The sequence below is a fragment of the Anopheles arabiensis genome, chromosome 2, assembly GCF_016920715.1.
Source record: "Anopheles arabiensis isolate DONGOLA chromosome 2, AaraD3, whole genome shotgun sequence".
Classification (NCBI taxonomy): Eukaryota; Metazoa; Arthropoda; class Insecta; order Diptera; family Culicidae; genus Anopheles; species Anopheles arabiensis.
The window spans coordinates 95,347,402-95,924,117 of NC_053517.1; the positions used below are offsets into that span (position 1 = coordinate 95,347,402).

Sequence of the window (576,716 nt, forward strand, 5' to 3'; positions counted from 1 at the left end):
CACACACCTGTGTACCTGTGGTGCGCCTTTCACTCTTCGCTGCATGTAAGGAGTGTGGCAGTGTGTGTGCGTGTGTGTGCGCCGGGTGGAAAGGAGTTCCCCCCTCCGGGATTTGATGTGGTTTTTGCTGGAACCGTAATGAAATGGGCCGGCCAAGCACGTGTGTGAAGGTGTTTGCCTGTGTAAGCAGTGTGCCAACATTTACCTTCGAGAGAAGTGGACGAAACATCCGGCACGGAAAAGAAAACGAAGTTTCCTCTCCTTCGTTGTGTAACGTGTCAATTTTCTATTGTGCCATTGGGCAAGCTATTTTATTCCTTTTCTTTTTGCAGATTAAAAAGGGACCGATCGGTTTGCTTGAGGAAGGAAGATTTTGTGTTTTGAAAAGCGCAATGGCGCATCACGGCTAGCGGCAGCCCAAAATTAACACGCACCTCTTCTAAACAACAGCCCGAATGATGGGTCGATTGATTAATGAGGTCAAAAGAGTCCCTCGTTTTGTGATTATCATCACACACACACACACACCCGCGAGACGAGCCTCCGGGGGAAATGAAAGTGGTGGAACGGACTTGCTTCGGGCACAGAGTTCAGCTGATAAGAGCGGGACGGTTTTGTCTTGTCGGCTCGGTAGCAGGTGTTTGAGGGGCGAGAGCCATGGGCTCGATTGTTTAATGCACGCCCTTTCATCTCCTATCAAAACACATTCGAGCACACATGGGGGGAAAAGGGGGGCCTGTTGCGCTGTGAACCTGGTACGGGCTCTGCCGGCTCAAACCGGATCGGTGAGCACATAACAATGTTAAGGGCGAGTGGGAAACCAACCCCCTCCGAGCAGCGGAGAAGATTGACTGGTGGCTCGTCAAGGTGTTAATTTTATAAGGACGATCATTGATCTTCGCACACCAGCAAGAAGAAAAAAAACATATGTGCAGCTTGGCTGAACGCACGACACAACAATACATGATAATTGGAATACAGCGCGGTCAGTCAGCCGTATGTCGTGTGACCGTGTGGTCAGTACACAAGGGGGCGAAAAAGTGTCACACCAGCGATGAGCGTGCATTATCACCTTCCGTTCTGGATGAATCTGGTTTAAGTGACACGCGCGCCCGAACCCGTAGTGTACTACTACGCAGTTGGTCCACTGTTATGTGGAACCACGGTGGAATTGAAACGTCCAACGATTGTTCCAAAGGTGGTGTCACACGACGATGATGATAAGCTCCTCAGCGTGGATGGTACAAGGATCATCTTGTTCGTAAAACATTCATCACCGCACAAATCCACCGTCCGAATCCATCTTCCCAGTAAAGCCACGTCGGTTTTGTCTCCAATCCCTCACTCTCTAATTCCTCAATTACTTCAACACGTGCCCGGTTTGGTTAGGGAAATTTGAATTGGCGATACACGTCCTTCAGATCCGTTTCGCGGCTCCACTTGACCGTGACACACATACACGCTGCGAGAACACAACCCTTCGTGGAGCTTCGGTTGATTGTTCTGCGAGCTTGTCGATTCGCACAGTTTCAAATTATGCAAACGTAGGCATGCAGTGGTAGTAAGTACGGTCCCGTTGCCGTAAACAAACTAAGCCAATGTGATCTTTTTGCTATCGTGTCGCTGTACAAACGTTTGTTTGGTGGGATACGATTTGAACGCTATTATTAGCGATTGATAAAACGAAGACGGGAAGAGCAAAGCGGGAGGGAAAACACGGGACTGCTGTCGCCTGTTGCTAATGCCCTTACTTTGTTGCCTCCCGAGGCGTGGTGTGTATCGGGGAGAAGTAAAACAAACACTCAGTGACACCCTTTTGTGCCAAGACATTCGACGACGGGCTGTTTGGTGTCATAGACACAAGCACACGTGTTTTAAATTAGAAAAATAAGTTAATTGGCTGTTTATATTCCGTTTTTTGCACGCGACTTAACAAATCTTATTAGTTTCTCATTATTCCAGCTGATTGATATAGGTCAGTTTCCTATTAGAATCCATGATCGCCGTCATCAAAGGCTCGTTGCGATGGATCACGTTGCAAATCACGTTCGCGATCATCGCACACATCAGCGAAAAAAACAAAATGTGCAACGTTTGCACATTCTTGAATATTGCCGCGTCGCGTTTTAGAGCCATCGCTTTCTACCGACAAGCAAAACAGAGAGCAAAATCGTTACGGAACCACACATTGTCCCCCTGAAACGGAATCGCGTTCAGGTGCAATTTCCAAAATGAGAAGAGTCACTTTATTGCTTTATAGATTTTCTTACATCAAAACCTTCCATCGGTGATTGACTCGAAAGCGCTCAAACGGGGCCAGTTTACCTAGTCTAGGTGGACGTATACACCCCCCTTCCACCAGCCGTATCATATCGATGATTTGTACGGACGAGCCCCAAACACACACACACACACACTCATCCCACTCATACCGTGACCGTGTGTATTAGTACATTGTTTGCCACCCTTTACGGTCATCCCCCTATCATCCGGCCTTTGCGGCGGTGACGGCGGCGTCGTGGCGTAAGTATCGCGCACACACTCTTTCAGCCAGTCGCTCGCGAGCTGTCGTTGCGCGAACATTCGAACAAGTCCGCGCCACAATCAGGGCAAGAAGATCCGTTCTTCGGTGTGTGCTGCACTAACCGAGAAAGGTACGTCTGGTGTGTGTGTTTGTGTGTGTGTGTGTATATATTGTGTCCTTCAAGGCGCAAAAAGAGGACTGTAAGGACTAGAAAAGCTCCCAAAGTGTACCCAGCCTACTGGAATGATCTCAGCATAAACACAGTGTGAGACGATCGTCTATTTTTTTTTCGCGAATGATCTCAGCGTGCGTAACCGTTTGCGATGTGCGCTATAGAGCTCTGTGCGGTGTACGAACCGAGAGATAAATGGCCTACGATGATGATGAGTTTTTGCGCCGACTTTTCACGCGTTATGTAACGGAAAAACGGAACATCGGTAGTGTTGCGAGCGAACGATTCGCTAGTCAGAATGTTGCGCGGTGTGAAATTACGGAATGAAACACCGTACCAGACGGTGTCGGTGTGCTATGGAGAATCGTAGCGAGCAAAGCTTTGCGCTAACCACACGGAGAGTGGCCCATGTGACTAGGTTTCTGACCGCAAAAGAGTTACGCCGCACGAAACGGAACGAATTGGCATTTCTTTTAGCCCGTTTGAGGAATACGATGGGGCTTTTTCTTTTGACTTTGTTTTAAAGATACAATTGACAACCGTATGTACCGGTCGAACTTGATCTCCCACTCCCCCGGTTTAGATAACCCCCCGTGAATGTGAAGGTTTTTATTCCGTTTGCCGATCATCGTTTGCCCATCTCCAACCGGACCCAAAACACATCCCCCCCCCCCCCCTCACACAAGTCGTAGGGATCATCCTCTGCCTCTTGCATCTCTAGCCCCACGCCCCACCCGGGTTGATCGGTGCTCTCGTTCGTTCGCTATGAAAATCGTTTCAAAAATAGAAATTGTATTTTAGCAGCCTTTAAGCAGAAGCGTGGTGTTGCCGCGATGGCCCGGTTTGAATTTGCGGAAGAAGGGGCACTATGGGGGGCAACGGGCGGACATTTGGTGACCGCAGATGTTTTGTTTTTAGCGCAAGGTTCAGTGGTTGTTATGCAAAACACCTTTTTGCACCAGAGCATATTCGCATTCTTGTTGGACAACGGTTTGCGGGTTGGGCAGTTTTTTTTTTTTTAATGTTTGTTTATTATTGTTTTGACCTAAAACATTTATTGCGATCTTATCTAATCGTAGGTTATGCTTACACCGTGCAATAGGCAATCTTCTTCCAACCGAGCTTTGACAGTATCGTCAGCAAAAATGCCCAGCTGGGCGGGTGGTATAGTCTCGTATCAATCAGAGGAACACCCCCTTAAGTGCAATTGTTGGAAGCACATTATCAATCCAGATTGAGATAGAGAAAGTCTGGGCTGGCAATTGGGCTGGCCGCGTCTCCGGGCTTCCATGTGACACGTTTTACGTACGCTGATAGCAATTACGACCGTTGATAATAAGCCATGGACAACCCCTTTCTTGTTCGGATTCGGTACTAAAGCGAAAGTCATTTTGCCCGGCTCAATTTCGATTGGTTTCGCCTTTGCCAAATTGGCAGTCAACAGCCGAGATCACTTCGATCCTGCAAAAGAGCGCAGCACACATTCGCCAAAAGTTTACGGGGACAAGGCCAAAAAAGCCATTCAAAAGACACGCGAGAACCGGTAGTAAGGGAAGATCGTTGGTTCCGTAGGAAGTTACATTACAAAAAAACAACGTCGGAAGGCCACCGCACCCGAAACCGGTTCGAGTTTGCGAATGTCTTGGCTACTCGCGGCGCGATACTTCCCCATGAGTCAATGATCGCGGTTCCCCTCGGGGCGTTTATCGCCTGGAATTTTAGCGCGCTTGGGGAAGTACCAAAAAATGCTGTACCCAGAGTGGGGGTAGCCATCAATTATTATTTTGCCGAAACAGGTTTTCAAAATGATTTCCAGTTCAATCCAGATACCCAATTCTCCTTCGCTCGTTCTTAACGATCAGTTTTTCAGCGCAACTCAACTTAATTATGCTGCGCAAAATCGTGCCCGGTGTAGGACCGGTCGCGAGTGCGTATTCTTTTTGGTAGTTTCTGTTTGCACTCTCATTGCTGATACTGCCGAAACATTCCACCGAAGCGAACGTCCCGTCTCTGGTACGTCAAAAAAAAAAAGAAAATAAGAAAAAGAACGGCACGAGAAGCGGTGATGATGCGAGTGAATCACGTGCCTCGTGCTGATTAGCGCATATGCGCGAGCGCGCGCACGCTCGTCGCGCCTCCGCAGTGCGCGAGTGACGCATGGTTCCGTGCTCTCCGCGTTGCGTTTTGCGATATACGCACACACACACACACATACCAGCAGGAGTGAGAAACGTGTGTGTGCGTCATCTGACCGGGAGGGACAATGTCGCCGCCGCTGCCGCCGTCTCGCCGGCACATGATGTCATCGAAGGCGGGCTGATTGGTGGGTAAGGTAGCAGATGTTATGACGAAATTGCACCGGATTTGAGCGTGCTGCTGATTGGTTTCGATTGATACGGACATCCGGCGGGAATGTTTCTGGCTACTGATAATGAATATCTTTTTTTATTGCAGATGTTTTTTCCTTTTTTTTTGGGAACGAATTTTCGATTATTTGGTGTTTGGTAACTTCCAGAAAATGGTTGCACTTGAAAAGCAATAATAATGCGCAATACCGAAACACGAACGTGTCCGTCCGGAGAAGAGAACAGTAGCTCAAGGATAGAATCCCGGTCTTAGCGAAATGGCGATAATTATGTAAACCCGATCTGGGTGTAGAAACCAGGCAAACGGTGGTTTGGTTGGTGTCATTTGTGGCCGTTCCGTCGTGACAGCTCTATTTCGTCTCCATTGCCAATTGACGCACGTTTTTAAATGCGTTGTTTTTCCATCGGTCACCTTTTCGTTTCTTATCTTCCGTTGTAGTGATCTTCTTAGATGAAGCTAAAAATTGTACTTCAAAATTATTTGGAGGAAAGTGAAGCTTCTTGCAATGTGGAATCGGTTAAGAACCTTCGAAACTGTAGATTAATTACTTCTACTTGAAAACTAGCATTTTACGTGAAACAAGTGCTCTTTTGTAATAGCAAAAGTAATCGAAGTTTGAATATTTTTAGAAAAGGCTTTAAATATTTAAACGTTGACCAGATTATGAGCACATAAAATATGGAGCATAACCCCAGCAGGTCGTTAACAGTAGCAGAAACCCGGTACTGTTTGAGCCACCTAGCGACTATAACAATCAATAAATATAGTCCTCTAATACAGCCGGGAGCGGTAGGAACGGGAGTGTCGTCGCCCAGTACTACCGCGGTTCAATGTCAAGGTCGCACACGATAGTCTCGCAAACCGGCACACCACACCCTACAATGCTTCTTCTGTGCCCTGTTTCGTTGCTAGTGATACCTTGCTTCCCTCCCCTTTCGAGGCGGTTCTTTTTGCGCTACTAACGTCACGCGATAAGTGTACAGTCTCTCTCTCTCTCTCACACACCTGTCGACGGGTAAAGACAGAAGGCTATTGACCACCACCAGCATCAGCACACCATATACCCACCCTACACTGCTCTGCTCGGTGGTAGTGGATGTTGTGGATGGTGTATTTATAGCAAAGCGAACGGAAACCCGTGCTCTACGAGAAGGAAAATGCTCATGTGATGGGAAAAATCGTGCCGAAGTGGCCGAACCGTGTGTATTCGTTCGTATTGTGAGAAAAGATGTGTTCTGTTTAGCCATATGTTTTTTTCGCAGACATAAACGGGCCATTTTTTGGACCGGATTTGCATAATTGTTATGTAAGCTTTTGTGCAAAGGTGTTGTTCAAATGCACAATAACCTATTGCGACCTCATGCATTGATGGAGAACTGTACCACTACTACTCATTTAGAACAGTCAAGATGTATTGTTTCGTTATACTCATCTTGAACCTTTCAATGAAGAACTTAATTTGAGATTGGTGTAGACATGCTTTTGCAGAAATAATGAGGTTTAAAATGCTAGACAAGTGCCTAGAGATCCAGGTTCGTTTAACAATCAACGAACGTGTTGCAAAGTTGTTTTCCATCCTAAGCCAACGACAGCTCGCGTGCAAATGTCCTGTTGTTTAGTACTTGGAGCTCGTAAATAAGCTCAGAATAATAGCCTCATAAACAGTGAGCACAGTAATAAGATTGTGATCTGATTTTATGCATGTTTTGTTTGGCACGTGGAACCTTATCATTAAGTTCGTTCGTTCCTTGTAGAATGGCAAAAATCTATATTGAGCATTTTAAAGTAATGACAAATGCTTTATTTTGCAATCTTAATTGTAATTCGAATAAGTTGCAAGATAGATAACCATTAAGCATTAATTGCAATTACAGCCTTACATCATCAACATGTTCTATCGAGTGCACGATAAGCGCCACTGGCCGTGGCCAAGTTTTGTTTTACAACGCACTTTGCAATTGACAGAAAGAAGCTAATAACCTTCACATTTCTACTTGTGGAGCGTTTAAATTTTAAAATAATGCATTAATCTCATGCTGCGTAAACGATTCTATGAGCCATGAAGAAGGGGAACAATCGAATGTATTCTAGATGCTTCCCCCTTGCGTAGAAAATGTAAACTGTCGCGAGAATGGTCCATTTATTTACGTGCATCTGTGTAAGCGTTTAACTCGGTTAATTTACACTACGATACAGATAAGCGTAATCAAAACCTCATGCCTCGTACGTAGCCCTCGCCGTTTAGTGCGACATTTTGATAAGGGCTTAGTAATTGTCCAGCATTAACCGCAGCAGCGACTTCCTCGCCCGCATCGCATCTTGGTAGCAACTGACAAATGTGTATCTTTTTCATCATCATCCTAGTAGCCCCAGAAAAAAATGGGCTTTTCCCACTACATAAGCTATAAGTTTTCGTGTTTTGCACACTTCCATCACCTTTTTTTTAAATTTTAGAGTGTTGTTACTTATCGATCGTTTCGAATTTCCCCCTTCAACAGAATCTGATCCAAATCGTCGTCCACCGGCGCACCGTTTCCTCGGGTCACACGGGTCACAGGGAATCCGTCGTTTCATTATTTGGACCTAGTGCCGCTCTCGCTCACTCTACCATCTTCGCCTAGCGGTCGTTGGACAAAACCACCGTCAAAATGCATCGCGCAAGAACGGCTCTCCATATGGTGAACCCGATGGGTCAGCAGAACTTTGGCTCGTTTCTGCTAAAGAAACAAGCCTCCAAGGTAATATTGCAGTTGCAAAAATCGGTGAAAATCCTCTAAGCAGTGCATTTGTTTAAACTCGCTTTTCTCGCTTTTTTTTGCAGCTGACCACGGAACTGGTTGCCGCCTCGTCCGTAAAGCTGTACAACTCCGCCGCAGCAGAACCATTCCTGAATGGTTCGTCGTCAAACTACATCGACGATATGTACAATGCGTGGCTGCGGGATCCGGCCTCCGTGCATGCGGTAAGGGAGAGCCCGAGGACATTTTGTTTTTGACCTGTATTTAACCTGCCCGGTTTCCCATTTTAGTCCTGGGATGCATATTTCCGCAACAATTCCTACGCAGCACCACCGAGCCTAGCGCCGGTGCCGAAGAATCATGTCCCCGCCGCACAGTATCTCGGCAGCTCGCTGCCAGCCGTGGCCGGCGCTGGCGCCGCCGTCGGTGGACGTATCGACGATAAGCTCATTGATGATCATCTTGCAGTGCAAGCCATCATTCGTAGCTATCAGGTAATTTTCACCCAACGGATTGGCCTCCTCATACTATCGTCCTCCTTCGTCCTCATTCCGATCGCCGAGGATGTTTCATAGTTTTCAGATTATTATCTGAATATTATGGCATCAAATTATCAAAACCCCCGAACCCTCCGTTCTCTCATACACACGTCATGTGTCTTTCCCCAGACCCGTCCAACTGTTTTTGTTCCCGTTTTTTCCTGAGGCCAATTAAAACCCTTCCAATAATAGTATTCTTTTAGTATTCCTTCAGACGACGGCGGTTATTCGCATAACCTGAACGCCCGATACCTCCCTATCTATACCTGTTTGTTTTCCTTTTTATTTGGGCTAATTTATAGCAGAGCTTACTTTCCGGTCTTTGGAAGGCTTGATTTGGTTGTTTTTTTTTCTGTTACGTATAATCATAGCGTCGAAGTACCGTTTATATCATCTCAAACTGATTAATTATTGTTTATTTGGGACATTTTATGCGTCTCCATTAATTGGTATGTCTCTCAGTTGAACCGTCTTGCATGACTGTGTGGACGTCTAGTTTTTTTCTGTCGAACTACTTTAATGATAGGCAAAGATAGTAAAAATCAGCAGTAGTTAAGGATGCAAAACTCGGAGGATTTTTTCCAGTTTTCTTATTGAAATAAGTTGATTTCGGCGCATTTTCTTTACAAAACATAACAACACACATAGTGAATGCTACAGTTCCGCAATGCTCCAACCATTTGGGAGTAAAACATCGCATAAAGTTGGCGGGAATCGTAACCAACGTCATCCTCCTCCTCTGCCTGTAGTATTTGGTGTAACCGTTGCAATCTCGCATATCGCCTGGCACGTAGGAAAATGACACCCCAACACGTATCTTGCCATTACTTAAACTACCAACAACAACAAAAACAACAAACATCAAACCAAACGCATTAACATTATTCTATATTTAATCACCCCAACAAAAAAAAAAACTACTTCATCGAAACCTACTTACCCCCCTACCGCCTGCAGTCCCGTGGGCATCTGGTTGCGGACATTGATCCGCTGGGCATTCTCAATGCCGAAATCAACCCGGAGCGAGCGAATCTGCGTGCGAATGAAAAAGTTACCCGCAGTTATATGAACTTCGGTAAATGAACAACGCCTTACTTACTTTTCTGCCTATTTTACCTACCTACCTGCTCTTCTAATACTTACTCTTATAGTACATATATATATACATATATAAAGCTTCGCCTTCTAATACATTCAACTTGCATTCTTAGCGTTTAAGCTCTGATTGAGATTCGGATGATGATGTTACCAGAGAGGAAAACATATATAGTAGCTATTCTAAATTAAGGTGCAAATTATACTGCATCGATGTGGAAAAAGATGCTGTAATGTTGTAGCATTTAAATGGGGTCACGAATTAACAACTTACAATAATAGAAAGTTCAAAAGAAATCAAAACTTTAGAAAATCAACGTTTATATGGGTATCAACTACTAACAACCAGCTATGTTTTTTTTGTTCGAGTGGTGTGTTTTGTTTGTTTGTATAGTTTTGTGAGTGTATTACAACAATCTACATGGGAATTATTTTACTCTAGGACATAATATAACATAGAATTGGTGATGTTTGAGATAATCTAACAAAATTGATTTTAAAATCCCTCTAACAAAATCTAAAGTGATAAGACAAGAGCTCTAGCAGCTTCCCTTGCGTCCTAGCTAAATAATTCTCAGTGGAAATTTCAGTTAAATTATTTTTACGTTTATTGCTGCTGTGTTATGTGCTCTTTGTGCTGTTTCGTTTGTCCCTTGTGATTGTATGTTGTACGTGTGCCGTGTTTCCTGTTAATAGTTTTGTTTATTTTGACCCGCTTCTACCCTGCAAATAGTGTTGTGCTCTATTATCCTCTCGTGTGTAAAACATTCCCCTCTCCTTCCCTCCGTGATTGTATCCTTCCTTTCAACAGCCTTATGGATGAAATCGTCCCAACCGGGGGGAGAACAAAAATTTTCTTCAATTATCGCCTCAAATGAAAATCCGTGTTTTTTTTCCCTTCAATTATAATCTTTTTTAGCACTGAAGCAAATATGACTGATTTTTGCCAATTTTTTCTTCATTCCATTCCTTTTCTCTTTCTCTCTTTCTCTCTCTCTTTTCTAAATGTGCGCGATCATTTTATGCTGTGCGTGTGTGTGCGCTCAATATTGTGTGTAACACAATGAACCGGATGATTTCACGCTCTAAACATTTCCACAAATTCAATTCGTATCCTTCGTGTGTTTGATTATAACTATCTTACAAAACTTGCTCACGCAAACACACCTCTTAACACCAACGCTCTCCGCGACGATTTTTGAAACATTACCCGTACTTTGTAAAAATTACGTACCACCCCACCACCACCACCAAATATCCGCGCACACTGCAACGTTTGTGCGTGTTTTTTTGTACAAATCGATCGATCCACGGAATTGTCGCACCTAAACCTTAACTTCGTGGGCATATTATTTACACATTGGTGTGTGTGTTTGTGTGTGCGCGTTTCTCTATTGTATTGTGGTTCGGGCTGTGTGCGTGTGTAATGTAATCATGTATAGATCAGAGGGCATAATGTGGCCCGTCTTGACCCGCTCGGCATCAATAGTGCAGACCTGGACGATAAAACTCCACCGGAGTTGCTGTACTCGTCCTACCGTTTCGGTGAGTATCGATCGCGGCACGACAAAGGGGGAACAACGTGTGTTGTGTATTGTGTAAAATGTGTGTAGAATCCCGTAAGCCACCAAGATGCCACCACCACCTACCTACCTACCTACTATTCTCTCACTGTCTCTGCTACTTCTCACGCGTTTTAGGGCGTAAATACATTCTATCACACCTATCAACAGGCACCATTTACCCATCATTACGCATCTTAATTTTCAAATTGGCCGGATTTTGTGTTTCCTCATTTGCCGTTGATCTAATGCTAGTGATCTTCTACATCACAAGGAAGCCATTAGATTCATGTTCATTCTATCAATTGATGTAGTTGATGATCGTTTTTCAGTTTGAAAAGTGCAATTTTCACAACAGCTCATGCTCTCTCCCCCATCGCAAGCACGATCACACGTATCGATTCTTCCACGCATTTCCTTTAGTTTGAGGCAAGACGCATGTGTGCGGCGCCTTTGCTTGTACTGTGAGTCCTGCTCTAGTGTAAATTCAATCAGAATCTCTCTTACGGGTGCGTCGGATTATATTTTGTTTCTGATTCTGTTTCCTTTTTCTTCTTTGAAATGCGTTTTCTTTCTCTCTTTCTCTCTCTCTCTCTCTCCCTTTTTCTCACACCACAACACCAAACTCATAATTCTTGCGTTGTTTTCCGTTTGAGCATTTGTTTGTGCACTTTTCATTTACTCGAATCGCATAGTACACCAACGGATCTTGGAGTGTGTAAGCAATGAAGATCGGCAGCTGCTGCTGGGGATGAGTAAGGAAGAAACCACCGAAAACGCACAGTAGTAGTTGGAGAGTGCGGCTAATTGTGTGCTCTAGACAATTTGTTTGAAAATCAATTTTACATAATGCGCAAACACGCTATGCAAGCACGCACTGTGTGGAGAATCGTTTTACTCTTTTGTTTCTCTTTTCAAGTGATCTATTTGGCTCGATTTTTTCCTTGTTTTGTTTTGTTTCTTTGTATGCTTTGTTTCCTTTTCTGACTTTATTTTCTTTTTGTAAAACAAGCACCCGCTTTCTTTGTATATTTGCTTCTATAAACAACAACTAACAAAATAATCTAACAACGCTGCTACTACACTTTACTCTACGAAGTACACAAAAATACGCTCGTGTGTTGGTAGAATACATACTCAACTTGTATGATATGCACTTGGATTTTGCTCATTTCCTTGGTCTCCTTTCTCTTCTCTACTCTTCTCTATCGAACTTTCCGTTTTATGCACCGCTTGGGAATGTAAGAATGTTTGTTTTTATTTTTCAACTCACCGTATAGTTGGTAATCTCGTTTGGCACACGATGCAAGGTTTTTTCTTGTTGAATGCCTTCTTAATAAAAAAAAACTAAATCCATTCACAGAAATAAGAACCGCCACTTCCTCATGGTAATCACCCACTCTCTTTCTTTACTTTTTTGCATTACGCCAACGTTTTGATTTTTCTAAACTTTTATCAGTTTTCATCTCGCAAACAAATAGGGCGCTAAAAAAGTTGTTATCCGAATTTCAATCCTCTCTTACTATAATGTTTTTTCTTTTCTGTAACAATTTAAAGCGATGAGTTGTAAGTTAAAGTTTTGCAAATGAACAGACATACAAAAACATACAGAAATATGTACAACAGTGTGTATTGGTTAACACAAGGTTCTTGCAATATTTTAATTATACTCATCATAAAAGTAGAATAGCAAAAGCAAGAAAAAAAATTACAAAATAAAAAGCTCAAACAGACCGAAAAATGCAACAAAATATGAAAATGTTCTATTCAATTATTTCGATCTTCTTCGCCTCTGAGATGTTGCGTTGTTCGGTCTGTTTACATAATTGGTGTGTGGTATTCGTGTGACAGTTGATAGAATAGCAACGAACCAAATATGAACGATTGTCTAACATGTCCCTTTTTTATTTACTTCAATAATTCACGCCATCCGCGCGCTCTCGGCTGGCGCATTTCTACCAAACAGAGGAAGCCGACATGGAGCGCGTCTTCAAGCTGCCGAGCACGACGTTCATCGGTGGCAAGGAAAAGTTCCTGCCGCTGCGCGAAATTCTCGGCCGGCTGGAGAAGGCGTACTGCAACAAAATCGGCGTCGAGTTCATGTTCATCAACTCGCTCGAGCAGTGCAACTGGATCCGCGAGCGCTTCGAAACGCCCAACATCATGACGTACACGAACGAGGAGAAGCGTCTCATCCTGGCCCGTCTGACGCGTGCGACCGGGTTCGAGGCGTTCCTGGCGAAGAAGTTCTCGTCCGAGAAGCGGTTCGGTCTGGAGGGCTGCGAGATCATGATTCCCGCGATGAAGGAGGTGATCGACGTGTCGACCCGGCTCGGCGTCGAGTCGATCATCATGGGCATGCCGCATCGTGGCCGCCTGAACGTGCTGGCCAACGTGTGCCGCAAGCCGCTGCACCAGATCTTTACGCAGTTCGCTGGTCTGGAGGCGGCCGATGATGTAAGTGGCGAGTCGACGGCGGACTGGCACGGCTTAACAACTTACTAATGGTGTCCTTCTTCTTCCCTAACGCTTCACCAGGGCTCCGGTGATGTGAAGTACCATCTCGGCACGTACATCGAGCGTCTGAACCGTGTGACGAACAAGAACATTCGGCTGGCGGTCGTCGCCAACCCGTCCCATCTGGAGGCGGTCGATCCGGTGGTGCAGGGCAAGACGCGGGCGGAGCAGTTCTACCGCGGCGACGGCGAGGGCAAGAAGGTGATGTCGATCCTGCTGCACGGTGACGCTGCGTTCTGCGGCCAGGGTGTGGTGTTCGAGACGATGCACTTGTCCGACCTGCCCGACTACACCACGCACGGTACGATCCACATCGTGGTGAACAACCAGATCGGCTTCACGACCGATCCGCGCCACTCGCGCTCGTCGCCGTACTGTACGGATGTGGCGCGCGTCGTCAATGCGCCCATCTTCCACGTGAACGGTGACGATCCGGAGGCGGTGATGCACGTGTGCAAGGTGGCGGCCGAATGGCGTGCCACCTTCCACAAGGACGTGATCATCGACATCGTGAGCTACCGGCGCAACGGGCACAACGAGATCGACGAGCCGATGTTCACGCAGCCGCTGATGTACAAGAAGATCCGCGGCACCAAGCCGGCGCTGGACATCTACGCCAACCAGCTGATCACGGAGGGTGTCGTGACGGCCGAGGAGGTGAAGAGCGTGAAGGACAAGTACGAGAAGATCTGCGAGGAGGCGTTCGAGCAGGCCAAGATCGAAACGCACATCAAGTACAAGGATTGGATCGATTCGCCGTGGTCGGGCTTCTTCGAGGGTAAGGACCCGCTGAAGGTGGCCCCGACCGGCGTGATCGAGGAGACGCTGGTGCACATTGGCAACCGGTTCTCGTCGCCACCGCCGAACGCGGCCGAATTCGTCATCCACAAGGGTTTGCTGCGCGTGCTGGCCGCCCGCAAGGAGATGCTGGAGAACAAGACGATCGACTGGGCGCTGGCGGAAGCGATGGCGTTCGGCTCGCTGCTGAAGGAGGGCATCCACGTGCGCCTGTCCGGCCAGGACGTGGAGCGTGGCACCTTCTCGCACCGGCACCACGTGCTGCACCATCAGACGGTGGACAAGGCGACGTACCGGCCGCTGTGCCACCTGTACCCGGACCAGGCACCGTACACGGTCTGCAACAGCTCGCTGTCCGAGTTCGGTGTGCTCGGTTTCGAGCTCGGCTACTCGATGACCAACCCGAACGCGCTCGTCTGCTGGGAGGCGCAGTTCGGCGACTTCAACAACACCGCACAGTGCATTATCGACCAGTTCGTGTCGTCCGGCCAGGCGAAATGGGTGCGCCAGAGCGGTCTGGTGATGCTGCTGCCCCACGGCATGGAGGGCATGGGTCCGGAGCATTCGTCGGCCCGCGTCGAGCGGTTCCTGCAGATGTGCTCGGACGATCCCGACTACTTCCCGCCCGAGTCGGAGGAGTTTGCCATCCGGCAGCTGCACGACATCAACTGGATCGTGGCGAACTGCTCCACCCCCGGCAACTACTTCCATCTGCTGCGGCGCCAGATTGCGCTGCCGTTCCGCAAGCCGCTGATCGTGCTGACGCCCAAGTCGCTGCTGCGTCATCCGGAGTGCAGGAGCAACTTCAGCGAGATGACCGATGGAACTGAGTTCAAGCGGTAAGCTTTTTATTTTATTTTATTGGTGCGAATTATGGACAGAATGGTGTGGATCCTCATCGATGAACTCCTCTCTATCTTGCAGATTGATTCCGGATGCACTGACCGCCGAAAACCCGAACCAGGTGAAGCGTGTCATCTTCTGTACCGGCCGTGTGTACTACGACCTGCTGAAGGCGCGCCGTGACCGCAAGCTGGATCACGACATTGCTATCAGCCGCATCGAACAGGTTCATATCTGCAGCTCTGTTTTTTTCTTCAGAATTAGTGTTTGTGACAAATGTTTTCTTTTTGTCGATTTCAGATTTCGCCCTTCCCGTACGATCTGGTGAAGGCCGAGTGCGCCAAATACCCGAACGCTGAGCTGGTCTGGGCCCAGGAGGAACACAAGAACCAGGGCTGCTGGACGTACGTGCAGCCGCGCTTCGACACCGCGATCAACTCGACCCGTGATTTCAGGTAAGCATTCTACTGCGATGTGTGCGAATCGTGTCCCATTTCGTTTTGTGTTCGTTGTTCCATCCGGTTCCGTTCATCCACACACACACAAACACATATACAAAACAAATCCTCCTTCAGTTCGGAATTGGCAGTTGCAAAAAACGTCTGCTCTGGTTGTTTTTGACGAAATCAAGACAACATTATTCGTTGTTATGCGACTTAAACTAGTTTTTTATGTTGATTTTGTATCATCTCCGTATATATCTTTCTCCCCGATTTGGTATGGTTATAGACCGTTTCTAATTACAGTGGAGTGCCATTTATCCGGTTATCCGTTTATCCGTGCTGTTGAGAAATGACAGGTGACCTTGCTTTCTGAGAAGGATATTTAAAAAAACGGTTATCAGAGCACATTGTGATAACAAAATACACTATAATTCATGGCAAATTTCAAACATTCTTATTGGAAAACATAAAGCTAAAAACCATTTGCTGATTTGTATAAAAAAAGATAAATTTCAAACAAAAATCAAGATTTTCTGCTTAAATATATTCTTTGATTCGTGTTATTCACATATCCGGGCAAGGTTAAGTCCCGATGAGCCCGGATGAACGGCGCTCCACTGTATTTCAAATCTAAAATACTTACACTATACAGACACCATGCACACAACACCAATCCCCATCGTCATACCGTTGTCTCTCCACACACGTTCATTCACTATTTTAAATGTTTAGCCAAACACGTATCGAAAACCTTCCTACTTGAACATAGGTAAAAGGCATATCGTTTCCTTCTGCGCTGCAACCCACCTAGTACCTGAACCTGTGCTGTGCCACTGTTTATTCTCCCTTTCTTGTTTTTTACTATCTCCTCTACTCACCTTTTACCACCAGCTGTATTTCTTTAGATGAAAGCGCGCACCTCACCAATAATCCTTACTATCTATCTATCTATCTATCTGCACACCTTTCACACCGGTTTTGCTCTGTTGCGGTGCTCTCTTTTCTACTATTTCACTTTACAATTTCACCTCGATTTTCCTATAATTACCTTTTCTTCACCTCTAATTTACCCGATCTTTCTCTCTCGCTCTATCTCTCTGGTATGCTAGTAGAGTAATGCATATATAAATATTTGTAGACGGTATCTCCGTATGTGTAGTACAACAATTGGCTTTGCAAAGGGAGCGGCGTACGTAAAATGAACGAATGTCTCTTCTCATTCGAATCGTAAATTAGTGGCGCTCGGGTTGTGGGAATATGCAAAATTGAGTGACACGGATGCACTGATAAGGACTCGGATAAGTAGAGGGAGGAGAAAGGAACACGGTTCCGTGCTAATTGTGTTGGGCCGCAGTGTAAAAATCTCTCTAAATTAAGCTCTCGGTGATGGGTTTCTCGATAAGTCAAAATTAGCCGCAAAATTTGTCCCGCTTCCCCCCCACTTGTAGCGCTAAGACGTAGGGCCGTGTAAATCTTGTGGCACACCGATCCCTTTATTCCACACATTCTCCGCAACAACTTCCCCTCAATTTTCTCTCACTGCTAATTTCCTTTGAATTTAAGCTAACGCGTAGCGAGTTTTAGAGTATGTTTCCCATTATGTGTTGCTAGTAGTTAACAGTTGTCTCTTCTTTGTTTTGATTAGTTTTTTTAGTTCCTGTGTATGTTATTTTATTATGTTTGATTTATGTTTATGTTTGGTTTTGAAAAGCAGTGATAATTTCGTTTTATTTCTTGTGTTTTATCAGTTTCTTACCCCGTTCGTAAGAGATAGCGTAATGCCCAGTACTGTTCCACTTTGTGATAAGTTACATTTTTTTAGATTTATTTAATTTTTTCGCGCCTTAATTCATCACAATGTAGAACTTATTTTGAATTCGCTTACGTACTACAATTACTTAAATTTAGCATAAACGCGAAAGCAAATGCTCCCTTTTTAATTTCTTCGCCCCCCCACACCTCATTACATTTAGTTAAAAAAAACCCACTTTACGATTTAAAACCAATTTGCGACCTCTAAACACACAAACACACCCAAAAGCAAAGAATATGCAAACCGACCAACACGAGGCCCTCCTCTCCTCCCTCTCGTTCTTCATTTTGCAGCGTCGTGGGCGACGAAGGAGCAAATGAAGGTTACAAAGATGTGTTTGAGGCATACAAACCTAAAGACCGGCCGTCGACCGCTGGCAGCGATACGCGACAGGACCCGCCGCCCGCCGGGGCATCAGTGCATTCGCCGCCCGGTGCCACTGCTAGCAATAGTAGTAGTAGTACCTCCGCCGACGGAACAGTCCCGCCTAAAACAGAACGCTCCTCTTGGTTTAGTCGTTTGTTCGGGTTTGGCGGCTCGCCAGCAGTCCAAACACCACCACACTCACAGTCGTCCCCCCAGAATACACCATCATCCCCCATGCACCACACGACCACCACCACCAACCCTCCCTCCACTAACGATAGCCGTAGCGAAAGTGCCAATACTACTCATAACCACAACCCTCCTCCTCATGCCCGTATTGACAGCGCGCAAGAAGAAAAGCTTGTGCAGCAGAAAACCAGCCAAGGATTCAATATCCCGCAGGGTACCTTTAACTCTCCGACGAGCGGTTCCGCGGCCAGCAAGGGTCGCAAAGTGCGAATCTCATCGCGACCACTTAGGTGAGGGGCCTCAAAATCCAAACCAACCAAACCAAACCAACAACCCTAAAAAAAAAAACCTCATACACAAACCCTAGCTTTTCCTCTCTAGCTTCTACTACTATAGAATATTTTTATAGTAATTCGCTAAGTACATGCGGTAGTCGCCGGTGGCTTGTGTGATAGAGGCTGGCGGCTACAACGGCTGCTGCATTGCTTGCTTTTTTTACTCTCTTGCCGTGTGAACACGTTGCGCGCAGTAGCTTTGAAAATTGGCCAGTCAACGCATTTGCATCGCAGTCAACAGTTTTGGGCACTTTGCTTTTGTTACGCTTTCGTTTTGTTGTTTGTTTGTTCATTGATTTATTGTTATCTATTTTTGTTTTGTTTCTTAGCATCTTCTTTTGTTTCATATTTATTACTTAATTGAAGTTATATTTTTGGAAATTATTTTTTTATTTTTTAAACCCAAAACAATTGACTGATGCTTCTGTTTGTTGTTATCGTATTGTTTGCGCGTTGTTAGCACATGTACTGTTTGTGTATTGGCTTGTACTTGTTTTTCTTTATTTAAAAAAAATCTTATCTTTAGTTTTCTGTTCACTAAAGATTGATTGGCTCTTCACATTTTTTTTTACAAATTTGCACTTTTTTAATTTGTTTTTTTTCTCTCTTTTTTCAATTTTGTGTTATGTTGTTATTCATTCTTTCTTTTTATTTGTTCTTGTCTTCTTTATCGTTATCTATTTTTGTTTATTTATACATTTATTTATATTCATTTATGTTTACATCATAAGTATTACGATTTAAAATTTAAATGGTTGTATGCTTTTCAATAATCGTTTTGTTTCATTAACTAATTTACTGTCATTTATGTTGGCTTGTTTCAAAATGACAATGTTTATTTAGATGTTAGAAAACTTTCATAAGAAGTACTAATATTGGAACATAGTATTGTTCTTTATTAAACTAATTATCTAATGCCTTTGCATTTCGTGCAACAATTGGCTTTTAAGTGTGTGCATAGTAGTTAGCTCAATCCCACCTTCTGTTGGCTTTCTGTATGGCTTGGGTCACCTCAACACGTTTGCCGTTAAAATTTATCGTTTTAATGTTGTATCTATTGCATCGAAACAAACATTTCTTCTGTTACATACTCTCTCCCTCTCAATTACACCGCCGTGAATCATACTGTCATCTCATATTGTTCAGTTTCAGTATGGTTTATTCATTCTACTACAACACCACAGTTATTGTACAATCTTCTTTTTCAGTACACATTTTTTGTAACCCCTTATCATATTTCCTACATACTTTTTTGTGTTTTGTATCGTATATTATTAACCCAACCACAACTGATTTGAACAAAAAAACGATGCATTGTTGCTAAATTGTGCTACCTAGAAAATTAAAGTCCTCAACTTTACCCTCTCACCAGACCTCTCTCAACCCCAACACGAACGATAAACATTTACTGATGATTACCTTTTATTCTATTTTCGACTATTTTTATCTACGACAACCTGCTGCTCCCGCTGCTACTACCCTACTGCTACTCGACATTCCACACCCAGCTATGTCGGACGTCCGTGTGGTGCATCTACTGCAACGGGCTCGAAGGCCCAACACTTGAAGGAATTGAAAAATCTGCTGGACGACGCGATGGCCTTGTAAATTACACGTTCGTGCTGTAAACGCGGGGAAGAAGGACGGGGTTGTTTAATGTTTACATGCTGGTACCGGATGGAGCATCCTCTGGAGCAAAAACCACCACCACGCACTACACCCCAACGGACGACTAACGCCGGCCGAAACCCGCCGCCAGAACGTGGACCTTTTTAATGTTGTTCCCTCCCCTTGGTTTGATCATCAACCCCATTTTTGATCAATAACGATAACGAATGGTACACACACACAGGGATCATCTCTATCACGATCGGCAGCAACATTATGCGTGTGCGTGTGTGTGTGTAGCGCGCTGGACTCTCCTATACATATATTATTACGATATTACGAAGTGAAACACACACACACAGGATAATACACCCTTCGACATCCTAACGAGAGGCGGCAGCAGCAGTAATTGGCGACACATGCGTGCGCTCCCCCTTTTATTGCTTACGCTCGGTTATTTATGAAGTTTTCGCTAGTTTTTAGTAGTTCTATTTAAAACACGAAGGCAGATAGTGTACGGGGGTTTGCGAAAGTGAAAGTGAACACAAAACTAGTAGAGAAATTCATTTAAATCCATTATTACACGCTCGCTCTGCAAGGTGAATAAAAGCTGCGTGTTCAGTAGGAGGATTTTTTGTTCTTTTGCTTCTTGCGTAACACATAGCCCTATCAACACTACTACTAGTACTACTACTGCTACCCTACACCCCTAATTGTAATAGTTTTCTCTAGGAAGAAACAAAAGGAAAATCAAAAATGTAAAGCTCATCTCTGAAAAGAGGATAGTAATTTACCTTCAATACATAGAGACACCAATCGCGTTCCGTTTGATCACATAGCATAGCCTTTATTTTGTTTGGTTTGGTTTTATGTTGCATGTTTTCTTCAGATCGTTTTCGTTGATGCTTTATTGTTAGTGTATCGTTTTCATTTATGTTTTTTTGTTTTTGTTTTTTCATAGAATGCGTTACTAAAGCAGCTTAAACAAAGCATAATTTAAATGTTTAATATCGATCTTCAAAGGCAGTTAGGAAAATAGTGCAAATACTCAGCCACAATGCGTCAACGATTTCAATCTTAACATGATGTGTTGAAGGGTGGGCAGCATTGCAGCTTTATAAACAACACCGCATAGATATATACCGGGTTTTTCCAGGAGTTCTCATAGGGCCATTTTATTGACTTTTTCTTACGTGAAATGAGCATAATGTAATGGAAATTGGACTCTATAGCACCCTTGTTGGACACATCTGTCTTAAAAGGATGCCATAGAGTCCAATTTCCATCATATGAAATTCACTTCCAATAGGAATGAGTCAAGGAAGTATCTCACAACTTTGACAACCCTTGGAAATCCTGTAATGGGATGGACAGACTTTTATCATGATGAAATCGATTGGTGCTTTCGTTTTTAAAAAAAAGAAAAGACACACTTCTGACCTGTACCGTGTACATCGTTGAGAAACGTTTAACAAACAACATTGGGACGCAAGGCGTATTAACAGAGGCGCATACATACTCACTACTTAAATGATAGAAATATGATACAAGTGAAAATGTGAAAATGTTACAAAAGAGTTCTTACAACTTGGTCTACTGAATCCCGTTTTATTCCTTATACCGTGCTGTTCTCTTAATGAAGCTCACGACACGTGCTCCCTCTTTTGCCTGTTGCTGCGTGCCATAGGAAACTCGCGTGCGAGGGCAAAAACTCAGTGTTTAATCGCGATTTAAGCTCTCTTATGCACACACAAAAACAAACCAATATATAAATATTCACACGCACAAAGTGCTTTAAGTGGCTGTAAATACACTTGTTGTTTAGGGAGAGCGAGAAAGGGCGCTGCGCTCTACCATTACTGATCAAACGGAACGCGATTGGTGTCTGCGCATTAAGCATGTTAATGGTTCGGACAATTGGAGCAAATGTAAGGATATATTTTGGAAGCACTTTTTAGCACTCTAACCCGCGCACACAAAACGCGCATCCCCTAGCACCCGGTTCTTGGCACTGATACTTAAGTGAAACTAATCTGTAACTCTAATGAAATGATACATGGATGATACAACAACACATATGATAATTCGGAGGAGGCTCTTAACGCAGCTGAGCTGAGCGGAGTGATGCGGATTAAAAAAAATAAAAAATAAAGCGATCGCTAGTAGTCGATACAGTTACAAAATATTAACTAAATTAGAGCAAATGGACCAGAAAGAGCGAGTGCATTCGGAAGACTTTTATGTGTTGGATGACATGTAATTAACGTTGCTTTTGCTTTGCTTCCACGTGCCCTGTTTTCAGTTACGTTGGACGAGCGGTGTCTGCCTCGACTGCCACCGGGACGAAAGCGACCAACATACGCGAGTTCGACGTGCTCCTGAAGGATGCGATGAGCATCGGAAAGCCGCCCCGACGGATGCCCCCGACGAATGGTGGCGGTTCGCTGCTGCCCGGTCGCAGCAGTTCGAATGAAAAGCGGGAAACGAGAAAAATCAAGCGTGTCGGGTTTGCTTCGTTTCTGTTTTAGTGTGAAATGCGTTGCTGCCGGCTGTTTCGGAATATAAAATTGGATTGAATCACCCGTTTGTAGAAGGTACGTGTTTTGTGTACGTGAGTTTGGACAGTGTCCCGTCCGATATTAGATGATTAATTTATTTTGCATTCAAATTTTACATTTCCGTTTTCTACACAAAAAGAGAAAACGTGTGTGTGTGTGTGATCCTCCCCTTCTTCCTGAATGTGCAGCACGTACTCGTGCTCGCGTTGTGTCCTCCTCTCTCCCTTTTGCATATTAATGTGTTTGTTACCTACTTATGCGATAGCGCGGATAAATTCCTAGATTTATCGCCGGCGACGGTCGGACGATTTCTTCAGCTTCTTTGGCCCCTTGACGAAGCACCAGTCGACGGCAATCGTCTGGCCGAGCACCTCCGACCCGTTCAGCGCTTCCTTCGCCGCCAGCGCCTGCTTGTACGTTTCGTACTCGACCAGCGCGTACCCCTTGAGGAAGCCGGTCCGGCGGTCCAGATTCAGGTGGATGTTCTTGATGTCGCCGAACTCGCAGAACTTCTCCTGTATGTCGTCCTCCTGGGCCTCCTCGTGGATCGCCGTCACGAACAGGATCCAGCCCTCGACCGAACGCTGGGGGCCCGGTTCCGCCTCCTCCTCGTCGTCCTGCAGCCGCTCGTAGTCGATCGTTTCGCGGGGAATGCTTTCGTTGCCGAACCCGCGTCCCTTGCGCTTGCGGGCCTTCTCCTTCAGCCGCGCGATGCCCTGGTCGCCATCCTCGTCCACCTCGAACTCCTCGTGGTTGTAGATATCGAGCACGTCCGCCATATTATGGTGCTGGGGGTGTGTAAGTTTGGAGGGGGGGAAAGTGTGTTTTTCCCTTGAGATTTTCACTAAATTTTCACCGTCGTGGTTTTTGGTGTTTGCAAACTTTCTACGATTTTTTTTCTGCCTTCCGTACGGTCTGACAGCTGTCAAACGGAACTCACAGCATACTGTCACGCGGCCTAGGGGAATGCTGTCAGTCGAGGCTGTCAGTTGCCAGATTCAGTTTTCAAAAATATCGGTAGAGCAGTAAGTAAAAATTTATTTCATTTTGGATTAATATTCTATACTTTCTTCTAAATAATGCTCAGAGGTCAGACCAGTTAAGGGAAGATTTTTGTTCGTTTTATTTTCACTGTACACAGCACATTCAATTTTCCTAATTTAACTCGATTTCAATCGAAAATTATAAACGGATCAAATTATACACAATTCTCATCTATCTTTTCCTTCTTCCGCCAATGGACTCGAGGCTTGATGGGCATTATTATTGGTAGGGGTAAGGGTTTTTAAAAATAGTCAACAATAGTGTTTCGTCTCCCGCAGCTGTTCCGCCTTCAAAATCACCGGTATTCGTCCTACTAAGCCTACTTTACTTCTTCTCTTCCCCCTCCGGTTTGGTCGGTTTTTTGCTGCCAATGTTGTACAGCCGGTTCTGTGTGTCCCACAGCTTCGTGTAGAGGCCGCCGCTCCGGAGCAGCTGATCGTGCGTACCGCGCTGACCGACGCGCCCATTCTCCAGCACCAGTATCTCGTCCGCGTCCATCACGGTGGACAGACGGTGAGCAATGCAGATGCTGGTACGATTGTCCGTCGCCCTTGCCAGCGCTTGCAGAATGTTCTAAAAGCAAAAATACACACCGTTTCCATGAGAAAACACATTATTTTACTGTCTCCCCCCATGTTAAACTCACCTGTTCGGTGATGGAGTCCAAGCTGCTGGTAGCCTCGTCAAAGATCAGAATCGGTGAGTTCTTCAGGATGGCGCGCGCAATCGCTACCCGTTGCTTTTCTCCCCCGGACAGCTTCAGGCCCCGTTCGCCGACCTGCGTTTCGTACTGCTTCGGCCACTGCAGGATCGAATCATGCAGATCCGCCATGCGGGCCGCGTTTTCCAGCTCCGTCTGCGACTTGGACAGATCACCGTAGTGGATGTTGTGCCGGATCGTGTCGTGAAACAGGACGGAATCCTGCGGCACCACCGCAATCGCTTTCCGCAGGCTCTGCAAATCCACCTCCCGTATGTTCTGCCCATTGATCAGAATCTCGCCCGTGCTCGGTTCGAAAAAGCGGAACAGCAGTCGCACCATCGACGACTTGCCCGACCCGGATCCACCCACGATCGCTATCTTCTTTCCCGCCGGGATGGTAAAGGAAAGGTCCTTAAAAATTTCGTTGCTCTGCGCGTACCGGAAGCCCACGTTGCGGAACTCGATCGAGGCCGTCTCGCGCCGCACATCGAGCGGTGGCGCATTCGCCCGGCTCTGGATGGCGCTCTGCACGCCCATCAGCGTGAACATGGTGCGCATGTCGAGCAGGGCCTGCCGCACCTCGCGATAAACGCTACCGAGGAATCCGAGCGGGATGGACAACTGAAATAGCAGCCCGTTCACCATCACCAGATCGCCCACCGTCATGCGGCCCTGGGCGATTTCGTTCGCCGCCATCACCATAATCGTGCTGAGCGCCACGCTGAAGATGGCATTCTGGCCAAAGTTCAGCAGGGCCAGGCTGGTGCTCGTCTTCAGGCTCGCATCCTCGTACTTCTTCAGCACCTGGTCGTACCGGTTCGCTTCGTACTGTTCGTTGTTGAAGTACTTTACCGTTTCGTAGTTGATCAGCGAATCGACCGCCTTATTGCCCGCCTCGTTCTCGGCCTGGTTCATGTAGATGCGGAACTTGGTGCGCCACTGGGTCACCGCGAGCGTGTACGCACTATACACGCCGACGCAGCCCATCGACAGGGCGGCATACGCCATGCCGCATTTCATACCGAGAATGCTGGACACGAGCGCCAGCTCGAACATGGTCGGCACGACGTTGAACACCATCGCCGTCAGCACAAAGTTAATGCCACGCGATCCGCGGTCTATTGTCTGTGTGGAAGGAGAACATTATTGGCAAAGAATTCGAGCAAATTACGGGTCCCATTTACTCGAAAAATACCTTAGAAAGTGCACCCGTTTGTTTGCTGAGATGAAACTGTAGATCGAGATTATGCAGATGCAGGAACACATTGGTGGCAATTTTACGAATCGAGTGCTGTGCCACGCGGGCAAACACGGCGTTCCGAAGCTCGTTGAAACCGGCTGCACCGGCGCGGGCAATGCCATCTGCAAGAAAGCATCCATTAAGCGTCTGAAATCGCTTTGGTTTCATTCTTTCTCCTTACATCCCAACAGCACGGAAATGGTTAATGCGGACGCCGCCTGTGGTACCGTGTCCATGCTCAGCACGTTCAAATTATCAACTCCCATTTTGAACAGGAACGGGACGCACACATTCAGCACCTTTGCGCCGCCCAGTAGGCCCAGCGAAATTAGGACCCTTAAAAGAACACAAAATGGCGATTATTTAAAGAAAAAACGGTTACGGAAATTACTTTCATTTCCACGTCTCGCACTTACCGCTTCCGCACCATCGCATCGTCCTTGGGCCAGATGTAGGTCGCCATCGCTTTGATCATATCCGTCGCGGTAATCTCCGGCCCATCGTACGTCCCGATCGATTCGCCCGAGGCCGGATGGTGCCCTAGATGGAAACAATGACGAATGGGTGGTGGTTGTTTCGTGAATGGAGCTTGCAGTGAGGGTTGAGTTGCAGGGAGAAGGAAGGACGACCCGTTCGATGTAATGGCGGATGTTGGTTTCGCTAGCGGTGGCCCCCTGAGCATTGACGATGAGAAGGAGGAAGGATGCAATCGGTTCGTCATGCTACTATCGCCACTGCGGCGGTAGTACCGTTCTTGCTGTGCTTGCGGTCGTTGTCGTGTCGCACTATGGGACGAATCGGTGGTTCGGAGTTCCCATGGCGCTAAAGGTAGGTTTCGGTTCCGTTCGTAGCGATTCGTTATGTTCAAATTCCATTTTTTTTTCAGTCGCCCGTATTCACAAACGACAAAATATTCATCGATTTCAACGTTTATTGTGGAGAGACAGGAGAAAAGGGAAAGAGAAAGAAAGAGAAATACCAGAAAATAACGTCACCCCCGGTGTAGCTGACTGAATTCGGTATAAAGCAAACAGAAAAACAAACAAACAAATAGGGATATGTTACCAACCGATGATATTCAGAGAAAAGGTCTGTACAGAAACAATTTTGAATTTTGTGTGCATAAAATATATTTCTTGTTGCAATCAATGACCCGTACACCATTTACAATGTGTGCACGAATGGCAAAACGGAAACAACTTGGTGCCAGGAGATGCCAAAATATTGGTAAAGTGAACGGAATATGAACAAAAACCGATAAGCAAAACTCAAGCAGCAACACACAGCTTAACAAACACGCCTTATTTACGCGCAAGCCTTGGAGTTATTCATGAGATGAGATTTTTTTGTCACTTGGGTTAGTAATTTCAGACTGCTTTTCGTCGTATGGAAAAAATGCAGTTACGTTTATGATATGCTGTGCAATGTTTAATTTATTTGTGTAAAAATGAAAAACAAAATGTCTCATGCCGTTCTTTCTAGTGATGGGGAAAATAAAGTTTTGGTCGGAATCGATTCCGGCTAGCTCTGAAGATTCCTGAAATCGATTCCGGAAAGTAGGTCCGGAATCAATTTCCGGAATCGTTTCCGGAATTGGTACCGGAATTAGCTCCGCAATCAGAATCGGCTCGGAAATTGGCTCCGGAACCGGTTCCGGAATCAGAATTAGTTCCGAAATTAGAATTGGCTTTGAAACGGAGTCGTTTCGGTATCTCAATAAGAATAGGTGTTAGGGTCCAATGATGCTACGTACTGATAGCTGCAAATAATCAAAGATTACTTGTAAACGATCTATTCTCATGGAGATTCCGAGTCATATCGCTTCCGAAACTTCTTATTTCAATTCAAGAACTGATTCTCATCCCGAAGCTAATTCCAATTCTGGAATCAATCTTGATTTCGTTACCGTTAAGTTGCGATTCCCAGATCGAAGCCCATTCCGGACCCGATTCCGATCACATAATCAATTCCGAAACCGACTCCGGCTCCAGAGTCAATTCCGGAATTTGCTGCAGAATTGATTCCGAGTACGGAATCGGAATCGGGCAGGTCCGATTCCAAGCTCCCATCACTAATTCGTTCACAACTCTCTTACCTTTCCGCTTCTTTTGAAAGATGTTCAGCAGAGCGTTCTCGGTCGCTTGCTGATTCTTCTCCGGCAGCGCTCCCTGGGTGGCATAGCTTCGCCGCTGCCCCCATGGTTCCGAGTGTTTCCTTTTCCGGTTATCATGGTACCAGTTCGCGACGGCGACCGCACTTACATGCAGTTGCTGAAGGAGCGTGGAGCAGGAAATAAAACATACAGTAAAATCAATGTAAAATGAAACCATTGCCAAACATTGGTTTGTGTGTGTGAGTGGGGCATTTTAAAAGCTGTTTTTGATTTTATTCAAAAAGACTTCACACTCGCGACGGTACTCTCGGTAAGCGGTTCCGGCCGTGCTTAGGCCCGCCAGCTTGTTAAGCCCCTCGATGCTTTGCCTGCATTCTAGCAGCAAAAAGTCCACCAACCGCAGTGCAATCGCTCGGATCGGTTCGAGCGGTGGCGTGGCGGCGAACGCGACCGCCTTCATGTGGTGAATGTTGCGCTCCACGAACAGCACCGTCAGACAGACGGCCAGATTGTGGCTGAGCAGATCGTCCCCGACGAAGAACAGCTGCTCATCGAGCCGGTGGTCGGCGAGAAAGCGATACTTTTCCCGCGGCAAACGCAAACAGCGCAGCTCCGGATCGTGTTTCATAAACGCATTGATCGTGCCGATGGTAAGCTCCACAAAGTCGTCCGGATTCGACGGGATGGAAAAGCCGTACTCGAGCAGCAGTTTGGTGTTGTTGTGCGTACCGTAGCTAATGAAGATTTGCTCCCCGGCCCGGTACGCTGTGTCGGTGTGTAGGTTGTAGTACAGCTCCAGGGGCCGTTCCTTGAGCAAGCAGTCGCGAATTTGGGACGTGGAGAGTGATAATCCGTTGACGGTTTTGGCACCACATCGGTGGTTGAAAAAGTCCAAAAACGGTGCCAGCGCCATGGACGGCTCGTCGGCAAGGAAGTCTTCAAACAGTGACCCGGATGGTAGGAAGCTGTTGATCATTTTGACCGCCATCGGGTCTAGGAAAACGCTGCGCGTGTTAACAACGAAGTAAGCCCATTTAAACCTCTCCAGCTCGACCGTATCCTTCCATTCGTCCCGGAGGACGGAATTGATTCGCTCTAAACCGCTTTTAATGAGCCCGTTCTGCTCTACCATTCTTTGCAGCAGCACCTCGGACAGATAGACCAGCTCCTGCTTGGTACAGAAGTATGGATTCGAGAATGTCTGCGGCAGCGATTGAAGGTAAGGATCGAAGTGGGCCGATTTCGCCACGCACAGGTAAAACGCAAGCAGCGCCTGAAAGGGAAGCTTCTCCAGCGACTGTGCTCGCTCCTGGACGGCCGACTCGTCGAACATGCTGCGGAAGTGTTCATCGCGCTCCAGCACGTTCAGGCCGATCAGGGCCTCAAAGGGTAGCGCTATTAGACAGTCCGCCTCGGCGAGCGGTTTGCGTGAGTACAATCCTTTGCCGGTGCACTCAAACCGGCCAATCCGGAGGCCCGTTTCATTCCGCCAGCCCAATCCTTTCAGCCAGCGGAAGAGTGGAACGTGGTCCACACACTCGGACGGATATTTTGCGCCTTTTGTTCGTTTTGCCTCCCTGCGTATCGAGGTCATTCCGTCAGCTGTCATAGCGCGTCGGGATTATGTAAGCCAGCCAGGCAGGCTTGTTTGGATTGCCTTCAAAACACGCACGTAATATCCCTTGACCTTGGCCTTGTTGCGGATGGGGTGGGTTCTGTGGCCCACCTTTCCTTTGTGATAACAGGTGCTTCGTGCGGGAGTTTTCGGTCTCCCGATCTCGACAATCTCCACTCCTCGCGGATACGTGCGGTGCGCAAGCGGAGGAAGGAGAGCGAAAAGATGATTCACGGCTGAAATTGAACACACAGATCTGCTATCAGTCAATACGTGAGCGGGTTGGGGGGGGGGGATTTCTTTTTGTGGGAATGCAAACAACGGGGGAAGCATGTAGCCCATATTGGCAAAGCATCTGTTCACTCTCCACCTTCCGCCGCACGCCACACGCACCAAACCGCACACAATCCGTGGAGCACTTTCGTGATTTAGTTACGCACTTCGCGAGAGCACCGCCGCCGGTGGTTCCTTTGAACGCGTGTGTGTGTGTGTGTAAAGGGTGCAATTGAGCGCGTTAAAACTAAGATGCACTTACCCGAGACTGTAGCCGGCAGTGAGTTTCGCTCAGCGGGTGATGATTTTTAAACGAAAGTCGTACACCTTCGAGAAGATTGCGATTCAATTGCGGAGCTTGTTTTGATACGACGTGCAGCAGCGCGGCCATTTTTCAGCTGACAGCAGCAGCAGCAGCCGCAGCCAGAGTGACCAGAAATACCGATTTATCTGTATTCCTACCGATTTTTTATATGCCTACCGATTCACATATGACCACCCTAAAACTACCGATTTTCCATTTATCCTACCGAAAATCACAGATATTTGATTATTCAGTCGTTCAAGCTTAATCTGTGGCGCTTGGGTTGCTGTTTCAAGGATCGCTATCCTCATTTGTTACTTATCGCGCTGTTGCACGTTTGTTTGCCTGGCACTTTTTAGTTTTATCCGTTAAAATTTAATGTTCCTAATAAGTAGAACATGTCAGTTGTGGGGATTCCGAGAATTGCTCGTCAAAGAAAATTATTTAAATTTGAATTTGAATCTCGCTGTCCGCGGTTTAAGCTCACCTGACAGACAAAGAGAATTAAATTTTCAGTCGAGGGGTAGGTACAAACACACGGTGGGGGTCCGGTGGGCTGAAAAATAAAAATGGCGGATGGAGCGCTTTCACGGAGAGAATGCGCTCTATTGCATGCCTTTAAAATGCACGAGGCAAAGCGCCAGTGAGTGCCACTGAAAAGAACGCTTGCTCGCGCTGTTTCATTGTATTTTCCTCAGAAATTGAAGAAAATGAAGAAGAAATTGATCGTTAAAATAATTGATTAAATTTAAATGGTTGCGTTCTCAACAATGCTCCTGCCGAAATCTGCCAATATAATCTGGCCACGCTGGTCCGCAGGTCAGGCGAGCTTTTTGGCGGCCACCGTCGCAAAACCGTCGCAAAACGTCAAAACCGGCGTCGCATGTACTGCAAACCGACGTCGCTAGCGAGCGAAACTCGCAACGATTTCGAGGCGCTGGCGACGGTCGTTTTTGACGTTTTGCGACGGTTATTGACCTTTCGAGTGAGCTTTTGCCCTGCGGGCCAGTGTGGCCAGATTATATTGGCAGATTTCGGTAGGAGCACTGTTGAGAACGCAACCATTTAACCAAAGTGAGTGCCCAAGTAGCACAATCCTGTTAAGAAACCGTTAAAAGTATGCCTAAAAGTATTACTTTTAGCTTTCCATACAGCAGTAATTTCAGGGCTTAAAACACTGCGTAACGCTTTCCTGGCTTCGTCAATGCTTCGTTAAAAATTAAAATTTTGCCGGTATTTTTAACGAAAAATGTCAAACTCAACGAACAAATCGACAGAGATGGCTGTATTGCTCTGTCTCATTCTATATGTATTTTCTAGATCTTCGTTAAGTTACAACAGAAGGTGTTAATATTTCATGGAATAAATGCATAAATTCACCACAAATACTTTTATTCGACATTTCATCGTTTTGTCACTGCATATTGTCACTGTATCACATAAGTTTCTTTCATTCCATGGGTTTCTTCCATTATATCAGCATGGAGGTCAGCTGCAGCCGTGGACGAAAAACATGATGTCCAAACGCTATCCAAATCAAATATGCTGCAGAATATAAAACTTATGTAGCTCATGTAAAGATATTGGTAATATCGATACACTGACCTGTTATAAAATCATGATGACACACAAATTAGACAATAGCTGATAGAAATTGTCGCAGACGCTTGGTTTTGTTGCCATCTACACACAAGCTACACACACGAAGCTGGACGAACTTTTTGACATAAGAAATGGAGGCGCCATGTACGTGACCTTGTACAGTATGTCTCAAAAATTATCGTCATCAAGAGCATATTATTTTGCCCAAGAAAATATACATTTTATTGAAAAATTTTCTCATTTGCAAATATTGCATACCCTTTATCAAACTCTTCACATGTATTATTTGAAAATATCAAAATTTTTTTATTATTTTTAAATTATTTTTTTATTATCACCGCAGATACAAATAGAGGAATAAAAGAAAACACATAGTTTTCAAACAGTTAATAAAAAAAATAGTTTGGTGTAAAAATAAATACGCATTATTACATAAATAAGAATGAAAAATGATTTTCCGAATATTGAATAAATTGGAAATGGTGTAGATAAAATTTGAAAAACACTGTGCGTTATATTAACCCGAATCGAAAAAAACGAGTGTAACGGAATACGTCGTTATGATGTAACGCTTGGAAATGTCATATTCTCTTAAGAAACTCTATTTGATTATTAAAGGCTTTAAAAAACTGTTAATAATCAAATAGAGTTTCTTAAGGCTACTTGGGTGTATACAGGCGTCCCCCGAGTTACGACCCCCTCGAGTTACGACTATTCGCAGATACGACGATTTCGATTTTGACAGTTGAAAGATGTCATTGAGACGAAATTGATATATTTTTTTGAATTTCTGTGCAGATAACCGTTACAAACATATTTCCTCAGATTCCACAACACCCCGATCTTGAATATCTATGTCGTGTAAACGGCTTTTGGAGAGAAATTAATACTTCATAGATTTCGACTCTTCAATTTCGGTTATAAACTTTATAGTCACAGATATTCTATATACGACTATTTCAACTTACGCCTTGCTTTAGGACATTTTTTCGGTCCCAAATACAGTCGTATCTCGGGGGACACCTGTATATCAGTTGGGCTTATGGTGTTCTTTCTCACCAATACATCGACACACAATTTGACGGTTTGCTCCATAACAAAATCTAGTATGCCTTGAAGTTTAAACAAAATCTCGCAGAAATTGTATGTGGTTTTGCTCAGGCGTAGCATGAAGAAAGAAACCAAAAAAACCTACGCGACGGCCAGTTCTTGGATTAAAATGATGATCTGAAGATTACTGGATAACAACCCAAGTGCAACAAATCCACTAAACGACCACCAAACGGCTCCTAAACGACTCAAGTTCTCTACCTAAACGGAATATAGAAAGACTTCGATTAGTAGACGGCAAACGACTCATGCATTCTAAAAATAGCAAAAAAGCTGGTGGCGCTATCTGTTGGTGGGATACCCCAACCAGTTGAGCTTCATCGCTTGCAGGAGAGCTTTCTCATTTCCTCTATACTGTTGTATGGTTTCGCATTGAAGTTATGCATCGCTAGAACTAGAACGGCGATACGATTGTTTAAATACTAAACTCCTACCGAAACCACCAGCACTGAGCAAGTGAGATTTGAGTAATGGTCGTTGGTGTTGATATCCACGTATCTGACCACACGACCATTCATATAGATTTTTGCTCAGAAAGTTAGAAGGCTAAATAGGTCATGATAAGATGAAACTTGTCGAAACACATTGCAAGAAAAGGATAGCAATATAATGATGAGTTGTAATACGCCATCTATTGATCAAACCAATGAAGCTGTGGAGCTTTCATTTTTTTTTTCTATGAATATTCAATTTTCCAGTCGTTTAAGCTTAATCTGTGGCGCTTGGGAACAACACAGTTCCCTAGCAAAATCTGATATATAGGAAACGGTTATTGAATCCGTTCAGTCAGCGAGCAAGGAGAAGTGTACCAAGCGAACCAAATATGAATTTATACTGAAAGAGAGGAATTTATCAGAGTGCCACTGCATATGTACTTTGCTCCTGTTCAACAGACCATCGAAATATCTCAAATATCGAGTAAAATTGTGAAAATTTTGGATAAAGTTAGCAGTGAATCCATAGAAAAATCATCAAAGCATCCAGTTTGTTATGGATCTAACTGTCAAACCAGGGTTTCTTCCTATTTTCGGTTTTAGACGTCAAATTGCACTGGATAATCCCACCTGGTACATCAACTCATTTTGCATTTAACCTTTGTTTCTATGACCAAAAATCCACCCCCATCTTTATGATCACCTACCCGGATAGGTCATACATTTTGTAGGAGAAATTGCTCTTTTGCGTGGTAAATTGATCTGTTGGGAGCACCCTGTGTCGCGATTGCCGATCGGTTGACGGATAAGCCGATCACTCCCGATGATACGCGCTATCAGCGAGAGAGTGACAAGTTTCGGCCTCTTTGCTCCCGACCGCCCCGTACGACGGACGTATTTCAATCCCGTTTGTTATTGTTGTATAAGTGTACTTATTTATATATTATATTATATTGTAGATAATAAATCCATACCATTTTAAAAGTACAAAATGATCATATCTTCTGTTTTAGTTATTGAAATAACTTCAAATTTTCAGGAAAGCTTGAAGTCGGGTGTATCTTGGGGACCGCCTGTATGTGAAAAATAATTAGGAAAATTCCTATTGTTTATACTGGAAAGAACAAAGTTTTATGCACTTACTTACTTACTTTGAATTTCTATGTATACTGTAAACATGCACGTATAAACCTAGCTTAAGTTTAGATTATAACAGATAACCGTCATTCGAAGATTGACGCATAAGCGGGAAAGACGTGTTTAATTGCTTTGTGTAAATTTATTTCTTTGTGAACCCTTTTTACAATACATTTATTTGAATTATATTATGGCATGAATTATGGGATTATGGTAACGGGATTAGAAACAGACAACATTTGAAGGCTACAATATAAACAAGGAACTAGATGAGGATGAACTGAACTATGCAATGAATTATAGCATGTACAAATGAACTCAAACAGACAAGTGAATAAAAATTGCTATGACTAAACATTGCATTGATTCACTTTGCTATGACAGTTCAACCGTCTACACGTTATTTTCTTATTCCCAAAATATCACAAGTTTTCCTCCAATTTCACACGAGGTGTAATTTTCTACATGCAGCTTTCTTGAAAATTTGAAGTTATTTCAATAATTAAAACAGAAGATATGATCAATTAACCATCCAGAAATGCAAACTCCCGTACAAAATGTATGACCTACCTGGGTAGTTGGTCATAAAGATGAGGGTGTATTTTTGGTCTTAGAAACGAAGGTTAAATGGTTGCGTTCTCAACAGTGCTCCTGCCGAAATCTGCCAATATAATCTGGCCACACTGGCTCGCAGGGCAAAAGCTCGCTCGAAAGGTCAACAACCGTCGCCAAACGTCAAAAACGACCGTCGCCAGCGCCTCGAAATCGTTGCGAGTTTCGCTCGCTAGCGACGTCGGTTTGCAGTACATGCGACGCCGGTTTTGACGTTTTGCGACGGTTTTGCGACGGTGGCCGCCAAAAAGCTCGCCTGCCCTGTGGGCAAAGTGACCAGAAATACCGATGTATATATATTTGGGTTTGAAGGAAAAAAATTAAATTTTTTTAATCATTGAACTATAAAACTCAGCCAAACAATCAAATCAATCTAAATAATCCCGCGAAAATCAAATGACAGCACGTACGATAAAGTTGTATCCAATGGAGCACTGCTGCGGCCCTAAGCGATCGGGTGGAGCCCCGAGAAAAAGAACTTGCCACCACTGAGAAAAAAATGTGCATCTTAGCTTCTTTGGATTAGAATTCCCAGTACAATTTTCACATCGACACTTCAGAAAGACCTTCATTTGTGTAACCGCTGAACCAAATCTTATCTATATCTTAGATAAAGGATGCATATTCTCGTGAGATGGAAGATTCATTTTGCGCATTAGGTCCCCCCCGCCACCCATCCCACTTAACACTTCTTTCGCTTTTACTTTTTTTAACTCAGTTAAGTTTTGAGTTTTAACCGTCTTGTGTACAACCTACCCGTGTAAGTTTCGCATCTTTATTCCAAAATAACTTTGGATTAAAGAATCGTATCGACTTCAAATTTTTAAAATGCCTCAGAAAAGATTTTTTCTACCCATGTGCAAAAAATCAAAAATATCAAAAATGTTTAGATATTTTTTTAAAATTATTTAAGATTATATACCCTTCACATGTACAACCGCATACCCAGGTAGGTCATACATTTTGTATGGAAGAATGATGTTTTTCGAGGTTAAAAGCGTATATCTTTTGATTTACTTGTTAGAATGGAATGAAAATTGTCTTATAGGATCACAATAATGTTTTATAACATACCGTAGTAAAATTAGAATTTTAAAAAATCCTATTGATATTTTTAGCAATCAAAAACGTGCTGTAACTCCAACACCTTAACCGGCCTTACCGCATGTTTTGCTTATGTATTTTTCTTTTCTTTCAAATGGTGTATTACCGTGCGGCTACACGAGGTGAAATATACAGCGAAATGAACTATTTGACAGGTGAAATATCTGACAGATACAGCTAAAGAGTTGGGGGAGATACAATATCCGTTTTCGAAATTCCCTTAAAAAGAATATCTTTCTAAGCAGAACATTCCCTAGTTGCAAGAAATGATGAATTGTTGACTGAAAATTGACGAAATACTTGATATTAAAGTTATTTTAAGGATTTAATTGCGATTGTGTACACGTTATTTATTTACATTGCACATCAGCTGGTTGCTGTGATACTTTATCCGTCAGATATTTCACCTATAGTCAAATAGTTCATTTCGTTGTATATTTCACCTCATGTAGCCGCGTGGTTACAGTTGTGTACAGTTAAATTTTATTGCTTGTCATGTAGCAATATATTGAAATTAACACTGAAATCACCTCTTTTAAAATGATATCAACCACTACAAGCAAATTAAATAAAATTGGCTGAAAGTTAACACACACATTCATACTTTTGTGTTACTTATAGTGTCATAGTGCTACTGCCGAATAGGGATGGGTGTTTTGGAGCGCATCTATGGCTCCGGAGCCGGATCCGCACCAATAGCTCCGGAGCCGTACCTCCGTACCAACAGCCCCGGAGCCGGCGACGAATTAATGGCTCCAACCAACGGCTCTGGACTAATGTTTCAATAGAGACGGCATTGTATGATAGCCTAAAAAAGAATCTATCATCTCGCAAGTGTAGAAACTAACACCCGATGTGATAGTGTGATTGTTAAACAATGTTCAAAACTTATCGATTTTTTATAGATTCCTTTCAACATTATTTACTCAGCTAATTATGGATCTTCCATTATCTAAAATGATTTTATGGTGCAATCTGTAAAAACCAGCTCCGGAGCAGCCGTGAGCGTGGAGTCGTTGGTGCGGAACCGGCTCCGGAGCAGCTGGAGCGGAGTCAGCTTCGGAGCCGGATCCGTTAGGTTGGAGTGGAGGCCCAAGCGCCACAGATTAAGCTGAAACGACTGGAAAATTGAATATCCATAGAAAAAAATGAAAGCTCCACAGCTTCATTGGTTTGATCAATAGATGGCGTACTACAACTCATCATTATATTGCTATCCTTTTCTTGCAATGTGTTTCGACATGTTTCATCTTATCATGACCTATTTAGCCTTCTAACTTTCTGAGCAAAAATCTATATGAATGGTCGCGTGGTCAGATACGTGGGTATCAACACCAACGACCATTACTCAAATCTCACTTGCTCAGTGCTGGTGGTTTCCGTTGGAGTTTAGTATTTAAACAATCGTATCGCCGTTCTAGTTCTAGCGATGCATAACTTCAATGCGAAACCATACTGTTATATTTTCGTTTTCTTTCGAAAGAACGCTAAGAAACGTTAACGCGTTACTTCCTTCAAAACGATGGGATTGGAAAGTCCTTGTTTATTATTAATAACTCGTAAACGATTTGCTACCACTTTGTTCCACGACTTTTCTCAAGCGCGCGCCATATCTTTCTCCTCGATCGGCATCGTGCCGAGCGCGCGTTCGCTGACCTCCCGATAGATCGCACACACACTTCGATCTACGCCCGATGAGTGTCCTCGGTAGCGATCTACGGGATCATCAGGTTGGCCCATAACATCTCCCCCTTTTTATTGCAGCAGGTACCCATCAAGCCTACGCGGGAATCGTCTGGACCTGTTGGACCGGCGTGGCGATTGTACCGGCTGCTGACGTCTTCTTCGTTGGACAGGTACTGGTCGTGGAGATGGTAACGGCGGTGAGGAGGTCATACCACGGACCCCGTCGGATGATGATGGTAGCAGCGGTGAGGATATCACTGTAGGGTGCTCAACTGGCACGACATCTCTTGGTCCTTCGATGAGCAGATCTAGCGGCAATTGCGTACGAGCCGCGAGATTAGTTGATTGCTCTGAACTGCCGATGTCCCGTTTCCGCAGCTGGTTTACGTGACGGCGATGCATACGGCCGTCATCCGTCTTAACCTCATATATCACATTCCCTATAATGCGAACAACCTGCGCGGGAACCCATTTCCAAGAGTTGCGCGAATACCACTTCGCGTAAACGCAATCACCACTCTTGAAGCCCCGACCATGTTCCTCAGGCAGCGTTTCAGTGGTCGGCGGAGGCTTTAACAGTTCCATCGCTGTTCTTATTTTTCGATTAAACATTGCCTCTGCAGGCGAGCGATGGTTTTCGAGAGTGGCGTTGGGCGTTGATCGGTACGCTTGGAGGAAAATATCGAGAGCTTCTCCGTGGGACGCTCCACCTTCTTCTATCTTTTTGACCGACCGTTTAAAGGTGTCGACGAAACGTTCTGCTTGCCCATTCGACTGTGGATGAAACGGTGGGCTTGTAACATGTTGTATGCCTTTGCTACAACAGTAATCGGTAAATGCAGTACTCGAAAACTGCGGCCCGTTATCGCTCACAAGTGTAATGGGGAAACCAAAACGAGCAAATACGCCTCTTAATATAGCAATTGTTCCAGCGGTCGATGTTGAATTTGCCTTTATAACCTCTGGCCATTTAGTATTTGCGTCGACTATCACCAAATAAAACTCGCCGTTAATGGGCCCTGCATAATCGATGTGAATTCTTTCCCAAGGCTGTTTAGTGGCTGGCCAGGATAATGGTTTCGTATGAGGAGGCGATTTTGCGGCTACCGCACATGCATGGCAAGTCTTAACGCACTCGGAAATGTCCTCATCCAAGCTAGGCCAGTATACATAACTCCGGGCAAGTGCCTTCATTCTTTGCTTCCCGGGATGGCCTTCGTGTAGCTGCTTCAGACATTTCTCGCGTAATCTGGTAGGGATCACTACCCTCTCCCCGAGCAAAATGCATCCTCGAACCGAAGAAAGGGCTTCGCTTCGATTGAAAAAGCGTGCCAGGTCTGCACCGTAGCTCAGGTTTCGAGGCCACCCTTCCATGACGTACTGGTGAACCTTCTTCAAGACTGCGTCAGTATTTGTAGCTCTGGCAACGTCTCTAAAATTAAGAGGAAATGCGTTAATGGAATTTGTTGCTACAAAACTTACATCCTCCTCGAGTTCGGCGCTGGCTATGATGTACTCCGGTTCCGGTTTGGCATGTTCCCTTATCAGTCTCGATAGTATGTCGGCGTTACCGAACTTAGTAGTGGGAACATACTCGATGCTGAAGTCATACAGCTGCAAGGTCAGTGCGAATCGTTGCAGTCTGTTTGCCGTGTAAACCGGAATACCTTTTTTACTGCCGAAGATTCTTACTAGTGGACGGTGGTCTGTCTGCAGGCAAAAATGACGACCATACAGCATCTTGTGGAACTTAGTGACCGCAAAAATAATGGCAAGACCTTCGCGGTCTATTTGGCTGTACCTTGTTTCGGCTTGCGTTAGCGCCCTTGATGCATGTTGTACAACCTTTATCGAGCCATCGGCGTATTTATGGCTAATTGTTGCACCAAGTCCAACTGCTGATGCATCTGCAGATACCACAATTTCGGCGTTCGGGTCATAATGTGTCAGCAGTAAATCGGACGAGAGAATTTCCTTAAATTTGCTGAAGGCTCGATCACATTCCCGAGTCCATAAAAATTTGCTCTCGTCTTTCAATAGCATATCTAGCGGGTATCGTAGGTCGCGCATTTTCGAAACGAACTTTCCATAGTAGTTGATCGCGCCTAGGAATGAACGTACCTCGCTGATATTTGTTGGTGTTGGCAGCTTTTGAATTATGTCGATTTTTGCTGGGTTTGGTCTAAGGCCACGACTATCGACGATGAAACCCAGATACTCTATCTGCTGCATTTTGAACGCACATTTGTCTGCACGGATAGTGAATCCGAATTCCTGTATTCGGCGGAATAGATTCAGCAGATTTTCATCGTGCTCGCGTTCCGTTTTGCCACCAACGATTACGTCATCCATATATCCGGATGTTCCTTTTAGTCCAGCAAGCATGGTGTCTATTAGCTGCTGGAATGCTGCAGGAGCTATTTTGATGCCGGGCGGCAGGCGATTGTAATAATATAAGCCGCGATGTGTATTTATGGTTAGCAAAGGTCGGTATCTGGCATCAATTTCGACCTGTAAAAAGGCGTCTGAAAGGTCGATTTTGCTAAAGAATCTGCATTGGGCCAGCTTAGCGAAAATATCGTCTGGGAGCGGTAATGGGTATTCATATGACCGAAGAGCCGAATTCAGTCCGGTGGAGTAGTCCCCACAAATGCGAATACTACCGTTCCCCTTTCTAACGACGACAATCGGCGCGGCCCACTCGGAATAATCAACTGGCGTAATGACTTTGAGTGCTTGTAGCCTATCTAGCTCCTTCTCGACTGTTGCCTGCATAGCGTAAGCTACGGGACGCTTCGGACAGAAAATAGGACGGACATTTTCCTTCAATTGCAGCTTTATATTGGCCTTTGTGCATAAACCTGTACCGTGGAAAACAGCTGGAAATCGCTTCTCCCATTTTGCAGAATCGCTCTCTATTCTGTTGCAAAACTGGTTCATCGGCATGGCTGCAAGCGAAAAGATATCAATTAGATCGGCTCCTAATAGCTGCAAATCTGACGGAATGACTCTTATTATCGCCGTTTCAGTCCTTCCGTTAATCGTGATATCCGCTTCAAATTCGCCATCCAGCTGAATGTGTGCACCAGTTGCCGTTTTCGCGTGCACTTGCGCTGGAGATAGAGTTGGCATGCCGAGCTGTTTCCAGGTCTTTCGTCCTATGATCGTAATGTCCGAGCCAGTGTCGAGCTGTAACCTGGCCGATTTCTGCCCAATGTGGATAGTCACATATTTCCGGTTTTGTTGTACGCTAAAAATATTAACGGAAACTACCCTTGTCGCTACTGAAGAGCGCTTGTAGAAATTATTTTTTCTTTTCTTTCGCCCTGCAGTGTTACAATGCCCTTCGCGGTGCCCATACTTGCCACAATCCTCGCACTTATGCGACCGGTACGAACAATCTCGTATCCAATGATGATCGCCGCATAACCAGCATGGACCCGGTGGTTTCGCTGCTAGTGCGCTTCGGTCTGCTTGCTGAGGATGCTGCTGTTTGCTGAAGCTGCGTTGTGTCTGCTGCGCGTACCGCTGCTTGTAGTCACCGCGCATAGCGAAAACTCGCTCGTTTCCCTCGGTGGCTATCATCGCGCTGTCCACCTTCAAGCTTGTGATGCGCTGAGCTTCGGCAGAAAGCTGCTCCAGCGTGAGGTCTGCCTTGTCCTCGATGCGAGCAAGAAGCCGTGTGCGGATTTCAGCATCGCCTTCCTCTCTCAACCCACAAACAAGCATTAAGCATTTGAACTGCTCCTCGGTCATAGCGCTGAATTGGAAATCAACACAAGCGCGATTAACCCGACATGCGAATGTCATCAGGTCTTCGTTATGAGCTTTCACAATTTGCAAACACTTGTATCGCTTGCTAAGTAGGGACTCCGCGCTTCCAAATAGGGCCTTCAGTTTGCTAACTGTATCGTCGAACGTGAGGTCGCGGGGAACACGGGGAAGGATGAAGTTGCAGTACCGCGCGTGTTCCGCTGTGCCCAATTTGCGAATGAGCAGCCGCACTTTCGCTGAATCCTCTAGTCGGGAGGCGTCTTGCACGAACAAATCCTCGTAACGCGCATACCATGCAGGGAACGTCACGCCGGATTCTGCCTCGAACCGAAACTCGTTGATGCTTCCTGCCAAAGCATCCATAATCAACTCTGGATTCCTTGGTGCTGCGGGCTGCTGTGCATACTGTTGAGCCTGCTGGGCTTGTTGTTGGGGCTGCGCTGTCGTGTGTGGTGTTTGTTGCATCATGTGTGCCATCATTTGTTGCTGCTGAGATAGCTGTTGCTGCTGCTGCTGCATTTGCTGCTGCATAAGATTCAGCATTTGCAAAAACATTCCCGTTTCAGAACCGTTCATGGCCAGTCCTGCTTGTGCCGATGAAGCAACGGGATTTTGCGATGGCGGTTGTGCTGGTTGCATCGGTGCACTTTGCGTTGGCTGAACAAAGCCCGGGTTCAGAGCCCTTGCACCGTTCAGAGACAAACGTCGCTGCTCATCCATCTCGGCATCGCCTTCGGGATTAAACATTTTAATGCCGCTTCGATGAAATTGCCTCTCTTTTCCGGTAAAGGATGCACTTCACACGCGAACACTTTAACAATGCCTTTCGTACTAAACTTCACTGCACTGAAAAAGTCTTTTTTTTTTTTCAACTCGTCGCCACTGTTATATTTTTCGTTTTCTTTCGAAAGAACGCTAAGAAACGTTAACGCGTTACTTCCTTCAAAACGATGGGATTGGAAAGTCCTTGTTTATTATTAATAACTCGTAAACGATTTGCTACCACTTTGTTCCACGACTTTTCTCAAGCGCGCGCCATATCTTTCTCCTCGATCGGCATCGTGCCGAGCGCGCGTTCGCTGACCTCCCGATAGATCGCACACACACTTCGATCTACGCCCGATGAGTGTCCTCGGTAGCGATCTACGGGATCATCAGGTTGGCCCATAACACATACAACAGTACAGAGGAAATGAGAAAGCTCTCCTCCAAGCGATGAAGGCTCAACTGGTTGGGGTATCCCACCAACAGAGAGCGCCACCAGCTTTTTCGCTATTTTTAGAATGCTTGAGTCGTTTGCCTTCTGCTAAACGAAGTCTTTCTATATTCCGTTTAGGTAGAGAACTTGAGTCGTTTAGAAGCCGTTTAGTGGTCGTTTAGTGGATTTGTGGCACTTGGGGGAGGTTCCGAAATTGTCTGGAGCCGCTCGTAGCCGGTTTTTAATAAAACATGATGAGCATAGATCGTCAACATATGTTTTTATACAACAAGCAAAACAATTGAAAAATGTATATAACTTTTGAGAGGAATGTAATTAAAACTTAGAAAAAGACTAATCATCCACGTAAAACATGTGGCCTGGCCAGTTATGGTGGTAAAGTTAGAACATATTTTCGAATGAAAAAAATATTCATAGGATTTTTAAAATTCTAATCTTACTAAAATTCTAATCTTACATTATTATGAACCTTTTAAGACAGTTTTCATTCAAATCTTACAAGAAATTCAAAAGATATACTCTTTTAACAACGAAAAACATCATTCTTCCATACAAAATGTATGGAATACCCGAGTAGGCGGTTGTACGATTACGTGATGTTTTTTGGTCGTACACAAGACGGTTTACCTAGCGAAAACTAGGGTAACTGTACCAGTTTTCGGCAGGCTAGTGCAGCAGTTTCACAAAAATTGCTCACATATCAATATTTTTCATTATTTTTCTTGAAAGTGTTGTTATTCTGGTTGATAAACTATCATAGTATGTTACAATATTTTTTATTTGCCGGTTCAAAGCGCCTACCGAAAAGCGCCAAAATAATCTGGCCACACTGGCAGCAGCCGCATTGACAGTTTGTTTTGAAAGCGAGCGTGCAACGAGCTGTTTTGACAGGAAAACGATAAGTGTGCAGGCAAGCGGTGGAAAAATACGGCTGAAAAAAGGCTGGTTTTTAAGTGGTTTATTATTCTGGAAAGATTTTCATCATTCTACAATTTGTTGAATCTTGTTCGCCAAAAAGGTGCCTATTCATCTCTCAGAATGCGCCCCATTACTTTAAGCCGTATTTGCGGCTTGTGTTTATCCTCTTCACAGATGCTGCGAAGAGACCCGTTTCAGATCCGGAATAGGTACCGGGTCAGTTCTCAGTGCAAGGACAGACTCAGATTCAATTCCTGCTCTATTGAAGTAATGTCTGAAGGTCTTTTTAGTATTACTACAAAAACAATATGACCAGGACATATTTTAATATTTTCTTGCTAAGAATTCTACATTAGTGCCAGGGCCAGCAATGGTTCAGGTTCAGTGTTTCTCCTGGCAACGCGCATTAGCTATTGTTACTTCCTAGCTACTTGGATCATCCTAATTTTTTAAGCTGAATGTTTCCTGCGGCCGGAAAAGGTTCATCGACCATTATGGTTACAGCATCAGTTTCTGGATACGTATTGTATGATTTGCTAAATCGTGATCGGTTCCCTGTTCAGACAGGTCCAGTTATGGTTCTTGAATTGGAATAACTTCAGAATCAGTTCCAGGAACGCTATGGGTTCGGTATCAGTTTTAGGGACGGTATGGATTCGGTATCAGTTCAAAGACAGGATCAGTTTGGGACCAAGATATATGGTCCAGGATCTGTAAGCATTTAGGATACGTACAAGAACAGTATGGATTCTGAATACGTTCTGACCAGTTCTATGTTTGATATCGATCCAGGATAAGTTCCAAGACCAAGAAGGGTTCAGGATCTATTCCAGGACTGAAATTGTTTCAGGGTCTGATATAGGAGTTTTGAGGACAAGAGTTGAACATCAGTTAGTTCTTCTACCGGTATGAGATCAGAGCCGTTCCAGGACCGTTATTGTTTTGAGATCAGTTCCAGGATCAATATAAGTTTAAGATCAGTTCTAAGTCCTGTATGAGTTTGAGATCATTTCCAGGACCGAAATGGATTTAGTAAAAGTTCCAAGACTAACATGGGTTTTGAATCAGTTCTAGAACTCAATAACAAATACGATAGCGATTTTTGCCTATTTATTCATTGTATGTATCGTACCAATTGTGTCGTTTTTTTTTTTAAACATATTATAAAACAAAAAGTCTCTCGTTATCTCGTTCCACAGTTTCACAACACTTAACACACAATATCTTCTTAATCTTAATGCTTTTGTTTTCTCTAGCCATTTTAATCCATCTCAATCATCCGCGACGAGCTCTTTTAGGCGTCTGGGCATCGGAACACCGTACAGCTCGTAAAGCAACGAGTTGCCAACGTGCTGCCCAAATCGTACAAAGTTTTCCCAACGATGTAAAAACTCCTCCGCAAGCGGAAGCATGGCAGGTTGCTGTTTCACTTCCTCCCCGTTCCTGGTAGCTTCTAGTTCCTTAGTACGGTTAACGTACGTGTACATGTAGCACGATGGTTCGGGTCCGATCGTTTCAACTGCATGAAAGATGCCGGCCGGAAGGGATGTGCTTTGTCCGGTTTGCAGTATGACTGAAGCACTTTTCGTTCCATCCTCATCCGAGGACGCTTCATAGCGTACAGTTCCCTGCAACACGGTAAGCGAAACATTGTATAGATCTTCTCCGACGTAGTTGCGCAGCGTTAGTCCCGGGAAATCCGCAATAAACAGTACGTCCGAATGGTTACTCCAGCCAAGAACTTCATCCGTTTTGCGGCGAATTAACGTATCGCGCAAGCCACTGAACTGATGCAGCAGCGGAAGTACCCATTGAACTGGTTCGACCGGTGACCAGGGAGCTTTTAGAATGTCCACATTGGGGTCGAAGATACGTTGCTGAAACCGGCCATTCATACTGCACCAGATATCGAAGTAGATGGACACATTAGGGCGGTGTGTTACTAGGGCCTCTCGTTGAATGTTTCGCTCTATGCAACGTGCAAACTGAACAGCCATGTCGGCATGCTTGGTCCACCGATCGTTGTCAGTGAAAGCGAACGGTTCAACATAGTGCACCCGGTCGGGATTCTCCCGGTCCACCACCCGAATCCCGATCATAATTGTGTCCCAGGCGTGTACCATCATGTCCCAGGAGTAGCCGTACAAGCCGTTCGTCCAGTTGTTGTATCCTTGGGTGAGAAAATGCGAATAGGGAAGGAAGAGCTGTAGTAAACAGTACGCGAGCATGGCACACATGGACCACTTGCGACGGCGACGGTTGCGGGAACTTTTGTTTCTCTCTTTCACTTCTTGCGAACAGTCATCGCCTTCTTGGATATGTTCATTGTTTAAAACTGTCTTTGAAACGCCCCTGGCCAAGAGCTTCCGTGGCCAGCTAAAACTGTAGTACAGTGGCAGCTGGGAAAGACAGACCCACGGAAACATCCCGATGTAGAAGAGTCGCGAGTTCATCAGATGAAATGCACTGGCGAAGAGTGTGGCCAGTCGGCGCGTTGTACCGTAAATAAGGAAAAACACCACCGTCGTATCGAATAGGCATCCAAACCAGTGGACAATCAGTAAATCGGTAAGCTTCGCTCCGAGCACGGCACGGAACGGGAAGAACACCCAGTGATAGCCCAGGTTTGTCATCGCATATCCAGACAGCCACTCGCGGCAAAGCTTTTTCAACCCGGCCACAAAGTACAGCACGAAGAACTGAAACTTTAGTATGAAGTAATTCCAAAAGGGAACCGTCTGATCCGGGGGAGGATCTCGCCACGCATCAATTGACCTGTGGAGTTAGATTTTTAGTTGTTTTTAATACAGTATTTCGCACTTCTATCATTTCCGTCCCGTTCCTTACCAACATCGGTGCGCATCGGTAAACAGGAAGATGGTGCCGAGCAACCCGTACAGATAGCTGTGATTGTTCCAGGCACTTTTATCCAGCAGAAACACGTACCAATACGTCGCGGCGAACAGTGCAGCCGACAGGCGAAACCGATAACCGAGCATTATCCCTGCCGCACCTGTCCACATCAGCCCGTAAGTGATGCCCATCCGCGGCAGGGATAGTGGTTCCATCGAATGGATTAGCGGAAACCGACAGTCCCGCGGTTCACCCCAGCGTAGATCCAAATCACCACCACCCCGCTCCTCCGGTATGTCGATGAGCATGGCCAATCCGAACAGTGCTCTGGCCACGGCGAGTGCTGCTCCATCGACGGGCCGGTACATACATCGCTGAACGAACGCATCGAAGGAGGCAAAGCAACGCACATCGTGGCCGGTGGTGTTGCGTAGGAACGAATTTACCCGGGACAGGACACTAGGAGTTGGAGTTACATCCTGCTCGGTGGTGTTGACCGGTTTGTTGTAGGATGTTTCATCGGAGCAATCGTGTGTCGGTTCTTCGGAGATGGCCATTTGGGAAGGGATTGTTTTTCGATGTCAACTACATCTCCAGTGTGTACTGTAAGGAGTAGGATTTGAGTGGTGTTAACACTGCTAGCGATGTATTCGTTGGGTGGCACTTACGAGTTTTATGGAAAATTGTGTAGTTCTTATCGAAGGACAACCGATTGGGACAACCTTACCCGCACTAGTGAAGCGAGCAATCCGCTGGAATCGCTCTTTTTATATTGTTCTCAAAGCTTTTGCTCCCAAACTTTGAACGCTCTTCCTTGTCTTCGGGATGCCAGGGCATCCCATCCGATGTAATGCTCAGTGGGCATGCGCAATGAGACCTCTCTTTTGTACGATGAATGCTCCAGAATCATCACTTAATATTTATGGACTTGTTTTCGTACGGATGTTTTCAAACAATCTACTTCTTTTTCTTCTTCTTCTTCTTCTTCTTCTTCTTGGCACTTTAGCGGTCACGCCGGATTCATTTGCAAGCTTCTTTTTATTAGAGAAAAAACCTGTTCTAAGGACATTCAAGTTCTACCGTCTTTAGACGTGAACATGTCATAATATCCGCTAGGACATATGTGTCATTTAGTAACATCACTTAAAATCCTCTCCAAAGCAAATTGTGGCAACTTGGAACTGTGAGAACCAAGGTGGATTAATAAGATAATAATAAGAACCCAAAAAGATGATGTTCTCTATGATGTCTACTGACTTACATAAAGAACCACTCTAGCCAGCTCTTAGTAAAAGCCTTCCGAACATTTTATAGTCATCCTAGCCAACTCAAGGCAAGCATAGATACCGTGTAGAGAGCCTTCTGTTGCCTATTCTATCGTTCAATGACACAAGATGTCCTCTAGGATCATGTCATACGCAAAGTCTCCCAGTACAGGCTCGTTAGTTTACTTCCAGGCCTATGCAAACCTGTTGTATTTCAATGCTTTGGACACTCATCAGCTTTGGCTTTTTATTCTTATTCTACAGTTTGTTAGCTGCATATTGAGGTTGAAAGCGACCGAAATATTCCGGAGATCGGATGCTTGGTATTGTATACATTACTCTTGCCCATCAATAATTAAGACGAAGTATGTTAAGATAATTTCTATTGCTTGTTTAATTTCTCTTCGTTTTAGATCCTTTCGCACGCCAACATCTTTCATCCACCATCTAACTGACCTGTTTCAAAAGGTAATTCCGCGTAACAGTCATGCTGGTGCGGAGAAGATCAGTTTATAACTTCCTTCTTCAAACAACAGCCACAGTGTTTCCGTTGCCCGACATTTCCCTGTTCGTATGGTGGTCGAAGCACCGCCGCGACGGGCAGGGTGTCTTGTAATTGATGTTTATTATCTTCCATGTTTGCGCTCGGGCTCACCTGTTGCACACATCATACAGACAGAGGAGGGAGAAATACAACGCCACCTAATAAGCGAGCCTAACCTACCCGTCTAACCCAATGGCCAGTATGTGGTGGCAATATCGCAATAACAGGCAACAAACCATCCCTTCCCTCCTGTGGTGCGGACGCACTGATTGGTACGGATAATAGTACACACACACACATTATCATTATCGTCCTTTTGGCACCTTTCCACCGGTTGGAAACCTTTGCTAGCAACACGCAATTGTACATACACACACACAGGCACAAAGTGTGCCACAACCGCAGGGAAAAATCATGCGGAAACGCCAACTCCGCAGCATCTAGCAGACGTTGTACCGATAAGCCTTTGGCCAAGCGCGCAAATCGGAAGAGCACATGTACGATATTACGTCCGCTTGCGATTGAATAACTACACCGGGGAAGGTGGCAATAAAACGAGGCAAGCGGCTCGGCTTTGGACAGGCGTTGAAGCGGAGGAGAGATGCGTCATCGGGGACCGACGAAACCCGTAAAACCGAAATTGGTAGATCCGTGTGTTGTCTTTGAAGGTGCTTATGGTGCGCGGTCGTGTTCGGCGCTAAGATGAGGTCGATGAAAGTAAACAACAACTCTGTGGATTGTACTCCTACGCGCACAGGTGTGTTTGAATGGGATTTTGCTGTCGGGGACACCCGAAAAGGTAGGTTGAACTTTCGTTGCGAAAGTCCAACCCCAGGGTCGTTCGGCGCAAACATATGCATACGCGGTGTTTAAATTGAGCAACAGATTTGCGAAAATAATTCACAGTACGATATTAAGTGTTTTTTTACTTAAATTTATTAAACAACCATTTGTTACAATTGCTATCGTCTTTGCTGTTGAACATCGTTCAATTAAATAGCTTTAAAAATGTACACACACACACACACAAACACGCTTGTTAATGCAAGTTTACGCAAATCATGCGCCAACGGTGTGTTGTGTGTAGTTGGTATTATTTGCGCCATCAAGCCACGCTTTGGCTACGGTTAAATGTGGCGTGTGATAAAGACAACATCGAGGGAGTAACTTTCTCACAGCCCATCCCGAAAAAAGAAACATCGCCCCGTCATGGCCATGGCGGTGTGCATCAAATTCTGTTCCACGCAAATCACTTTCCCACGGACAGCGAGCAATATTAGTTACGCACAACCGCGCTCTCTAAAAAGGGCGGCCACTTGCTTGGATGGGCTTCCGGGACACGCATATATACGCACACACACACGCGAGAGAGAGAGAGAGACACACAGGTATACGTTTGTGTCACATAATAAATAACAAGTTAGGAAAGGGCTGTCCTATTGTCTCCTCTATCCATTCAGATTGGCACATTTCGTCGTCTTCTTTAGGTTCGATTTGACTCCGATCACTGTTGATTCCGTTGCAGGTTTCTCTACCCGTACTGCTGCTGCTGATACTGTTGCTGCTGCTGCTGCTGCTGCGGTTGCTCACCATTGCTGAAGAAGCGGAAAAACCCACCCCGATGGTTGTTCAGGTAGTACAGGATCTGCATCTCATCCTTCGGACATTTGGGATAGTACGCGTCGCAGCTGTTCGCCCCAATGCCGTACCCTAGCAGGGCGGCCCGGGAAAACTTGAGCCACGGTGAGCTGTCCGGCACGGCGGTCAGGATGCTGTGAAGTATGGAAAATCAATAAGAAGTTCGCCGCTGTGTGCCGCCATGACGCAACTTACGTCGACAGTAGACCCCGGTTGACGTAGCTGCTAAAGCCCTGGCCGGTCGAGCTGCGCGACATCATGCAGATCAGCTTCGGCACGCACTGCAGCTCGTCGTTTTCGGAAATGTTATCCAACGCTTGGCGCAGCTGACCACCCACACCACCACCAACGCCACCAAAACCGGCTCCAGGGCTGGCGAATGTACTACCCGGACGTTGTGGCGTCGTTGCCGCTCCGAACGATCCGAACGTGCCGGGGGCAAAGTTGAAGATGCTCTGAAGCACCCCCAGAATGCTCTGCGCGTTTGGCGGTTGCGCTAGACCGCTGGAAGTAGGCAGTGACTGTTGCGGTGGATAGTATCCTTGCGGTTGCTGTTGGTACGGATTGGTGGCGTACGGTGACTCTGAAGCGTACGGGTACGGCGACTCCGAAGGATACTGGTACGGATTGTACGAACTGTACGGATTGTAAGCACCGGTCTGTGGCGCAATGCTGAACGGATACTGTTGCTTCTGCAGCTCGGGATAGTTCAGCATCGAACTACCGTCGTACTGTCCAACGTGCTGTTGCTGCTGCGGACGGGCTCCATTCACCGTCAAATAGTTGCCCTGCAATGGGGCCGAAAATCGTTGCGGTGGCGCACCGGTGTAGGTAGAATACGCCCCATACTGCCCAGGCTGCTCGAACCCACCGTCCGCATTGTAGATCTTATCGTTTGCCACGTACTTGTACTTGTTCTTTTTCCTTTTCGGTTTCTGCTGACTGCCTGCTGGCGGTGGCGGTGGTGGAGTGATCGTGTCTCCTCCCGCATTTCCTCCGGCAAACTGTATCGATGCACCGACGGTGTAAAATTGATCACCTTCACGCTGCCCGAACGGCGATCCAGCCGGTGAGACGTCGGCAACGGATCCTTTGCCGAAGAAATTGCTCCCACTAACAGCTCCATTCACCGTGGTGGTGGACGGTGACGCATCGGAATCGTCCACGAAACGGATCCTTCCGGCTCGCTTCACCGGCGAATCGGCACTGTAGTGGGGGGTGTACATCGGTGTAAACTGTCCATGATCCACGGGAGAAGGTTCTCTTGCCACTGCCGTCACACCCGGCTCCCGGAACACGAACTGATCCTTCCCGTCCGTGGAAAATCTAACCGACGACGATTGAGTTATGCGGTGTTATGCGGCGTTACATCACTGGCGTGGTAACCGGTTCCCATCGCTTTACTTACCCCGTATCCTTCCGGTAGCTGATGGCACGCACGCTCCGCCCGGACACGATCGCCGCCAGCACCAATGTCACCCAAAAGCTCATCTTAACCCACTTTTCGACCTGCGCAACTTACACCCGCAAGCACCAAGCACCAGCGCACGTTGATACCGTGCCGTTCCCGAGCAGTGACTGCGCGCGCTCGAGCCAATTCCGGTACGAGCACGAGTGTGGTGTAATACGCGCGGCTTCTCCCCACCCTCAAAGCGATGACTTCACGCGGTGCGCGCAAATGGCGCTTCGTCGTGGGTCGTCGTCGTCGTCGGTCGTACACACATTTCACTTTTCACTTTTGCAACAACCGCGGTCGATCGTGGTTTCGCGTTTTCGGCGGTGGTAGCCACCACTGGAGATCTGTTTGAATGATGGTGGTGGGGGCGACCCGACGGAACAGCGGAAACCGATCTGAAGCGGTGGTGGTGGTGGTTTGTTTTTGTTATGCTTTGCTTTCTCGGTCAGTCTTTTCGGGCGGCTTTTCGGTCCGCGCGTTATTGGACTGCATGTGGAGGCTGTGTAAATGAGTAGGAGGGAAGTCGAAGTTTTTAGTTTTTTTCTTTATGCAATACTTACGCTAATATTCAAAGATCAGGTTTTTGGTCGTACTCGTGCGAAGGCTGCAGCAGCACTGGAAACCCACTTTTGCAAAGCTTGCTGCACGCCAAGGGGGAAACCCCATTCGAATGCTTTTTCTCAATTGGTTTTGTTAGTGGAAAATTGGTAAGTTGTTGACTTCGGGATGCATGTGTTTTTCTTATTAGAAATTCAAAACAAATGTGAATAACGAACGTTTTATCTTGTTGGAGTTTAAATTGCGCTACGTGCGTGAAACAGTTTCTCACAAGTAGAATAAAATTTTAGATATTTGATATGATGAATCTTCTCACCAAAAGTGCATTTAAAATCGCAATAAAAGGCTCTAACCTGTGCGATGTTACTACTACTGCCCCGAACATTGTCGTTTGCAGAATATAATGGGCGCTAAACGTAGGGCCAACCAACGCTTAAGATTACCCCCCGTCCTGTATGCCCACAGCTGTGTTCGATTAGTGAAAGTGGAAAAAATTGACTCACCCCAATCACGTAGGAAGGGACGACGACGACGACGACGACGACGATGCCGCCAACGTGCACTGCACGTGATCGGAAGCATTCCAGCGATCCAGCGAGATGGTTGGCACGATCATAAGGAAGCTAATCCGCGCATGCTGCCAACGGACAAACACATTGCAGCGCATACAATTACAGAGCTGCTGGGGAGCCTGGGGAGTGGGCCCTTGTTGATTGATGATACCTATTATTAAACCCTTTTTCATCCTAGCAAATGCGGAAGTGGTGCTTGCACACACAGAAGAGGGTTTCAATAGCCCAATCTAAGTAGCTGCAGCATTGGTAACGTCACGAATTGTCTTTTCCAATAAGCACAGCTCAATACATCCCAATTATGAGGAGGAAACAAACAAACCCATAAATATTTGGCACGAAAAAAGGCCCTTTTCTCGTAAAGAATGCTGACTCGCGCATTCCGCCAGCGCTTTTTTACTTTCTTCCATGCGGGGTGCCCCAACCTTCCCCTTGCCCTTTTGCCCATCCACCCGACTTTGGAGATTTTGCGGTTCGATGCGCTTTCGGTTTCGACTCTTTCATCGCCTACTACCACACTTCAATCTGATCTGGGAAGCTTTTCTCCAAGTCTTGAAGCGTTGTTGTGCCAAGCACCGAAAAATCGGTATGAATATGCATTTAAAGTGCCGCGTGTGTGCATGTGTGTGGTATAGTGATGTGCTCTCTGAAGCGTACGCACGACTCCGATCCGACTCCAATTCCGACTCTAGAAAAATGGAACCACTAGATCAGCCCGGAGCCGTAGTCGTTCGGAGTCGTCCGGAGCCTGATCACAAGCACAAGAAGCACAACAGGAGCACATGGCTCCTGTTGACTCCGACCGATTCCAATTCCGGTCGACTCCGATCGACTCTAGACGACTCCGAATGACTCCGACTCCGATCGACTCCGGATGACTTCGGACTACTCCGACTCCGAATGTCTCCGGACGATTCCGAACGACTCTGAACTACTCCGGACGACTCCGAATGACTACGGACGACTCCGACTCCGAATGTCTCCGAACGACTCTAGACGACTCCGACTCCGAATGACTACTGACGACTCCGGACAATTCCGAATCATTCCGAACCACTCCGGACGACTCTAATCGACTCTAATCGACTCTAGACGACTCCGGGCGACTCTGGACGACTCCGAGCGACTCCGGACGACTCCGGACTACCCCGGATGACTCCGATCTACGAAAGACTCTGACTCCCAATGACCCCGACTCCAACCGACTCCGACTCCGAATGTCTCCAAGCGACTCCGAATGTCTCCAAGCGACTCCGGACGACTCCAGACTACTCCGGACGACTCCGATGGACTCCGAATGACTACGATCGACTCTGACTCCCAGTGACCCCCGACTCCGATCGAATCCGAACGACTCCGACTCCGAATGTCTCCGAGCGACTCTAGACGACTCTGAACGACTCCAGACGACTCCAAACGACTCCGGATAATGCAGGGCGGACCTACTTTCCGGAATTGATTCCGATTTTATCGGTGTCGGATCGAAGTCGACTCCGGATTGGTGCCATCTTTACCCATCACTAGTGTGGTATGGTGCGTAACGGCACGATAAAGCGGATAATGATGAAAATGCGACTTGCGCGAGGCGGGGAGGAGAAAATTGAAGATGTTTAAATAAATCACAATCACACGTGTGTTACAAGACGCTTCCGTACGGCCTCTGCCTGGGTGCACTTCCCATTTGGATGAAACAGGTGAAACCTCATGCTCATGTAAGTGGCCTCTTCCTCTCAGTGTGTGCACGGTTCGGTGGATGGATTGTTGTTTAAGGAAATGCGCACACTCAGCCTGCACCTTGAACCACACTGCGACACAATCATAATTTGCTAAACATTCGAGGTTGCCAATTTCACCCACTTTCGGACGTATTCGAGCAGCCATTGTCAAAAAAAACGCTGGTGAAACTGAACTTGAAACAGAAAGCGAATTCGAAGGGGGGTAGTGGGTATTTTTCCGGACACTAATGTTCATTTTTAATGTGAATCAATGAAAACAGCACAGGCTCACAGCAATTTCACGCACAAGGATGATGGTACTTTTACCCGGCGCAGTTTACTTTCGCACGACGTTTCGCCACTTCGCGACAATTCCGCACAATTGAAAACAAACCACAGCCATCTTCGATCCTACCCTAGCAGTCGTGAAAGAGGTTCGCGAACGCGTCATACTTCACCCGCCCATTCTCGGGCACCAGCCGGCAGAAGATTTCGTCCACCTGCTCGTCCGTCAGCCGCTGATCGCCCTTCGTCGTAAGCCACAGGCGCAGCTCCTCCGCATCGACCGTCCCGTCCCCGTTGCTGTCGAAGCAGCGGAACGCGTTCTGGAGCACTTCCGGCGGATCGGTATCGCGCAGCTTCTGCGCAAACAGCGTCAGGAAGAGGGTAAAGTTGAGCGGCAAACCTCGTGCCTCGGCCATCAGCTCGTCCAGCAGCTGGTCGGTCGGGGCCCGCTCGTACCACACGGTCAGCATGTCGCGCAGCTCCTCCCGGCCGACCACTCCCGCGTGGCTCGTGTCGAGCAGGTTGAACAGCTCGCGCAACTCCGCCACCTGGTGCTGCTCCAGCACGCTGAACACGTTCGATGTGGGGCGCTTCTTCGCGCTGACCGGTTTGTTGGTGGGTTTCTTGGTCTGCCCAGTGGACCGATTCGGGCGTATGGAAGCCATCACGCGCACGAGCACCGTCCGTAGCGCTCGATGGTATGAAGAATGCTGGGCTAGATGCGATCGATGCGCTGTCGCCGACATTGGGAAGGCGCTTGCTTTGATGAAAAAAACTCGAACACACCCTAGGTAACGCTGGAGAACAGAAGGAAGCTCAATTCTTGTGATAAAACTGGGAAGGTGATCTCTCTGCTCTTGTGTCATGTCATGCGATGACACTTCGGGAGCGATTCTTGGAATTTCGAAGCACAATCAATCTGTGCTGAGCACAGCACAAATTTGCTAACCGAGGGAAGGCGCAACTAGCACCTAGCACTAGCCGGAAGCAAAAGCGTGTTCATGTTTCTACCATTTATTGAACAGACGTTTTAAGTTGCATTACATGGCGTCGCGGGGGTGGTGGGTGTACATATTTGCGGGATAAGGGTATGTAATTTATAGCCGCTGCAAGTGTTTTTGGTTCACCAAACAATTTTTAAAGCGCGTTTAAATTTTTTAGAACAATTTAACAACGGTGTGCGGGTGAGAAGGGTTTAAAGCGACCTTTCGCACCTTTTCTTCATATTTTAACACATACACCCTTTGAGAGATCATCTTATGTTGCGATATTCTGTAGCTGTTCTGGTGGTGGAAGCATTGTTTCATTGAAAACTCCTTCTTTTTTGGCGCATTTGAATGTTTGAACGGTTCCCAGTTACAGTTCCGGCATGGAAGTGATACTTTCGTGCAATTAAACTTCAAATCGTTCCACCACCACACGGGAATCAATGTAAACTCAATATGCTTTTATGCTTAATATGTTGTTTTTTTCTTCTTCTTCTTCTTGTAAATATGATAAGCGCAATACAATAATTGTAAAAGCATTTTGATACGCGAGATTATGCATGTATGTGTGTGTATATCATAAGCGCAGTTTGGACTGCAGGTTTCGCACTACCGCAACAAGAAGTACCTAACAACGATGTAAACGTTTCAGTATGTGTGTGTGTGTGTATATATATATAGTAGTATATGTATATAAGTATAACACCACGTGGCTCGCCCTGCGCCTACTGCCATCATTCGATTATGATTGTGTTGCCCTTGTGCAATAAATGGGTTTTTGTTCTGAGTTGTTTTTGTTTTACTTGTTCGATTATTTGCTTTCTTCAACATGGTTTATATGGTTTTGTCTTTTGTTTTCATTTTTTGCATTTTTCTGTTGTTGATTTCCCTATCATATAACACGAGTTTGCATTTTAACTTCTTTCTTCACTCCTATTTGTTCTGCATCTTTCATTTTCATACTGCAATGATAAAACACTGATATATTTAGGGCTGGTTTGTATTCATTGTTTTCGCCTTTGGAACATGTGATGAGTTTTGCATACAGATAGTTATGTTGCTCATGTGCTATTGCCTTTTTTATATGCTCAGTAGATCCAGTAGATGCAGCAGTATGTAAATAGACACATCGAGTTAAACGAGTTTGCTGTGCAATGTTGTTGTCTTTCCGTAAACATGAAAGATTTAACAATTACCACAGTAGTATCAGTAGTATCAGTAGTGTTTGGCTTTGCGCACACGTGTTTTCGATAAACCGACGGAACATGTCGTTTCTTTATAGTTGATTATACAGTTTCCTTTTGCAATTTGTTTGTAATAAGTTCAGCTTTCTTCCCAAATTCCCTTTAATATTATACCCTCGAAACATTTAGTCATGCTAATTCAATCTTATACTTTTCCACGCTAATTATTGTCATAACACGTTCCCTCTCTCCCTTCATCTCCTCCTGCCATTTCCATATTCAAATAGGACAGTACTACAGTCATGTTGAACCGTCTCACCCCCCCCAAACACTGCCCTGTGGAAGATTTGCATTCCATTGTGTGATTTTTCTTCTTCGGCTGCATCGATTTGTGTAAATGCGTATCGTAGTAAAACGAAACGAGTGAGTTGCAATCAGAATGGACGTGTGCGTGGTTGGTGGTTGGTTACTGGTGCTGCTGCGGCTCGTGTCTAATTGACTTCTCAAAAGGCCAAATATAATGCTGCCCCGCCACCGTGCCTAATCCGGGGTGTGTTTGTTTGTTTTTTCATGCGTTTTTTATGCACGCTTGGGTAAAGTGGAGGTGCTGAAACTGAGTGTAATTGATATAGTTTTGCATTTCCGTTACTATAGACGGCTGGTGGTTTCAAAGGTGACTCTGATTACACAGGTGTGTGTGCTTGAGGTAAGAGTTTGGTGGATACATTGTAACGGTCCATTGGATAGTCGTTTCAAAAACCTGAATATTCAAAATAATGGAAAATTCCTAATAACAAAAGAAAACAAAATAAAAACGTGCAAAATTCAGTAATGGTATATTTAAGGGCAATTCAAAAACAAAACGAAAATCTTCCTTTAGAATGAAATAAAAATAAACAATAATCTTTCTAATGGCATTAATTTTCTTTCCCTCTACCGCACTGCCGCGGAACCTATAACACAGATCTCAGGGGATGGAGGGGGAGGAGTACACAAATACGGCACACATGCGATTCTCACTAGCACTAGTAGTAGTAGTTGTAGTAGTAAACAGCATAGCATTTGTAACACTTAGACGTCCACAGTGTCTCGTCTCTTACAAGTAAAATTAAATGTAAAAACAAAGAAAACAAAACACAGAGACTTGCCCTGAACATTTCCAATTTTAAACGTAAAAAGTGGACGCAAAGACTTCATCTAGCTCTTAACACGATAATGCACAAAAATAACTCTGAAAAGGAGAAGAACCATTTCGCTGCTATGGCTAGCCACTCTATTGGGCGCACTCATCACATATCCTCTCCTCAAAGCTACCACGCTCCACGCTCGTATCGAAATGTGTTTTAGCCAAAAAAAAAAAAAACGATAATATAAATTATTCTGAATTATACTCTTAGCCTATAACCATATTGTGCTCCGTTCTCCCCTTTCCGTTACTTTCAGCGTTTTTGCTATTTTAGACCCGTCCTGCTTTGCTAAAACCTAAACAACAAATCAAAACAAAAAACGCTACTATCAAAGCATCTAACACCATCATATGGTGACCACCAGTGTATGTGGTTGACATGGGTGGATTACGATTTCCTTCTATGATTATGTGCTTTTTTGTTGTTGTTTAAATGTGTAATTTACCTTAAAATGCATTTCTTAACTCGACGCGGACGGTGACGGACGAATTATACGATGTTGAAGAAAATGGACAAAAAAATAAAACTACTATGCTGTAATATTTATAATGAGGCGGAGTGGGTGTTGCAAATAGTGCAATAATCACGAATTATTGCATTTTTCTGCAACATACTCCTATGTAGAAGAGGGGTGCGAATTCTGCTACTGCACAGGAATGACGAAATCGGAAAGCAATTTGCATTGTTTTCGCAGTTTCTTTTATACAATAATTTGTGTTCGATAAACGCGTCACCGTTCGCCGTCACCGCCACTAACGCACTAACTTTGCTAGTGTGACCCCACCCCCTGTTCGTTCCCTGCTTAACAAACAGCCTGTAGTACTTCTTGTTTCCCTCTGTCACACATTGATGTGCAAACTGCTGGTGTGTGTGTGTAATAAAAGATACCTGGTACCTAAACTAAGCTCACTAACGTATAAGATGTTTCATATGCTTTTACTATTACAATAAATCGATTGTGCGCGATACATCATAATATATCTCAGAACGTTGTTTTTGTTTTTGGATTGGCTTGGCCGCTTTACACCACCTTTTTGTTTGTTTGTTTGTCTGCTGTGTGTGTGTATGCTTTGATATGGCGCAAAACAAAAACCGAGAACAGGTGGTGGCGTTTGCCATCAAGGCACAGCCCTTTCGCAGCACAATTAATGAAACACAATTATTTACTCTTTTTACGAAATAAATATGCCACTTAGCTTTCCCATTCGCCTCTCCAAGTTGTCACGCTTCATCGATCGAAGCAAAATATGTTCCCAATTCAAAGTTCCTTGGCCACCATATATTCGATCACACATCAACGCGATCAACGCGATTTGAAAGCTTCCGAAGGATGAAACCTCCTCGACTGTCCGGACCACCAGCGCTTTACGCATTCACAGCGATCGGCGAGCGGGTGGTATCGATGACACCGCCCGGTCCGGGCAGGGCGCTCGGTTTGCCCATCAGATACGTGTCGATCTGGCGTGCGGCCTGCCGTCCTTCGGAGATTGCCCACACGACCAGCGACTGGCCGCGGCGACAGTCGCCCGCGGCGAAGACCTTTGGATTTGCCGTACCGTACATGCCGACCGTCGTCTTAATGTTGCCCCGACCGTCCAGTTCCAGATCTAACCAGGGAAGAAAACGAAGCCAATTAATAAAAGAAATGATATACTTTCGCGATCAACAACGTACTCATTTCATTCGGTGCCTGTTTCTCCGGACCTAGGAAGCCCATCGCCAGCAGGATCAGGTCCGCCGGGTAGTACTTCTCCGAGCCGGGCACCTCCTTCATGCTCCACTGGCCGGTGGGCGTTTTCGTCCACTCGACCTGCACCGTGTTGACACCCTTGATGCTTCCGTTGCCATCGCTAACAAACTCCTTCGTGGTGGTAGAATACTGGCGTGGATCCTTGCCCCACTTCACGCGCACCTCCTCGTGGCCGTAGTCGACGCTGTAAAGGAGTGAACAATATGGTCGTAAAATATGGTTAGAGTTAGCTTGGCTTCACTTCCGACTGTCCACAACTGTTGCACCTACCGGAAGATGCGCGGCCACTGTGGCCACGGATTGTCCTGGGCGCGCTTTTCCGACGGAATGGGCAAAATCTCGAACGTGGTAATCGATTTCGCGCCCTGGCGCAGCGACGTCGCGATACAATCGCACCCGGTGTCGCCACCACCGATCACGATCACGTCCTTACCCTCGGCCGAGATCCAGTCCGGCCGGGAGCCGTTCAGCTTCTGCTGGCTCGCCTGCAGGAACTCCATCGCAAAGTGGATGCCCTTCAGGTCGCGGTTCGGCAGGTTCAGATCGCGCGGCCAGGTCGCACCGGTCGTGAACAGTACCGCGTCGTACTCCTGCTCCAGCTGCGAGCCCATCACGTCGCGCCCAATGTGCACGTTGCACCGGAACTCAATGCCCTCCGCCACCATCAGATCGAGCCGGCGCTGGACCACCTCCTTCGACAGCTTCATGGTCGGAATGCCGTACTGCAGCAGCCCGCCCGGCCGGTCGTTGCGCTCGAACACCGTCACCAGATGGCCCGCCTTGTTCAGCTGCTGGGCGGCGGCCAGCCCGGCCGGGCCCGATCCCACGACCGCGACCCGCTTGCCCGTGCGCACGCGCGGCACCTGCGGCGTAATCCAGCCCTGCTCGAACGCATGATCGATGATCGCACACTCGATGTTTTTGATCGTTACGGCCGGCTCGGAGATGCCGAGCACGCAGGCGCCCTCGCACGGTGCCGGACAGACGCGCCCCGTAAACTCGGGGAAGTTGTTCGTCTGCAGCAGCTGGTTGATGGCCTCGCGCCAGTTGCCGTTAAACACCAGATCGTTCCACTTCGGGATGATGTTGCCGAGCGGGCAGCCGTGCGAGTTCGACTGGCAGAACGGGACGCCACACTCCATGCAGCGGGCCGCCTGCACCTTCAGGTTGGAGCGCACGTGCGGGAAGTTGAACACCTCCTTCCAGTCCTGCTGCCGGTCGGCCGCGTTCCGGTACACGGACGTTTCGCGCTTGTACTTGATGAAGCCGCGCGTCTTGTCCAGCACCTGGTCGAGCTTCTTCTTCGCCAGCTGCCCGTCCTGGATCGACTCCTCGATGTCCTTCACCTGCGGCTCCTTCGGGTGCCCGTTCGCCGTGATGGCCTTCGCGACCGTCTTCTCCTTCAGCGCCGCCAGCGCCTTTTGGTACTCGTACGGGAACACCTTCACGAACTGCTGGCACGGTTCCGGCCACTTGGACAGCAGCTCCTTCGCCACCTCCGAGCCGGTTTCGTTGACAAACTCCTGCAGCAGATCCTTCACCGTCTGCCGGTCCTCGTCCAGCTCCAGCCCGAGCAGCTCCACCATGCCCGGGTTTACCTTCGAGCGGAACGTGCCGTCCACGTCGAGCACGTACGCGATGCCGCCCGACATGCCGGCGGCAAAGTTGCGCCCGGTCAGCCCCAGAATGACGACCATACCGCCGGTCATGTACTCGCAGCCATGGTCGCCGACGCCCTCCACCACGGCGGTGACGCCCGAGTTGCGCACGCAGAACCGCTCGGCCGCGATGCCCCGGAAGAAGGCCCGCCCGGAGGTGGCACCGTATAGGCACACGTTGCCCACGATCACGTTCAGGTGCGACTCGAACGTGGTGCCCTCCGGCGGACGGATCACGATCGTGCCGCCCGAAAGGCTTTTGCCCACGTAATCGTTCGCGTCACCGTGCAGCGTCATCTTGACGCCCTTCACCAGGAACGCACCGAAGCTCTGACCCGCCGATCCGGTCAGATTGACGTTGATCGTGCGCCCGTTCGGCAGGCCCGCATCACCGTAGCGCCGAGCGATCTCGTAGCTGAGCGTGCTCGAGAACGCACGCTCCTCGTTGTTGATCCGCATCGTGATCGTTTTGTGCTGCTCGCTGCCCTCGATCACACCCATCGACTGCTTGATCAGCTCGTTATCGGCACGCTTCTCCAGCACAAAGTCCTGCCGCAGCGAACCACCGACAATGTTGGTGCCGGGGCGCAGGTCCAGCGCGCTCTTGAGCAGCATCTGCAGGTCCAGCAGGGACGCCTTGTACGACGCCTTTTCGCGCACCTTCAGCAGATCGGTGCGGCCGATCAGCTCCTGGAACCGGCGCAGCCCCAGCTCGGCCATGATCTCGCGGATCTCCTCCGCCAGCATGAAGAAGTAGTTGATCACGTGCTCGGGCTTGCCGGCAAACTTGGCTCGCAGCACCGGATCCTGCGTGGCAATGCCGACCGGGCACGTGTTCAGATGGCACTTGCGCATCATCGTGCAGCCCATCACGATCAGCGGCGCGGTACTGAAGCCAAACTCGTCCGCGCCGAGCAGTGCCGCCACCACGACGTCGAAGCCCGTGCGCAGCTGTCCGTCAGCCTGCACGACCACTCTGAAAATGCAACAAAAAATAGGACAACCATTAGCACGAGACGACATCTCGGACAGTGTGCTTTATTCATCTTACCTCGAGCGGAGATCGTTCAGCACGAGCACCTGGTGCGTTTCAGCAATTCCAAGCTCCCACGGCAGTCCGGCCGATTTGATGCCGGTCCAGCTGCTAGCGCCAGTGCCGCCATCATGCCCCGAGATGACGATGTGCTCCGCCTTACCCTTCGCCACGCCGGACGCCACCACACCCACACCCACCTCCGACACGAGCTTCACGCTGATGCGCGCCTTCGGATTCGCACACTTCAGGTCGTAAATCAGCTCGGCCAAATCCTCGATCGAGTAGATGTCGTGATGGGGCGGCGGTGAAATCAAGCCCACCCCCGGCACCGAGTGGCGCGTGTCCGCAATGTCCTGCGACACCTTGTACCCGGGCAGCTCACCACCCTCACCCGGCTTGGCGCCCTGCGCCATCTTGATCTGCAGATCGTCCGCATTCGCGACGTACGCGGCCGTCACACCGAACCGCCCCGAAGCAACCTGCTTAATCGCCGACCGACGGTTATGCTGCGGGTCCTGGTTCATGTACCGGTCCGCATTCTCGCCACCCTCGCCCGTGTTGCTCTTGCCGCCGATACGATTCATCGAAATGGCCAGCGTGCTGTGCGCTTCGAGCGAAATGCTGCCAAAGCTCATCGCACCCGTCGCGAACCGCTTCACAATCTCGCTCGCCGGCTCCACCTCGGACAGCTCAACCCGCGGACGGCCCTTCACAAACTCCAGCTGGCCGCGCAGCGTGCACAGCTGCACACTGCGCATCGTCGTGTCGCGGAACGTAGCGTACGCACCCTTGCTCTCGTTCACGGCCGCCTCCTGCAGGGCCGCAATCGCGCCCGGCTCGTTGATGTGGCCCTCCCCGCCGGCGCGCCAATGGAACTGTCCCGGATTGCGCAGAATCTTCGCGTCCGCGTGGTTCGTACCGTGCACCAGCTCGTGCCGCTCCAGGCCCTCCCTTGCGAGCACCTCCAGCGTGACGCCGCCAATGCGCGACTGCGTGCCGCGGAAGCACAAATCAATCACGTCCGCGCCCATACCGACCGCCTCGAAGATCTGCGCCCCCTTGTACGACTGCAGCGTCGAGATGCCCATCTTGGCCATCACCTTCAGGATGCCCGTCTCGACCGCGGTTGCGTACGCCCGGTAGATGGCATCGTCCGTCAGGGCCGGATCCAGCACGCACTCGTCGCGCAGCGCGCCGGCCATCTCGAACACCAGATACGGACAGATGGCATCCGCACCGTACCCGAGCAGCACGCAAATATGGTGCACCTCACGCGCCTCCGCCGTCTCCACGATCAGGCCGACCTTCATGCGCTGGCGCGTCTCGATCAGATGATGATGGACTGCACCGAGCGCAAGCAGCGACGAGATCGGTGCCCGCTCCGCGCTCGCACTACGATCCGACAGCACCAGCAGCTGGTACCCGCCCTGGGCGGCCGCTTGCGCCTCGGCGCAGACGCGTCGCAGCCCGCCTATGTAGCCCGGTGGGCCCTCGTTCGCAGGGAATGTAATGTCGAGCACCTTCGTTTTCCAACCGCGGTGCTGGTTGCGCTTCAGCACTTCCGCGTCCGGAATGCTTAGGATCGGATTGTCCAACCAGATGCGGTGCACTTGCGACGGGGAGGCCACCAGCAGGTTTGCCTCCGGCCCGATCGGGCACTGGAGCGACATGATGATTTTCTCACTGAGATTAAGCAGAAAACGGGGAAAGAGCGTTAGTTGGGAGTAATTTAATGCACGTAATTTAATTTAATTTAATTTAAGGCACGGAATGCCTACCGGAATGGATCGATCGGTGGGTTGGTGACCTGCGCAAACAGCTGCTTGAAGTACTCGTACGGCAACGGTTGGAACGCGGACAGGCAGGCAAGCGGCGCATCGTTACCCATGGAACCGAGCGCTTCCTTCTTGTTCTTGATCATCGGCAGCAGCAGCATGTGGATCGTTTCCGTCGTGTAGCCGTACAGCTGCAGCCGCGGATCCAAAATGCCCTTCTTTTCGGCCAGCTGACTGTCACCGTTGGTGAAGGCCAACTCGGTCGAACCGTTCGTGATAGCGCCTGCCTCGCGACGAATGTCATCCATTGTGATCTGCAAGTGTTGATGTACGATATCGTTAGAAAAATACGTGTTTTTAGTTGATTAGGGAGCCGCCACACAAAAATCAAATTAATACAACGGAAGCATCACACTAAAACACAGCAGGAATTAGGTAGAACCTAGAAAAAAGTAGTCATTGAGAAACGGGTAACATGTGTTGAACATAAAAAAGAACCCACCAGTCTAAAACAATAAATTGCTACACTATTTTAAGCGGAAAAGATACAATTTCACCGAAGGCATCAACTCCTTGCTACTACTACTAGCGTAGCACTATTGATTTTAATGTCTTTTACATGCATTATTGGCAGGCCAAATGTACCCAAGCCATAACCAAAAGCATCCGATCCCAAAAAAAAAAACCTTAACTTGATATGTAAAAACAAAAAACCTCTTAAAAAAGCGATAAAGCATGAAATTATGCAACCAGCGAAGCACACGCAAAAGTAACACGACGAAGAGCCGTTACGAATTAACTTGAGTCCACTTACCATCTGCGCAGTGTCATGATGTTGGGTTGGAAGAAGGTGATGATGACGTGTGTTTAATTTTTCATAGTTGAAGTGTTGAATTTTCAAACAAACGTGGTTGAAGTGTTGTTGGGGGAGTTGGTGGAGCATTCATTAACGTGTTGCAGTACGCAAATTGTGTGTGTGTATGCGTGTTATGGATGTGGTTGTTCCAACGTTTGGATGGAATGAATGGAATATTAGGTGTTAATGTACCAGATATCACATGAACAAATGAGACGCCACAACAAACACAAGATACAGTACGAAGTAAGTCACCAGAGGCAGTTATGGTCGTTCGAGATATGGATGGACAAGTACAGGTTTGTTGAGGGATGAAGAAGAAGATAATTTCATGTCGCCGGAGCGAACGGCGAACGAGGCAGAGAGAAAGAGAGAAAAGAGAAAAGAAAATAAGGGTTTTAAAGATTAGTAATAGTGCCGGATTTTTTCGAAACCATTCTATAAAACATTCGATAACTACTCAATGATTATGTTCGACGAAACAGTTCCAATTGCTTAGTAATACTGACAATGCGTTAGTTGATGGTCCTAAGGGACTACATGTGTTTTTGGATATTACATCGCTAATACTATAAGCATTAGATGTACAATCGATACGAAATGTTTGGGAAAATGAATGTAAACAATAAACTGTATCTGACAGGAACTCTTTGCTTCTGGTTGGAATTTTCAATCTAATCAGTAGGACGTTTCACAGCAACAAACTTATACTGCAACTCCTTAACGTTTTTCGGCATCCTAGACTATCTTGGTCCATATTGGCGCTGAAAAAACCAAAAGTACGAGAAAAACACACGAATTATCGGGTATATCCTTACCTGCTCCTTCAGCCATTCGCTGTGCGGACGGGATTTGGCAATTTCCGACTTCAGCTCGATGTCCTGGATCAGCGACTTTTGCTCCGTGTCCACCAGCAGCATACGGCCCGGCTTCAAACGGCTCTGCATTTGTTGAAGACGATGAGTGCGCATTTTCACACCGCGAGAGACACGACAAGTACAAGGTTTCGTCCCCAGAATTTACACAACCCATCCAGGTAAGGGTTGGTTGTTCGAAAGTGTTTTGCAAACGTGTTGTCACACAATTTTCGTTCAATTAGTTTCCATTATTAAAGGACAGTAATGTGTGTATGTGTGCGTTGCGTTAGATTCGAACCACCGTTTACCGTCAGTCAGCCGCCGTCGGGACCATTCGATGTGCAATGCGCGTGGAATTGAGCAGTAAGTAGGAGATATAGAGAGAGGTCGGTTTGCGGTGCGAGTTTACAGGGAAAAGAATAGGGAAACATTGGTATGATTAGAATAGTTGTTGACTAGTTTGGTTTTTTTTTTGTTTTTGGTTCGTATCGAAACATAAGCGCAAAGTTTTGCCTTTTTGCATGATGATGATCCTGACTAGAGTGTGGTTTTTGGGTTGGAAATGAAGTGGCTGTCTAGGAGCGGACACGCGCCACTAGGGGCACGTGCCATTACGTTTTCGTTTGTGAGTGATTCTTTTTCACAAATTTGTGATCTCTTTTTTATTTCCTACAGCGCTACTAGGTATGTGTGCTTGCGTGTGTTTGTATGCGATTGTATGCGCGCAACAGACGGTACAGAACGAAGAGGATGAAGGACGAAAACGCGATCGTGAGATTCCGATTGACGGACGAAACACTTGGTTAACTTGAATAATAAGAAGAAGAGAAAAAACATACAAGACTAGAAATGAAAATGCCTTAAGTGCTACGGGTGAGAAGCATTACCGCTCACTTGTCCCGGGATACATTCCCCACGACTAACGGGAAGGCAGAGGACTTGGCATCCAACCGGTACCACCAGGGACCACAGAGACGTGCGCGAGCCCATCCACCCATACATCCACCCCGTGATTCCACACACACAGACACACACCATAGGACATAAGCCTTGGTTGTTTTTTTGGCACATTTTTGCTGCAGTATTTTGTCGATTAGTCGCACTTATTCGTCTTTGTCGTCTTGTGAATGCTCTTTTTTGTCTTTCGAGCTGTCTTCCAGCGTGCGCCAAACGTCCTCTCTCTTTGTTTTAGACAACTAAAGTGTCAAAGGTACGTTGCGTTTTTGTTTTGGCATTTTCTTTTTTCCATTCTTTTTGTTTCAATTTTTAACGCCAATTGCCACTTTCTAACTCTCTATCGACCACTTGCCCATGCAATTCTTGCACTCTGGTTGTGCTCTCTCGTGCTCAACACATGATCGAAGATCAGCCGTGTGTATGTATGTGTGGGTGTGGAGAGATCGACAACAATCGATGAATGAATGATTCGATGGCTTCTAACTATCCCCGCCCGCCAGCCGAGGGGGGAATCAGACGATGCATCCTTCGTGTGAACAAAAACGAGCTGACCATCATCAATCATCAACCGGGTCCCCTTCGCACAATTTCGCTCGTGTCAATCGGGATGGCGGTGGTGGTGGTGGTGGTGGTGGCGGTACGACAGTTGCGCGTGTGTGTGGTGGTGGTGGTGGTGAAGATGGTGGTGGAGGCATTAATCGATTGAGTTTTTATGAGAGCATGTTTTAAACGAATCTACAAAAAGAAAAACCGCATAAGTACACCCAATGATTCTACCTTTAGCGTAACGTCTTTGGGATCTACGTCGTAAACGCCGACTTCCGAGGCCATGATCAGCAGATTGTCCCGGGTCACGTAGAAGCGGGACGGGCGCAACCCGTTACGATCGAGGATGGCACCGATGTAGCGCCCGTCGGTGAAAGAAATCAGTGCAGGGCCGTCCCATGGCTCCATTACGCACGCGGACCAGTGGTAGAAGTCGCGCTTTTCCTGCGACATCGTACGGTCGTTCTGCCACGCTTCCGGTACCATCGTCATGACGGCCTGTTGAGGGAAGCAGAATGGATATCGCATTTCATCAGTAATCTCGCCTTCACCTTCACACTCTATCCGGTGTTAATTTACCTCCGGAAGGGAACGATTTCCGACTGCGGTCAAAAACTCGAGCACACAATCGCACGAACCGGAATCGGACAGGTTCGGTTCGACGACCGGATAGAGCTTCTTCAGCTCGTCCCCGAACTGCTCGCTCTTCATGACACCTTCGCGAGCCTTCATCAGGTTGACGTTGCCGCGCAGCGTATTGATTTCACCATTGTGCGCCAACACGCGCAGCGGATGGGCCCGCTCCCAGGACGGGAACGTGTTGGTGCTGAAGCGCGTGTGCACCAGCGCCAGGTAGGTGAGAAAGTCGGGATTCTTCAGGTCCAGATAGTACTCCCACAGCTGGTCGGACGTGAACAAGCCCTTGTAGACGATCGTTTTCGGTGTCAGCGAGCAGATGTAGAACCGGCGACCCGGGCGCTGCAGCTCGTGCGTGGCACGCTTGCGCAAAATGAATACCTGCGTGATAATCCACGAAAGGGGAATATTAGGAACAAACGTTGAATAAAGACAATTTTAATTGATTTAACATCACATACCTGTCGCTTAAATGTTTCCTCATCAACGTCAGCAGTTACAAAGACCTGCCGGGACAGGGGCTCGCTCTTGCGGGCGACGGCACCGACCGCCTCCTGGTTGGTTGGAACGCTGCGCCAGTAGAGCACCTGAACGCCGAGGCTTTCAGCCAGAGTGTTAAACTCCTTTTCCGCTTCCTCGTGCGAGTTCTTGTCCAGATAGAAGATACCCGTGGCATAGCGGCCGAATGCTGGAAGGTCAATGCCATGAGAAGCCCTAGAAAATGGGGAAAATGTAACGTTATACCTTCAGCAAACATTGACCAACTGTACAAGTAAGTATATGTCGGACTTTTGACAAACTGTTATACGTATAACAGAATCATTTTATGAATGAATCAATCATTTACTAAATCCTTTATCATCAAAAACGAGAACCAAAACGACCTGTTCATTCATACTTTGTTCCCTAGTACCATTAGTACCTCTCTCATCTCTATTTTCCTAGGGAAAGATCAATAAAAGCGCGCTATTGACGTCGTAAACTTTACTACCGATTAGAGGTCTGGATCAAGTGCAAGTCTCTCCTCTCGTAAGCTTGCATCATACTTATCATCTGGCTCGGGTAGATGTTTGTTATTGATCTGTTGTATTTACAGCGGGGAGCATCTTTACACATTCGCCAGGGCAGAAGGAAAGGGGGCGCATAACAATTGACGCAAATGGTTCGTTCCGTTCGTGTCATCCCATCTTCTACGTAGCAGCAGTAGCAGTTAGTACGTTAGTGTACTGTAAAGTATTGCACCATCTGACGACCGATTGGAGCAGCACACGTCGTGAAAGTAAGCAAAATGCCTCCCTACCTTAATCTCTGATGTCACAAGCGAAATGCAATACAGATTAACGTAAGCCTTTGTGTTCTACAGCACGTCCAAAACGACTCACTCTCGTAGAGTCGCTGAGCTGTTGTCGTTGTTTCAACAAAAAATGTCCATTACTTTATCTTTTCTTGGTTTGCGCATGATATCACGAGGCAGAGACAGTTGGTATATAGGTTTGTTGTTACTCATACAAGAGAGTTTTTAAACCACGAAAAGAAATATTGTACAATTCCAGGGTAGAGGTCTAGTAGTTTGCCCTAGTGATCTACTACGTCTCAAAAAAAAAAATGACCGGAATCGCCGGAATTCCATTCCCTGCAGTTCCATGAATCACAAACGGACACGTTTGACCATTTTTCACCTGTTGCTGATAATCTTTCCCCTCCGCTGGGTTCAACATGTTTGAAATTTATCAAAATAATTAGCCACCAATAAACGCGTACCCTCCCTATCGAGCCGGCGAGGTGGACACCGTTACTCACCAGTTCTAGGCGGTTACACTGGGGCAAGCGGCATTATTTCATTCAATTCCTGCGCCCGTGCCTTCCCTTATCATAATCACTTCTTACAACACACTGTGGGGCGTTGCTTTTTTCTTTTTTTGTTACACATTCTCTCGCCCTCCCCGGGAAACCGCTTGAGCCTTCCTCTTCTTTCTTTCACGCCTCGAGCGCGTGAACTTGAATTTGGAAACGTTGAGAGAAAGATTCGAGGTTAAGAAGTTCAATGTTTATTTGTCTTCATCCCACAGCGTGATCATCTTCCTCGTGATCATAGTCCACCGTATGATTCACTAGCGTTCTGTACGATTACCGCCTAGGAATCTGTGTGTATCAAGGTTGTATGCCTCTTCTGTGGCAAACAAAAAAAAAACTGTCCTGATCTGTGTAGTGGAAGATCAGCAGGATTATTGAGCATACATAGGCACGTGAAGAAGGATCGAGGCGGCTTCCGCCGCTCTGGCTCTCGTGATCGATTCGTTATCGAGTGCAGATCATTATCACCCATTATCAAGAGGCGGCTACCGTCCAGTTGCTCAAACACGACACACCAACAAGTAGCTTGCTTGCCTTCGCTATCGATAGTCTGGGCGACATTGAAATGACCTTGCGCCATATGCCCCTGGCCGTACTAGCCTGAGCTAAGTGTATAACAACTCCAAAGAGTGTCCGGGGAGCAAGCACTGCTCCATGGTACCACCGGGTACTCTTTTGATGGAAAAAATAGGCTACATTTTGCCCGTCTCCTCTTCTTGTAGGAAAGTGCGGTGCGATGCTAATGAATGGCAAGCAAAAGCAGCGCGTTGTTTCAAGTAATTGTCACCTTACTGTTAGCGCGTAGTAAAGCCGCGCACGAGTTCAGGATGTGTGTAGTAAAGCCAACGCACGAGACGACGTCCCGCTGTCCCATTAACGATCAGTTGTGAAATAGCATTCGTCGGAAAATAAGACACGACAAGTCCAAAAAGTGGTTAACGGTTTAACTTTTGTTCAAACTGGTCATTGTTCCGGAAAAGATGACTGGAGGTTATTATTCTGCTCTGTCCAAGAGTTTGCGCATCGCGTTACCTGATGATTGCAAAACGTAATGCAACGCTAGAAAAAGCAAAGAGACCTGCACATTTTGTGTCACCCGCGTCATACAAATTGTTTTCATTTTCTTTACACTACAAACGCTCGAGAAAGAGTTGGTGTCAAACCATTCCCAGTTGGCCCAAAATTCGAAATGTTGTGACATGTCGCGGCTGACACGCTGTCAGCGTGCTAACGACCTCCAATACCCTCGACGATGGACGAAAGAGCACACTTATCTACGTCGAAGTGCTAAAAACATGCAACAAATAATTACGTACATCTTGTAGTAATAAACAAAGTTGTTTTGCATATCAACCGCCGACAGTATATTAAAGTGTTATCGTAGATGTTTATTCTTGTCGTTCATTGCAGCACTCCGCACTATAAACTGCATCTGTGACAAGGCAATAATAAAGAGTCATTTAGATACGCCAGGTATGCACAAACTCCACCACGTAAATACCCGGGGGATCGCTCCTTTACCGCGCAAAAACGCATATTACTGCACGGCACAGCACAACACATACACACGAAGAAACGAAGCAAGTAAGCGCGATCATCATTTGCATTCTTGATATGCTGTAGAGTTTGCCAACTGCCGAGAACTGGTGCCGAACGAACGATAAGAAATTAGCCTCCACCTTCCTCTCCTCTCCTCACCGGCGGCGTTCGTAATAGAGATTCGGAGCTTTTGAGCGACACCGAGAGCAATAACAATAAAAAAAGAACCGCGACATCGGGAAGACGCAAATGCGCGATCACGCGCTACGTGCGTGATTCTGATTGCCGCGGTCCGCGGCGGCCTGTTGCGCCTGCCGCCCGTGCATTCGTAAACCGTGGTGGGTGGATGGGAGGGCATCATTCCCGCACGGGACCACATACCGGGCGGTTCTCTGTGTCGGGTCTCGCGGTGTGGTAGAACAAACGTTCGTGGACGCTTTTAATATGTTTGTTGTGTAGGTATATTATTGGTTTATTCACTTCACACAACGGCCAAAAGCGTCATCGAAAAGTTCTAAACATTTTGTGTATGCGTGGATTACGGTATAGTCACGTTCAAGGGAAAGATGCTTATTAGGAGTTTCTCTATGAAGTTTGAGAGAACATTATTTTATTATGCATATTTTATAACTTCTTTCTGTCAAGCATTGCAATAGCGGAATTAACGGCTACAGATGAGATTTGATACCTATCCGACAATGTCATAACCCAAGTTCCTATCCATTAGACCAAAGGGACATCCCATGTACAACAGTGAAACAAGGAGTACATATTTTTCTTTGCACATTTTCGTAGTTTGGCCTTTTCCTATGAAATGTTTCCTCGCAACATTATGTCAACATTCTTCCAAACCAATCTCCTAGTGCAGGTGCTGCTCGGTTTTGTAAATAACCTCGCGTTCGAGGCTAAAAAATAAATAATACTCAAAAAGACGTACATATACACAGCAAAATGTTTGCAAGAAAGCGTGTGGGTGAGCCAGATGGCAGCAGCAGCACTCTGGCGGCAGTGTTTTTATTGAAAACACACGAGCAAAAAGTTTAGAATAACAACAACACTACATTAAATCCATGATGTAGAAATCTTTAAATGAAAAAAATATATACAACTCTTGCGATGTATTAGGGGTTTGAAAAGCAAATGCTTGAAAAAGCACGAATGTACCCCTCTTTCTCCCCCGAGGATGTTTGATGCTTCTGGATGGCACAAAACACCATGATCTCGCACACATACTTGAGGGAGAGGAATGAAAAGGTAATTAAAATTAAAAATATTTTTCCTACAACCGCGCAAACTCAGCTGAACGTGATCATGTTGTGTGATCTGCGAAAAAACGTGTGGCACCCACCCAGCGCATCACACTATACCGCGCTCCCCGATAAGTTGTTTTGTGTTTTTGCCTATGAAAATCTTTCTATATAGATTGCTATAGCCATTGCTTGATCGTCTGCTGATGCTTTTTGGGGGGGTTAATTTAATTCCCAGACAACAACCTACACTGCCGGTGTGGCAGGCAAAATAAAAGTCAACTGCCAGTTGGTGGTGCGTCTAGCTGGCTATTTCCGACATTGCGTTGCCAATTGAACGAAGCTGTGCACGAGCCGCCGCCACGGCTTGGCACGTGCTATAACACCGAGCGAGAGAGAGAGAGAGAGAGCAAAGTGCAATTAAAAACATTTCAGCCTAATTAATAGCACCGTTTTGGCTGTAACAAGTGGTTTCCATTTTTGGCAGTGTTCTGTGTTGGCATAAACATCACACACACACTATCAGAAGCGGTAAAGGGTAAATAACAGTCTTCTACGCATTTTGCAAAGAATTTCTGGAATTGTTGGACAAGAAGCACTGTTCAATGCGAATGATGCAACATTTCGAGCAATATGTTAATACTTCCCACTAGATGATTCAAAGCATCTACCTTTGAACGTTCATATTACGTTGTTTTCTTCCGTCTACACATTAAATAAACATACACAAGAGGAAAACATTCCCCAGGCGCTTGTGTTTGGAGCAAGACCACTAGCGCACGACGCTCTTATCAATCAATCATCGTCACAGCATCGGTTTGACCAGCTAAGTGGTACCGACAAGCTTACATCTATCGAAGAAATTCATCTTATAAGACACAATCTGTCAAACCAGAGTAAAAAGGCTTAATGCACACGTCTTACTATGTCACTATGCTTACTAATGATGAGTGATTGGGATGAGTACTCGTATCTTCTTGTATGAAGGGTTGTTTCGAAAGCTTTTGGATTAAATAAAATATTTTAAGTAAAATCCAATAGCTAAAAAACTCACACTAACGGCACCGCCAAATCACATCACTCGCAGAGCGCACGTTCTTGCTAACGAGTAAACAAGTTAATCTACCGAAATTGAAACGTTTCGACGGGCACGTGCTTTTTACATCCCTTAGTCGTAAAAAAAAAACAGTATAGCTGAACGAGTTGAAAATAGAATGAGTTGGTGTGTTTCCTATGACATCTTTCTGCTGTTGTCTTTTCGACCCTTCTTTTTAAACAATTAGCAAACCCAGATCCTTGATCCTAAGAGTGGAAGGCTCTATTTGAATGGTTTAATTTTAGCGACCCACACACACACACACACACACACAGTTCAACCCACACAAATTACTGGTGCGAGAAAATGGCAAATGTGCAAAACAATCAGAAACGAAAAAATAAAAATCTTATCAAAACAAAGGACCAGTCAAAACGAAGCGCCGAACTTTGCTTTACCATCCATTCTGCGCTGTACCACCCACGGCATATGCGTACATCGGTTCAACTTTTTTGTGCAGGTCATTTAAAGTTAAAAATAAAATATAAAAAAGATACTCCTCCTCCCACATTATAGGCAGAGCACAGCGCACGAGAGTGAAAAATTCTGACCTTCAGCCGGAAGCAAACAGAAGCATAACACAATTTTTTTTTCAGCCAGCGAGATATCCATCAATGTCACGCGCAGGAAAAAGTACACAAAAGTTCGCTTCCACCCACCCCAGGGATGCAAAGTGAACCACACATCGCGTCACTTGACACGGAATGTAATTTTGCCTTTGCATCACTGTTGTACAGAAACTTAACCATCCTATTGGAATCCTATATGAGCAAAAGGCAGCAACGAATAACAACCTGCAACTACACGCCATCAGTGCGACACTATGGTGTGATAATAATTTGCGAGCTTAAATCATTATGGGCCTTGACCGCGGCCAAGGAGCAGCCGTCGGGGTGTCATATTAACATTTAATTGAGTTAAATCATATCGAATGACCTACCGGGCGCCAAGCGATTAGAGCAGGAGTAGAGTGGGTAATCGAAAGGAGATTTTGTCACTGCTGGAAAAGGGTTAGACGACAACAGCACGGCTGCTGATTAAATCCGAAACCATGGATAAAATTAATTACATCACTGAATGGTGACCGGATGATGGTTTTGATGCTAAATAATCAGTAGTGTCACCAGAAGGCGAGCTGGCGGCTCCGAATTAGTGACTTGCGGTCTATTCCCTAATAGCTTCAGCATAGGTTTGGGCTAGCTGTTGTATAATAGTGAGTATAACACTATTAGTGACAGTAGAAAAGTTACTGTTTGCTTTGGATTATTTATCCTATTTTAATGATCTTATTGTTTAAATATGGAGTAAACGAAACATTGTTTCGTTGTAGACGACCTGATATTACACAATTTGTAGATAAGGCGGTCTTTAGTTGCTTCGAGTCATTAAAGAGTCATAATGGCATTGCAGTAAAAAATACATTGGTTAGTGGAAAAATCAAAGAAATACTTAAGCTGCCCAACACATCAACTCGACAGTAAACTCAATTAACGTACGATGTAATGATTTAATTGTCCCGCACAAGGACAATCAAACGTTTTGGGGTCAGTCATGAAATAATCACTATCAAAGTGATCTCCACAACTCAAAGCAGAAGATAAAAATGTCTCTCCACACAGGTAAAAAAAACTCCCAACGCAAGCCTATAAAAATTCCTCATCAAGGCGATCGCTCATTCTAAAATCCCACTGCAACCGGTATGGTTGGAACGTGAACGAGGAGGGTGTGCTTTGCGCAAGAGGCAAATGAATTCCGCATCCAATGAGTGCACGGACGTGTCGTGTGGTCAGAAATTCCAGCCCAGAGCAGAGCAACACGACGCAATAAGCGTCTCGACGGAGAAGCAACGATCAGAAGACGACGGAAGGTGATTTAGTCCCTCTGCGAACTAACAAAAAACTGTACTACATGCGACAGAAATACTTACAGCTCCTTGGCATACAGGTCATGCGGGATCGAGGTGCAAACACCTGCACCATCGCCGGTATCGTTATCACAGGCGCACGCACCTCGATGGTTCATGCGTATGGCAAGCGTTTGAGCATCGCGCAGGATCTACAAATGGGGGTATTAGTGAAAGAAATGTGTGAGTTATGGTGTGTATCTACAAAAGCTCATACGCTCATCGATCATACCTTATGGTTCGGTTTGCCTTCGATCGACACGATGAAACCGACGCCGCAGGCCTCATGCTCGTTCTGTGGATCGTACAATCCCTGAGCGCCCGGAGTCTCCCAGTCCATCTGCGTCTTGGAAGCATCGTTCTCGGTCGATCGTTGTTGGGCCAGCTCCTCCGTCGCGGTGGCCACATTGTTAATTACCTCGTACGAACACTCATTGTTGGGTGGGGCCATTCTAAACGGCTTGGTTTAAGGAGATACTTCTCAAGCGGTGCTTTTAAAAGGGTTTCTGCACTATTCAATGACTTTCACTCAAACTATCGACGCACCAAAACTGCACAACTGGCACAACGTATTTTTCAGATCACTTATAAAGAAACCGCACTGAGATAATGTAGGGATATAATAATGTTTTTTTAAACAGTTTAATTGTAGCTTTCTAACACTATCAACGACTAAATAGCAACTTCACAACACTGGCACGCACTGAGGACCGTTCAGCAATAATCACTCGTTGTACTTGGTACAGCAATATGTATGTAACACACGATCGATGCACAATTGTTGTACAGATCTTCTAGCACGCCACTAACGTAACACTCTGCAGTCCAAGAGCAACAAGGGTAAGAGACTACAGCGTTGTAGCAGCGCTCACGGAAGACTTGGGATGTTGAAGTAGCGAGAGGAGTACGAGATTAACGTGTTGAATGCTGAAACGAGGGAAGAAAAAGGAACAAAATATTACTCTTCAAAGATTCAAAATTCAAGGTTAGGTTAGTATCTGATCACTAATTAAACTATTATTTGACCCAAACTGGCATCGCGCGGCCGGATGATTACGGTTGACAGTTTATTTAAGCCGTATAATTACTGAAGATCAAGTAAGTGAAATTAATAGCCTCATTAGCAGGATTGTTTAGAGCGTTCACTGACAGTTTGGACCAGCCATGATCAGGAGTAGACATGAATAAGCGACCCGGTAGCGATAGAACTGTTCTTTCCCTCAGATTGCATCCTGCTATTCTTGGACGAAAGCATGATTTGCTACTTGCGGGTAGGGCAGCAGGTAGCAGGCAGGTTATCATCGACACCGAAGTGTAATTATTCCCTTCTTTTACGGATCAGCTGTAACAGCGCCTAGTTGGTGGCATTGAGAGAAGCACTTGCCGATAAGAAGTGGAGCAACGTCGTCTTCTTCCTGCCGGCTCAACTTTGGCGCAGTTCCACCCCATGGCCCTTCAGACTCAAGACGGAACTGCGACGGAACTGCGAGAGGAACAACTGGGAGAAGGAACGGGCACCGGAGCAAAGGGCTGATACGAATGATTGCGGTAAACATGGTTGTTTGCAGCATTTGATAATGCTGCTGCGGACCTCACGTGAAGGCATCAAAACAAGTTAAGATGAAAATAAAATTCAAATGTATTTCAATCATCAAGTGGGAGCATTACTTATGAAAAATATTAAAATAAGTATCTATTAATAAATCTACTAAAAGTTAAAATAAATTACTAACTACTGGACAGCATTTATTTCTGTTTGAGAGGTATTTATCTATCGTTAGCGAGGACCTAAGAAACCATTTAGTAGCCTCCATCTAGGTGGATTTTATTTAAACAACACTCCAGGTCCCTGCCACGAACTACACATGCGAAAGAAAGTTTAAACGGTAAGCAATTATTTACATTTCTACACGGCAGTGCTCAACAACACGCGCGTTGCCCATTATAGGAGCCGGCACACAATACATACGACGCCATTCCTTTGCGCGGCGTGACACGCTTGAACAAACTGCATATAACTGCACTCTCGCCCCGTTAGAGAAAACTGTGCCTGCAAGAAGCTAACGGGGCAATTTGGCATTTGCGCAAAAACAACAAAAAATAGAAGTAACATATTTCGCAACGGATCTTCCGGACCCCAAAAATAAGATGACCTATTGGGTGTTACGTGAATGATCAATCTCCCGCGAACGAGTAGTGTAATGTTGTGAAATGGCAATCTTCCCGGAATATAGGGTTACATTTGTGGAATTGTTTTTGATTTAAAAATATATATATATACCGCACACAATCGCAATGGAAAATTCCAAATATACTTTCAACACTCAAACGCTACCCTCTAACGATACGCAAACAGCGCGCAGCACAAGTAGAAATGGGAGGAGAGGGGGGTTTGATGAAGGCTAACGAATGGCGTAATAAAAGTATTAAATTTATCGCAATGATATCGTGTTTCGACTGTGTGTGTGTGTGGGGGCCCCAACCCCTCCATCGACGAAATGTGGTAGGAAATGCGATTAATAAACACACAATCGCTTGAACACACATACGTCGTCTGCTCTAAGTTAGCATTGTATGTGCAGCAAGCAGCGCCCCGGGTCTGTTTCATTAAGCCCTTTCAACGCACCCACACACACACATACACAAAACGAATTACGAAAAAAAGAAACGAATCTGAAACGATAAATGGAGCACACGCTGCAGTCAGCATTTTTTGATAAGAACCTAACGCGACAACGCATCCTCTCGTGCGCAACGGGGTGGTCTTTCGCGCACGCTGAGTCAACGAGTCAACCGGCAGGGAGTGCAAAGTCTGATTGCATTATTTGCTTGCAACGGTGATGGAATTGGAACGAAGAGTACTGTACAGCTTTATTTGACACATTTCACACACATTTCTTCTCTAACAGTAAACATTCCCACCTATGTATGGTTTCTTCAGAGTATCGAGTTTAAATAGCAAACAAAGTGTGAAATAAAACGCCAACAGTTGGATCGGAAATATTACTTCCTTTCTTCTGTGGAATCTGCATTTTCTATGAATGCGCTGACACATTTCCTTCGTCCGTCATCATCTTCGGTCGTGCGAAGTGGAACCAGAAGACGAGCAACCTCCAATAAGCCGGCCGGCTGCCTTATTTACGCGCACAGAGCGTTGAAAACGTGCGAAACGTGTGGCACTGCTCTTAACGGAGCATCTAAAAAGTACATACACATATCGTCTCTATATCGCACAACTTCCACCAGAGCGGCCTGCTGATGGGAAGGGCAACTCATGGTCGGTCGTCAGCGAAGACACCACACCATCGTAGCTTGCTTCTTCCCTTACGCTCCCCACACGACAAGTCTCGTGACGAAGAACGCGGTGGCGGTGGAGCACTGGCTGCCTGTACTCTTCGAAACACGCCTCACACGCCTCGAACTACTCTACAGAGGCGGTATAGAATTCTATTTCCGTCCACGAAACGCTCACCACCACGGAGACTGACGCCGGCTGGCTCTCTTCTTTCAGCGGCCCACAAGACGGCACTGCCCGCTTCTGAAGGTCTTCTCCAATTAGCGTAGGTCTTGGTGAATGTACGCTCCGAAAACGAAACCCGGGAAAGAGGAGAATCGAGCCGGAGAAAAGCAGTGCTGCTCTTTGCGAGTGAGTACAACTTCGAAAGAAAAAACTTCTAGATCTCTCTATGGACCACAATTTCACCACACACCGGAAATTAACAAATCTCTGCTCTACACTGTTCGGCTTTTATCAGAGCACTTACTTGCGAAATGTAAAACAGAACTTGTGAACACTAGGCACCTATAACACCTATAGGACACTGTGAGAACACTGGGTGTCCACGTATAGAATCTCACACACGTGTGTATAGATCGCGATCGCAAGAGCGCAAGAGCAGCGACGACAACACAACCGTCAAGTTCGAGCGTTGCCAGTGAACAATGAAGCCGAATGCGTGCTACATCTCGAACGACCCCCTTCTAATTCCGGCCTACAGCCGCGAGCGATAGAGGGCTTCCACTATCTCTGCGGCTTCTTTATCTGCCACGCTCACATACACTCTCTCTCTCTCTCTTGCTCTCTTTGCCGAGAGCGACGAGCTCGAGGGCGAAGTACCAACCCGTCAGAGACCGGTTCGGCAGTGCAGTGACGGCACTGAGCAGCCGCTAAGGAGCGACAGCGCCAGGCAAACAGGTCGGTCAGTCGGTCGGTCGGCGGCGCCAATGCGATCGTGAGCAGCACGAGACTTTAGCCCGAGAAGGTTGATGGGAGCTCGCCTTGCCGGTCGATAGGCGCAGTGAAGGAAGGTTGGCTATGGCTTATCGAACACTTCTAGATATTGAAAGCCAATTAACAGCACACGATAGCTAAAAAGAACAGCCTGTAATATCGCCTATACTAATAACCTTAGGGAATGGATTTTACAAATCGTTCCTCCTTTTTCCATTTCCGCTTTTCCTCAATCTTGCCCACAGGGAATTAATGAACCTGTTCGGGCAGCCTTCTTCTCATCCCCGTGCCATTGAACCCGTTTTTGCAAAGATGAACTTCAGAGCAATCAGAATGAAGCCGTTCAATGGGCGTAATTGACAGACAGTAGAAATGTTGTTTGGAAGATAACCACCACCTGAGGAAAAGAAAAACCGGTCTATTGCTCGAAGGCGAATCCGCAATTGGACGCCGCGCGCTAAGATGATGAAAATCAACGCTCAACACAGCAGCCACGCAATGACGTGTGCAATAATTGAACTGGGTGCTTTTAATTCTCTATTTTAAGCCATACCCAACGGTAACATCCCCTGCAGAAGTGCGGCAGAAGGCCACCATGACCACGGGCGTCTCCGTTGCATCCCCTCTACGGCTGTCTAGACAGATCGTTCCTGGCACGGGGGCGGCGAAGTGAGAGCGAATAATGCCGGCCGGCCGGCGAAGCAGCCGGTTCTACACCGATCAGCGCCACACGCTCGTGCGACTTTCGCACCTTGCGCTAAAGCGATGCATCGAAACGGTTAAATCGACGGTTAATATTTTTCATTCTATCCCATATTATATTAAAATGTGTTACAACATGTAGCTAGATAATTGCTTTAAATTGAGAAATATTAAATCTACCCTGCCAAAAAATTAACACTGTAAACGACTAGGTCAAAGTCGATCCCCATCAAATTGGCAAATATCTGCTAATTGCCTGTCTTAACATCACTTTAACCACATTTACACCTTAAAAAATCAGAAAGTAATATTTCATAATCATGCGAAAGTATCGAGCACGTGAAGTAAACAAGCTCCCGGAATCTCCTGCACGGAATCCAATTGCACCATCTGTCGCGATCATCTCCTTCGTTTGCATTACTCTGATTTTAATGCATTTACTACTCTCCCGCCCCACGCTCTGTGTACCAACCCCTTCAATGATACTTCTACGTGATGTAACATTCAATTGCGCATCTACTACCATCATCGTGTCACGCTTGATGGAATCGAGTTTAATCAATTGCGCTACTACACAGCCACGCGTACACGGGAAAGGAATGTCGTGTCGTCGCCGCGTTGCTGCAGAAAAGAGCTCGTAGCTGCTCCGTTTACGGATTACGGGTTGTAAATTGAACCCGCACGTATAACTCAATCAAAATGTGTCGAGCGACCAAACAGCGTGGATTCCCGTAGTATAACAAGATTTGTTTGTACGCTTCTATTATTTGCACAAACTTATGCAATTTTCATTCTGTTTCGGCCGGGATGAAAACCGACACATCGAGTGCAGTTGCAAATGGCACAAATGCGCACGTTTTAGTGTGGTCGATAGAGCGCATCGAATGTGGTTTCGTGTGTACAGTTCCGGCACTGCGTAGTAGATCTTCAGTAAAGTGGAATAATTTGCTGGGATCAAATTTACATCATCTACATGGCGACAGCACGGGAAGAACCTAAAAGCATACTAAAACAATTCATGAGTTAGGGCAGTTATAGAGCAGTTTGCCAATATCTTACCATTAAAAGTTAAAAATTTACCATTTTAAAAATCAATCTTCTTTCCTTTTTTGTAATTCAATGATTAATACTATTCCGCACTCAATGAAATATGATTTAATGCAATGAAAAAGTCAGCCAGCATCGCACCCTCCTTCCCTTTTAAAAGAATTCGTTAATTTATGACAAGGATCTAAATTTGTGCCAATTTTCTTTACCCACTTATTCCCACGACAGCAACAAGTTGTTTTTACTGGCAATAAAATTATCAATTCTGCCTCACACATTGGGGTACTACTTCCGTCGGGTTGACTTTTGGGATAATTGAAATGACATTGAGACGCCTCTCTGCATTTGACCGTCATCGACATAGCAGCCACAGATTGAACACGTTTTGCATAACGCTATCGGGTGTCTTCCAAAAACGAAGGAAAAGTACTCGATAGTTGCCAAGAATGTAGCGTGCTTTTTAGACATTTACTGCTTTTTGCTCCAAAGATGAGGGACACCTGGTTTCACCTGTGTGCGTGTGTGTGTGTTTCTTTGTGTCAATAAATCGCAACGTATCGTCGATGCAGACGACACGCTCTTGAATAATTTATATCGCTCCTCCAGACACAGGAGGAGACGACAGCGACGACTCTTCGACGGCAATGCAACAGCATACAACCCGACCCGACCGCTCGCTCTCCCATTGGCTTCTGCCGTTCGTTGAACTCTGGCGGTGGCAACAGATCGGCCCACATCCTTTCGCGATTGGCCATACGCCAGCTGAAGTCACTTTCGTTCGCGAAATGTAGCGAAATGGGGACGGTCGCTTATTGACATAACTAAAAAGAAAGATTATATATTGATTGTATAATATCTTGAGCCAGTTCATCTGTAATTTGATCTTTTGCAAGCATTTTTCCAACATCGTTTTAAGCCAATCGGTTACAAGCAAAGTACACGACCGGCAGTTCCTCCTCCTGCTGCTGTTGCTACACTGTACCGTAGCGAGATTCTGTTCACGTTTTTGCAACGTGCACACGCAGGCAGACCATTCTTCTTTGCGAAGATGTTGCCCTCGGGTACGATGTCAAGGGGATTAATGGTGTCCTGTAGCCGGCAATGGCCGGCCACTCAAGGTTAGCGCTCGGGAACACATTAACCGCTTAGGAACGTGTCCGCTCTGGTGCCACTCAAGGCATATACACACAAAAAAACTGTTTGTTAGATTTTGCCTATGCCATTTTCGCGTAGATTTGACGATCCAATACTTGCGGCGGTTGTGCTGTGTTTTTGCTCGTAATTTTGTTTATTTCTTCAACGCTATCGAAACAGTACGAGGTCGACAATCTTTTGAAGACTCTGAGGAAGAAGATGATGGGCGGTAAAAGATTTATAGTGTCTTCGAAGCAACCGGACACACACTCCTTACACAAAGCGAACGGTCGTAAAACGGGACCACATCGAACAGAAGCTTTCGGTATATGATGAGGGTATATTGCCTTTTTTTTCTTTACTTGCGCCTTCTGCAGGTCATGGTTACACTAAAACAAACCCGCATAGCTTTTCAATGTACGCTGTCAGTATGAATTTTCTTCCGTTTGCTGCTACTGTGTAAGGTGACCTTTTTCTGTTTTAGTGTATTTTCTTCACAAATAACACAAACCAAAGGAATGTCTGCGATCTGGAAGGAAGGGACGGAATGTCACAACCAATTAATATCCTCTCTCTCTCACTGATCCTGACAATACGCCTGCGGGAAACCTTTCTCAGAGAACTCCAATCAGAATCTGAGGAGTTTTTTTTTCTAACTCGATGTATGACGCAAATCTCTTCCTCGTCTAGCCCGAACACTATCGTGTTAATCGATCATAGCAGAGGAAAACCCCCTGCTAAGGAAAACCTGCTACACATGTCTATCACACATGATTATTAATTATTTTCCTATCTTATCGAAGAGGGGCACTTTGGGGTTATCTATATTTCATGTTTTTTTATGCATCATTAAGGCCCCCCATGGGATGTTCAATCTTTGTACGATGCTAATTTTTTTACCTCTTATCTTAAGTGCCATAAAAATGGCTGGCCAAAATTGAACATCACGAGACGAGGTACGTACAATATCGTTTACAAAATTTTATAGAAGTAGTAAATCTTGTAGAAAGGAAGATTGTAAAAACATAAACTGACATACAGTAAATAATGTAATAAAAAAATCCATTCAAATTGAATTATGTTGTCACGTTTTTGCTCAATATCTATAACATTGAGGTTGATAAGATTCAAACATTACTAAAAACAGCTGATTATTGCACGTCCACGGTAGCAGTCACGTATCCTTTTGTTGACCTTCTCCGGATATCCTGGGATATGGCAACGTGCAGTGGAGTATCGTTCGCAGGGAGGTGGGGGATTGCAAAACAGTAAAAGGCAATCTCGGAGTTGCGAATTTCACAACTCGACCAAACCAACGACCAACGGTTTTCTCTCTCGCAGAAGTTTGGATATAAAAGCAAGAGAACGAGAGAGAGAGGAAGCTAATAGCAACTTAAACACGCGACCAAAACGTGAACATTTCATCACGCTAACGCATATTACAGTGATAAATCTTTTAGATAGTTTGTTGGTATACTTTTCTCAAGTTTGCATGTTTGAAGCCAATCTAAAAGCTTAAAAGTGACCTCAATCAATCCCCTAAACGCTGAATAAAACATTAACGGGCACACAAGACTTCTAGAACATTCCTTGGCTTCTTGGATCGAGATCCTCTCTTTGGCCGCGTGCTCTCCAGACAGAGAGAGAGAGAGAGCTTGGTATTACTTTGCTTCCCCCTTTTTTTAGGGGCAGCCCTTCATACACCATTCGGCGGTTCGTATGACGTATGCATCACGCTAATACTCGCGCAAAAAAAAAACTCCCCAATAAACCTTTCACTGGTCTCTTGCATCTCCCACAGTCCGATACTCCAATAGCCCTACAATACAGAGCATCACATTTCGCGCTTCCCGCTCGTATTACCCTAATTATCGATCGGTTTGAACATTGTATGCCCTTTCTCTGTCGCTCTCTCTCTCTCTCTCTCTCTCTCTCTTCGCGGGAGTCCCCTTCTTCAAGGGCAAACCACGGCTCGGGATAGGAAAACAACTACCGGCTGGAACACAGAGTGGTGGCGGCGTTTCCTGCGTCACCACTCCGCAACAACGTTTGAATGCGGTTCCCGAGTGCTCTTGGTACACTGGTTTGGCAGGAGTCGGCATGCTAGGGGGGGGGGACGGAAGGCGCAGGAAAATCGATTGTTTCGTCAATGGTCTGTGAGGGGGGTGTTGGTGCGGGGACTTTGCAGACGTCACAGGAGCACAAACACAAACATCCACGCATACACACTGAGAGATACGCCGTGTTGTGCAGGAAAAGTTGGTCTCGTGACTGGAAAATTGGCAACGACGACGACGACTTGCAGGAAAACTCCGTCGTGCAGTTGTAATGATTCGTCAGGAGTAATGATGTAAAAAGGACAAACAAAACAACAAAACCTCAAGTTTTCTGTTCGTTGCTCTAGGGGAGTTGTAAATTTCCCGCTTTCCCAGGCCACGATTTCCACCGCCGCCGCTTATGTAATACATGCGTCTGACGCATTTGTAACGCACATCACCATATATCAACCCGGCCAACGGTGCGCTTTGTGCACTGAACAACTAGATGCAAAAAAAAACAAATCCTTCAACATCCTTCTTCCGCATCCTTCGCATCAAACATCAGAGTGTGCCATGCATAGTAGCAACAAAGGCAAAAGCGAGGTTAGGGTTTGCAACTCTTTTCACACACACGCACATTTCACGCCAAAAGGACACACAGCAAACCAACACTCCACACGTCAGGGACTGAGGCACTTGTTTTCGGTAGGCGAAAAAAAGGGGCAAAACCCAGCTCCTGCCAAACACTTTCACTCCTCACAAACTGCCGTTCGTACGAAAATGCAGGAAAATTTGGTCACACGCACACGATTAACTCAGGTTCACTCAGGTTTTCATACACAGCCAGAGCCAGAGCGCGCGGCGAGTGTGGTGCTCGCACAACAGGCTACAAGAAATCTAAAAATACGGAAAATTCATCGTGAAAAGTATAACTGAGGAAAGATCTGCTTTCCACCGCCCGAAAAATCCCCCCGCTGATGAAGATGATGGTGTAGAAAACGAAAGTTGCATTTTATTTTTCGTCTGCGTCTGTGACGTACACTACGAGAGACAGCGGAAAAAAGACGAAACTAGGTAACGTGACCTCCCACCAGGGCAGGACAATATCGCAGGATCACAACTACACTATACAATACCAATGAAATGCATTTCAACTAACCGAGATAAGCGAACTCCGGTTTCCAAACTCGCGCGACGACCGGAAGAACCTGTTTATGCACACACACACACGGTGTTTCTCACATTTGCCCAACTGCTGCCGAACGATACCGCACCACACACACGCACAGGATCACCACGGGGAATAATCGTCCTTTCGAGAAGAAAACGTTTTTTTCCTTTTGCTTCAAACGGCTGTTATAGGTGTGAGTGTGTGTTACACTGTGTGGACGGCGAGGCACACAAAACGGTGGAAAATGTTCGCTTCCACGAGGTGGGTTTTTATGCTTCGAGCCGATATACCGGATATTAGAGCACACGGCACTGGAGAAATTCACTCACGGTAATTCGCACACACACACACACGAACACACGGATACACGAGAAACCTTTTCAATTGGAAACACGATGGGAAAAATCAGCTTGGCTGCACGAGTGCGTCCTTCTTGCTCAACTGACGGTACAAGAATGTATGTGCGTTCGGTTGAATTTGCTCAGCATGTGCTGCATGAAGCAGTGTCTACACGTGCACGCTTTGTGGAAGGTGATGAGGCCGTTGCTGGATGGAATTATTCTCGAAATATGAAGAAAAAACGTAAATAATTATGAACGAATATCAATTTAACATAGTGGTTTGCTCAAATTGCCTTTATTATCTGTTCTAAATTATTTAAAAATCCTCGCACCGTGGAGCGAGTTTATGCGCTTTGGAGTGCTCCCACGACTCCGATCCGACTCCACCTATTATTAGTCCGATTCCAAAATTCAAGAAAATCTGAACCAATAGTTCCGCCCGGAGTCGGAGTCATCCGAAGTGTGTAAAAACTCTTGTTGTGAGTACTTACCTTACCACATGGCGACCGTGACAGTCTCCGAATCTACCACATGGCGACCGTGACAGCGTAGCAAAAACAAAGCTACAAGAACAATCCATTTCGTTGTGTTTTTAGTCTTTAACTTAATGTGTGAACTTCTTATACAGGCCATTGTTTCGAAGGTCAACTCGGGCTAACCCCGAAAGTCTCCGACTCCAACCGATTCCGGACGAATTCGAATGACACCGGACAACTCCAACTTCAACCGATTCCGAACGATTCCAAACAACTCCCAACGACTCCGAATGACTGTGACTCCACGCATTTCTAGCCGATTCCGGACAAATCCGGACGATTCCGGACGACTCCGTATAATGCTGGACGGACCTACCTTCCCGAATCGGTTCCGAAATGATCCGAGTCGGATTGGAGCCGACTCCAGATTGTTGCCAACTTTACCCATCACTAGTGTACACCCTCCTTACGAATGTCTGTGATGTTGACCAGTTAGCGCCCACTGTGCTGTTGGTACCGTTCAAACGCGTGAGTTTATTTACAAACATCCTAGCAACGACGGTTACCGGCAGCAGCAGCAGCACTCTGCGCTTTTGCGTTTTTTTCCCCTTACCAATACATTTCATCGCCATTTCTAGATCGTTCTTAACAATCGAAGCATGAGCTACGCTGTACCACCGCTACAATGGACTCCGTACAGATGATATCGCACATCGAACAATCGCTCAACTATTCCGTGTACGACGTCAAATGGATACCCTGCAAGGCAAAGTTTGTATCGCTCGGGTCGAAACCGAAAGGCACGGGCGTGGTGCAAATATACCAGCTGAACCGGGGCACGCTCGAGCTGGTGAAGGAGACGGAGCGGGAAAAGTCGCTGAAATGCTGCTCGTTCGGTGCCTCCAAGCTGCGCACCGAGCACCTGGCGGTGGGTGATTTTGCCGGCAAGCTGGCCGTGTACGATCTGGAACGAATGGACGCACCGCCGGTGTACGAGGTGGCCGCTCACGATGGGATCATCAACACGCTCGACGCAACCGGTGGCTCGACGGTGAACTGTGGTGCGCCGGAAATTGTGACCGGAGGGCGGGACGGTGCGGTGAAGGTGTGGGACCCGCGGCAACCGAACGATCCGGTCGCAAACATTTGCCCGGCTGGTAAGGACAATCGGCGTGACTGTTGGGCGGTCGGATTTGGTGATTCGCACAACGCGGTAGAGCGTGTCGTTTGCTCCGGGTACGATAATGGCGATCTGAAGCTGATCGATCTGCGGAATCTGAAGCTGCGCTGGGAGACGAACGTGAAGAACGGCATCTGTGCGGTCGAGTTCGATCGGAAGGATATACGGATGAACAAGCTGGCGGTCAGCACGCTGGAGGGAGGGCTGTTTGTGTACGACATGCGCACGCAGCATTCGCAGAAAGGGTTCGCCTCGGTGCGGGAGAAGACGGTCGGACAATCGCTGGGCACGAACGGTGTGATCGGCGGGGCCAAATCGACCGTCTGGACGGTGAAGCATCTGCCGCAGAACAGGGACATCTTTCTGACCGGCGGTGGGTCGGGCAATGTGCGCATATGGCTTTAGTAAGTAGCGAAAATCCGTTGGATTACACCGTGGTTTTGAATTTAAATTTAATAATTTTCTATTACTGCAGCCACTATCCGGAAAAACGGGTCACAACGCCGTCGGACGGGGAAGAGCAGGGCGTTGCAGGGACGCTGGAAATGTTGCACGCTACCACACTGTCCACGCAACCCGTGCACACCTTCGACTGGAGCCCGGACCGCCAGGGACTGGCCGTGTGCGGATCGTTCGATCAAACCGTGCGTGTGCTAATAACAACCAATTTGAATTTGCATTAAATTTAAAAGTAGATAATAAATGCTTTATTTGAAGGGAAGTGTGTGTGAGTGTCTGCGTTCGCTTAGCGAAAGAAAAACATGCTCCCCTATTGGGCCATCGCTTCCTTCAATTGGGTCGTCATTTGTTCCACCAAACGTTCCAGCGCCGCCAACGGTTCGGCACACTCTGGCCACGCTTCCTTGCTAGCGGAGCGTAAGCACGCCTGCCCACTGAGCCGGGCCGAAGAGAGCTGCGATCGTAGCGGCACTAACCGGTCCGTCTCCTGCTTTCCGTCCACAAATGCCTTCAGCGAGCGTTCGCAAAGCTCAACGCTTAGGTTCACCACCGTCAGAGCGCTCTCCGGCGCTTTAGACCACTGACTGTTCGACTGCGTGTAGCCGCGGTACGCGTTCTGCAGCTTCTGGCAGCGCTTCAGCTGGTCCGCATCCTCCAGCTCGGCCGCCAGCTCGTACAGATACCCATTGTTGGGCTGCTGGGCACAGGCATGACCGAGCAGCTTGATCGCTTTCTGCTTCAACCGACCACACGACACCCCATCGGCGTCCTTTTCCCCCAGCACGATCGCGCGCACGACCAGTTCCAGCACCTCCTTGTCGTAGTGGCGCTCCTTCAGCTCGAGCAGCCGCTCGTACGCGTTCAGCGCATCGCCAACGTTGCGCGTATCGACACAAACGAGCAGATAGTTTTCCCACACCTTCCAGTTGCTGAAGTTGCACTTGAGCGCCTCCTGCAGCACCTTGTGCGCGCGCGCCTTTTCCCCCAGCATGATGTACGCCTTGGCGAGATTGTTCCACGGCTCGAACCCGTGGCTCTCGAGCGAGGTGTACAGCCGGTAGGCGTAAGCGGCCTCCTCCCACCGCTCCAGCTGCAGGGCGGAGTACCCAAGCCGCAGCAGGATCCGCTCCTGCAGGCAGTTTATCTCGATCGAACGGCGCAGATGCTCGATCGCGGCCGCGTAGTCCTTGCGCGCGAAGTAATAGTTGCCCCAGTGCCGTTGCGCTTTCGCACTCTTTTCGCTGGACAGCTCCCAGGCACGCCGGTAGCAGTCCACGTCGTCCGTAGCGTCACCGAGCATGCAGTACAGCCGGACCGAGGGGCCGTTCCGTTCGATCAGCTGATTGATGACGGTGGCGGCGAGATGGCGCATCTCGAGCACCGTGTAGCAGTCGATCACGTTCTCCCAGCTCTGCACCTGCTGGTAAATGTCGAGCGCACCCTTCACCATGCCCAGGCTGACCATCACGTCGGCCAGCTTTTCCTTCATCTGCCAGCTGGCGATGGGCCACGAGCTGAACGCCATCGACAGCCGGTCCGCTATCGGGATGGCGGCCGTTTCACCCGAAGGTGTGTCAAGCTGCTGCTGCAAGTCCTCGATCTGGCGCAACGATCGGTCGACCGTGCGCTTGTGCGTTGCCTCGGTGGTGGCGTTGAGGAAAAGGGTGGCGACACGGGTTGCCCACGGTCCGTGCTGCTGGTAAACGAGCGACGTGATGTAGGGTTGTATCTCTTCCAGCGTCAATTGCTCCTTCGGCTGCGACACGTACAGAAAGTATCTAGAAAAGGAAAAGCAAACGGGATTACAATTTACCTGTTTGTGGAAGAAAGAAGACAATTCCCACTTCACTTACACCTTCCCGAGCACCATGTTCTGTACCAGCGCGGGCAGCTGCACGTCCTCGTTCTCCTGCTCGCTCATAAACTTAACCTTTTCCAGCCGCACCTCATCCTCGAGCTTCAGTATCGCCGGCAGCTTCAGATGGCCGTGCGTTTCCACCGCACCGGGCAGTCCCAGCTCGCTGACGCCCTGCAGCCGAAGGGTGAGCTGGGGCAGTGGGTTCTGCTGGAACTTGGTGCGCACTCCCAGCACACCCTCCACCGACAGGGTAACGGACGAGACGGCTTCCAGCTTCTCGAGCCACTGTTCCGACTTTGTAATGCGCTTAAACTGCACAAATCCGAACAGTATCTCTAGAAAGGTTTCCAATTTCGTTGCTTTGTCCGCATCGGCTACGGCTGCCTCCAGTGCGGCCACATTCGTGTTGAACCGTTCGTACAGACTGTGGGTAAGATCGTCCATGCAGCGCTGATGGATGAGCAAATAGCGCTGATACCAGAGTCGCAAGCAGTACTGCTCGGAGGGCGCTTCGTTCGGCTCCGTGGCGAGATTAACGAGATGCTCGAATATCTTCTTACAGACAAGCAAACAGTCCGCTCGCGCTACATTTACGTTTAGCTCCTCTCCATCGGAACCAAGCTGGGCTAGAAGGTCGAATTGTTGCTGCTGCTGTCCTTCGGTGTGTTTTTCCCGCGGGCCAAGGAAGTTGTACTGGACAAAGGCCAGCAAGCTGCCGATGGCCAGGTGAAGCAGTTCCTCACTGGAAGCATCGGTTTGAAGCGTTTCATGCTCGAGCACTTCGGCGAACGTGCTGGAGTTGAGCAGCGTGCCCCAGTCGGCTTGCAGCAGAGCCGCATAGTACCGGCCGGAAGGTTCGGGAGCTGGAGCGAAAACAATCAGAAGCAATTGATGGTTAACCAAAAAAGGAAAAGAAATACGTTCTAATGTACCTACCGTTGCGTTGTTTTAAGCTCGCCAGCAAGGAATCCATCGTGGCAGGCGATTGAGCGGGGAATCGTATTTCCAACTCTCGTGCACGCATGGAAAGCAGTTCACATGTGTTTACCGCTGTTGACAGATGGAGGTTTTCAAAACAATCCTTGCACAATGGTAATATTCTGAATAATTTATTTTCCTTGGAAAATATTTTACAATGTACAACTGATCTAAAAATGATCTCGAATATGATGTCGAAAATTAATGATGTGCTCTTTGTGTCGGAGTCGTCCGAAGTCGTCCAAAGTTGCCCGGAGTCGTTCGGTCGAGTCGGTCGAAGTCGTTTGGAGTCGGAATCGTTCGGAGTCGTTCGCAGTCGTTCGGAGTCTCCCAGAGTCGTTCGGAGTCGTCCGGAGTGGTTCAGAGTCATCCAGAGTCGCCTGAAGTCTCCCAGAGTAACCCCGAGTCTCCCGGAGTCAAACTCGTCCGGAGTCGAACTCGTCAGGAGTCGGAGTCATTCGGAGTCGTCTAGAGTCGATCGCAGTCGACCGCAATCGGAATTGGTCGGAGTCAACAGGAGCCGTGCGGCCGATGTGCTTGTAATTAGGCATTCAATTTCGTTGTGTTTTTTTTATCTTTCACTTTGCGCGTGCACTTCTTACACAGGCCGACACAGAGAAACTTTGACTCCTACCGATTCCGGGCGAATTTGACGACTTCTAACGACTCCGAACGACTCCGGATGACGACTCCAACTCCCATAAACTCCGGCTGATTCCGGATGACTCCGGATAATGCTGGGCGGACCTACCTTCCGGATCCGATTCCGTATTTATCGGCGTCGGGTCGGAGGTGACTTCGAATTTTTGCCAACTTTACCCATCACTAGTCGAAATGATCTAGGAAGAAATTTGGAATCTAGCATATTCAAGCCAACTAGTAGGAACTAATGTCGAATCCATCTTGATCGAGGAACTGTTTCGGAGCGTCTCATCCAACTTTGAAGCTGCATTCGAACCTATGCCAGTCTAGGAACTGGGAAGGAAGGTACACTTTCTAAATGGTTGGAAAGGAAGCAAATCCAGTTCCTGACACAGATTCTGCCCCAAAATTACCCCAACTTAGCAAAACCCACCGGCGATTTCCAGTTCGATAGAGGAGCAACCCTGCCCAATCCGGCCTGTCAGTTTCGCCCAAGGTGTCAATTGTTGGCGATCGAATCAACAACACTTGCTGTGCGTAATTTTCTTCTTCTGCAAACAAATTTTTACAGTGCAAAAAAGAGAGCTTTTATTACAATTTAGCTTATAACAGTTATAAGGGAAGTGTGTTTAGAAAAGGCGAACGAATTCATACAGGTTGGTGTCGGTTTTAGGGGCTATCATCCCCCTTGCCTTGAGTTGCTCCAGCACCAACAAAAGCAATAAAACACAATCCAAGCAGGCTGTCATCTTGCATGTAAAAAGAAAACAACAACAGCTTGGGAGAATTTTCCTGCCATACGACGCAGATTTTCTTCTTTTGCGTTAAACGAAGCACCTTTTCTTTTCTGTAGCCCTTTTAGTGTGAGACTTCCCCATCCCTGTGCGTGAAACGATGGACGAAAGCGGCTCGAAAGGCGGCGGCGGTGATAAGGAGACCGACGAAAAGAGTCCACCGAAGAAGGCGAAAACCGTCCATCATCCGCAACCCTCAACATCGTCGTCGTCATCATCATCGCTGTCCGGCAGGGCAGCTTCTTCGTCCAATATGGCGTCCACTTCCAGCGCCTGTGGCTGTGGCGCCACAGCCACAGAAAGCAAAAGTGCTTCAGCAAGGTAAGCAGCACGGGATACAGTAAGAATCCGATTTGATACGCGAGTTCGGGGGTCTGTCTGTACAGTGCACCGGAAGACCGGCAAAGTGAGTCCAACGCCAACGATCCGCCACCGGCGCCACGGAACCGGCGCCCGGCGAGTGCTGCTCCTGCTGCCGCTGCTAATGTCCGGAGCCGTACCCCTTCCCGGGATCGCAACGCCGCCGAAAGGAACGCCTCGTCCTCGAGCGATGAAGACGCAGCGGTCGACGATGCCTACTTTCATCATCTGGAGCAGTCGGTGCGCCGGTTGGTGCATCGCAACGTGCGCAATCTAGGTAGCCTGCGCTCCCGGCAACGTAACGATGGCGACGAGGGGGGAGACGGTGCAGCGAATGCGGCGGCCGACGATAATGAAGCGGGCTCGGGCAGCGATGGCGGTGATCACCGGGAGGAAATTCGCATTCGGAATCAGGTTAGAGACACAAAAAGGCGCACGTGGCTTTTGTTTTGGGGCGTGCTTTCTAATCCACGCTTTTTTCCTTTGTCTCCCGCTCGCAACAGCTGGCCGATAATATCGCGGAACTGTTGGCGCCGGGCTTTTTGCCCAACGAGTTAGAGTACGAAACTCCCTCGGAGGTGGACAGCGCCGAGGCGGACCTGTACGACGACGAGGATAACAACTGGCCGGCCGGTGGGTTGCAGCGCAGGCGGCGATTGTTTGGGATGGAGGAGGTAAACCATCTGTCATCTGACTCTTCCCGCTCAAGCCTTTCGTCCGCTTCCACCGCATCGTCCAGCACGGACGGTTCCGAATCGTACATACAGTAAGTGGGGATTGTGACCGTGTGTGGGTGTCGACCGGGTGGAAGGATACTAAATTCCGTTTCTTTTCGCAGGTCCAGTGAATCGGATTTCGTTTCGATCCAGGAACCGTCCGACCAGTGTGACGAGAATGTGCATAATCTAGAATGTCTGCAGACGAGCTCCGTGAAGTGCGTTTGTATGGGTTTCGCTGTGCTAACTCAAACATAAACCTAACGAATTTTCCCCACCCCTCCCCTTTAGGTGCAAATGGAACATAGTGCGCGAGATAAGCCAGCGGCAGCACGGTATAGCGTTCCATCGACCACCCGCCACCGTCGGACGGTACAATCCGATCCAGTTCCAGACGCGCGCCTACGGTTCGGTGCACCTCGTCCAGCGGCTAGGGCTGCTGCACAAGCTGGCCCACCATACCGGGTGCGTCAACTCGCTCAACTTCCACCCGTCCGGCAAGCTGCTGGCGAGCGGGTCGGACGATTTGCGCATCAACCTGTGGCACTGGGAGTCGAAGAAGCTGCTGAAATCGATCCGCAGCGGCCACAAGAACAACGTCTTCCAGACCAAGTTCATGACGTGCGACGGGTACGGGAGCGAGATCGAGATCATCTCGACCGGGCGCGACGGGCACGTGCGCCACACGACGGTGAAATCTTGCGGGCAGGCGGTCACCAAGGTGATCTTCCGGTCGCAGCACCCGATCCACAAGGTGGCCATACCGGCACGGAACGATCTGACCTTCCTGATGGCGGGCGAGGACGAGAAGGTGCGCCTGTGCGACATGCGCCAGGCGAAGATGCAGACGGTGGTGGACGTCGGGTTGCGGCTGTACAGCATTGCCACCCATCCGTACGATACGGAGTTTTGCGTGTCCGGCAGTGGCAGCGCGGTGCGCGTGTACGATCTACGGCGGGCGCAGAAACCGCTCCGGATGCTGTTTGTTGGCGAGCAAGGCGAAGGGGTACGCTCGAAAACCCGAAGAGGGAAATGGAAAGAAGCGCCCCAAAAACAATAAAAGCTAATTCATGTTTTCTCTTCCGCCAGCTACGAAGCTATTCCAGCATCACGTGCGCAGTGTACAACCACGACGGGACGGAGATTCTTGCCAGCTACAGTGACGATGATATCTATCTGTTTAAACTGGCCGAAGCGGAGGCGGAAATGGTGATTCCTACCGAACGATTCAGGGGCCACTGGTAATTTTCGTTAGGATTAGGACAGGGAGAAGGGTTTGCGCGTTTTTAACAGCCCTTTTTTTTTTTTTTTTGCTTTTGCCTCCCGCCCACAGCAACGTGCAAACCATCAAGGGCGTCAGCTTCTTCGGACCGCGCTCGGAGTTCGTGGTGAGTGGCAGCGACTGTGGGTACGTGTACATCTGGGAGAAGAGCAGCCGGCGGATCGTCAACTGGCTGCGCAGCAATCCGGGCGAGGTGGTCAACTGTCTCGAGCCGCACCCGGCCTTCCCGATACTGGCGACCTCCGGCGTGGACAACGACATCAAGGTGTGGGTGCCGAAGGGGCTGCGCGACGAGCAGACTGCGCCCGTGTTCGAGTGGAACGATCTGAAGCGGTACGTGCGGCGTAACGTGCACAGCCGCACGCAGCACCGGAACGACTTTTCGATCCGCTCGGCCTCGAACCTGTCCCGCATCTTTCCGGCGTTTGCGTACGGTCCGCGCGCGTCCCTTTTCGATACGCTCGATGACGACGATGAACCGGTCCGGCCGCGGTTAGACTGTAATCCTTCGTAAGGGCCCTCCAGGCGTGGTCGTTATTATGGCGAAGGGGCGGGAAGGACTTTTGCCGGGCAATTTGCCACAGTGCAGTAGTGACAAGCGAACATTCGGCGTGGAAGAACTATGTGAGAGGAAAGCGATTGCGCGACAGCCCCAGGGGAGGGAAGAAATTATCCTTTTGTTCTGAATTTACACGCAAAACCGTGCGTAACACCGTTGCGGTGATTACGGGGCCCGGAACTATTAAAGTTATATGTATTTAATAACGGTTTTGTGCAATCGTTTTGTGAGATACGGTGACATTTTAATTTATTTAAACACTTCTCAATCAGCAGCCTAACGCTACGAGCACAACTACCCCTCCAGGGACACTCAAAACCCGTACTTGCTCTGCGTTTGGCGCCGGGACTGCCGGTTCGCGGCCCACATTGCCTCGAGCTCCTGCGCGTTGGCCTGCGCCTTGCTCGCCAGCTGGGTGATGTGTGATTTCCGCTTACTGGTGCAGGTCCAGTCGCCCACGAGATGGCCAGTCGGCACGTAGCCCGTCTCGTCCTGCAGCTGCCGGCGCAGAAAGTCCTCCTTCGACGGGACGATGTCCGCGGACGTGATTTCGATCAGATCGACCTCCTCCAGCCGGGCACGCTTGGCCCGATTACCACCGATCAGGGCGGCCAGTGCAGTTTCACTCGCCAAATCCTCCTCCGCTGGCTGGTGCGGCTGGGCCGTATCGTACGCGCTGCTAGCGGCGCCGCTCGTCTCCCCACCATCCGACTGCTCTTCCGGCTCGGTGTACTTCCGCACGTTTTCTGCAATTTTCGCTGCCTTTTTCGCCACCATCGCGCTGATTTCGTTCGTGCTGACGGTGGGCAGCTCATCGACTTTGTTGAACGAGAAGAAATCCACCATTTGTTCGTCCTCTTCCTCCTCGTCACTGTTGTCCGGCGGTTGCGCGGATGATCCGGCTCCCGGTTTGGCTGGTTTTGCCCCGGTTGGTCGGCTGTTGGACTGGGTTTGAGCACTCATTGGCACATTGCGGGGCCGATTGGCAACGGAATCCGGTACGAGTCGCTTGCTGAAGGTGGCACTAGCTGGAGCGCTTCCGGATGATGCGGGTGACGGTTTCGGGTCAAACAGTGCCGTTCTGGGCTTCGGCAGCATGCTTAGCAGGCTGGTCGTTTTTTTGGGCATTGCAGCACCGATGATGGGCTTTTCCTTTTTCGCATCGCGTGTTTCGACGTCGTCGAAGTCCTTCATCGAGGGGATGGTGATCTGTACCTTGCCGTTGCGAACCTTGGGCTTGGCGGGCGGCGGCTTCGGTACGGGAATGTTGGCCGGGATTGCCTTCTTGTGCAGGAACTCGTCATCCTCCTCCTCGATGCTTAGGTCGTTCAGGAGCTTGGGAGCTGGAAGGTGTAAGCTATGCTTCGGCAGTTCATCGACATCCGGCTCCTGATCTTCCAGTGTCGCGCTTTGTGCGCTACTGGATGGAACGTTCGGAGTGCCGTTCTGTTTAACGGGAGCACTGGCCACTGGTTGTTTAGTTTCTTCCGGTTCCTCTTGATCTGAGCCATCATCACTGCTGTATTCGTAGGCCACAAGGGACATGGTGTGTAATTTTGTGTATTTTTACCGCTTTTTAATTGCTTTTCCGAGAGAGTGTAATACGTAAACAAACTTTGCAGGACAAATAAACCTGTTGGCTGCGTACTTTACGACGCTTTGACATTAGAAACGTCAAATCAGACGTCTTTCTCAGAAAAAGCAAACAGCGCCTTCCAACTGGCGGGAAATGGAGCAGAAAACGAGCAAATAATTTGTGGCGCGAGATTGTTCTTCCCACGCTCAGCTCCAAATTTAACATTTATTTCTCTGATGATTCTAATTGTTTTTTTGTTAATCGTAAATGTGACTGAAATGGTCCTGGTACACCTGGATGTAGGTTTCCTTTTCCTGCGGCGTCATGTCCGCTATCAGCGTGTCATTGATCTCATCCAGCGGGTATGGCTTGCCGGCGACCGTTACCGTCGGCATGTCATCGTCGGACGCCGAGTCCATGATCTCCACGCTCGGTATCTCCGCACTCTCGATGTCCCGGTCGTCGTCGCTCGTATCACTCGAGTTACCGCCGTCGTTGCTCTGGCCGAGACCGCGCACCGCGTCATTCGCCGCACTGCTCGCGCTCTGCTTCTCGTGCTGCAACAGCACCGACATAATGTCGTCCGCATCCTTCCGGCTGCGGCTCGATATCACGTTCGTGGCGGTGCTGCTGTTCGTACCCGCCGCGCCCGAACCGCCACCCGAGGGCGGCTGCGTTGAGGTAAAGGCAGCCTTCTCCAGTATTGCGTCGACCGAGTTGTCGTCCATGTCGTTCGAGATGACGGTCGATTCGGTCATCCAGACTGGCCGGTCCTTGCGCTGCGTCGCCGTGTCGATCGTATCGCTATCCCCGATCGTAATGTCTACCCGCGTCTCCTCCACGACAAACCCGCTGGACCGGGTGGCTTCGCCGGACCATTGCTCCGTCGGTGCTTTGGTGGAGGGTTTGGCAATCCTACGTAAAAAAAGAAGAGATGAAAGGAAACAATTATTTTCACTGTACAATGAAGAGTTTTGCCGGTCTTGCTGAACGTACCCCCGTATGGTGTCTATATCTACTGGTTCTGGTTCTAGTATTTCGGGCGCCAACTTAATACCCTCGACCTGCCGCAGCAGATCGTACAGCGGCTGCAGCTGCTCGTTAAACTTGGCTAGTAGCAGTCTTGAGTCTTTTTTCGGCAGCGCGGAACTGTCCTCGTCCACTGTGTTGCCACAGTACGTGCAGCGGAACTCGCTCGTCGCAAAGTCGAACAGCTGATCCGCCTCGAGATCGGTGAACGTCTTTTTGCAGTTGGAGCACTTGAAGCTCGCCCGGCTCGTCGCGTCCCGCTCCTCCGTCTCCATCCGCTTGCGCATATGGTCCAGCTTGTACTTGACCACGTTCACGAACGTTTTGTAGTTGATGAAGTAGTAGTTCACCTTCTGCGCCTTCCCGTCCGGCCCGGTCTCCATCTTGAGCCGCACCTGGAGAAATTTGTCATTGCGCAGTATCGCTATCCGGGCGCGCAGCATCTTGCGCTCGAACTTGAGCAGCTCGCAGATGTCGTCCTCCTTCATGCAGGGATTCCGCACCAGCATATCGACGACGAGGGCGTCCTCGATCGTGTAGAACCCGCGGACCACGAACCGGGCCAGCTGTTTCAGGCTGCTCGGTATCTCCGTCACGTACCGTTGGTCACCCATTTTTTGCTATTTTTATTGTTGGTTTTTTTTGGCGTATGATGAACCTAGAAAATGAGAAAAAACAAATCTGCTTGAAAGGTGTTTAAAGATTTGTTAATTGAATTAAAGGGCAAACATGTGAAGAATGCGCTGTAGAAGAAGGACGCTAAATCTGCTAAATTTTAAATTTGTACGTTTAGACATTTTTGTAATATTGAAAATAAATCAACAGACTTAATACAAATAACTCAATCAAATTGCAATTTTTAAAAATGAATTATTTCCGTTCAAAAATTGCAAAAAAACAATTATCACCAACATCGCATCAGAATGTAAACAAACGGTTTCTCTCAAATTGCAATCTCTTTCACGCATGCTCTCTTCCTTTCGCTCGCACTGTTCCGTTCTCTTTTGCGCGGCTCAAACAATACACCACCAATACCAATCACCGCAGCCAAACCCGTCCACACGCACACACACTCGAACGCACCTGTCAAGCACGCGGAGGGCTATATAGCGCGTCCCGATGACTGTGTGTGCTGCCCAGCTCAGTTTGCTGTGCGTTTTCACGAAGGCCAGGTTCGGTGCAGGCACGTTTTTTCACTTCACTGTATGGCGGCTATCGACAAAGTTCGCGTGCTGGTAGTGGGTGATTCCGGTAACGGGTTACATTGCGCGTCTATTGTAGCGTGTCTGGTGACCGGCGGCAGCGTGCAACCGGGAACAAAAGCGCACTTTCTCGCTAGCCGAACTGGGGCCGTGCCGCGGCACGGTGCGCCATATTGAAAATTGGCATTTCGATGGTGGCAGTGCTGCCAGCCACCGCGTGCGAGAGTGAGAGATGTGTGTGTGTTTTTGTTGCTGTTGCTGTTGCTGCTGCCGCTGGTTGCTACGAATTGCCGGTTTTGTCTAGCATCACTGGTTTTTGTTATTGTACTTTGACAGCTGTGCGCTGCGGGCGTACGAAAATATGCGAACGCGAAATGAACGCAATATGTTTTTGTTTTGCTTATTTGCTATGCTAAAAAGATGTGACTTTAATTGCAATTAACTAATTTCCTACTTTGTGCCATTTACTTTTCCTCTCCCAGGGGTTGGCAAAACGTCGCTCACGCATCTGATCGCCAACAATGAGCCGCTCACATCGCCCGGCTGGACGGTCGGTTGCTCGGTGGAGGTGAAGCTGCACGAGTACAGGGAAGGTACGCCGGCCCAGAACACGTTCTTCGTCGAGCTGTGGGACGTTGGCGGCTCGATCAGCCACAAAAACACGCGCGGCGTCTTTTACAACCCCACGCACGGCATCATCCTCGTGCACGATCTGACCAACCGGAAGAGCCAGGAGAATCTGCAACGTTGGCTGGCGGAAATACTGAACAAGGATGGCAAGGATGCGCTCAAGGGCGGCGACGCGATCGATATGGATCCGGAACAGTTTCTCGGCTCGACGCAGGTATGGGGTCGGAGCGGATGGCACGTTGTCCACCATTCGAAGGGCGACTTAAACGATTGATTAGTTTAAACTTTCTCAGATCCCGATACTGGTGATCGGCACGAAGCTGGACATGCTGGACGAAGGGCACAAGCAGAAAATTCAAACCCGCACGTCCGCCGGCAGCATTGCGGAACAGTGTGGAGCGGACGAGATCTGTCTGAACTGTCACGAATCCCGCTCGCTGGCCGCGGGAACGACCGATGCCGTGAAGTTGGCCCGATTTTTCGACAAAGTGATTGAGCGGAAGTATCACAACCGCGACACGGGCAGGAAGTACGCCACCAGCTACAGTTCCACCATGGCGGGACCGTTCGGATCATTCCCACTGGCGCAGCAAACGGCAGGGCAGCAAAGCTCCACGTTTAGTTATCTCAACGCTAATCCAGTGACTGAAAGCTTATCGTGATATAGTAAATAAATGTTAAGCCTTATTTCCATAACATTTCCGTTCCCTGTTGTCTTTTTATTCGATATTTGCAAAAAAAAAACAAACATTCTTATCTCAGCGTACGTGCAGCAGCACATCGCTTTAGCCCGGCGGCCACTTCATCTGCCGTCCGCCGAGGAAGTGCAGATGCAGATGGTAAACCGACTGGGCACCGTTCTTGCCGTCGTTGATGACGACACGGAACCCTTCCTCCATGCCTTGCTCGGCGGCCACCTTCTTGCCAACGAGCATCAAATGTCCGAGCAGCGCTTCATCCTCTTCCGTCGCTTTCGATAGCTGCGGAATGGTCTTGCGCGGAATCACGAGGAAGTGTACCGGTGCTTGCGGAGCGACGTCGTTAAATGCAACACACTGCAGCAAAGAGCCGGGGGAAAATGGAAAGTCAGAACAGGTTCTCTAATCTGGCAATTTCGAGCAAAACAAAAACATCACTTACCTTATCATCCTCGTAGATGAACGTGCAGGGAATTTCTTTGCGTAGAATCTTCCCAAAAATGGTATCGTTTGCTGAGGCATCTGCTGCCTGCGCTTTCGCTACTTCATCCGACATTTTTTCCGGGTGAAATAAAACAACATGCACCGGGCGGAGCAAGGGATCAGGTTGAGTGCAGATATGCTTACACGTGTGTGAAGGAATTGTATTGTCATATTGATTTTTATGAGATCAGCGGTAAGAAACTTTGTTTGAATTATGCAATAAACATTTTGTTAAGAATGAATAAATTTTTAGATGTTTTCAATTTAAGTTTTTCAAGGAAATTAGAATTTTTCCCCCAATTTTATGCAGTGCACAGTGGTGAAACGTGTAAACTTAGCTAAATCATTTTGAAAGACAATTTGACACGCGCGTGTCAAATACCCCCTACGCTTAACCGGGGAAGAATGCGAGCATTATCGGTTTATCCGTGCATAAGCAAAATTTTAAATTTAAATTTTTGAAACCGACCGTTATGATATAAAACATGGGTCGATTTAAACTTTTTTTTCTAGTTTTATAGAAAAGTTGAGCCTTTTTACTTAATTTGTTACTTAAAATTCACAATTTAAATCTGATTTAATGATCTAAAATTCTTCTCTGAAACATTTATTCACGCCACAAGCCTCTTTTGCTAAACATTTTGAAATATTAATTTAAATAAATTTCATACATATACTGCTTCCAGTTTTTAAGAGCATATCGAGTGTGTGATGTGAATAAATGTGAACTGGTTTCGACAGATTTTCTTTTGCACTTTTACTGCCACGTGGCTCGCTAGTGAAGGAGACGGTTGAAGGTAGTGTGGTTGAAGATCTGCTATCCTGATGAGGATCACCAGAGGATTACAAAAGCCTTTCTGAAATAAAATACTATCTTTTGAAACTAAGCTACTAATTCATGCAAAAATTTTATATTTTCAGTACAAAAACTAATGATACGATTTCATTTCCGAATGTGTTAGTAATAATAACCATAGAGTGTGATTGGAGGAAACAACCCCATAGGCATAGTTTTAATTAAATATTTTACACCATTTTTCACTTGATGAGACAGTCAAAAAGATTGTGCAGCCATTTTCGTCCAATAATTGTACAAATGTGCCTTTCAATAAAGAAACATTATATGGGAAAATAATCTCTCTTTTCTTATTAAACAGTGCAACATAGCAAGGGTCTTCAAACTTTTCACTGCGTGGACCGCATTGCTTCACAAATATCGTTTTTGAGGACCATTTTGACGCCACCTTTAACTAATAGCCGAGCGTTTATTTCTCCTTTTAATGAGAAAAACAAAATGATGTATCAAAATTGTACAACATACTATTATTGGAGCTACATTTTGCAATCATGCTATATCTTCCCAACTTTTATGAACTAGTAGACAATATACTGCTTATACAGCTTATATAGCAAATATCCTTAGTGTCAAATACGTTCTGTTTTTGAATAGTTTACTATAAAAGACGGTATTATTACTAAAATTTTCTCAACCATATTACTTAAAAACATATACTTGAGGTAGACATTTATAAACACCCAAAATTAATCAATAATAACCATCGCACCTGCATTGTTTCGTGGAGAGTTTGTTCGTTTGTTGTTATTTATTTACATTATGTACAAAATGGTTCTCCTTCTCCCACCCAAACATCAACTCCCAAATGGTCTTCCAATCACCATTCGCATCGTACTAACTCATCCGGTCGCGATGATTGTACAGCACACTCAGCGGCACCAGCGTACCGTACAGCAGCTTCGTCAGCGCGCTAAGCCACGGTCCCCGGTTGGAGCTGCTCAGCTCTTGCGCTTCCTCACCTGCAAACGCAACGAGAAGAGCGGGTAAAGAGCGAGCAACGGCGAGCGCATTAAAAATAGCCCCAACGCACTGGCGCCAGCGAACGTCGCGGCCCCCGTCCCACCTACCGTCTAGTATGTGGACAATCGTGCTGGCGCTCGGGTACAGCTCCGGGGCGCAGGTGTAGTTGCCAGCGTCATCGAACTCGGCGCTCCGTATCAGATGGTACGAGGTGATGCTGTTCAGGGAGGATCGGCCACGCTTTCGCAGCGACTCGTATGCAACGATCTGCAAAATCAAAAGGGATGGGGCATGGGGAAGCTTTAGCAAGGGTTTGGGGGATTGGACAGCTAGGTTTGCCCGGAGGCAGATAGAAGGCGGGACAGCGGTATACGCACATCCTTTTGATGGTACCACACGATGTGGCTCGGCCGCCGGTCGTAGTTGTGGTTAACGATGCAGGTGAGATTGACGTTCTGTCCCTTGTAGCCGTACACGATCGTTCCCTCGAGGATTTGGGTGGTTGTCGTTAGAAAGTGATAGTCTACAACAGTGCAGTTATTATTGATTAATAATTGATTAATGTAGCTTTTCTTCATGCCGGCCAAAGCATCATACCGTTCACTCGATCTGCGTACATCCGATTGTAGGCATCTCCCGCCGCTTTGCCCTCCAACTGTTCACCGGAGGATGGCGGAATGTCGTAAAGTATGTCGTCCTGCCGTCGAACAAGCTGCGACTCATCTGTTAAAGCAGGGACCGAAATAAATGAAATAAGAAAAAGAGTCAGATTTATGATAATGATTATGTTTTTTTTCCATCCCAAGCATGTTCTAAAATGATCGATCGGTTCACGGTTTGCTCCAGTCACGGGGCCAAACTCAATGTTTGCGAAACCCATTTGTCATCCCGCCAGGTCGTTAGTTGTCCAAATTAAAGAAATTAAAAATAAATTAAGTACGAAGCGGAACGTGGCACACTTTCTGCGTCGGTTTTTGGAATGAAAAGCGTAGTGAGATGGTCACAATCTTGTCCCATCTCCCCGGGGAGCAGGCGGATGGCGCAGCGAAACGCTGACAGACTCAATTGGTCTGGTGAAACATTAAATGAGGCATAATTTATTGGAGTGACGATTTTTAGAAGGTGATTTAATGCTTCCGATGCACAACCAACACAGTGTGTGAGCAGAGCAAAATGTTAGAATCTTTCTCACTGCCATCATCATCATTTGTGTGGGTGGTTTCCGCTAAAACATATCAACGGTTTTCCTTTTTTGTTTTGTTTATTTGATTGCCCCTAACCTTACGTACCGGAGGAGAGCGTGCGGTTTTATCCGCATGTGTCAACGGCGATGTAAATTAACCGTTTAATAAGCCCGAACAGCACATTTATAAAGCTGCGTGTGTCAAAATAAAGTGTCTCGAGACCTAACAGGGGGGGGGGGGGGGGGGGCGGGATTGCATTATAAATGACTCGGCACTGTTAGGTGTTTGAGGTTGAGTGGTTTTGTTTGTCCAACAGTGTTGACGGCGCACTCCGCATAGTAGTCGCTGCCAGTCCCTTCTAGTTCCTTTTAGCACTCGCAAACAACTACACGCCGAATAGGATCATTCCAAGTTAAACACCTTGTTGCCGTGCTGCCTCGTGGGAGATTCTAACTTTGTGATTGATAAATTTAACAGAGAAAAGGGCGGCTAATTCCACCCCCGGCGTCGGCACGTCACGCTTATTGTGCCGAAATGTCCTATTCCGGATCCGCATTGACGTCAATTAGCACGTGTAATCGTTGTAAGTTTGTACGACTAGCTAGAATTTACAACCGTTTCGAAACGAATGGTTCTTAAAATAATCATGATTGGAATTTCGGAACGCATTTTGTTACATTTGCACCATCACTTTTGGGGGGGTGGGGAAATCTGTTACCTTTGCTGAGGTATTTGTACTTAATTAGAATTGATTTAAGGTTTAAGGTGAATTGATTGGAATTTGTATACACTTCTAGGATTCCGGTTTATCTTTCGACCATGCAAGATATTCAAGAAGTCGGAAGGCATTTTATAATTGTAGTCTCGTTATTTTATTCATAGGATCTAACGATTCCAGTAAACGCAGAATGAGTGCTTTGGATCGATTAATAAAGACAAACCTTTGCTAATTAGGGGCGGTTTTAGTCACTTTATGAATTATTTGATATGATTATGACTGAATATAACAGTTTGAAATCTTTTGAAATAGTTTTTAATATTCAATCAAAACGGAAATTATTTGGCAATTTACAATTGTACAGCAAATCGCTACAATTTGCTAACAGAATTGTGAAATTTAGAAAACCGCGTATCTCCGAATCCGCGTATAAGAGGTATCGTGTATCTCGGGGACTGCCTGTACCGTATTTGAGCGTGTGATACACCGTATGTATTGAACATGTTTGGAACAAAGTTTAGTCTTTACTTTCTTCTTCTTCTTCTTCTTCTTTGGCTCAACAACCGATGTCGGTCAAGGCCTGCCTGTACCCACTTGTGGGCTTTGGCTTTCAGTGACTTTACTTTAATGTTACAAAATTCAATAATAACAAACCACACATTGTTCATTTACACCAATTTCATTGACATTTTTCTTTCTTCTATTACCTGTGAATGGAAGGCCTTCATACCTTCGTATTCTTTTGGTATTTTAAGAGCAATTTTGTGTTTATTCTCGTGCTTAAGTGATTCCTTTGCATGGATTTGACCTAATAGAAGAATTTTCGACCTAAAAGGGCGTCGTTATGCACGCTAAAACACGGTATTATACGATGCATGGGCCTGATTGGATGCAAGGTTCGCTTCCAATACGAGATGCGCCTTTTTCAAACGACAATATCACATGGTTGGTCATTCTATTGAACAGCTTATGTAGTGTTAATTCCGTCACATGTACATCAAACAGTTTTCAAGTGGAAAATAGTAAACGAACCATGTTTTTTATACCTTAAGGAGAAGATTTGCGCGCAAATGGAAGTTTTCAAAAACACACAAATCCAACTCGTCCGACAGGTTAGACAGGTCAAGAATAAAACTGCCATCAGTTCGTAAAGGTATTCGCTGCAGGATCTTAGTATTTATCAACCTATTCTTTGTTTCGTTTCTTATCTTGCTTACCGCCGGGGCCACGTGCAACAGTAGTCTTGAAATGTATTCCGCTTGTCTAAAATACACACTGCTGGCGCAACAGACCTGTATCTGTTGCGTACTTCTCAAGACCGATCGCGAAATCGAATGTCAACAGCACTTGAATGATTACTATTTGACGTTGACAAATAGGCTTGCTGTCAGTGGTCGTCAAGCTTGCAAATGTATGCAAAATTATGTACAAAAAAAAAATAGCATAGCATAAAAAAACTGCCTGAAAGATTAATAATTTGCAAGGGCATTTATGCAACATTAATTCAATTTTTATTAAAAAATTGTAAAAAAAAACAAAAACTTTTTGTAACCCCTTGCCGACCACTGATCGCGCGTCAAGCGTCTTTGTAAAGTCTAACCGTGCCTGTTGATGCAGTGAATATAGTGAGCAGCAGTAGTTTGCCTTTCTTCCGTGCATTTAATCATTTAAAAATACGTTCCGTTTTACATTTACCCCAGTTTCGCTAGCAATTGCCTTCCTGAAATGCATTAAGATGCAACGTTTCCCCGGGGAAGCGGTTAAACGCATGCCATTGCGTTGCTGTTTGTTTACAAACTTCTACGGCTTGCGTCCATTTGCTCGGGCCAGTTCCAAGCTCCGGAGGCCTGTTTATTGATGATCTCGCAAACCTCCAAGGGCCGTCTGTTGACGGCGTAATGTGCAAATGTGTCCGTTTGTTAGGTGAAAACGTTAAACCAAATAGCGCGCCCGATTGTGTTTGCAATAAGTGTAGGGGAAGGTAGGTAAAGACGGACACTGCGGGTAAGATGGACACTTCTCATAAATGCATGAAAAAGGTAATTTTCGAGTAAATCAACAATGTAGAATCCAAACTGAAGGTAAAACAACACATTTGAGAACATTTTTGGCATAATATATGTAAAATTCGTTAAAACCACGAACAAAACAAATTTTCAATCATGTACACCCTTGTGGATCTAATTTGACTACTGCGGATCTTAAGCTCTACAACTTGTATTGTTTATATTTCCGGAAGTTTTATTTCATGAATGGGTTGTCGTGATCATTAATGAAAAAACTGGCGAAAGAACGAGGATAAAAGCAATACAAAATATTGTTTTCTGGTGGTTTAAACATTCTGACACCAAAGCGGGAAAGACGGACACTTTGTTGTAGGGAAAGATGGACACCGAATTTATTGATTTATTTTACTTCTTATATCAATTGGTGATGAATATATTTCTTCAAATACCTTAAATAAGGGTATTCTGCTGCTATAAATCAATCCGTAACTAGACAAATTAGTGAAATAAGCGAGAAATGAAACATCGGTCAAAATAGTAGCCATTCGTTATGCTATTACTCGCTCGACGCTGATGAGGCGCTTCACGAAATCCAATATCTTCTCACGACTTGGACAACTTTAAGCAATAAAAAGATGAGGCATTTATACGACATTGTTAAGGAATAGATGAAAAATTCTATGGGATTACAAAAATCAAATGTTGAATTTTGACATGGTGGAAAATGGATTGAACTATTAACTATTAAGTCCCTCATAAATACTGGGGTCGTGGACTTTTTGCGGAGTAATTTCCTAGAAGGAAGTTCTAGACTGTTGTTCTGTAAGCTGGAGCAACGTCAGCTGTAAGTGCGCGATATGTCAATAATGCTTTAGATGCTGCATTCTACGATATATTACAAGCGCCGTTTACAATTCCTAAATTCATGGCTGAATGAATTGCCGTTGCAATAGACCAAGAATTGGTTTATAAACGTACCAGGACGTGGAAAGCGATAGAATTTGTTATAATATTGTAAAACTCTTCACTTTCTAACCTTTTCTACAGGTGTCCATCTTACCCTTCTTGGTGTCCATCTTTCCCATATCAGGTGTCCGTCTTACCCGAACATTTCAAAACTGCACGAAAAAAAACATGTTTTTCATTCATAAAAAAAACGCAAAAATCGATGGAAACTTAAAAGTTTCAACAAATTTTCTGATAAAACATGAGTGTAAGATAATGTATGCACATTTTCATGGTCGTTGCACTTATATATCCCTAGATTTTTACCATTTCCCTTAACGTGTCCGTCTTTACCTACCTTCCCCTACAGTTTATGGCTGGCAGAGAGGAGAATGATCAGGGCAGGCCGGGTCGAGTGTGATGGATGATGTTCGCATCAGTTGCAAGTGTACCGTGGAGTTTCGTGCAGTTTCGAAGGAGTTTTCCTACTCGCTGACGGACGAGAGTACGCACACAACACATTTCAATCTAATTTGAGTCTGTTTTTTTTTTTGCAGAAAATTGTAGCGAATCTACAGGCACGTTTCTGTGGCTTTTGTGCCAGCGGAAGTTTGGCGCCCGGCAATGTTTCTTCTAGTTGTGTCTGTGTGTGGCCCTGCCAGTGTCTAACGATTTGCAATGATCATGTCTAGTGTGTGTCCAATCGCTGTAATTTAGTGTCGAGTGTCAAGTGTTTATTTATGAATCCCACACGCACACACATGAACCCGTTGGCCCTTTTTAGCGCCAGTGTGCATCCGGAAAGCGTCACGAATCGATTCCCTCCCGGCAGCATCCTTCTCCCCCCGCCCCATTTCCCCTGTGTACCGCAGGAATGGTGGCCCCAATTTACAAAGGTAATTGAATAAAAACAAATAGCTGAAAACGGGGAGGGGTAGCAATTACGATAAATTATACGGCCGATTGATGCTTTACGCAACAGTTCATGCCTAACTGGCTAGACAGTACGCGGCATGATCTATGTTTGCGTGTTGGCTAACCGACAGGGGGACCCAACCCAACCTACCGAGCACAATCAGGTAGAGCTGCAGGCTCTTCACCGGCATGGTCGATATCTGGCACTCGTAGATGCCGGTGTCCTTCCGGCGCGTCCGTCTCAGCTTCAGCGTCCACTCGGCCGTCTGGTCGTTGTACAGCGCCTGAAACCGCTCGTCCGACGTGAACGTGTCCGCGTTGATGGCCAGTATGTGCAGATCATGATGGCGCACCCAGGAGATGCTGTACTTGGCCAGATTTTCCACCCGGCACGTAAGGAATGCGGTTTCGCCTTCCCGCACCGTCACGTTGCGGGAAACGCTCAGATCGAACTGCGGTTCGGCCCACTGGTGGTCCGGCGTGGCGTAGTAGCGCCGGGTGGACGTGCTCCAGGGGCCCGTTTCGTACCAGGCATTGGTGGTGCCTGCGGAGGGGGAGGAGAGAGGTAGAATTTTGACAATTATATTTCTTGCTATTGTTTGCAAATAGATTATTGATGCGAGATTGTTAGTGGTTTCTGAGCAGCTAGAGTTTGGGATGGGGTTTTTATGGGTGATTAAAGATTGTGATCCTTTTCAATGTCTTTCAAATAATGCTGTAAAGTAAAACAGTAAATACTCCTTACTGTTGATTTCTTGTAAGCATAGATGAGTCTTATTTATTGAGATAAAGCGAGATTATCCAGGCAACTGCTAATCTGCTCCTTACATTTGCATGTAATTCGTTTTAAATGAAACAGCAAACCATCATCAATCTTGGTAAATTTTCATTCAAACACCGTCTATTATCGTCAAAAATTCAAATTCTATTCATTTATTTGATATTTTGGACGATAATAAACGGTGTTCCATCATCTAATTTTAAGCAATACGGCCTTTTTGGACCATTCCTCCTGCATAATGCTTCATAAATTTACAATGTTCTACTTCTAAGAACGGAAGATAACGCATTAGTCTGTAAATCTGCTCTTCTTACAGAGTTGCTCTAGCCAGCTCAACATCATAAGCAAACAATTTTATCCCGTAAAATACATTTCATCAATAACGATGGATTGTCGAATGATCCATGATTGGATGCTTTGTGTTCGGCAAACATTTGAAAATGTTGAATTGGGATTTTAAGAATTGGAAATGAAGCTTACAGTGTTGAGTTTGGCTAGAGAAACCCTGTAATGTAAGCTTGGTAACAAACTAGTTTCCAAGAATTCAATAATACCAATTAATTTGCTGCTATGGGTATAGGTCTGCATGGTAAAGTCATTAACCCATACAACCTTATAACGTGTTGCGTATGGGTTCGAATCGCTTCTGGATTGACCTGCCAACCTACTGTTTTAGTTATACAAATTGGGCACAGAAAACAAATTACAAATTGACTTAGGCAGGTCTTATCAGACTATAATTGTTGTGCAATATAAGAAGAATAAATATAACAAGATTGATTCATAATGTGCTTAGCATATTCTTCTGTATCTTCCATGGCATTTAAGCCCACGAAATACAATATTTATAAATATTTAAAAAAAGTAATTTTAACCAAATGTATTTTGAGATATTGCAACATATGCTGTATCTCAATGTCTTTGAACCTAACCGAAAAATATCTTTGATGTACTCTTCATCAACCGGTGTCTAATGTCCTCCAATAGAGAAGAGATGCTACTTGATTACTGCGCTACTTGAAATCACAATTGTAATGCAGATCCTTTCTTGAGTTGCCTTAGCAACGCATGCTGCTGCTCCGTCTAACTAGTTTCAATTACTAACTCTTCTCTTAAGATTGCATCCACTCATCAAACTCGCAGCAGAGCAGACAGACGTAGCGCGATCAAGGTTGCTGTGAAGCATCCGCTACGGCGAAGAATAATGGGGTGCCGGTAACTAGAGATTAAACATTTGACTTTTAACACTCACACTGCACACTCAGCACAGAGAGTGAGAATGGGAACAGAAACCTTCGAAATTGCACTCAGGTGTAAAAAACCTGAGCACACGAAGGTGGGAAGATGGGCAAAGGCGTGAAGCACGCAGAGGGAGTTGTTTAATTTGACGGTCCCGTGCAGTTTAATGGTGTGTTAACTCGCGCTCCCGACACTGTGTGTGTGTGTGTCTGTGCCGTGCCTTAAAAAGTAAGACGGCATAGTTCACAAGAGTTGCGTCTTGCTGCGTCCCATCCATCTTGGTATGTCGGTCGGTCGGTCCCGGTTCCCGGTCATCGGATAGAACCAATTACCGAAACATCTTCGCGGTGTGGCGCACCTCTGGCGGAGGAGATTGGAGTGGTCCGAATGGAGACAAAAGGCAGACAGACGCATATTTTACGCACATTAAGCAGTTCGGGTTGTTTGTTGTGGTCTTTCTCCGTTTAGTGTGTGTGTGTGTTTGTTGGCCTTTTGTTGTTGGCGTTGTTGTTGTTGTAACCGATGTCTTAAACCATCAAGTTTGCCGTTTGATCGCCGTGGCACGGCAGGTCTAATGGGTGTCTATTTTAAGCCCGAACCCCGCCGCTCCGTCTAATCAGTCTGTATGAAACATTTATTTCATACCCGCCGTGTCGTCGCATCGCTGCTTGTGCAGCTGGTACAGAAATATGCTACAGCAAAGAGAGAAAGTAACCATCTCCAACTACAAAAAAAAGGCAGACATCGTATCGTAATGTTCTATTTTTAACGCAAATTTATTAGCGTGAAATTTCTTGCATTGTTTTATCACATCCTCCGCGTGATTGTACATTTGCGGTGACACGCTTTTTCTTCCTGTTTTCTAATAAGCATTATCAAACGAATACGAATCGTGAACCAGTTTGAGCTTAGTATGGGTGTCTCGCCACCATGTGCTCGAAGTGATTGTTCGCAGCTCGTTAGCTTTAACGGTAATGCGGCCCTGGTGCGAAATATAATATCTACGCAGCGTTTCACCCGCTGTCACCACCGCCCGGTGGTGGAATTTTCTTTGCAAACTGGGTTGTTGGTTTGTGTTGTTTGGTTTGCTTAATTTTTGGTTGAGTGCGTGTAATATGACGAGGTGACGGAATTTTATCTCGTTGTGGGTTTTTATAATACCCTGCTTGGTTGACTTGATCCTTTCAGTAAGCGACTGCAGGTCTTAATGTCGAGAAATAGATTCGAATGTATGTATTTTGTTTCAAGAGAAATTATATTCAACCGATCGACCAAGAAGATACAAGTATTTGTTGCAATAAAGAGTGATCATTCTTCATTTTGATAGTGTTTTTGTGTCTTTTTTAAATGTTTAAATTTACACTGTAATTGACAACTAATAGTCTCTATTCGTCTCTGCCAACTGTCTGTCAACAGTCGTCTACGCAAATTTTGGTGCTAATTGTTGGCTTAGATTAGGCATTTGAAACATTTATCTTATTTGTGTTGGGTCGATCGTGCTTGCTTTCTACAATCACGATAATTAATGTTTTAAATTGATCTATCTCAAGTTATGAGAAAACGAGAGGAAATACCAATAAATCAGTTTCAGACAATCAGAACACTTTTAATTGTTTTGCGAAAACTAGTTAATTTTGCCAGGTTACAGGGCTGTGCAATTTACTTTCTGACATCCTTGTTGCACTACGTAGTACGTCGAAATTAATGACAAATGAGGTACTTATGACGATCCCACAAGAGGCCTAAAACCAAAACCAAAGCTATCAGGACCAGTATAGCACCAATACATCACCAAACCAAATGCAGGTTCAAAACTACACATGACCGAATGCCGGTCTAGGACTTGACACTGTACCTGTTGGCACGATATAGACCACATGCGTTCTAGACAGAAGTAATGTTTGTAAACATCGATCTGTCAACAGCAGATCGACCTAACTCCCACTTTACCCGTCAGATGGCGTACTAAATACATAGAAAGGGACGACAGGGTTAGCTTGTGCGACAACTAGTTCTCCCAGAATAGGACCAATCAGGAAGCGGTTCAACTAGGGTCAAGTTCGCACAGCTGATCGAGAACAGGGCGCTATCGCAAAACGCAAAATTAGTTGCAAATTAGATCACGGAAAGAAAGCACCAATTTTAAAACTGCTTGAAATTTGCTTGAAATCTGCGTGAATAAACAACAGTTTGTAAAATTATCTTTACCGTTTGCTACTCACTTAATCGAGTGCTATACACGTAGCAACAGCACCTATACCGGTTTCGGAACCGATCATGAACCCATACTAGTTCATGAAGAAACCATTCCTGGTTTGGAACCGACCATAAACCCATACCGGTACTGGAACTAATACTGAACACATACCTTGAACCTATCAGGAATCCAAATCGATCTTGGAACATATCATGAACTCATACCGAAACTGAAAGCTTTCATGAACCCATACCGGTCCTGGGGCGTATCATGATCGCATACTGTTCCTGGCACCGATCATAAACCCATATCGACCCTGGAACCGATCATGAAGCCATACCGGTACTGGAACTAATACTAAACGTATACCAGTCCTGGAACTGCTCATGAATCCCTGGAACCCATCATGAGCCTCTACCGATCTAGAAATAGCTCCCGATTTTATTTATTTTCTGAATCAGTATCTGGAACTGTTCCGGAATAGGATACGGAACGATAGTTGAACCCAATACTCGGTTTGTCTTTGAAATTCGGTCCGGGTTTGGAAACGATACAATTACAGTTACAGTCGACAAACCATACCGGGGAGTAAATGTGCAGCGTAGGAAAATTGTAGAAATTAGCGTAAGAAATAGCATAGGAATTAGCGTAGGATATAGTGTAGGAACTAGCGTAGCAAATTTAGTAGGATTCTTCTACAAGAAGTGGAAATTTAGCAGAATTGATGCTTTTTAAAAGAAAACTCAGACCGGTTGGCAATTACAGTTATTAATAATTTATAAATATGAAGAAGGCCCGTTAATGTGTTTGTATATCATAAAAAAGGTTATTTCCAGGCATGTCAGATACGTTGTAAGTGTCCCATTAAGCATTGAAATTACTATATTTGATTAGTTAACAAGAATTGTAAAAGTAAGATCTTTTTAACAAGAATTGTAAAAGTTAGAATGAAAAAAAAATCCATGAGTTCTGAAGGATTGGGAAAATATTGCCGCTTTTGTAAAGACCTCACAAGCTTTCCCATCGCACAATTCTTAAAGCCTTTTGGATCCTTTAAAGCTTACAAAAAATTGGCTTACTGTATACAACCTGTGACAAATCTCACCTCTTTTGTTTCTACCTACCAATAAAGTCGGGCACCTAGCAAAGCTCAACGCGTATTGCGAATCCGATCCGCAAAACAAAATCCTCCCAAGGATTGCCAAGGTGTAAAGCAAACTCACGTCCGCAACCAACAGACGAAATGCACACTCAAAGACATCCTGATTTCCAGCTTGCGCGTTTTATTGATATGGGTCGATGGGGTTAAACACATACTGGCACAAACGCACGCACGTTCGCACGCACGCAAACACCCACTGCGGGAAGTTTAAACGCTTGTTTGCCCACGTCTCGGAGGCACAGGTCTGCGTGCGGCAATAGTCATGAAACTGTCACCGACCGTCGCGGTGCGTGCGGTTTTTGGCTGCTGCTGCTGCGTGTGTTTCGGAAAATTTATGGCGATCCATTTTCTTCCACGCGTAGCCCGGCGCTACGGGTACGGAATCCTCCACAAGCGATAGGGATTTGTGTTCCAGCGGCGCCACGGCACCACGTTGCTGCTGAGCGAGATAGGCGCGCGTGGTTACCGGGGTTAAAGTAAATTAATTAAAGGCATTGTTGTGCTTTGTAACGAAACAATGGCATGTTTTCACGGTGTCTGGATGTACCCCTGGTGAGGTGAAATTCGGGGCTTCGGTTCGGTCTCTTGTACGTGACATTGGATGCTGAGGTCGATTAATTGAGGTTAAATGCGTACCGTTAAAGGCGACGCTTGTACTTTTGCACAAATGGTTGAAGTGTTGCAGATAAAAAAAATGTAACCCTGTAATGTATTTCTGCGGCACCAGGTTGAAGCTGGCTATAATTCCCATCAATTTACCTTATATCAGCCCCATCGTAAGTGATGAATTTCACAGCAGAGCCTATTTACCATTCTTGTGGTTTATTCAAATTGAATTAATCAATCACCATGAAAACTACTTAGCGAACTTTAGACCTTGAGTAGTGTCAAAAGTAGCACAATACCTATTATGAATGGGAAAATTTTGATTGAAGCCTGAGGTTATAATTATAAGGTTAATCACTTAGCAAGAATTGTGCAGGCAATCAGCATTTAAAATTTTTTTTTTGAGAATTTTATTTTCCAATGTAATTCATAGTGTAGTTTGATTCTAGAATTGTGTGTATGTATTAGAAGATATCACAATTCATATAACTAACCGTGTAATTTTTACCTCGTTATCTCTTGGATGTAATTTGGGACGAATAAACGAACAAAATATAATTTTACATCCAGAAAACACTTATGACTGATAGTCACAGTAGCCGATGCCGTGACCAGGATTCGAACCTGGGTTACTACGGCCACAACGTAGGGTCCTAACCACTAGACGATCACGGCTGTAGATGTTTTGTGCAACTGTTAGCAATTCAATGTTATTTTGTGTGCTCAACCGCATCAAAAATGGGTCGAAATTGAGCCAAACGATCACATTTTGAGGTGAAAGTACAGCGAACGATGCACAGCAAAAAGCGCATTCGCCGCTTCCAAAAGCAAAACGCGATAAAGTGAATGCACCAAAGGGGTCTTTGCTACTGTGGAGTGTTCATTTAACGTGTAGTAGGTTTGGAGATAGCTATGGTCGCCATATAGTATGTTCGGTTTTTGATACGGTCGCCATGTAATCTGATGAGCGTACAACGGTACAACTGATCAACGCGTACCATCGCGGTAGGTCAGTGTTTCGCTGACAAGTATCGAGGTTGAATAACACTTTGTTCGAAGCGGACTTTTCGACACTTGATCGTCCAGGCGATCATAGAAACCTTTAGGAGGTTTCCCTTACTGGAAACGTTGGAGTTTAGAAGCCTTACCTTGGGTAGGGGGACATAACTAAACTCTTTAAATGAGAAGTCGATAGATGTTGGATGGGCATAGTCCTATCCTGACAGTCCGAACGAATCTGACCTGCCATGGTCGGAATTGGTTTCATTTATACTCAATGGGTTTCATACATTTTGGTTTTGGAATGTGTTTTTGTCCTAATTTAAGGTTATTGATATGAGGTGCAATTTATACATTGTATCGGAGTGAGGTGTCTATCAATTTGAGCCTATGTTGCGCTTTTAGTGTTTTTACAAAGGTTCTGGAAAGTTTCAACTGTTCTAGCCAAGGAACGGGTGCGTTGGTCGATCTTTGCCTACACTGCGCTTTTTAGCAATAAGTTGCTATGCGTTCTCTGTTTGTCCACTTTGCCGCAGTAACGCTTGAATTGCTTATGTTGCGCGTTTCGGTTGTTTTCGATAAATGTGTCTCAATTGTTTTTTCTATGAACGGTATGGTCTGGATGTGTTGCTATGGTGTGGATTGATTTGCTGATGTGTTATAATGAATGTGTTGCAATGGTGTGATTTGGCTTTCCGAAGTGTGTTACAGTGTGTCTATAGCTGATAGTGTGTATTATAATAAGTTCTGTATAGCAGATATGCTACAAACGTTTGTTGGTTTGATGTACGAAGTACACATCTGTTAAAAGCGAGTGTTAAAATTATTTACAAAAATTTCACATTTAAATTAGACTTTAAAATCATTTCATTTGTGTAAGAAGGTTATTTTTATCTCATCAAAAAAGAGCTCAGAATTCATCAAACTCTGTACTTGGATAAATATTTTTTTTGTTTTTGCAAAGCGACATAAGAAGACGTAACATAAAATCGACTGAGCTATGAAGAAGTGGAAATTGATACACAATCGCTAACACTCCATCATAGTTGAGATTCTTTTGTTTGTTTCCGCCCGGGATCGAACCGGGGGCCTTCCGCGTGTTAGGCGGATGTGATAACCACTACACCACGGAAACGGTTGAAATGTGGCTTTAAGATTCGGTGGTTGAACTACATATGTTTGAAAGCAAATGAATAATATGATTCAGGAAAATGACAAAATTGTTGATAGGAGTAAAACAATCAATTTCCTATCACTTGAGTACACTTTTAAGTTCAAATAAGCTTAAACCATGCAGAAAATTGTTGTTTTTGGTTCAAAACTCGCTGCTTTCGAATGGTGAAACTTCATAAATCGTGCCAATGCACTCCTAGTACTGCTTAGTACACAGTGCAAGGTGTGTTAATTTTGAGCGTCAAATCACCACCGACACCTAGTACTATTCCCGTACGTACAAAATACCATACAGCAGGGTGTTGTATTGTCATGCACGAACTGCATTTGCCAACAGCAGCGCGTTTGTTTGTTTTTGCGTAAGCCAATCGTACTGCTTGCCACCACCAAGGGTCACATGCAGCTGGGTAGCGCCAACGCGTCAATCAACCAAACCCAGAACCTGCACCTGGCCCTGATTGTACCTACCCTCGCTGCCTGGTCGATCCGATGTATATGCGTCATACACGGTTAGTTTGCGTCTGAAACGCTGATAGAGCGCAACGTTCACTAGCACTGTCACTCTAGCAAGGAAAGGAACACTTGTTTCTAGTCGGGTTTGATATACACTTTTATAGAAGCATAAATAGCGCCCGTATGATTTACGGGTAAGTTAAAGTGGGTGATCATCGGTACACACCGACCAACACGACGTTTAGGGTGTTTTGTGCGCTCACTCGCGCACGGATGGTTAGTAATGATATATGAATTTTTTATCTACCTTTTTTACGCTCGCTCCCGGCGACGTTCGCTAACACGCACTTACACGATCGCCATCATTGGTTTTTGGGTATTGTGGGGTGTCCCTTGCACGGTGTCCCAACAACGCCGCATTCGTACGCGAGCATCATTAATCTTCACTAGGCGGTGACTTTTTGCCTGACCGCGTGATGGCGTAATTGTATTGGATCGAACTGCGTTGCTTCCTTTCATCGCGTGGTGGGGTGGTAGGTGTGTACGTTGCCACAAAATTCGTGCGAAATCACGCGAAAATTCGTCAAGGTTTGGGAACGCACGGTGGAAGACTATTTTGGTGGGGTTTCGTCAAAACAACAAGTCGAGCTGACCACAGCACGGCAACACGTTCGGCAAGGAGCACTAGAAACAATGCGCAGCCCTGCCCCATGCGCTGGCCGGTGGTGTTCGAAACAACCCCTCGTCCCCCCCCCCAAATCCTTGCACCCACATAGACCGGTGTGTTTGAGGGAACTGAATTAAATGGTTGTTTTACGTTTTGCGCTTGTTATTTTTGCATTCAATTTCTACCGTAAGGTATCGTTGGGTGTGTTTTTTCGTTTGAAAAATACCAACACTTCAGGTTGATTGAAAGTGTTTTTACTGACGGTGGTGACGGTGTGGCGGCTTGTTTTGTGAAATAACTAAGATTTTTTGGTTGCCCCTTTTTCCCGCTGTAGCGTCACGCCGCTACATGTTTTCTATGGCAAAGGAAGACCTTAAAGGAGGAAAAACAACCTGTTTGCTTTTTTGCAAAGTTGTGTATAATGTTGTGAAGGTTTCTTCTCCTTTTTTAAATGTATATCTTGTTTCAAAACTCTAGAAAAAAGCCTTATTTACACTTCAATCTCTCCTGTGACGCAATAAGCCAAAAGTCATTTTCCCCGTTTTTTTTCTGTTGCCTTGTTATATGATTACGAGAACAAAAGCAACAAACATGGCCACTTTAATTTGGTGAGATTGTATTGTTCAATTCTCAACCGATGGGGCACACTGAGGGAAGTGGACAGTCGAAAGGAAATAGCATCAAAATGGGACAACATCATGAAAGGCAATTGAGGTCCGTGTGATCGCACCCTTTCGGAATGCGATCACGAATACCTTCTCTTACGCTTTCCCCGCATGTGCCGTTGTTCTTGTGCGTGGTGTGAAAAGCATCAGCGCTGGCAGCTGATGATTAAGTCACGTTTTTGTAAAATCACAATCGAAAATAGCTTCCCCTTAGGGAATTTCGCTCCTTACCCGCTGCTGCACCCAATCCCAGGCGGTGCTGCGGTTTCGGTGTTGAAATTTCATTTTTATTGCGCTCGAGTGTTTTGGGCGCCTGGGAACGGGGGGGGATTGGTGATATTGGGTTGCAACGAGGGAGGTAAAAGAGGGGGTGGGAGGGGGGGGGCACCATGTTAAGAGCCAAAATTGCACCCCGTAATGGAAACGCGTGCTCCGGTGCTCGACCACGTGATGGGATTAAACGCATCGCAGTCGCAAAACTGTGTGGCGCTTGCCTGTTCGTTGGTTGGCGCACTCCGGAGGACACTTTTCCAGACCCTTCCCCGGGAGGGTGTGAACAGATTTATGTGGCTTCATGTTGCCTGTACATAAATTTGCTTTCAAAACCACATACAGCGCGCGGGTGGGCCGGTGGGCTGCCGCTCGGTTGTATTACATTTATGTGCTTTTCCGTTCCGTTGCTGAGGTTCGTGGTGTTGTGTGGGCTGGGAGATAGTAGATGACTGATTGATTTAATGAGCTGGTTTCGGCGTCAGGAGGGCCGTACCGGCAGTCGGTGGGGTTTCCAGTTTTTGTAGGTGCGTTGTTATGTATAAATTTGGTGTGCCCTGTGCGGTGTCGTGTCAATTGCACTGTCCGGGGGTGTGTGTGTCGTGAGCGGGGAAAGTGAAATTGGGATGTAATTCGACTAATTAAAAAGTGTGATATTTGGTGCATGCGAGGTCAAAATTGGTCGCGAAACGGTAAATAATGGTGCATTATGATTCGGTTTAACGTTGCACTAGAAGGGATGGGTTTGAATTTCCAATTAGATTTTGTTGTTAATTTGAGTTAGATGAAGGTACTTAACAAATCAGTGCGAAATAGATTGTTAAAAGATATTAAATTAGCCCAGCGGTAGGCAAAAGAGCTAACCTCCTTAATAATACTGCTAGGTTTTCATATCAAATGATGTGATGGCTCTAAGAAATGTATGTAGGGAAATGATTCACCATCTAGACAACAACAAGCCGCTCATGCGGGGTTTGAATCATATAATGGACTACTTGATCCACTCGGTGGAATGTTTCAAATGGTAAGGGGATGTTTGCAACGTTGCTATGAAGGTTTGCAAGCATATAGGGGAATATGTCAAATGCTTAGGAGAAGTTTGCAAAACCCTAACCATTTGAAACATTCCTCCTAGTGGATCAAGTAGACCATTATATGATTCGAAATCCTGTAAGCTGTAGTTTGATGATCACTGAGATAGTCTAACGGACAATGTCTCCTTAAAATCTATTAAAATCTGTCTGTTATGTGAGATGTGTATTCGATTCTTTCGATTGATGAACTTGGGATCACATTAAGCAGGGCCCAGATGTTGTTTAGTCATACAATCTACCAACATGTCCATAATGAGTTCAAATCTCGTTCCAAGTTTAGTCAGATAGGGTGTAACACAGTGTTAACAAATATGAAGAAGGAAAGTTACCCATTTAAAGATGATAGATGTCAAGTACCGTAGAAGAATTGCATATTAGATGTATTCAAGAATGAATTAGATATATTCAAGAATGAATTAGATATATTCAATAATGAATTAGATCTATTCAAGGCGTGTAATTCTAGATGGAGATTGTAATAATTTAGGGGCCGGTCTGGTGGTACAGTTGTCAACTCGTACGACTTAACAACATGCTCGTCATGGGTTCAAGTCCTGAATAGACCGTGCTCTCCCATACGTAGGACTGACTATCCTGCTATGGTAACAATAAGTCACTGAAAGCCAAGCAAGCTCACTTCACTAGTGGGTACAGGGCAGGCCTTGACCGACAGCGGTTGTTGTGCCAAAGAAGAAGAAGAAGAAGAAGAAGAAGAAGAAGAAATAATTCTCAGTAATTTGTAATTTTTAGCATTTCAGAAAGATATTGCTGAAATCCTTTTTTATAGAATAAAACATTAACAATCAATCATCTTGAACAGGAACTTAGGTTAATTTGTATCACTTAAGTTTGACTGTTTTACGTGCACGAAGTGTTTCTTTAAAAAATAATAATACTGGTAATGATTATTACGATCCGAAACTCCTCACTTAGCGGTGGACGCATTGCTTTATCATGTGAAGTTTTGACCGACAGATAGGTGAAAATTAGCTTTAAATGCGTTAGCGACTAGACAATTGACGCAATATTGTCCCTGTTGACGAAGACCGGTGTAAACATCTGTAAAACAAATCGCCTCTCCCCCCCCCTCACATTCAAGATAAGGAATGATTCAAAACGATTGAACCGGTCAAACGAGTGGAAAAATTTAAATGTTCCATCCATCATATATACTGCACTCTCTGATTAGTGATTGTACTTGATTGATCATTTCGCCCGCACACCATTAACATTGAGCGCAACACTCGGTCAGTGCCGCTATCATTACAACCTGATACTTGAGCTTGATCACCGTTTTGGTTCAGTCAATTATAGCGTTTATTGAGTTGTTGCTGCGTTGAGTGATGTGGCATGCAGTTGTGACGGCGATGACGCCATCCATAAGGAAACAGTGAACGATATGTCAAGCCAGCTTAGAGCATTCTAGCTTTGATATGGACCCTTTTCCTACTTGCTGTGAGAAATAGGGCGAAGTTTACTGGAACACGATGCTTATCAAGCAAAACGAAATCATTGAAAACAACAAAACCCGATCACTTTGCTATCTTGTGGTGAAATCATTGTGTTTTTATGCTGCAATCAATGGTACTGCGCGTTTACCTAGCTTAATTTGGGTAAGTCTATTTTAATCTCACTCCCCATCATACTTCACTAAAAACCAAAAAAAGCGTCCCTTTTTTTTGCTAGGTCGTCGTAAACTCACCGAAAATGCAGAGCAGTATAATCAGCATCACGTGCTCATTTAGTGCGGCAGGTGTTAAATATAATAAAACGAGAAGCTTCCTAGGTCTCTTTCGGTCCCGTACACATACAGCACTCCCACAGTCGCCACAGATCATATGAAAGAGTGGTTGCGTCAACGTACGATCCGCTTTGGTGATTATCGTTGATCCCGTGGCACTGGCCCGTGAGCAATTATTTCACATGGTCACATAATTTTCACGTTGAATTTCCATCCAAAAGCACAGATACACGCACACACACACGCTTACACACGCTTACACACGTAAAATTGGTATTAAATGCTGTGAAAATTGCCCACTCTCTTGACGCTACTGTCGCGGCTTCACCGAAAATGCTCTCGTGTTTTGAACTAATGGTTGCTGGGGCTCCTCTTGGGACGATCCCGTATACAACTTGACCGTAAGTCACGCGGCCTATGCGGGTGTAGTACGATACGGCACGACACTTTTGCACAAATTGCAGTTACACTAGCACTAGCACGATAGGGAGCCTGTATGCACCCTGGTATATGCACTGCACTGACCAGCCAAACCCCTTGGGACTGGCCTTTGCACCGAAGCAACACACGTTTCACACGTTGTTTTTGTTTACTGGCTAAGTGTGGGGTAATTAATTAATTGACACATAATTAGATAGACGGTGCACTGGCACGAACAAACGATGCAGCGGAAAACACGAAACTCTAGAACATTCTCACTCTCTAGGCTTATCAGCAGAGAGGCGTAGTGTAAGTAAGCGTGTCGGCGAGTCAATTTTCTCTGTCGGCGGCAATCAACGGCACGTTAAACTTTTGCCACACGTCCTTGCACTTGGACTCCTTTTAGAGGCACGCTGGGAAAGGAGTAGTTATGTAAGGAGGTAAAACTAGGTTGCGAGCCATATCGACTTTCCGTTAAGGTTGATAACTAGTTGGATGAACTGCCGAACAGCTGTCTAAACGGGAAGTGTAAGGTTTGCAAGTGGAACACAAATTTACGCGCACAAACTTTGCATCGGGGCACTTAATTGAAGACAAACATGGCGATTGAACACGATGTTCCTTTGGGCGATGAAAGGTAACGGGAGGATGCTCATTAAAACACAGTAACGGTCGAACGATGTGTAACGTGTTGAGCTGCAAACCTTCACCACTTCTTTGCACAGACTTCGTTCCACTTGTTGTTGCGCTCGTGTCCTTACACTGTGCCCCTTTTTTCTCTTGCTATCTCGGGCGTGTTTGTCTTACCGCTGACGATGAACTGACACCGTCGAGCTCGTTCTCGATACTGGACCCGGCCTATGATCGCGCCCGTACGATCCCGTGATCCTGCCAAGCTGATTTGGCGCTGGCGAATAAAGAAAAAAAAAAACTCGCTCTCTTTAGCTCTCTTCAGCTCTCTCTCTCTCTCTGGTACGCTCGTTTTTTGACGTTTGTGCACTAAATATAGCTTGGCATGCGGTGCTCGAGTACCGTCCCGAAGACTGATGTGCGCTTAAATATGCCGCGCATTTGGCCAAGAACATTCTAACCTGTTGTCGGCGGCGTGGACGCGTCTTCGTCGCTTTGTTACGCACCATCGCGTGCTCTTTGCCGTTTTGCGATTATGACAAGACGCTAAGATTGAGTGCTCGAGCGGGTTGGGTTCGAGTGGCGAATCGGGCGACAGGCCATCTCAGGATGGGGCACTGGGCCATCCCAGGGTTTGCGTGTACCTCTCTTTCTCAGGGTAAAATTTTAAAAACAAAACATTCATAACGTTTGTTGATCCATCGGAATGACAGGAGCGCATCGGGGGTGACAGCGTACGCTAAACCGGTCCGCTGGTGAGCTAGGTCGCTTTGCTCGCGCCGCACCCGTGTGAAGATCAATGTCATGCGAGTTATTCTTAAGCGGGGCAGAAAATAGTTTCCCACACCACAAAGAATTTAATTGTCGTGTATCAACCTGATCGTGCTGTTGCTTTCTAAATCATCACTCACGTGTGTGTGTTGCTGGTTCGGCTGATTGGTGACAAATAAAGATTGCTTGGTACGGTTTGTTTACACTGCGTTTGTTTTATTAAGGTTGAAACGACAAGAATAAAACGAAGATAAGTCAGAAAGAAGAAGAAGAAGAAGAAGAAGAAAATAATAACAACGAGAAGAATAAGAGTTACGATTCCAATAAAATGGAATTAAGTCGTGAAGAATTTTCAACAAATAGAATATTGTGCTCTAAAAGATCTTTGAAAAAACATTTTACGTTTTAAACGGTTTTGGCAGTTTACAGCAGAGATTTGTGATGTTATAATACATCCTCTCATTTTTCTAGAGACTTTGAGTTAATACAAGTAAGGAAAATTACTATACATGATCCCTGTACGTATACACTTATGTACTTTTGTTATGGTACTATGGTACTAGTCTATCGGAATTGTGCGGAACGACTGTCAGTTTTAATTTACATTCTGTTCCGTGGAGATACCTGGTTTATGCGTTCCCGAAGGTTTCGCGCAACTCGAATATCCGTGTAAGTCGAATATTACTTTTTTATTACCAAATATTCCAAAAATTCGTTTGATAAATCGGTATTCTTGATTAAATTTAAGATCGTCCTGAAAATTAGGACATTTAGGTTTTTGGACTGATTAAACATTTTTTCAAATCGTATGTTTATGCATTCTTGCCATTCTTTGAGCACATTGTATTGATTTCACACATAAACTATTAAAGAAGTGTCGAGAAACGCGTAGCTCGGGAACAGGCTGTACAGGGCAAAGATTGTGGTTTGCCATGATTTTGGAAACAAAACAAATACTCCTCGGTTAATGCTAGTTCCAAATACTATAAATAGACAATTAATGGTGAATTGTAACAGCTGTAATTCAATGAGATGGATGTTTTTTTTTGTTCATACGGCTCATACGGGGTTTAATTAAATGTTCATACGGCTTTCAGTAACAGCTTCATAATAGAATCAGCCCTTATATGAGCCGGCGTATTTGTAAATTGAATCAATAGGGCGGTCTGAATCAGCATTTGTTCTTAAGTACAGGTATCCCCCGAGATACGACTGAATTTGGGACCGAAAAAATGTCCCAAAGCAAGGCGTAAGTCGAAAAAGTCGTATGCCGAATATCTGTGTATATACAGTGTATAAACGAAGTTGAATAGTTGAAACCTACGATATTGTGTATTTTATTCAAAATAATGTTCGATAATGTATAAATTACAGTAGAGCGTCGATTATCCGGGCAGCTCGGGACCGGACGGTTGCCGGTTAATCGATTTGCACGGATAATAGTCCATGAAATGTCAAACACATATTAAACATATCAAATTCACTAGTTTTATTATTAATTCACCTAGAATCAATCGACTAATCGTTAGTAGAATATTATTTTAATCAATAACTTTAGGTTTAACAACTGTTCATGAACAAACATGAATTTCGAAAATACCCCTAGACACTACAGAGTAGTGATGGGTAAAGTTGGCAAAAATCCGGAGTCGACTCCGATCCGACTCCGATAAATCCGGAATCGACTCCGGAAGGTAGGTCTGCGCTGCAATATCCAGAGTCGTTCGGAATCGTCCGGAGTCGTCCGGAGTCGCCCGGAGTCGGAGTCGTCCGGAGTCACCCGGAGTCGTTCGGAGTCGTTCGGAGTCGTTCGGAGTCGTCCGGAGTCGCCCGAAATCGGAGTCGTTCGGAGTCGTTCGGAGTCGTTCGGAGTCGTCAGGAGTCTTCCGGAGTCACCCGGAGTCGTTCGGAGTCGTTCTTGTTTCTTGTGCAGCTCTGTAGTAGTGATGTGCTGTTTGGAGCGCACCCACGACTCCGAACGACTCCGGCTCCGGGCGGATCTAGTGGTCCCATTTTCCCGGAGTCGGAATCGAACTAACATTAGTCGGAGTTGGATGGGAGTCGTGGGTGCGCTCCAAACAGCACATCACTACTACAGAGCTGCACAAGAAACTGGTTACCCAATTGACTATCGCTGAAAACTTTCGCCGTACCTATGAACAGATGTCAGATTTATGCGCACGGTTAAACCGCCCGCCGGTTAATCCGTCCCCGGATAATCGACGTTCTACTGTATATTCCAAAAGCCGTATACACTATAGATATAGATATTCAAGATCATGTAGTTGTGGAATCTTTGGAAACGTGAGTGTAACGGTTATCAGCCCAGAAATTCAAAAAAAAATCAATTACTTCTTAATGACAACTTAAAACTGTCAAAATCAAAATCGTCGTATCTGTGAATCGTCGTAACTCGAGGGGGTCGTAACTCGGGGTATGCCTGTATTACGATCAGATATCGGCAAATTTTAACACCATAATTTCTAGTAACCATAAACATTCTGTCCGATGATACAAATTATAAAAAATGATAATAATCATGAAAGTCAAAAGGTAAAAAATGACAAAGCATTGCCAAAAACTTAGTTAATAACTAAGACCTTTGATTAGTGGCACTACCATGTCATGATCGATTAAACTCTAGTTGATTATTCCGTTAGTCAACTTAGATTAACTTAGTAATCTTAAATATTTTAAACGACTGTGCTTCTTAGACTTCTTAGACTACTGTGCTTCTTAGACTACTCATGCAAATTAATTTCCTACACTTGATTAATAATTACCATTCTGTCTGTTATTTTTCTTCTTCGACCCTACTGTCAACAGACACAACGCACCGGTTCCGAGGAAAAGTTAAACGGTTGCCCCGCAGTAAACAACCCACTGTTGCCAGTGTACACACACACACACACACACTTTCGCAGGGCAAATTCAAACAAAAGCACCCGTACATGGCATGAGTTCAGTTTACCGCGGTAGCCACACCGGTTCCCGTGTATGCCGCCAGCCCCCAGCGGTGCATTGTCATCGCTAGAGATAAGATAAATAGAAGCAGATAATCAGAATCAACAGGTCGGGAGGAAAGGAACGGGCGGGTAGATGCGGGCGTAGTAAAAGACCGGCCTTCGCCAAAGCCAGCTGAGCCGAGCCGAACCGGTACTTCGTGCGATGCGTGCGACCACCGTGAGTGACCGGGAGCGTTCATTCGCTGTTCTGGGGAACTCACGGCATGAACGTACCCCGTTGTGTGTGTGAATCAGGACGAATCAGAACAGAAGTGGAATTCTTGATTGTCGTGGAAGGAGATGAGGGGTTGTGTCACCTGCCAAACCATTGCTTCTGGAGCATCCACAAGCCCTACGAAACGATCGATCGTACCTACGCCCTTCCCCCGGTGCCGAGTGCCTCCGTTATCAAGCCGGCAAGCTTGCAAGACGTTGAATGGGATGACTCTCAGCTGGAAGTTTGTAGTGGCAGCGGCGACAGCAGCACGTTCAGTACTCGTCGGGACGTCAATCGCATCGGATCTCGGTGGTGTACTCGGTGCGCGCGTGCTTGTGTGTGTGTGGTATTGTGCGTGCGTGTGTGTGTGCTGACGAAATTGTGGCCCTTCCTGCGCCCTAGGGGGTTCGCACTGTCCGTGCACGATTGTGCACGCGCTTGCCGCGCCACGCTACAGAGCGAGACGTGCATTCGACGCGTGTACGCGAAGGTTAGGAAAGGTCCCGTCCAGTGTGTGTTTTTCCACCCGAAAAGTGTGTGTGTGTGTCTGTTTTATTGTGTTTTTGGTTTGGTTCCCTGTTTTTTTTTGTTAAAGTGATTCCGATTTGCCGGCAGCGTGAGCATGATACGCACGTTGTGACCGATGTCGACTAAACGTGACAAAACACGGGAGTTTTTGGGGAGCGCAGAGCGAAGAATTAACAAAGCCGTACCGTGTGGACTACGGCAGCTTCGTGGAGGCGCCTGGTGCCTCACGTAGAGTGAGCCCATTTTTTTCTGGAAGTAAAGTAGCCTCCGGGAAAACACGGCTGTAGGTTGAAAGCAAGGGAATGCGATGCTGGTTGGTGGGTTGCGGTCAAGATGTGGGTTGTTAACTTTGTTAACAGTAAGGCTGGACATGGCTCCGGGTCTACCCCGGGACTGAGTGCGGGAACGGAAGCATTGTCTGTGAAATGGGCATGATGGGCAGGAAGCAGAAAGGTAGAAGTACAGCGAGGAAGTACCCTTCCCTTTCCCTCCGACTCTTCTGTTGTGGATCGTGTAGCGTAGTGCTCGGTTGCGTTTAAATTATTCAAAAGGATAATAATCGTTAGATGAAGAGAAAGCTTTCGGCGTTGACAAAGTGTAGTTCCAAGGGGGGGAGGGTTAGTTGTTTGCTGGTAGGACCTGTGCTGACGCAGAACGTGCACTACATGCCGGCAGCAGTAGCAGTAGCAACTTATGTACTAGCCTCATGCTCTGGTGGTTTTTCCTTGGTGGTTTCCTCTCTCTCTCCTTAAGCTCCCGGCATGAGATTTTTGGGAAGAATTTCGTAAAGATTTGATGAGGAAATGGTTGTGCCGTGGGCCCGTTGCTGAAAAGGGGCGTCATGAGAAAAGGAAGAGGAGGGAGCAGGGGGGGATATATTTGCCTTCTAGATTACATCGCCGTCCCCCAGCCGATCGCCACGACCAGTGCGCGCACACTGTTCGATACTGGGCGATTTTAATGAAGCAGTGAATGTATAAATAATGCCCTCACTAAAATGCAAATCGTGGTGATCGTTCGTGCTCTGGTGGGGGAGTTTTAGTTTCGTTGCGCTGGGGTGCGCCGTGCTCGATTGTAAATGTGTTTTTCCTCTCCTTCATTTCCAACCAGTGTGTCTGTGTGTGTGTACTGGAAGTAGTGTGTACCCATTAGTCATCTTGCTGGATGTGGAGGGAAAGATTTCATCGAGTTGTGCGTTAGTGCGCACGATGTGTGATTGATGTGCAAGTGTCCAAGGGTGTTTGCCAGGTTTGTGAAAGCTTTCGGGGTTAAACGTCTGCAGTGTGAGAAAGCGAAAAAGATCTACTGATTGCAGACGAAGTTTGCTCCAACGGGAAAGAAGTGAAGAGAATAAATCATAGTTCAATGTACACAGTGTATGGGTGGCTGGTGTGTGGTGAGGGATGTGAAGTGATTAGCGCATAATGTAGCATCATATCCGGTCGCCCATCATTGGTGCCCATTCTGGTGGGCGCTTTGGTAGAAAAAGAAAGAGAGGGAAAGAGTATTAATGAAAAAGTGTACATTAACACGAAAAAATCATCTGCATACGGATTTGCCTGATCGATGTTGTTGTTCTTGCTGTTTGGGCGTGAGTGTTTTCGGAAGTGATTTTCGGTGGAAAGTTTTTCGACGGCGCCTGTGAAGAGCGAAGGAAAGCATCGCATGCTTTGTGCTTAGGGAAAGCTTTAAGTGCGCCGGTGTGTGTGCTGCGGTACATTGAAAATCACTCGTTGGATAATGCAGCATCGATGTTAATGTAACGAGGAGTGAAGTGGAGCCGACTTTCATCATAGCTGGCAACTTTGGTTTGGTTTGCGGCTGGTAACGACAGTTTCAACCCTCGACCCCACAGGTTTCGGCAGATTAATTCGTGGAAAAAGGTTAGTTTCGAAAGGTTAAAGCACGCTTTAATAGTATCGATCTGTTTCCGATTGTTCTTGTTTCCGCTGGCAAATCCGTTCACCTGTGATTAATAACACCTTAAAAAAGAGGGTGCAAAGAATAGCACATGATCGTTTGAATTCGGAATTGAATTTTGCCACGGCACACAAGTGAGCAATTTCGCCCTGCCACGGCAACAAACGAGCAGTTAGAAGTGCCTGATGTGCTGCACCCTCACTACAATTTACCCAGTGAATTATTACCATCGTGGAAAAGCGAAAAAAAAGAAACAATAATCAAGGGAATACGGGAATAAGAAAAAGGCTCTCGGTTCCTTTCGCTCGAAATGCGGAGGGTCTTAAGACCATTTTCCCACCCGAGATGTCTTAACTCCCGGGAAGGTTTAAGCCGAAAAGGGATCCGTTACTTTCTTGCTATTATTTACTCGGCCTTGGTGCACTTTTTTGTTTGCTGCTGTGTGCCTGCCCGCGTTGCACAGTGTAGCTCGAGGCATGACATTAACATTCCTCCGTATTGTCTTCGGTTAAATATTTTTGCTCGTTCTTGTTGCCGTTGCTGCTGCTGCTGCTGCTAGAGGCTGCTAGAGGGATGTAAGTGCTCCGGACAAAGGTAGCGCATCTTGTTCCTGTATATGTTTTTCCCTCGCTTTTTTTGCTTTTTTACTGTTTCTGCTGCGTTTCTGCTGCCAAACCGGGCCTTGACGCTCGACATTTACCGGGACCTCCGCTGCTGGGCTGTATTTATTTTACAACAACGACGCGGGGATGCGTCTTACGTCAAGCGTTAAGTACTGCTGCGTAGCATCATCATCATTTGTACGGGTTTTGGTTGGGCGTGAGGGTTCTCCCCGTGCCGCGATCGCCTGAAGATATCGCGAGTAAATCTGGATACGAAAGGCTGAAGATGATTTCTAATTTATATCCCGTGTCGAGCCGTAAGAAAGGGTTGTAGGAGAGGCATGGACAATGTGTTCGAGTTTTCCTGGCTGCTGTTTTGCTTGTCGGACGATTTATTTTAACAGCCTCAACTGTATTGCTGGCTGACGTGCTAATAAATCAGTTTTACAGCGTACCTTGTTGTGGATTATTTTCCGGGAAATTTATGGAAGCAGCAGGGACACTTTATTAAGCTCCTTGTCGAAGAAGGGATTTCTTTTTTGGAAGTAAGGTTTTATTTCTAATATTTGCATGGGATTTTAGATTTGGGATTTTTATTTTAGGGATTTTTGATATCATTTGATATTAGTTTCGTTTTTAGGTTCTTTAGGATGAACGTTTCGCTTTGCTGTAGCTCTATAGGAAGACTACCTTTGAGGGATTAAGGTTTAATTTATATGTCATTTGGAAAAGTTATGTTTTTAATATGCTGGAATTTATTCATTTTAGCTTACTTAGAGGATGATTATTCGTGTTTTTTTGGTTGGTTTTAGTTGATTTACTCGATTTAACTTGGGACTTCAATATTCGGGACTTCAATATTTGAGGTTTTATGCCAACCAAGGGGATTGACACAAAACAAGATTGGCATGCAAAGGATTTTAAGGTCTTGGAGTTATTAAGTATATCCTTTCGATGTGTTTCAGTTAGGATCGCATGATTTATCACAGTATTTAAAAGGGAAGTCGGTGTAGTGGTTACTAAGTATGCAATAGAAGCAGTCGAAATGGATTCAAATCTCATATACAGTCTGTTCTCGAATTACGTGGTTCTCGACGTACGGAGATTCGGAGATACGCGGTTTTCTAAATTTGAGAGTTTATGTGACTAATCAGTACCATTTGCTGCAAGAATTGCTGACTTTATTCCTAAGGATACATCAGTTAGTCTTAGTGAACCAAATTCATCGCTAGATTAAAACCAAAAACAATCATTCTCAAAATTGTTAAAGTAAGCTCATGTGAGATAAAATTTGTAGTACAAGATCTCAACTATTAGCTGATTAATTCTCCCTTGCTAACGTGTTAAGTTACGCTTCTTGAATCGAAGTAAACTTTTGAATGCTCTTTAAACAAACACAAAACTATGTTCCGTTGCTAAAATCCAATTAGCGAACGACGTTTTAAGCCAATTTTGCACTCTTTTCAAAATTCAAAGGAAAATTAACTCAAAACTCGAATGTCGGTTCGCGTTCAAAACACTGGAACTGGAACCCGGTAGCGTTCACCAGGCCTGCTTATCTTGCGGTTCCAGCGGACCGGTTCGCAATGCCCTGCCTGCAACCAGCAACGCTCGAAACGACACTCCAATCTTTTACAGCGAAAGACGGAAACGGGAAGGGCAAACTTTCCACTACATTAGATCATATCGTCATCGATCTCGCTGTTGGAACGCTAAATTAGGCCATTGTTCAAACAGTCGCTATCTGTCGGCGCGCACTTTTGTGCGGGAGCAAAGCTTCGACTCCCCGTTTTGCCCGAATTTTCACCGCTGCTGATCGAACCGCTCAGCGCAGCACGTTCCATCCTTGGCATTCACCGAAACTAAACCTCGACATGTCTGTGTGTGTGTGTTGTGTGTGTGTCATACGGGTGCGCACAAACTTTCGCAAGTGTATGTGTGTGTGTTTCTCATCATCATTAGTCCTTACGGGTGTCAACACCTGTCAGAGCTGAGCCGAACAGGGATGTATTAGCGGTACCTGTGCCCGCAAGTTCACACGCCGCCAGTGGGACTTATATGCTGGAGTTTTGAGTGAATTTCCGAACTATTCCACCACGTCACGGATGACTCTTGTACGGTGTGCGCACCTGTGCACCCAGTTTGCTGCACACAACGAATCGAATTTAATTTTAAAATCCCAAAGGTGCCACTGCATGTGTGGCTGTGTGTGTGCGTGGCGTGCAAAATCACCCGAAACCCGAAACCGGGAATCTAAAGTTCTTCCCGGTGCTTATTAGTTCCCTTTTGGGAGGGGCGCTGTTTCGGAAAAGGGGAATTGAAACTGGAGCACTAGCGGAAGGAGCTGGAAATAAAAGAAAAGTAGTATCCCGATCCAGATTGAAAGTTTCTTCCCGCCTTTCCTCCCCCAGTTATGCCGCCAAAAGTGAAGCACCGAAGCACCAGGTGCAGAAGTTTTGCCAGGCGGGGCATGCATTCAACGGCACGGCAAAAGTTTAATTCGATCGCGCTTAAGACACCCACAGGCTTGCTGGGATGGGAAGCGATAAGGGCGAACTTTTTGCGCCGGCACGGCGAAAGACGATCAAGATCGAAGTAATGACAGGGTGGGAACGTTTGCAAGTTTGCCTTGGAGTTAGCGGGTACGGTTGCGGACTGAGCGCTTCCCCGATGCCTGGTTGTTCCGTTTACACAGAATTAATTATACCTTGGAAATGGTGGAAAAAAAACCCAAAGAGCAAAGAACAGTTATCCTCTACACCTGGTCGCGGCTTGCAAGAGGAACGTGCCGAGCACACAATTGTAATCATTCGATTCAATTTCACCGATGCATCGATGGTTTCGGTGCAAATTAACAAGAACGAAGCGGTGCAAATTAACAAGACAGTTGAGGATGTGCGATAATGATTCGAAGAGCAATTGGGCTCTTCCTTTCCCTTTTATGTGCAGGTGTTTGAGGTTGCTCGCCTTCCCCTTCCCCGGGAGACGACGCTAATTGATGGATGTATTTGTTCGGATTCGAGATTTGACTTTTATCGGGAGAAATTTTATCAGCCATTCCGTGCTACACAAAAACAAGTCCCTTGGTGAATTTCCCTCCAGCTAGCACGAGCATCACTTTCATGCCATTAGCGTGAAGCAATGATGGCAGCGAAATTCGCCTTCGCTCACACTTTTCGGTGGTTTATTAGCCGGCCTTGTTGGGCCTGGGCTCCAGTAGCTTCTTATCGTGCTGGCCGGTTCACTTGGTATGTTTATTTGTTTTTCTCCGCCAACGTATTGGAATGGTCCTCGCTTGCACCGTTTCCTTCCCCTTGAGCGCTCTGCTCTGTGTTTTGCTCGTGATTGTGTCTTTTGCTAATAAATAAATATCGATAAGGGGCGGGAAGATTGTTTGCGAACGGAGCGAGCGTTTCGGCTAGCTTGTGCTTGCTGTTGTTCTTGCATTTGTTTCATTCCGAAAGCGACATTTGGCTTCCGAATCCTTGGCGATGCTGAGGGAAAATAGAGGCTCGTGCTCGTGAAATCGGAGCGAGGCAAGTGTGCTCTTGTTTACTTAAAGCGTACATTCCCCCCCCAAAAGCTCGGCCGCTGGAGCTAGATTTTTCCATCACTGCAGCGCGAAGTGATTTGATTTGTCGCTTGCTGTTGGAGGGCCTTATCTTTTACTGTAAATAAATGTGAAAGTTTGTTGTGGACGTGTGTTAAACCGGGTGGAGAACAAAGAGCGAGAAGTTTATATAGTTGTTTCTTCTAAACTTTTTATTGCTTTTGTACTGGCTTTGCTGTTGGAAAGGAATGGTTCGAAGGTTGTTCGATTGACGATAATGCAGTGAAACAATGGCTTATCACATGTTCACGTTTTCAGAAGTTTTAGTGTGTGTCTTAAGCTGAAATCGTTCAGCTGTGTTTGATTGCATGGACACGTGTAGCCAGTTAAAGGCTAGTGTATATTTTACAACATTTCTTAGGGACGTAGGGACGTTCAACGTAGGGACAAATCTAAGCAGAAATGCCAAAGTTCTTGGTAATTAAACTAACATTGGGGCCCTTCATGATACTAGTCAGTTTTTTTGTATGGAGTTTGACAGTTGGGGGCTGAAACCATGTAAACACTCCATACAAAACCACACACAAAACTAGCCTGCAATTTTCAGTTTAGATTATTCTAACCTCGAAGCTAGAATTAGATTCGAGTACCTGCTCAAAAATGGCAAAGCAAGGTGGTGTTTACATTTATCGCAAGGTGCATTCAAGAGATCTGGTGATGAAATCCAGAATCAAAGTGCATGTAGTCCAGGTGGTCTCATAGCATGTTTTTTATAAACAAATTTGAATATTTTTGACTTTTTGACAGGATGGGTGAAATTTTTTGTTCAAACAAGCTTTCTGGAGGCTTGACGAATACACAAAACACTCTTAAAATCTGCTACTGAACACATACCGGTGCCGGTATTGATCTTGAACATATACTATATGTGTTCGGTTTTTGGATCCAATTTTGCTCTAGACTTGGAATTATACCTTGGAAACGGAGCGAATCGTGCATCTGTTCCTGTCCGGGAACCGATACTTTCAGTGTCTATTCTGAATCAGTAACTGATTTCGCTACTGTATTGATCAACAAACCATTCCGTATATAGGCAGCATTTAAAATAACTTTAGAAAATAAACGTAGCAATTCAGTTCAATTTATATAGCGATTAAGTATGTTTTTTAATTGGTGTAACAATTATACCCTCGCAACCATATGCGCCTTTATAGACTCGCTAGATTTGTCATATTAGCTATTAATCATTCGCAATTACTTGATCCGGTATCGAACGGAGCATATGTATGTTAAACTTTGTACGTTTTTTATTAGAATTTAATGATATTTGCTGAGCTGGCCTGTTGGCCTAATTCACCTCTTTAAATCAAGCGTTAAATTTAAGCATAAAGTGTAGCATTTTCCTTTGCATGTCAATTACTGCATTGCAATTATAAAATAGAATAATAGCATAATAACTGCACACTTTATTATCAAATTGTATTTTTTTATTTAGTTTGTCTTATGTATGGGTTTATTTGATACAACTTGAATATATTAAAAATATAAATAAAAATTGCAGACAGGTTCCAATATTTCTTCACACGCAAAAAAAAATCTTTCCGAACAACACAGCCGTCAAAGCAAAACAAACACTTTTGCAGTCGCTATGAACAAATTTCGGCCCTACATTTTTAATACCAAGCGTTCCGGTCCACCACAGTTCGTTGGATCCGTTTCCGGATTGATTTGATTTCCTTGTCTGTGTGTGTGTGTGTGTGTTGTTTAGTTTTTGTTATACTTTCTTTCGAACGTGTTTTTTCGGTTATACTGATTCACTTCACACGGTGCTGCACAGTGCTGCCACTTTGCCAGTGCTGATCCGATCGCAGCTTTTGGTGAGAGTTTGTGGGTGGACGGCAGTATGTGTGTGTGTGTGGCTGTGGTCGATAATTGAATTTAAAATAACTTTGACGCTTTCAATAGGAAGCTTTGCACGGTCGAGTGCGTTAGAGTGAGATTGTGCGCTGCGTGTGAGTGCTGCAGGAAGAGAGAGAGAGACAGGATAGCAAATAATAAAATGGAAAACAAAACAAAAAAGAGCAGGAAGGAATCTAACTCCCATTTTGCAGAAGTTGATCGGTGATAAATTGTAACGATTATGGGTTTGCTTTTGTTGCCGGTCGGTCTGGTTTGCCGTTGGATTATTTACGTCGACGATGCGCCCACCCGCGATAAGGGTCAGCCGTGGCTGGACCGGTTCGGACAATGCCAAGCTTTGGTGGGGATGATGTTTTACGTTGCGTTGTTTTCGTTGTTTTTTTTAATCCATCGCGATAATGGCAGCAGATAAAGAATGGAGTTTGAATTAATGCTCCCGACTTTGAATGTTTCGGCTGATGGATTACATTTTAAAGTTTAAATGATTGTGCCGATTGTTGGGTAGGTCAGTTCACGTTTTATGAGTAAATGATAGAGTGAGAGAGAGAGAGAGAAAGAGAGGGGGGGGGGGAGCAAAAAATTGATTTGCATAAATGCACATAAAAGCTTGGACAGAGGGTAGTTTCATCACGACTGCTCTCGAGATTTGCTGATTAAATTAAAATTCCGAAAATTGTTTCGGTTCTATTTTCATTCGTTTTTCACGTGCAAAGGTCCTATCGCTGCATGCGGAACATGAGGAATTTTGAAAAGAGAGAAAAAAGAACTTGTGCATATGCTTAATGCAATCATGCCGATTTGGATGCACTTCCGCTTCTCTCGGTGGCTGTACAATTTCAACTACTTGACATAGAAAATTGGTGCAATGCATCATGATATTGACCCACTAGCGAAATATGTTCGTTCGTGGTGTATGTGTGTGTGTTTTTAAGTATTTTTTTGCTACTTCGTCTTCCGTTTCGCCGAAGGATGCCAATTGCATAAGAACATCTATGCAGATTTTATTGCCCCAGCTGGAGATGTGCTTCCGGCATGACGTCAGACAGCTTTGGGGTTGGAGAAACGAGTGATGCTAGAAAGCCAAGCGGTATGCCCTTCGATGTGGGGTTTAAATTATGCAAAGACATTGCTTGCGTTGGGAGAAGCGCAAACGGTTTAGACGATTTGACCCTTTTTAGTGAAAACATGAGATTACATACAAGTAAACGTCCTGTTCAAATATATATAATTGAAGTATAATATAGAGTGAGCTAAAGTTTACGATTTTTCATTCATTTTCTTCGTAATTTTGCTTATGGAAAAACTTGCAGCTTATCAACACAAGCAGTACAACATTTACAACAACAGATGCAATACCAATCAACCAATACCAGTAAACCTGCTTGCACTTAACTAACAGAAACCGAAAATACATACACACACTCCACTCAATTATCAAGTGTGAAAAGGAAAAGGAAATACTGTTGAACCTAATTGGAACCATAATTGTCAGACAAACACGAACGCGGAAACATCGCGTGGGGGATTTAAATTGAAATCTTACCAAAAAGAAGGCACGAGAGAGAAAAAAAATCGCTCCTTCATCTTATCATTTTTATAGCCTCCTAATATACTGGGCCGGAATAGCTTTTCGGCGAATCATTGCACGAACACACCACAGACGCGGCTCCTTTGTGTGCGGGTCGGCTCAAGATTTACTTCCATGCCATAGAGATCGCACTCACAATGGCGAAGCACTTCCGTGGCAGAGCCTTTAGGCATGAACGGTAAGCTCCGTGAGAGTGAAGTGTGGGGGGGGGCGCGAGAGAAAAAAAACATGTTTAAACGAAGTGCAGAAATGAAGAGAATCTTTTCACTTGGCACACTTGGCTGTTATCTGTTACCTGGGAAAAGGTTGAGTTGGTTTTTCAACCACTCTAGCACGGGCCAATGCGGATGAATACCGTCTTCATTGCAGTTGTTGTGCCACTGCAAAAAGCGGGGAAGAGCGAGAGAGAGAGACAGAGCGGGGTAGATGGTGTTCTTTAGGTTTTCGGTTACCAGAGTACCGCATACCGGCCCCTAGTGGAATAAGGGAAGGGAAAACAAGGGAGAACATACCACCATTTAATTGTGCGGTGTGTGCGGTTGACTCCGCATAACGTATTATCACATTAACTTCTCTTCTCCGCCAGAGCATAAGCACGTCGTGGTCGTGGTATTTTCGTAGGCGATACGGCAAAGTGCAGTTTTTGCGTCCCCATTTTTTCAATGCTTTCTAGGCACACTTAGAAGAGACACAAAGGGACAAAGAGAATAACGAGAGAACACACAAGTTTTGTACCGACAAAGTACCGACATGATTCCCGTTAAACATTAGCACTATGTGTGTGTGTGTTGTGTTGTGCATTAAGTCGGTGGGAAAGCGCGTACATAATTGGGAAACATGTGAACATGCTGTAGATTGAGGACTTCCGGCGAGTCTTCTTTTTTTGTTGTACTATAGCCCTCACTGTGCAAGCCTCTTCCGTTCGTGGTTTAGTTCACAGGGAACACTTTGCTGACGAACTCGGGCCTGCAATTGAAGGTAATATGCGTTGGAGAGGAATTGAAAGAAACTCCTGAAAGAAGTATCACCAAGTGTGTGTGTGTGTGCGCGCGCGACACAGCAACGGCGCGTTCTCGGTTGGTCTGTCTTGCAGAAAGTTCTCGCAAGCGAAAGTATTAACGTTAAAAGCATTCGACTCGTACTACACGGAACACGTCGAACAATGTTTAATGCTTTTTGGCTGCTGCTGCTGCTGCTTACACTCCTTCCGTACGGTGTACGAGGCGCGATGCCACATTACTTCCTGAAGGGGTTTCACACTCTGCTGCTTTAATCCGGTGAGGCGACCCGCATTAGGCCACACGCGCGCACCACTAGATAAGAAAGCGACAAAAGGGAGCTGAAGTGGACTGCGGGCTGTGAAGAGCTTTCTTTCAGATTGTGTGTGTGTGTGTGTGTGTGTGTTTGTGGGGTTGTTTTTCTTTCTTTTTTGCGTCAAAGGACTCACCAACAACCGCGTTATTTATCTTTTGCTCTACACCTCCGTAGTGAAAGGCAAAGAAAAGAAGGAGAAAATATGAAATCCTCAAACAAGTCCTTTCATCGCGCATGTGATATCTCGGTACCGAGATGGAACATAATGGCTGTGTAGCTATGAGGCGTGAAAAGAACGTTGCCATATCAAGTGAGCTATTGAAAATGGTGTCGAATAGCGCCAATGGAAGTGCGCGTTTTACCAACAACAAATGGAATTACTATTTGCCGCGTCTCAACTGTTTCCTCGCTAGGGATGAAAAATTGACAATCAAAGCACCGTGTTGGTTGATTAGGCATGTTGTTTTGTGTGTGTGCGTGTGGAATAATGGGGAATTATGGCCGTGCGTGATTGAGTAAAACATCAACGTTTCTGCTTGAGTGTGTCGATTTTGCGAGGCGGTAAAACAATCAGGCACCATGAAAGATGTTGGTAAAATAATTGTGTTGGTATGCTTTGAGGCTTTCGTTTTATGTTTTAATGTACAGCAACGGGCTGATAGGACGTGAATGAACGTTGTTCATCATGCATTCTTGTTTAATTTTCCATTTTTCTTGTTCGACTTACGATAATTCACAAGTATATTTTAGATTGTTTTATAAAATGGTCATCTACGCAATTTACATCTGAAAGTTAACTGTCCTCTTTATGTTAGATTTATTGTGATTATCTCTCGGTTGACTCTTTCATTATATTTTGACGGTGATAACATGGGCCAAACAAATCTCAACTGCTATTATTTCATTATCTGACTCAATAAATGAATAATCAACAATTGACAAAAAGAGTATGAAAATGAATATATTCTAGGCACGTTCGGGCTATCGTTTACAGTATCAATGTTAAATGAAGTAAATAACACTTCATTGGTATTGATTTTCCTGTCACGCACAAAGCACAAAGGTAAATGAGAAAAATGTCCGGACCACACATGGGACAAATCAATACAAAAGTGTTTGGCGCGCGTGAAACTCAACCTTGTTCATTCCTTGGCACCATTGGAAACTATCCATAAATAAAACAGTACTTGTTTCACAATATTTTTACTAATCACCATGCGCCTCCATCAAAATATGGAATGGCAGTAAAATGTGAAAGTAAACTATTTGAATTTATTTTCTATTTATCAAGCATTCTTCTAAAGTTTTTGCATGCGATATTGTTTCTACTAGACATTGTAGCTCAAACGCCATCTTACTATCCTTAATGAAATATCGCTCCCTCAAAATCTTCCCTGAGACAACAAAGCCCAGCAGGTCTTCAATCAGCACCGCGTTGAGTGCCGCTTCGCCAGCATAAAGGCTCAAAATTGGTGAGTTACAATTTAATGCGCTCTTTCGTATTGTGTCAAAGCTCAGCGTGCCAATTTTTAATGACCGTTTCGATTCATTTCCGCTCCAGCTTGCCCTACAGGCAGAAGTAATGTAGCGTAAGCTCCGGTAATCGGTGCGACCAAAGCGCACGCCAGTTAAGCACTGTCCACCGTTTACAAAGGACAAGGAGAGAGGGTGGGATAAGAAGAACGGAAAATAAAAAAAAATCTATCAGTCAACGGTAGGAGGCTCACAGATTTAATAGCCACGCTGAAGAGCACGCTACTAGTGGCGTTGTGACAAGAAAAGCAAAGCGGATATCTGTTGCTACAATCCATGTTGGTTGGGTTGGTAAGAATATTCCCAGGTTGTTCCGTGATGCGGTTGGAACAGGAATGGGCTGTTGGGAGGGACAGTTGGAGCTACGAAACAAGACAGCGATAAAAAGCAAAAAAACGTAGAAGTACGAACAAAAAGGTCTTATAACACTGGAAGTGCTTTCCAGGGTTTGGGGGGAGTACGGAATGGGTTGATGGTGGTGGTGCCGGTGGTGAGGATAATCTGTGTCATAATGTGTTTTATGGTGCCATTAAATTCATATTACAGCAAATGTGCTTTTAGTATTTGGCCTTACGGGCAGAACGCGCGCGTGGACAGCCGCTGGGAATATCGTAAGCATTCTTCAAACGGTTAATTACATCAGTGCAAAGATCGTACCAGACAGCTTGTCCATACCGTTTCGCCCCCCGTTTTCCCAAAACGGTGCCTCGCCACCTTTCCTGCTGTATGTCAAGTGGGTGGAAAGAAACATAAAACGGTTCCCTTCGTTCTGGAGTTGATATAATGGTCCCCGACCACACGGGTTGGGAAAGTACGCTCCCGGTTCGAAAACCTTTTATACGTCATCATTAATGACAGCGGCAGACTGGAGCTGATGGAAATATGTCCTCACGTGGAAATGTGGTGCCCTCCCCCCGGACATAACCCTGTCGAGGCAGAACAGAGATCAATTATTTGTTCAATTGTAGCGGAAAAAAGCATCACCAGAACCAGAACCAGACCGAACCACAAATACGAAAGAAGTATATTCTAAGAAAAAACGCACAGAAGGCATGAGCAAAACGAAAGGCACACAGATGGATGGACTCCGAAAGGTAGCAACGCAACGAAGATGAGGAAAATTTATTTTCCCATCTTGCTCGCAGCAACTCGCCTGCCAGTCATTGCTGAGCACCGGTTTGACGGGTTCCGCAGGGTGAAAAAGAGCGGTGAAACTTCGGGAGAAAAGTTGAGAATGGCAATAATTTCTGGCCGACTGACTGCATGCGAGCGGAAGGTTTAATTTGTGCCTCGATACACTTGCCACAGTTCGATCGGCTCGGGTGCGTCGTGTTGCGAAGTTGATAATTTATCACGAACATGCTCCGGTCTTTGGTGGACTTTAGCAGTGCAAACTTTCGCCCGGCAGAACCATCTCAACCGGAACCGGGCGAAGGTGGTGCCCCGTGGTCCTGTGGCGAAGGGGGGGTTGGTTGCTGTGATTTTGCTCTGGATTTTTGATCGCGACCAGCAGTGGTGTACTGTGCACTGCGAATGGAGAGCGGGTATGACATTTAAGGTTTTATTTATGTTGACCGTTCGTGCCGTTCGGTTAGGTTAAATTGAAGCTACTTTATGACGATGCGAAAGTGTACATGGAAATGCAAAGCAAATGAGGTTAACGTTGAACGTTTCGTTGAAATAATGTGATTCATCGGAACAAGGGACAAAGAGCGGGTGCAGAAGAGATTGCAGATGACTGGAGTGGAAAACTGTGGAAAAGGATGGTATAGTGGGAACAGTAAATATTCATTTTTTGCCTGTTCTTTCTTTTAAGTGAAGGATTGATGAAAGATTTCATGAAACTTTATGTTAATAGATGAGTTTGTTTTTATTTATTTGGATGTGTTAGTTTTGTTGCTAAATAATGTTTGCTTTATAAATTTATAATGATTGTGGTGAATATATTTTTGTTCAATCAGCCAATGTTTTTATATATTGATATATATTTAAAAAATAGATAACATCTTAAGCTTGAAAATCTAAATGATAAAGCAAAAATCTTTGAATTATATCTGAAAAACGCTGCGTTTACAATATTTAAAAAAATGCAAAAATGTTAAAATATTTTCTTTATTCAGGAAGGACGGTTTTGCCATATTGCTTAAATATTGAGATGTTTTTATTGAATAAAAGCTTTGATTCCCTAGAGTACATCAAGCTGTTTTGGAATTTCGTAACTTTTTTTTGCAAAACTCGGTTGTGATGACCTTCTGTAATCAGTTGTTCAGTGCGTTTAGCTTGGGTAAAGCTTGTGTGCTACAAAACCTATCATTATCAATTTATTATTATGTTTTTACACTTAGAGAGCTAAGAGAGATATTCATGTTAGGGAAACCCAATGAAAGGGTGGCTATAAAGTATTCAAGTAATCACCGGAAAAACCTGCATTCTTTTGGGTAATATTTTTGTAGATTCTCATTTGAAAGTTATTATTTCAAAATTTTGGCTGCCAAATCGCATTTGCTTACACATTTGTCTAAATCACTTGATTTTCCTTTTTGTGCATGCTTTTCAACATCGCGACAAAGTACCAGGCGCATCCATCAATAAGAAAAGCTCGCTAGAATTATTTGCTTGTGACATAGAATTCATATAGAATATATATAGAATTATAGAATTTATTGGTCAATCAGATAGTTGTACACGATTTTTAGTTACAGTACCCTTAAAACAAGGCTCCTTAATTACCACAATAAATCAAATTTCCACATGCACTAAAGATGCCATATACGCCATTCAATATGTTTATTCATTTTAACACACAAATAGCAACACATTTGTCAGTTTCCTATTCCTCGCACGCGCCTTCATGCAAGACAAATACACATCGATTACTAGCTATTTAATATTAAAAAAAGGAAGGGCCACATTGCGTCTAATTGTTTTTCGAACTTGTGTCCGGTTAAATATTTATCAGTATCATCTAGACAGCACATAACATACGGTCGACGGTTCCAATGCAAAACCGGTTGGTACAAATAGAGTGATGTGTATACGTGTGTATGCAGGTGTGTGTGTGTATGTATACATAATTTATACAAAGCGCTATGGCACACGGTACAGCTTGATGCATTTTTCGTAGGCGTAGGCGTTGCTTGTACCTGATTGTGACTGGTGCGGTAACACCGGGCAAACGTTATGCAGTGGACATCTGTCGAAGCCAGCCAGCAAGCTCCTTCACCACCCGCTACGGGCAAAAACGGTTTCACTTCAGCCCTGCGCTTTGCATTCCTGTTGAATCGTTAAGCTATACAGCGATTGGATTTGCCAGCAGCAATAAGCCGCTTCGTTGCTTTTGTCTCTCCGAAATGGTGAAATGTTTAGAGCAGAAAACACCTCCACTATCCACATTTTGAAGGGAGTGTTTGAGTGAGTGTGTGTGTGTGTGTGTGTTTCATAAGTTAGAAATAATTTGTTCACTATAGGAGTAGCATTCGCCCACGCAGTGGCGTAGGATGATTGCAAAAAGCTTTTATATGTCACTTAATTTGCAGTGAGATAATTTACATCCATCAATGCGTGGATGGATGGGGATTTTCCAAAACATCAAACCGTCGCAGTACGCAGCTGGCAGTGTGTTTTCTGTGTGTGTGTGCAGGGAAAAAAAACCAAAAACCAAACCCGAAGCAAACTCAGGCTTGATGAAAATTTAATTCCCCAAACACGAGAGCTTTACGAGTCATTACGCAAATGGGACCAAAAAGCACATGGAACTCAAACACGTTGGAAAAGAAGGTAAAAAGAAAAGAATGAAAAAGTAGCCAATGTGTAACAGAGAAGAAGGGAAGAAGGAGCAGTGTCGTTATATTTTCACCATTTTCCGACACTAGCGGCTGTGGTTAGAATCGATTCGATCTTCCCATCAAACCACCCGTGGAAGGAGAAAGCGTGTGCGTGTGTGTGTGTGTGTGCATCAGTGTGTATGCTAATGCCAACGATACGTTGATGTACGATTATTTAAACAAACGCAAACGTGACCGACGTTCCGGTACGGTGAGTGTAATTGCCCACCCGCTCGCGGTGGAAAATGGGTGGTAAATTGGGCGTGAAAATTGTACTGCTCCCATTTTGCTGTGTGCACTTTAAAAGGGGGCTGCTGCTGCTGCTGAGGAGTGTGGAGTGTGTGTGTGTGTGTGGTAAGGACAGCATCCATTTCATCACTTTCAGCGCTTAAAAACAACATGCCAATGCGTACGCGCTACAGCTGCCAAATTATAGCAAAATCGTTTCGCTTCTCTCATACTGTGACAGGCTGCTGTGGCTGCTGGTGTGGGCAGGAAATGCCAACGCTCCTGCTTAGCCGACAGGCCGGAAGCGGGTATGATACGGACGTTGAAAGTCGTTTCATTTCGTACGAACTGGGTAAAGAGCGTGTGCAGTTGCGGCAGTACGGTTGCTGTGCTGTATGTAGTTTTGCTATTTTCCAGCCCATCATACTGCGAGCACCGAATCGATCGGATAATAGCTTTTGTTTTAAATTTCGTCCCAGGTTTACTTTGTCCCAGGTTTATCCCAAATCGGAAAGAAATACATTAAGCGGATGGTGTCTTTGTTATTCCTGTCTATCAAAACACTCGTGCAGGAGTGTAGGAAATGAAGGTCTGCTAAAGGAGTTCGGACAACACCGAACTGCCATGTGGGGGAAAGAGTACTGTACACTTCCGAATCTTATTGCGATTTTATCGAGCGGTTTTGAATTTCCAATCAAAACTGAAATAAAAACTCTCATTTGGTGTGCTACAGACGTACAGTCCACACTTGCGTTACGATGTAGGTCACATACTCGACAGTATGATGCTCCAGTTTGGAGGACACTTCTGGTATCGGGTTTTGCAGTGTACAGTGTGTTCGTTGCTGGATTTAAACCAACCCGCAAGCCATTGCTATTACCGGCTGGAACAACCTTACTAACGACAGAGAATTTAAATATCTCCAAACCATCATTACTAGCATCATCGCAATCAGTGGTCTCATCGTCATCAAACAAATCACAGACATAGAAGTGTACCAGTTTTTTGCATGTTGTCCCGTCCTGCTGTCCCGTCCACAGATTGTTTTGTGCTTCTTTCCCATCACACGCACCACCTACGGCCGGGTCCTAACAACTTCAAAAAAGCTAAACACGTGACGCCATCTGCAAATGAGACTTGCTGCTGTTGCTTTTAGTTGCTACCAAAACTTATCCTTCTGCTTTTTGTTTTCTTTTCTGCAACCGACGGTTCGGTGAGTGGGCACACTTTCACTGTGTTTCTTCTTTATTGCACAAATTAGACGCTGAATTTAGTCACCGCCGCCCCGCGACGCAAGGGGAGCCGAGTAGGGCAGACAAAGACAAACACACGGTCCAGGCTTTATGGTTGATTTGAAATGTAAATAATTTTTCTCCCGTCACCCGTTGCTGTTGCTTGGGGTTTTCCTTCTTTTGCGCATGGAAATGTGTTGTAGCAAGAAAAAAGGGGATACGAAAAAACGAAACCCATGGAAAAGAAGCAATTTCAGTGCTATGTTTTGCCTGAAGGCATGAGGATTTTGTTTGACTCAACTTTTGTGTTTTGTTTAACGAATGTAAATCATTTGATTTGGTTTCGAGTGTAAGCTTGAGGATATATTGTGTAATGCGAGTTTTACGGCTCTGAAACCGATAAATGTCTATTATGAATTTGGGATTGGCGACATAATTCTGTAAAAGAACGATGTATCATATATCTGACCCATTCGTATGATGTTCTACTTTGCAATATTGTTATATTATAGTATTATTTATAAGCTATATTTGTGTAGAACCGGTTCTTATCATCATTTTTACTTTTCGGGACAAAATTAGCATGGAGTTTATGGTTAGAAATCGACCTATACTTATAAACTTATCGGTTGATCCAAACGCTTCAACTTAACGAAAAATTTTCGTGTTTCGTTAAGCACGATCAAGTTTCAGGGATGAGTATGAACTGACTATGATTCATAGAATCTATCATATATGATTTACGATCGAATGAAAAAGGAACTTTATAAAACAATCAATAATCTGGTTTTAGCTACTGATAAGCGATAATGATTTTAAAGCTATCTTTTCTTTTTAAACCACATAAAAAAGATCTCCGATTTGCGATAGCAAAAAGGAAGGCAAACTCCGTTTATGTTAATAGTTTACATACCAATGCGTAATTATTCTGCTGCAACCGAGCCGCTTACATCGTTTTCCCTTTACCCTTTACCAGCTCACACTGGATTGCACGTGTGGCCGGTCGATGGTTTTGCTGCCGGTGGTCTTCCTGAGCCATACCTAAGCTACACACTTTCCCATCACGAGCAAGACGATAATCGTGTCCTGGTACCTGGCTGGATCTCGTTTGTAGATGTAGGTGTCTCTTCGTCCTTTCGGTTGAATGGCCGTATGCCGTCTATCTGGAATATGCAACACTTAATCATTCCGGTCTGACTGGCGGCCTGGCGGCTACTTCCTCGCCGTGATTTAGCTACGTTGTTTACGGTGTTGCCTTTTTGCCACCGCCATGTACTGGTGCAGTGTTCTGCAGGACCAAGGAAAATGGCCGGAACGGGAAGAACTCTCGAGAGCGAACTATGTTTAGAGTAGAGTGTATAAAACATGCGCCGCATATTGGCCGTGGCTCGGAGGGTCGTGCTCATCGTTATCGAGCGCCGTTCGAAAGCGAAATATACAGTGAGGGGGTTGTCGCGTTGAGCGAGGACTTCTAATCCACCGGTTTTGGGGTCGAGTGGTGAAGCAGTGGCGAACAATTAATCATTATTCAGGCTCTGCCGCTCTTCGTACATCGTGCCAATGATGATTGGTTTTAGCGATAGCGAAGCATGATGACACACTTAAGGCGCTGCTGAGCCACTGGCAAATAAGTCCTTGTTTTGAATTGAGGTTGGCATCTTGTGGCACCGTCGGTTGATATGCATTAAGATGGTGGTGTGCTGTGCCTGCACTCAAGCCCGTACACGTTATTAGTCTGACTGTGGAGGAACTGAGGCAGCCTGCTTGGTAAATATCGAACGTACTGGGAGATGACAGCTTTATGTGCTAGCAGATGATGTTCAATTAGCTGTGAAATATTGATCTTTAGTCTAGATTCTATACTTTAAATTTAAGATGCTGATATCGGAATAGAGATGCCGGAAGTATATGCATGTAATCTTATTTCGTAATCTATCATGGTACAAGTTCTTAAGTATTGGCTAAAAAGACAAATCATTTTAATCTATACGACGAGGTGTCATCGAAAAATATAACAATTGAGATATGTCATGTTCATATCGATCTTTCGGTGGAAAAGATAGCTTCAAACTGTGAAAAATCCTCATAAACCTTTTTTTAAAACAGCATGAGATTCATAGAAGTGATTGCTATTTTGATCCTTTGTTTTTTTGTTTAGACCTGTCTTTTTGGAAACGAACTGTTACAATTCTTGGAACATATAAGCGACAGATCATACACCATTAGCCACCAAGACGCTTCGTGGCCTTAGTCAGAATATTAATATGTTTTTATTATAGCTCATTTTTATTGTAACTATTATTTATTGTAATTATGTTTAAAAAACAGAGTGATTTACCTTTCTTTGGGGATTTTGCTCTAATCGAATATTTAAATTTTTATTAAAAGTTTGCACCTTTTTCAAAGAAATATTTAATCCAAGCTATTATTTTATGTGCAAAACTTTAACCATATTGCTCTGCTATGAGTTAAACTAAAACTTACAATTACACTTCAATTTATATGCAAAACACCGAATATATTGTATTCATATCACAGGGCGGTGGCGATAGTGCTCCAACAATACATATATTTACATTTAATGAATGGTCTGTCGGACACATTAAGGTAATGATGGTTGGAAAGATAGCCGTTACGGTATAAAAATTATAGCTCTCGTAAACATGGCCTTGGGCTGTACGGGAAAGGAAGCCAAGGAAGTTCCAAGAGCTTGGGCAAAGTAAATCGAGGGAAGTAAAAAAACTTCTCATGCTATAGCTTACAATCTTACTGACTGTTGAGCTGACGTCGTGTTGATGTAAAGAGAAAAACCCGCCAACTTTTACCGAAATGGGCTGGACAGGATGTCAGCAAGACATGGAAAATAGAGCAAGGGAGAGAGCAAATCTGTGTGGTAGAGTGAGAGAAAGGAAAGCGAGTTAAAATAGTAATTCCAACGATTGCCGCCTTTTCCGAAAGGCAAAAAGCTCAGAAGAAAGCAATCCGTCACTGCGCTTCAATGTTCCCGCGGGGCCACATGGAGCCCCAATCCGTTGGGAATGTTCCGAAACCTAGCTCTCTTTCACCGTTGGTCCCTTTGGGAAACGCGCACCGCGCTCATGTGGCACGTTTGCGCGCCACGTTAGCGTCATCGTGTGATGTGTGCGTATTTTTTGTTTGCCTCATTCATTCGCTCCGCATTCACTTTCCGTTTCGGTTCAGTGGGACTGTTTTTTTGTTTGCTTGTTTGGCTGCTCGGTAACGCATCCTACCACACCCGGATGGACAGCAGGAGTAGCAAAAAGAATGCCTTCAACTTCCTTTCGCTTGCTGACGCCTCGCCGCCTGGGGAATGTGGGCGGGAGAATGTGCTTTGTCGAAATTGCTTTCAGTCCACTGTGGTTCACTTTAATGTCACAAATGTAGCCGGGGGAAAAATAGACGTCAAGCTTTCGAGGAAGGGTTTGCCGCGTGCGTGCGTGGGAAATGTTATACCCTGCAATTGCGGAAGCGGAACGAGAAAGGGTGAAAAATTAAATCGGAAGCCGAAGTGATGCAAAGTCATACGTATTTCAATTCGCTTCGGGTGATTTGCTGTTTTCTCTGCTGACGGCCCACTACGGGCGCGGGTTTCCTCGGGATCCCGGGACGTTCGGGCAGATTATTGGATTTATGTGGAGAGTCGACCGAAAAAAGATGTGTTGAAAAATGTTGGGACATTCTTGAACGAGCGGTGGTAAAAAAATGGGGACATTTTTTCTCTGTGTTAGGGGGTTTGGCTGTTTGCTTCGAATTTTTGTCATGATGTTTGATCGTGCCGTAAAGAGCATGAATGAAACGAATTGAAATCGCTCTATTGTGAGTGAACCAGTATTAAATTTAATTTAAATAAAAAAAGCTAATTAACGTTCGATTCTGACAGTCACTGGCTGTTCTTGGGCAATGATTTGAATCCCATCTGCACAGAAATGTCACCGAAAGGTAACAGTAATCTGATTATGAAATATTAATACATCAAAGTGAAGATTGTTCCTGCGCCGAGGTTACCATGCTCGATGCTGCAGGGTGGGTGAACACATTTTTTGTTTCCTCAAATTGCTTTATTCCCTTTTGTTCAGCAAAGCTCATTAGCGACTGATGGTTTCTGATGGCGAAGATCTGCCGTGAGCTGGTTTGTTGTGCGAACGATGATTGCGGTGCGAAGGATAAACCGCTCGAAGCGAAGTATTCTTTTTCATCTCGCTCCTTGATTTGTGTGACTGTACATTTATTCAATTAGCGTGATGAAGGTTATGTCCACGACGGTTACGGTGCGGCACGGTTAGGGTGGCAATTGCCGGTGCGGGATGGCCATGCTCGTTGTCAGTGGTCACTTATGGATAGAAGTAGAAAGCAAACTTAATCGGCTGCTTAATAGAGTGAATTAACATTTCAACACGTCCGGATGGGCTGATAGATCTGTGTTGAGTTAGTAAATGCAGTTTGAACTGTAGAAAGTAAAGCAAAGTGCAGTATAATAGCATTGAAAAGGATTTTTGAGAGAACGAGTCAATTTAATGAACTTATTAATTAATAAGCTAATGTTTACTAGTGGTTCTATTTTATTTTATGTTATGCTTAAATGCATAAATTTAACGAAATTAAATCGACATCGGTGTCTAAACTTCTACAGCCAGTCGGGAGCGTGCCAAAATTCAAGTTTAATTCGTCACAAAATGTTAACTTACATTTTTATAATTTTCCTCGTATTCTTATATTTGCCTAGTTTTTATTCTTCCCCTCTTAAAATGTGTTATGATGTGATATCAACGGTGTAATTAAAAAAAGAATCTCAAAATATCCCTTTAAATGAACATTACCCCTCCAGCTGAGGGAAGATAAAACAAAGAGATAACTTAAAGTAACTCAAACTGTTTTTTAATTTAGCTCCCGTTGCTCAAACTTTCTCTGTTAGTTTATATTTTTACTCCTTCTTTACAGCTGCTTGTTAAAAACATTGTCCCAAATACAACAACACTCATGTTTGCAGCCGTTTTTTGTTCGCTTCGTTTGCTGTCAACGATCCTCTATACCGACGAAAAACAAAAAAAGCGGAATGAAACCCCATTCTAACCATTCACCCACCAGCAGTGGCAAATAGAGAATTTATGCGACCGTTCCAGCGGTTCGCAAAGTGATAATAAATCCCGCCCTTATAAATTCGCTATGAATTGCGCTTTCGGGATTATACTGGACCGAGTGACGCCAGCCAGCCAGCCAGCCAGCCGGTCCGCCGTGGGAAGACAGTGGCCAATGAGCAAACTGTCGTTTCTTTGCTTTCTTTTCCCCTTCAGCCAGCCCCAGGAATGGTGGTGGAGTATGTTGGCAAAATTCCTTGCTTACATTTTACCGCCACGGTCCGTCCCACCACGGTCGGGATGTTTTCTTTGTTTCCGCCTCATCACCAAACGCTACACCCGCTTGACACTGTGGGGCGACGGTTGGTGGGTTGCAAGAGGGGCTGGGCAACTCCAAGAACAGGAGCAACTGCCGGTGCCCCTTTTTTGCGGTTGTTTGCTTGCTCTAGTGTTTGGTGCCACTAGCGAACCGGAACAGTTGTACATCGTCGTAATCCCCGGCCATGGTACAGCGGAAACGTATCGTATCGGCGGAATAAGTTGGGTCTATTGCGGGACGGGAAAGCAAGCAGTACTGTAGCGATCGCCCCATATAACATGGCATTATTGTGAAGGGAAGATCGGGGGGCAGAACATGAGATCGTGAGTAAGTGTAGGCGGTGGGCAAAATTGAGTTCCATAAAAGAAAAGTATCACCACAAATAAATGCGTAACGTTTTTGGCGTCGAGAGAAACCCGTGCATGGAAGGGGAAGGTGAACTAGGCTCTATCGGCTTGGTGGTTTGGCGTTAGCGTTGGCTTGCTGGTGCTGCGAGCACACAGCAGTTAAAGATAAACCGAGTATAATTGAGACGTTAGTTCGGTCTGAAAATGATTGCATATTCAGCAGTGGCTTGAGTCTGCGAAGGGACAAGACAGAAGAAAAAGAAACCCGCCCCAAAACAACGTAAAGGCGACAGCGAAATTGAGTGAAGAAATGAAGACGGAAGTGTCCTTTGTGTTTGTTTAGCTGATGTGGTCGAAGCGATGAGGCCAGCGGATTCACCCCATTGAATACCCTGTTTTGCATACGATGGACCGTGAATAGAACCGTTTCGTTTCAGGATATCTGATTTGATTAGCCGAAGAAGATAGAGCCACTTGGGCGACGTGGACCGTGTGGGTTGGGATTAGCCACAAGACGGTATCAGTCACTGCCAATTAAAGTGACGCTGGTAAAGTGAGGAAAGTTGCTGCGTCTTTCGGTTGCTGGCAACCGAAGAAGAGCGTATAGGAGATTTTTTGGGTGGTGTTATTAAGTCGTTTTGGGTTTGAATATCTTCCTGGATGATTTGTTTTGCTTTCTGCATGCGGTCATTAGGGACTGCGTGTGTGTCTGTTGAACAGATTGTTCTCATTTTTAACGCAACTACAGATATTATGTTTTATCATGAGAGTTGTGATACTTTCTTTTTATCTGTATTAAGCCTATTGATACATGCTCTGAAACAACTGCTTGGAATTTTAATACACGATTCGCTTTGATTGAAGCACAGTGATTATGTTTTAGTTATAGTTGCCTCTTCTTCTTCTTCTTCTTCTTCTTCTTCTTCTTCTTCTTCTTCTTCTTCTTATTATTATATTTGTTCTTCTTCTTCTTTGGTATTAGACAACCGTTGTCGGTAAAGTCCTGTCTGTATACTAGTGGGGTTTGGCTTTCAGTGAATTATTGTTTACCCATAGCATAATATTCAGAAAGCAGCAGTTTTTAAGTCGTACATGTTGATGACTGTACCACGAGACCGGTCAATTTCAGTCGCTAGTCGAGGCAGTTGCCTCTAAAATGTGAATATAAGTCATTAATTTCAGTCGCTACCTTATTGACATTTCCTAGCACAAATTATTGAGGATTATCGAGCAAAATCCCTTAAACTTCCCTTCAACTGCATTAGATTAGAATTGTTTAAAAAGTATGTTATGACGTTGGCAACAGGTGACTCTTTCTTTCGCCCATAGTTACTGAAAATCAAACTGTTACAAATGTTTTTTTAAGCAGACGGTTTTATTATTTTTATGACGCAAAAAAAAATCCGTCACTTTTCGTGGGCTTTTGTTGAAGAATGACCTTTCATCTTTCACTTAGCCTCGATCGGGATCCTTCGGGAATGCAGTGGTAGATGCTGACCACACTAAACCTTTTCTGTGTCGCCCGCTTTTGGGAATTACAGCAATAAACGCGCTGCCAGCGAATCGACCGTTAATAATTATTAACAAAGTCCTTTAACATTGATAGTGATGCTTCTTATCTTGCTGATTTTGTTTTTGGTTTCTCAGGGAAATAATGCAAACCAAAGCAAATGAGCGAGCACCAGTCGAGTAGAGATATTAAATAATAATTTACAACAAATGTCACTCGGGTAAGGCATCCAGTTTTTGGGTGTAGAAGAAACGGGAGCATCATTAAGTAGCAACGACTGTGTATATCTATAATTTGTAAGAAGGTTGATCTGTGGTGCATTCTCTTTAACATAAACCAGTGCTAATTCCTCTATGTATTAAAGTCTGCCTGACGACTTTGACAACTCAGTTTCAAAATTATATTTATCTGTAAATTTGTTGAATGTTTTCTCGATAAAAAACAACCATGACTGTTATCACTTTGTTATGGCTGTGGCATTCAAACCGTCTCATTGAATTATAATGTAAGAACGGTACTGACGTGTAAGATGACAAAAGAAGCACATAAAATAATGTGTTACTAGCGTTAAGCTGTGTTACGTGAGTCTCATAACCCTTTTGCCGGTTCGCTGTGCATCGTTAACCAAACAGCAACCCCCATTTCGGTGCTTTGTTTGATCAGCGATGGTCGCAAGACGGACCAGAAATGCAAAACTCTGTCACAGAGACACGCACACACTCACATACACATCTTTGGGTGCGTTTTCTAACATGAAAAGAATGAGAAAGCACCCATTTCATCTTATCTCACCGCCAACGGCACTGCGGTCGTATCGCGAATGATCAGCGTGTATTCATTCTTTTTGCACACAATTCTTGCTATCTTTCTTGTTTCTTGTTATGCCAAAGGGCATGTTACATGAACAATTGTAGACAAAAAAACACACACACACATACACACACACAAACATACACATACTCATAAACAAGTAACATGTAAGGCAAGAACGGAGAACAAAAAGCGTAACAAAAACGAACTCTACTCAACTTCACGAATGGATACACCGACCGACCGACCGCGGTCATCATGTCGCGTCCTTCCGATCCCATTCCGACCCCATTGCCATTGTTTACGGAGCTGCACGTGGAAACGGATTACACATGCTCGCACCGGATGAATCCTGCCCTGCGGGGACAAGCGCAGAAAGTGTCCTCCCGAAACACGGTCGATTTTTTTGGTTTTTGGTTGTTACCACGCTTGGCGATGAAGTTTTGAAGGAACGGCGAAGCTAGTAGAACCCCCAGCTGCACTGCAAACGTCAGCAGGTTTTGTGGTGCAGTTGGTCGGAAATTGTGTATGTGTTTGTGTGTGGGTTGAATTGGGTGGAATAAAGGGTTGTAACGACGTTTATGTGAATATTTTCAGCAAGTTTAGCACGGGATGGGTCGTGGAACGCGCACACTGGTCGAGGCGGTCGGTACCAATAGCAATCATTTTCACAAAAGCCGGTACAATGGGGTCGAGAGGCTAGGACGAGCGCACCCCAGCCATGCGTTCCGAGCACACCAAATGATGCTTACGGATTACGCTTCCTGAATGCATTTCCTGTGCGGTCGTCGGTTCGTTACGCGTTACGAGTGAGCATGTGGCGGTCGTGGGAAGGGGATATGCAATGTTTAGATACTTGGCGGTCAACCCGAAATACGGAAGTAATCTGTGGAACGTTTCCGCTCGTCGCTTGTGTTTTGGGGCACGGAATGCACGGTACGGTACGAATGGTCAGTGAATGGGAGGGGTTGACCTTTTTTCGGGACAGTTTCGGGCTGATGGTTCGACATTTTTGGGCAGCTGGGTGTGTTTATGTGAGAAGGGAAAACTTTCTTACGCGCGCTGTGCCGGATGTTGTTCGGGACCGATTGGGGCCAACTCAATTAAAGTGACTGATTCACAACGCTACGAGGTTGTGCAGCAGCGAGATGGAGTTGGTGTGCTTGGGTTGTAGTGACAGCCACTACAGGGAGTTGGTGGAGCTGTTGTTTTCATTTTGGCATTGGTTTTATTGCTTGCATGGGGATGGATTGTGCATTCAATTTTGTTTTGTGTAAACACAGCTTAGTGCAATATGGTTTCAAAACTGCATTGCTCATGCTACTGCAAATTCCAAATTCAAATGAATATTGAAGTTTATGTTATTTTAGACTGTAGAATAAAAAAAACGTTGTACGATTCCTATCCGGATAGTTTATCCAAAGTAAGGTATGAAAAAACGATTATAGGGTACAATTAGCGTAGCTTAGTCTTGTAAGCTGGGATAATTCACATCTTGTTGTTGTTTGATCATACATTGATTCTGGTATCGTGGAGTGAATGGAGTTAGATAGAGTAAATATCAATCAATTTGCATTAAATTATACTTATAATTTCTTCTTTTTTTTGTTCATAACTTTTGTCTATCTAATGAGTTACTTTATGCATCCTTTCCCTATTCCATTTTGGACCATTATTTTTATACCCATAATGTTCTTTTCATTCATCGCAAAGATGTATGATAGTATAGGAGCCTCACAACGAAGAACGTACTACTGGGTGGTTCGCAGATTCATTCTAGACAACTTAAGCTTTAGATGAGTTGCAAATTAGATCGGTTTCACAAGCTAGTTCATTTTCAATACAAGACTATGAAAAATACTAAGAACTATTTGTTGGAATAAGAAGAATTGTTTTCGAAAATCAATTTGAATTGTTATGCGTAAAACATTAGGAAACTAAGATTACTGGTCAACATCATGAACTACTCGAACTGCATGAATTATTAAAACTGCATGAATTTTTGGATAAAAAAGGACAAGCGAATATACAGTTGCAAACCGACCAGCGATAAAGGTGTACACGTTCTTATTAAAATTTCCTACAAATATTACCACCAGTCTCGTAGTTCGTAGTACAAATATCACCAGTTTGATTCGTCTACTCGTACGACTTAACAACATGCCCGTCATGGGTTCAATCCCCAAATAGACCGCGTCGCCATACGTAGGACTGACTATCCTGCTATGGGGGGGGGGGGAATCAATTAGTCACTGAAAGCCAAGTCCACAAGTGGGTACAGGCAGGCCTTGACCGACATCGGTTGTTGAGCCAAAGAAGAAGAAGAAGAAGAAGAAGAAGAAGAAGAAGAAGAATCACCACCAGTCCCTTTATATGAATATATTTCACATTATTATAACTTCAGCTGCATTAAACAAATATACGAAGAACCGATCACCTGTTAACAAACGGTTTACCTATAGAACGCACTAATGCTATGAAGGATCTCGGAGTCATACTTGTTTCAAAGCTGTCATTTGACCAGCAAACGGAGGAGGTGATTACCCGAGGTAATCAATTGCTTGGCATGTTGTTTCGAATAACAAGAGATTTCAAAGACCCAGTCTGCATCAAAGCGTTATACTGCGGTATTATCCGCCCGTTACTCGAATACGCCTGTGTTGTCTGGAAGCCCTCAACCCAAAGACTTTCTGAAAGAATGGAATCGATACAGCGTTGCTTATCCCCATACGCAACACGCTTGTTGCTTTGGCAACCTGGCAGACAGTTACCACCTTATGAAACGCGACTTCAGCTTCTCGGACTGCAACCGCTCCACATCAGGCCCCGTACCGCGCAACAACTGTTTGTGGCTGGTTTACTGCAAAGTAACATCGACTGTTCATCCCTGCTCCAGCAGTTAAACTTTTACGCGCCTGCTGTTCAGCTTCGTTCTCGTCCGCTACTTGCCCTGAACCGTAGTCGAACTAGATATGGATCTAGAGACCCCGTCAACTCCATGATTAGGGTGTTCAATGAAGTTCGTCATTTGTTTGATTTTGGAACCTCAGTGCAATCCTTTAAACATTGCCTGAGAAACGAATTATTAAGATGATCTTTCTACTTATCTTAAACTAATATTAGACTTAAGAACATTCACACGGATCCATTGTTATCCATTGAACGAGTAATAAACAATTGAAACATGTGATTCCATAACAGAATGCTGTAAAAGCTGACAATTTATGATAGTTGTATTACCTTTCTATGCAATAGCAGGCAATTTTCAGCACTACGTGTGCGTTTAATGCATTCAACTATTTGTTGATCTCAAACACTAGCACAAGTACGTAAAAAGGATGAGATGCAACTTATCAACAGACTGTTCCTTCGTATTACCAACCTCTTGTTAGTCTGTCCGAACGTCAGCATGTTTCGACACATCTCTCGAACGTCACCCTAGGGCCACAACAAAACATCCCAAAAATGATAGCGATAACAATGTTCCCTATGCATTCTCGCCCACAGTCCAATTTGATTTGTACACGATTTTCTCCATTTTTCTTGCTCAATCGAAGAACCCCGAAACGTGACTCGAATGCAACCGGAAGCTGTGTACTGCTTGATTCCAAACCCCCGCCGGATTGTTTGCTATCGCCTTCACCCCAAAACTGGCTGCGAATTCTTTAGAACCGGCAACACCGTGATCGTGATGAATCAACAAGCTGAAGCGGGGTGCTAATGCATAATAGATGGTCAGTTTGTAAATAATTGGATATACTTCGGTGGAAGCGGTCCTGACCGGTTCCAGATTACACGGGGAGGGTGATTCACGGCTGATCATTACGCTACATTGCGGCACGTTTTCTACTGATGAATGGCAACCGGGCACGTGATTGATAAACGTGACCCTCTTGCGTCGGTGCCACGCAGCAAATGGCCAGTGTTTGCCGATGGACAAAAAGACATAAATATAAAAAATAAACAGGAAGCAGTAGGCGTTTACAAGCGCAAGCGGTTTATTACAGCTTGTCGCTTTCCTCCCTTTCCCGGGGAATTTGGAGCGATGCGGGTTTGTTTCGCAATTTGAATACGATTTGTTTCGGTCCTACGGCTACGGTCGGCAGGTGGCATGTGCCATTTGGAAAGGTTAATAATAATCCGATCGCATCCGGGCCTGGTCGCAGCCAACGCAAATGGTAGTGAAAATTATCTGTTTTAAGCTGCTGCTGCTTCTGCTACTGAGCAGGCTGGTGGGTGGTGGTTAGTTTGCTTGTGCGTCATAATGGGTATGCAAATGGAGGACATAAAATCGAACACAAACAATAAATGTTCCGCTCAATTGTTTGTCCAGGAAGCGGAGGCACTGAATGATCTGCTTAAGTTGAATAGCAGTAACCCAACATGCTCAGGGGTTTTTAGTGCTTTCTTTCTTCGCTGCCAATGCTTAAGGAGGGGAGTGATAGAGTCAATATTTTAACTCACTATTGATGTAAAGTTCAAGGAGCAGCTATTCACTTTTGAACTTGAAGTGAACCATCGATTTCAATCTTAGTAAAGAAAATTGCTATTAATTGATTGAATTTTATGTATATTTTTTTGTGATTTCTTTATATTGTTTGAAAACCATGCTCCTAGTTCAGTAAAATATTACACAAAGCTATACAAACACGTTTATCACCATCACTAGATCTGCATACAAAAGTTCCTGAGCGCCACTAATCCTTATACTCTTGCCCCAAGCTCCACAATTGCCATCTCGAAAAGACTGAAGCAAAACTGACGGAATGATGCACAAACTAAATTACTACCGTCAATATTGTCACAGAAGGAGACCAAAAATGGAAACCCATTATAAGCGCACGGTGAGCCCGGCACGTTGAGCCGCCGTCGATCGCCGGTTTATTATTGACATTACATGTAAGAGCACTCATATTACTAGCTACCGAAGGAAATCAACAAAAGGATTAGTGCCGCTTGAACCGGGCCTCACCGGGGTTCAGAGACCGGCGCAACGAGAGGAGAAGCAGGAAAGCAAGTCGACCAAAATGCACGATGTGTCCTGCTGAGGGCTGCAGCTTCACTTAGACTTCATGTTTTCCGTTACGTCGCGCTTTTTCTCCGGTTCCCATGTCCGTATGCCCTCCTCTGTGTCTCTGTGATGGGAATAACCAAACAACCGAAAAGTGAAGTACGTTTGCACGACAGCTTTCTTTTGCCTGGTACGCGCGTTGGTGAAGGTTTTTTGCTGGTCGGTTGTCGATAGTATTTCTGGTCTTCATATTTCCTCCTCGTCAGGTTAAAGGAGCGCATCGAGCTGGCAAACATGGTAGAGCAAGGAAGTTGTGACGGATACGAAGGTACAAAAGGGATATAAATTGAAAAGCAAAATAAAGTCGATAAGGGTGTATTGATCTTGGTATTGTTTTTTTTTTATAGATGTGGTATTAACAGTTGACTTTAAACATGTCCGAAGAGACGAGAAACTATTTGAACGATTTGGAAATTTGACTGGATGCTGCTCCAATCTTGTCATGACTTCAGGTTTTAAGAATTTTCTTTAGAATATTTGAAGATGACTAACTAATCAACTTGATACATACACTATTTAATTATTCTATTATTATTATTCCAAATTATTCTATTCCTTATATTTCCTATACTATTTTACACATGTATTGTTCTCATCCGTTTTTCAATTCATCCTACTCTGTTAAATATGATTTGTGAACAAAAACACTTCAACACGCTCCATCAAACAAAATGATGATTTTATTCTTATAATTTTATTTCCAGCTTCTACGACAACTTCCTGAACAACGTGCCCTCGAAGCTCCTTGGCATAATTACTGCAACTTCATTACATACGGCCGAGCGTACCTCGGTGCCATTGCAATGCGAGCGGGCGGCAGTAAGTAATCATAAAATATCATTAACACAGAAGCCTCCCTCTGTTTTGTATGATCAATCATATTAGTGCAAACGAGCAAATGAGATTTGTGTGATAAATAGTGCCTCGTGCTGAAATCATTAATGCGCCCCCGTTCCCGGTAACGACAGCTCTCGAAAGGCTTAGGTCTTGGGCGTATAGTCGTTGTTCTTTGCTGTGTACATTCTGCTCACGTCTCACGGCCCAGTGTGGCGTGGTGCTTTGAGCGCAAGAATCACACCCTTTGAAGGTTTGTGGAAACAAAAACCCTTCCCCTTAGGGAGGTGTCGACACCGGGTGTTGTTCATCAAGAGATGAAAAAAGCGATGTTTTTCGCTATCGCTGCGGAACTTATCGGGGGAGATGGGGAGAGCTCTCCAAGAATCTTGCAGCCGTTGCAGGTGAATGGAGGACATCATTTAGCGGGATTTATTTATGTGTGGCCTACATTTTCTGCGCGTACACACAAAACAACTTCCGTGATGAATTGATTCCATCGGGAAATGGGTATAATCATTTGAATGAAAGGTTTAAGCTCCATATCGGAGAGCTTTTGCGTTTCCAGGTTATTTTCAGGAAACATTAAAGTACTGTTTTAGAGTGCCGAATTCGAAACCAAAGCTATTTATCTGATGAGCTTTGTTTCATATACGTGCCAAAGGACATACAAATGCTTTTTTTAAAAGAATTGCCATTGTAACTTTTCTTCGAAACCCTCTCCATCCGACGCCAGCTCAACTCAATTCCAGGAAAGTAAGCCTCGTGTACGATGATGATAGGGTCATGAGTATAATGTCGAAACAAAACAAAAAAATACGCAAAGAAGATACGGGACTGGTGTGCTTTCAAAAGATGCGAAAAGAATCCTTTACGTCAATGTTGCTCAATGTTGGAAGGGCTGCACACGCGTTGTGTTCTTGATGTTCTATTAGGGCCGCCGAACCAACTGATCTTTGAGCCGGGTTGTTGATGTCTATTCTGAGAATACGAAAGAATCTGTGTTTTGTTTTTGTTGTTTGTTTGGGTACAAAAATCGATTTCACCCAGAGCATTTGCTGAGAAATGGCAGTGAAAGCAATACAACAAATGATGCTTAAATTAATGTCACCATAAAAGCTATGGTAAGGGAGCTTTAAAACCGTGCGGTACCGCATTGAATTCTTAAAGAGAAGTTGCAACATGGAGTTGGAATATTTCCATTACATTTCGGAGAAAGTCTCAATTTAAAAGTAAGAACTCAAACCAAACAAAGCATCTGAGTTATTGTGGAAAACAAACACGATCTGCTGCGCTGTGCACGGTTACACCACAACCGAACTTTGTAATTAAAATAGCGAATTTCGTCAACCACCGTTCGAACAATTTGTCTCCCCAGGCTTACCGATAGAGGAGTTTTAGGGGAAGAGACCACAGGTTCCGATGGTTCCAATATTTGCCCGAAAGCCTAGCCGGTGTGACACAGTGGGGGCTGGTTGTGGTTTTGGGTCGGTGTTCCCGTGCTAATCGAGCAGCCGAAATTCATCACCGAGGCCGAGCGCCCTATCGCTCACCTCCATCGCTCACTCTGGTTGCGGTTGTGGATTCGGTATCGATTTTTGTTACGACAGCTCTCACGGTGATCGGTTCGCCGGTTTCGTGCGGGCTTATGTGTCGAGGATGTGTTCGCTGGTTTATTAAATTTTAAGCATAATATCAAATTGCAGTCTCGAATCGACACCCGGTTGGCAGGTGTCCGGGGTTTGCAGGTGATTTAGAGCATCGATGTTGGTGGAATAATTTCATTTACAGGTTGTGCGGCGTTTACTGCAACGTATCGAGTACATTTAGTAAGGCTCAAATGTTGAATGTTAGTATTAGTCATGAAAACACACATCCGACGGTGAATTAAATGCACACCGGGCTACCATTCCATCAATACCGTCGTTTCATTACTACTGGTGCCCGAAACAATAACACATTTTAGTGCAAAATGCCTACCAGAATTCGAGCCGCTTGGAGCACCACCATAAACACTACCCGCCGACTGCGCTAAACCGGCAGCAGGGGTCTCATGTGTCTTGGCAAAGCGTAAACATACACCTGGCCCGAGGTTCATTTATCTCGTGATGCCGGCATCCGCGCGTGGCACATGGACTATTTGCTGAGCGGTGTGCGAATAGTGAAACTGTGAGGTATGATATTATTTATGTAGAAGCCGTTGGGTAAGACAATCGAGCACTTTGGGGCATGATGTACGGGTTTGTTTTCCTCCACAAGAGTCGCAGAAAAACATCACGCGAAAAGGGTTGAAATGATTTACATTCAGCATGAAATATGTAACGTCTTTTAAGATAATCGTTTGCTATTGTGGAAGTTTGTATTACTTGTAAAATAGTTAAATTTGGGATATAGTTATGGTAATATATTTCAGATGTAGGGTAAAGAAATTTGACATGTTTTGATTTAGATATTACTTATACTTAATCATCTAATAAGAAACAATTTTGATTCTTTAAATGAAAGGTGTTAATGTTTGCAAAACTAGTTTGAATGTTCGCATGCTTTCATAATGGAAACACCATATAGCAATATCGATATTTGATGAATCGATAGTCTACTAAAAGATTATCTCCAAAGGATTAGCCATTTTAGTGTTTTGTGACGTCGTAAGGTAACGCCTTTGCTGTCTAGGTTCGTTTTTATCACACGTCCCATACTAATTATGTATCTAGACTCAATCAGACAAACTCCTTCGAGATTGTTGGTAATGATTAAAGCTCAGGATTGAGATGATAGGATCACGACCTTCCAACCACTTGACCTCAACCAATCGCCGGCCAGTTGGGCCTTGTTTGGTAGACCGTTACACGTCCAGTACCTGCCTAGTAGAGGCTTTTTCGTCTGCCCAATATCAACTGCCGGCAGCAGGATGAGCACGTCTCATATTACTGCAGCGGTTTTTTATTGCCCTCGGGTTCCCGGGATGGTTAATTTTCTCACCAAACTCTCCGCCCTCTCCCCGCTGGAAAAAGGTATTCAAGTTACAAAGGAGCTAATAATGAATGCTGAAATAATTTAGGGTGGCATAATTAAATAGACAGCATTTTAATTATAAATTCCTTTTATTAGTGCATAAGATCGGCACCACCGAAAGCTCCCCCGATGGTAGTGTGGGAAGCGGCAGGGGCCGGGCTGGGCATGTGAAAGTTTGTCGTTAGTCTGTACACAGCGCCATACACACGCTGTGTGGCAAGCGTTAGTATCGATCTGCGGCAAACGGGGTCTGCCTGCCGAAAACTGCGTGCGTGGCGAGGATAAGCTGTACATAATGTAAATCCACTGAAAACCTTCCGTGATACGGTTTATGGCGTGACGGCGATTGCTGGCACTTTGGTCAGCGCAACGTGTGCGGCTGGTGTTGCGGTTTCGATTCCCGAGGCCGAAATGCCCGCTGGTACGGCTTATCGGAGTTCGTCGCCGGTTGTTGTTCTTAATTTTCTGCTCCCAAAACATAGGCTGTCCGTTTCGGATTGAGATGGGGAGTTTGGTCCTGCGGTTCGATAATCACTTTTCAGTGCCTCCGACCGATCCGAGGATTGAATCGTTCTCGTAGCGTTGCCGTTACTTCCACGATCATGGTCAAAGGTATGCGGCTTCTCTGCTCTGGAGAAGTTGGGTTGATTGGGGATGGGGGAAAAGAATGGGCCGCAGAAAGTTTCACTCGCTTTGAACGTTGAACGCGCGTTGCCATGACGCGGAAGTGTTAAGAAATTGATTTTTAATGAGAAAACGGCTCTGGGATGTACCAGATGATGATTTCCAGCTTTGCTAACTGGAGTTTTCTTTGTTGTGGTTAAGGTATTAGGAATGCGACTTGGGCTGAAGAAGGGGTCGAAAAGCGTGGCGTGGACTATAGGACAATTTCCGGCTTTTTGGGGCGGCTTGTGAGATAAATGACAGGATGGAAAGATTTGGTAGCTTACAAATTGTTAGAACAACGTTATAATCGGTTTTGATTCTTATTCCTCCAATTTTTAGAGTTCTTGATGTTTTATAAGATTATGGTGAACAAATGCTGTATAGAATAATATATGATGTCATCTTAAACTAGAAATTACACATTTGAATATTCAAGATCATAAATTTTGCAAAAAAAAAATTGTTTACCACGATTTCAAAACTTCTACAAGCTGTTGAAGTTTCAATGGTTTGTGGTCTTAAATTCTATAATTTTAACATCTTCTCGACTGTTTAAAGATATTTTTCCGTCAAACTGTTTCTTCAAAAATTGATCCGATTATGATGGTTTCACATTTCCATATCATTCAGATCACGTTTAAAGTCCAATCAGTCGAACCGTTTTTACAACACTTTTTCCATCGAGTTGTTGTGACCCACCGGTTACATAATTTGATTAGTCGCTGCTTCCTTGCTTCAATGTGACCATCTGCTTTTGTGACGCTCATCTTGCACAGCTCGCTTTGCCCGGTCTGTATGTATGTATCATTGCCTTACAAACTGATTGCTGAGGTGGAAAATCTTCTTACGCAAAGGTACGAACAAAAGAGCGCCATCCGCATACACCTGTATCTGTACGAAGTTAACGTATGCATGATGAATTTCCCACATCTATCTCCCTACCCGTTGGGGTAGGTGGCGATTTAAATCTGCAAAGAGTAGCAAAGAAAAAAAGGGGGAAACCAGCAGAACCACAGTGTGTATCCTGGTGGCAAACAAAAACCTCACCGGAACAATCCAGCACACAGTAGTGCAGTCCGGTGGAACACTATCGTTTTTTTCCGGCTGGCTTACGCTTGGTTCAGTTTGCGCACGATGGCACTACGTAATAGCTGCTGGGAAGTGAAAGCCCTGCGCGTGTTTCCGATACGAGATGCGTTGTTCGGATCATGTTCGTTGACACTGGCAGGCAGAGCTGTCAGGAGCAGCATGTAAGTGTATGACCCGCAGTGGTTTTGCATGGTGGATTTGGTGATGGTGCTGGTGACGGTGGAACCAATATCGCTGTATATCCGGTTGCATTCGTTATCGGGTTGCCAATTTGCTCGTGCTCGAGAAATGGAGATAAATGTGTGACCGTATCGAGTCTGTGTTGTACCCGTCCGTACTTGTTAAGGATTTGATTTCATGCTCTGCAACATCGCGGAATGGTTGAGCATCCATTGTTCCTTTGTAGCATATACTTTTAACGTTAAAGATTGTCTTTTTACGCTTGAATATGAATCAGTTCAAATGGAAGTAATGGGAACTGAAATTGGTTGTGAACGTTTGCCATAACTGGGAAATCTTGTTATGTTAGAAAATGTATTTTTATGTACCATTCCAACCCTCAGCGCATACCCGTTAAAGGAAATCTGTAAAGACAAAAAATATATTTGACAAAGGAAGCGATTTCTATCCATCAACTACTGTGTGTTATTTAACGACTTGCTAGTGTTCAATGTCTGTTTGTAATACAGTAGGTGACCGCTAACTGGATGTGTTTTAACTGGAGTGCTTTTTAACTGGAGGTTCGCTAACTGGAGTGATTCTCAGTTAACGAACACTTAAACGTCAAAACATGAAACATCCGGAATCTCATGAAGAGAAATTTGTCGCAAATGTGCATTTTTCAAACAAATTTAGGGTCTCTTGCCTACGTTTGCTATTAATTTATGTTATTACACGAATTACTATACTTTATATCAACATAAATGAAAAAAAAGTTTGGTATGTTTATTCCAGTCAACGTCAATCAAAACAATCAATCCATAGAAACGTCACTCCAGTTAGCGAACATTGTTAAGTTAGCGAACGTTAACTGGAGCTTGTTTACCTCTCAGTTAGCGGTCACCTACTGTAGTTATAATAGCTGTTAACTCCCACAATCTCCCTTTTTGCATGTACCAACTTCAAACTACTGTCGGTATTCTATGACCCTTTACAAGGTCTAATCTTTATCTTGAAATGACCTTGAAGGTTATATCTTACATTCTAAGACATAAGGTATAAAAGGCATAACAGACATTTTTAAAGGTTACAGTGTAACGACTTCTTATCAATAAATGTTCCTAGAACAGCACGGCAATGATTTTCTTCACACGCGCAGAGTTTTCTTCTAGAAACGCTGTATTTTACAGGCAATTTTCACTAGAAAAACGCTCAACCATCACCTCCACGCCGTTGAGCTTCTTCGGCGAAGGAAGGGTATTGACTTTAACCCTGCTCTAAGTGAACACTCCACCGCCTAAGTGCCAAAAGGCTTGACTCCACACCTTTGTCTTTGCTTTCTTACCTTCATCTTGATTGAATTCCAAACAGCGCACACTTTCCCGGAACGGGTTTGTGCATAAGATGACACCCAATACCTTTCCCCTTACACTCTGAAAAAGGGCCACAGTAGTACAGAAGTCAGATTCACTTTCCTTCCATCACGCTGACGGCAAAAGATCAAAGCAGCGTCCTGCGCTTACTGGCGCGCAAATGGAAAGCAATTGAGTGAATGGATTGTGTTACTTCGGTCTGGGGTATGCCAATAAAACAGCGTTCCGTGGCCAGCTTCATTGGCGCCAATTGTTGGCGGGTGTGTGTGTGTGAGCGGGAGTTTCGCTAGTGCTGTATCATCGATGAGTTCCGGTGCCGGGGTGGCGGAGAGATCCTTCTTCCTGAATGTTTGTTGCTTGAGTTGTAGCCTTACTGCCACCGGGTTGGATAATAAATGATCCAAGGCGAATGATCAGTGTTCGCAGAGAAAGGGTCGCTTTCGAACAAGCTGCTCCTGCTGTCGCTTCTTCTGCTCAAACCGGGAACGGGGGAGGAACGCTATTGTTTTCCAATGCAAGCTAACGATGATTCATTGCACTAATCATTATCGTTGTTGCTTGTTTTGTGTGTGTTTGTAAGTGTGTGTGTGCACGTGTATTGGGTGTTGAAATGCGATCGTTTTGCGAACTATACAACACAGTTCGGGCGCTCTGCTTCCACGGTGAACGCAAAAGGATGTCTCGAGAATGGACAGCACAACGTAAGGGGCCGTGAGAGGGAGCGGGGCCAACGAAAAAGCTTTTAGAAGCGAATGAAATATCATTAATATAGCTGACATTTATTTAACCTAATTTCTTTCCCAATCCATGCTGTCCCGTTCACACTGGCCCGGCTGCTCCTGCCCAGGAAGGGTTGCCTTTACACCCAACATCCCTCCGATCTCTTTCTCTCTCAAATGGGTTCTGCAACAACTACATCAAACCAAGCTGATGATAGCCCGTTCTTAAGTGAGAAATGAGCACAGAATGGGATGGGCGTACGGGGAGCAGTGAACTTGCAAAAGAGATGAGAACAAAATTGCTGCCCGAAATAGGGGAAGCAACAAAAGCGCAGAAGAAGTAGCGCAAGGAGCGGGGAATACAAAATAGACGATGGATTCTTGGGATATGGTGCAAGGGAAGTGCAATGCAATTGCCATTTTCGTCCATCGGTTGGAACATTGTGTGGCCGCTCCGGTGCATTGTGTGATGCAGCGCAAAACTTTCAACAACAAAAGCCCGCTTCGCTTGTTTGGGTGTGCATGAAAGCGGGATATGGTGGTGGTGGTTCGCGATGAAGGCGCAGCAGTCCAAGCGACGGCAAGATGGATGCCTTTGAACAAGGAGATATAGCCGGTGTTGGTGGCAGGGACTGGCAGGGAAACCCGACGCTGACTTTTAGATGGGACGATGCGATGAAAAATAATGTTTTGTATATGATGGTTTAGCAGCTTTGGCGGGGAAGGGTAGAAGAGGAGGCTTGGGAAAACACCCACCCGGAAGGTCGATGATAAATGCCCGAACCCGAAAGCTATACGTTGCCATCCGTTTTTTTTTTTTGGGGCGACGCTTGGTGCTTTCCTTTGCAAGTGAGGTTGTGTGTGCGTTAGCGCCGGATGCTGGAGGACATCTCTGGCGTCAGTTTTCGTCCTGGAGATGGGGGTTGAGGAGAAGGATAGAAGGATGTGTTTTTTTGTTCTGTTCAACCTCAAACCGGATTGGTAGCTAGTTCGCCTTTGCTGAGAAGTTGAGTGGAGTGTTCTACTTTCTGCTGTTATCTTATATATCTACAGTGGGGGAGAGTGTTGTAAGTGTGATTCATTTTTCAAATCGAATCTTGCTTTCATTTCATCATTTTTGTGATGATTTTCAATCAATGATAACGACTGTTAAATGCTACACAAAGATCGGAATACAGAATTTCCTGGTAAAGAATGTTCAGGTTCTTCTCCTTGTGTTTGAAGCAGATGGGATACAATATCCTCTTATTTTAATATTGTGAAAGAATTGAACACTTTCTTTCTTGTACTAAGTGGTGAATCGATTTAGACGATTATTTAAACAGCTTTTTAGTTTGATATTTTCCGAAATGGAAACATTTTAGTTAATTTTTATTCATATAGTGGAGAGCCGTTTATCCGGGAGTTTGTTTACCCGTATTGTTGTGAAATGACAGTTCAATACAAAAGTAAAATTATGGGCTGAGGAGGATATTTGAAAAAAAAAAAAACGGTTTTCAGATCACATTGTCATAACCAAAAATGCTATAATTCAAGACATATTTCAAATATTCTTGTTAAAAAACATGAAGTTAATAAAAACTAGCTAGATTTTACCAAAACAAAATATAAATTTCAAAAATAAATCACACATTAGTGATAAAATATATACTTTTACTCATCATCCGTGATATTCCGTGTTATCCGAGTATCCGGGCAAGGTCGAGTCCCGATGAGCCCGGATAAACGGCGCTCCGCTGTATTTGGCAATTGGTGTAACGACCATAGTCGGTAAAGAGCTGCTCACATTAAGTTACTTAAGGTTTCAACTAACAACGATTGTTCGGATGATTAATACGTAGGCAAGTCAGTCATGTCGTAGTCAGTTTGATAGTTAAAATCATAGGTCAAAATTATGTATAGACATGTTACGAGATCGAACAACTTGACGTCTATGCTCCAGGACTGACCCGAGAGGTCCTTTTCAAAAACCTTCAAAACTTCAAAAACCATTTCAATGCCGCTAGCGAAAGCATCAAATTCACTGCTCAAACTAGAATAACTCTCACTGTAGCTTCTCCCGAAAACATTTCCTACCCACCGGATGCAACGGCTTCAAAACTATCCGACGTTCCGAAAACGCCAACCCCCTCTCCACAACTAGCCTCATGAGGCTGGAGGAAGTTTGCCGAGGGAACCAAAACGATTGACCGAAGTGTTTCCGGTGTGTTTTGCCGCTGAGTGGATTCAGTTTCAATCGGCCGAGGGGCGTATATGTGTGTGTGTGTATGCATTTTGTGTATGACTTTCCATCTTTTTCGATCATTCGAACAACGGTTGACAGACGACGTCGCCGCTGGGAAGCAATGGCAAAGGAGCGAAGGAATCGTCAGACGGCAGACCGAAGCATCTCTCTCAATGACGAAGTTGTGTTTGAAGCGTTTCTATGTCGGTTTGTTTTTTTTTTATTCCATTCAACCACTTACGGTCGCCGGTTCGCATCGTTCCGCTGTTGCAACTGACCTTTCCACACCGGCATTGACGGTGGCGGCTCGCGCTTCCCTTCGCAATTGCCACACACGGGCCACGCTGGCGGCGATGGCGGCAATTAGGTAGATTATCGAGAGCACCAAAAAGTAGCCACCGTACACCTTGAACTGGTCCCGCGGGTCAAGCATCAGGCCGCGCTCCGAGATCGTCGCCAGGGTTAGCAGTGCCTGCACACCGACCGCCACGAACATGTTGATGCCAAAGATCAGCCCGAAGCTGTCCTCTTCGAGATATTTCGCCACGATCGCACTGGGAGAGAAAACGAAAGAGAAAAAAAATAACAAAAAACCTGCACACAAATATCATACAGTTTGCTTTCAATGAATGGCGAGGTTTTGGAGTTTGGCAAACGCCTGGTGTGCAGCAGCAAAATATGGTATCGTGTTGCCGCTTGCTGATCGAGTTATGTCGCTACAAGGTGTGTTTAATTGATTTCAAACGGTGCTCTGTGTTTTGCTTCCTTCGAACCGTGGGGAATTGCAGGTGGAAGCTATTTTTGGACGTGAATGGGAAGTTTATTTGATTGTGCTTTTTCTCGGTGTGTGTATGTTCTTTGTATCGCATACGAACAAGCGTTTTGTTAATTTTGAATGCCAGTGTTGATTGATTGGAATTGTTTCAGGGTGTATGTTTTTGAATGGAAAGTTTAATTGACGTCTATGGGATCGAGGGGCGATAGGGGAACGCCGTGCTATGTCGAACTTTGAGATCAATTATCTGTTATAAATTGAGTAAAATGATAAGGTCTTACAGTTTCGTTACACGTTTGTCATTTAGAGTTTAGAGACTGGAGATTTTTTGAACCTTTTGTTTTACAAATTTTGGCAGTTAATTAAGCTCTTATTCTTAATCAGAGTTCCTCTGTAATGCTTAGATGTGTTAGGCTTTTAATAGGATTTCCTTAAATTACAATTTTGATATAAGAAATATCATAATCATTGAATTAATCGCAGAGTTTTTCGTTTTAAAATTTAATAGAAACTGAAAAGCACATTAATTATTACGGAGCATTTCCACGACTTCTTTGTATCATTTTCTTTTGTCTTCTTTAGAATCAATATGTATAATCTTTAATCTTTTAATTTTTTTATAGTTAAAAATATTAGCCCGACAAAATAAATGGCATCCTTTTAAATAGCATGAAAAATTGGCAAATTAAACAAAATCGTTTAAATCGCCTCGTTGCCCGAAACGCGCCACAAGTGCTTCCCTGTATTATTTCGCCCGACTGTTCTTTACCACTCTTCCCCAGACTCGCTTTGCGAAAGCTTTTTATTACTGTTTTCAATTAAGATTTCGAAAACAGAACCTTGTCCCCTTGTTCCTTCCGTATGCTATAAGCTCTCGGCGCGGAGCTCGTTTTGCCGTCTGCACTGGCAAAAAGAAGGGACTGGACAGACTCACGGCGGTGGCAGCAAATCCGAGCGCCTTATAATTTACAACGTTCCACAATGTTTTTGCGAACGGATGGCGACTTTGGTTTGTTTCAACGTGTACTTTTTTTGCGTCGTTTTCCATTCCCATTTTGCCAACCGCAACCAACCATTCCTCACGAACCGTTTTTTCCCATAGAGCGGGGACGATTCAATTAGGAAAGAACCGCGAACGAAATATGAACGGTAAAGGCGAAGGCAAAGGGACGATAAAACGAAAGTGACCCGCACGAAAGGAGGGATTGAGGGAAGGGCAAAGCAATTTGCATATTGCTTATTGCTATGAATTAAAGCGTTCGTAGCTCGTGAATCATTGGTCAGCTAGGGAGGGTGTACTTTTACGTTTCTGGATGGTATTTTGGGTGTGTTTGTGCATATGTCTCGAACAAAGTATTTGTGCAGAGCTTGACGTGATCTTGCCAGATGTGTGGGAAACTGTGAGAAAAACAATGTGTTATGCTTTAACGTTTGACTTTCCCGATCTGGGCACAAAAAGTGGACGGTAAGTAAGAAAGCAATCAACATGTTTGACCGAAGGCAACGTTTGATATGTGTAGGAGAGAACTGAACTGAAAGCTTTGGATACATGAAAATACTCTGCTCAAGTTTCAGCTTCAGTTAAACAGTGAATGCACTTACCTTGCCATCGTGACCATAAACAGGTACAGCGTGCCGAACAGAATGTAAAGCACGTACGCCACCCAAATGTTGGTGGCAAAGCCGGAGTAAAAGATGAGCCCACCCTGCAGCCCGGAGCAAACCGTCAGTATCCAGAGGGCCCACTGTTCGAAGATACGATTGGCGATGTAACCTGCCGCCAGCGCACTCATCGCACCGAGCAGGGTGAGCAGTGCCTCGGCACCCCCGTTGAACAGAGTGCCCTGCTGCTGATCGATCTCGTGCCACAGCAGCTGCACGTACACCTGCACCTGGATGAAGCCGGCCATCGCTAGCGCCCACCAGAGGCTCCACTGGACGACGGGCAGCTGCCTGTAGGCGGAGATGAGATGCTTCCAGAGCAGGCGAACAGCGCGGGAGGCAGAGAAACGTGCCTTCGGTTGGGCGTCGATGGTTTTTGCGGTTGCGGTGCCGTTTTCGACGGATTCGTTGGGTTCATTATTTGGGGTGGTGTGGTCTATTGTGGGAGCGAAATGAATAAATAAAATGAGTTTTTACGTAGGACATTGTGAGCATACTACATATTAGAATCTAATTTGAAAAGAACTTGGTAAACAAGATAAACAACTGCCTATTCCATTAAAAATAGAAATTTTCCGAAAATTTTTTTAATTTATTTAACCTTTTTTCTGTGAAATTCGAATTAGAAAATATCCAAGATATATCCTATTTAATTTTTGCATAACTTCACTGTCCAATTTGCTTCACTTTTTACGTTTAATATAAAAGACTTCTTGATTATGAACATGAAACAACCTGCTCTCGGAGGATTTTGAACTTCCGTTTTTTGGGAATTTAGACCGATATTTTTGGAACTGTATGTATTTTTAAATTTCATAATTTTATCTTTTTCCACCTAGGATTATCCCTCCAGTTCTCGTTTACTGGTGTTTGGATATTGTGTTCATAGTCACTGCTTGTATCACTTCTCTCATCTGTTGAATTTTGCAACCACTGTTTTCCCAAAACGCGCCATGTTCGGGTGAATCTAATATTTTACTCACCCATTGACAGAATTAATGTTCTAGCAGGAAACTCACCCGGGGAAACCTTCTGGGAAGCATCCAATCTATTGTCACCGTGGAGCTCCAACTGATCCTGCTGTTTTTGCTCCTGTTCCTTCTGCTGTGGTGTTGGTACAGGATCACAGGCCACCATTCCATCGGTCGGCTTAGTGTTCTCATCGCGAGCATAGAAGTAAACACTGGTTTTTACCGGTGGCAGCAAAAATGACCAAAGCAGAGAAACGGCTTGCGCTGCGAAAATACGAAATGCATGTAGCGCGGTTCTCAGATTCACGGACCCGGGGTATGTAGCTTCGGTTTGTAGCGTAGTAGCGTGTGGAAAAGTGATTCAAAAGAAGCAGTAGCTGCAGCACAATAGACCACCACTGCGCTCAATGGGAAGGACTTTGCCGATCATGGCATCACGGGAAGGAAGTGGAAATAAAATGTAGCCCTCCGGTGGGCCTTCGTTCGCCCCGATGCAACAAGCGAAAGGAGGCAGTACTTCGGATGCGGAAGCACATACCGGAAACACACTTTATCACGTTCATCACCGGCAGGCTTTCGGTATGGTGATTTGTTGGTGGGATGCTTCCACGTTATGTTTTTTTTTTCACCCTACAACCATCATTACACAGGTGTTGACCTGGCTCTTATTGCATTTCCTTTAGTGGGGTTTTTTTTTCTGTTCTGTACTTGCACTGATTATAGCATTGTTCTGATACGGGAAAAGAGAAGCAAACAGCAACAGAAAGCAGCTTGGTTCTTCGTGCTTTACCATGGAAGTAAATTAAAATCGAACAAGAGTGGGTTGTCCGTTTTGGGAACTGGAATTGGTTGCCGTTTTTAATTATTACTCGTAGTTGATCGGTTTACGAGCTCTTTTTAGGATGAAACATTGAGTAAAGAGAAACATGACAGAGTGGGCAAGAAACGGTATCCGCAGGAATGTATGCTGCTATTGGAATGGGACAATGTTTTAATTATCAACGATGTCATCGACTGTCGTTTTAAATGTTGACGAGGTAAAATTATTAAAATGCTTGATTACTGTCAAAATATGATAATGACAGAGAAAACAAGGTTGCAGATGATACGGAGACATTTTGTAATGGTTTGATAGCCAGCAGGGTTTTGGGGGCTTATTAATAATAATTATGGTAATTGACGTAAATAATTGTCTGAATTCTCCTTCTTCTTCTTTGGCACAACAACCGCTGTCGGTCAAGGCCTGCCTGTACCCACTAGTGAAATGAGCTTGGCTTTCAGTGACTTACAGGGTTTCCCACGATTTATTGGTTGGTTCCCATCAATTTTTGGTGGGTTCCCATATTTTTTTGGTGCGTTCCCACGATTTTTTGGTCGTTTCCCAGAATTTGTTGGTCCAATTGTATTGATATCCAATTGGAAAATACCAATAAAATATGGGAACGAACCAAAAATCTATAGGATACGACCAAAAAATCGTGGGAACGCACCAATAAATCATGGGAACTGACCAATAAATCGTGGGAAACCCTGTATTGTTACCTTAGCAGGATAGTCAGTCCTACGTATGGGGGCACGATCTATTCGGGACTTGAACCCATGATGGGCATGTTGTTACGTCGTACGAGTTGACGACTGTATCACCAGACTGGCCCTAATTGTCTGAATTATACTTGAAGAACTATTAATGTAGTTGACAAAATATATGAATACAGTATTTCATATCTATTCGTTTATAATTTCAAAATCATGCTTGTTATTCTACATTCTAAGCGTATTAGAACATCGATATTGTCAGAACGACCCATCCTCGTTGTCCATTACTAACCCATGGGATAAAAAAAGATATTGATTTTCTACATCCATCCCGAACCGCAGACGAAATTCCCGACCCGAGTGGAGTAACCTTAATCTTTGATGAACACATCAAAGTGACACTGGCCGGAATGGTAGCTGTCGAACAAACTTAAAGTTGATTGATGGCCAATGGTTGAAGCTAAACCCCCCTCGGAGACGATAAGGGACGCTCCAGATGCAACGGACGAGATATAGCGGTGGCTGAGAAACAGAAGGCGAATCAAGTATCGATCAATCAAGAAAAGATTGGAATAATTGTGAAGTGCCCTGTTGGTGCGGCACGGTGATGCATGTGTGATGAGGATGGAAATGGGACTGGATTGTGGCCGAAGTAAGAAAAGCTTTAATGGATATAAATGAGTGGTCGATCAGCAGAGATATTACGAAGGCTACAAGGATGGAAAGAAGAATACTGGAGCAATTTCAAACTAGCCGATGGCTCATGGGCATGTTTATAAAATAGGACCCTTGTGGAATTCGATTGCACAACAACAAGGAAGTGTAAGTCTTTAGAGTGAGTCATAAAGGCCGGAACGTGGAACAAGGCAAAGAAATAAAATTGATTGGCATAAATGAGGCTAGGAGGAGGAATCAGGGATCAGCACGGGACAGTGGTGCGTTTTACAGGACGCTTGATTGAATATTTGACCCGGTCAGATCAAACTGGTTATGTTTCTTGCTAGAAAATTCAGAATCCGGAATGAATTTTGATTGGAATGAATAATAAAACATGCATTTTTTGTAAATTGATAAATTAACCCTAAAATCCATCAGTATCCTCGAATACGGAGCGATAAATTATTGATCTATTTGCAATTGTTTACAATGTCAGCTCGTAGCTAGCATTAAAATGAGCGTAAGTTGATGTAGGATAACCATAGGTATTTGTTTACCTTTTTAATAGATGATCCTTAGGACTTATCCGCTATTTGTCAACTTCAGTTTGTTGCATATCTAGGGTTCAAAACGAAACTAAAGTTCAAAAATTCACAAAGATGCAAGTTGTTAGCTAACATATCAAACCATTTGAGCTTGCTGTATATGAAGAATAACAATGTAAGTTACAGTAAACACAAGAATTGTATAATACATTCCGTCAATATTTTTTTGTAGTTACGTCACTAAATCTAGGTATGGGGCCTTTCACGAAAGTAGTCAGTTTTTTGTATGGAGTTTGACAGTTGGAGGCTGAAATCATGTAAACACTCCATACAAAACCACACTAAAAACTAGCCTGCAATTTTCAGTCTAGATTATTCTAGCCTTAAAGCTAGAATTAGATTCGAGTACCTGCTCGAAAACACGGTGTTGTTTACATTCACCCTAAGGTGCATTACATAGATCACGTGGTAGAATCTAGAATCAAAGTGTATGTAGTCCAGGTGGTCTCATCTTCTTCTTCTTTGGCTCAACAACCGATGTCGGTCAAGGCCTGCCTGTACCCACTTGTGGGCTTGGCTTTCAGTGACTAATTGATTCCCCCCCATAGCAGGATAGTCAGTCCTACGTATGGCGGCGCGGTCTTTTTGGGGATTGAACCCATGACGGGCATGTTTTTTAGTCGTACGAGTTGACGACTGTACTACGAGACCGGCACTAGGTGGTCTCATAGTATGTTTTTTTAACCCAAATTTGAATATCACTTTTTGACAGGATGCGTGAACACTTTTTTTCAAACAAGCCTTCTTGAGGTTTGACGAATACTCAAAACACTCTTAAAATCTTCATTCAAAAACAGAAGCGATAAAAAACAGCCTTCTAAATTCATACACCTTGGGATAAGCACACCTGTATATTCTACTCACTTAGATAGCTGCTCGAAAACCGCTATACAATGCAAACAGCTGACAGGCTGAAATTTCAGCCTGCGAACTTACAACGGAAAGGGATCTTAGTTTTTGTTACTTTGTTAGCTTTTCATCTATTAAAACAGCATATTGCTCAAAGTATTTGCTATATTCCTTGTGCTACTTAATGTTTTTTTTCTATTAATTAGTACTGTATCAAAACACACACTGGTCCATTTAATTACGGCTTGGCTGGAAAATGGTAGAAAATTACGAAACCCAAACATAAATATTTACCCAAGTTTTAATGTTTACAGTGTCTACATTCCCACGCCCGTTGGTTTTCCTAGAGCAATGCCATTTGGATACATTTTAATATCACCCTCTGCCATGACATTGCATGGAAGCTATTTCTCTTTCGAACAATGCCGATCGAACGAACCATTCCAATTTAATTTACTGCTTGAAATAGCCAATAAAGACTGCTTCACAATGTATTCTGAATGCTTGAATGGTTCATGTATCTACCCTTGAAAGAAATGTTCATGCCGAGGCTACTAAATTCTGAGGAAACTTTCTTCCCATTACGATTCGCTAGAAAATTGTAAACCAAGCATTCCAGTACCAAGCAATCTGCCCTGTGAATGGCTTCCATTTCTTGGCATCAACTAAGCGCTACGGGGTTCCACACACAGCCATTCATGAAACCGTCCAATTTGGAACACAGTTCGCTTCCTTGTACCATCCAACCCTCGCTGCTGGAAGCGCAAGCAAAAGCGGACCGTCGTCGAAACAAACAGCGTACTTACTGCCGAGTGTAATATAATTCAGGTCGCGTACGTTCATCGCACCGGTGGAAACGAGTACCTGCGAGATAACGCCGGACAGGAAGCGGCCGAGCAGGATGGCGGCCCGCGTGTTGCCAGTCACCTGTTGATACTTTTCCCGGCTAATCTTGGCGTAGATGTACGTGTAGTAGGCCACTTCCGAGGCCATGTAGGCACCGTACAGCACTTGCACGACCTGTTGAAGGGAAGGAGAGCAGTTTAGTGAGCGAAGCGAAGCGGGCGGCAGCGGATAACGAATGCAATTCAGCTGGCATGGCAGGCATCGCGGCCGTTGTGGTTGAGGGTTTAATGTACCGGCAGCGAACGAGTTCGATAGCCGCACACAGCCGTACTTCTTGGCAAGTGTTGCGTTTGGGAAAGTGCTGCTCGAGTACACTCCGGCAGCCACGCATATGAGGATATGAGATGTGTTTTTTTTTCTCTTCTCTTTCGCTACGTTCCGATTAACTACGGTGATGGATATGGTTATGGTTCGCGGTTTGCGTGCCACGGGCTGCCTCGGTGGCATCAGCTGCATCACTTGTTGCCGATGGTAGGGGGGAATATATTGTAGCACACAATTTATGTGCTGCGCGCATATTTAACCCCACCCGTGGTGTACGAGTTGCAGCAAGGATACTACTACTAACCTGCAGTGCGGCTAACGATTCCGTCCACAGCAGCAGCGACCAGATTACGATGCCCAAGCAGGCGGAAAACACAATTATCGATTTGTATCTGATGACGTACCGGTAGGGGTTGTAGCAAGTGCGAGGGTTGGTCAGGAGCCGGTGCAAGCAAGTCGGTACAGCCGAGGGACGGTGTTGAATCGTTAACGGAGATGTAAGGAAAAATAAAAGAGAATTGTGGCATCAAACCCAAGGGAAAAGGGCAAATTAGCGGACGAAAATGAGGTTCGGGAGAGTGGTGCTGGTGTCCGTAAGTAGATGCAATGGGCAACAGGGAGGTGTAGAAAAAGCTATTACGCATCGTCGGAGCGTGTGCGGATGGGACAAGGACCGTTAATGAAACGTTAATGTGATAAAATGTGGGCTTGTTGCGATCCGTGCCCGGTTCGTGGGGTGTTTCGCGTGGTTGTGGGCTTTGTGTGCGGGTTTGTTCTAGAACGTAGATGGTACACAGGCCATCTGGATAGACATTTCTTGTGATAAAAAAGTATGAAAAAAAGGAAAGTGAGTTTGGGTATCCTTTAGGTAAAAGGAAGTTGGTCTTTGATACTTTCTTATCTACGTCGACAAAACGACGGCAATGTTGAGCAAAGTGGAGAGATATTGGACATTTTGTGTGTGAATTGGGATAGTTATATTTGTTGCAATAAACAGTATGGTGTTAGTTGTACCAACAGCCAGTAACATGACTTCTATGTCTATGGCCATGTCTATGAGTTGATTGTGCAAAATTTTCGACATTCTTGTTGATGAGGAGCAAATAAGGCGCAATAGGGGGATTTTCAGATTTTCACAGTAATTTACTTTCAGAATTATGCTCGATTCAGCAATATCGACTCGACAATTGCATAATTAGTGGCTACTCTTTGTTAACAAACATTTACGGGAGTTGTTAAACTGACTATCAGCATAACAACATGTTAGATGCTAAGAATACTAAATACTAAATTTCAGCTTTCAAATGTATTACCCTATTATTTGAACGTTTCATATTTAAAGCATCTTCTTTTTCCTCCAACTTATCTGTAATAAAGCAACGACTCTGTTCAAACAACAACGTTTGCTTTTCACGACCAATTACAAAACCTTTGCTTTTAAATGCACCTTAACGAAACAGTTTATCTCACTTGTTTCACTCGCCGGCTGAACCTGTTACCTGATCCTGTTTAAAATGTGTTTACATACACAACTGCTAGCGAAGCAACTGGTGCATCCATGAAAGTGTAATCATGCTCGTGCTGTTGCACGAACCCCTCGCATTAACCGTGCCCGTCCGAAAAGTTGCTGCTGCTGCAGCAACATCCTTGCGGTTTTTGGAGCGGCGTGGAACCTTGTGTACCAACGTCCGGCACAGCGCAACGGTGGCATCGGGACTTTAGTGGTGGTTAAATTTTTAATTTTTCGTCAGCGCACCATAAGGGAAAAGGGTGTTAAACAATGGTAGGAAAGGAAAAACCACCGTACTGAGTTGTTTGAGCTTGTACCGGGTAGAAGGAAGCGTGTTTTGTACTGCATTATTTGCTGTAGAAGTAAGTTTGAGGTGATGTAAGTTAATGTTTGGAAATGGCAGTTGCTGATAAAATGATTTAAAAATATATTTTTATGAATCGTGTTTTATTGAATACGTTGAAAGTAGCTTTAAACAAACGAAATAAGGATTTATTTAAAGATCATAAAAACTGTAAGATGTGAAACTGAAAGCATTTCATAGAATCGTTGAACCATGAAGATACATTCCTGTCCTCATATTCCGTTCTGTCGAAAGACACATATGACAAGCATTTGCTGCTTGAAGTCACAGTTTAAGGGTTTCATTTTATTGTGTGACATGCGTTACCATTCCTCTTCCATTTGCCGGACACAAATTGCATTAACATTCCACCGGTGAAATTGAATGTGTTTCCCAGTACGCCAACCGTGCTCAAAAACGTGTCGCATGGGTGAAGTTTTGCTGCATCTACCTCGAACGTCCTGCCGAGCAGCTGACAATCCGGGGTCTGCGCTGTACGTACTGGACTCGACTCTGGGGTACCAGTTTCGTGGAAAAATGCCCCATTTGCTAACCCCTATGCTCGCAACAATGTCATTCTTGTCCAATCCAAAGGACCTCTCGGGCAGCGTTTGTGCTCTTCAACTGTCAGTAGGCCACCGGGGCAGTCAGCCTACAGTAATGGAAACGGTTTCGTGTCAAGTATTTCCAAGAAATGGGACCCTTTCTTGCCAGCATTGCGATTGTGTGCCGTCCAGTGCTTATCTTAAATATCATAGCTAATCATTATCAAAAGCTCTTTCTGAAGAGTCGTCTCGTTCGTCGTCTGCAAGTGCTCTCAATCTGACCCGTTCCCCAGGAACGTTCGGCGGAAAGTTCGGTGAGTGTAATTAAATAACTGAATAAATTCGACTCCATTTGCCCCGTTTGGCTATCGTTTGGCGCGGCCAAATTAAGATGTCCCCTTTGCTCGGCTTCAAGCACTCTCTGTGTACATTTGCCATCCCTTCCTCCCCCGTTTTCTGTCCGCTGTCCTGGAATGGATGTGTGAATTGGACGGGAATAAACGATACTGCTGTCACCGGAAGGGAAAATCAATTTATTCTAGCTTCTCAAGTGCTGCTGCTACTGCTACTACCCATCAACATGGACACGGATGGCTCCATTTTTTTTCTTCCTTCCTTCTCGGGAAGAGGAACAGTATAGTTCCGAGAATGAAAATAACTGTTCCACTACTAGCAGGACTATTCGTCTTCGCGTACGGATGGCAGCGGTACGAGGGGTTGATTTCGAAAGAAGTCGAAGAATGGCAAGAAAAAGCTGCTGGCCCATTGCTGCAGCTCAACGAGATAAGTGTTGGAAGCGATTTACACCACCTCCCAGCCATGCGGCGCGTGGCCCTTCGCTGGTAATGTTTTGCCCGCATGAACCGCCGGGGTCGCTTAGAACCAGAACTTTGTTTACGTTGTGGAGGTTCGTGAAATTATTTAAAGAGTTTATGGCTTGAAGTGTGTTCCCCGGATTCCACCGTCCGTTCTGTGACCCTCTTCGCTCCCAGCCTGGTGAGGGAAAGAGCGATAAAATTGAAGTTTTCAGTCGGATGTGACTGTATGTGAGGGAAGGTTTTCTTTTTTTTCTTTCGTTGGCGTAGCTGTCGCTGTTGTTGTTGGGTTGTTGCCCCAAGACGAGAGTTTGTTTTGACTTTTTCGCCCTACAATCTTGAAGAAGCCTGAAAAGATTTCCTGCTTGAGTTTTGTGGACTTTTTACTGTTTTTTCCATTCCCTTCCAACACACACACACATACACTCACACTACTCACTAAGATTCCTTCGAGTTCAGTTTATGACATTTGCAAAAGCGTTGGAAAAATGACGCCCGCCTTGCCGTGGGAAGGCGAAGGAGATGGGGAAACGTTGTCAGTTTAATTTGGCAGTTTAAGTGCTGTTTTGGAAAGTGTTTCCAGCACGAGGAATGGATGCTTTTGGCACAGTTTCACATCTCGGCAAGCAACACACTGCCACATATATAGATGCATGGGTATGGTAATGGAGATTGAACATGGGCAAGTTTTGTGCGTATGGGAGTGCTGGTTGTGTATAGTTTCACCCTTCCGTATTGCCTATTCGTTTTAGAGTTGACCACATAAATGGTAGTGCGCGGTTGTGCATTGGCTGAAATTGTAGCAACAATTTAAGCCCCTTTGGCCTGGTTTTGCAGGCTCAGCGTTAAAGAAATGAAAACATTGCGAGAAATGCAAAACTGGGGGAAATCACTTCATTCACTTAGTGAAATTGCAACTGCGTTGGAATTTTTGAATCAAATACACTTTGATGCACAGTAGCTTAGAGGCACGATAAGGGTGAAGTTTGTTGAAGAAAATTCCTGGGCGCTGCTAGAGGGAAGTTTGTTTTGTAAAGTATTCATTTGCAGTTGTATCAGAGGTTTGGCGATTTTTCAACAGTCTTAGCAATCTTTTGTTTTGTTTAAGCCCGTGAAAGTGTTATTTCATTTCGGTGACTTAATTCGATGAATTCGCCGCTTTCTAAAGACACTTCAACAAGAAGTAGTTCATGCACAAGTAAACCATCGTGAAAGTATCAGTTTGTTTATGTTCATTGAGCTAGCAAATTATTATTAATTATATACTAAAAGATTCCAAACATCATCATTGATCCTACAATATAACGTAGGATCAAAAAAGAATTTGATTAAATCGTTTAAGACATGAATTTAATATATTCAAGCACACAATTTTACTCAAAAAAGGCCTTTACGTTCTTTCATTTCCACATCAAGTCACATACAACCTCACAATCAGTATCGGTAAGATTCCACCACACAGAAATGCAGGTCACTGTTTGGTTGGTCTCAATTTCCACACGAGTACATTCCCTCGCCTTTATTGCGTTAGCTAGCACCCTCCATACCTGAGGACATCCGTGAGCAGAAACATAAACACGAGCAGCGCGACCTGGCTGTACGTGCCGATCGGGTAGACGTCGCGGTTCAGCTGCTCCGGCTCGATGTCCCGCCACTCGCCCGACAGGAACTCCGTGACGAACGGTTCGGAAACGCGCAGCTCCCGGAAGAACCCGAAGACACACAGCAGCAGCGACACCCGCAGCCATGGTTGCATCCTCGCGGCACGGTGATAAACTCACCACGCGCCACCCCAGCGTTTCGGGTCGGAATGTGATCACCCCACGAGAATGATTGCTAACCTTCACGGTGTGGATGCGAATCGGTTTTGCATACGGCGGCGTGCTTTGTTCATTTACGCGTACGAAAACGCGGCGCACAGTGGTGGAGCGGGATGTTAGCGCGTGGAAAATAAATGGCACATGGTCGGCTTTGCTCGGACGCGGTAGGAACGTTCGTTTTCCCGCACAGACACTGACACTAGAAGTGGCTACATTCCAACCAGCAGCAGCGCCGGTTTGTGACTGAGCGGTGGGTTCGGTTGGGTTCTTTTGCACAATGGTGTCTGTCTTATCTGATAGCCGGTTAGATTTCACTGGGTGCGGGGTGATGGGAACTGGAAGGTAGCTGCATTTGAAACTGACGGAATATTATTTGATGGTGGTGGATTTATTTCACCTTGTGTAAGACCACCAACAAATGTTTCTTCCACTACCGTCCACCCGCTCGCTAATTGTGGGCCGTGCATCTACAGTGTTGTTATCTTGAAAAATGATGTGTGCTGCTTGTTCTCTCCCATTAGCGTGATTACTTTAGTGGCGGGGCTCTCGCCTCAAGTCAAGGTAACAAACAGAGCTTTCCCACGATGAAGCATCATGATGGTCGCATGTGCGTTCAATATAAACGAGCATCTGTACATCAAAGGAAAGAGTTTAGATTATTTGTTAGATCAAAAATGGATCTCACTGTTGACCCCTAGGAGACCAAACATTGAATCTGAAACTGGTACATTTTATTCAATAACTGTTATCATCAACGATTTTTATCGCACTTTTTTTCTAAAGCTATAGAAGCACCGGATAATTAGGGAATAAATCGTAAAGTCCAACCACTTATCCATTCAACTTATCGCGATTACAAACGATGGGTACGGGGAACGTGTGACTTAACGTAAATGAGCATTCTCACAGCAGCGTACCGATAACGAACTGCATTGGGCGATGATCTTATGCCAAGTGCGATAAGGCAAATTCATTTCCTGCATAGAGATTGGGAAAGGAAGGCACGTTAAATTTGTTCGTCACATGGTGGTATGATCTGTATGACTTTTGGTTTAAATAAAAATTAGCTTCTTTGGGGCTTACAGTAGTAGTTGTTTAGAAGAGATTTTTAAAATTATCTGAATTAAGAAAAAATGTGATGATGCACAATAACGATGCTCTTCTGCAATATCACGTTGTGTAGAGTTCATTTCCAAAGCTTCAGGTTCATTTGGTTCATTCGTTGAATTAAAGCGTAAGCTTTCGCCAAACTCACCACGGCTAAGCTCACCACTTGAAAGCTTGACTTTCGTCGAATGTTGCATGCATGTGCCGAGTTTATTGCATACAACTGAGGCAAAGTTTCAATTGCAATTCGCAAATTTTACAATATGAATATGGTTTAAATTATTCTTATAATTGGTTTTCAGATTTTTGTATTTTAAATTATTTCTTCAGTTTTATATAAGTCACAATAAAAGAAATATACAGCTGAAGTAGACATTTTTTGCTGGTTTTGTTTTTTGCAGGATCTGTTTTGCTACGAAGACCGGCACATCAACATATTAAATCGATCCCTCCCGGTGAGACTTAACCTGGCAGGGAGCCGATTAACGAAATATTCCACAACCATCCAGTCGTCCCGAGGCGCCATGCGCCGTAAACGGCAAATGACTGGACGAAACGAAACGATCAATTCGATTGAAGCAAAAAAAAAACATACTTCTATACACCGGGCAACAGGGGAAAGGAAGTTGCGCTTGGCTGCAGCGTTTCGATTTATGAATTTTAATTAATCATTTGCGGTGGGAGACGGGCGAGTGCCTCTTAATCCATGGCGATGATTACTGATCGTGCTAAGAAGGGGAAGAAGAGTGCGCAGAAGCAAAATCGATCGCGAAACAAGTTCCCAGCTAGCGCTCGCTTCGAGAAATTACTCTCGCAAAGAAAGACTTGCATAGTGGTGGTGGCGCTGTTGGCGGGCGGAAGGGCCGCGATGAGGAATGAGGTGGCTTGCAAAATGATAAATTTTGTGATATTGGTTCGCGTGGTCAACGTTCAGCATTCGGGTTTTTATGAATTTATGCGCGGCCTTTGCCGCGACGGATGTTGATGGAAGCGGACCGTGTGTCTACGCTTGACGATGATGATTGGTACAACGTTTGGCGACGACGTCGGCAGCTGACAGACATGGCAGCCGATCGAGGAAACCGAACGGTTAATTGATTTCAATTTACCTCGTCGGTTAACTCGATTGCATGCAAATTGATCGCTGCCCGACCGTGTGTGTGCGTGCGTGCGTGTGCTTGAGTTAGGGGGAGTGTTGATCGTGCGGTTGTGTTTTCCTTTCTAATTACTGGTGTTGGTTGTTTTTCTTCCCACGCTAACGCTGATAACGACCGGTGCAGGCATGGGCATGGGTTGATTTCAACGCTCATTCGTGCCTATTAACATGTGAAGCTGATAAATGATAAGATCATGTGTCATAATTTAATTCTGACATGTTCAAATGACAGCGTCTGTCTGCTACTGGATCGTTGGATCGTTGGACTAGTAAGCGATAGAAAAACCCGTTTTGAGAAGGCCATGCTGAAACTATGTAAATAAAGAAATAGTAAGCTTGTAGTCGGGCCATAAGCCCCTATAAGCCCTGATCATGTGACAGAATGGCACAATAGGTTGACAATGGGAACAAACTATCGGGTGAAAAACTAATCTCTAACAAAGGAGCAATAATTACAGGACTCTGAAAATGATATGAAAAAACCTAGCGATGTCAGCATTTAAATGTTGCCTAAGATCTATTTCTAATGCATTGGACTAAATTAATCAAATATCATAAATTATTTACCTTTCTTATGAATCTTTACTCATAATATTTAAAAAACCTTTTATTTTATTTTATTTGCAGCAAAATCTCATCAAGAATAATAAAACACCAAACTTCTAGCAGATCAAACGCTAAAAATGGATAACATTGGTATGCCATTACAATTGAAAGTCTATTTTAATCACCAAAGATCGCTCCTGCACGCGAACCACCTGTTGACTGCTATGAGGGAAGTTGTCTCCGTGCCACGCCTCTAGGTGTCTTGCGGTGTAATAAGCGATCGACCAACACCCACACCTAAAGTCCTTATTTTGCACCACGGCCATTCAAAAAGCTTACCATTCGTGCCGGTGCATTACACAGCCCGATGCGAAGCACCGCAATGGAGGACGTGTACGAGAACGAACCACACGCTCCGGATCCGGCCGAGCAGCCGAAACCCTTTAACGGCAGCAGCGGCAAAAACGTATCGCTACGTATCCTGTCGATGCCTTCGTCTCCACTTCCACCGGTCGCCGGTGCTGTACCGTCCTCCCCGTCAGCCGTTTCGCTGTCTTCGACGAACGCGAGAGACACGCGCCACCGCTCGTCCAAGGATCGTGTGTCACGAAAGGCTCGTGTTAGCACCATCACCAGTCCCGGGGGAAGCGGTAGAACAGACCTGACCCCGGGGGTAGCCACCATCGATGAGGGCGGTGCTAGCGACGGTGGCAATACGCCGTCGAGCCTTGCGCCGTGCAGTAGCGCCGTGAAGAAATCGAAGGTGGACTTTGTGCGGTTCGATTCGACCGAGATCCACTACACCGAAAATGAGGAAGTGCACAAGAAGATATCGGACGAGATCAAGAGGTAAGTGAGTGAGGGGGCAAAACCACTCGAAACCGGCAAGTACAATTTCTTGGACAATATTTGCATTGTACCGGGGCAAACATGAGCGCGCTAAAACTAAATGGATCGTCCGGATATGGTCGGTTGTGTGGCATAACGGCTAATGATGATCGGTCTTCGTGAGTGAGTCGTGAGCAAACGTTGCCATCCCCTTCTCCCCCCCGGCTCAAGACACGGTTAAATGAGTGTGGTGCTAATTATGAGTGTAATGGTAGTAATGTGCGTAACGTTCGCGTTACCAGTTGAAGTCCAATTGTCCCGCGGAGGTAGCATATTGCTTGGGGAAAAGGGATTGAACGAGTCGCAGCCGCTAATTTGCATGGCAAACATTTGGCATCTCGAGCGGTTTTGGATTTGTTTTGTGGAATTTAAACGACACATCACGCGACAGGCATTTGTTTGACGCGATCCAAAAGGTACTCGGCCGGGGGCTAAATGGTTATGACCGGTGTAAGATGGTTAGTGAATAACCCTTTTGGACGCTGGCAAGGAGTATAAACGCTTGTCGTCGATTGTATCGCTGTAAGATGTGGTGGGCGCTACGTGTTTACAGAAAGGGTTTTGATAATTAATTTTTACGAGTAATTTGAGCGTAATTTGCATGGAATTACTTCTTTCAATGAAATTTAACTAGTGTTTAAACAAGCTTTACAAATGTTTGTTGATTAAATGATCCGTTTTACAAAATTTCGTAACAGTCTAAGTGTGTTATGCTCTGTAATGAATGTTGACCACTATGCGAAGGCAAACTCTATTTACAATGCAAATGGGGATTTTTTAAATTTATTTGTATAAACAAACCTGACGGACAGACTGACCATAAATATACCACAGAATAACTTTAACTTTCTTGTTGTGAATTTTCTAAAGAATTCATTTCAATATGTACTAGGAGAACATGGTCAAGGAGTAAAAGTTGCTTATTTGCTTCCATTTGCCTAACTTCAGGCGTTTGACGTTGCCCTTGTTTTTAATTCCATTATTCATTCCATTTGCAAGGGAGTGTCGCAATACATATTATTCGAGCAAACACTGGTCAGACCAAACAAATATTTTTCCCGCTCCCCGCCACAGATCTTCGGGTTGCGTGAAAATGCAGAGCGAAAGTACGGAGTCAGCGAAGAAAACAACGCAACCCCATTTACTGGCTAGAAGAAAGCGGAGGTTGCCTGCGACAAAAATACCGTTCCAAATTTAGGTTCTCCCATTGAAGCCGCCCCTCTCTAGTGTGTATTTTTACTTCTCGTTGTTACGATGCATGTCCATTTTCGTTTTGCATACGAATCAGACACGGTACACGGGGTTTGAAGTTCGGTGGTACCGCTCCTGCTCCTGGTGCCAGGCTTGCGCTTTCCAAAACAAACCGTGAACTTTTCAATTGCTGCTCCCGGGGGGAAGTGTGTGGTGCGGTAACGAGGGCGGGGATTATGGAAAAGGTTTGAAAAATAAACAAACAGAAATGCATTCTTGTATGTTTTTGTTGTTGTTGTTGTTGTGGATGCCAGGGAGAAGAGATGGCTGGGGCTGAGCTGCTGAGAAGTTCCAAGTTTAGCGGGTGACCTTTGGCTGTGAATGTCTTGTGGGAGGGTGGGAGTGAGAGACGGCACGGTTACACTTCACCAACCAGCTCTCGTCACCGGGCGAACTGCTGCATCCATAAAACATTCCACAAAATTACGAGCACTGGAGCTGGAGGTTAGCGGCGCCGGAAAAGTCAGTCCAACACCAACCGCCATGCTTAGGATGGGATGGCCATATTTTGCTTCACTCTCGAGCACCTGCAAGCGTAAAAAACGTACTTGGACAAACGCCCATTCGGCCCCGGTCAGGTGGTTCAAAACGCGCTTGCACACTCCACGGGTGCTGTATGAATGACGTCACTCGGGAAAACACATTCAACGCTGCAAGCGGACGGCGGCCTGTCTGCCACATGTGGTTGGTACCTTATTTTCCTACAGTGTATTGCACGTGTGTTTCTTTGTGTGTGGATGTACGATGGTGTGAGGGTTTTGCCGGTACCTTTTGTAGCACATGGCGGTACCGGGTTTTAAAAATAACTCCGGGAATGCCGGTTACCATAAAGAGCCGCGAAGAATGGAAAGCGTGAGAAGAGTTGCTATTGATGATGATGATGCACGGAGCAGTGAACAGAATCATGGATGCAGGCGAATGGAAAAGCAAACCAGCGTGGAAACTCATACAGCGTGACGGTATAGTTTTTGAACAAGAAAATGCATTCGAGAGGGGAAATAGATTCGACCAACGCGAAGATGTGTCTGCCGGCTGGAGCACACACACACGCACACACGCACACAAGAGCGCGAATGGCCAGATGCTCAGCGGCATGAGAGTAGACTCTCGTTTTCTTTGCGTGAAATGAACGCAAACAGGCATGAGATGGTGTGAATGATTACTGCAAATGAACCGAACGTTCATTGCTTTCGGTTTCTTGTGCAAGATGTAAATATTTTGCTTTATTTGAAGGAAATCTATGTCTTATTTTAAGGGACTAATTTGAATGCTTTAAAAACTGAACATCCTCTGAAATGAAAGCGTCAAGGGAAATAATAAGTGAAATAGAAAAGCGATAATGTTATTCCAAAACTTTTTGTCATGCAATTTTGATAATTGACTTTAAAGATAGTTTCTTGACAGTAATACAAATGAATCCATTACAATCTTTCGCTTCAATCAGGCATATTGTTTAGCGTGCTATCGTGCGAAGAGTAACCCTGCCCGTTCATTCAAATTTGAAGTGAGACGTGAGAAGGTTAGCACTCAGTATCCTTAGTTTCCCAAATCGGTTCGTAGTGTAAGATGATATAAAGCGGTTGTGGGTTATACCATTATTAAGAAATAATTTAAAAAAAAAGCAAAACAAAGTTATAATGTTGTATGTGGCAAAGGTTTGCATTAGCTAGAAACATAATGTTTGCTTGAAATACTGTTGCAACGGAACAAAATATTTTACATTGATGTACATGAAAACGATTGTCATAGGTGTAGAGCATCTTGATGTACTTATATCTTTCAAATTGATTCTATAGTTTGTTTGACAAGCATGAAAAGAGTGTTGCTTTAACAAAAAAAATACAAAAAAGATAACAAGAATTGATAATGAATGGAAAAAGCACAAACTTAGCGATTTTTGAAAACTTCTATGCCTAAAATCTTTTCATGATTGATAAGTGTCAACTATGCTGTGAGTAGAACAAGTTTCAGGTGTTATTTTTGTTTCGATGTTTAAAGAGGTTTTGGACCTCTTAGAACATCTTTCACCTATATAGAACGATTTTAAGTAAGTTTTGTGTTTCCATAGGACTAAAAACTACTAAATGATTTTCATGTTGATATTAGCCAAAAAACTATCTCCAGAGTGGTGCGTACTTCGTCAATTTCTATCATTTTATGGTTGGCTAGTACAAGACCTTGGAACAAACGTTTCAGAACCTCTCCAAGAATTATTCTAAACTTCAAAGCAAAAGTGGTTAACAGTTCTGGCTAAAAACAAAACATATTTGATGTTGTGTTTAAACTTCATTATGAGTTGGGGGTGTTAACTTTCCTTACGGGTAATACTCCAGTAATTTTGTGTCCCAAAACGGAGTGACAACTAGTGATCAAGGTCCATAACAGTGAACTCAATTGCATGTTTTGAATTCAATTGCAACTTGAAAATGTTTTCAAACTAACAAGACTGATATACCATAAGCCATTCGTAGTTTCACGCAAATCTAATAAGCATGAGTACCATTTGATGATACTTTTTAATGTGTTGTATTCACATTCAGACACATAGTTATACAACTGTGTTTTTTAAGAGTATGTGCTACCTGTCCGGTGGATAAACTACAAGTTAAAATGCTTCTTTATTAAATGCAACGTTTAAGAATAAGCTACAGAATAACATGTATTGTCATTTGATTATTTTTAAACAATTGACAACATGGACTGATTTTTTTGTTAGTTTTGATCTCTTATCACTGTTCACCTACTTTTCCTGTCGCCTTTCATCATTAGAAAGCGATTTAAGGATACAGGAATGATACAGAACCTTCGCGTGTTCACCCCAGGTGAGAAAGCGTCGTCATCGGGCTCGGATGAACCCAAACCGGCGAGCAGCAGCAGCAGCAGTGGCCGCATGCGCCCCGACTTCGCAGCTCCGGTTGTAAGCGGGCGCTCAGCGTACGTTCATTTCAAAATTTCCTCTCGAAGCGTGCGGATGTGTGGCCGTCCCGTGCTCGATGTCGCGGTGGTGTTAGGATCGGCTCCCTAGTGTTGTACCCGCGATAGAAGTGCCCGCTGCGCGCCCTCCCGCGAGTGTGTGTGTGTGTGTATATGTGTGTGTAAGTGTGGAATTGTGCGATGCATCCTAGTGCATCCTGGTCGCTGCGCAGGGAATAATAGTACAGAGAGGGTGTCCTACCGTCTTACCCGGCGTGCGCGCGATCGGAGCGCGGGTCCGTTCTTCTGCTGCTGCTGTTGCGGCCGTCCGTTGATGTCGCTGTGCATGTGTTTGAGCTGTTGAGTGGGGTTGCCCCTAAGGTGTTTGTGTGTGTGTGTGTGCTGTATGTATGTGCGTAAATGTTAGTGGCCCTACGGCAGTGAAGTGTGCCGCAGTTGTGCGTATATTAGAGGTCCTGCAGAAGAGCTCCAAGAAGTTAAAGATGGCTCACTGAAAAATAAAATAAAAAGTCGAAAGTGCGTGCGTTTCGTAGCGGGAAGGAAAAATTGGAATGAAAATATTCGGCCAACGATCCATTCCTACTATCATTGCTATTACTACTGCTACTACTGCTACTACTGCTACAGCTACTTCTGCTACTAAATCTATAATTGCTGCTATCACTATCACGATCGTCCCCGTCGCTGCTGCCAACCGTGCTCGATACGGCACGATCGTACCGCGGCATCCTGCGTCATCCCGGGCCACCGGTACCTTGGCTGCATCGGCAGCGTGTGTAGGCGGGCTTGTTCGCTGCTCGGTGGTGGCACCACATGTGTGCCGAAGGATTCTGGTGCACCGGCAGTGGGCAGCAGTGGCCAACGCGCTAAGCAACGGCATCATCATCATCATCACCGTCGTCGCTGCTGGCTCGTGTGTCACCGTTTGATCGTCACTGTAAATCACAACCGCGCACAAAGCAAAGAAAACGTAAGTGAATAATGGCTCGCCCGGGCCGTCGAGTTTTGAGCAGCAAGTGCGACACGGTGCGAGTCAACGGTGTGTCAACGGATTTGTTGTCGTACGCGGGGGGGGGGCAAATTAATCATCGCGAAGAAACGGGCATGACCCACTGGCGTGGGGCTGATGTACTTTTTGCCTTGCTGTGCAATTTCGCACTCATTCGACGCACTGCACATGATCTTGCATAATGCTTCAAGGGGGTAAAGACGATACAGCAGCAGCAACAACAACATCAAAACTTAATGTCTCAAGCAGCGTCATCAACTCGATCGAACCGACGTTCGTCCCGAAGTTGCCACCGTGTGTATGTGTGGAAGAGCGTTAACAGTGCCCCAGCCCGGCATTGTATTTGTACCGCTCATATTGCATTCCACCCGGTCAGCAGTTCCCGGGTTTCCCGGGTACACACATGATAATGAGAAACCGGTCCCAGCCCAATGTTTACAGGAACGGGCAACATTACGCAGAAATGGTGCGGTGTAAGAAGTTGCTTTTACCCAGAACCTACCAGATCCAGCGTTCGGTTACAGTACTCGTTGAACTTGATCTCGCTCGCGATCGACAAGTGGTACGGTTTCGTGTGCGATTGGCGCATGCCAATCCCCGTTCATTCCCTGCCACACCGGGCCTAACCTTCAACTTCAACGCGACCAATTTCGCCCAGCGATGCGAAACGGGTCTGCTGCTGTTGTCCCCCCCCCCCTCCCCAGGCATTGTTGGCTCAGCTGGCTGCTAATGCTGGCCGATCGCGCACAACAACGATCGCTTTCACACATTGCAGTAAAAAGAGGGGGTGAGTTTATCACACTCCCCGTTTCCTTTCCGATAGAGGGTGTGTGTGTGTGTTGTTTCGCGATGCGCTGTTCTGCTGGCTGTGGGTTTCATTTTTCATGAACACAACGCAAGAACGGGAACGTGCAGCGATACAGCGGGAGCAGCTGAACTCGATCACAGTGCAGGGTGCGGGAACGCTCAAGGGGACGCATCCGTTTGGCTGGAGTGTTGTCTTTTTTTTTCTTTCAAGTTGCAATTTTGTATGTTGTAAACATTGCCGGTACGCAGGCTGAAACTCGGTAACAAGCGCTGCGCTCAGGGTTCAGGTATGTTGAGCAAAAAAAAAAAAACATGCAGATGATGTGTGTCTGTTGAGGATCGACGTCAGGGGAGCGTTATGCAATTTTACGCGAACAGGGCAAGGCAGAGGGCAGACAGCGCTCAAGCGAAACGCCGTAAACGCCAGACAGAAAGAAACAGAAAGGAAAAGAAATGGGCTGTCTGCTGCTGCTGCTGCTGCACCAGACAATAATGTGTGGCAGCGGATCTGGTTCTGGGGACCAGCTGACCTACATCCTACCTCGGGCCGGTCTCGCGTGTATAAAGTACGAGTGAAAAGTGCATATATGAGAAATGCAATGTCGGAGCGTTGAGTTGAGAGCTGCGACGGACGGGTTTATGCAGAAGTTTTGTGATTAAATATTAAAGTGCACGTTTGGAGGGGAGATTAGAATTGTGCTAGAAGTAAGTTTCGTTGCTGCTGCCGATTGTCTACACGCAGAAGGGGAAAGCGGGCAATTCGCTCAAACAGTTGTGCGTAACAAATGTTTACTATCATCACAGCTAAACGTTTGGTGCCGAATGGAAGCTCGTGCTAATTAGTCTTTCTGAAATGACTACTGTGTGTGTGTGCTTGTGTTTGTGGATAGAAACGAGTTTTTTGTATTAATTACAGCCATAGCGTTTATTTTTAGAAGGGGGACAAGTGATAGACGGCAAATTTTTTATCACCTTCTTACCATTCTGTCGTTAAACGGGCACGCTCAACAGTGCACAAGAAGCAATGAAAATTAATTTCCATTGAAAGACGTGCTGTTTATTTTTTTTTTATAATGGCGGTTGATTGAACCCGAACAAAACTTGACTTTGTGCTTTTGTACGTAAGCTGCAAGGTTGATGATGTGGTTGGTGGTGATAAAAAGACCAAAATCTCCGATGCCAGTGATAGTTTCGCTTCGAATGGGTTAGATTCTGTGAACACATGTGAGGAAATGGTTGTTCAATTTTTTTTAATGACATCTTGGCTGTAACGTTCTCCAGCTGCTGGTATGAGACGCGAACAATTGGTTTGCTTGTTCGGCGCACCCATTACACATCTGGCTGTGTGAACCGCACATGTGGTATCATTAAGTGGCGATGACTGTGAAATTGTGAATGAGCTGATAGTGACAAAAAAAATCAATCCAACAGTTTAATAGTTTCTTCTCGATTTGATCGTAAAATAACAAAAAAAAAAAAAAATCCCAACTGCTGACTGTGCCCATTAGTGTCGTGCTTACTGTGGAGAAAAAAAAAGCGAACGCCAAGCACAACGCAGTCATTGTCTCGGTCCCTGTGGTCTTAAATTGATTTTTATTTGTTTTTGGGACGTACGGAAGTGTGTTGTGAACGGCGTGAAGTATTTATTGTCGCGGTCGGTATGGCAGGCCAACGCACCAAACAACAAGACACCCGCACACATTGACGTTAATATTTATGTTTGTTCATAAAATTATTAACCGATCGTTACCCCTACCGGGCAGGGTGCTGGTTCGAAGTGGGTTCGAAGCGTTCAAACCAACGATTTTGACTGTCTTGGTCGAAAACGTGCTAGCGCCAGCATGGTCACCGTACACAGAAATCGGTGCGTTTCGCGTTTTTGTTGACCTGGATTTGGTCTTATTTTTGTCACTTTGTTAACTGCGAGCAGTGACCGCGGTTGTACGACACGGTCAACAGCGTGGTCGGATGCAGTAGCAGCATCACCAATACACCCGTACCGTAAACACGCGAGCACAAACATTGCTATCGTGCTGAACGTTTGATGTTAAAACGCGTGTGACAGCAGAAGAATTGTTCGTTGTGTCCGCGGCTGCCGGCGATCGTGCCACAATCGACCGTAAAGTGCATCGTGCAGCTAATTAGTGTTTGAAGTCACAGCACAGGTTCGAATGGCACAGCTTCAGGTTTGACACCTCTGGTTTGCGAATGAAATTATCAGAAGGAAATTGCCAGCTTGTGTTAGTGTTACATGAATCATGTGGTTCATATTTCCATGACTAATTGACAAGGTAGTATTCCACCGTGTTTGATTCTATTCATCTGCCTGAAACGGGTCGTTATACTTTTAAAATATGTATATTATTAAAACATAATTTTACACTTCATTTTTAAGGTAAAGTTCATGTTCTAGAGTATAAACATTGGACCATAATTAAGTTTTTTTTTCCATTTTAAGAAAAATATCGTGTTAGATCGCAAGATATCACTCAAATGATATTGCATTCTAATCGAAGTATTTTAATGTAATAATTATTAGAAATATTAGAAGAAATTAGAATTTCTTCATTACTAGAAGAAAAATAAAATGCCATAATGTTGGTAACTGTTACTCTGTCTTTTATATCAAACAATCTCCAAGGAAAATGTATAAACTTTTGCCTATATGCTCACATTCTTGTATTGAGTTATTTTAAATATTAGCACAAGAAAATCATTAATTAATCGGTGCAATTATTTTTACATTTCTGTAAGAAAAGTATTTCGACCCAATCGCCAGCTTCCGTTAAGAAACGTTTGAAGCTCTAGGGGATTGCATCCGAAGTCAACCAAAACATGACCCCGCCGGTACCGCTTATCAGGAGGAAATCCCCGGCGGGCGAAGCTAATCATTGGCGAGGCATGGCATCTGCACCATCGCTGTCAGTAGTGAGTGAAGCGCGATCGAGTAAGAACGCGAAACGAAAGATGATGTCGTTACAGGCGTGCCAAGTCGTCCTATTGCTCGTATGGTAAGCGATCCGTGCGGTAGTGCGCTGAAGTGTGAAGGATTTTTTAGGAAGTTCAATATCCCAATTTTTGCAGTGTAACAGCAACGGTGCACGGTGCAATACACGAGATAAAGCAGAATGGAAACAGGTACAAGATCGAGAAGGTAACGGACAGCAGCCTAAAGCAAGCGCTTGCAAGCCTTCGCCAGTCGGCGTGGAACGTAAAGGAGCTTGATCTGAGCGGCAATCCCCTGAGCCAGATAAGCGCAGCTGATTTGGCGCCGTTCACAAAGCTGGAGCTGTTGAATCTCTCTTCGAACGTGTTGTACGAAACGCTGGATCTGGAGTCGCTCTCCACGCTGCGCACCCTCGATCTGAATAACAACTACGTCCAGGAGCTGCTGGTTGGACCTTCGATCGAAACGCTGCACGCAGCGAACAACAATATCTCGCGTGTGAGTTGCTCGCGGGGTCAGGGAAAGAAGAATATCTATCTCGCGAACAATAAGATCACCGTGCTGCGTGACCTCGACGAGGGATGCCGCAGTCGGGTGCAGTATCTGGATCTGAAGCTAAACGAAATCGATACGGTGAACTTGGCGGAGCTTGCCGCTTCCAGTGACACGCTCGAGCACCTTAACATGCAGTACAACTTCATCTACGACGTTAAGGGACAGGTCGTGTTTGCGAAGCTCAAAACGCTGGATCTGTCGTCGAACAAGCTTGCCTTTATGGGTCTGGAGTTTCAGTCAGCGGCCGGCGTGACCTGGATCAGTCTGCGCAACAACAAGCTGGTACTGATCGAGAAAGCGCTAAGGTTTTCGCAAAACCTCGAGCACTTTGACCTGCGCGGCAACGGGTTTCACTGTGGAACGTTGCGTGATTTCTTCAGCAAAAATCAACGCGTACAAACGGTCGCCAAACAAACCGTCAAAAAGTTGACCGGCCAGAATGAGGAAGAGTGTACCGTGCCAATGCACAACCACTATGGGCCGTACTGCTGCGAGGATCTGCCGGCACCGTTTGCCGACCGGCTGATCGCTCTGAAGCGCAAAGAGCACGCGCTACTCTCTGGCCAGGGCTCGGAAACGGAGCGACTCGAGTGTGAGCGGGAAAACCAGGCCCGCCAGCGGGAGATCAATGCGCTCAAGGAGCAGTACCGGACGGTGATCGATCAGGTGACGCTCCGAAAGCAGGCAAAGATTACGCTAGAGCAGAAGAAGAAGGCGCTCGACGAGCAGGTGTCCAACGGTCGCCGGGCACATGCCGAGCTGGACGGAACGCTCAAGCAGGCGGTAGGACAGATCGAGCTGCAGCACGCGACCGAGGAGCAGAGTCCGTTGCAGCTGCTGCGCGCGATCGTCAAGCGGTACGAGGAGATGTACGTCGAGCAGCAGAGCGCGCAAAATAATGCCATCCGCGATTGGGATATGTACCAGCATAAGGAGACACAGCTGGCAGAGGAAAATGCACGGCTTAAGAAGCTGAACGGGGAGGCTGACCTGGCGGTGGCCAGTGCGAACGCCACGCTGCAGGAGCTCTTAGTGCGGGAGCAGAATTTAGCAACCCAGCTGGGCTAAGACGAGAGCGGGCCCAGCAGGAAGGATAAGCGTGAAATGATGGAATTAACAACCGTTTGTCCTTTTGTCACTGCTATGTTGGGATTTTTTTGCAAATAAACAAACATTTCAATTTTGGTGAAGATTGAGCTTTTCAAGACTTTTTTATGTCACCACAACACTCCAAACCAACGAGAGTCATTGGAAATGGGAGGATGAAGCCTCCAAATCATTCATTTATTAGACTCCAATACCGTAGCTAAATGTGTTTCCTACCCAGAACGAGAAGCCGCCCAACATCTCCTCAGTCCGGTGCCGGTTGAATTAGGTACGGCTTCCACCGGTTATCGCTGCTTCGGGAATTCCCCCCGGGAGCGGTGCAAAGTAAACAACGAGCCCGAGAGATACGAAAAAGTACACGCAATCGAAATGACCTTTGTGGTTTGCGGGGTCATTCTGGGGAATCGCCAGCGCGATGAAAGACAGCGAGCAGGGCACGTAAGAGACGTGCGGTAGACAATCTTTTTTTTTTTTTGTTGCCAAATTTAATGTTGTAAGTGAGTGAGATTTTGGCTCTCTCCCACTGCTGTTATGATCAGAACATGTGTTCCCAGTGGGTGGTTGAAATGGGCTTCTAACGATGTGTGGTTGTGTCTGCTGCGATTGTTGCTGTTGGGCATTGGGTTTTGGGGCTATCGGCTATCGATCGATAGTGACCGCCTCTGAGGTCATAGAGTTGGCCTGCCGACTTGGTAAAGCAGAAGCACCATCGAACGCTGCTCAGTGTCGTGTGCTGTGTGCCAAATGTGTAACGGAACGTCGTAAAAGCGCTTGGCATATGTTTTGAAAGTGTAATGCGTTTTTGAATTAGAAATTCTAATGAAACTATTCTGGGGTTGTATGCGATTATTTTACGTGCGTTTAACACCGTACGTAGTAATGTTTAGGTAGATGATGCTAAGATCCCAACACATTGTAAGCGTTGCAATATCGATACGTTGCATGCGTTCATGGAAACATGGTTATTGAATCTTTTGTTATGGTACACTTCAGTCAATTCCGGCAACACCTGCAAGTCTTAAGAGATTTTCAGTTTCACAGAATTCTCTTAAAATTGTCAGACAACTGATGATAGAAAATCTTTATTAGCGTTTCTTATACATTCTCCTTAGGCATGTACAAGAAATTCCAAAATCGTTTGTTTTGTTAAAAATGAGCCTTCAAAAAGACCTTGTTTATGTTTAGAAAATCGTTTAAAAATTGTTGCAAATTCAACTTAGACCTATTTTGAAACAATCGCAATAAATAAAATTCTTAAAAAAGTATATTAGTTAAACAATTTCATAAAGAAACAACTGGTGTTTTATCTTAAAAGGCATACAAAATCGTTAGAGTCCGAAATTAACTAACACAAATTGTAGGTACGTAAAAAAACATTTGTTTGGTTTCATCTTGCCATGCATTTTGAGTTCAATTGGTTATCGTAAGGCATGACCGGTGGGTTTTTACGTCCCCCAATGTGATGTAATATCGTAATACAAGCTTTATCACTAACGAGAGTTAATTATAAGACCCTTCATTATTTTTCAACAATTCGTTTCCATAAATTTTGTTTTGAGTTCTGTGTAAGTACATCTCTTTTTTAAACTTTCATATGTCCAATCCCTACTAATTGTTAATATTACTCCAAGCTGTTGTAGGAACACGCATATAAGCAAAACAATCAGTAATACCTGTGCTGCTACGATTGTAATAACAACAAGAAAAAAATCAATTTTATTCTGAAAATGTTGCTTGTTATATTCAACTTATTCTCAAAACTGCACCCAACACACACACACATACTTGCTCGGAGGTAAACAAATGCAGCAGCGCACACTGTTTGTTCATCGCAGAGAGATATGACCACCAATGTGAGTTGCATTATTAATCGAGATGCACCAGCACCGCATACATACCAACGCGAATCGATAGAACAATGTAGCTGTGTGTATGAGAACATATCACAGCTGCTGCACTGGGTTGCACTCTACACAGGGCGATTTACGTGTAGAATCAATCGTGGAAAGTGAATGCATATTTCCCCCCGTCACTGCAGCCTACTGCGTTAGGCAGGGGGGGGGGGCGGCACACCGTGGCACCGTGTGCTTGACCAAAGTCCTTCACCTTAAACTTCTTCGCCTGCTTACAACAGGTTTGTAATTGCGGTGCCGTTCTTCTGCAATCACAATAATTGATTTCGAACGGTTTGCGAGGGGGCATTTGGTGTTTGGGTGTGTGTGAGAGTGGAACGATAGCTGTGTCTGATGTTTCATTTTGAACGGGAAGTGAACGGTTGTCATACTGGATGTATGACAATCGGTTTTGCGGTTTTCTGTTGCCTTTATTATCCTTCGCCGCTGTTCCGTTGTATTCGATTGGCAGAGAAAGTTGTTTGCTGGTGACTGAAAGTTGGCACGGCAGTGGGCATTGTGGGCCAGTGTAATCGATATCCTTGCCGATCGTTTCAACATTACTCACTGCCAGTTGATTCTTCGTCCCTGTTAAGAGAGGGATTTTAATTTTGAAAATGCTCCGATTGTTGAGCGTAAGCTTTCTGCATCTTGATTTATTTAGGTAATGAAATTAAAAAAAAGTCCTGTCATGAGTAATAGGAGGTGTTCGTTATAACTATTTTGCATCCTGAAATAATGCAAGCAATCGTTCTGATTGCATTCATCCAATAAGTGTTGTCTGAAAAATCACAAGCACAGCCCAAACAAAGAACTATCTTATACAGTTTACCCTTACTTACCACCCAAAAAGACATATGATACGATCAATTTAGTACGCGTAAGATAGTGCCAGCATGCATTAAAATGCAGCAGATAGATTGATTTTTTTGGTATTTTGTTTTTTTCTACTTCGTATGGTACCTTTATGGTATGAGAACGTGCCAATAAACACTATTTATAAGCGAAGCATTCGTTTCATTTTAACTGTGTTGCATTACTGTTGGACACTCTGATTTAGTGCACAATAAATATCGTTAACAATAGTGGAAGCAAACGATGAAAATCGATCATATCTTGCCTAATTTTTAACGCAATGAAACAATCAAACTAATACAGTGTTCCGAGTGTATCGGTTCGTTTATCTTTCTGTCCTTTTGATATCCAAATTCTTTCATGGTGATGTAGTCTATTCTAGAAATCACAACAACGCAAAACAAAAGCACACAAAGCAAAAATAACAACATCGTTTGATAGATTTTGGCCCGTGACCAGAGTGCTTCGATTCCAAACGTCCAAAGGAGGTATATTGGGATGACATATCGTCTGTAGCCAAGGGAGGAGATTTGAAGCAACAACAACACTGAAACGACACGAAACGACATGACCCCGTCATCGGTGGACGCGTGGCGCCAGTGCTAAAAGGAGAAAGTGAAAAACAGGGAAACAGATTATTTGCATCCTTCCGTTGCCAATGCTAACGAGGGGGAAAGGGGACGAGGGGTAAAGGGAGAGGAAAACTCGGCAGAGCCAAGAGGACAACCGGCGCTCGAGCGGTTGATTGATGACGAGTCGTTGGATAAATTAATGCACGATGGCTGAAACGGCAGTAGAGGTCGAGAGGATCGCGGCCTGACAGGTGAATCGCTCGATCGGGAAGTGTCTGATGAGGTGTCATCGAAGCTTAACACGTTTATACAAACTTCCTGTGTGCGTGTGTGATATAGCGGGACGGGGCTCTGTTTTGGACCAATGACGCTTATTGATTAGTTAGTCCAAAGGAGGAGGCTCGTCGAAAATCGATCGATGAGAAGTGATTTATTTGCGGTGCTAGCTGTCGGAACTGCATTCAAACAGCTCATCGATAATGTCTGCATGGAGGAAGCGGGATTGTCTGCCCATTATTTGACTCTAATTATGTGCGAAATCGAAAGATAATGACATTTTTATAAGGTGCAAATAATAGGGTTGGGCTTTGAAGATACCATTCATTTCACAACATTATGTTTACTGCGTCATTTCTCTCAAGAAATTTGGCATGCCAAAACGGTAAAACGGAAATTGAATATGACCTTCATAATACTGCCCAACCCGCGATTTTCGCGGAATTCATCCAGCATGGTGGCATGAAATGTGTCGCTTAATAAATTTGCTGCTCCAATTGAATGTCATTTTCTTTTCCGAAATAAAATATTCAAATCAATTTGCACCATTCTGAGCGCCCTGCTGTTGGTTCCCACTTTCTCGCCAGTAGTTCATTAGATGGCTGCTTTGTAATCTCGACCCCACTCCCCCATACCTCCGGCGGGTGTGACACACCGCCCCACCGCGCCCGAGCGATACTAACGAAAATGTGGATTTATGGTAATGCATTCATTAATCCTGCGTAATAATGCGCACCATCGTTACGTTGTAAATTCCGTTAGCCACTCCGCGGAGTGGACCCAAGATATGGGTCCTTGGAGAGAAATTCTTCTTTTGGGCCGGTAGGAAACGGGCGGCCAAGCGCTGCGTCGCTTGCGTTTGAATGCGGGTCGGAGATTTTGAACGGCTCCACTTTGTCCTCATGATCGGCATAGGGATACACAACCACACCACACCAAACGACGGTCAACGATCTGAACAGGGCGAAAAAAAAAATATAGCCCGTGCGGTGTAAGGTGGCTTAAAACCTCAGCTAAACATTAGCCTGCATCCATTTCTGCGCGAGAGAGTGTCGCGTGCATGAACATCCACCGACACCAGAAACCAATCGTTAGAGGGATAAATGACACATAAATTAGCTCCGCAAGCTCCGTATCTCGAAAGCACTTAGCAGCGCTGCCGGTAAGAGTTTACACAGCTTTGATGCTGTGTAAGGACCGAATCATCCGTTGACTTGGCACTTGGTTTTTGGGAACGCAGCGGTTGGCGAATGGGGTTTGGATGCGTATCGCTAGCAGAACGGGGGAGAGAGAAAGAGAGAGTTGTGGATTTAAATTTATTTATGCAACATATTGAACACGGGTCACGGGTGGAGACCACCGTCTTTACTCTCGCTTGAACGTCCCATTTCACGGCTGAAATCCCCTTTGAATGATACTGGTACGCGGTGCCGTTTGCGTTTGCTGAAACCGTTGTCGTTGAAGATGATGGTATCTGTGGTGGTTGTGCTTGCAGGACGACTTGCAAATCTCTTTGCATCTTACCCATTTGGTTTTGCTCGGGTTTTGTACCGTACCGGGGCTATTAGCATCTCGGTAGCTTTGACTTTGTAATGGATTGGGCAAGAAAATCGAATGTTGATGACCGCGATGCTGTAGAGCTGGAGCCGAAAGATTGGGCAGAAAAGATATAGGAAAGAATGGCAGTGATTAGTGCGCTGGTGTTTTGGTGAGCTGTAACTGTAAATTGCTAAACGTTTGTGGTAGCTATAATTTCGAGCGATGTACAGTAGATATTTTGAGAGATTTGTATTACTTGTGATTATTGTATATGTCGCTAAATTTTGGCTCTAAGGCATCAATGGTGCACTCTAACGCACCTATTTTTGTCTGTAAGGCTGTCTTTTACTTTTGTAGGAATCATGATAATATTTAAAAGTTATTTGATCAGATGTAGTTTGAGTTAAATTAAATAAATTCTTAACGCATTGTTTACACCAGAAAATATAAGCAAACATGTTTCACTCTATTAAATCATACAATATTGGAATAACAATCATTGTATTTTACGTTACATCAATTGCATTAATACTTACTATGCTTAATTTGAATAATTTTGCAGCAGACTGTTGCAGACATAATGTTCAATTTTGTAAACAAAATTGCGACACGCTATCAAAAATTTGGTGCCTTAGGGACACTAAATAGGTAATTTTGAGCCAAATCTAACAGGAACGAATGTATCTTTTTCTTGTAAAATATATTCGATATTTGAAATTTGATTCCATTAAACACCTTTCTTCGCCAACTCCTCGAATAGTCATGTATATGCTCGGAGGTTCAAACTATAAGGCTTCAAAGTTTCGGCAAATTATTAGACATTTGTGATTGGTATTAAAACTTGTCAATTTTGATATCAATCACACAAGCAATCAAGCAAGCAGTTCTTTAAAATTAAAACTTGTTTTTGTTTGTGGTCTTTTCTGATCGATGTACGACGTCTAGTTTTGAGTTTATATTCAAATTTGATTGCTACGGTGCTTCGATGGTAAAACCTGTTATTGTGAAATTTTTCTTGTATGGTTTCTCAAAGCTGTTGTCGTGTGTGTGGTTTTCGCCAAAAGAAATTATTTTCTTGTTTTATTGAAATGTGTATTCTTATCGGACGATAACCATCGCTTCAAACAGCTCGACTAGGATATAAGTTAGTTATAATGAAGTTTGAAATCGGTTGACTAATGTTGTTCTTTGTTTTCTTTCCAGGTATGTCATCATAGCTTTGTCAGAGTATCAGGTGAGATAACGGTGCGATTAAACATTCTTCTGCTTAAAATGACAATCGGTTAGGGGCTGAGATTGATGTTCGCTGAAACAAGATGAATGTTGTTATTGTTTTGGGTAAATTCCTTTTCCTACCAAAAAACGAATTCTACACGGACAAAAACAAGCGAATAATACAACAAGACCAATTGAAGCGTATGAAGATTTTATACCAGCCCTAAATAGCCATGTCCAATCGCCAATCATCTTAGAACGCTTCGGTTATGATAGCATCCCCTAGCATCTACCCACGAAGCTTGGGTCACCATTACCATTTTCATGCTCAGTTGCTCGTTTTTATTTTCAATTTACTGCAAAATCAATCGTTCGGCATCGCCGATTTTAATGCCGCCGCCTTAATGCTGGTGCCTGGCAGTGATGCTCGAACGATGGATCGTGTAGTCGGTGGAGGAAAAAATAAGGAATCGCAACGCTGTATTCCCCAGTTTTCACGTTCACTTGAACATTAAATTTGCGTTTAATTTAATATTCCATTCGTCAGTCAGACCACCAGGGCTGAAGACCATTTTGCACCCGCAACCCGAGGAAATAGGCAAAAACGGAAAGAAAAGCCAGATTCGTTTTTTGCGTCGGTTTTCCGGGCAGTGAAGGCGATTTCCATTCGCCGGGATCGATGAGCCGTATCATTCGGCGGAAGGAAAACATTGTTCCGGCGAGCATAGCACGGGGCGAGGAGGTAGGAGTAGGAAAGAAGAAGCCGGGAAAAGGCATTTTGATGAGATTCGCAATTCTTCTTAGGGCTGGGTGTACTGTGGGCGTAATGTGACCAATCAATATGGTTTTATTATTCCGCAGGCGGTATTTGAGCGCAAACGGCAGGGAAATCATTGCTAATGTCATTGAATTCATTATGGATTTGAAATTCAAAGGTTTAGCATTTATGCTGTTGGTATGATGTATGTCTCAACAGTAGTTAACTATTTAGATGCAAAGAGAGATGTAATGAAACCCTCCACGATATGTTCCCATGTCTGTCGCAACCACAGAGAGTTGACAAAACAACATATTTCGCGCTCGAATGTGCAAAGACAACCGCAAAACCGGCTTTGGCAGAGCCCGGGATGCACGGGATTTCATTGTGGTTAATGGTCTTACCTTTCGAAAGCTTGTCTGCCGGCTGCCGTTTCACGCGAAGTCACCCATGCCACCAGAAAGGATTATTAAGCCTTTGGTCCAGAGAAGCATGTGTGTGGGCTGTGGCTGTACGTACAGCACGTGCACACTTTTCAAAAACCCAACCCGATTCATAGAAAGAAGCGCACTTTCCAGCAAAGGCTTTTAGCTGGCGGAGCTGATATCGTGGTGTATCGTGCCACCGCTGGGATTAAGTGTGTCGGGTACGTGCTTGCGGTACCGCGGCACCATAGTTACCGCTGGTGGTGCAAAGATGAAGAAATATTATTGCCCCAGTAGAAGGGGCCGGGATGGAGGCCCCCGGTAGGACCTGTTTCGGGTGGAGTCGCACACAATGCCGGCCACAGATAGGAGCAACCAGTTTCCCTGCTTCGCATTTAACGTTCGTTTTGTGTTTTAAGATGGGAGCATGGGTTTTAAGGATGAGGTAAAAAATAGTTGGAGGTTGAGGGGACACATCCGGCTAGGATGATGATAATCCGCTTCTCGAGATATATAGCCATAGTCCTTGGGACAGCTCGAGTGTTGTGAGAGCAAGGGAGAGGAGCAGGAGCTTAAAGGATGGCTTGAAAATGGGAGGCAATGTTATCATTTTCTCTTGCTCATTGTCTTGCGGTGAGATGAGCTGTTCCATCTTTTTCCACCCTGCCATCACAAAACAGTGCCAAGCGGAATCTCGTTTCAAAGAGTAAATCCTAATGGAAAAACTCAATGCTCGCAGGAAAGTGTTTTGCAACGGCATACGAATGAGTGTGTGTGTAAGCAAACCTTTTTTTCATCTATGCTTCGTCCTCGCCGGCCAGCCAGTGTGGCAAAAGATTAGGAAAATATTTCATCACGTTCGATGCTTTTTGCTGCCCGACGGTTTCGTGCCTGGCAATCGGAGAAGAGGAAACTTTCTTCGCCGCCAGCTTGTTGCATGCACGCTTTGGATGAAGGCGAAAAAAAAACAATCATCCCGTACTTCTTTACGGTGAAAGCCCTAAGAACGTTTTTCGATTATCTTTTTCACCCTTAAACGGCACGCACAAACGGGAGCGGGGCATGAAGCATGAAGATAAAACTGGGAAGCAACAGCTTTCCACTATCATGACCGGAGATGATTCATGCAAAACTGCAACAGCATGACTTGTTGCATCGTGATGCTGATGATTCAGCAGCCAGCCAGCCAGCCTGCCAGCCAAAAGGAGAGAACGTTCAAAGTTGAAATCAAAACCGGAAAAAAGCTTCTCTTGTGTGCTGCTGGTTATCGTTTGGTTTCGGTTTTTATTTCTATACAGCAGCTTTGGGGCATTCCACCGAGCGATACTAGTTTTGGTAGTTGGTCTTTTAGTTTATTAATGGTGCCCCATTGCCTGCAGTTGCAAAATGTTTTAATTTCACTTGTACAAAGCATTGGTATGTGGTATGAGTTACTGGAAGTATTTTTAAATGGTGTTTGTCTCACATGAGATAGGAACATTATGCGCCTGAGCTTATGCTATTTCACACATACAATAACAGAGCGAGAGCGATATAAAAAAAAATTTTTTTGTTGTTGTGGTAGCTGTTTTTTCGGGACATCGACTTTATGGCGCCATTCGTCGCCTGTGGCAATGTGGCAAGCTCGTGCACCACTTTAGATGGTCATTACCGATAGCCGGAGCCATCGTGTCTCCATCGTTCGGGGCCGGGTTCATCGTGGAAAGTCGTCTGGCCCAATCAATAAAAGCTGTAAATCACACCAGCTGAAATTCCACTACACCTTTCGGTCGAACGCGGAGCAATTGACCGGCGGCTGGCGCTGGAATCAATAATTCAGCAAAGAAAAATAAAATAAAATACTCCAAAGAGTAAACAAAAGCTTCTTGCGCTTCTGGGCCAGTTTCGATAACAGCAGACAAGGTGGGAACTGGAGCTTTTCGGGCAGGTACTTACCCGGGCCGGTTCGTTTCCATCGCCTAAAAGACGGCTTGCGGTACGCCCGGTCAACCGTTTCCCAAACACGGCACGATGCCAGTGCTGGGTACGACGCTGGGATGGGCCTAGCCACTTCAGGAAAGTCAGGCTCTGAGCAGCTAGACTTGGGTAGTATTGGTGAAGCGTTGGCTCGAGCTTTAGCGGACGAACAAAAACATTGATCACTATCTTTTATTCATGATCCTTGGCCCTCATTCAATTTCCGTCAACAGCGAGTGCGTCGGGCGGGAAGGAGTGGTATCTTCCGTAGATATTACGGCATCGAGCAGCGATAGCACGCAACTCACGGAATGAACTCGAGCATCCTGCAGGAGCAAGAGCCTCGCGTGGCCAAGAGTCAATGATTTAGGAATATTAGACGGAGCGGAGTGTGCGCCATGGCGGATATTGCTATGATGAATCACGCCACTTTGCTGTGCAGGCTGGAGGCTTTCAGTGCTGCTGACGAGCACCGGCGGACACCATTTGCGTGGAGGATGGCTTTGCTGTTTGTTGACCGTGCTGACCATGCGGCAGACGGCTTGATGGCCTGCGCCGCGCGGAAAACAAATCGATGCCGCCAACTATTTTGAACGCTAGTGGGTGTTATTAATGGTGTGGTATGATTTTGTGACTTGATTAGTGTTTGAGGGGAATGGGAAAAGTTTTGTCATACCTCCAGACAGATAGCATACTTTGAGTTGCTTTGTATTGCACGCTTTTTTAGTCTTTAGTCCATTGTGAGTTCGTTTTTATTTCACAAAGTGTTGGATAAAGCGTTTAGCAGGTTGTCTAGGAAGTCTGGTCTTTTATTTGGAGACGCAATGTTTGGCGAACATTTATCAATTTTCGTCAATTCCAACCCTGCCGCTAGATTTAAATGCATTTAATGACATATCTTGAAAGACAACATAGAAATTCTAATACTTCTTTCTCCATTCAAATCCTGTTTTTGAACATTTGTTTGGACCAGACTCGTGATAGAGTCATACAATTGTACGACCTAACAACATATTTGCGATGGATTCAAACTTCATATGGAGCCATCTTTTTTAGTTAATCCTTCATAAGCTTTTTCTGCCGCTTTATATCCTGCCAGTCTAGACAGAGTGAGGATTAAGCAAATGAGAATGAATTAACCATCGACTTGGAAAGAAAACCCTATGACAATGGTGTTGTGTCACCAGTAATTATCCCAATTTTAGACCAAGCAAAAGGGATAACACATCCATGATTAATTGCTCTTCCCGCACCGCAAGCGTAATGGCATTGGACGGCCGGACTAAAGTCTTTTGTAATTTTGGACACTGTTGCATGACAATCTATCGTCTGCTGGCATCACGGAAAGAAGAACATCAATGTATGTTGCTGAAGTTTTGAAAATAAAAGATATCAAAGATGTTTCATTAAAGTTATCTTATGCCAACGCAATATTATGTCAGACAATTGAAATAATTTTTCAGCTATTTAGAGGTATAGTAATGTAATTTAAACAACACGGTAAACATTATAACGTACACGCTCACTTCGTCCTACATATTTTCTAACCCATCTCACAAAACTTATTTGTGATAAGCCTCATCGTTGGCAAACTTTTTTAATTGCAACCAGCAAACGCGAAACTAAAGCCCTGATTGGAAATCGGTTTCGCGGGCCACAGCCTGGGCACGAGATTGAGGGAAAAAAGTCATAATTAAACAATAAGTTTTTGAAACTTTCCCCTTTCCCCAGAACTAACGGGCACCACCGCGCCACCCTGCCCGGCAACGGGTGCCAGTAAAGTTGATCCATTCGAAGCGCGAAGGAAACAATTTCAATTTGCTACGGAGCAAGTTAGAGCACCGGGGTCAGATGATTAATTTTTCGTTACCCATTCAAAATGGGTTCGAAAAGTTTCCGCGTGGCACAAAAAGAATGGATGAAAAGGCATGACTTTAAATCATGGTGCAGTTGCGCGTGCTTGATGCACAGAACTTGAGAAGCGGCATTTGAGGTACAAAAAAGGGGAAATTGAAGTGTTAAATCTTTAATCAGTTAAAGTGGAGAAAATCTATCATCACACCACACCGGGCACATTTGGGGCCTGGAATATTTATATCACGGTGTAAAGTGTCTATTAATGTAAGATTTTTCGAGACCAGTAATGGAATGTAAGAAAGTTGAATGATCGCGATAAGTTCTGGTGCTCCTTTTAAGCGACACACAGCACGTGAGATCAAGAATTTGTCGCTGCTTCGCGTTCAACAAGTTTTGCTGTACGAATGATTTAATATGCGCGACACACAACTGCGCCCAGCTCGGTATGAAGACGTATTCCATTCCATTAGCTCTGTGGATGGTGTTTCTTGTTGTGCCTTTTTTGTGATGCTTCACTTCTTTCGTTTATCCACGCACGCATTCGGCTTATTTCTTTCGGTCCTTATCCTCGGACGCTTCCAAAAAGCAAAGAAGGAAAAGCCCAACAAAATAAAACCGAATCCGTACAAGGTCGCTGGAATCGCGATGGATGCGTGCTCGGTATCTTAAAATTTAAGAGCATATGCGACGGATCTCCGTCGTCCGTCCATAGCGCTTCACTTAATATTCCGTGCACAGGGACCGTGGCCGATGAAAGCCTTTCAGAAATTGAAAATAATGCTTCAGCGAGCGACTGTCGAGCGCGAGCGTGCAGTGAGAGTCAGTGAAGACGTACGCCACGCCAAACAGAGGCAGAAGAAGAGGCAGAAGCAAAAACACAAACACCAAAAAACCAGAATTCATCTGGGGCATGAAACGAAATTGTGTTTTTATTCAAAGCGTGTCGCACGCCCGCTTGTTGCATCCTTACGCAGGGCGGCCAACGCCGAACATGTTGTTATGCTACAGATGGTTATGCTGTGACGTCAGTAGTCTGGTAAGAGGAGGTAGGGAGCTGTAAGGCATACGCGCACGACCGTACGGCAGACCCAGAATGTGTCGTTTCACTCGCGTTGAACGGTTGCCAAAAAAATGCAAATCGCGCGTACAGCAGGCATACATCAAACCCTGCATCCGGGAGTTGGGCCCCAGTGTGTGTGCGCGAGCTGCCGCGGTCCTGTGAGCTAACCCCGGTTCGGTGCCGTTCGATGTACCCCGGCCTGCATACATATGTACGATGTCGGACAAATCAACAAGCGCTAACTCGCCGGGTCTGCTTCTCCGGTGCAACTGACACCAGCGTGGGTTTAGTGTGGGGGGTTTGGGACATCGGGGTGATAGATTTTGGCCCGTGTCCAGAGTGCTCCAATTTCGACGTCAAAGGGTATATTAGGACGACACTTTTACCCGCACACGAACGTTGTCTGTAGCCAGGAGGGGGGTGTTGATGTGGAGCAATGACAGAAAGAAGAAAAAATGCTACACGTCCCCGTCATCGGTGGACGCGTGGCGCCAGTTCTAAAAGGAGAAAGTGAAAAACAGGGAAACAGATTATTTGCATCCTTCCGTTGCCAATGCTAACAAGGGGGAAAGGAGAGGAGGGGTATAGGAGGGATAGGAAAACTCGGCAGAGCCAAGAGGACAACCGGCGCTCGAGCGGTTGATTGATGGCGAGTCGTTGGATAAATTAATGCACGTTTAGCAGGCAGGAATGGTGGCCGCGGTATAAGAGGTCGCGAGAATCGCGGCCTGACAGGTGAATCGCTCGATCGGGAAGTGTCTGATGAGGTGTCATCGAAGCTTAACACGATGGATAAACTGTGTGTCGGTAGGTCCGTGAGTGGGGCGGCCCTTACGTATCAATGACGCTTATTGATTAGGCAGTCGATGTGAAGCCGGTTCGTCGAAAATCGATGGGAAGTGATTTATTTACGCTGCGTGCTGTCGGAAGTGCATTGCGAAAGCTTTTTGATGTTTTCTTGCTGGATAGAGTCAAAACTGTTTGTAGATTGATTGATTTTGATTACTGCTAGAGATCTACAGAGATGGGAGTTTAAGCTAGAAGGATATCAGAAGAATTGATTTGCAGTTTTAAATATTTAATTTTTAATTATATTAAATTATATTAAATCCTCCAACATTTTATAATAATGGGCCCTAAAACAATATAAAACGATAAAGAGAAACTCCAATAAATATTGAGTTATCTACAAGTGTTCAAACTGTTATTTTGCAATTATAAGGCTGAAATAAGAATTTTATCTACCATTTTACCGAACCTATTTGCTTAAGATAGGCAATAAATGTTCAAAAGACAACCAGGAATAGAAATTATCAATTGCTCATTGCAAGCAAAACTGTTCCATTGCTATTGATTTTAAATAGAAGCTGCTCTGCAAATCCCAACTCAACCCGAATGATATTTCAGGACGCAGCCCATTTTTAACAGCACAAAAATAGAACGGCTATTTTCACGCGGGCTGTTTACTGAGCAGCAGGATTGCCACTGAAGTTAGGTTCATGCCCGACAAAAGTGCATCGTTTTCACATCACAATGAGCGTTCAGGCCAGCGTGGCTTTCAGTGCTGGAGGCAGCAAGTAGTTTGCCAGCGTTATGTGGGATTAAGTGGGCCGTGGGACGTGCTCGTGGCCGTGGCCATTGCTACCGCTGTTACCGAGCGAAAGATGAAGAAATATTATTGCAACCAACGTCGGTAAGTTGCAGACGTCCTACAGTAGGGTGGGGTGAGTTTATCAGGGTATACATTGTTGGCAGAAGGCAGAAGCAACCAGTTTCCAACTTCTGGTCGTAGCGTTCTTGTGTGTGTAGGACAAAGTTAGGGGGGGTTGCGCAATGGAAAGTCGAGGAAACCAAGTGCCCAGCGTGCTCTGGCTGATGATAATCCGCTTCTCGAGATATATAGCCTTTCTTGGGACGGCTCGAGAGTGCTCAGTGTGTGGGTTTTAAAGGATGACTTGAAAGCGGGAGGCAATGTTTGCGCGGCTCATTGTCTTGCGGCGAGATGATACGTACTTTCGTTTTAAAAAAGACGCACCTGAGTGGTAGACAAAGATTGAAGTATGAGTAAGCAAGATGAAAATAAAAATTTCCAGTAGCCTGTTGATGGTGATGAATTTCAGCAGAGTTTGTATTCGTTTACCGAGCAGATGGTAATTTAATTATTTAATTCGTGCTTTTTTAACATCCTGGTAAACAGATGCTTATATCTTAGTCTCAATTGTTTAAAAGCACATTTCTGTATGTTCTACTTACTCCGAATAACATATTTTACATGTGGTAAGTATAAGTAAACATGATATGAATTAAGGGTACGATGCATCTGGGTAATTTCAAGTACTGTTTGATTTCATTGCGAATCTTGAAATTCAAAGTTTTAATCACGGTCACGGTTCATGGTTCATGGTCACTTTTCAGATCATTGTCTAATAGTTGCATTGTCGTTCAGATTCACACACACACATACTGGAATCATTGATTTAGTGCATGAAATACCCACAAAGAGTAAATAAAAGTTTCCTCTTCTGAGGCTCCGATAACGACCCAAGGTATTTGCAGCAGAGGTTTGTCGCAGGTACTTCAAGATACTCAAAGAGTCGTTCCGTTCGCCCACTTAAATACAGTGTGCTGGTTATCCCGGTCAACTGTTTTCCAAACACGATCCAGGAAACTCCCCAGGAAAGTCAGGACTGATGGAAAACTTGGTCGTATCGGTAGCGTTCGCTCGAGCTTTAGCGGACGAACAAAAACATTGATCACTATCTTTTATTCATGATCCTTGGCCCTCATTCAATTTCCGTCAACAGTGAGTGCGTCGGGCGGGGAGGAGTGGTATCTTCCGTAGATATTACGGAATCGAGCAGCGATAGCACGCAACTCACGGAATGAACGTTCAAGTTGGAGAGTGTTGGAAGGTATCCCAAGTAGCGAAAACTCGCGTGGCTAAGAGTCAATGATTTGGGTGTATTACGTAGGGTGAGTTACTATGATGAATCACACCTTCCATTTTTTTGTGCAGGCTGCCATGTAAGCAGCGGACATTGCGTGGAGAGTATGGTTTTGTTGCTGTCGAGCTGACCACCAGGATACGGTTTGCGTCCTTCACCGGACAGAAAACAAATCGATGAGGAAAGCTTTACCGCACCAGGGTATGGGTCGAGTAGGTATTATTAATGGAGTAGTGTGATTTTGGAGACAGCGAGTAAAATAGCCAGCGAGATTAATAGTTCGTTTGCTGCAGTGAAGGTTAACTTCAGGTCCAATTGGTCACTCGAACTAATAGCGCAGACACTGGAGTGTGTAAAAACAGGAGGAAAAACGAATAGAGACATTCGGCATACGGCGTACAATTGCAGATCGTAAATTGGAACTTGTTTGGAAGTGGTTAGAACAATTATCTACTAACCCCACACGACGGTACCGAACGACACAAAGGTTGGGCGGTTTTTGTTTGCCATACATTTGCATAACAAAACGGGTTTGTGGCGCAAGGTGCACTTATCTAATTGAACCGTTTTGTAGTGTCTAATTACCAGTGAACCGAGCACCGTGGGGGCACACGTGTGGATAGCTTGACTCGCCGAAGGTACTGGAAGATATGTGTTTGTGTGCACTGGGTGTGTGTGCTAGGTTGCAAATGACCCAAACCGAACGAGACCGCAGTGTCAACAGGCAAGCGCTCGTTAGGTTCACTTTGCAACGGAGGACAACATTATTATAATTAACAACAGCTAAATTGTCGAATTTGCTATTGACCTGGTAAAGCTACACGCGGTCAGCCGGTTGGATTAGTGATTGTGAAACAACACAGTGGACACTATGATGCTACATTGTGTCCGTCATCTGTCTGGCCTGGTTGAGGCAGGTGTTTATTTTGCCATGGTTGACTTGTTGAAAATCAAATCACTTTGACATTTCAGGCTAAACATACACACACACTTTTGAGCTTTATGTGATCAAACGCTAATAAATCATGAGACGTCAGCTTACGGAGGCGTATAGTCGTCCTACTGTCTATTGGAAAATGATAAACGTCAGATTGCACTAACCTTCTCGAGGCTGTCCTTCTTCTTAATCCTATAACACATCCAACGTTTCCCTATCAATAGCAATCAGGCTCATAAAGAAAGCCTCCTAGGGTTCGATTAGGGCGTCGTCGCATTGTTGCCGCAGGACGATAACTGGTCGCGTGCTACGCCTCATCAAGCACTTTTTTTTCGGGGAAGGATGGTTCAAGGCTCGAATCGTTCGGGAGCTTCGAAGAGGACCGAGGGAATTAAGTAAATGGAAATGAATTAACGTAGCGTGAAGAAGGACGGGAGGACGTCCCCTCGCGCAGGAAGGAAGCTCGGTGACAATGGTCGTGTCACCGTTAATTATCCGAATTTAGGGACAGAAAAAGGTATAAAGAACGCCATGATTAATTGCTCTTACGCTCGAAGGGACGGCTTAAGTGACCGGTCTAAAGGCTTGGATCAAATGGTGGTGGACCCTCTGCAGTAACGCTGCGGGCTAGAGATACTGCGGCCACAGAGAAGCCATAAACGCACCGAATGGTGTATGGAGAGCAAAAAAAAGAAGAAGAAAAAGCTAGCTATGACAGACCTACGAAAGTGGGACAAATTTGTGTAGGAATTGATAGTATTTTCTACGTTGCATAATTTATACCATTTAATGGATTGAAGTGAATATCCTTTTGGGGGAAGTTTTATGTCGGCAGGTTAGCTTGGGAAGCGTTAACCTGCATTGGTTTATTGGCAAGGTTTTATTTCTACGAACGCCTTGATGATGATAAAGCTTCTAGTTACGAACGTATAGCTGAGCATGGCTCCGGCAGATAAATCGCTTTGATGTTGACGGCATAACATTTACGTGAATCATGCAAATGAGATCACACAAACAAATTGTTTGCCTTGCAATCAGGTAGATCATGCTCTGCAGGTGCTGAAATGTGCTAGAAATAGCGATAGACAAGACTGTTTTCTGGTTTTCTTTTTTAAGTTAAAAAGGATGCTCGAAGAGAGGCATATGATGTGAATATTTAAGCTTACTCTGGTATCTTTGTTAGTGTGTTGCCTGCCGGAACAATCGTTTGATATTTGACTCCAATTGAACGTTAAATACCATCAGTGCCATTTACCTGGAAACAAATCGTTGTAAAGAACTCGTATATATTTCACTGATTCTTCGAATGATCCTTTGCCTTTGCTTTTAAATCCTTTTCTTCATTCTCGGAACAGCCTTCTCCAACTTTGCACCGATGTTGTGAATCTTTGTGTTACAACAAAAAAACCAAACATTTGCATTTTCATTCAAGCGCACCGATGCGTGTGAAGGCATCGTTCCGAAAGAAATCATTTGCGGATCGGCGGTGGTGGCGGCGGAAAGTTTGAAGAAAATTCCTTTATCGACTTTCCATCGATTTGCCCACACTGAATAAAACGGTCGAACGAGCAGGCTTAGTGTGCTCTGCCCTGCCTGCCAGCTTAACAAAGGCAGGGGTGGCAGAGCATAAATCTTTCACGCCTCCCCCCATCCCCTCCCGTGGGGGTACTGTGTTCTGGGAAAAGCTCAACACCACACCTCAACCACGCTTTGCACCGTGAACAATGGGCTAAAGTTAGCAAATTTTCGTCAGCTTAAGATCGACCCGTTAGCAGCGCGTTTGAGCTACCCATAAATACTTGTGGAGCTCGGTGGCTATACCGCCTGGTTGGCAGGCCACTCACGGCTTAGCTCTCATTTTCCAGGTGCAATTAATTGGGGGAAAATCCGACCGGAGTGATCGGATTGCGGGAATAGGCCGACGTGACGGGCATTTGTAAGTGAGGAGGGCCTTTTTGCTATCGGTCGGAATTGTTTGCTCCAGCTTGCCTAGGAATGCTGCTTAAAAGGCGCCCCAAAACTTCTCGCAGCGGTAGCACTGTGAAGAGAGATGCAAATTAGCGTCAATGGGTGTTTTTAATAGGACTCACGAAAGCGTATATAAATACGGTTGTAAAACTCCGTTTTCGTAAAGCTTTGCCTTGACATTGGTGGCTTTAATCGTTGTACTATTGGAAGAACGATTTGCCGCCGATTTGTTTAGTGATTTATTGCTTTTTAAACAAATATCTACAACAAATTTTGATAATCTTTCCTACGTTAATGTTTTGATGCTAGGTTTATAAAGTTTTAAAGATGCTGTTTAATTTTTATGATGATTTATGGGCATTAATGTTTTATGGTTTCTTCCAGGATGAAACGAAATGTGCATTGAAGGAAATCCTAGTGGACTAAAGGATTAAGCATTGCTTTGTTTCTAACGATTTGTATCTTTTACTTAATAACTTGTTGAAAATTAAAACATTATCAATGCTATTTCCCAAAAAGAAACACTTTTTATTACAAGTACGTTCAATGTACATCCTGCAAATCCTTTCAACTCATAAATTTTTCCCTTATTTACCCAACCCAAGTGCATGCTAGCGTAGCCCCAACGGCAATTGTCACACGTTTTATTTGCTGTCAATACGTAAAACCTCACGAACGCAAACGTTTCCAATCAAAGGGAAAATACATCAATCCTATTTACCTGCTCTCAATTCCCGCCCGTCACTGGTGCATGGGAGGGAAGGAAATTGTCAATTTCAATTCCATTTCGCGCGAGCTAGAGCACCAACGACACCGGAAAAGGTATGATTTGTAACGGCAGCAGCAGCAGCAGCAGCTTGACTCTTTTCACTCGCTGGATGTCGATGATTGAGACATAAATATCGTTTTCCAACTTTTGGCACACTGTACACCTTTTTTACAGTTGCCACGAATTCGCCACCTATACAACAGACGATACGACGATCCGTTTGCAGTGCTGCCAGCGAGCGGTACAAAATAGGAGCAAAATTTATTAGGCAACCGGCAACACCGGGGCACCTTTTCCAACTGTTCCCCGGACGTGTCGGGAAGGTTCGGGAGGGTGTTGGATTCGGTTTCACTTTCGATTGATCGGTACGGAACGGCGGATCACCGAGCGGAATGTCGACCGTACTTTGACCGAGTAGCTAAAGTGGTTTTTCGGGAGAAGGAAAGGAAAAAAAAGGAACGCTCACCAGGCCACACACCAAAACGATTGAGCTTCAGAACACGGCGGCGCTGGCTCGGCCGAACCGTGTGCTCGATTGATTCGATACACATTTTAACTCTTTGCTGCTGCTGCTGCGAGGACCTAGGGCACCCTACCTGGCAGCAGTTGGATGGCACCTCGACCATTGGAGTAGTTTTACCCTCAGCCGGAAAAATGGCAATAAATGATGGTGTGGAAAATTTATGATGTCAACGGTGTCGTACATCAACAGACACCGTGGAAACTCTTTTGCCCCGTTCCCCCGGCGTGTGGAAGTTTTGTAACCAAAGGGAGAAAGAGTGGGGTTTTGTGCGCGGAAGTGAAACGGAGCTAGGTGCCAATTTGTGGCGGAAAACACGTTCCATCAACATTGTAAAAACGCGGGCGAAAGCTTGCCTGCACGCGTGGTAAAAGTGTCACCGCGGGGTTAGGAAGGAGTCGTAACGTAAACTGAAGGGCTGAAGCGTGTGCTGTTGGCTGGTCTCGATCGTACTCAGTACCTCGATTCAATTATTAGGGGTGAGAGGTGGTGGAAAAGGGGTCACGAGCAGATGAAAAGCTTCAACCGGGGTACACATTCGTTTGATGAGGTTTTTACATCGTCGGTTGGCGGTTGTCAAGTTGTGCGACCCCGCGACCGCGCAAGCATGATGAATGCGATAGGAGTGCGTGCAGAAAGCATTAAAATTCGACGACCGCGACTGCTACCGGGTCGCTCCCTTGGTGACGGTGGAAACTCATTTGCCTAAATTGTGCTTTTACTTACACGTAGATGCTACAACAGCCCCTCCATCCACGGCGGTGCGGTTGTGCGATGGAAGGAAAAGTTATTCCATTAAAATTTTCATTTCGATCAGTTGCTAGTGGATCCTGATGAACGTGTTTGTAATAGTCAAATTTGCGCTCTCTGTTACTTAAATGGCTCACACCGTGCTGGAAGTGGTAAACGAGGAATTCATATTCTAGCTGCTTCTACATTGAGAATTTTAAATCGTTCTTTCTAGTTGAAAAATTCAGTAAAAAGTGAATTTCTCCATTGAAAATTGAACGCTTTTCCCCATAACGTTGAAAGTGAATTTCTCAATAACAGTTTAATTTCAAAATTCTTCAGCCCCCCCTCCTCATCAGACAGGGGGCTAAACTTCTAACTCTCGCCTGCGTGCAAAAAGCGGAACTTAATGCGGGCTCACCTCACAGGACGACTCTTCTTCGTGCCAGGCGCCGGGTGCGCTGTAAATTCTATTTACCGTCCGGTCTGCCACCAGGCAAATGAAGCTAATATACATAAATAAGTAATTAATCAACCGTCCTTCGCGTTTCTGCATTAAAATAATTTATTATTCCATTATCAGTGAGAGGGCATTTGCATTTCCACGGGCAGGGTGCGGGAAATAAAGCGCGTACAGACGTCTGTCGGGAGGGGGACGCTAGTGTAGTTTTGTTACTATATATGAGTGGCAAACGGAGCGGACAGCTTGAGAAAGAAATCGAGGGAATGCGAAGAAACTGAAACGCTCCTATTGTATCGTTGTATTTTGCTTTGATTATTGGCATACGCTGGTCGGTGTGTGGAGTCTAGTACTGGTACCAGGCAGTAGGTTGTGATTTTTCCTTTTTCCTTTTTTTGGTTTGTCAATTAGAGGAAAAGATTTATTATCATTCGGGTTTTGGCTGCAAAACCGCTGGGGCGGTTGGTTGGTTGTTGTTTGGGAAAATATTTCCCAACCCTATCCGATACCGATAAATCATACCGATACGTTAAGCTTTTCGAGCGCGTTTTCGTTTTGAGTTGGGTTTGGCTTATTTGTTTGCAACAGTGATTAGAAACGGTGTGTTTTTATTTTTGTTTTATTCATTTGATTGTTTTCAATTGATAAGTTTGACCTTGTTTTTTTATTATTCGAGCTGACCAAATATCAGCCTGAAAGTATGCAAACATAAGTATTTTAGTGTTAGACCAATTATTGTTCAGGCTTACATTCAAATGATTTTTTTTACGTTAATATTCTACCATATAATTTTGTGAAATTTTTCAAACTTTTGCAAACAAAAATTAATTGTTTTGTTATCGAGATAGACTGTTTCATATTTTTGTCTATAAAACCGCTTCAAAATGTAGGTGTAGTCCTCGCAGAAAGGTACTAATTTCCCATTAACTCGTATCGCATAGCGTAGCCAAGCAGGAGTGCAAACATTCCATCCACTTAATTCCCACCAAAGCTAACATTTCGACCCAAAATTCTATTCACTCAAGCACACCTAATTTCCGGAAGTTGGCCCCATCGTGTTGCCAATGTGTTGCGCCCGTTCAACCTACCCAACCCGTCACAGCTCTGATTGGAAACAATTTATCACGTGTCCGCTGCTCCAAAAATCTTGCCATATCATTCCTTCCCCCCCCCCTACCCCCCTTCCATACCTCTTTCATCCTTTTGGTGCTGTAGTGTGGAACCCTGCGTAGCGAGTCGCTCATCGATATCCGGTTCCGGTGAGTCGCAACAACTCAACAGGAAAGCTTTCATATGTAGCAAAGTACGTACGTACATAATCGGAACCCCCTGGGCAGGATCCGAGTGACCGTGTACGAGGCTCTCTAGCGTTGATGAATGGCCGCCACATTGGACAGGAGTGGTGCGTCATGGTAGCGAAGGAAAAGAAGAAAAATGATAGAGCAACTGTACCTACACTCAACGGCGAGAATCAACAATCCGCTCCCAGCAGCTCGGTTGCCATGAAAAGCGTAGCGCTCTCGAGTAAGGCCGTTAACGAGTAGTGGATCCACCGTTTGGAATGATAATCATTGAACTCGGTTGGGCTTTTTTTGTTGTTAGCAAACGACATATTCCACACACGTGTGCATGAGTAATACAATTCAACACCCACACACACACACACTTTCACATGCTCTACTATATCGGAAGTGTAGAAGAATAAAAAGAAGTGAAATAATCTCTAGAGGCCATCCATCATTTTGCAATTTTTGGCTCATCACTATCATTATCTGGCCGGTTCAGTTTAATCATCACCGTTTCGTCATCACCGCTTTTGCACAGCGGCAGCGGAGAGCGTCGTCATAATCTTCGCACGAATTATCAGGCCCGGTCATATCCGTCCGCCACATCGTCATCATATGTGAAAAGCCCGAGCCACGACCTTCTTCTCCTACGCCTGTTGTGCACGTGTTTGTCAGCTGCGTGGCTGGTGAAAGATGGATGTGAAGCACGGCTACGCGACGGTGAACTGATAAGTGCATCGGTTGAAGTAGATGACGAATGTGCTCGGCGCTGCGCTCTGGCTGGTGCCTCATACTTGCGTCGATGGTGTCGATTTTCTATCCGCGCATCCATCACTCTCGAGAGCGATTGATGAAGTTTAGAGAAAAAAGGATGATGCAATTCTGGCGTACAAATTTAATGACATGGTAAAAACTGTGCCAAATGGAACTGTGGAAACGGTTCACGCTTTAGTCTTAAATGAATCTCAACAAGATTTGTAGAAAATTAATGACAAACCGTATACAATGTAAGGAAGCGTTAGTCATTTTTAGGGTTCACTTTAAACTCAAATTGCGGAATAGATCACACAATGGATCTACTGTGGTAATGGCATCTTTAAAAGTTATAAAGCTGAACGTTCAGCATGTCAGTATAAACAACATATATTATCCGAGAAGTATTTTTCCAAGGTGGTTAGGAACTTGTTATTGATTGAGTTGTTGATAGTTGTCTTTTCGAACTTCGAAGTTGAACTTTTCGTCATTTTAAAACCGTTAACCATTGGTTTCCGAACATAACGCATAGCAAATAAAACAGATTTTTTTGCTACTCCTTGCATTTTTATATATTTATTGATTTTATCGAAAAAAATTATATATATTAACAAAAGAGTTGATTACTTGTTTAGTCACAAAATTTCAATAAATATGAGTAAAAGTTCTAATCTCACTAAGAAAATAAGCCTCTGAGTATGGTAATTCAAAATTAAGATCCAAGAAACATGGAGAGATACACCTTTTCTCGCAATGTGATAGTGAACTATTGTGTCATGTTTTGTCATTACATCGTTACAAGAACTTACCAATCCGTACATTAGCAACCTCAATTCATAAACAACCAACATTAGCCTTCGGGGCGCATAAGGATACAGAAGTGGATGCACTGCTCGAAGCACTGCTCCCCCCCCCCTTCCTTCCAATTGCTTATCGTCGCTGTCGATGACGTTGCAATGGCAAAGGTCGAACGACAATCACAACAGCGTATACATGGTTAAACCCGTTGGTTTTTGCCTCTTCCCCAGCACGCTCGACACATTAGTTCCCGATTTCGCTCCCTCGCATTCCTCCCAGCGAGGCCATCCCCCGATGGTATCATTCTTCAGAGCGAGTTCACGGAAAGTACAACAACAAAAAGCAGGAGTGGGAAAAAAGCAAACGAAACTATGGTTCCCACATCACGAAGAGATAAGTGCGCTCGTGTCGATAATGATGTATGGCTGTTGTTCATTTTCAGCTCAGCGCCGCCACGCTGCTCGTTTTTCCTTCGGCTGTGAGCCATTTCGAACGATGGAAAAGAAAGTCCGCGTCCGCGCCCGAAACATCTCCCAGCGCTCGGATCGATAATCTCGGGCGGCACTTGGGTGCTCGCGTAGGTGCTTCATGCTCCCTTTTTGAGTTTCGAATTTTCGCGGGAAAAACTACGAGTGGGAGTGTGGATGGGTGGTGGGCGGTCGTGAATAGGAGAAAGAAATGCCAGGTTCTAAATTTATCATACACCGGTACACGGGCCCTCGCATTCTTCTCGTTTGCTCACCCCGCTCCCCGGGAAAGGCATTCCGTGAAGCGCAAAGGTAAAAATAAAGCCAAGAACATTACAACAACCTACTTGCCGCTAATGTTTTCCGGTATGTGTCTCAACCTACGCGCGCACACCTACACAGCAGCACAACGACACCTGGCATGGAACACCAGAGTCACAGAGACCCCTAGTACGGATCCCACGTGACGTACCTTTTTTGCCGCTGCGCCATATGGCGGGCCAGAAATGGGTGGAAAACTCAGCCTGGCCGATCGTCCCGGTCACTGACAAAAGTAGAACAATGTCAGCAAAACGGCTGCAAAACGGCTTTCTCCACCCTCGCCCGCACGGCAGGAGGTGTGAGTCAATGGTCCTCTGTCGGACTCAGCAGAAACCTAGAGACTGGTGCGGTGTGGCGTGTGTTTTGTGCGGTAGCGTCGTATAAAAAAGGATCGTCGTCAGGATTAATTAGGTTAACCTGTTTTTTTTTTGTTTTTTTTTTGTTTTTTGGAGACATCCACTGAACGGGGTGAAAACGCTGGCGCTAAACTCACCCACCGGGAAAGGTTTACCGGCCTTCCGGGTAGGCGATTTGTTTGAACCATTCAACGTCCATTACGGTGCGCGCCCGCAACGTTGCGTGGCGCCTAGCCGCAGGGTCGGGTGCTACGGTTGACACGGTTGTGCTGTGCTGCTTCTACCCCTTGTTTTTGGCGGGAGGGTTGAGTTTTTAAAGCCCTCTGCTGGTGGTGGTTGACCGCAGTGAGTCAAAACCAAATGAGAAAAACAAAAGGTCCAGACCCTTCTGCTGACTTTAACCCCAGTGAAACCGCGACTGGTTGCGTGGGGAATTTAATTTTACTCTCTGGTGGCTAGGTTCGGTTTCGGTGGTGAACTGTTCTGCAATTGAACTTTTGCAATTATATGTGCCGATAAACTGTTTTATGATGGCGTGTGTTTGATTTGGCAAATCAAATTGTTTGGCCGTACGAATTAATTGTATGTGCATACATATTAAGAAATCATAGCGGTGTGGTTCAGTGCGCTTGACCATTATTTGATGCATTAATTTTGGGTGGTTTTTATGCTTAATTACATTCATTTGGCAGGGTAAACTACGGTTGCTTATTGATCGCTTGATCAACCGCATTTGGAATGACGCATTGATATACAATGATGATAAGCCGGTTTTATCGGTAATCATTTGATTAATTTTGCTGATGCTTCAGATAGCCAGCGAACAACTGCAGGTCAAGTTCAATTAATATGAAAGGGAAACAATGAAACTCATAATGTGAGTTCATTGGATTAAAGTAGCAGGATATGATTTTTCCGATCGCTTTCCGTGAACAATACTTAATTTCATGGTTGCATATCCTGTAGTTGTTGGCAGGACATGAAATAAACTGTGACAGGTTAAACATGAAGTTTTTGGGTATGTACTTTATGCGAATGGCTTCAGTAATGATAAAAGATTAATTTATACACCGAAAAAGTAACGGTTTGTTGCAGTCACCTTCTCGAGCGCCTGAAAGTATGCAAAGGATCAACTTATGATTTTTAGGAGCGTGGCCACAGCAAAAAAAAGCTGTTTTACTAATTTACAGGCTGTAAAAAAGCTATATTTTAGATTTTACTAATTTACTTATCAACTGCAAAAGTGCTTTGGAAAGACTTTTTTTACGATTTTTTACGATAAAAACGATCCGGTTAATGAACGACAACATGACTTAATAAACTTAAATAAAAGAAGGGTTTTTTTCCATTTCAAAATCAACAACGACAGTTGAAAAACAAAATCAAATAGCTGTTTGCCTTTTGCAAGATGCATCAGGGATTGTCAACATAATTTTGTTTCAGTTCCTGTGATTTTAGCTAACGGTGACGTTAGCAAACAAAAAGTAACAAATGTTTTTAGCAAATACAATTTAGCTTTAATAATTGTTATGTAAATATTTATTAAAAATACATGTTTATGGCAAACGAAGGTTTTTGTTTTGATATGACTTGCAGATATGACGTTACAGAACCCATTTTCAATGTCTTAATCCAAGTCATAGTTGATCCTAACAGGATAATGTAAACAAAGTAACTTGAACTCAACAAACCATAACTTTGATGAGTTTTGAATGATAATTTGCCCTCGTTTCAAAATGTCAGCAGCATCTGGCACTGTAAATCGCTTCCGAAATGCCATCATTTTCTTAACCCAGTGCTTAGTTTTGCGAATTTTGAACGTAATACCATAAAGATCCATAAAATATTCATAACCATTAGCAGCGGCTTGCACAACCCCCTCTTATCTGTGTGCCCCCTTGACAAGTGCCATATTGTAAATTTAACGTTACCGTACATTATCAACTCGCAAAGATATAAGTGGGAAAGTTGTTCGAGCAAGCTGGTTTTTTCGCTCTCTCCTATGTCTCGCTCTTTCCTGGATTTGCTCCATTCGTTACGGATGATGAAATTGAAGGAAATTTTTGCGGAAAATAATTTACATACTAACGGGCAGATGTTTTACACGCCGTGTGGTCCCGATATGGCGTTCGCCTGTATTTTGGTTGAGTTTGCCCTGGTTGGCTTGGTTCGTCCTACGGGTTGCTAAAGGAAGCGGAACAGCAACGCGATATGCTGGTTGCGATACGCTTCACAAACTTCCCATTGGCAAACTTTACTTTTTACCGCGTGTTTGTGTACGCGCGGCCGGGTGTGCGTATGTTTCGCGCGTCCCACAATTAAGACGTTAAATGCGTAAAGAACGAGACAATCTTCTACCGCCGAGTGGATTGGATTGAACCTGGTCTACCGCCGTATCCGAGTTGCTGCTGGTTGTTGTTACTCCTTTCTTTACTTTTCTGTGTTGTACCACGAGCGGCGTAACCACACGAAGCAGCCAACCGGTTAGCTGAATACATAAAGCTTTGAAAAGTTGAAAAAAATTGTCTTTTTCTTTCTTTTGATGGCATTTCGGTACACACAGAATGGTGGTAGTATTTATCTCTGTCGTTTTCTTTCTCTCTCTCTCTCACACACACATATACACCATCTCTCTTGCCGTTTAAGCGGGTGAAAGTAATTTCCACATTTAAGTACACTCCGTTCGATTTCAATACTCCAGCAGCAAACTTCTTCTTTCGCCGCTTCCATAGACATTTCTGTGCAGATTTGTACGGTGCGTTGGTTCGGCGTTTTTACGTGATTCTGTGATACTTTTGATTACATCTGCTTCATTCGAGCTCACACACAGACACAGGCACTGGTCCACAGAATACGCGTCGTGCAGCGCGGGTTTTGCTTAACGTCTTCAAGAGCATCACTTCACCATCGCCTCCGGAAGCTGCTGGATGTAGCGCGAGCGTCTGTATGGATGGGTGTGTCCGCATGTGTGTGTGTGTATGCACGTTTTGTTGTGTTTTTATTTGCACACACCAACATGTGAGGCAACAATTTTTCTTTCTTTCTTTTCTTGCCTGCTCTCCCCGCCCAAGGGGGACTCCGGTTGCTCCGCTGGGGGTAGATGGGCGTTTGTTTGCCACTCAAACCGTAATCCCCCAAAGCTGCCTGGGAAGGTGTGCGTGAATATGCTGCGTACGGTAATTTGAATTTGGAAATGTGAATTAATCTTTTATTTCATCACTTGCTGCGGTGCTGCAGGAGGGAAAAGCGTTTTTTTCCCCGCGATGGGGCCGGAGGGCGCAAAATCGATGCCATTACTTCGCCAAACAACGGCGAAGATGAGTTACTGTTGGTGTGGCGATGAGAATGGGGAAAAGTATTGCTAAAAAAATGGATTCTGGCGTGGAGAAGGCCCTGGTGTGTGATGTGTTTTGAGTAGAAAAGATTGAGCAGAAGAAAAGGTGCAAAATTGTAAATTTGATGCGTGAGGATGAGAAATGAGAAAGTGATTGAATCTCGGCAACTAATTTGAATCGGGAATCATTTCAAGGAAATGTTTGCTAAATTCTAAGGAGGGCATATAAATAAGTAAAAGCAGTAACAATGTTTGCCTAAAACTTTAATGGCATTTCAAAGCATAGATATTTCTACTACTTTACTTGCGTATGACTATTTCTAGTTATAGAAACAATTTGATCAACACAAAAACTCTCCACATTACATTTCGTCTTAGGCGTGTTTTATTCCAAAACATAAAAATGCTAAAATTCTGTAATTCTTGTCTCAGTTTCTTGTTTCAAAGAGCTTCTGGGTTGTCTCGATCATCATATTTGTTCTGGAATTTTGCATCTCGTCTTCGTAGGAAGATGCTACCTATTGTCTTTTATTTGCCTCCAGCTAAAAGAGCTCAATTTACGATGAATTTATTAGTATAGGAGTTCAAGAAGTTTCCTAAAATAAAGCAGCAATAGTTATATCAAAACAGAAGATAATCGCACTGCATGCAATAAGCAACAAAGCTACAGCAAGTGAATTGCTATTGCAAGTGAATTCGTCTTTAAAAGCATTCTAACATTAAAACCTTTGAATTCTGGAATTAGTAATTAAATTCAATTTGTGCTGCTACTGAATATGGCAATCCTTTCCCATATTTCCACTCTGCATCCTCCCATTCTCCCATCAAGAACATCAACCCACATCATTCTGACGGATAGGTTTCAGCGCAATCGGGGTTTTGCAAACCATACCCTTTCATCCGTCGATGCCCTTTTTTGTTGTTGTTGCGGGGCATCTCGAGCTGCCTCGATCCGGTTAATTATTCAAAAATGAAACAGAGTAGCTCCACTTACACACCTGATCTACCCTTTTTATATTGTTTCGTCAATAATTCGAAGCACCGGTGTGTGCACAATCTGTTGAACCCGCGCGGTAAGGACAGAAAGCAGAAGGGTAGAAGCACAAGCTTGTGTGATGTGACGAAATGGAGAAAACATCGCTTTTATCAGGCTGCCGTGAATAATTCATCCACAGCACGTCACAAAACTTCACCGTGCCTCGTTTCACGAACGAAGGTACTACCGCCGGTTTGCCTCACAGTCGGAAGTTCCGCCCACTGTCCTGGGCTTTTCACGCTCCGCTGGGACCGCAGAGGAGAGGGAGAGTGAGAGTGGTCCAACAACCAAGCACCCTCTCCCACCGGGACAGGTCGACAGAAAGTCGTTTGGTGTTCGGTTGAATTTTTAAAGCAAAAGCAATGTGACAAACGCCCCTTTTGTCGGTGTGTCGGTGTCTCGGTGGAATACCATCGGCGCCATGCATCAGCGCCCACGAATTCCTGTGCGAAAAGGATGCCGACTGTGGTAGTGCCTCGTTGGATGCCTTGAACCCTCTCTAGACGATTCCGTAACGCTCCCCGTGGGCTCACCAAAAACCAAGGCGGCACACCACTGCGGCCCAAGGTTCGTAAATGTTTCAGATGGAAAGAACAAAGCAAGAATTGGTAAAGATACGGAACCGAAAAAAAAACCGGCAACGGTAGAAGAAAAGAAGCCTAACACACACACACACACGATGCGTGAAGGGAAAGCAAAAACTGTTCAAAGAAAAACTTTACGAATGAAATGGATCAATTCACCCCACCCGATAACGACCACCGGGAGACACCGGGACTGTGATGCAATGGGTTGTGGGTGTTGGGAGAAGTTTTCCACGCCGAAACAAAAAAGCAAACCAACACATATAAGCAAAAACTTTCCCCCAAAACGGGCTGATAACATTCGGGCCAGCCCAACCAGTTTCCACCCTTCTTTGGAGCCGCGATTTTGGCGGCAAAATGGGTTGCCCTTTGCTGTGAGTGAAATTAGTACCATTTGGTGAGCGATTCAATCGGAGAATCGGTGCGCTTTAGTACCGCGTTGACTCACACACAATGTTTTCTCACCTCCCGCAAGGCGATGGGGGATGGGTGCGAATGGTAGAAAACTCTCGACTTGACGTCGTTTCCGGCCGGGGGTCTTTTGGGTGGAAAGTTGTCAGGCCCACCATCAGGAGGCGTGCGCTTTCCCCAGGGGTGTGCTATGCAGGGTGGATAGAGAGAAGGTAGTTGTCAGAAGCTATTAGGTTTGGTGCTCGGTGTCGATATGTGTGTGCTCTCCGATAAGCATCGTAGGCTGGTTAAGCAAGTCTTTGTTTTGATTGGTACAGTGTCTTTGGAAGTGTTTCGCTTCCAGGCGCGCGTGTGTGTGTGTCTGTTTGTTGTAATGTGTCAATTATTTTTAATGGTAGGCAGCGCATCGAAGCAGCACATATCAATGATGACTGTTTTGGGTTGTTGTTGGGTAGTTGTTATTGTCACACGTTTCGATTGTGGTTTCGATACCACAACAAAGAAACGAGGAACGAGCCGTTTCATCTGGAGCGATATGGGAATTTTAATGGGCTTTGGACTTGAAGATCGTCTTTGGACTTTCCCAGAGGTGATTAAAGTTATCAAACTTGTTATTGTTTGGTTAAACTATGTTATTCGATCCTTGGGTTATTTGGAAATTGGAAATAACATCACTAAGTTGCACAACCACGTGGTGATTGTAGTGCGTAGTAGTGTGCTGATTGTAAATCGATTCTTCTTGAGATGAAATGTAAACACTTTATGTAGAGTGGCACATTGGTCAATCATTTCAACCAGTACCAACATAGAGCCTTTGGGAGTAGATCGATCGCCATAAGCCCTACGAATGGGTCATTGAAACAAGAGCATTGAGGTCTGAATTACGAGGATAATCATCTTAACTAGTGACTTCTTAAAGGCCAAGAGTTGAAATATCGTTATCATACAAGAGCTATCGTTGAATATTTCCCTTCAGTGCTCCAACTTTTGACAGTTTGTATTAATTTGTTACCTTCAAACCACTTGTTTCTGCAAGTCTGTAATCCATGTTTTGCATCGAGAAGATAGCAATTGATGGCAACGAGGCAAAGATGGCAATGAAAGATTAAAGACGGTGAGATGACGAGCTGTACGGGCTGCTAGGTGATCCCCCGATTGGAATCCTGGTGAAAATCGGGAGACTGAGATGGCTGGGGCATTGAGCGGGGAGGAGCTATCCAGCCAGAAAGGTCATCAAAAGGAGAATCCGGCTGCGCCCCTCTAACAGCGAGTACTGGTGGCTTGACCAGGTCGGGGTAGACTTGCGGAGGATCGGTGTCCCGAGTTGGAGATCTGCAGCATAGGACCGGACGTTATGGCAAAGAGGCAAAGATGTGTAATTTGGGGGAAATCATTGACATACACATAAAAACTGGCAATTAAGAGCAAAAGTGAAATAGCTACGACTGTAATTTTTATAATTTGATTTACAGTTTGTTTTGCCAAATCGTTCAAAAAATGCTGAAGTAGCATCTTGGAAAAATTTAAACAGAACAAAAACAGTAAAATTGCTTTTAATGTCAGTTCTAGATATGTGTAATTGGAACTATAAACATATTTCAGATTACTTCATGGCTCTAAAGAGATTATGTTTAACTATTTTCCCTAAACATTATCCAATGTAACTTTGGAACGGTTGGGTAACTTCAGAAACTTAGCTTCTCGCATGTCCTTCTGGAAGTCATTCCCTAGGGTCATTCCGCTGAGCAGAAAAAAGTGATTGATTTATACCACGGGATGGCACCGCTTGTTTCGGCCGGTAGGGTTGGGATGTGGTGTCCACTTTCGCCCTCCAAAACTTTCACTCCAATCGCTGTTTGTTTATCCGCTCCAACAGAACCACCAAACATGCCACGCGCTTTGGGTGATGAACGACTTCTGGGGCGCGACGACGGTGTATCTACAACGGCAATCACCAATTCCGTTCCATTACGCGCACCCGGTTGAGAGCATCTTACATTGACCTTCTTCAGATTCGCGTTTGCTTCTTCCTCTTCGTGCTAGGTGCGGAAAATTAAACGCTTATCGAAATCGCATTTCGAGTGATTCTTTCCGAATGCGCACTCTGGATTTGGCTCTAGATGGGGTGGAAATCCAAACCGCCTACCGAACCGAAATCACATCCTCTCCAAACCTAGCGAGCAAAAGGCAAAAGTGATCAAGCGTGTGTGTGTGTGTGTGTCTGTGCGCGTTCGCTCGGTGTGGAAAACATCCGGCCAACATCCAACAGGGGTGGCCTGTGTGCCGAATCTGCCTCGATCTCGAGTAGTTTGTTTGGGTGGATTACATCTCGCAAAGCAAACGCCGCCCTGCTCACGCAATCCCTCCCCGTCCCTTCCCGACGGGCGTCTGGCGATACAATCGCACGAAAAACGGGGCCCCCGGTCGAGGCAAAACCAAGCAATTTCGGTTGACCCGTGCGAGGGAAAAAGTATAATGAATCAGTTGTGGTCCGATACTCCGACGGAACGCTCGGTCTCGGTTCGCGGTTGGTAGCGTCGGGCAAGATATTCTTGGTGTACTCGCTGGTGTTCCAGGGAGGAGGCAGACGTTGCAAAGCTGGGGCGGGGGATGGGTGCCGGGTTGGAGGCTAACCGACGTTAATTGATCAGTACAAGCGAGTGAGTGAACACCCATCATCGCACGTTCCATCTTTATTTAGCTCCCGGACCAGAAGAAGGCGAAAAGAAGTGGAGGAACAAAATGAAAGTGCCATCACCAAGTGCCACGCAAGAAGAAAAACCACAGGATTCTCTAATTAATAGTGTGTTCCGAAACGAACAGAGGGGGAACGGTGGTGAGATGCGTCAGTGTGTAGTGGTTTTCGCGCAGTATCCCAAAGTGATCTTGTGTGTGTGTGTGTGTCCATCAAGCGAGTGAATGTATTAATTTTCTCCGCTGTCACAGCCTTGAGTGATGTCGTTTCCTTGTTTTTTTTTCGGGTTGGGATTTGTTTATGGAAGATGCCTAGAATGGTGCGGCGGCAGTGCACGGTGACCCCACCGGTGATCGAGAAGGAAAAGAACCATAACTTCATTGCCCCATCGACCAGAGGCCCATAAAAGAGCATTTGCTGCCCTGATCGTACTCCTTCTCTCCCGTAAAACGACCAAAAAAAGTGGTTGGAAAATGGGGTATTGGTGTAGTCTGGTGTGCCCTTTTCCCATGTCTACCCTTCGCGTACAGACACGCCGGTGTATCAAACCGAAAATCCATACCCGTCGAATGTACGTCCAAAATGAAACCATTAGCATTCGACAGTAAAATTAGTTAGACGGTGTAATCTTTCCCGGGCGGGCGGGCGGGCGAAATCGCCTCCGGAAGGTTTTTACCACGCTCTGTGCAATGACTATTAGTGTGTTTGTGTGTGTGTGTATGTGTGTGTGAGAGGGAGAGAGAAAGCACATGAGAGCGAGATGGATGAAAGTTGGTCGAAACAAAGAGCATCTGTGAGCGCACTGGGGGCTGATGACGATGTTGATGACGGTGGTGATGTCTGTTTGGATGAAAATTTCTTCCTCCGTTCTGTTCTAGCACACACACACATATGCATACAAACCTTCGATCCCTTTTCCGCACACTGTTTGGCTGTTTAGCAACAAAACCACCATGCTTACTGCGATGAAATTGTAGAATTCGCGCCAGCAACTCCGCTTGTAGCTGCGTACGCAAATCGTTATCGCATTCGCGCATATCGACCACGCGAGGCGGTTTTAATAATGAACCTTATGAAATTCTAAACACCCGTCCTCCCTATTCCCAAAGGATTGCACACACACACACACCTACACCTACACGAGTGGCTCGGGGAGGTTTAAAACATTTCGCACCGTTCAAGTTGCTCCGGGGCGAACGAGTTATGAGTCGCTTCTTGAGTTTTGCATCGATCGCGGAGTAGGCGAAGGACAAGGGCAGCTGGCGGGATGCAATCCGGGTGTTGCCCGGAGGACTGTTTGAAAGTAATAACATGTGCATATAGGAAGCAATAGCAGTGCGAACGACGGGGAGGGCTGGTTTTGTGTTTATCGATCGTGCGCTGTTCGGGCATGCATCCAGAGCCGGCAAAGACCAAACACTCCCAAGTGTGCATGCACAATGGCATCTCGAGCTCGGGCTGCACAGCACAATTGCATCGTGCAATCCAAACCAGGCGCCAAAGACGTACACAAACACACACACACACACACACACACAAACAGACACAATCGACAAGACAAACATGGTGAAATCGCTTTTCAAGAAGGAGAAGGAGCTGGTTGCGATTGAAGTGTTAATGTCATTATTTGCTTGACGACGTTTTGGCACGATTTTCTTGTACGTTCGAGATGTACTGCACACCACGCAACTTTTCCAGCACACGTTCCCGTACCAACGGTACGAGTGCTTTTGCTTTCTTCCCTCCCAGATCTCGGCTGTAGTACTCCTCTTACACTGTGTTGTTTGTTTTTTGTTCGCAGCGTGTTTGATGAAAATATTATTGGTACGGTGTATTTGTTGGTTCCGCTCTCGTGGCGAGATTATGTTTTTCTTTTTCCCCTTTCTGTTTCTTTTTGTTCGGTTTTGTTTTGGGTGAAGGATAATTGGGTGGTTCGGAAAAAGTGGCTGCATCCGTTTATCGATCATCGGTTGTTTGTTTTGGCCGCTTTGTTAGTGTAGTATGTCAGAAGGCAGAAGTCGAAGTCGGCTGTTTATAAATCATCATAAAACGGTTACAGGAACCGTGTTACATGTTACGCACGGGAGAGTGCGCCAAAGGGTTAGCTTGTTGTTTGTTTTTCTCATGATCAACCTCCAGTTGTGGATATAGTAATGTTACAGTTTAATTAATGCTGTAGTGAGATTTCGTGGTTTATATATGCACGATGAAAGGAGTTATATTGAAGTTTTCGGGCACAACACATACAAATGTGTCATATTCTTCAAATATTTCGAGATCATTTAACAGGATTCAACATGATATTTGGATTAGTAAAAGAATTATGATAAATCAAAATAAATACGAAATAGTTTTGATATCCCTTCATAGTGGCATGCAATGTGTAATGTCAGTGCCTAATAACCCATTTATGAGTTAACCATAAATTACGTAACTACCATACGAGGAAGGAGCTAACTCTTTTTAAAGCTTTTGGCATAATAAAAAGCTGAATGTATAAGATATTAAAAATTATTAAATTTCATTAAAAAAAACGATTGCGATTTTTTTTATTTAAACAGTTAAATTGGAAAAGATGTCCGAGCTGTGATAAAGTTTTGGCGTTACGTAATTTAAAGAAACCCCTTAAAAATCTTATTTAAATCATTATTGAAAATCAAATTTTGTTGCTCAGGTTTTGCGGTGTTAAATTTTGTGTTAGTTTTTTTCCTGATTTTAAAGCATAAAGGGCATTGATTTTATAACAGTTTAGAGGCTAAAAATGGAGAATTAATTATATTATCATCTCGTATTGGTTTTATATCTGAAATGGAATATATCTGGCACGATACATTCACAGTAAGTGATGATAATTACTACTGTTTCCTGTTCCTATAAGAAGCGTTTTTTCCACACCTGACTTTTTATGCTCAAAACTACCATAAATGTGACGAAATGTGTAACAATGCCTTTTAAAATTATTATCTTTAATGTTGCGTTATAAAATGGAGATTATCGCTGGTAAGCCATCCGTCAGCACTCTCCACAGCTCCATTAAAACCAAAGCCTTCGGCACAACACAACCAACCAGTGTATGACTTTATCAGCAAAAACCGGAAAGTTTAGTGGCTAAAAATGGCTCATAAAGAAAACATTGCCAGTATGTTTTATTAGCAGCATTTTAATGTATGCTAACTTTGCTTCTGCTGCTGCTGTTATCCTCCAGGCGGAGCAGTACTAATGAGAGATGCTTAGAGAAAGTGCGACTTGTGTCGAAATGCGTGAATAAACCATATCGTCGCTCTCCATAAACACCATGGCAAAGTAGCTGATCGTGACATAAAACTGAACTTTACATTTTTATTGCTATCTGTTATGCTCGTTACACAAATATAAAAGAGAGAGAGAGAGAGAGACAAAAAATCAGAATATCAACACGTGTATCCTCCCTCTTCAGGATGACACAACACAGAAAGGACATGTTAAAATCAAAATTCCATAACACGTTCATTAAATGTAAGGACACCCTGTGAGAGTGACAGATGAGTGGCGGCACACACATAAAACAAATAAAATAAAATAAAAAGCGCAAATCAAACAATTCAACGTGCCACCATCGGATTGGAGCGATGGAGTGGTCGTAAAAATTTTAACTCACTGTGTCGTACTGCATTTTTAAGTAGCGTACAAGGGTTGCTTGTTGCGCGCCGCGTGGTCAATTCCGTCCACTTAGCCCAACGGATGTGTGCCGTATTGTGCGTAATGGAAAAATAACCGGGAAGCGACCAAATGGCACACAAACTAGTACGGCACAGAAATGTCACTTATCCCATTGTTTGCGAGCCGAAAGGATGGATGGGTTTATGCTGTGCGCTTCGTGTTTTGTTGTCGCGTTGCAAAACAGACCGCGTAGAGTGATTGAAACGCACCGCCTACTGGGAGGCAGCTCACGTGCCTGTTTGCGTGGAATTTTGATGCTGGCTCACGCTCACCTTGACTTCCTTTCTGCGCAGCTATTTGTTTTTTGGCATGCTGAATTTTATGATTGCAGCTTTTAGGGCACCGCAAAGCATACATGTGACATGTGTTCCATGCGCAAACACACACACACACACACGCTCATTATCATTCTGCAAGCGGGTTGTAGAGAGCGATTGTGCAGGCGTGCTTACCGTTTGCTGACTGATTGTTCCATTTTGGACAGTTGTTGTCACACTAACTTGGCATAATTTGCGAATGTATTTCACGTAATCGTACCATTCAGTCATCCTTTATTTGAAACTTTCTCTTTTATTATTATTATTATTTGTTAGCTAATCTTCATGGGAGTTATTAGTTAATTTTTGGGATAGACAATATGATTTTAAAGTAATGACATGTCTAAAGTAATTGACAAAAGCAGCATCGTACGAAATAACTGGCAAACTAACGCCGATATGCTAATAATTCATTTAAAAATAGATATGTCCAGCCACGGTCCTTTCTGCCTGCGAAATCTCAGCACGGCAGCAATTTATTGACACTGGCCAACCCAAGGGAGACCTTAATTGTTCTTCCCCGAAATAACACGTCCATCGGCGACGCTGTGCGTAACTGGCTCCCCATCGGCATAACTGATCGGCAACGGCTCGAATAACAACAACGCGCTATTCAATTAGTGTCATGCAGCGAAACGACTCGTACACAACTCGCGCTCAAGGAGCGAACCTGGGTCGCCCCACCGAAGGGGCGAACAAGTATTTAAAATTTCATGACAGCCGGTCATATTGCGCCCGCTGCTAATTTCCCTTCCCTTTCCTGCAAACTATGCCCGACAACGCCAATAATGTGATGAGCGAAACGCTGTGTCCGAAATTATACGCGCCAAAAAAGCGCGCACAGGGAGGGCCAAATAATTGCGCTCATCAAATCAACTCGGCTCGGCTCTCCCTGACAGACAGCTGACAAATGCTGGAAGGAATGTGCCATAATTAGCCAGAATGGCCGTAATCCTCGCCACGTGCGCGAAAGCCAGATTTGCGGTGTGGCGCGCGAAAAGAAAAAGGGTGGTCGGGTTGGAGCCAATTGGACGATTTGGAGCAATTGACGGTGGGTGGCCGATGGGGCTGATGCGTGTACAATTGGTAACGATAATATTTCTTTTTCCCGTCCGCTCCGCAACTTCTGCTCCTCAATCTCATGGCGTTGTGGGATGTGAAGGTGTGAAGTAAAGACAGACGTTGTGATTGTTTGATTTTGTCGGTTTTGTATTTCCATCCTTCGCGACCTTTTACTGTGAGGAACGGGGAGTGTTCGGGTAGGGAGGAGTTGTTGTTTTTAAATTGATTATTTTTTCCAAGCTTTGTAGGAACTGTGTCTGTGTTTGTTTGGAGAAAAGTGGAAAGGAAAATAGAAGCGCGCTAACAGCTCCAAAAGTGGAACATTTAAGTTTGAAATGTTTGATGATTTTCACTCCAGTTTTAAGAGACAGAAACCTGCTTTGTAGCTTTTTTCCCATGACCGAATTATTTCTTGAATTTGCTCAAATTTTTCCAATTAAAATGATCATTAAAGAGCATAAAGTAATGCAAAAATCGGTATGATAAAGCCAGTAATATCCTACAATTCTTAGCATACTTACCCACATGAAATGGTGACTTTCTTTAACTCGCGATACTTGTCATTAACTATAAACTGTGAAACTTGAGACCACATCATATTACCCTTAAAATGATTGATTAGCTTTAGTTGACAAAAAAATTGATGCGGAACCTGTGGAAGCAAACATCAAATAACTTGCTTTTTATGTGCTGAAAACCTCCAAATAGAATGTCTGAAGTTGGGTGTGTGATTGAGAATGGAATGGAATAATTTCTGTCATAAGTTGACCAACTCTATTCGTAACATGTTATTTTTTAATTTACTTTTACACGCCAACATCTCTTCTTAAAGTAATCGTATTTTAAAATAACATATTAAAAAACCCTAAACTACGTCATTTGGTCATAAATGGCTAAGTAGTGACATAGAAATAAGCGACCCTGCAACGCAAAGTACACTGAATGCCTTAATGGGTTTGGGAAGAATTTTTAAATTTTAATGGTTTCAAGTTTCATCTACCTTTTAAGATGTTTCTTCTCGTTTTGTCTGCAAACATTTTCCTCCCGTCTTTTCCTTGATTCTGTCGTCTCCCGTGGCGTAAGTGCAGGAAATGGCGAAGGTAAACAGAATCCAAACCGGAAGTCGTTTTTCCTGTTCTCCCCACATGGATTTAGAGATACTTGTGCTGTTTGCTTTTTCTGCAGCCACAGCCGCGTGTGCACGTGGTGGTCCATGCGAACCTAATGCGACGGATTTATTTCATCAACTGAAAATAAATACGTTCCACCTTCCGAACAGAGATCAGCATAAGGAAGGAACGCTCCCAGCGGCGCACACACCAGCGGCATCGGAGTAAAAAGCGGGCTGCTAACAAATAGCTAAGCTGCCATGAGTCACATGCTGCTGAAAGATGAAACTTTCCCTCGAGAGCGCGTGCAATTGTTTTTCGCGTGCCTTTTTGCGGACGATATGACTACGCTTGCCAGTGCTGCTGCTGCTGATGGGCGGTTGAAAAGCGGAAACGCAAAGTTCGGAGTCTCGAAATCCCACCCCCCAGTACAGCAGCTCGTCCGCGTCAGCTGGATGTATTGCCCGGGAAACGAGATAACGAGCAATTAACGAGCAAATCTTTCCACAACACCAGACGTCCCATCACCGTTGTGTGCGTGTGTTTGTGTGCCAGCTGTCTTGGTGGATTTCGTTGAGATGGTTGCTTTAGTTTTTTTTTTCTATTGCTACGACAGGCCACACACAAAAAAAACGCCCGAAACAAAACTCAACTGTAGCAACACCGAACTGTGTGCCCATCAACATTTTCGTTCGCCTTGTTCTTACCTTTGCCACGGAAACTACTGCTGCTGCTGCACACTGCTACATTCTACGACGATTCGACGTGGAGCTCATCAAATCACATCGTTTACCATCATAATCGTTATGCTAGTGAGTTGTTGATGATGCCGCATCGTGAAGCACCGCGGTTGATGAGCGCGTGTTCGCCGTTGCCAGCTTGTGCCCCCTCCCCCCAGCTCTCAGTTCAGTTTGCAAGAGTTAATGAAAGGAACATTTGTTCCCACCCGGGGCAGCCCTGGTAGCTCTCCACTGTGGGCCGGGAGAACTGGGTTCTGGCCGGAGTGATGGATTTATTTTTAACGATTCTTTCTCGCCCGGTTTTACGCCGATTTTCGCCGAGTACGCCAAGCCGAAGATAAACGCACATTAGGCTGGTCCGGTTGGTACCATGGGTACTTTTTTGCTGTGCATGTATGCGAACATCTTCGACTTGTTGTTTGTAACTGGCCAAAGATAGGACAGTGTGTAACACCTTCAAGTGGCCGCACTGATGGAAACCATTTGCCCATGGAAACGCGCCGATACGCGCCGCGTACGGCAAGTGGTGTTGGCGCACCGATTTGCGCCGTGCATCTGTGTCTGTGTATTTTCACGTTTGTTTATCTTGGAAAGTAGACTCATCTTCGCCTAGCAGCAGCAGCAGCAGCAGAAAAGGTAAAACGTTTTCGAACCGGGGAGTAAGGGAGGCATCTGGTGCGTAAGATTAATGAGTTGCTACGCCCGGGTTTGGATTCGTTACACGGCAGGGTTTAGCTTCTCTGCTCTATCCATTAAGCCACCCATACCTGAGGGGTTGCTCCTGCCGAAACAGGTAGAAACAGGTGTTTGAGGAATCAGTCGCGTCCTGAGTGGGAGGGTGGGGGAGATGGGTGATTTAAGCGCAGCAATCGGGCCCAATGTTTGGATGAATGTGGCGAGGTGAAAAATTGCAATGAGTAGGTTATTTAGTAACAGCGCCCGGTCATGACGGTGGTGATGGGGTGGTGGTCTGGGTAGGTGGTAGTCGTTTAGTGTGCTGAGAATGAATAAATCTTGACACTGTCAATATGGTTGAGCAAATTTGAAATCGTTTTCGGTGGGAAACTGGAAGGATAAGGGGGGTGGGAGGGCGTTTGTTTTAGACTGTGATTAAGAAGGAACGATATGTTTGTGGGTCTCGTTTGTATGTTTGTGCTCAAGGTTGGGTTGATTGTACATTATTGTGTGTTTTTTGTTTGTTTCAAACTGTAATGAGGTTTTTGGTAATAGGAATTTTGGAAAGTTTAGATGTTTTATAAGAAAAATAAGGATGATTTGGATTTTGTAATAAAAAATTCCACCAAAGGTTCTACAATGCAGGGAAAGTCGAACTCGTCGAATACTTCAAAACTTTTTTGGAATTGTGTAATTTCATTGGTTCAATTTGGTCAGACTTAGTCTGTTCTATCAACTGTTTGCAGACAATGATGTAAAAAATGTGTTGTTGTATCCCTGCACAGTATCAGTAGTTGGATTCCTCGACATAACATCGGGCAGGTTTTCAACAAAATTTTCAGAAAATACGTAACCAACGACGCAAGTTCACTAATCTTGGGTTCTTATAATGATTACAGTAGGCCACAAAGTACAGGGTTTTCCAGGGGTTCTCATAGTTTTGGGACACTTCCTTCACTCTCTCTTATAGGAAGTGAACTTTATATGTTGGAAATTGGACTCTATGGCACCCTTTCCGGGCAGGCTATTTGGAAATTCCTATTGGATTTGTCCAACAAGGGTGTTATAGAGTTCAATTCCTTTACATTAAGTTCGTTTCACGTAGAAAAGAGTAAATAAAGTGTCCCACAGCTATGAGAACTCCTGGAAAACACTTTAAAATGATGTTTTGGAACTAAAAATAATTAAAACATTTATCAATATTTCTAAATTGAATAATTTTAATATTTCCTAGCAAATCAAACTCGCTTAATGACACATATTGAGATTTCTCGATAAACTCACGCCATTGACCGTGGAGCGATAAAATTTACTGAAGTAGGTCAATTCCAAGGAAAATCTATTTTATCTAATAGATAGGTGATCTAATTACCTATCGATTAATACATTAAACATTATATTCAGATTTGTTCTCTTTGCGTTTGTGGTGCAGATAAATAAAACCCTAATTTTTACTTCCTTGCTGCCTCCAATCACTGAGGTTATTAAAATACCTTCAGGGTACTCATTGCAGGGATATTATTTTAAGCCTGGTATAATGAGGCCCCGGAACGTTTCATGTCATCATTAAGTTTTTACACTGATGCATTGTAATAATTTGAACGTACATTCTTAACAAAACATACACCAGAATTCACTCCTTGGATCTTCTAAGTATGATAGTATGTTAAATAGAATGCCTTTCGCGTGCTCGAATCCCGTAAACGCTTGACAGTAAACGAGACACTCACGTTTAATGCACTTTAATTGCAAACATTAACACAATTTAACGGCGATAACACAAAAAAGACGTGAGCAAAGGCATCTTAAAGACGAGAGCATTTTTCAATGCCCAAGAAGATGATAGCAGCAGCAGCGTGCTCGTGTTACCCGTGACTTAACGGGCCATTCTACACGTTTCCTCCCGACGAAAATGGGTTTCCTGAACCAGCCTTTATGTTAGCGCTAAATGGGAAGAAAAGCATCATCGCGCATCGGTTGGTTTCCCATGCTCATGACCTCGTCCATTCATTCAGCCAGTCCAGGCCCGGTGTGGATACAAAAACTTCGTCTCCCTTGCCTTCGTTGTGTTTTTTTTTTTGTGAAGCTTCAAGTCACGTAAAGTATTTTCTATTACCGCGGGGATGTAAAAATAATCTAAAGTATCTCTCACTTTGTGTGCGATGTTAATCGTGAAGCCCGAGCGCCGGTAATGAACTGGATGCCGGGCGTTTCTAAGTGAAACATTTTCTTCCGCTGCCAACGGTCTCGGAGAAAAAGGTTTTTTTTTATCGCCCGGAGATTAAAATCCCGAAGCAAAGAGGAGCGGGGAGTGTACTGAGTGTCCCCAACTCCTAGTGGTAAGATGTATGCATTTTTCTGAATGGCATTTGCCTGGGTGCGCGCTAATGGTTTGGGAAAATGGGTCGGTCGGTCGGTGTCCCGTTACAGCATCCCACGTTTCATGCATCTTGATAAATAGCCACCATTTAATAGTGTCGTTTAAAGTCAGTCGTCAGCGCGGGCTTCTTTGGTTGGGAAGTGAAAGACAAAGTTGCCTGATACAGGGACCAGGGAGTGACAACCTATACCTCTGTACGGTGCAAGAGCAGCAGCAGCAGCAGCAGCGGCTAGACAAACGGCAAAGGATAAAGTGACTTTTTTGCTGTTGTTGTTGTGCTGCGGAGTGAAGTGAGCTGAGCATAGAAAAGTGCCCACTGAACCGGAACAATGGCGTCACGTAAAACATCGACCGTCAGTGACAGTGGGACGATCTTTGCCGGCGGCAGAATGCACCATCGCGACCCGCCACCGACGACAGCCGGCGTGCTGCAGCGCCGCCGTGACAGTGCCGCAAGTGGCAATTGCAGTAATGAACACAATCAAAACAGTAATGACCATCGCCGGAGCCGGCAGGAACCACACTTTCCACAAATTAAAATCGTTATAGACGAGCCGGAGCGGCCCGCGCTGAAGGGGGGCACCGGTGAGGATGCTGCACTGGCATTGCATACCTTGCGGCGCCATTCTGCGCGCCGGCACGGTACCACGAAAGGTTTAAGCCGGTCGGCGCAAACGAAACCGACCACCGGGTCGGCCGCGTTCCTTACCATTTACGACAGCCGGGCGGGCGAACGGCGGGCAAGTGGTGCATCGTGCGGGTCCGGGTACTTCCCGGACAGCCGGGAGGATTTGCGGTCGTACGTGGCTGATTACGGTGACGAGGACGACGATGACTACGGCATCGATACGGACGGTAGGTACCGTTTGCAGCGGCGTCGTGTTTCGCGCGGTTCGCGAAATGAGTACGACGGGGAGGAGGTAGAGGAGGACGAGGAGGAGGACGAGTTGGAGCAGGACATCGATGAGGAGGATGACGAGGAGGAGGACGACGAGGACGAGGATAATGGACGAGATTACCATAGGTTTGGTTCTAGCGTTTTGCCCGGCACCGCGGGTTTTTGTTGCAAGCTTTGTCGATTGTGCAAGTGCTGGTGCGCTGGTGTTAATATTGTCGCCGAGACTGCTCGCGTTACTAACAAGCTGACATAACTGCATGGGAGGTGTAGGGTTGCTGCCTACCTTCTAGAATGCGTCCCGCAGGCAGAGCAACAACTTCACTAATTACTTTGTACTCATGCAAATCGAACGGATAACTTTTGCTAACCTAACCCACACAAAAGTTCACTCTCTCGCTCTCGCTAATGGCGCTTTGTGTTCGTGTTATTCAGTTTAAACCAACCACAGACACTCACACACACACACGCGTGTGCACATTATATGGTGTGGAATTAAATCCTTTTGGTTTAGACACAACGCCACAGCGGGCTGATGTACACATGTGAGCTAACGATGTGTAAGAAATCGGCTCCGGAAGGATAAGTATGCTACAAAATATGTGTCGAAGAGACATTCGTGTGGTTTGTTATCGGTCGGAATCGATTAACGCAAATGATTATGTTCACCTGTAATGGTTGTACTAGAGAAAGCGAGCAAAAACAGGTGCAATTTGGATTGTTTAATCCTTGGAAGTGTTCATTTTGTGTATGCATTGAGGAAAATCAAACTTATACTCAATGTTATTGTGACTGTTTAATGATACCTAAATAGGTTGCAATAACTTTATGGTTGGAAATGTTACCGTCGTTCCCTAAAATCAAGCTCTGTTGTTATTTCGTATAATATTTCAATTAAACAACTACTCTTCTGGGGTAATTAAATGTGTTCGGCAAGTGTGACTAAAGCAAGACTCAACAGCTTTCTACTGAGTATTAAAAGATATCTGTCATCAAGAAATAACATTATTGTCGATACATTTGACAATTAATAAGTTTTTGATAATGTTGTATGTCTACCAAACATGTGTGCAAAGTTTAATATGATCTACACATATAGGGGGCACTGTCCATTCGGGGCTTGAACACTTGACGGACATGTTGTTAAGACGTGCGAGTTGACGATTGTACCACGAGATCGGCCCAATATATACCAAATAAAGTTAATTAGTATTCCATAGCTTCTTCTTACTTATCCGGCTTCTAATGGATGTATTAATATTTTGTATTAATGGCTTTTATTCCAAATAATTCAAAAGTTTAATTAACGAATGGAACATACTTCTCGTACCCATGGTTTGAAAACATGGAGAAGAAAAGCCTTTTAATTATGATATATAGCTAGCCATCCTCCGTACCAGGACAATATTCACAATAGATAATTTATAAACACAAATAATGTAACATGTGTTTATATAAATGTGATATTTTATTTATTTGTGCACCTCATTACAAACAACCTCTTCTATTGTGTAAATTGAATAATGTCTGACTTCAATTGTGTATCCACCACATTTACTGGAAGCGCATTTTGAAAACAAACAACAAAGACTTCTCAAATTGAAAACAAATAACATAATTCTGAATTGTGAACATTGTACCGTGTTGCAGAGCATTTGAATTCAAATAAATTACTGCACATTAATCAATTTCCAACATAAAGCATCGACCGGGCAGCGTGTTTTAATTTGCGCCTACAAACTACAAACGCAACCAATTTGCTGCGTCGAACGCGTCGTTACCCAATCAAATCTGTTATCACTAACGAAACTAATCTGGTTCGCTTGGTCCAACGTTCAGCAAGCGCGCCACCATCAAAGCAGCGTTATGTGCTGATGTTGCAACGAACCTTGCTCTCCGCAAAGTCATCAAAAACGTACACACACACACATAAACACAGCCAACGCTAGGCTAGGCGAATGACTTTGAAGGTCCTGGACCGAAAATCGGCACACGCTCGATCCATTGCCTATTGGCCTCCGGCTCACTGGTGTATGCTGTTGTACGTACGATGGCAGACGCAGAGACGCGTTTTATTGAGCACGATAAATTTTCATTTGTCACCACATAGCCATACACAAAAGCCCCACAAAACCCCGCTGGCTACCCGGGTACCCGGGATAGAAGCTCGATGCGAATGTTTTCGACACACAAAAGCAGTGTGCATGCAATCTGCGGGCCCTGTTGCTCACGACCGATTGCCACAATTGGATAGTGTTTATTTGTCATTGTCTCGGCCATCCCTGGGTCAAAGTCGAATTCATCTCGTGCCGGTTTGTGTGCCGACGTCGTGTGTCAACGGCGACAACAGTCGTCGCATGAAGCATGAGGAAGTTGGCATTGCGCTCGAAGCTTTAGAGCAGTTGTGTACTGTTTCCGGATTGACTTTTTCTTTCCACTCTCCTTTGTACGCTCCTTGACGGATAACACATGTTTGGGTGCTGTGAGCGGGAAGGATCTGGTGGGGATACGATTTCTCGAAAATTCAATTTACTAACAGTTTCCGGGACTGTTTGCAGCGTCTCATTCGCACACGGATCAGACTCGGACCGCACGCCAACGGGTCGGGTTGCGAACGAACCCTGTTGCTTCGCATCGGCGTACATACACAGCAACATACACAGCCGATCCCGCAACCATCTTACGGTGCTGAAATACGGAGCCTGTGGCATACGGGCTTCTATCCCCACAGCCAAGCTACGGCCTCGGCCTGATTCGATTTTGGGCAGAGTCCAATTTGCACTCGTAATGCCATTCGATATCCTGAAGAGATTGGAAAATGTCGTACACCAGCTTTCCTTTTCCACTGCCTTGAAGTCAGAGTCACGAGCAAAGTTGGCGGAAAACAGGCAAGATTGGAGCCTGCTCATCTTTAGTCGTGGTTAATACGTGGGAGGTGTTGCTCGCTTGCTTGTGTGCAAAATTATTGCAGATTGTTTACACAGTGGCGCAAATGGTTAAAGGTACATCTGATCGGAATAGAATTATGTAAAAATCATTTTATAAAAGTGATATTTGTTCACTAATTAAAGGACATTTTACTATTTTTTTAACCAAAACGCAACAAAAAAACCATTAAAACTAGTTGAATATTCTTACAAAAATCGCTTGTGAAAATAGCTTATAAGTTCTCATAAGTTTTCTACTACTACAATTAGTCAATACAGATTGATTGAAGGTAGATAAGATAATTTCGATTTTTGATTGAGAAAAGTGAACTAATGTATTCATTCTGTGCTCAAGGTTTGCTGATTTTATACTATATCTAAGGAAACTGAACGAATTCTGTTTTGGAGATGTTACTTCCTTTGCAATCGTTAAACGAGATGTGTACCAACAATTCTTCTAGCAACTGTACGAGTTTCCTTACCGTTTGGCCCTGTATCTCATTTCTTCATTTAATGATTTTCCAATGCTGCAAGCTCCCAGAGAGATCTCTCTCCCTTCCTACGCCTCATTCAACCCAATCAACAAGTGCGTACGTGCGTGCGGGCGTGCGTGTGTGGGCACCGACGATCCAAACACTCGTTCGCAAAATAATGTGATTGCTTTTACGGAAAACGATATTCGAAACCTGGTAGGCCCGGGGAGTACTGCCACCGGCAGCGGACCACCACCACCACCTCCACCACCGGCCAGCTCCCCTGCGCTCTGTATATTTACGAGCTTGTCGGCATCGTCGGCCTAATGCGATTGATTTATCGTCGATAGATCAGGTGGTATTGAGCTGTGCGATAAATCATAGCGCAATGGTTACGCACCAAACTCGATTGTCTTGTTGATTATGGCTTCGCCGACATTGAAGCCGACGTCTTGAGTGACGGAGGTAAAATGCACTGAACAGGAAGAGTAGGTCGATTTTCATTAAGCCCAATAGCATCACAAGCCTTCAATCTACTCCGATCAGATTACTGCAGAACGTTGGATGCTTAAAGGGAATTGCTGGAGACTGTGTCCTTCTTTTTGTCTGTTTGTTTTTGGCAGGACCATACTGCCATGTAACATCCCTTTAGCACCTTTCGAGTTTTTTAATCAACTTTTGTATTCTGTTGCTGCGAAAGAACGGCCAGAGAGACTCGTTTTTGTGAAGGCTCGATACAGTCCTGCACCGAGCGGTTGGAAAATAAACACATTAATCCTTGCTTTTAATCTTCCTCCATGACGGAATTGGCATTGTACGTATGTGTGTGTGAGAGAGGTCCCGAGAAGAGATCAAAAGATACGATTTAGTCACACTTGGGCGGATTCGTATGTTGTCTGGGTTCGGTGGATGGCGCCCCAACCCATCGCAAAGGCAGCTTAGCAGGACAATGTTAAGGATTCTTTCGACATAAGCTAACGTGTTTCCTGTTTTTCCTGCCCTATCTATACAACCAAAGGTTGTTTTTTTTTCCTCTTCTGTTCGTGTTTGGAGGTTGAGGTGAAGCTTCCGCTTCCTTACGCCCCCTTGTTTCCCTCTATGCAATGGCTGGCGTCGGAGCAAATGGAAGCTGCAGGAAACTTTCACTTGGAGGACAGCCGAGCTTCCGAGAAGATCGTGGAAACAATCAAAGTCTCGTTCGTTGCACGTTATCCCACCCTCCAGGGTCCGTCAGCTCCATACTCGTTCCCGCTCCCGGAGCTAACCTTCCACCTTTCTCCCGGCGTCAGCAACAGCGAGAACGAGCATCCGGTACGAGCCCGCCGGAGCCGGATTTGTTGTTTTCAGTTAGTTAGCAACAAAATAACCTTAGCAGAACCCTGCAGCCATTTGGTGCTAACGCTGTTGCTGCTGCTGCTGCTGCTAGTTGTTGCCTCCGTTGCTGGTTAAAACTAGCAGCCCCGTTACGTTTTCGTGATGGCACGGACGGATCAGAGCATTAGAAAAGTAAATATAATGCCGTTGTCCCTTCGTGTTTTGCTGTTTTTTTTAAAGAGAAAGAACAACAACATAACGAAGGGCCGGGGGGGAAGGAGGGGGGAGGAGGATGGAAGGAAGAGATGTAAGGGACTCTTCTTCCCAGCGCCATTGAGTCGAGATGCAGAAGGACATGTTGTTTGTCGTTTTCATTTGCTTTGTAACCCACGGGTAAGTGTGGAATGGTTTAAGGACTTAGGCAGACAGACATGGGCTGGAAAGCGCAAACACACACACACACACACAATATTGAACAAAAAACAAGCAGAAATGAAGCAACGGTACCATTTTATCCGCTGTTTGAAGAAAAAAAAAATGGACATTTTGGGTTCCGTGTCTATAAGCCTCAGCGCATTTGGATGCTCAATTTCTGACTTCAAACACGTCGCCACGGATGTACACCTTTTCCCGTGTGCCAGTTGATGCTCTACGAACGTAATTGAGCACAGGGCTCCGGGAAAATTGTCCCTTCTTGTCACCCTTTGTTGGAGCACACGGTAACTGCGGTGGTGTTCGGTGCGAATGTCATTCGTAAAGTAGCCTTTTTATCACATATTAACATTTTTGTCAGTTTATTCTTCACCTTTGTCGGAGTAGTGCGCATTGGAAGCAGTGCAGGGTTGAAAGTTTGGTATCGATTTTTTTTTTTTTTATGTTTCCGCCATATTTTACGCTTCAGATGGGATCATTGTGTTACTGTTGGCTCGACAAACGACGAAAATGGATTTAACCACTTACAAGATAACACTAGTTTGAAGGTGATGGGTGCTTTATTGGTTTTATAGGCAAAATTTGGTTAAAAAATGCACAAAGCCATGAAAACTAGTTGTTTGTAATTTTTTTTAAGTATTATTATTATTACTATCATTATTATTATTATTATACCATTCCCCTACAAAATCAGAACTGAAAGAATCGAACAACGCTTTAACAGGCAACATTGATTGAACGTTAGAAAATAATGAAATTAATGAATATTGGATAGCTTCACCGAACATGAAATCATCGTTGAAAAGCTATAGGATACCATTTCTAAGATTATTATTGGTTTATAACTCAAGTTGTAAAACAGCGAAAGATTCTTACTGAGTTGAATTGTGTTAAACTTCATAAATAACGCTGAATATTTACTCAAGATATTTACTATGCGAGCATGGAAATATAATATGGTTTGATAAGAGAAAACACGTTACATAGTATCTATTAAATCAGGTCCTATTTTATGACATTTTTCTAGCAACTAACATGAGTTTACTGTCATAGGGTTTTCCAGGGGTTTTCATAGTTGTGAGACACTCCTTTGACTCTTTCTTAAGGGAAGTGAACTTCATATGATGGAAATTGAGCTCTATAGCACTTATTTTGGACAGCTTCCTTGAGAAATCCCATTAGATTTGTTCAACAATGATGCTATAGAGTCCAATTCCCATTACATTAAGTTCATTTTATGTAAAAATGAGTCAATAGAGTATCTCACAGCTATGATAACTTTTGGAAAACCCTGTATTGTCATCGTATATGGACAAATTACATGAAAGTAAGTACAAAAAGCATTTAAATGGACTATGAATCTATGATGGATTTTATTGCAAGATACAATTTCGAATTAAAGTAAATACAAGATCATAGAGGTATTTTTACAAGCCAGCATAGAAGCTCGTCAGTTAAGTTATATTATATATTTTTTCTGTGTAAATGTTTCAGTCAAATGCAATTTGGCAACATCGACAAACACGTTAAGAAATGCCGAACATAACTTTTTGCTAGTTGGCTATTCTTCACCATGGCAAACAATTTATTCGGTACTTACCCTTTTCGCAACTTTCACTTCAAATGGATATGCACTGCTGGCCTTACCGCAATGTTGACAGTTGAGTGAAGTTATTATTATTATTATTATTATTACTATTCACATCACAAAGTTTTCCGTCGGTAATATGAATACCATATTATCGAATTGACAAAGCGTATCATGAGATGGAAAAATATGATTCCCTGCTCCTGGTGCGTGTCGGCAATAACCCGGTGCCAGGGTGTTGTGCACCGATGTCTCGACATTTGCATTCGCTTATTCTGCAGCTTCTGCAATGGAGATGAATGAATGGAAAAGTTTGCACAAAAACTACACACACACACATGGGGAAAAATGTATGAAAAAACAACAGATTGCATTCGTTTTGGCATAGAGAGAGAAAGACTCACACCTTGTACGATATGGAGACCGTGTGTGCATGTGTACTGATGATGTTTGTAGAGCAAAACTTTGGCGAAAAACAGCTTCCCGAGCACGCAGCGGGAATTGCTATAAACGTCAGGCGTTGAAGTTTATGTACCGAGGTTGGCACACATGTTGCTGGCTGCTGGATAAGCTCAAGCCTTTTTTTAATGCACTAAACCCCTGGCAGTCGTTTCAGTCTATTCAGTGCTTCAGTACAGCAACAAACGAAGCACAACAAGGATGAGTAAAATGAGCGACGAAACGCTTTATCTTTTATCTAGGAGGGTTCGAAATAAGGTCACGGGGGATTTAAAAGGAAGAAAAACTGGTAGGGAAAATATTTTTGAATTAAAGCCAGCTTTGTCTAGACTTAAATCGAGCAATTTTGGGGGAGAACGAGCCATCATGCGCATGCCATGGCGTGGCAAAAGTACCATGGCGTTGCTGTAGTTTTCACTTTCACACATCGATAAAGTAACTCATTCCTTTTCCTTTACATTTCTCAATCCTTACCCCGAGCACACATTTCCATTCAAATGTCTTTTTCTTACACCATAATGTTTTATCACCCGCTAGTGCACAGTGTGTCGGCTTTATGACCTAAACTAGTGGAAGACGAAAAAGTACGTTCATGCTTCTCGCACGTTTCTCCGGGATGTCACTGTCTTTATTTTTTCATAACTTTAAGCAGATCATAAAACCTACGGGTAGATATCTCGGTTTTTTTTTGGGTCGTAAATTCCTCCAAACATTCACACACTTTTGAAGTTGTGGTGCACTGGTGTCGCGGGTACATTCCAGCCAGGGATTCGACCCAGCCGTTTATGAGTGTGCTCATTCATTGCGCTCAGCGTTACCCGCGCGCGTACATTCGCGTACTTGGGCGTGACTTTGAATCGTGGCTGGCGGCAGCAGGATGACCGACACCGTGCGTCGGTGTGTCGGTGAGCATAATGCTTGCTATATTTGCATAATTAGTCCGGTGGCATTCTAGCTAGTAGAGAAGGCAAAATATTCGTTCAAGCGAAAGCGGTGCCAGCAGGCATGGGAAGCTTGTCTGCTCGGCGTCACTCCACAACTAGCTAGCTACTAGTCGCGCTTTGTTGTCTTGCATCAGTTGCATCAATGTTTAAATTTATGCCCGCAAAGCGCACGCAAAAAGAAAGCAAATTCCACCAATACTGAAACCCATCATCACCATCATCATCATCACTGTACCGTGGATGCATTCCTGAGCGTCAGCTGGAATGAAGCTGGCTGGCTTACGGCAGACGAGGTGCAAAACTTTGGTCATATTTTCGCAACGCTTTTCGAGACGGGCGAGTCTTCTACGCCTGCTACGGCGTCTTCGCGGTGTCATTTTGCAAACAAGATTACGGCGAGCAATTTCGTTCGTTGCGGCACGCCGGCAAAAGTTTCGGACATCAAGCGGTGGGCAAAGTTTCTGTGTTTGGGTTCGGTTGCAATTCGGTTGGTGAAGATGGTGGGCTGGATAAGGTAAAATGGGACACGGGGATTGGGCTAGCTATTTTATAATTGTTGGATGAGAGAAGGTTGGAAGCATTTTTTATGGTATGATATACTGCTCTGCCCATCAGTGTCATAAATAAAGTGCGAGAAGAATCTTGCAAGTGCTCGACACGCTAAGAATGTTACCGTGCGAGCATGTGCACAGGGGAATCAAACATTACGGGGTTTGGAGCATGCATTCCTACTCTTTCAGCAGCAGAAAAAATATGTTTCAAAAACTTTGCGCCGCTTCACGCCAAGCAACGCAACGTGATTATATTTAAAATACCACGCCACAGAACTCATTTATCTTTCCTTGCCTCAATGTACTAAATTCGCCGAAAAAAGCAGCACGTGCCATGCGTAGTCAACGTAGCACCCTAAATGATGTGTTTGAATATTTTAAAAACTGTACTAAGCATACTTCTTTCCACCATTTTCTCTTTTCCACCAATTTTCAGCGCGTGCAAACTCTCCGACAAAAATAGGGCCGACCGGCTTGCACGACCACGAATGTCACTGTTGGGGAAGCCGCTCAACTATAATCGCGGCTCACGGCGTGATGCCCGTTATAGGCGGCTGCAGAGCAGGGTCTACAATTTTCTCGAGCGGCCCCGAGGCTTCAAAGCGATTTTCTACCATGTCTGTGTGTAAGTATGCCGATAGATGATAAGCGTCAACGGTGTTTTGTATTTATTTACGGAAGCGTTAATAAGTAGATGGTTAGAGATGTTGCATCGCTTATTGTGTATAATTTTTATTTGTTGTTGCGGAAAGTCAAGCGAGGTTAATAATGTGAATGAAAAGGATGTATATTAAAACTGTAAAAGTTGCTGCATTATCCCTTTCATTCTGTTTATATGTACGGCTGACTTGGTGCCCAACATAAAATCACCATCGATAAAACCGGGCATTAAAACACAAATGACAGCTTTCCATTTGCGGATTGTCTTGCCCACAGCTTGACAGAAATTGATTTCTCAATCTCGAAAATATGAAAAAGTAATTAAACAAATCCTCCTTCTTCACGGGCCACTTCGGAAAGACGACACAAAATGGACAACAGCAATTAGCGCAAAAAGTTTGTCAGCAATCATTCGTCGTGAAATTTACGCGACTCGCCCTCGTTTGCGTGCGTTCTGTGCGGCGAAGAAAAGTTATCCTCGATCGTTCGCACGGCTTGCCTTCTGGCAGCAGCAGCGGCACCTGCGGCAACGCGCACCGTAAATCAATTAGGCCGAGGGGACAGCGCAGGTAACGCGCCATAAAGTCCTAATTAAATTTTCATAACGATGATAGGCGGGCTGTCCGATAGGCGGATGGGACCCCATCCTATCACATCGACGGAAGACGAGCGGGTTCTTCCGGTTAGGTGAGTGCTATTTGGCTCGCTATTAGCACCGCGTCGGTTTCACATTCCGCCCCAGCGACGGCGACGGTACCGGGAGCGGCCGGTCACTCGGCGGAAAAAGGTATTGCTCGCGCGTATGGTCGATTTGGATGTTTGCGACCGTTGGTGAATGTGACCTTTTTCCGATTTATTAAGTACCCGGCCAAGCCGAACGTGTGGGATCCGTATTCGGAGTGCCGGTGGGTATTTTTCGGGCCCTGCTGTTTGCGTGTTTCTTTTCGTTGCCGGTTAATGAAGCAAACAATGCGTGGAAGGTGCGGAAAATGGAAATTGAACAAGTCAAACGAGGCGTAAGAAGTTTGGCTCCATTTTTATTACGGGTTCTAAGTAAGGTATCGCTGGGCCTCCGTGTGCTTGATCAGTTGAGCGTGTAAGGATGTCGTGAAAAGATGTAAATCTGCATTCAACTTAACACTACGAAGATACGCTTGAAAGGAAAGGTTTCGCATAAAACGAGTAGAAACATGCTAAACGATGTGTATTAGCTTGAATACAAATAGGTATTTTGTGCTTGATACTCATACAGACTTATGTGGAGATGATGACATCATTTCTTGCACTGGTGTTGCTTATATGCTTAAAGTGCAATGAGAGAGGCCCTCAAAGGCATTTGTGGGTAGATTAACGATAATAAAAGAAATAAATGGTCCTTTTAGGTATAATCAAAGGAGAAATCTATTAAGTTTTGTGGAATTTCATGCAGTTTGAGAGCTATTTTGGACAATTTTACACTACATCATCTTTCTTTATATGGCCCAACAGACCTGTTTGATTAGAGTCGAAGTCGCCTGGAGTCGACTGGAGTCGGGAGAAGTCTAAGTCGACTGGAAGCATGTCATTTTGTGATGTTATTTTGTTCGCCTTTTGCTTTGTGCGTGTACTTCTCAAATAGGGTTTTCTTAATAAGAATAGCGTTTTTAGCGAACCGGAGTCATCAGGAGTCGAAGTCGGAGATGAAATGCTTGACCACAAAACTTTGCACGAGATTACTCCGGATGACCCCGATTCTTGATGATACCGACTTCTGACGATTCTTGATTACTCTGGATGACACTGGATGACTCCTGACGACCCTGGATGACTCCCGCTGACTCCGGATGACTCTGGACAACTCCGAACGACCTCGAACGATTTCGGTCGGCTCTAGACGATTCCAAACTGCTTCGGATAATTCTGGGCGGACCTAACTTCCGGAGTCGGGTCCAACATTTTCGGCGTCGGATTGGTATTGACTCCAGATTTTTGCCAATGTTACCCATCACTTTTCACGACTATCCAGGAACGTCTATACTATGATCTCGACACATCGCAGATTTCAATAAGTTTCCAAATCAAATCAATACCCAAACTCTTCAAAAACATTCGGTAACGCTGGCACAGTAAAGCAGATCTGTTTGAATTTCCGTTTGTCTGCTCGCTGCCCAGCTAAGCGTAACTTACTGCCAAAAACATCTGTAAGCGTTTTTATGACCATTTACGACCCTCGTTCCGCTCTCGACTCTCGGTTTGTTAATCACAAAAACCAGAGTGCGACACTGTGTTATCCCGTCTAACAAGTGGTTTTTGGAGCGAGTCCAAAAGCTGGCCCAAAAGTTCGTTCGTAAGTCATAAAAGCGAGCCCAAAAGTGCCAAATTGCCGTTCATTCACTGCTGCCAACCCAGTGTGCGGTAGGTTTCTTCCGACTATAGGTAAGGGGAGGACACTGGTGGACAATGATAAAGGAAGCTATAAATCCAGTCGCACTCGCAAAAGACTTCATCCGTGGACGGTCGTGCGCGCGCGGGTTCATTTATCATTACGCGTCTGGGAATTGGAGTGCCACCGTGTATTGATTTTTCATATTTTGCTCTGGCCCTCCGGGGTCTGGTAGAGTCCGGGTCAGTCTGTGGCAGTAGTGAGATTGCTCGCAAAAAGCACAACGATGCGAGGCGAGGTTTATAGCACGACGTTTGATAATCAAACACATTTGGATCTAATTCGACCAATCATTTCGAGCGCCACGGCACTAAGGGCACTAAAACTATGCCAACCGCTTCCAAGTACGCTTCCACCGGTTGATGAGAAGATCCTTGTTGATCTCGTCGTTTCGTCGGTGCCGGTGCGCTCTTCTCACACAGCACGAATGAATTTTGCAAGCATTCCACCACCAGCGCTAAGAATGTCTCGGCTCGGCCCGTTCCAGATTCCAGAGCCCGGCAGCCCACCGTGCGTTCTCAAGCGTCGTCCCCCGCACACCAGGCGAAGGGATTGGAGGGGTGTACTGTTATTAAACTTTGACACTTCCGCGATGAGACCATCAACGCGACCGGTCGGTGCCTCGGTTGATTACTATTTCCTGTCACGGTTTGCCCTCCCACTATCCCGCTACCGGGCACTCGTCACCAAGTCGTGTGCTGCTGGAACCGCAATTCCCCTGGCAGTCGTTTTGACAGGACGAAAATCGGCCGGAATTGGTATGTTTGAATCGCACGTGCAATACTTGCTCGTTCAAGTTGAAGCTCGTTTCTTCCTCTTCTGGGAGGCGCCTTGGTAAGCATATTTGTTCGCCGGCTTTAGACGAGAGGCGTTACCACCTTTGCTACGATCGATAGTGTGTTGCTGTGTGTGTGGAGCATGTGAACGGAAGCTGTTATTGCCGGCATGGCGTCACGGTTGAGTTTGCACCGCTTTGATGGAAGTAATGGCCCCACCGAAACGTTCTGTGTCTGTCCGTTTCGGTTTGGGTTTTCTGGTGAGGAAAATCGATGTGTGCGTGTGATGATTAGAGCGCACAGGCAACTGAACTGGAGACTGTTTGAAAAAGCTATTAGATTGTTGTTGGGTGGTATAATGAAACGATACACTTTAATATGTGTGTGGCCGACGGGAAAGTTTTCGATGTTCAATTTAACGGTCTTGGTGTGAAGTGTGGTGGTTTTAATTGGCGGGCCGTTTTTTTGGTGCAGATTGATCTTTTGTGGTTAAAACTCGTGCTTTTAACAAAAATATGAGCAAAAATATGCTGTAATATTTTATTGGACTTTGAGTCTATAAAAGATGTGGTTTTTTTAAAGCAAAAATCTTGCAATTATTTTGATGTTAAAGAAAGAATTTCGAAAGCTGGTTTAGATCCCCAGTCCTTCAACGATAACCTCATGTCCTACAGGACTATCCTGTAGTAGTCTATCAAGAAGTTACTGATATCCAAGTTCATTAGTGGCACAGGAAGGCCTTGACCGACAACGGTTGTTGTGCCAGGAAGATGAAGAATTAAAAAAAAGTTACTTACTTATCAAGCTAGCTTACTTATCTTACTATCAAAATTTTATTTTAATAGAATTCAATGATAAAAAGTTAGTATAATGCATAGCTGTAATATGCTTACAGTTTGACTGTAGCTTAATACATAAGACATTCATCATACACTCTTAGTAATTAAAAAAAAAACAGACACAAAACATTTTATCTTTAAACAATCCTATTTCTAGCTGAAACGGTAATTTTACTCCTTTTCCCATTCCCATTTCCATAACTATTCCCGTTTCCTGTTGTGCGGTATCTAATCGCCTTACCATACATTTCCATTTCTTTGCAGATTTTTAATGGTGTTCACATGTTTGGCCTTAAGTGTCTTCTCAACTATTCAGGAATACGAGGATCAAGCAATCGCCATCTTATTCGTAATGGAGATTATAGTAGTAATATGGTTCTCGATCGAGTTCTTCCTAAGGTACGTATGTTCGCACAAGCACAAGCTTGCAGCACATGTTTCCCTTTATTGCTCCGGCACAATAAACAAATGACAAAAGAAGTAGGAAAGCTCATCCCGTCACGAATTGTGCTGGCTTCTCGTGCGCTCCGAGCGCACAAAGAAAACGGTAAGCAGTTTATCATATTCCCAGCGTGTCCCGCGTGTGGTATCCATTACTCCGGCTCCGGCTTTTACCGACCGTTAAGGACGACAAACCGGGCGAAAAACGGGCACTTGCCGTGTTGTTCTGTCTGACATCACTGCATGACGTTCCTTCATTTGTCTGCGCCATTGATCACGCTGACGTGCACCGGAAATTATATACGCATTGCCGTTATGCGACAGTGGCAAAGTGTATCCGGAGTGTACCCTTCGGCACACGCGGTTTTGGGACAAGAGGGGTGCGCGTGTGTTCACATATTATGACAGTTTACGTGAGACGTTTGCAAGTCCGGGCATACGGTGCCGGTTGGTTTATTTGTCGTCCAAAAACGCAACCTTTCGTGATGCGAACAAAAAAAAAATAGCATCATCGTCATCGTTGCGTTGTGGCAGAGGAAGTGCTTCTTATCCTGCGTGTTTTTGCTTGATTTTTGAAGCAAATTGTTCCCAGAATGGCTGTCCGATTCGGGATGGTTTGATAGGAAGCAAGCATAAACACGTTTACCGATAGTGCACTAGTGCATTTCGATGCTCTCCCGTACACGTCCGACGTACTCCGCGCATCTATCAATCAAACATTCCTCAAACTTGCCCCGGATATCCATTAAATCATGTTTCCCCTGGGTACACCACATCCACGGCCAAAACCCCCCGGGAGTAGGGTTTAGTGCATTGGGCAGTGCAGTCACGTTTATTGAATTCTCGCACGCCACGCGAGGTGTTTATGTCGGGTCTTAACATCTAGAATTAACACCCCTTTTGCGCTGGCCGATGGGTGCAAATTGAGGTTATATCTTAATCGATTTCTCCCATGGCAGGGCGTTGTTTGAGCTGCTTGTTTCCTGTGTTGTTGTGTGCTGTGGGTGTTTGTCTGTGTGTTGGTAATTTACAGCCCAGAAGCCACCTTCTTCCGGGTTGATTTACAGTGCATGCAACGCAGTACGGGTCTGGTGCGGGATCCTGTGAGCTCCCGTGCTGCAGAATGTCAAGTGCTTTAAAGATGCAATACACCCAAGCTCATTTCCTGCTATGTTGTATGCTGACAGCGTTGCTTGGCCAGCCCGGCCTCGGTCGGGCGAGTGGGACAACTTGTGAATCATTTGATTGGGTGCTAACCGATCGTTTGTGGGCCGATTTGACCCGAAGGATTATCCCAATTGCTGCCACACTCGATTCCCTGCCCGGGGGCTGATTGATTGATGATTGATACGTTCAATTAACCGTTCGAGCATGGCCAGATCGCTGTTTGGATTCGCTCAATTTCAAACAAGCCACGGTACAGTGGCTGTGGCTGCGTTTGTTCACCATTTTACTTCCCACCCATCGATGAGGTTTTCCCACCCGGATGCGTGGGGAGGTTGGTACGTAGGTTGGTTGGTGTGTGGTTGTGGTGGAGGTCGTAGTTTGATTGCGTGTTCTCGGTACGTGTTTTTTTTTTCTGAGGTCAATCGATGAAGCCAAGCGTAAGGAGAAGGTTGGGAGAGCAAGGTTGGAAGTCTAGTTGTTATCGCGCTGATGAGGCCGATTGGTGGCCCTTTTCCAGGGTGGCTATTACATAACGTCGTTTTAGGTTCGTTGTGGTTCTCGGGAAGGTCTTTGCTTCGTTCGGTGGGAGGATTTTTTCACCCTTGTTAATTAGGGCATATTTAACATATTGGTCGTGTGCTGGTTGTAGGAGGATTAAAGGATCGATACGTTAGACGTGGGATTAAATACAGGACTCGGAAGGATCAATACATTTTTAAAGTGTTGGATTCAAGGTACATAAGAGAATCGTTCATTCAAACATGAACTACAAGGAAGAAATAACAGGGTTTGTCGTGATTTAGTGGCATTCTTCATGGATTTTTGATCGACAGACATTCATGTTAATCCTACAATCATTCTGTTTTGATAATCTATTTTTCGAGTTTGATAAGGATGAGTATTGATCATGGTACGAATGCATAATCCTTGAAATAAACTGTCTATTTTATCTTTTAGTTCAGTATCGAGGACAACAAACATCTTTTAAGAGTTCTTAAAATTAGAGATGGGTAATTCTGGTTCAGACCTATGAATCTTATTAATCCTAAGAAATGAATCAATATTTCTGAAATTCAAATATAGAGATTCATGAATCATTGAAGATCATCATGACATGATTTATGGAGAGTAGAGTTTCATGATAGCAATTATAGGGATCTATCAATATCTTTAGTTTCACAAATGTATAGAGATTCATGAATGGAGTGAGAGGCATACATCTTTTGAGATTCTCATGTAATTCAATATCATGAATCTTTCCAAACTTATTGAATTTAAAAAAATCAAGATAGTCTAGATATTCAATCTTTGGTGATTCTAGAATCTTCAGAGCCTTGATTTCTAATTTGAATCATTAATCGCTGAAGATTCATATGAGAAAATCGGAACCAAACAATGATGAAGCCCAATACTACCTATACACAATAGAACTTTAATTCAAAAAGCAACTGTCAACCTTTATGATCCAATATAAGTAAAATTATATGAAGTTTACTTCCAAAAATATAAAAAAACTAACAAGATTTTTGATAAATTTGCCATAATTTTAATGTTTATTTTCTTCAACAATTTGATTGTCGTAAACTTTATCGTTTATAGCATTTCATAGCACCAGCTCAAGCACTTTTATTTGAGCGAAAGCTTTAAGATATTATTCTTTTCAGTCCGTTTTTAATTTCATTCTAAACGACTGTGAATGGCTGAATTTGCTACACACCATACGCAGCTAATTTTGCATTCTAAACATGATAAAACCACAACTCGTTTGCAACAAATTATCCCTTTACGACTGACTGCGTAAATCGGCTACGCCTAAATTACTAATATGCAATTCAACACTCGAGATATTATCGCTTCATCTGATTGCCTCGGGAAATTGTGGCACGCTCCGACAACATGCAAGTTGTGTTGCTGCCTCCATCCAGAGCAGCATCAGCAGTAGCAGCTTCTGTATGTGTGATACTTCAATTAGCTGGCACATAATTACAACCATTACTCTTTTGACGCACCACCCAAAGTTTGGGCTCATTGCCGGTGCGTGCGGCTTTTATCGGCGAGAAAGCATGAGCGGTCGAATGAAAAGTTAATTTCGGATGCATCCCCTTTTCTTTTCTAATGTGTATAATTGGGTTTGGCGTAAGGGACGGGTGCGATTGCGTTGCAGCATTGCGGCTCATAAATATCCGTTCCGTGATGGGTAGGTTCGTGGTGAATAAAATTCGAAAAAACAACACCAGCAACATCAGCAACCCCAAAAGCTATCCAATTACAGCGGTGACAACAACCATTTAATTAAACCCCGCTCGGTATAGGGGCTCGTTGGAGTAGGGGCATCGGTGGACGCGTTTGTGTAAAATTTAAATTCAACATAAATATGCTTTTAATTTGACATTTTCCCACTCGCTTCAGTCTGTACTCATTTGGTGTATCATGCTTTTCTTTTTTCCCCACTTCTTTACTTCACAGACTTTGGTCATCAGGATGCCGTTCGCGTTATCAAGGAGCAGTGGGGAGGCTGAAGTTTTTAAAAAGGCCTTTTTGTATCATAGGTATGCGCAAGAGATGGAGAAAGAGCGAATGGGAGGCAGGAACGTGTCACCCACACGTCATTGGGTTGATTTAACTTTTAAATAAATTTCCCTCCACTCTCACCCATTTTCGCTCGACAGATATAGTAACGATAGCCGCCTCCATAGTGGTGCTCGTAATGGGAACATCCGGGCAGGTGTTTGCCACCAGTGCGCTTCGAGGGCTCCGCTTTTTCCAAATCCTGCGCATGGTGCGCATGGACCGGCGTGGCGGCACGTGGAAACTGCTCGGGAGTGTCGTCTACGCTCACAGACAGGTAAGCGGGGCTGTTGTACGGTGTACGATGGCAGAGTAACTTTACCTCCTTGTTTCCGCCTGTTTGATCTTTCCTGCAGCCTCTCTACCACTTGTGGGAAGTTGTTCAATTCTTCAAACATGAAGTGTAAACAGCTCGAACCACCACTAGCACTTCTTCACTTTCGAGCACTTTTGGCCCGAGGCCGAGCGATCCGTTTCAGCTTTTTGTTTACTTACACTAGCTTCGCATGGGATGAAGGGGTGGTATCCTGTAACCCAGGACTGGCATTCCTTCCTCTTCATATGAGCTGACCCCTCTTACCAGCTGGAGTGTAGTATGTGTGAGCTTGACTGAATAAACGTCAAGTTTCAGCGACAAGCTCTTTGTTGGGCGGTATCGATTTCTTTGTCGAAAAAACACACATAAAGCCGGCATAAAAAGATTCTTTCCCACAGCTTTCTACCCTGTTGCGTCCGACCCGACGAGCCTCATCGATTATAAGCATCGTTCTCCTACGGTTTTCTGCATTCTTCTTCCCAACATCCTTTCTTAAACGGACCTTGCCTTTATTGTACGTCCAAAATTGTTCGCCTGGACATTTTCTTGCCATTCCCACATCCACATGTTCGATGCTATTCATTGGACCGGGAGCTACGGGGAAAAATGCGGGAGATTGCACGCATGATTGCCAGGACACACAGGCGCGTACTACGCCTATTAGGGTTGGCCAGGATTTGAAAGGCTCTCCTACTTCATCGGTCTGTTGTAGCAGCTAGCCCGATGGCTCTGGCACCGTTTTACTGCTGCCCGATGAAGTTGTTTCCGTTGAAATCCATCCCGAAGCAGCCGGGATGGGAGCCAGAAGATGGGACGACCCCATGGTCCTGCAAAATGGGTAGTTTCTTTTGCTTTCTTTTTAAAAGACGCGCTGAGGGAATAGTGGTTGGAGCTGCTGTGTCGAAGTAGAGCGCGTTGGAAGAACGAAAAAGGAAGCAGACATAGCTGATAACAGTCAGGATTTTGCTGAACCGAGATCAAATGGCATTCGAGGATGGGGATCATGGATGGAAACAGTAATGGTCAGTTACGGTGTGGCACTTTCCTCCGAGCTGTCACGATTTGTCGTTGCGGAACGTTTAGACGTTCCATTTGGACCTTTTTTTTCGATGACGTCAAACCTTGATGCCATGGTGTTGACTGGTTGAGGTCAGTGTGTGGGTTCCTGTGTGTGACTGTGTACGAGCAGTTGACGAGTGGAGCAATATTTGCTCATCATCTGGATAGTCCCGATGGAGTAAGCGAGTGCACTGGAGTGTAACCGGTGTGTCGTACGGTAGTGCTTGCCTTCCTACCCGATTTAAGGAACGCTGGTATGAAGCTTGAAAAGACGGTGGAGCATTACTTCTTGAAGACTAATGAAGGAGAATCGATGATCGAACGTAATATTTCCACTCGTTCAAGTGGAAAGCAAAGCTTAGATGGGGGGGACAAAGCATAATTGAGCAAGCTTTGTGAATGGTAGCCGGAGACATGTGAGAAGAATTTTAACTGCTGTTCAATTCATGTTTAACCCCGGTCGTTCGACGCTGGCAACGTTCCATTAGCGCGCGCGTAACAACATACTGCTAACATGTGCCGAGCGCAAAAGTGCCACAACAATTTACTCCTAATAACAATAATCGTGCATAATTTAGCGAACGTAGCGGTGGCATGGGGATTAGCAAGCAGGGATGCGAAGCAGGACGGGCAACCTTCCGCTCGAATGAAAATTATTAATGATCGTGTTAGCAAACGCGGCACCAGGCGTCTCCATCGATGGCTGACATGTTGCGGTGCTCACCCACTAGCAGCTTCCGCCGTCCGATTGTTTTCGGCCTCTTTCAGTTCGGTTACGATCGTTCGGTGGGTGGTTTTCGCAAAAGCGCGCATTTACACGATGATGAACGTCAAGTGCACGAGGGCACACGCACACTGGGCACAGTCGCATCGGCAACGGCGGACAAACGTTCCGCCGGCCAAAACCATCATCCATCATTTTTCACCGAAGCAGATAACGCGTACTGTCAGGCGAGTTTGTACCACTCATTTTCCGCCAAGAAACAAAGCGCTGGCGAGGATGTCAAGTTGCTTGAAAGGGAACTAAATCAATCTGGACACAGTGCAAGCAACTTTTTCTCCAAAAAGGGGTCTTTTCACTCAAAACTTACCCCGAAAAGCCCTTCTACATATTGTTTGTGTTTGGTGTTGTGTTTGGCAAGGATTGCCGCTAGCAAAGGGGGGGTGCGTGGGGTAGACATGGACCGGCACTTTTCTTGGAAAGTTCCGACACAAACAATTAGCGTCCGGTAAAGACCCTCCGGTTCGGTTGGGAACGTACGCTTGGCCGGCCGAATCATGCGCTCGGCGTCCATTGTAGTGTAAATTTTGAACGTTTTTTTCTTCTTCTCCCTAATGTTGAACAAAACTTGTCGTACCAAGGTTTGCCTCTAAATAAAGTTGATGGCGATGCAACACAACCAAAGTGAAAATTAGGCTGACAGGGAAAGCTGCCCGTTTCAAAACGAACGGCAATGATGGGGGAAAGCGCGCTGGTATGATAGAGCCTTTCCGGATGTCCGGCAGGTGGTTGAGATGAGTAATGGAACACACTTTCGGTGTTTTTCCTGACCACATGGGAAAATGTACCACAACTTCACTCTTCATTTACCTTGCAGCGTTGCAAACCTCCAGGCACACATACACACCAACCACTCAGTAACGATCTTGTTTTTTTGTTTCTTAATCCATTGTGTATCTGTGTGCGCCATATGCCATTTAGGCGGTCAGGCCGGGTTTAGAGAAAGGCAAAATAAAATCATTTAATTTCATAACCCTTGCTGATTTATGCGGCCATTAAATCCAGACCGGACCGATGGTGGAGCGGTTTCTGCTCTACTGATACTATCAGTTCGAATTAGGGTTGCCATTACGGGTATGAAAATATCATTTTATAGTTTCTTCATAAATTACCAAAATCGGCCAATCCACAGGATTGCTCTCCCGTACACTGTTTTTGCTGTGGCATGTGTAACACGAGCTACTTCGAAAGGAAATATTTGCTATTTTTTGTTACATTTGTTTGCAAACGTCTTTGTATTCATTTTCATAATATTGTTCGAAACTGATTGTCATATGTTTTGCTTATGAATTATTAAAGCTGATATTTAATTTAGATTGAAGTTGATAGTTAAAACCATGTTGTGTTTAATTGAATATTGAATAATTAAATGAAATAGTATATCCTTACATGACTACCATCTCTTTATGTTAAAGTATAATTTCGAATACATTTGTTTGTCATTATGGTATCGTTATAAGCTAGTTATTTGCTTCATTAGTCGACCCAAATAGGATGTCCTTATCTTTACCTACTAGTTTGAATCGTACCGTATCTACATACATTTTTCGTCCTTACAGAAAACCAAGCAAATAGCACTAGAAAAGCCAGAAGTTTTCAGAATAATCAGCAAACCACTTCATTCCTTTATAACGCTTATGTACTTGTATTACATTTAAAGCCTTGTTTACCTAATCTGTTTAAGAAAATATGTATATGCTTCGTAAGAAATGTTAAAATAAAATTAAGCCTCTCTTCAAGGTCTGTTGCAGATCTCGCTCAAATCGTAGTAGTTTTCAAACGAAATGAAATTATTTAACAAACACTTTGCAATTAAACATTTGCGTTCCAAATTGCAGTAATATTCATAATATTGGTATTGCTTTTGAAATCAACCATCCAACCAATCTTCGGCGCTTGCAATGCCACCAAGCCACGGTGGTATTATTTATTCACAATTGGAAATGAACAGTTTTCTAATGATACATCAGCTCTCGGTCTCGATATCTCTAGCAGTAAGGTGAAGCAGCTTCTCCTGTCAGTATATTTTAATTTAGCATGTTAATGGTGAGCAAACAGGCATACCGGTTGGGACGCACACGTAGCATATATTCAATTACATACCGATGAATTGTATCTGTGGCAACGCCCGACCGTATGCAATTGCGCTGCCTGCAATCTGTAGCGAGACTTCATTAAGATAATGGTCGTCGGATGTGTCGGAGTAAGCGCGTGCAAGGGAATATATATATATATATATATATATATATATATATATATATATATATATATATATATATATATATATATATATATGTATATATGTTTTTGCAGCATCCAAATGCAATTTGTGCAATCCGCGTGGTACACAGTTTGCACGGTTCGAGTTTTACCTGTTGGTTCCGATTTCCCCGTGATGTGCCAGCTGTACGAATGTGTTCCGTGCCATTTTTCCTCGCTAGCCTCAGCCTTGCTGCTGCATCATTCCTAAACCAATGTCGTGGATTGCGTTTTAGCACGCTCTGCGGAAGCTTACTCCGGCTGCACTTAATTGCAAATACATTTGCTTGTTTTCCGTGCCACTGATAATCCGGTTTTCCGATTCGCTTTTACCAGCGCACCGGGTTGCGGGTGCACGGGGTAAAAAGTGTAACAATATTTCATTTAACTTTCATAATTGTTTCCATTCCTGTCGCTTCCTCGTCGGTCGGTGGAAACCATTTCCCATTCCCCACGAATGCCGGTGCACTGCTGTTCGTTCGTTTTCTGCTTTGTGTTCCGTTTGCTGCAGAGGCTTTACTTTACGTGCCGGTTGTGTCTCGATGCTTGGTGGTGGATGGTTCTGCCGCTAAACAAAGTGAAATTAATGAAGAATGATTGTGTTCGTATGGTAAATCGTATCCACGGTTTCTAGTGGATGATTGTGTTTGTGTGTTTTGGACGGGCTGCCGGAACTGTGTACTGTGGAAGGATAAAATTGTTTGTACTCTGTCTGAAAAGATCTTTTATTGGTTTTGCTGTATTTATAATAGCAATGAAGGGTAGCGCAATTTCCTCAAAATGTGTCGTCTTATTTTTGAGCAAACAAAATTTATTGGGTCAAAATATGCCTTGCAAAATTGCAGTATTACAGGGCCACTTACTCTTGAGTTTACTAAATAATTATAGTTTAAATTGCATCTAAATATTTATCTTTTTAAAGCACAAAATCCAAAACAACAAGTTGTGCTTACTGCAATGGCAACTCTTTTGTACAGGATTGATTGATGGAAAATAATGCAGCTTCAAAAAATCGAAATATTGTGACTACAGCTTCACCCGAAACCCCCTGCAAACTCGGACAAATATTTACCACTGTCCAAGCGCTTCGTAGCACATTGGCAAATTTATGTTGCCAGCGTTACCGCTATTGCTGTGAGGCGGATTAGTGCTCGCACCAACCAGCCGGTGTTATCGGCCTTCAGGCAGCGATCGGGAATGCAAAGTAAACCAGCACAGCCAGCTGGCGCGCCACGGTATGAAAGATTAAATTTCAATTAATAATCCCCAAAAACATGACCAACTCCTTTGCCCAGCAGTGCAGCCACTCTTCATACACCGTTTTGTGCATGGATGGACAAAATCGTCGGCCGAATCGTTTAATCTGGTTAGCATGCATACGCTGAAGCATTTGGGAAGCCAACTGCACGACTTATAGTGGGACGTAGTGGAAAGTTAATAGCAGTTAAACATTTTTTTAAGCTTTAAGTGCAATAATTTCATTTCGGTGTGGTTTGGCATTTCACAAAAGTTTTAATTGAGCAAAAGAAACATGAACAAATGCAGTCAGCAGCAGTGTAATAAACTGTAGATCCACTTTTGCTACTCCAGTGAATGATATTTAACGATAGTGCTGGTTTTGCTTCTTGCATATCCCTCCAGGCGGGATTATTTCTTTATCAACCAGGGACAAATAAAACCTTCGCATGCTTTTCGCTTCTCACTTCCATTGGAAGAAGTGACAGTGTATATCAAATGTTGAAAAATCACACCTTTGATACATTGAGCTGCGCAAGAAAGAGAGGGAGGAGGAATTAATTTTCATTAAGCCAAATGGCCGATGCCTATTAAGATAAGATGATGCCAGCCGCCAGTCGCTTGCAATGTGCGGATTTATTCAATTGCAATTTGTAAAGCACATTTGCACGCTGCAGCACCGGCAAACCCCTCGTCGACAGCAGATAACGATCACGCGCTCAACAATCATCAGGCTTACCGTTTCCTTGGCGTCGGCGATTAGGTTGTTTGTTCAATTAGATAAGACAATGATGCTACCAATCGCTATTGATGTATTGAGCGGTGCGCTAGCGGTACGGTCCATCTGCGATAAGCAGGTTGTTTGCGAATAATTGGATAATAGATTGATTGGGAGGATAATTTTTGTAATTGAAAAAGCGGTGCTTGAGAAGTACGAGCACCAGTGCTGCGTTATGCATGTCGTGCTACTACACTTTGGTTGTTTTAATGAAGACGAATGACAGGCACTTGACATGAAACAGTAAACGATGCAATAATATACATCAAGCAACTGTGAGAAGTGTCATTGTCGGTTGATGGGTTCATTTTAAGGCCACCATGTATTATTCATTTTTTTAATATTCAATTATTATGGGAAAGACACATTTAAAGCCTCTCAAGAAGAATTGATGATGCAACATTTATTTACGTGTGGGACATGCCAAGCTCTTAAAAAAATAATTATTTTTCTTAATTCCCTTTCAAATCTGTTGTGAGTGAGTTCTTGATCAAAACTGAAACCTAGATGGCCCTATTTCTTATGCTTAGTCCCACGTGTTGACCTATCGCGCTAAGTCTGCCGATTCACGACGCTGCTCGATGCGTGCGGGTGTCTTGTTGCATGTTTGGCCACATAACTATATGAAGCCAATTTTTAGATACTCAAATAAAGACTCATACGACCCTGAGCATAGGTACTCAAATGTATTGTATGAATGTATAATATATCATTCTTAAATTCCCATTTAAAGTGTGAATAATGTTATGATAATGTTAAAGCTTTAATTTCAAAGTCTTCCATTGTATAGTGAACACATCAAAGCTTCAACGATTTATGAAGTAGATATAACTGTTGGTTTATATCTGCTAGGTATGAACCGCTTGATAATGTAAACAAGATACCTTTTAATGAGTCAGATTTTCAAAAAAAAAACTTATTTTTATAGTTCTTTTGATACAAACAGAAGATTCAAAATCATCGAAAGGAGAAAAGCAGATCGTAGAAAACAAAATTGAAGTCAGAAATGAAAAGTGATGCAAAACATCGTTTGATTAAGACCTTTGTCAATATTTCTCATCGTCCAGGAGTCGAATGTTCATTCTTGAGTACCTCACTTTGTAGAAAATAGACATCAATTTCTTTGTATTCCCTTTCATCCCCACTCATCATCTAAAGCCTAAATAACGCTTACCTTTCCACCTTACCTGCACGCGTCTAAGCGAAATCGTTGCCGGTTTAATATTCCAACCCAGCCCGAAGCGTTTCCAAGCTCGATTCGGGCTCTAGATTAATTTTGCTCCACCCAAACCCCGAACCACAGCAACCATCCCAGCGTGTGTGCGTGAGTGTTCAGTTCACCCGATCGGCTGTGTGCTACGAATCGGTCACGTGTGCCCATCGTGTATCCTTCCACACCTTTGCTGTGGTTTCACACGAACTCCATCCTTCTATCGCTCCCCATCGTAAGTGGAAGCCCACATGTCTTGTGATTATGGGCGCGTGTGTGTTCGTGGATCAGTGCTACCGGGCTAATGCTGAAGCTAATTCCAATTTTACGATATCCCTCCAATGTTTCCTTTCTCCCATTCCCAAACCGAACACCGAACAAACACACACACCGACAGCCACAGGAAGCTTTAAGCACGGGAACGGCTGAGTCAGTGTGTGGAGCCTGGTCACCATTGCAAACCGCATTATCCTTGGACTCATTTAATTTCCTGTTCTAGCGAAGGACTGTTACACAGAAACCGTTTCACCCGTCTCCTGCCATTGCGTCTGCCCGTGTAAACTAACTATCTTTCATTTCTTCTCTTTCTCTCTCTCTCTCTATTTCTCGCTCTCATTCACAGGAATTAATTACAACCTTGTATATAGGGTTTCTGGGCCTTATTTTTGCCTCGTTTTTAGTGTATTTAATGGAGAAGGATGTAAGGGGAACCAAGTTCAGTAACTTTGCTCAAGCGTTGTGGTGGGGTGTGGTAAGTAGCAACGATTTCCCTTTCTCCTTTTCTTTTGCCATTCCCTTTCCAGAACTTTAATCGAAAGTACACAAACAGAGCTCACAAGAAGGAAGATCATGAACGACGGCTCGCCAGCTCGCGGGCTTTCCTCCCACACAGGCGCACCCGATTTTCAATATTCAACGGAAGCAAATTAAATTCTAAATTATTGCACCGCAGGAGCGTGTGTGTGTGTGTGTGTGTGGACTGGCCGTCGTCAGGCCCCAGGAGTTGGATGTAAAAATGTACTTCCCACGTGCCGCCCCCACCTAGATAAGCTCGGATCCCCTTCAAAACGGATACCTTTAATTTATGCAATAATATAAATATTTCCCGGCCACCTCCATTTCTCATCGTGGCGGACGGGTCCGTGGGCCTAATGAGAAATAGTCGGAATACACATAACTTCCACTTTCTTATCATCGTTTCATTGCTTGTTTTTTCTCTCTCTCTCTCTTTCTCTCGTTTCACCAACAACACATGCTCGACGACGTGTGGGCTCGACCCGGCCATACCGTTCAACCCGGCAGATAACGCTGTGCACGGTCGGGTACGGCGATATGGTGCCGGAGACGTGGCAAGGCAAAATTATAGCATCGTTCTGCGCCCTGCTAGGCATCTCCTTCTTCGCACTGCCCGCGGTAAGTGTTTATTTATTAATTTTTCTTATTAGTTTACTCGCCCAGAGCTACCGGGAGGTCGCGGTTGTTCACGGGGGTAAATCGGTACAAGAAAAATGGTCCTTATATGGTTGTTGCTACTAGCTGTTACTGCCAGTGCCAAAACAAAAAAGGATTGTGCGGACTTGTTCAAACCCAACCCGGGCGGCTGTTAATAGCTGATCGAGGCTATTAATTTTACTTTGTAATGTCCTGCTTCCTGCTGCCACAGCACACACTACGCCTTGGGTTGGCTGCTTGACACGCTTGACCCATAAGAACCTGTGGGTGTGTGTGTGTGTGTGCTGCGGGGTCGAAGTGTAAGCGGCTAAGCTGGCCTGATTTATAGAATACACACAACTTTTAGTACTGCGTCGTTCCGTTTTGCTTCGGCTCGGTGCCTTTACTCTGCGTATAAATCAGCGTCCCCTTTACAAATGGAAAAACCACCCCAGGGGAGTCGTTTTACAACGTTGCCATGGACAGCAGGCAGGTGTAGAATTACGCACGGACAAATGAATGCGACGGCAAAGGGAGCTATATGCTCCTGTCGCTACGAGATAAACAAGTCGCAAGTCTTATAAGCATACAAGTAATACAATCGAAGATCTAGATATGTATAGGAAGGAGTCAAACAAGATAAATCCATTAACACGATAAGATGTTAAATCTAGAACAGAGGACAATGAATGCACTAAAGTAAATGTCCCAGGTATTGTAAGAAACAAAATAGTCATTTTTATACTCCTTTTGACATTTTTTATTTAAATATAAAATCTCAGTTATTCAGATTTCATACATATTTCCAAAGGAACTTGAACTGCCTTAAGCCTTTTTAAAGATAATTTTCAAAACATCAATGCTGAAATAAAACTGTAAATTACTAACCTTGCTTGCAGATGTTGAGTTATATAATTCCTTTTATAAATAAAATTCTCAAGGAAGCCAATGTTTTCCGACGTTTAAAACTTAGTTGTTAGCAATCTATTTTTATTGTTCGATTCCAAGGAATTCATGTTCATGCAAACGAAAAAAGGCCTTTTTTGGCCTTCTTTCCATTTCCCAAAATTGAGGCAAAAGTTTTTCCACCTTCTTGAAAACGTGAGCGCCCTTCTGGTGGAAATAAATTTTACAATGGACGCTTTCACCAAACAGCTTCCATGTGCTAGAGGGCTCGCCGTGGCTTACGGGCGCTGGTGCACGTTCCGCAAGATAGAACTGGGAATATAACCACAAAATCCGTCTCATTCCCACCCATTCCCCATCCTTGGGCTGTGACGTGAAAATGAAATATTATTACGACATAGACCACTTCCGTCCGGGCCGTAAATTCAATTAGAAGCAATCTGAAAAATGAGTGATTTCTGTCCCGCCGGAGGTGTCCGTGGGTGTGTGTGTGTAATTTTGTGGGCAAAAAACACCATCGTCCGGAAATCTTCCACTCATCGACCTAGAGCCTGCTACCAGCCCGAGCCGTCTCCAATGGGGCGCAAGAACGTGCTCTGTCCGAAACTATTTACCCTCTAAAATACGTTCAGGCCAGCCCAGCCCGGTCTGCTGAACGATCGGACAGTAGAGCAGCGAAGAAAAAAAAGCGAATAAATAAATAAGTTACTGAGAAACTTTGAACATAAAACGAATGAACTTTTAAGCACGTGCCTTTTGCATTGGTGACGGTGTGGAGGGAAGTAGAAGGGAAAGAAGCTCACAACAGCGCCCGTCCGATACGGTACGTCAAAACTTAAACTTGAAAGCCGTTAGAAAGGCGAAAGATTGTCGACTGCCCCTTGCACCCAGTGTCCCCCATTCCTCTTGCTGCAACGTGCAACGCTCTTGCCGTCGCCCGCCGCCATGAACAACCGAACGATTCTTGTGAACACGCCCAGCAGACCGCGTGCAGGACTTTTCATTTGCTCCCATCGCAACGGTTTGCAAGGGTACGCTTTAGCATCCCGAGTGTATAATATTTTTAAAGCACGTCATGCTTGACCCTCAACCATGTGAAGTGCTCTCGTCGGTCGAGAGTCGTACCAACCTGCCCGGCCAGTGCTGAAGTGGAGCACCGTAAACACACCGACACATGGCTCGCATGCCACCAGCCAAACGCCCGACGGGGGACACTGGGCGGGCTTCTCGTGTCGAGCAGATTCAACCTCTTTATGTTTTGCCCGCCATCGACTCAACCCTCTCGCTGAGAGGATAAATCTTGCATTGCTGACCTCCTTCTGGGAAGTTGGTCTACCTTGCAAGGTACAGCGGTGGTGCTGTGGTGGCCACTGTGGTGTTGCGTGGGAAGTTTTTTTTTTTTGTTTTATCGGCCTGGCTGTAATCATGTTCTAGGTTGACGTTCGCTACCTGCTGCACACGGTCGCTGTGTGCAATTGATGCCAATTATTGTGTGAAAGTTCGTTGTTACCGTTTCGCACGTGGGGTGTATTGTGTACTAAGAACTAAGCACTAGTGACGAGTGCTTTTAATGGCGAGAAGAAAGGCGAGAAGATCACAGCAAAGGATGCACAATGAAACTGTTGCTTTTAATTTATTTCAATGTCAAATTCCAAGATGTGGAAGGTACGTAACTATAAACGAAGGGTGCTAGCAAGACGATGGAGTAGATTTGAAATTCTTTGAATTTGTGTACTTTGAAGAGTATTCTACTACGCTTGTCATATCTTGTCTTGTGAGTAGAGCTGATTTTGATTCCTTGGAATTATTGTTCAGTTATGACAGATCCCAACAAATCCAGCAAATTGTTACATTTTTAGAACGAAAATTATTCTTTTATGGAACGAAATAGTTTAAGGGAAGGGACAGCACTAATACAAGATAGCCGTACAGAAATGGTTACATTATTTGATGCCCAACATAATATATTGGGTGTGTTTTACATAAGCGTTAAATGATACACTAAATCAAAATACTGTAGTCATTATTATGGCAAAATGTTGTTTATTCTGAATGTATTGAACATCGTACAGCAGCTTTTATTTCTACACTTTCCAAGAAAGCAGCACCTGGGAGCATGTTTGAAATCTAATTAGAACCTTATTCCAGCATTGCATAAAATTAATCACGGGACACCATACGGTGGGTGCAAATTGCTATTATTTATCTCTTTTACTGTGTACCGCGTACCGTGACCTCGCTCAAGAAACCAACCCGGCAATGGCAGCTCCCAGCGAATCGCAACCGCCATTGCAGTACCGGTGCCAGTTCGTTTAATCATGCCTCGGCATTCCACCTTTTCCTTTCCACCGGCAGGGTATCCTGGGCAGCGGGTTCGCCCTGAAGGTGCAGCAGCAGCAGCGCCAGAAGCACATGATCCGGCGCCGGCAACCGGCCGCGACGCTGATACAGTCGCTCTGGAGATGTTACGCCGCCGACGAGCACTCGATGTCCGAGGCGACGTGGAAAATCCACCAAGTACCTTTACCGTCGCCCCCACCATCGTAAGTAGTTTCCGTTTCCGGTTGTGCATGACTACCACTACTGCCCCGTAACCCCACTACTGCCCCGTAGCCTTTGCCTGCCTGCCTGTCTGTCTATCCGTCTGTCCGTCCGTCCGTTCGTCCGTTCGTCGCTCCAAACCGTTACACTGCTCTTCCTTGCACTGTTTCATCCTCCGTCCTTCACGCACACTCTCTCCCTCATACTATCAACGCCATTGCACCTGAGTATATTGCACCGTGATCATCTTTTATCTGCACCATAAGCACTTTCTCTCTCTCTCTCTTTCTCTTTTTATGTGTCATTTGCTCAACCCTCCCCATTTATCGCTATCTACCATGTTCTCCCATCAAGCTCTGTGTGCACTATCCAACTATCGCATCAGGGAAACTCACGATACTTCAATACAGCCCGAGTTTCCCCGAGCATTCCTTTTTCGTTTAAAAAAAAAGCTGCATCGAGCGCCTGATGGATGCTTTCACAAGGCAATGCCAATTGCTCATCTTTCCGCTCCTTTCTGTCATCTAAACGCCAACCATCTGGTGAACGAGTTGTACGAGCTGCATTCCTTTTCATCAATGTTTCGCAACATTGTGCTATTATGTTCCACACTCGTACGATGTGGGCCAAGAGTGATACTTGTTCTTCAGCCCGCGCAATTGGAACGCTTGCGATGTTTGCGGCCGTTTTTGATCTTTGACACATTTTTCCTTGTTTTTTTTTGTATTTTGAAGGAAAAAAACGTTCTTTTTAAAATTGTGGAACTTTTCACCCTATTTATGTTCTCTTCTGTCTCATTCCATCAACCCTGTTTCGAGCATTTGTCGTATCTTCTGTGTTGTACCATGTAACTCGCAACAAAAATGGGAGCAATGTGTATGCCCCGTTACGTGCCTTGTCTCTTTTTATTCTATTTTCTCATCCGTCCCCTGCTGTACATCGTGTGATCATGTTCGTTCTACCTCTTTCTATGTTCCATTTCGTTTTGTGTTTTCATGTGTATCTCTTTTTTATATGTTTTATGTGTTTTCCTTCCGTTATCTCGTTTGTTATCTGTCATACTTTCTCATCTTGTCTGTACATACCGATATGTGCCTTTCGACGTTTCCTTGCGATGTATTCTCAATCGACTTGTCGTGTCGTTATTCTACCCCTTTTTACATTCTTATCTTTGAGATGGTCTTTTACATTTCGTTTTCGTATGTTTGTTCTTTCCTACCTCATTTTCGTACTGGATATTAATGTTTTCTGTTTCGTTTTGTTTCGTCTCAAAGCGATCCTTGCTCTTTGTGTCGAACGACTTGCTGTTTTGACGTACCTTCTATTCTTCTAAGCATAAAGCATTGCACTTACCAAAGATGTGTTACGTGTTCTTGAGCATTAAACAAAAACGAAAATAAGTTTCCGTTCCATATTTCATTTCCAACTTTTCGAACTCAATTTTCGGACCAACTCTTCGAAGCATCGCTTACGGGGCATGAAAAGTTAGTTACCGATTTCAGGCTTCACCACTGAAAACGTTACGTCATCCGTCGGCTTTTTTTTTGTTGGTTCCTACATCCTGCAGTCTCGTTCCTCCCCCTCCGCTTCCGAACCTTTTGTATCGTTTTCGCCGGTGTAGAGCAAAACTTTTTACGAAAAGCAAAACTGCCTTAAGTCGTCCGACGAAGTGATCGTCCAACATCATCCTCGAAACATCAAACCGCTTGCAAGCCCCGTTCCGAATACCACCTTACTGTACTCTGTACGTCTTTCATCTGATATGCAAAACAAAAAAAGAATTATGATTTATACATACATATATATATGTGTACGTGTTTTTGATTCGTTTTATATATACATATCTACGATAGAACCGATTACTGGGATATGCTCCTTGAAAGCTTGAATATCCATAGGTAATTTCGTTTTGTTTTCTTTTCGCGAACCGTTGTTTCCCGTTGTTTTACCTCCTTTTTGCTCTCTTGTACTACTTGTTCCATTTGGGTTTTCTCGTTTGTTCTTGATTCTGGTTTTATTCTAACGTTCACACCCTCTTTCTCTTTCACTATCTCTCTCTCTCTCTCTATCCCATTTCTTTACCTTTTTGATCTCTTTATACACCTCACTATCTATCTCTGTCTTTCGCTCTCTATTTCTCTCTCACTCTCTCTCTCTTCTTTTATTCTTCACGTGCTATGTTTGAAGCGTTTGTTACATTGTTTCGATTACTCCTGATCCCCACTACGAGCAGTCGTTTGAGCGTCGTTTGAGGGAAAAGATTGACTAAAAGTAAAGTAACTGCCCAAGTACACCGACGCGTACATACACACGTGACCTTATCCGTGATGTGTGAGTTTATGTGCTTTACCCCCGGAGTGTTTTTTATCCGCTATCAGCTTTACAAACCAGAATTTAGAATCGATTTTCTTCGTTCAAGGTTTTCCCTGCCCGATTTTATTGCCATTGTCCTTTCTCCTTCAGCTACGACAAAGCTGCTGCAAGGTGATGGGTTGTGGTGGTTGTCGACAAGCTATCTCGCACTGCTTCTGTCGCAGAAATACGGCCCCCTACCAGGCGGTTTTGATTCCACAGGACACCCTCCAGATCGGTCGAAATGGCCCATTCCTTGCTTGCAGCTACTATTCTTCGCCACGTGTTCTTGCGTAAAACTTACTGCCACTAAAGCTTTTCTTCCTGGCTTAGTGTGTGGGTTAGTATCCGCACTTCTTCTGCTCCCCTTCTCACACCATCCTGTCCCTTCTCTGTTTTCTTCCACTTACTAATCGATCGATCAGCACAAGCAGGCCAACGGAATCGACCGTACATCAGGTCATTACTAGTGGCCCACACAGTCCCACACACTCCCGCCTGCTTACGATGTAACTGATTGAGTTACATCCGCCCTCCTCCCCCCCCCCCCCCATTGCTGTCGGCCGCTGCTCTATTCTATGTGTTTGCTGTTCTTCCCCTGTTTTATGTGTGCCGTCTTTTTGATTAGTGCTCCGTCCATCATCGATACGGAACGATCCGATGATTAGGTTAGTGTCAGCGAAATTGCTCCCAGATTGGGTGAAAGCTATAGCAGTACCCCGGGGAATACACACAATCGGACGGATGTCATTAATTAGGGATAGCTGTGCGTCGGTTTTTTTCCCTCCGCCCTTCGCCGTGGGTATTGGTGCTGTGGAAGCTTTTGTAGCAAATGATACCAGGCTGCTTGCTGCTTAAAGTTTGACTCTCGTTTGTACTCTATTCACTCTAATGTAAACGACAAAGTATCAATATTCATAGTCCAGTTGTTCTTTAGTAGATAGCTGAAAGCTTGATCCAGTTGGATTTTGTTTGGGAAGTTAAAGCCATTATTTGCATCTAAAAGCTCCCTGTAAAACTCGCACCCTCTGTAATATCCTCCCAGTATTCTTCCCTCCCCCCCAGAAAGTAACAGCTAGTTATAGAACGCAATGTTTTTCAAACTTAAACTCCTTTTCCTCTGTTGATGCGACAATATAAACGATAAAAATTAACCCTTCTATCTGACCAACATCACCACATAAACTCCCCTTATTCTTTGTGTATTGAAAGCTTTCGTGGTCAAAAAATTTATCTTCTGGCCAGAAGGTGCCCTAGTGCCACGGAAAGGTTGGTCTCCCGTTACAGTCAGTGTTTCTCTTCCTGTCTTGACTTTGTCTCTCTTTGTGTGTCTGTGTGTGTGTGTGTGTGTGTGTGTGTGTGTTGTTTTATGTATAATTCTCACTCGATGTGACTGGGATGTGATTGGATCAGTATGTTTTGTTTGGTTGTGCTCTCATTTCCTTCTGTTCTTCTGTGTTTTGTGCTGCTGCCTATCGTTGTACACATACGTATCGATCTGCCTGCGTAACGATTGTCTGACTATTGTGTCCCTTTCTTTGTCGAATGGTTGTGGCTCTGGCTTTCCATTTTTCCTCTGTCTGTATTTGTTGTCTATTTTATCGCATTTTTTAATTCCTTCCAGTGGGGGTATATTAAGCATTTTCTTTCACCTCTTTCGCAATCCTTTTGTGCACTTATCGAATGTAGATTGAACAGAATAATAGAGCATATTAAACCATTTGCACCTTCTTACGGTATATTAAATCACTAAATTTACTACTTTCCACTTGTCTTGTTTTAAGTTTTCTTTCTCTTTGATTCTTTGTTGGATGTAATTTTGAATTCATGTGTATTCATAAATAATTATCCTTCTCAAAACTGTGTTTATACTGGATGTATAGACAAAGATCGTGTGATATATTTTTATTGTTTATGATTTAAAAACTTCAACGTTATAAAATGTCATATGGTACTTTAAAAGCGGGACTACTTCTCCATTTTATTCAATTCTATCTGTTGAGCTCGCTGAAAGCTGACCCTGTCCATTTGCAACTATGCAACTGGCAGGGCGGGATTTGCTTAATGAGCTGAAATGAGTTCGATTGACACACTCCAACAGTCCATTTCCAGCTCTGCCTGTAGTGTGAATATTCACGTACAGTAAACAGACTGAGCCCGGACAGGCACAACCCGTCAAATGCATCCTCGTCACGTCAATCAACTCGCTGGTACGCTCATCGAAATATTGCGTCCGTGCGGTTCGGCACATCGCAAATCAGCGGCATCAAATGATGTGATTACCCCTATTTCACAAAAGTTTCCACGGCCTGTCACTCTCTCCTTGCTCGCCTCCGAGGACACTACTGCTGCTGAAGTGTTGGTGATAGTGAAGGGAAAGCTCGCTATTTACCCGAGTACTTTACCGAGCTGTTCAAATTTAGCGTTCGGCTCGATCGGGCGAACCTTTGGCCAAATGCAAAGAAAGCAAAGTCCCGCGTTATCGGTCAGTGTGCGCTGTGGAAAACTGTGGAACTGGAACGAGCTCGGCGAAATATCAAAGCATCAAATGAAAACAGATGCCACACAGCGCGCGTGTGTGTGTGTGCGTGTCAGAGTCGGGCAGAGTTTTATGCCGACCGTCAGCAGAAACATCAGCACACCATGATTCAACATGTCAATCACTTCTAGGATTGAATTATGAATGCGTCTAGCAGCTGATGTCTGGCACCGGAACCGCAACCCATCGGGCCGGATTGGCTGAACGGGCAGCATCCGGGCCGAACCCAATCGCAAACTTTGCCTTTGCCTTCACTTTACGACCCGAGAATCGAGCTGCTGGCAAAAACCAATATTGGCTCGGGTGATTTTGTGTCCACAGGTTTCCATTCCTCGGTGCGGTCCCTGTTGCCTTCCTAGATTTGTGTTCGAAATCTTGACGTAACGTGTGTGGGGCTGGGCCGTTTTTTTCTCATCTCGAATGTCTTTGTGCTGAATCGAGTGAAAAATGTATGCACACATGGAGCTAGGATTAGTGGTGTGTTTTGAAACAAAGTTTAAGCAACGATTGCGGCCGTTACGTCCTTAACTCGATCGGGATTGGGTTTAGTGGAATGTGTAAATGACAGTCTGTGGGGGGTTGGAGTGCAGAAAAGAACTCTTTCGTGTTGGGGAGATGAAGCGATCCATCGCTTTATGGGGGAAACTTTTTGGCATTTCACCATTTGCTATATTGGGAAGAAGAAACAGTTTTTATCACGTGCTGGAAAAGCGTAGACAGTGAAGAATGTGGAGTATTTTACACACTGAAAAAATGATCAAACTGAACGCAGAGTGACAAGATTATTTAAAATTACATTTCTCTTAAACACAGTAAAGAGTTTTTAAAGATTCAGTTTTGTTCTTTTGTTTATATTTCATAATTATTTGGATATAAATATTTTTAAATGAATGTAACTAACACTATCTAGAATTTTGGGTTAGTACTTGGACGTTTATTCATAGATTTAAGTAGAACAGCAACATTTACCTGTCATTAGTTTTCATAGATCTGTGGCATATTATGGCAAAAAGTTTAAATTTCAACTCGGTAATATTTTCACAATATTTAACTATGTGATACTGTCTGTCTCACAACAAACATTATGCGCCTAGGGAGGTCGGCAAACATTGCAGCCTAAAGAGCCAAATTCTAAAAATAATCATCGTTGACTTCCTCGTCTAACAAATCGATACAATAGGCATACAATTATGAATGACAGTTCAAAGAAATCAGCATGAAAGGAAATTGAGCGCATTTTGACCGGTAAAGAGCCGCATGCCCGTAACTAAGTTGGTGACTTAATGGTCAATAAACAAGCTCAAAATTCCACTAAACGTGGCGAATTGATTTTTCAACTTTCGCTTGCTTTCATAAGTGAATTTTCCCAGAATTATTTTGACAGTATTTCTGTAACTTATTTATGTATTGCGCGAATAGCAAGAAAAATGACAATAACAATACATTTCAACTGGGGGAAAAATGTTATTTGAGCGAGATTTTTTCATCCCCAAATGATTTCATCAAAAATGCATGGCGAAGTTTCAATACTCCAAAAATAAACAACTCCCTTTATTCCGATCGTGTCCCTGAATATTTATTAGGAATAGATAATCCAATTAAAAACACACGAGGCATTGCTTCTTACCAGCAGTAAGTACAAACTCTGCAAAACGCATAACTTGATACATTTTTAATTCCACGAATTGGTTCAATTTAAGTTTTAAATTGGGGCACGAACAAAAAAAACAAACCCCCCCAAACTGCAAAACATGGCACTCAGTATTGTTTTAGCATAAAAATGACGTTCTCCCTTTTGTATGCTCTCCCATCATTGATCTTTTTCCTGCGAAAATACTAAATAAATACGCAGCTTCACACCGGCTCGGTGTCCGATGAAGCACTGTGTTTTCGCGTCAGTCGTGGTAAAGATTATGCCGGCGTAATGCGATTGCTTTGATTTCCGCCTCCATTAAAGTGTGATCAGTGGGAGATTTCGGTTGGCAAACAAATTACTTGCACCGTGTCCTCCGTGGCCGCGTTGTTCCTGCTCTGGTCAAAAATCGAGCCAAACAAAGGATCATCATTGCTGCACAAACAACCATCGGCAAACCATCCGGAGGGCCATGTATAACAACGCTACTGGTATCTCGTTCGCTCTCTCTTTACATGTCTACCTCCCTTTCCAACAAAAATCCCTAGAAAACAGGGGAAGCAATAACCTCACACCCGGGAAGGTAAAAAAGGAAGGGAAAAATGGCGAAAAAATCACGTGCCCCACGAAACGGAAAGGAAGCAAAATATTTACTTATTCATTTGTTTTCCCCGTTTCATAATAATCCGGTGTAGATGTGTGTGGGTGTGGGCTGGTGCGGACGAAAGCATTCCCTTTTTGCCGAGAAGCAAAAGCTTACACACACACACACACACAACATCATTCGACGTGCCCACTTTCTCGACCTTCTCTATTGCGGACCGTTGCCCGCCGGTCCAAAAACGGAAGAATTTCAATCAATTTTTCATTCAAGATTTTCAACGGCATAACTCCGCGCCGCTGGATGGCAAATTTGTTGGTGGCCAAAGCGGTTGGAAGCTTTTCGCTGTGCGAAAGCAAAGGCTTGTTTGCTCCCATTTGCTGTGTTTCCTTCCGAGACGCCTTGTTTAAGCCATTTTGTGTGCGGGTGTGTAAGCTTTGATTTTTTTTCCGCGTTCGTTCATCACACGAAACCAATCACCATTTTGTGCCACATACACACACAAACTGCTGTCCAGACATTGTGGAAACTGGCCGGGAAACTGGCAACGCTGGCAGGTGTGTGTGTGTGCGCGTGGTACCAGCTACAACAAGCACTGAAGTCTGATGGTAAATTATGTTCATCATAACACAAACAAACGGAGCGCAACAACATGGAGCGCCTGATAATGTTTTGATTGCTTTCGACATCATGCCGTTGTTGTTGCAGGGGGTGGGCCCAATGATCGGGTTATGTGTGTGTATGTGTGTGCTCTGAGCTGAATAATTTAAGCTGTTATGAAAAGCGATGAGGCAGGGGCAGAAGAAGAAAAAACAACAAATGTCCATGTTGCACCTCTTCTCCGGTCTGTGTTTCCGGATTTTCCACGGGGTGAAGCTCTGACCCCGTTGTAAGTTATCGATTTTCGAACCAGTCCCGTGCCGAACTCTGCTGTAACATGAACCCGCAAAAACGGGGGAAGAGCACACGCCGCCAGAACAAGGTGCCGGCATGTAGTTTGTGCGTCAGTGTGGCACAAAATCCACATCCTGACACTTCTATTAGCGCGAACTGTCAGCCGCGTGCAATGCGTGATTGCAAGCTGCTTCTGTCCTGTGTGTTTGAGTGTGTGCGTGTGGCCAGAGGCTTATATGGTACGGGTCGAGCGGACAGAGCAGCGTGATGCGGCCACTAAGTGGTGGCTGCATGATACGGCAATCTAATTTGGAAACACGTAATTAGTGGGAAATTATTTTCTCTTCCCAGTTTGGCTGGCTGCCACTCCACATGTTCCGGTGCCTGTGAGACTTCCTTCCGGCAATAAGTGCGTGTGTGTGTGTGTGTGGGTTTTGATATGTACGGGACGCTTCTGGCTGATGCTGATGGGAAAACAAAGAACAGACAGATCAGGCTCAAACCGGCAGTTTGATCCTCTAGATACGCGGCGCCCCCTATCTCGAGAAGATGCTTGTCAACTTCCGGCAGCGTCGGATGGATGGTGAATTGAATTTCCTTGCCCTCTGCCTCGCGCTCGCTGCGGGAAGCTCAACAGATGGGCGGGCTGATGAGAGCCTGCCGGGCAAAATGGTGCGCTTTCGGGCGTAGCTTGACTCTGTGTAGACACTAAATCGCTTGCAAAATCGTTCGCATAAGAGACAGGGAGAAAGAGAGAGAAAGACACAGAAAGGAATTATATTATTTTTCCATCTAATCTGAATCATTCACAGCGAAACATTGGAATAGAAATGGGTGGTTTCCGGTTTATTTAATCAATTCGCCGAATACTTTAAGCGCTCATTTTGTGCTTTAATTGAAGCACGCTCAGTGGTTTCCATTAAAAACAAAAACAGATTACATCACTAGTCCTATTGCTTTGCTTTGCTCTTTCGTAGAAAGCATACTAATTCGATTGATTGCTAAGATAAGGCGGCAGTTTTAGTAAAGCAGCTGACAAATGGCGTGACAATGGCAAAAGGATGCCTGGCGAGGAGAAACCAATGTTTGCGTGGCAGGCGTCGTACATAGGGGGATTATGAGGGATACTAGTACAGAAGCAAATTAATCCAAAAACGAGTGTATTTATGTTGATTAAATATGTTAATCCGACTCCTTAAATCTACGGTGAATTTATTTCAATGATTCTACTACAAATTAAGTATCAAGTATGAGTTAATTTCTTATAAGACTTAAATTTGGGTTTTAGTATTAAATGTGTTAGATGTGATCCAACTAGACTTTTAAAACCCTTCTAATGTGAAAAGTAATAACAATTGGTAAACGATAAGAATATGAATTTAAACTCTCTTTAATTGATTATTTATAGCATCTAGAAATAGCCGAACACAGTTCAACATAAGCCCTGAAAAGCTATTTTAAAGCATTGAACAAAAACACGTGGCTAAGCTGTAGGGCTTTCCCGCCCTTAATGTTACAAAAACAAGCCCAAAGAGAAGTTCTCTTTTTATTTTTGACACCTGTGTCCTATCGTGCGGCTTGCAAGCTACCCTGCTAGTGCAGCACTTCAAGCGGGACGACCAACAGGGAAGTGTAAAATAAAAATACCACACTTTACCACACCTCTCACCCACACAGGGGCTAGGGTCCGCAGGGTATGGGCATGGGTGTTTTAATTGAATCTACCGAAACGAGAGAACCCATGTTCCCATGCACTTGGTTGCAATTTTCCAGCGCTTCCGCTATTGTTTTTAGTGCAGCAAGATCGCCCGAAGGAAGTCAAACTGGAACTGGAACACTTGGCCGGCAATGTTTCGCCGCGTTCCGGCCATAAACTTCACACCGAGAACGTGCCGTACGGGGTGGCATGTGCGAAAACTTGAATTGAGTTTTCCTACCCGCTCGTATCCGGGTTTGATGCGTGATGAATTTGCCATTTCGCCATTCCATTCCGAGGGCAATAGCGACGAGCGATTCGTCGCTGCTGCCTGCAGTTGTGCTGCAGAAGGGACGAGCGGAAGTACATTGTGCCAGCTGCTTTTTATGGCTATGCAATCGATTGCCGTTTGTTTTGCCAGCCCACCGTTAAATGCAACTGTGGGGGCTGTGCGGGCTGCTTGTAAAGCAGTTGGAAGCGTTGTGTGACGTGGGTCACATTCCTGAAAGCTTAATGTGGGTTTTTTTTTATTCTCCCTTTCTCTATCGGGAATAGGGCAATGGGAAGAGCAGGACTTGGCATCGAATTAATGGTGCTCTATTTAGCAAGCGCAGCAGGGCTCGCGTGTAGGAATTTCGCTGCGAGTGGGGTTCAAAAGGAGGTTGAATTTATTATCTTCCAAACCGGACGTGCGTTCTACTTTCTTTTTGCAGTAGGAAACTACAAACAACAACAAAAACACTAAAAAAGACGGCTTTCAGGTTTGAAAAACAACGTCCTGGGGAATCGCATGCGGATAAGACCCGCAGACCAAGATGCATTCCCGAGCACAAGGCGTCCCGAGCACACAACAGTTCGTCAACACTTTGCTACAGAAACTGTCAACAGCATTATTTGATCGTTTCCGCTTCAATTTGTTAGAGTGGTTCGTTAGAGCCGAACGCGAAATCCCTCCCCCTGGCACGAATTCCACTGTAATTGCATCATAATGAGATGCGCTTGATGGTTCGACGGACCGACGGATGCCGCCCCTGGTGGTGGATGTGAAGATAATTTGTACACACCGTCCTGTTCGCGTTCCTTCCCTCTTTCTGCAATGAAAAAGTGCTTCTTTTCATGACGGAAATGTGTGTGTGCGCGTGTTTTTTGCTTCTTCTTCTATCTTTTGGCTTCTTCTGTTTGGCTGTAAAAGAAAACTCTGTCAGTCGTTTTAGTCCCCCCTTTAGGGGTGGTTTGCGGTCCATCATCGTTTCATGGCTGCTGACTTTATTACGGTGGAGCTTTTTTTTCTTTCGGGCGGTTTGTCTTGCTTCACGAAAAGCATTTAAAATAATTCAAACAAAACCGCCGTCCGGTGATTTTCCGGGTGCGGGTTCCGCTCGCCCCAGGCGTTGTCCAACTGCTTCGCGTTTACGATCACCGCCCACACCCGGAATACTCATTTCGGTCGGCATTCTTTCGGGCAAACCAGACGCTCTTAAGTGAGCCGACAGTAAAATAGATAAAGCCCCCAAATATTGGACGCATTTTGCAATGTAGCGTGTTTTTGGCTGCTTTTTTTGCGTTTTATCTTATCCTCCACTCTTTGGTTTTCGGTGTTGGAACAATTTTCAATTCGCTTGTGGTTCTTTTTCCCTTCTTTTTGTGTATGCGAAAGAAAATTGCTGAAGCATCATCAGAGTTTCCAGTTTTTTTCTCTCTCTCTCTCTGTAGTGCATATAATTTTAATTCTCCCGCTTGATGATAATTATGGGGTTTTGGCTTAATCAGAACTCCACTACATTATTCTCGCCATTATCGTTACGACGCTGACCTACGAGTGTGGTTAAGAGTGTGTACTTGTGTCGAATGGTACGAAGATTTGTACATAGTGCATTGTTATGACGGTTCGGAGGATAAATGTGCTGTAATTAAAGCATGAATTGTTTAAACAATGTAGCAGATAATGAACTATTGTGATTTTGCGTTTGCTGATGCTGTTGGGATCATCTTTCTTTTGCTATTCGTGTTTGAGTTAGACAATAAATGACTTCTCTATCTTTTGTACCCAAGGCGAGATTTAGTTGTACAATTGGATGACTCGGCAATTTCTTCCAACTGTATTTTTTCGACAATTTAGAAACAGATATACCGAAACAGTACTCCCAACCTTTCTAGGACATATATTTCATAGGTGTAGAGGACTTTCGGCCGGTCTGGTGGTACAGTCGTCAAGTCACTGAAAGCCAAGCTCATTTCACTAGTGAGTACAGAAGGGAATACACTTTATGAAACGAAAATTGTATATTCCTATTAGATTCTGAACGGAGTTTTGTAGTAGGAAAACCAACATAAAGCTTTAGTTATCCTCTATCTTATTCTTATTCCCTAACGAGGATTTGTCAAAATACACCAGACCGATCGATCTGCCAATATCTGTGCCGCAGTATATGAAAACGAATTAGTCTGACCATTGTATAAAATTTACAATTTATCGACCAATAAGGTCTGGCAAGCTTTTGATATAAAACTGTTATTATTTTAGTCCCAATTACTTGTTACAAATTTGTACTGTTTTGGGAAGTTTTTAAGTTTTAAATGTTTAGCATCTTGCAAAAGAACAATTTCTCGAAGAAAACATTTCGTTTTTCAAGAAACAAAAACAAGCAAATTGTTTGCAACTTCCCATTGCCCGCTTTGTTTACGCAAGGTCACACTGAAAATAAATGCATTCTAGCTGCCGCCAACTCAACAAGTGTGCCATCAACGCCGGCTAATGCAAATACACACACGCTCGTAATCATTTCATCTCTTGCGACACCTCTGGCTAACAATTTAATCCCCAGACATAATAGTAATAATAGTAAAACCCGTCCAATCGTCGCAATCACCACGAACATGCGAAGGGCCGCCCGGTCCGACGCAGCCGCATCAAAAGAGAAAGGGGAAAAGAAGGGAAATGTGCGAATGGGAAATTCATTAGGCCAAAGTGCACCCACTTTCGCAAGGGTGCGAGCCGCTGCAGAGCGCCAGAACGCTTTAATTATAGAACATCAAAATGGCACCATCAAACGGTTTGGAGACGGGGGCACAGAAAACTGTTGCATAAAATCTGCACCACTGCGCCACTACACTGCATTGTTAGCGTAGGTCTCGGTTGTGTGAGTTGGGTTTTTTTTCCTTTCACATTTTTTGCTGGTGTGTGGAAATACAATCCCGTCGAGGGAAAGTCGAGACTGTCGGACATCTGATTGGCCTGACAATTGGTCTCTTCACCGGTACGGTGTGAAGCGTAACTCGAGCACTTCTTGAAAGGAGGTTGTAAGTTTCTCTTGAGTCCATTTAAATGAGATGTTAGGGAAAAAAGGAGAGCATGCGATGCAACCTTTTTTATGTTGTTGTTGCTCACTTAAGCACTCCGTGTAGACTAGGCGAGAAACCCTTCCGAGGATTGCACTCTGGGTGGAAGAACTTGAAGTGAAGAATTTAAATGACCTCGTTGTAAATTTATCGCAAGACCCATACAGTTATTGCTGGTGTTGTTCTTTTCTTTTAGTTTCTCTCTCATTCTTTCCATCTCTTTATCTCGTCTTCTTTCTTTTTTTCCCTCACTATGAAACATAATATAAGCATTCTATATTGCATGTCAGCCTCGAAGTATGCTCCAATTTCTAGCTGCCACTAGCGCACCTCTTGCACCCTGTGTCCGCAAGGGGTCACCAAACCATGTCTTTGTCGTCCGTTTGATTAATTAAATATCTCTACTCGAGAGTGTTGCACAGAAGAGCCTCGAATCGATATCGTTAAGGAAGAGTGTTCTTGCATTGCTGTAGACAGTTAGTCGGTGCAGGAAACATAATGAAATTATATTTAAAGCTTGCTCTGGAAAACCATTACACTTTCGTAGCCATTGTTCACTCGTTTTCCACTGCAAAAGTTGCTATCCACTTTTTGCTCTCTTTCTCTCTCTCTCTCTCTCTCTCTCTCTCTCTCTCTTTGTCTTGCCGTCATATGCTCTTTCTCTACTCTTTCTATTTTCTTCATCTTAACAGGCATCGTGGTTTCTCTGTCTTTGTCCTCTATTGTATTGTCTGCTGTACATAAACAGGGCAACCCTTGTGCAGCATTAGGCTGCACAGACTCCATGTTGGAAGTAGTAGCACACCGCGTGTGCGTGTGTGTGACACAGTACATGGTTTTTGAGTAGCATAGGTCGTGCACAGCACCACAACGTGTGTACTTTTAGCGTGTGTTGTACGTGTCAGCTTCTAGTTTAGCAACCAACATTTACTTTCGAGCGTTGGCCGATCGTGCCTGCATCCTGCAAGACACGTTCCTGTACGCTCTGTCAACCCAAGCAACACTTATTAATTACACACAATACACACACACAAAAGTTGTGCAGCAAAATAGTTTTGCGTAGTGCTCTACTCTGTCCGATCCTAGAACACTTTTCGAGTGGTTAGTCACGCACACACTTCGTACTGTCTCGTACGCTGTCCAAACGAACTCGTGTTATGCTCGTTTACTACCTTTCTTTACACCTCTCTGTTGTTTCTTTCTCTCTGTATTGAATTCATTTTGTTGCTCATTTTGTTTCCACATTTCTGTGAGTCAAATTTGTTTCGTCTCGTAATGTATTGCAAAACTTCTACTGCTTTGTTTACAACATAAAAAGAAGATAAAGTTAACCGTTCCCTAAGGCGTTACTAAAACGGATGATTTCGATTTTTCCTACCGTACATTCTGGGCCGTTTCCCACCGACCAACCGACCCAACCTTCCCCCGATTTCGGTTCACCCCGATCGCGATCACCATCCCCAAAACCGACCGAAACAGATCGAAGCTGGAGGCAGCTGAAAAACTGGCCGCCTCAACCAGTGCCGCGTAAGTGTTTAGCTTCTAGTGTTTGCCGGTGCTCTTCACCACCCTGCTCTAGTAGTTAAAAAACGCGACCGTTTTTTTTTTGTTTTTGTTTTTTACTCATCGAGCTAATCGATTGGATGATCTTCTCTCTGCCACCTCCACGTGTACGAGTAGCGTACGGAGCGTGTGGTTGTTTTTTCTCTCTCTCTCTTTTTTCTGTTTGTTTGCTCTAATTACATTGTTTCTAATTGAATGTGTTTCTATTATTGCTACCTCACACACACACACATTTAAAAGCTTTTATCTTACTCCAAGATCCGTTTAGCGGTTCTTCGGTCGTTTGTTTTTTATAAATGCATTCCAAAGTAAGGCCGGCACACGTGTTTTCTGCTCGGAATTTCTTTCAATCGTAATGCAAACGGGAAGATTTTTTATTGTGTTTCACTTAGAGTAGAAGTTTTTTATTATTTTATTTTTGCGATCAAAATCCATTAACTGCTATGCTGTGACCGTTTGCACCAGAGCTCGCTTTGGAATTAGAGCGCAAACATTGGTCTTAATGGCGTAGTATTTTTATGAAATTGAATTGAAATGGCTAAACTATCTTCACTGCTTGGTTTTTCTTGTACCGATTGTTCTGCCAATGTTTGGAACGGATTTAGTCTTCTTCTCTACTATAGAACGTTTCTTTAATGCTGTGTGACGTTTGTTTTGTGAGGAGTTGTTTCATATAACGTTTTCATTAGTTCGTTAATAGCAACTCGAAGGTAATACGCTTTTAGTCTGTTTTCTCTGTAATTATTTTTCTAACCTACTCTTTATCTAATTTATTGATTTTATGAACAAAATTTAGAGGTTTTTTAAGCATAACGTAGTAATTTTTTTAAAAGTAACAAATATAATCTAATAAAACACAAAAGTAAAAAACTAGCTCAACGTGTGTGCGACTGTCTGCCAGAGCACCTGGAGGCGAGTGGCGAATAGTTTTCACCTTTAATTTAAATAATTCTAAACCACACACACACACACTGCTCACCTTTCAGTGTAAATTATTCACTTCATTAAATTACAATTCCCCGTCGTCACCCGGCACGTTCTGTAAATGGCTTGTGTACCAAAACGCGCACACGGATACACTTTTTGCAGCGTGTGCTTTTTGTGAGCGAAAAGCTCGGGCTTGCATTTTTTGGCAGGAAACACGGTATCCATGTCGTGTGCAATATTTTTCCACCGCACTTTAAGCTGAATGCTCATCCCTTTCTCTACCAGGATCTCAGGGTACGAGTGCATTAGTCAGAGTGCTGTTAACATGTGTATGCGGGGGTGTTGCCCGCCCGGCCCGTTCCAGCAGCAGCGCTTATTTTATTCCAATCCCGACAGCTTGCTTCCGTTTCCGTCCGGAAGCGCGCACCAAGCTGAACATTCCATGCTTTTGTGTTTATATGTGAGACCCACAAAGCGTCACCCACAAACACTGCCGATGCAGCCAAGAAATGGGTAAGGAAAAAGGGTAACGTTGCTGCCCTTTTTCCCGCCACTAGCGCACCCTCTCGACCATCGTAATTGTCACCATATGCAAATGCGATGAAGTTATAACGAAAGGAAACTATCACTCTCCAGCGCTCCCTTTTCCGGGTGAGGGTTTTGTGTGTGTCTGTGTGTGTGCTCCTACTGTAGACTGCACCGGCAATGGGTTCACCGACAGGATCAACAGACGGCCAACTTGTCTCCGGGGCCGGGCTTTTATTTCCATTATTTCCGTGTCACGTAGATCTACTTCAAGCTCGCCTTCTAGACGGTCACCGGTTTTGTGCCGTACGCTCCAAGTTGTGTTGGAGCTTCTCGTTTTTTTTGTGTGTGTGCAAATGCTCTGTCCATACAATGTGTTTCTGTTTGTGTGTGTTTGTGTGTATATAGTTGTGTGTTTGTGTCTGTGTGAAGAAGACACCGACCCATCGTTTGACGATACGCTGGAAGCTGTACCATTCTTTACTACGCAGTTGTTTAGGATTAGCATGTTTCAATCTGCTTTTATCAGCGCGTTTAATCTTTTCGCAACAAAGATTAAGCTCACAATGGAATGAATCGCGTCACAAGTGACAAAATTATGTAAATATTATTAAAAAGAATGTTAAAGTTAGGTTAAAGCTAATCTTTTGAAGGGTTTTCCACAAATAAGGTTGTGTTTCGCAGCGTTGTAGGGTTGATTGTTGAAAGTATGCTTCCATATTGTGCTCTATGCTCTGTTCTTGTTAAAGCTCGCTTCTGGCTTTCTTTCGTACTGGCTCAATGCCTGGCTGTTGCAGTTAAATTTACAACAGTTTAAGTCGTTTGATCAGTCGTTTGGTTGACTTTTGTAACGTTTTTATTATTTTGTTTACAGTTTCTCTGGAACTTATTATAAATTTTCTCAATTTCTTAAAGTAGTACAAGCTGAAAATTCTTAAGGTTTGATGAGATTTTTACTAAAAAGCATGTTTTAAAGCATTTTTTCAACTCATTCAATAATGAAACTATTCAAACGTCTTTAAACAAAACCTTAGATTTAACATTAAAATCAAATACTCACGCTACAGCAATCAATTAAATTACTGCTTTCTTCTTTAATTCTATAACGATCTTGTTATTGATGCTTACATCTTAAATGCTGATCATTTATTACTCTTCTTTAAGTTTATTTTTATTTCCGATAAGTTTGTTATGCATTTCAACATTGAAACATGTTTGAAACAAATGCACAGCGTTGTTTCTTAATCGATGCATTTTCAGTTTTCCATTTTATTTTCCCACTTTGCTGAAGAGAATAGTATAAATCAGTTGAAGGTTGTTAATATTGTTTTTTTGTTTTTGTGTCTTTCACTTTACCTTTATTTTGAAGTAGCAGTGTTGTTTCGTTCCCGTGTTTACTTTTGTTTGTATTCACTCGCCTCCCACTCTAATTTCCCATTTTTCCTTCACTAACCTTTTCACATCACAGTTTTGCACATTGCTCTTCTTTTCTTTTAATTTTCTATTGTTTTTTTTTTCTTTTTCTTTTTTTTCATCAATGTTCTATGTATTTGTTCACTGCTTTATTTATTGTGCGCGCTCCAATTGCAAACCGCCTGCCGTCCAATCAATCAAACACCATTTCAATGCTACACGAACACGCACATACAAACACTGCGACCTATCGCTACGGCCTATCTGCCACCTGACGTTCGGTCTCATGCAAAAACACGCACGGCTCATATGCGCACACTCATGCCCACACATCATCATAATCGTTTGCTGCACCCTTTTTCGGTTGCTTTGCAATCGCACATCCATCACATCACCGGTGCGAACACAACAAATCGATGCTGGGGTCACTTCCGCCCGCCATTCACATGCCAACGTGCCACGTCCGGAAACACGACGCCGTGTAATGTCATCCTGGACCGTGTTACAATGGTGCGTGTTGGATGTATTTGGAAAATGAATGTGTCCGTTTTCGTCCGCGGGCAATGCAACAACAACAAATAAAAACGATGGCAACGATTGGTCGATGTCTCTCCAACACCTGGACAAAATGACGATTGCAACAAACTAAAAATCCGTTCCATCCATGGGGGCGAACCACCGGAAAACTCATCACGCGATCCTGTTTTTACTTCTCACCATCATCGTCATCATCATCACCACCACCACTGGCTGTCATCAACCACCATCGGCACTCATCAATATGCGCGGCGGAAATTCACATGACGGTGGTTTTATTTTCATTACTTTTTTTTATCATACGCCATCATCTGGCGAATGATTACCATACACTTATGCACAACGCATGTACGGGCGGCTTCCGGTTTCATTGTGTGCGTGTGTATTTTATTTTCATTTATTTTTGCTATCATGCACCTTCCAAAACCCATTGTTAAACGAAAACTGTTCAATTTATTCGACTTTCTATTTTCGTTGCATTTTAATGCTTTGCGCAATCCCGCTGCACTGTATAATCCAATTGGAATCAATTTTCGAAAATGCATTTATTTCGATACGCTACGCAACGGTCCTTTTAATGCGATGGCGTGTTTTTTTTGTGTGGCTTGTTGTGTATGTGGCTTACTTGGTGCATCCGCTAAATGCTGCCGTGTCTCAAACGCCCCTTCTATAATACGTTGCCTTTCGATGCCTTTTTGCCTGCCCTGTTTGCCTGCTCCTGTTCTTGTTCGATGTATGGCCATTACTCCTCCAAAATCTCTCTCTCTCTTTCTCTCGCTCTTTCTCTATATGTGTGTGTGCCTTTGTTTTGTTTCTGTTTGATGTTGATTGTTTCTTTGTTTTAATATTCCCATTCTTGGAATTATTTTGACTCCATTCGCCATCGCTCGTAACATTGCCGTAACTCCGGGCGGGTTGGCGTTACGACCGATGCGTGTTTTTGTGTGGATCAAATGTCAATCCATTAAATGGTTTTGTCACACGATATATAACCTTTTACCAAACATAAACACACACACACACATGCGCGCGTGCAACCTTTTTTTTTATATCGTCCTACTGAAAACCCATGACCAAAAATGTTACCCCCAATCTACTTCCACAAACACACTCCGCACGTACGCACAAATCCACACAAACACTCACACCAAATAAACATACAAAATGCCACACAAACCCTACTACCACACCCGTATAGTGCCGATAGCAATGGACTGAATCATAAATCACTTATTAGGCGGGCGTCATCTAGCTTCAAGCACAACGCATCGTTCGTGGCCCGGCTGCCCACGATCCGGCGGCACAAGAGCCAATCGCTGCACTCCCCCGGCAACCCGAAGCCCCCGAGCGGCGGAAGTGGCCGGACGGGCCGATGTCCTCGCGTGACCGACATCAATGCTTCATCGGAAAATCTGGGTAAGTGCAAAATGGTCACCCCTCCCCCTCCTCTTTTTTTCTCGTACCTTGTGCCAGAACCTTCAAAACCTCAGAAATTCTTCACCCGCCGCCCTCCGTTCGCCATCCTACCACACCTGAATGTTTGCCATCCCATTTATTATTGTGCTCCCATTTAGAACGTAAGTTTCTGTATGTGTGTATATGTGCCAATGGTCTTTCTGTGTTGTATTTTATTTTCTTATATTTTTTTATCTTTCATTATGGCTTACGTTTTGTGGGACTTAATCAGGGGTTTAACTCACATTCATTATTTGTTTTAGAACAATTTATGGTCTGGGATTTTTAATTCATTCATTCATTTTCATTCACTCATCCTAAGGTTCATCTTTCATCATGCTTTTACAATCTCGTTTTGAGAATTTAATTGATAACGAAAGCAATCATAACACCTCTCACTAACTTATCCGGAGCTTTGCTATTTTAAACTCTCTGGAGTGGATGATGTTAAGCGATAAAGGGATAAAGTAATTCAGAACGGTTCTGATTAAAGCTCCGTTCTAAAGTTAAGAACTTATATGGCAGGGCATAACTCATCTACACACTGCAACTAATGTAGATCATTTTCACACATTAATTACATTATAAAATAGGGGAGCAAACCTATTGAAAACCATCAATCCAGTGCGCACCTGACCATTTTGGCCAAAAGCTCTGCGTCTTCCTTCGCACATATTTTTTTTTGTCTTACAGTTTTCTTCCTATCTCTTATGCTTTTCCACGTTTTGAACAAATAAGCCTACGCTACAGTAAAGAGATTTTGCTTTTCTTGCGTTTTCATTTATTTTTCTAAGCTTTGAAAGCTTTTCTGTGTGTGTTTTTTTGTGAATATCTTTTTTTAAATATTTTTAAACGCTATTTGCTGAAAAGCTGTTGCTGTTTTGAAAATGTGCACCCCAGCAGAGCGTTTTTTTTTAAGATCTCACTCAATCTTTTCTGATTATGTTATGTTCCTTCTTATCTTTAATTTACGTCACACATGGTTCTGTCATACAGATGTCTGATATGGGATATTATTTACATGAAGAAAAAAACTTATATTTGTACGTCCAAATACACTCCAAGCTTCATTTCCACATACATACACATGACTTAAGTTTGTTATTATTGTCGTCTCACCTTCAGTGCAAACTGCATGTAGCAAAAAGCCGTGTGCACCGACTTAAAAATGCACCACTGTTCCCATCACGTGTTTCGTACCGCAGCATTTGTTCACCTTCTTGTTTTGTCACCTTTATTCGTTCGCACTCACTTACTCTCTCTCTCTCTCTCGTAGCAGCCAGATCACTCTGAAGCTTAAATTCCCTTGTATTCGTAGAGTAGTGATCACTGTTCCGCTACAAACTACATTATCTACATAAAAAAGCAAATAAAAGCAAAAAAAAACATTCTTTCAGAACGGAAAAAAAACAAAACAGTAGCCTCCAAAAACAGGCAAGGGAATTTTTACCTTCATTTTCATCTATTTCTCTTTCTCTCTCTCTCTTTCTCTCTTTTTCTCTCTTTTCTTATCACTCGCTCGCTGCGCTGGGGTATTTTTCTCGGGGTTTTGTTTGACTGTTTTTTGTTTGTTCCGTTTTTCCATACTCTTCTTAATGCGCGTTCTCTCTTTCTCTATCACTGCCACACCGACACATGACAAACTGGTTCAACGACAACTTGTGTTTCTTTTATTTTGAACGCAAAAATGGAACAACATTGCTTCGTATTACAATACACTCTAAAATTATTATCTTTTTAAACAAAACGTGTTGGTGAAATAATACAAAACAAACAAAACAACCACATGTGTACAAACGAAACAACTCTTAACCAATGAATCATCGCGTTTATGGCGTGCGTGGCTTTTCGACCTTTTTTTATCACAACATTGTATTTTATACCACACACCCTACCGCACACGCCCAACGACTGCTGCAACCATGGCCACGGAACGCCATACTGCGGGGAACTTAAAATGTGTAACGAAAAATAAAAATAAAAAACACACGCACACGCAAATTATAAACAAACAAAAAAATGCTCCTATTAAACTCGACTCAAAACCAAACCCGCTTTTGCGCACCCGTCGATGGATTGGGTGGGGTGGTGTGAACATAAACAACACACACTCACACACATACCAAATAAAAAAATCCCCCTCAAACACCCCCTCAACATGGAAAACCCGCTTCGCAACCCGCTATTCACGCGCAGAAGTGACCAACAATGGTAGACCCATGAACCCAAGTCTCAGCGAAGACTCGGTGGCGGAAACGGCACTGTCCAAGAAAAATTCCGATGGTGAGTTCACGTGCTAATTTTATGTCATACAGCCTAGTGTCAAAACAAAACAAAAAATCGAAATTATTATATGCCATCTCAACCCCCCTCTTTTCCACATGGCTTCCTTTCCCCGTTCCTGTATTCATCATTCGCATTCTCTGCTGTCCGAAAAGCCTCCGATCGGGGAAGGTTTCAATGAAGAGCTTTTACACAGATCAGATCACTCATAACACAAAAATAAAACCCAAACACACAGCCACACACTACTTCATTCCTACTCTCGATCCTACCACCACCACCACCACCACCACATGTCCTGTTATGTCCTCCTGAGATGAATAGTTTGATCTGTTTTTTCGTTAACTGTTCCTTGGTTGTACTGTTATTTCATCGTTACTCGCCGTTTTTAAGCTAGTTGTTTCGGAGCTAAATGGATTAAAGCCAAGCCTTTTACATTCGCTTGTGTACTTTTATGTTTAGCTTATTGTCTTTTTTTATTTTTATAATCGTTTGCTTCGTTTATATGTATGTGTTTTTATTGTTAACGTTTTTTTAATTACATTTTTTTCGCACTGATATTTGAACTTGAATGATGTTTTTTTCTACCTCTTCCATATCATTATTGCAACTTTTCAAACAATTCATTTCACTTTAAATCTTTTTATCTTATTTACTCTTGCTGTTTATAAGATTTTCATCGTTCAAACCGTGTTTGTGTTGTTTTCGTTTGTTCAGGTTGAACCTTTTCCTCCAGTTTCATGTTATATTGTGTATTGTTTTTTGATAGATTTTTCTTTGTTTTTTCAAACAGCTCAGTGTCGCACGTTTATTGTGATTGTTATAATAAAACTGTTTCGTTGTTGATTTTTTGCCAATATAAAGTGTTGAAGATTGCTTTCAGCATTTTCAAGACGTTCGAGTAAAAGCAGCTAGTCCACAGTGTTTTACATTGTCTTTGCGTTAATGTTGTTTGCTACAATCTTTTTACTACTGTATCGTACTGTGTATCAGATTTCATTACATAGAATTGAGCTAAATGTTACTGTATTTAAAGAGCTACAACGCTGCAACGCTAAATAAAGTAAGAACATTGCATAAATTGAATAATAATCAAAAATAAAAAAAAAGTTCAAACCACTACTCAAGCTTAATATAAAATATTTACAACCGTTTTGATTGTTGGTAGCGAACATTTTACCAGCAATGGCTTCACTTTCCCCATAAAATCGTCGTTTCCACTGCTAGCCATCAGGTACAAGCGATATAGTTGTAAGGTGGAATAACAAGGCATTTTCTTTATGCTTTTTCGTTCAGTTTTTAGTGAATGGAAAACTTAACATACACAAGTAATGCAACTAACAGCTCCCGTGAAGTAAATAATTCCCAGCAAAACTACCAAAGCTCTAGCTGGGGGTAGGTAGCAAAACTACCCGCTCGGTAGCAGCGAAAGCAGAAAAACTGGGTATTATTATTTACGCTTCCGGTTCTTAGGGTTCGTTTTTCTGTTTTGCGTTTTTGCTCCCTTTACACATTCGTTCTCATGTTTCTTTTTTCTCATTTCGTTTCGCCCTCGACGACTCGACTCGAAGATAATGTGCCTCTTAAACGTGACCTCGCCAGCACAGAACACAGAGCGCACCGACCGCGTGGGCTGTTGCTACCGTTTTTCACTTACCCGGCTAGGCAAAAGCGCCCAGGGCCCCTGCAAACAACATCCTATGAATGAGCCGCCCCCTAATTATCTTCGTCCTTTTGTTCCTCGAGCACGCCGGCCAAACTCTGTGCGTCGGGTCTCATTGTGTATGGCCTACAGGATTGGGCGTGTTCCATTTTGTGTGTGTGTGCTTTTTGCTTCAAGTTTTGAGATCACGTAGTCCGTTTTTCATCGCAAAAGCCGTCGGCTACGGTGGTCAGGTCAAGCCAAGACATTTCCCACACCCGACGCAGCCGGCTTTCCCGAGTGCTTTCCTTTTTTCCTTGAACATTTCCTCCCCCCAGGCTCAAATGTGGTCTCCTGTCCAATCTAGTACCGGTGGACTGGTGCGACGCCACGGAAGAGAAAAAACCCCACGTCTTGGTTTTGTTTTGGGCCAGCTCGTTGAAGGGGGACTCTGCCTGAACCCCGCACCACTCTTTTGCAGCAACTAACACCCCAAACTGTCCCTCAGCCTCATTCCCAGTCACAGCACACAGCACACCGCTCCCTCCTGTCGTAAATCAAAACAGCGCAAAACAGTCATCATTCACCCACCAACTCACCACCACCACTACCACCCTTACTCAGTCCAGTACAGCGCGCCCGCTGTGGAAAGTGCATCCAGTTCTGATTTATTCCGTTTGTTTCTTTTATTTTTCTTCTTCGCCCTGTCGCCACCTGTGTGCTGTACAATGGTAAATTGAAAATTAAACAATTACTGTTTTTTCCTTAAACACAACCACAACTGTGGCCGCTACTACTACCACCATTACTACAAAACCGAAAACATTAAAACCGTGCCACGCGCTCGTGGCGCTCAAACCCGTAAAATAACCTTCTTCTTCTTCCACTGCACCAAACCTTTTTCTGATACACGTACACACACGCATACGAAATCCTCCCAAATGCACTTCTGTCTCCTGTAAATGCAACATGATGCTGCTGCTACTGCTGCTGCTGCTGCTTTACTACTGCCCCACCGTTCGGGTGGAACGCAACAGCCGGGCTTGAGCTGGCCTCGGTGTCCTCGATTCCGGCTGGCGCTGGGCCGCTGGTGGCCACCGGTAACGATCTGCCGATCGTTGCTGGCCGCTCCTTCCTGTCGACCGGCGGTGGCGGTGGTGGCCACTTTGGCGGCGGCGGCGGCGGCCCATCCTCCTCCCGACGCAGCAGCTTCGTCAGCGGCATCTTCTCCTCGGCCGTGCAGCGGCGCGGCAGCGGACACGAGAGCGCCCCGCACACCACCGTCGCCCTTAACAGTAATATGTTTCTCAATGACAATACTAGTATTAATCATAAACATGCAACCAAAAGTACTACTACTACTACTAATGCTGCTGCTGCCGCTGCTGTTGCCGCTGTTACAACTAGAGCTACCGCTACTACTACTACTACTACTACTGTTAATGCTACCACTACTACTACTACTACTACTTCTTCTGCCACTACCTCCTCTGCTGCAGTGGACGCAGCCGAGGCCCACGTGCCCACAATGCTCAGGTTCGGCGGTGCGTCCGCCCTGCCGATCCTACTCTGCGGGCAGCTGCAGAAAGAGCTGCTCGTCCAGCAGCATACTAACAGACAATTATCATTTTTCACACAACCAACCATTGACTCGATGAGTTACCATCTAATTAGCACAAACAGTGCGTAATTATCAGCCAGTACTCAAGCTTTTTTTATTTATTTACTTTTTTCTTCAAAAAAACCAACAAGCAAAAAACTTATACAAGCAATATCCTCAATCGTACCTACTACTCGCTCTTAATCTACCTGCTCTATCACTATCACACTGATCACTACTAGAGACACTCCTCTCTCTCTCGTTCTCACTATCTCTCTCTGTCTCTTTTGCAACAACCCCTTTCTTTGTTACTCGCGTTAGTTTTGTCTATATATACGCTCTCTCTCTCTCTTAAATGCAATATAAAATCGCAAATAGTAAACAAACGAAAACATTAAACTGTTCTACTATTAATAACGCGCACTGCACATTGCCCCCTCATGCCACTGTCTTGTGAAATACTTTTATTTCTTTGATTTTTGCTTCATTGCAAAGTTGTACAAACAATGCGCCGCAGACTCATCGCTCTACCAATCACATTGACATGACCGTTTGTGAGGAACTCTTTCTTCTCTCTTGCTCACTCTATCTTTTTTCGGCGATTTTTGCTTCACCTGTCTCTAGCGCTCGATTTGCCCTATTTGCACAGCCACTAACACTGTAGCAAGCAAACCCCTTAGAATGCAATTGCCGTAGCTTTTCTCGCCGTAGTACCTTTCGGAAGTATGCAAGCTTAAGCTATTTCTAATCCCGAAACAAAATGCCCCCCCCCCACTCCCTCCCAGTCCTAACGGGCAACTTAATTAGTGCCGGCATCTGGTAACGCATCTCCTGTGTGCGCCCTCTTAGCGCTACATGCATGTACGTTGTACGCTTGCAGGTTTGCGTGGGATTTAGGAAGAGCGTGAATGACGCCCTTGCCTTCGGAGTTAAGGCCGCTTAAGGAGGTCGGCAGGAGTGTTAAGCAGCGTTTCATTTCACGTCATTTCACACCGCACAACTTATATATGCACGCGCGCACTTGCTTGAGAGATGGTTTCGCCCGTGTCTGCGTTTGCTTTAGGCTTTCCCGTTTTGGCGCAAACAAAAACGAGCATCCAGTTCGGTGTGAGTCATTAAATTGGAAAAGTTCACAGCTTCGTCTGCATGCGTGTAAAGCAAAGGGTGGGTAACCCGGGAAAGGACAAACCCTGAAATGAGACAAATCCAAAATCTGAAAGATGATGCTCCAAAATACTTGAGAGATCTTAACGCACCTCCGGCAACACACTCCACTAAACCTTCGGCACATTCTTGCAATCTCTTGCAGCTTTAGCTAATTTAGTGCTCAGCTCGGCTCCATAATTTTCTCTCTATTACTCTCTCTCTCTCTCTCTCTCTTGCACCTCCCCAACTCCTGCCAATGCCAGCGCATATCCTCGGTAAATGTGTTGCTAAAGTTCCGCCATCTTCATCGTCGGCATGTGGTATGTGTGGACGCCGTCAACCACCGGCATCTTGGGATCCGATTAGGGATAGGAGCTAATGAAAGCCTGGGTCTGGGGAAAGCCATGTCACGGTAAGGGGAGATTAAACCCTAACGTCTAGCCGCAAGTGCCATAATCTTGTCGCCGAAAAAGGTCAAGGCAGCGGACGATGCCACACATCATCAAAAGGGTTGAGCTTTTGGGAAGGGGGGGCCTGGGAAGAATCTTGAAGATTTGCTTGCTTGCTCAACAGCTAATGAAATGTGGTCCATATTAAGGGGATTGAATGGTTGATTTATGTCAAGCATACTGTCAGCAGTTATTGGACGCTTTTGCCTGGAAACGACTTAGATGGGAAATTTAGATACTGCATCGAATTCCCTTTCTGCTCGGAATCGATCACCACTTCATGTGTCGTTTGCATCGATTTCTACACCAAAACGCTCAGCATTGCTCTTTGTTTGCACGGGGTTTTTGCTGATCCTTCCCAAAAAGTCCACCATCGAGAGCGTGTAATGTTTGATGATCCTAAATCAATAGAATCCCGCTGGCAAAGCAACGGCTTCGCAGAAGGAGGAGTCCCCAATTTCGATGCAAATAGGAACAGTTTCGCGTCGGAAGTCCCGCCGAACCTTTCCAAAGTGAAGATCTTCAACAATGCTCAAGTGCTGCAAAAGCTTAAAGCATTCCTTCCCCGCAAACAGTTTCTTCCCAAAAACACATCAACCAATTCGTGGCCAGCTGATGTTGAAAATTCTGCGTTCGTGCGCCGCTGGGCTCTGGTTTGTCGCTGCGGAAGTTTCCCAAAACGAAACCCATTTTTGGTGCCGTTTAGTGCCGCCTATCGGCTAGCAAAGATCTTAATAGATTATTAGAATTCGGGCAACCGGAGGCTGCAGCAGTCGATGAAATTAACCAAATCGCCCCCCCCCCCCCATTGTTTACCTTGTTTTGCGATGAAACAATGGCAATCGCTCGCTTCGTACCTTCCTTCCTCAAAAACTTCCTGTCAAACTCGCTCTTTTCTCGTTGCGAGAAACGTGCAGCTTCAGCTAGAACGCGGGGGGCAAACGTCTTCATCCTGCCCTGGTGCGCATCCGGCATCGTTAACCATTTCTCCGATCGAACCCGAAAAAGGGTTTACCACCCGCTGCTAAATAAGCAATTTTGGTCCCTAGGAAGAACCAAAAAAAAAACCCCCCTTCAACGGACGCTGAAAGTCGTGTGCCGTGTTCGAATCGGTACGTGAACGTTTGCGGGAGGGGGTAAAGTCGGTTACGGCTTGCCGGGAAAGCACACACACCCCTGCTATATCTCTCTCCCATGTCCCTCATGTTGGGTTCTATTTCACGGAGCCGATTTTGCTGGCGCAACCCAAAACGTGATTTACAAAACGGAATCCGATAGATGGATTGGATTGCGCGACGCAGCGCTGTGATGGAACGGTAACGTGTTCCGCTTTAGCTTCATCCCGCAAGGAATTGCTCAACTTCTAGACATCAAAAATCGATACCTACCCAGCATGGGTGTTTCAGCCACGCTGCCAAAATCGAATGAAAAACCGAAACGCTCCTGGGAGTCCATCAACGTTGGGGAAGCTTTGGGGGACGGGCTTAACGTAAACACTCGACACACCTTCACATCGCTCATGTGTTCGCTCTCATCCACGTCAATCTACAGAGTATCCACAGTATTGCAGTTTGTTTTTAGAAGGGAAGGGAACACACACACAGTATCATTCACCATCGTTCATGACTTTGAGTAGAAGTAGAAAAGCTTTCCGGGCTAGTGTTAAGGGGCAGAGTAGCGCTTCCCTTGTGGGAAGGTTGGTAACTTGGTAGTGCAAAAAAAAAAAAAACCATTCACCGTTCGCGACTCTTCTGCGCGACCATCCTCAAACACTCCAACACACAGGATATGGTGTCTAATTTCACTTGCACGTTGCCGTGGGTCAGGTCGGCCAAAACTGGCACATAAAACACTTCTCAATCTCAAAATACACATACACACATCCCTGTGACTAAATCGAGACCGTTTGCAGCGAACAACAACACCATCACCACCACTACCACCACCATCACCACCGCACCAACACCGGTAAACCGACCGTACCGGGGGCCGATACCGATAATTGATCGAATTTCCTCTTCGTTCCCGGTAGCAGCTGGCGATGAGATTGCGCCACAGCCGCTGGACAGGGCGGACCGGCAGGAGCAACCGCACCGGTACCGGATCGTGCGGTTCAGGACCCCGTTCGAGGCACTGTTTCGCGGTAGGTCGGCCTCGACGGCGATTGCTGCTGCGGCGGCCGCCACCGTTGCAGCGTCCGGCAGCAGCCATCTTCCAGGTAGGGTACGGCGGGGCAGTGTCCCCAACAAGCCACCACTGCGCGTAAATAACGGCACGGACTGGAAGCGGGGGGTAGAGGGAAGTCGTCCTCACTACGCGTATGCATTGTAGGAGGGGGTTTTCCGTCCCTAAACAAATTGTGCTAACCACGTTTGTCGCGAAGTTTGTCGGCTAGAAGCAGCAACACACCAAAAAGGGAACAGTTCGAAGTAGTTGTAAGCTTAGCTAAGGTTGGAAGTGTTTTTTTTTTCTCCCACGAGATTCACCAAGATGACATTTCAAACTAGTGGAAATTGGAATTACCGCAGGCATTGCATTCATTTCGTGTTCTCTCCAGTTCTTAAGACCAATAAGCGTAAACATACAAAAAAGACAAAAACAAACTACAATTAAACAAGTTTTAGCAAATTATTGTGCAATGTCGACTGATTCGGCTCGTAATTCAATATTTTTCAACCCCAAAAACATGGGAGAGCGTGACCATTGTTCATGACTAAGGAAGAAAACTTGTGCAAAGTTATAAAAGTGTTTTAAAATTTGGTGCTTATCTTTATTCCAAACAGTAATGAAATAATTTTCAATGAAACGTTTCGATAGTAGGCTCATCTTATGAGCTTCTCATAACCTCAATGCAAAAATTATAGCTTTTATCTTTTTTTTCAAGCGTCAAAGGACCACAAAAAGTCTCATTTCTCAAGTTCTGCATACACCAATACTCTGAATCACGCATAAAAACGCTTTTAAGTAACATCTGTGCTTTTTAACTTTGATTTTTCTTACCAAGCACAGTCATCGAAACGCGCTTAATAAAGAAAAACGATTTCTACAAGACCTCAGCTTCATTTAAAAGCCCGTAAAAATGTCTCAAAACATACCCCAGAGAATTGAATTTAAATGTTGCAAATCATTGCCAATTTGGGCAAGATTTTGTGATTGTTTTTTTGTCGTGAAACTTAAGGTACAAAGCCAAAGCTTTGGATGTATTATACATCTGTAACGTTTTAACACATTTTATCCATAAACTTTTACTGTGGTTATTATGATAAATCAAACATTTCTTTACCTATAAAGGTCAGCTTCATTGATAAAAGATTATGAAAGGTTCAACATTTGTTGCCTCAACGAAACATTTTTACGAGTGAGTGAAGTCTTGAGTACTGTTCCTGATTACATCAGGAGTCAAACAATGTTAAACGGTCAGTCAGATTGTGATTTATTTAAATGACACGGTTTACATCCCTGCTGCAAACCGCTCATGACTCAGTAAACTTAACCTTTTGGCCGCTTTTCACGACCAGTTTCAATCTACAGCCTCGAAAACATATTTATTTAGCAAATCAGTCACATTTCAGTCACCACACTTACGCAATACGCTTCTTGATTCGCAAAGAAAAACAACCGTCAAGACGTGCCCGAAGTCCAATTTCTTACCTTCGCACAACACTCCACGAAGTGCTGTAACCATCGTACAGTAATATTCACTTTACTCACACACACAACGGTCGACTTACGAAGCAACCCAACCTACGCAACGACGCTTGCGGACCTGCGGGTCACAAGAATAAAGTATAAGATCATTCTATCACGCTGGCAAACCGGATGTTCACCACATACAACAGCATACAACCGCACCGCATGCAACCTGGCCGGCTGGTGGGCTGGGAAGGTAGTAGTGGTCGTTAAAAAACGGTGAAATGTGCATAATACCGGCCGGTTCGTTGGCGCAATCAAAATCCACCCCAACGAACCCCCCGGGGACCGGTTCTTGGCTGGGACGAAAACGAACTGCCAGGGCCGCGTGTCGTTTTAATTCAATTTACTCAGTATCCTTTACCCCGAGCACGAAGCAACCGAAAGGAAATACCCGTGTTCGAGCGGTCGACCGGCGAGGGGAGGAAGCAGAAAGGGCGGCAACCAGCTAAGTGCCGGCGGAATTGACTGGACGTGCTCTTCGGTGTTATTTTTGTTCTCGCCAGTCCGGAAGTGGGTTCGTCTCCTGTTTCGTTCCTTGTCCTTGCGGTTAGATTCTTGCCCAGGAATGGAAAACTATCTACACCGTAGCGTTCTTTCCTTGGCATGTTGGGTAGAAAGTGTTTAAAAATAAATCCCTCAACTACTTCAATATTATTTTCTAGGGGTTTTTTTTTAACATCTCCTCGCGAGTTTCTTCGTTGTCGAGCGACTTGGTGTTAATGTCGTTCTTGTTTTGTGTTCGCGTTGTTTTGTCTGTGCCGTGCAAAACTTGTGCAAACTGCTTGTGCGAATGTTTACCCAACGGCAAACATTTTATGTGCGTGATGCGTGTGCTATGCTGTGAACTTTTCTAATTTTTATTACCACACCTCAACCGGCTCGAACTTTTCCGTTTCCACCACACAGTGTTTTGCCCCGTTGCATGTTGTAAATGTGTAGCAGAGCTGTTCCAGTTAAAAGAAGGAACCACCGACATCAAGATAACATTTGTACATAAACACATTCCACCGGACCAGAGAGGGTCTGGGTGTTTGGATAATTCACTGACAGATTTCGACTGACCCGACCGCGCGCTACTCCATCTTCTCCACACTCAATTATGCTGTGGCGCTTGTGAACTCTCTAAAACTCGATTATAAGTGGCTGCGCAAACAAATCGTTCCACCCGCTCCACGAGCACTGCGACCAAGCGCGCACAGATGGTCAAAACAGGTGGCCCCTTTTGTTTGTGCACTCTTGCCATTGCTGCTCATAGAAAAATACCAACAAAAAAACTGCAACCGTTTGCGTCCTTCGCGATTTCCCGGGTATCTTTTGTGCCAGCAAAAATGCACTGGCGCCATGCGTTAGCTACACTATCCTTTTTGCTTCTCTGTTTTTCTTTTTTCGTGTTTTGAGTGTGGTACCGTTTCTTTACTCACTCCTCAATCGCTCTCTCACTGTCTATCTCCCTATTGCTCTCTTTGTCTGTTGTTGTGTCTTTTAACACTATTCTATGTGTACCTGTATATGTGTAAATATGTGTCTCTGTGTGAGTGTTGTTTGCTTTTGTTGTCTTCTGTTTGCAACTACTACTCTTCCATGCTGCTGCTGCTGCTGCAACTCCTGCCCTTGTTCACACGCAGAAGAAATGTGCCATGTTTGTTTTGCTAGCCGTTGTAGTCAAACTTTCACACCATAAAAACCTGCCTCAAACACACACACCCACACACATACCTACACACAAACACATCTTCACACTCGTATTAGCTCATATCACATAGCAACATACACACACACACGCAATTGTGCACTCACAAAAAATACAGCAACAATAGCAACTATTTGCTGATGGTTTATATTAGTGTAAATCACGCCTTCCCCAAAACAACAAATCATTCGTTTTTTGTACATTTTCGAAAAACAACCTCCTCACAACTAACTAGTGATAGTGTAAGATAAGCAAGAGCATTCTGTAGAGAACAATTGGTGTAATTGAAAACTTCTTTTAGTACACAAAATTGGTATTTTAAAAACAAACCAACACACTTAACTTAAAAAGAAACTACTGTAAGCAGCTCTAATTCCTTCTAACAGCAGTGACTTTTCTGTTATTCTTAAAAACCAATTTCTAAACTCACACACACACACACACACACACCAAGACACCTTAGCATCAAAATCACCGTGTGAATATTGAATCCTACGATAACTGATATCACTTCTTGTACTCACTTCTATTTTAAAAACCAACACACCAAAGTTGAACCCTCCCAATGGTGTGCCTACAGTTTTATACATATATGATATTACCTTTCAAAAAGAAAAAAGTCCAGAAACCATCGAACCTTTAGCAGTACTAAATATAAGCAGTGCAAAATGTAATAGCGTGCAGGAAGATGAGAACATTTTTCGGGGTCTATGGTGGTAGTCGAGAAGAAATGGGAAGAAAAGCACCTCGTAAGCCTGGGCTCGAGTACGACCCAAGTCGTATTCCATTCGGTGCAGTACCGATAATTCGGTTAGCAGAGACACAGCGTCGTACAATATTTAGGACCGGCGTTTTTGCGCGCGAATGAAACATCGTTCCCCCTTGCAGCTCGGTAATACATGCCACCAGAGACACAAATTAGTCGCACCGCCGGCGCCCACCGCCACGACAGCGAACGAACCGATTTCGCATCAGTTCAGTTTCGGCTGCGATCAAGAATTCAATTAAAAGACACATTCACATTGATTTTATTGCAACAACCGGTGGGACATTGGTAGGAGCCGTTGCGATCGAGACACAGCAGCAGCGGTGTTGAACCGTGTACCGTACGCCGTCCCATTTCGATGCCATTTTTGCCAACGCAAAGCAGTTTTGCTTCTTTATAATTCTGTGCTGTTTTTCTTATGCTGTAGCGCATGCTGCACGCTGTACGGTTAATGTACGGATGACAAAAAGCAATCCAATCGTGCTTTCATAACCTTAGGGCTTCAGTGGTTTGGGTTGGAATATCAAAAAAAAAAAAAAAACTCCCCAACCAATCGGAACAACGTGTTTCTTTGTCGGCACGTAAAATGTGCTTTTTTGTAGGGTTGCTACAAGATTGGAGATAGTTGTGAATTGAAAATGTAATTGTAGACTTTTGCAGTGTAAAACATAAAGTCGAGGTACCAAAATTGGTTGTATTATTTTCCGGTAGATGGCGTTGTACGGTGAAGTAATAAGTGTCTCTGGCGAAATGTGAAAAGTTTTGCAATCGTTTTCAATTCAATTTATATGTTTTAAAACGTTAAATACTAGAGTTGATATGAATCTGTTGTAGCTATTTTCTACCTAAAGAATAATTGAGCAATCTGCTATAATTACACCTACAACATCGTTCCCATTGAATGGCATTATTGCGGTGCTCCCGGCGACGCCGTAAATATTCTCATCCAATTATATTTTCCCAGACACACCGACACTCCTGCAGCAATCCATCCCCAGCGCCCAAGACGTGTCGAAAAATGTTCTCATCGTCCGCGTACACCAACTTGTATCCTCCCTTTTTTTCTTGTAAAGCAATAAATTAGAGCCTAGCATATTAGAACGTATTTTATAAGGCCTATCAACACTGCATAACTCAATTTCTAATTACAATTTTTCTTTCTTCTTCTTCTCCTCCCTAAACTCCAACCTGTGCCTGTTTCGAAATGAAAATTTCGAAATGATTAAAAAAAATATTCCCAAAAAAACCATACGCCTGTACCGTCCAAACTTGTATCAACGCTCCATTTCCCATGGACCGCTCTTATCCTCGTCAATCCATGCTGGCAACGTGGTGGAATTTGTGAAACGGCACACTCTGTTTGTTCAAAATTAATTTTAATCTGCTTGCCTGTATCCGAAACAACAACAACGACGCGTTCAATGATAAAAATGTATTATCGTTGGGAAAAAAATCTGCTGACACTCACACACCCACACACACACGTCTCTGCGTACCGTACGGAACATGCCGAACCGCACTGCTACCGGTGTTACCTGAACCGGTGGAATTTGGCATGCAGACGAAGATGAGGAACCGAGATGTGTACAGCTAACGAATCAGCACAAAGGGGCCATCCGTTTCATCCGAAAGGTAAGTGTCCATACCGTTGATGATGATGATGATGATGATGATGCCTATCTCTGCACCAATATATAACTTGCAGCACGTTTTAGCAGGGAAAAGGGAACAGTTGAATGGGGGGGGGGGGAGGGAAACGGTACCCGGTCCGTTGTAATAGAGACCTACTAGTTGGTGGTGAAGTAGCGAAATTTATGCTACTACGACAAGCGATAAGTGCCGCAAGGGATTACAACGGCAACATCGACGTTGAGGTGAAATGTAAAATCGATCGATGCACATAATTCAATTACCATTGCTATCAGCAACCGGGGGAAAAATGTGTAATTGAGTGTGCACACTGCCCGGAGCAGCAGCCGCCTGCCAATTTGGATGCATGACAGACTTTTACTTAACTCCCAAATGCTCCCTAAACGATGATGATGAACGGAGAAAAACATCGGAAAGCTCCCAATCTACGCACCGAAATGCATCTCACTTTCACAGATCAAAGCCTGGCATTAACATAATTCGATTTTGTTCGAGTGCTCTCCGAAATCGATCGCAGGCGGTAAAAGGATAAAGGTAACGCTTAACCCACGGGGAACATCAATCGCGGGATTGTGAGCGCAAAACTGGGAGCTGCATCGTCAATCGTGCTGTGGCTTTTACAGCGATTTTATCTACAGCAGCAACAAACCGAAAACACACTCTCATAATTCCAAAAAATTTGCTCACACCACCTTCACACATCTCTTTTCCTCCGTTTTTCCCCCGTTTTGCCAAAATCCGAAACCGTACCGAATCCGAATGTTCGAATTTTGCAAAACCTTCCCTCCGTTGCAGATGAAGTATTTTGTAGCGCGGCGCAAGTTTAAAGAGGCCTTAAAACCGTACGATGTGAAAGACGTCATGGAGCAGTACGCCGCCGGACATGTCGACCTGCTTGGCCGCGTGAAAAACGTTCAGACTAGGTACAGCCATCAATACAAACAACAACAAAACATAAATGCGCTAGCGCGCGTACAAAACCCCCCCTTTTAGCGAACGAACTAACGCTTTCTCCCACCCCATTCACCACTACCAGTAAGGTCTTTACTTTCCCTGTTACCTCACCCTTCTAAACTTCCATCTCGGTACTACTTCTTGGGTAGTTGTGTTTGTTATGTTTGAATGTGTGTATAAGCTAACCAGTTCCTAACCAAGAGGGACCCGCGTGTTGTTTTGCATACTAAAAAAAGTATCAAAGGAGTAGGTTACAACACCTGGCCCAGTCGTGTGTAACAATAACAAACTTGCGTTTAAGTTTCTCACCTCGGCAAACCGCTTTCCTACAACCACTTCTCCTCTCACATAGACCCACACCTCACACTCTCACTCACTTCTTTTTGCTCATTGTGGCACCTCAGTATGGTGGTTTACTTCTATTCCCCGCGTGTTCTACTAGTGTAACTACTACTCCTCCTTTGTACCACCAATGTTATCCCCATGTACCTGCGATTGTTTCATAGCAACCGACACGTTTTCTTTCCACCTTCCTTCTTCGTCTCACACCTTGAAACACACCCTGTAAAAGCTCTTTCAAAGCTCCACTGCAATACTGTCGTAACTTTTCTTCTCTTAGTCTCCGGTTTTACCACTTCTCGTTTGTTTGGTTTTTTTTTAGTTTTGGTTTTTCATTTTTACTTGATGATAATAACAACTAACACTCAAACGGAATGGTTCCTTTGCCACATATCACTTGGTTTTGGTTTTCTCTACAGCAATACAATTTTAAAACATGTTAGAATGTGTTCAGTTTGAACCTTTGTGTGTTTTTTCAGTAGCGCGTGTGTGTTGTTTGAACAATGTGTCGTTTACATTTAAGTTTGAATCATCATTTTTACATTTATATTATTTTAAGTTATTGTTTTATTCTCATCTCATTGCCATTTCATATTGTTTCCTTACATTCACATAATTTAACCATCTTACTTCAGACTTTCGTTGTGTGCTTCTTTCGAGACATTTCTAAACTTTAAGTTCGACGACACTAGTCGATTATTTTTATATGTTTTCGATAATCGTCAACGTTCGTCTACATGTCTTGTGTAAAAGTTTACGATAAAATTTACGATTTTTGATCCACACACACACCGTTCGAATCGAAAGAACAACAAATTTGCGCCCATATTTCATACTCTACGATCTAAAGTTAGACAGCCATGATGACAGCCTATTTCGCTGCTTAACAACGCCGCCCAACGTGTGCACCACGTTGGCCGCTGGCCATAAAATTGAGTTCTTTCACCGAATTTTACGATTTACGCCGCCCGCCCTATAATAGCGTCTCGCCAGTCTATTAGAACTCGCGCTTGCTTGAGCGACGTTTTAGAACGCACACACACACACATTTCCTGCTTGCACAAGTACGAAACAATCTACTAGCTGCCAATATAATAGGGTACGACGTGTGAAGGCATGCCCTGCCGCCGGTAGACCATTTAACGCCAGGCCGCTCGCTAAACGTGTCCACAATTTGGTGAAATGGCAAAGTTTACGAGCTGTTTGGCGCTTTTTTTTACGACTGCGCCTTTTCACTATTATGTGCTCGGTGTAGGCACTCTCTCTCTCACTCTTTCTGTTAGTGAATCCCTCGTGTTGTGGGACATTGTGGGCACGAAACGAATCAATGTTTCACGCTGGTCGTTGCGGGAGCTTGACTTGGCGCGCTTTAAAGCCCGCTCGGATGTTGTTCATCTTGTGGGTTCACTTTTTGTCATCCATTGCCCCGCGTCTAGACAAACTTTAGTTCCTTTGCGTCCTGTAAATAGCAACTCGGGTAATGAGGTATCGAATTGGTCCGGCCTGCGTGGCTCACGGCTACGGAGAGTTGTACCGGGAAAGCACCTTAATGGCTGTTTAGTTACCAGCTCGGAATGGCCAGGAAGAACATCGTTGCACACGGTTGATTGGAGAAACATAAAACTCCGGGTCCCGGACTCGGCTGTTCGAATGCCATTAGCATTTGCCGGTTTTGGCCGTTTCTTTGTCAAGTCGTTGCGAGCAAGACACACGGCGCTGGTGCACCTTTCGTATGCGTAAAGCGTAACAATAACTGCTGACGAGAGAGATCCAAATGACACACTAGCCACACGAAAGAACGATCTGATCTCGGTGACCTCATTTAGTGAGAGCGAACAAGCTCCAAAGAACCACGGGATCGATTGAACTGGCTGGAAACCATCATGCTTGCCGGTGGCATTACCATTATCGCTGCACAAGTTTGGTTCACTAGGTTTTACAAAGCCACACACACACACATATACACGGGGTTACAGGTTTTCCAACCGGTTTGTTGCTTTGTTTCGTCCTCCTTTTTCCGTTCATCTCCGGAGACTTCACAGCGCTGACGTAAAGCTCATGCAAATTGAACCACCCCTGAACCTGGCGTCTGGCGTCCAACAAATCCAATCAAACGGTCAACCACAACCACTGCCGTTCCACGAACATTCATAATAAGCCGCTAGGGGACTCGGTGTCCTTGTTTTCTTGCCTCCTTCACCCGGAGACAAATATGATGCTATAAATTTTTCCTAACGAAAGGAATCCATCAATATCATCCACCGAAAAACATAAAAAAGCGAACAACAGTACAACAGGACAGCCGCGTTCCGAAAGCAGAGAATGAAAAACATTTTTAGATGACATTTTTCGACTGGCAAACAAAACTCTAAAATATGACGGGCCCCGGGTTTTTGCGTTCACGCTCGGGGGGAGGGGAGAGCAGCGCAAAGACAATGGGCTGTGGCCGTTGCCTTGTCGTCAGAAATCTCCACCCAGCGGGCACAAAGCACAAAGCGGGCGAGCAGCGGGAGGAAGTTAGACAATGGCAACAGATCTGTCATATTTATGTCCAAATAATGTCCGTCGGGCAAGCGATTATCTGCGCTGCGTATAGGCTGTACGGTGTGTGCGAAAGAGATGGAGGAGGGCGAGATGAGATGGGTTTTATCATTTGTCGATGCTGGCGGGCAACTCAATGCGACGGCTGGATGCTACAGGCGTTGGTGCTCGTTTGTAGTATAGGTTATCAAGCTTATCATTAGCAGATAATTCATTGACATGGCCCTGTAAACCTGTCGCCTGTGTCTTAGTGACTCAGTGCGGCCCGGAATGTATCCCCAAGTACATAAATACAAAACACGCCGTACCGAACGATAAGAAGTGAATTTAATGGGTTTCTTGCTAAAAATGAATTGTTTTTTTATCGATTGAAAACTCCCAAACAAAGAACATTGTTATTTTGTTTGTAGTTTATGGTACTTTTCCAGACTTTTTAATTTATTAGTTGGATAGTCTCCGTTTTCAAGACAGGTCTCTGGATTTATTATACGTTTCCTTATTTGCTTCAGTTGCAACTGATAAGTTAAAAAAAATAACTAAATCTGGTTGAATATTATTGTCCTATGGCGTTTTTTAATTACATTAAAGGAAATTATTAAACTTTGTTTTTAAAAATGAAATTATTAAAAATACTATTTTTTTCGGAAAATGTTTATTTACAATTTTTGTTTTATTTTTAATTTTATCATTATTTCATAATAGCATCTAGAACTACACCTAAACATTTTGTGTGCCAAATCATATTCTTAAGCACAAATTACCTTCAAAAGAGATCCGATTAGTAAGTAGATTTACTTCCCGCTTTGTAGATGATGTTTTTGATACTTCGTAATGCTTATTAAAGCTGCTCGATTTGCGAAATAATTTTAATCGCCCAAAATTGCCGCTTTTCGCTTGTTTTGCCGTTCCCCAAGATGTGAAGACATTTAAATTAGCTTTTACGCCCGAAACCGATACACTTCGCCAAACTCGTACAGGGAGGATGAACTTTAATCTAGGCCCTTTGGGTTAACCGAGACAACAGCGCGTGGATGATATTAATGGAATTGGTTCACCCTCACCAAGCTGTTTTCTACCTTTCCGCTCTCACACAGCTCCTTGTACACTCAGTCTTGCTAGCCGTAAAGTGGCCCTGAAAAGTGATCCTACATCGTTTAGTCTCCACAGCCACGACCGTGTAAAACAACGGAAGGCAGCGCTGAGCAAGCTTTTTGAGATGCTGGTGGCGCCCGGGCGTTGCTTATTTTTGGTACGCTCCGCACGCAACGATAATGAAGTAGCGCCAAGGGAGCGTGAATCTTCAAAGCATCGCCAGCCGTGTATGGTTTTCCGTGTGTTCCGGGCGATGTATAAATCTCTTGCAAATTGGGCATCATCAACCGTCAGAGGACACACACAAAAATATGGTCTATTGTTTTTTGGGTACCGATTTCCACGAAACGTACGTCCTTTTTTCCTCGTGTTCTATGGGTTAAGCTTGTTAAAAAGCGTCCTCAAATATGACATTCCTTCTCTACCGCAGGAAACAGGTGATGGAAGCAGCTGCCGTTGACAGGCACATTCAACACTCTGCTGCACACTAGACGCATCATTTAAGCTCCCGTCAAGGGCACACGGGGCTTACAGGCGCTCGGTTTGAGCTGGAGGTCATCCAGGTGTGTCACCGCAATCCTTTCACGAATGGAGCACAGATATGACAAGCTTAAACCAGGGGAAAAAATCTCAAACACTCCCGGTAACAACATTCAAAAAAAAAAAAACAAGCCGTGGTAGACGGCTACAAACACTCTGCTGTACGCGAAAAACACACGGCAACGAATTTGGGGGTTACGGGTGACATTATGTCGTGCAATAATCAACTACTAACCGTAACGACCTTTACGCGACCCGGTCTAGCCTAGCGTGAGTGAAAGCGCTGACTCATGGCCTTTTTTTTAAACCATGGCAACGATAACCGTTGTCGCCTGAAATTGGATTCATTTTCCGCTAGGATGGAATCCTTTCCAGCGAATAATTGCATACGATACTGCCGAGATAGTCTGCCAGACATACGGAGCAGCTTTGCATTGAAAAAGGGTACCGGTTGGTACTGAAAAATGTATCTACTTTATTGATTAAGAACTGTAAAATAAATTATATAATATTTATAAAACATCAACCAACTTGCATACTGCGAGCAGTCAATCACACGACACTCTTCATACACTTATTGAGGTAGTTTCTCCATTTTGCTCCTTTATACACAATTAACACCGACCTTAACCACAGTACCGGCGCCATCAAAGTGAAGCCATAAAGGCAGATTTGAAACCATTAAAGCACGGTACACTTTGGACTGCTTCGGTACCGCAGCGTAAGCTTATTGCTTTTAAGACAAGGCGAGACGGGATTAGGGCACACACTGCTGTCACCTTATCTACAGCTGGTTTTCGTTGATGTTGCCCCGTTTTATGGGTTTGCTGTAAAACGTAAAGGGATACCGTTCGACCGCAGCAAATTGTCCATCGTTCATCCATTTGATCTGGCCGGATGGGAAGCGTTGCGGCACGGGGTTAAAAGGGTTAATGAGTGTGCAACTATTACAGTGTCGTTTCGGTGGTTGAAACATTTCCCTCCACCGGTTTTGGTTTCCCGCAAACATTAATCTCGCTTTAAAGCTAATCGGGCGGAACGGTTCATCAATTAACGGTGGTTGTTAAAAAAAAAAAGCGGTTTTATCTCTATATTCCGGGATTAAATTATAGCTTCACCGTGCTGTTGCCTTGACGCTTAAATCACTCTTAAAATATTTACCATTGCAAAATGAAAGCCCCCGTACGGACCGGTGTGCTCGCGTGCGGTGCGTCAACATTCCACCGTGATTTACTTCGGTGTGTTCTCGAGTGCTGCTTTCCGATGGGAAGACGATTGGGAGTGATTTTTTTTTCTCCACTTCCATACAGCCGGCTCGTGTGCTGCATGCCTGATGGAATTTATTCTGCCAATAATTAAATCAATTCAATTCGTTTCCAATTGTATCACGCCGAAGCTATTAGGCCGCAAACCGTAACAAACAGATTTCCAATTTTCCACGCCCAAATGCCAGTGTTTCGGGGTTTATTTTTTCTCTGTGTGCTTTTTTCTTTCGGTGGATTGGTGTGTTGTTTTCCCCGGGTTTTTTTTTGCTCACTCGCTCTTTTAGCAAACATTTTAAACCATAAACCCGAACGACTCGAGGCTTCTTTCTCTCGCGGTGTGTTTGTGTGTAAGTGTGCCCGCGTTTATGCCCCTGGGAAAGTGCAAAGCGAAACAAAGTCATAAACCAACCGAAAACACCCAGAAACCCGAAAGTCCATAGTACTTTCTCAAGGCGGGTTTTATTGAAAAATGTGCCAAACCGCTCGGCGCGCGAGGTGAGCTGTGAAGCAGGAGCAGCGAATGTAATTCAATCAACCAATTTTATGGCTGTCTGCCAAAACAGTGCCGTGCAAAAACGTACTGGCCCGGGCCGGCCACAATCCGATCATGAACGGGGAAGTGCTTTGCGTAAAGTTGCCATTTTTCGGTGTCTGTCTTATTCCCTTTATTATACTTTACTCGAAACTCGCTCTCGGTGCTTCGTATGCTTTCAATGTATTTTTTTTTGTTTTACATGTGCGTGTGTAATTATTTTTTGTGATGTAGTTTTGTAGCTTTTAGGCCCTTCCCTTCGAGAATTCACTTCACTCGGCAGCGATACCCGGTTCGTGCCTGACTTCTTTAACGAGCTTTAATGGCCATGGACCGTCGGCACTGGTGCGGGTTTGGCACTCTAATTCGTGGAAGTGTTGTTTGAAGTGCAGAACGAAAAACAAAGTAGCTAGCAGAAACCATTCCCGACTCGTATTATCTTACACATGTAAGGTAAGGTTCGATTATTCAGAATCATGCACGTTTTGGCGTTTGACATGGAGACGCCTGGTGCTGCACGTGGAAGGGACGCCAGATGGAGACGCCCGGTACCTTACTTTTTGAGGAAAAACAGATGGAGACGCCTGGTGGCGCTTAACATTACATGTTCCAGTCCATTTTCGTTTCATTCCGAATGGAATATTTCGGACTAAATCCAACCATTTACAGTGACCCATTTTTTATCCCGAACCAGTCTACCCTCAATAAATGCAAATAAACGACTACATGCCGGGGTAGAGCGCATACACTGCCACTCAACCCGAGATCAAAATGGTCGGATAAAAAGGTGTGTAGCTGTGTAGGGAGGGTGTAAATTTATTCATAGCACCCATGTAGGGTGCTCGGATCCTGTGGTTGTGATTTGGTTGTTCCCATTTTTGGGAGTGTTTTTTCTGCAATTAAATGCAAATGATGTGGTTTTGATGGGTTTCTTGTGATTGGAGAGTGTACATATACAGTCCCTATTGTTGTGTGAGTATTTGTATGGCAAAAGTGCTGTGAAAAATTAGTAGATCATCAATCTGACGCACGCTACTGCTGGGATACTAAAATTTGCCAATGTAAGTAAGATATTGCGACTGTAAAGGGAACGACTATTTGGTTCTATTTTTTTTTTTATAAGCACTCGTATAAGCACCACGTGTTTGATATGTGCGTGCTACTCGTGCATTTTATCGACAATTTTGCTCGTTCATAACACACCATACATAGCGCTTCGATGACCGTTTGGAGGATACTAAAAAAAATCACCACACGTTCGATCCCAATCGATCGTGGTGCCATAAATTGTAGCCACAAATCCCCACACAACAGTAAGAACTGTCCGGTGACCGGTGCGCGGTGGTGTAGTGTTTAATCTTTGGGCAGCACGCGCGTATCCGACCGCCCGATTATGTACGATTCGTGTGGGATTTCAGCACTCTCCTTATTGTACGATTGTGAAAAATGTATTGATGTTTCGTAAAACCCCACCGAACAAGTCCCCGAACTCCTTTAAACCCCCTCGCGTCAAAAACGGGTGCGGAATGGATTATTTGACCTCGTAAAATGAGGCGGTATTTTGCGTGAAGGCAGGAGAAACAAAGTAACGTCGCATTGGAACGGAATATAATATATCGCAAAATCTACTTGGATGTTGTTTAACGCACCCTCGGGCTACAAACACTGTGAACCCAATTTCAGTGTAAACAGAACCCTCATAAAAGAACTCTCTGAGAATGATTGGGATTTGGGCACGTTTTATGATCTCTCTGTAGTGACCAGCAGTGCAAAACCCGGTAATCAATGTTCATTATCAAATCGAACACGTGTTGTTATGGCGTATGGCGATGTTTAATTCTGTTTCCTGCCAACGACCAAACACCGAACGATTGGATCAAAAATCGTAAACATAAATTCTGTCCGTTGAGATCAATGTTCTGTTTGGTTTTGTACGTTCGATGTACCATTTTTTTTTGTATTTTATTTTATTGACTACCATCCTTCACAACCATGCAAACAATGTTTTCCATGCGCCATCGGAATTGATTCACTGCATTCAATGTGTCATCGGCATCGATTATTTAAATTCCACCCTCCTTCGCCACAGTCAACAAAACCACACAGTTTCATCCTTCCTAGATGTGTATGAGTGTTTCAGTGTGTGTGTTAGCTGCTCGATTCACCGTGTGGATGCTATCGTTGTTGTGTCGTACTACTATATCGATGTGATTCGTGTTTTGGTTACGCTTACTGTAAACGTATGTTTTCTCTAACTCTCTCTCTGTGTTTGGCTATGTACATTTTAGTTCCATTTAAATGTCTGTTGTGTGTGTGTGTGTGTATGTGTGTGTTTGTTTTGTATCATCACTGATTTCTATCTCTTCGCAGTAGCATCTCAACCCGACTCAGTCCAGCTGCAACACATGCAACATATCTAACCATCTCCCACCTCGTTCTATCTAAAACGTGTCCCGACTCTCGTACGGTAGTGGCCACCCCGTAATATTTCATCGCACAGCGAGACAGCGTGTTCCTTACTGTTCCGTGCCTTGGTTTTATGTTTTCCCCATTCTTCATCGTTTTCTTTCCCTCCATACTATTAACAAGGGCTTCGGAAAAGCTCAATAAATACCATCTTTAGAATTACAACAAAGCTACCGGCAAGGGTTGGCTTTACTTTGGCTTGATACAGGATTTCACAAAATCGGTCGCTTCTCTCTTGCATTCAAATCAATACCAAATGAATGCATATTTAATAGCATTCACTCACCTCTCGCAACTAAACTTCTTACCAAAGTTGGCCACAACCGCCAGGCAGCACCGAAGCAGTATGCAGTCACGCGTTCGAAGTGACGCACAAAGCCACAAACCACTCCACAAAGCGGCTCAGGTGCAGTGGGCAAGAATTAATCCACGGGGAGTGTAAATTACAATTTTAACACCCACAATACAACCACCGCCAGCTCACTGCCACCGGCCATCAAACGAACGGCACGGTACAAATTTGAACCGACCTCACTGCCCGCGTGCTGTGTTTAAATTAAACAAACTTCCTATTATCCCGCTCCACCGGTAGTGGTGCAAAGTGCAAACACGAGTTTCGCAACGCAGGCTAGCTCGACCCCTTAAACTGTCCGATTTGGAACTGTACTGTACAATTGAATTAATGTCTCCCCTTTTCCAACAAACTGGACCCGAGGCGGAAGCTCGCAAAACGTGCCACTACTGCACAATGGCATGGTACCGAAAGTGTCTGTGCTGCAGAAAGATGACTCCCGAATCGAGCAGTAAATGCATGGATTCATAACCATTTATGTGGTGGGACCTGCATCGGAGATGGTTGCAAATGATTTGCAAAAAGATTTGCCCCAACTATCATCCCCGTTGGGTTAACTACATACCAAAAATCTTGGCAAAACTACTTTCCAAGCTCTGCTTCTCCCTTCCTTCTTATCGTACCACTTTCCCGCTACCGGAAGGCCAACGATGTTGGTGCTGGGCTAAAACCAAACCGAAAACCCCGGACGGTTCTTCCCGGACGGCGGTAAATTATTCATAGACTCCAGACCGGATACTTTGATGCGCATAACAAATAAGCGCCCCGGTCACCACTTTGCCACTCTACGCTGCGGGTCAACTATGGTGAAATGAAGGGAAGGGGCTGACTGTTTTTTTTTTGTATTCACTTCCGTTTCCGCTTCACCGTGTGTTTCAGCTGTTTTTTTCTATGCTGCTGTCCTTTTGAGCTGTGGAGCTGTGCTGTGCTAAGAGTGAATGAAATGACTGGAAATAAAAAATATATAAAATGCTCTTGCGCTTCCCACCAGGACCACGCTAGTCCGAGCCGAGCACCGATTCAGCTTAACCCCGTCGAGCAGGAAATGAAACTTAAAAACCGTGAGCCGGCCCGCAACGCAAAGCAGTGCTGAATTATTGACCAACTAGTTGGAAACGCAATACGCAAGGGAAAGCGTGGAAAGCTCTTTCACTACGCTGCAGCTCGCACTTCGGGAATGCAGAGGCTGAACTTCTTCGTACGAAAGAACGCCAACGCTTTACCCGGTGGGCTGAAGGAGCGAAATGGTGCGAAGGCTTCACAACAAATATAGCGGCAGCAACTTTTAAAGCACTTCTAGCGCGGTGTAAAGATAAGCACAGCAACACAAACTCTTGGGGATGGCAGCGGTGTCTTACATTTTCGCCCCAACCCGCAGTAAAACACACTCCAATCGAATCGCTTTCCCTGCTAGTGGGAAGCAAGTGTGCAAAAGCGAATTATACCGTGCAAATATTTGCCTGCTGACGTATAAATCATCGCAAAGCCGAGCTGCCAGAGCCAAGGCGGAACCGAGTTGGCTGGCTTCCTTCTCTTTCCTATTGGTGCGTTCGGTACCTAGCTCCGGGGGAAGTTTGAAAAACATCTTCCGTGCCGTGCACGCACCCGGGACGATAGACATGTTTTGTCCAAAGACAAACCGGACACATCCCCCTGCAGGGTGAATGCCGCTCAATGGAAAGGGAAGCGTTCCGCTTGCTTATTACTTTCATTACCTGCTAACTTGCCGGAAGGTTGTGGGACTTCCCCCTGGTTTTGTGTGCACAAACAGTGCTGTAAATACAAATTACACAAAACTCTAGAAAGTAAACTTAGCAGTGGCTGTGCGGTTTGTGGCGGGTTGGTCGGTAAGAAGATGTATTGCCGTCCAGTGTACTGTGTACGGCAAATGGACGGACGGGCGTACTGTGAGCAGCGTAAAACTATGGGAAACGATTAGCCATAGTGGTCAGTGATTGTATTTCTGATTGCAATGGGGTACGTTAGCCAAAATTGGGTTTGGTTTTGTGTGAAGAGAGGGAGAGTCTCGTTTCACTTAGAGTAGGTAGTACGTGAAAGTTAGCTCTACATCAGGAAGAAAGTGTAGCATGGAATGGACCATTTGTTTGGCTTTGAAGATCTGATGTACACTTAGGATGAACTACTTGATTTGGATGTAAATTCATTATAGATTAAATAGCTCCAGAAAACGTTGTTGAAAGCTCAAGCAGTTGAGTAAGAAGCTTGTATTTTTTATGAATTTACTACGATAACAAAAATTGGAGTCTTTATTAGTACAATGATGTGTACTAAAGAATTTTATTTACTTTTTGCATATTTAAATTGACGTTGAAATCGCATTCTAGAGACTTTGCTATGTTTTATGAGTTAGTTACAATTTAAAGTTAAGTATTTTGCTGGAAAAGATTCATCTAAAGATCCAACCTTACGAATTAGAATCGAGGTCATTTTTCGTTGGATTGATTGTTTCGGTGCCAAATGTAATTCGAAGAAATACAATCTCAAAACATAATAATCTTGATTATGGTGATTATCTGCTCAAAAAGTGTGATAAGAAATTCAATCTGCTGTACTAAATAAGCCAAACCGTCATGCATCGTCATCACATGAGCTGCCGCAATCGATGTAAACAGCGTATGTCGACTATTTGTCGACTAAACTGCCAACCTGCTGTGCTAAAATTCACCGTGCTTGCACTCTATCAATACTATTCGTGTACTATACGACATACTAGATTACTCATAACACTCTTTCTTCTATTTTCTCTTTCTCCCATTCACTCACTATCACACTGTCACTCTCTGTCTCTCTCTCTCTCTATCTCTGTATCTCTCTCACTCTCGTCTCTTACTGTTTTGTTTGTCTCTGTACTAAACCCGATATATGCTGTCGCATCGCGTATAAAATGTGGTTTACATCCCGCGGCTACACCGCCAAACTCTCTCTCTCTGTCCCCCCATCCCCTATCGGTGTACAAAACATATGTTCGATATGTAATTAAATTGTTTGCATAATTGATAAAAACCCACCACACACACACACAACATAACAAATATGTACACCGTGCTACACTACACACAAATTGCATACCTTTTGGGGTTGTACGAAAAACCGCCACCACCAAAACCTAACTTACCACACTTGTTTGCGTACATGCACAACCCCCCCCCCCCCCCCCCGTCCGCACATTGTACCGTTCCATCTCACGAATATTTTCACGAATGTGTACATGGACCTTCCAATCACTCCATCACACCGAGACACATTTTGACACCGTTTCCCAATCGAACCCTCGACCACCCTTTCCCCCCTCTACGTCACGGCGGCTCCTCCTCCTCCTTCCAAATAGCTAAAGTATTTCGTGGCACGTAAAAAATTCCGCGAGGCACAGAAACCGTACGATGTGAAAGATGTTATGGAACAGTACACTTCGGGACATGCGGATCTGCTGACCCGCGTCAGGAACCTACAGTTTAGGTGAGAGCACTCCTTCCTCCTTTTTTTCTATTCCGCATTGCTATAAACTGTTTTTTGTACTTCCGTTTTTCTCTTCTTTTCTTCTCTTCTTTTCCATTGATCCATTTCTTATTTGGTCGTGTATTTGAAGCGGTTTTTTTTTCTTCCATTTTTCTTTTCCGTTACTTTTGCTCTCGAACGGTTGTATACTGCCCAAAGTTTTCGCGTTTACTTTCTTCTGGTTCCCAATTTTATATCTTTCTATTCAGCTCTTCTTCTCTCTCGCTCTATCTTCCGCTCTTCGTTACTTATACTTCATTACTTTTATTCATGTTTTGCCTTCGATTGACCTATCGAGCATCCAATGGCTGCAATAGATTGTTTCCGTTTCGTTTGCTTCTCTGCCCTCTCGCTGTGTACGATCGGTCTACGATCTGAGGCAAAGATCGCACCCTAGCCGAATGCTAAACTTTTCCAGAAGAGCTTCCAAGCTACGTGCTTTATTTTGAACAAAAAAAAAACAAATGCCTTCAAATTGTATTCTTCACTGCTCGCGTGGGATCCTGTCATACGGTGGTGAATCAGCACGTTTGCATCGTTTTAACGCCTCTGATGGCTCTTTTTCAATACGCATTCCCCTTTTCTCGGCATCCCTATGAATGGCTGATTGTAAATGATATTTCTAATGTTACTTTCTTATAGTTTTTGCTCAATGATTCTTCATGCCTTAATGAAGGGCAACTAAAAGTATAAATATTGGGCTGACTTGTTTTATGTTTCCTCTTTATTTGTTCACATATTTCGAATCATTTTTATCGCAAAACAATAGCAAACGCAAAGCAGTTTGGACCATTGGAGAATTAATGCTCAGTTATTTCTTATGTTGATTCTTTGTCTGTATGTGTGTGTTTGCGTGTTTTTTTATGTTCAACCTTCCAAACCGATTCCTAATGCGTTACTACCCCTCTTAGGCAGTTATTTCGTTGTTTCGAGATTGCGTGTTTACAGCTAATTCGAACTGATTTGTCGTATGTTTTGTACAAAATTATAGCCGTCCGTATGTTTTGTTTATCGCCATTTTTGGTTTCCCCTTTCAAAAACGTTGTTATCAAACCCAAAAACCAAACCAATGCGTTAATAAATCAGTTACCTTATTATATGCGTAATCAGCAGCGTTTGAATGTGTATGCTCATTTGCTTTACTTTGCGATTTGAATCGTTGGTATTGTTCCGCTCAGCCAAAAGCCCTGTTGTACTTTTATTTAGAATAGTTTTACAATCATAACGTGATGTGTGCGTCTCGTTTGTTAACAATTTTGTTTTTTGTTTGATTCATTTCGTTGAAAGATTAATGAAATGTATGATTATTATTTCTCAAAAACCAAAAACCATCCCTTACAGCGAATAGTTTTGAATGTCATTGATGTATTTTTGTTGCATTTGAAAGACGTATTGTTTTTATTAATTATTTTCTTTTTAAAATACCAGTACAGTGTGTGTGTAGCAGCGGTTGTCGTTCATCTTATCCATTTTTATCTACAAGTTGTGTAAAATGTTTAAAACCAATTGCTCATAAAATCCTTTTCAATCAACCTCAACCGAACCTCCTTTAAATGCGCCTGTGAGCGAAATAAACTGTCGACCAAACCTAAAACACAACAAAATGTTGTTTGATGTTCTTTTTCATTTGTCTTAATTCTCGATGTAATCATTGTAAAGTGTATTGTTTTGGTATTTATTTTATAAGAATATTTCATATACATAATACCCCAGTTGTATTGTGTCAAGTATTGTACAAGAAAGCTTCCGGATTTATTCAGCAGTTTGGCGTAAATGTACCTTATGAGTGTTTAATTAATTTTTATACTTATACAACTCAAAAATAAATGTTACCAGCTTGCTGTTATATCATCCTTCAAAGCCAATATTTAATCATAAAGCAAACAAAAAATAATAATTACAATAACAGCAACAAAAATCCATCAATGACGTTTGTAAGCTCTGCCTGTTGATTCGACTTTTCGCCAATGTTTGTGTACAGTTTGTGCGTTCGGTTTTGTTTTACTTCCGCCCGGAATCGGATAGACCGAGTAGAGTTGTTGGCGTAGAAAGGTTTATGCCCGCAAAGTTCTTGCACTTGCCGATCGATAGCGCTCAGTGAACGGGCGTTCATAAAAAAAAACATCGTTCCGTTCCATCTTACCTGTACATATACCTACCAATAGCCAGCGCGAGTTATGTTAAGCCATAGTTACAGCCGTGCCTCAGTAGAACATCAAACAAAACAGCGCTAGTAGTGCAAACAAGTAAATGGGGAGCAACAACAGCAGCAGCAGTATAAAGAATAGAAACAAACAAAAAAACCGTTTACCCTCATGTAAAGGACACCCATTCCAGATCCTCAATCAAGCCCACCCCCGAAAACACACACACACACACAAAGTCACACAATAGGCAATCATCCTACCCGTATCACTGCTCCTCCTGCACCATCTAATAACACTTTGTAAATAAACACAGCCTAAACACACCTACGCACACCCATACACAAGCGTGCGCGCGTACACACACACAGAGGCTCAAGAGCGCGCTCGCCGTTCCAGTCTCGCTGGTGATCCGTATCGTATGGGGCAGGCCCGTTTTATGAAGCCTTCGTACTCGATGGTAGATTGCCTGTTTTCTTCGACACGCTTATCGTGTGTGCTGCCCCCTCTGCAAGAATAACAATAACACCCTTACGCTGTCGCGACGCTGTTCGCAGCAGCGCTACAAGTAAATCAACATCATTGCTTTACGCGCGTACACTTTCGTGTTTTATTTCCTGCGCGAAGCGTAAAGTTCGCGGCTTCAATTTTGGACAGCGGGTCTAAGGCTCACAGAATACAAAAAAATGTTCCGACACGCCCGGTCGATGGAGCAGGAAATAAAACACTCCTCGTGAAGTGGCGGTACGGTAGCCCGTACCTGTCTTCGGGCTTTCATTTCATGGCCATGCTCATATCCGTACCGTATGAGGGTTATTTCGGAAAGATTAGGGCACTTGGAGTATAGCACTTGCGAATATGTGGATGTTTTTATCAACAAGCCATCTGCACTGGTACATCAAACGCATACAGGTTTATCTTGGGTCGGTCCTTCGGAAGATCTAGGTACACATGTACTTTTATACAGATTTTTTCCTAATAAAAATGCTAAGAAATTGCAATTTAGATCGATTTAAAATTATCCATAAAATGTTAAATCTGATCATATTACTGAGTTACATTTATTTTTAATTTAAGGCAAATTAATTTGTTTTTTAAGTAATATTGTTTGATGATATCAATTTTAGTATTTAATTTTTAAATTTTATTACAAGCAAACTTGTTCAATTTTTAAACACTGCCTGTCTGTTAGTATTCATTTACTTTTCAAATTTGTTATGGTCCTCCCTGCTTGAACTGTTTTTATTTATAATACGTATTTTATATACACATTTTATTATACATTTATATTTTTATTTTATTATACATTTATATTTCTGGATATGTTTTATTTTAAGATTTTTGCAAAAAAAGTTTATTTGTGTTTTTATTGAAATTGTAAGCAGTTTTTCAGTTGTTTTTTTTTAAATAAGGGTGTACAAATAGTTTAAAATATACTAAAAATACTTACATCGGCTGCAATAATGGCAACTAAAATAAGTGCAATAAACTGCAATAACAACAAGAACGAAGTCGCGTTTGTTTAAAGAAAATCTTAATTAATTGTGGTATCAAACTGTCGATGAACAATTAATTTGTAAATGAATATGAGTACTTTAAATCGATCTAAATTGACGGACGTGTAAAAGCATATTTAGTCACGCTGTACATTTGAAAAAACCTTGAACAATTCCCGACTTCACCCGTCTTTAAGCTTTAGAAAACTACTCTCCCTATTCCTTTCATCCGCTTATCATCCTTACCTATCGACTAGCAGAACAAATACCAACCATTTCCATTCTCCATCGAGTGCTCGGGTGTGGTGTGAGAAGGGAAACACCCACCATACCCCAGCCAAGTGCATGTTGCTGTTGTGTAGTTTTGCCATGCATAGTCAATGTGTATGTGTTCGAAAGTAGCAAGTCGGACTCGGAAAGTGCTGTCCCCACTTCATGGCTTTCTTCATGTACATTGTAGTACCGTTTTCCCCGTTCGATCCTAGAATGAAGTGCAACTGTCACCGATTACACGACCCATTACCCACGCATGATGTATTTAATAGGCTTACCGAGTGGCAGCAATGCACGCCGTCTTTGTGCCGTTAGCGTGCTGCCGGTCGCACAATAAACTCCTCCCTCTCGGTCTGTTTCTCAAGTTTCGATTCACCCAGTAATGGGATGACATTTCTAAACAAATCACCACAATCAATACCAGCCGGCAGAGCATGAACGTGGCAAAAGTTTGCACCGAGGCGATGACAAACTGAAATCTAATCGGATTAATGTGTAGCTTCGTCGTGCGATAAAACATCACAAAGATTGGGTTGCTTTTGATGTGGTCAGGTTTTTAGGGCGGTCGTTCGTGCCGGCATTGTAAACAGCGCCATTTCCGCCTTTTGCTAAGCGTTTTGCACCCTGGAAACTCGTACGCTTCTTCTTGTAAGTGAAGAGTAGCTTCCATCAGCTTTCAGGCAATGCTTACAGCATGCCTCGAAGCAAAACTTTCAACCCAACACTAAATTAGGCTACCTTTTTGCTAGCACGGGGCGTACCAAATTACCCTTTGCTACCTTGTCTGCAATGCGATTTAATTAAAGTTAGCGTAAATACCGTGTTTGAAAAACTTTAAATAAACCCCCCCGGGGGCCATTTTATGCTGATAATACACGCTTAGAAATAAAACCACATTTTGTCGCTTTTGAAAGCAGTGCTGTGGCGCATAAAAAAAAAAGAGAAAATCACCCATTATGACCTATTTCTATTTCGTGCCGGGTCCTACTTTCCACCCGCGGCAACGGTGGTGAACATGTAGGGACCAAAGGTTTAACCTCATTCGTTGAGGTTACTTGCCGTCACCGGTCGACAAAGCGCCGCTTCATTTCCTGATTCATATTTTTTTCTCTCCCTCTCTCCCTCTCTCTATTTCACTCGCTCTCCCTACCACGCCACGAGCAACGCTTTTTAGAAAACTTGCTTGCTCCCTGCCATTCATACCATAAATGCCATGTTATGACAGCTTTCATCGAAGTAGTTGTGCTAGAGTTGTAATGTTTGCCGGCGCACGGTGATTATATAGCTTTCGCTAGTCGCTTTTCAATTGGGGTGCAGGGATTGCTTCTTCTCTTTCTCGCCAAAATGCCCTCAAATGCCAAAGTTAAAATGAGGAGAAACAAAATGTAAAAAAAAAACACATAAACACGTACTTGTATGTACCACGTTCTCATTTGTAAATGAAAACTAAAAGCAAACATTAAAGCTCGTGCTTGATTAAAAACATATATTTTACCTAACGCTAAAAACACACGATTTTGAGGTTTTTATGTCGCTTTTTTATGTTCTATTTTTCTGTTTATTATTTATTTGCTCTTTTTCGGTGCTTGATTTAGTGTGCTTTTAATCGCTTCTTTGATTACCACCTGTGCAATGTTCGTTGCACGCCTTTTAGTTTCTGCTTGCTTTAGCTTCGAAGTTCATGTAATGTGTATTTATGTGTATCTATCTAGTGCATGTTTTGCAAAACTATTATGCCTTACTTTTGGCCCGTTCAGGCCATTTATTACTCACTCACGCCTATTTAGTCGCTTGCCATAATAATGCTTCTCGTGTCAAATAACTTCCGATTGTTAAAGCTTCTGCATCCTTTGTCTGTCCTCGTTTGTTTTTTCCTCCTTCCCTCAATTTGTACCTATGACTTTTTCTTTCCTTTTGTGTCTGCTCATTGTCCTGTCCGTAAATAACCTTTAGCAAAATAGAAAATAACATGTTCACCTAGGGCAACGCTTTGTACATGGAACAGGAAACTCGAAACACGAAAAGCTGCAAACAAAGAACCTCCACGCTATGGAAGCAAACTTTTGCTTCGGAAAAAAATACAGCTACCAATTTGCAATATTGCGGCACGAAGCGTCATTCACTGCAGTGTGAAATTGTTTTTCGATTGTTTTGTGTCTTTATCTCTCTCTCTCTCTCTCTCTCTCTCTCTCTCTCTCTCTCTCCGTATACAACACAAAACAAATCAACAAACTAGTAGCGTTCATATGTACCTCCAAAACGGCACCATAATGGGATGGAAGCTTTCGTGATAAAAGTAAATTTCCACCAAAACCAATCATGTTAAAATAAAGCCAAACTCGGTCAGCCACGGTAGCGCGCGCTGCACGGGAGAAGGGTTCGTCGTCTATTCGCTCACTCGATCGTTCATTTTTCTACATTTTTTTCTTTTTTGAAGTGACACTGATGTTTTATTCAGTGTATTCTCGATGCATTTTGCTCGATTGAAGTAACCGAAAAACTTCATCTCTATCACGCTAGACACCGCCGGTGACGGCTGCAACGACGGGTACGGGATCATTATATTCCCCATACAGCGATATGAATGCAACCGTACCGTTTCTTTCCTTTTTTTCCCCTTTTTCGATTGACTGCATCCAACCAACCGTCGTACGTTCAATTTCAATCGATACCTTCCATTCTTACATCGCGCTACCCCCGCTTGGGAATATATGCAAACGTATTCGCCCATTTTTCGAATCAGACAGATATGCAGATTGGATTGCATCACGAATCCTTATCTCTATGCGCGCTCTATGCTGTCTAGTGCTGCCGTGCTTGTGCGTTTGAAACAGAGCGAAACTTTCAGCTTCAAACGTCACCGAGCAATCGCTCTATGTGCAGTAACGTCGCTCTCGTACTTTCAAGTTGGTAATTTGTTTGCATTCCTTTTGTGTGTTTCGAGTTTGCTTTGTCAAGCGTATTTTGTGTATTTCGTTACATTTGCTACTGCTGTCATGTGTTTATGTGTCGATTGTAAGCAAAACCCGTTCTTGGTATGCATCAAACTGCATCTATCGATGCACATACACTCACAGACAGCCACTCACTAATAAATGTCCCGGGGGCTGTGCCTTGTCGGTGCCACTCTCTCTCTCTCAACGCTACCACTCAACCGTAAACGGAATCTAACGTTATTTTTTCCCCCATTTCCACTCCATTCGCGAACGGGATCGTCCCAAACCACTCCAAACCGCCCCTTCAGGTTAGACCAAATTCTTGGCAAGCAAGGATCGAAATCAAAAGATGTGTATGCATCGAAAATTAGTTTAGCTTCGCGCGTAGTGAAAATTGAAAGACAAGTGAGTTAAACAGAGCGTAAAAGCATTTCGTTCCGCTTTTGTAATGAGCTTTTATTTCTTTTCGCCCTTTCTTACACCGTGCAGGTTGACGACATAGAGACAAAGGTAGATTCATTTATAGATTTATACATGCAGGATCGGATGCGTCTTTTATCACTTCCACTACATCCTGACACATCACATTCCAACAATCCAAACCTTCCATCATTGCCACCGAAAGGCGGTGGTGCATCGGCTGTAATCACATCTGTGACAACTAGTTCTAGTGGTTCGTTGAAAGTAAGTGTTGTGCTTTGCATGTTGCCTGCCCACCAGTTCGATCGTACTGACGCCCTTTCTATCTCTGTATTGCTTTCTCTCCCCTCCCACACACACTCGCCAAGCAGCCAAAGCCTATTTTAGTAGATAAACAATTTTCGGAACCGAATTCACCGATTGCGAAAACGTTCGAGGAGCAACCGTTGCAGCAGAAACGTCCACCAATGCAGCGCGGCTTCTCCGATCTGGGGCACAGGATTAAGAAGCGCGTCACGCTGAGGTACGGGGTGCGATGTTGACGTTTCCTTTTTTCACGATAAATAATCATTTTGCTTTCCGTTTCTCCAGCTCGATACCGCCACAGTACGTCGGCAACAGCACCGGCCAGCCATCGGACCGGGGCGATGTGGTGATCGTCGTCCCTAACATCGATGCCGAGCACCTGGAACCGGTCGGCATCGAGGAGCTCGCCTCCGTGTGTATCGATACCGAGATCGAGATCGAGCCCGGCAGCCCGAAAACCATCACGGAAAGTTCAAGTAAGTGGCTTGCGTGTTCCTTTCCTTCCGCTTCTTTCCCTCCAATCACATACGCGCGCGTGTGTGTGTGTGTGTCGTCTTCGTCGTTACTTGCCGCCTAAACAGCCAAAAACAGAGCTTGCAAAACTGGTTGATCTGTGCAAGCTACTTGTACTGTTAAAACGATGATCAAACAAACAAACAATAACAAATGAAACAGCAACAATATAGACACCGTGTTTTTTCCATATCCCTTTTTCTCGCTCTGTCTCATTCATTCTCTCTGTGTGTGATGATGCTGCAGCAGCGAGCACAGTGTTCGTCGCTTTTTGCGCTATAAACGAATGTTTTGCTAGTGTTGCATTTCACATCTGATCGTCACTTGTACATACATTTTGCACACACACTCACAGTCTCATGCTCTCTTATGCTCCAAATTATTATCCCGTGAGGGATATTAATGACGGTGATAAAGCGTACAGATGGTTTGGGTGGAGCGTAAAATACGTTAAAAAATAATATAATTCAAATTAAAATAACAGCAACAAAACTCTAAACAAACACAGCTAAAAAACTCCATTTTTCTGTTTTTTTTATTAATTGTTTTTTTTTTTGTCATTGTACTCTGTTTTTGTTCCTGTTTTCCTGAACACCATTACAACTTATTTCTTTACTCGTTTATGTTTAGTCCACAAAACATAATATTGGGGCCCTTCACGATTCTAGTCAGTTTTTGTATGGAGTTTGACAGTTGGAGGCTGAAATCATGTAAACACTTCATACAAAACCACACAAAAAACTAGCCTGCAATTTTTATTCTAGATTATTCTAGCCTCAAAGTTAGAATTAGATTCGAGTACCTGCTCGAAAACACGGTGTTTTTTACATTTACCCCAAGGTGCATTAAAGAGATCCCGTTGTGGAATCTAGAATCAAAGTGTATGTAGTCCAGGTGGTCTCATAGCATTTTTTTATAAAACCAATTTTGAACATCACTTTTTGACAGAACGAGTGAAATCTTTTGCTCCAACGAGCTTTCTTGAGGTTTGACTCAAGAAAAAAAAAACTCTTAAAAAAACTCTTAAAATCTTCATTGAGAAGCAGAAGCGATAAAAATAAAAACATTTATCCCAAGGTGCATTAAAGAGATCTGGTGATGGAATCCATAATCAAAGAGTACGCAGTCCAGGTGGTCTCATAGCATGTTTTTTTATAATCAAATTTGAATATTATTTTATGACAGGATGGTTGAAAACTTTTGTTCAAATAAGCTTTCTTGAGGTTTGACGAATACTCAAAACACTCTTAAAATCTTCATTGAGAAGCAGAAGCGATAAAAATCAGCCTTCTAAATTCATACACCTTGGGATAAGCCCACCTTTACACTATATCCACTTAGATAGCTGCTCGAAAACTGCTATACAATGCAAGCAGCTGATAGGCTGAAATTTCAGCCTACGAACTTAAAACGGAAAGGGCCCCATTTACAGTTTCGTGTTTAACTTATATTTTATCTTTGACACTTTATTTTATTGTCTTAATTTTATTCAACAATAGCACAATTAATAACAACTAAACAAACAATCTTTTTTCATTTGCTATTCCTTAATTTCGATGTGACAACCTGCGCTTGGAACTTGGAAAGGGTTTCGGTGCGTTAATCGAACGTAGATCGACCGTCCACAGCTATTCCCTTCCATTTCCTTATGTGCGCCTCTAATCAAATTTGTTTCTCTTTTCTCTCTCTCTCTTTCTTCTTATCAAAAAACAATACAAACAATCCAACCTCGTTGCGAACCGACTCCGCTTGTGTCAGTGTCAGATTTAGAAAACTTTTGCTTTGCTGAGTACTCCACTCGACGAGGATCTCGCATACAGACTTGCGTGTAGGCTTGCGCATCCCTTCCGGATGCAAAACCACCAAATTAAACAAACAAACAAAAAACCGACCAGCTGCCGGTGAGAATAACAAAAGAAAAACAATACCGCACCTTAAGAATGCAAAATGTGGCTCTAGTGTAAATCCCCACCACGAACGTACGTTCGCTCGGTAGTTGACAGTAGGAAACACGAAACAAAATCACGGTGTACCCTTCGAACGCTTCAAACGTTTCGATGGAGCGCCGATTCAATGACAGGCTCGTTGAACACTTTGTATAAAGCATTTCAATGTATTGTACTGGCGGATTGTAGTCCACTACCACCCACAAAACACACACACACACAAAACACACCTACACACACACACACCCTCTCACACATTAGCTCTCTTTCAACTGCACATCTAATGCGTGCAAGGTAAAGCTTAGGTTCTTAGAGCTCTACCAACTTCCAACTCTTTGCCTAGTGTCCACCGAAAGCGTTTTTCCCTCTACCGTTTAGTCTTCCGTTGATAGTTGTTGGTTCACCTTGTTTACAGACGATGTATATACAACTTTTCGGCTCCTTTAGATCACTGTACAGTCCCAGCGTTTTTTTACAAGCACCGTAGGAGCAAGATCCGCATTTTGGTGTCGAAATACAAACTAATTTTGCTCACCGATATGGCACTAGAAATGTGCACTTTTCGTCAATCGAGCACACATAAATAATGTAAATGATATTTTAAAAAGTATTTTTATGATTTATGCGTGGAAACAAATTTTCGGTTTTCGAAATGGTTCACCTGGGTTCGTTTTCGTTTTCGATGTTTTTTACAGCGCATTTTACAAATTATCTGTATCAGTTTTCGATGGGATCAAAGTCTAGCACACAATATTTAATTGGCTTTTTTATTAAATTATTAATTCTAAGTGTTAAAACTGACATAAAAGGAAAATCTGAGACTAATACAAAATGAAATCTTAAACAAATCATTAAAAAATCCTTATTTTTTAAAAATTGCTTCATGATGCGGCAGTACGCTTTAGAACCATTGCATCGACTCGTGTCTTAAGAAATTGAGCCAAATGTATTAACTTTATTTTAAATAAGCAATATAAACCGACGGTTCGGCCTCGATTATTCATTTGAGCATAAATATTGGTTAAAGTTTAAGTATTTTTTTACTATAATATCATGAAGTATTAAACAAAATATATTTTGAACGATTTATAACGTTAAAAAAACCATTCTAACGAAAATCATTTATACAAACACACGCATCCACCCATAAGTTCCTTTCAAATCGTATGAACATTGAACATTAATTTCTCATAACTATGTCGATTTATTACCTAAAATATATGATATCCTTCTCCTTCCTCTCGTGGTTCTTCTCTATCTGCCACACAAATGAAACATCTGTGAATAAATAAATTGCCCTCCAGTGGTGTCCACTTCGAACCTTCAGTTGCTAAAAACACCTGATCTGGTCTGATATATAGCGCTAGCTTCAAATTCGTCCCCATTTCTTACCCACGCTCCCCCTACCCCTCTCGCTTTTCTCCCTCACGTGTGCTGTACCTGTCCGCTCACTATCCCTTTTCGTCTCATCAAACCTTGTCTAACCAGTGTATTGTCACTCCCAATTCGGATGGTTTTGCTTGGCCGCCAATCTAAAACAAACAGAACAACAAAATCCCTTAAATCAAACCGTGAAAAACAAACAAATAAACAAACGAGTAAAACAAAAACGCAATCAAATAACGATAAAATCCCTTTCTGCATTTCCATTTGCAAAAAAACTGGCCTCTTACCTTCCTACTTCGTAGCGCCATCGTACGACGACTATAGCTCATCCACATCGCTCTAACAGTGTCGATGCCGAGGGCAGCCGCGGAAGCATCCGGAGCGCACGGGACTTGAATTCGGCCGCCAATGGGGATGAGCCACCGAAATTCTCTCGCCACGCCACGCGCTTTCATCACTCGATCGGGGTGGAACGGAGAGCAAATAAACACAGACACAAACTAATGCCAGTCAGGTGGTGACACCCCGCTGTCCCACACTGCTAAACGTGTTCCGTGTGCTAAACGGGGCCAGTCCTGGAGGGGCAGCATCTGTTTCTTCCCTTTCGATCCTCGCTTTGCGTACTTGTCGCATTCGGGAACGAATAACACGACGGCAGTCCATTCAACCGTAAGCACGTGGATGTGGATCGACCAAAAAAAAGGAGAGGATAGCTACACAGTAAACAGCCGCCATCACACCTGCCACAATAAGAAGCACAGCAAAACACAACACGAAGCAGCAAATCCAATAGTGCTGCATTCGTGCATTGTTTCCTGTGCTCCCGGTGGAGCAGGTGTGGGAAATTTGAATAATCGGATAACCTTTGACCCAACCAACGATGGTTCGCTCAGCCCTCGAAAAGGACAGAGGAAAAGCAGAGCTGTGGGTGGCTGAAGGGGGCAGCACCACCATGTGTGCCGCACATCGATAGCAGCGAACCACTCACGCACACACCGTCGTCACCGGTCGACCGTGTACAATGTGTGATAAGCCTGCAGAAAGGTGAAAACGAAAAATGGAAATTTTGCTCCCCCACAGTAGGCGCATTACAATTTTCTACCGGCCAAACATTGACAAAAGATGACACAAAACGGTGTACTGGTGTTGGGGTACGTGTGTATGCGTGTGTTGCTCTCCCATCCCGGTCCGTTTCGCCAGCCGTGTGGGAGAAAACGACAGAAACAGACGATCAAATCGCTACCGCTTGTGTGTATTAGACACACCGAAACGAAATCGATACCGAGCCTCTATCAAAGATGTGACCGATGGCAAACACACGTACACGTATGAAAGCCACAAAAAAATTAAATCCACCAACGGACCCTTATCAGCGATGGAGGCGCCCGGTGCCCCGTATAATCAGTTAAGCTTCACTAACAAAACGCGCACGTCCATTGATGATAGCAAAACACAGGGGGCTACAGGGGGCCACTCACCTTCAACTCACCTCCCATTCAACCTCACCACCAACCGCAGCTTCCGCCAATCGCAAAGTCATGTAGAGAGAGAGAGATAAAAAATGAAAACAAGCACACAGAAGCAAAAAAAAACTCTCCCGAAACGCAAGCAAACACAAACATCATCAAAACCATTCGATAGTGAGTCTGTGAAATCTGTTTTCTCGCTCTGTTTATATTTTTTTCGTTCCGTTCTACTCTGCTGAAAGCCGTTGCCTGCTTTGTTCCTTTCGTTGTACCTGTGTCTGCCTGTCGCTGTGGTGTTCTTCCTGTTCTGTCTATCTTGTTTCCCTCTTTGTTCTTTGTTTGTTTCCTCTAACATTACCTAGCTATGCTCTGTCTCTTTGTATTTCCCACTCTCTTCTCTCTCTTTCTCTCTCTTTTCACTGTTCCATATAGTCTTGTCTATTCGTTGTGTGGTTCTTGTTGTTATATGTTTACACGTTAGCTTTTTCTGCCAATCGTTCTACCATTCCCCACTCCAGCATTATTTGTCCAGCAATCGGTTCGATTGTGCTTCGATGAACGGTGTATCTTTTTTTTTTATTCTGCTGATCCGGTGTACCACGCACCACGCAATTTAGTAGCGGCCACAAAATAGTAGCGGCCCGAGATAGCGTTTTATAGGGTCACATTTCGGGTAACACGGCCGAATTGGATTAAAATTGAGCAACAAACACTATCTCCATGGTATGGGTGTGTGTGTGCGGGTGTTTTGGCCGTTGTTCCTCGTCGTTCGATCCTGTTTTGTGCTAGCGATTGTTTTCGTAAGTGTGTCGTCATTTTCGGTTGCTGTTGTTGTTGTTTTTCGTCGTTTCTTTACCACCCAATTTGGGCTGAAAACTTCCGGCTAGTTTTTAGGATTTTTTTTTTGCCTTTTTTTAAATCGTTTCCCCCTATCTTTCTCTTCTAATCGGATATTGGCTCGTTTTCGTATTTGGCCTGCTAGGCGTTCTTTTTTTTCGTTTATCGTTTGTGGATGATCATGGTGACCTCGGGTTTTTTTTGGGAGCTCCGGGCAAACGGTGGTCGTTTTTGTGCTGTGCTGCAGAAGATGGTTGTGGTATGCAAAATTGAAAAACTAATCGAACGTTTTGGTGTTTTTTTTTTCGTTCTTTTGAGTGCAAGAATGGGAAAGCTAAAATTAGACTACCGTTAGAGGGTTTACTGTAGAGAAAACAGCTGTACCTGGTACCTGTGCCCTGTGTTTTAGATAACAGAAATGGGAATGACTGTATTTCCGGACCTGGTAATGGTTTGCCCTTTTTACGTGGTAATTAACTGTTTGGGCTTTTTTGTTTCGTTTGAAACAGTTTTTACAGTTTATGCTTGAGTTGAGTTTAACTGTAACTTTCTCCATTTTGTTGGTTTCGGCATTGAACAATGAAAAGTATGGTAAAATGTAACTGTGCTTCAACTTGATCATTGAAATTGTTTGTCAGAATAAACATTTACATGTTACTTTTATACATTTATGATAATTAGTTTCATGTATTAATATTCACAAAAGTTTCGAATACAATGCATCTTATAATATATTTTATAAGTGCTTCGAATTGAATTTTTCAATTCAATTATTTGAAGTTAGACAGTCTTTTTGCTAGATCGAAAACATTGTATTCAATAGTACGTGGTTTAGTGTACTAAAAATGTATATTTTAACCAATAATCCAATGTTTTAAAATTGGTTTCTGTCCTTTTTTTGCATCCTTTCGTATTAAAGATGACTTTCTCTATCAATTTTCACTCGCTCTATTTTCCCTATTTTCCATACTAGGGCTAGCTGCTTGTTGGGATAAAAATGTACCTCCACTGTACCTTGCTTCTTGTTTCCAAGGTTTCCCCACAAACATCGACACAAGCAAGACACAAAGTGAAACACCGAAAATTGGAGCTTTAATCCTTTCCAATCTCTAAACGCTCTACCAAGCTGCACACGTTGCACGATAAAGCCACCGCCTCATCTTAACTCCCCCCCCCCCCCCCCCCAATTACATCGTCTGTGTCTCGCTGCACACCATGCCCAAACCATGCTGCTCCCGGCTGATGACGGGTTTTTCCATTCCATTTCACATTTCAATACATTTCACCTTCGCCACTTTGGAATTGGTGCCATCGGGAGGTTGTTTTTTTTTTGCTCTTCTTGTATCGCTATCCCTGCTCCCTATTTATATAGGTCGTGTCGTCTGCCTTACATTTGGATGCCCTTTACTTTGTGTAAGCACTCAGTGCACACTCTTGCCAGTCGCCTGCACCACAGCGCACCGATAAGTGTGTAAAAATGGGAAAAGCATTACCGGCGGCAAGTACGTTACGGGTGCGAGCATGCATACATGCATGCATGCCAAATCATCTAAAGCGTCGATAGAGCAACAACAAAAAAGCAACTGGGTAAAACTTACAAAATTATCGCACCGTACGGCAAGTGATGTGCACCGAACTGACGAATGGAAAAATGATGCCTTTGTTGAGCGTCACTCGTGGCGATGAGTTAACAACTTTTGCTTTCTTTCATCCCTCCCCGAAAATGGATTGATTACGGATTTTTCATCCATAATCTTGAATTGGGAACTGAATATATAGAGAAGGGAGAGAAAAAACCCTCCTTTCTTTGTGATACTGATACTTTTGCTATGGAAAGACACGAGGCAGACCTTCTGCCCATGTAAATGAGACGTTTTGTTTAAAATTCAAGACTTTGAGGAAGAAATGTAAGCCATCACTGTCCAAGGATTCAAATTGTGCCCATCCTACCCGGAATCAGATGCAAAAGACCAAATCTATGTTGAAACGAAACATCACATTCCATAACTGACGCAAAGTGTAAGTGAATGAAGCAGTTTGTCTTGTGTAATGGTTGAAATTTAATCCACTGCAAACTGTGTACTGCGGCAACCCCTTTTCCAAGGGAATTGGATTTGCCCGTGCTCTTGCCCTATTGCTGCAATGATACAGCACTTCGTCATGCCAGTTCTGACAGGGAACGCAATGCAATTTCTTGCTACAGTTTTAAACACATACACACACACACACATTCACAACAGCTGAATATTGACATGGACAACCGGATGTTTGATTTGTAACGGGCACCACCAGCAAACCATGGCCAGGTGCAACATTGCAGCAACGCTTACGGTTAAAATCACATCGTGTACGTCCGTCATTGACTTTTAAATTGCATTGTGAAACGGCAGCACTGCAGCCTGTGTTTTCGTTCGGTATTGTGAGGGTGTAAACCCATCCTTCCGATGCTATCCGTCCAGCTGTGTTCGTTCCGCAGGCTTTAGTGATTTCATTCCCGCACTGCAATAATATGTAAGCGAAGCATGCTGCCATGATATCGGAACGGGCGGGCGATGATTATTGGATCGGTTCGCTGGTCGAATGAAAGCGCTTACCTGGTAGCGCTTGAACCTACTCCGTTTCCAATGCCCTTTTACGGTTCGGTACGAGTACAACACTTCAATCGAAATACGATGGTCGATAAACGAAGCAAAACAAACCACACGCCACACACACACATCCCTGAAATTCTTTCACCAGAAGGCCGACGGTGTTATTAAACCTTCCAGTTCAATTTACCGAATGCATTACAGGGAAGCAGGATGGTGATCTCAAGGGAACACACCCACATTTCTAGCTCTTTTTTTTTGGGATGGAAGCGAAGAAATGGCTTACGGGTTCTGTTTGAGTGCTCCCGTTGACTTTTGGAGCACTTCCACACAAACGAACAGGACAGTTATCCTTGCAGCAGGATAACGATAAGAAATTTCATTTCGATTCACTACCTCTTCCTGACAGCTTTCTCCCGTTTTTTTTTGCGGTAGAGAGTTGATTCTATCGCCAGACACATGTGGGTAAAGAAATAGATTGTGGCTTTCATCAATAGAGCGCCCCAACTCAGCGTCGAATGAGCCCCAAACTGTGGCATAAATTGTGCGAGCTGAATGTCAGCTTAAAAGGTGTCTCCGTCCTCGTGACGGTGTGTAACGGTCTATTCGCATTTCTTGTTGTGCAGACTTATTGCTCGAAGCGACCGCTTGATTGGACGCTTATTGCGTTACGCTTCGGTTTGACCCACTTTGCTCACCTTGTTTAAGGGGAGGAGTTGCTCAGGTGAGCTTTGCTCCTCACAAGCTTTTGGTTGTTTACCGTACCGCACTGTATAAACAGCTGGCTAGAATCGTATGCTATAGGTTGGGATTTGATCGCCTCCCAAAGAGGATTATTTGATCCTGGCGTGCGATGGAAACGGGCACAGCTGCTGCTCGCAACATCAACCTCGAGCGATAGTTTGTTATGAATGTCCGGAAGTAGAAAATAAACTTGTACACCATTACACTGTTTATGCATGTGTGTGTGGCCTACTTTCATACTTTCGCTTCTCCAGCGTGTGTGTGTGTGTGTGTGTTTATCTCTAGCCCTTATGCTTTACATTGCAATCCTACACAAACCAAAGTTTGAAAAAGGATATCATCTCAAGGGTGTGCAGCTATCGCCCAGCACTGTACACTGTAGCTCACGGTTCGATAATAATTTGATCATGTTTATGTTTACCTCCCATCCACCCATTCTCCCACAATGGCTAGAATCACAAGCACCACTAGCACCCTTCACAAATGGTCTCTCTGGATGTACGGTTCAACTTTGCCATGTTGGCGGCAAGCTGTCATCAACTGCCGACATGGATGGCACATAAGTTCCCAAGACTTCCAAAGACCGGAAGTCGACAGTCGATAAAATCTAGAAAATTGTACATATGGCTAACACCCCTGCTGCTGCTGCTGCTGCTCCGTGCGAAATCCCCCTTTGGGACAGGGGCACAAGATGAAGAGGATGCCCGATCATGCCCATCCAAAATCACAAGAATCACCAACAGGGATGAGCGAGGTACAGAACAAACGAGTCCATCGTTTGCCACAACTCAACCCTTGGGAGCTGGAGCTTCTCTCTGGAGCTTTTTTTTCTGGCTGGGTGGGGATTTGATGTGTGTAGCCTTTTGCCGTGCAGCAGAAAGGGTCGAGTCCGTGGCAAAGTGCCTGCGGTAACCTCACAACCTGGTGGTTGTGGTTGGCGTTTGCGGTGGAATGCGAGCAAGCAGTGTTTTCGGTATCACAGCATCATTAGAGTACATGCTACCGGAAGGAGCATAACAAACCCGGAACATTGTTGTTTCTTGTTGCCGTTGGAACTTGTTTCGGGATGCGTTGCCGAAGGATGATTTTAAGCCAGCTGCCAGCTGCCTACGGTCGGTAGCTAGTGTGTGTGTGCCTGATTGGCTACGTGTAGGATGAGGAAAGACCGGTGGGATTTGTTCCACTGGTGTAGAGAGACATGGCGAAGTAGTTGATCTTTCTCTGGATGCAGCCATGAGTGCTCGTGTACACTGTGGATGATGGGTTTACTCCGGTAGCTATTTGTCAGGCAAAACAGGTTGGTAATTATTTTTATGTAGTAAAATATTTTAGTAGCTAAACGAGGGGCTAACAAGGGGTTTTAAAGGTAGCGTTGGAAGGTTTCTAACCGGTTCGATTAATGAAGTAGATGGAAATCATTCTGTATGGGCCAAATAAAAGGTACTATGTCCTTATGAACTTTTTCGTCACTAATCAAAGGCGCTATTCAAGCTGACATATTGGAATTTAGTAAACTGATTTTCAGAAAGACCTACAAATACAGCAATAGAATTTTGTGTTTAAGTCATATCACTGTATTCTCTGTTCGTTTATCGAGAAGTCTTGAAAGCTTTGGTCTTTTAAGAACGAAACGCTTTGTCTGGTTTGTCTGAGCCCAGAATGGTTTCTTTGGGAAGAAAACAGAACATATTTGAACAAAAATAGGAATAAGTTAATTGTTTTTCTTGGAAATTTCTAACTTTTTGCCTCGTTCCACTCATATGCTAGTGTTGACTACTAAAATAAATTCATTTTTCATCTGACAAATGACCTTGACGACTGCTTCCTATAGCTGCTTTTGCATCTAGATTTAATTTTGCAAATACTGATTATACTAAGCTGTAGGGTTGTACGTTCTTACTATAAAAGCTATTGTATGGGTGCAGCTGAACATACAGCTAAGCACTGATAAGACCTAAAGACCGGGGGACATTGTCCGTAATCGCTAGTGTAATTTCGATTTTCACTAGCGCATCTGACGGCGGCTGACCGAAGCATTTTGCCAAGCAATTTGGAGCTGCTTCAGAAAATATGTTATTTTTCCATGTTTAATACTTAGCCTGGACTGGAAAAGCTTCGTAATCGATAGGTGAATATGTAGTGCAAGTATTTCAGCCATTTTCGCATCGAAAAATTATGAAAAAAATACTTTATTTTGTGATCCGGCACGACCGTTCCCTAGATGATCAAAAAAAGCTTCCACCAGCTGCCGCCAGATGCGCTAGTAAAAATTGAAATTACACTAGCGAGTACAGACTATGTAACCCGGCCTTAATGATGGCTTGCTTTATGTATTGACGCATTTGCTCTCGAATAATTTTGAATTAATGATGGTTTGATGGCATGTGATCTAAAATTAACGACTAGCAATGCAATTTCTAAACGATCTAGGCTTTAGTTTTGGCACACACACAAGCAATTTAACAATGAGATGTGCTTACAATTCCATTATTCAAGATTTACATCCTCTGTTTTCAAACTCTATCCTTTTGCAAATAAATCGCCGGATGTATCGATTTCAAAAGGCGCAATGGAGATACCGAACGCTTCTTGCAAACAACTTGCACTGTAAACAGGAACGTTGGCAGCACTGTTGCAACTGCTGCTGCCGTTTTTATTGCTGCCGCACAACTTCCCCGAAAGGGCCATTAAGGGCTAACGTGTAACAAATGCTTGTTCTTTTTTATTCTATTGGTGCAACTACCACTTCATCTCTTTGCCTGGTGGCGCGGAATGGGAGAAATGAAAAGTATGCCGAATAGAACTCAATTAAACATTTATAAACCGCTCAAAAAGCGTTGCCGACGGAGAGTGGACGCGGTGGTACGCGGATCACTTATGCAAACTATAAGTGTATGTGTCTGTGAAAAGCCGTGTGCCGCTAACGATAATGTTTCCCACAATCACACACACACACACTAATGTCAAACAAAGTTTCAGCTCTGCGCACTCCATTCTGGTAGGCGAGTCGATTAGTTCTTTGCCGAGCGCCGGCACCAACGTGCACATGCAGACAGGCCCTGCCAAGATGGAAGATAATGGTTTTGGAAACAAAGGAGCGGGTGTTGGAGGGACAGGGAATGGGAATGGAACGACTCAAGAAGCCAGCAGCCAATCCTGTAAAGACTAATTAATTAGCTCGTCTCACAAGTGTAACGATAAACGCTGCCACACATACGCCCAAAACCCCGGGCACAATGAACTTGAACGTCACGGTTTCCGAAGGGAAAAGAGAGTAAGATAGAGAGAGATAGCGTTGTCTTCAAAATTAAACACCCGGGGGTGGGGTTGGAGTGTAAGTGGAATTTTAAGCTGAACAGTAGAACCGAGCAGAGCTGCATAAAATTTAATGAAGATATATATTTCCTACGAACTGCTGCGCTACCTCCCTTTTGGGGCGGCGGCGGTTAGCAATGGCAATGGGGGGAGAAAGGGTTCGCCACGTTGAGCGTGAAATCCTCTCTTAGGATAAATCGCACCTTCATGTGAAATTTGTAACTCCCGCAACATGCCGGAAACGGTTCGCCGTGAGGTGCTGTGCTTTACAAGCTAAATGATGTTCTATTTGCCTGCCGGTTGGACCATAAAAAAGCCCGTTGCCGTTGAGTAAATGGCGCCAATAAATCTTGAACCAGAGGCTCAAAAACAGCTGGTTTTTTATCATTTTTCGTAAAAGTCATGTTTGCCCAAAAATCGAAAAAAAAACATATCGAATCATCCTCAACTTTAACCGATTGCCGGCTGATCGTCATCAAAATCGAACTCACCCGCGTTCGTGTATTCGTAATCGTAGCTACCCTTCTTCACATGCCGTCAATATTAATTTTTATCGAAGGCCATTTGCTGAGCGAACGAGCGCGCTTCGATTGGCCACAAGAAGTTGGCAAAATAAAATGTGACGAAGGTCTACAATAAAAAGACCAACCCGCAACATCGCTTAACGACATCATTCACGTGCATTCTTGGGAAACGATTATTGAAGGGTTTTAATGGTTCTGACGAGGGGTTTCGCCCAATAGCTATCGGCGCTTAGATTTGCTTCTGCTTGTTGGCTTTTCTTCGGAACAAAACTCATCCGTCATGATGGAGCGTGTTTGTGGAGGTTTCGGGAAGCTGTGAATGAGTTTCAGTTTAAAAAAGCGGTTGTTTTTAGCATTCTCCTCCCTAAAACGGTGTATTTGGTCCTTCCCCGTCATCCAGCATTGTGCATGTACGTGTTAAGTGTTAACCAGATTCCCAGAAACTGTGCTGTGGTGTTTTGTTGTTTTTTGTTTTAATGTTTCCCCGTAGGAAGAGAAAGCCAGCGCTAGAAGCTTCGTACATACAGTAGGTGTGTTTGTTCGTTTTTTGTTCTGTACATATGTATATTAGATTACCTTTTACGGATGTATTTGAAGCCCCTTTTTTACAATTGGCACCACTTGTTCCCCGTTCAGAGAACGTGTTAATGAGCGGTGCAACACTCGTCGGAAGAGATTTTTCCACAGCAAAGGCTTCGAAATCGATGCGTGTTTTCCGAGTGCTAAGAGCATTTGGAGTGAAATAAACGCTTCACTTGGGATCGCTGTTAACATTTTATGCACGCATTTTCCCATCCCGCACGAGAGACGAGAGCACTTGAAGGATCGAGAAAGCACAATCTTTCCTCCCCATCAACGTTCGTTTCATCCTCGAAAAAGCTCCAAAACGACGCTTTATCCGGCCTACTTAGTGTGCGCGCGTACACGTGTGCGCCCGCCTTCTCACGGAAGCTGTTTTGCGATGTTTATGACTGAGTGTTTCAATGTTATCCTTCGGTTCTGTGTATTTCACACCAAAAACAAAAAAAGGCAAAAAAAAAACACTTTCACCCTCCATACTCCCCCATCTCCAAAGTGTAAAATTTTGATGTCAATATACGTGTTAATGTGTGTGTTTCTTTCTGTTCTAAGCTTAAAAGGGCTTTCAAAAAACGAGCATAAGTGCCCAACCCTCCCATTCTCTCACCAAACACGCGCCTACACTTACCTCCCCCACACGATGTGTCACGATGTTTTGTTTTGTGCTCACTGTTTAACGTATTTCACCGTTTTTTTTTTGTTATATGTTATTGTTATTGTTCTTGGTTTTTTGTTTTTTTTTTTGTTATTTTGTATTTCACCGTTTTGACATGTTTTAATTGTCGTACAACAAATATTAAAGCAAATCAAAAACACCTCAAAATACACACATGCACGCTCACGTACACATACACAAGCAGCACACAAACAGGAAGTATTGATTCTGTGTTAGGATAGAGCCAATTCTCGGGAACCTATACCGAACACCGATTAAGTTTGTTTGTTGCGAAAGCGCACCGTCCGTCTCGATGTTTTGCCCAGCTGAATGTTGTGTTGTTGTCGGTACACTTACACACCCGTAACTTAATTGTATTTGTACATTGCGTTTTCACTTCAATGTGTGTGTGTATTATATCCATTTGTCACTATTTGTCACCTTTTTTTTATTATTACTATTTCCCGGACTCGTTCACTGTTTCCCATGCATTTAATCGCTCGACTGTGCTTTTGTTTCGTTATTTGTTTGGCGTTTGGCCCCCCTTTATCGACCCGCACCCGCCGCAGTTATTATGATGGACGAGGAGGACGACGAGGAGGACGAGGAGGAGGACATCGAGGAGGAGGATCTGGACATTGGGGCGGAGATTGATCCGGACTCGCCGCCGTGGGACGTGTACGGCGACATGGACGTCGAGGATCAGGACGATACGACGGAAAACACGGCGCTGCTGCGAACCGCCGCCAAGACGGAGATCATCGTCACGCCTATCAGCCCGGTAAGGCAAGGGGGCTTCTTTGTTTTAAAAGGGTTCAAAATGCAGTAAATGTTTTGCTTAAATAGTAGAACAGAAGTGATGTTTTTGGATGAATTTTGAATGGATTTTGTAACCGTCACCAGGCGTCTCCATCATATCCGTTTCGCTTTAAATGTGATAGTTTTTTTTTATAATTTTAATGTTTTCTTTGGAGTTTTTGAGCGTATGATAAAATTGTTTGCACTTTGCTTTATACTCATTTCACCCTGATCTTTATAAAAATCGCCCCAAAAGTATTAAAAAAAAACATCAAAATTGCAGCAAACGTTTCAACTGATATTTACGTAAAGATCCTGCAGAAATATTTTTGTTTTTTATTTGATTTTTGTACTTCGGTATATGTTGCTTACTAATTGCTCTTCTCTATGCAACGATCGATGCGGTCAAATCGTCGGCCTTTTCTCAATCGTCTTCCCACAATGGTACGTGTTTGGAAGAGTTTGCTGTAAGAGATCCTTTTAGAAGTGAATCACCTTTTGTCCTGTAACGCATGCCTCCAGCACCCATTGCAACCGATTCTGAACCTTTCGACCACTTTTGGTTGATACTCCATGATGTATAAGTGTCCTACACTATTCACAGGGTTTCATTGTCATGGGTTTTTGAGAGCTCAGGATGGGCAAGTTGTCTGAGTGTAAATAACTAAATGCAACTGCAGATTACAATCACAACCATTTTTGTGTCGAAAAATGCCACCATTTACCCCCAAATGTGTATTTTTACCTGCATTACTACACAAGCATTGACCTCCAGTAGCAAATGTTGTGTTCCTCATCGTAAAGATACACACGTAAAGAACCTCACCGTCTGACCTACAACCGTGCCACACGTATTATTCAAACATTGTGTTGCCTTTTCTTTCGCATCGCCACACAGGTCAGCTCGGCATTCGAGCTAAATCGCATGGACAGTGAGGAGTACCGCCGCTCCAAGCAGGTCGCCGCCAACAACAATGAGGGCGAACAGCACCAACAGCAGCAGCAGCAGCAACAGATGCTTGCCATCACCGGACCAAGCGGCGCGATGGACTCGCTGAAGCCGGAACGAGCGACCAACGGTTCGGACGATACATGAGAATGGCTGAAACCATCCCCAGTGGCCAGTCATGGCTGCACCTCCACGCAGCGCACCTCCTTCCAGCGGTTTCGTTTTCCGTGCCCTTCGTCTCGTCACACTCCCAGCACGCCACCCCGTCTACCAATCTTCATCGCTTACGAGCCTACTCGTAAAGCACCAACCCAATCGAGTGGGCTACTCACCACTCATCGTAAAGCAGCAACGCCTACCCTCCCGGGGGTTATTGTTTCGATGCTTGCTGCTGTGAGCAGAAATGGTTGCTAAAACCCTCGGCTACCGTTGCGACGGAACCGACGTACCAACACGAACGCACACACGCACAAAACAAAAAATCACTTCTTAGAGACCTGATTTCGTTTGCCTCCAATTGTCCTTCCTAGAAGACGGCCCTTGTTGTCTGTTAATAGTGTACTGTTGAATAGTCGTAGCCACTTTCTCGCTCTCTGTCTCACACACACTCTCTCTAGCGCGCCCGTTCAAAGCTAGCAAATCATGCAAACGAGTTGGCAGCAAGCGTGAAGCTGTTAATTTTCTTGTTCAGATCAGTTTCTATAGCACCGGAAGTGTGCATACTCACTCAATCTTCATTGCTCCCAAATGGGCCCAAAATTGCTCTCTAGATCGGGTAGAGAGAGAGGCTAACGAACACGCGCACTGTCTGCCGAAACGATCATCCCTCGTTCCCAGCTCGCCCAACGGTGCTACGCTTACGCTTTAGTGCAAACACTAAATCCGTTGCTTAGTTGTACTAGTTACATCTTCTACTCTATTGCCCCGTTATTTCTGGAGTCTATTGCTTTTCCGAACCATTGTCACTGGATGGTGTGTTAGGAACAAAATGCTAAATAAGAAAATAAATAATGAAAAATATTTACACGAGCTAAATGATAATTATCGATCAATGGTGAGCTGCTCTGAGTGTGAACCAAACGCCACTCATCTGATCCCTTTTTTTGCTTCAGTTTCACTTGTACGATCTGACGTGTTACATTCGAGTGCTTGTAAAATATATCAACTCATCCCCAAAAATGTCCACAACATCATTTGGCCCATTAAATAAAAAGCTTAATCCTTTCTCGCAAACAGATATGAGCCAGCAGCGTTTGAAATTTATTCCGTTTAGTTTTTAACACCACGCACCAACGCTGTTAGAGCGACTGGCTGAAGCCGTAGAATTATAGCAAAAATGAGTAAAGAAATCGAGAGCAAGCAACACATTACAGTTACAGTTTTAATGATAGGCATTTTTTCTATACCTTATCTTTAATTCCTACTAGAGTTTAGAGTGGACCGGTGAGTTTGTTAAGAGCAGCGGTTAAGATTCAGTAGAGCAAAGAACAAATTAAAAGCGCAGCGCAGTAAATGAATCGAACTCAAACACGGTGAAAAAACATAGCAGATACTAGTAAAACAACGTAGCACAAACAAACACACTATTAAATGGCCAAAAACGGATTTCAATAGCATTAAGATTAAGCAGTGGGCAGTGGTCGAACAGCAGACGGCAACCCACGAGGAGCTGCACCACCACTGCGGGCGAAAGATTTCAATGCGTGCAGTCGATCAACACACACTTTGCGAGCTACGAGCGCGAACCATAGAGGCACACTGCTTCCGTTCACGTGCGGATGGGTGGTATTGATATTGAAACACAAAAGAACAAAATGTCAATTATTAATCTTAGAAATGAGTAAGTGACCAACAGGCGATGGGTGGTCAGCGAAACGGCAGCACAACTCAACTCGCGCACAGCACAACAAAATAATGACATAGCACACATGACACATACTAACGTACTAGCATGTCTGCGGTTCGGCTTCAGTTCGTTCTGCCGTTGTTATCATCCAGCAGGGTTCAGGTGACATGCTAAGAGAACACAGTATATAATATAGGTTTAAGGGTAGCAATTATGATTTCATGAAAATTCTTTCAAACGCAAAACATAAACAAACAAACAAACAAACAAACAAACAAACAAGTATTTTACTTTCAACGGCAAACCGTCAGCCACCAGGGCTAGTAAACTTCGCCTATGTAAAACATATTTCTAACCTGGTGGGGTTTGTTGTTCATTTTAGCAAAGACTTAGATAACAAATACGAAACTACACGAAAAAAGACAACCACTACACACATTATGGAAATGGAAGTTTAAAAAACATCTTAACTCTAAGTAATCTAATGCTCGATAGTAAAGAAGGTAGAAGGAAGAATAAAATAAAAAAAGGTAAATGTAGAGATTAAAGCCCCAAACTATTGAACCTATGAAACAAAAAAGCACACTAGAGCAATGCGAATGATAAAGAAAGAGAGAGAGCGAAAAAAATAGAAAAGAAAATGAAAGCATAACGAAAGTATAAACAAGAAAACGCACATCACTCCGAACAAGTGCAGACAATAACGAAACGAAAGTAGTGCGAAGCGCGTAATGCTTGCAACAAAACAGCCACAAAACGAACAAATAATATTTATATTCTGTTGTAGACACTTTCACTGATTCAACACTTATTAGCCCTAAAACAAAACAAAGCAAACAAACAAAAAAACACTAAAACCGACAGGTGAAGGTTACTATTCTTCAAATGGCTTAAGTAACTGCTCGCGGTACTGTACCCTGTCTGTAGGGGGTTTGGGATGGACAAAATCAAACCAACAAACAAGGGAGAAATATATAATCGCACACTTGACCGGTTGGCTTGGTAAGTGTATATGAAAGGTAATCAAAACGCATACAAAAGTAGCACAAAAACAACAAACACACAAGTAAATGCAAGTAAATGCTGAACCCCAAATGCCATCAAAATACACTCGTGATATTACAAACAAAAACAAGAGAACGGACAAGGTACGCACGAAGGTGAAATGGGAGCTCCACGACAGCTCGTCCGTTCGAAGGCTAATGAAGATGGAGTAATATAGCAAATATGCGCTGCTTCAGTCGAACGAGCATACAGATAGTTAATGATAAGATTACGCTAGGTTTAGTTAGTGTGGTAAGGTTAGTATCGGTAAGATTTAGCCGGGATTAAGAGTTTCACCTAGATCAATGTTATTTAGAATCAGTTATCGTTGCCAACTGATGATATTTTGCTCCCTCCTATTTGCAAGAATTTTTGTATTGTTTTATTCTCGACTTTTTTTTTCTTTCAATCAACGTATTTTTTGTATAGTTTATGAATAAAAGTTCAACTATCACGTTTTACTTATTGTTTTAATTATAGTTCAGTTTGGTGTTTTTGCTTTATCCATATAGTTTTGTTTAAATTGTTTTTGTTTTATGTTTTTTTACATTTTTTTCCTTTCTTTTCCAAAATTCTTTCTTTCTAATGAATTTTACTGATTCTCTACTATGTCTTTTGTATTCATCTGCCCGAATCTGTGGTGATTTGTCTTCGTTTTGTTGTCATTTCTTTATTCTCTAGCATTGCTTTCATCTTCTTTCTTCCACCTTACTTTACTTCACTTTGCAATCAGTGGAGTGCAACGTAAACTTCTTCCTTCAATCGATCACGGCGCTCACGGATACACTAGTGATGTAAGACTGTTCAACCTGTACATATAGCGAGCGATGCAAAAACTCAACCAAGAGACGGATAAAACGTTGTAAATTTCACTAATCAAAAAGGAAACACAGTTTTAAGGCAAAGTTTCAGCAACCCTGTACATAGCGAATGGTGTTTGCTCACCGGCAAGAAAAATACCCGTTACAACTCCTAAAAACTGATAGTAAATATAGATTTAAAAATCATAATGTTTACAGCAGTTCCTCATCCCAAATGCACTAAAACCTCTCCCACTGCGAATGTATAGCAACATAAAAGCAACATCGTTGTCTCGATAAGCTCATAATCGTTTATCACAGTGCATAATGGATGTCCTATTCCAACCATTGGTAAGGAGGTAGACTTCAATGGAGAAACAAAATTTTAATTACTGTGAAGTAGTGTTTCGCTTTATTGTTCCATACACATTCGTTGCTTCGGATTAGCAGGTAGTCGTTTGGCTGTTAGCTTCGTATAGGGTTTCCCTGTTTTGGTTGTTTCCTTTTACCCGTTGAATGGTGTTAGAGTGTAAGCAACGCAAATAGAAGAAGCACACACACTAAAAAGACTAGGAATTTGTTTTGTTCGAAAACAACACAGGCACTCTTTGAAAGCAGGCGCCAAGCCGTTTGACTAAACCGTCCCTTACGTTTCCAGGTCTGTTCAGTTGTCAAAGTTCCTACAACCGTGCTAACGGCTACCCGACCAGTGCAGTAGTCGGCTTTGGTGGTGCTTAAAGTCACCTGGTTTTATCAAATAGAGAGCAAATTGAACATATTTCGATGCTGAACATTGATTCCCATAGTATCCATATGTAATTATATCGTAACTTCTGCCTGCGCGAGCAAGGAGAAACGGCAGACACACAAAAAAATAAACTATCTATAAAACTAAATATAAAGAAATAAAAAGATAGGGAAGAAGATATGATCGATGGTTGGAATAGTGGAAAGTAGAAAGCGAGAAGGTTCTCATCGAACGTATTAATCGTAGTTGAGCCAACATTTACTTGAAACAAAACTATTTTTCGTTCAACAAACATTATTATATGTGTCCCTTAACATCAACAGACGAATTATCAAATTTAGTTTAAATTAACTGTAAGATTAGATTAACCAATAATACAGTTTTTACGTTCTTCGATGTGTTGTTCCACTTTGTTTTACTTTTAATTTTTTTGTTTTAAGAACGGCTTTGTAACTATAGTTATTCAAAGTAAATCGAATATCCTATCATTTTATTACTTCTTATTTACTTTCCTCTATGTTTCAACTCCCTTAATGATTTTCAGTTTCAAGTTTATTACTTATTTATTTATTACTGATTTAACAAACTTTTCTCACACACACACACACACACACACACACACACACACACACACACACACACACACACACACACACACAGTTTAACACGTTCCTATCTTTCAATTTTTACTTTACTTTACAAAACCAATTTGAAAATACATGATAACTTTACATAAAAAATAAAGGGATCACAGAAAATGGTACAAGAGCTTTACATGAACTTAAATGTAAGAAATGAACTAAATAACCATAAATAATGATGCTAGCGATCGGAGAGACGATGTTATTTAAACCCAAACTATAGAAGAGGAAAACAGAAACAAAGCAAAAGAGATAAAACTATTGACCCTATACACAATTAAAGCACAGCTGTACACTCCACTGCGAACATGTTCTATGTATGTAAGGTGTAAACTAACAAATGGAAGGAATGAGTTTTTAGGTGCAGAGTATTTAAAAAAAAAAAACACACACACACACACATAATTTCTATGCTTAGGAGGTGGTCATACAGGCTTAGAGAGAACACAAATATCGCACTAACTTAGAAAGAAAATAACTCTTTTTTTACAAAAATTTATGAAAATATAGATAAAGAGTACAGAAATTCATCACTAAATTGAACAAAAAGAACAATTTTAGGTATGGACTGCTTTTGTGTAAATTTTACCTTAATTTTGCTCATTTCCAATGCTTAGAATGCTTATTATTCAGTGGTCATTTCGAAATACATAGTTACTAAAAGTATTGTAGCAGAGAATTTTATCACATTTTCTTCCCTGTTTTGAGTGAGGTTTATTGTTAGTGGTAGAAGCAGATTTGCAAACAGTAAACTAGCAAACTAAGTGCAGATATTATAGCGAAACGAATCCAGCACAACTATTCATTATTATTGCCAAGGCTAGTTAACTAAGAAACATATATCATAGCGCAATGTATAATACGGTGACATCTTTCCACAGTAGCCCAGAGGTGTGTGTATATAAGAAAACATCTTAGCTAAGAGTATAAATCGTGTGATGCGTTAGAGAGCCGATCGGAGAGCAAATTTAGCAAAAAAGTTAAAACGTAGATAACAACTTTATTAAAAAGTAAGACACTGAGAAAGAGAGAGGGAGAGAGCAAGAGCGAGTGCTAAAGTTATAAGCTGCTTCCATTAGTGCGTTCATTTTTGCAAACTTAAATTGAAAGGTTTAGGCGCAGTAGTAGTCGTTTCGGCACATTCATTCAAGTTAGCAGGCAGCATGCGCAGCAACAGCAAAATAAAACAATAAATTTTAAAGAAAGCATTGCCAAGAAGCGGACGTGCAGATGTATTCTTACTAACCGGATCGGCGCCTAAACACGACACAATTAGAAATGATGTAATAAAACATAAATATTTAATGCCTGAAGCGAAAGCAGCGTGCGCAAGCTGTAAACTATTGACGCAAAACCGTAGCAGCAGCAGCAGAAGCAGCAGCAGAAGCAGCAACAGTAGCAGTAGTGTTAATCGATAGTAATCAATTATATACTTAACACTCACACCCGACACAAACGCCCGACCGGACCGGTGTGAGGGTTTCTGTTTCGTTTTAAACCATTCGTTTCGTCATTATCAAAATGTGATACATTATTACGATTAGTCATGCTGATGGGCGCTGCGGCCAGCAGCCGAGACGCATCGGAAGCGCCAGATACAGACGCATGCAAACCATACCTAGATTACCCATACCCATAGGACACTCTAAGACAAACGACATAAAGACAAGAAGAGCGGCAACTCTTCGGCAGGAGGGGGAGGGGGGGGGAGGATAGAGATGGGTCAGAAGCGAGAAGAGAAGAGATCCCGAGATGAGCGCTAACGAAACACAAAACATGTAAAGTGCATTGTAGCATATTGCAGCCGCGTCGCCATGTACTGTGTAATATTTCCCCCCTCGAAAATAATGGCTCGCTACAAAGCTGCGAACTTACAGACTCACACAGATACACACACACACACATACACAAACCCATGAACCCATTCCCAGGATGAAGAGACACATAAGCCAGCAGGAGGAGTAGAGAAAACGGGAACTGGAAATCAAACCCAACATTTATCAAACTTTATTATAATAAACAGAGATATTGTAGTGAACAAATGTGTTTCGGTAGAACTATGCAACAGTCATTCAACTATGATGACATGGACAAGCCAATGAGCCTGACAATGCTCTTTAGTATATGTAAGAATAAGGTAAGGATGTTCGACACATCACCTCCGGAAGTGTTTTATACGATGATATTTTACTTAGACGAATTAAATATTTTCGTCTACGTCAGTACATCAAACATTAGCTTTTTATTTCAATGAAATTGCCCTTCTTTTCTATGTCAATTTTATGGTTCAACAACTCTGATAGTACACCACGACAAATAAGTCCAACATCACAAACCTTAGTATTGAGAATGCTATAATAAAATTCGGGAGTGTAATGTTGCCAATAGAAAATGCACGTTCATTAAACATGCATTAGTGCATAAGGTTAACTCGTTCGATAACTCTTAGTATATGTTTCAAAACCTGACTCATGCAATCACATTGGTCTCATCGTACGTTGCTGTTTGCAAGCGTTAATTTTAATCATAATCATCTTTATTATCTTATGCATTCATCTTATCCACTAATGCATGTAAAATTGAACGTACATTGGAACTCCAGGTCCATTTGATATGCTTGCAAGTTTAGAATATTCCTAGATGCATCTATATCTAAGTGTTTTGCATTATAATTTCATTACCAGAACACCTGCCAACAACCGCAAGTCCTACAGTAGTGCAAAACGCATTCGCTAGTTCACACTTGACAGTGGTTGACAGTGTCAGATGTGTTTTTTTTACACAATTTTTGATGTCCTTTAAATAACGTAAAGCTAATTTTGATTTTTAATTCAAATTCAGATCGTGTTTGATCGTCATCTTTGATCGTCGAGACTATTCGATCGTCGATGAGACTACTGTCTATTACTCCAGATCGGTCTTAATTTCAATAAAAATCCGCACCAATGCTTAGAGTAATGTCTGTTCTGAAAGTTTTTGGAGTGTTAGTTATCGTACCAGTGTCGGCGTGTTTTATTCTCATTGCTCCTAACGTCAATGCAACCTTTTACGCGCACACATTGCTCGAGCTGCATCGACGAGTGTGTCCTGTCCTTGAATATCGTAATCTAGTGATTTTATGGTTAAGTCATGACATTGTCGTGGATGCAGTATTGCCACACATAATCAGTGAAATTACCTACTCCAAAACGATTTCGATAGCGGTTCGAGAAAACATTACGGACAAAGATTTATTCTACAGCTGCAACCTTCTCTTCATGGATAGTTTGAATGATTTTGAGGTACGCATTGTTTCCCTAAAGTAATTGCAACGCATGCAACTTCATACTTATTTGTGCCTTTTCCATTGCAGATCGTAAATTCATTGCAAGAAAGTGTAAAAGCTATTTACTTCTACCCAAAATGGATACATGAAATGGTTAAAGCTTCGGCAAACGAGACCCTTCTGCATCTTGTGAGATTTGGCTACCGAGTGGTGTATGACCACAGCAACACAATAGCAATCTATCGTTGGAATAAGTATTCTAATCAGACAACTACAATCGATCCCTACAAGATTGCGGTTCCCGATGAGACTCGAGATATGCACGGCTATAACCTAACGATGTTCTACTATGAACCAATAAGTAGCGTGATGACTTTTGACGCGTACTTTTTGGAACTGGTGTGTAGCAAGAGAAATGCGTCTGCCATTCAAATGGCCAACTCTTCGCATCCCTGCGATATTTATTCTGCAATCGGGTTTCAGTATATGTACCGGAGTTGGCTTTTACATACGTTTGGGACTACATTTATAGCAGTAAATGTTCCGCGGGCCAAACCTAAGCCGATCGTGTCCGTACTGATCGATCCATTCGACAAATATGTATGGATAACCTACCTGATGCTCGTGCTGACGATGGCGGTTACTATTTCACAGTTTGGCGAAATACTTGGTAGGTGCCGTTTTGTGGAGATTGTCCTGGAGCTGGTCATGACGTGTCTAGCAGGTCCATCGCGGACCTATGGAGGGACATTTGAGAACCGATTGCTCACCATGTTTTGCCTGATGGGTATAGTTCTCATCTCGTCCTACCAATCGTTAATCATATCGTTCATGTCGATTGTACGGTACGGCTCTGAGATTAACACGCTGGAGGAGATTCGTGAGCAGTGTTTGTTTGAAGATTACGATGAGCCCAAGTCCTTCGGTTTTAAAACATATCCAAATGGAACGTATCCCGAACTTGGTCTAGGATGCAATTTTGAAATGGGTCGCGATAATGAACTATTGAGCTTAAGGATTGCGGCAAATTTAATAAACGTCAGGCAGGACTATGGCAGGGAAGATTACATACGGTATCGAATAGAAAAGTATCGATTCGCTAATGCGAAAGCTTTTGAGTACCCCATGGGTTTTATAGTTCGACCGCAGGCTCGTGAACTGTTTTTGTTTTACACTCAGGCCGTCTTTGAGTCCGGTATATATGAATACTATTACAAAAACAAATCGACACCTGCATGGCTTTATAAACGGAACAAGTTTGCTAACGAGGTGGTAAAAGTAAAGGATCTGATGTTGCTGTGGTACGCATACGTGTGTGGGATCTTGCTGAGTATTGTGTCACTTGTATTGGAAAAGGTGGTTCATAAAGAATTCAAAAGATAGGAAAGTTATCGAAAGAAAAGAGTAGTACAAATTACATTTCTTTCACACTGAGCATCGACCTCGTAGCTCTACACGAGATTCGGTGGCTAGAAAACGGTGTGCATAACAGGTGTGGTGTGCACAAGCAGTGCAACGATATTCATTGCAGCTCATGAATATCGACCTGCCATCGGGTACTAGGAACAGGCTTCGCCATAGGCTGAAATCGACAATAATTGATTTAAAGACTACAAACAATAGGCTATGCACCCTGCGCATGCGAGGCAAATTCTTTATCAAAAGTCTCATAAACGTTCACGCCCTTATCCCTGCGCCCCCTTAGAGAAAAAGGACCTGTTTTACTGCCTCGCGCAAACCATTGCTTAGAGTACGAAGCATGACCTCAAAATCATCCTGGAGAACTTCAATGCAAAAGTTAGCGGGGTACCAGTGTACCGCCAATACACTGGCTGTCACAATTTGCCTGTGCTCATAGGTACGATGATGGTAGTTGGAACAATCGTGGAGAACAGGACAACAATCTGGTCGTTGAAAGTACCAAATTTGCGCGCAAGGATATCCACAAGATCACGAGGATGTCCTTGGAGAAAGAAACTTTCAATCAGATCCACCACGTGTTAGTATGCCGCCGACGACTCTATGTTAGATTTCAGAACACATAGAGCAGCCAACATCGATTCCGGCCACTACTACCAAAAGACACGGCTGAATTTGCGAGTGAGAGGTAGAGCGCTCTAAAAAATAAATTAAACAAAATGAATAAGAAAGATGCTTGCACCACGTCAAGTACTCGCACCACCACACGAATACAGACAAGTGACCGAACGTAAGAACAATGCATACCGAGCAAAGCAGCAACGTCATAGAATGTGGACATGCGTAGAGGAATATACACGGCTCAGACGCGAAGAGAAACGAGTTCACCGTTTAAATAAACAAGCATGGAAAGAGCAAACTCGAGCAAACCAGAGAGACATATGGAACAGGGATGGAGATCGTGTGAGTAACCAACCAGTGATCATCTCGCGGTGGGATTAGTACTGTGATGAATTACTCAATGACCATTTTAACGAACAGCTAGATGCTCCACTAGCAAATAGTGTAATGCTATTACCCCTTACATCGAGGTCAAAGGTCAGCATAGAAAATAACATGGTACAATCTGTTCCCGAGTTACGCGGTTCTCGACATACGCGGTTTTCTAAATTTGACAGATTAAATGTCAAATCAGTACAATTTGCGTCAAGTTCGGTATAAATTGCATTTATGCTAACAAATTGAAACCGCTTTAAAGCCAGAAATATTATAATTTTCTGCACGAATCATATCAAATAAATGATAAAGTGTATAAAAAAAACTAAATTAAATAAAAAACTCCGAGTTAGCAATAGTATTTTAGTCAAAAAACGTGAAATTCGACATACGCGGATATTCAAGTTACGCGGATTCGTCGGGAACGCAGAAACCGCGTAACTCGGGAACAGACTGTAGTTGAGTTGTGCTCTAGGATGCTGGCTGCCAAACGGTCATTCTACAGCATGATAAAGTGAGTAAGTAAGTAATTTAGTACATTAAAGATTTAGATTATATATGTAATATTACTTCTATCTATCTATTGGATAGTATAATCATGTTCTCTGTAAACGATGCAATATTAATTTAATTTAAATGTATTTTTAACAGTTTATCAACTCTGAAAAAACAAATTAGTTAGTTTAACATCACACACCTTATTATTGAGAATGATTAAACGAAATTCGGGAAAGTAACGTTGCAAATAGAAAACATGGGCGATGGCACTTACCGTATGTTTCCAAACTTGACCCATGCAATCACATAGGTCTCATCGTACGTTGCTGTTTGCCAGGTATAACCTAGATCCAAAGATGAAAGCGTTAATTTTAATCATAATCTTCTTGTTTAATAATCCAGGAACTTTTGAAATAATTCAACTAATAGACACAATCATCGAATCACATCCTTAAACCGTATGCACTAATGCATGTATATTTAACGTACATTGGAACTCCAGGTCCATTTGATATGCTTGCATGTGTAGAGTATTCCTAGATGCATCTATATCTAAGTGTTTTGCATTATAATTTCATTACCAGAACACCTGCCAACAACCGCAAGTCCTACAGTAGTGCAAAACGCATTCGCTAGTTCACACTTGACAGTGGTTGACAGTGTCAGATGTGTTTTTTTTACACAATTTTTGATGTCCTTTAAATAACGTAAAGCTAATTTTGATTTTTAATTCAAATTCAGATCGTGTTTGATCGTCATCTTTGATCGTCGAGACTATTCGATCGTCGATGAGACTACTGTCTATTACTCCAGATCGGTCTTAATTTCAATAAAAATCCGCACCAATGCTTAGAGTAATGTCTGTTCTGAAAGTTTTTGGAGTGTTAGTTATCGTACCAGTGTCGGCGTGTTTTATTCTCATTGCTCCTAACGTCAATGCAACCTTTTACGCGCACACATTGCTCGAGCTGCATCGACAGGTGTGTCCTGTCGCTAAATATCGTAATCTGGTGATTTTGTGGTTAAGCCATGACACTGTCATGGATTCAGTACTGCCCCACATAATCAGTGAAGTTACCTACACGAAAACGGTTTCGAAAGTGGTTATAATAAACATCACAAACGACGATATTTACCATAGCTGCAATCTCCTCCTTATCGATAGTTTGAATGATTTTCAGGTACGCATTGTTTCCGACGCAACGCAATTACAACATGATACTTATTTGTGACTTTTCTATTGCAGACGGTAAATTCATTGCAAGAAAGTGTAAAAGCTATTTACTTCTACCCAAAACGGATACATGAAATGGTTAAATCTGCGGCGAATGAATCACTTGTGCAGCTGGTGAGATTTGGCTACCGAGTGGTGTATGACCACAGCAACACAATAGCAATCTATCGTTGGAATAAGTATTCTAATCAGACAACTACAATCGATCCCTACAAGATTGCGGTTCCCGATGAGACTCGAGATATGCACGGCTATAACCTAACGATGTTCTACTATGAACCAATAAGTAGCGTGATGACTTTTGACGCGTACTTTTTGGAACTGGTGTGTAGCAAGAGAAATGCGTCTGCCATTCAAATGGCCAACTCTTCGCATCCCTGCGATATTTATTCTGCAATCGGGTTTCAGTATATGTACCGGAGTTGGCTTTTACATACGTTTGGGACTACATTTATAGCAGTAAATGTTCCGCGGGCCAAACCTAAGCCGATCGTGTCCGTACTGATCGATCCATTCGACAAATATGTATGGATAACCTACCTGATGCTCGTGCTGACGATGGCGGTTACTATTTCACAGTTTGGCGAAATACTTGGTAGGTGCCGTTTTGTGGAGATTGTCCTGGAGCTGGTCATGACGTGTCTAGCAGGTCCATCGCGGACCTATGGAGGGACATTTGAGAACCGATTGCTCACCATGTTTTGCCTGATGGGTATAGTTCTCATCTCGTCCTACCAATCGTTAATCATATCGTTCATGTCGATTGTACGATACGGCCCTGAGATAAACACGCTGGAGGAGATTCATGAGCAGTGTTTGTTTGAAGATTACGATGAGCCCAGGTCTTTCGGCTTCAAAACATATCCAAATGGAACACAGCTAGGATTTGGTCTCGGATGCAGCTTTGAAAAGGGTCGCGACAATGAACTGCTAACCATGATGATGACAGCAAACATAATAGACATCAGGCAGGGTTATGGCAGGGAAGATTACATACGGTATCGAATAGAAAAATATCGATTCGCTAATGTGAAAATGTTTGAGTACCCCATGTGTTTTATGGTTCTGCCGCGGGTTCGTGATCTGTTAGTGTTTTACATTCGGGCTGTCTTTGAGTCTGGTATATATGAATACTACTATAACAACAAATCGACACCTGCATGGTTTTATAAACGGAACAAGTTTGCTAACGAGGTGGTAAAAGTAAAGGATCTGATGTTGCTGTGGTACGCATACGTGTGTGGAACCTTGCTGAGTATCGTATGCCTTGTATTGGAAAAGGTGGTTCATAAAGAATCTAAAGAGTAGTAAAAGTGTTAGCGAAAGAACATCGAATTACATTTCTTTGCCAGAATTTTGCTCTGACATTAATCCGTTTTGCTATCTTGTATAATTGAAAATAAATAATTTCCTCCATTTGTTTGATGTTCACAATTACACTAATTAAAGAGACTCTTTTGAATAAATATAAGCGTAAATTTATTCGTTAAAATCAAAATTCACATACAACCAACGGAAAAAAACTTAACATACGATAAATTCAAATATGTGAAGCCGTAGCTTTCGAGCTGTTTACCGGCTTGTCAAAATCAAATGAATTAAAGCTTTCGAGCAGTTAGCATGTGCTTATCGAGCAGTGCACACTGGATAAAGAAGTTTGAAACGGATTAAAAAACTATGATTATTACTTCTTAGTTGGTGTGTATATGTCACCTGATTCTTTTGATGCTCCTTTTCTTCGTTCTTTTCATTTGCACTTGTTAATGTGGAGAAAAGATTTGGAACGGTTTAATCTTTTGATTTGAGTGATTTGAATATTTTTGTCCATTATCGAACTGCCTTCCTTGCCCAGTGTGCACCGAAGCAAACCCCAACGAGGCAGTGTAAACGCGTTCCCCAACGGTTGTTCATGTCGCTTCGATCAACCGGCCTGTCTCTGACCCCGGTTAGGCGAGACTAGACCAAAATTATCTCTCGTGGCAAGAGAACGTGTTCAGCACGCTCCGATAGAAAATCTCATTCTGCCACCGAGCCGGATCATTCCGGAGTGCGTACTAGAAGCAGAAACATCAACCGGACGCGAAAGTTAAAGCATCCGCTGGAGTATCATCACCGTACACACGGCGTGAAGATAACAGAAGTTCACCATTGTTGTGAAACGCACACAACGCCGCCTATCAATTGTGTAATGCACGATCCGAGTGTGCGGCGAGCGACATAGATCGGTCTGATTTTTCGCAAAGTGATTCTGCGTGTGCGTGTGTGTGTGTGTGTCTGTGCGTGTTTACATCTCTGTATGTTAGTTGGGTAAAAATAACCTTTACAAGTGTCGAGGATCTGTGCGAAGATCCCGGTGTTGTGTGCTAGTCAGCAGCAGGGTGAAAGTGGTAAAGAATTTCCCCATCTTTCCGGCTGCCCGCATCGTCGTGCCCCGCGCTGTGTGCAAGACCGTTTTTTGATAGCTCGCGTGTGTAGTTGTGTGTTGTTTACATTGTGACGCGTTGCCACGGAAGAAAGTGCCGACGCGGTATCGCGTGGCCGCAGCGTAACAATAATCGTACGATACCGTTGACACACGTCTGCCACATAATCACTTTCCTCTCGCAAGCGCGCACGCCGCCGCCACCGCCACACACGTGGGCAAAAAAAAAAGAGAGCAGCAGTGTGAAAGCGAACAAGGAAAAGGCACCGATCCGAGTAGCCGCCATCGTAAAGCAACAGTAGCGCTAGCTAGGGATAGGCAGGGGAAGAAAAACCGAGGGTAGGTGAGGCGCGCTCCACGTTCGAATGCCTTCGAGTCAAGGGTACAGCAAAGTTGCGTCGGAACCTCCGATCGATCCCGTGGACAGCAGCACCGCGGACAGCAGCAGTATGCCGGCCGGTGGTGGGAACGTTGGTGCGGCGGCAACCGCCATCATGGGCAAAGCACCGGCCAGCGGTGGCATTCAGTCTAATCCGGCGGGGAAAATCCCGGCCACCAACTCACAGCAGCGCCTGATGCCGACGGACTCCGACTCGGTAACGTCCTCGATGGACGAGGGCGAGCTGCGCGTCGCGCGGGGGAACCCGCACGACGAGGACACGGACACAGTCACGACGACGACGACCAGCTCGATCGGGGCGAACGCTTGGTTCACGGTAGGCGTCCTGTGCTTCGTCAACCTCATCAACTACATGGACCGGTTCACGATTGCGGGTAAGTGCGCTTCCCTTTCTGCAATTGCAGTGTCTCACGTTTCGTTCCTATTTGCATGTCTCATCAATGCTGGCCTACCTACTTCCCCTCTCTGGTTGTATGTTTATGGCGGTTCTGCTGCGCCTTTTCGGTGACTCACCACCGCACCGGAAAGATGCGCCACAGCAGCAACAGGTTGCCACGAAGAAGACAGAGAAGACAAATTGGAGTGGGGTAGAGAGGCGTGCGCGTTATACGCATTACAATGGTGTGGCCACGTTGCGCGGAATGCAACCCCGAGGCGTATTTTAATTTACTCACGGTAGAACGTTCGGGGGCTGTCGGGTTTTCGGCTGGAAAGGCTTTTTACTTTGTAACCGCGGGGCCTCTGCCTGGTTGCGTGCATAAATGAATGCCAAATTTGTGCATATATTCCATGTACACCTGGTTAAAATCCACGAAATTTCGCACTGAAACAAGAGGAAGATTAACATATAAAGTAGCTCTATACGGTTAATTAATGTTATATGACCTTAGGACACGTTTTGTGATGATTTTCTAAAAATATTCATCGAGTACAGCCGCCCTCCCAAGAAACAGTTGGTTGGAAATACTCATTCCTCTCAAAATCTTATCTTCAACACCGTGCTATCGGCTGTATTGTCTTTTGAAACCGTACATCTCACGTACACGTAGATGTTCCTTCACTTCCAATCGATTATCAAACATTGCAAGCAAAGCGATAATAGCGCTTCGACAGTCACGCTAAATTTCCAACACTCTTCCAACATTCTGTCGATGATCGCATTCCCCTTGCTTCAAGTTTTATCTCTTCGCCGGTACACAGATACAGTTTGCGTTATGTTCAGCCTTTAAATTATACCCTCCCAGAAGCCTTTTTAAAGCCTTCTCTAAAGCTATATCTCAACGTAATGCCGGGACGTCCCATCGTTAATTCTATCGCTGCATCGCACACAGATGGGCGCTCCGTTGCACACACGCTAACACGTGGTTCTGCGTGGTTCAGTGAGCTCTTCAGTCTTTCCCTTTTTTATTAATGCAAAAGAAAAGCCACATGTAATGAATTTGAAGGTTTCCCATCCCCCCGATTTCGTGTGTAATTTATTATGCTTCCTTGCCCCCGCGTGTTGATCCTCTCTGCGTGTCATAAGTCTTTTTTTTTCCTGTTATGTAGGAAGATAGTTTTTTCTTCTTCTCCTGCTGCCGCTAAAATCCCTTTTCCACTGTCAGATTAAAAATCTTTCACAATAAAAGGGCCCCGTGTGGTTCGGCTCCTTGCACCAGGAAATACGGAACAAAATAAAACACATCCCAGCAGAAGGGAAAAAGAGGCAATCGTGCTAAACAAATAATGCGCCCGATTATGGTGTTATAATAAATGCATTTATCTACCCTTCGCTGCTGGAGAGCCGCCGGAGCGGACCGTTTTGTTGAGGTCAAAATTCGTTATCGAACGATTTGTATTTGCAGGGGTTTGCGTATCTTGCCATCAGGGAACTACTCCCTCTTCGCACAATACCGTGTACCGGGGCTGTCGCTCGGGTTATCGTCCCAAATCATAAACCAAATTTTGCACCGTTCATGTACGGTGTGTGTGTTTTTTGGTTTTGGCCAATGTTTTGTACTAAATGTAATAAATTGATGCACCCTCAGAGCGGGGTGAGACAAATATGCGCCTGCACGCACGGACTGTAACGAATTGCAGCGGTAATGACTTGCCGCATGAGGATGATGGTGCTTTTTGTTTGTTTACGCTTCCCTCCGTTCAGCCCTATTCGAAGGTGCCGTTTATCTTGTGGTATCAAACATTATTAAATGTTGCAGCAGTGCGCTTACACACACACACACACATTGGTGGGCGCAGCTGGTAGATCGGTCGATGGATGTGAAGATCCCATTTGTCAGTCATAATTTGACCCGGAGCGCATCCGAGGGATAGGGGACAGGGCGTCCCGTTTGATTGTGGCTGATTGAGCATTACGCTTGCTGTTAACGCCGTCTCTTCTCTAGCGCACTTTTGTGGTGAAACTCGGGTATAAGATCGGCACTGTGAAAAGGGGAAGATTGTTAGGCTGTGTTAAGATTTCCCGTAGTGTTCTTCGTACTGGGGCTGAATAGTTTTGTTTGTTTGTTTGGTTGGGGAATTTACGCACCACAGACACTTGGAAGCTTTCAATTCTTCAATTTCATTTCTTGACTTACGGTAACCTTGGGTTGATCTTCAGCGGACTCAAGAGTTTTATAAAATAAATAGAAAAAAACCAAGCTAGATAATTTTAACCTTTCAATGTCAATATCCTTTTGTTTTAGTATTATTCTATTGTTTGTTACAATTGTTGTTCTGATTTTAATATTTGTACGAAATGATTACAGAAGAATATAACTATTAAAAATGCTCCTATATTTCTGTTACACTTTGTTTTCCAATTGTGCATCCAATCGGTAAACTTTTCTTATAGGATTGTTTGTTCACGGCTTCTCGTTCGCGGCATGGTTGCCCGGTTAGCACTTCAACTGGTTCTAATTGGATTCACTTTCCCTTCTGAAGTGATACACCCTTGAGCTTGTTTTACTTTCTCCGGTGAAAAGAGTGCCTCTGCCTGCCCAGCCGCAAACTAATTAGTACAGCTGAAGGAGAAAGGATGCAAAGGGCCAAACTGATACTGTACCTTTTCAACCGATAGAACTGTCGAGCACTTGTAGAACTGGAACAGTAGCTCTTATTCAGCTAGCTATTTTATAGTGAGCAGAGTTGAATGAAAGAGTAATCATAATGCCAACATTTTCTTTCATTTCCAAAAGCGGTGGAAACGACGACCTCGTGCTTCCTTTTCCGTTGTACCTCCCAGCCGTCGTGACTCATCTGCGCAAAAAGATTACGCGTACAAGGCGCGTGAGAATTGTGGCCGGGAATTTGGCTACCGTGTGTGGGAGGGAGTGTGTGTGTGTGTTGGCGTGTGTACTCAGATGACGCGATTGCATGTCCAATTAAAAAAGTTGTCCCGACTGTTACCCGCCTTCTTCACACGGACGGTGCTCCATTCATAGTGTGTCTCGCTGCCATTCAGGGACCACAAACTCTTCCTCCGAGCAGTGATTTCTGCAAAGCTTGTTGTGCACCAGGTTTGCTTGCCGTAACTCCAACGATAAGTCCGGATGAAAGATGAAGTCACTTGGAATTGCTTATGCCTTGAGGTGGCCTTGAGCTTTCTTAGGGATAATCCACACACACATACAAGATGTTTGCCCTGGAAGCTATCCCAAGTGTAGTTTCCCACGAGTTTTCACTCGCGTGCATACACCATTAGTGTAATTATTTTCCACCAAATCACATACCCCGATGCTCGACGGTACACACGATGTTGTGTTGGTCCAGTTTTTTTTTTTTTGTTTTTCGTTGGAGTGTGAGAGATCCCAATGGGAGAAAGGTAAAAAAATGCTTTCTTTTCGGACCGCAAGCAAATTCCCAAAAAAAGGAACCATGAACCAAGTACGAATATTAATCAGATGGACAAACTGTTGAAAAGTAAAAGCAGTTTCACTTAACTTGCCGGTTGAGCGGTTGCATTTGGGACCTATTTCTTCCTCCTTTTCTCTCTCTATCCCTCTCTGTCAGTCACCGAGTTGAGAAGGTGAAAAGATGATGCTATTCATTATTCGGCTTTATTTTTCGGTTGTTTTATTTTGGAAAATCATTACTTTGTGGTCGTTTTTTTCTTCTTTTTTCTTTTTGAATGATTTACTCTTGAGGGTTGTATTTTGAATCCCTTCCTACACCGGCGTACTGTAACAAATTATTAAGTACGGGTCCTGCTTGATCGTCACTTTCCTTTTTTTGAGCAATAGCGCAACCCACTTGCCAGACGAAGCAAAAGAGATGCAACTCCAACTTTCGGATCGATAATGCCACTTTTGCAATAAGAAAAAAATTGTCACCAACGGGTTCATTCACTCGCACAGAAGCCTCCTTCTCCTCCTCCCGAGTGGGCTGCGGTTATTAACAAATGCTGAAAAATGCATAAACTTTACACCGTCGTCCCATGCCGGGAGTATGACGTCTTTTGAGCATGTTTCAATGTCACTCCCTGCCCGTGTGGCACTGGTGAAAAATCGTTCGCTTTGCCTCGGCTCGGCACGTTTTGCTCGAAAGAAATGTGTGTGCAAAATAAAAAATATAAGCGCCTCCTTACAGACTTACACCATCACCAACGCTTGGGCCAACGCTTTCGGCAGCGACCTTGTCCGGAATAACGGCTAAACGGGTCGGTTTCATTCGTGGCAGTTGTTTTCACCCCGTTTGGTGCGTTTGTGGCTGCCTGAAGCTGCCGAACGGCCGCGACACCACGTCCCGTACATTGCCGATGCTTGCGACGATGAGTTAGGAATAGTAAATTCGCTACTTTATTTTGGCATTTCTTTCTCATTTTGCGAACGCCCCACGGGGACGAGTTTGAACCGCACAAACAAAGGTGTAAATGTGTGTTTGCATTCATGCTTTGAAGCTATGTGCAATAGGAGGGCATTAAGCTGGAAAGCATACATAATCGTGCAAAAAAGCAGACGATCAAGCAAGGAATTCCACCGCAGTGAATTAAATATGCCATCGTTACGCTGCTTTTGGGAAGGCAGGCTCCACGTAGTCTGAAGAAGTTCGTAGAACGTTCGATGGTGCGCCGGAGGAATGTAGCCTCAACACAACCTAAAGCACAATTTTATGGCCAGCAGTGCTGCAAGGTGTTTCATTCGCCGTTCCACGTTGCACGATGCGTAGCGATAGATGGGTGTGCTAAAGAGCCATTAAGTTGTATAGGGGAAGCCGGAGCAAAAGCGTCATGCTGTGAAATTAATTTATTTGAAAATTAATTAGTTAACAGAACAGGTTTTAATTATTCAATGCTTATTGACTGATCGTTTTAAATTTCACTTTTTTTATTGTAATTATTTTATACAGTTTTTAGCTACCCGTATTAGGGGTGTTTGCTTTACCCCGCCTTCCTTTTTACATTATAACCACCTTGAGAAGCCCATTGAGACCTAAAGACGGACATTTTGCTGGGACGTCCGTGTTTTTTTTTGCACTAAACTGCAACGAAACACACATACACACGAGAGAGTTTGTTAATTTCGTTCCTTTGTTGATTATTCGTCTTCCATCTACCGATCGGTTTCGCAAATGAAAAGAAGCAGCAAGAGAGCACAACACTTGAACGCTTGCCAACCGGTGGCCCGCTGCTCTTCAAAAAGCATCGCATCACGAGTTATGTAGGCAAGGTAAATATTAGACACGCTTTGTGAGGGGTCAACCATGGCTCGAACCATGGAGAAGAATGTTCACGAACAACGCACATATCGGATGGGAAATATGTCAATAAAAAGCCCGACCCACCAACCGATCGACCGATCGTTCGATTTGAAGATATTCGAGAAAAAAGGGCATTTGTGTTTACCTTACATGATCTCGGTGCCAGCGTTTGATCGTGTTTGAGTGGTGCACGGAAATTTCTCCCAAAAATGGGAAAAGAAACGATCGTAAAAGGCACGTTTTATTAAATAAAATATAGCCTATTATCGGCATAGGAAGATTAAATCAAATTACCACTTCAAGCGATCGCTTCGCTCGTTTACTGTGACCACAATTTGATTATCCCTTCTATTAGGGGAACATCTTCATAAACTTTCTCTCGTAAAAAAAACATAAATTTGATCCTTCCGGGCAAACGTTGTAACTGAACCGCCGGTGTGGGCAGTATTGTTCTCTTTGCGCCCTAAAGCAGCAGCAAACACACCTACACGGGGGTAATAATTTATCCACCAACATCAGATAGACTCCGTTGCTCCGTGTGTTGTTATCATGTTTAAAATCCTTCAGCCCAATATATCCCATACATTATGCTGCCTTAAGCTGCAACGGTGGCCGGGGCAGTCGTCTTTCTGCTGGTAGCGTGTGTGGGACAGGCTAGAGAACGGTATAAATGCATTTCAGAGCTTCTCTACGTGTGGGCGGCGTGATGCATTTCGTGCGATGCACCCGGAGGGCCAGAGGGCACAAAAGAACGAATACATAAATTATCTCTAGTTTAAATTAAATTCTTTTCCACCTTTAACACACACCCTATCCAGCCGTCGTGTGGGTGCCGTTCTGTGGCTAATGCATTTCCCTGCCCCACAACACACTCCCGGCACTGTGTTCCGGTGGGCGGCTTTCCTTCCAATCGTCGATCAATTTAAAGCCGGTTTTTTTTTGTGGTTAATCTTCAGTTTTCGGGCCCGATATGGAATCCATCACGACATGAATGCGGGCCCAGACAGGGCTGGCGCGGGTTGTTTCACCTTTGGGGGGGGCCCTATCTCATTACATCATGTCGTGGCGCATGTCTCGTGTCCATCACTCACAGTTGAGACTTGCGCCTGGTGGTATGTTGTGGAGTTTTGGTTTTTTTGTTCCTCTCTTCGGAGATTGTAATTTGGTTTTGGAACATAATCCCGCTGTGATATGTGGCAAGAAGATCGCTCAGAAAGCATTACCGTTCCCGCTGATGATTTGTTTGGCCTGATTCTTCAACTAAAGTGCGTGTGTTTTTTTCCTCGAGTTTGACAACAATACATAAACATGGCAAAAATGTTTATTTGGCTAAAGTAATTCAAAGTCAGCCTTCTTTTATAAACTATTTTTGGCTCAATTCGTACTCTGAGTTGTGTCGAAATAAATCAATACAAACTAAATGATCTCCCTTCGAACACAGACTTATGTTTATAGACCTCACGGCGTGTCTTATAAACAATCGTAAATTAGCTTTGACAAATCCACAATTCATGCTGAGCAAAGCAAAACCACAGCTGTAGAAAGCGTGAAACCCCCCCCCCCCTCACTGCATGGTGCAAACGAATGGAAAAGATTCGGTGCATCGTTGGCATATTTGTACAATAAGCAAATCGATCCTCTCGCTGTGAGAAAAAGAGGGCGTCCACAATAAATTCCTGCATTAACATTCCACCGTTGATGCAATGGGGGAGGGATGTAAAATGATCATACGCACTACGGCTGGCTGGTATGTTTGACTAGTGTCACATTAGTGGCATTCCGAATAAGAAAAAGAACAGTTACGACGACGACGTCACGATGGTATATCGTATTACGTGCGTGGCCAGCAGCAGGAAAGCCCGTCCAGTGCCGTGCCAGCTCTACCCTGCATTTGCTACCGGTCGGGCCGGAAAAGACGACGATCGTACGATCGTGTATATATTTGTAGCGAACCGCCGCCTGGTCGGTCCATTGCGACTGAACCGCTGCGACGACGTCCCGCAGCAAATGGGCTTGCCGCTGTCGAACGAATCGGTATTGCATTTACAATTCAATCGATTGGTGTAATCGTGTTCAATTACGCACGGCCCGATGCAATCTGTAGGCTGAGCCGTTTGCTACATCGTGGCGGGATAACGTTCCATTCGATCCGTTTGTCTGACTGGGTGGTACAAATTTGAAATGCAACTTATAAAATACATAACATAGAAACGTTATTGCATGTTTACAGTTTCGTAGATTTGTGTTTTTTTAAATCAGTTTTTTTCTCTACAATATAACAAAAGAAAAAAAAACAAAATAACCGTACCAGTTGCTATTAAAATCGTGTCACATGATGTCACAAACCGTCCCTTCCGTTGTCATATGGCTGTGTTGTGATATCATCTGCTACGTTTGCCTTGTGCTTGGTTGTTGATTTTAGAATGCAATCCGCTGCGCTCGTGATAACTTTTATTACTTTACAATGCAACGGAAGACCTCTGCATAAATGCTTCTTTGCTTACTGCACGCATATCTTGTACCTTACGGTCAATATTGCACCATCACCGATTTTGCTCTGGCGTAAACAGTCACCCTTCGCCTGAGTTTTGCTTCAGAAATGGCAAAGCATTTGACTTGCATCACTCGATCGAGATGATTGGCAAGCAATGAAACGTTTGATAAGCGAAGTGATAGAGCGAACTCCCTTGCCAATGTGACCACTCGCGCCCCCCTATCACACACGCAATCATCGCAAAGTCCATATCTGGTGCGACAAACACCGCAGCAGCAACAACGCGTGTCGCAACCTGTGTGTACCGCCCCATCCGTCGTCGTTTGACGCGTTGGCGCATTCTGTTACGCAGCAGCGCCGGGTGAGATACGGTGCGCAACAATTAGCGATAATTATATCATCCCTGGCGCAACTCGGCCACATAGAGTCGTTTAATAATGAAAACTAAAAGTACCGAGAGTAAAATACGAGAGATGGTTGCAGCGAGAGAGAGATGGCAACACAGAAAACACACAAACGGTGCTTTATAGATGGAAATAGACGCGGTGACGATTTACGGATCTGATCGCGCGGATGCAGATGCGATTTATTTTTACAAAACGCTTCCATTACGCGATCAGCATGCAAATGTGTGTGGTTTGTGATAATCTTTCGGGGTTTTTTTTCGTCGATTTGTTTGCACTATTTGTCTGTCAACAATAACCCGACGAACACAAACGAAAACGGGGTTACAATATGGAATGGGGACTTCTGTTTTAGGGTGTGGCTCATGACCCTCTGCCTTCCAGATAACGCTAGGCGGCAATGAAGGAGATGGAGAAGTGAAGTACCCTGCAAAACGGCGAGCGAGGGAGGCCATATACTGGTCCGCAATCAAACATCGTACGATGCATGACGCAGACACATTTGCACGAAACCAATCGGAAGTCACCGCCCGACGACGACGGTTTGCCACGAATGGCGACATGGCGCTGGTGGGCTACTCCCACCTACCCACCCACGGCTGCAATGAGCAACAGGCCATTAATGAAGGCTGTTGTTTTCTCCAGCATGTTCGGTGGTGTGTGTTGCTTTTCCCTTTTGCTTTAGTGCTTCCTGTTCCACTTCACATCTCTTTTCGTGACTTCACGTTCCCACCGGCCACCGGTTTTGGCTTTCCCGCGGGACGCTTGCTGGAACGGTGCCCTTGATGAATAGAGGGGCGCCGAGGTGGTTGTGTTTTTGAACGGGAACAGAACGGTTTGGGAAGTGGAAGAACTTGCCCGCACTTAGATGGATTCGAATAGTGCGTGTTGGTTTTGCGTATCATTAAAATGTCCAATTTCCATCTGTTGCATTGCGGCTGTTCAGTAATTGGTCACGTGTTTGGTTGTATTATTTTTGGAATATTGTGAACGTGATGTAGGACCGAAGTTCAATTTCTAATTAAATTTACACTCAAAATTATTTGTGGAACTTTTCTGATGTATCTGCAAAAACCGTGATGTTCTTGCAACTTCCAGAAGAGTTGCATTTTCATTTCTCTACCATTTTTTATTCCATTCCGTTGACTCCCCTCGCATCATAATCAAACCAACAACAACAACACCAACCTCACGTGTTCCGTGTGTTTTGCCTATGACGGTGGTCACGCCTGCGTGTACCAGCGTGTTGTGTGTTTGTGTCTGTTGTCGAAGAATCGTACGATGTTTACGAAACACATTGAATCACGCGATGGTGTTTCAACAAGGCCAGGGGGTACGATTTTAGTTGATGAGTAATGCACTCTTCCAACGTACGGCCAACCGCCCAGAATGATCACCATCCATTCATGAAATCTGAAGAAGCAACACTCTAACGCGATGCCCCGTTTGCTCCAGGATGTGAACCTTGTTGAGTGTGTTTGTTTTTAAATCTAATGAGCTCTTTCTTATCATTGTTTGGTTGATAACCGTCCAAGAGGGGGACAAAACAAAAACGAAGAAGGTTACTGTGCGAAACTAAACCCACCGTAATCGCTACCAGAATGAAGCAAGCAGGTTCAACAACAACTACAACGCACTATGCAATATTTTGCAACTCTGCACGCACTGTCGATGGGGCAAACCAGAGTAAAATTGTTCTTTAAATTGAGTCGGACTAACTTGCGCACTTGACTGTTTCCAACGTTCCCAAACGAACGGAGAGCCGGTAACTATTTTTAAACGCTTTTGCAAACGCGCTCGTAACGGGCGGTGTGTGGTTGCGAGCAAATGTGCAATAGCAAAAAAATAAAAATGCTGCAAAATTCCTTGCATATTCTTGCTTGCTTGCCTTTTTGCACATCGGCAAATCCCTTTTTTCCGTTCCGCTACATTACCGCGAGAGAAAAGTGCATTCTCTGGCACGGTGGCATTGCGCTCAGATCGTGCAGAATGTAAAATGAAAACATCGCTAACATGTAGCCATCCCATTTGAGCAGGGTTACAGTAGTTGCCAAAGTATTGTTTGCACTGAAGATGGGTTCGGATCATTTTGTTCATTAAACACCATCATAGTGTTGATTTGTTTCTGGCACTAATTCTGGCAAGATCATTTTCAGCAATTCTTTACTGCAACTAAAATGCTATAAATTCTTAAAACCTGGACCTGTTTTTTTATTCATACTGCAATTATTTTTATTTAATTAAATGATTCTTTTCAGACTGAAAAACAAAGATCTTAAGGCCGGGCTACATTGATCGTACTCGCAATTGTAATTTCGATTTTCACTAGCGCATCTGGCGGCGGCTGACCGAAGCATTTTACCAAACAATTTGGGGATGCTCCAGAAAATACGTTATTTTTCCATGTTTTTCACTTTAACTGGACTGGGAAAGCTTTGTAATTGATACATAAATATGTTGTGCAAGTATTTCAGCCGTTTTCGCATCGAAAAATGGTGAAAAAACTAATTAATTTTGAGATCCGGCACGACCATTCCCCCGACGACCAAAAAAAGCTTCCACCAGCCGCCACTAGATGCGCTAATGAAAATCGAAATTACACTTGCGAGTACGGCCAATGTAGCCCGGCCTTTACAGCATTTGTTACTGCTAGCTTGATGTCTTTCAAAAAATGTGAAATTGCATCACAATATTTATTCAGTTATTCAAAATTTAATTGTTGAAAATCAAGTGGAGAAAATTAAAATTTATTGTGATGCAAATACGTCACATATTGTATATTGTAACTGTTGAAAAACATATTGCTGGCTGTGAATAATGATATGTACATTCAAAAGTGAATTGGAAAACCCCTTAACGCTATCTATTTGAAACACTTACTGATCTGGAAACTAGTTTAATTTATGTTAGTTTCCAATGTTGACAGCATTATCTGTGAGATGTTTTTCAACAACTGTTATGTGCGTTTGGCAGCTGTGCTGCTGGAAAATGGATCGCGATCGTTGAGCAATGCTGTTAACATTCAAATAAGAATTAATATTGCAAACAATGTAAGCTTACACTATTGACAATGAGTCAGATTTGAATTGACAGTTGTACAACTGAAAAATGCTGAAATTTTAAAACGCACAGTATCTAGCAAAACCCTGCACACAGGGTCTTCTCTTGCACCGGATGCTTGTAGGTGCTAAAGAAATGAAAAGCTTCTTCTCAACCCCAATACTACCCTCAAAGAGAAGCCCTACACCTTATGTGTGTATTCGTGTGGGGTAACGTGGTGTTTTTGCACGCACCCTCTCGTAAGTCTCTCTCTCTCTCTCTCTCTCTCTCTCTCTCTCTCTCTCTCTCTCTCTCTCCCTTCGTAGGCACACGATAAGAGAGCCACGCCACACAGAAACACCGAGCAAAGACGCGCATCTGTAGCTCGGCGCACACATTCCGCGTGGATCCATTTTTTGCTGTTTGGATGGTGCCATTGGGGGGTATGAAACACAACCGAGGGAGCGTTGAAAGGGAAGCGAGCAGACATCCACAAACACAACAAAAAGAGAAAGAGAAAAAAGGCAGGCAACCCCTTCCGCTATACACACACAAGACCAAGAGTGTGTGCAGCAAAACTCTCCCGATAGATAGAGTGGCGCGATCCGAAATCGACCAATCGGCGTACGATCAGAGCGGCGTTGGCAACTTTTTCGGCCCCATACCGGATGACGTCACTCTGGGGCGTGGGACAGGAAAGGCGGGGAAGGAGGCCTTCACATCCCCAAACGGCCTTCCCAGCGGCCGGCAGGGGTTGTCTTCTTCGTGTGCGCGCGCGCTCGTTCGTCGTTTTTTTGCGCTTAATCGTTGCTATTATTATCGTTGGTCGGTGCGTTTAAACCTACCGGACTGTCGTTAGTTTGCTCGCGTTCGGTGTTTAAAATTGGCCAGCTTGTTTGGTACTTAATTTCTTGGTCAATTGTTAGGTTTTTTGGCGCTTTGCTTTTACCCATTCACACGTTTTCTCAGGCAGTTGTTGTTTTTTTTTCGACCGCTCGGTTCTTCGTTGGTGGTTTATGCGTCTAACGGTGGGAACGACGTGTCGACGTGAACGACTTTGTACCGACGTCCAGACTGATGTACCCTGCCGGGGCTAGACGACGGTGTCCGTGTGTTCGTGGCGCTACAGGGGATGATTGCCGTGGTATTGGTGATGGCGCCATCCACCCCCCCTCGACAGTCAGGGCCAGAGAGTTTGTTGCTTTGGGGGTGCGTGTGTGTCATCCCATCAGAAAACACGTTTCACGTGCTGATGACGCGTCGCGTCCCATCTCACCTACACATCACCCTACCAGCGATGATGGACATTCAGCGCTCCCCCTTGATGTTGTAGGGGTAAGAAAACGGCTGACCTGATAAGAGGAACAGTAAACGACCGACGTTTACCGCTCGTACTGGTTTGAGTCGGTTTGAAACGGAGTTTTGTTGAGTCTTTTTTTAAATCCCTTAGCGGCGATTAGTATTGCACCAGATTTAAGGCTCACAAGATTAGGTGGGAATGTTTGTTGTTTGGTATTCCAAAGCTGGTTTTGCTGCTAGGATAGTCAAACGATGTTTTATCTTGTAATATTCTAAATTGCATGTAGTTTGATAAGATCTTTTTATTTTACAGGGTTTCGAATCATATAATGGACTACTTGATCCACTCGGTGGAATGTTTGAAATGGTAAGGGGATGTTTGCAACGTTGCTATGGAGGTTTGCATGCATATAGGGGAATATGTCAAATGCTTAGGAGAAGTGTACAAAACAGCTATGGAGTTTTGCATCCAGCTATGGAGCGCTCGGTTGTAGCGCTGTAGAAATTCATCCAAAAAAAATTTTAAAAGCACTGCGTGATGATTTAAATGTTTGGGGTGATTAAACATATGTTTCTGATATTGTCATGCAACATAATAATTAAGTTTTAAATTGAATTTGCTATTAAAACAATATTCTTTGTTACATTCTCTACTCTACTATTTCTTCTTTGCGGCAACATTTTTCCTCATAATTAAACATGAATTTTTAAATAATGTTCATCATAGTTCTCCTACCTAGTAATCAAATTACCCCCCTTCTTTAATAACCCGCGTTAAATTTAGAACCAACTAAGAACCAGCATGAAATTGCAGAAAATAGTAAAGACTGTGTCAAACGATTTCTTGCAAAACTTTGACAATACCCTCAAGAATCATCATTGTTAAATACGTATGAAAATGTTGATGATGTAAAAAAATAGTAGAATTGGGTGTTGAATCGGATAGGACGTAGTGAAAATTTAGTTCGAATAAATATTATTACGCATTAACCACTATTTCGTTCTGATGATCCTAAAACATGTGTTTAATCACCCAAACATTTAAATCATCACGCAATGCTTTTAAATTTTTTTTTTTAATAAATTTCTACAGCGCTACAACCGAGCGCTCCATAGCTGGATGCAACACTCCATAGCTGTTTTGCACACTTCTCCTAAGTGTTTGACAGATTCCCCTATATGCATGCAAACCTCCATAGCAACGTTGCAAACATCCCCTTACCATTTCAAACATTCCACCGAGTGGATCAAGTAGACCATTATATGATTCGAAACCCTGTATTCTGGCAACTTCTTTTTCTTACAATTGGTGTGATTTGATAACCTACTTATAGCCTTACCTGGCTGTAAGTATGCCTCAAAGGACTTTAGTACATAAAAACGTATTATTGTGAGGATGGTTTCTTTGAGTATCGAACTACTTTCCGTCGTTGTAGCAGTCGTTGCATCTTTCCAATAAACCACGGAGTTGCCCCGGTGCACTTACAGTTGGACGGTGTACTGGTTCAAAGTATTTACTTATTTCAAAAATTTCTTCAAAATTCTGAACGACATGTAAATGTTTAAGATCATTTGTGGTCATTATCTACATTGAATTATTGTGTTATTGCTTTGACCGAATCTTCACTCTTTTGCAAATTTTGCTATATGAAATAAATAAAAGTTGATAGAAATCCATTTTCTTGAAGTCCGCCAAGGACACCAACCATTACAAAAGATTTTTGTATTTAGCTAAACTAATTTTCAACGTTTAATTTAATTCATATACTTTTTTACGGTATTTTGAATCGATTTTAAACGCTACATTTTATTTTTGTCATTTAGCACGTTGACGTAACGAACACGCTGGTCCCTGGCAGCGATGGGCTTGTCTTAGGCCATTACTTTAAATACCAATTGGTACTAAATAGTACGCCATCAGCATCGAAAATCATGAAGCAATTTCACTCTCATTCACCGGGCTTTTTTGTTTTTGCTGCTTTCCTCACAATGATAAATTGTGAAAACTAACCAAATTCCGTGGAAATCATTCACGCATCACCTGCGCGCACCGGTCCGCCACTGCTTTGTTACGAATGCGCACACGCATTTGGCACACATTGGGCGGTCAAGATGTATTAGCTAGCGCGAAGCCAAGCGAGATGAGAAGTTATGTCAAATTTATGCCCCCTCCGTGCCGCTGATGTGGGTCAGTCCGTCGCCCCGTGTGATGATGGTGTGCCCTCATCCCATCCCCCCGTGACGCGTGTGCATTTGGCATTTAATTTCGGCTCCCTTTTGGGTTGTTGTTGCACGCGCGAAGGCTAATAATAAAATGATCTATCTGACGCCGTCGTCGCCGGTCTGGGACCTTTCCCTGCACACGCGGTGGACTTTCTCGCACCAATTTCGCACGATGCAACCACGCGTTCGGTAAGGTGTGGATTATGTAAGTGTATAAAGTCGGTAACATTTGTTGCAAAAGCGACTTGATGATCCGCGTGCCGTCCATATGAAGATCCCGCAGTCACACAGCCAAGCAAATTCCTTTCACTTGTAGCAATTTACAAGCTGCAGTATTCCTCTTCTAAGCATTGCAATACAATAATTAACCGTTGTCAGAGATAGTTGACTTGTGCGGGTCTTGCAATGCGCTTAAATTACCACCTTCTCAAGGTAAGATAAGATTGTTGGCCTCAGTGACACCTCTGCTACGGCTCACACACACACACCTGCTCTCGAAACTGACCTTTTGCGGTCGGCCGGTGTCTTAAGAGGCCGGCCCAGAGTTGATTACGAAAGCAAACAACTTGCTTAGCCGGTACTTTGGAACCCGAGTCATGGTCGGGGTGTGTCCACCATGTGGTTTCTAACACATCTGGACTCCGGGCCTGCGGGTACTCGACAAGATTTCTGTTTGGTGAAGATGTTCTCTGGATCTCTCTGCTACCATCAGAAAGAGAGAGAGAGAGAGAGAGCGAAGCAGAGAGCATAAAACAGCTTTATGAACACACCAGCTGTAAAACCTCCAAACAGTGTCGAGAGAAGCGCTATCTAGTGATCTCATAGCCTCAAAAGGTTTCCGTTTCGGGCCCGTGACAAGTGCGATTGATATGGCTGGGTTTTCCCCTCCCCACACTCAGTTCCATTTGGAATTCCCTTACAAAGCTTGACAAGAGAGCATAGAATGAAGGTTTTTGTTTGCCTGTCTGTTTTAAATATGGATATCATGGAAGGGCTTTATCGTCGTCACGAGATCTTACTGAAAAAGATGTACGAGCAGCAGGCCCAGTACGGATGTAGAACTGGTCCACGTTTGTATTCGATCAATCATCGCGCGCCCTATGTTTTCCTGGATCCTTACACTTCCAGGGTGATGGATTCCAGCCGCAATTAACGCCTCCGATTTGATGCATTTTTCGCTTCGCTCCAATGCGGTCCTCCGCATCCCAAGTGTGTGCGTTTGTGGCGTTTTATTTTTATACCTTTTGCTCGTCCGCCGACCCTTCTTCCAAAACTTTGCTTCTCCCGTCAGTGAAAACGGAAGCTAGACATCTCGTCGATCAATCTTGAGGGAAACGGAGTCATAACGAGCTGAAAGCATATCGCTTCGCTGGTGGGCGTCCCAAATAAAGAAGAACACACGATTTTTATTATTTTTTTTATGGTTTCCCTAGTTCCAAGTTCCCCATTAATGAACTCTTCACGTCATATCAACCGGACCCCTTCGTCGAAATAATGTCAATAAATCGACAGCTTCCCGCGTCAGGGGCCACATGGAGGTAAAAGGGTAAATGTTTTGCTTTCAACCGCGTGGCGGCTTGTGGCCGCCCCTGTCGGTCGGCTGGACGAGGCGCGCAGAAGTTCATCCATATATTCCCTCATGTTGTTTAGATTGGGTCGAGTGCATCTTTCATTGTGAGGGAACGCAGCTTGGCTGGAACCTTCAGCACAACAACAGTTCAACCTGTGTTTACTTGAGAAGGCTTGGTAAAAACAGAACCCGTAAACCCGTCACGCTTCACCCAAATAAAGTCAAATTAACCGTATCGAAGTGTTGTCTGCCTCATGTTACAACGATTGAGGGTGTTTTTTGCTGCTTGCTTCTCTCTTCATCCCGATCGCGGATGCACTTTGCAGCATAAACCACGGAACGGTTAAAAAAAAGAAGCGAAACATAAAGAAAAGGGGAACGCACGTTCTCGCTGTAGTTTTAAGCGAGCTCCTCTGCTCTCTTGGTTGTGTAAAAAGAAACGCATTTTTATATCTGCCGACTGTTGTGGCATACTCCGACATACGTGCTCATGTGCGCTCGCGATCACGCGATCGGTACTGTACTTCGAAAGCATTACTTTTACATCTCTGCCTTTCTTTTCAATCTATACTTCTTGCTGAAAAAGACTGAGAGGAAGAATCGCCATTAGAGAGGAAGAGTAAACTCAAGGTCTCCGTATGTATCGTACGATCGAGCAGGATTGGCGTTGCCTGCACAGACGCTTTGTTTATCTTGCATCCGAATTGGAATTAATTAAACCAATGACTCAAACTTGGTAGCAGGCTGGCATTGAACCAAAACGCGAATGCGCTTCTAACTAACGCCCCGTAAATAGGATCAGTTCACACTGCGAATCCTTACAAACATCTGCAATCGACCCGACTGACTGACTGGTGAAAACTGGTGTGTTCAAAATCAGTCGCACGATCCACGTACACGCGATCTTGACAAACCGTTCTGACCGTGAGAAGGGTCAACCTTTGATCAATTGATAGTTTGCTATCCTTGCTGTAACTACTGTCCAATTCCCCCTGGGGCATTAATATATATTGGCAAATTTGATCATCAATGTGATCGCCACGGGGTAGATTGACTTCTGTTCTAACCTTCACCGCCACCGGCTACCAATCCAATTTGCCAATTACCGCACAAATGGACGCTCCGCGCGAGACATTCCGGCCATGTGTGGGCCCTTTCGGACAACACAAATTGACCGGCCGGCGAGACTCTTCCCACGATGAGGCGAATTGCTGGATCAATTAAATTTAAGAACAATTGAGGTTATGTATGCCGTTCATTGGGGGGAGCGTGGGACGGGCACGTACGACGTTGTCACCTCGTCCTGGGCATGCTGATATTGCTGATTTGCGCCTTGACAGTTGGCTCCTTCCATTAGCACGTCGGTGTGACCGTTTACGACCATTTACGTACTTTATGTACCGCGTGATCAGTTGCTATCACATTCGTCGACATAATTCGATCAAGTGATTGATTTTCTTGTTGGCTGAGAATTGATTGTTTGTTCTCAATATACTTTCAATTTACATTTTTTAATCATTGAATTATGATTGTACACCAAAACAGCTCTAACAAACTGATCCCTCATGAATTCTGACTAATCACTTTGAAGAACTAAAAGCCTAAAATAATCTCTCTTCCCTTCGGCATATTTCAAAAACGTTCCCTAATCCGTTCCCGCTCGTAAAAAGAATCAAAAGGCGAAATTCTACCAACCATCCATCGAGTAAGAGCATTCTTTATGACGTTCGGTGCTGTGTTTGTGTGCTCTTCGCCACCCTAGCCCGCGGATGATGCAACCGCGTGTCATTGCCGGCCATCGCCTTGGTGTGATGTTGACCACCACTTTTTTGGCTGCGGATAGTACGGAAATAAAAATACACCCTATTTTTAACAGGCGGCACTGGCTTTCGCTCTCCTTGTCACGTCGCATCACGACGCTCTGCTTTTCCTTCAACAAAGTGTCACTAATCAGTGCTCCCCCCCCCCCCCCCCCCCGGTCAATGCGTTTCTTTGGTTTGGCTGTTGTATTTGCTTTTTGGCGTGGTCCTTCAAAGGTTCAAAGTCGTCAATACGAGGGGGCGCCTTCCTTTACAACGGTATCACGTGAACCTGACGGACCGATCATCCGATCTGGCGCTATTCTTCGATCATCCGGGTGCACGGTGTCTCTCATTACGACAGCGGAAGGGGCATGCATGCATTCCTCAATCTTGAGCAACGATTTATCTGTTAAAACAGTATGTCATCCCAGTTCGAAAGGGCATTTTTAACTGTATTGCTGCTTCGGAAAATAATTGGGCGGCAATGCATACACGGAACTCGATTGAACTTGCAGCGGCTGCAGCGTAAACAAAGGTTAAACGATGCATTTTAATTGCATTTTGGACGGGATGGAAAAGCAAATAGCAAACACTTCAAACGGCATTAATTAACATTCTACCACGAAAGGCATTTTTTGTTGATAAAAGGATGCGACATGGGTCAGCTCGTAGCATATTTAATACCTAATTAACCCTTCAGGTTAATCGATAGCAGAGCAAATGAGTTGCATTTTTAATGATGATGAGTTTATTTATTTTTAGTAGCATGGTAATCGATGAATGCAAAATTTCTTTCCCCGAAAAGGAATCTCTCTCTCTCTCTTCAACTACAGTATTAAAATGGATAAATTGATCCTTGCACAGCTCAACGATCATCCCACCAGCAATCAATTGCTTTATCCGCCAAGCAGTGTAATAATTGAGAGCATTTGAAAGGTGTTGGGCACTACATCAAAACAGAAAATACTTTCTTACCCATCCAAGATTTGCGTCAACGGAAGCGCAGAAAGAGGCAACACACCTTGGTGACGATTCGTTCCAACTTACCTTTACGCTTTTTTTTTTGCCACTCGCGCAACCGATCATGCGATCTCTATTTTTATGACGTCTTCGCGCACGTCTCATGACGACCGCCTCGATTGTTACGGTATCCCCCCGCACAATGGGGATTAAATAAACCACAGCTCCATTAACGTCTCCGTGTGGTTCAATTAGATATGGAGCTTCTTCTTTTCCTTTTCTCGCAAAAACCCTCTAATAATGATGCTAACCCCCCCGCGTGCCATTAACTCCAATGCTAACGTGTACCTTTTTTCCCCTCCCTTTCCAGGTGTACTGACAGAGATACAGGACCACTTTAAGATCGGCGATGACGAGGGTGGCCTCCTGCAGACCGCGTTCGTGCTGTCCTACATGGTGTTCGCACCGCTGTTCGGCTATCTGGGCGACCGGTACTCGCGCAAATGGATCATGGTGCTGGGCGTGTCGCTCTGGAGCACGACCACCCTGCTCGGCTCGTACATGGACCATTTCGGGTGGTTCATCACGTTCCGGGCGCTGGTCGGCATTGGCGAGGCGTCCTACAGCACGATAGCGCCCACGATCATCTCCGACCTGTTCGTCGGCGAGATGCGATCGAGGATGCTGGCCCTGTTCTACTTCGCCATCCCGGTCGGGTCGGGCTTGGGGTAGGTTGGGATGGAAACACTCCACGAGAGCGCGGAAAACAAGAGGATATTAATATGACATTCTTCCATTGTAGGTACATCGTCGGTGCCAAGATGGCCAGCATTATGAACTCGTGGGTATGGTCGCTGCGCGTGACGCCGGTGCTGGGTGCGATCGCGGTGGTGCTGATCGTGATGCTGCGGGATCCGCAGCGCGGCCAGAGCGAGGGCACACACCACATGCAGACCACCTCGTACAAGGAGGACGTGAAGGCGATCATGCGCAACCGTTCGTTCATGCTGTCGACCGCCGGCTTCACCTGCGTGGCGTTCGTGACCGGTGCGCTGGCCTGGTGGGGTCCGAAGTTCATCCATCTGGGGCTGATCTCGCAACCGGGCAACGAGCATGTTACACTTAACGAGTAAGTAGCCCGGAAGTTTCTTTACCGGGATGCTCCGGAGCGTTCCGCGGGACGATTTTCTTTGTTTCTTTTTAGGAAGGCGGATGAGCAATCCCGTGCCAGCGCCGTTTATTTTTTGTTCTAATGCAAGCGTTACAATGTGTCCATACTTTCCTACTCCCATAAAGCGTTTCGTACAAGTTCGGAACCGTCGCAATGGTGGCTGGGCTGATCGGGGTACCGCTTGGCACACTGCTATCGAGCCGATTGCGGCCACACTATAGGAATGCGGATCCACTGATTTGTGCGGCCGGCTTGATCACCAGCTCGCCGTTGATTTATCTGGGCCTGGTGGTGGTGAAGTACAGCGGCGGCTGGTGCTTTACGCTGGTGTTCTTTGCCGAGGTGGCACTCAATCTGTCCTGGCCGATAGTGGCCGACATGCTGCTGGTAAGCGATGGTAGCAAACAGCGATGGAAGCGTGGAAAGAGCATGCTTCAAGAGGCGTACACGATAACGAAGGATGCGCAGACAGAGCTAGCGGCAGTTTGTTGTGGCATATTGGAACAATTCTAGCCGAGCCTTATTTTAGCATTCCTTTTTTATAATAATTATTTTTCTACAGGTTCCTTCCTCGCTCAAAATTAATCAAATTTTCCCTTTTTTTCTTCTTTTCGTTTTCTTTTCGGAACCCTTTCTCTTCTATTCCTTTATGTGATGGTTTTATCCTGCGCGCCCGTGTTCTGAATTTGTCGTACAATGTCGTTCCGATCTTGCCTGCCCGTGACAATCTATGCTCCCTCCTCTGCACATATTCTCACAATACTACGTTAAATCATTCACGCACACACACGCACACCAAAAGGGTGTCGTTCATATTCGGCGCAATTACAATGACGACCGGCATCATCGGTGTGCCGCTCGGGTCGTACCTGTCCCAGCGGCTGAACGCGAAAAACGTAAAGGCCGACCCGTACATCTGTGCGACCGGTTTGCTTCTGAGTGCGCCCCTGCTGGTCGGCGCCATGTTCTCGGTGCGGGCGAACATTTACGCGACGTATGCGCTAATCTTTTTCGGCGAACTTGCCCTCAATCTCAATTGGGCGATCGTAGCGGACATTCTGCTGGTAAGAGACAATCACCAATTTCCCAGTACACTGTTGTGTGTGTGTTTTTTTTTATACTCGCTCTCTCACTCTTTGGACCCAAAAGCTGTGTGCTGTGCTACCTACATCTTTGTAACTACTAGTCCTCTTCTGCTTCACTAGTCGGCTAATACTTTAACACATGTTCTTGTGCCTCACTGTACTACTGCAAAAGTCTCTCTACTCGTCATTATCTTAAGAACACTGTAATCGTTCGTCGCTTTTACTACTACTGCTGTTGCTTTTGTGTCCTTTTGGGTACTTGGTTAGATTATAAATACACACGCAAATACGAGACCGAACGAGCACACACGCACGCACGCACGCACACTTTCGCTTCCCTGTTTTCCTAGTAAATACTCCTAATTCTGCTGGTTTTTAAGGTAAATTAATCCTAAACATGGTGAAGGTTTATGGTGAACTGTTGGTAACATTCAAGCAGGAATGGAATGTGATATATTTTATGTTTTGTAAATAGATTAACACCTTGTCCTGCTATATTTGACTTTGCCTTTTGCAATGCACAAACAAGCGTTTTGTGAATTTTTACAATGAAAGTTGATCATTTATTAACTGCTATCGGGATCTTTTCAACTTTCTTCCAACCGATTCCATTAAAACCAGAGCGTTTTCATAAATACCTTTAAACCCCTGGATTACTTCTAGTCCTATTGAGAATTATTTTGAAAAATTTGCTCTTGCCCTTTCATCTACTGAATAATACAGGGTTTTCCAGGTGTTTTCATAGTTGTGGGACACTTTATTGACTCTTTCCTATCGGAAATGAACTTAATGTAATGGGAATTGGACTCTATAGCACATTTGTTGTCAAATCCAACAGGAATTTACAAGAAGTCTGCCCAAAAAGGGCACCATGGAGACCAATTTCCATCATATGAAGTTCACTTCCTTAAGAAAGAGTTAAGATTGTGTCCCACAACTATGAGAATCCCTGGAAAACCCTGTAAAGGAGATACAAATCTGTTTCTCTCATATCACAATACCTTTCTGAATATAGTCCTTTTATTCCTTAAAATAACTTATACATCCCCTGGTGAAGGTAGTTTCTCATAAGGAATAGTGTTTGTGTGTATGTATGTGTGCGTGTGTTCCAATTAAAATGTAGATGTTTTCTCTGTGTGCTTTTACGTAAACTAATCGTCATTGTAAGCTTTAAAAAACAACAAACAATTCATGCTTAATTACTTTATAAAATTTCACGAGAAAGAGAGCTTCGCAACTATCGACTTCTAAACGCGGCAGAGATTTTTCAAAGAAAAATACTTGTTTGATAAACTTTTGGCCGGTTTTTTTTTTATTTCTGTCCTCCCTGTTCCTGCTGAGCACAGGAAGAAGGTGGTAAATATCGTCTGTCCTTGCTACGATCGCCCAACGTATCGGCTCAACGTACATGTTTGTAGTACCACCACACACATTCCTCAGTAGCATCGGTGCATAGATTGTCACGAAGCAAGGAAGATGGATTGGCTACGGTTACGAAAAAAAAGACGTTTTGGCTACAATTTCACAACACAACCTCTTCCGCGTGAGGATAGAACAATATCAATCGCACAACAAGGAATAGTGTGTGAAAGCAATGTTTTTTTGTTTTGCTTTTTGTTGTTGTTGCTCGGTCAATGACAGCACCAGCTGTTTGCACGCGTTTAAAAATACCAATCGAAAGCGAAACCTGTTTCGCGCGCTGTCTGCGCCGAGCCCTCGCACGCATTCCATCTCTCAACTGCGCACAGCGCCATCTTGGGAACAGTAGCGCAAACATGTAATTTTGTTGCGATAGCTGCCGCCAACCGTCTGTCGCGTTATCGTGAAGCTCTCTCTTGGTCGCTCTTTCTCTTAATTCCCACTGCTTAATTCGCTTTTAATCACCCCTACACGAAAAGTTCATACTAATCATCTTGTATTTTATCTTCGCAGTACGTCGTTGTGCCTACGAGACGATCGACCGCAGAGGCCTTCCAGATTCTTATCTCCCACGCATTCGGTGATGCTGGCAGCCCGTACTTCGTGGGTGTGGTAAGTACTCTAGTACTCTGGTAAGTCGCTCTAGTCCGGAGAGTTTTAATCATTGCCTTTTTCTTCACTTTTTCGCAGATTTCGGAATCGATCAAGCGAGTGCTTCGCATCGTGCACGATGCCGTCGCAACCGATGCGTACCACCCGAGCGTCGAATCGTCGTCCTCCCACTCGATTGCCGTCCTGTCGCAGCTGGCCGAAAACTCGACCGTGGCCATGCTGCAGGCCGCCAGCCCGCCGGCAGAGGATTCGCCGCTGGTGCAGTTCCGCGCGCTGCAGTACGCGCTGTTTTCCACCTGCTTCGTGGAGATCCTCGGCGGCGTGTTCTTCCTCGTGACCGCGTTCTACATCGATCGGGATCGGGCACGCGTCGAAGCGGTGGTGCTAGGTAGGGCAAAACGTTGCTTCACTTGACTGTTGCTCCCACTTCCATCTCTCACCGTACTCGTTTCCGCTTACGCGATAGTACGCGCTTTGTGGCTGTTGCATCGCTTGACTTTTATGACTCGCCAATTTACTACACCGTTTGATGCTGTTTTTTCGATCTTTTCTCCACCACAAAACCAAACGTTCGCGCTCCATTCAACCATCAATCTCATCGGGAATGTGTGTGTGCGCGTGTGTGTGTGTGTGTGCGCGTGTTTCATTTTGCCATTTACGCGGGGGTGTTGCGGGACCTTCCGCTTCTTCACACACATATTGCGCAGGCTGTCAGCTAGAGCTAAGCGAGAGTTCCGCCTCGGACGGTAACGGTACGGACGATGGGCAGCGGTCACCGGTCGGTGGTCCCGCCGGCAGTACCGGCGGCAGTAGTAGCGCTGCCTTCTCGGCCGCCTCGACCATCGACGCCTCCTAACGGCGCCGACAGACGTGTGAGGTTATCTAATTGGTGGTGTCCTTCGGTTCGTAACGCTCCCTCTCTCTCTGTGCGTGGCGTACTTTACCACGTATGTGTGTATGTTACCACTATCGTTACGAATTGAAGGACGCGCGGCGGTGCTTGCTGGAAGGTGGAATCAAAGTTGTTACAATTGTTGTTTGTAATTCTAAGACACCTCAGTCCAGCAGTTGCCGCAGCAGCGTCAATTAGATAAGTTTGCTTTCGCACGGCGCTGCTTTTGGTTTTTTAGGTCAGTTTTGTCTGAGTGTTCGTGTGCCGTTTGGTGTGATTTTTTCATATTTTCTTTGCTATTGTCGTGTTTCTTGATTGGAGTTTATTTTGTAGTTCTTTAACTAGCTACAAACATGCACGTGTAGTGTTTTATCTCATGATCGTGTTTGTTATTGTCTTTAGTTTTATGTTGTTCCACAATTACTTGGTCCGTTTTTCGTTCATTTCTAGAAAATCAATTTGTCGTAGACTGTATTTTCATTCGTTTTTGCTTTTGTGCTTTTATCAGCCCTGTTTGAATGCTTTAGCCTGTGTTTTATTTCATTTTCCGTGTCTTTTTATGTATGAAAGTCGAATTGTGTTTTCACTAATCTTTTTCCTTTTTCATAAAATTTCGATAGGTAATCAATCAAATAATGCTTCGGCGCACCAGCTAGGTGGATCCGTATCGGACATGGAAGACGCGTTACCACCGCCAAGCACAAGGCAATAAAGCCACGTGTGCATACATAGAGACACAGTTATATCAGGAAGAACGCAAAGGCTTTCATCCCGCGTTGCGAAGGTTGGTCGACAAGGATTGCATTTCGCTGCGCTCTTGCTTGAAGAGCAGCAGCAGCAGCAGCAGCAGCAGGAGAAGGATCATTGATCAAATATGCCTCGGTTCCTAGCGGGGACTCCCTATTGGAGCGTTCGTTGCACGACGCCGACAAAGTGTGTGGTGGGGTAGTGTTTAACTATACCAAGGACTTGCGAAGCAAAGTAAGCAATGGCAACACACACACACAAACAGAACTGAACGCCAAACGTGCACAACCGCAGCACGTGGTTTATTGTCAATACCATATATATATTTATAAGCAGTGAAAGAGAGTACACGATAAGAAGATAGCTTGAGTGGGTATGCGTGTGTGAGACGGCTAACAGTGCCGCAGCAGTTCGCTCATTCTCACGGAGCCGTACACGGAGGCGTTTGCATCATCACATTTGTTGCGAGAGATCAGGTTAGATTTAAGGACACTTCCCTCACCCTAGTTAGCACCCATCCCTCCTGCAGTTAGCTGTACTACTGGATCGATCCCCGATATCGTTACTTCGTGCTGTGCTTTAACGACGATTACTAAACCGGCTCCGCGGCAGGAGGAGGAATGATGCAAGACGCCGTTCTAAATTGTAATACGTGTAAATAGCTCCACTCCACCCCAACAACACCTACCCATCGTCTATCATTCACTCCTCCGGCTGGTGTTCTCTACACTGTGTTAGGGTTAGCCGGTAAGTAGACGCGTTTAGAATAATGAAATTCAAGCCCCATTCATCATCGAATCACGCATCGAACGATCGAACCGCGTTTAGAAAGTAAGTAGTGCGTGATAGTAGAACACAAGCGCATGGGGAATGGAAAATGGGGGCGAAAAGAAAACAGTATGATACAAACAATTTAGGACATAGTGAAACACGCGATAGTGACGCGAGCAGGAAAGAAGCCAACACATCATCTTTTGGTGTACACGTGCAATCGAACGTTTTGTGGGTGTTTGCGGGATCATAGGGAGATAGAGGGCGAAGAAACCCGAAAGCAATAGTCTGTGAGAAGGTATTTTCCGGAAGAAGGGGCCATTTATATTGCCTGTAGCGCGTTTTCTACGCATCCAATTTCGGCTGTTTTTTTTTTTTTTTGGGTAAACTATTCACAAAAGGCACAAAAGGGGCAACAAATAAATACAAGTTTAGGAATAAATTTGACTGACAAAAGAAAATGATTAGCGATTAGCGAAAGATTGTTGATAAAAAAAACAGAGGAACAGTGGTTTTGGATTGTTTTTGGCGCTTTCTTTTGTTTGTTTTTAATCACAAACGATTGTCCGTTACAGGGCATGCGGCAATCATCCTTTGGTTCTTTGATTTTGATCAAAGTTTTTGCTAACCTTTGTGCAATCAGTGTGTACTGTTCAGCAAACTCACTCAGCTACCAAACAAAAAAAAAAAATCGAACGCCTGAACACACTACTGAACCTAGCAGCAAAGGGCGACGGGAAGTGAGTCCATCATCCCATTTCATCGCGCTGTTGCTGTTTTGCCTTACGAAAATGGTGCGTGATTGTGTTGTTAAATTGTGGTTGAGGGGTGCAATGGGTGCAAAAGACTTCTGGTAGGGGATGCGTTAGTTGGGTAAGAGTATAGAGAGAAGTGATGATAGTAGTTTGCAAACAACCCGTTTATTTATTATTAGATTGTCTGTTTTTCTTTACATTTGGAAGGAAGGAAGGACGGAAGAGAGGAAGAGAGGTCTAAGGGTTAACGAAAGGAGAAACCAAGCGACGGTTCGGACGGTGCAAAGGAATAGATAACGAATGGAATAAATCGAAAACGTATATAATTTACAGCTGTGATGTTGTTTTTACGAAAGAACTGTAAAATAGTTGAATTTATGTGGAAATAGTATTGATATCACAAATCACAAACTATGAAGGGATGTTCTTATCATACGAGAGGAAAGATGACGGAGAGAGTGAGTATCCTTTCTCTCGCTCCTTCCGCTACATGTGAGGGATGCTGCGACCAATCGAAACGCCACCAGCGCGGACCAAAATACCAGGCATCGTAACAGGAGACCATCCAAATCAGGAGGTAGATCTATCGATCCACACTCTCTCCATGTCTCGCTCTCGCTGGTGTGAGAAGATCTAAAGCTCCTCTCTCTTAATGGGCGCTTATCACATGCTCTTATCATATGAGAGGAAAGAAGACGATGAGAGTGAGTATCCTTTCTCTCGCTCCTTTCGCTTTATTTGGGGGATGCTGCGACCAATCGAAACGCTACTAGCGCGGACCAAAATACCAGGCATCGTACCAGGAGATCATCCAAATCAGGAGGTAGATCTATCGATCCACACTCTCTCGCTCTCACTTGTGGTAGAGGATTTATAGCTCCTCTCTCTTAGTGGGCGCTTATCACTTGCTCTTATCATACGAGAGGAAAGATGACGGAGAGAGTGAGTATCCTTTCTCTCGCTCCTTCCGCTGCCTTTGAGGGATGCTGCGACCAATCGAAACGCCACCAGCGCGGACCAAAATACCAGGCATCGTACCAGGAGACCATCCAAATCAGGAGGTAGATCTATCGATCCACACTCTCTCCATGTCTCGCTCTCGCTGGTGTGAGAAGATCTAAAGCTCCTCTCTCTTATTGAGCGCTTATCACATGCTCTTATCATACGAGAGGAAAGAAGGCGATGAGAGTGAGTATCCTTTCTCTCACTTCTTCCGCTACATGTGAGGGATGCTGCGACCAATCGAAACGCCACCAGCGCGGACCAAAATACCAGGCATCGTACCAGGAGACCATCCAAATCAGGAGGTAGATCTATCGATCCACACTCTCTCCATGTCTCGCTCTCGCTGGTGTGAGAAGATCTAAAGCTCCTCTCTCTTAATGGGCGCTTATCACCTGCTCTTATCATACGAGAGGAAAGATGACGGAGAGGGTAAGTATCCTTTCTCTCGCTCCTTCCGCTGCCTTTGAGGGATGCTGCGACCAATCGAAACGCTACCAGCGCGGACCAAAATACCAGGCATCGTAACAGGAGACCATCCAAATCAGGAGGTAGATCTATCGATCCACACTCTCTCCATGTCTCGCTCTCGCTGGTGTGAGAAGATCTACAGCTCCTCTCTCTTAATGGGCGCTTATCACATGCTCTTATCATACGAGAGGAAATATGACGGAGAGAGTGAGTATCCTTTCTCTCGCTCCTTCCGCTGCCTTTGAGGGATGCTGCGACCAATCGAAACGCCACCAGCGCGGACCAAAATACCAGGCATCGTACCAGGAGACCATCCAAATCAGGAGGTAGATCTATCGATCCACACTCTCTCCATGTCTCGCTCTCGCTGGTGTGAGAAGATCTAAAGCTCCTCTCTCTTATTGAGCGCTTATCACATGCTCTTATCATACGAGAGGAAAGAAGGCGATGAGAGTGAGTATCCTTTCTCTCACTTCTTCCGCTACATGTGAGGGATGCTGCGACCAATCGAAACGCCACCAGCGCGGACCAAAATACCAGGCATCGTACCAGGAGACCATCCAAATCAGGAGGTAGATCTATCGATCCACACTCTCTCCATGTCTCGCTCTCGCTGGTGTGAGAAGATCTAAAGCTCCTCTCTCTTAATGGGCGCTTATCACCTGCTCTTATCATACGAGAGGAAAGATGACGGAGAGGGTAAGTATCCTTTCTCTCGCTCCTTCCGCTGCCTTTGAGGGATGCTGCGACCAATCGAAACGCTACCAGCGCGGACCAAAATACCAGGCATCGTAACAGGAGACCATCCAAATCAGGAGGTAGATCTATCGATCCACACTCTCTCCATGTCTCGCTCTCGCTGGTGTGAGAAGATCTAAAGCTCCTCTCTCTTAATGGGCGCTTATCACATGCTCTTATCATATGAGAGGAAAGAAGACGATGAGAGTGAGTATCCTTTCTCTCACTTCTTCCGCTGCCTTTGAGGGATGCTGCGACCAATCGAAACGCTACCAGCGCGGACCAAAATACCAGGCATCGTAACAGGAGACCATCCAAATCAGGAGGTAGATCTATCGATCCACACTCTCTCCATGTCTCGCTCTCGCTGGTGTGAGAAGATCTAAAGCTCCTCTCTCTTAGTGGGCGCTTATCACATGCTCTTATCATACGAGAGGAAATATGACGGAGAGAGTGAGTATCCTTTCTCTCGCTCCTTCCGCTGCCTTTGAGGGATGCTGCGACCAATCGAAACGCTACCAGCGCGGACCAAAATACCAGGCATCGTAACAGGAGACCATCCAAATCAGGAGGTAGATCTATCGATCCACACTCTCTCCATGTCTCGCTCTCGCTGGTGTGAGAAGATCTAAAGCTCCTCTCTCTTAATGGGCGCTTATCACATGCTCTTATCATATGAGAGGAAAGAAGACGATGAGAGTGAGTATCCTTTCTACATGCTGCGCTCGAAACGCTTACCACTCTCTCCATGTCTCGCTCTCTATGTCTCGCTCTCGCTAGTGTGGGAAGATCTAAAGCTCCTCTCTCATATTGTGCGCTTATCACATGCTCTTATCATATGAGAGGAAAGAAGACGATGAGAGTGAGTATCCTTTCTCTCGCTCCTTCCGCTGCCTTTGAGGGATGCTGCGACCAATCGAAACGCTACCAGCGCGGACCAAAATACCAGGCATCGTAACAGGAGACCATCCAAATCAGGAGGTAGATCTATCGATCCACACTCTCTCCATGTCTCGCTCTCGCTGGTGTGAGAAGATCTACAGCTCCTCTCTCTTAATGGGCGCTTATCACATGCTCTTATCATACGAGAGGAAATATGACGGAAAGAGTGAGTATCCTTTCTCTCGCTCCTTCCGCTGCCTTTGAGGGATGCTGCGACCAATCGAAACGCTACCAGCGCGGACCAAAATACCAGGCATCGTAACAGGAGACCATCCAAATCAGGAGGTAGATCTATCGATCCACACTCTCTCCATGTCTCGCTCTCGCTGGTGTGAGAAGATCTAAAGCTCCTCTCTCTTATTGGGCGCTTATCACATGCTCTTATCATACGAGAGGAAAGAAGGCGATGAGAGTGAGTATCCTTTCTCTCACTTCTTCCGCTACATGTGAGGGATGCTGCGACCAATCGAAACGCCACCAGCGCGGACCAAAATACCAGGCATCGTAACAGGAGACCATCCAAATCAGGAGGTAGATCTATCGATCCACACTCTCTCCATGTCTCGCTCTCGCTGGTGTGAGAAGATCTAAAGCTCCTCTCTCTTATTGTGCGCTTATCACATGCTCTTATCATATGAGAGGAAAGAAGACGATGAGAGTGAGTATCCTTTCTCTCACTTCTTTCGCTACATGTGAGGGATGCTGCGACCAATCGAAACGCTACCAGCGCGGACCAAAATACCAGGCATCGTAACAGGAGACCATCCAAATCAGGAGGTAGATCTATCGATCCACACTCTCTCCATGTCTCGCTCTCGCTGGTGTGAGAAGATCTACAGCTCCTCTCTCTTAATGGGCGCTTATCACATGCTCTTATCATACGAGAGGAAATATGACGGAAAGAGTGAGTATCCTTTCTCTCGCTCCTTTCGCTTTATTTGGGGGATGCTGCGACCAATCGAAACGCTACTAGCGCGGACCAAAATACCAGGCATCGTACCAGGAGACCATCCAAATCAGGAGGTAGATCTATCGATCCACACTCTCTCCATGTCTCGCTCTCGCTGGTGTGAGAAGATCTAAAGCTCCTCTCTCTTATTGGGCGCTTATCACATGCTCTTATCATACGAGAGGAAAGAAGGCGATGAGAGTGAGTATCCTTTCTCTCGCTCCTTCCGCTGCATGTGAGGGATGCTGCGACTAATCGAAACGCCACCAGCGCGGACCAAAATACCAGGCATCGTACCAGGAGACCATCCAAATCAGGAGGTAGATCTATCGATCCACACTCTCTCCATGTCTCGCTCTCGCTGGTGTGAGAAGATCTACAGCTCCTCTCTCTTAATGGGCGCTTATCAAATGCTCTTATCATACGAGAGGAAATATGACGGAAAGAGTGAGTATCCTTTCTCTCGCTCCTTCCGCTGCCTTTGAGGGATGCTGCGACCAATCGAAACGCTACCAGCGCGGACCAAAATACCAGGCATCGTAACTGGAGACCATCCAAATCAGGAGGTAGATCTATCGATCCACACTCTCTCCATGTCTCGCTCTCGCTGGTGTGAGAAGATCTAAAGCTCCTCTCTCTTATTGGGCGCTTATCACATGCTCTTATCATACGAGAGGAAAGAAGGCGATGAGAGTGAGTATCCTTTCTCTCACTTCTTCCGCTACATGTGAGGGATGCTGCGACCAATCGAAACGCTACTAGCGCGGACCAAAATACCAGGCATCGTAACAGGAGACCATCCAAATCAGGAGGTAGATCTATCGATCCACACTCTCTCCATGTCTCGCTCTCGCTGGTGTGAGAAGATCTACAGCTCCTCTCTCTTAATGGGCGCTTATCACATGCTCTTATCATACGAGAGGAAATATGACGGAAAGAGTGAGTATCCTTTCTCTCGCTCCTTCCGCTGCCTTTGAGGGATGCTGCGACCAATCGAAACGCTACCAGCGCGGACCAAAATACCAGGCATCGTACCAGGAGACCATCCAAATCAGGAGGTAGATCTATCGATCCACACTCTCTCCATGTCTCGCTCTCGCTGGTGTGAGAAGATCTAAAGCTCCTCTCTCTTATTGGGCGCTTATCACATGCTCTTATCATACGAGAGGAAAGAAGACGATGAGAGTGAGTATCCTTTCTCTCGCTCCTTCCGCTGCATGTGAGGGATGCTGCGACCAATCGAAACGCCACCAGCGCGGACCAAAATACCAGGCATCGTACCAGGAGACCATCCAAATCAGGAGGTAGATCTATCGATCCACACTCTCTCCATGTCTCGCTCTCGCTGGTGTGAGAAGATCTACAGCTCCTCTCTCTTAATGGGCGCTTATCAAATGCTCTTATCATACGAGAGGAAATATGACGGAGAGAGTGAGTATCCTTTCTCTCGCTCCTTCCGCTGCCTTTGAGGGATGCTGCGACCAATCGAAACGCCACCAGCGCGGACCAAAATACCAGGCATCGTAACAGGAGACCATCCAAATCAGGAGGTAGATCTATCGATCCACACTCTCTCCATGTCTCGCTCTCGCTGGTGTGAGAAGATCTAAAGCTCCTCTCTCTTATTGGGCGCTTATCACATGCTCTTATCATACGAGAGGAAAGAAGGCGATGAGAGTGAGTATCCTTTCTCTCACTTCTTCCGCTACATGTGAGGGATGCTGCGACCAATCGAAACGCTACCAGCGCGGACCAAAATACCAGGCATCGTAACAGGAGACCATCCAAATCAGGAGGTAGATCTATCGATCCACACTCTCTCCATGTCTCGCTCTCGCTGGTGTGGGAAGATCCTCTCTCTTATTGGATGCTTATCACATGCTCTTATCATACGAGAGGAAAGAAGACGATGAGAGTGAGTATCCTTTCTCTCGCTCCTTCCGCTGCATGTGAGGGATGCTGCGACTAATCGAAACGCCACCAGCGCGGACCAAAATACCAGGCATCGTACCAGGAGACCATCCAAATCAGGAGGTAGATCTATCGATCCACACTCTCTCCATGTCTCGCTCTCGCTGGTGTGAGAAGATCTACAGCTCCTCTCTCTTAATGGGCGCTTATCAAATGCTCTTATCATACGAGAGGAAATATGACGGAGAGAGTGAGTATCCTTTCTCTCGCTCCTTCCGCTGCCTTTGAGGGATGCTGCGACCAATCGAAACGCCACCAGCGCGGACCAAAATACCAGGCATCGTAACAGGAGACCATCCAAATCAGGAGGTAGATCTATCGATCCACACTCTCTCCATGTCTCGCTCTCGCTGGTGTGAGAAGATCTACAGCTCCTCTCTCTTAATGGGCGCTTATCACATGCTCTTATCATACGAGAGGAAATATGACGGAAAGAGTGAGTATCCTTTCTCTCGCTCCTTTCGCTTTATTTGGGGGATGCTGCGACCAATCGAAACGCTACTAGCGCGGACCAAAATACCAGGCATCGTACCAGGAGACCATCCAAATCAGGAGGTAGATCTATCGATCCACACTCTCTCCATGTCTCGCTCTCGCTGGTGTGAGAAGATCTAAAGCTCCTCTCTCTTATTGGGCGCTTATCACATGCTCTTATCATACGAGAGGAAAGAAGGCGATGAGAGTGAGTATCCTTTCTCTCGCTCCTTCCGCTGCATGTGAGGGATGCTGCGACTAATCGAAACGCCACCAGCGCGGACCAAAATACCAGGCATCGTACCAGGAGACCATCCAAAGCAGGAGGTAGATCTATCGATCCACACTCTCTCCATGTCTCGCTCTCGCTGGTGTGAGAAGATCTACAGCTCCTCTCTCTTAATGGGCGCTTATCAAATGCTCTTATCATACGAGAGGAAATATGACGGAGAGAGTGAGTATCCTTTCTCTCGCTCCTTCCGCTGCCTTTGAGGGATGCTGCGACCAATCGAAACGCTACCAGCGCGGACCAAAATACCAGGCATCGTAACAGGAGACCATCCAAATCAGGAGGTAGATCTATCGATCCACACTCTCTCCATGTCTCGCTCTCGCTGGTGTGAGAAGATCTAAAGCTCCTCTCTCTTAATGGGCGCTTATCACATGCTCTTATCATACGAGAGGAAAGAAGGCGATGAGAGTGAGTATCCTTTCTCTCACTTCTTCCGCTACATGTGAGGGATGCTGCGACCAATCGAAACGCTACCAGCGCGGACCAAAATACCAGGCATCGTAACAGGAGACCATCCAAATCAGGAGGTAGATCTATCGATCCACACTCTCTCCATGTCTCGCTCTCGCTGGTGTGGGAAGATCCTCTCTCTTATTGGATGCTTATCACATGCTCTTATCATACGAGAGGAAAGAAGACGATGAGAGTGAGTATCCTTTCTCTCGCTCCTTCCGCTGCATGTGAGGGATGCTGCGACTAATCGAAACGCCACCAGCGCGGACCAAAATACCAGGCATCGTACCAGGAGACCATCCAAATCAGGAGGTAGATCTATCGATCCACACTCTCTCCATGTCTCGCTCTCGCTGGTGTGAGAAGATCTACAGCTCCTCTCTCTTAATGGGCGCTTATCAAATGCTCTTATCATACGAGAGGAAATATGACGGAGAGAGTGAGTATCCTTTCTCTCGCTCCTTCCGCTGCCTTTGAGGGATGCTGCGACCAATCGAAACGCCACCAGCGCGGACCAAAATACCAGGCATCGTAACAGGAGACCATCCAAATCAGGAGGTAGATCTATCGATCCACACTCTCTCCATGTCTCGCTCTCGCTGGTGTGAGAAGATCTAAAGCTCCTCTCTCTTATTGGGCGCTTATCACATGCTCTTATCATACGAGAGGAAAGAAGGCGATGAGAGTGAGTATCCTTTCTCTCACTTCTTCCGCTACATGTGAGGGATGCTGCGACCAATCGAAACGCTACCAGCGCGGACCAAAATACCAGGCATCGTAACAGGAGACCATCCAAATCAGGAGGTAGATCTATCGATCCACACTCTCTCCATGTCTCGCTCTCGCTGGTGTGGGAAGATCCTCTCTCTTATTGGATGCTTATCACATGCTCTTATCATACGAGAGGAAAGAAGACGATGAGAGTGAGTATCCTTTCTCTCGCTCCTTCCGCTGCATGTGAGGGATGCTGCGACTAATCGAAACGCCACCAGCGCGGACCAAAATACCAGGCATCGTACCAGGAGACCATCCAAATCAGGAGGTAGATCTATCGATCCACACTCTCTCCATGTCTCGCTCTCGCTGGTGTGAGAAGATCTAAAGCTCCTCTCTCTTATTGTGCGCTTATCACATGCTCTTATCATACGAGAGGAAATATGACGGAGAGAGTGAGTATCCTTTCTCTCGCTCCTTCCGCTGCCTTTGAGGGATGCTGCGACCAATCGAAACGCTACCAGCGCGGACCAAAATACCAGGCATCGTAACAGGAGACCATCCAAATCAGGAGGTAGATCTATCGATCCACACTCTCTCCATGTCTCGCTCTCGCTAGTGTGGGAAGATCTAAAGCTCCTCTCTCATATTGTGCGCTTATCACATGCTCTTATCATATGAGAGGAAAGAAGACGATGAGAGTGAGTATCCTTTCTCTCGCTCCTTTTGCTTTATTTGGGGGATGCTGCGACCAATCGAAACGCTACTAGCGCGGACCAAAATACCAGGCATCGTAACAGGAGACCATCCAAATCAGGAGGTAGATCTATCGATCCACACTCTCTCCATGTCTCGCTCTCGCTGGTGTGGGAAGATCCTCTCTCTTATTGGATGCTTATCACATGCTCTTATCATACGAGAGGAAATATGACGGAGAGAGTGAGTATCCTTTCTCTCGCTCCTTCCGCTGCCTTTGAGGGATGCTGCGACCAATCGAAACGCCACCAGCGCGGACCAAAATACCAGGCATCGTAACAGGAGACCATCCAAATCAGGAGGTAGATCTATCGATCCACACTCTCTCCATGTCTCGCTCTCGCTGGTGTGGGAAGATCCTCTCTCTTATTGGATGCTTATCACATGCTCTTATCATACGAGAGGAAATATGACGGAGAGAGTGAGTATCCTTTCTCTCGCTCCTTCCGCTGCCTTTGAGGGATGCTGCGACCAATCGAAACGCCACCAGCGCGGACCAAAATACCAGGCATCGTAACAGGAGACCATCCAAATCAGGAGGTAGATCTATCGATCCACACTCTCTCCATGTCTCGCTCTCGCTAGTGTGGGAAGATCTAAAGCTCCTCTCTCATATTGTGCGCTTATCACATGCTCTTATCATATGAGAGGAAAGAAGACGATGAGAGTGAGTATCCTTTCTCTCACTTCTTCCGCTACATGTGAGGGATGCTGCGACCAATCGAAACGCTACCAGCGCGGACCAAAATACCAGGCATCGTAACAGGAGACCATCCAAATCAGGAGGTAGATCTATCGATCCACACTCTCTCCATGTCTCGCTCTCGCTGGTGTGGGAAGATCCTCTCTCTTATTGGATGCTTATCACATGCTCTTATCATACGAGAGGAAAGAAGACGATGAGAGTGAGTATCCTTTCTCTCACTTCTTCCGCTACATGTGAGGGATGCTGCGACCAATCGAAACGCTACCAGCGCGGACCAAAATACCAGGCATCGTACCAGGAGACCATCCAAATCAGGAGGTAGATCTATCGATCCACACTCTCTCCATGTCTCGCTCTCGCTGGTGTGAGAAGATCTAAAGCTCCTCTCTCTTATTGTGCGCTTATCACATGCTCTTATCATACGAGAGGAAATATGACGGAGAGAGTGAGTATCCTTTCTCTCGCTCCTTCCGCTGCCTTTGAGGGATGCTGCGACCAATCGAAACGCTACCAGCGCGGACCAAAATACCAGGCATCGTAACAGGAGACCATCCAAATCAGGAGGTAGATCTATCGATCCACACTCTCTCCATGTCTCGCTCTCGCTGGTGTGGGAAGATCCTCTCTCTTATTGGATGCTTATCACATGCTCTTATCATACGAGAGGAAAGAAGACGATGAGAGTGAGTATCCTTTCTCTCGCTCCTTCCGCTGCATGTGAGGGATGCTGCGACTAATCGAAACGCCACCAGCGCGGACCAAAATACCAGGCATCGTACCAGGAGACCATCCAAATCAGGAGGTAGATCTATCGATCCACACTCTCTCCATGTCTCGCTCTCGCTGGTGTGAGAAGATCTAAAGCTCCTCTCTCTTAGTGGGCGCTTATCACATGCTCTTATCATACGAGAGGAAATATGACGGAGAGAGTGAGTATCCTTTCTCTCGCTCCTTCCGCTGCCTTTGAGGGATGCTGCGACCAATCGAAACGCTACTAGCGCGGACCAAAATACCAGGCATCGTAACAGGAGACCATCCAAATCAGGAGGTAGATCTATCGATCCACACTCTCTCCATGTCTCGCTCTCGCTAGTGTGGGAAGATCTAAAGCTCCTCTCTCATATTGTGCGCTTATCACATGCTCTTATCATATGAGAGGAAAGAAGACGATGAGAGTGAGTATCCTTTCTCTCGCTCCTTCCGCTGCATGTGAGGGATGCTGCGACTAATCGAAACGCCACCAGCGCGGACCAAAATACCAGGCATCGTACCAGGAGACCATCCAAATCAGGAGGTAGATCTATCGATCCACACTCTCTCCATGTCTCGCTCTCGCTGGTGTGAGAAGATCTAAAGCTCCTCTCTCTTATTGGGCGCTTATCACATGCTCTTATCATACGAGAGGAAAGAAGGCGATGAGAGTGAGTATCCTTTCTCTCACTTCTTCCGCTACATGTGAGGGATGCTGCGACCAATCGAAACGCTACCAGCGCGGACCAAAATACCAGGCATCGTAACAGGAGACCATCCAAATCAGGAGGTAGATCTATCGATCCACACTCTCTCCATGTCTCGCTCTCGCTAGTGTGGGAAGATCCTCTCTCTTATTGGATGCTTATCACATGCTCTTATCATACGAGAGGAAAGAAGACGATGAGAGTGAGTATCCTTTCTCTCGCTCCTTCCGCTGCATGTGAGGGATGCTGCGACTAATCGAAACGCCACCAGCGCGGACCAAAATACCAGGCATCGTACCAGGAGACCATCCAAATCAGGAGGTAGATCTATCGATCCACACTCTCTCCATGTCTCGCTCTCGCTGGTGTGAGAAGATCTAAAGCTCCTCTCTCTTAGTGGGCGCTTATCACATGCTCTTATCATACGAGAGGAAATATGACGGAGAGAGTGAGTATCCTTTCTCTCGCTCCTTCCGCTGCCTTTGAGGGATGCTGCGACCAATCGAAACGCTACTAGCGCGGACCAAAATACCAGGCATCGTAACAGGAGACCATCCAAATCAGGAGGTAGATCTATCGATCCACACTCTCTCCATGTCTCGCTCTCGCTAGTGTGGGAAGATCTAAAGCTCCTCTCTCATATTGTGCGCTTATCACATGCTCTTATCATATGAGAGGAAAGAAGACGATGAGAGTGAGTATCCTTTCTCTCGCTCCTTCCGCTGCATGTGAGGGATGCTGCGACTAATCGAAACGCCACCAGCGCGGACCAAAATACCAGGCATCGTACCAGGAGACCATCCAAATCAGGAGGTAGATCTATCGATCCACACTCTCTCCATGTCTCGCTCTCGCTGGTGTGAGAAGATCTAAAGCTCCTCTCTCTTAGTGGGCGCTTATCACATGCTCTTATCATACGAGAGGAAATATGACGGAGAGAGTGAGTATCCTTTCTCTCGCTCCTTCCGCTGCCTTTGAGGGATGCTGCGACCAATCGAAACGCTACTAGCGCGGACCAAAATACCAGGCATCGTAACAGGAGACCATCCAAATCAGGAGGTAGATCTATCGATCCACACTCTCTCCATGTCTCGCTCTCGCTAGTGTGGGAAGATCTAAAGCTCCTCTCTCATATTGTGCGCTTATCACATGCTCTTATCATATGAGAGGAAAGAAGACGATGAGAGTGAGTATCCTTTCTCTCGCTCCTTCCGCTGCATGTGAGGGATGCTGCGACTAATCGAAACGCCACCAGCGCGGACCAAAATACCAGGCATCGTACCAGGAGACCATCCAAATCAGGAGGTAGATCTATCGATCCACACTCTCTCCATGTCTCGCTCTCGCTGGTGTGAGAAGATCTAAAGCTCCTCTCTCTTAGTGGCGCTTATCACATGCTCTTATCATACGAGAGGAAATATGACGGAGAGAGTGAGTATCCTTTCTCTCGCTCCTTCCGCTGCCTTTGAGGGATGCTGCGACCAATCGAAACGCTACTAGCGCGGACCAAAATACCAGGCATCGTAACAGGAGACCATCCAAATCAGGAGGTAGATCTATCGATCCACACTCTCTCCATGTCTCGCTCTCGCTGGTGTGAGAAGATCTACAGCTCCTCTCTCATATTGTGCGCTTATCACATGCTCTTATCATATGAGAGGAAAGAAGACGATGAGAGTGAGTATCCTTTCTCTCGCTCCTTTCGCTTTATTTGGGGGATGCTGCGACCAATCGAAACGCTACTAGCGCGGACCAAAATACCAGGCATCGGAACAGGAGACCATCCAAATCAGGAGGTAGATCTATCGATCCACACTCTCTCCATGTCTCGCTCTCGCTAGTGTGGGAAGATCTAAAGCTCCTCTCTCATATTGTGCGCTTATCACATGCTCTTATCATACGAGAGGAAAGATGACGGAGAGAGTGAGTATCCTTTCTCTCGCTCCTTCCGCTGCCTTTGAGGGATGCTGCGACCAATCGAAACGCTACTAGCGCGGACCAAAATACCAGGCATCGTAACAGGAGACCATCCAAATCAGGAGGTAGATCTATCGATCCACACTCTCTCCATGTCTCGCTCTCGCTGGTGTGGGAAGATCCTCTCTCTTATTGGATGCTTATCACATGCTCTTATCATACGAGAGGAAAGATGACGGAGAGAGTGAGTATCCTTTCTCTCGCTCCTTTCGCTTTATTTGGGGGATGCTGCGACCAATCGAAACGCTACTAGCGCGGACCAAAATACCAGGCATCGGAACAGGAGACCATCCAAATCAGGAGGTAGATCTATCGATCCACACTCTCTCCATGTCTCGCTCTCGCTAGTGTGGGAAGATCTAAAGCTCCTCTCTCATATTGTGCGCTTATCACATGCTCTTATCATATGAGAGGAAAGAAGACGATGAGAGTGAGTATCCTTTCTCTCGCTCCTTTCGCTTTATTTGGGGGATGCTGCGACCAATCGAAACGCTACTAGCGCGGACCAAAATACCAGGCATCGTACCAGGAGATCATCCAAATCAGGAGGTAGATCTATCGATCCACACTCTCTCGCTCTCACTTGTGGTAGAGGATTTATAGCTCCTCTCTCTTAGTGGGCGCTTATCACTTGCTCTTATCATACGAGAGGAAAGATGACGGAGAGAGTGAGTATCCTTTCTCTCGCTCCTTCCGCTGCCTTTGAGGGATGCTGCGACCAATCGAAACGCCACCAGCGCGGACCAAAATACCAGGCATCGTACCAGGAGACCATCCAAATCAGGAGGTAGATCTATCGATCCACACTCTCTCCATGTCTCGCTCTCGCTAGTGTGGGAAGATCTAAAGCTCCTCTCTCATATTGTGCGCTTATCACATGCTCTTATCATATGAGAGGAAAGAAGACGATGAGAGTGAGTATCCTTTCTCTCGCTCCTTTCGCTTTATTTGGGGGATGCTGCGACCAATCGAAACGCTACTAGCGCGGACCAAAATACCAGGCATCGTACCAGGAGACCATCCAAATCAGGAGGTAGATCTATCGATCCACACTCTCTCCATGTTTCGCTCTCGCTGGTGTGAGAAGATCTACAGCTCCTCTCTCTTAATGGGCGCTTATCACATGCTCTTATCATATGAGAGGAAAGAAGACGATGAGAGTGAATATCCTTTCTCTCGCTCCTTCCGCTACATGTGAGGGATGCTGCGACCAATCGAAACGCTACTAGCGCGGACCAAAATACCAGGCATCGTAACAGGAGACCATCCAAATCAGGAGGTAGATCTATCGATCCACACTCTCTCCATGTCTCGCTCTCGCTAGTGTGGGAAGATCTAAAGCTCCTCTCTCATATTGTGCGCTTATCACATGCTCTTATCATATGAGAGGAAAGAAGACGATGAGAGTGAGTATCCTTTCTCTCGCTCCTTTCGCTTTATTTGGGGGATGCTGCGACCAATCGAAACGCTACTAGCGCGGACCAAAATACCAGGCATCGTACCAGGAGATCATCCAAATCAGGAGGTAGATCTATCGATCCACACTCTCTCGCTCTCACTTGTGGTAGAGGATTTATAGCTCCTCTCTCTTAGTGGGCGCTTATCACTTGCTCTTATCATACGAGAGGAAAGATGACGGAGAGAGTGAGTATCCTTTCTCTCGCTCCTTCCGCTGCCTTTGAGGGATGCTGCGACCAATCGAAACGCCACCAGCGCGGACCAAAATACCAGGCATCGTACCAGGAGACCATCCAAATCAGGAGGTAGATCTATCGATCCACACTCTCTCCATGTCTCGCTCTCGCTAGTGTGGGAAGATCTAAAGCTCCTCTCTCATATTGTGCGCTTATCACATGCTCTTATCATATGAGAGGAAAGAAGACGATGAGAGTGAGTATCCTTTCTCTCGCTCCTTTCGCTTTATTTGGGGGATGCTGCGACCAATCGAAACGCTACTAGCGCGGACCAAAATACCAGGCATCGTACCAGGAGACCATCCAAATCAGGAGGTAGATCTATCGATCCACACTCTCTCCATGTTTCGCTCTCGCTGGTGTGAGAAGATCTACAGCTCCTCTCTCTTAATGGGCGCTTATCACATGCTCTTATCATATGAGAGGAAAGAAGACGATGAGAGTGAATATCCTTTCTCTCGCTCCTTCCGCTACATGTGAGGGATGCTGCGACCAATCGAAACGCTACTAGCGCGGACCAAAATACCAGGCATCGTAACAGGAGACCATCCAAATCAGGAGGTAGATCTATCGATCCACACTCTCTCCATGTCTCGCTCTCGCTGGTGTGAGAAGATCTACAGCTCCTCTCTCTTAATGGGCGCTTATCACATGCTCTTATCATACGAGAGGAAATATGACGGAAAGAGTGAGTATCCTTTCTCTCGCTCCTTTCGCTTTATTTGGGGGATGCTGCGACCAATCGAAACGCTACTAGCGCGGACCAAAATACCAGGCATCGTACCAGGAGACCATCCAAATCAGGAGGTAGATCTATCGATCCACACTCTCTCCATGTCTCGCTCTCGCTGGTGTGAGAAGATCTACAGCTCCTCTCTCTTAATGGGCGCTTATCACATGCTCTTATCATACGAGAGGAAATATGACGGAAAGAGTGAGTATCCTTTCTCTCGCTCCTTTCGCTTTATTTGGGGGATGCTGCGACCAATCGAAACGCTACTAGCGCTGACCAAAATACCAGGCATCGTACCAGGAGACCATCCAAATCAGGAGGTAGATCTATCGATCCACACTCTCTCCATGTCTCGCTCTCGCTGGTGTGAGAAGATCTAAAGCTCCTCTCTCTTATTGGGCGCTTATCACATGCTCTTATCATACGAGAGGAAAGAAGGCGATGAGAGTGAGTATCCTTTCTCTCGCTCCTTCCGCTGCATGTGAGGGATGCTGCGACTAATCGAAACGCCACCAGCGCGGACCAAAATACCAGGCATCGTACCAGGAGACCATCCAAATCAGGAGGTAGATCTATCGATCCACACTCTCTCCATGTCTCGCTCTCGCTGGTGTGAGAAGATCTACAGCTCCTCTCTCTTAATGGGCGCTTATCAAATGCTCTTATCATACGAGAGGAAATATGACGGAGAGAGTGAGTATCCTTTCTCTCGCTCCTTCCGCTGCCTTTGAGGGATGCTGCGACCAATCGAAACGCTACCAGCGCGGACCAAAATACCAGGCATCGTACCAGGAGACCATCCAAATCAGGAGGTAGATCTATCGATCCACACTCTCTCCATGTCTCGCTCTCGCTGGTGTGAGAAGATCTAAAGCTCCTCTCTCTTATTGGGCGCTTATCACATGCTCTTATCATACGAGAGGAAAGAAGGCGATGAGAGTGAGTATCCTTTCTCTCACTTCTTCCGCTACATGTGAGGGATGCTGCGACCAATCGAAACGCTACCAGCGCGGACCAAAATACCAGGCATCGTAACAGGAGACCATCCAAATCAGGAGGTAGATCTATCGATCCACACTCTCTCCATGTCTCGCTCTCGCTGGTGTGGGAAGATCCTCTCTCTTATTGGATGCTTATCACATGCTCTTATCATACGAGAGGAAAGAAGACGATGAGAGTGAGTATCCTTTCTCTCGCTCCTTCCGCTGCATGTGAGGGATGCTGCGACTAATCGAAACGCCACCAGCGCGGACCAAAATACCAGGCATCGTACCAGGAGACCATCCAAATCAGGAGGTAGATCTATCGATCCACACTCTCTCCATGTCTCGCTCTCGCTGGTGTGAGAAGATCTACAGCTCCTCTCTCTTAATGGGCGCTTATCAAATGCTCTTATCATACGAGAGGAAATATGACGGAGAGAGTGAGTATCCTTTCTCTCGCTCCTTCCGCTGCCTTTGAGGGATGCTGCGACCAATCGAAACGCCACCAGCGCGGACCAAAATACCAGGCATCGTAACAGGAGACCATCCAAATCAGGAGGTAGATCTATCGATCCACACTCTCTCCATGTCTCGCTCTCGCTGGTGTGAGAAGATCTAAAGCTCCTCTCTCTTATTGGGCGCTTATCACATGCTCTTATCATACGAGAGGAAAGAAGGCGATGAGAGTGAGTATCCTTTCTCTCACTTCTTCCGCTACATGTGAGGGATGCTGCGACCAATCGAAACGCTACCAGCGCGGACCAAAATACCAGGCATCGTAACAGGAGACCATCCAAATCAGGAGGTAGATCTATCGATCCACACTCTCTCCATGTCTCGCTCTCGCTGGTGTGGGAAGATCCTCTCTCTTATTGGATGCTTATCACATGCTCTTATCATACGAGAGGAAAGAAGACGATGAGAGTGAGTATCCTTTCTCTCGCTCCTTCCGCTGCATGTGAGGGATGCTGCGACTAATCGAAACGCCACCAGCGCGGACCAAAATACCAGGCATCGTAACAGGAGACCATCCAAATCAGGAGGTAGATCTATCGATCCACACTCTCTCCATGTCTCGCTCTCGCTGGTGTGGGAAGATCCTCTCTCTTATTGGATGCTTATCACATGCTCTTATCATACGAGAGGAAAGAAGACGATGAGAGTGAGTATCCTTTCTCTCGCTCCTTCCGCTGCATGTGAGGGATGCTGCGACTAATCGAAACGCCACCAGCGCGGACCAAAATACCAGGCATCGTAACAGGAGACCATCCAAATCAGGAGGTAGATCTATCGATCCACACTCTCTCCATGTCTCGCTCTCGCTGGTGTGAGAAGATCTACAGCTCCTCTCTCTTAATGAGCGCTTATCAAATGCTCTTATCATACGAGAGGAAATATGACGGAGAGAGTGAGTATCCTTTCTCTCGCTCCTTCCGCTGCCTTTGAGGGATGCTGCGACCAATCGAAACGCCACCAGCGCGGACCAAAATACCAGGCATCGTAACAGGAGACCATCCAAATCAGGAGGTAGATCTATCGATCCACACTCTCTCCATGTCTCGCTCTCGCTGGTGTGAGAAGATCTAAAGCTCCTCTCTCTTATTGGGCGCTTATCACATGCTCTTATCATACGAGAGGAAAGAAGGCGATGAGAGTGAGTATCCTTTCTCTCACTTCTTCCGCTACATGTGAGGGATGCTGCGACCAATCGAAACGCTACCAGCGCGGACCAAAATACCAGGCATCGTAACAGGAGACCATCCAAATCAGGAGGTAGATCTATCGATCCACACTCTCTCCATGTCTCGCTCTCGCTGGTGTGGGAAGATCCTCTCTCTTATTGGATGCTTATCACATGCTCTTATCATACGAGAGGAAAGAAGACGATGAGAGTGAGTATCCTTTCTCTCGCTCCTTCCGCTGCATGTGAGGGATGCTGCGACTAATCGAAACGCCACCAGCGCGGACCAAAATACCAGGCATCGTACCAGGAGACCATCCAAATCAGGAGGTAGATCTATCGATCCACACTCTCTCCATGTCTCGCTCTCGCTGGTGTGAGAAGATCTACAGCTCCTCTCTCTTAATGGGCGCTTATCAAATGCTCTTATCATACGAGAGGAAATATGACGGAGAGAGTGAGTATCCTTTCTCTCGCTCCTTCCGCTGCCTTTGAGGGATGCTGCGACCAATCGAAACGCCACCAGCGCGGACCAAAATACCAGGCATCGTAACAGGAGACCATCCAAATCAGGAGGTAGATCTATCGATCCACACTCTCTCCATGTCTCGCTCTCGCTGGTGTGAGAAGATCTAAAGCTCCTCTCTCTTATTGGGCGCTTATCACATGCTCTTATCATACGAGAGGAAAGAAGGCGATGAGAGTGAGTATCCTTTCTCTCACTTCTTCCGCTACATGTGAGGGATGCTGCGACCAATCGAAACGCTACCAGCGCGGACCAAAATACCAGGCATCGTAACAGGAGACCATCCAAATCAGGAGGTAGATCTATCGATCCACACTCTCTCCATGTCTCGCTCTCGCTGGTGTGGGAAGATCCTCTCTCTTATTGGATGCTTATCACATGCTCTTATCATACGAGAGGAAAGAAGACGATGAGAGTGAGTATCCTTTCTCTCGCTCCTTCCGCTGCATGTGAGGGATGCTGCGACCAATCGAAACGCTACCAGCGCGGACCAAAATACCAGGCATCGTACCAGGAGACCATCCAAATCAGGAGGTAGATCTATCGATCCACACTCTCTCCATGTCTCGCTCTCGCTGGTGTGAGAAGATCTAAAGCTCCTCTCTCTTATTGTGCGCTTATCACATGCTCTTATCATACGAGAGGAAATATGACGGAGAGAGTGAGTATCCTTTCTCTCGCTCCTTCCGCTGCCTTTGAGGGATGCTGCGACCAATCGAAACGCTACCAGCGCGGACCAAAATACCAGGCATCGTAACAGGAGACCATCCAAATCAGGAGGTAGATCTATCGATCCACACTCTCTCCATGTCTCGCTCTCGCTAGTGTGGGAAGATCTAAAGCTCCTCTCTCATATTGTGCGCTTATCACATGCTCTTATCATATGAGAGGAAAGAAGACGATGAGAGTGAGTATCCTTTCTCTCGCTCCTTTTGCTTTATTTGGGGGATGCTGCGACCAATCGAAACGCTACTAGCGCGGACCAAAATACCAGGCATCGTAACAGGAGACCATCCAAATCAGGAGGTAGATCTATCGATCCACACTCTCTCCATGTCTCGCTCTCGCTGGTGTGGGAAGATCCTCTCTCTTATTGGATGCTTATCACATGCTCTTATCATACGAGAGGAAATATGACGGAGAGAGTGAGTATCCTTTCTCTCGCTCCTTCCGCTGCCTTTGAGGGATGCTGCGACCAATCGAAACGCCACCAGCGCGGACCAAAATACCAGGCATCGTAACAGGAGACCATCCAAATCAGGAGGTAGATCTATCGATCCACACTCTCTCCATGTCTCGCTCTCGCTAGTGTGGGAAGATCTAAAGCTCCTCTCTCATATTGTGCGCTTATCACATGCTCTTATCATATGAGAGGAAAGAAGACGATGAGAGTGAGTATCCTTTCTCTCGCTCCTTCCGCTGCATGTGAGGGATGCTGCGACTAATCGAAACGCCACCAGCGCGGACCAAAATACCAGGCATCGTAGGACCATCCACCATCGATCCACACTCTCTCAGGAAGATCTATCTCTCTCTCTCTCCATGTCTTGCTTATCTGCTCCTACGAGTGAAAGATCTAAACCCTCTCTCTTAGGATCTGCGACCAATCAGAGACCATCTCTTATGGAGAGAGATCTTTCTCTCTCATATTTGTTCGCTTTAGGGATGCTGCGATTTGGGGATGCTCGAATCGAAACGCTACTAGCGCGGACCAAAATACCAGGCATCGTAACAGGAGACCATCCAAATCAGGAGGTAGATCTATCGATCCACACTCTCTCCATGTCTCGCTCTCGCTAGTGTGGGAAGATGCTGTCTTATGACAGATCTGGAAGATCTCTCTCATATGGCTCCATCACATGCTCTTATCATATGAGAGGAAAGAAGACGATGAGAGTGAGTATCCTTTCTCTCGCTCCTTTCGCTTTATTTGGGGGATGCTGCGACCAATCGAAACGCTACTAGCGCGGACCAAAATACCAGGCATCGAACAGGAGACCATCCAAATCAGGAGGTAGATCTATCGATCCACACTCTCTCCATGTCTCGCTCTCGCTAGTGTGGGAAGATCTAAAGCTCCTCTCTCATATTGTGCGCTTATCACATGCTCTTATCATACGAGAGGAAAGATGACGGAGAGAGTGAGTATCCTTTCTCTCGCTCCTTTCGCTGCCTTTGAGGGATGCTGCGACCAATCGAAACGCTACTAGCGCGGACCAAAATACCAGGCATCGTAACAGGAGACCATCCAAATCAGGAGGTAGATCTATCGATCCACACTCTCTCCATGTCTCGCTCTCGCTGGTGTGAGAAGATCTACAGCTCCTCTCTCCTTATCACATGCTCTTATCATACGAGAGGAAAGAAGACGATGAGAGTGAGTATCCTTTCTCTCGCTCCTTTCGCTTTATTTGGGGGATGCTGCGACCAATCGAAACGCTACTAGCGCGGACCAAAATAAGGCATCGTACCAGGACCATCAAATCAGGAGGTAGATCTATCGATCCACACTCTCTCCATGTCTCGCTCTCGCTAGTGTGGGAAGATCTAAAGCTCTGCCATGAGAGGAAAGAAGACGATGAGAGTGAGTATCCTTTCTCTCGCTCTTTATTTGGGGATGGGACCAAGGCTACAGACCAAAATATCTCAATCAGGAGGTAGATCTATCGATCCACATCTCTCATGTTGAGAGATTTATAGCTCCTCTCTCTTAGTGGGCGCTTATCACTTGCTCTTATCATACGAGAGGAAAGATGACGGAGAGAGTGAGTATCCTTTCTCTCGCTCCTTCCGCTGCCTTTGAGGGATGCTGCGACCAATCGAAACGCCACCAGCGCGGACCAAAATACCAGGCATCGTACCAGGAGACCATCCAAATCAGGAGGTAGATCTATCGATCCACACTCTCTCCATGTCTCGCTCTCGCTAGTGTGGGAAGATCTAAAGCTCCTCTCTCATATTGTGCGCTTATCACATGCTCTTATCATATGAGAGGAAAGAAGACGATGAGAGTGAGTATCCTTTCTCTCGCTCCTTTCGCTTTATTTGGGGGATGCTGCGACCAATCGAAACGCTACTAGCGCGGACCAAAATACCAGGCATCGTACCAGGAGACCATCCAAATCAGGAGGTAGATCTATCGATCCACACTCTCTCCATGTTTCGCTCTCGCTGGTGTGAGAAGATCTACAGCTCCTCTCTCTTAATGGGCGCTTATCACATGCTCTTATCATATGAGAGGAAAGAAGACGATGAGAGTGAATATCCTTTCTCTCGCTCCTTCCGCTACATGTGAGGGATGCTGCGACCAATCGAAACGCTACTAGCGCGGACCAAAATACCAGGCATCGTAACAGGAGACCATCCAAATCAGGAGGTAGATCTATCGATCCACACTCTCTCCATGTCTCGCTCTCGCTGGTGTGAGAAGATCTACAGCTCCTCTCTCTTAATGGGCGCTTATCACATGCTCTTATCATACGAGAGGAAATATGACGGAAAGAGTGAGTATCCTTTCTCTCGCTCCTTTCGCTTTATTTGGGGGATGCTGCGACCAATCGAAACGCTACTAGCGCGGACCAAAATACCAGGCATCGTACCAGGAGACCATCCAAATCAGGAGGTAGATCTATCGATCCACACTCTCTCCATGTCTCGCTCTCGCTGGTGTGAGAAGATCTACAGCTCCTCTCTCTTAATGGGCGCTTATCACATGCTCTTATCATACGAGAGGAAATATGACGGAAAGAGTGAGTATCCTTTCTCTCGCTCCTTTCGCTTTATTTGGGGGATGCTGCGACCAATCGAAACGCTACTAGCGCTGACCAAAATACCAGGCATCGTACCAGGAGACCATCCAAATCAGGAGGTAGATCTATCGATCCACACTCTCTCCATGTCTCGCTCTCGCTGGTGTGAGAAGATCTAAAGCTCCTCTCTCTTATTGGGCGCTTATCACATGCTCTTATCATACGAGAGGAAAGAAGGCGATGAGAGTGAGTATCCTTTCTCTCGCTCCTTCCGCTGCATGTGAGGGATGCTGCGACTAATCGAAACGCCACCAGCGCGGACCAAAATACCAGGCATCGTACCAGGAGACCATCCAAATCAGGAGGTAGATCTATCGATCCACACTCTCTCCATGTCTCGCTCTCGCTGGTGTGAGAAGATCTACAGCTCCTCTCTCTTAATGGGCGCTTATCAAATGCTCTTATCATACGAGAGGAAATATGACGGAGAGAGTGAGTATCCTTTCTCTCGCTCCTTCCGCTGCCTTTGAGGGATGCTGCGACCAATCGAAACGCTACCAGCGCGGACCAAAATACCAGGCATCGTACCAGGAGACCATCCAAATCAGGAGGTAGATCTATCGATCCACACTCTCTCCATGTCTCGCTCTCGCTGGTGTGAGAAGATCTAAAGCTCCTCTCTCTTATTGGGCGCTTATCACATGCTCTTATCATACGAGAGGAAAGAAGGCGATGAGAGTGAGTATCCTTTCTCTCACTTCTTCCGCTACATGTGAGGGATGCTGCGACCAATCGAAACGCTACCAGCGCGGACCAAAATACCAGGCATCGTAACAGGAGACCATCCAAATCAGGAGGTAGATCTATCGATCCACACTCTCTCCATGTCTCGCTCTCGCTGGTGTGGGAAGATCCTCTCTCTTATTGGATGCTTATCACATGCTCTTATCATACGAGAGGAAAGAAGACGATGAGAGTGAGTATCCTTTCTCTCGCTCCTTCCGCTGCATGTGAGGGATGCTGCGACTAATCGAAACGCCACCAGCGCGGACCAAAATACCAGGCATCGTACCAGGAGACCATCCAAATCAGGAGGTAGATCTATCGATCCACACTCTCTCCATGTCTCGCTCTCGCTGGTGTGAGAAGATCTACAGCTCCTCTCTCTTAATGGGCGCTTATCAAATGCTCTTATCATACGAGAGGAAATATGACGGAGAGAGTGAGTATCCTTTCTCTCGCTCCTTCCGCTGCCTTTGAGGGATGCTGCGACCAATCGAAACGCCACCAGCGCGGACCAAAATACCAGGCATCGTAACAGGAGACCATCCAAATCAGGAGGTAGATCTATCGATCCACACTCTCTCCATGTCTCGCTCTCGCTGGTGTGAGAAGATCTAAAGCTCCTCTCTCTTATTGGGCGCTTATCACATGCTCTTATCATACGAGAGGAAAGAAGGCGATGAGAGTGAGTATCCTTTCTCTCACTTCTTCCGCTACATGTGAGGGATGCTGCGACCAATCGAAACGCTACCAGCGCGGACCAAAATACCAGGCATCGTAACAGGAGACCATCCAAATCAGGAGGTAGATCTATCGATCCACACTCTCTCCATGTCTCGCTCTCGCTGGTGTGGGAAGATCCTCTCTCTTATTGGATGCTTATCACATGCTCTTATCATACGAGAGGAAAGAAGACGATGAGAGTGAGTATCCTTTCTCTCGCTCCTTCCGCTGCATGTGAGGGATGCTGCGACTAATCGAAACGCCACCAGCGCGGACCAAAATACCAGGCATCGTAACAGGAGACCATCCAAATCAGGAGGTAGATCTATCGATCCACACTCTCTCCATGTCTCGCTCTCGCTGGTGTGGGAAGATCCTCTCTCTTATTGGATGCTTATCACATGCTCTTATCATACGAGAGGAAAGAAGACGATGAGAGTGAGTATCCTTTCTCTCGCTCCTTCCGCTGCATGTGAGGGATGCTGCGACTAATCGAAACGCCACCAGCGCGGACCAAAATACCAGGCATCGTAACAGGAGACCATCCAAATCAGGAGGTAGATCTATCGATCCACACTCTCTCCATGTCTCGCTCTCGCTGGTGTGAGAAGATCTACAGCTCCTCTCTCTTAATGAGCGCTTATCAAATGCTCTTATCATACGAGAGGAAATATGACGGAGAGAGTGAGTATCCTTTCTCTCGCTCCTTCCGCTGCCTTTGAGGGATGCTGCGACCAATCGAAACGCCACCAGCGCGGACCAAAATACCAGGCATCGTAACAGGAGACCATCCAAATCAGGAGGTAGATCTATCGATCCACACTCTCTCCATGTCTCGCTCTCGCTGGTGTGAGAAGATCTAAAGCTCCTCTCTCTTATTGGGCGCTTATCACATGCTCTTATCATACGAGAGGAAAGAAGGCGATGAGAGTGAGTATCCTTTCTCTCACTTCTTCCGCTACATGTGAGGGATGCTGCGACCAATCGAAACGCTACCAGCGCGGACCAAAATACCAGGCATCGTAACAGGAGACCATCCAAATCAGGAGGTAGATCTATCGATCCACACTCTCTCCATGTCTCGCTCTCGCTGGTGTGGGAAGATCCTCTCTCTTATTGGATGCTTATCACATGCTCTTATCATACGAGAGGAAAGAAGACGATGAGAGTGAGTATCCTTTCTCTCGCTCCTTCCGCTGCATGTGAGGGATGCTGCGACTAATCGAAACGCCACCAGCGCGGACCAAAATACCAGGCATCGTACCAGGAGACCATCCAAATCAGGAGGTAGATCTATCGATCCACACTCTCTCCATGTCTCGCTCTCGCTGGTGTGAGAAGATCTACAGCTCCTCTCTCTTAATGGGCGCTTATCAAATGCTCTTATCATACGAGAGGAAATATGACGGAGAGAGTGAGTATCCTTTCTCTCGCTCCTTCCGCTGCCTTTGAGGGATGCTGCGACCAATCGAAACGCCACCAGCGCGGACCAAAATACCAGGCATCGTAACAGGAGACCATCCAAATCAGGAGGTAGATCTATCGATCCACACTCTCTCCATGTCTCGCTCTCGCTGGTGTGAGAAGATCTAAAGCTCCTCTCTCTTATTGGGCGCTTATCACATGCTCTTATCATACGAGAGGAAAGAAGGCGATGAGAGTGAGTATCCTTTCTCTCACTTCTTCCGCTACATGTGAGGGATGCTGCGACCAATCGAAACGCTACCAGCGCGGACCAAAATACCAGGCATCGTAACAGGAGACCATCCAAATCAGGAGGTAGATCTATCGATCCACACTCTCTCCATGTCTCGCTCTCGCTGGTGTGGGAAGATCCTCTCTCTTATTGGATGCTTATCACATGCTCTTATCATACGAGAGGAAAGAAGACGATGAGAGTGAGTATCCTTTCTCTCGCTCCTTCCGCTGCATGTGAGGGATGCTGCGACCAATCGAAACGCTACCAGCGCGGACCAAAATACCAGGCATCGTACCAGGAGACCATCCAAATCAGGAGGTAGATCTATCGATCCACACTCTCTCCATGTCTCGCTCTCGCTGGTGTGAGAAGATCTAAAGCTCCTCTCTCTTATTGTGCGCTTATCACATGCTCTTATCATACGAGAGGAAATATGACGGAGAGAGTGAGTATCCTTTCTCTCGCTCCTTCCGCTGCCTTTGAGGGATGCTGCGACCAATCGAAACGCTACCAGCGCGGACCAAAATACCAGGCATCGTAACAGGAGACCATCCAAATCAGGAGGTAGATCTATCGATCCACACTCTCTCCATGTCTCGCTCTCGCTAGTGTGGGAAGATCTAAAGCTCCTCTCTCATATTGTGCGCTTATCACATGCTCTTATCATATGAGAGGAAAGAAGACGATGAGAGTGAGTATCCTTTCTCTCGCTCCTTTTGCTTTATTTGGGGGATGCTGCGACCAATCGAAACGCTACTAGCGCGGACCAAAATACCAGGCATCGTACCAGGAGACCATCCAAATCAGGAGGTAGATCTATCGATCCACACTCTCTCCATGTCTCGCTCTCGCTGGTGTGGGAAGATCCTCTCTCTTATTGGATGCTTATCACATGCTCTTATCATACGAGAGGAAAGATGACGGCGAGAGTGAGTATCCTTTCTCTCGCTCCTTCCGCTGCCTTTGAGGGATGCTGCGACCAATCGAAACGCTACCAGCGCGGACCAAAATACCAGGCATCGTAACAGGAGACCATCCAAATCAGGAGGTAGATCTATCGATCCACACTCTCTCCATGTCTCGCTCTCGCTAGTGTGGGAAGATCTAAAGCTCCTCTCTCATATTGTGCGCTTATCACATGCTCTTATCATATGAGAGGAAAGAAGACGATGAGAGTGAGTATCCTTTCTCTCACTTCTTCCGCTACATGTGAGGGATGCTGCGACCAATCGAAACGCTACCAGCGCGGACCAAAATACCAGGCATCGTAACAGGAGACCATCCAAATCAGGAGGTAGATCTATCGATCCACACTCTCTCCATGTCTCGCTCTCGCTGGTGTGGGAAGATCCTCTCTCTTATTGGATGCTTATCACATGCTCTTATCATACGAGAGGAAAGAAGACGATGAGAGTGAGTATCCTTTCTCTCACTTCTTCCGCTACATGTGAGGGATGCTGCGATCAATCGAAACGCTACCAGCGCGGACCAAAATACCAGGCATCGTACCAGGAGACCATCCAAATCAGGAGGTAGATCTATCGATCCACACTCTCTCCATGTCTCGCTCTCGCTGGTGTGAGAAGATCTAAAGCTCCTCTCTCTTATTGGGCGCTTATCACATGCTCTTATCATACGAGAGGAAAGAAGGCGATGAGAGTGAGTATCCTTTCTCTCACTTCTTCCGCTACATGTGAGGGATGCTGCGACCAATCGAAACGCTACCAGCGCGGACCAAAATACCAGGCATCGTAACAGGAGACCATCCAAATCAGGAGGTAGATCTATCGATCCACACTCTCTCCATGTCTCGCTCTCGCTAGTGTGGGAAGATCTAAAGCTCCTCTCTCATATTGTGCGCTTATCACATGCTCTTATCATATGAGAGGAAAGAAGACGATGAGAGTGAGTATCCTTTCTCTCGCTCCTTTCGCTTTATTTGGGGGATGCTGCGACCAATCGAAACGCTACTAGCGCGGACCAAAATACCAGGCATCGTAACAGGAGACCATCCAAATCAGGAGGTAGATCTATCGATCCACACTCTCTCCATGTCTCGCTCTCGCTGGTGTGGGAAGATCCTCTCTCTTATTGGATGCTTATCACATGCTCTTATCATACGAGAGGAAAGAAGACGATGAGAGTGAGTATCCTTTCTCTCGCTCCTTCCGCTGCATGTGAGGGATGCTGCGACCAATCGAAACGCTACCAGCGCGGACCAAAATACCAGGCATCGTACCAGGAGACCATCCAAATCAGGAGGTAGATCTATCGATCCACACTCTCTCCATGTCTCGCTCTCGCTGGTGTGAGAAGATCTCCTCTCTCTTATTGTGCGCTTATCACATGCTCTTATCATACGAGAGGAAATATGACGGAGAGAGTGAGTATCCTTTCTCTCGCTCCTTCCGCTGCCTTTGAGGGATGCTGCGACCAATCGAAACGCTACCAGCGCGGACCAAAATACCAGGCATCGTAACAGGAGACCATCCAAATCAGGAGGTAGATCTATCGATCCACACTCTCTCCATGTCTCGCTCTCGCTAGTGTGGGAAGATCTAAAGCTCCTCTCTCATATTGTGCGCTTATCACATGCTCTTATCATATGAGAGGAAAGAAGACGATGAGAGTGAGTATCCTTTCTCTCGCTCCTTTTGCTTTATTTGGGGGATGCTGCGACCAATCGAAACGCTACTAGCGCGGACCAAAATACCAGGCATCGTAACAGGAGACCATCCAAATCAGGAGGTAGATCTATCGATCCACACTCTCTCCATGTCTCGCTCTCGCTGGTGTGGGAAGATCCTCTCTCTTATTGGATGCTTATCATATGCTCTTATCATACGAGAGGAAATATGACGGAGAGAGTGAGTATCCTTTCTCTCGCTCCTTCCGCTGCCTTTGAGGGATGCTGCGACCAATCGAAACGCCACCAGCGCGGACCAAAATACCAGGCATCGTAACAGGAGACCATCCAAATCAGGAGGTAGATCTATCGATCCACACTCTCTCCATGTCTCGCTCTCGCTAGTGTGGGAAGATCTAAAGCTCCTCTCTCATATTGTGCGCTTATCACATGCTCTTATCATATGAGAGGAAAGAAGACGATGAGAGTGAGTATCCTTTCTCTCACTTCTTCCGCTACATGTGAGGGATGCTGCGACCAATCGAAACGCTACCAGCGCGGACCAAAATACCAGGCATCGTAACAGGAGACCATCCAAATCAGGAGGTAGATCTATCGATCCACACTCTCTCCATGTCTCGCTCTCGCTGGTGTGGGAAGATCCTCTCTCTTATTGGATGCTTATCACATGCTCTTATCATACGAGAGGAAAGAAGACGATGAGAGTGAGTATCCTTTCTCTCACTTCTTCCGCTACATGTGAGGGATGCTGCGATCAATCGAAACGCTACCAGCGCGGACCAAAATACCAGGCATCGTACCAGGAGACCATCCAAATCAGGAGGTAGATCTATCGATCCACACTCTCTCCATGTCTCGCTCTCGCTGGTGTGAGAAGATCTAAAGCTCCTCTCTCTTATTGGGCGCTTATCACATGCTCTTATCATACGAGAGGAAAGAAGGCGATGAGAGTGAGTATCCTTTCTCTCACTTCTTCCGCTACATGTGAGGGATGCTGCGACCAATCGAAACGCTACCAGCGCGGACCAAAATACCAGGCATCGTAACAGGAGACCATCCAAATCAGGAGGTAGATCTATCGATCCACACTCTCTCCATGTCTCGCTCTCGCTAGTGTGGGAAGATCTAAAGCTCCTCTCTCATATTGTGCGCTTATCACATGCTCTTATCATATGAGAGGAAAGAAGACGATGAGAGTGAGTATCCTTTCTCTCGCTCCTTTCGCTTTATTTGGGGGATGCTGCGACCAATCGAAACGCTACTAGCGCGGACCAAAATACCAGGCATCGTAACAGGAGACCATCCAAATCAGGAGGTAGATCTATCGATCCACACTCTCTCCATGTCTCGCTCTCGCTGGTGTGGGAAGATCCTCTCTCTTATTGGATGCTTATCACATGCTCTTATCATACGAGAGGAAAGAAGACGATGAGAGTGAGTATCCTTTCTCTCGCTCCTTCCGCTGCATGTGAGGGATGCTGCGACCAATCGAAACGCCACCAGCGCGGACCAAAATACCAGGCATCGTACCAGGAGACCATCCAAATCAGGAGGTAGATCTATCGATCCACACTCTCTCCATGTCTCGCTCTCGCTGGTGTGAGAAGATCTAAAGCTCCTCTCTCTTAATGGGCGCTTATCACATGCTCTTATCATACGAGAGGAAAGATGACGGAGAGAGTGAGTATCCTTTCTCTCGCTCCGTCCGCTACATTTGAGAGATACTGCGACCAATCGAAACGCCACCAGCGCGGACCAAAATACCAGGCATCGTACCAGGAGACCATCCAAATCAGGAGGTAGATCTATCGATCCACACTCTCTCCATGTCTCGCTCTCGCTGGTGTGAGAAGATCTACAGCTCCTCTCTCTTAATGGGCGCTTATCAAATGCTCTTATCATACGAGAGGAAATATGACGGAGAGAGTGAGTATCCTTTCTCTCGCTCCTTCCGCTGCCTTTGAGGGATGCTGCGACCAATCGAAACGCTACCAGCGCGGACCAAAATACCAGGCATCGTAACAGGAGACCATCCAAATCAGGAGGTAGATCTATCGATCCACACTCTCTCCATGTCTCGCTCTCGCTGGTGTGAGAAGATCTAAAGCTCCTCTCTCTTAATGGGCGCTTATCACATGCTCTTATCATACGAGAGGAAAGAAGGCGATGAGAGTGAGTATCCTTTCTCTCACTTCTTCCGCTACATGTGAGGGATGCTGCGACCAATCGAAACGCTACCAGCGCGGACCAAAATACCAGGCATCGTAACAGGAGACCATCCAAATCAGGAGGTAGATCTATCGATCCACACTCTCTCCATGTCTCGCTCTCGTTAGTGTGAGAAGATCCATAGCTCCTCTCTCTTAGTGGGCGCTTCTCACATGCTCTTATCATACGAGAGGAAAGATGACGGAGAGAGTGAGTATCCTTTCTCTCGCTCCTTCCGCTGCCTTGGAGAGATGCTGCGACCAATCGAAACGCTACTAGCGCGGACCAAAATACCAGGCATCGTACCAGGAGACCATCCAAATCAGGAGGTAGATCTATCGATCCACACTCTCTTCATGTCTCGCTCTCGCTGGTGTGGGAAGATCCTCTCTCTTATTGGATGCTTATCACATGCTCTTACAGGGTTTCTCACGATTTATTGGTTGGTTCCCATCAATTTTTGGTGGGTTCCCATGTTTGTTTGGTGCGTTCCCACGATTTTTTGGTCGTTTCCCAGAATTTTTTGGTGCAATTGTATTGATGTCCAATCGGAAAATACCAATAAATTATGGGAACGAACCAAAAATCTATGGGATACGACCAAAAAATCGTGAGAACGCACCAAAAAATCATGGGAACTGACCAATAAATCGTGGGAAACCCTGTATCATACGAGAGGAAAGATGACGGCGAGAGTGAGTATCCTTTCTCTCGCTCCTTCCGCTGCATGTGAGGGATGCTGCGACCAATCGAAACGCTACCAGCGCGGACCAAAATACCAGGCATCGTAACAGGAGACCATCCTAATCAGGAGGTAGATCTATCGATCCACACTCTCTCCATGTCTCGCTCTCGCTGGTGTGAGAAGATCTAAAGCTCCTCTCTCTTATTGTGCGCTTATCACATGCTCTTATCATACGAGAGGAAAGAAGGCGATGAGAGTGAGTATCCTTTCTCTCGCTCCTTCCGCCGACTTTGAGATCTAGATCTACCTCCTGATTTGGATGGTCTCCTGTTACGATGCCTGGTATTTTGGTCCGCGCTAGTAGCGTTTCGATTGGTCGCAGCATCTCTCAAAGGCAGCGGAAGGAGCGAGAGAAAGGATACTCACTCTCTCCGTCATATTTCCTCTCGTATGATAAGAGCATGTGATAAGCGCCCATTAAGAGTCTGATTTGGAAAAGGCAGCGGAAGGAGCGGAAGAGAGAGATACTCACTCATCTTTCCTCTCGTATGATAAGAGCATGTGATAAGCATCCAATAAGAGAGAGGATCTTCCCACACCAGCGAGAGCGAGACATGGAGAGAGTGTGGATCGATAGATCTACCTCCTGATTTGGATGGTCTCCTGGTACGATGCCTGGTATTTTGGTCCGCGCTGGTGGCGTTTCGATTGGTCGCAGTATCTCTTACTCACTCTCATCGCCTTCTTTCCTCTCGTATGATAAGAGCATGTGATAAGCGCCCAATAAGAGAGAGGAGCTATGGATCTTCTCACACTAACGAGAGCGAGACATGGAGAGAGTGTGGATCGATAGATCTACCTCTTGATGATCTGGTAGCGTTTGTGTAGCGGAAGAAGTGAGAGAAAGGATACTCACTCTCATCGCCTTCTTTCCTCTCGTATGATAAGAGCATGTGATAAGCGCCCAATAAGAGAGAGGAGCTTTAGATCTTCTCACACCAGCGAGAGCGAGACATGGAGAGAGTGTGGATCGATAGATCTACCTCCTGATTTGGATGGTCTCCTGTTACGATGCCTGGTATTTTGGTCCGCGCTGGTGGCGTTTCGATTGGTCGCAGCATCCCTCAAATAAAGCGAAAGGAGCGAGAGAAAGGATACTCACTCTCTTCGTCGTCTTTCCTCTCGTATGATAAGAGCATGTGATAAGCGCACAATAAGAGAGAGGAGCTTTAGATCTTCTCACACCAGCGAGAGCGAGACATGGAGAGAGTGTGGATCGATAGATCTACCTCCTGATTTGGATGGTCTCCTGTTACGATGCCTGGTATTTTGGTCCGCGCTGGTAGCGTTTCGATTGGTCGCAGCATCCCTCACATGCAGCGGAAGGAGCGAGAGAAAGGATACTCACTCTCGCCGTCATCTTTCCTCTCGTATGATAAGAGCATGTGATAAGCATCCAGAGCGGCTGCGAGAGAGTGTGGATGAGACCTCGATGGGCTCTCTTGGTACGATGCCTGGTATTTTGGTCCGCGCTGGTGGCGTTTCGATTGGTCGCAGTATCGGGCGGAAGAGAGGATACTCACTCTCTCCGTCATCTTTCCTCTCGTATGATAAGAGCATGTGATAAGCGCCCATTAAGAGAGAGGAGCTTTAGATCTTCTCACACCAGCGAGAGCGAGACATGGAGAGAGTGTGGATCGATAGATATGATCTACCCTGGTATTTTGGTCCGCGCTGGTGGCGTTTCGATTGGTCGCAGCATCCCTCAAATAAAGCGAAAAGGAGAGAGAGGATACTCACTCTCTTCGTCGTCTTTCCTCTCGTATGATAAGAGCATGAGCGACAGAGAGACTTTAGATCTTCTCACACCAGCGAGAGCGAGACATGGAGAGAGTGTGGATCGATAGATCTACCTCCTGATTTGGATGGTCTCCTGTTACGATGCCTGGTATTTTGGTCCGCGCTGGTAGCGTTTCGATTGGTCGCAGCATCCCTCACATGCAGCGGAAGGAGCTCACTCAAGTCATGGATAGCATGTGATAAGCATCCAATAAGAGAGAGGATCTTCCCACACCAGCGAGAGCGAGACATGGAGAGAGTGTGGATCGATAGATCTACCTCCTGATTTGGATGATCTCCTGGTACGATGCCTGGTATTTTGGTCCGCGCTAGTAGCGTTTCCATTGGTCGCAGCATCCCTCAAAGGCAGCGGAAGGAGCGAGAGAAAGGATACTCGCTCTCTCCGTCATCTTTCCTCTCGTATGATAAGAGCAAGTGATAAGCGCCCACTTAGAGAGAGGAGCTATAAATCCTCTACCACAAGTGAGAGCGAGAGATGGAGAGAGTGTGGATCGATAGATCTACCTCCTGATTTGGATGATCTCCTGGTACGATGGTTTCAATTTTGGTCCGGGAAGGTAACGTTTCCAATACCATCGTTTACGATCACAGATGATTTCAGGAACTCTGCCCATTTTTGTTGGAAAATAATGTAATCTTTAGCAAATCTCACTATTTCACGCCACGGACGTGTGGTCCGCGTGCAACAAGTTGGAGACCGCTGTTTAAGCTCAACGGTATTTTTGAATTCAAAAGGCCTTTTCAACCGGTCTTGCGCTGCCTTGCGGCTCGAAACGTCAAAATTTATCCGCAGCAAAACATAAACAATCGGCGTAGGCCGCGGCGGTGAAAACATTGCACCCAACCCCACCCGAAATCCGGTCCAACAGAATCTGGCCTAACTGCGAAGTGGTTCTAGCCGACCCAGCATACCCGTCGTCCCGCACCGTTCACCCGAGACAACGTTGCCCCTTTCCCGGCCTGCAACAAGACACACGGTTCGAGGTCATTATTCCACTGAACAAACGCATCATCCAACAGCTGTGCAGAGTGAAAAAAAACAACAAACACCTCCAAAAGTACCGCGTGCAGCGGAAGCAAGAGATAATCTTGCCCGCTTATCGGTCAACCAGCCAAAAAGGCGTTCGATTTGATGAGCCGAAAAGAAAGAAGGTCGTTAAACGGCAGCATCACTCAATCGCTAAACGAAACTCCTCTCGAGTGACGGTGGTTCGTTACGTAAGCACAACTGCGATCGCGTGCGGTTAGTTTGCGTGTTTTGCTCTACCCTGCTAACAACACTCTTTCCCCGGACACTGGACAATGGAATCGATCGCGGTTGCACTGCAGCCGTACAAGGATACGGTCGGGCTGACGGCAGCCATCGTAACGGTGGTGCAGTTCTTTAGCGGAGTGTTGGCGCTGAACGCAATCCGTCGCCAGGGCAACACGCGCGGCTTCTCCGCCCTGCCCTTCCTGGGCGGTACCGTGTTCTGCCTGCTCAACATCCAGTTCGGCCAAATGCTGCGGGACGACGGTATGATACGGGTGAACTTTATCGGGCTGGCGCTGAACCTGCTGTACGTGTGCGGCTTCTATCTGTACACCGAGGGGCCGGCAAAAACGGCCGTCTGGGGCCAGATCGGGCTGGCCGGTGCGCTTACCGCCGGTGTGCTTTCGTACGTGCAGTACGAGGACCCGCAGCTGGTCGAGTTCCGGTTCGGTCTCATCCTGACCGGGTTGCTGTGGACCTTGGTCGGCATGCCGCTGCTCGGACTGGTAAGCGGGGAGAGGGGGAGGGGGCATCTTTACGGAGTTTTGCAGGGGTTCTCATATTTGTAAGACACTTCCTTGAATCTTCTGGAAATTGGACTATATGGCACCCTTTTTGGACAGGCTCTTTGGAAATTCCTGTTGGATTTGTCCAACAAGAGTACTGTAGAGTGCAATTCCCATGATATGAAGTTATTTACCCATCAGAAAGAGTTAATTAAGTGTCCCACAACTATAAGAACTCCAGGCAAATCATGTAAGGGTAAAGTAAAAGCACACTCGCCTGTGACTCCCTTTTTCCAGGGTGACATTCTGAAGAAGAAAAGCACCGAAGGGCTTCCATTTCCCATCATCTTTCTCGGCGCGGTCGTGTCCTTCGCCTGGCTACTGTACGGTATCATACTGCGCAGCAATTTCCTGGTGGTACGTATATCCTGCTGCCCCGTCCTAGCACTGGGTGTGTATGCACGCTTTCTAATGATCGTTTTCTAACGTTCAAGGTGCAAAATCTGATGGCCCTCGCACTGAGCGCGGTACAGCTTTCGCTGTTCATTATCTTCCCGTCGGGTGCAGCCAAACCGCCGCCTACTCCGGCCAAGAAGCGCAACTAAACACGAGGCGCGTTGTTAGTGGCAGAGAAGCTCTCTCAACTCGCTAAATGTTGGAGAGATATGGAGAGAGACAAGGAGAAGAAAGGACAATAATTCCATGCTCAAAGTGATTTCTGCAAGACGCGGAGAAACGTTTTATGACAATAATACATTTTGGTGGTTATAAGCTCGAAATTTAATGACAATAAGCTTCCAATACCGATACAATAAAAATGTTTAAATATATGTACAAACCACAGGAGAAAACATAAGACATAACGGAAAGACTTTAGGCAAGAAAAATGTCGCTACCATTTTAAATATCCCCTTTTTAAACGATCGTATGTTATGTGCAACGCTTTGTTACTTTACGCTATTTTTGAAGTTAAATAAAGAAAAAAAAATAAATCCAACAAAGACTAATTTGTCACACAAATCAATAGCGGCTATGAGGCTATTTTTATTCTTAGAATGACTATTTTGAAATGTAAATTTCATTATCCGATTAGATAAGGCCTACAGCAATGAGTATTCTATGTGTATCGGCACACACACAGACAATAAGCCATAAATAGTAATCCGATAGATGAGTGGTCAAAATGCGAATTATCAGACTCGTGTGTTCGTTTTCCTAGTTTTGATAGTTGTGCTTGAGCGTATGGCTTATCTTTTCAGTCTGCTGTTGCTACTGGTGCGTGTAGCGCACGATGACTTGAGGAGTTTCATTTATCGCCGTTGAAGACTGAATCTGTCCAAGGTTCAATTTACGTCAAGACTTACTTAATCGGCAATTCTTTGCAGTGGACTTATGCAATTAATGAACTTCTAACGAAAGGACGAGTACATAAGCGCTCTAAACGTTCTTTCCACAACTTATTTATTATTTTTCTTTTTGTCTTTTTGCAAGTGTTTACTTATGATATTCGTTGATTTGGTTTGTTTGCATGTTTGTAGTTTTTCACTTAAGTTTTTTTCAGTTTCAGGTTTCGCGCTTACACTACCCAAATGAGCATGGCGAAGGGGGTGAAGTCTTTTGATATGATGACGTTCAAACGAATCAGTCGTGAATTTCTGCAAAGGAATATCAAAAGTTTGCTGAGAATAGATCTAAAACCCGATTTTTATTGTAGAGCTGTAGGTTGTTCTTGTACCTTTAACGCCTATCGACGTCCAAACGATAATGATCCCCAGCCTTCCAAGACACCAGTACTACACACGTGCTACACGTGTCATCTCTGGTGTCGGGTGTTAGTAAAGAATTGTTGGTTTGGTAACAATTACAACAATATTCTAAGGAAACATCATAAAGAAACATATTCTACCAACAAGAGGCTCGAACCGGATCTAACCTGTTACTATTTGCTGTCTTTGGAAATAGTTATCAGGACTTTCCAATATTTTAGATGAAACAACCTACTAAACAATACCTCAACATTTACTAGTTAAGTTGTTTGGCTTTTAATTTCTGGTCTGGAGCCTCGGAGTCAATATTCCTATATTTGTTTAGACATTAATAAGGATACATTTGACACTCCAGGTAGTATCATGAGGTGGTCATAGGACTAAAAGACAACCAATAACTTCAACTGTACCATCTCAGTTGCTCAGGTCTTAGTGTGTTACGCAGATGCAGATTGCAATTACAGGTTTTATCTAAGTTTAATCATATTATCAAAACTAATCAAGGTCATTGTCCGTTGAAGCTGGATAGAAAAATTTGGCAGTAGATGCCTCGCTCCAAAAGTGCCATCACTTCCACACCAACTACGTTCCGTTGATCGATGAGAAGACTCACGTGGATTATCACCATCGGCTAAATCAAACGTCACTTGTCCCACACCGCGCACATAATGATAGTAATCTTATCAATCATCATTGCACTACCGTAATGGGATCGATTTATGGCATTCTGTAGCTGAATTGAACAACATCATCACCTGTCACAATCGTCGTAATAAATCGACCGCACCGTAAACCTTCACGATGGAATTTCCTTCCTGTCCCTTTGCTTTCCCCGGTGTCATCTTGAACTCCAAATACTTGAAAGCAAATTCAACGTTTTCGTTTATACGACAAGAAGTTTAGTTAGCTTATATTCTATGTTGAGCAGTGGATGTTAGCGTCTTTCACTTGCAGAGATATAGAGAGCCCCTTTCTTACACGTTCGGGTTGAAGCGCGGCCAGGTGCGGATCTCGTTGAAGAACGCATTGCCGGGGCAGGCAGTGGCAACGGCCTGACGATGTCCAATCAGCCAGTAGTTCGAGGCAATGTGGCCGAGCGACACGCCGCAGGTGATCAGGTTACGGGCTGCGGTACGGGCGGCCGCATTCGGGATGGCGTTGGTGAACGTGCCGATCACGCCCATGCCGACCGAGCGATCGTTGTAGCCGGGAGCGTGAGCACCCTGGCGGCCCCAGCCGCGTCCCTCGTACGCCGCACCGTTCTCACCGACCAGGAAGTTGTAGCCAATGTCAGCCCAACCGTTGCCGTCCATGTGGAAGGACTGGATGTTGCGCATCTGCTGGGCGCAGGCCGCATCGGTCGTGCAGGACGCACCGGCCGTATGGTGCATCACGACCCACGGGGCCGGACGGATCGGCAGCTGCGAGGTGCTGGCGGCACGGGCTCCCCACTGGGCGCGGGTCACGATGCGCGGGCACTGGGCCGAAACGCCCGCCAGGCAGATGCTGGCCAGCACCAGGACGGTCGCGAACTTGTTCATCTTCTTGATGATCTCTTTTCGGTTACGGTGGCTACTACCAAGGCGAAACTTGATGAAAATGAACGTGGTGCTGGGGGTTTATATACACGCGGCAGCCACGCGGTTCACTGCCGCCTATCCTTCCTATCTACTATCAGCCAACCCGAATTGTCGATTACTTATCGTAATTGTACGGAAGCTCTGTTCGAGTCCCGTACCGACACTAATCACGCATCGCGGGCACGTAATCTCTAATACGGGACTTTATCGATATCTTACCGTCCTTCTTACTGTCGGTGGATGGGTAAGATTCTTTTTATTTCGAATAGCGCTCTGACGCAGTGGAAGTCTTCTTCCTGGGAGGTCTAGTCGTATTGTTAACACCAGAAATAGGCTCAGGAATTAACTGCACAATGGCAATTAAGGGCACAAGCTGGATTTCCCCAAAAAGTGCGTGAATGCCTCATCGAAGCTATGCAAGTGTCTTACTTACTTCGATTGTATCATATGCTCTAGAATTCTAATGATATGATTTCAGATTGTACAGAAAATCCCCGATGGTGAGTGTCTACACGATGAATGAATGAGGGTATTGATTTAATTAATTTATAAAATACTTAATTTCAGTTAAGTGTACGATAAGATAACGGAAGAGGTGTATGAAGTGGCAAACGACACTATGACCAGTTGGGTTCATGTACTAGTTGTACCGTCATATCAAGCATACAATCCGTTTCTAGACGAAACAACAGTTTGCAATTACAAGACTGTGTACATCTACATGTGTTTTGTGAACGGAGACGAGTTTGTTTTAGCTATTCCAAGAGGTATCGCCGGGGGAACAACACAACCATCTGCAACAGTACAGTGCAGATATGAGTGGAAAATGGGGATTTTACTTGAAAGATTCGAAAAGATTAGGATTGCTGTTGATGTTAATTTATTTTAGAAGGGGATTTATTCTTCCAAGGCTTTAAAAGATCAGTAGAGCAGTAAACATTCAAGAGGTTTGATGCTATTGGACATGTAAAATTGTGACATTGTAAATTGTGGAGTGACATTGAGTGTTGAGTGATTAAAAATGTGGATAGTGGAGAAACTTCCTTCTTTGAAGGATACAATATCAGTCTCTCAATGCCTAATATCGATGCCCAGTATGCTTGATTGTACAGACTGCTCCCAAGAACTTGGGCTTGGAAATAGTGGCATATGACAAATCAGGCCGAGTAGACAACGAGGGAATTCGCATCATGACCTCATCTAAACTATATTTAATCAACAAAGCACAGCAACAACTAAATGCCTTATTCTCCCTTTCCTTCGAGGATACAGCTTGTCGCAGAGATGGCAGGAAGTATTGCGAGAAGTTTCCAAAACAAACTATCTACTAGATCTTCAGCATTCGGCATATCTTGGAGACTATGGCGGAACAGCAGCTCCATAAGATAGCATCGCTAGGATGTCAACTTTATGGGGCATCGACAGGATCGAAATTCTGGGTACGCTGATCTGATAAGCCATTCCAAGTGAGAGAAGTTGTATTTGAATGTGTGTTTCTGTTAAAATTGTATGTCCCGAGGACTGCGTCTTCGTCTGCCAATCCTTTATCCGGACCTTACTGATGGATGCCTCTCCGCTATCTTGTCAACTGAACTTGGTGGTGGCCTTTGGCTTGGCCGTATTTCTTCGACTGTCTGTATGAAAGGCCTAACAGAACTTTAAGAGGATTTCGTTAGATTTGGACGGGGTCTACGTTGCAGGAGCGTATGTGAGCATTAGCACTGTAAAGATTTGATATAGTCTCTGCTTGGTTCGTGGCGACAAGTTCTTTGAGGTTAACTATATGCTCTGGATATTGTATTACCGGTTAACAGCCATCATGTTGGACCCGAGACGGAAGAAATCTCGGACATTTTTTAAAGTGTGTTCACCTATTACGTGCGTCACCTTAGGTCTGGGTTTGTAAGTAATGGTTGTCCATCTTACTAATAACGAATTTTGGTGGCAGAGAGAGAGAGAGTGGCAGAGGGAGTCATCCTACTTCGGGGTGATTTCGGGAAATATTCTCGTTAAATCATCCCAGATCTTAACGGGTACATCAACATTATTTATATGAACTAGTAATTTAAAACTATCCTTATTACATGAGGTCGGCAGGTATTTTTAGATGTTGATCTTCGTAGCGATGCTGTGACACTATTCCAAAGCATAATCGATCTCGCTTCTAAAATCAGTACTGACAACAGTGTGTATGCGGAATTGCCCACAGTATTCAATAACTTCAGGTAACATTTCACCTTAGAGATCTGATCAAAAAGAAAAAAATCAGATCGCTTCCAAAATCAAGCCAGATCACTTCCCAGCCACACATTTGGGGATATTATCTAAAACTAACAGACTCTCTGGATACCTAAAACCAACAGTACAGGCACGTTTGTGATACAAAATTCTTTTTCAAAACTCATATTTTAAAGCTTATTTTTTGATGATTTGCAATGTTTGATGTTACTGTTACAATGTCTTACAATGTTCTAGAAATCATACTTCTTCACCCAAGTGTAAAAGTTTAGCTCATATGTGTTGAATTAGAATCAAGCAATGAACTTCAAGACAGCACACGATGGTTTGAAGTACACAACCCTTGGTGTGATTCAACCCTCCTCCCTATAAAACTGCACAGCTTCAAATTAAATTTAGCCCGTGTAAAGGCGTAAAAAAGCCAGAACGATAATCTACTTTTGATAGGCAGATGTAACGTAAACAAACAATAATACGAAGTAGCGCCCATCTAATCGGAGCAAATGGTTTAAATCTGTAACCGATAGCTAGGTGGGTCGATGGATGGCATATTCTAGATTTTACGCGCCGTAAAACAATATCAGCAAACAAAAATAATGCAAACTGGCCGGTAAAAACACAGCTCGTGACGTCACTCAACTGGAGTTGGTACACTTATCTTATCGAGCACACGACTCTACTACCGCTCCCGGTAGTCCTTGCGGGAGTCCAATCGTACCGTATTGTACTGGTTAGCGGCTTAATCTGATCCAAGCGTGTGTTTATCGTTGCCCAAAATATGCAGCGTGACGTAGAATGGGTCGATTTTCACACGGCACGCTTTTATTTTACGGGACATTCCCGGCAACCAACTCTTCGTCCAGCTGGTAACTCTCCGATAACGAATAATTGAATGTCTATAAAACGTGCGGATCAGGGTCAGGCAGGACAACATTTCCCGCATAACAGCTAGCAGTGTACAACGATGAACAAGTTCGCGACCGTTCTGGTGCTGGCCAGCATCTGCCTGGCGAGCGTTTCGGCCCAGTGCCCGCGCATCGTGACCCGCGCCCAGTGGGGAGCCCGTGCCGCCAGCACCGCCCAGCTGCCGATCCGACCGGCCCCGTGGGTCGTGATGCACCATACGGCCGGTGCGTCCTGCACGACCGATGCGGCCTGCGCCCAGCAGATGCGCAACATCCAGTCCTTCCACATGGACGGCAACGGCTGGGCTGACATTGGCTACAACTTCCTGGTCGGTGAGAACGGTGCGGCGTACGAGGGACGCGGCTGGGGACGCCAGGGCGCTCACGCTCCCGGCTACAACGATCGCTCGGTCGGCATGGGCGTGATCGGCACGTTCACCAACGTCATCCCGAATGCGGCCGCCCGTACCGCAGCCCGTAACCTGATCACCTGCGGTGTGTCGCTCGGCCACATTGCCTCGAACTACTGGCTGATTGGACATCGTCAGGCCGTCGCCACCGCCTGCCCGGGCAATGCGTTCTTCAACGAGATCCGCACCTGGCCGCGCTTCAACCCGAACGTGTAAAAGTTGTATTTATGGAAGACTGTTTTGGTTGTTTAATATAGAATGGAATAAGAGCATTCACTATGTGTTTATCTTGTTTTGGAGAGATTGGAAAGAAATGTAGCTTGATGTGGAATAGTTTAGCTGTAGGACTCATTGTAATTCCTTTTTTGCACAAACTTCCAACCATAGGGGTAATCTCATCGTTGTGCAAATCAGATTAGTCGTATCATTACAAGAACGGTAACACTTTAACACACATATCATTGCGATAACAACTCAAGTGGGTATTCCAATCAACCATAAACAGGAGTTGCAGATTGTAAGTAGCTAATTAAAGGTAGCAAAGAGTAAAGAATCTTGCACTAAAAGAATATTCCACCACGATGCTTCATTAAATCCCTTGACATGAATACAAGGAGGGACTTTACAAAATAATCAAAGAAATAGTAAAATTGGGTTAAACCCACTGTACAACCATTGAGTTAAGAACGAATGCATGTACATGCTGAGTCACAACTAATTTGTGAATAAGACCTTTACAGTGTTAATTAAAGATAAGAAGGTTTAGTAGATAAGTATAATACGATTTTGAGTCAAGAACCACTTCTGGCCATCTCTTTTTAATGAGCAGGTTGCAGGGCTCCTCTGTCCATTGCCAGGAATTTGCCATGCTCATGAAGACTGAAGCAAACGGTCAACATTCGCGTTCGGTTGAGTCTGAGGACTGCATAATCTCTCGAAAAAATAGTTTGAAAGTGCAGCTGAGCTTCCAGTTGCTTTAAAGTAATTAGTGTAATCTTATGGAAATATGGACTGGGTTGTCAGTACGACCTGATAAATGGAGGTTAAGTTTCGTTAATAGAGACATTGTTTAAGAACTGGTTTCAGTTAACTAATTTGTATTTTACAATTACTCCTACAGTGATAGTACATGTAGGAATCAATCGCGAAACGAATGAAGGAATATTGTGCTCCAAGCAATTTGACAGGAACTTGAGTAAAATATTGTGACAAGTAGGATTTTAAATTTAAATTATATTTCATAACCATCGTTTCGGAATTTCCCATGAAACTACACAACGCTGTATGATGATTTTTTTTATACAGAGAAAGCGATGCTTATGTCACGCATTTAAAATGAGTACAGCTAAAATCAATAATAATATGCAAGAAATATCCAGGCAGGCATATCAATCCTATTAGGTGTGCAACTTTCTACCGTCGTTGTCAGTGATATTAATAATGGTCTGCCTGGTCTGTAAAATTATCTCATAACCATATTCCAGTGTTATAAAAGTTTACGGGAACGATCAACAAAATAGCCAAAGTGAGGATAACAAAAGATTATAAGTACATAAAACGACTTTGACTAACTTTGTAGTCTAGTATGATTATTTAATGACTCCATTAATGACACAGAAACTGAAGATCACTTACTGCTGTGCGAATATAAAACTGAACTTAAGTTAAAGTAATCACCCATGAACATGTTTCTCAATAAAACCACAAAAAGCGAACTATTTAAGCTACTTCTAGATCGTGCACGATCGTTTATTAGACCTTAAATCCGTAATCTTCCTTACAAACTATAAACCAACCAAGCGTAGCTAAACAGAGACTTCTCCCTCCAACGGGTGTATCACACAAACTCGTTGACATTGATTTTATCATATCATATCCGACCTCTATTCGCTCCACTGTCATCGATTCGCCCATGAAGGTGTTCTAACAAGTTCTGGAGCCTCACAACAAACTGCTGCCCCATCGATCGACGTTCGTCTAATTCGCACACGACAACGCTTGGTAATGGCAATAATTACACCCCAAGGATCGCTTCAGTCGCCCGCTCAAGGATGTTTCGCAGCGCAGCACGCGGTTCGTGTTGGTTCTAACGACGGTAACATGTGCTTATAGGTGGGTAGAGGCACGCGTCATCGATGATTGGACGATTCCGGCGATACAGTGCGGGAGAGTACAAAGTACTAAGGCAAATAACACATCGAGACGGTTCAATCGCCAGCATGACTTGTAACGTGCCATGCGTATCGGGGGGTACACTTTACATTCTATGGAGAACCACTTTTTGTTGCGGGATGTTATCTGTACGGTCGTTCCAGCAGGGAAGAAGTGGGACAGACGGTGCGGGAATCACCACCATCGCCGTAAGTACACCAGGCGCTGGGTATTACGGCACCGAGCAAAAATTTCAGAACCCTTCGTAACGCACTCATCCTGACCGGTCGCGTATTGATGAGTGTAGCACTTCCGGCACACGCGGGCACAGACACTCCACAGTTGAATAACAACAACGGGCAACAGCGAGACGAACGGTTGAAGTGGGGTTGCACTTGAAAAACGCACACACGGTGAGAAGTGTGCCGTCTACGCGGCGGGTGCGCCTTCAAGTTCAGCGAGGCACACGAGCACAAGCACGAGCCGGTGTTGTTGTTTCGTGTCACGCTGTGGCGGTGACCTTCCCTAAAGGTCTTCTCGCGCACGCTGTAATTCTACACCGACCGGTCGGTTGGATCGTTCGCCGCAGACTGTGGTGCGCGCGTTCGGAACGGATAGTGCGTGGCTCTGGATCTCGGGACATTAGGTTATCCCCACCCATCTCAGCGCGTTGGGATTTTAGTGCCGATGCGAGACCTGTCTTATCAGGCGATCATCTCTCGTGTGGAATACGTTTAAAAGGGTAATGAGGCGCCGCTTCGGTGACATGCTTGATGACAGCCATACGCGGAAGGAAGTAAGGCATTTTGGACGATAAACGCTTCTTCCCAACGTGTGAGGTGATGTTGCTTTAGTCTCAAAAAAAAAAAAAAGCCTTATGATGGATTACTCCAGTTGGAACGATCAGATAACGATCAGCTTAAGTTCAAGAGAAAGTACTCATGATTCGGTACTCAAAATTGGGTCAAACGGAAACTCTTGAGTCAGCGCTGGAGCACTTTTAAATCACACTCAGGATAAAGTATGGCAAGTATTATAAACTTTGCAAAACCCATTCCTTCGCGGATTGGTGAGCATATTAAAGACGCAGTAGATTCCACCGGCAGTACGCTTAAACTGGTTTTGCTGAGCGGCTTTTACGACGGTCACTGACCGGTTTGGAGAAAGGGAAAGCTTTAGGCTATATTTTTGGCAACCTTTTGATTCCTTCTTGCTGTGGTTGTTTTTGTTTTGCCCACATTAATCTGCATCGGTTAGCGCGATAGGGTCGAAATTCTTCTCTCCTTCTACTTTCACACTCTGACAACACACGCTGGGAGAAACGGTTTTGTTGTTTAACGCTTGCGGGGATGCGGCTTACAGGGAGATAGATATAACGTGGGAGTGTTCCGCATAGCTTTTGACATTCAGTGATCATGCAAGATGACGCAAACAGATCCTGAATTCAGCGTAGGATTGAATAATCTGATATTCCCATATTCTGTCACACTTTTGAGCACTTTTTGTACAGCGAGGCTAATTAAAGGAAGATTCTTACATCGCAAACTCAGGAATCATTTAGACTTTGTACGTGCCATGCCACAGGCCGCTAAAGGACCAACTTTGCGCAGTATATGATCAGAGGTTTAGTCAGAATTGGAACAATGACCGCAATTGGTCTAGGACTGCTCGACATCTTGCTAGAAGGCGATCTCGCATTGACATTGTATACGTCGCATGTATGAATTAAAAAACTAATCAATTTTAATATACTTAAAAATGTACGGTAGAGCGTTACTTCTTAAAACATTTCTCGGATCAGGAAGTTTTTCATTAATTTTGTAAATTTAAAATTTTTAGGATAAATTTAGGATTTGTGAACACTTATCCTACAAAATCAATGTTCACAATACAAGAAAAAATCATAATGAAATAAAGTAAAGTGAACTTACCGTAGAAGCGTTGATTCCGTTTGATTGTGGATCGCGAACCGCCGCAGTCATCATGGCTGACAGGCATAAGGCACAAATCCTATACACGTACGCATACGTTTTCTCAGGACTTACATGTTCTTGCCGATAATTTTATTTCCCACCGCGCGCTATTCTTGCTGTTCTATACACATATATACCTCATTCGCCTTCGTATCGCTTTGCTGGTTTACGCTGTGTTTACGCACGCCACCATCAATTGTATTGTGATCGGTGTGTTTGGCGCCACTGCTGATACCAGCAGCTGATACACCTGCACGTGTTCGTTCGTTCCTGGCTAAACTGTCCTGCGCGGTCGAACTGTACTTGTTCTATCAATGCTTTTGCGCAAATTCTTTCGTCGACCCTCTTCCCCCGTCGACACTCATATGTTCTTTGTTCTTCTGTTCATTCCAAATCATCTTACTTGCTACGGGTTTTCTAATGCAAAAAACAGAGAGATAGAGAGATAGAATGATTTTGTTGATGAGTTTTGATTGTATGTTTATGTGTGGCTGTGTGTGTGTGTGTTTATGTGTCGTTCAGTGTATGTGGATGTGTATGACTGTATCCTTTTCACCTCATCATCGTTTGCTTCTTCATCGTGTTTCAATATGTGTTCTAATGTAGGCGTGTATGATTACGTGAATGATGCACGGGCGTGTGTCGTGTTGTCCCCTAGCATAGGTCTCCTCCCCCCTTCCATTTATTTTCCACTTTTCTGCGCTTATGGATTGGAAAGCGGGCTGCCTATACCTCTTCATCCACACCGCCATGCATGCATGCACATTCAAATATATCCCGCGGCCGGGTTTACAATGATAAAAAAAAAACCGATAAAACTAGGAGGTGAGCGCGCGCGATGAATGCTTTCTCTTTTCTGCTTCTTATTTCGTCTTGTTGATTTTCTTCTCTCCTTCTTATCCGCCACTCTGCTTCTTACAACTTCTAAAGGTTATCTTTTCGTTACGTTTCGCGAGCTTGCCGTCGCACAATGTGCGTTCTCTAACCCTGCATCGATTATACTTCCTTACACACTTTGTGTTGTTTTACTTCTTTCTTTCTTTCTTTTTTTTATGTTTGTTCTACCATGTTATCACCTTTCTTGGTGAGCCGATTTGCTGACACAATGCATAACTCTAGCTTATATTGCTGCATATAGCTCCAATCGAACATTGCCACACTTCTTACTTTCTTAATTGTTCACACCGTTTCGAGCTGTTTTTTTCTTCAATTTACTTAACTTGTTGTTTTGTTTTGTTCTTTTCTTTCAGCAATTATACTTCGAGCTATATAAGAGAGAAAAAAATAAAATACTATCGTCTGGTTACCTTTATGTATATATATATGTATATAATAAGCATATGTATATGAAAACAAACGAAAAAATAAAGGAAAACAAATAAAGATGGAAAAAAACTATAAAACTGAAAACAAAAATAAACTCTCTGCACCTCTGATTGCGCTCTTGCTCCTAGGCGGGCAGGAGAGGAGTGCATACACCGCGGTGTACTGCTATCGTTTCCACCGCGATTGTCTCAACCCCCCCAACTCGGCTTGGCTGTGGCAACTATGTATACTGCGCTAATTCACCAACATGACTTCTTTTTTTTGTCCACGAACAGAACGGAAGGATGCTTCGTTTTGGATAGTCCCAAAATCGCCACTGTTCGTTGCGCAGTTATACCCACCATACTATCACGCATTGCTTAACTAACAAATTCCCTGTGTCGCACACACTGCAGTAGCACGTGCACGCGCCGTACCACGGCTCGGTGCGTGAAATAATGCTTAAAAAGCAACGAGAGGAAAACAAAACTCGACTTTAGTGCGAACTGGTTGCATGAAAAAAAAAGGTTAAGGAGCGGGGAAAAAGACTCCTCACGCGCACCGTACATCTGTGTAGTACTATCATCGCTCAAATATTACCTGCAACTTGGTTCGTTCTATGCTTCGACCCGCTTGACTACACATGTGCGACAAAACTAATCGGTACCATCCAATCAATCAATCCTACAGAACGATGCAAATGAAATTAATTGTTACGAGGGAAAATGCTATGGCGTGAATGATTGTTTTACGATTATAGATAGAAGTAGGAGTGAGTAAAACATTTCAAAAACAGTCTCCTCCCCCCCCCCCTCCTCACACCATGCTTAGGTACGAATTTTTCTTTTCTCCAGATTAAAATTCGATTATAACTCACTACTACCGGTACTACCAAATACGGGTAAAAACGTAAACACGGCATAAGTTGGAAGATATGCTCGGCCCTGAACCAAACACGGTATATATCTCGTTTCCCTGACCCTCCTGTTTGCCCTACCCTACACATTCTGTGATTCACGCTGTCGGTGATCGTGCAAAAAGGAAAGTGTAACTAACTGCATGGAAACTTACGAAGAAAAGGGAAAGAACACTCGTTTCTTAGCTATTCCTTGCTACACTACGTTCCCAAATTAGTCGTTTTTTTCTTCCTTTTTACCCCTTCAATTTCGACTACGCCAACCAAGTGTCGCATAATCATTGATTGCCCCCCCCCCCCTTCCTTTCGTGTATCTGCCTATTCCGATATATACCTCTCACGGCTTTCGGTTGTACCGTGTACCTAGAAAAATGCTAACCTGAATAATACCAGAGATGAGGGAAAATGCCCAAAAACCGATACACGACGGGATCGCATCTGTCGCATCATTTAGAATACACATGCAACGTGCGCGGTGTTACGTGAGGGGTATGCCATAACACTAGCACCAAACGGGGGCAACAACAATTCTAATGCAACCGCGGAGCGGGTCAATTGGGAGCGATCGCACAGTCCCGGACTAATGCCTGGGGTAATGCGCTCATAAGACAGGATTGCTGCTGTGTATGGTACGGTGTCACCGCCGTCATCCGATGCACACTGTAATGACGCGTTCGCTAACTTCAACCCTATTGCACAAAATGCGATGCAACAAGGGGCGGTAGAGAGGGAGGTGTAACTAATCGCACCGTGTTTTTTTTTGCCACCCAACGGTACGCCGCACTAACCCCGGATAATAATGTTACCTAACTTGGTTATCTATTCCGCGTTGTCTACACTTCGGTCAGAGCGTTTGCTCTCACTTTCTGCTTGTTGTTCGATTCTGCTCGTCTATAATTCGTTTCTAGTTTCATTTCTGCGTGTTTGTGTGTGTTTCTGTTGCTGTATCATAATTGTTTCGGCAATTATGTGCTTTGTTGCTGCTGTTTTTCCCCCACTTTGTTGGGTTTTGTTCTGTTCGGCTTCTGCTGCTGCTTCGTCGGCTAATAATTAGTTTACATGTTTTGCTACTATTTCTAGAGTAAAAAGTTTTCCTGCGCACTGTACTTTCATTATTATTTTGTTGCGGTTGCTGCTGCTGTTTTGTATTGTTCCGTTGCAACTCTACTACCTTTATGTGTATCCTGTAGGTGAGTGGTGTTTGCAACGATACTGCTGCAAACGCAACAGAGCATTGAGAATTGTTTCTATGTCTCTCTTCTCCAACTCACTGTTACACACAGTCTCCTTATCGATTTTCGGGCTCTAACTCATCCTATTTTCCAAATGACCATACCAGGCTACACACACGCACATAGGCGATTTATGTGCTCTACCAGTTGGCCATGCCCGGTTTGTTCAACGTCATGAAGTAGATCTGACAGGATGAGCCGCCTTTGGCACTGCTGAAGAAAACCTTGTCGTTCCGCTCGCACAGGAACTTGAGACGCTGCGCCTTTTTGTGCATAAACACACCGTCCAGGTGGCCGGTTTCTACCGAACGAATCTAAAAAAAAACAAAACGGAATCGGCAAACAAAGCGAGTTAGCATCACGTTTATTGTATCGCCAACCACCACGGCATCAACAAACACTCACCTCGATTGCTTTGTTGCCCCAGCCCATGATCTGGCCGGTGCCGATGTACGCGACGGAGGTTGGCATTTCGCCCCACTGCAGCACGATGTTCTTCGACACCCGGCCCATCGTGTTGACGTAGACACCTTCGTTGTCGTAGCAAAGCAGCAGCTGCATACCGTTCGAGTTCGGCAGCGTTACGATACAGTGTGGCGAAATTGGACCCTGAGTCTGAAGGAGAGTTTGCCGGAGCGTTATTAGATCGTCGGACACCTGTCGGATAAAGTATTCTGTGCACTTACATGCTTAGGAAGATAGATATCGTAAACGGTAGCCGAGTCGAGATCGACCGCATGGAAACCTTCCGCCGACCCGTAGATGACCTTTAGCCGCGTCTGCTCCTCCACGGTCAGATCGACCAACAGTGGGCGATGCATCAGCTCTCCGAAGCTCTAAAAAAACAGGAGAAAAAAAAGAATAGTATTCGTATCCTTCTGTCCACATCTCCCCCGGCTTTCCTGCTTACCTTAAAAGCCATAAACTTATGGTAGGGCTTCGGGGCCCAGGCGTAGATCTCGATCGAGTCCTTCAGAGCGATCACGAGGAACTTGATCCGCTCGTACTTGACGATCTTGAAATGCACTGCACCCTGCAGATCACCGACATTGATCCAGCCGTTGCGGCGTTCCACTTGTTGCTGAAAGGAAGCAAAAGGAACACGAGAACCATTAAACATCTGCAGCACGGCACGGAACGATCTCTGCAGATGACTTACATCCGTCAGCCCGTCGGTGCGGAGAATCTTTGACTTGAGCCAGGACAGGTAGTAGACGCGGACACGGTTCTTCTTGCCCGAGATGGTCACCAGTATGTTCTGGCCTTCGAGCACCTCCATCTGCTGGAACCGCCGACGGGATATCAGCTGGTACACCTGCAAGCGAATGATGGCAATGTAGTCTGTGGCCTGTATCTTTGGTCTTTTTGCGTTTGCTTACCTTGCCCTGGCCGGAGCGATCGAGCAACATCAGCCCGTTCTCCGTGCCGATCAGCAAATTGACACCCCACAGGGCCGCGCACAGTATCTCGGAGTTGAAACGCTTCTTGTACTTCCGTATTTCGGGCGTATCACTCGTTGCATCGTGCGACGTCGGCGTCACGTTCACGTTCACGTGACTCTCGCGCCGTGATGCGGCCGATCCACCGGACTGTGCGCCAAAGCCGAACGTGAGGAAGCTGCGCTGCTTCTGTTGTAGCGCGAGCGAGAATGGCGACACCGGAAGCGGTTGTTGTGGTTGTTGTGGCGATGGTTGTTGTGCAGCACCGGACGATTGTTGTTGGTGGTTCGCGTTCCCATTCGCACCGGGAAGCAGATGCACCGGCATCGTCCCCATTGGCAGATGATGTTGCATTTGATGATGGTGGGGCGATTGTTGGTGGTATTGTTGATGGTAGGGAGGAGGTAGTAAATGATTGTTATTGAGCAGTTTATGATTAACGACGACCGCGCTACTACTACTATTACTACTACTGCTTAGGAGTCTAGTGTTAATCGAATGGTTGGGACTGTTGTTGCGGGAGGACGACGAGTTCGACACGGTCGAGTGGGGCGAAGCGTTCCCCCGACTGCCGGGAGTAGTAGTAGCAGGGCCAGCAGCGCTTAGGTTGTTGTTGGTGGTGGTGTTGGTTGCGCTATTGGTACTGTTTGGAGCTGGAAGGAAGGGTTTGGGTTGCATGCTACCAGGGACGAGGTTGGACTGAACGGAGGCGTTAACAGCGGCCCGATACTGGTTTGGGACGCAGCCGGGTTTCGTACCGTTATTGTCGAGTTTAAAGGTACGATATATTGCAATTACATTAATACGTTACGCGTTACGAGGGGGTTAAATAGATGTTTTGTTGTTGTTGTATTTGTTTAATTTTATTTGCATTTTAAAGCATTGCAATTGTAACGTTTACACAAACAATACGCGATTGGGAGTGGTAGTTGTGAGTAGCAGTAGTTGTAAAATAAAAGTAAAAGAAAACATAATTAGTAAAATGTTTAATTAAAATTAGAGGAAACATATTAAAAAGGCGATGAGAAAGCAAGTGAAAGCAAAACAGAAGGTAGATGAAACAGAAGGAACTAATAAAGTGAAGCAGGATAGAACAAAAAGATAGAAATGGTAAATGTATTGAAATGTTCAAAATAAGACCATCACCAAAATTTATAAAACACACATACGAAGATATAGAAAATAAAGCACGTAAAATTAGTGTGAAAACTTAAAAGGGATAACATACTGATGGGTGAAATAAACACAAAGAACTAACAAAAAAACGTTACATGAAAACATAAAAGTATGAAAGTTTTGGCATATTTTAGTTGCCGTTTCTTTTCCAATTGGAACATTTGAATGATACTTACTACATTATATTTTATTTTTTAATTACAATTTTATGAAAGAGAGGAAGATTTTTTATACATTTAAACCCTTCTATAACGCGAGCAAAATCGCTTCAGATCAGCCACACAATAACAAAAGCGCGACCCAGATACCACCAACAACCGCGAAGCAAAATATTCGATAAGATTGTGAGAAGAAGTGTGCAATGGGAGCAGAATTGCAGTAAAGAAGATGAATTTGGCTTTCGTTGTGGATTATTCAACGGGAACACACTTCCCCTAAACCAGTGCCAGAGTAAATGGACGGATTCGAAGGTAACTAAGCATAGTAAAGGGCAGAGGGAGCGAAGGATGAGGCATTGAAGCGTGAAGGATATTTCGTTATGGAAAGCGCTGTGGGTACACCCATCGAAAGCAAGGAATGTGATGCAGAGCAATGCTGCGAGGATCAAACTCGTGTGTGTATGCGCCAGCATAGATAGTAGGGGATATGTTGTAGGGGAAGGGAAAGCGGTCTGTGAAGTTCAAGCGTTCAACCATCGTACGTACACACGCGTACACCACCTCCCCCAGTGACACTTACCTCTTCGCTGGCGGACTTGTCATGTCTTGGAGGCGTCGCCGGTGAAGCTTGACTAAGTAGATCCGGCAGGACGCTGCTCGTTCGCTGACCGGGCGTACCGAGGCTACTATTCTCACCCGAGCGATTCTTCTGCGTCCAAGGGTACGGTTATCGGGTGGTGGCATTTTTAAGTGATTTGATCGATATGCGTGCGAGGAAGGGTTTTGATTTTTTTTTTTTGATCCACAGGAAAAGGGAAGAGAAGAAAAAACTCATTAGTGATCAATGGTAGCAGTAGCGTTTTTTTTTTAAATATTGCACACGGTAAGACACTCCGCGGCGGTACAGAAACATTGTGATAGAAAAAACAGAGATGAACGAAACAAATTGTTGAATGCAAGTAACAATATGTAATCAGATCGTACTGAAACAAAACGAAAAACGGAAATATGGAACGAAACTTTGTAAAAGGGATTTATTAAAGTTCGAGATGGTTTAGAAACACAGGGTTAATGTTGCATTATTGTGTGTTATAGGTTAAAAGCGGTAAAGTTTTGGGTGGTAGTAGAAGCGTGTTTGAGTGTGTGTGTGTGTGTATCACACTGAGTAACAACGGAAGAGGAAGAAAACATGGCGCAAACGAAAGCAGCATAAGAATGAGATGGATGGAAATTAAAAGAGTAAGTGAACGCGTAAACATTTTGGGTGAGATGAGTTGTGAAGATTTTCCAGAGTGCCACAAAACGCAATTGGTTGCACAGAAAAGCGTTAGCCAGTTAATTGTGTATTTTCCTGTCGGAAAAAGTGTATCTTCCTATTGTATCGAACTGTAACACTGCGGACCACTGTTAATAAGAAATGGATTTTGCAGCAAGAAAACACAGCCCCCCCCCCCTCTCCCCCTTTAGGCAGCCGGAGGCCTAACATAGTTAGGTGAGCATGTCACGCAAAACACGTGGTACCCGGGAGGATGGTATTGGACGATATTGGAAAGATTGTCTGAAAAAAATCAGAAATCGTTCGACAGACAGGAAAAAAGTATTCATCCTTGTTAAAATAAAATTAGCAACAAATGAGGGGGGAGGAAAAACACGGAGAGCTAAACACGACCGCAATACAAATGGTGGAGGAAGTTTGACACTAATTATCCTGCTCGAAACGACGACACGCGAAACATTGTTGCTCTCAGAAAGGACGCTAACGGACCAATACTAATTCTGGGAAAAAGAACAACCCAAGAACGAGTTGGGCGCTTCTCGGCTGAACTCATTAGCTGACGGGAGTCCAAATACTATACGTCGATGTTTTATTATTATTTGGTTAGTACTACTGCATCACAGGTGGGTTAGTGTTCGAACATACATAACATACACAATACAATTGTAGCATTTTGACACAAACACACAGACACACATACACACATAACATAATTACAACAACAGATATGAGTCTAATAACATTACACATATATACATATACACATACACACATTCCGTATGACAGGTGGCATGCAATTATTTACAATTTTGCTTAGTATTTAACATAATAATTTACACAAATCACGTTTCTCAACCATACACTTTCCGTCCTATTTTTTTTTTTTTGGGTTTTACTAATATGTCTGAAAAGAAAACTTCCAATTTTCTGATTATTTTTTTTTCTATTGCAAAATTAAACTAAATACTAAATAAACTAAAATAAACTCCTGATATTTGCTATACGTTTGTGGGCAGTTTCTGTTTCAATTATGATCACTTTCAATGTCATAATGCAAGAATGAATTTATCAGTTGTAAAACATTCGAAATTTACCTGTAAAATCCACATTTTAGAATACTGTCTGTAGTTGCTTGTCGAATATAGTGAATAAAAGATACAAATTAACTAGAAAAAAAACCTCCTATCATTCTGTAATAATGACTAAGAGCAATATTTAAACAATATTAAATCCTAAGCTTGTATATGTGAGCCTAACAAACATCTTCTCTCTTTGTTATTTTTGCCTTCGTTTATTTGTGTATTTGCGATTAATATTCATGCAGAACAGTCCTGAATGATGGTAGACGAAGTATTATTCACCAATGATGGGAGCACGATGATGACAGTCTGTGTGGCGCAGACTGGTACTTCTTGGGATGGGTGTTAGACACATACACGCACGCGTGTTACTAGCAGCTAGTAAGTACACATTGAACGCGGGGCAGGGAGGAGGAATAGATTAAGAAGAGCGCAATATGGGATGGAAGACGAAAAACAAAACAAACGAGTCTGGCAGCTAAAAGGGACTAATACGCGCGCTCTTGCATATGGACGGACATTGGGGACGGGTGGGTGTTGGAGTCAGGGAGAAGGTACTGGTGATGATGAAAGGAAGGAGAGTTCGATCCAATTTGCTTCTTCTTCTTTTTTAACGGTTCGATAAGGCGCACGTACACTAAATCCTTTACACATGTCCTTTATCGGAGTAGCGGAAGTATTATGTGGAACTGGAAGGGGAGCTAGAGGTAGCCCAAAGCGAGCCCAAGTATCAGATCATCATGGTAGCATGATCTTAGAACAAATTAGGAAAAATAGACCATTGTTGGCAGAGATATAGAAACTATTTCCTCGCATAAAACAATACTTTAATGACTTCGATCGTTTTCCATGCAAATGATATTTATACAATTCTTGTTACATCGTTAATGTGATAGTTGCAAATGATTATTAACATTGATCGTGCTTCTTTAAACTTCCAGGCATTTATACTTCAATTGAGCCAAATAAACGCTTCTACCTTAGAGATCTTCCCGACACAGCACTCGTTTTAGATCGCCAAAACAGGTGTAATTTCCAGATTAGATAATTTTTTAAGAATTGAATATATTTCAATATCCAAACAACATATAATTTGAGCAACATGTTTAACAATGCCCAAAAAATAGCAAAAAGAGAAAAATTCAAACTCTTCCGTTCCTGGCGAATCTGTCACTAAACCTTCTAAGGACATGTGTGCCAGGATAGAGGTGTCCGTGGCCTAACGCGCGATAGTGAGCATGTGTTTGTGAGTGTGTGTGTGGGTGTGTGAGTGTGTACGTGTGCTTTTACCTGTTGACCATCAAACAGCAGCGATTGCTGCGGCCGGTTGGGCGAGTTACGTACGAAGATGACGGATTCAGTTTTTTCGCGCCGCGGACGCAAGAAGTCCATGTTGCGCGGTGTCACCTGCGCGCTTGCCAGTGGACTCGGCTGTCGCCCTCCGTTCCCACCTTCCTTTGGTGTGCCAGCACCTCCTCCTCCTGCTCCTCCTCCTACACCTGTTCCTCTTGCACCCCCACCGCCGTCCTGCTGACCGTGGCGTGGTGGAGTCTGTCGCGATGAGGAGGACGACCGCCGCTCGTCATCGCTTCCGGACGGATTGTTCAGCGAGAAGTTGGTCAAGATGGGCTCAAACTTGTTGCGGCTGCTGCGTGAAAAGATCGCACTGGAGCGCTGCTGCTGCTGCTGTTGCAAACCCTGACCACCACCGCCACCCGAGGCCATTGATTTCGCGTCGGCGGTCGCTTCGCCCAGTATGGCCGAGTGGCGCTTGGACAGTGGGAAAAAGTCTGAATTTTCGCGCCGGAAGGCACGGGCAAAGTTGAGCGGCAGCCGCGAGTCCGATTCTTGGCGTTTGTGGGCATTCTGCTGCTGCTGCTGTTGAGACTGTTGCCCTCCCGGGCCTCTCGAAGGTGACGACGCCTTATCGAACTGCAACCGCTGGCGGGTGAATATTTCGTGCTTCACCTGCTCCTCCAGCCGGATCTTGTTGTTCATCTCCTCGACCTTGCGCTTCTCTGCGTACGCCAGGTTCATGCCATGGTGCGGGTAGGGCTTTTTCATCCCACAGGAGGCGGTCGAGTTGGCCAGCTCCTTGCGCGTTTTATTGTCGATCGCGTTCGGCGGACGGAGCCGGCCGTTCGAGTCGGCCGGCGAGTTGGAGGAGGAGGAGGACGTCTTGTCGGACATCGAGTGGCGCTGGGCCGCTTTCGGGCGCTCGTTCGACGGGAAGAACCGCTCGAAGTCCCAATCGCGCAGCAGGACGGCTTCGTCGCTCTCGGAGTGGGTGGTCGAGCCGGTCGACGCGGACGACGAGGTGGTGGTCGTTCCGAGGGACGGGGTTGATTTATTGTCGAAGTTCTATACGATAATTTTGTATGAAAGGGGTGTTGGAGTTTTTTTTTTGGGCTTTTTTTTTTGGTATGCAGAAATTTATGATTTTGAGGTTTAATTTTTCTTTACAAAGCAACCGATCAAATTTAATTTTTAATCCTACACACACAGTCTAAAATAGCGACAAATCGAGGACGGAAAAGGCATTGCCAAGTCGAGAAGTCGCTATTATTATTATTATTATTATTATTATTGGAGGAGAGGGTGGAATGATTTTCATGAAAATGGAATATGCAATACAGACCAATCACAGCATTAACAACACATTACTTGTGCTGTATTGTACAAAGTGTGTTATGAAACGTTGAGTGAATGTCGGCGGAGAATGTGATGCAAGAGAGATGGAAGCATCATGAGACGGGATACACCACCAACGGGAAGAAGGTAAGACGACAGGGTGAGAGTGAAATGGAGGGGGAACGAACAATATGCGTATAATACGTATAAATATATCAATAACAGATGAACAGATGGAGATCTATGTAAATGCTATATTACCGTCGACCAAACAAAACATTCAGTAGCTAAACGAATGCAACAGTGCCTGTGTGTTGCGGCGTGTCTAGTTAGTCAATGCTACGTACCACGAGAACATGAGCAATGAGGGGAGATCAGGTTTGAGGTTGTACCTTTCCCTTGTCGATCATTGTACATCCGCAATTTCTACAGTGATTTGTGTGTGTGTGTTTTAATTTTATTTTTCTATTTTACGTGATAGGTCGAAAGAAATAATCCAAATAAAAACGCGAATGTATGTAGATCACAAGCTACCTAAAACTCTACAGTGAACAGGAGGGCGAATGTGTAACACTTATGAATCTCACAGTACCGTCGAACGGATGCATCATGAGCCCCCGCGATAAGGCTGCTGTCCAGGAACCAGTAACACTAAATAACACTATAAACAAGCAGTAACAACGATGACGAACACAGCGCGAGCAATTCAAAAAAATCAAGTGCAATAACGAATCGAACTACTATCAAAAACAAATCGGAACTGTGTACAAACCACTACACCATTTGTATCGCACCACTGTTGTTTTGCGGGAAGGACGCGAGGACACTTAATACGATAAGAGAGCAACAAAATACACACAAAGGAGACACAAATTTGCATATTAGCAGCAGCAGCAGCAGCCACAACGCAAGCATTAAACACACATTGAGTGGCACAATTTGTTCCGTAAAAACTGTGACACTACCACCTCCCTCGTGTGTCGTGTGTGTTGAAGAAAAGCGGATGAGATTGCGCAGATGCTCTTCGTTGTAAGTGTCTGTTGTTTGTAAGAAAAGCGGAATAGCGCGCCAATGGAACAGTTTTACCATGTAAATTTTGTTTGAAGAATCCGAATAAAAGGTGTCAGTAAAAGCGGCAAATGTAATTGAGCGACTGCTGATTGAGAGGTTGCAACACAAGACGTTCCAATCCACTTCGAATCGACTCCTAGTCTACGCGCGGGGACAGTTTATTCTTGTTTTAGAGCTTCAGCTTTGCAGTGTCAACCAATTGGCTTTCTGTGGTGCATTACAATACTCCAATCGATTGATTTATGTTTTGCGATAAATTGTAAGAAAGGAAAGAGCGAGGAGTGATGCAATAGAAATGAAACAACAATAACAAAAACAAATATAGTCATATGAACGAATTGTTGCTTCATCGGATTGGGTTTGAACATATAAACGATTTCGATATTTGCTCAATTTTAACCATAACCAACCCAAAAACACTAACATTGGTAAAAACAGAGGACTAAAATTAAACATTAAGGATGCTCTTAGCCAACGTTTAAACGTACTGTTTGTAGGTATATATAATGCAGTTTGTAGTGTTTGTATGTTTATGGGGAAGAGTAAACTTTATACAGAGGATACAACATACAAATCAAAAGGATTTGTGTAGGGAGGGGGATGCACAGCCTAAACCAAACCATAAGCCAAAAAGAAGAGGACCAAAATAACACTTTCTACCTGTGCGCTAGCAGAACGGAAATAGAACAAGGTAAATAGGAAAATATGATAACACAGTTGTGAAAAACGAACGCACCAAAATACCCCTAAATATCATACAGAAACTTAGCAGAAAGGTAACCAAAACCAAAACACAACTAAATGGGGTGCGTAAAAAAAAAAACAGTCAGCCGTATAAATATGCGATAAAACTTGCTCCTTCAAAAGGTGAAATGATAGAAAAGAAGTTCAATTTACTAAACAGTTCACGGTTTGCAGTTCGAAATTTTTCCACTTTAGATTCAAAATCTAACCACACATTAACGCGCGCGCGCGCGGTTGGTGGTATCGACAGGTAGAAAGAGAAAAAAGAGAAAGAGAATGGAACGTATCATAAGACAGATACTTAACTACAGTGTGTGTGAGAGTTTCTGAATAAATGTATTAACAATTAACATTTTTTAACAATGATGTTCGCTTTCAATAAACATATCGTCGCAATGGAACTCAACAAATAAACAAGTGACGATATAAAGACAGAAATACTGATGCTGTAAGTGTGTGGATGTAATTGAGAAAATTAACAAGGCAGTACGAACAGATATATGAACGCTATACGGCAGCAATTGAGGACATTTTAGAATTAAAAGAAAAAGAAGAAAACATTGATATTGGTAAAGAACACAACTTCACCGAATTGTTAACCATTTAAAAAAAAAAAAGGCGGCAACAAAAACGCAAGCCAAAACAAAAGCTATTAAAAGCTGTAAACAAAAGATAAATTGTGTACATCTTCTTTCGTGTAAAACATAGAATACACACAAGGATAAGACAATTCAGAGTTCGATAAAACAAATAAACAAAAACTAATCAAACGGATCGTAGAATATCAAAGTCACACATAGTTATTGATAAAAAAAGAAACAATATACGAGTCCGATTGAGAGCTGCAAAACAAAAGCTAGCACACTCCCGATGGTGATGGTAATAGAGATGAAGAAAGTGCAAGAAGACAAACCGAAACAACTTTACACGAGAATGTATAAAAATAATACTAAAACACAACGCAGATATGTAGAGGAGAAAGGTAAAGAACAGAAGTAAATAAGACAAAATCGTAAATGAGTAAAAAAAAAAAAACAAATGGCTAATGGGTGAAAAGATGTACAATGTTTTGGCCACTTACCCGCTTGATGAGTGTCCCGTCGCCCTGCGCGTCATCGTCGTCCGGCGTTGGTGGTAGTGGTCGGTTCGGGGGTCCACCACCGCCGCCGCCGCCGCCGCCCGGTGGCGACAGGACACTGGCTCCGCTGGCACCGCCGCCGCCGCCGCCCGCCGTCGTACTCGACGACGACTGATTGTTCTGGTCGGATTCGGCGAGCACTCCCAAGCCACCCGTCCTATAGGAAAATTCGGGACTGAACATAACGGAAATCCAAACCAAACGAGGGAAAACAAAAAAAAAAAACGGAAGAAAAACGGGGAAGGACAGAGAGGCGAAAAACAAAACCAAGGAAAGAAGAAAAAACGAAAGAAAGGGAAATGGAAACGCAAAAAAGATGGCAGAAATAATGAAACGAGATGAGATGAAAAGATGATAATAACATGAGGGTGAGTTTAAGTAATAGTGAAGCAAATAACAAATTTACGACAAACAATTAATCGCGATCAATTCAAACAGGAAACAAAGGTTATAAGAAATTGTAGAAATAGGTAAAAAGTAAAAAACAGATTCAAATATGAAAAGTAAAGGGAGCGAGTAGAGTAGGGTGAAAGATAGACATAACAATGATATATGGTTAGTGATGAGCGATGGTCGTAATGTGTTTTGGTTTTTGTTTACATTAACTGCCTGATGAGAAATTAAGCCTGAATGCTCTCTGCAATGCTGTGGTGATCACATCATTGCACTGCACACTTCCAATCGAACGGTAAGTTAAGCTGTTTTTGTAAGATTTGCCGGTGCGTATGGCTCATTTGTAGCGAAGAAAAGTATTTTTGAAGCCGAAAATTAAAATAAAAAGATTTTAATCAATCATGAAGTAAAAATTAATCCATTAATAGATATAAAAAGGAGAATAAATCATAATTAGATCGGTGCAAAAGATAACCTTTAAGGCAAATATGACCCAATATGCTATTACAATACAATATAACGTACAAGTTGAGTGTAGAAATGTCAATGATCAACGAACAATTATTGTTAAATCAAAAAGATAATAAATAAAAAAAGTTGTAGTGAACAGGAAGTAGTGTAGTGCAATGGCATAAACCCCATAGCATAAGCGCATGTTTTGAAATAAAACGTATATAGAATTTCCTTTTGATTTTCGCCTTCCCTCCAAACATACACACGCGCGCGCACGCTCGCGCAAAGCAACCGAAGCTTCGCTCCGCGAAAAATCACTCACACACAACACACGCCAGCGTCAGACAGCGCATACTTACAGTGGCATCGGTGGATCGCTGGCCAGAAGCGTGCCGTCGTTTCGTGTTCGGCCGTTCGGTTCCTCCGGTTCCGAGTCCGAGTCGGAGCTTTCGATCGGATCGAGCGGATTGATCGGTTGCGGATGATGGTTATTGTTATTGATGTTGCCACCAACGCCGCCGCCACTGCCGCCGCCGGCCCCATTGCTGCTGTTATTGTTGCCGTTCGGTGCGATGGCGGGCGCCTTGCCGACGCCGCTGGCACCAACCCCACCTGCACTGACCTGCTGTTGCTGCTGTTGCGATCCGGGCACGGGCGGTCCGGGCTGGGGCCGATTGTTCCGCGGCGGTGCCTCCGGCTGCGCTTGCTGCGACTGCTGCGGGGGGGAGGAGACGCCCAGTTCGTTTAGTTGTGCGGCCAACATGTCCAGTTCCTTTTTTTTTTTTCGTTGGGGCATGTGCCGGGGTTAGCCAGGCCGTAAGGAAATGTTTGGGGATGTTTGGGGTTTGCGGTTTGTGGTTCGAGGAGGTTCGAGGTTGTTGGGAACCCCCCGTTTGAGCCCATTTGAGCCCGAGTGGGAGTCACAACCACAGGTGTGTGTGTGAGTGGGTTTTTTTTAGGGATTACAAAGTGCCAAAAGGGATTGCGGGAAGTGGGATGTGAATTCGTCGCACCAAAGGATGAAACATTGTACAGTGATAAGAATTGTAGTGTTTTTTTGTCATTGTCATAATTATTATTGCCAAAAGAGTGCCAAACAGGACGACGTACGAGTAAGAGAAATTCAAGAATCAAGAACCATTGAGAACAATTTTTTGAATCCGTGCCACGTTGCGTTCAACAAATGACACGCAAAACGGGTCAAACAACAGGGATACATAAGGGTAAGGGAGTTGGGGAAGAAAAATGAAACAAAAAAAAGGGTGTAGAGAAAAATCACCGATTAATATTGATTGCATGTGGAAGTGGTGCTTGCGATGCTTTTTGGTGTGATTAACAAATTTTAATTAGATGTTTAATCGAGCATGTGATTCACTCGATACCAATTTCGTTAAAGCACATCAGTGGTCAGCCAAAAAACAGGAAGCACCGAAAATCGGTATAAATGATAGAGGAGCAACATAGAATTGCAAGCATTCAAAAACTAAAGATTGACAGATCAAACTTCAATCACAATCAAAAAAATGGTTTAATATTGTTAAAACAGCTTGTTAATTCATGTTTAGGCATAGCAGCGATTGCATTACAGTTGCAATCATGAGTCGTTATCGAAAGCAGCAGATGCAATGCATGCTGATCCGTCGAACGAGTGTTTAATGTTTACACGCTTATGATTAAAACATCACACACATAACATAGGTTAACTCTCGCTTGGTTGTGTTAAAATTGGAACAAAAAAGCGTTTTAAAACCGAGGAAGGATTAGGTAAATTATTAGAAAGTATAGTTAATAGACAATGCCATTGTTAGCGGATTATCTTCTGTCGAAGATGCATCGTTCATTTTGCTCAAAGTGATTCTTTTCATCTCGTCTTATCTCGTGCTTGATAGTCGTTTGCTCATAAGCAAGTCAGTTTGCATGCGTAAGGATATAATTGCATAAATATGTGTTACTGTTGTTCAGTTTTGATAGAAACGGGATGGATCTTGAACGTAATTCAATGTGTTTTTGTGTCGTGAAAGCGTTTAGTGGTTCAATGCACTGATCGTACATTTTTTAGATTTTGAACAACAATTGTCTATGAAAGTCGTATATTTTCCACTTGCTTGTTTTAGTGAAGATGTCGTGCGTCCGATTTTACGTAAATCAATAAAGTCCGTACATCAAGTTAAGTAACACGCAACACAAAGCGAGACTAGCACAAACATAGAAAACATAGAAAGACTGGCCTTACAGAACAAGCCAGAAGAACAGGGACTTAGGCGTAATAAAAGCGTTCACAAGGCCCGGAAAGAGGAGCTTTCTTAAGGTAAACACTAAACAGGACAATAACAACAGTGCAAAAAGGAAAGGATAGAAGCTTTATGCGACAATAGGGAGATAGAGAGTAAAAGCGAAAAATGGCCATAGCTTACCTCAGGTCGTCTCGGTGGCAGCTGTAGTAGTGGTGCGGGACGCAGTAGTAGTAGGCGCGGTCCGGTAAGGGAAAGAACAGAGCCAAAATACACCATAGAGGAAGGGTTCGCACCCGCACACCACCGGTCAGCGCAGCAAAACGGTACAAACGGATCATGCCGCCAACAACAACGAGAACGTAGCAGCATACAACAGCAACAATAGCACAGGAATGGTAGAAAAGGCGATGAGGGTGGTGTGTACGATCATCGTCATTTCAAATCAATCGTATGTACAGTACAGCCCGCCGGGGCGAGAATCGGATTCCGATCGGTTGCGTTTTGTGTGGTATTGTATGGTTGCAGGTGTGTGTGTGTGTGTGTACATCGGTGGTGTACGTGTGTTGAGAAAACAAATAAATAGAGTTTAGTGACATGTAGCATAACATAAAAAACACGTGTGCAGACTGAAAAAATCATACACAGAGTGGTTTGCTTGGTTTCGTTCTCCCTGGGAGGAAATTGTGTTTCGTAGTTAAAGTGTCCACAGTGTTACAAATGGGTTTTGTGAGAGAGTGTGTACTAATTGCAGTGCAATATTAACAGTGCAGTTTTGTGTGGGAAGATCAATTTTACATCCAGCGTGTGAAGGGCGTACTGTGCTGAATACGCCACATTATTTGCAAAACAATCGAAAGGAAATGAATAAACGTAGACATAAACAAACATAAAATTTTGATTGATTGGTGTTTTATGCAAATCGTGGTTGTATATGTACAAAGATTCTGTGCCATTTTGTGTGCAGCGAACTAGGTCTTTGGAAACAAACAACAACAACAGGAATATCACATGAAGCTAAATCATAACAACGGCAACGATGGTGGTTACCGTTTAACATAAACGCTAGAATTTGCTAAACATTTAAAGACTGCGTTTTGAGCAGCGAAACGATAAACAGGAAAGCAACAAACGACTAAACGTGACGCTACACACAGATAAGAAGCTAACATACATAGGAGAGAACATTGTAACAGTGTGGAGAAGTTGGTCAACGGTGCCCTAAGCGTCCGACAGTAATCTGTTCCGTCAAAGTTCCGTTTTTCGTTTTGTTCAGTAGTACGATCGTATTGCTGTGGGTCCACCCCCAGGCACACGATATCTGTCCGATGTCCACGCTCATCTGTCCATATGAGTCAGCCTTTCGCTTGCACAGTGTAGAGGGGGGTCGCGCGTCCGCTACTTACCACTGGTTTGAAGAAGTTTTGCTGATTGCGCGCCGGCTGCTGCGGCGTCTGTGACGATGGCTGTTGCGGCTGGGAGGACGAGCCGCTGCCACTGCGCGGTGTCGGTGGCAGCGGTCGGTTGGCGTTGCTGTTGGCCGGCGGGTCCGGCACCACTATGAGTCGCTGCGGCAGCTGCGGTCTCGACGGTGGGCCCGGTTCCTCCACCGGCTGCGGTTTACTTCGCTCGTCACGCTGCAGCAGCATGACACCAAAAAAAAAGGGAGAAAACATTGTACGATCAGACACGAGTGCATTAAAACCCACGATGAAGGGCCGGTCTTCTCTTACAGGTTGCGGTTTCTGATTGCGATTCGGTGGCTGCTGTTGTTCGGCGTTCTGCATTCGGCCCTCCTGTATCTGGTGGAACGTACGCCGCAGCGTATCGTTGCCCGGCGCCTGTATGATGGACGACGGCTCGCCAGCAGTTTGGCCGTCGTCGTCGTCGTTTTCTGATCCGGAGTAACGATAGTCGTCGCGTTCCTTCTCCTGCTTACGCTTCTTACACCTAAAAAATGAAAGAAAAAGAAAGCGTTGTTAAATAGAGCTTCAGAAACATGATGGTGTGCGTCTTTCATACCTATCGATATGATCTTTAAGCTGTATTCTAACTTGTCTTTCTGTTGGTTGCTCTTTGATGAAGGGATGCTTCAGTAACTGCTCCGTGTAAGGCCGTTGGTGGTAGTCTTTCACTGCAAATGTATCAACAAGAACGCACGATTAGCTGCAATTCGCAGGACATCCTCTGCTCGGCCCACTTACCCAGCACCGTATCGATGAAGCTGTGGAACTTCTTCGACCATTTCTTCGACTTCATGCGCGGTGGCGGATTGCGCGGGATTAAGAAGAGCGCACGCATCGGATGGAGATCGCACAGCGGTGGCTGCGACTCTGCCATCTCGAGCGCGGTAATACCTAGTGACCAGAGGTCGGACCGGTTGTCGTACGTCGCGTCCCGGTTTTCATCACAAGCTATGACTTCCGGTGCCATCCAGTAGGGTGTACCTGCGTGATGGAAAGCGCAAAAGATAAGAAATAGTTATTTCCAGTCTCACACACCCTTCTCATCGCCACATCTCCACGCCACCTACCGATGAAGGTGTTCCGCCGGCCGATGGTTTTGTCCAGCTGGGCCGAGACACCGAAATCGACCAGCTTCACCTCGGCATTGTCGGTCAGCAGCACGTTCTGGCCCTTGATGTCGCGGTGTATCACCTTGTTCGTGTGCAGGTAGCTCAGACCGCGCAGAATCTCGCGACAGATGTACGCGATCCACTCCTCCTTCAGGCTCTGGCCCTTGGTCGATTTGACCAGATCGGTGACGGAACCGGCCCCGCAGTACTCCATCACCAGCCAGAGCTGGTCGTCCTTGCCGGCGGGCGTCTTTTTGATAAATGCACCATAGTACGTGGCAATGTTGCGATGGTTGGAATATTTCTTTAATACGTTGATCTCCAGTTTGATTTCCTCCTCCTCCTCCTCGGTGACGTCCATCACCTTAATGGCAGCGAGTTGTCCAGTCTTTGTGTGGCGACCCTGTTGAGCAATGACGAGAGGAGCAAAAAAAAGGAATGTTACATTGGACGAATGGCGAGTTAGTTTAACTTTAGTTTAAATCTCCAAAATTCGTAGGTGGTTTATCACGTTTACCTTTTATCATCAACTTTTTTTTCCTCAAAAACACCTTATTGCAGCCAAAAAACCTCCCGCAGCGAACGCCCAACTGGGTGGAACTGGGTTTATGTTACAAATTCACACCATTTAAGGGGTGACGGACCCATCGTCTCCGGTTGCTTACCAGAAATGCTACGACACAAAAAAAATGCAACCTCAAAAGAGTGCCCCCAAACCACGTGCTGTGTGGGCGTCATAGGGAAACCAACACACCACACTTGCTCCACCATCGGACTAGGTCACACACACACACACTGCACATGTTCCCATAAACACAAACCCTTGCTCTCTTGATTGAAGCTGCCATGGGTCGGGGATCGACCCACACCGATGATCCCTTAATGTCTCATTAGCGCCCTCCTCCGCACGATTCGGAGGAAAAAAAGGCAGTCACACGCAAAACGTGAGATTTTGTGGTTTTTTCTCCCTCCTCGATCGATCGCCCACGCTCTCATACGATTATTAATATCGATAGAAGAAAAAAAATGCATGCGGCTCTATTGACAGCAGAGGACTGCCGCTGTTGACTGTATCGTGGCAAGATTTTTGAGGTTCCAGGATCAAATAACGCCTACAGCTTTTCTTCTGTGAGGGTCGTTTGCCAGATGGCCGTCAGGAGGGAATTTATTTTTGGATTGCTTTTTTAACCTTGCAGAGGACACGACACACGTGGCGAAAGCTTGGACGTGGTTGTAAAATATTGTAATCATGTGCCTATCAGTTAATGTACGTGATTAAGCATGACTGATCGTAGGATTAAAGAGAAATGATGTTTGATGTTTTTTTTATTCAACATTCAGTCAGTAATATCATTCAGTTTCTGCAAGCATTCAATCTATACTGAACACTTCAACACAGTTCCACCAGACTTTCGCATACGGAACCTCGCTATCAAAACGTTTAAATTAAGCAATAATTGGGACTGCCACCATCGTAACCCATATTTAACCTATTCCATCTTAAGAAGAGTGTACCGGAAATGTTGGTTTTTGCAAATTCCACACCACCACCAACAACACCAGCAGAGAGGAACTCGCTCAAAGTGTTCCAATCGTTTTGAAACTCAACAGACGATATAGAAAGAACAACCTCCCCGTGTGGGAAAAGCTTGTACGCGAATGCCCGCCTCGTCTCTCAGCGCAGACACTCTCCCGTGGCCTAGACGAAGGGCGCCTAAAATGCACATGCACAGAGCACACAAGAGGTGCACCACTTGATTCCAAAACCCACGGAGAGGTGCAGTATGCGCTTCATGTCGGGACCTGGCGCGGGAGAAGGAGTGCAGACAGATTTGCAGCAGGGAGGAGGAGCTTGTGCCGCCAGCACAAAAATTCCATCCATTTCGCTTCTTTAAAGAGGAAACATTTAATTATGCGCGTTCGAGAAAGAGAGAGAGAAGGATGCAGAGAGAGCGCGCGCACGAGCATGAAGTTTAATTCAATTTACTTCAATATCAATTTTCGCGCTCGACGCGACCTCCGGATGCGACTGAGGTGGGGTAAAAGCAGCAAAACCCTGGAGAGCACACAACCAAGAAGGATCACGTGTGTCGATATGGAAGGCATATGGCAAAAGGTGAATAATTCAGCCAAGCGTGGTGGTCCCGCCACAGAAAGGCAAGCAGCCGAGCAATTCTTGCTCAAGGAGGAGCGGGGCCTGCTGCTAGAAGAACGCAGACGCGGGAAACGATTTGGAGGAATCTAAACGCGCGCCAAAGTGCGGGATGCTGTCAGCATGCAGCAAATGCATGCAACACAAGAGTGCAAAGCGTTTAGATAATCCAGTTAAACACTTTCAGCGATGTGGTGGAAGCAATTTAGGCTGCAGTGTGCCTTCGAGCTTGATTTCCTACGCTTTAATGGACAATTTTTCTCATTAAATGTAAGGTTTTTCATTTTGCAAAGGAGTACACACAGTGTTAGAGTGTATAAAACGCACACGAGCCTAAACAACTAAGCTCAGAGAGTCTATTGGGAATAGTGTTTTGGAATGGCGAAAAGGAAAAACAGGCTCCTCCTCTCTCGTTGTCATGAACAACATGCGGAGCCAGCAGTGTGTGTTGAAGGATAATACACTCGATAACTCGCCGTCAAAGGCCCACGCACATACACAACACTTGTTGCACACCTCGAAGGCGTTGGCATTTCTCTCGGTGGGCGTCTTGGCCTGCCTCTGCGCCTGCTGCTGCTGATGCTGCTGTTACGTCCCACGCAAAAACTGTGCGATAATTTGCATAATCGCTGGTGCTTAGTGGAGTCGTACGCAGTAGTGCGCAGTATCTAAGCAACAAACAACCACTGACCACATATTGTGAGGGATTGAAATAATATTCAGAGAAATGTTTGATTGTAGAAAATAACCATTTCCTGTATTTTTATACTTCATTTGATACATATAAAAATAAATGTATTTTTTATAAGGTTCAAAGGCTCAACAATTCAAGAGACCAGCAAAAAAAATACTCGGAAAACGTTAAATTTATTTATAGTTGTGAGCAGATAAAAAAAAAACGTTCGCATGTTTCCGCCCGGGATCGAACCGGCGGCCTTCCGCGTGTTAGGCGGATGTGATAACCACTACACCACGGAAACTGCTATACCAACCACCAACTGCACTTGCACCAGCTTCTACGAAATAAGGTCAGTGTGAGCTACGAAACGTTCGCTCGATCAGACTTAGGGCTCCCTACTACCACCACGAACGAACGAAGGGGCGACCGATTTGAAGGAAAAGCTTCAAACATTGATCTATAAAAAGCAACACGGCAAACAGCAGCCCCACCACCAGCCCACTTGGCTATCCTTTCACCTGCACACGCAAGCGATACACGGCTTTATTCATTCATGAATGGTGAGGCCCTGCTTGGGGGTGGGGTGATACAGTGAAAGGTCTGGGCCAAATGGACCGATGGATGGACCGATGCCAAACAAGCTCGGTGTCGCTGGCTGTGATTGGGGCGCCGGCGATGTGTTGAGCTTGGTGGAAAATAATTCCAACGAAAATTAGCCCATATTCCACGGGGACGAGAGCCGTGTGTCCAACCGCGCCGGCTGACAATGAAATCTTTCCTTAGGGACATAGCACCATCATGTTGCTCGTCCTGCAAAACAAAGATGAATTTGTGCAAGGAAGATGGTGAGGGGAGGTTTCCAATTTTGGAACGCCGTAAGCCCGATGTCACCGTGGCGATAGACACAGCATTCTTTGGAAAATGATGCTGACAGCGCAAATGGAGTTAGTTGGAAGCGTGCGTGCGTCCGTGCGTGGGACCCTCTGCGCTCTCTGATAGCAGCAGGACATTTCATCAATGACGTGCAAAAACATATTTTTGGGAAACTCGGCTCAAAATAGCATCCGTTGCCATCGTCACAACAAAACCAAAAAGCTGTGGACGACCACAAAACAATAGCAAAAAGAAACGATTTTCCCTTCAATGCTCATGCTTATCCTCATCACTCAAAGTACAACAAAAGAAAAGGGGCAACATTAAAATGTGCATTAAAAATAAAAATCATCTACTTATTCGTAACATCGGCCCATAATACACCACCACCGAAAAGTGCGTTATTTTAATGACTTCTTTGTACGTTGTTGTTGTTGTTGTTATGGTTGCGCACTGCTTCTTTCTCCTCGCTTCACTCTCTAATCACTTAGGCAGTATTTTAATGAAGGTTTAATGTCCCCTCGGGGTGGCGCCGGCGTCTAGTGCGCTTATTAGCCAGACGCGCCGCCGCCGCCGCCGCCCGCCCACAGACAAAAAGGCGATGGCGCATACGCGCGCGATCACGGGCAAAGATGAATGCATATCCGCAACTGGGTGCACACGCAGCACAGAGCAGTGGTGGTGGTGGTGGTGATGTATAATTTTATTACCAATAGAAATCCGCACAGTGTTTTTTTTTCCTTTTTTCCGCGGAGCACACTCTCTCGTGCGTACAACAATTGCACAAAGTGTAGTTTTGTTGGCGGTGATTATGGTTTGGTTGGTTTGGAGCAGAGGCAGCACAAACAAACAAAGAGGCCTGGAAAAAGTGAAATCTTACACAGTGTGCGCGCACACTCCTTTGCTCTTCTCGCGCTGTCTCTAAAATCTCTCACGAGGGCGCACCGCAACCGCAAGCCAACAATTAGAAGCGCAAGTAAACGCAAAGCGGCACGGTTTAATAATGCGCCGGTTGAAGCGAAGGGAGCGAAGAGATGCACAAACTTAGAGGGGTGATGTTTATTCAATGAAGCTCTCCTCCGCTCGCTGGTAGTTTCATTCTTCTTTCATATTCCACTGACATTGAAAAGTAAAAGCCCAATGACAATCAACCGCGCGAGGAGCTACGGCGATTGAAGGCGGCAACGTAACTATAGCGGCAAACACAGTAATACTGCTTGTGCTTGTGGGAATGTGCATCCATTTTTTTTGTTACATTGTAGGAGGGTTTTCCATTTTCGTTTTCGTTTGTTATGGTGTTCAACAGACGCAAAAAGTAAGTTGAAACAAATCCGCAGAACAATTTGTGTATGACGTTTCTTTGGAAAACGTTCATGGGACAGCCCCATGGAACTGAGGAAAATGCATCGTGACGTGTCTGTCTCCACCATGTCCTGTTTCCCAGTAAGTAATAACGCCATTGCTAACCTTCAAATTCTTCTCGTTGTTTCTCTTTGTAGCGCGAGGTGTGTGTGTTACATGGACATTGAGAGCAATTTGTCCAACTTTTCAGGATATTCCCCGTGTAAAAATACATTCTTTATTCGATGCATTTCGTACGTCAAGGAAGGTTCTATGCAATTACGGGTGGAGTGTAGTACTTTGTCCGGTAGATGAAATATTGCTTTGTGAAAATACATTTGCCGGACTCTCCCATTTCATGAGACATTGCAAACATGATAGAAACTTGTTTTTAACAAGATCTGTAGCTCTGCTGCGCCCATGTCTTACGTAGAGTAAGGAAACATTTATTGACTGTTTTCAATCCAAGAAGTTGTAAAATCTATGCAAAAAGGCACTGCAAAACAGTCATAACAAAATAAGATAGTGTCAGAAATTCTTTTTGAACTAGTAATGAGCTCTCTGGAAGGCAGCCACAACGACTCAATTCCAGTTATTATTAGTCCGACTCCGGTAAAACTGGAACCACTGGCTCCACCCGAAATCGGAATCGTTTGGAGTCAGAATTGTCGACAGTCTACTGGAATCAAAATCAAACTGGAGACGAAATCGCCCGAGACCGTTGTCACTCGAAGTCGGCCAGTGTCGAGCCGGGATTTCATTTAGTTTTTTCTTTGTCTTTTGATTTTCGCGTACATTTAGTAACCTGGTTTTTGCTACTAAGATCTACGCTTAGCGACGGTAGCAATAGTTTGCGACATCATCCTTGCACGAACAGTCTCCGGAAACCGGCCTACTCCGGACGACTTCGGATGACTCGGACTGCGACTCTGGATGACTCGGACTCTGACTCTGGATGATTCGGACTATGACTCTGGATGACTCGGACTCCCAATCAGGACTACTCCGATTTCGGATGACAAGGACTCCAGAGGGCTCTGGATATTTACGGACGATTTCCGGGCAATTTCGGACGGCTCCGGAAAAAGTTGATCGAACCTACCTTCTGGAGTCGGACCTAAAATTCCGGAGTCGACTCCGGATTTTCGCCATCTTTATCCATTATTACAATGGACATTGATCAGTAACTTTTATCGATAATAAGATCTCTATATTATAATCACGCAATCGCTTACAGCCCCATACGTAAAATCCACCAAAAAAAACCAAGTCACTAAACAAAGAAAATAATGAAATGCTCGCCACCCAGAAAACAAACAGGGCACAAGATCTAACATTGCCAGCTTGTTAAATTCACAAAAAAAAAAAAACAGAACACCACTTCAACCGAACCACTAATCACTCCAAACAGCGCCGCTGTGTGTGACCTTCCTTGAACGATCGACCATTCGGTCAAGATTTCCTTGGCGGTGGCGTCGCACAATGCTAGAAAGTGCAATCTACAATTTTTGACTCATTTCCAAATCCATCTAAACCAGCCACCATTTCTGAGCAGAAAGGGAACGCCACCACTTTCGTCTCGCCCCGCGTAAAATTTGGAAAATCTCGACATTTCAACTCCACTCCACTCGAGGCACACATTATGGGGGTAAGCAGCGCGCAATAGAGTTTGTGTTACTGGCGAGAACAACGTCCTCCATCAGCATCACAACACCCCAGTGTGTGTAACCCGGGCATAAAGGCAACAAGCCGAAAAAGCGAGTTAGGACAGGGTACGGAGATCGCCTCACGAAGGCGTGAATAGCGTTTCCGATCATTATGCTTAATTTTATTCCGGGGCCGACGCCGCAGCCGCAGAGGAAAACTTTTTCGAGTGGAGAAAATCAGTTTTCATTTCGTGCACAGCACTAGCCGGGTGCTGCATAGAAAGGGGCGAAAGAGATGCAAAAACAGAGAAACAAACAAGGGTGGCCGTGTGAGGCGGCGATGGCGGAGTTTTGGCGAGTCGCTTCTACTCTCCCCTCCGTTCGGGGTGGCCAAATTGAATGGAAAGGAGAGAGCAAAAAAAAAAAACGAGCGGCGCAAACATTAGCGATAATATTACATTCCCCACGCTCCCCCCACCCATCCATTGGTTTTGGGTGTGGCATACTGGCACTGACTTTGAAGCAGACGAGTAGGGGAGATGGATAATGATGGGGGTAAGACCAGCGCCAAAGAAGCCATCGAACATCGATTATATGCAATTAGACACATTAGACTGCTGACCCCTCCTTGCCGGCCGGCCAGTCGGGCGGAACTTTTTCTTTCTTTGGCGCTTGGTTTTGAATCCATGTTGCAAAAATTAGGTGAGAAGCGATTCGATTTGTGGCAATATTACATCGTTGCCCCGTTTGTACCCGCTTGCAGCGAATGATGATGATCATGTGGAATGGAGATTTAAGGTCACGGTGGAGAGGTTAGTTTCGTAAGAAAAAGCAAGGCTCACGTTCGTTCATTCAGCAAGGCTCATGCGTTCCATTCGGTCATCTTGCAAGCGATCAAATTCGCCGAAAAAGACACATCATTATTTAGTAGAATTACATTTTTATTGCTCATCCAGGCGAACATGATTTGATTGAGTATGATACGAACGTGCCACTCCCGTGAAGAACGATCCTCTACTTAGCTCCACCAGCTAAACGGAATGAAATTTGCTCTCCCAACCGTTCCGAAATGGCAGCGCAATTGACCCTTTCCCATCTGTCGTCTTCGGGACACACAGCGAATGATAATGTATGTACGTATCACCACGTTGATTGATTCAGTAATATTTTGTTTCATTTTTGCCTGCCGTTTTTTCTTCGTTGATTGCCTTTTCTTCGGTGCGGCCATGTAGGATGGCGCATGTCATAAAGCACGCCATACGAGAGCCCAACACCAACGCCAGATAGAACCTGGCAAAGGAAGGTTGTGTGTGTAACCTCCGGGGTCAGTATTGTAATTGAATAAATAAATTGAATCATTATCCTGGTTGCGTACGATACACAGAGCTGAACGATTCGAGAGTGGGTCATATGCCGAAAGGCGAAAAGTGAGAAGATATAAAAAAAGTGACAGTGTGGTTACAGTTGACAATATTTGCAGGGTTTACCGAATCATTTTTTGCGAGGTATGCTGTGCGCTAAAATTAGCGTCAACGCAATGGATTTTACCTACAGCTTCATATTTGTACTATGCAAACAATACATTTTCTCAAGTTTAATATGATTTTCGACACGTTGAGTTAGTGTAGTGCCAAGAGTAAATAAATGGTCATTAGGTGTGTACTCATTTTCAAGCGAAATATTCATTGTTGAGAATAATATGATAAAGAGGTGTACAACATGTTTGAGAACAAGTTTATGGTTTAATATTTATTTTTATTAAAACATTTTTCCGGCTCTTTAAGAAGCAGAAACAGTATAGCTACGCTACGCACTGTACAAAATCATTCCACGTAGGACAATTGTCAAACAAAATTGAATTGAATTGCAGATATAAAAAATCATATTGTCAGCTGTGAACATTATTTTAAGCCAGTAAAAACACATGGTAGTTCACACAATACATTTCGCAAACGCTACACATCGGAACACCGTAAAATTACTCAGAAAACCCCTGTATTTGCACAATGTTTCAATCGTGCAAACAAGCCATGCTTTGCAAAAAGGGTGTACCAGATAATAGATTTCTAATATGGTTAAGATGAATTAAAGAGAACCAAATGAAGCAAGTAAATAATAGTGTAATTTTCTTTAATAAAATAGAATTTTATACACTAAAACATTTGCGTACGATTATCATTTAATAAAAGGTGACTCATGCTCAGTGATCCCGTGTTTCATCGACGAATTCGTGCAGCTAATTGCACAGGCTGGGCCATCTCTTTGCCGCACTTCTTCTATCGCCTGCATCAAATGTGTGCAGTAAACAATAATAGCACACATATACAGACACTGCACCGGCACCACACACACGCACACGTTGTTTTTCTCGATCGTGTAGTTTTTGTTTCATTTTTGCTCCCTCCACCGACGGAGTGACGTGCTTAAGCGACCTTCACAGCATACCAAATCGAAACGAGACTCGTTGGAACATGCAAAAACCTGACCAGAGAGACGGGCGGCGGGCAAGCAAGAAGGTGCATCATCTTCACCATCCATCGCGGCCTAGGCGCCATATCATCAGAACAGAGAGAGAGAGAGATAGAGATACAGATCTACAGACGAGCGTGCCAAGACGGGCTGGGCTGAGGGCATCGATCGTAAAGCAATAAAACTAATAATTCAACATGCAAATGCGAGTGGCTGGTGGTAGAGACCGTAATTAAATGGAGCTCGGATGTGCATTTTAATGTGCATGTTCTCTTGGCTTGGTTTGTGTCTTTGTGTGGTGAAGTGAGACCAATTTTTCATAAATACATTTCAAACAGATCCAATTTAGTTTGTCACACAATTATTACACCTTAACAATGGTGTTACAATTTTATAGCTTTCGTAGCTCCGTTCAAGCTACTTTAATAACCAAACCTTGTCACTGTGCCCCAAATTTCCACAACAGAAAATCCAAATTAATTTGTCATGTCAAGGCACTACTGAACGAAACGAGAACCCGTTGGGGAAGGCCCATCATAAAAAAAAACGGTTCTTGGACCTTGGAGAGCGTGTCAAAAATCAAACCCAAGAAAGCGCCCGAAGAAGCTTTCAAAGCCACAGAATGAAGGTCAAACAACAAGACATCTTTATTTCTGCTTAGTTCTCGCCTTTTCCCGCCCAACGATCTCTGCCCCAATCAACCTTTCAGACTTTCGACACTGAAAGACTGATGAGCTGTCTAAGCCCTGTAGCAGCATGGAACATCATAATGACAATCCGATGAGGTCAAAACACTGGTTTTACGTGTTTCTTTGCTGCGCAGCCTGGATATCTATCTAGCCTCCGGTTCTGTTGTGTTCATTGCTGATTCATTTGACCGATTGGCCCCCGGACGGCGGATGCATTTATTATAAGTTTCGCCACCACCACCCGTACACCGGAGAGAACCGGTCCTCCCAGGGGGAGAAGAAGAATGCGTCCATTTTCCTGCACGATGACAGAAGAACTCTGCCATCTCCCACATTCTTGCCCCTTACTCTCGGTCCCTCTTTAATCCAGGTCTAATGGTTCACCGCAAACCTTAAGGCTAAGGAACGCAGCCATTTACCGGAGGAGATCCCCCGTGGTACCGTTGCGGTCGGTGGCGGCGCCACAACATTTCCACTTTGCCTAGAGATGCTTTTGGATGCATATGTGATCTCCGTTGGTTCGCATCCCTCCCTTTGGGTAGCTTCCCGTAGCCCAGAGACTTGAACGATCCGAACGCAAATGGGCGAAGACTCGTCGGCGCATTAAGGGACACAGGTTGCTGCCACCCTGAAGAACTACCTTTGCTGTTCTTCCATGATTCTCTTGCTACTTCTTCAGGGTGAGATGAGGGCGTCTGCGTGCTCTATCTCTCGCGATGTTTCCTTCACGCGGGAATAATCCACGTAATAAATGCGCCCAAAATGCTGGCCATCCAAGTGCCAAAGGCGTAACTGGTTGCTGTACGAGTGAACACGTACGGACGGGAATAGTGAAGGAGCATGATCGTAAGAAGCGTTCCATTTTTGGGCCGAAGAAAATAAAGCGCAGCTGACCTCCTCTTCGTTCGGTTTTGGGTGCCGTTGGTCCTCCTGCTACCCACCACTTTGCTTTGCCGTGACCTCGGGTCTTTGCCCGGGCAGCAAATGTGTCGGAGGTGGTCATTAGAAAAGCATTTTAAACACAAACCGCCGTTACGCCGTCGACACTATTAATGTGCTGTACCGGGCAATGTGTTAATATGTTATAATATGTACTCATCTTTTACATGTTACATTTTGAAGACGATAAAGGGTCACAAACATAAAAAAATCAGTTTTGGAGAGAAACAAAAATGTAAAAAAGCGATTATTGTGGAAAAACCTAATTGCTAAATAATAAGCTCCCCTGAAGGTTATTATTCCTTATTGGTTAGCTCATCAAAAAAATAAATCTTTCAAAACAATTCGTCGTTAAACATATTTCCTCTCTGCTCTAAACAATCCATTTTTTTTAGAAACAGTCTCTATACCACAACGATCCCAAAAACTCCACTTCCTGGTGGAGCGGGAAAAACAAACACGTACGTACGTATCTTCCCCCCCGGGACACACACAAACACACTTTGGGGCCACATAATTCCGTCGACATTTTTATTGCATTTTGCGAACTCTGCGCGCGCGGGTCGGTCTTCTCTCGCTCTTCCAGATCATAAAAAGGTAAATTATCGATACGGTAATTATCGTAAAAAAGTACGTGCACAAAAATAGACGTCTGCGGAGAACTTCGGCCCGAGTGTGAGAGACGACCAGAACACTAAAGCCCGGCCAGTCGCCCTCTAAGCCGTCGGCGATGACGACACACAACAACGAAACGTACCCACAACACACCACAACAAGCAACCAACGCTGGAAGAGAAGAACTCGTTTTTCCAGCTCGAAGTAGCGGAGTAGCACAGAGCGAAGTGCGATAGGCCGTTTGCTCGAAACCCCGAGCGGGACCTGGGAACCGGTGGTACAGAACCCGCCGCCTTCAAGGTTAGGGGCTGTGGGTCGGGGAGTTGAAACAGAGTGATCCAACAACTCCAACACGCAACAGTAGCGCAAAGGAGCAGCATAGCCAAGAGCGTTGGCTGGCTGGCTGGTTGACTATTCTGGCTAGCTCTGGATGATTGCGTTGGCATCTCTGCTCCATCTCTCCCTACTCCTACTCCCACACCACGTCATCATAGCCACATCTCACATCGCGCGGCTGTCGGGATCGGACGGTCAAAAAGTGTTGGAGTCGCGCGGCGCGGCAACCGAGACACATCCAACCGGCGTTGGAAGTTCATTGTCCCGAGGTTCTTGCACGGGAGATCCCGCCGCCGAAGAGCGCAATCACACGCTCGTTGAGCCACCCTACAGCCGCCCCTGCGTCACCTCCGCGACACACACACACACACACACACACACACATACATGCACGTCACCCCCGGATCGGTCGGTACATGGTTTTGTTGGGCTCGCGCATAAGCATCGAAGGTCCCCAACCCACAGAAGAGATAGCACACCACAGCAGTTGTGGCTGCTTTTTCGTTCCTTCGAGCGGGAGCATTATCTTGCCGTCTCTGTTGCGCCCTTCGCATGGTCGTGGTCAACACACCCGCGTTCAGTTGCTGAAGGGGTGGGTCAGGTGGAAGGGTTTTAGTTGTTGTGATCTGGCGGTGACGACGAAAACCAAGAGGACGATGACGTTTTTTTTTTTTTGCTGCTGTTGCTTCTCCACAGCTTCTGAGTCGCTGGGAATAATGACGATTGGACAGCAATGCAACGTCAGTGAATGGACGGGCTGGTGTGTTCGTAAAGGTGATTTTTGGGGAGTGAGCATCAAATACAAAACAAATACGAAAACATTTAAAAAAAGGAGTTTATGAAAAATGCAACGAGCCAAAAGCCATTCCTAATGTTCAATATGTTTCTTCTGGTTTGTCTTAAATTGTTCCCTTTGCTATAAAAAGTAGAGGATTTATAGCAATTCTAATTGACTCTTTGTAAAATCCAGTAGTAGTTCCAGCGTTTGCAGTGATATCAAAATAAAGAAAATAAATACTAGCTATGATAACATGTTGAAGATAATGATGTATCACTGCAACTTCTTATCGAACCACTCATCTACTAGCCACCGATTAGATAACGCGGACTGCTCTAGCCATTTTCACGAAGTAGATAAACATTGGCACCTTTTACGATTTCGTCCTCCTTTTTTCCATGTAGTTTGCACATATGACAGCGCAAATGATGTCAACATTCTATTAAAAATCGTCGTCACGTCAAACTGTTTCAGTTTCTGTTTATTGCTGCGACTATGCGCATAAAACAAAAACGTTACATTTCAAACTGAAAAAACAGGAGGTGTCATTTATTTGCAACGAAGTATTCGACATTCACGAGCATTATATAGGATTAAAAATGTTTAAATTAGTTTACCACTGTTTAAAATAATTAAATTCAACCTTATAAGTCGACGAAGATTGTATTCCTTTTAATAGTGATTCTATTTTTATAAGTAAATTACTGTTTTTGAAATACTTTTGCCATCCATCAGAAATTGCAAAGGCCCGCACAAAACTTAAAGAGCACGTTAGGCACGAACTGTTGAAACAAAATGTGCTTGCAATTATGAATTTCAAAAGCCTCCAACTCTCCAATGCTCGATATGCATAAAACGGCTAATGTAGGTTTGATGTAAATTATATTGAAAGGTTTAGCACATGAACCTTCTTTTCTTTTTTTTTTCTTGCCAAACAAATTGATTCACCACACAGAACCCAACCAAGTAAAAGAATAACAAAAAATATACTCAGAAAGCAACAAATATTAGCTGAGGTTATTCTACATTCACGATCACAAGATCAGGTTGTTTGCAGCATCAATTCACACAGCAAAGGTCGCCGTGGAAGTCAAGTCAACAAACGAAGCTTTCCCTAGGCCGCACCATTGCAAAACATTGCCTCCACACATAGAGCGGGAAATAGAAATGCTAGTGAATCATCGACAAACGCTTCTAGCATAATAAAACCCCTCCGGAGAAACGCATCGACAAACATCGATGAGTCACGGTGCAGCAATCAGATGCACAGTGGAATTGCACAAAACACACTCACACCCAGCCAAAGCAGCTAAGAAAGCGTCAGCCAGTCAGCAGTGATGTTCCTTTGCTGTACTACCTTGTACTATAGTACGGAAGAAGCCAAAAGGGTGCATTTTCAAAGTAAATGTGAAGCGCAGTGAGCAATAGACGCACAAGAGATGGCTCTACCGTTTGTCGAGAGTTCATCAGTTCATCCATTGATCATTTAATTTTGATCTATTCTTACATACTGCGGCCCCATTCACTACTGTTACTGCTGCTGTTGTTATTTGGAGGAAAATTTATCCTCTTACAAAAAACGATCTATTGCTACAGCTCCATAGCACACAGCATACATGCAGCGCTGAAATATGATCATGCTAACGGAAAGATCACTAAGAATCATCCTTTACCGAGCTGGAGTTACCTTTTCCCTCTCGCTCAAACCTAAAGAAGGAGGAATAAGAACATCACACACACGCACAGGCCCCAAAAGCCGGAATTTATATTTAGCGCAACATCGAACGCACTTTTCACGTGTGCTGCACACCACATACCGTGAGTGCGTGTGTTGCGGAGGAGCTACTGCAACGTGTGCTGCTGCTATACACCACAGCACGGGATGGACCCACGGATGGATACAAGAAAGCAGCAGCAACAGCCAACAAAGACGTTTGTCGCTGACGCTGTTGTCCCGTTCCGGGTCGACCGCAGCCGCCGTAAACTTACCAGCAATAAGCCTACTTACTCACAATCTAAACAAATGATCTCCGCGCCGTAACATCTTAATGGGCAGCTCCTCCCGTTCTTTTTTTTTCTACAATCCCACTCGACCTCTCCTACCCCTTGAAAGGCGCTCCAAATGTGATCTTGTAATTGGGATGGGTGGGAGATGTTTGTAAATAATCGTAACGCTACCAACTGGCAAACTACTGCGCCGGTTTATTAGATTGCGAACGCGCGGAACGGGCGGTGGTGCTGGGTTTTCATTTTTCAAACAAACATGTACTGAAAATAGCCCTCCCGAACAGCTTCCCCGTGTTTGGAATGGTTTTTGGATTTTAGATTCGGTACACCATTAGACAAGTTTTGAAAGTTTTCAGCATATTTGCATCGCAACCGCTACATTTCGCGACCCACCACACCACCACGTACCTTGTACACTTGTCCGTATGTTCCATTTCCGACGACTTCGATCAGCTCAAAGATTCCAGCAGGATCCTGTAAAGAGAGGGAAAGAGAGCAAAATATCAGTAAAACCACAATTTCCACACGGTAATGCACCCAGCGCAACTCCCCCTCCATCGTGTCTTTCGCAACTTTTATCGGCCCAAATAGGTTAGCGGAGAATGCAATTTACACCGCAATTTCCTTTCCAAATCCCCGCGGGTTACTACAACCAGAGCGAGAGAGAGCGACAGACAGGGGCAGGCAAATGGAAAGGGATTAGATTTTAAGTGCTTTGGCAAAGAACGGTAACTGCATCGGGAATCCCACCAGTCAGCCAGGAGGAGAAGATGGTGATGATGGTGGATTGACCATTTGCAACTTTTGCAACACCTTCGCCTGGAATGTACAAGCCCTGGATCAAGATGGCAGAAACTGGGGAAACAGCGAGAACGGATGTGTGTGTGTGTGGATATTTTCATAAGATTTTCCTCTGGCTACAATTCCATCAATTTCCCTCCATGTGCACAGATGCACTTTGCAGAGTTAGGAAAGGAAAGCACACACATTCATGGAGAGATGGTGAAGCTGTGCACAGGAAATCGAACGTTTGCGGTTTTATCGATGTAAAACGCGCTCTCGTATGAGGCGAAGGGAAGAGCCGGGAGGGTTTGTACATATAGATGGGGAGCGAAAAACTAATATCAACTCGCTGCCACAGACACTACACAACAAACCTAAATCACACTACGCTACTGGAGAGAGGGAAGGTTTGCTGTGTTCCTTACGGTTGTTTGCCGGGGGGGGGAAACTTTAGCCGTGTTCTGGGCCGGCTAATAATGTTTAGCTAACCTAGATCGAAGCATTGGCCCCGGTGAAGCGAGAGCACGATGATGGAAACGGTGCAGCAGCGAAATTGTGCCGTTTGCTACCGTAGGAGGTTTTGGTTGGTGTGTTGTTACGGCGAAAAATCAAATTTTCCTCAAACTCGAACTCCTCAACGCGTGAATGAACGCTCTACACACACACACACACACACATGGAACGGTTTCTAGCGATAGATAGAGAGAGGGGGCGGTGGAACGGTTGTGAAGTTTGAGTTTTCAATCAACACACACACACACTGCTGCGGTGGCGGTGGTTGCGCAGAAAACTATCGACGGAAAGGCGAGTGGCGCAAATTGATAAGACCTAGTTTAAAGCGAAACTGTAGCCAAACACACAAACCTATACACATCTTGCCTCAGCGAAGTACGGATATCTCCTGCAAAACTCGTGATTCATTACGCACCGCACTACTGTTGGGAATTCATGGAATTGAGGGAATTGACTGTGGTGGTCGTCTTGGAGTGGAAGCAAAAGGGAAATCTTTTCAACCCGAAGCTTACAGAGAGCTACAAACCGAGGGACTTTGAGGGATAATTGTGATATGTTAGTTGACATTTATAGTACATTTTTACCATTATATCTTATCTGGAATCTTTGGTACACTTTGGAAGAAATGTATACGATTCTTGTGTTCAAAGTTCATCAAAACTCATCAAATGACATTCCGAGGTATGACATCAAATCAGACAGACAATATCTCTATTGTTTGAGCGATTGTTACATGTACGTCTTTACAGAAGATTATCTAGACATACCATTGAGTTCCAGAGTTACGGCTTTACGAAGATATCAGAACGTCCGCATAAAACTAAATTTATATTGGAATGCTAAAATACTCATAACTTATGAGAGTTCTTGGAGAGTGGATAACATTTTTAGATACATGTTACATAAAAGCTTTTCAAAACTACACCCAATTCACTGATTTGGTTTCAGATATTCAATTACTGGTGAAATAAGTATAAAGAAATTGTTTGTTAATGGAAATGTCAGATTTGAAAGATAAAAGATCGAACTACTTAGTACATCAATATCAAGGTCATATTGATAAGGAATTCTCAGAAGACAGAGGACATCAGAGGACCGAAACATCTCGAATGCAATAACATTTCACTGCCTATCTCCTGTTACACAAATGCCCAAGATTAAAATTTATAATGAGTTTTATTACGGGGAAGTGTAGAAGACACCTCATAATTAAAATAGACAAAACTTTTTACTGTATCCTGTCAATAAAACGATTTAATTTCCTTTTACACTCTCCCAACAGTCCTTGGGATCGCTCGGAACACGGCCGGAACACCGAACCGGCCGTGTCCAAACAAGAAGTCCCCGAAAATCCAACTTCCTAGCGCGCTGCGCTGATGAAGGTAATTGACCATACACATCTGATCCACACACCAATTAGTAGTGCCCACCACTTCGATCCAACCTGTGGAAGAAGCATCATTCACGACACACGACGTCAATTGCTCGAAATCTAAAATAGTCACACCGACGGCCCTCAACTGTTGTTGTCCCCCTCAGCTGGTCAAGGAGAGATTGTTTCCTAATCGGGACCAAATAGCCACACACAACGCACGGCACAGTCTCCACAACAGCACAGGTATGTGATCACCTTACGCACTCGTTGGTGGAGTTCCATTGCATTGCTGAGAACACAATCGAAAGTGGTGTTTTTTGTTTTCGTTTTGTGTCGGAGGCGCAATCAATTATTGCCACAAAAGAACAAATAATCCACCTTCGATCACATCCCACACACCCCAACCGTTTGCTGCAGCTGCATAGTGGTGTATTTGTATTGTTTTCAAGCCACGCATTCCTTCATCGAAACATCGGAGAGGATTGGCTCGAATTGTTTTTTTTTTTTTTCAATGTCCAGTGCAGGGTGCAGCAGACGCACACGGTCTGTTTGTCCAAACGACCCGAAGGTGTCAAGGTGAAATGGTTGACTTACACCCTCCGCCATTATGATGCAATCCCCGACGAGGCGGAAAAAAAAGAAACAAATGACCTCTCTCTGGCAGGATTTGCTGTTTGTGGCCACTGACGGCCGATCGAGTACAAATTATGCGATCGGTGTCACATTTGGCGGTGAGATTGTTACTGCCGTTCGAAGGATCGGATCGCATCCCACAAAGGTAAGAAGCTCAATAAGGGACGCCCCGGTACGTACAGGTTGGCCTATTCGAGCCTGTCACTTTTTGGAGGTCGAGAGCGGCGGCGGCATCCGCATTGTCGTTCGCTTACTTTCTGTCTATCTTGGGTTGGTCAGTTGCCTGCATCACGAGTCATTTGCATTATACAATTAATGTGATCTTATTAAATATGCCAACGCCGAACAAAGCGGAATGGTGAATGGGGTTTAGACCATTGGAATTGGAGATAAATCCAAACTATGACTGAAAGATGTCACATCACCATAATCATACACATATATCGAATTAAAATGTAAAAGCCTGTCTGCATATGGCAATAATGGCTGGTTCTATTATCAAATATTAACGAACCAATTGGCTGAATTGACAAGTTAATGCCTAATTAAATTTCCCAATATAGCATCATATCTCTCCCAAGAGAAAAAAGGGAGAAATCTCCCTACCGCTACTCCCAGTTTTAATCAACTCGTCAGCAATATCGAACAAAATCGATGCCCTATTAAAGCCAAGTGGGCACACGCCACGCTGGATTAAAATATTCAAAAGCCGCTGGCCCAAACTACCACAAAACGAGCCAAAAACAAGAGAGTGAAAGAGAAAAGGGCGCGGCAAAGTGTTGAGCCGCTACAATTATAATCTTATCACTGTCCAATAAATCAATAATTAACCCCGAAAGGGAAGAAGAGCCCACAATGCACCCGAATATGAACCAACCTGCATATTTATGCCCTCACAACCAGCGGGAACCAGCGAAGGGATTTTACAAAGAGGAGGCGCACAGGCCATTCCAACTCCACTTCAAATCGATACAAATGTGTTTGTGTGTGTGCATCGGTGCGCGTCGTGCCCTTTGCCGACAGACGGACGTGCGCACGGATTAAAGGGGGCTACCGGCTTCTAAGATAAAGATGGAAATGACATCATAAACTATCACTTAGTCTCTCTCCGAGCGTTAACAACAACATCGCCCCTCCTCTTCCGAGTTTCATTCCGAGCCGTGCGCTAACGGGAACAAAGTGGAACTCATCATAGGAAGTTCAATTTTCACCTCATCGAATGAGGCGCTAAAGCAGCGCATTCGGGGATTATAAAGCGGGCTTTCTTTCAAAACCCCGATGATTCAACACAACGCCACTTGGGTGGAATGTGTGTTTTGCTGAAGATATTTGTTTTTGAGTTTGTTTGTTTAAGACTCATATGCACGACACTGCCACACGCCAAACAGGTCCAAAGATCAGCTCTTCTGAAGTCGAAGACGCTATACACAACATGAATCAGCACCCGGGCAACTCTCTTTAACGCATAAGGGGATTTATTTGTCGTTATTCCAAGTCTGAGATGTTGTTGCAGGTATGGGTGTTTTTTTGCAGTTGCATTCCAAATGTCAGAGCGTTGGGCCATGGAATCGATGAGTCAACGCATTGTACACGGAGTGATTTAATTAATGTTTCAATACTAGACAGTAGCAATAGTGCTTAGTATTTTTAAAAAGTTTATTTCGCTTCAATAAATATCCTCAAACATATTTGTAACTTCAAAAGCAGCTTCTTGCGAAATACAAAAATCCAGTGAATTATTCCGAGCTCATCATAAAAAAGCCATAAAAAGCATCATCAAAACTGAACCAACAACGTGCCAGTTTCAAGTTTAGGGCCGTCCTCACGTTTCTTCCCACACACGGTCGGGCGCGTAAGAGAAAAACAGAAGTTTTTTTTTTATTTCCTCGCTTATCAATTCACTTCTCCACACACTTCACAGTTGCCCGTCAACTTCGGCATTATCGGTCGTGAGGGGTACATATGTGTCTTATCTCAAGCGGGAGGACTGGGGCAGTGTACGGAACACACTTCAGCGTTTGCCTTCCCTAAACCAACCGATAGAGAATGAGCATGTGGGAAACCGCGGAGACGAAGAAATGCAGTTGTTCCCCCGCCGTCACAACACACACACGCCACGCCAGTTTGTTTAACTCTAACTACGCATGATACACTCGATCAAAAGTGACGACGCGGTATATCTAAGCAAACGCGACCAGATTAGAGGGAAAGGAAACAAATGGTCATATTGTGTGTGTATGTTGTGGCGGGCGGGAGCGCGCGCACGAGTGTTCTAGGAAGAGCATTAAGGCTTTAGCAGGTCACAAGAATGCTCGCGTGTCGTGCCATGTTTCCGCTGCTTGTAACAAACAAAATGTGCCGCCAGAGTCACAGGCACTTAGAAGAAAAAAACACAGTATAGTCTATTGTCATCAAAGGTGCGTGTGTATAAATAGTCTGTGGGGAAGGAAGGAAGCAAACGCGTACGTTTATTAGCCGTGATTTGCTTCCGTTTATCACGTACCTACAAATAGCGCGTTACATCATCGCGTATGACTCACTGCGGATAAGTGGAAAACAAAAGCAAGCTATATGACATCGATAACGTTGTACTAGATGACTTTTGAATTCGTAATTTTGAGCTAATATCCCACGGAGTGTCATCCCACGACAAGAATTGGGATTTTATTAATTCTGGTCCTTCTCGAGATTAATTAGAACCATTCTTGGTTGTTTCTGTAATAAACAAGGAGACAAATGTGACCATCAAGAGACACTATTTAAGCCGATAAGTCTACCAAATATGAATAAATTCTTATTCCAGAAGTACATGACAACTGCTGAATTGGTTTCTCAGCATGTTCAGCGTCACAATGCCAAGAGGTTTTGCCTGGTCAGTGTTGTTCAAATTAATCGTTTCGTTTATCAATCGCTGCTGCACCAAACACACTACCCAAAGACACACTTTAAGGCCGGGGGACACTGTCCGTACTCGCTAGTGTAATTTTGATTTTCACTAGCGCATCTGGCGGCGGCTGGTAGTAGCTTTTTTGGTCTTCGAGGGAATGGTCATGCCGGATCTCAAAATTAAGTAGTTTTTCCATCGCTTTTTTTGTCATGAAACGCGTGCAGGACACTTGCATCTACCTTTTACAAAACTTTTCTCGTCCGAATTAAGTACAAAACATAGAAAAAAATAACATATTTCTGAGGCGGCTCCAAATTCTTTGGCAAAATGCTTCGGTCAGCCGCCGCCAGATGTGCAAGTGAAAATCAAAATTACACTAGCGAGTACGGACAGTGTCCCCCGGCCTCTAAGACACAACAATTACTCAACGACGTAGACAAATCGAAAGAACGTGAACGATTAGCGGTATAGGTGTTTGGCCTTGTAAAACCCTTTTTGGCAAGCAAGAGACTGGGCTCTTTTTCTACCGTCAAACCGTTTGCCCATTATTAAACGTTTTCAAACAGTAAACAAATCCTTTCGCACACACACACACAGCAGTGGCATCAACCGAGTTCGAGGCAGTTGATATTTTCAACAGTGCTGTACGTGATTCGTCCATTTTCCACCCAAGGGTTCAGAGCCACGCACCGAAAACAGATACAGCAAAAATGTGTCGCACGTCGCAAAAAGTTGGTTCAAAAACGCGCGTTGATCGTTTTTCCACCCGTTTTTTTTGCGAAGGTTCTCCCCTCCTCTCGATTGGTACCGGGGACACAGTGTGTGAAGTGCATGAACTTCATAGCACCACAGAAACAAACGCGGGTGTGCTGCTCTGGTCGGGTGCAAGGACGTTGCAAAACAACAAAACACAGCAATGCAGCAACAAGGTAATCACCCTTCGATGCGCCCCAAAAACGGAGAAACAAACAAACCCAGCCGCCGCATGACCGTGCGGATGAGAGTTGAGCGCGCGCGACCTGTGGTGATGGTGGTGGGGCGGCCACCTCTATCAATGCTTGATTCAGACCCGTAAAAAACAAATACAAACCCAACCCAGAACAAAAACGCGAACAAACGCGGAGCCCGATCGACCTTGGATGATAAATGGCGCAACAACCCGTGCCCGATCGGGGTGGTGGTGGTGGTGGGTATCGAGAAGTATGAGCGCATCCGGCCTTTACCCCCCCCCCCCCCCCCCCAACACCCTTTGCTGTCTGCCACTGAAAAAATCACTGACACACCGTTGGCATCACCACTTAATCGTGGCGTGGGGAAAAGACGCCGAGATTGAGCATTCTTGTGCTGGTGTGCTTGAATGTCGGAGCGATTTTTTAATGTTTCTTGGTGCCCGATAAGAGCTAGAGCTAGAGGTGTAACAAAGAAGGGTGGGTTTCTTATGGGCTGATAGAAGTTTGAAGAAGGGTGAGAGAGTCGTTCTAAATGTGTTATTTCTTTCTAGTTTGTTTCGTGTTGAACTACGCGCTTCGAGAGCTAGATAAATATGAGCTAGAATTCTAGTTCTTGACCTGATGTTTGCAACAAACAACGTTTAAAAATGATATCTAAATGATTACACGACAACTTTCGAAGTAAAACCAAACCACAATGTGTGCAAAATCATCTAAACTTGTATAAAAAAAACAAAATCAACACCAACTCCTTCAACCGCATGTAGGTTAGGAGATTTGTAAAAGCATAAACCTACGCGCTCGCTATTTCGAATCGTAAAGCAATAGAAAACGTTAAGCTACTTAGCCACCATCCTTCTCTCAACAACAAAAAAACACACTCACTGCAAGTGTGCAGGGGCATTGTTATGAAACCTTAACCCTATTTATTTATTCACTTGTTTACTGCAATTCGATAGTTTCGATGGGATTTGGTTTCCGCTCGCAATTGTCCGCTCCACACACACACACACCTCTTAATCGTAAATTGTCTTCGAGATGGGCACACGCGACACGTAATCTGCCACACCAAGTAGGATCAATATAAACACAGACACACACACATTGCGAAAAGGCACGGAACGCGAGGCAGCAGCCAATGAGGTGTGTTTTGTTGGCCCTGTTTTGCTCACGATCGCATTAAAGCGGATAACAAATGGATAGTGGAGAGGTTTACTTGCAGCGTGTGATATAATAATTCTGCACAGTCCACTAGCGACCGGCTCAAGTGACATAACAGTTTCACACTGGGTCTAAAAACAATATTATGACAAAAATCAGAAGAATGTGCTACTCGTTTTAAAATTTTTATTAATTCAATAAATGATAAAAAAAAAACAAATAAGCTTTATAAAAAAGATAAAACTAGCATAAAACTAAAAAAACTAATATTGGGGTCCTTTCTGTTTTAAGCTAAAATTTTCAGCCTGTCAGCTGTTTGCATTGTATAGCAGTTTTCGAGCAGCTATCTAAGTGGGTATAATATACAGGTGGGCTTATCCCAAGGTGTATGAATTTAGAAGGCTGATGTTTATCGCTTATGTTTCTGAATGAAGATTTTAAGAGTGTGTTGTGTACTCGTCAAGCCTCCAGAAAGCTTGTTTGAACAAAAGTGTTCACCCATCCTGCCTAAAAGTGACGTTCAAATTTGATTATAAAAAAAACATGCTATAAGGCCACCTGTACTACATACACTTTGATTCTGGATTCCATCACCTGATCTCTTTAATGCACCTTGGGATGAATGTAAACACAACCTCCCAATTGACATTTTCGAGCACGAATAATCGAGAATTTGAGCAAATTCCCTTAAACTGGAGCCTCAAACTTCCCTTAAACTGCACCAGTTTAAGGGAATTTAGAAAAAGGCCTTTAAAATCAACTGTGTTGCGGTTTTTTCGTTGTTTTCTTTTAGATTTGCTCGGAAAGAATGTTTCCTTTCGTTATAGTTGGTCATGTAGCCATTTTATACATATATAATATCGATTATTTATAAAATAACATCACACCAAATTTGTTTTTGTTTTTAATAAAAAAAAATCAAAGCTACGAATGTAAAATGAGCTCGACGGAATCGTCAATCTATAGTAGAAAGTCTAATTTACGAACTCACCAAATCTTAGCGCTTTCAACTCACTCGATCACACACAAATCTACAATTTCAGGCGTATCGAGTACTAATCGAGCAGATACGGGAAAACAATTTTGAGCAAATGTCACTTGGGCTTGTTTTGCCATTTTTCGAGCAGGTACTCGAATCTAATTCTAGCTATGAGGCTAGAATAATCTAGACTGAAAATTGCAGGCTAATTTTTTTGTGGTTTTGTATGGAGTGTTTACATGATTTCAGCCTCCAACTGTCAAACTCCATACAAAAAACTGACTACTATCGTGAAGGGCCCCATTGACTAACAAATAAACAGATATTAATAAGCACATTCTTCAAAAACGACAACCAATATTAAGAGAAGTGAAAAGCAAAAATAGAGAAACAAATTAAAGAAGCGTTTAAAATGCATAAAAAGAGACGAATTTTTCAAAAAGGACAAACATAATACAACAGTTAAAATACGATTAGCAAATAATCAAATGAAAACATGATGAACACGAACGAACAGGACAGATCAAACGATCAAACACAGCAGCAGTTTACAGGCCCGAAAGCATTCGACGACATGTCTCGCTAATTTTCTACCGAGAAGGGTAAGGGTTGGTGGAGTCGGTTTGTCGTCCCGTATTTCACATGCGCCTTTTTTGCGCCCGTGTTTTGCGTCCACAACAATAAAGCAAAAAAGACCACCCCACACAGCGGCTGGCTGGCTAACTTCTTGTCACATACGCGCGTCATGGTTAAAATTAGTTCCGCGGCGCTGCAGCGAGCGATCGCCGCGCGGATCGAGCTAGACCGCAGGGGACCTTGGGTCGATCGCTTTAGGGCTGTGTTTGTTTAAATAAGTGAGAGAAAGCACACATTAAAAAAGTAAAACGGTTTCGCTGCTGACCCGAAAGAAACACACAGATCTAGGGTCCAGCAGCAGCGGCCCCGAACCACCACTTAGGGCCCTTCTCTCAATGCTCACAACAAACTGTTGTTAGTTGAGTCGCTGCTCCCACTCTGGTTCTGCTGCTTGTGATTCATCCGACCACTTGCCACTCCATTTCGGTCGAATCATAATTCGATCAATTGAAGTGGCGCGCGTCTTGCTGCCTTAGAACGCCGCTCTCATCAAAAGCACCACCAATTAGCATTAGAAATGAGTCAGCCTATCGTCTTCCTCTGTTTGCCTAATCAAAGGCAGGTTCTGTTGTAACAGGGACAGAGTTGTTTGTGTGTGTGTGTGTGCTCGTGTGTATGTTAATTGTGGCCTGACAAATGAAGGGAAAAGCGAAGCAATGGACGACCAAGCGGGCCAAATCATGCAAAGCGCAACGGAATTGTTTTGACAGGCGGATGAAAGCCAGGCCAATAAATTGCACCAATGTGTGGCAAGAGAGAGTTTTAAATCTGTCATCGTTGCCATCGCCATTTGAAAACATTATCATTAAGCGAAATGATAATAAAAATACTGTAAATCATTAATGTTGTTGGGTGGGGGGGGGGAAGTAATGAGCAAAAAAAGCACCTGAAAAAGTCCTGAATTTTGACGGCGAAAATATTGTTACATCTTCATTCTGCGACATTTAATTAATCTTTCGCGTTGATTGATTCGCACAGTGGGAAAAAGCCCCCTCCTCCCGCGGGCCAGGGAATAATATTTACTAACATTACAAGCAAACATGTCTCCTTCTTATAAGTAGCTGCTGCTGCCGCGTCGCGATGACAAATCAAGCCGAATTGTTTTGGAAAGCCAACAACGACAACGATGGGTCGTTGTCTGTCTCCTCAAACAATTATGCCATCTTTATCGTGGATAAAAACGTCAAACAACGGAACAGAAAAATGTATTAAAAATATTCGCATTCGTTAAAACAATATCTCTCTTCCTTTAGGCTCATTAAACTAAAAAGAACGTCGAAAAGAAACTAAAAAAGCAAAAGTACACTTTTTTGGGTTTTTTTCCTAGTGCGCGTCTTCCCCGCCGTCTTTAATGCACAGCTCTATTAATCGATTTCACTCGCTTCTCGGCGACCCTGGGAACTTGTGACGAAACTGTCCATCCGTTCGGTTTCGGAATCTCCCAACCGACAGGGCATAACTTTGGGGGGTACATTGAAGGCGGAATGGGGGATCGCTACCCGGTGGGAAAGTTTGCTTAGCGCTAAAGAAAAGCAGCATTTAAACGACGACGGCGACGACTATCTTATCTCTACCCCTCTTTGACAGCAGCAGCAGCCACGAAAAGCAGTCACCTCGGGAAGGGAAAAGCACGGCGAGTTTTCCGTCATATATTTTTTTTTCCAACCACACGACCCAAGAGTTGATTCAACTCTTGGGAAAAACGAACCCCAAAGAGAGACTTGCTGGTGTTTGCTATCTGAAATATTCACACAAACACGGCCACACACGTAGGTCAGAGGGAACCGGCCACATTTCGAAGGGGGCAGATATTCCGTGAGCTGCCGCTGTTTTTGAAATAGTTTCATAATAATTAGCTACCTGCATTTCACACACAGTTGCAAAAAAAAAGGAGCTCCCCCCCCCCCCCCCTTCCTGGGTGGATCATTTTAATGGTAGAAATATGAGAAGAAGTAAAAAAAAAGGTTAGCTAGAAAACACCGATCGGGAAAATCGGTCTGCAAAGATGTGCTGCTGACGCTTTCCTCTTTCAGGCTGCGGCACAACACACAGGCGATAAAGCAGAAAATGCGTGCAAGTAGTGTGAGCTTCTCAGAGGTTTTTTTTTTGCTTTTCCCTCCGTCGAGTTGTGGCTTGTGGCTCTGCGCCGGTTTTTGGCTGCGTTCCGGATTTGTGCAGAAGGCTCAGCCAGCGACTGTGTGTGTGCTCAGTGGGGAGTTGGAGGGCTCGTAATGATGGCGCGTGCGCCGAGAGCGCGCATGATCTCATTTCCGGTGGGAAATTTTCCGCTTTCTACCTTGTTTTTCTCTACCAGTTGTTGTTATCTATCGCTCTCTCTCTCTCTCTCTCTCTGTCATGCTCTTCTCTTCTGTCGCTCGGCCTTGTGCGGTAAATAAATCGACAGGAAAAAAAGCGAACACACACACACACATGGAGCAAATAAAATCAGTTTATTGGGGGGAAACAGTACCAGTGATCGATAACGTTAAGGGGAATTCACTGTAAAAAAAGGTTTGCAACATTTTTCGTAATCTTAACGTATAACAAACCGATTACATCAGAAGATATCATCACAATCGGATATGGCTGCATCATCTTGAACGGCAGAATTACGGTACATGAACGTTACAACCTTTACAGAATCAATGACGACAGAATAAAGCTTTTTTTTAGCGTCAACATTCCATGTAAAACCTTTTGCCTTTTTAGCTCCAATTTAAGCTACCATGTTGAGAAATTTGGTACGAACATTTCTTAGACAAATGCGCAATAAAAAAAATATTTATAACAAGCTATCTATCAATAACACAAGTTTTTGATATCATGTGACGTCATTAAAATCTCAACTGGAGCCATTTTGCCCTTTTTTTTTGCAAAAACTAAGTCATGAGTCTGAGATGTGATATATTCTTGTGATGAGTTACTGATAAATATATTAAATCAGCACAATCGACTCGTTACAAGCATGATCAATAAATCCCAAAACAGGAAGACAGTGTTTAAAAGCGGATACCAATGCTCGGTCAGCATTCCGACAGATGGTTCAGCCCTCTAATTTAAGGATGACATGACATATACGAAATATCCTCCTCACGGGAGACAAGGCGTACAATCCTTCAGCATTTTAAAAACAACCCCAATTTTTATGAGTCTTAACAAAGCCGCACAACACACACCGAAAGGGCAATCCCACGTCGCATGAATTATTCGTTGTAGCATAAATAAACTTCCCAAACAGCAACGACACGAGGCTAACGCAGAAAGGAATAAAAAAAAAACACATCGGAAAGCATAAATTCATCTTCCTTGTGCTTGTGCCGGGCTCGTGTCACAGAACGCACGGTGCGGCACCCCCCCCCCCTCCCACCCCTTCCCCCTGGACCAACACACCATTGACCATCGACACACAAGCCACCGCCAGCTGTTGATGCGCGTGTGACATACACGCTTGCGCAAGGCACACACCACGCTTCAACTGTGTTTCGGTGCGTTTTTTTCTTCCTCTCTCTCTCTCTCTCTCTCTCTCGTTGGCTTCTGTTGGTTTTATAAAACCCTCAATCCATCCTCCACCATCCGCCGACTGGTTCCTTGGGTCTCGTCTGCGGCTGAGTTTGATGACAATGTTTTTTTTTTTGATGTTGTCAGCCTTCTATTGCAGTTCTTGCTTGCCACAAATTGGTTCCCGAGGATTTGTATGTTTCCTTTTGCGTGTCCTCTCACTACTTCTTCAAACCCGGCTTAAGCTGTCTTTTCTTTTCTGCTACTGCCCGTCCCGTCCCGCAATCGTGGCCATAAATACACACATACGGTAGAGATTTTATCCTTTCCTTATTCTCATTGTATCCTCCAACATAAGAGCAATGGGATGGTGCAGCATATGTAACAAAGAATTGGATCGGGGCAACAAGGACTTATGCTGGGACATGTGCAACGCACGCTTGATGCTACTCCGTTGGTTGGTTGGGAATTGTTTGTACAGAAAAGGCGAACAAATAAACCGGAACAAATTGAACGAAGCAATGTCTCGGTGCTTTGGGGAAGACAAAGAGCCACACGCCGAAAGATTCATGATTTGCTTTTTTTAAATTTTTTTAATGATTTTTTTTTGGTTTAGAGTTCATTTGTTGATAATCCTTATGCAGTGGATGGCAATTTGAAAAACAAGAGGATTTTGAAATGTTCTAATAAAAATAAGATAATTAAAATCAAAAGTATAATTACTGTTCATGGAATAACGACAATATTAAGCAATGGCAAATGAACACTTTCATTAAATTCATTACATTTAATATAGATGCAATTTAAATATCCAATAGTAATATTGTCAGAGCTGATGACGTCACGGTTCTGACAAAACAACCATCGCAACAACACAGAAGGTCTGCTATTCACACGCGTTGAAACCGAAACTAAAAGAGAGACTAAAGCAACAACAACAACAACAACAAAACAGTGTTCAACAGGACGGAACACAACCAAACAGTCCGGCGGCCGGGCAACACCTGAACGGGAGTTCAAGGTCATTAAATAAAGCCGGACATTTCCGGTTCCGGTTCCACTTTCGGACCGTGCTCTGGGACGTTGTCGATTGGACACCGTTTGACGTCTGACAACACACACACAAATGAACGAATATTTAAACCAAAAGTCTCAGAGCTTTGCTGTAATAATACAGTCCCAGGGGGGACTTCCGGTACTAGCACCATAGGTTAAAATGCAACTAAATGTGGTATTTACGGTTTGGAGCTCAGACTAAAAATAAAAACCAGCCATTACGCTCTCATAAAGACAGCTACTTACGGCCGGCTAATCTCTAGGCAGAATAGCTTTACTAGCCAAAGGAAAGGAAAAGGGAATAAACCCAGAAAGAAAACAAAAAGCAAGAACTGTCACCTTCTGACAGCGCCGCAACTTCACTTGTACTCGAAAAGCAGCAAAAAAAAAACAGAAAGAAACTAGAAAAGATGGAAGAAGAGCTTCCCTTTCTTCCTGCCGTTTTTTTTTGACAGACGGGAACAACAACCACACCTTAAAATGGGGGGAGTGTGGGGGTGAAGTAGCAACCCAAAACAACCCCCACACACACACACGTAGACACGTTTTGATGTGATTTTAATGCTGCTGGCCAACCCGGAGCGCCGCTTTCCGTTCTCTGCCTTGGGGGGAAGGCAATGATGCATCACTCCGCACCCCGAAGTGCACTAACATGCACTTCTACCTTTCTTCCGTCCTATTCATCCTTCTCTCTCTTTCCTTCACTTACCTTCAGTGCGTTCAGATCGATATCATCCAGTGAACAGTTCACGGACGGGGCGAGCATTTGGTGCGCCATTTTGACGTTTACCACAGCAGCAGCAGCAGCACCACCACAGCCGTCGCACAACCCCGCCTGCAATCGGGGCTGTCTCTTTCACACACACACACACGCACGCACACACTTCCACAGATACACTCACGCACGCACACACACGCACTCTTCCACCCACCGTTCACAAAAGTGGGAGACGGATGGATGAATGGGGAGCAAAGTTGCTGTGCGTCTGTCAAGCAGAAAAGGAAAACAAGGAAAAACGCAGCCTACTTCTCTCGCTTGCGCGCCCGCTTGTCAGGCCGCGCGGCACACAACACACACGCACGCACCCTTTTCCACACGGATAGTGGTGTTGCGGGGGGACTTCCACACTTTTTGATTTTGTTTATTTCACACTCACACACGAACTGTTGTTTCACTTTACTAGATAACAAAAAAAAAAGATGAAGATGATAACAATTATGATTAATTCACTACTTCTCCGGGGGAAAAAAACCCTCCATGTGTCAATGTTTATTTGTGTACAAACAATAATCGCGTACTTGAGAAGGAGAAAAAACCTTTTCAATTTTTTTTTTTTGCAACTACTACACGCACTTCTACTACACTGCAAGATTTGTGATTTTGCTTGGGCTTTCGAACACGCACACGCAAACAGCAGCACCGGCGGCAGCTAATACTTCAGTACAGACACACACGTACACACTCTAATGCTACGGGTTAGCCCTTGTACACTACACACACACACACACACACACTCACACACATAGGGGAAAAGGACATTGATTAGTACATGTGTCTCGCGCACACAGGCGCACACGTGTACTACTACCTTGAGGCCCCGTTCACTCGAGGTACGCTACCAGAGGAACACACCCTTACATCCCGTAGTTTGCGGTAGTGAAAATGTATGTGTGTGTGAGCTGCCAAATGATTGTTGCGGAAGTAAAATGCCGGAAGCGAAATGCATCTTGGAATGCTTAGGGAATGGAACTCATGCACTGTTTACGAATGGATTTGTGTTAATCAATTTGATTTAAATTCATTTTTGGCTACCAAAGAGCACACCCAACTCACTGCAAACACGTCACCGTGGGACATTAGAACAGTGAAATTGTCATTTACAGCACACACACACACACACACACACTCATACACACGACGTACGCAAACGTGTATGCTAAAGTGGGATTTTTTTTTCTTTACTGCTTCTTGTAAATCATTTTTCGTACACCAATTCCGATAAAGTTCGACAATTCATCACTTCTTCTCCTTTTTCTACATTTTGCAGACGACTTTCAGAATAGAACGAACGATTCGCACACACACACACAGCCTACTACACCGTTCTCGCATATCTCAGACGAACAAATCCCCTACGTGTCCTGTTTGACGGTGAGCAATCAAGACGCTTCTAAACAGACACACACAATAGACAATTAAATCGACAAATTGTCACCAAACACGGGAAAGAAGCAGCACAAGCAGGCAAATCCCTGTGCCCACACAGAACGCCCAGAAGCCGGAACTGCCTTCAATTAGAAGACGCAATCCTGGGTGCCGGTGAACAGAGTCCGCTGCTATTCAATCGATAATGAACGTACCGTTGACGGCACGGAACGACGAAAACATACGTACCGCGTTAGATAGAGCGAGAGCGAAAGATTGTGAGAGAGAGGGAAAGCGAGCGCGCGCGTGAGGGCGTGCGAGAGTGACCGAGCCACACCATAAGAGTGAGTGCACGAAAGAGGGAGAAAGAGAGCGAAGGCAGCGAGATGGAATATGAGCGATATTTTTTTGCGATGATGAAATACACACAGCACTGTGCTGTAGCGGTATCAACTCATACACATGTTTGTGTGTGTATATGTACGAAAAACAAAATGCAAAAAGGAAATAAAAGTATTTATTCCACTTTACAAATCTGCATTTGATGGTACGGAGCAGAATTTTATCACACCATTAGAACAAAATTCGCTCCGTCTCTCCTACACACAGCATCAGCAAAATCTGTCAAGGTGTGTGAGTGTGCGTGTGTGACAGAAGGAAGCACGGGAAGATTCCGCTTGCGCTGTCCGGCAGCAAAACGAAACATGATCACTACACAACCATATCCTCACAATGCCTAATTGCACGCACAATCACACAATTTACAGCGCGCACACACACACAAAATGCACCGAAAAATGACTAAATCTCTTGAAGGGCGACGACGAACAAACACACCACCAAAAAACGTTTTACATGCGCGTGTGTGTGAGTGTGTTGGTGCGGTCGCCCGATAGCGCAACTCAAATGTGAGCAGGTTAACTTTGATTGGTAAAACTGCTCTGTCTCGTTCGCTCTTGCGCTTCCCGCGCTCCCCGTTCGTTCTAGTGTTCTTTATTCTAGCGTCAGTAGTGCCTATCTCCTCTTCTATCGTTCTCCGTTCCTGCTCCGTCGCATACTCGGGGGTTTTTATTCCAACCAGTTCGCACGAGCAAACACCCACCGATCGCACCACTACACGTACAGGCGGGCGCAAAGGGAGCGATTTTTGGACTCTTATTTTGCGAGCTAAATGCACCCTTTTTCGGGTAAAAAGGGCAACAAACTCTTGGTTTTGTATCAATCTTCATGAATCCATAGGAAAGGAATGGTTTATTTCGTTCCTTCAACGTTTAATTCACGCAGCAAAAGGCTGCCAAATGCACACGCACACACACACATACAGAGGCCGCCCGACTCTGGTCGCAATTGATGGGAAGAAAACGGTAGAGAGAAGAGTGGGAGCAGCAGAGAAGGGCTTGATAGACGAAGATGTTTTCTTTGGGCTTTGCACGAAAATATGGACACAGTTAGCCGTGTCCGCACATAAAACCCGACAAACACCAATTCCTTCTTCTTCCCTCACACAAACGCACACATTTTCGCTCGGTTTTGCTGATTAGACACGGACGCACGCACGCAATTTGGGAAGAGGTGGAGGGTTGGGTGAACACACATCGGATCCTTTTTTCTGTCTACGTCGATTATTCGCACACCACGGCCACACAAACGACCACGGTCCCGTCCACACCCACCACACACGCAACGCACGTACAGTAAAGCGAGAACAATGGATTGCAGCTTAAGATGGGTAACTCGAGCGCGATTACACACCACTTTCAAACGCACAACGGAGCCGAAATCTGGATGAAATTTCTCAACACTCCATCATCACCATCATATTACACAGCCGCATGAGAAATACGACATCTTTACTTTTCTGCATCTGCTTCACGCACCACTCACACACTGACTGGCTGCTGGTCGATCAAGTTTGCTCGAGCTGCTGCTGCTGGTACGAAGACGGCCTGCCACATTTGTTCGCCTGTGTAGTGATGGGCCTCAACACACGGGTGGGAGAGAGATGGCAAATGTGTTTGAGTTTGCATCAGCGTTTCTACAGTTGAACATCGACAAATACTTGCTATTATGTATGCTTTTGCTGTGAAGCACATCTACATTAATTTCGTTTTTTCTTTTCGATTTTAATGACGTGTATGTTGTCAGTTAATTAACAATTCCATTGTGCAAAGACAAAAGAAAATACAAAACCATATTTTATTAACAGCACAACGCGCTACTTGGGAGGGAACGATGGCTCCGATCCATGCGAAATCATTTCAATCCAGCTTGAAATGACAGCAAGGTAGACAAAGACGAAATTAAATCAAATGGAAAACACAATTTTAAATGCAATAATGTTAGTAATAAATAGTAATATTATAATAAATAAATAAATAAAGTATAGTAATAATGTTATGTTCAATTGAAAAAAACAGCTGCTCCAAGGAAAAGAACAATTAAAATATTTGAAGAACAGCAGCGCTCTATCAAATCGATGAATTGCGAGAACTTGCTAATGTCGACAATGTCGACCTGTTTCCAGCACCGAGTAGAAAGAACGTGATTCAAAATGACAGTTGAAAGAGTTTCGGTATTTTCGAAAACAGAGCGAAAGGAACAGTCATTTGCTTAAAAAGAAAATACTCCAAGGAATAATTTTCAATTTTCATTTTATTTTCATTGAGATAGCGCATTTTCTTCCACAAACCGGGTAAGGTAACTCAAAGGTTCATTGCAATCGATACAATTCAAAACCGTACTCGTGCAAATGCCCGTAAAGCGTTTCTTCTGCAAACGAGGTAATTGTTTTATAACAACGCAAATGATTTAGGTTTCTTTGACCCTCGCGTCAATCTAGCTTTTGAAAAGACTATTATAAATTCCAACACAAAACCCCCCATAATAGGTTTACAAACAAACGCCAGTAACAGCTCACAAGGTTCAAACACGAGCAAATGACAAGAAATAATGTGTGCAATCACAGAGCGCCCACATGGAGAGCACTTTTTCTTTTGTTAAGTAGTTTTGTGTAATTTGTTTGAACTAAAACGTGTTGCCAGTACTTCACGTGAGCGTGCATAAAGTGTTTTGCCGTTTGTTTCTTTGTTTTGTTAAATGAATTACAAATATATCGTGTCTACTACTGTAATTAGTTTTCTTTTTCTCAAACAAAACGTATGTAGCGTTAGTAGTTTTTAGTAGTATTTAGTTACTGCGTTTTTTTTCTTTTCATTATTGATACTATAAGTTATCTCATTAAGGTTAAAGGTTGTTGTTGTTGTTTTTTTGGGATTTGTTTTTCAACGCCATCGCGTTGTTGCTTCGTTTTAGTTAAAGATCACTCTCTCTCTCTCTTTCGTACGCTAGCCTACAAGGAAGGGAAAAATAAACGCCAACAAGAGCGCCCTCGAGGTCGCTAAAGATCCTTCCTAATGTGAATCCTGGTTCGTGTGTTTCTGGTGTGAACACATTAGCTTCAACTTTGAGGAGATGTCGTCAGCGATCGTTTGAAATCAACACACAAGTACCCCGCGATCGCGAATTTTCTAATGATCCTCGTCGTCACACAGATCGTGTTCTGGTCTGGGCAATCTGGTATTTTTTTTCCACTTCCACTTCTACTAACTTTCATACGGTTTCTTTCGACTAAGTTGCTCCTTTCTGTTCTGCACGGCGAGCACTATTTCCAACACATTGTTATTCGCTACACTACCCGGACATTAATTATATGTACAAACAAACTGTCCACGCGACAAGCTGCAACGACGACGGAACGCGACGGGACACACAAACCAAACCGCGGGAACTGGCTGCTGCTGCTGCTGGTACAAGATCAGCTACTGGCAAAATTGGTTTCTTAAAAATTGGGTACGATGTCGGCAGTTTTTTTTTTAATTCTTTCCGCACGATCAGTTTTCATTTCGATTGCTTTTGCTAGTTTCATTAGGAATCAATAGCCCCCAAATGTGTCATTCGTTTTAAGGGGGCATTCGAGCAATGATTTAAGGGTTTGATCAAGATAGTTGGTACTGCACTGGGGTTTTTTTCTGTGGTTTCTGTTCTAGTTCACTAGAATTAATTTGTTAGTTCCTCTAGTGTCGCTTACGTTTCGTCTTTCACAGCGCCTTTAGTCGCTCTCTTTATCTCCCTCTCGTTAGTTGTTCATCTCTGCTTTCTTCTGTTTGCTTATAATACTTTTTGTGGATATATCATAAATTGGATGCTCTGCGTTACTATACCTCTTCAACACGGCCCCCTATTTCGTTCTATCATACTGTGGTGTCTTCATTTTGTATTTGTGTTTTTTTTTGCGCTGTGGATTAGCATTAACTCATTTCATCTTGCTTTGCTTTTTACGTTATCAATTCGCTGTTTTGTTTTACAATATTTGCAAATACGGTTCCACTCAGCTTCTCAGCTATTATTTAAATTGTTCACAGCTTATAATCTTCTTTCTTTGTTTTCTCTCTAGTTTCCCTTTCCCATTAACTTGTTTACTATTATTTACTCAAATCATATACTATTAGCTGTTCTGCAAATTGGATTCGTTTAATATAGTTTCTTTTCCTATGCTTTTCTTCGTTCACACGTGTCACGCCAGTTGAAAGCAGGTAGTAGTAGGTTTTACAAGTTTCTTATCTTCTTAATATAGTTTCGTTCTTTTTTTTTCGTCGCTCATCTCTATTTTCCACCTTCTTCTTTATTTTACTGCAGAAAAGGATAAAGTGGGAAATGAAACAGCCAGAATTTGAAGTGAAAAATTAACAATCACTAATCCGTTATTAAACTTCCTTCCACGTTTTGCTTGCTAATGAATTGGCACTTGATAAAAAGGGGAGGGAACGGGGTGGTTTCGTTTGGTGGCAAACGTGTTTAGTGTGTATGATTAATACTCGCTTGTAGCGTAATGTTACCGAACGTGCGTGTTTCATGTGCGTGTTGTACCTTACACTAACTAAGAACGTACAAGGGTTTTCGATAGTTTAAGAAGAGGAGTGGAAGTAGAAGGTATACTATAAGAGAGTTTAACAATATTTATCAGTTCATTTCCAGCTAGCTAAACAGAGTGTATATAATAGGAAGGCAAACAACAAGCGCTTAGAGAGGAAGATAAACGTCAGACAAGAGAGACAGAGGGGGCGCGTTTGTCCGCAACGATAAACGACTACCAAAACCCATCAACGGAAACAGCACTGGAAGGATATGTGTTAGCAATGTTTCGGTTATAACGAGTGTAGTGTAAGGGAAAACTCGGAGGAAGGCTTGCATTCAGTAAAGGTTGCTTTAAAAGGGGCGGCAAAACGGAGCCAATGAGCCTGAGAAGGAGAGCTAGTCAACAATCATTAACTGGAGTTTCGTTTCTCAAAGCTAGATCTAATGGTGTAACGGTATAGGGAGGAGAAAGCTTTACGTGCTCTAACTACTACGAGAGAGAAAGTGTGAAAGGTTCAATTATCTACTAGAATGTGAAGGATTTTTTTAGCAAGCAAGTAGATTGTTGTTTGCTGAGGGCCCATTGGCAGCCGTCTACTTCTTGTGCGTTTGGGTGCTTGTATATGTGTTCGCTTTGCTAAGGATGACTGTCGTTAGATTAGGAGCGTTTTTAAAAATGGTTCTAAAAAGTATTTATCAAACGGTGTTGAACTGGCGTCCTAGAGGAGTGGCGTCGATCACGCTGGAATATATGAGCTAATATTCCCGTATGAACTAGCTTGATTGGTCACAGTTAACGAGTTAAGGGGGGGGGCGGCTTTGCTTACACTCTTCACCATCCTCCCCCTCATCATCATTTTCACTCTAGAAGGTAGTTTTAGTAGTACTCTTTAAGAAATTTCTTTTCGTCTATCTGAATAGTAATTTGGTTTGCACTTTCGACGCGTTCTTCACTCGCACTGGGGGAGGGGGATTAAATGTAATGGCTCAACTACGTCGTCCTCGGCGTTTGTCTTGTACAGTGGAGATTGATTTCTGTTCTGTTTTTTTTAATTGCAACGATTTAATTTTAATACTGCTATAGCTACAATTCGAGGCATTAGAAGAATGAGTGTTTGTTGTGAGCGTTTGTTTGCATCGTATTCTAAATACAGCTTGTGTGATGATCATTAAAGCCTTTTTCGATAGAGCTAGTGTAAAGTGAGCTTACGTGCAAGGTTTTCTTTTACTTCAACTTCATACCATTGTCCTCCTGCCTATGCCGCCTTTTTGACACGCTTCGAGAGTTTGCGAGAGTTTGTTTCCGGGAAAAAAGCTCGATGATTATTTATACTACTTCAGACTAAGCAAGGGTCGCAGCAATGATGACGCCAGAATAGCTACCAGGGTTCTGCATCAAACAAGAACGTGCAAACAAATGTGTGCTGCAAAACGAGTGGTTCTATACTCGCTATAGATGAAAAAGGCAAACCGTTTAGCCTAAAAAGGGATGAAATCTTGCAATTGTGCTCTACGTCCCCTCGGCTTTTCTTGTTGTCTTGTCTCGCTAGAAAATGTGTTACAGTAGTAATTTACTTAGCTGTGTATTAGTAGTAATAGTAGTAGTAGTAGTAGTAGTAGTAGTAGTTTACCACCTTTATCGCTTAGATACTCGCCTTTGCCGGTGCCCGCTTTGTTCTATATATGTTACTTCAAAAGTATTACGTTAACTGTTAGTTCTGTTAGTTCACAACTGCGATCCGTTTTCCTTTCACTTCCTGTCTGCCTCTTTACACAACCGTACCCTCTTCCCTTTGCGCTTGCCAGTGGTAACATTAAGCTTATTCACACCCCTATGCTTTTTAGTGTTGGTTGGTAGATTTTTGCGACAAAGTGTGCGATTTAAGCTTACTTAATTTTCATTTTGTTTAACGGGCACACATTGTAATTGTTTAACAATATCAACAGTTTTAGTTTTGTAGAGATAAATGATTTTGAAAAAATAGATTACAATTCAACGCATATTTCCTACATCTTACACACAATTCACGTGCCAGGTTGTATGGTTAGCAAAACAAGGCACAAATAACGCTGCCTAGATACATATATTTCAGCTCGATACAATTTAATTATCTAATTTTAATTTTAATTATAAATAGTAAAATCATAATAAATATTAAAAAAAAATAACCATAAATCCAATAAAAATGATATTTTTACTACAGAAAAAAATAAAATAAAAGCTAAATTTAAACGTCAATTTATTTCAACCCCATATTATAATAAAACTATGCAAAAGATACACATTAAGCGGTTGCACATTTTTTCTCTATAAAACACACACATTGAACGTCTGCTCCTGTATGCTTTTTGTTGTGCCTAACTTTAAGTAAGCCCTCAGATCTTTCGTCCAACGTTCGCTCGCGTCGGTGTGCGTTGCATAAATGGGTTTAGCTTAAAACAAAAATACACAACACAACAAAACAAGGGACATTCTGCTGCAGGTGTATTGAGATTCCTTAAACTGAAGAAGCACACACGAAAATGTAAAACCGAAACACACGCCTATTCCATGCTTTTGCCGTTTCATTGTTGTAAGGTAAAATAACAATCTAAAACCTTAACGTGAGCTTTACGAGATGCACAGAATCGTTGTGCTATTGCATATAGGGGTTTTACTGGTAAGAAATATTCTTAAAAAATTGGAAGTATAATTTAACATTGAGACAAAAAAACATTGCAAAAACAAAGGGTAACACAAAGGTAGTTAAGAGATAAACACTAATACGATTACAATAAGAAACATTTTAAAAACACAATTTCAACCAATTCGGGGTCAATGCGGGGTAGCTGGGGGACTGATGACACACTTTCCTAGCGTGATGTAAAGGTTGCGGAGGGTGTGTCTGCCTGTGTGCGGATATAAGTACTGGCCTCCTTCCTCTGCAATGGTAGTGTGTCTGTTTGTTGATTGTGAGGCATAGTGTAAAGAAGAACAAGGGCCTTTTAGGCACTCTGAACTGCAGCAAGATTTGTCGTTTTTGTTTTCGTAAGCACTTTTACACCTTTCCCCAACTTGCTGCAGCCGTTTTTCAATCGTTTCCCTTACATTTGTGCGCTTCTTAAATGTGCTCCAACCTATCTCCATTGTCGATGTAGTAGTAGCTTGGTTGATTTTCTGCTTTAAATTGATTGTGGCTGGATTTCGCACGCTGGATTGCAGCGCGTTCGGGCCCTGTGTTTTTTTTTTACAACCATTTCTTGTCTTCATTGTTTCTTTACACCTTTTGTGGGCACACCTCTTGCTGCTCTCCGCCTTTCCCGTACAAATATGTTCGATAAACTCACCATTACAGCGCAACTAGCTAAAGACTTGCTCCTTTTTCTCCCCCGTGAAGTGCTGAACACTATACAACAATCCTTACGTCGTGTGTACCCCGGGGGAGTTAGTGTTTAGTTTTGAGCACCGAATCGCCACCGACGCCCACTGCGGCCTGCTGCAGCTCGAGGCTGGCCTTTTGCTGCTGCTTTTTCGCGAACGCAATCTCGCTTGCGCTGAACGTTTTCGTCTTTGGCGGCGGCGCCGGCAGATGCATGTACAGTGGGTCGCGCAGCCGGCGCAGATCGTGCTCGATCTCCGCGATCTGCCGCTTGATGTCGTTGTACTCGGCCAGATTGACGCCCGCCTTCTTGGCCGCCTTGTGCAGCGTGATCAGATGCTGGCGGTCCTTCACGTCCGGGAGCAGATATTCCTAAAACAACAAAAGCAGATGTGAGACGTCAAATGGGTTTGTTTGTGTGTGTGGGATCAACCCCTCAAAACCACTCACCTGCTTCGTTAGCACGAAGTAAGCGTACGCGGCCATCGCCGTACCGTACGTGACGAAGTACGTCACCGGCTCCATAATGTCCCAGGAGTATTCCCACCAGGTAAGCCGGGCGAGCACACCGAACTGTACCGACATCAGGCCCAGCCCGACCCAGGTCAGGGCATTCGTTTTGCGGGCCGCTTTCTGGTCGAGTTCATTCTTTTTCTACAAGTTGGTAAATGGAAAGTGCAAAATGAAACACAGCAATAAATTAGCACAAGGTTTTGGGGAGGGGGGAGGCATACTTACCGCTTCCAATGGGCCGAGCTTCTCGTTCAATTGCTCCAGCTTGCCGTTCAGTTCGCGCTCCTTCTGCACCTGATGTTCGCCCACGTGCAGCGCCTCGTACAGCTGGATGGGAGAGAAGAAGTAAAAAACACATTCGAAATTAGTTCTTTTTTGGGTTTAAAATAATAAAGCAACTCTAAAAGGCAAAATCGATGCCCACCCTGGGATCCGGAGATCCTGTGGGACCCGTTTAATTTGTTCGACGGCGGAGCGATTAATTAGCGAAAAACGATTAAAATCGTAGCTCCTCTGTTGTGTTAGGGTTGTGAATAAGGGAATAAGGAGTTCATCCGTTTTTTTTTGTAGGGGATTACTGGGCGCAGGGGAACTTGCTTGGTCCATTTAGGGTCTGGATTGTTTACGTTCGAAAGTCTTGTTCACTTTGTTTCGACTATTATTCACAGTTTAGCACAGTAAAATTAAGTTGAGGCGCTGTACGTACAGAGTTGTTTATAATTGTAGAGTGTAAATGACGAAAAACGATTCAATATGGTATAAGGAGTTATATTACAGGGTTTTTTCAGTTATATATAAATAGTTTACACATAATTTTGAATCCGCCTGGAGATTTATTGACTGTTGAGAAGGTATTAAACTTTGAAACATATAAAAACCAGTCAAAACTGTCGGGAAAGTACCAATAAAACCATTTACAAACCAGTATGACACATTTTTGCCTTATTTAAATATACCAATAGTGGTGCAATTTATAGGCGTAAATATGTGCTTTGATTTAAAGTGTCAGGAAGGTATATTTAGGAATATTTTAACACATAACTATTGGAATTTTTTTTATCTTTGCAATCACAACCATTTTTACAAAAAAATTACGAAAAAATACATATTGTTGTGACTGTTTCGTTGTGCCTATAATGGTGGTTATGGTTCCTACAGTCGTCGTAGTGTGTTGTTTCTATAGTGGTGGTAAACAAAGATATCGCCAAAACTGTGTAAAAAAATGAATGGCATTTAGTTTTCATATTAACAGCAAATATAACTGCCATAATATTGATTTCTTACGTAATTTGATCGTAAAAAATGTATAAATTTGAGTGATGAAAATATTGACTAAAGTAATTAATAAAGACTGTTGTCTATCCACGCCGAGAAGTGTGGGCTCGATTCGAAGGCAATTTTCACTCAGCTAGATATGCGAATTTGGGCTTTTGTTTGGTAAATTACGCACAGAAAACTCATTTCTGTTGCTTATTTTTGTGAAAACAATGCGAAATGTTAAAAATATTCCGGAAAATAATCTAAAATTCCGTAGTTTGATTTTACAACTATAACCACTAAAGGAACACATGCCTGTTTTGTGTACCCATAATGGCACTGAAGTAAAAAATACCTAAAAATGCAAAAATATCGTCAAAAAACAAAGAATTTTAGTAAATCGATAACATTTCATACAAGTTATGCTAAAAATAATAATTCTATTGTTGTGTGGTCATTTGCAGCGTTAACAACAATATGAGTTTCGTTAGGGAATCCCTAAGGCCGGGGTACATGGTGGTCCGTACTCGCCAGTGTAATTTCGATTTTCGAGATATTCGAAGAGCATCTGGCGGCGGCTGATGGAAGCTTTTTTTGGTCATCGGCGGAATGAACGTGACGGATCTCAAATTAACGTAGTTTTTTTCACCGTTATTTTAAGAAAAAAAAAATGGCTGAAATACTTGCACAACATATGTATCTATCAATTACAAACCATTTTCAGTCCAGTTGAAGTAAAAACATGGAAAAATTACATATTTTCTTAAGCAGCTCCAAATTGTTTGGAAAAATGCTTCAGTCAGCCGCCGCCAGCTGCGCTAGTGAAAAACTAAATTACACTTGCGAATACGGGCAATGTCCTCCGGCCTTTACAGTGCAATACCACCACTATTGGTACTACCACCACTATAGCTACGTTTACCCTAGCAAATTTCACCACATTTTGCTATTAGTGGACCAAATATGTTATTTAATGAACAGAACACTTAAAATACCTTTGAAAGATAAAATAAATTCCACGTCAGCGTTGGTGTAAAAAGCACTACACTTTTGCATCCACTCGAGACCTCGAGCCGAAACACCTATTCCATTTCCTAGCCATTACTTTGAGTGCTTGAGTGCTTTTTGCCGTGCAGCTTTTACCCGCCCGGTACCACTCGGACCGCAACACAACTCGTCTCCTTCTTTTCCCTCTCTGTTTAAGCTCAATAAATCCGGGCGCGGTATTACGAGCATGCCGCACAAGGAGGGAAGGGGAAAAGGGACCCACAGCTCCACAAGTGTGCACATCATGCTGCGATACAAAGGGGGGAACATTAGGAGAGCGATAGAATTCAATGTTCCAGGGAATGAAACAGGAAAGCAGAACCAGAAATAAGCGATAAAGAATGGACTCAGTCCTGTTCTGTTGTGCTGCATCCATCATAACCTCCCTCCCACCCCCCGTAGCGCATTATGGTTTGTTGTTGTGTGGTGTGGGATTGCATTTATGAAATGAATTGGTTCCGTGTCATAAGGTGGATAAGGGAAAGGTGATAAAGCTCCAGATACCGAAATTAAATACCGTCACGCTCGGCTTACCTGTGCCACGAGTGCCTGTACGTCGCCTAGTCTAGTGATTTCTTCTGAGGTAATTTTTTCACGCTTCGGTGGCTTAACGTAGTATTGTCGATCGTTCAAATGCAACCTGGAGGGGACAAAACGAGAAGAAAAAAAAAGAAATATAAATTTTAGAGTTAAATAAGGCTTTTTTGTCTATCCATTGCTCCATTAACCATTCCTGGGGAGCAAAAAAGACACTTGTTGTTCTTGCTCATCCTCAAGTTCCTACCCCAACGTAAACCTAAAAATAAATCCGATTAAATTGAGCATCCGCCCATAATGATTTCTGATTGATCTCAAGCAAGCAGGAAAGAAGAACACAACGGTGGCTGCCGAACGTCGCCCAGCGCATCCTCCACCACCACAAAAGAAAGTGAGAAACGTATTTAACCTTGTTCAACAACGTTTCCCACTCTCTAAAACGTGCACAGCATCACACATATCCTCGCAGCTTTTGTTCAATGTTTTTTGTTAAATACTTCCTTCACGAGCAACCGGGCGCCTCCATGTACAGCAGCAGCAGCAGCAGCTACACAACACGTGCCTGTTTTCTCCCATTAAAGTATACATTTCCTGTACAAAATAAAAACAAAACAAGAGGGAACACCACTCTAATCGGTCCTTTGGTAGCCCGCTTTTCACATCAATTTCCTATTTCGATGCGAACATCAGGTGCGGGATGTTCTTTTCCGCCGCTCTGGCGCGCTTCTCTTGCCTCCCCCCCCCCCATCCAAGGGGAGGGAAACTTTTCATTTTCCTTCCGATCTCGCTCGCATACCGGCACACACACACACACACACACACACACACACACACACACACACACAAATTGTCAGTTTTGGAATACGGTGGGAACTTGCTTTTGTGCGGAAGGAAATCCGCTCAATTCACCTGTTCAATCAACCCATAAGAGCGAAAGAAAAAAATGTGGAGGGAACACTGAGGGGGAATTATTTAGAATGTGATGTTTTGTGTGAGTGTGTGTGTTGTTGGTGGTATTATTCTTCCTCTAATTCTTGCCGTGCCTCAACGGTATGTATTTTGCGGCTTTTTGAAAAGGATGTTCAAACGATCAAACGGAAGTGTGTGTGTGTCGATTGGAATTTCCACATTGCTGGTGTGTGAGAAAAGTTCGGTTGGTTCTGGGCGGTGCGGGTTTTTGGAATTTTGGGAAACGGTTTGTGGCATAGTGTGTAGTACAGAAACTCTCACCGGGAACGAGGGAAACAATTTATTCAATAAAATTCCATTGAATTATGGGTAAAAGTGGCAGCGAATATTTTATTGAAGCATTGTAATACGTATAGAAGAGCACGATAACATGTATTGAGGCTAAATAGGCTGAAGTTATGAGTAAAATAACTTTAGAAGAGTTGCGAAAGGAACAGTTGTACCATCATTTTCTTGTAAGTTAAGGGATAAATTGCATACACAATTTGTATTAAAAACAATAACTAATAATTAATAGAATTTATTATTGTAATACACAAACATTGTTTTACCTTTTTTTAAATTATTGCTTTAAATTCAACAGTTTAGTTGAAAGTCATATTAAATATAAAATTTGAACCAACAATCATCATATACAAAATAAATCAATACCAAATATTTTCACAAAATGACTTTTCTTCTGAATAACAAAAAAACACACCTCATATGACACTCGTTTAATGTTTAATGTAATTAAACGACTGTTAATTACATACGCCAACTAAAAGCTTCAATGAATGATTAATCACTTACAGCTCCCAAACGCTCTGGTTGCACCGCAGCAGCATCCAAAGTGCTCCTCCATTCTAAACGTGCGACTAACTCCAGGACCACAATCTCATCCGCCTGAAAGCTTGCGCTTGCAAAATTCACTTAAAGACGCTTCTGCGGTTTGCACCTCTTACAAACAAACGACCGTCATCGATTGAAGCGTCGCTCAGAAGCAGGAAGGAAAGCGCGTTTCGATTTGCATGCACCTCAAGCTAACCCCCATTCATTCGGTGAGTAATTATTCGGCCATATGTGTGGTGGTGGTTGAGCAACCGCACACTGACTTCTTAAAACCACTTGATCTCGGCCACCGGTCCCGGTCGAACGGTTCGGGTCGAAGATTTATGAAGCAATTTTAAGCTACCGTGTGTGTGTGTGTAAGTCTACGTGGCATGGAGAAGAGAATTTATTTCACAGCAGGTTGGCACTATCTTTTTCCGAACCTTCACGTTTGCCACCCTTTTTTTTGTTGGTGGGAGAAAAACAGCACGTTTAACGCCCGAAGAGCAATAGATTCTGACTGCGAATCGGGTTTTTTGGGATTTGTGCAAAATCCTGCCAGCCAGTGGTGGTTGTGCCAGCTGAAGATTTCACCCGAGGGATCGTCGTCGTCGTCTTCTACACCGCGAGGACATGTAATCGATCAACCGGACTGGATTTAATGGTACGGGAAAGTGTGAAGCTGAACGGACAGTGAGAATGGGCAAAAAAAGTAATAAAGTGAAAGATTAGCCAGTGCAGTTGACAGGTAATTAATGTAATGCCCTACTACACCGGCGTCCGACTGGAGTTGATTGAAAGTGGCTCGCAGGAAGATGGTTATTCGGATGAGTGGTAAACAGTGTTATAGGTACAACGGAAAAAAGAAATCCCCGGTACATACGAGGGTCAATTGTAGAGGATGATTGATGGCAAAGTGGATGATATTACAGGCACTTTTGTTAAAAGCTTTGCTTGCTTTTTGGGGGGAAAGATCTTGATTTGTTTGGCATTTTCACAATTACTTAGCAGTACTTGAGTATGTTGTTCATTAGCTATCCACACATCTCTTTGCTTTGTGTACAGCAAGTGAGAGAAAAAATCCATTTTCTATAAATAAAATAGAGCATAATGAAAACGCCAAACACATGCAAACAATAAAACAATTTATTTTACAATTGCTGTTAAATCAAAACCAGCAATAGAGGGATTGTTTGCGCTTATTTACTGTGCTGCTATTGACCAACAATAAGCCAGCAGTACTTGTTTTCCCCCTAGAGAAACACCAACACTATAGATTGGTATTATTAATTACATTCCTTTTTGTAAGAGCCAGCTGTCCACACAAGCACGAGCCAAAGCTCGTGGGAGAAATAGGGCGATAAATTATAACAATCAAGCCTATGACCATGAATCGGCACAACCCGCGGGCTCTTCCCCCCTATACGTACGTATGTGAGGTTGGCGGAAAAGTACATCGCTAGCCAGTCCCCAGACCCAGTACAGCCCCAATGAAAACTCCCTCCCACGGACGGATTGCAAAACTAATTTCAGCGCTCGATCGACTCGCACACGATAAGAGCGATACGACGACAACGCCCGCCGAAAGAACAAGTGCAAATAGAAACCCATGGAAAATGTTGCTGATATAATCCTGCCGGAGTGGTTATTGGGCGATGATTTTGCCAACGGGGTTGGGATAAATATAACCTCGTGATTATGCCCCCGTGGGTGGCATACACACACAAAGCGTGGCGGTGGAAGCTCCCACACAACCCCGGGGCGGCGATGGATTTTCATCTCTAAAATCACGAAACGCCGTCTGATTTCGCCCGGAATGAAATTAATCCCTGCCGCAGGCGCATCCCGCTCTCGCTGGGTTAGTAGTGGAGTAGAGCAGAAAAGCAAGAAAAAGCTCCCGACAGCGCGGCGCACAGCAAAACCAACGGCCAAAAACCAACTAACCATCGGGTCCAATCAAAAAACCAATCTGATTTTGACTTTCACTTCCATCCGATTGCTTCTCGCACAGGTGTTGTTGGCCCCGGTTGTTAGGAGGGCCAAAGCAGATAAAGGAAGGAAGGTGGGGAGGTGGTGGGTCATTTGAATGAGGATATTCGGTGCGATTTCGATCGGCGAGGAGAGGTTGAGAGCTGACTGCGAGCGAAATCCAACCCGCCGGTCGGTCATGGTTTGGTGAAGGATGCTAACGGATCGATGGATTTTCTTCGTCCCCCCAAGGGGATGTGAGTGTGTGTGTGTGTCGGTTCCGCTCTGATCTGGGAGGAGTGAAATGAGCAGACGATTTTGCCGCCCATCCACACACACACTCTGTCCACAGGCAAACCACAGGAGAGGCAGAGGATTCACCTGAAGCGAAATGAAATCGAACGAAACGATCGGCCACCGGATTGTGACTGATGGGGAGGGGATGGTATGGTGGGTGATGATGGTGGTATCGATAATTTCTTAACCAAACCAATTTTTTATCGGTCCCTCTGTGTGTCAACCAGAACTGTGTGTGTCTCTCGTTGTGGTGAATTTCGGTTCGTACTGAGGTTGAAGGCGTTTTCAGTGCTCTCAGTTATGGTTGTGGATTGCTAATATTAAATTTAGCATACACGGCGCTATGAAATGGCCCACAATGGTCGCTTGCAAGCATAGCAAGGACCTCTTCTTCTTTGGTTTGGTTTGTTTGCTTGTTTGCCAACCTTTCCGGTGTGATAAAAGATTCACACAGACCACACAGAGAGACTCTTTTGATAGTGTGGTGAATTTATCTACGATGATGTAGCTTGAGACTTTTCCATTGAATTGGGCGGTTATTTGGTCTCGAAGGTATTTATCATTCTTTTCGCAATGATATTGTTAATTCAATAACTGCCCCCCCCCCCCTTAAGCATAAGGTAAACCAAAGGGTTCAGATTAAGTTAAAAGGGTGAGTTTAAAAAAAGAGAACGTTTTTGAATGTGTTGTGCCAATATATATTCTCCTTAAGGCGCTTCGATAGACTCTGTGACATGCCGCTGATGGAGTGGTTAATATCCTTGAAATGCAATTCAAATACAATCGTAGCCGAAAAATTTGTAATCCAAACTCAGCTATTTTAGTTTTTAAAGCATCACTTTTGGTCTTTAATGTATTAATTTTTGTCTCTAAGACATTTTTGACTGCAAGTCAAACGTTTTCTAAAGAACATTTAATATCTGAAATTTAATGTCTGACAGTTTTGGAGTGCAAAAAGTTGGCATTTTCAGGTTTATTTTGATTTATTGAGAATTTAGTCAATTCACGAAATAAAATTTAGTCATAGTTCACGAAAAAAATGATCAAATTACACAGTTTTGTAGAGTTTTTGTGATGTAAAATTACAGTTGTCATACATCTGCTATTTTGTAAAATTATCATGATTCTTACAAGAGTCTAAAATTGAAGCCTTACAGACCAAAACAGGTTCGCTAGAGTCAAAACTTGATGCCTTAGAGCCCAGGTTTAAAGTGCTTTCATGATTAAATGAAATGTATGCTCTTTCAAGTATGAACTTGAAACAGTATTCGCTAAAGTTGCCTCTTTGAATATTGTTTTTATTACAAGCAATGGTTAATAATAAATACCATATAAAATTATAATAAATATTGAGGTTTACGATAAGCCTAGCATTTGTATGTAGCTAAACGAATATCTAAGATCGCCAAGCTGTTGTAATGCCGGATGAGTAAGTAAGTAAGTAATATCTGTATAGTTGCGTCCGGATATTTATATCTATGAATGTGGCACTAAATGTGATAAACTGTTCCTCCTATACGGATTCCACAGTAAAGTAATACGAGTCTTAATGCAACTAAAACAACCAAAAATAAACAACTGTCGATGCGTAAGTCGATGCTATTAATTTCAATTCGATTAAAATGAGATTAATTTGTGTCAACGATTCCGGACACGAATTAAAACGCCTCCCCACGTCAATCTATTTCACTATCGATCTTACCGTGGCACAATTTGACTTCTCTAAACGAATCTATTGTCAAGTGCACTGCACTCCCTTCGCCTGCCACAGTGCTTGGAATAATGAGCGCACTGCAGGCTATCTATCTCTCTCTGTCTTTCACCGGTGTGGAATAAATCTCCTTAATGAAAAGTTCCTTCCTGTGCGCCGTTCTTCACCACGCTGAAGATTGACGACGGACCAGCCGGCAAAGGCAACAAAAGGATGAAAGTTATCTAATTTAATTGCAAATCCTCAACGTCAACTATCTTAAGCCAACTGGCACTTGTTCTGTGCTGCTTCCACTCTTTCTCTTCCTTGCAACCCTCTATTCAAAGAAATGTGAAACCCTCGGCCGCACCGGAAGCAGAAAGATAGTTTCTGATCGGTTGGAAACGATCTGTTGAATATAGATGACGTTGCAAATCGGGCGGTGCAAAGCGAGTGTTCTGTGTCTTCGGCATTCGTTGCTGGTTTGGGTACAACTCGAACCTGATGTTGTAAAAAGCATTTTACAAGAACCCCTTTTTGCCGCAGAGCACGGAGAGCTTTCTTAGCGTTGATAAAACGTTTCCCTTTAGTATTCAATTGCACGAAGACATGAACCAGGGAGCGCTCGGTAGGATTGAAACAAGAAATCGACTGTTAAGGACCACACGACACGACGGCAGCGAAGGAAATTTAATCAAGAAAGTGCATCTTCTGTGTTTAATCGTACAGGAAGGAAGGAAAATGCTTCAGCTACTCAAACTTCCCACCGGTCTAACATTTCCACCGCTTTTTTTTTGTTTCAGGCATGCAAACGATGCCTACCGGATACGGTGCCCGGTCACGGAATACTCTTCTAGTCGCCATTACACTCACCAAAACTCGTCGTCCATCAGGTTCTCGATGGAGCAGGCGGCCGCTATCCGGACGCCTTCGCGATTGAGAATGGCCGCCCGGTCGATGCCACGGTCCTCCACCTTTAGCATGTCGAGAAAGTCGCCTACACAGTGCGTTACCGGTCGCAGCGTAAACTGGCAGCGCTCGTTCCGCGAGGGCAGTGGCACGGTGACGTGGGGCAGTCCGCGATAGTACCGCACGCTTACTTCTGTGGGAGAGAGAGAAAGGGGAAAAAGAGAAGAAAAAAACGGAAACATGTACATGAGAGAAGAATTTAATAAATCGCACACAAGCACACACATACGAGCGCGCAGTAAGTTGGCATTTCCGAGAGTACATTCTGTGGGAAATGCTTCAAAGTTAATAAAAGTGTAGCAGCGGAGCAGAGGTGGAATTTATTCCGATGGCTTTTAATCAGATTTGCGCCATGGCGTTATGTTTGCGACCGTTATGAAGCCATCAGCAGGCAATATTCATCGATTGTATGGCCATCCGGAAGGATGTTTTATGAGAGTGCGTAAGAATTAGGATTATAGTCGAATATTTTATCTAAAAATAGAATGTTTGAAGGTTCGGTCGTGTGTGTTGAACTTTGAAGTTTGGCAGGAGAAAACTCTGTCATACGAATATAACTCCAAAGGATTTGTTTGGTGTGATAAAAGGAAGGCTGAACTGTTGCTGAAGTGTTGTTGGTAATTGAGTTGTGTTTCATGAATCCTTCTTTAAGATTCATTCATATGAATCTTGAGCGATGATTGATTCGAATCTCGAATCACCCATAGCAAGGACTGATAATCCGACTGCTTGGTAGTTGCTAATCAGTCACGAAAGCCTGTAAAGGCCGATAGGTCGTCAAGAAGAAGAATAATGAGCTGAAGGTGGTCTAACTCTATGGATCTTTTGAGATTCAAGGGATCTCTGGAGAGATTCGTGTATCTTTCGAAATCCATGACGCTTTTGAGATTAAAACAATGTTCCGAGATTCATGAATCTGTCGAAGGGAGATTCAGATTCATTGAATGATTTGAAAGATTCACTCAGATTCATGAATCTGAATCAGATACATCCAACACTAGTTAGTAAGGAATCGGTCCTACATATTGCTTTAGACATTAAAACAATACCATTTAAAACGCATAAACCAAAAATATGTAAATTAAAGAAGGTAAACAACACGTTTACTACAACAATCCTACAAACATATTAGTGTATTATATCATTCTGTATAATTATTCAATAAATTAACCCTAAAAAGAAAGTTCAAGCAAAGAGGTTCAGCAATACACAATTTATTCTTCGATTATTGGCTCGTTTGTTAGTTTGAAGCATCGTTTGCTTTCGTTTCCAAAATAAAATGAAATAGAATTCCAATTACTTGAAAAGGCGACGAAAAAAGCAGTTTTTTTTTATTTTCAATCAGTAAACGATATGGTTAAATATCTGATATAGATAATAATATTTCTATAATCTTATAGTTCAAACAAATAGAAAATAATGCAATAGGTGGTCAAATAGAATGTGTCTTACAGGGATTCCCCATGAATTTTTGGCTGTTTTTCTGAATTTTTGTTAGATATTATCCCACGTTTTCCACACAGTTTTTAATCGCACTCCCGTTTTATTGACATTGTAACAACTTTTTGTAGATGAAACAATGTAAAAAAAATTGTATCTAATCACCCACAAAGTTCGGGAAGCATTCCAACATCCTTGAAGAACAATGACCACATCAAACCCTATATTGAAAGGTATATAACCTTTTAAAGAAGAAGCCTTTTAAAGTTATTTCTATTGATAGAATAAATTCCACTCTCTCTCTTTTCTCTTTTCAAATCGTTCATTGTCACCTTTTATCAGTCACTGTTTTTTATAAACAGAAGAAGCAAAGCAAAGCTCTTGTGTCTCGATTTTCTACAAAAAAAAAAAATTGTGTCCTCTGTAGCCTCGCGTGACTGTTGAGAAAATGGATCCTTTGTGTCGTGTTCGCATTCTTCTGCCAACCTTTCGCTCCGTATTTGTTTAAACCCATTTCTTACGCTTGCTTTTGTCGGGCTTCGGTTTGTTCCAGAGGCTGAATGGAAAGAAAATAAAAACCGAGCGAAACTTTTATCCACCTGAAGAATGTGGTCCTCCCTCCCCCCTCGAAACGATGCCATCTTCGTGACATGAGTCATTTTTCATTTTTTTCACCATTGTCCTCGCTGTACACTCCTGTACATTAACCTCCTTTCTTCATTGTCACCTTAGGTCCAGTGCTTCACGAAGAAAGGTAAGTGTTCGTGCAACGAACAAGGAATCAACATTGTGGCATTTTTATTTCTCTTATCGGTCAATCTAATCTTGTGGCTATTCGGCTGATTAGCTCACACGACGAATGGGCTTTTTTCGAGACTGAGGGTGTCTCCAGGGAGGGGGCCCAAAAAAGAGTAGGACACATCAAGCAGCAGCAAAAACTTTTTCCAGCGAAAGCGCAGCCACGCAGACGAAGGTAGGCGACTTTGCTTCGTTATGGTTGAGAGCATTGCTTTGGCCCGGAAAGGACGGTGAAGGGAGAAGGGGCTTCACAAAAGTATAAACATACAGCGAAGAAATAAAACATATTTCCACCAAAACAGTAAAACCGGATCCGACATCCTTTGTCGACTTCTTGCCGCACACGCTCGAGAGACCATGGACCACACCACTACTACTGCTCGGTTAAAACTTTCAGCATTTGATCGCAAAGCGATTATCTCGCATAAATCTCGCCCCTCAACGGAAAGGCTTTCGGGTAATTTCCTTCGTTTGGCCGGGTTTGTAGGTAGTAAGCCGTTTTATAAATTATGTCTTACGGCACATAAATTTTGCCGCTTTCATGATGTAACGATAGGCAGAGCAAACGGCGGCCAGCAATCGATGATGCTGACCGTTCTCAACCCGAAACCGAAGTTCCGAAAAAGGAAAAACTTTTGTGACACGCGAAAAGGAGACCCGAAAGTATATGAATGCAATTACTAAGCAGATAACCGGATTGACGTCCCGGAGTGTGCCTGGGTGCTAGGGACATCGGGCAAAAGCTTACGCTGCGAGTAAATCAACCAAAAGCGAGTGGAGTTAATTAGAGTTGCTGGTGTTTTATTGGTGCGGATGAGCAGGGCGGTAGTGTTGCCGGTGGACCGGGTTTTATCGAGCCAATTAGCAGAGTTGATGAGAGATCTTTCATCATGCATAAATCGATCGGAAAGTAAACATTATGAGGGTACGGTAGAGCATTAGCAGTTGTTCCAATTGACAGAACGAAAGGTCCTTCAAAAAGGAAGTTGTTTTAATGCTTCGAAGTTAGCAAAAACAAAAACATGGAATGGAGGAATGGAGTTTTCCCTCATTACTGTAAGTAAAGGACTCTAAAGGGCTCCTCAATAATGATTTAATGTAGGAAAACTGTACCATTGTAAAATGATTATTTTTTTTTTTATTTGTTAGTTGAACTTCCAGCAAAAAGTCCCATACCAGTTGGCGCATTTTGTTACGTAGAACAAGTTGATATAAATTAGGTCGCGGTTCAGAGACGCGTCGGCCACTAAAACCAACTTATCTGGCACTAAACGAGAATTAAACCGCACATCTGACGGATCTCTTTCGGATTTCTGTTTTGAAAACGGATAAAAGCATTATTTTGCAAAGCTTATGTATGGATACATAAATTTAAAAGGAACTCATCAAATAATTAAAAAATTATAACATAATAAAAACTGAATACAAGTACATAGTTTGCGTCGTTACAGGACATTTTGGAGGGCTGCCAACGTATTTTTGAATGAATGTTGGCAATAGTAAAAAGATCTTTCAAACGCAAATAACTAAAGCAGCACAAGTAAATAAAAAATCCTAATGGTAAAAATATAATTAAAAATGAATGATACATTAAAAGCCAATAAAGGGACAATATGACACAAAGAAAGCCCTGCAAAGAAACCCCAAAAATACAGTCAAAACATAGTCAAAAACAGCACAAAAAAGGCTGTCGCTCTACTCAGCTCCATCTTTCAATTATGTCCCACTAATCGATTTCAGCTTGGCCACATGCCTGCAATTGTAAGCAGCTTCCAGCAGCAGCCAAAAGCGACAAAATACGAACAAGAGAACAAAGACTACTTTCCCTAAGCTCCTGCAGATGCAGATGCGATGGTGAATCAATTGAAGGTTCGCTGAAAATAGAGGAAAAAGCAAAATCCAACCCAGACTGAACGAGCCAAAAAGCAGAAACCTCGCACCGAAACAGAGGACATCGCCGGTTCGATTTTTTGCGCTGCTTGCCCAAGGCCCACTGCCGCCACCAATGCCCGTGTAAGCGTTCCGGGAAAAAGGGGTGTGCAAAGGAAAAAAGAACAACAGACCCTTGCCCGTGCCTAGCGTTTTAGCAAGCTGTGCTTAGACGGCAGGGAACACATAAAAGAAAAGCGCGGAGGACTGCACTCGACGCTTCTGCTCTGTGTTTGGCTCGCCGAAGGTGCGCCACGGCGTGGGCGTTGGCGTGTAAAACATCACCCCATCGACAGCGACTACCGCTTTTCCACGGAGCAAGAGTCAGGGATAAGGGAACCTGGAGCAGTGGGAGAGGAACTGCAGAGGCCGTCTTCATCGTTTCACACCGCTTCTTTGGTCCGCTTCTCTGGTTAGAGGATTTTTCCACCGAAAGAATCTCTCTTGAATGAAGACACAATAAGGGGAAACGGAGAAACACGAAGAGGAGAGGAAGAAACAGGGCCAACGGAACTGGAGCTTGTAAGTTCTTCGGCCGGAGGCCGTGCTGGCCGTCCGTGTGTTTCCCTTTCCGTGTCATGTTTTTCGGTATTATAGCGGCACGGTGGTTATGTTGCGGCACGAACGCTTCCTCCCCGGAAGGCGTTTGGAAACGAGCTGGAAAACGAGCAGCGGTAGCACCGGGATCAGCCACACATGTGTGAAAGAGACGATTTTCTTTTGCGATTTTCCTTCGATCGAGAATGTTCACGTCATTGGGAGAAGAGTAAGACATGAAATGTTCAGAAGAAGAAAGGATGTAAATATTCACGCGGCTTAAGAGCGCTTCTGGGCAGGTGGCAAAAATTGGCCGCTTCATGCCCGGTGGAAGGAAGTGTTTTTCCAGTGCCCACACGAGCAGCCACTCAAACACACCTACACACGCTGCACCAGCTTCCGAAGCTCATATGTTAATTGTTTAGGACCATAGTGGATTCCCCCATCTTTCCCTTCCCACACCAGGACACAGACGTGTGTTTGGCTAAAATTGGAAAAGCATGACGATCGACGTAAAGAGAGAGAGAGAGCGAGAACGTCACAACAGAGACAGAAATGGGCAACAGCATGCAAAATAAACGGTACGAGAGAAAGGCATATATGTTCAATTATTAAATTAGAAAGTATGACACATACACACACTCCCGGCATGGTGATGAAAGCATGAAGTGTGTTAGTGAGGATCGCGCACCAACTCCCCTGGGGGGTGTTGGGTGTAGGTAGTACACTTGTCGATAAAGGGTCGCACAGTTTTAATGAAATTGTTTTCTTCGTGCTGCCTGCCAAGAGAACGTCCCGTAGCGAACGGATGTAGAGCTGCGGGGGAACGATGTGCTCCGAGGAGCGGAGAAGATGTAATAAAATGTTCAAGTTCCACAACACCACATCGGCTTCTTGCAGAGCCGACCGCAAGGCGCAGTGCACAAAAACTAATCGGATAAGCATTCGGGTAAATAATACATTTAGTTTACGAGCCAGGCTGTAACGAGTTGATGAAACAACGCATAGTTTCATTATTTTTACCGCACCGGGCTCGTCATATGCCCCCCCCCCCTCCATTGCGGTGTAGTTGTGATTAGGGACCGGCAATGTGTAGAATGTTTGACAAGATTTCTTACATTTTCAAAACTTGTTGCAAGTAATGATTTATGCGGCAATTAGAAAGTAATTAATTTTAATTTATACATACACGGTAAGTGAAAAGAGGCACAATAAGCACATAGTCAGTAAATAAAAAATAGAGTTAGAAAAAGATAGAAGAAGATAGAAAAGAAGAAATAAATAAGATGTACAAACTAATATAAAGGAAACAGTATCAAAGCTTCATTAGACAATTGAGAGACGAATGAATCAGAGATGCTCAAAGTCTCAATACGCTGAAAAGAAAAACATCCAAGGAAGACTGATAAGACTAAATTACAATAAAACATAACAAATTATTAACTGAATGATAAAAAGACATAAGCAAACTAACAGTTTTTGCTTATAAGCTGCATGTAAAACATCAAAGATAAAAACAAAATGAAGTAAACTGAATATTGCCATAAATATAACATAAAAAAATGTACAATACAAAGAAATACAATTGAATAGAGAATCAAGAATAACAAAATGTAACAAATCTATTACAGTTAGAAACTGTGAAGAAAATTAAAAGAATACGACACCATTAGGTAATGATAATAAAGAATTAAAGAGAAAATGTAAAAAATGTATTAAAGTCACAAAATGTGAAGAACATTGTGATGACATTAGTTAAGCATACATACATTAAAGCAAAACAAATGAATAACTTAAAACACATAATAAAAATGAAACATTTGTTAAAAATAAAACATAACACGAAAAAACATGTAAAAACCATAATAAATGAACCACTGTGAAATTAAACTATTTTGAAGCAATTTACTTGCATATCGTTATGTTGATTAATATGCGCCATTTTGTCATTATTACTTAAATTGAAAGTGTTGATCAAGATGTGCACATAAAGAAAATACCAAAATAATAAATTGCCCCTCATAAATTTCCCCCGTTCTTTGTCTATCGCTCAACAACGGTACCCGCGATAAGCTTCCTTTTTACTGTTAAAAGCCGCCTCCGCGCGGCAGTGTAAAGCTTTGCAACCATAATCAAAATTGCACATTTCCTGCTAATGATTCAATTCCAAACAAAGCTTCCGCTCCAATGGTTGGGGCAACTCCTATGCTAAAACCACCCCGATCCCTTTTCCCCGACCTGGTTCCGGCTCCTATGCTAGAGCTAGAGCACGTGCCGAGCGAGCAACAAATCGGCTTTTCTTCGGTTATTCCAATAACGGACCATTTGCAAAACGGATGTTTGCCCGAATTCATGGCAAAAAGCCCCACCAACAACGAAGCGCGAGTGCAGTTGCAAAACGGCACCGGGAAAAGATGGTTCGTTTTGAAAGGAAAGCAAAACGCAACACCGCCGCGCCACCCCTTAATGCACATCCCTATTAAAACATTATCAGTGCAGTGCGCTCATTACTGGGTGTGTGCTGCACCTCTTTTTTTTGGTTTGCTGTTACAAATTGTAGTGGGATCCAGCTGTGGAAGGGTTTTCCTCCCTAGCGCACAGTTAAAGGTGTATTTGCTAAACGCATCTAGACACACCACCCATACACAGCCAAAGCACACCTGCGTGCTGCGAAAGGCGCGATGCATGCTTGCTTGTATGTTTCTCTCTGCTGGTTGCACTTTGGTGCAACTGTGCACATGCACAACTGCGAAAGCGAGCTGGCAAGAGAAAAACAAAACAAAACAACACGCTACATGGCTGTCTACACAGTCTGCAGGAAGTCCCCCCCTCCCGGTGGAGTGAAATAGACTAACTTACTTCTGCTCCCGCTTTCCACCATTCCACACATCCCGCCCGTTTAATGTGCGCATCGACGATTCAACACCATTCGTGCCAGTAGACCGATACCAATCTTACCCATTCGCAGTAGGGCACTGGTGTGTGTGAGTGTGTTTATTTGATGTTTCGGCCATAACAGCACTGAACGAGATGTGCATGCGCCATACAATACCCTTTCCCAAAACCTCCTTTACAAAAAAAATCATACCAATCCCCTCAGCGTCTGTCGGCTTGCACATCATCTGCTGCAAACTTCACTGGCAGACGAGGCGATAACGAGCACCTTCACCATCCGGTGCCAGAGCATAATATGCTGATATTATCTAGTTAGGATGCATCATCGGTATGCGCATTTGCAAGACCAGACACGACCGAATGCATTTATCCGTTCTTCCGCTTTTGATTGCCGTTCGGTTATGGCCGTTTGAGCTTTGAGTGATAAGAGCCAGCCCCGGCGGGGGAGCTCCCCCAAAGGGTGAAAGAATCGTAACTGGACTTTTATCTGAAGCGCATTGATTGAATGTTTGTTGTATCGAGGAGGTTGGATGGAAGTAACTGTGGTTGTGGTTCCGTTTTTGTATGGTGAGATATGGTTCAGAAAACTGATGGTGGCTGCAGTGAATGTCAACAAACGGAAGGAGCCTAGAACGATAACAATTCTCAATGTTGTACTAGATTCAACATTCAAAGCTCTTGAAATGGAATACTGGTAAATGTTATGCTTCTGCTAGACAATATTCCTTTTGCATTTTAATAATATAGAAAACCTGAACAACATCACAATGCTCAGATGTTGCGAAGTTTATAATTTATATTGACACACAAATGAACTCAGAAGAGGTCTTCTCTTCATAGCTTGTCCTCCAACTCCAAGAGCAGGGTATAAAATATGGGGTATAAATTCAAACAAATGTCTGCCACCCAAACGTCTGCGAGTGAAAAACAATTAATAGTTTAGCACAGAACTGCCGCTCCAGGACATCCGTGGTCCGTGGGTTGAGGAGCAAAAATGGTTTAAGAGGATTTTATCCCAGCAGCGTCAGCTTACCTTGTACGCCTAGCTAGGGAAGGTAAACAATTGCGCTGGAATGCAATTGCTGTGTGTCTCCCCCTTGTTTTCCAAAAGCAACTGGAGCACACACTCAAAACCCTCTCCCTTGAAATTCGCCGAAGGAAGTCACTTCCCAGTGTCCTTGTCCCGGGGCGAGTGGAATAAAATGAAAGTTTTTGTACCTTGCCTGTCAGCACTTGTGTACCTGAAGTGCAGAGCGCTATCGAGAAGTTGAAAATTGAAATACCGGGACAACAACAGCGAACACAACAGCACAATGGATACACAAAAACAGGAGAAGTGTGTGAACAGTTTGCTGTAGTAGTTGATTAAATTGTTGACGAGTTTTTATTGGAGGAGTGGAAAATAAATATTAAACAAACATAATTTATAATCCCTGATTAAAATAATGCAATGTCCCACAAAAAAAAAAGTCTTAATGAATCATAAAAGTTTCTCAAAACATGTTTGTATTTACTTTATATGCACTCGTAAACCCGCATGCATCTCGACTGCCAAGTGAATGACAAATACAGTCCTTTTCCAGAGACAGTATTGTTGGGTAACCGCAAGCATTTGAGTTTGAAGTTTGCCTGCCAAAAGGAACGCTTCTAGCGTACCAACTTCTAGCAGGTTTGGGAGCGTTGCGGTTCTTGTGCGCTACGGTTTGCCAACCTGCATCACTGCAAACGAACCATTCCCTTCACCGAACCGGGCAGATAGCAGGCAGCAGCACAAATAGTCCGGAACGCATCCCGACGATACAATTCCCACACATCCCCTCACCCATTGCATCTAACGGCTCTCAACACGGAGATCCCCCCCCCCCCCATTCGCTCAGAGAGCTCCGGGACGCTCGGTGATGTGGCTACTAATCGTACCGGCAACTGCTAGGCAAGATTTTTACTATCGGAATTTACCGTTCTTTGTGCAGTTTTGTGTGCAGCAGCATCTTATCGTAGGGTGGGAGGGGTGTACACACGGCCCGTCCGTCAGTTGCACTAAATGGTGCTCCGAGCCATTCAAGACTGCGTGTCTGCACCAGATTGCAGTCCAAAAATTCTTGCCGAATAGTTCCATCCCAGAACATCGGGAACCCCTCTCTCCGAAACACGCTGTTTGTGGGGAATGGTGTGGAATGTTTGGCCGTGATTTTGTGAGATTGTTGGTATGAAGAATGGAGTGTTTTGGGGGCATAATTCGGAGGTTGAAATAGTTAGTTTGAGTTATTTTATTTTTGGCCCTGCCAGGTGTGGTCGCCTGTGCCTAATGGGTGGAAAGAATAATTTAACATTGGAATGCTGACACGAAACGTTTCGCGGAACACAATTCTGTTTCATGTTTTAAGGCGTGATTCCAATTTCGAGGCAAGCCAAAATCGGTGTTGAAGTGACTCCAGCTTTACTTGCGGTCGGGGTCTGAAAAATGCCAGTTGTCCTAAATCCGAATAGATTGTGACGACATCGCATTACTGTGGAAGTCATCGAATGACTCTGGATGACTTCGGATGACTCTGGATGACTCTGGATGGATCCACATAACTCCGCATCACTTCGGATAAGGACGGCTGAGTCTAATACAATACGGCAGTACAATAAAATAAAATGGAAAATAAGAATTGAAAGAAACCGCAATTGCAAAACCCAGTATTTCAGCTTCCTCTGAAGTCGTCGTGCATTATTCGGAGTTGATCGGATTCATCTTGAGTCGTTCGAAGTCATCTAGAGTCATCCGAAGTCGACCGGACCCGTTCATAATGGCAGAGGAGGAGTTTAGCTTGGTTTTCATTCGGAATCAGTTTCAGTTTTTCAAACCCAGAATCTGATTGGATTCACGACTCTGCTCCTAATTACACAATATATAATACATCATCTAGTAGATAGTTTTCTATATTTATACTAAGGGTTTAGAATTAATCGTTGTTTTTCCTGACTGTCAAATGACAAACAGTGTTTAACACGTACACAGGACACGGACCAACATGCAGTAATGTATGGACCTCCATTTCATCAAATATAAAAAAACAAAACTAGTAAAATGCTAGGGTCCACGGGCATTTTATATTTCAAAAATAATACAAATTAAAATAGGTTACAATAACATTAGCAAGCCGTCTGAAATTCAATTGACCGTCTACAGGGAAGCACATTCTTGTGGCAAATGCACTGGCACTAAACGAAAGACATTATCCACTTCCCATCTCCGAACAGTAGCACAGCTGCATTACCACCGCGACGACTCTCAGCAGCGGGACAGATCGGAAACCATATTTTAACCAACAAAACCAATTCTCGGAATCCATTTCTCAATAAACCCACCACTCGCTGAATGTCTAATTTATCTCTCTGTCGCTTGCTTTTGTAAAAGTCAGCAGCAGTACCAAGGCAGCAGCAGAACCAGTGTTACCTCCCCGTAGACCGTAACCAGATGATAAGAGTAATACGGAAAAATAATCCAAAATCCGCTGGGCAGATGGCAGATGAAGTGCAGATACACATTTTTCATCCTGCAGTATGTGCAGCCTGTGCAGCTTGTTATGGCAGCAGCTGCAACATTAGCAACCGGTAACAGTAGTGGCTTACTCGTCGTCTTCAGTTACTCGGTCGGTTCAAAAGACAGCCTTGTCTCGCTCTCGTACATCATTATTCTTGCTTTATGGGACGGACCAAACAAAGTACACTTTAAAAAAAGTACACTCGCACAAACACGTACATACGGCAGCAGAAACAAAAATAAACAGGATGCAGTAACCGAAAGCTCGTTTGTTACTTTCGGAAAAGCTACTTCCCGTTTTTGGTAATGCAATCCGCAACGATGGGTGTGTTTTGCTTCCATTACGTTGAGTTCTGTAAATCCACACGATGCCAGACGTAAGAAATGGGATGAAAAGATTTGTTTGATGTAGCAGATTTGACTTAGAAATGGGGTAGGGGTAGCGGATGATAGATGCGCGTCCATTTCTCGAAAAATTTTGTTTAAAAAAGGCATTTTATCTAGATAAGTACATCCAGCACATCGCTACATAGTATCATCGGGAGTTTGTGCTGCCACCGTATTAAGTTACTGCGAAGCTGCAACATACCATAATTAATTAAAACACTTCAATGATTGCTGCCCTTGCATGCATTTCCCAACCGCATCGATAAGCGCTGATGGTTTAAGTGATAATTGAATCATTTGTGCCGTTACAGAGCGCGGGGTTTGGTTCTCGAGCTTCATTAAAACGTCCTTGTGACATCAAGCACACATACAATCGTATATCATAGTCGGATATTGTCACAGTAGGTTGGCGTGACCTGTAATTATACACCCATCATGGCACAAACAAAGAGCGGGAAATTGACCAGCTAATACTGGGGTTGTGTAGTGATTGATTGATAACACTACAACGAGCGCAGTGAAGTGGGCGATTGTGTATAATTAAAGTACAATTTACTGGCCCGTGCAGCATAATTATCTATGTATGAAGGGTTGAACGTTAGAAGGATTCTTATGATGCTCGTTAGAAATCCTATCGTGTGCATCAGTAATCAATCGGCCAACTACAAAACCAGGGTTTAGTATTGATTCTTTAACTCATGTCTCGGCCATCTTCTACTTACGATGGCTATATCCGTTACAAAGCTAGAGTAGAGCCATAAATATTTGATGAAATATTGCAATTCCAAAAACTCCTTAGCAATAACAAAGTTTATCAAACTCCGACTGCACACCGGGGCAGGCTTCCCACATCCTTAAACCGAACCAGCGTAGAATGGCAATCGTAAAATAGTTAAATAGCTTCTTGTCCATCCGTACAAAGAAGATAAAAATTCACCACCCCACAACAGCTAGCCCCACATCTGGCAGTGGATCAAGCGCTCGTGCAACAACTGGCCCTTGAAACGACCAAACAGAGCTCAAGGGTTATCTTGCGCTCGGGAAGGAAGATGCCCTGCCCGGTAAAAAGGCTCCCATCACTGCTGGTACAGTAGCATGCCAACAACTCGCGAAGTCAGCAAACATGACCGAAAGCCTCCGGGGGAATGTTAGTCTATGGGGTTGAGTAGAATCGAAAGCGCACATAGGCACACACAAACACACTTATACACGGGAGAATTGCAAGTTGTCCCACCCGCACCGACGAGACGTTGCTTCGTTGGGCCCAATTTTTACGGTACACAACATTATCCCTTTCGGTAAGGGATACACTCTCTCTCTCTCTCTGTGCTTCTGCTGGTGCTGGTGAAGCTGTTTTTGCGGTCTTTCTTCGGAGAGAAAGAGAGAGCGAGATAGAAGGCAACCGACACCCTCGGGCGGAATGACCGGGGGGCCTCAGGAACCAGGAAGGAATTTCCCGTACGCCCCGTGGTATAGGTCTTTCTTTTGTTTATGGCAGTTCCGTTTGTTTTCTTGAGGTTCTTGGTCGTCCTTTGTTCCCAGTGCCTGGGTGTTCTTTCGCAAAAACACACTCTCTCACACACACACACGTATACCAGTGCCGGGTCAAAAAGAGGCTCTTATCGTGTTTAGTGCTGTGTGCAGTGCACTTTTGCCCGGGCCGTTTCCCTCCCGTTCCAATGCCGGATATCTTGTGAGCCGGGAAACGTCCGCCATTTCCCGACCTCCCGAGGGCTTAAGCCCGAGGATCACGGGGTTTCGCTTTGTCCTCACACACATAGGCACAAAAGATGGGGACCAACCACCGAGGGCAATGCGTGTGTGTGTGTGTGTGTGGAGCAAAGGCAGCTACACACAAACAGAGCACACACTAATATAAAAAAAGTAAATCACATCCAGGCCATCAAAACCGAGCGCGCCTAGCACAACCGCTGAAACGATTTGCCTGGCTTTTCATTACGTGTGCCCTCCTCCTTTCCCCCAACCAGTCGGTCATAGCCTAGCCTGGCCCGGAACTGAGGCTTCGGTGTCCCTTAAATCAACACAAACTTCGATGACAACTGAAATTAGGTTTTCACCTATTCCGAAACTGGCCGCCGGCCGTTTGGTGGTGGCGAAATCGTGTCCGACGCTACATCCATGCAGGGTTTTCCATCGAGCTTTTTGCAAGCTAAAGCACACGGAGAAAAGAACTTTGTCCATTTGGAGGAAGGAGGCCCAAGGAATAATTGAAGCGTAGAACTTTTTGGCTAACAACAACCTCTGGCTGGACAGGGGCAGAAGCAATAATACTGTACCCAAAACCTAGCCAGAAGGTTTTCGTCAACGTACGGCGCACAAACTTTCTACCCGAAAACAGTATCAGCAGAACTTGCTAATTTACGTGTCATTTGCAATCCGTGACAATTCTGCGCTACTGCTGGGACTGCGGGCATCGGGGGAAGGAAAGTATCTGTTGCTTCGCCGGCTTCAGCAACAGCAAACCGTAATTGGGTTGTTTAATGGAAACTTTGCTTATCGAAATTTTAATGACGCGGATTATTTTCGGTGAGTAGGAACTGCAAAAGTTGAGCATGACGGGAAATATTTCAGGAAGGAAAGTTATTGTAATTAGTGTTCTAAAGGATGTGATGATGACATTCGCGTGATCAATGTGAATGTCCAATGTATTTTAGGGTACTATGAATATTATAAATTCGTAGTGAGCTTTATGTTCAAGTAATATTTTGAAGCCTTTTCCTGTTCGCAGTTGTTTCAAGACTGATTTTCAGTTTTATATTGTAATTAGAACATTTATAATCTTTAAACAGATGCAAAGGGACAATGAATTAGATTTTAAACGTTTTAATATATTTTGTTATCATGAAGTTTGACATTGGGCGATTAAAATTATGTCAACACTGACTTTTCTGGGTGGTTCCGTATTGGCGTAATTTCATCCAGGAAAAAGTCCCCGATTTATAACAGACCGAGGCGAGATTTACGAAATTATGGGATCTTCGAATATAATACATAATGAACTATGAACAACACCTCAAACGTCATTGGTAAACGGCAAAAACCACTCAAGAAGCTCAATAATCTTAAAGAGAGCAAACCCTCTAATGCGCGGAACGTTCTAAACGTATCAAGAGAACCAACACCGGACATTCAATAGCGTACGTGTTCCTTGTGAAAAGACCTCTGGCCCTCAAACCCGCACACACACACACATATCACCCATACGGATGTCCTATGTCCGTCCGTCTGTTTCCGTCCCAAGCACATAACGACGTCGGATGCTAGCCAAAAAAAGAACTTTGTTCTTCTCGTTTCCTGCCGTTCTGGCGTTCGCCATAGGAAAGGGCAAATAGGTTATCATTGATCCAAACGACCGTGCAAGTGTCTACGAAGTGCAAAATCATACCGGACACGGCAAAAGGGACCGGATAGCTCGTGGTGACTGTTTTGGAAAATAGATAACACACACAGGCAAGGCCAAGAGCTTGTTGTATAAGCGATGACGTTACAGATTTCGTGTAAATCCCTCGTTAGCAAAAACGGGAGACGGCGATTGTTTTTGGTGACACACAACAGCGCACAGGATTGAGCTAGGATGAGAGGGACACACTAATTAACACGGTTGCTTGCTTTGCAAGGACACAACAAGGCTCTTCAAAGTGTTGCCACTTAAAGTGTGGGTTTAATCCCCTACTACAAGGCTAAAATTAAGTGGCTGCGATTGTGTTTAACATCAATCAAACACGTTGGGTTTAGGAAGTTAAACCTCAAATAAAGAGGGTTAAGCAAATTAATTAATTCTTAATGCGTTCATATTTCTAGACCAATACGATCACTTGAAGAAATTGCTTTAAATATTTCACATCAAGCCATCCCAAAATTTAATTAAATAATAACGGGCGAAGTGGAACAATTTACATCGTTTCTTAATTTTCTTTCGCACACTAAGCTGCGGTTTTGCAACTCACCCAGCACAATCTTAGTGGAAAGCTGTCCAAACATTTTCCACTGCAGCATATTTGCGGCGAATCTTGCGCGTAGAACACACTCCAACAGTACCGACAGAGATTTTCGTCGCTTGGAGCTAGCAGGTGCTGCCTAGACCACAAAGTTAACCTCCACAAAGCACGGTACAAACCCCTAGCATCGAAACACCCAACCATGGGGAAGGAACTAATTAAGAACTTTCCAGCTAGACAACACCCCTACCGCGAAGCGGGTTATCTTTGGCTGTCAACAAGCGACGCAACGTGGTGGTCCACCGTCTAGTTGCTCCAAACTGCTCTGTCCATCTGGGCAACACGTTTCATCAAAAAACACAAGACGTCCCCTCTGTCCTGTTGCGTTCCCTCGACCACTTTCGACAGCTTTCACGCGATGATGGATGAATTACTGGTAGGATGGTAGCAAGCACAAACAAGTGGTCCAAAATCCGCACCAAAAAATCCTGTTCAATTTCGATCTCGTTCGTTCGTTTGAAGATTGTGGGTGGTGAAAGATCCGCCGCTTCGACACGGTTGGAATGCTACTCCGGTATGCCATTGAAAGGAATTAGGACACGGTTTGAGCATCCTTCCACTGATGCTGATGGACAGCCAAATTTCCGCATTGTCCTCAACATAAATCAACAACAGTTGTGGAGCACAAGGCAGAAGAGCCGCACTCTCGGCGCGTACTTCCGTGGTTTGAGAGTGTTTCAACGTCTCCCTCTGTTGGGAGCGTCTTTTGTGGCGAAGGTGCCGAACTTCGGAAGTGGTTCACAGGGCTAGTGGTGTATCGATCGGGTAGCTAGCCACCATAGAACGAGTGGATTGTGCTGTTGTGATCCTATGCCCAAAAAAACCTGATTGGATTTCTGTCAGTTTATGAAGTGCAAGAAAACGGTACGCGCGCTAGTATCGGACGGGCAAGAAAGCTGTTCGGTGGAAAGATGAAGCTATTAATTAAGATTGATCTTTTTGCACCGCAACGGAATGGGGACGATAATCGAATTATTATGCTACAATAAAAGGATTCAGTTGTGAGGCTACTCCTGTACCTAGTACAGTTCTGTTTGAAGTAAAATCTTTTGGCAAGTCTGATTAATAGCACATTAATCTTTGTTTCTCAACCAGAAAATCCAGTTTCTGCAAAAACTTTAAGGTGTAGAGAACATAAAAGGAAGAATTCCCCTCTTTTGGTCGGATTTTTTACAGTCTTTCGGTACATGCTACAGTAAAATATAACCATCTTGAATAACAAATAGCCACGATGTTGCTCAGCTTTCAATACAAGAACAAATAGATAAGAAATATTGATGTCGTGATGTCTTTAGAGCTTAAGTAATCTTGGGATGAAGTTAAAAGCTTTGAGAACTTTTAATAAATTGTATCACGTACGTAACATATTTCGGGAAACAACCAAAAATCCTTGAAAAATCCTTTTAACTCGGAAGTAAGGTTTTGAATAGTTGTTCAATTTGAGGTCAAATATCTTCTTGAAGTAAATAAATTGTACAAAATGAAAGAAATAAAGGAGTATTAAAGCCACCAATATTTGATTAGGGTAGTCCCGCAATATATTGATAGTCGTTTCGCGAGGTTAGCAGCTAGCGCATGTCTTACTCGATGACTAATGCACTATCTTATCTAATGTCCGTAAACATTTACGTATATCTTAAGATCCTATTGAACGTATATGTTAGCATGTCATATCCGCTTCAATTTCCAGGAAGCTACATTTGAATTAATGAAACGTTTTGCACCAAAAATGCGGCACACATTACCACAACCACCCTCTATGGCACCGTCACAGAAACACATGACATTAGCATAAAGTTACATGCGTTTAAGCCATTCGAAACCCTGGCAGATCTAAACACTTGTCGCGCCACAGTCCCAACACGCCCTCTTCCTGTACCGAAGCAGGGGGAAAAACGTCTCGTCACCCAACGTTCCCAGCATTTCCAATCCATCGGGCTTTTTTCACCTGTACGGCGGGCACCTAGGGGACCTACTAACACCACTTACCAGAAATGAATTTTGTTGTAAATTTACCATCACTGATTGACTTTCGCGCTAATGTACCGAGCGCGGCGCTTGATCATACGCTTTCGTGGCCAAAGATCTCGCGCGCAGCCATGATGAACTGCTAATCATGGCTCCATACTCGTCGTCGTAAGATGAGCGTAAAACATCATCAACGAGATGACGCTCCCGCTGGAAAACTGGCAGGCGCCACACATTTATTCGCGGTATTGTCGGGGCCATTGGGCCTAGGCACGGTGAAGGAAGGTTGGGGATCGAAAATTACCCGGCAGCCCGGAGTGAAGGGCATCGAGCATATTGCGTTATTGTGTGCGAGGCGAGATGCGCTTTCGCGAGCATTTATGTGATGCGATGTGAAGCGTTTTGAGTGGTGACGACGCTTAATGCTCAAACAGAAGTGTCTGGCTCTGTCTACGCGCTTATGCTCTTGAAGCAGGAAGCAGTCGGTGGTTGAGTGATGGCTTTTGTCAGTCAATATTAGGCTGCTAAAGTGGAGTTCTGCTGGGGGAGGTTTGTGAGTGAGTGTGACTTGAGTGTAGGCTGTTATTAAATTAGATGTTTTATTATCAGCTTTTTGAAGTGCAACGGGTTTGTTCGTCCTATGTATGCTTTTAAGACATATTGACTGTGATATAAGGTTTGTCACAAATAAGAATTCATTTTTTAGCAAATTTCCCTTTTTGAGTGTATGTATCAAATATTCAAAAAGGGTATTTTTATCTTTCACCACCAAGACGGATCTATTCCGCATGCTGCACACTCGTTTCGTGCTAGAGCGTGATTGCATGCAGCCACCCACCAACGATGCACTATTCATAAGCACTTTCTTCGTCAAAGCTTAGCCGCCAAATTCGGTGAAAGAAGAGCGCCGTCGCACTGGGTTCGCCAAACCCTGGCCGCATCTTGGAAGCGAGCGAAGCAGAAAAGATAAACTGCAACACCGGCGGCGGCACTAGACAATTGCACGAATTGGCAAGATGAACACGGGGGGGGGGTCTTCGTGCAATTTTTGGGCTTTAGCGAGAAGTAAATAATTGTTTTCCATTTTTTTTTTTGCTCATTGCTCTCAGTTTTTTGCTCGCCATCATCATTAGGGATGGTAATTTCAATCACTTTAATCGGGCGATGGTTGATCAAATCGGAACGGATGCGAGTGTGCCGAGATAAGCGGAAAGTTTGTAGCTGGTGGTGTTGTGTGCCTTTTTTTTCGCTAGGAATTAAGCGACGAAAAATAGATTAAACGGTTGAGAAGCAGCTGGAGAAATGAGTGATGAGCAGCAGCAGCAGCAGCAGCAACAAGCATTAGTGAATTTAATGTTTTGAAGGGTAAGTTCAATTTCACACACCATTACGATTCGAAGGTGAATCTGATGGTGATGATGATGTAGCGACTCGATCATGTTGCAACTCCCTTCGCTCGCTTCATCACCCTTTTTGGCAAATTGTTTCTGATAATCCACCCACCAAAAAACAATCCATCCTTCCATCTCCTCGCGCATGACCCATTTAAAATGCACCAGGAACAGTGCTTTTCTTCGCGTCGATTGAATTCCGGCACCACCGTGTCCATCATTTACAAGTCAATAAAACACGGTTAAGCACCGAGCGCCTGTCTGCACGGTTGCTCGCGCGGGTGCTACAGATGCAAATCGAGAAAGATGATCGCGCGATATCGAGCAAGGAAAGCACTCTCGAAACTCAACAAGCCTGATCGGGGCCAAGCCAGGAATTGAAATCACACCCTCACGACACCTCCACACAATGCAACCTAGATGCATCCTCGATGCACCGCTCGTTGGCGCACAATCTGCATGTCTGGCACCGGGAAGGGCAAAAAAAAGGGAGAAGGTAGGCGGAGAAAAATGATAGTGAAAAAGGTAGGCCCGCTAGTTTCATAAATTAAACGATCCCCACTAGATGTGCTAGGGCACTCGCGTTCGATGAGTAAGTCTGGTATAGTTCCAGACTGAGGGCCGTGTCGATTGTAGCGGATAAACAAGACGGAAGGAGACGGAAGCACCGGGAAGCAGTAGGGCGTTGGGTAGCTACCGTGTTAATGATACACTGCCACCGTTAGAAGCAGAAACCAAACGAACGAACCGTTTTGTTTATGCGTCTCCGATGAAGGAGCTTTTACGGATGGATCTAAACATCGATTGGATTGAAAAGTGTCTAGAGTTTTGGGCAGTTTAGAAATGGCGTTTGTTACAAAATGCAGAGTTTACTTCTTCATTTACTTCTGAATATAATAAATAATATTCGCCGCTCATGAGTTAATTTTCATAAGTTTTCCCCCATAGTGATTTTCAACTTCATCCATATGATTTTCAACATGTAGCAGGCCAAAATTGCCATCGTTGTTCCAAGGATAAGTTAATTTCGAATGCGCACATCACATTATCCACCTGCAAGTTGATTTTCAACAGCTGGCAGATATTGTATTGATATCACAATAAAAGTCAGTTTCGTACACATGATTTTACTTACTTACTTACTTATCCGGCGCTACAACCGCTTTGCGAATGATTTTACTCATTAAAAATAACTGTTAAACTTAAGTCCAGCTTAAAAGATGATGAAAATCATGTGGAAAAATTGAACAATTATTGTGATGCAAATACACTATTTGACAGCTGTTGACAGCTCATCCGAAGAGTTGAAAACTTGAAGACCTGTGTAGTAAAATAGTTAAATACTTTAAACAAAAAATCGTGCACCCTAATCTCCATTCAGATTATACAAATATTAATATATTAACATAATTATCTTCCAGCATGACAGCATATCCATCATCACAACCAAACTCCACACACTCATCAACTCACTCTCGATCGCCGAGACTGCCGTTCTTTTTCCTCCCACCATACATGCGCGCGCGCACATCACACGCTAATCTGCCCGATTCGCCAAAGTTTGACATGCGAAAGCTCGCGATCGACGAACGGGGGCAGGAAACCCCCTATCAAGACAGCGAACGATCACACACACAACTGGTGCACTGGCATAGCGGGCTAAGAAAATCAACCTAACGAAAAAGAAAAGAGATAGAGGTAGAAGGGAAAAGAAAGAGAGAGAGAGTGAACCATCCATAACGAACCGACGCGAAAGGAAAGACGCTAAAGCCGCGTGGTCGCGTCGTTGGCTCTCGGATGGCCGTCTTCCGTGACGGACGCTTTCGCACCTGAGCAACCTGTGTGCAGAAGGTACGCGGGCTTGGCTGTACCGTCCCGGCCGATGCGCGGTTTTAGTATATGTTTACTATTCGATTCGATCGGTTCTCCCTCCGGCCGTGCAAGTGCCGTGTGTCGCGTCGAGCCGTGTCGGTTTTTGCTACGAACGAAATTCCTTATTCCTCCAGACACTTACGGGTTGCAGTTGTGTTTTGTGAGATATTTCGCCCATTTGCCCGTTTGGGAGTGCATTACGGGTTTTAGAGAAGACAAAAAAAAGCCGATTTCAAAGTGTTTCCGTGGTCAGCGGGGTGTGGTGGTGGTAGTGGTGGTGCTAGATTGTGATTGAGCTTACGCTCAGTGTGTAACTGTGAGGTCCTCAGTGTGAAAAGACCTCGCCCTAACAAATTTGTGAACCTGTGTGAAGTGTCGTGGCAAACGCGTGTTTGCACTGTGAAACTTCCGTGAAAGCTTTCGACGAACGTATGCACTCGATCGATCAACGAAGCGTGACGAAAAGCATTGGGAAAAGAGCAAGTGTGTCAGTGTGGCCGATTGGTAGCACATGTGAGAGGATTCACTTTTAAAAGGACTGGACTGTGTTGTGGTGACGCATAGCGAAGTGGAAAGATAAACGAGCAGTGGTGGAAAGCACGGCTTGAGAGATCGAATAATTGTCCTCTACAGTGCAAGGATAGAGATACATTTGTGTGTAAGTATTGAACGATGAGCATATGAAAATCGTTATCATACGATAAACATTATCAAGATCATGATCAATAATATACGAACTAACTGAAGTGCGCTATAAGCTTCTAAGCTAAGCTACCAATACGTGATCTACGTAAATAGAACCTAAAACGTGATCTTCTAAGCTTAACCCTTGGACTCTTGTAACTTAGATACATTTTCCTTGAGTACTTATTGTAAATCACAATCCACAAAAGACGAGATGTTTAAAATAACTCCTGCGTGTTCTGGTCGAAGTAAAACACATCTAAGCAGTTCTTGGTAAAGTTATTAAAACGCGTTAAACTTACACACGATTAAACAGATGACACAAACACTTCCAACTTCCAACAGATGTCAAACTGCGGGCAGCTAAAACGTAAACAAATCGATCTTGACGTTGTCGAAATTCATATAGATTAAACTGAATAGCATGTTGTTCAAACAGAATTATAGCTAAAAGTTGTGGAATAGTCAAACAAGTACATTTTTTGGGATAATGTCTTTGCTGCCTACTGACGAATAGGACGCTGTAAACTTTGTAGGTCACGCAGAACTAGTACGTTAGAGCCTTAGAATTAAAGTCAAAGATCGAAGGTTGTTATTGTGAGCGAAAACGATTGTTAAAGAGGGACAAATATTGAATGAATCATAATGATTTTAAATAACATTAGAGCACCAACACATACAAAATTAAATGCTCATTCCACAAATGTTGTACTTGCCGTACAACAACCCCTTTCCACAGCATAGAGCCAGAGGTACGAAAGTAATTAAGGTTTACAATAAAAAAACGCATTAACTACACGTAGCACCTCGTTGGAAAGGTGCGTCGTCGTACGCATTGCCGTGCTCATCCGTCCAGATCCGTCACACGCTGACCCAATTACTGGTTGGGCGACTGGTTGGCTAGCTGCCCTGCGTAGTACCTTACCGTGTTTTCTTTACCATCACAACGGAACAGAAAACAATTCCCTTACACCTCTATTACCCCTGAGAGTACACACGCAACGTTGTATTCAACCGTTGAGCAATAAAACTGTCTCCTTATGGGCGCATTTGCACTGCAATCAAAACAGTGCCCGGATGCAAAATTTGAGCGCTGCCCGTCTTCAGCACTTCAAGAAAATGGTGGTAAAATTCGCCAATCGTTTTGGAGCGGGGGTATGTTCCTTTCGTTTGTTCATTTCCGGGGCAGGAGAGGAAGAACGATTTTGCCACCGTTGTTTAATCCAACAAACCGGTGCAGCCCTTTTTCTCCCCCCACCCTCCCAGGGCGCTCAGGAACACGAAGGCCCCGTTTGATTTCGTTTCTCCCTACAATTCGACGCACTTCACTGACCAAACGCAACGCATTGTCGAAACGGTTGTTGTGATGTGCTTTCTGTGATTTTCCTCCTTTCCTTTCTCCCTTCCTGCTCTGTGTATCGATAGGTTTCCTCGTTGCAATGCTTCGCCAGCCACCCGGTATTCTCTCTCCGTACACCGCCGGCGAGCATAATTAATACATGTGCCGTTCAATTAGCTGTTTTTACTTTGCCTCCTCCCTTCTTTCCATTGGGGTCCGATTTTAGCGTGCGTTTGTTGCCTTCCTTCCTTAACCCACCTAGGCTAGAGCTGGTCGGCCGCTGCACGAAGGGAAATCGATGATTTCTGGAGGATGGACCCGGCAGCTGCTGGTGGCCTGACCAACAAAATCCGCCCACGAAACTGGGTGGAGGTGACGGGTGGGTGACCACCGTTTTCTGCACGAGATATGCGTACGTTTTTCGCGCATGGCCGTGGTAGCGCAACCAGCAAAAGTCACTCCAGCAAGTTTAGCCACCGGGGGGAGGCTGGGTTTTGTCTAGGAATTTGTTGAACAAAAAAAAAAAAAAAAAGACAAACCTTCCAGAGCCCGTGGAGCAGCCCGCAAGTGTGTGCACAGTGTATTATTTCAGGGCAAATGAAAACGAGAAACTTAAAGCTAACACAGGCAGCATAAAGCACTACTCTACATATATTAACAAAGCACAATCGGGAATAACTAAAGTAAAGCAAAAAAAGAGGCCACTCTCTTTTGGCAACCGTTCCCGCAAAGGCTTTGTGTGCAGCACTACCCCAAAAAAGGATGGTGAGCAGTGCAGCACAAAAAAAAAACACAGCACACATACAACATAACCTCAAAAACCGACCCTTCAAAGGCAGGCGCGAGACGGTGTGCGATCCCCCAACCTCTCACCTAAAAAAGGCGGAAAACCCCCAGCAGCGGCCATATTTTTTGTGGTTGCACTTGCACAATTCAAGCGCTCGTTCTATTGCACGGAATAAGTTGTACTTTCGGAGGGCGGCAGTGCACTTTCGACGGTCGACACACTGTCTGGGCGTTGCAGCGGAGTACGGAGAATTCGGCCGAGTGTATAGTTTGCTATGCTGTTTTTTTTTTGCGTTTTTTTTGCTTAGTTTTGCTTTACAGAAACCGGGTTGTGATTTATGCTTTTTCTTTTGGCAGGCCAGAACGGAATCATCAAGTACAGTAGGGTCCTACCAGCAGGTATGTGGAAGGAGCTTTAGAGATCGTTAGGGAATGGTTGAGCACGTTGGCTTGGTTCTTGAATTTTGAACTTTGAACAACTAAAGTTAATGGAGCTTGTTGGTTAGTTATTTTGATTTGTATTCCAGTTATTTTAATGGAAATTCAACATTAATGGTTAGTTTATTATTAGATATGGCGGATCCTCGAGCTTTTACTACTTAAAGTTTGATTTGCTTCACAAATTTAAAATCAAGACATCAAGAGTAGAGACGACATGTCTAATGACAGGCGAGCTGTAGTGTATCTCAACGTGATTCCTTTAAAAGGATATCATTTCCAGTATAAGGAGTTATTATTCACATTTGTGGTTCAATTAAGTGTAATACAAGGTTTATCAGGGGTTTTCATAATTATGGGATACTTTTTTTACTCTTTCTTAAAGGGACATGCTAATTTAAAGTCTAATATGAAGTTCCATTGTGCTTGACCAAAAAGGGTGTTGCAGAGTCCAATTCCCAACAAATGAAGTTCCCGAATCAAATCGGGGATTTTCCAATTTTCTGGAAGGCAGGGTCCAGATAGTGGTTCAAAATTTTGAAAACACCTGTAAGCCTATATGAGGCCAACAGGAGCGTACGTCCCAATCGAATAAGAAGACCGAAGATCGAGATCGAAGAATTTGTTTTGGAACAGGTTTTAGTGACTTTCAATTGATCGCCGGAGATGTCAAACTCTCTGGTATTGACGACATTGTCTGTAGTGAAGTTATGACTTTCAGCTTTGGAGCGATTCATCTCAAACAAAATGAGTTAGTATATGGGAAAAGAGTGTCGTTATAAATCATATGTTGCGACGAGTCTGGCAACTGTTCGACGTTATAATATTAACGCGTATTGATGACTGCCCGGTGTAAAAGATACAGATACTTGATAACACACGGATAATGCGAACGGAAAGGATAAGGCGTACGGAAAGGATGTACGGAAAGAAACAGAGTGCGGCGGCTCTTTTCTATTCTAACCGTACGACGAGACAGAAGTTTTTTTACTTGTTATCACCGTTAGTCAAGCTTTCGGCAATAAATATACCTGTAAAATTATCTGGGAAGTCGTCGCGTCATTTTGACTGTTGCTCAACGCAACATCATATAATATATTTAATAACCTGTGTAGCGTTAAGTTCAAACTAACAGCTTTAAGGAAATCACGATATACTATTTTGTGATTTCTTCCTACTTCCCTTAATTCCTCAAAAATCTCTAATATTTCGCTCCATACACCGGATATGACACTTCAATCACGTATACAATCAACGTAAAATTACCTCCTATTGAGCAGAAGAGTGGAGCCATCAAATTTCCTTCCTTTTTTTTCACTCGCAAAAAATAAAGTTATATCCCTTTCCCTTCCCCTGCTGCCGTTAATTCAATGAAGGTCACATACATACACACATACGTGGTACGGTCTAAAGCTCTTTCTAATAAATAAAAAAAAGGATAGCTACGGATCGTCGCTCGAAGTGCTGCCCCACCAAAAGGAGCAATAATTCGCGTTATGACTTCATTTAAAGGTTTATTGTTTTATTCGAAACTTTTAAACCGTTTATGGCCCGGACTGTTTCCCTCTACCGTGGGCCGGATCACCTCAACCACCGGCATATGCCACCGGCTCCAAAAAAGGTGGAACATTTTGTAACCTCATCGGCAAGGTCGTCGTGCACACCCAAAGTTGTGGACAGATACTAAAAAAAGGAAAAAATAAAAACGGAAAGGAAATGCACCCATATTCAACCCGCATCAAACCAAAACAAGAAGCGTGCAGGATGTGGTGTTAAATTGGGTTTTTCATGGATGGTCGCGGATGGTGCTTGAAATCGAACGTCGAAATCGACATGAAATCGGTGCAAAAATGCGAAATCAACCGTGGGGTATACAAATATACATAAAACAAAAACCATCGTTCATCAAACATTCACAAAACCGAGCTCACCGAGAGAATGATGTGTGTTTCTGGCCGCCATAAAGCACATTTTGATTCAGTCACAGGGCGTGCGTGCTCTGGGTTTGTTTTGCGAAGAGAGAAACACACTGCGTGCGGACGGTGCGCACGAGTTACAATAACTGTCCCATTTTACGGCCATCAAAATATTTATGATATCAGCAAAATATGTGAACGATTTTATGCATATTTGGGCGGACGAACGAGCAGACCGTGCATGTAATGCAATGTTTATTAAAGTGGTTTACGTGTCGTTGAGATGTCGCATTAGGTTCCATTTGGGAATGCGATTTTGACAAGAAAGGATTACAATTTAAATCTATTTTGTCCCCGTGTCAAGGGATTTCTTTCTTCTAATGTCACATTGTTTCTCTTAGCAAAGGGCCATGAGCGACAAAAAAAAATACACACACACACACATTCAAACAGTAGAATATTTACCCAAAAAAAGGCTCAGTTCTTAGGAATCTTTAAATATTAAATACTAAACTTTTAGCACAAAAGAAAACTCGTAACGATTTTATTCCTTCCTTTTCTAACTTTGCAGCGTGCTTTCCACACCACCACCGTTGGCAAAACGATCCGTGCTTCAGCTTCAGGGTACTGCCGCAGCCCAACCACGCCACGCCACGCAGCAAGGAAGAGCCCCGGGGGCGGCCACGGAAGCGCTAGCGAGACGGCAGGGGAAAGAGCACCCGGCTCTTTACTCTCGCGTGCAAAACGTGCAAAATTCGGAGAAAACACAAGAAACCGTACCGGCTCCACTTTGGGCTATCGTGGTTCAAGCGGCGACCACTCTTCAACATAGGTTCTGGCCAGAGTAACTCCCTCTGCCATGGAGGAGCTGGAGTGGGAAATCTACGCGGCTCACAGAATAAAAGTCGACGAAGGTAAGTCAGCGCCGAGCGGTGCGAGTGCAGGTGGATGGGGCCTTTTTTTCGGGAATTTTTGACGCGTTGGATTTAGTTGTTGGGTACCGGAGACGGTCATCGGGGGGAAGGGGTAGTGAGGGAAAGGTTTTCCGTTCAATTCCTGAAGGAGGTAACAGTGGTTAAGCATGCACAGGACTTACTTTTCCGGATGGGATCCCGGATGAAATGAATTGAACAGTAAAATGTTTACTGCGTCAACCAACTCGTACTAAACTAGAGGTAATGTAATGTACGGCAGGGGTGTCGAACTTTATTTTCTGTTTCTGAGCAAAAGTGAATATTTACGAAGAATCCCAGTATTTTTTTGTACATCACAAATCACAATCATTTCGACTATTATGGCAGAATATAAATCGGTCCACATATATTTCCAAAACCGTCTTACAAAAACCGTCTCATTTCGAGCGACATATGTTATGATGATACACTCAACCGACTGAAGGACTTACGACTACAAGGGTTAACCAACACTTGCGAGTTAGTGATGTTATTCAATGTTTAAGCCGATGATCTACTAATTGTTGTTAAAACTATAACGCAAGTGAACCTTGAGGCTTAAAGCCGTGCTGGAAAATAGAAGGAAAGTATTCAATTCTTGTCGTAAGTTGTCTTTCTGTGCTGAGTTCTCTAACGAGCGTCTCCAAGGAGCTCTAAATTTTAAAATATCGCTCTTAAGGGTAATTTTGAGAAACATTACCTTAATCGGATAAAACAATGTCCCAAAATTAACTGCAAATGCAAAGTATTGATGGTATTATAACTTTGAAACAGAAGATTTGTCTTCAAAATACTTAAAATGTAATTCTGAAGAATAATATATGCTTTATAACGTCTTTTAAACGACAGAATGCAATGTATGTTCGCTTTAACCTGATTGTACACAATTTGAATACTCCTGTTCTGTAGATTAGCACACATATTGACCATCTTGAACATATTGAAGGTACAGAAAATAAATAATAAAAACGTAAAATAAACTTCGAATAGTGTTTTGTCTATTCTAATTTGAAGATATGTCTGTCCACAAAGAAATGTGTTCTCGCTATTTACCTGTTTGACATCCCTGCCCATCGTAAACACGTAGCGTTCAGCGTAAGTCAGTCGTTCAGGCTTATATCCAGTGATCCTTCATCGAACCCAAAAAATTGGGTGGAAAAAACCCCTCCGGGAAACCGGAAAGTAAGGCTTTACATGCTGCAAGCAATGTAATGATGTCGCGTTCTTTTTTCCCCACCGCAACAACTTAGAATACACACAAATATAATATTTTGAGGTTCTCCGGATGGAAGGACCCAAAACCCTGAAGGGATTATCGGAAAGGCACTTTTCGATGAATATTTTATACGACACGCTTGTCACTCGCGTCACCACAGGGAGGCCCCTCCTTCCGGGTGGATTTGTCTCCGTCCGGAAAACGTCCGTCGCTGTAATAACAAGTCGCTTGCTTGGATGGACGTCTTGTGGTGATGGTAATTATCGTTGTAGGTTCGGTACGGGTTCGCGTCATAGGCCTGGTGGCAGCGCTGAGTTAGCACTTCGCGATTGGCGCGGTAAACTAATCGAACTTGACCTAGCGTAACAATTGAAATCAATGTGATACGTCAGGTAAAAAGCGGACTTCCAGTTTAAACCGTGGGAACGACGTTATGCCACTTAGCATACGTTAACCTTTCGGATTGGGGTTTTGCTGACCGGCCAGCTGATACACGGTGCGTTTGTTGGAGACAGTAAAGCCTTACCTTGGTTAGGGGGACAATACTGCTCATAAGTGAGTTGAAGGGACAAGATGTACGATCCTATGTCCGATCAGAACTGACCTTCTGTCCGTTCTGATAGCTTTATTTATATTCCCATCTTAAGAAAGCTAGCGCACATTTGTTCACCAGATGTTTACGCTCGTAACTTTCTCTTTCGCAACTTGATGCGCTTTGACAAACGCATGTTTGTCAAGAAGGTCGCCTTCCTGGTGGGCTTTTACAATTTACAATGTTTTGCTTAAGGTCTAATGCGTTTCTTATGCTAATTGTTCTTCCTTATTTATGACCTACTTTGGAGGTCTTCCTTGTTTATGTCCAGCTTGGGTGGTGCGACCACCATGGTAAAACACGGAACCGCGTGTGCAGTAAAACACGGAACGCATGTGCAGTGTTTTACCCGGCTGTTAGCATTCATGCTTTAAACGGGTATGCGATAGCATGGATGCTACACCTCCACCCTCCGGAAGAATAACGTAATGTAAATGAAGTTATTCTTACATTTTAATTACTCTATTCTTATGCACTATTTGTGTTTGTCCCTTTTGATCCTTAATGGTTACATTAGTTCCATCTATTTTGATTACTGTATATGGCCCTTTATAGATTGGGTCCAGTTTTCTCCTATTCTCATTCGTTATTGCTATTTCGTCATTAATTTGTAAATCTATTGGATTTACTTTTACTTGCTGGCTTATTCTTTTATCTTTTTCTCTTTCCATAAAAATTCTCGTTCTATCGTGTGCCAATTTTAGTCGATATTTTAGTTCCTGCGAGTAATCTTCGTAATTGTAGATTAGATTACTGTTGTTTGATATTTCGTGTTGTATTTTCTCTCTTCTTCCAAAAACTAACTCAAATGGAGTGTATCCATGCTCTAAATTTGGCGTAGTGTTATACGAAAATGTGTAATAGCTAATCCATTCATCCCAGTTGTCTTTATGCTCATTAGTGTATATCCTAAGGTATTCGTTAAGGCATTTGTGGTTACGCTCTAGCGCTCCTATAGTTTGAGGATGGTAAGCCGTGGCAAATTTGTGCTCTATTTTAAGAATATCTGTTATGTTGTTAAATACATCGTTTTTATACTCTGTACCCATATCTGTTCTAATTTGTGATACGTTTGTTTCGTATATCAGCATAAATTGTTCTACTATAGCTCTAGCAATCGTGCTGGCTTCTTTGTTTGGTATCGCAATTATGGTTATGTGTTTTGTGAAATTACATTGTATTGTTACCGCGTATCTATTCCCTTTGTATGTCTTTGGAAAAGGTCCTACTGTATCTATAGATATAGTTTGAAACGGTTGGTATGGTGTATCTGTTTTTACAAATTTTTCAATCGTTTTTTGTTGGTGTTTGTTTAGTTTACAAAGTTTACAATTGTTAACGTATTCCTTTATGATTTTTTTCATGTTATTCCATTTAAATTCTCTTCTAATCTTTTTAAACATCCTGGTTTGTCCTAGATGACCTCCCGTAGGTGTTTCATGATTATTTTTGAGTATATTCATTATTTCCTCCTGATTTGTTATCTCTTTTTGACTCTCATAGATTTTTATTTCGAGATTTATTAGACTTTCGTTGGCAATTTTCTTGGCATCTTCTACGCTGATTTTTTCAAATAGCTTGTCTTTATTGGATATAGCGAAAATTTTTAATTTGGCCGCCTTGGCTTTTCGCTCTAGTATCCGGAAAAATTGCACTAATGCAGAGTTTTCCTTTCTTTTATAGAAGTCCTTTACTAATAAAGGCTCTTCCTTTCCTATATCGCCCTTGAGGTAAAAGTCTCTTACTAATAGGAGAACTTTAGTTTTATTTTTGTTTAAAACCTTTCCTGCTAGCTCAATAGTGTTTTCGTTTTCCTTCACCTCAACTTGTAGTTTTGGCACGTCCTCGATTTCCTCGAATGAAAGAGAGTGATACATTTTCGGCTGTTTTTGCGCTAAAGTATCTGTAACTTTATCTGTAGCGTTCTGCTTTACCATTGATCTTGTCAGCACGTTGATGTTTTTAATGTCATCTGACGTGATGTTGATACGGGATAGAGCGTCTGCAACTACATTCTGTTCTCCTTTCACATGTTCGATTATAAAGTCGAATTCTTCAAGATCTAGACGGATTCTTGTCAATTTGGAAGAAGGGTTCTTCATTCCAAACAAATATACCAGAGGTCTATGGTCCGTTTTTACTCTAAACCTTGTGCCGAAAAGATACGGTCTGAAGTGTTCTATTGCCCAATGAATTGCTAGTAATTCTTTCTCTATGATTGCCTTATTGCTTTCTCCCTTTGTGAAGGTCCGACTTGCGAAAGCGATTGGAAGTTCAGTACCATCGTGTGTTTGCGATAATACTGCTCCGCAAGCTGTTGTTGATGCATCGGTTGTTAATATAAACTCCTTCTCGAAATCAGGATATTGCAATATTTTAGGATTTATCAGTGCGTCCTTTAGGTATTCAAATGCCGTTTGGCATTCCGGGGTCCATTCAAATGTTACTTTTTTTTTTGCGCAGCAGATTATTAAGTGGTTGTGCTTTTTCCGAGAAATTTGGCACAAACTTTCTATAATAATTGCAGAAAGCAACAAACTTCTTACCTTGTCTGCGTTTTTGTGTACCAGGTATTTTTTCACTGCCGTACTTAGGGTCATCTTCGGGTGCTGTTCGATCGTCACCTCCTCAATGTCGTAATATTCCTGCATCTTTTCGTGCTGCTGCTGTTGCTGCTGCTGCTCGGGATGATTCTGATGTAGGGCATGATTTCTTCTTCTTCTTTTTATATTTTTGTGAGGCTTTGGCTCCAACGGAGTTCTTTCGCCTCATGATGGACATGATGATGGTGCGGCTGTGCATGATGATGATGATGAGGATGGTTAGGATGATGTGGCTCTATCACGGCTGGTTCATCATGGTCGTGGTGGTGTTATTTTCTGTTGTGATGTTTGTAGCTTTTTCTTGTTCACCTAATGTTTTACACTTAACTCCACGGCACAAACACTGTATTGCTATTGTCTGTATTAATTACTTATTTCTCGCGCTGCACTTGCGGTCTCGATTTCACTTTTGTTTTTGTTTTTAAAACTTGCGACACTGCACTTGTTGCTTATTGTCGATGTTTATAAACACTGCTCTTGCTATGGTTTGCACCTGATAGTCACTTGTTTCTCACGCTTTTGCTCGTGTTATCGATTTCACTTATGATTTTTGTTTACGCGCACTTATTTGGGACGATATGTCGATTGCTTACGCGCACTTGTTTAAACTGTCACGGTCGCCATGTGGTGGTGGTAATTATCGTTGTAGGTTCGGTACGGGTTCGCGTCATAGGCCTGGTGGCAGCGCTGAGTTAGCACTTCGCGATTGGCGCGGTAAACTAATCGAACTTGACCTAGCGTAACAATTGAAATCAATGTGATACGTCAGGTAAAAAGCGGACTTCCAGTTTAAACCGTGGGAACGACGTTATGCCACTTAGCATACGTTAACCTTTCGGATTGGGGTTTTGCTGACCGGCCAGCTGATACACGGTGCGTTTGTTGGAGACAGTAAAGCCTTACCTTGGTTAGGGGGACAATACTGCTCATAAGTGAGTTGAAGGGACAAGATGTACGATCCTATGTCCGATCAGAACTGACCTTCTGTCCGTTCTGATAGCTTTATTTATATTCCCATCTTAAGAAAGCTAGCGCACATTTGTTCACCAGATGTTTACGCTCGTAACTTTCTCTTTCGCAACTTGATGCGCTTTGACAAACGCATGTTTGTCAAGAAGGTCGCCTTCCTGGTGGGCTTTTACAATTTACAATGTTTTGCTTAAGGTCTAATGCGTTTCTTATGCTAATTGTTCTTCCTTATTTATGACCTACTTTGGAGGTCTTCCTTGTTTATGTCCAGCTTGGGTGGTGCGACCACCATGGTAAAACACGGAACCGCGTGTGCAGTAAAACACGGAACGCATGTGCAGTGTTTTACCCGGCTGTTAGCATTCATGCTTTAAACGGGTATGCGATAGCATGGATGCTACAGTCTTCCCCATGTCGGAATCGGATTAGTGTAACTAGGAAGGTGGCAAATGGTTGTTATTGTTACCCCCGGTGCTATCCAGTCCTTCGACAGACGCAGTTCGTATGGGTGATTGGGCAATATATTCGCCGAAAAGGATGAGAGCATCGATTAATGAAGAAGCAGCAAAGGGAGAAGAAACATAAAAAGGAAGCATTTATGTACGCTCGTAATCGAATCATTTGTAAGCTTCCAGCTGATAAATCCCCAGCGAGTGCTTTCGGTTAAGGACAAAATAAACATGTTTGCCTTACGGTGCATTAAACAACCCTTGGGGAGGAATAGGAAACTACAACGGTGGGAGGGAACACTAAACAGACTATAATTTAATAAGCAGCGCACAAAAAGAAACCGTTTTATTTTTAATTGCTTACTTTAAAACGATTCAATACCCAACCAATTTAGCTACCGATTGCCTCATCAAAAATTCATTTTAATTTGCAAACCAACCCGCCCCGTTTTCCCGCCCGATCGAAAAGGTTAGAAAATGATGCCATTATACTTATGCACAAATTGATAGCGATTGAAAAATCGGTATCGGCACCTTTACAAGATGATTGATGCTTACACACAGCTTCTGCAACCGGCTCGAGGATGCTAAATGCTCACACACATGCACACACACACATTGCGCGAGCCTAATGGCCACCGGATTCATCAATTAATCGTGCTCAATCAACTCCATACAGCCACACACACGCGCGCAGACCGAGGGCGCAGAAACGGATCAATAGGAAAAGCGCAAACCGATTACTACCCCCAATGTATGCCACCCACTCGAACTCACTGCACTCCCTCGTCCAACCCATCGCGTACATTGTGTCCGCTTCTCTGACTCTTTTAATGTCGGGCTTTCCCTTCGTTTACAGTTTGCAAGCGCTTTTTTTCCATCTTCCATTTACTTCACTCTTCGTATGTTGTGATGCGTCGTCGTCATTACCTCTTTCATTTTCATCCGAGACCGTGAAAAATGGTTTCGATATAGGCGAAGAGGGTGTTACGGAGGGATGAAATCCGGTGGCTGGGTGTGGTGTTGCTCTGATTGCTAATTAAACTACCGATGGAAAAACATTTCGCTTCGCTCTCTCACACAGCTCGGCAACGGCAACCGCTCACGCGCAGAGACAGGTTAGCTGGCGCCACGCTTTTATGCTACACCACACGCGTTTATGCTGCAACGCGCTGCGCTTCTTGCGACCGATTTATTAAATCAACTCACGTGCCAATTCTGCCGGCACGCGCGCTTTTTTTCGGTTCCGTTTTGTGTGCCCTTCACACGCAACGCGACACAGGTAGGAGGGCTCTTCTTTTTAACTATTTTCCCCCCATTTTGCCGAGAGGGGGTTTTCGTTTTGTTTGGGGCTGAGTTTGACCAGAGGGTTTTGTTGGTTGGTTTGCGGTGGTGGTGGACACCTGGTCCGTCGTGGTACATACATGCAGCATAATTTTCTTTTCCAGATGAAAGAAAAAGAAGCAGAACATCATACACGGGGAAAAAGCGTGTCTCGTTAATCAGCTGCCAAAAGCTGTGGCGCAGTGCAGTGCAGTGGCGACGAGCCCGTTGTTCGAAAGGAACACGAGACAGAGGAAGAAAGAGAGAGAGAGAGAAGTGGTTATTAGTCAACACGGGCATTAGGTCGCATCAAGGGAGAACCGCCCTTAGTGTCTGTATTACTACTGGCGCACAAACTGGCCGGCCGCACCATTTTGTAGCCGGCTCACGTCCTGCTCTTGCGCGCGTGGGTTTTTAATTTTTGTCAAATTTTCATCACCTTCCACTCCACCGCCGACTTGATTGGAAGCGAAAATGGAAGCATGGGATGGAGAGGGCGAGCCGAAAAGTGAAATGTAGCAGAAGAATAATGAGGTGAAACGAGTGAAAAGGCCGCCGGGAAAAGTAACACGGTAACACGGTAAGACGGTGATTGTATGTATGTGTGTGTGCGCGGGGTATTTTCGTCTTACAAATCGGTTGAACAAATTCGAGGTTGGCAGCTTCTGTTGTTTCTTGATTTGCATTTTTGTTGGTGAATCAAAATTCCAATGACGCGGTGTTTACTAGTTTGGGAATGAAATTGATTGAAGATATCATAAATCTTATTGGAAATATGTTGTATCTATGTCATGTAAAGGTGTTTACATTGCACAGGGAAAGCTAAGCATTTGGATTTCTTTTTTGCTAAATATATTATAAATTTCCAATAGGAAAAGTACAAATAAGCTCTTAAATTTCATTACTACCCTAAACCAGTAACCAGTAAAGCAACTGTCATTGTTCAGTAGCATAACAGGAAGAGTAAGCTACACATTTTTTTTAACATCAAATTTCCAAAATTAAAAAAAAAATCAAATGGTAGATCTCATTACCGGCAAGCACAACACGATAATCTCACACTAAACCGGGTAAAAATACGCATAAAAGAGTTGATAAGGCCTTGATGAGTATTATGTGTAACATTTTTATGAGCGTTTATATTAGAGATAAGTTCTTTGGAGTGCACCGACGACTCCGATCGCACATGCACTACGTAAACAGGAGTTTATACTAAACACTTTGTTGCTTTGCAGTGCTTTGCGACCGCACTGGCCGTCAACAATGCCGACATTCACTGACTCCGGATGACTCCGGATGACTCCGGAGGACTTCGAATGACTCCGGATGACTCCGGATGACTCCGGATGACTTCGAATGACTCCGGATGACACCGGATGGCTCCAACTTCGGATGACTCCGACTCCAGATAACTCCGACTCCGGACAAATCCGACTCTGGACAAATTCGACTCCGGACAACTCCGACTCCCACTCCTGATAACTCCAGATGACTCCGCATGACTCCAACTCCAGATGCCTCCGACTCCGGATATATCCGACTCTGGACAAATTCGACTCCGGACAACTCCGACTCCCACTCCTGATAACTCAGGATGACTCCGGATGACTCCGGATGACTCCAACTCCGGATGCCTCCGACTCCGGATGACTCCGACTCCGGATGAATCCTACCCCGGATGAATCCTACTCCGGACAAATCAGACTTTTGACGACTCAAGACGACTCCGGATAACTCTGGTCGAACCTACCTTTCGAAGTCGGTTTCGAAATGTTTTGGAGTCGCATTGGAGTCGACTGCAGATTTTAGCGAATTTTACCCTTCACAACTTTATAGTTTAAAAAGTCCACAAACGAGTGAAGGATATAATAAATTACACTGTGTCTTAACTCATGTCGTAAAATACTGTGATGCAATCATAAATCGGCATCTTTCCATTTCCCTTTTAAGCTTTCGATGTTATGTCTCTCAATCTCCATAACGATCTATCTTCGTCATGTTTCACTCTGCCCCGAAATTGGAACCTTTCGAAAAACAGCCACAACATTTTGAGGACCACAATTTGCCTATTACTTCACGTTTTGCGTTTTGCGCAAAGAAAGTAAAACTTTAAAAAGCCCCTACCAGGTGAAAAATTGCCCCCATCTCAGCAGGGTGTCAATGATCAAACGCCTGGTGTCGGTGGTGCGAAAGGAAAGAAGCAAAAGTGCTCACAAATTCGTCACCCATCCATGGTCCGCCCTGCCGACACTTCCATTGTCTTCCATTATTATGCTCAACCGAACGCCGGGTCACCATCGGGCAGGTGAGTAAGCCGCCCAACCCAACAAAACCAAAACAAAAAAATCCATGCCACTGCTTCACGAACTGGAAAACAGCGACGCGTAACAAACGCGCGCGTGTACTTCCTCTTCCTTGGCCACTCACGGAAAAGACATAAAAGTAAGAGCGTCGCACGGAGCCGGCAGCCGAGAGCGCGTGTTGCCATAATTATACTAATAACACCTTATTCTTGGATGGAGAGGCTTTCACACCGCGGGCCAGTCGTCATCGGTTTCGACGAATAGAAATAGGTCGCAAGGTACACGGGCCGTTGATGGCAGCCCAACTCCACTCCCTTGCAGCGGCCCCAACATCTCGTGCCTTCCCTACCCACTTTCGTTGTTTCGGTTGACATGCGCGTCGACTGGTGTCTGCCGAAAAAAAAAACGAAACAGAAAGCACAAAAATACGGTTCCAGGTCTATGCAGCACGGTGACAAAAGAGGAAAAAAGGAAAAAACGTTCCACGTGTTACAGCTTGCTAAGGAAATTTGTCAGCATCGAAAGACATCGTCACTTTTTGGCACGCTTCTTTTTGGTATCGGGGATCGGCTAGCATTTCCTTTGCCATCATTAACACGTGAACGGCTATAATTTTCCTCTGTATAAAGAGAAGGAGAAGGAAACCCCCACACCACGAAAACGATAAAATCGTGACGAAAACGCGTGAAATGTGAGGTTAGTAGGGCATTCAAATCGGCACCCTTAGTAAGCGGGATTAAATGCCATACAGATTTACAACGATTTTAAAGTTTGAACATAAATAAAGTCCAATCAAGTTTATTCTCTAGGAACTCTCGAAACAATCGTTACGATTAATCTGCTGTAACATACGCTTCTTAGTCACAAAACGTACCAAATACCAAACCTACCAATCAGACACAGGTATTACGACTAACGAGGTTGACCTCAATACAATTTCTTCCCCCCGTTGGAACGATTCTCGAACCTATCGAACCGTGGCGGAGAATCAAATAGTTGCTTTCCAACACGCTGTTCGCCTCGCGTAAGTGGTACTTGGGTGCAAAGTTCTCGGCCACTTTCTCAACCGTAGAAACGGCGTAAGAATAGCTTTACTCCCAACTTTGCACGTAAAGTTAACCACATTACGGGGCAAAAGCTTCGAGTGGCACCATCGTTCGCCATCGTCAATAAATTCGCACACTCGGAAATTGGAACCATATGCACATCCGTACGCACACATTCTGTCAATTAGTGCACGGTCCCGTGTCGGATCCATAGCTACTGCTACAACGCCGCTCTCGACACACGTGCATTTCCACGTGCGGTGAGTGAGCAGGCGTGAGCAATATAAATGTAATATTCGGATCGTTGACGCTCCATCGTAAATGCATACAAGCCGGGTTCGAAACGCATCAACATTTGCCGATCAAGCTGCCGTGGTGTGGTGCTTGTGCGACTCCCCATTCGAAACACAAAGGCAAGCAGCAGCAGCGGCGAATGAGTTTTGCTATGATATGCACTAATTGACAATTATGTAAATGCAATCTTCACTCGTACGGTTGGTACGTCGAATTGGTAGAATGCATCGCTGCACACAAGCGAGATGTGTGCAGCGGTAAAACAAGCAGCAGGGTAGTGTGTGCTTGTGTAAATCCTGCACAGTGTGCAGCAAAACCCGTCCACCGTCTTGACAGCTGCTTGACATTACACGTCCCTGCTGCTTGGGAAAAGCATCGAACAAGCCCCATGTCAGCTAATGATTAAAGGGACAGCACCAAACAGGACCAGCGCGGCTCATGCGATATCATTCTGCTGAGCGGTGTTAATCGTGCAAAAATGTAAATCTCATTTCACGTTGCTGAATGAAGACCGGAGGGCGAACGATAACAATACCAGAATGAATAATGACTGACAAATAAACCCATCATGGGCAGGGCAGGCTTACACCATCCAGTGGGACAAAGAACTTCTGTGGCTCCGCAAGTCGCACACAGATGCCGTTATTGATCGTTAGTGATTTTTACCACCTGCGACGAGGTGTGATTGAGTAGTTTAAATAAGCTTAAATGGTATATTTTTGATCAGCCAGTCGGGAGGCGGAAGGCGGAGAATCCACCAGATAATCATTATTCATCGCTGCACCCGAGCGTCCGTTGTACCATCCAAGGGCGTAAGGATGGCGGGTGTAAATCTTCACACCATCATGATGCCCCCGAGCGATGCGTGTCCGCGCGGCCTCCTCGTGCGTTCGATTTCGGCTGGCTGACCATTACGCCGGAATGATAAGCGACAAAAAGGGGCGATTATGGCCTACGGGGTGGAGCGAGCCAAACGGAAACGCTTGCTCGAGATTCTTCTTCGCATACTCGCAGCAGCATTATCGGGTAAACAGGGAACGTTCCTGCCCCGAGGAAGGGAACGTTACTAACAGGAATATTTCATCTGCGCATCGACGGTGAAAGTTATGCATCCCTGCGCGCTTACTCACCACGGTACGGCGCCTAAAAGCGCCTAAATGTAGGCAATGGCAGAGTATTTTGTGCGCAGAGCAGAAATGGTACTGCCAGTCAGATCGAACACCAAGGCGTTCTAGGTGGAGATGTGTATAAATCGTTTTCCACGCGTTTTCCATTACCATTGCGATACATTTTCATAACGAGTTCCTTTTTCCTTCTTTTTTTCATTGCTGAAAGGCGAAAAAGATAATTTCGGGCACTTCGAACGCAGCTGCGAATAATGTTCACGAGGCACGAGTTCGTTCTTCAAACTAATCTTTTGAGTTGCGTTGCATACAGACGCCAGGTGTGTGCCTTTTACTTCAGGGCGGGGTTCTTCAGTCGTCGTTCACATTTCCCCAGTTCACCCAACGGATGCTGGTACTCGGTAGCGATGCGTTTTTTTACGCCTGATTCATACCTGCAAGAGAAGAAATAAAATGAGACGACTTTAGTGACACTGTTACTCATTACCGGGGCTGTAGGTACAAACAAAAAAGCACGAACGGGAGAAACTTTTGCCAGGTAAAATAGTTTTTTATCAAAAATGGAACGCAGCATAACAGAGTGTAGAAGAGTTTGCCAATCTGTAGTTGTGAGAGCAAACAAAAAGTAACGTTCGTTTCTTATCAGTACGGAAAGTTTAACGATGTTGAAAGAATGTTGGAACGTTTTCGGGCAGCAAAATGGTTCCCTTTCAGATTGAGTGTCTGAATGTGTGTGTGTGCGATTGTGAAAGAAAGTGTTTTACGTCTCCTGCCAAAAGGCAAAACGTACTAGGAGAGCAATATAATTACCTTTTGGGGGCTTAGGGAAGCGAAAAAAGCAATGTAGTACACACATGCGAGATGAAATATTGCCCTGCCAGTGTGGCACGAGGCAGGTGCATGCGCATTGCTTGCCCAATTACCAGCAGGAAATATGTCAATCGCGCGAGCACCGGTTGCTGTTAAACGATGATTGACATCGATCAACACACACGCGCGCCTAGCTTCGAAAGGAACCTAGAAGTGCTATGTAAAATTCAATTTTTCCTCACATGATTGATTTTCCTTCGATTTGACAGCCTGATAGCAGTAGCGTGGCCGTGTCTTGGCACTGCTGAGAGGATAAGCAAGACAGACAGAGGGCGAGTGCATGAAGGTAAATCAGGTCGGGAAAAGGGAAATTAGCTTCCTCAGCTCTGCTTTGAGCCCTCTCTTGTGGATTATCTATCATCTGATTGAAACTCTTCGTGACTGAGAATAGACCCGCTGAGGTGTGTGTGTGTGTGTGACCTCCGTATAGCGGTAATGGTAGTAGCTCATCACGGTGAAACTCAGCGTTCTATACCAACTGGGACAAGTGTCTGCGGGGTTGATAAGCCGTCGGGCGCGCTGTTGGCAGCTTAATTGAGGCACTTCCTGACCGCAGATTCTACCGGAAGCGTGCCGTCCATACCTAGGCCTCCCTCTCCCCGTCCCCATGGTCTCATCGCAGATAAAACACGTCCCAGCGTCGCTGCACGCGGGCTCCCCTGGGATGCCACCATATAACAGCACTCGAGCCTCCACGAATTGAGTTTCGGCCAAAAGTTTTAGCAGCCAGCCATGTGTGTGGCGTTTTACGCGGAAGATACGTGAAAAGCTTTTCAAGCTGCACGCGGGGCACGTGCTGCGCAGCACTGCTGTAACGCTCTTCCGCATCGATAGATGGAGCGTGCGGTGCGGTGGCCATCATTTATGGAAAGAAGGGCCGCCGGTAACACATTCTATTGTTTTTTGAGCAAGTTTCTGCAAAGTGGGCGAAAAAGTTAGATCACGATCCCGCGCGCACCAAGGGGGGTCGTCGTCTCTGCGATATTCACCGCATGTGCTTGGAGAGAATTAGATTACAGGCGCGTAATAAGATTACAAAGAGAGCGCAGGGGAGAGGAGATTGCAATTATTTTCTTTTTCTACCCCGTTCGAAGAATTTCGAAGCTCCGTTGTGATACCCCAAAGACGGCGCGGTGCGCTGACGGTCGGGTACTTAAAAATTTAGTTAATTTGCATGTGAAGCGAACGCTGCAATAATCAACCGAGATGCTCATTAAAACAGTTTAGTCCTTGGAAGGGGGACGTACTATTAACTTACGCGAACGAAATTAACAAAGCTGCTGTAGAGATAAGAGCAAGAAATGGGTTTTTTTGTTGCCAGAATTTTATGTGAAAGAAAGCAAAACCAGTGGCTTCAAAGATTTGCAATTTGTATGCACTGTGTTCTGATTTGTGTGAGAGTAGAACAAAAACTCTTAGTATAACAAAGGCAAAATAACTAAAGCAGGGTGTACAAAATTAACCCTTTTCGTCACTTGGTACACTGTTTAATTAAATATTCGTGGAATTTCGCAATAAGCAAAGCGCGCTTAGTTCCGAGTTTCATTCGTTTCGTTTCGTTTGGTCTCCTGCTGTACAATTTGCACAATTTGTTTGCAATTTGCCGTACAAAAGAGTTCTTAAAATTCCCGACAAGAAATTTCATTAAACCGTTCGTTCTTCGTTTAGCTACATAACTAGTAGGCAACACTGAGAAGCACAAAGAGATAAAAAAAGTTCTTTTTTCGGTATACTTCAAACGAGCGCTATACTCATTTTATCTGTATCCTAACCCAACCCGCCTATCAATAGCACGACGGGTTTAAAATTGGATATAATTAAAACGCTCTAGTGTTTAGGGTACGTACGAGATTATCAAATTCCCGCCAAAATCAGCAACTGTTAATAATGAAATACAGGGCTGACCAACTGCACTTTATCATGCGCCCCACACTGTCACAAAATCCAGTATCCAGCAGAGACTGTGGTGCACCATGTCGCTCGAAAATAATGTTAAATTAATTGCACATGAGCAACTTCATTAAAAAATCTTTCCCGTACGATACCCAAGACCTTGTATTGGTGTGTTGGAAAAACATCATACTCTCTCCCTCTATCAAGTGTGCAATTTTTTCTCTCTAATCGTTTTTATGTTCGCTTCATTCCAATTTTTTTCTTCCACTGCTCCATGTGTTGCAAGAAGTTTTTGGGGAGCGAAAGCGATTGGACGAACAAACGAAGTAGAACGGTCACATAAATTGTTCTCTGGTTCCTACTAGTGTGTCCGGCTTGGCTCGAAAGCGGTCCATCGGTTGGGGAAGAGAGATGCACCGGGCGACGGCTAGCGATATCATAAATTCGCTCCTTTCTTCTCATGCCCGTTTCCCATACAATGAGGCGGACGTAGAAATGTTAAAACACACGACCACGTGTCTCTCTCTTTCTACTTCTAACCCTGCCAATTTGGACCAGGAATGTGTGCCGCTCCAAAGCAATGCAGGAAGGAAGACAAAAGCGTGAAAGTGCGCCAAGGCACTGGCAGCCTCGCTCGAAATATGAGAGATAGTGTCAGTGTTGGGCCGGTGTACGGTAGCGGTACGCCCTTTCTTTCTCGGTCAGAAGTCGGTCAAAAGCCACATCGAACATGACCCACACAGCCGGCAGTGTTTAAGGAGATATTATCGGGATGGGAAAAAAAGAAGCGAAGCGGGTTCAAGGAAGCATGAATCGAGAGCGTGAATGAACGAAAGTTATGGTTTGCGAAGACACACACACACACGTTATGGGGAAAGGGGGAACATCATCCCAGATTTATGATTCAATTAAACTAATAGTTTTAGCACAATAGACAACATTCCCATACGCATGTACACGAGGTTCACGAGGGACAAGACAGATGTCCCGTTCACCCGCACTGCGCCTGATAGCCGTTTATTGCATTTTTATTTCTCTTATCGGATGGATTTATGGCTGACAGGGGTGTCCTACTGACACTCGGTACAGTACCATTCGATTGATTTTTTATGGCACAGAAAGATCAGAAGAAATAAATGCATTTACCTCCCTTTAACAACACATCCCAAACTAATTTGTATTGCCTACCTTTAGGCGCTCTGGTGCGTGAAATATGATATTTATTTTTCCGCCACCACACCCAGCAACTCTCCGGCGAAACTGCCATTCGGATGGAAAACAATTCAAAACAGGAAATTAAAAATGACACCTGCAAGATAAGCAACTATGTGTGAGCGTGTCTTTGTTTTGTTCTGCTAGCAGCAGCATGCAGCATTGCGCTACCAAACCCAGCAGCACCCATCCGCGGGTTCGAGTTTTTGTTGATCATCTTGGGCAGGATGTCGAAACAACAGCACAAAAAGAAACCCCCTTTCAGCGTGTGTAGAGGTACCGCAGTCGCCACATATCGGCACAGTTTCATCGGTGAACCTCGCTTTATCGATAGTTTTGCACTGCAGCACCGCCGCAACCCTTTTCTCTCGCCAAGAGCATGAGGGTCACGGGCTGCACCGTCACATGTGAGTTTGCTGCTAGGTGCTTTCCCCCACTTCGCGTTTGATTATTTCACTGCCAGTAGCATACATGGGAGAGTCGGCAGTGTAGGTTCGAAGCGGGGGGGGCAAAGGCGTAAAGGAAACACATCTTGACAGCATTTGTTCATCGGCTTTTTTGCCATTGTTCTAGACAGCGATGGCATTCATCGTTTCATCATCGATTGTACTTCGTACTGCAAGGGTGGGAACAAAAAGTCTCATCACTTAATATGTCAGGGGCATAACACTGTGGTCGCTACCTGGCATCGAACATAATGGAGGTTTTTGTTTAAAGTTCAATAAAGTAAAATATAGCTTAACAATATCGATAAGATAAGTTAGGTTCAAACCCACTACATTAAACCAATTGAACTTGCTAAAATTTGTGAACTATTTGTGTGTCTGTGCACATTTTAAGTGAAAGTAATCGAAACCCAGAAGTCATTATACCAAGCAATAAGATGAAAAATAGGGCTCTCAATCTAGGCTTCAGTAAAACGAAAGAAAACTGGATGTCTATTAGATTGGATATGGTGGCTTCTATATGGTTGGATGACTCCCAAATCTGCATAGGACATCAAACTAACCTCATTAGTAACATCAAAAAAGCAAAAATCTTCAATGATCCTGGTCACGGCACCATCTCCGCATGAGGTACTGATTCGACACGAAAGCCAGGAGTTTAGAGAACAAACCCGACCACAAACAAAGACACAGAATGGCTCGTAGCTTAATATTTGCATCCAGATGCAACAGTTCCATGTCCAAAAGTTCAGAACTTTCCTCATCAGAAGCTAACCACCATATTGTAGACCGGATAGATTTTAATTAATCCGTTTATTATTCCATTACTAGCAATAGGTCCCCCATTCTGGTACACTATCAACCACAATGGCACGCCCCCCAAAAGCACAAAAATGAAGTCATTTTAACTAGCTGTATTGTCAGAGTGTGCACCTCAACAACGGCCTGACGATCGTAAGCCTCATGGTGGCGAGTGGCTAAAGTCCCAGTCATTGCCCTAGGCTTGCTATTCAATCTTCTCTAACTGAGCGGACATTACCGGCTGCACGCCCGGAGGTAAGCTAGCAATCAGGCCGGCCACAAAAGCATACTTACACCAAGGATTATACGGGAACGCTGGGGTTGTTGGGACACTCCTGCCGCTAGGAACCAGACGGGCAGTAGTTTTCCCAGTTTCTTGCTCCCTATATTATGTTACGGTTTCACAAATTCTTTTGTGTTTTCGATAAACAAACTTTTTTTTGCTGGTGCTATAGCGTCCCCCGTTGGCACTGTAGAAAACTGTTGACACGGTGTGGGAAATGAAGTTTCAATGCCACCAACACACACAGACGCACTGTGCGCCGTTCCGTGGGAAATCTTGGGTTTTGGGCTCAACCTCTCGTTCCTAGCCACGGTGAGATCGTGTGCAACTGATGATGTGACCAGGAACAAGGTTTCTAAAGGCTCGACACTCCGGGCGTGTGAAATGTACAGGAAATTAGTGTGGAGTTTAAACCGAACTAGCTGGTACAGAGCTCCCACTAGCGGTGGATGAGTATGCTTTGAATTATCCTCAGCAAAAACCAATATTTACCAATGCACCGGCTCTGGCAAGTGAAAAGCCTCGAGCGGAACCCGGGCACTCGCATGACGCTTGCAGCTGACAATAGAAAAGGGACGACCGGGACGACCGGTACTCTCGCATGCTGTCGTCTGCTGTTGTTGCAGCAAGTGCATCGATGCAAGATGCGTGTTTCGGCGTTTCCTTCCGTTCGGTGTTGAACTTTTGTCGAGCAAATAAGCCGTACATCAGACGTGTATCGTGTTCCGCCGTGTGCGTTCCTTATTGCTGCCCTGGCTGCTGCTGTTTGGTTCGCTTCTGCTGTACAAGTGTACTACTAATATGTCACACATGGAGGGCGACGATCTATGGTACGGGCCACGTTTCAGACGGAAGCAAAATCCACGCTGCAAGGAAGACCGGAACGAACACGGGAAGCAGGGACGGCCACACGCTCAGTCCGGGCAATTGATTCCCGTCGGTTCGCTACACTTGATCGATACATCCGATTCTGTGAGCGCTGTGTCTGTTGACATGCTCCTGGATGAGGCAAGGCTCAGACAGAATCGCAACCAAAGCACGCAGATAAATCGATAAGGTTTTAATCCTGGTCGGTAAACATGACGCACGGAGTTGAGGGATTTTTTGCTCCAATTCCAATTCATACGGTTGCTTCTTCAAAAACAGAACAGAGATAAAAGCAGAAGGGAGCAAATGTGGAAGAAATTGAGCTCATTTTAATGCTACATTTCTCTGAGTTTAATTACTTTGCAAGCTGATCCTGTGGAATTTATTATATTACAGGCACAGTGTGTCCGCCCAAAACTCGCCCAACGAAGATTTTTAGATAATCAAATCAAAACGATAACATCCACCTATACAGAGACACGCCTTGTTTCAGCGAAAAGCCATCACAGACGCGCCAAACGATATTCTACCGCTGCTGCTACCATTTAAATTATAATTAATTAATCTTTATCCATGTCTTTCTGTTCCGTTCGCAGGTAATTTGATGATTCAAGACAAAGCCGATGGCTGGACGGTAGCGCATAGCACACCTAATAGCCGTGGGAGGTGGTGCACACTAGGCATGGCCAAAGTTTCCCTGATGGTAGCATCTCCCGGCACCGCCTCCCGGTTCGGTCAGTAAGTTGTCATTAAAATTAAGCTAATGGAGTAAACGCGCTAGCCTGGCGCCTGCTTTCCTGGTTTTACTTTGCCGAACTTCTCCAAAGACACTGGGAACTGCAGTGACCGGGACTGTTGGTTGCGAAACATAAAGCCCAGTCCGAACAGTGCTACACAGATGGGACTGTCTCCGCCTGTGTGGCGTCCGAGGACGGTTGAAAGGACACCTTGTGCTGTGCACGATGTGTTTGTGTCACAGTAGAGTTGACGCAGTTCATAAAATTTAAATGGACTCGTAACTGTTTCCTCCAGACCGAGGGGGGGGATTTCTTTTCCCTTGCTTAAGGATGACTATTTCCTGGCAGACAGCCGTCCTTACTATGGCTTGCAACGGCGCGTCCAGCAAGTCCTGTTTTGGGAGTTCAGGTTTCAGTTTGCACTGTCGCGGAGTCCCGCAGTTTAGGGTCTGTGTGTTGGTGCCTGCCGCGTTGAATTTCAGGCCCGAATTTACATTTTATTTCCATCTCGATGATTCGCACTAAGCGTTGCCCTATTTCTGTTACTACATTGGCGTCGTCTTCTTGCTGTCGTCTTGCACCGAGATCCGCCAGATGTATTCATTACCGATGGGAGGATGTTAGGGGGTACGTGAATTTATTGCTGTATTATGTATAATTTTTCTACTATGATAGCGTACCCTGCACCTGGTCCTCCCAGTGGGATGTGCTAAATATTGGACAATTTTTCTTCTTCTTATCTACCTTAGATAGGCTATAAATTTATGCTCCACGGTGGGGAGTCCCTCCCGTCCGCAGCAAGGGCCCGTGACATATTGGATTAAAAAATAGAAACACAAGCGCAACCAACACGTCAAAACAATCTGCCAGCAGGCCGTGTCCCGGGGCCAGGTTAAAGAATGCAAAATATACACACACAGCAACATAGCAAAAGCTGTCCGCTGCTGTCTGTGTGCAGTGCGCTGGAAATGGTAAATGTGTCAGCATAAATTTGATCACATTTCGCTCGAACCTCTCGCTTCCACCTTACAGTACACTCGTGATCGTGGTTGTTGTATTTTATTTTTTTCGGGTGTAAACGAACCTGTCACACTCTCTTTGACCCGAGTTACTTCATATTTACAGCAAAGGGATAAAGGCAAGCATAGCGATGGTGGTAGCGAGGGAAAAGGTAGGAAGGAAAACACAACAACATCAGTTTTGTTCACATTTTTACACGCCATCATGAAACTGAAAGCTGACATGAGGATCGTTAGCGCATTATGGGTAGAGGAAGCGTGGCAAGCCACTTACGGGAAAATCGAAAGTGAAAAAACTCCGTTTTTTTTCGGCAAAACGGCAACCCCGGATGGTGGCGCTGCTAAAAAGCGTCAATTAAATTGAACCATCTCCTCTGTAGCGTACGCGACTTCCTGCGGTCCGTGCCGTTCGTGCGATGTATTGCTTCGGGGCAGAGAAGCGCACGAGGAAATGCTAATAATTGGATAAAGTGTCAACAACACATCCATTTCGAGGCGGGGGCTCGGTTTGGGGGCGACGGAAAACGATGGTTTGATTTTGCAGCATCATAATCGGTGTTGCTCAATTAAACGATTATATCCCGTGCGATTAAATATCAATCTCGATAGGTTATGAAAAATAATGACAATGAGCTAATGTTTACATGAGATTACAAGCAGCAGCCATTAGTCGGGAAGGCATTTGTTGGGCATAATCGATTTAATGGTGAAGCTTAGCTGGAATTAACCCATGATATAGCTTTTGTGATAAAATATTCCGTTTGGATCTGGCTGGAAGGTATCAAATGGTTTATTATATTATAGTAAAGGAATAACTTTAATTCCTTTGATACAGAATGGAATGTGTTGAGCTTGTATTTTAAAATTCATGCATAAAAAACAAATATCTGTGTGTTCTACCTCCACACTTGGACGATTCTTTGAAAAAATATGCAAGCAAATAGGCATATAGAGAATAGGGACTATAATTTGTCCGACTTTTTTTATGTTTTTTTTAAATGAGAGTTCGTCATGAGTGATGTTTTGAATGTTGTAAATGAAAGTTATGAATAATATTAGGGGCGACCCGTGGTAGAGTCGCCTACTCGAACGACTCAATAACATGCTACTCCCGTAGCAATGAATGACTATTCGGCTGCCTGGTACTGAATAAAGTCTCAAAAGCCTGTGTAGGTCAACATGTCCGAGAATAACGTTAGGCCAAATAAAAGAATAAGCATAATAAGTAGCATTTTGGACAATTTAGAGATAACAAATTGAACAAAACTTCCTTAACACTGCTATTTAAACATATTATGGTTACGAAGTTAATCGGTTTAAACGTTCCGACGACAACAGCGTAACTCCAATACTCCCGTAGGTCACGCATTACAGCAAAAAAAAACCGTTGATGTATGGAATATTTTCCGTTGCTTGGAAAATTAAAAAAAAATGCAATTTATTTTATATTGGACCATCCACATGCCAACCCAATACTACCCGCTTCCTACACTTATTTTTGGTTAATCTATTAATTCAGACGATCCTCAGAAAACGTGCGATAACGACGAAAACATACATTAATAATCTCACAAATTTAACAACATAAAGCACAACTTACTTAGTGCAGGTTTTATCAATTGTATAAAAGTGCATGAACGTATGTATGCTTTATGCAATTTATTTTAAAAATAATGATTTCCTCACTTTGCTCATACGATTGAGCCGCAACGACACCACCAATCGGTTGCATGCGCAGTCAAAATTACTTCCGAGGTAACCATTGATGGCAAACACCTTATACACATTTATCACTGCACATTCGTGCAGCGGTCACAAAACGCTTTCTAATCAATGAAATATGTATAAGCATACCGGCAGCCCCGATCGAAGGGACTGGAAAGTGTTAATCGCCTGCACACTAAACAATAACTCCCCCCAAAGAGTGGTACTTTAGTTACACTTCATAAATCAGCTACGGGAGCTCGGGCTCATCACTCATCGGTACCACCAACGTTCAACGTTCTTTCCCCCCTGGTGACGTGTAAATAAAACAATCGCCAAAAAAAAAACCCACCAACAAGCTTCCTTTACAACCAACCGATTGAGCCGATCCCCGTTCGATCGTACACGAACGTTTGCAGATGAGCTGCATCCATCCATCACCCAGCAAAGCGGTACCGCACAGTAAAACACAGCGGCCTGAGTGAGGTGTGAATAGGTGGTGAAAAAACGCGAAACAAATCGCAACCACGCTACCAGCTTACCATTTTTCCGTGCAATATTAACGATGGCCGTGCAGGCCGTTGACGGAGGGCTGTTTTATTTAAGTTTTTTTTGCTGGTCAAACTTTATGCGCTCGTGTATGATGATTTTTGCGTGCCGATAGGAAGTTCTTTTTTCTTCTTTTCGTTTCGGAGGGAGCTCTTTCACTTTCACCACTGGCCAACCGTGATGATAATTGGACTGTTTAAAGCAGGTGAGGCTACGTTTTTGCTGTTGACTTGTTGGTTGGATGGTTGCCTGTTGCCGTCCGTTACCTTTGTTGGTTCCGCTGTCATATTTTAGGGCAGAAGCAGTTCGTGCGAATGAATGATACGATAAAGCATAAGAGATTATCTGTGTTCCGGTTTTGGAGAGGGCGAGCAAACATAGGTATGCAAACTTTCAGCAGAACTGTACAACATGGATCGTGATTAAACATGATAAAACAGGCAAAGTAGAGCGGAAGAGGAATGTAATTCTTTGTCTTGGTTTACATCTCAAAACAAGAAAAAAAAACTTAAAAAAAAACAATTTAAATCAAAATTAATTTCAAAGTCATATTATACAGGTTAAGAAGCAAGAAAAACGTAGACAAAAGTAACAAAAACGCTTCAAAACAAGAGTATGTTGGTCAAGGTCACTTGTTGTGTTATGCAATTTGATAACTTTACCATCAGGCATCCAAAATTATGCACTTACTCCTGCGAAAAGCAAACTTTTTAACTCATTCCTCGCCGCCAGTGGCTTCTTGTTTCGCCACCAAAGTGAAGAATATTACTTTCACAGTTTCGCAACAATCGTTCGCAGTCGCTGATTTAGAACAATGTAGGTAATTACGAGCTATGCGGAAGGAAAGAGCGTATTGCGTTTGACATAGTAGCAACAAACAGCTGACAAAAAAAAAAGAAAACTTTCTGCTGAGTCAAAAAAAAACATGGAGACCACACAACAAAGAACAAGAAATAATCCTGCAATTTTTCCACTTAACAGCGACAAACCCATTTCCCCGCAACCCATCGGCAAACTGTGAAGTAACGAATGTTTTCCGTGCCGTTTTCGCTTTCAAACAACAGAAAAAAGCACAGCAAAGAAAAGGTGCAATTTCCTAGACTGTACAGACAGAAGACTTGGGGTGGCGAAATGGCGTGGGGAGAAAGAGAGAGAGAGAGAGAGAGAGAGAGAGAGAGAGAGAGAGAGAGAGAGAGAGAGAGAGAGAGAGAGAGAGAGAGAGCGTTAATTAAGGACGCAGCCCAAAAGTGCGGGGAAGCGAGAGTACAAAAGAAAACTGGGATAAACTTTTCTTTTGCCAGAAAGGTTGATGGTGGTTCAAAATTGCCACCGGAACACAGACGATTGCTGTCAAGGATTTTTGTAATCTTGTTGGCAGTGGAAGGAAGCAGAACACACACAAAAAAACAACCTGGTATAATGTCCGCTTGACCTAGGCGCTACCTAGGCACGTGAAGAGTCTGACAGAGGGTTCGCACGAGAGAAACTATTTTTTGGCAATTTTTATAAAACGAAGGCAAACTAAATGGAAAATTTATGAAGAGACTTTGCGATTTCAAAGCATATTCAAACAATCCTTTAAAGAAAAGGCAAAAGTTTTCCAGCTGAAAATACCACCGCACCAACCCTAATGAGCAGAATGCCGCAAAGAGAGGGCACTCACACACATCGCAAGCATTTCTCTAATTGATACGAACCACTTCAAGCTGTGCTGCTGCCTCGACTTTGCCGCGCAGCAGGACCCCACAGGGGGCTCGAATAAAGAAGCAAAGTTAGCCGATGCGAAAACTTTCACCGGTAGCACCGTAGGAAGAAGAACCAAGTTGACCAACTCGTTCGTTAGGGCGAGCGATAAAAATTTGGGCCCCCAAAGCTGGGCTCATTTAGAACAAGTTACCTATTTTCTTGGAATCTCATTTTTCCGGCTGCTCCCGAACCCGAACCAAACAAACATTTCCCGCACAGGAAGGAAATGTGACGTGCGTGTGTGTGTGTGATGTTTGCGTGACCAGAGCACTGGAGCAGCACAGGAAGTTCCATTCGTATCAACGATAGTCACACGTTGAAAGTGTTAGATTTGTTTCACTAGAGGAAATGGAAATGATCTTTTTAAGTGTGAAAATCCATTTCGGGGAAATGGTTTGCCATTTATCACTTTCGCTCTCGGAACATTCTTTGGGCAAGAGCTTAAAAAAAAGCTAAACTGGTGATGATCGCTGGTAAATCATATCGAATTATTATAACTACTCGATGAAAATGCCACAACTTGTTAATGTGGCATCTTGTTTTTTGTTTTAAATAATTGTTGAAATAGGGGCCACAAAAAATCCAAAAAATTGGAAAAAAAAACAAAGAACTGTCCTCTCGTTACATGAATGTGTCGTTTCACTTTCGATTGCAATTTTGTCATCAATTCACCGTCCGATTTTAAAAAGGGCAAAATCAGTCCAACTTTTTCCACCATAACAACTCCACAAGCGGAGCGATTTCATCAATTTCGCTTCGCGATTAGATGACATCACACAGAAACAAACACACACACACACACACACACGTGGTTGGTATATTGGCATCATGTATCGAGACGAAATGGCCGATGGATAATTGCCATGATGTAAACGAGCGCCGGAGACGCCGAAAATAAGATTATGCTGCACGCACGCACCATCATCCATCGGGGTGTAGCGCCGATCTGCGGAGAGCCAAATTAAATGCGGCGATATGCTGACGAGCTGTTTCCAAATGCACCAACTCACAACTTGCCAAAGCAGCAAGGTAGAGGGAAACGAGTGTGAAAGATTGCAGCATTTATGCCTGTTGAAACAATGTGTTCACATGCCGATCGTGTAATGTGAAAATTGAGCAAAGGAATGTCTGCCGAAGACCGATCAGTATGATCGAACGGACTTTCATTGATTGGAAAAAAGAGGTAATTTTTTAAATCATTCGATATGGTTTTTTCTTTAAATAGATTGATTGTTTCGGTTATTCAAAAGAAATTTTGAATTTTCTGCAAAAAAAAAAAAAATCAAATTCATAAATCACTACAAGGTGACCTCACTTCGTTAAACGTCCATCCGGACCGCGAGAAGGCCCGTTTTTGTCCCTGACAAAAATTAGCGTCTAATGAACACACACTTTTCCTGACCGTGCAAAACAAAAAATGCTTCGTCTTTTTCAACGATCGCAACACCCTATCGCAGCGGATCCGATCAAATAAGCTTCTTTTGACTGTCAAATTTTGCGTACGTTACCGTTTTTCGTTTTTTATGACGATAAACCCCGCCACAACCATAAAGATGCAATAAGCCGATTTCCGATGCAAAGAGCAAACAACGTTCACCGTTTGCTGCTGCTGCTGCTGCCGCCGCCACCGTGAAGCAATGATTTTCCAGTGACATTGATTTTTTGTTTTGCCTTCGGCGAATCTAATAAGAAATTTAAATCTGAGTAGTGTAATAAAAGGAGAACGGCCCGCGTTTGGGGAGTTGGGAGCTTAATGTGGAAATACATTCGCACTTCCACGGAGTGTGTTTGTAATTGGAAAATTTTACGACCACAGCGGGAAAAGGGAGGTGAATGTATTTTCAGAATACTAAGAAGTCCTTTCTCTGATTGGGGAAGGGAAATTGCGTTATGATTGCTTCCAGGGTTAATGCAAATATGGTCGTTGGTGGGCTATAAAACCGCCGCAGCGTGGTATAAACAGCAATACCGCAATAATCCTTAAATCAAAAACGCTTGATTAAAATGAGTTATAGTTATAGAAAAAAATGCAATAAAGTTACATCGAAAATGAGTATAATTAATAAACGCAAAAAAAAAACACTACAAACAGTGGGTTGGAATTTGAGTAAATGATTCAAAAACAAACAACAATGACAGGCCGCCCTTGGACGACCGAAAATGTGAATTCAATTTGCTAAAGCTCAATTCATTTTCCACCTTTCACTTTTCTTTTTTATCTAGTAACTTCAAACGAAATTTCCACAAATATTAATTCACCCTGCAGCGCTTCAAGTTTTCCTCATTAAAAGAGCGCATTTTCCACACGGAACATTGCAGCCCATAAACCTTGATGATGTATCGAACTATCTCCCATGGGCCCGGGCCGGCCGCAATACCTTCGCTCGGACGTTTGCAGCACCGAACGCTCTGACTGCATTCCATATTTTATGCAACCCCTTTTAACCCTTTTCCTTGCACCAGGAGAGCATCGACTTGCACACACACACGCCACCTGCGCCACCCACACGGCCGGGAAGAGTTTTTGAACCCGATTGGAAGAAGCAGCTCGATGGCATATGAAAAATACATACGATATCTTACCGAAATTGGTCCGACGATGATGAATAAACCACCAGTGTATGGTGCAACGTAAAACTTCAAACCATATCACTCTGTCTCTCTCTCTGTATCTCTCTTTCTCTCGGGATAAAAATTGCAACACAAAATATCTAACCACCACCGACGATTACTACACCAACACACCGATAACACCTCCCTCCGACCGCGTGGTTGTTTATAAATTATTCAACATCTAATTAAAACCAGCGAAAGAGCCCTTAATTACTGCCGGTGCCGCATCGTGCGCCCTACACAAAACCTTCCCTCCGTTTGCAATTGTGGGGCAAGGGAAGAGGTGGAAAAGGTGCGATACTTTTCTCCGCTGGAGTCATCATCCGCCGAATGTGTGTTTCGGAGCCCTCCGTGCCCCCAGCGCCTGGTAGTATGCACGCTTCGATGCATTAAATATGGTCCCACGCGCGGCCTAGCTGACTCATATGGGTGACTCTAATAACAACTAAGATTTCCACATTTCCACTCGATGACTTGGCGCATGGTAAACAAAGTACACATCAGTCCACACACACAAAAAAACACCATAAACCTAACACTGCAATCCGGAAGTGACCGAAGCGCGGGCAAGTTGCGATTGCTTTAGGAGGGTGTCGTATACCGAAGCCGGAAGAACAAGGGGAAAAAAGCCACTGTTCGTGCGAGTGTGTGCTTTTGCCTTTTGTATTACGAGTCGAACCGGTCCAGTGTCAAGTTCACGGTCTGGTGATTCTTTACCAAGCACGCTAGCATTTCCCAGACGCAATAGAATGAGGCTCCGTCTCTCTTCCCCACGTCTCGATTTATTTGAAGAGCTGATGGCGGTGTGATTGCCGCGAGAATTCGAGAGATCGAGCGATCTTCGATCCGGTGAGGAAATTAGTGATGTACTCTCTGGAGCGCACCCATGACTTCAATCTGACTTTGCTTATTAATCTGATCCGACTCTGGCCAAATCAGAACCATTAGTTCCGCTCGGAGTCGGTGTCGTTGAGAGTTGAAGTCTGCCGGAATCGGAGTTGAAAAGAGTCGGTGTCGCCCGGAGTCTGCCGGAGTGGAACAGAGTCAGATTCGGTGTATGATAGAGTCAGGGTCGTTCGAAATCGGAGTCGTAGTTGGCCAGAGTCGATATAGACCTCCAACTTCGGGTGAATCCCACTCAGACTCCGGATGACTTTGACTCCGACTCTGGATGACTCCAACTTCGACTCTGCACGACTCCGGACGACTTCAGATGATTCCGAATGACTACGGACAACTCCGGACGACTCCGGACGACTCCGGACGACTCCGGACGACTCTGGAAAATTTCGAACAGCTCCTGATAATGCTAATCGTACCTAACATCCGTAGTCGGTTCCAAAATTTTCGGCGTGCACTCCAACATTTTGCCAACTTAACCCATCACTAGAGGAAACTAATGTTTGATCGTGCAGAGATATCTCACAAATCAAACAAAGCATACTAGCATAGCCAATGAAACAAGTTTATAGCTTACTCCTTCTCATTTCCACTACTTGCTGCGGCTTCAATGACTTATCTTGAACAACTCGTCGCAATGGGTCGCACGTGGGAACCTTATTACCTCGAGAGAGCCGACCAAACTCCAGCATGTATGACCTAGACGCGAGCGTTTTATCGTCAGTACTGCACACATACACACATCAACCGGTGACCGGAGACCTTCGTCTTCGTTGTTTGAAGGGACCCAGATATACCGTACCTGTGTGGAAGAGAGACGGAGAATGGAAAAAAGTGAGATCTCATTAGTCGTAGTCGCACCAAACAACGGAGACACATACGGAGGTGAGGGACAATAATAGACGACGGCGAGAGATAGCCAATAATTACATCTAGCGAGCATATCCGGTGGAAGTGGGATAAGATTCGATACAGATACGGATACAGGCAGAGAGGTTGGTGGACCGGACGCACTGCTGTAGTCAAGGCTGAGATAGCGCGTGACGTGATTTCATCGCGATCACACATGAGAGGAGTTTGAGAGATGAGTACGCGCTTTTGCAAGCTAACATCTTTCCAACGATACAATAGTATGTATTTCGACTACAAAACTACTTCCAAAGCCACATTCATTGGACAATTCCTTTGCAAACGTTTGCAAAAGTACATTACTCGAGCAAAATGTTCAACTTTATCAAAACCCAACCACCCGACCTACGAAGCTAACGATCATAATCATTATTTTCCATCGCTTTCCTACCATTTGCTTTGTATTCTATCAGACCTGACCTTCACCAAAAGCACCGAAAATCACATCCCCCTTTTGCAAAAAGGGGCAAAAGGAGCATCATGTTTGCGTTCCCCCGTGTCGCCACAAGTATTTTCGGTCCATAACTTGCGGTTTTTTAGTGGTGGTTGTTGTTGTTGTCGGTGCTGAGAGAACGAAAAAAAAAAACAAACAAAAAAATGGGAGCACAAGAGCACTAAAACTGTGCCATCGAAGTATTTGTGTGTGTGTGTGTGTTCGGGGTCGCTTTGTGAAAAGCCGGGACATTTATTTCTCGGCACAAGTTTGAAGAGGAATGCACGTTCATAGAGTGGTGCAGGAGAAAGGCGTATCGAGAGGTTAGAGAGTATTGCAAAATGACACAATGCGCGAACAGCGGAGACAGTTTCCACCAGCTTTAAAAGGGGGCAACAAAAGCGGGAGAAAATAAAGAGCAAGAGCAGTAGAGAATAAAGCAATGAAAAATCGGGTGAGAAAATCGGGTTCTGCCTTTTTTTCAAACGAGCAGCAGGCGGCAGTTGCGGGAGCGGGTTGTGTTATTTTTTCCACTGCATTTCCGGTTCGCGCAACGCGCGATGGTTCCGTTTAAATGCCGCTTTACCCAATTTATCTTTACCCCGGTGTTCGTGTGGAGAGTTAGTGTGTGTGTGTGCTTTTTTCTCTCTTTTTCTCTATTTCAATGTAGAACAAAACGGAATGTCTTTCTCCGTGAGTGAGTCGGGGTTGCAGTACATTGGAAAATAATACCCGGATCTATTGCCCAAAACACAAACACACCGACATACGTACAAACTCGCAAACTCTCCCATCCCGACTCGAGGCTAGGTGCTTGGCAATAGAACAAAATAATAATAACGATAATGGAGAGGTGAAGTGGACCGTTTCGCACTAAAGCGACGCTTTCGCCCTGTTCTCCCCGAGCGTGGTCGTCGTTGTCGTGCTTTCATGTGTCACAAGTGGAGCTTGTATTTCACGTACCGAGCGGTGCACATGATGGCCAGTGTCCCAGCTCTCTTGATGACCGCACGGCTCCACGTTCCGGTCGACGGGCCAGTGGCCAGGATTGGGTAAACATGCAATTGAATTAAATTAAAGTTGTATTCAATTTTTACCGTAACACAGTGTCAACCGTACCCCAGCCGCGTGTGCTAGCAAATGTGCATAGAAAGGGCCAACCAGCAGCCAGCAGGTGCACTGCACTGCGCGTTCTGCATTTATCTGCAGCTTCTGCACAGGGAGGAGGCAGATTTTGTGCTGCTCTCCTTTGCGGGCAACTGCCGTCTACATACCGGACGGCAAAATGACGCACACCGTGAACACGATTTGGCAATGGTGGCGCCTGCATATTGGGGCTTTGGCCAGCGAAATCGTTTGCATATTGCAACTGCATGGTGTTCGGCATTGTTTGACTGCGTTTGTGCTCCAATTGTGTAGGGTGTGTGGCGCGAGGACTCTGCGTGCGGTAATAATTCATCGCGACCGAGAGGGGGGATGGATGGGGAAAGAGCGTTGGTTATGCTCCGAGACTCGAACAACACATCCTATTATGAATTGAAGTTCGGAAGGAGTGAAATATTTAAATCGTTCTTTTTTTTTTCGGCGGAACCACACAGTTTGAGATGACTCGGTGGATGGAAGGGCAGAGCACACAGCTTGAATGCTTGAATAAATCAAAGCACATCTCGTGCGCTTCTCGCTTTATTGTTGTTGAATGTCATTGTTTTATTGCCACCACTAAAGTATGCACAATAACACACCGATTCGATGCGATGGGAGGTGCAGGGATAAAGAATTTTACGAATATTCTCATATGTCATCCAGCGGTCGGAAACGATGCATGATGCTCTCAAGTTCATGTCGAACGGCACCCCATCCCTTGTTTTGTATCCCTCGCCACACGGAAGGTAGCAATTATGTCGTTCTGCACGGTGCCCAAAACGGCTTTATGGCATCATACACCGACGCCACACTTGACGGGTGTTTTATGAGCATTTTACGATATGCTGCGGCGCTGCAGCGATCTCACGTTGCACCAGCCGGGCGTACTGCAATGGCGCAGCGTCGTTTGAAGGCGATGACAGCTGTCATCCGATTCGTCAGCGCGATTGAGCGGTACAACACACGACCCACGACTGTCTATTAATATACCCAGAGAGGACGGTATTAAAATTTGTTAAACGCAAACTGGCACATCGCATTGCGCGAACTTAAATGGAAAGAAGCAAACAAAAAACAGCCACCGCAGCAGAGTTGCGCGCTTCAGAAACCGGAGATAGCGCACCAACCAATCTCTTTTACCCACGCGGGCTAAAAGATCCAGTGGTTGAATATAAATATTTGCATTCTGATAGCGGGAAGCCTCACCGTTTCGTCGTTGCAGGTTGTACCGTGGCACTGCGAGATTAGCAGCAAATGTCCACAGAAAAACACCTTCAGGTCGTAGGTGTCGTTTTCTCTTCAGCTTTGGGGCTACACTATGTCCCCACCACCACTACCGTAGAGTTGGATATTTACGTACGTTTTCGAGGCATTTGTGTGGCGCAGTGATTTCAACCACCCGGTGGTGTAAAATATAACACCCTTGTGGGGGAACATAAAATGATTAGCAAACGAAAAGGCGAACATTTCAAAACAATAAATTAATCTAGCGCTGGTGAGGGACGACGTGCTGCGGAGTGTATTTTTGGATGCTATTTCCCCCTTTCAATCCATTTCCTGCATTCAAGAGCACAGCTGAGAGAACAGATACAAAATATTTTAAATATGTAGCAAAAAAACACACACATACACCCGGTCAAATCCGATACCTTAAAACGGTTCGTATCTTTTTGACTTTGGAGCACACAGGGTGATAAATTACCTTCAGGTAACCTCCGCCCGCAACGATTGCTGCATTTTCCTCTGTTGGCCAAAAAGTGCCTTAGATTGATTTTAACGACATTTTAACGGCGTCTGCAGCTGGTAGAGCGTTTTACAGGACCAGTCTTTAACCTACCATAGCTGAGTTTACGTAAAAGAAATGAAGGGAAAAACACCACCACCCTTACAACTATTGCCGTGTAACGCGTGTAAAATATTTTTCCCTCGATCATTCGTTAGTAAATTTTATTCCTACAGTTCAACCCCATTTCGTCTGGTGGCGTGGAAGGTCGTAAATTTTGAACCAATTCCTTCCTCACAGCCGCCGTTCTGCTGCCGCTTTGTAGCCAAGAAGCTTCCGGTACTTGTGCGACCGAGGCACCTTTGAACTAACACTCTTCGCGAAGACGTACTCCCTGTATTCCTTTCTTTTTGGTTCAAAAAGGTTAAGTTTTCCCAAATGCTTTTGTACACTTTTCATTCGTGCCGTTCGCGGAACGTAGCATACCGTCGTTCTGCCGAAAAAGCGTCGTCCGTCGTACTTGTGTCTCGGCTTGTCCTACATCCCTCCCTACACAGAAGCAATGCTCATGCATCGGAAAATGAGCTTTTCTTCCGCTTCATCAAACGCTTTGGAGGAAAGGCAGCAGAAGTTTGCCAACACGGGAAAACGTTTGGCGCTACAACGTGATGTGCAACCATCGCTTCCATCGGGAAATAGCACCGAAACGGACGGTCGGTCGTGACATAGACAAGAACACGACAGACAGGCTGAGAGTGTGAGGAGCGTGTCTTGTGTGTGTGTCTTTTCGCTGCTGGGAGATTTCGCAATCCTCCCTTGCTCCCTGCTTCTTTACCGTGCATCACATGACGTGCTAGCGAAGGAACGTTTCAGACGGGGGAAGAACACACTACTGCCTCCCCACAGCTGTGGTGATGGCATTAGAGATGTGTATCACTATTCTCGAACGCTGGCAAGGTTGAGTCGACTCCCTTATCATGCATGTAAACCCAAACTACCACCATCTGCAACGGAGATAACGACGAGAGGTTTTTTTTTTTTTTTTTGGTGTTCGTATGCCCGATTTGCATACATGGCAGCTGTTTAAAGGTGTTTGTACATTCAAACCGAACCGAGGTGGTGAGAGCAGCGATAAAATGTCGCAAGAATTTTCAAGATAGATAGTGTAAATAAGTTATAGAACAAAACACATACACTTTACAGCGATAAAAGTAAATTGAGATGTATATTCATCAAGATTATGTGACTAAGTACGCTCTAGAGTAGGTCCGGTTGCGTGATCGGAGGGTGAAACGGAAGCATTTGAATGAAGTTATCTTGGCAAGACGGGAAGTAGACCTGTGCTAAGGGCACGTTTCTAAACGGTGGCTAGGCGAATGTTCAACAGAACTGAACGAAACACACAACTACAGTGAAGAGAACAGGCTCTTCAGTTTCTGATGCAACGGAAACAACATTTGACCAGAGCCACCTGACGGGGAAGTTCACAAAGAGGGGTTGTGGAAGTTCACAAACACGAACAGAACACAGGGGGAGCGCGATTGCTTTATCGTGTTTAACCCTTACATTTGAACAGCATATGACAGTGTGGTTTTGTGGTTTAATATGATGCATGTTTCAAAGGTTAAATACTTCACACATTACAATTTAACTTAAATAAAAAGGTTCGTAAAGCGACAATAAAGGTCAAACATATTTGTATTGTTTGCAGATGTCAGTAACAAAATTATGAACAACTGTAACTCTCGTTATGTTGCTTGTTTTATTCGTCCTGTCTTAAGACAATGCAGAATATAACTTAATTATAAACGCCATTTTTTTAAATGTAACAAATGTTTGAAATAATTTATAATACAGTAGAAAGATCGATCGCTTTATTCTTATGTGAAATGTCAAACTTAATTTTATTTTAATCTAACGGCTATAACATCCAAAAGCACATTTTGGTGCCGTGACCAGGATTAGAACGAAAAGTTCAACCCTGAAGAGCGCTTCAAAGCGCTAAGTAAAGCGCTAATCTGTTACATCTCGCAGCTGACGTCCACTGTGGTGTCATTCCCCATCTCTCCCCACCCACCTCTAATGCGTCTCCAATTTGCACAAACAAACGCATTCGGGAGGCCACATGAAAATTACATTTTTTTTCAGCAAACAGCAGCAGCTCATTAGATAGTAACGGAGAGCTAAACACACCGAGACACCCACCCACAAAACGAGTGAAAAGGAAACACATTTCCCACAAAATCACACACGCACACATAGAAACAAACACCCGCAATGACCATTGTAACCAACACTAACACCATCAAAACTTACCCGCAGCACGCGCGAGCATCTAACACGAAGAGACACAACAGCCCTTTCCCCCTCCTCCCTTCACAATAAAAAGCTCTGTGTGCGTGTCGGTCCAGTGTGTGTGTGAGAGTGAGTCGGCGGGGTGGCTTTAAGCTGCGCCCGGCCGGAACGCGTGCGCCTTCATCAGTACCGGATCAGCATTGCGCGAACACAGTTCGATCGTCGCGCGCCGTACAGTCGTCGCAGCAGCAGCAGCAGCAGTGCCGTTGCGATAGGAAAATCAGTTCGAAACAACCGCAAGTGTCCGACGGGTGCATCGCTAATTAGCGCCAAGTGCAGCAAAACCGTTCCAAACAGTACAATAAGCAGGAAAATCGATAGCAGAAAATCGGGTGCGTTTCAGTAGTAGCCAAAAGGAAAAAAAGAAAAGCAATAGAAGGCAAAACAAAAGGAAATCTTTTGCCGCCAATCGTGTACGTGAAAGTGAGTAGAAAAAAAGCGCAGCCGTAGGTTTTGGGCTTTAAAACAGCACGCATAAATAAGGTACGCCGTGGTGTATGGTCAGTGCTACTGGAGACAACGTGCTGCCGCAGCAATAGTTTTTCCTTTGCGCTAATTGGAAGATTGCTAATTTTCACCACGCGAGCTCATTGTGCGAAGACGTGGTGTGCAGCAGTTGCAACAAAGTAGAAAGGGAGGAAAAACAGCACTTTTCCCAGCACGTCGTGCTGGAAGTCAGTTGCGCGCGCCCTTGTGTTGTACAAACCGGTGTAGAACGCGTGTCCTGTGGTATTTTCGTATTTTTTGTTTTTTTTTTTGTATCGTTTCGCTTTGTACAGCAGTAGCCATCTGGTCACCCTGCGTGCGCCCCCGCTGGTTGGTTCAAACAGAAAACAAAAACGAGAGGAAGTGCATTGCTCCGGTGCAGTGGTGCGTGAAAAATACATTGGCGCTGTCCTCCCTTCTGCCCGGTCTGCTTTTCGTGTGTAACTCCCCATCGCGCTCGTAAAGCGACCGTGCGTGGTCTACGCATTGTGGGCGAAGGGGGGAGACGGACGACAGCAGCAACTTCCTTTCTGCGTGTACAGTGTACCTGTGTGTATGTGTGTGTGTGTTTGGTGCAGTGAAAGGAAAAGACACAGGGAAAAGAAAGTGTGTGGTGCATATGCGTGAAACAGGGGGAAGAGCAAACCAATTTGTTCGGCCCTTCTGCCAATGCACCGTTTAATTGTGTGTGCAGCATCGTAAAGGGGCTTACTGGCCAGCCCCAGTGCAGCAAGCACGGAATATTCGCGTGCCGCCAGTCGCATTAGGTGTACTGCAGGAAAATAGAAGGGGCGGTTGGCTTTTTTCGATTTTTTTCCTTCTCGATCTTTATGAAGTAACAAAAAAACAGTATTCGTGTTTGTTTTTTTTAACTTGTGCTTTGCACTCGTTACAGAATTGTTCGAATCTTCGTACACATGTTTGTGCCATTGCTATCATTGCTAAGATGATTTTTGTAGCATGTTTCCCATGTTTGTTTTTACATTTCTTTTGCACCCAGTACCCTTTTGGGTGTGCCTATACATCCTGATTATGGGAAGAGCAAACTGATTGACATTTGAAAGCATGTACTATGTGGATGAAGATTGTAAAATGGCTTTTATGAACCTTTTGTATGCCCTTAATACGCTTAAAAGACTAAACACACTAACATTAACTAAAGAAAAACTAAAAATGGTTGTGAAAAGGAGATGTTTTAGATGAGCGATGTGACATACGCGTAAAGATCTACTTTGAAGAGCAGCCTTTTACTTGTGACAGCCATGAAACACAGACAGTAGAATCAGCTTTGTGTATGTTTTAATTGGCACATGGTACTGCTGCAAGCAGGCGTTGCGTTCTGCGCTTCTGTTTGCACAGCTAGAAACTGTTGCGCTCATTAACGCCCTGCATCCTGGAGCGTAAACGATAACTTCGTTCATTAAAACTTTCAGCCTGAAAAGTCCTGTTCATGCTGAGCTTCCCATCGGTTGCAGATTTTCACCACCACAAACACTGACTGGTTGGTTTTTTTTACCTCAGTTAAAATCAGTGCGAAATTGTGGCGCGCAGTTTTCCGACTTTTTGTTGACCAACCATTGGGTGCATATACAATTGCATAAAAAAGGGTGATGGATTGGAAAATGTACTTACAACCAACAGTCGACAGAAAAAAAAAAAAATAAAAACAGCACAGGGAAAGCTAATGACAGACCACGGTCATGAAAGTGGCCACGAGTCGGAAAATGTGGTGCTGTGCAAATCAAGGGCGCACACATCGATCGTGACACAACCGTCCCCCTGCGCCTGCGGTTTGTGGTGATGTTGGTGATGATGCAAAAAAAAGCCGCCCACAAAAAGTAAAAATTGCACGCCTCAATCTACTGCAAACGCAGTGAGCGAGAGGTGAAGTAGGAAAGGTTTTTTTCCCTCCATTTTGGTGTGCATTTAAAAAAACGGCACATTTTCCATACAACCAGAACCGTGAATGAAAGATTCATTTCTTTCACAACGCACAACCAAATGAAACAAGCCAGTAATTCAATGGAAAAGCACGTGGGCGAATCTAATGAAACTCAGCCAAACTCCAGCCAAACGAAGGAATAAAATCAACAGAAAAACAACATATAATCCACACCAAGGGCTCTAAGCCAAACAGCGTCCTTCTAGTTGGTGGACTGCGCGCGCCTTCGATGGTGGTAATTAACAAACTTTTCCCGCTCACCAAACACACACACTGGCGGTGTTGGTCGTGCGTGATGTTGCACCTGCAACCGGAACGTGTGTAAAATGCGCTCGTGTCGTGTTCGCTTTTTTATTTTGTCGGTGCAGTTTTGTTTGCCGCCATTGGGGCCATGTTTCTATTTTTGCCATGCCGGTTCGCCGTCCATTTTCAATATTTGTCCGCGGACGCTTTTCACAGTTGAGGTTTTGCCGTCGTTGCGTTCGGCCGTCAATGCTCAATGCTTCGGCTATAATCGCATCACAACCACCGACGAGCGAGATTCAATGCCACGGGCAGGTGGAAAAAAAATTTATCCAAAAAGAAATTAAAAAAATAACAAAAAGCAAAACCTCACTCACTCACTCTAATTGGAAGCTATTGGTGGGTTGGCAGATTTTTTGGTCTGCTTGGTGGAAAGTTCTGGTTTTTCGGAAAAGAGACAGGGGAACACACAGGGGACACACACAAAAAAACCCCTCCATCGCACGTCGGGTGGTCGTCGATTGTGGTGGCGACTTTCGGTTTGCTGCTGCCTCCCATTTTTCCAGTGGTTTCCACCCGAGCAACATGGCGCGCGTGGAATGTTTGTTGCATGCGAAGAATTTTTCAGCTCGAAATTGATTAGAAAAGCCACCGATAGCAACAAAAAATTTCATTTCCAACATTCTATTCCACCCCCGAGAGCCCCGGTGGGGTGTACACATTGATTAGCGGAAACCATTTGCCCCACGTTTAATTGCTTTCGACATGGAAAAAGCGCTAAAAGTGGTTTTCTGGTTTCAAAAACAGCAAACAAAAACCGATGCACTAATCCACCACCAACACAGCACCGGGTCCAATGCACAACACGAAAACGGTGATGGTTGGAAGTTATAGCACGCCCGCCAGGGCTCGTTTTCATGTCAGCACACCAACAATAATCCTGCAATCATCATCGTCATCGTTGGGGCGGCTTGCTGGTTGTTGGCTATCAAATCAAACATCGCGGCACACAAAACCTTATGACATCCGCTTTCCATGGGGGGAATGGGGCAGTAAATGAAAAGCGTTGGTCACAAAACTTCTTGCAAACCGGCACGTCTCGACCAGGTGTGTCGTTCTCGAACATTAAACAGCACGGCCGGGGAGTCGTGTCTTTAATCCTTGCATTGCATGCGTGTGTGTGGCTCCACTTCCTCAATTGGCAAACACACGTAACGTTTTCGCGTTTTATTTGCGTTTCCTTAACGGTTTGGGTCATTTTTCATATTACCAAGAGTTTCCACGTGTGTGTGTGCGCGCGTTTTTCCTTACCTTACCACAACAAAACCGTCGTACGTCGTAAAGGTTTATGAGCACGTTCTTCGACTGCTACCTCGAAAAGGGACACAACATCTGACGAGGAACTTAATGGGAAGGGGGAAAACAGAAAGCTTCCGTCTCAATCGGTTCTGAGCGGGTTAACGAAGTGTCACCATTTGTTGCACCACAACCATAGCCGGGGTTGTGGAAATGGGTTGTTATGGGCAAATGTATTTTTTCTCCGTGCTTTTAAAGGGGCTTTAAAGGGGATTTTATTGTTCTAAATCGTGCACGCAATAGTAGCACCAGGGCCCTTGGTACACAGGTGTAAAGCTTTTGTGAGTACCGGGTTTAAACCCTTCGCGATTAGGTTTAACGAACGGATTACCGAAAAGAGTTTAACGAGCAATTTAAGGACGGAAGAGATACAAAAACATAAGGTTCAATAATGGGTACTGGAGTTTAAAATAATCCCTTCAAAGCAGAATAGTTATTTCAGGAAGACAAAAATAAAATGCTTAGTCCTCAATTCTTAATAACATGTACCTAGACTAGTGTTGCGTTTCACGAATCTTTCGTTGAGATTGATTCATGTCATCTTCAGCTATTAGAATCTCGAATTGAATCTCCAAAAGATTCATGAATCTGTAAAGATTCATGAATCTGTAAAGATTCATGTATCTCAAAATGTATAAAGATGAATCTAGGAATTCATGGATCATTTTCAAGATATTAGATACAACAACCTATCCAACTGCGTGGTACTTGCCAAGAAGCCTCGAAATCTATCATTAAACCCGAAACTAGCAACGATGGCCTGTATAGGCCATTATTACTACGTAGGTAGTTATGACAAGAAGAAGAATAAGAAGAAGCTCAAGCTCTATGAATCTTTGAAGATTTATTAACCTTTCAAGATTCATGTATCCGAGATTCAGATTCATTGCATAATTTCAAAAATTCATTCAGATTCATGAAGTACATTACTTTGCAGCAATAGGTTATATTTAGTAATGTTCTTAATGGAAACGCCCATTACATTTCCCTAGCTCGATTGACGACAAGAAATATTGTTTTTAGTACAACTAGCTTCAGCAGAAAATCTTAATTGAAGGTTTTGAGATGATCTTTCCGCAAATCTACAGTCCATAAGTCAACACAGGAACATGACAGCAAATGACAACGATTCGTAACGAGTGACAGAGCTAGACAGACAAATTATGCACACTGCAAAAGCAAACCCTCCCATCCAATAAAAACACGTGACGCCAATCCACTTTCACATTGGGAGGGGAAGGAAATTACACTTCGACACAAATGGACTGTTAGAAAATCATAAAATTAAATTGCATCTCACGCATGCCCGGAGCTTTATCATTTCCCTCGGCTAGACCGAAAAACAATCGACCATATTTTGTACCGCACGATCTCGTATTACCTTTCCGTTACTGCTAGCGTGTCCTCTATGACCTACCGGCGTTGTGAGAGAGTGTGTAAAACCCCCTTCTCAGTCTTCCGCACTTATTAAGCACGTGTCTCGGCGAACGTTCAAACGTGCGTTCAGTTTAACGAAAATTACCATAAAAACGTGACCATCGATCATCGGTACACGGTGCACGAAAGCAAAAACAGGTGATTTTTTGTACGATGTGATCTATCCATCGGGTTGGTTCATAAACCGGGTGTATACAGACACAGATGTGAACGATACGGCTTTTTTATTGTATCAGTGACATTGAGTTCCATGCTAGAATAAATGCATTCATCCGGATATTGTTGAGTGATTAGACTCTTGGGACTTAATTGAGTTTTTGTTTCACCTAATGATTTCCATAAAAGACCAGATTAATAAAGTCGATTTCCATGTTCGAGAGGTTTCGTTGCTCTCTTTCACATTGCCCAATAAAACCATGATGATAGCAACCAAAGTCAATCCAGAAAAATCGTGCAGCTTTTATCCCGAGCTCTTGCGAAACATTCCCATGGGGATGCCGTAGCCAACGAGCCCACCACGCGGGGAAGAAGTTCTGTAGCGGTTTCGATCCCAAATTGAACCGTTTACCAACCGTTTTACAAGCCGGTCAAATCCGGTTCCAGCATTTTCATTTTTTTTCCTTTTCCCGACTTGTGCTACACTACGAGCGAACACATTGCATAGCGAATAATTTTCCAATTTCGATTGGGTGGAAGTGCTCTTTCTTCTAGCTCAGTTATTGTACCACACCGTGTGGCGCGTATCATCACTGCGCGGTTATGGCTCATCGGGCACGACATGGAAAGCGGCTCTCGTCGGTTTGAAATCCAAAACGGCACCGGGTGACGGATGAACAAAAAATGATCCACCCTAAACAGTTAGAGTTCCGTTTCGTGTTTTTTTGCTTTAGTTTTTGCTTTTGACGCACGAATTAGGCAAGTTACCCACCCCAGAAAAAAAGCGACTCACTAGCGTCCGTCATCGATCGGTGTCGTGAAATTGATTGGATTGACTTCGACATTCAGGTCGCGTATTACATTAGAGCTCGGGTGGGGTATTCCAGGTGGAAGTTATGCCCATGGCGCAATGATACCGCGTGCCTACGTAAATGGGGCTTTAGTGAGTGCCAGCATTTGTTTTTTTTTTTTTTTTTTTTTTGCGGTGCCTTTCAAACGTGCAACAAAATATCCCTTAAAGCTCTGTTTTGCGACCCCCCCATGAGTAGCGAATGTTGAGCTGTTTTAAGCCCAGTTTTGATCGGTGGAAATCGATCTCCGTTTTGGGGGACGAAATAGCTCAGTAGATTTTATTTTATTTTCGATTCCAAAGCTCTGCGAAGGCAATCGAAGACAGTTTCAAATTGCAATAAAATATAATCGCACACAGAAACAAATCACCCAAAGTCGCGCATAAATTACTTCCCCATTTTCCTTTCGTCAATAAAAATCGGATTAAATAAGCGCGGAGCGTACCTCAATCAAAAACGTCCCATTCGTCAGAGCATGGATTGGGTGCGAACGAGACCAGGAAACCCCAACAAAACAAACGGCGTGAAAATGGACGCTTCTTCCAAAAAAAATGGCACGACCGGTGCTTCCGGTGTGTGCTTCAAATGGTTCATTTCCTTGGTGAGCTCTCCCGCAACCCGCAAGTCCAGCGGGCAAAAGTTTTGCAATGATGCTCCCGGGCCCAACCCCGGTTCGAACGTAAAATACTTTACGCGAAGGCAAAGTTGTCGGTACAATTGTAAAGTAACTTGCCCTCCCATCTCCAAAAAAGCGACAAAAAAACGACACTAGAGAAATGTTGCCGGATATCGTTTTAGAACTTCAACTCGGTAAAACTTTTGCTCACCATTTGGAGTGTTGTGAGTGTGGGTACAACAACACGAGCAGTGGCACAGTGTCACAATATTATTTTCCTTCTCTGGGGATCTCTGGCTGGGATAGGGAAGAGCTTTCCCACCGGACTCTCGAGATGTTCGGTAATCAGCTTTAACGAGCAGATCTGGTCCCTGCGCTCCTGACGCCCTCCGGCCGGGCTGACGAACGAACACATCTCTCGCTCGACTCGGCCCGGTCCACACGAAATATAAATTATCAGCTTCCCGCCCTTCCAGTTCCCGTGCGCACACTGCTCCCTCGCGGCTGCTTTATTGCAACCATTGCCCGCGCAAGTTACCAGTCGGCGTGGGGATGACAATTTTGGTCCCTTTTATTTACGTGAGCTTCTGGTTCCAACGGTCCGAACGTGGCTGGGTTGATGGAGAGAGCAATTTGTTAAAAATAGATATCAACTGCACTTGATGTGTTACTATGTTACCTTTTTCGTAGCTAGAGATTCGTCCACCACGGTCTAACGATTGGGGAAGAAATACATAAACTTTGAAGAGTTAAAAAGAACCATCACTTTTAGACAAACTCTTGCTTGCTCGAAACATCTTCAGCTGTGCGTTCCGAGAAGGTTGCGAAAAAATGCCATAAAATGATGAAGGACAGGGTGCGGATTTATGCTGCTTGGTGATAGGCTACCACCAACTAATTATTATGATCATCGTCACCGATGGTACTATTTGCACAACTTTCCAACCATTTACTCCTGTGCCTTTCTTGTGCTTTAGCGCTGTGCTGTGTCAGTGTCAGTGAGGGGGGTTTTTTGCTGTGTATTTGATCTTGTCATTTGCATAGTCCTTCTCCGGAGCTCCACGCCTTCGCTTGATGATTAGTGTGTAATTAACGTGCACACCGGCCGTTGGAGGCCCATGGAAGGTGATCATTTCGTGCCTGCCGCAAACCAACGACAATATCACTTACACCCTCTTTTACATCGTCCGGCCCCAGGGCGTGCTACCTCTCGCTTTCGTGACCGATCGATTAGCCGGACCCGGCTACAGTCGCCAAGGGCAACCACGTGGTACCCTAAGGTCGTTCCGCCGAGATGTGGGTCAGGTTAAAATGCCAACCGGACGTTTAACGACGATGACCAGAGGCCGGAGAGCTCGGATAGAGAAAGTGCGATGAGGAGTTTTTGCTCCTTTTGTTTTGCTTTTTTTCTTTCTTTCTCCTGTATACGAAATTCATTCGGAGTGCTTTGTCAAACAAAACATCACGACACACAGCGTGAGCTCACGAGATGGCCGGCCACTTGTTAAATGTTGACCGGTGCAGAGAGCAAAAGAAAAAAAAAACAAAACAAAACATAAAAGCTCGGCGAATAAACAGCGCCACGCTGACAGCAAACGAAAACGTTTGAGTCAAAACAAACAAACCATTTAGCATGCACCGACCATCAAACATTCCCCATTCTGTGCCGTGCTGGGTTGGTTGGTCGTTGGGTACTCTTTTTGGGGAGTGGATTGGGATTGTTCGGTGTTGGAGGGACGAGGTTTGAGAGACTAGAGATTTATTATTTTTTGCATGCACTTTATACAATTCTCCAGGCAACAAAGGAGGAGAGCAGGGAAAGGAAAAGATAGCAATTTAGAGTTGGACGTCGACTGTGTTAATATGCATTTCATATATTTGCTCTAGTTCGTCCGCTCCTACTTTTCCGTTTTTCCAAACGACACGATACCGCTAACTGCTAACTGGGTGGTGCTACAGACGACAGGATAGTGGAAAAGTGATGGTCTGGTCCGGAAAGATGATAATTTGTTACCCGCAATCTGGACCAGGACCCGTGCCGTCACCGGGTCGTTAACTTCTTCACCCGGGTGAATGGTCCAAATTGAGCGGTATGCTAATATTTAGATTGCACCGAAAATCACATGACCTGAAAAAATTGTAACGTAATATTTGCTCGGCGGCTATCTCCACCGTTCACTACGATGTGGAGCGCGGATTTGAGTTGATCCATGGCGAAGGGACAGTTTACGCTTTGATGATGGATATACATCAGCGGTTTTGTTTGAAGATGTGCGCTCAGTGAGATCCGACAATCGTACGGACAGTCTGAAATGTGAATTATGATGGTCAAAAATGTGCTTTATCGATATGATACGACGGTTGAGCTGGATGTGAAGGATCAGAGATATTTTAAAACAAATATTGAATCGGCTTGAACTGTCATGAAGGTCTTGAGAAGAATCGAGGAAAGGCGATTTCAGGTTTTAAACATTCATTATTTACATGACATCGAATAAGCTTAAACTGAGCTTACATGTGTTTTCAAGCTGACAGGTATCAACGTGTCCAAGAGTTCAAGAATTCGACTTGATAGTACAAAATTTGCAAATAATCCTTGGAGCTTAAGAAAAACTAAGTAAAATTATTTATTTGATCGGTTTTTCACATCAAACCGTTTGTTTTAAGGAAAGATGCCTTTAAGAGCATAGCGAACTAGCTTGCTTGATATGAAACCAGATATAAACAGCAATCCTTAACCCTTCAACAGATAACAATGCTATTTGAAACTTGAGTAAAGACTCAAAACGCTAAAGACCAATACACCGATGTCCACGAACTTTGTATGGACCTAATATATTGCTAAGTTTAGAGAGAATTTGGACATCGGTCTCCCTAATTCATCTTCAATAGACCACAAAAACAGCATAAAATGATTTGAAGAGACATCAAAGTAGAAATACTGAATACTTGCAAAAAACTGGAACGCATTTTTTGTGCTCAATTGATGCCTATAATTAATCATTTTTGTGTAAGTACCTTACATTCTGCTAGTACCTTACAACACATTCCATATGCGCCGTACCTTTCACTAAGGACTATCTAGTGAGCAACACCAAAATATTGATTCCACCATTTCGTCGAACCGTTCCTTAACATGCTTAATTCATTAAACCACTTAAATTCATAACCATACTTCCGAGTACTTTCACTCAAGCACTGACAGCGCACCTCGCCTAATCACGTCGAACCGCGCATTAAACTCCATATTTGAGCTACACTCGCGTTATTAAGCTCAGACACCTTGTTGTGTGCGGCCAATTAAAATTGCCACCAGGTTCCGTGCGTGCGCATGCAAACACACCACTACGCAAGGCTCGGTAGTTAGTGAAGATTCTTCGCGCACCGTGCTCATCATTAAGGTCTTGCAAGCCACCGAGCAGGGTAACCGGCACTATCGGAGGGCTGACAACCTTAGCAACAGCGTTTACGCGGCGGTCAACAGCCCTTTCCGAGCGGCGCGAAAGGAAAGCACCGACAGCTTAAGCAACCCATCCGGGCTAACACAACTCGCAGTTGCAATTCTTCGCTTTTCCTTTTTATGAAATCGCGTGCACAGAGGAGGACCGATATACAGATGTTTCCTCCAAAAAATCACGCCACATGCATTTCGTGCGCCTGCAATGAAAACGCGTTTCGAAAAACAGAGCCAACGCCACCCCGCCGGCCCAAAAAAGCATACGCCACACACCGGTAGAAACGGAAACACTTGCAGGGCATAGCATAAAGCGTGAACCCTTACAGATTGGGGGGCACGTTCCGAGGACGTTCCCGTTCGGTGGGTTTCACGGCGGTGCCATGCCACACATCGCTTTTGTCGGGCAGGTTTATGGTGGGGCGGCCAACGGTGGTGACGTTTCGTTTCATTACGCTAGGGCGGAAGCATGCAATTTGATGCTCGTGCGAGCCTCGCGTTCGGTCGGAAGTGGATGTCATGGGGTTAATCGCAGCTCGGCGAGCGTTGGGAGCGGTGGTTTGCAGTTCTGTGAAGCGTGGCTCTCGCAGGAAGGTCATTGGGTGGCTTATTTTCGGGAGGCAGTCAAAAGCCTGAATACAGCTATCAAATGTGGCGGGCGAAGGTAATTTGCATGTCCGGCACAAGGCGGTGCTATAACGAGCTTGACGAGATGTTAGGCGCTGAAGTGGATGATTCATCATGTGGCTTTTGTGTGCTGTGCTGTCTGTCAAACAAAATGACAAAGCTGGAGAGCTATTAGTACGAATTGCGGATTAAGTTATTCTACGTAGAATAGCGATCAAAACATGCTAGAAGTATGTCCGCATTGTGCTGATGGCTGAAATTATTGAGATTTTAGAGCTTTGAAATTGTGTGACCTTTCCCATTAATTAGGACATACCTCTGATCTTTGAATCTGTAATTGAGATTCTGTGAACATGTTTAACTCGAATCACGTATGTAAGAATATCCTTCAATGACTTCAACAAGTTCTTAATGATCAAGTATGTCTGAAAATATTTCTATGACTTTTCCTATAGGTCGTCAATGACTGTGTATCTCTAAATATACTTCTACGATTTCTTCAATAAATTCTTAATATCTACTGCACTAGAAGCTGACAATCCCTGTTCTCCAGCCAGACTGTCAGTCCTGCAGACTTTGTCCAGAAATACATCTAACTTGCTATCCCTTTCTACCTCCCCCTCTGCAGAAATTCCGACTCAGCATCGAACTACGTGGACCGCGTGCGCATCCGTGACTCGTCCAACTCGTTCGGAGGGCCGGGCCGAGGATCCGGGTGGCGTCAGAAGTCCCTGTCGAATATAGATCTACCGACGAGCTACCGCGGTATCGCCGGCGGCATCGGCGGGGGCATCACTGGCGGTGGCTTGGGTGCTGGTCAGTTTCGCTACCGCGACTATGACTCAGGACTGTACGATCTATATTCGCGCATAGACAGCCGCCGGGAGGAGTACGAAGATCTGTACGGCGTCAACCCGAAGGCGGCACGGGCAAACGGGGCCAGCAGTGGCAACAGTGGCCTCAGCTCATCGGCTGGTGCAACAGCGGCGGCGGCTTCATCATCATCGGCAGCAGCAATAGCCGCCGGATCGCCGGCCGGTGGTGGTGGCAGCAAGTCGAAGAAGCGGCACCATCGCAGCCAGGAGGTGATCGCGTACGATAAGTCGTCAGAACACGGCGGCCACAGCCACCATCATCATCATCACCATCATCACGGTTCGCAGCAGCAACAGGCCGCCCAGCACCAGCAGTTCTACAACCCCGACACTGGGGAGGCTTGCAGTTTGCGCCGTACCCGTAGCCTCGCCGTCATACGCGAGGAATCGTACCACGATCTACATCTTCCCGGACGCGGCGGTGCTAGGCGATCGCAGCTAATTCCGAGAGCGAAGCTGATCGATAGGAATTTTTTCAAGGAACGGTAAGCATTCTGCAATTTCCCGACGTTTCAAACATGCCGCTGATTCCAACACTCTCTCTCTCTCTCTCTCTCTTCAGTTTTAGCTACATCTACGACGACAACGGAGACGTACCGGAGGCACCAGAAAGTGACGCGAACGGGTACACGCTAGCTCGTCGATTCTCCACCTCCACGCAAACGGCAAACGGTGGCTCGGGGCAGCAGCAACCCTTCCCGTGGCACACGGACAAAAGCGATCTCGACTCGATCGATTCCTCCATCTTCAAGCACTCGCTGCATCAGCAGAACAGCTTCGACGGCAGCCGGCGCAACTCGATCCGCAGCGATTCGACCAAGTTTGTGTCGAAGGTAGAGGTGCACAGCCAGTACTCGGGCGTCTCGGGTGGCAGCAAGTCTGACACGGGCGTTGACGCCGACCTGAAGCTGCTGGACGATCTATCGCTGCGCGAGGAGCCGGTGCGTGGCAAATCCGTCGCAACGCTTGACACGGTGCGTAAGCGCTCGGGGAAGTTTGGGCCGCGCGACGAGGACGAAAGTGGCATTACGATCATTGAAATCAAGGACAGTCAGGTGTCGCACAAGAGCTCGAGCGTCATCTCGTACGATTCAATCTATCTGTCGTCGGAGAGCGACGAGAAGGAGCTGCTAGACGAGCAACAGCAGCAGCAGCCGGCAACACCGAGCGAAGACAGACGCCGACGCCGTGGCAAGGAAGCGGCCCTGATTGAGGCACAGTTTGAGGAGTACGAGGAGCTGTTCCACGAGGTTGACGATCTCGAAAGTACTGAGAGTACGATTGACACTCTGTACGGGCAGGTAACGAAGCCGAAGCCTAAAATTGTGGGTGTGGAGCCGAAGAAGCTCCATCCGAACGATTCTTTGCGTCGCTACACCAAGCACAACACCGGGCGTAGTACGATCGAGAGGCTGTCGATCATCTCTAACTTGAAGCTGCGGCAGGAGTTTGGCGGTGGAAGCGATCCACCTTCGCCGGGCGGTAGAAAGGACCGAGCGGCGGCTCTGCCACCGGCAGACAGTGACTACCAGTACAACTCGCTGCCCGATGCGGACGTCTGCAAGATACTGCGCAACTCCGAGCGGATCGATGCGAAGCTGAGACGAATTGCCGACAGTGAACACGACGGCGACGCAGCTAGCCGCAAGCGTGAGTTTGACTCGTTGCCGCGCCTGAACAAAGCGAATCTGAACCTGACGCGCCCACCGTCCGACGAGGACACATCGCTCGAGGAGTCGGACAAGGGTGCACCATCGATTGAGGTGGTTGAAACGCCGACCAAAGAGGTGCAGGGCAAGGTATACTTGCAGGAGTTGGGCGTTGAGCTTGATTACGAAAATTCGGTTGTAGCGGGAAATAGCGATCAGGAGAGTGACATCACGATCGTTGCGCCTCAAGAAAGTTTGGAACTGACGACACCGGCAATCGTTGTCACGCCGGCAGAGAAGAAACCAGCTTCATCTGCGTCCGTCATCTACTCGACGTTTGCGAGCACCGTTGGCAAGCAGACGACCACGAAGATCAACTTCGAGAGCAAGGAGCGCCAAAAGCCGGAACCGGACGCGCTGCGGGAAGTGCGCACCAAATTAAAGCCGGTTCAGCAGGCTCAGACGATCCAGCCAAAGGTACCGCTGGCCCTAGCGCCCACCGTAAAGCTCGGCGGACGGAAGGTAATCGTGGATGAAGTAGCCGCCAAGGCAGTTCAGCGTGAAAAGGAGCTAGGACGTGAGCAGGCGCCACCGACACCACCCAAAAACGGTGTTCAAGAGCAGATTGCTCCACCTGTTCCCAAGAAACCGCCGAAAGACCCAGAGTTGCCGCAGGAGGTAGCAACGTCAGCAGGAATACCGATCGCCAACGCAAAGACATCGAACAACGAGCCCGAAACAGATCTTCCGCCGGCAGAAGAGAAGCAGGGCAGTCCAAAGGTTGACCATTCGAGTCTCTTCAAAGACACAAACCCGTTCAAGGAGCAGGCACGCCGCGAGATCAAACACCGCGTTAACGATCGGCCCCTATTCAAGGGTGTGAGGCGCTTCAACAGCACCGAGAACATCTTCACCTCGACGCCCATCATCGTGACGAAGACGTTCAACAACTGCATCAAAACGAACGAGGTAAAGACGAAATCGTTCGACTCATTGATCGTGGAAAGTAGCCAGCAGTGTCAGCAAGACAAGCACAAGCTAAAGATGCCCCGCCCGCAAGTGATACAGATCGTCGACTCGAAGCAGCCGCCGGCCACCAACGGTGCCGACACGCTGCGCAAAACGTCCAAAAACGGGCAGCAAACGCAGCGCGAGTTCCTGCACAAGGTGGACTCGGTGCGCAGCTACTGGTCGAAGATGCTGGACGAGGTGGAACAACTAACGACGGATAGTGATGCAATCCGCACCGAGGAGGCACTGCAGAATGCAAAAAACGAGCTGCTGACGAGCAGCGCAGCCGCGTCTGCGGTCGCTGCTCCGCCGGGTGCACCAACCAACCAGGTCGCGGCCTATCATCAGCAGTCGCTGTCAAAAAACGGTAACGCCGGGCGGAAGTCCAGCATCGGCTCGGCGACATCGGAAGCATCGGACGGCTCGAACCGGTCCACCAACACCGGCTCCACCAGGACGGTCTCGAGCGGTGGCGGGCAGCAAGTGCGCCCGTCCGCCGCCACGACCGGTGGTGGCCGCAACAAGTACTCCACCTACCAGCTCGAGGACGAAGAGCAGCACGAGGACGGGTCAGATCTACGCTACCAGAGCTTCAGCCCGACGGTCGAGATCATCGAACTGGATGGGCACAAGCAGGCGGCACTGGTGAAGCCGAAGAATGCCCGCGAGCTCGACTTTGACCACGTGCGGTACAAGGTGATGAAGTCGGAGATGTTTCAAAAAAACTTGCTGGTAAACCATCGGAAAGCGGCTCAGTTCGATGGTTTAATGCAGTACCTACAGGATTACAGCTTCCAGGAGCTGCTCGCTCACAACAACGTTGTAATCATCGAGCCGGTCCGGACGAAGATCGAGAAGATCTCGGAGAAGCCGCCGCACGCGCCGGCTGCCGTCTGCCGGATCACGAACGGGGCGCTGGGCGTACCGGGCGCTGGTGGGGGCGGCGGCCGTCGCCCGAACGTGCCGGCAAACGGGGCGGCGGCGTCCGGCATCAAGAAACACTTCTTCTACCATCCGATCCGGGTGAACAAGGAGCTGCTGGACGAGGAGCTGCCGAGCCCGGACACGGTGCGCAATGTGCGCAAACTGTTCGAGGGCACGTTGCGGCTTGGCACCGCCGCCAAGCAGGCGTACGAGGAGGCGAAGGCGAACGGCACGGCAGGTATGTGTTGACTATTCTTGTGTGACAAAACTATCTACGTCTATACCAAGGTGCATGCTGGTCTCGTATGTAATGCTGTGCTCTCTGGAGCGCAACCACGACTCTGATCCGACTCCGGCTATAGTTTATCCGTTTCCGTTTCCGACATCGGCAAGATCGGAAACAATAGTTTCGCCCAGAGTCGTCAGGAGTTGTCCGAAGTCATCTGGAGTTGTCCGGAGTCGTCCAAAATGATTAACCCCGATCATAGAAACACTGCAACCGCCATCTCCAGCCAACTCCAGTCGACTTTGATTACAACTACGGACGACTCTGGACGACTCCGGACGATTCTAGACGACTTCGGGCGACTCCGGGCGAATGCGAATGACTCCGGATGATTCCAGTTGACTCGGTATGACTCCGGACAACTCCGGATGACTCCGGACAACTCCGGATGACTCCGGACGAATGTGGATGACTCCGAATCCGGATGACTCCAACTCCAATGACTTCCGGCAATTCCGGACAGCTTAAACGATTGCTTCAGACGGCTCGGATCAGAGTCGTCTCCAAATTTAAGCCATCTTTACCCAACACTACTCGCATGTCTTTCGTTGTAATATACACAATTTGAGCTGTAAGTTTCAAAAAAAAAGAAAAAACATAACCTTACAAAACGTGTCCGCCGCTCAAGCAAACCAGGGGGAGAGAAATAGGAATGGAGATCCTTACCTTGATCCTTGCAGACTTGCTCGTACATAAACGAAGACGATCAGTTGGAGCTCCTTGACCACTTGTCCCCTCAATCTTTCCCCTCAAATCCCCCAAACCCCTCTTCTGCATCATACATCTAACGTATCACGTATCTTCTCTCTTCTTTTTCTTCACGTTCTCTCCACCCTCACCTGTGGTCCTGAATTCCCCCCAACAACAAAAACCCATTTCAATCTATATCCCTTCTTTTGGTATCTTCTCTATTTTTCGTGATATTCCCACACCAAAAATATATCCCAAATATTCTTACATCTACCTCCAAAACTCTCCACCCCTCCCCTCTTCCCTATACGTATGCACCACCTCTCCCCACTCCTCCCCTCCCACACCCACACACACAATTCGTTCGTAGGCATCCGCAAATGGGACTCGGCCAGCCTGTCGAGCGGTGTATCGTCCAGCGGTGACCTTAGCTCCCCGTGTGACTGCGGCGAACCGGGTGAGGATGCGGCGGCGGCGACCGGCATCGAGTCGCAGCTGGCCGGCGAGCTGGAATCGCACTACGTCAGCCAGGACGTGCTGGAGAAGATACGGGAGTGCGGCTCGACCGTCACCTACTACGGTGGCCGCGTGCTGGACAAGCGCACCGAAGCGATCAGCACGATGACGCGGGCGATAATGCGCGAGATACGGGGGCAGGATCGGCAGTGTGGTGTCTGTCAGCCGCACGGCTGCCATCGTCACTCCATCACCGATGATGAGCGGGTGGCGGAGGTGGAC

At 44.6% G+C, this 576,716-nt stretch overlaps 24 protein-coding genes, 1 long non-coding RNA gene and 2 other non-coding genes across 62 annotated transcripts in view; 8 read left to right on the forward strand and 19 right to left on the reverse strand.

Annotated features, from left to right (window-relative positions):
* The first annotated feature begins 2,521 nt into the window (after positions 1 to 2,521).
* Positions 2,522 to 22,506, forward strand: LOC120895189 (2-oxoglutarate dehydrogenase, mitochondrial-like). Of its 4 annotated transcripts, XM_040298301.1 has the most exons (12): positions 2,522 to 2,654; positions 7,562 to 7,801; positions 7,885 to 8,025; positions 8,092 to 8,295; positions 10,878 to 10,980; positions 11,693 to 11,752; positions 12,964 to 13,454; positions 13,536 to 15,151; positions 15,237 to 15,381; positions 15,456 to 15,610; positions 18,122 to 18,256; positions 19,810 to 20,747. In XM_040298301.1, exons 2-12 carry the CDS (start codon positions 7,712 to 7,714, stop codon positions 19,907 to 19,909), a joined length of 3,240 nt encoding a protein of 1,079 aa, XP_040154235.1. In that variant the 5' UTR covers positions 2,522 to 2,654; positions 7,562 to 7,711; the 3' UTR covers positions 19,910 to 20,747. The 4 variants fall into 4 exon arrangements, with proteins under 4 accessions (XP_040154235.1, XP_040154236.1, XP_040154237.1 ...); XM_040298302.1 differs by lacking the exons at positions 18,122 to 18,256; positions 19,810 to 20,747 and adding an exon at positions 22,212 to 22,506; XM_040298303.1 differs by lacking the exon at positions 18,122 to 18,256.
* Positions 22,507 to 22,510: 4 nt separating this feature from the next.
* On the reverse strand, positions 22,511 to 23,388 carry LOC120895191 (RNA-binding protein 8A). The gene has a single exon (XM_040298308.1). The coding sequence runs from the start codon at positions 23,244 to 23,246 to the stop codon at positions 22,752 to 22,754; it is 495 nt and encodes a 164-aa protein (XP_040154242.1). The 5' UTR covers positions 23,247 to 23,388; the 3' UTR covers positions 22,511 to 22,751.
* Positions 23,389 to 23,566: 178 nt separating this feature from the next.
* LOC120895190 (ATP-binding cassette sub-family B member 7, mitochondrial) lies at positions 23,567 to 29,872 on the reverse strand. 2 transcript variants are annotated; one of them, XM_040298307.1, is made up of 7 exons: positions 29,718 to 29,872; positions 27,550 to 27,724; positions 25,871 to 25,994; positions 25,636 to 25,790; positions 25,410 to 25,576; positions 24,158 to 25,339; positions 23,567 to 24,084 (listed from the first exon to the last, which is right to left on the reverse strand). In XM_040298307.1, exons 1-7 carry the CDS (start codon positions 29,844 to 29,846, stop codon positions 23,836 to 23,838), a joined length of 2,181 nt encoding a protein of 726 aa, XP_040154241.1. In that variant the 5' UTR covers positions 29,847 to 29,872; the 3' UTR covers positions 23,567 to 23,835. The 2 variants fall into 2 exon arrangements, with proteins under 2 accessions (XP_040154241.1, XP_040154240.1); XM_040298306.1 differs by having other exon boundaries at positions 25,871 to 26,276.
* Positions 29,873 to 31,106: 1,234 nt separating this feature from the next.
* LOC120894857 lies at positions 31,107 to 31,471 on the reverse strand. The gene is made up of 2 exons (XR_005738250.1): positions 31,365 to 31,471; positions 31,107 to 31,304 (listed from the first exon to the last, which is right to left on the reverse strand). It is a non-coding gene; the product is annotated as an uncharacterized LOC120894857 (long non-coding RNA).
* Positions 31,472 to 37,246: 5,775 nt separating this feature from the next.
* On the reverse strand, positions 37,247 to 42,336 carry LOC120897664 (uncharacterized protein K02A2.6-like). The gene has a single exon (XM_040302684.1). The coding sequence runs from the start codon at positions 41,963 to 41,965 to the stop codon at positions 37,514 to 37,516; it is 4,452 nt and encodes a 1,483-aa protein (XP_040158618.1). The 5' UTR covers positions 41,966 to 42,336; the 3' UTR covers positions 37,247 to 37,513.
* Positions 42,337 to 44,443: 2,107 nt separating this feature from the next.
* Positions 44,444 to 46,982, reverse strand: LOC120895591 (vitamin K-dependent gamma-carboxylase). The gene is made up of 3 exons (XM_040299090.1): positions 46,877 to 46,982; positions 46,203 to 46,811; positions 44,444 to 46,130 (listed from the first exon to the last, which is right to left on the reverse strand). Exons 2-3 carry the CDS (start codon positions 46,763 to 46,765, stop codon positions 44,627 to 44,629), a joined length of 2,067 nt encoding a protein of 688 aa, XP_040155024.1. The 5' UTR covers positions 46,766 to 46,811; positions 46,877 to 46,982; the 3' UTR covers positions 44,444 to 44,626.
* Positions 46,983 to 47,789: 807 nt separating this feature from the next.
* LOC120895593 lies at positions 47,790 to 51,593 on the reverse strand. Its single transcript, XM_040299092.1, has 3 exons — positions 51,064 to 51,593; positions 49,851 to 50,981; positions 47,790 to 49,789 (listed from the first exon to the last, which is right to left on the reverse strand). The coding sequence occupies exons 1-3, from the start codon at positions 51,144 to 51,146 to the stop codon at positions 49,549 to 49,551; spliced, it is 1,455 nt and encodes a 484-aa protein (XP_040155026.1). The 5' UTR covers positions 51,147 to 51,593; the 3' UTR covers positions 47,790 to 49,548.
* A 2,575-nt stretch (positions 51,594 to 54,168) lies between these two features.
* On the reverse strand, positions 54,169 to 55,206 carry LOC120895666 (myosin regulatory light polypeptide 9-like). Its single transcript, XM_040299207.1, has one exon. The coding sequence runs from the start codon at positions 55,105 to 55,107 to the stop codon at positions 54,373 to 54,375; it is 735 nt and encodes a 244-aa protein (XP_040155141.1). The 5' UTR covers positions 55,108 to 55,206; the 3' UTR covers positions 54,169 to 54,372.
* Positions 55,207 to 57,228: 2,022 nt separating this feature from the next.
* On the reverse strand, positions 57,229 to 86,081 carry LOC120895665 (glutamate synthase 1 [NADH], chloroplastic). Of its 5 annotated transcripts, none has more exons than XM_040299204.1 (13): positions 85,962 to 86,081; positions 75,541 to 76,235; positions 75,333 to 75,460; positions 68,131 to 68,383; positions 67,613 to 68,050; positions 67,265 to 67,531; positions 65,492 to 65,614; positions 64,632 to 64,634; positions 63,821 to 64,131; positions 62,058 to 63,725; positions 59,619 to 61,982; positions 59,273 to 59,532; positions 57,229 to 59,205 (listed from the first exon to the last, which is right to left on the reverse strand). In XM_040299204.1, exons 2-13 carry the CDS (start codon positions 75,757 to 75,759, stop codon positions 58,964 to 58,966), a joined length of 6,276 nt encoding a protein of 2,091 aa, XP_040155138.1. In that variant the 5' UTR covers positions 75,760 to 76,235; positions 85,962 to 86,081; the 3' UTR covers positions 57,229 to 58,963. The 5 variants fall into 5 exon arrangements, with proteins under 5 accessions (XP_040155138.1, XP_040155137.1, XP_040155136.1 ...); XM_040299203.1 differs by having other exon boundaries at positions 85,621 to 86,081; XM_040299202.1 differs by lacking the exon at positions 85,962 to 86,081 and adding an exon at positions 79,073 to 79,286.
* Positions 86,082 to 86,974: 893 nt separating this feature from the next.
* Positions 86,975 to 88,350, forward strand: LOC120895849 (WD repeat-containing protein 92). The gene is made up of 2 exons (XM_040299528.1): positions 86,975 to 88,033; positions 88,105 to 88,350. The coding sequence occupies exons 1-2, from the start codon at positions 87,135 to 87,137 to the stop codon at positions 88,310 to 88,312; spliced, it is 1,107 nt and encodes a 368-aa protein (XP_040155462.1). The 5' UTR covers positions 86,975 to 87,134; the 3' UTR covers positions 88,313 to 88,350.
* On the reverse strand, positions 88,303 to 91,016 carry LOC120895848 (tetratricopeptide repeat protein 27). The gene is made up of 3 exons (XM_040299527.1): positions 90,883 to 91,016; positions 89,942 to 90,809; positions 88,303 to 89,866 (listed from the first exon to the last, which is right to left on the reverse strand). The coding sequence occupies exons 1-3, from the start codon at positions 90,968 to 90,970 to the stop codon at positions 88,399 to 88,401; spliced, it is 2,424 nt and encodes an 807-aa protein (XP_040155461.1). The 5' UTR covers positions 90,971 to 91,016; the 3' UTR covers positions 88,303 to 88,398.
* Positions 91,017 to 92,033: 1,017 nt separating this feature from the next.
* On the forward strand, positions 92,034 to 95,483 carry LOC120908790 (DDB1- and CUL4-associated factor 8-like). 2 transcript variants are annotated; one of them, XM_040320149.1, is made up of 8 exons: positions 92,034 to 92,099; positions 92,420 to 92,681; positions 92,747 to 93,134; positions 93,224 to 93,486; positions 93,559 to 93,654; positions 93,728 to 94,442; positions 94,526 to 94,677; positions 94,770 to 95,483. In XM_040320149.1, the coding sequence occupies exons 2-8, from the start codon at positions 92,461 to 92,463 to the stop codon at positions 95,230 to 95,232; spliced, it is 2,298 nt and encodes a 765-aa protein (XP_040176083.1). In that variant the 5' UTR covers positions 92,034 to 92,099; positions 92,420 to 92,460; the 3' UTR covers positions 95,233 to 95,483. The 2 variants fall into 2 exon arrangements, with proteins under 2 accessions (XP_040176083.1, XP_040176082.1); XM_040320148.1 differs by having other exon boundaries at positions 92,049 to 92,222.
* A 26-nt stretch (positions 95,484 to 95,509) lies between these two features.
* LOC120908792 (proline-rich protein PRCC) lies at positions 95,510 to 96,932 on the reverse strand. The gene has a single exon (XM_040320151.1). It carries the CDS (start codon positions 96,820 to 96,822, stop codon positions 95,590 to 95,592), a length of 1,233 nt encoding a protein of 410 aa, XP_040176085.1. The 5' UTR covers positions 96,823 to 96,932; the 3' UTR covers positions 95,510 to 95,589.
* Positions 96,933 to 97,027: 95 nt separating this feature from the next.
* On the reverse strand, positions 97,028 to 99,078 carry LOC120908791 (general transcription factor IIE subunit 1). The gene is made up of 3 exons (XM_040320150.1): positions 98,966 to 99,078; positions 97,850 to 98,540; positions 97,028 to 97,768 (listed from the first exon to the last, which is right to left on the reverse strand). Exons 2-3 carry the CDS (start codon positions 98,494 to 98,496, stop codon positions 97,111 to 97,113), a joined length of 1,305 nt encoding a protein of 434 aa, XP_040176084.1. The 5' UTR covers positions 98,497 to 98,540; positions 98,966 to 99,078; the 3' UTR covers positions 97,028 to 97,110.
* On the forward strand, positions 99,028 to 100,412 carry LOC120908793 (rab-like protein 3). 2 transcript variants are annotated; one of them, XM_040320152.1, is made up of 3 exons: positions 99,028 to 99,133; positions 99,567 to 99,928; positions 99,993 to 100,412. In XM_040320152.1, exons 1-3 carry the CDS (start codon positions 99,088 to 99,090, stop codon positions 100,374 to 100,376), a joined length of 792 nt encoding a protein of 263 aa, XP_040176086.1. In that variant the 5' UTR covers positions 99,028 to 99,087; the 3' UTR covers positions 100,377 to 100,412. The 2 variants fall into 2 exon arrangements, with proteins under 2 accessions (XP_040176086.1, XP_040176087.1); XM_040320153.1 differs by having other exon boundaries at positions 100,008 to 100,412.
* On the reverse strand, positions 100,402 to 101,024 carry LOC120908794 (histidine triad nucleotide-binding protein 1). The gene is made up of 2 exons (XM_040320154.1): positions 100,855 to 101,024; positions 100,402 to 100,769 (listed from the first exon to the last, which is right to left on the reverse strand). The coding sequence occupies exons 1-2, from the start codon at positions 100,966 to 100,968 to the stop codon at positions 100,500 to 100,502; spliced, it is 384 nt and encodes a 127-aa protein (XP_040176088.1). The 5' UTR covers positions 100,969 to 101,024; the 3' UTR covers positions 100,402 to 100,499.
* Positions 101,025 to 102,465: 1,441 nt separating this feature from the next.
* On the reverse strand, positions 102,466 to 122,806 carry LOC120894059 (zwei Ig domain protein zig-8-like). 2 transcript variants are annotated; one of them, XM_040296411.1, is made up of 7 exons: positions 122,754 to 122,771; positions 121,488 to 122,122; positions 108,631 to 109,023; positions 103,309 to 103,434; positions 103,089 to 103,234; positions 102,819 to 102,978; positions 102,466 to 102,710 (listed from the first exon to the last, which is right to left on the reverse strand). In XM_040296411.1, exons 2-7 carry the CDS (start codon positions 121,621 to 121,623, stop codon positions 102,586 to 102,588), a joined length of 1,086 nt encoding a protein of 361 aa, XP_040152345.1. In that variant the 5' UTR covers positions 121,624 to 122,122; positions 122,754 to 122,771; the 3' UTR covers positions 102,466 to 102,585. The 2 variants fall into 2 exon arrangements, with proteins under 2 accessions (XP_040152345.1, XP_040152344.1); XM_040296410.1 differs by having other exon boundaries at positions 121,488 to 122,806.
* On the forward strand, positions 106,271 to 348,319 carry LOC120894057 (potassium voltage-gated channel subfamily KQT member 1). Of its 3 annotated transcripts, XM_040296406.1 has the most exons (27): positions 106,271 to 106,536; positions 108,122 to 108,460; positions 126,174 to 127,059; positions 128,208 to 128,980; positions 158,666 to 158,780; positions 184,189 to 184,956; positions 248,380 to 248,568; positions 252,905 to 253,039; positions 256,715 to 256,797; positions 256,918 to 257,093; positions 265,078 to 265,206; positions 265,758 to 265,868; positions 269,148 to 269,335; positions 271,187 to 271,231; positions 283,867 to 283,914; positions 288,590 to 288,768; positions 291,004 to 291,090; positions 293,770 to 294,027; positions 297,960 to 298,145; positions 303,638 to 303,708; positions 304,522 to 304,649; positions 324,481 to 324,577; positions 324,662 to 324,856; positions 324,964 to 325,115; positions 325,184 to 325,374; positions 340,021 to 340,232; positions 341,148 to 348,319. In XM_040296406.1, the coding sequence occupies exons 6-27, from the start codon at positions 184,475 to 184,477 to the stop codon at positions 341,343 to 341,345; spliced, it is 3,540 nt and encodes a 1,179-aa protein (XP_040152340.1). In that variant the 5' UTR covers positions 106,271 to 106,536; positions 108,122 to 108,460; positions 126,174 to 127,059; positions 128,208 to 128,980; positions 158,666 to 158,780; positions 184,189 to 184,474; the 3' UTR covers positions 341,346 to 348,319. The 3 variants fall into 3 exon arrangements, with proteins under 3 accessions (XP_040152340.1, XP_040152341.1, XP_040152342.1); XM_040296407.1 differs by lacking the exons at positions 106,271 to 106,536; positions 271,187 to 271,231; positions 283,867 to 283,914; positions 293,770 to 294,027; positions 297,960 to 298,145 and having other exon boundaries at positions 108,005 to 108,460; XM_040296408.1 differs by lacking the exons at positions 106,271 to 106,536; positions 271,187 to 271,231; positions 283,867 to 283,914; ... (1 more) ...; positions 293,770 to 294,027; positions 297,960 to 298,145 and having other exon boundaries at positions 108,005 to 108,460.
* Trnah-gug lies at positions 115,068 to 115,139 on the reverse strand. The gene has a single exon. It is a non-coding gene; the product is annotated as a tRNA-His (tRNA).
* On the reverse strand, positions 116,526 to 116,598 carry Trnav-aac. The gene has a single exon. It is a non-coding gene; the product is annotated as a tRNA-Val (tRNA).
* On the reverse strand, positions 168,228 to 181,722 carry LOC120894058 (reduced folate transporter-like). The gene is made up of 6 exons (XM_040296409.1): positions 181,026 to 181,722; positions 176,570 to 176,657; positions 175,902 to 176,115; positions 171,497 to 171,712; positions 170,418 to 170,913; positions 168,228 to 168,594 (listed from the first exon to the last, which is right to left on the reverse strand). The coding sequence occupies exons 1-6, from the start codon at positions 181,232 to 181,234 to the stop codon at positions 168,270 to 168,272; spliced, it is 1,548 nt and encodes a 515-aa protein (XP_040152343.1). The 5' UTR covers positions 181,235 to 181,722; the 3' UTR covers positions 168,228 to 168,269.
* A 7,327-nt stretch (positions 348,320 to 355,646) lies between the features above and the next one.
* LOC120908683 (protein spinster) lies at positions 355,647 to 383,760 on the forward strand. Of its 3 annotated transcripts, none has more exons than XM_040319940.1 (8): positions 355,647 to 356,885; positions 376,349 to 376,706; positions 376,781 to 377,107; positions 377,275 to 377,536; positions 380,167 to 380,265; positions 380,344 to 380,653; positions 380,973 to 381,395; positions 381,778 to 383,760. In XM_040319940.1, the coding sequence occupies exons 1-7, from the start codon at positions 356,477 to 356,479 to the stop codon at positions 381,119 to 381,121; spliced, it is 1,914 nt and encodes a 637-aa protein (XP_040175874.1). In that variant the 5' UTR covers positions 355,647 to 356,476; the 3' UTR covers positions 381,122 to 381,395; positions 381,778 to 383,760. The 3 variants fall into 3 exon arrangements, with proteins under 3 accessions (XP_040175874.1, XP_040175873.1, XP_040175876.1); XM_040319939.1 differs by lacking the exon at positions 377,275 to 377,536 and adding an exon at positions 377,952 to 378,213; XM_040319942.1 differs by lacking the exons at positions 377,275 to 377,536; positions 380,973 to 381,395 and adding an exon at positions 377,952 to 378,213.
* A 33,341-nt stretch (positions 383,761 to 417,101) lies between these two features.
* Positions 417,102 to 419,062, forward strand: LOC120896356 (sugar transporter SWEET1-like). The gene is made up of 3 exons (XM_040300404.1): positions 417,102 to 418,061; positions 418,359 to 418,478; positions 418,556 to 419,062. Exons 1-3 carry the CDS (start codon positions 417,606 to 417,608, stop codon positions 418,664 to 418,666), a joined length of 687 nt encoding a protein of 228 aa, XP_040156338.1. The 5' UTR covers positions 417,102 to 417,605; the 3' UTR covers positions 418,667 to 419,062.
* A 1,641-nt stretch (positions 419,063 to 420,703) lies between these two features.
* Positions 420,704 to 421,773, reverse strand: LOC120893827 (peptidoglycan-recognition protein SC2-like). The gene has a single exon (XM_040295956.1). The coding sequence runs from the start codon at positions 421,366 to 421,368 to the stop codon at positions 420,802 to 420,804; it is 567 nt and encodes a 188-aa protein (XP_040151890.1). The 5' UTR covers positions 421,369 to 421,773; the 3' UTR covers positions 420,704 to 420,801.
* A 2,772-nt stretch (positions 421,774 to 424,545) lies between these two features.
* Positions 424,546 to 425,236, forward strand: LOC120897622 (peptidoglycan-recognition protein SC2-like). Its single transcript, XM_040302634.1, has one exon. It carries the CDS (start codon positions 424,610 to 424,612, stop codon positions 425,174 to 425,176), a length of 567 nt encoding a protein of 188 aa, XP_040158568.1. The 5' UTR covers positions 424,546 to 424,609; the 3' UTR covers positions 425,177 to 425,236.
* Positions 425,237 to 429,136: 3,900 nt separating this feature from the next.
* On the reverse strand, positions 429,137 to 481,990 carry LOC120898355 (serine/threonine-protein kinase mig-15). Of its 21 annotated transcripts, none has more exons than XM_040304094.1 (20): positions 481,897 to 481,990; positions 478,606 to 479,076; positions 463,834 to 463,899; positions 448,860 to 449,304; positions 448,531 to 448,773; positions 448,349 to 448,460; positions 448,060 to 448,276; positions 447,733 to 447,963; positions 446,510 to 446,530; positions 444,455 to 444,867; positions 443,193 to 443,424; positions 442,265 to 442,315; positions 438,956 to 440,026; positions 435,891 to 436,019; positions 433,917 to 434,705; positions 433,697 to 433,852; positions 433,448 to 433,618; positions 433,224 to 433,373; positions 432,943 to 433,152; positions 429,137 to 432,851 (listed from the first exon to the last, which is right to left on the reverse strand). In XM_040304094.1, exons 2-20 carry the CDS (start codon positions 478,672 to 478,674, stop codon positions 432,678 to 432,680), a joined length of 4,950 nt encoding a protein of 1,649 aa, XP_040160028.1. In that variant the 5' UTR covers positions 478,675 to 479,076; positions 481,897 to 481,990; the 3' UTR covers positions 429,137 to 432,677. The 21 variants fall into 21 exon arrangements, with proteins under 21 accessions (XP_040160028.1, XP_040160027.1, XP_040160034.1 ...); XM_040304093.1 differs by having other exon boundaries at positions 481,856 to 481,953; XM_040304100.1 differs by having other exon boundaries at positions 444,455 to 444,807; positions 481,795 to 481,953.
* Positions 481,991 to 487,179: 5,189 nt separating this feature from the next.
* Positions 487,180 to 576,716, reverse strand: part of LOC120897499 (calcium uniporter protein, mitochondrial) — a 126,664-nt gene continuing 37,127 nt past the window's right edge. The window contains exons 3-7 of the mRNA XM_040302448.1: positions 498,277 to 498,505; positions 491,667 to 491,772; positions 489,054 to 489,155; positions 488,766 to 488,969; positions 487,180 to 488,687 (exon numbers count right to left, since the gene is read on the reverse strand). Coding sequence (XP_040158382.1) covers positions 488,382 to 488,687; positions 488,766 to 488,969; positions 489,054 to 489,155; positions 491,667 to 491,772; positions 498,277 to 498,505 — 947 coding nt within the window. The 3' untranslated portion in view covers positions 487,180 to 488,381. The remainder of the gene's footprint in view (positions 488,688 to 488,765; positions 488,970 to 489,053; positions 489,156 to 491,666; positions 491,773 to 498,276; positions 498,506 to 576,716) is intronic.

Excerpts from the sequence above, each read along its gene's own strand:
- LOC120895189 (XM_040298301.1), top strand. The coding sequence starts at position 7,712 with ATGCATCGCGCAAGAACGGCTCTCCATATGGTGAACCCGATGGGTCAG. Across the intron at positions 13,455-13,535 it reads GTCTGGAGGCGGCCGATGAT|GGCTCCGGTGATGTGAAGTA; the intron begins GTAAGTGGCGAG and ends ACGCTTCACCAG. Across the intron at positions 15,611-18,121 it reads AACTCGACCCGTGATTTCAG|CGCGCAAGAAGAAAAGCTTG; the intron begins GTAAGCATTCTA and ends CCGTATTGACAG.
- LOC120895191 (XM_040298308.1), bottom strand. The coding sequence starts at position 23,246 with ATGGCGGACGTGCTCGATATCTACAACCACGAGGAGTTCGAGGTGGAC.
- LOC120895190 (XM_040298306.1), bottom strand. The coding sequence starts at position 29,846 with ATGGCCGCGCTGCTGCACGTCGTATCAAAACAAGCTCCGCAATTGAAT. Across the intron at positions 27,725-29,717 it reads ACTGCCGGCTACAGTCTCGG|CAACTGCATGTAAGTGCGGT; the intron begins GTAAGTGCATCT and ends ACGCTCCTTCAG. Across the intron at positions 25,577-25,635 it reads CATTTCCGTGCTGTTGGGAT|ATGGCATTGCCCGCGCCGGT; the intron begins GTAAGGAGAAAG and ends GCTTTCTTGCAG.
- LOC120897664 (XM_040302684.1), bottom strand. The coding sequence starts at position 41,965 with ATGTTTAATCCCGAAGGCGATGCCGAGATGGATGAGCAGCGACGTTTG.
- LOC120895591 (XM_040299090.1), bottom strand. The coding sequence starts at position 46,765 with ATGGCCATCTCCGAAGAACCGACACACGATTGCTCCGATGAAACATCC. Across the intron at positions 46,131-46,202 it reads ACCGATGCGCACCGATGTTG|GTCAATTGATGCGTGGCGAG; the intron begins GTAAGGAACGGG and ends CTAACTCCACAG.
- LOC120895593 (XM_040299092.1), bottom strand. The coding sequence starts at position 51,146 with ATGAGCTTTTGGGTGACATTGGTGCTGGCGGCGATCGTGTCCGGGCGG. Across the intron at positions 50,982-51,063 it reads AGCTACCGGAAGGATACGGG|ATTTTCCACGGACGGGAAGG; the intron begins GTAAGTAAAGCG and ends GTCGTCGGTTAG. Across the intron at positions 49,790-49,850 it reads AACCGGGGTCTACTGTCGAC|CATCCTGACCGCCGTGCCGG; the intron begins GTAAGTTGCGTC and ends CATACTTCACAG.
- LOC120895666 (XM_040299207.1), bottom strand. The coding sequence starts at position 55,107 with ATGACACAAGAGCAGAGAGATCACCTTCCCAGTTTTATCACAAGAATT.
- LOC120895665 (XM_040299204.1), bottom strand. The coding sequence starts at position 75,759 with ATGGCCCCACCCAACAATGAGTGTTCGTACGAGGTAATTAACAATGTG. Across the intron at positions 68,384-75,332 it reads GACCTGTATGCCAAGGAGCT|GGCTTCTCATGGCATTGACC; the intron begins GTAAGTATTTCT and ends CCCATTTTCTAG. Across the intron at positions 63,726-63,820 it reads CCACCGATCGATCCATTCCG|TGAGAAAATCATCATGTCGC; the intron begins GTAGGCATTCCG and ends GCTTAATCTCAG.
- LOC120895849 (XM_040299528.1), top strand. The coding sequence starts at position 87,135 with ATGGACTCCGTACAGATGATATCGCACATCGAACAATCGCTCAACTAT. Across the intron at positions 88,034-88,104 it reads AATGTGCGCATATGGCTTTA|CCACTATCCGGAAAAACGGG; the intron begins GTAAGTAGCGAA and ends CTATTACTGCAG.
- LOC120895848 (XM_040299527.1), bottom strand. The coding sequence starts at position 90,970 with ATGCGTGCACGAGAGTTGGAAATACGATTCCCCGCTCAATCGCCTGCC. Across the intron at positions 90,810-90,882 it reads GAGCTTAAAACAACGCAACG|CTCCCGAACCTTCCGGCCGG; the intron begins GTAGGTACATTA and ends TTTTCGCTCCAG. Across the intron at positions 89,867-89,941 it reads AACATGGTGCTCGGGAAGGT|ATACTTTCTGTACGTGTCGC; the intron begins GTAAGTGAAGTG and ends TTCCTTTTCTAG.
- LOC120908790 (XM_040320149.1), top strand. The coding sequence starts at position 92,461 with ATGGACGAAAGCGGCTCGAAAGGCGGCGGCGGTGATAAGGAGACCGAC. Across the intron at positions 93,487-93,558 it reads GGTTCCGAATCGTACATACA|GTCCAGTGAATCGGATTTCG; the intron begins GTAAGTGGGGAT and ends TTCTTTTCGCAG. Across the intron at positions 94,678-94,769 it reads GAACGATTCAGGGGCCACTG|CAACGTGCAAACCATCAAGG; the intron begins GTAATTTTCGTT and ends TCCCGCCCACAG.
- LOC120908792 (XM_040320151.1), bottom strand. The coding sequence starts at position 96,822 with ATGTCCCTTGTGGCCTACGAATACAGCAGTGATGATGGCTCAGATCAA.
- LOC120908791 (XM_040320150.1), bottom strand. The coding sequence starts at position 98,496 with ATGGGTGACCAACGGTACGTGACGGAGATACCGAGCAGCCTGAAACAG. Across the intron at positions 97,769-97,849 it reads GATATAGACACCATACGGGG|GATTGCCAAACCCTCCACCA; the intron begins GTACGTTCAGCA and ends TTTTTTACGTAG.
- LOC120908793 (XM_040320152.1), top strand. The coding sequence starts at position 99,088 with ATGGCGGCTATCGACAAAGTTCGCGTGCTGGTAGTGGGTGATTCCG. Across the intron at positions 99,134-99,566 it reads GCTGGTAGTGGGTGATTCCG|GGGTTGGCAAAACGTCGCTC; the intron begins GTAACGGGTTAC and ends TTCCTCTCCCAG. Across the intron at positions 99,929-99,992 it reads AGTTTCTCGGCTCGACGCAG|TTTAAACTTTCTCAGATCCC; the intron begins GTATGGGGTCGG and ends ACGATTGATTAG.
- LOC120908794 (XM_040320154.1), bottom strand. The coding sequence starts at position 100,968 with ATGTCGGATGAAGTAGCGAAAGCGCAGGCAGCAGATGCCTCAGCAAAC. Across the intron at positions 100,770-100,854 it reads TCATCTACGAGGATGATAAG|TGTGTTGCATTTAACGACGT; the intron begins GTAAGTGATGTT and ends TCTTTGCTGCAG.
- LOC120894059 (XM_040296410.1), bottom strand. The coding sequence starts at position 121,623 with ATGATCTGTGGCGACTGTGGGAGTGCTGTATGTGTACGGGACCGAAAG. Across the intron at positions 103,235-103,308 it reads GTACGCAGATCGAGTGAACG|ACTATCACTTTCTAACGACA; the intron begins GTATGATGCTTT and ends GCACTGTTGTAG. Across the intron at positions 102,711-102,818 it reads GATTGTCCACATACTAGACG|GTGAGGAAGCGCAAGAGCTG; the intron begins GTAGGTGGGACG and ends TTGCGTTTGCAG.
- LOC120894058 (XM_040296409.1), bottom strand. The coding sequence starts at position 181,234 with ATGCAACCATGGCTGCGGGTGTCGCTGCTGCTGTGTGTCTTCGGGTTC. Across the intron at positions 176,658-181,025 it reads CTGCTCACGGATGTCCTCAG|ATACAAATCGATAATTGTGT; the intron begins GTATGGAGGGTG and ends GTACGTCATCAG. Across the intron at positions 168,595-170,417 it reads TTTATGGTCACGATGGCAAG|TGCGATCGTGGCGAAATATC; the intron begins GTAAGTGCATTC and ends TTTCTCTCCCAG.
- LOC120894057 (XM_040296406.1), top strand. The coding sequence starts at position 184,475 with ATGCGAAGCACCGCAATGGAGGACGTGTACGAGAACGAACCACACGCT. Across the intron at positions 324,857-324,963 it reads GTTCTAGTGGTTCGTTGAAA|CCAAAGCCTATTTTAGTAGA; the intron begins GTAAGTGTTGTG and ends CTCGCCAAGCAG. Across the intron at positions 325,116-325,183 it reads AAGAAGCGCGTCACGCTGAG|CTCGATACCGCCACAGTACG; the intron begins GTACGGGGTGCG and ends CCGTTTCTCCAG.
- LOC120908683 (XM_040319940.1), top strand. The coding sequence starts at position 356,477 with ATGCCTTCGAGTCAAGGGTACAGCAAAGTTGCGTCGGAACCTCCGATC. Across the intron at positions 377,108-377,274 it reads GAGCATGTTACACTTAACGA|CGTTTCGTACAAGTTCGGAA; the intron begins GTAAGTAGCCCG and ends ACTCCCATAAAG. Across the intron at positions 380,654-380,972 it reads CGTCGAAGCGGTGGTGCTAG|GCTGTCAGCTAGAGCTAAGC; the intron begins GTAGGGCAAAAC and ends CATATTGCGCAG.
- LOC120896356 (XM_040300404.1), top strand. The coding sequence starts at position 417,606 with ATGGAATCGATCGCGGTTGCACTGCAGCCGTACAAGGATACGGTCGGG. Across the intron at positions 418,062-418,358 it reads GCATGCCGCTGCTCGGACTG|GGTGACATTCTGAAGAAGAA; the intron begins GTAAGCGGGGAG and ends CCCTTTTTCCAG. Across the intron at positions 418,479-418,555 it reads TGCGCAGCAATTTCCTGGTG|GTGCAAAATCTGATGGCCCT; the intron begins GTACGTATATCC and ends CTAACGTTCAAG.
- LOC120893827 (XM_040295956.1), bottom strand. The coding sequence starts at position 421,368 with ATGAACAAGTTCGCGACCGTCCTGGTGCTGGCCAGCATCTGCCTGGCG.
- LOC120897622 (XM_040302634.1), top strand. The coding sequence starts at position 424,610 with ATGAACAAGTTCGCGACCGTTCTGGTGCTGGCCAGCATCTGCCTGGCG.
- LOC120898355 (XM_040304094.1), bottom strand. The coding sequence starts at position 478,674 with ATGGCGCACCAAATGCTCGCCCCGTCCGTGAACTGTTCACTGGATGAT. Across the intron at positions 463,900-478,605 it reads TCGATCTGAACGCACTGAAG|GATCCTGCTGGAATCTTTGA; the intron begins GTAAGTGAAGGA and ends CTCTCTTTACAG. Across the intron at positions 448,461-448,530 it reads CTTCATCGATACGGTGCTGG|TGAAAGACTACCACCAACGG; the intron begins GTAAGTGGGCCG and ends ATACATTTGCAG.